Below are 576,716 nucleotides of genomic sequence, written 5' to 3'. Positions count from 1 at the left end.
CCATTCTCCCAGTACAACAACTGCTGACCCACTCTCCCAGTACAACAACTGCTGGCCCACTCTCCCAGTACAACAACTGCTGACCCACTCTCCCAGTACAACAACTGCTGGCCCACTCTCCCAGTACAACAATTGCTGGCCCACTCTCCCAGTACAACAACTGCTGACCCACTCTCCCAGTACAACAACTGCTGACCAACTCTCCCAGTACAACAACTGCTGAGACGCACCCTCCCAGTACATCAACTGCTGAGACGCACTCTCCCAGTACAACAACTGGTGAACCACTCTCCCAGTACAACAACAACTGACCCACTCTCCCAGTACAACAACTGCTGAGACGCACCCTCCCAGTACATCAACTGCTGAGACGCACTCTCCCAGTACAACAACTGGTGAACCACTCTCCCAGTACAACAACTGGTGACCCACTCTCCCAGTACAACAACTGCTGAGCCACATTCTCCCAGTACAACAACTGCTGGCCCACTCTCCCAGTACAACAACTGGTGAACCACTCTCCCAGTACAACAACAACTGACCCACTCTCCCAGTACAACAACTGCTGAGACGCACCCTCCCAGTACATCAACTGCTGAGACGCACTCTCCCAGTACAACAACTGGTGACCCACTCTCCCAGTACAACAACTGCTGAGCCACATTCTCCCAGTACAACAACTGCTGACCCACTCTCCCAGTACAACAACAACTGACCCACTCTCCCAGTACAACAACTGCTGGCCCACTCTCCCAGTACAACAACTGCTGACCCACTCTCCCAGTACATCAACTGCTGAGACGCACTCTCCCAGTACAACAACTGCTGACCCACTCTCCCAGTACAACAACTGCTGAGACGCACTCTCCCAGTACATCAACTGCTGAGACCCACTCTCCCAGTACAACAACTACTGAGACCCACTCTCCCAGTACAACAACTGCTGAGACCCACTCTCCCAGTACAACAACTACTGGCCAACTCTCCCAGTACAACAACTGCTGGCCCACCCTCCAAGTGCAACAACTGCTGAAATGCACTCTCCCAGTACAACAACTGCTGACCCACTCTCCCAGTACAACTGGTGACCCACTCTCCCAGTACAACAACTACTGAGACGCACTCTCCCAGTACAACAACTGCTGACCCACTCTCCCAGTACAACTGCTGACCCACTCTCCCAGTACAACTGGTGACCCACTCTCCCAGAACATCAACTGCTGAGACGCACTCTCCCAGTACAACAACTAGTGACCCACTCACCCAGTACAACAACTGCTGACCCACTCTCCCAATACAACAATTGCTGGCCCACTCTCCCAGTACAACAACTGGTGACGCACTCTCCCAGTACATCAACAACTGACCAACTCTCCCAGTACAACAACTGCTGACCCACTCTCCCAGTACATCAACAACTGACCAACTCTCCCAGTACAACAACTGCTGAACCACTCTCCCAGTACAACAACTGCTGACCCACTCTCCCAGTACAGCAACTGCTGGCCCACTCTCCTGGTACATCAACTGCTGGCGCACCCTCCAAGTACAACAACTGCTGAAATGCACTCTCCCAGTACAACAACTGCTGACCCACTCTCCCAGTACAACTGGTGACCCACTCTCCCAGTACATCAACTGCTGAGACGCACTCTCCCAGTACAACAACTGGTGACCCATTCTCCCAGTACAACAACTGCTGACCCACTCTCCCAGTACAACAACTACTGACCCAGTACGACAACTGCTGACCCACTCTCCCAGTACAACAACTACTGACCCACTCTCCCAGTACAACAACTGCTGGCCCACTCTCCCAATACAACAATTGCTGGCCCACTCTCCCAGTACAACAACTGCTGACCCACTCTCCCCGTACAACAACTACTGACCCACTCTCCCAGTACAACAACTGCTGGCCCACTCTCCCAGTACAACAACTGCTGACCCACTCTCCCAGTACATCAACTGCTGACCCACTCTCCCAGTACATCAACTGCTGACCCACTCTCCCAGTACAACAACTGCTGACCCACTCTCCCAGTACAACAACAACTGACCCACTCTCCCAGTACAACAACTGCTGACCCACTCTCCCAGTACAACAACTGCTGACCCACTCTCCCAGTACATCAACTGCTGAGACGCACTCTCCCAGTACAACAACTGCTGACCCACTCTCCCAGTACAACAACTGCTGAGACGCACTCTCCCAGTACATCAACTGCTGAGACCCACTCTCCCAGTACAACAACTACTGAGACCCACTCTCCCAGTACAACAACTGCTGAGACCCACTCTCCCAGTACAACAACTACTGGCCAACTCTCCCAGTACAACAACTGCTGGCCCACCCTCCAAGTACAACAACTGCTGAAATGCACTCTCCCAGTACAACAACTGCTGACCCACTCTCCCAGTACAACTGGTGACCCACTCTCCCAGTACAACAACTACTGAGACGCACTCTCCCAGTACAACAACTGCTGACCCACTCTCCCAGTACAACTGGTGACCCACTCTCCCAGTACATCAACTGCTGAGACGCACTCTCCCAGTACAACAACTAGTGACCCACTCTCCCAGTACAACAACTGCTGGCCCATTCTCCCAGTACAACAACTACTGACCCACTCTCCCAGTACAACAACTGCTGGCCCACTCTCCCAGTACAACAACAACTGACCAACTCTCCCAGTACAACAACTGCTGGCCCACTCTCCCAGTACAACAACTGGTGACGCACTCTCCCAGTATAACTGCTGACCCACTCTCCCAGTACAACAACTGCTGACCCACTCTCCCAGTACAACAACTGCTGACCCACTCTCCCAGTACAACAACTGCTGAGACGCACTCTCCCAGTACAACAACAACTGACCCACTCTCCCAGTACAACAACTGCTGAGACGCACCCTCCCAGTACATCAACTGCTGAGACGCAATCTCCCAGTACAACAACTGGTGAACCACTCTCCCAGTACAACAACAACTGACCCACTCTCCCAGTACAACAACTGCTGAGACGCACCCTCCCAGTACATCAACTGCTGAGACGCACTCTCCCAGTACAACAACTGGTGAACCACTCTCCCAGCACAACAACTGGTGACCCACTCTCCCAGTACAACAACTGCTGAGCCACATTCTCTCAGTACAACAACTACTGGCCCACTCTCCCAGCACAACAACAACTGGCCCACTCTCCCAGCACAACAACAACTGACCCACTCTCCCAGTACAACAACTGCTGGCCCACTCTCCCAGTACAACAACTGCTGGCCCACCCTCCAAGTACAACAACTGCTGAAATGCACTCTCCCAGTACAACAACTGCTGACCCACTCTCCCAGTACAACTGGTGACCCACTCTCCCAGTACAACAACTACTGAGACGCACTCTCCCAGTACAACAACTGCTGACCCACTCTCCCAGTACAACTGGTGACCCACTCTCCCAGTACATCAACTGCTGAGACGCACTCTCCCAGTACAACAACTAGTGACCCACTCTCCCAGTACAACAACTGCTGACCCACTCTCCCAATACAACAATTGCTGGCCCACTCTCCCAGTACAACAACTGGTGACGCACTCTCCCAGTACATCAACAACTGACCAAGTTGTCTCCCAGTACAACAACTGCTGACCCACTCTCCCGGTACATCAACTGCTGACCCACTCTCCCAGTACAACAACTGCTGAACCACTCTCCCAGTACAACAACTGCTGACCCACTCTCCCGGTACATCAACTGCTGACCCACTCTCCCAGTACAACAACTGCTGGCCCACCCTCCAAGTACAACAACTGCTGAAATGCACTCTCCCAGTACAACAACTACTGACCCACTCTCCCAGTACTACAACTGGTGACCCACTCTCCCAGTACAACAACTGCTGGCTCACTCTCCCAATACAACAATTGCTGGCCCACTCTCCCAGTACAACAACTACTGACCCACTCTCCCAGTACAACAACTGCTGGCCCACTCTCCCAGTACAACAACTGGTGACGCACTCTCCCAGTACAACAACTACTGACCCACTCTCCCAGTACATCAACTGCTGAGACGCACTCTCCCAGTACAACAATTGGTGACCCACTCTCCCAGTACAACAACTGGTGACCCACTCTCCCAGTACAACAACTGCTGAGACGCACTCTCCCAGTACATCAACTGCTGAGACGCACTCTCCCAGTACATCAACTGCTGAGACCCACTCTCCCAGTACAACAACTGCTGAGACGCACTCTCCCAGTACAACAACTGGTGACCCACTCTCCCAGTACAACTGCTGAGCCACATTATCCCAGTACAACAACTGCTGGCCCACTCTCCCAGTACAACAACTGCTGGCCCACTCTCCCAGTACAACAACTGCTGGCCCACCCTCCAAGTACAACAACTGCTGAAATGCACTCTCCCAGTACAACAACTGCTGACCCACTCTCCCAGTACAACTGGTGACCCACTCTCCCAGTACAACAACTGCTGACCCACTCTCCCAGTACAACAACTGCTGACCCACTCTCCCAGTACAACTGGTAACCCACTCTCCCAGTACAACAACTGGTGACCCACTCTCCCAGGACAACAACAGCTGAGACCCACTCTCCCAGTACATCAACTGCCGGACCACTCTCCCAGTACAACAACAACTGACCCACTCTCCCAGTACAACAACTGCTGAGACCCACTCTCCCAGTACAACAACTACTGGCCAACTCTCCCAGTACAACAACTGCTGGCCCACCCTCCAAGTACAACAACTGCTGAAATGCACTCTCCCAGTACAACAACTGCTGACCCACTCTCCCAGTACAACTGGTGACCCACTCTCCCAGTACAACAACTACTGAGACGCACTCTCCCAGTACAACAACTGCTGACCCACTCTCCCAGTACAACTGGTGACCCACTCTCCCAGTACATCAACTGCTGAGACGCACTCTCCCAATACAACAATTGCTGGCCCACTCTCCCAGTACAACAACTGGTGACGCACTCTCCCAGTACATCAACAACTGACCAAGTTGTCTCCCAGTACAACAACTGCTGACCCACTCTCCCGGTACATCAACTGCTGACCCACTCTCCCAGTACAACAACTGCTGACCCACTCTCCCAGTACAACAACTGCTGGCCTACTCTCCCAGTACAACAACTGCTGGCCCACTCTCCCAGTACAACAATTGCTGGCCCACTCTCCCAGTACAACAACTGCTGACCCACTCTCCCAGTACAACAACTGCTGGCCCACTCTCCCCGTACAACAACAACTGACCAACTCTCCCAGTACAACAACTGCTGGCCCACTCTCCCAGTACAACAACAACTGACCAACTCTCCCAGTACAACAACTACTGACCCACTCTCCCAGTACAACAACTGCTGGCCCACTCTCCCTGTACAACAATTGCTGGCCCACTCTCCCAGTACAACAACTGCTGAGCCACACTCCAAGTACAACAACTGCTGGCCCATTCTCCCAGTACAACAACTACTGACCCACTCTCCCAGTACAACAACTGCTGGCCCACTCTCCCAGTACAACAACTGCTGACCCACTCTCCCAGTACAACAACTGCTGGCCCACTCTCCCAGTACAACAACAACTGACCAACTCTCCCAGTACAACAACTGCTGGCCCACTCTCCAAGTACAACAACTGGTGACGCACTCTCCCAGTACAACTGCTGACCCACTCTCCCAGAACAACAACTGCTGACCCACTCTCCCAGTACAACAACTGCTGACCCACTCTCCCAGTACAACAACTGCTGAGACGCACTCTCCCAGTACAACAACAACTGACCCACTCTCCCAGTACAACAACTGCTGAGACGCACCCTCCCAGTACATCAACTGCTGAGACGCACTCTCCCAGTACAACAACTGGTGAACCACTCTCCCAGTACAACAACTGGTGACCCACTCTCCCAGTACAACAACTACTGAGCCACATTCTCCCAGTACAACAACTGCTGGCCCACTCTCCCAGTACAACAACAACTGACCCACTCTCCCAGTACAACAACTGCTGGCCCACTCTCCCAGTACAACAACAACTGACCCACTCTCCCAGTACAACAACTGCTGGCCCACTCTCCCAGTACAACAACAACTGACCCACTCTCCCAGTACAACAACTGCTGAGCCATATTCTCCCAGTACAACAACTGCTGGCCCACTCTCCCAGTACAACAACAACTGACCCACTCTCCCAGTACAACAACTGCTGGCCCACTCTCCCAGTACATCAACTGGTGACCCACTCTCCCAGTACAACAACTGCTGAGACCCACTCTCCCAGTACAACAACTGCTGGCCCACTCTCCCAGTACAACAACTACTGAGACCCACTCTCCCAGTACAACAACTGCTGGCCCACTCTCCCAGTACAACAACAACTGACCCACTCTCCCAGTACAACAACTGGTGACCTACTCTCCCAGTACAACAACAACTGACCCACTCTCCCAGGTCAACAACTGCTGAGACGCACTCTCCCAGTACAACAACTGGTGACCCACTCTCCCAGTACAACAACTGGTGACCCACTCTCCCAGTACAACAACTGCTGAGCCACATTCTCCCAGTACAACAACTGCTGAGACCCACTCTCCCAGTACAACAACTGCTGGCCCACTCTCCCAGTACAACAGCTGGTGACCCACTCTCCCAGTACAACAACTGCTGACCCACTCTCCCAGTACAACAACTGCTGAGACCCACTCTCCCAGTACAACAACTGCTGGCCTACTCTCCCAGTACAACAACTGCTGGCCCACTCTCCCAGTACAACAATTGCTGGCCCACTCTCCCAGTACAACAACTGCTGACCCACTCTCCCAGTACAACAACTGCTGGCCTACTCTCCCAGTACAACAACTGCTGGCCCACTCTCCCAGTACAACAATTGCTGGCCCACTCTCCCAGTACAACAACTGCTGACCCACTCTCCCAGTACAACAACTGCTGGCCCACTCTCCCCGTACAACAACAACTGACCAACTCTCCCAGTACAACAACTGCTGGCCCACTCTCCCAGTACAACAATTGCTGGCCCACTCTCCCAGTACAACAACTGCTGAGCCACACTCCAAGTACAACAACTGCTGGCCCATTCTCCCAGTACAACAACTACTGACCCACTCTCCCAGTACAACAACTGCTGGCCCACTCTCCCAGTACAACAACAACTGACCAACTCTCCCAGTACAACAACTGCTGACCCACTCTCCCAGTACAACAACTGCTGGCCCACTCTCCCAGTACAACAACAACTGACCAACTCTCCCAGTACAACAACTGCTGACCCACTCTCCAAGTACAACAACTGGTGACGCACTCTCCCAGTACAACTGCTGACCCACTCTCCCAGAACAACAACTGCTGACCCACTCTCCCAGTACAACAACTGCTGACCCACTCTCCCAGTACAACAACTGCTGAGACGCACTCTCCCAGTACAACAACAACTGACCCACTCTCCCAGTACAACAACTGCTGAGACGCACCCTCCCAGTACATCAACTGCTGAGACGCACTCTCCCAGTACAACAACTGGTGAACCACTCTCCCAGTACAACAACTGGTGACCCACTCTCCCAGTACAACAACTACTGAGCCACATTCTCCCAGTACAACAACTGCTGGCCCACTCTCCCAGTACAACAACAACTGACCCACTCTCCCAGTACAACAACTGCTGGCCCACTCTCCCAGTACAACAACAACTGACCCACTCTCCCAGTACAACAACTGCTGGCACACTCTCCCAGTACAACAACAACTGACCCACTCTCCCAGTACAACAACTGCTGAGCCACATTCTCCCAGTACAACAACTGCTGGCCCACTCTCCCAGTACAACAACAACTGACCCACTCTCCCAGTACAACAACTGCTGGCCCACTCTCCCAGTACATCAACTGGTGACCCACTCTCCCAGTACAACAACTGCTGAGACCCACTCTCCCAGTACAACAACTGCTGGCCCACTCTCCCAGTACAACAACTGGTGACCCACTCTCCCAGTACAACAATTGCTGGCCAACTCTCCCAGTACAACAACTGCTGACCCATTCTCCCAGTACAACAACTGCTGACCCACTCTCCCAGTACAACAACTGCTGGCCCACTCTCCCAGTACAACAACTGCTGACCCACTCTCCCAGTACAACAACTGCTGGCCCACTCTCCCAGTACAACAATTGCTGGCCCACTCTCCCAGTACAACAACTGCTGACCCACTCTCCCAGTACAACAACTGCTGACCAACTCTCCCAGTACAACAACTGCTGAGACGCACCCTCCCAGTACATCAACTGCTGAGACGCACTCTCCCAGTACAACAACTGGTGAACCACTCTCCCAGTACAACAACAACTGACCCACTCTCCCAGTACAACAACTGCTGAGACGCACCCTCCCAGTACATCAACTGCTGAGACGCACTCTCCCAGTACAACAACTGGTGAACCACTCTCCCAGTACAACAACTGGTGACCCACTCTCCCAGTACAACAACTGCTGAGCCACATTCTCCCAGTACAACAACTGCTGGCCCACTCTCCCAGTACAACAACTGGTGAACCACTCTCCCAGTACAACAACAACTGACCCACTCTCCCAGTACAACAACTGCTGAGACGCACCCTCCCAGTACATCAACTGCTGAGACGCACTCTCCCAGTACAACAACTGGTGAACCACTCTCCCAGTACAACAACTGGTGACCCACTCTCCCAGTACAACAACTGCTGAGCCACATTCTCCCAGTACAACAACTGCTGACCCACTCTCCCAGTACAACAACAACTGACCCACTCTCCCAGTACAACAACTGCTGGCCCACTCTCCCAGTACAACAACTGCTGACCCACTCTCCCAGTACATCAACTGCTGAGACGCACTCTCCCAGTACAACAACTGCTGACCCACTCTCCCAGTACAACAACTGCTGAGACGCATTCTCCCAGTACATCAACTGCTGAGACCCACTCTCCCAGTACAACAACTACTGAGACCCACTCTCCCAGTACAACAACTGCTGAGACCCACTCTCCCAGTACAACAACTACTGGCCAACTCTCCCAGTACAACAACTGCTGGCCCACCCTCCAAGTGCAACAACTGCTGAAATGCACTCTCCCAGTACAACAACTGCTGACCCACTCTCCCAGTACAACTGGTGACCCACTCTCCCAGTACAACAACTACTGAGACGCACTCTCCCAGTACAACAACTGCTGACCCACTCTCCCAGTACAACTGCTGACCCACTCTCCCAGTACAACTGGTGACCCACTCTCCCAGAACATCAACTGCTGAGACGCACTCTCCCAGTACAACAACTAGTGACCCACTCACCCAGTACAACAACTGCTGACCCACTCTCCCAATACAACAATTGCTGGCCCACTCTCCCAGTACAACAACTGGTGACGCACTCTCCCAGTACATCAACAACTGACCAACTCTCCCAGTACAACAACTGCTGACCCACTCTCCCAGTACATCAACAACTGACCAACTCTCCCAGTACAACAACTGCTGAACCACTCTCCCAGTACAACAACTGCTGACCCACTCTCCCAGTACAGCAACTGCTGGCCCACTCTCCTGGTACATCAACTGCTGGCGCACCCTCCAAGTACAACAACTGCTGAAATGCACTCTCCCAGTACAACAACTGCTGACCCACTCTCCCAGTACAACTGGTGACCCACTCTCCCAGTACATCAACTGCTGAGACGCACTCTCCCAGTACAACAACTGGTGACCCATTCTCCCAGTACAACAACTGCTGACCCACTCTCCCAGTACAACAACTACTGACCCAGTACGACAACTGCTGACCCACTCTCCCAGTACAACAACTACTGACCCACTCTCCCAGTACAACAACTGCTGGCCCACTCTCCCAATACAACAATTGCTGGCCCACTCTCCCAGTACAACAACTGCTGACCCACTCTCCCCGTACAACAACTACTGACCCACTCTCCCAGTACAACAACTGCTGGCCCACTCTCCCAGTACAACAACTGCTGACCCACTCTCCCAGTACATCAACTGCTGACCCACTCTCCCAGTACATCAACTGCTGACCCACTCTCCCAGTACAACAACTGCTGACCCACTCTCCCAGTACAACAACAACTGACCCACTCTCCCAGTACAACAACTGCTGACCCACTCTCCCAGTACAACAACTGCTGACCCACTCTCCCAGTACATCAACTGCTGAGACGCACTCTCCCAGTACAACAACTGCTGACCCACTCTCCCAGTACAACAACTGCTGAGACGCACTCTCCCAGTACATCAACTGCTGAGACCCACTCTCCCAGTACAACAACTACTGAGACCCACTCTCCCAGTACAACAACTGCTGAGACCCACTCTCCCAGTACAACAACTACTGGCCAACTCTCCCAGTACAACAACTGCTGGCCCACCCTCCAAGTACAACAACTGCTGAAATGCACTCTCCCAGTACAACAACTGCTGACCCACTCTCCCAGTACAACTGGTGACCCACTCTCCCAGTACAACAACTACTGAGACGCACTCTCCCAGTACAACAACTGCTGACCCACTCTCCCAGTACAACTGGTGACCCACTCTCCCAGTACATCAACTGCTGAGACGCACTCTCCCAGTACAACAACTAGTGACCCACTCTCCCAGTACAACAACTGCTGGCCCATTCTCCCAGTACAACAACTACTGACCCACTCTCCCAGTACAACAACTGCTGGCCCACTCTCCCAGTACAACAACAACTGACCAACTCTCCCAGTACAACAACTGCTGGCCCACTCTCCCAGTACAACAACTGGTGACGCACTCTCCCAGTATAACTGCTGACCCACTCTCCCAGTACAACAACTGCTGACCCACTCTCCCAGTACAACAACTGCTGACCCACTCTCCCAGTACAACAACTGCTGAGACGCACTCTCCCAGTACAACAACAACTGACCCACTCTCCCAGTACAACAACTGCTGAGACGCACCCTCCCAGTACATCAACTGCTGAGACGCAATCTCCCAGTACAACAACTGGTGAACCACTCTCCCAGTACAACAACAACTGACCCACTCTCCCAGTACAACAACTGCTGAGACGCACCCTCCCAGTACATCAACTGCTGAGACGCACTCTCCCAGTACAACAACTGGTGAACCACTCTCCCAGCACAACAACTGGTGACCCACTCTCCCAGTACAACAACTGCTGAGCCACATTCTCTCAGTACAACAACTACTGGCCCACTCTCCCAGCACAACAACAACTGACACACTCTCCCAGTACAACAACTGCTGGCCCACTCTCCCAGTACAACAACTGCTGACCCACTCTCCCAGTACATCAACTGCTGAGACGCACTCTCCCAGTACAACAACTGCTGACCCACTCTCCCAGTACAACAACTGCTGAGACGCACTCTCCCAGTACATCAACTACTGAGACCCACTCTCCCAGTACAACAACTGCTGGCCCACTCTCCCAGTACAACAACAACTGACCCACTCTCCCAGTACAACAACTGGTGACCTACTCTCCCAGTACAACAACAACTGACCCACTCTCCCAGGTCAACAACTGCTGAGACGCACTCTCCCAGTACAACAACTGGTGACCCACTCTCCCAGTACAACAACTGGTGACCCACTCTCCCAGTACAACAACTGCTGAGCCACATTCTCCCAGTACAACAACTGCTGAGACCCACTCTCCCAGTACAACAACTGCTGGCCCACTCTCCCAGTACAACAGCTGGTGACCCACTCTCCCAGTACAACAACTGCTGACCCACTCTCCCAGTACAACAACTGCTGAGACCCACTCTCCCAGTACAACAACTGCTGGCCTACTCTCCCAGTACAACAACTGCTGGCCCACTCTCCCAGTACAACAATTGCTGGCCCACTCTCCCAGTACAACAACTGCTGACCCACTCTCCCAGTACAACAACTGCTGGCCTACTCTCCCAGTACAACAACTGCTGGCCCACTCTCCCAGTACAACAATTGCTGGCCCACTCTCCCAGTACAACAACTGCTGACCCACTCTCCCAGTACAACAACTCCTGGCCCACTCTCCCCGTACAACAACAACTGACCAACTCTCCCAGTACAACAACTGCTGGCCCACTCTCCCAGTACAACAATTGCTGGCCCACTCTCCCAGTACAACAACTGCTGAGCCACACTCCAAGTACAACAACTGCTGGCCCATTCTCCCAGTACAACAACTACTGACCCACTCTCCCAGTACAACAACTGCTGGCCCACTCTCCCAGTACAACAACAACTGACCAACTCTCCCAGTACAACAACTGCTGACCCACTCTCCCAGTACAACAACTGCTGGCCCACTCTCCCAGTACAACAACAACTGACCAACTCTCCCAGTACAACAACTGCTGACCCACTCTCCAAGTACAACAACTGGTGACGCACTCTCCCAGTACAACTGCTGACCCACTCTCCCAGAACAACAACTGCTGACCCACTCTCCCAGTACAACAACTGCTGACCCACTCTCCCAGTACAACAACTGCTGAGACGCACTCTCCCAGTACAACAACAACTGACCCACTCTCCCAGTACAACAACTGCTGAGACGCACCCTCCCAGTACATCAACTGCTGAGACGCACTCTCCCAGTACAACAACTGGTGAACCACTCTCCCAGTACAACAACTGGTGACCCACTCTCCCAGTACAACAACTACTGAGCCACATTCTCCCAGTACAACAACTGCTGGCCCACTCTCCCAGTACAACAACAACTGACCCACTCTCCCAGTACAACAACTGCTGGCCCACTCTCCCAGTACAACAACAACTGACCCACTCTCCCAGTACAACAACTGCTGGCACACTCTCCCAGTACAACAACAACTGACCCACTCTCCCAGTACAACAACTGCTGAGCCACATTCTCCCAGTACAACAACTGCTGGCCCACTCTCCCAGTACAACAACAACTGACCCACTCTCCCAGTACAACAACTGCTGGCCCACTCTCCCAGTACATCAACTGGTGACCCACTCTCCCAGTACAACAACTGCTGAGACCCACTCTCCCAGTACAACAACTGCTGGCCCACTCTCCCAGTACAACAACTGGTGACCCACTCTCCCAGTACAACAATTGCTGGCCAACTCTCCCAGTACAACAACTGCTGACCCATTCTCCCAGTACAACAACTGCTGACCCACTCTCCCAGTACAACAACTGCTGGCCCACTCTCCCAGTACAACAACTGCTGACCCACTCTCCCAGTACAACAACTGCTGGCCCACTCTCCCAGTACAACAATTGCTGGCCCACTCTCCCAGTACAACAACTGCTGACCCACTCTCCCAGTACAACAACTGCTGACCAACTCTCCCAGTACAACAACTGCTGAGACGCACCCTCCCAGTACATCAACTGCTGAGACGCACTCTCCCAGTACAACAACTGGTGAACCACTCTCCCAGTACAACAACAACTGACCCACTCTCCCAGTACAACAACTGCTGAGACGCACCCTCCCAGTACATCAACTGCTGAGACGCACTCTCCCAGTACAACAACTGGTGAACCACTCTCCCAGTACAACAACTGGTGACCCACTCTCCCAGTACAACAACTGCTGAGCCACATTCTCCCAGTACAACAACTGCTGGCCCACTCTCCCAGTACAACAACTGGTGAACCACTCTCCCAGTACAACAACAACTGACCCACTCTCCCAGTACAACAACTGCTGAGACGCACCCTCCCAGTACATCAACTGCTGAGACGCACTCTCCCAGTACAACAACTGGTGAACCACTCTCCCAGTACAACAACTGGTGACCCACTCTCCCAGTACAACAACTGCTGAGCCACATTCTCCCAGTACAACAACTGCTGACCCACTCTCCCAGTACAACAACAACTGACCCACTCTCCCAGTACAACAACTGCTGGCCCACTCTCCCAGTACAACAACTGCTGACCCACTCTCCCAGTACATCAACTGCTGAGACGCACTCTCCCAGTACAACAACTGCTGACCCACTCTCCCAGTACAACAACTGCTGAGACGCACTCTCCCAGTACATCAACTGCTGAGACCCACTCTCCCAGTACAACAACTACTGAGACCCACTCTCCCAGTACAACAACTGCTGAGACCCACTCTCCCAGTACAACAACTACTGGCCAACTCTCCCAGTACAACAACTGCTGGCCCACCCTCCAAGTGCAACAACTGCTGAAATGCACTCTCCCAGTACAACAACTGCTGACCCACTCTCCCAGTACAACTGGTGACCCACTCTCCCAGTACAACAACTACTGAGACGCACTCTCCCAGTACAACAACTGCTGACCCACTCTCCCAGTACAACTGCTGACCCACTCTCCCAGTACAACTGGTGACCCACTCTCCCAGAACATCAACTGCTGAGACGCACTCTCCCAGTACAACAACTAGTGACCCACTCACCCAGTACAACAACTGCTGACCCACTCTCCCAATACAACAATTGCTGGCCCACTCTCCCAGTACAACAACTGGTGACGCACTCTCCCAGTACATCAACAACTGACCAACTCTCCCAGTACAACAACTGCTGACCCACTCTCCCAGTACATCAACAACTGACCAACTCTCCCAGTACAACAACTGCTGAACCACTCTCCCAGTACAACAACTGCTGACCCACTCTCCCAGTACAGCAACTGCTGGCCCACTCTCCTGGTACATCAACTGCTGGCGCACCCTCCAAGTACAACAACTGCTGAAATGCACTCTCCCAGTACAACAACTGCTGACCCACTCTCCCAGTACAACTGGTGACCCACTCTCCCAGTACATCAACTGCTGAGACGCACTCTCCCAGTACAACAACTGGTGACCCATTCTCCCAGTACAACAACTGCTGACCCACTCTCCCAGTACAACAACTACTGACCCAGTACGACAACTGCTGACCCACTCTCCCAGTACAACAACTACTGACCCACTCTCCCAGTACAACAACTGCTGGCCCACTCTCCCAATACAACAATTGCTGGCCCACTCTCCCAGTACAACAACTGCTGACCCACTCTCCCCGTACAACAACTACTGACCCACTCTCCCAGTACAACAACTGCTGGCCCACTCTCCCAGTACAACAACTGCTGACCCACTCTCCCAGTACATCAACTGCTGACCCACTCTCCCAGTACATCAACTGCTGACCCACTCTCCCAGTACAACAACTGCTGACCCACTCTCCCAGTACAACAACAACTGACCCACTCTCCCAGTACAACAACTGCTGACCCACTCTCCCAGTACAACAACTGCTGACCCACTCTCCCAGTACATCAACTGCTGAGACGCACTCTCCCAGTACAACAACTGCTGACCCACTCTCCCAGTACAACAACTGCTGAGACGCACTCTCCCAGTACATCAACTGCTGAGACCCACTCTCCCAGTACAACAACTACTGAGACCCACTCTCCCAGTACAACAACTGCTGAGACCCACTCTCCCAGTACAACAACTACTGGCCAACTCTCCCAGTACAACAACTGCTGGCCCACCCTCCAAGTACAACAACTGCTGAAATGCACTCTCCCAGTACAACAACTGCTGACCCACTCTCCCAGTACAACTGGTGACCCACTCTCCCAGTACAACAACTACTGAGACGCCCTCTCCCAGTACAACAACTGCTGACCCACTCTCCCAGTACAACTGGTGACCCACTCTCCCAGTACATCAACTGCTGAGACGCACTCTCCCAGTACAACAACTAGTGACCCACTCTCCCAGTACAACAACTGCTGGCCCATTCTCCCAGTACAACAACTACTGACCCACTCTCCCAGTACAACAACTGCTGGCCCACTCTCCCAGTACAACAACAACTGACCAACTCTCCCAGTACAACAACTGCTGGCCCACTCTCCCAGTACAACAACTGGTGACGCACTCTCCCAGTATAACTGCTGACCCACTCTCCCAGTACAACAACTGCTGACCCACTCTCCCAGTACAACAACTGCTGACCCACTCTCCCAGTACAACAACTGCTGAGACGCACTCTCCCAGTACAACAACAACTGACCCACTCTCCCAGTACAACAACTGCTGAGACGCACCCTCCCAGTACATCAACTGCTGAGACGCAATCTCCCAGTACAACAACTGGTGAACCACTCTCCCAGTACAACAACAACTGACCCACTCTCCCAGTACAACAACTGCTGAGACGCACCCTCCCAGTACATCAACTGCTGAGACGCACTCTCCCAGTACAACAACTGGTGAACCACTCTCCCAGCACAACAACTGGTGACCCACTCTCCCAGTACAACAACTGCTGAGCCACATTCTCTCAGTACAACAACTACTGGCCCACTCTCCCAGCACAACAACAACTGACCCACTCTCCCAGTACAACAACTGCTGGCCCACTCTCCCAGTACAACAACTGCTGACCCACTCTCCCAGTACATCAACTGCTGAGACGCACTCTCCCAGTACAACAACTGCTGACCCACTCTCCCAGTACAACAACTGCTGAGACGCACTCTCCCAGTACATCAACTACTGAGACCCACTCTCCCAGTACAACAACTACTGAGACCCACTCTCCCAGTACAACAACTGCTGAGACCCACTCTCCCAGTACAACAACTACTGGCCAACTCTCCCAGTACAACAACTGCTGGCCCACCCTCCAAGTACAACAACTGCTGAAATGCACTCTCCCAGTACAACAACTGCTGACCCACTCTCCCAGTACAACTGGTGACCCACTCTCCCAGTACAACAACTACTGAGACGCACTCTCCCAGTACAACAACTGCTGACCCACTCTCCCAGTACAACTGGTGACCCACTCTCCCAGTACATCAACTGCTGAGACGCACTCTCCCAATACAACAATTGCTGGCCCACTCTCCCAGTACAACAACTGGTGACGCACTCTCCCAGTACATCAACAACTGACCAAGTTGTCTCCCAGTACAACAACTGCTGACCCACTCTCCCGGTACATCAACTGCTGACCCACTCTCCCAGTACAACAACTGCTGAACCACTCTCCCAGTACAACAACTGCTGACCCACTCTCCCAGTACAGCAACTGCTGGCCCACTCTCCCGGTACATCAACTGCTGACCCACTCTCCCAGTACAACAACTGCTGAACCACTCTCCCGGTACATCAACTGCTGACCCACTCTCCCAGTACAACAACTGCTGAACCACTCTCCCAGTACAACAACTGCTGAGACCCACTCTCCCAGTACAACAACTACTGGCCAACTCTCCCAGTACAACAACTGCTGGCCCACCCTCCAAGTACAACAACTGCTGAAATGCACTCTCCCAGTACAACAACTGCTGACCCACTCTCCCAGTACAACTGGTGACCCACTCTCCCAGTACAACAACTACTGAGACGCACTCTCCCGTACAACAACTGCTGACCCACTCTCCCAGTACAACTGGTGACCCACTCTCCCAGTACATCAACTGCTGAGACGCACTCTCCCAGTACAACAACTAGTGACCCACTCTCCCAGTACAACAACTGCTGACCCACTCTCCCAATACATCAACAACTGACCAAGTTGTCTCCCAGTACAACAACTGCTGACCCACTCTCCCGGTACATCAACTGCTGACCCACTCTCCCAGTACAACAACTGCTGAACCACTCTCCCAGTACAACAACTGCTGACCCACTCTCCCGGTACATCAACTGCTGACCCACTCTCCCAGTACAACAACTGCTGGCCCACCCTCCAAGTACAACAACTGCTGAAATGCACTCTCCCAGTACAACAACTGCTGACCCACTCTCCCAGTACAACTGGTGACCCACTCTCCCAGTACAACAACTGGTGACCCACTCTCCCAGTACAACAACTACTGACCCACTCTCCCAGTACAACAAGTGCTGACCCACTCTCCCAGTACAACAACTACTGACCCACTCTCCCAGTACAACAACTGCTGGCTCACTCTCCCAATACAACAATTGCTGGCCCACTCTCCCAGTACAACAACTACTGACCCACTCTCCCAGTACAACAACTGCTGGCCCACTCTCCCAGTACAACAACTGGTGACGCACTCTCCCAGTACAACAACTACTGACCCACTCTCCCAGTACATCAACTGCTGAGATGCACTCTCCCAGTACAACAATTGGTGACCCACTCTCCCAGTACAACAACTGGTGACCCACTCTCCCAGTACAACAACTGCTGAGACGCACTCTCCCAGTACATCAACTGCTGAGACGCACTCTCCCAGTACATCAACTGCTGAGACCCACTCTCCCAGTACAACAACTGCTGAGACGCACTCTCCCAGTACAACAACTGGTGACCCACTCTCCCAGTACAACAACTGCTGAGCCACATTATCCCAGTACAACAACTGCTGGCCCACTCTCCCAGTACAACAACTGCTGGCCCACTCTCCCAGTACAACAACTGCTGGCCCACCCTCCAAGTACAACAACTGCTGAAATGCACTCTCCCAGTACAACAACTGCTGACCCACTCTCCCAGTACAACTGGTGACCCACTCTCCCAGTACAACAACTGCTGACCCACTCTCCCAGTACAACAACTGCTGACCCACTCTCCCAGTACAACTGGTAACCCACTCTCCCAGTACAACAACTGGTGACCCACTCTCCCAGGACAACAACAGCTGAGACCCACTCTCCCAGTACATCAACTGCTGGACCACTCTCCCAGTACAACAACAACTGACCCACTCTCCCAGTACAACAACTGCTGAGACCCACTCTCCCAGTACAACAACTACTGGCCAACTCTCCCAGTACAACAACTGCTGGCCCACCCTCCAAGTACAACAACTGCTGAAATGCACTCTCCCAGTACAACAACTGCTGACCCACTCTCCCAGTACAACTGGTGACCCACTCTCCCAGTACAACAACTACTGAGACGCACTCTCCCAGTACAACAACTGCTGACCCACTCTCCCAGTACAACTGGTGACCCACTCTCCCAGTACATCAACTGCTGAGACGCACTCTCCCAATACAACAATTGCTGGCCCACTCTCCCAGTACAACAACTGGTGACGCACTCTCCCAGTACATCAACAACTGACCAAGTTGTCTCCCAGTACAACAACTGCTGACCCACTCTCCCGGTACATCAACTGCTGACCCACTCTCCCAGTACAACAACTGCTGACCCACTCTCCCAGTACAACAACTGCTGGCCTACTCTCCCAGTACAACAACTGCTGGCCCACTCTCCCAGTACAACAATTGCTGGCCCACTCTCCCAGTACAACAACTGCTGACCCACTCTCCCAGTACAACAACTGCTGGCCCACTCTCCCCGTACAACAACAACTGACCAACTCTCCCAGTACAACAACTGCTGGCCCACTCTCCCAGTACAACAACAACTGACCAACTCTCCCAGTACAACAACTACTGACCCACTCTCCCAGTACAACAACTGCTGGCCCACTCTCCCAGTACAACAATTGCTGGCCCACTCTCCCAGTACAACAACTGCTGAGCCACACTCCAAGTACAACAACTGCTGAACCACTCTCCCAGTACAACAACTGCTGACCCACTCTCCCAGTACAGCAACTGCTGGCCCACTCTCCCGGTACATCAACTGCTGACCCACTCTCCCAGTACAACAACTGCTGAACCACTCTCCCGGTACATCAACTGCTGACCCACTCTCCCAGTACAACAACTGCTGAACCACTCTCCCAGTACAACAACTGCTGAGACCCACTCTCCCAGTACAACAACTACTGGCCAACTCTCCCAGTACAACAACTGCTGGCCCACCCTCCAAGTACAACAACTGCTGAAATGCACTCTCCCAGTACAACAACTGCTGACCCACTCTCCCAGTACAACTGGTGACCCACTCTCCCAGTACAACAACTACTGAGACGCACTCTCCCAGTACAACAACTGCTGACCCACTCTCCCAGTACAACTGGTGACCCACTCTCCCAGTACATCAACTGCTGAGATGCACTCTCCCAGTACAACAACTAGTGACCCACTCTCCCAGTACAACAACTGCTGACCCACTCTCCCAATACAACAATTGCTGGCCCACTCTCCCAGTACAACAACTGGTGACGCACTCTCCCAGTACATCAACAACTGACCAAGTTGTCTCCCAGTACAACAACTGCTGACCCACTCTCCCGGTACATCAACTGCTGACCCACTCTCCCAGTACAACAACTGCTGAACCACTCTCCCAGTACAACAACTGCTGACCCACTCTCCCGGTACATCAACTGCTGACCCACTCTCCCAGTACAACAACTGCTGGCCCACCCTCCAAGTACAACAACTGCTGAAATGCACTCTCCCAGTACAACAACTGCTGACCCACTCTCCCAGTACAACAACTGGTGACCCACTCTCCCAGTACAAGAACTACTGACCCACTCTCCCAGTACAACAACTGCTGGCCCACTCTCCCAGTACAACAACTGGTGACGCACTCTCCCAGTACAACAACTACTGACCCACTCTCCCAGTACATCAACTGCTGAGACGCACTCTCCCAGTACAACAATTGGTGACCCACTCTCCCAGTACAACAACTGGTGACCCACTCTCCCAGTACAACAACTGCTGAGACGCACTCTCCCAGTACATCAACTGCTGAGACGCACTCTCCCAGTACATCAACTGCTGAGACCCACTCTCCCAGTACAACAACTGCTGAGACGCACTCTCCCAGTACAACAACTGGTGACCCACTCTCCCAGTGCAACAACTGCTGAGCCACATTATCCCAGTACAACAACTGCTGGCCCACTCTCCCAGTACAACAACTGCTGGCCCACTCTCCCAGTACAACAACTGCTGGCCCACCCTCCAAGTACAACAACTGCTGAAATGCACTCTCCCAGTACAACAACTGCTGACCCACTCTCCCAGTACAACTGGTGACCCACTCTCCCAGTACAACAACTGCTGACCCACTCTCCCAGTACAACAACTGCTGACCCACTCTCCCAGTACAACTGGTAACCCACTCTCCCAGTACAACAACTGGTGACCCACTCTCCCACGACAACAACAGCTGAGACCCACTCTCCCAGTACATCAACTGCTGGACCACTCTCCCAGTACAACAACAACTGACCCACTCTCCCAGTACAACAACTGCTGGCCCACTCTCCCAGTACAACAACTACTGAGACGCACTCTCCCAGTACAACAACTGCTGACCCACTCTCCCAGTACAACAACTGCTGAGCCCCACTCTCCCAGTACAACAACTGCTGAGCCACACTCTCCCAGTACAACAACTGCTGAGCCCCACTCTCCCAGTACAACAACTACTGAGACCCACTCTCCCAGTACAACAACTGCTGGCCCACTCTCCCAGTACAACAACTGGTGACCCACTCTCCCAGTACAACAACTACTGAGACGCACTCTCCCAGTACAACAACTGGTGACCACTCTCCCAGTACAACAACTACTGAGACCCACTCTCCCAGTACAACAAGTGCTGGCCCACTCCCCCAGTACAACAACTGGTGACCCACTCTCACAGTACAACAACTACTGAGACGCCCTCTCCCAGTACAACAACTGCTGGCCCACTCTCCCAGTACAACAACAACTGCTGACCCACTCTCCCAGTACAACTGCTGAGATCCACTCTCCCAGTACAACAACAACTGCTGACCCACTCTCCCAGTATAACAACTGCTGAGATCCACTCTCCCAGTACAACAACAACTGACCCACTCTCCCAGTACAACAACAACTGACCCACTCTCCCAGTACAACAACTGCTGAGATCCACTCTCCCAGTACAACAACTACTGAGGCGCACTCTCCCAGTACATCAACTGCTGAGACCCACTCTCCCAGTACAACAACTACTGAGACCCACTCTCCCAGTACAACAACTGCTGGCCCACTCTCCCAGTACAACAACTACTGGCCCACTCTCCCAGTACAACAACTGCTGGCCCACCCTCCAAGTACAACAACTGCTGAAATGCACTCTCCCAGTACAACAACTGCTGACCCACTCTCCCAGTACAACTGGTGACCCACTCTCCCAGTACAACAACTACTGAGACGCACTCTCCCAGTACAACAACTGGTGACCCACTCTCCCAGGACAACAACTGCTGAGCCCCACTCTCCCAGTACAACAACTGCTGAGCCAGACTCTCCCAGTACAACAACTGCTGAGCCCCACTCTCCCAGTACAACAACTACTGAGACCCACTCTCCCAGTACAACAACTGCTGGCCCACTCTCCCAGTACAACAACTGGTGACCCACTCTCCCAGTACAACAACTACTGAGACGCACTCTCCCAGTACAACAACTGGTGACCACTCTCCCAGTACAACAACTACTGAGACCCACTCTCCCAGTACAACAACTGCTGGCCCACTCCCCCAGTACAACAACTGGTGACCCACTCTCACAGTACAACAACTACTGAGACGCACTCTCCCAATACAACAATTGCTGGCCCACTCTCCCAGTACAACAACTACTGAACCACTCTCCCAGTATAACAACTGCTGACCCACTCTCCCAGTACAACAACTACTGACCCACTCTCCCAGTACAACAACTGCTGGCCCACTCTCCCAATACAACAATTGCTGGCCCACTCTCCCAGTACAACAACTACTGACCCACTCTCCCAGTACAACAGCTACTGACCCACTCTCCCAGTACAACAACTGCTGACCCACTCTCCCAGTACAACAACTACTGACCCACTCTCCCAGTACAACAACTGCTGGCCCACTCTCCCAATACAACAATTGCTGGCCCACTCTCCCAGTACAACAACTGCTGACCCACTCTCCCAGTACAACAACTGGTGACGCACTCTCCCAGTACATCAACAACTGACCAACTCTCCCAGTACAACAACTGCTGACCCACTCTCCCAGTACATCAACAACTGACCAACTCTACCAGTACAACAACTGCTGGCCCACTCTCCCAGTACAACAACTGCTGGCCCACTCTCCCAGTACAACAACAACTGACCAACTCTCCCAGTACAACAACTGCTGGCCCACTCTCCCAGTACATCAACAACTGACCCACTCTCCCAGGTCAACAACTGCTGAGACGCACTCTTCCAGTACAACAACTGGTGACCCACTCTCCCAGTACAACAACTGCTGACCCACTCTCCCAGTACAACAACTACTGAGACGCACTCTCCTAGTACAACAACTGCTGACCCACTCTCCCAGTACAACAACTGCTGAGCCCCTCTCTCCCAGTACAACAACTGCTGAGCCACACTCTCCCAGTACAACAACTGGTGAGCCCCACTCTCCCAGTACAACAACTACTGAGACCGACTCTCCCAGTACAACAACTGCTGACCCACTCTCCCAGTACAACAACTACTGAGACGCACTCTCCCAGTACAACAACTGCTGACCCACTCTCCCAGTACAACAACTACTGAGACCGACTCTCCCAGTACAACAACTGGTGACCCACTCTCCAACAACTACTGAGACCCACTCTCCCAGCACAACAACTACTGAGACGCACTCTCCCAGTACAACAACTGCTGACCCACTCTCCCAGTACAACAACTGCTGAGCCACACTCTCCCAGTACAACAACTGGTGAGCCCCACTCTCCCAGTACAACAACTACTGAGACCGACTCTCCCAGTACAACAACTGCTGACCCACTCTCCCAGTACAACAACTACTGAGACGCACTCTCCCAGTACAACAACTGGTGACCCACTCTCCCAGTACAACAACTACTGAGACCGACTCTCCCAGTACAACAACTGGTGACCCACTCTCCAACAACTACTGAGACCCACTCTCCCAGCACAACAACTACTGAGACGCACTCTCCCAGTACAACAACTGCTGGCCCACTCTCCCAATACAACAACTGCTGGCCCACTCTCCCAGTACAACAACAACTGCTGACCCATTCTCCCAGTACAACTGCTGACCCACTCTCCCAGTACAACTGCTGAGATCCACTCTCCCAGTACAACAACAACTGCTGACCCACTCTCCCAATACAACAACTGCTGAGATCCACTCTCCCAGTACAACAACAACTGCTGACCTACTCTCCCAGTACAACAACTGCTGGCCCACTCTCCCAGTACAACAACTGCTGACCCACTCTCCCAGTACAACAACAACTGACCCACTCTCCCAGTACAACAACAACTGACCCACTCTCCCAGTACATCAACTGCTGAGACGCACTCTCCCAGTACAACAACTGCTGACCCACTCTCCCAGTACAACAACTGCTGAGACGCACTCTCCCAGTACATCAACTGCTGAGGCGCACTCTCCCAGTACATCAACTGCTGAGATCCACTCTCCCAGTACAACAACTGCTGGCCCACTCTCCCAGTACAACAACTACTGGCCCACTCTCCCAGTACAACAACTACTGAGACCCACTCTCCCAGTACATCAACTGCTGAAATGCACTCTCCCAGTACAACAACTGCTGGCCCACTCTCCCAGTACAACAACTACTGGCCCACTCTCCCAGTACAACAACTGCTGGCCCACCCTCCAAGAACAACAACTGCTGAAATGCACTCTCCCAGTACAACAACTGCTGACCCACTCTCCCAGTACAACTGGTGACCCACTCTCCCAGTACAACAGCTACTGAGACGCACTCTCCCAGTACAACAACTGCTGACCCACTCTCCCAGTACAACAACTGCTGAGCCCCACTCTCCCAGTACAACAACTGCTGAGCCACACTCTCCCAGTACAACAACTGGTGAGCCCCACTCTCCCAGTACAACAACTACTGAGACCGACTCTCCCAGTACAACAACTGGTGAGCCCCACTCTCCCAGTACAACAACTACTGAGCCCCACTCTCCCAGTACAACAACTACTGAGACCCACTCGCCCAATACAACAACTGCTGAGACCCACTCTCGCAGTACAACAACTACTGCGACCCACTCTCCCAATACAACAACTGCTGAGACCCACTCTCCCAGTACATCAACTGCTGGCCCACTCTCCCAGTACAACAACTGCTGAGATCCACTCTCCCAGTACATCAACTGGTGACCCACTCTCCCAGTACAACAACAACTGCTGACCCACTCTCCCAGTACAACAACTGCTGAGATCCACTCTCCCAGTACAACAACAACTGCTGACCCACTCTCCCAATACAACAACTGCTGAGATCCACTCTCCCAGTACAACAACAACTGCTGACCCACTCTCCCAGTACAACAACTGCTGAGCCACACTCTCACAGTACAACAACTGCTGAGCCCCACTCTCCCAGTACAACAACTACTGAGACCCACTCTCCCAGTACAACAACTGCTGACCCACTCTCCCAGTACAACAACTACTGAGACCCACTCTCCCAGTACAACAACTGCTGACCCAGTCTCCCAGTACAACAACTACTGAGACCCACTCTCCCAGTACAACAACTACTGAGACCCACTCTCCCAGTACAACAACTGCTGGCCCACTCTACCAGTACAACAACTGCTGACCCACTTTCCCAGTACAACAACTGGTGACCCACTCTCCCAGTACAACAACTACTGAGACGCACTCTCCCAGTACAACAACTGCTGGCCCACTCTCCCAGTACAACAACTGGTGACCCACTCTCCCAGTACAACAACTACTGAGACGCACTCTCCCAGTACAACAACTGCTGGCCCACTCTCCCAGTACAACAACTACTGACCCACTCTCCCAGTACAACAACTGCTGACCCACTCTCCCAATACAACAACTGCTGAGATCCACTCTCCCAGTACAACAACAACTGCTGACCCACTCTCCCAGTACAACAATTGCTGAGACCCACTCTCCCAGTACAACAACTACTGAGACCCACTCTTCCAGTACAACAACTGCTGAGATCCACTCTCCCAGTACAATGATCTTAGTGAATGGTGGTGCAGGCTAGAAGGGCTGAATGGCCTACTCCTGCACCTATTTAATGTTTCTATGTTACAACAACTGCTGCGACCCCATCTCGTAGTGAGGATAATACTGAGACTCCATCTTCCAAAACAGTTAACCTTGAGACTAGAACCTCCTGCTCATTGTCGGATAGTGGCACAGGAACATTAATGTGCACTGCATCATTGGAGTATTTACATCTTAAGTTCAGACTCAAAGAAATTTAGATATTTAAATCCGTATCAAAGACTCTTTGCACTACATTCCTTCCCATGAGCTCCAGTTCATTCATCTTCTGAAGGAAGAACCACAAAGTTTCTGCTTGCTTCCCAAAGCTATATTTGTGATCCCGAGTATTTAATTATGTCAACTTTGTTCTTCTGAGCTCTAGATAAAGTAACAATGGCAGAGCTCATGATGTTGTGAGGTGAACCACCTTCTTCTTAGGCAATTCCTCTGATTCGAGGATGACTTGCTTCCACACTAACATGAGTTATCAGGTGACTGAAGAGACCAATGCGGGACCTACAGTCTCTGTCACAGGTGGGGCAGACAGTGGTTGGGGGCACAGGTGGGTGGGGTGCTTGGTTTGTCGTGCGCTCCTTCCGCTGTTTGCGCTTGGTTTCCGCGTGCTCCCAGTGAAGAGACTCGAAGTGTTCGGCGCCTTCCCGGATGCTTCTCCTCTACTTTGAGCGGTCTTGGGCCAGGGATTCCCAGGTGTCAGTGGGGATGTTGCACTTTCTCAAGGAGGCTTTGAGGATTTCCTTGAAGCATTTCCTCTGCCCACCTGGGACGCGCTTGCTGTGTCAGAGCTCCGAGTAAAGCACTTGTTTTGGGAGTCTAGTATCGGGCATGCGGACAATGTGGCCTGTCCATCGGAGCTGATTGAAAGTGGTCAATGCTTCATTGCTGGGGATGTTGGCCTGAGAGAGACCACTGACGTTGGTGCATCTATCCTGCCAATGGAGTTTCAGGATAATGCGGAGGCAGCGTTGGTGGTACTTCTCCAGTGCTTTGAGGTGCCTGCTGTACATGGTCCATGTCTCTAAAGTAAATAGGAGGGCAGGTATCACTACTGCTCTGTAGACCATGGCCCAGAAATTCCGGCCTAACGGGTCCGTATGGAGTGTGTATGGACCCAGGAGGCATCGCAAAAGCTGGTTTTCAGTGCACAATGCACCTGCGCTGAAAACCGGCTTTTCCGATCAGTCGAGCTGGAGCTGGAGCCTGACAGATCCTACACATCTCCACATCCAGGCCATTGGCATGGGAAGGATTACAGTATTTTCCCATATCTTGCTCAGCGGATGTCCTGAAAACTCTTGCCTGATAAAAGCAGGCGCATAGTCTACTGTTACAGGCGTAAGAGTTTTAAAACACACAAAGACATAATAAAATAAAATTAAAAAAACACATTGTTAAAAACCCTCCCCTTTACAGTAAGTTTATTTTAAATTATAATTTAAAAAACTTTAAAAAAAATCGGAATATATATTTTTTATGATACTTTAAATTAAATTAATAAAAATGTGGTGTATTTTTTCTATTTTTCATTAGTGTTTGAGGGGGGGTGGGGATGTTCCCAATCATAATAATAGGAACTCCAACTTAAGGAGTTCCCATTATTATGAATGAGTATATACTTTATCTGGATTGGCTGCCCAGAGCCATGTGACTGTAGCTCCAGCTCTATGGACGCCCCGATGAGCACGCGTTCCGATGTGCAGTGAGTGAAGGCTCAGGACCGGGATCCATTGTGGGTGCAGCAGGAACAGGTAAGTGCGCATCTTTTTTAACTTTGTTACCTGATCTCCCGCGGGAAGCAGCCGATCGGGATTTCTAGGTCCATGAGCCTAGTGCCAGGTTTGAGATCCTGGTCTTCAAACACTCTCTTCCTCAGGCGACTAAAGGCTGCACTGGCGCACTGAGGGTGGTGTTGGACTTTGTCATCGACGTCTGCCCTTTTTGGTAGTAGGCTCCCGAGGTATGGAAAATGGTCCACGTTGTCCAAGGCCTCGTCATGGATTTTGATAATCGGGGGGCAGTGCTGTGTGGCGTGGGTAGGTTGTTAGAGGACCTTTGTCTTACAGATGTTTAGTGTAAGGCCCAGTGTAAGGTGAACCAATCTAATGGAAATAGTAAAGGAGTTAATGTCTTAGGTTATTAGCAAGTGGGCTGTGAGCTGTAACTGATCAGCCACCTGATAACTTCTGGACCCAATGAATTGGACGTTGTTTGATTATACAGCTTGACAAACTTCTTTCTTTTGTTGAGGTGACATTCCTTTGTGCTTAGAGTGATATTTTCTACCCTCTGTCATAGCACATGTTCCCACATGCCATGCAGAATCCCCAGATAAAAGAGCAGGTAGCCAACCTGCCACTCCTTCACTATCAAGAGGAGTTCCCACTAGTGGTCTTCAACTTTAATTTTCCCCTTTACTGTTGTGAGAAGTGCACAGCAACTCAGAATGTGGCAAACACTAGTACAGACCCAAACCCTACCATTTAGTGACACAGTAAGTTGGAGCTCAATGTACTGATTAATACCTCAGCTTGCCAAAACTGTAAGGAAGCTGATCTCAGGCTAACTGACAATTGGAATTGTTGGCTATAAAAGATGCACTTATAGTTAAATGTAAATATCAAAGATATTTTTGATTGATTCCAATCCAATTACCCATCTTTTCACTGTATTACTCAATCCGGTCTGTCTAGAATAGCATTTTCTAGCAAGAGTCACTCGGAAGTCATTAGGAGTGGAAATGCTGACTGACTTTCCTCTCCCTAATCAAGGATTGCTGAGGCCAATTGTAGCACTCTTACCAGAGCCCCAACTGTGTTTCGCTAATTCAGCAATTAAACCTGGCACCTTCTGGTCTGTATGGGTTTGGTTACTCTTCTTTCTTTACTGACTGGGAGAGCTATTTCCAGTGTCACAGAATATCTCCTTACCAAAAACAAAAGAAAACTTATGTTGAGCTCCAGAAGAAAACACACGCAATGCTGCAGATGGCAGCTACACATCCACCACACAGGGTGAGACAGCGTATCAACAACATTTTTCCATCCAATCTCTCAGAGTCTGAGCCCACAACAGGCAAACAAGTTAAAAGGAATTCAATCCAAGAATGATATAGTCATAAATGGAATGTTTGGAAAACACATGGTATAACCTCAAAGCCAGACCCAGCTCAGAGGGATTTTCATGGCTGCTGAAGAAGGGAGAAGGACACAACAGCTGTGTGTCGTTACTTGTTGCGGTGACATCACATGCAAGGGACAGGATGATATGTTCATAACAAAGATACATTTTGTTGCAATTTGCGTCATTGTTATCGCACTCTAATGCACAGTGCAGCAGAAAAAGAGTCATAACAAAGACACAGCTAACCCATCTCCTGAAACGTTCAACACATTGTACATGCTTAATTGTGCGATAGAACACTTCCATGTACACAAAATCATGGCAGCTAAAAGTAATCCAATTTTGCTACACTCAGAGATCCAATTAATGAACATGAGTTTCAAGCACATGAACAACCAGGATCAGGTATGAAACTTTAAAACACAGTTGTGCTACTGCTTACTATCTGGATGCCAAACCCCGAATGTCCAATTGCAGGGGAGGGGAATGCCTTTGGTGGGAGTCAGATATTGAGTCATGCCATTCTTAATTGTCTGTGTGTAAAAATTACCCGGGGCAAAATTGCATCTGAAAACCAAATCTGATAAAGTTAGGAATCAGCAATCATTAAAATAAAAGCAAAATACCGTGTTTGCTGGAAATCTGAAATATAAATAGAAAATGTTGGAAAACACTTGGGTCCAACAGCACCTGTGGAGAGAGAAACAGAGTTAATGTTTCAGGCAATGGCCTTTCATTAGAACTGAGAGGTCCGCAATCATTGACTTGCAAATCTATAAGTGGGCAAGTCTCCCTCAAGGATTACTGTGTTACATCAAACTGAGGCATGATCAGGGGCATTCTTATTGCATCATGTTGAAAGCTTTGTGAGCAGATAATAATATGGGAGTAAAGTTCAGAGTAACTTTTCATTTAAAATATACAACAGAGTCTGGCTGTTAAGGGTTTGTTCAAACAGGAGGCAATGTAGAAGAACCCAGCCTTGAAAGATCAGTAATGTAATCTTGGCTCAGGTAGACTGGGCTCCCCCTTAACTAATCTGACTGAGGCATTGTAGGGTCACCCTTAGCCCACACCTCTTCCCCTTTCCTCAGTAGAAACTGGAAAACTGAGAGGTTCTGTTTTTAAATAGGGGGCTGAAAAGAAAGTTAAATATGCATACATAAAACATTTTTATCCATTCACTCCTCCACCAGTCCCAGCCATAAGAAACAAAATTCTACTTATCTTTCAGGTTTAAGTGAAACAGTCATGACTAGGAGTTCAACACCTGGAAACATTTTGATTATATCAAACCTGGTATGTGGGGTATGGCGAGAAAGCAGGAATGGGGTACTGAAGTTACATGTTCAGCCATGAACTCATTGAATGGCGGTGCAGGCTCGAAGGGCCGAATGGCCTACTCCTGCACCTATTTTCTATGTTTCTATGACAGTACAAAGTTTTCTTAGTCTGAAAGCTGAATCTTCAGTATTTTAATACAATCAAGGTTTAACAGCTAAGTTAAAGGGTCAACCACTCTCGGGCTCAGTTTTCCCCAGTCATTTGCGGCGCTTGTTTGGCACGCGCCACTTTTTTTGGCGTAAGTTTTTAAATTAAAGTTTCCCCAAGGAATTTGCGCCAGCGTAACTGAGTTATTTACGATTTTTTTAGCTTCGTTTTTTTGACTTTACAAGGGGGCATTACCTCATGTCTGCGCCAGTGATCATTATTTTTCACAGTTTGCCCCCAAAATTTTTATCCTAGGTCGGCATATCTGGCCACGCCCGAAAAACCTTCTGGTGAGTTACAGAAAGCAGCGCACATTGAAAAATCGGCGCAGAAAGACGCCATCGTTTTTCATCGAAGTTTTGGAGGGAGATAAGAACACTAAACATAATAAAGATTAAATGTTTTACCCTACAACGGAATAGATGGAAGTTTGATGGAATTCTGAGCTTTTCATTTTTTTTAAACTCACACGCCACCACCGAACGTGTTCAAACAGGGCAGGCGTGTTGGAGCAGAATCGGCCCCAAGCCTGGACACAGGGGCTCGGCTGCAAAAACAAGCCCGGGGGCGGGGGCGAGGTGGTGATCGGAAGACTGCACTAGGCATCAAATGAGCCCGAGGGGGAAGGGGAGGGGGTTGGGGAAGGTGCTGCTGAACGCAATCCGAAGAAGTCACAAGACTGCAATGTGCCCGGGGGATTGGGTTCCCGATCACTGCTCCTGCTCAGACCTGGATGTGGTCCATACTGACCTTGGGGAGAAAGAACAAAGAACTTGTCCTGCCTTCCTGCTGTTTTGAGCTTCTTTCAAAAGGTAAAATTTAATCATGGGGGCAATACTGACAATGCCATACCTTGTGCAAGCCTTCTGCATCACGGAGACAATTGATTTCACGACATCGCATGAGGAACCTCAGAGCCTGTAGGGTGCTGGGCAGGAGGCCTTACCCACCTCGGGTATATCGAGACAAGCTTCGTGCCTGCACCTGAGTGATGCAGACTGTGTCAGAAGGCAGCGTTTCCGCAAAGAAGTTGTAACCGAGATCTGTGAGTTAGTAAAACCAGACCTGCAACCTTGAAGTGTCAGGAGGACTGCTTTGTCAGTTGAAGTGAAGGTTACAGCTGCACTTTCATTCTATGCATCTGGATCATTCCAGGCTACAACTGGGGATGTGCGCGCCATTTCTCAACATGCAACACATGTCTGCATTCGGCAGGTAACTGCTGCACTGTATGCACAGAGGAATGACTACATAAAGTTCCCCATGACCGCCCAGGCAATGCGTGACAGGGTTGTGGGCTTCTCCAGGATTGCTGACTTCCCAAAGGTACAGGGCTGCATGGACTGTACCCAAATCGCCTTGCGAGCACCTTTGGAAGATTCCGAGATGTACAGGAACAGAAAAGGCTTCCACTCCATTAATGTAAAGCTCATGTGTAACGACATGCATCGCATCATGTCAGTCGATGCAAGATACCCTGGCAGCACCCATGATATGTTCATCCTACGTGACAGCATTATATATGCCATGTTTCAGCAGCAGCCAGAAGGGCAGCGCTGGCTACTGGGAGACAAAGGGTACGGCCTCGCCACCTGACTCATGATGTCCCTACGCGTAACCCGGACGGAAGCTGATCGGGAATACAACATGTCGCACATTGCGACGCGCAGCATCATGGAGAGGGCCATTGGCATCTTGAAACAGCGTTTCCGATGCCTGGACCATCTCGGAGGCTACTTGCTATACTCCCCTGAGATTATCGGTTCATTGTTGTGTGCTGCATGCTGCATTACTTGGCCATCATGAGGCAGCAGCAGCTGATAATGGAAGACCCACCTGAGATGAGAGTGGCTGATGATAATGATGTGGAAGACGCAGATGACAAGCAGGAGGAGGAGGACGACGAGGACAAGGAAGCCATGCAAGTATCTGAACCCGGAGCACGATGGTGGAGGAGGGCGGGCCATCGTGCCCCTTTAACGATTGCTCGAGCCTTGCGCCAACTATTCCACATGGACCATGTTTACTGTTTGGAGATGGTCCATAATGTGTTGTGTTAATGGAACAAATAATGGAAATGATTCTTGTTTACTTCAAAAGTTGTGTTAATAATCGAACAAATAATGGAAATGATTCAGTTATACTTTAAAATATATTTTATTCTAAAGTTTAACAAACATTTGTACTTAACAAATACAAATATTCTTATCAAACTTTAAAGTTTTCAGTTAAGATCACTTACAAACTTTCAGATCACTTACTAACTTTAAACTTGTAAATTTACATAACTTAGAAAAAACTTTTAATTTGAGAATAACAGTAACAACAATAATAACAACAACAGCAGCAGCAAAGAAAGGCTGCACCCCCCTCTCCTCCACCTTATTCTAAGACCGTCTGTCGCTTGGTCTTGGTGACTCCACCCCTGCCCGCAGGCGGTGGTGCAGCGTTTCTGGGGTTGGTACCAAGCTTATTCTTTCTAACATCTTGAGTAATGCGCACCTGTAGTGGGGGCGGGAGGGCAGTGGGGTGGCAATGTGGAAGGCCCGGCCTTGGGCCTCCTCAGAGGCTGGTCTGGGGATTGGAGTGGGAGTGACAGTTGATTCTGTCAATGGGCGCGGGGTCTGGGCGTGTTCCCTTATTGCAGCTAACTCCGACATTCCCTCCTTCATGTGCCCTGACAGTGTCTCAACAACCTGCAACATTCCCTTCCTCATGTTCACTGAGTGTCTGAACTACCTGTGACATTCCCTCCCTCATGTTCACTGACACGGTTTCAGCTGACAGATATTCCCTCCCTCATGGTCCCGGACATCATTCCCATTTCTCGTGAGAGTATTGTTACTTCTCCCGACAGCCCCGATACCTCATCACCCACACCACTGATGGTGTCCAGGAGTGATCGCGTAAGGTCAGTGCTCTCCGCATTCATTGCCATCATCTGAACCACATCTGTTAGATCCTGCACCTCCTTCCCCTCCTCACCCTGAATGTGGTTCGCTGCATCCCACTGGGACCCGCAGCCTCGGACGGTGGGAAACCATGGAATGTCCCACCAACACTCAAACCACTAGTCAGGGAAGGGGCTAGCACCTTAATAGGCGGCACCTGCATCTCCTCCAAAGTAAGTACAACAGATGGGCTTCATCCATCCCCTCCACCTCCCCCTCACCCCCATGCTCTTGGTCTGGAAGGTGGGATTGGAAGATGTTCTCCTCTTCAGGCTCGTCCTCATCTGAATCTTCTTCTACATCATCAGGGTCGGCCTCAAGTTCTGCAAAATATAACAGAACAGACAAAAGGTTAGCAGCAGAGGAGGGGGCAGGGTGGCATGAGTAGGCTCACACAGCACAGGCAGCAGGCTGATTTGAAGGACTACAATGAATGATAGCACATTGCATCAACGGAAGCGTAGCAGGAACCGAAGCATGGCTAGCCCGGCAGTACTTAACATTTAGCAAAGCCAGACTGTGGAAATTGCAGGACTTACCCGCTCCCTCGAGTGTGGGCCCAGCTTGAGCAGTGGTGGTTGCTTTTCTCCAGGTAGGACCCATCAATGCAGCAACCCTCTCTTCCCAGGGTGCAGATTTGCCGGGCCGCCTCCTGTTCGAGTTCTTTCTCGTTTGTTATGTGCCACCTTCCTCTGCAAAGATGAAAATACAACTTTTTAAGAGGGGGTGTCTTTCTGCTGGGTGGGACATGTACAGATGGTCACATTTACAATTGCAATACCAGTGAATAAATGAAAATATTACTTACACTAACTACTTGACCAATGTCCTGCCACTTCTTTTTGCCCTGGCCTCCAGACCTCGGGGTGGTCACCATTGCACAGTAATCTTCTGCAAGTTGGTTCCAGCGTTTCTTCATTTCTTTGGGTGGAACTTTTGTGTGACCTCTGCTGGTGTCCAGCTCCTGCCATTTCACCTCAAACACAATAACTAGTGCCTCCACTTCATCCTGTAAGAAATTCTTGGTCCTTGCACCGCGTTGCATCTTGTATTGCAGCTCCGATTTTTCCAATGTTCTCATACAGCACTCAAAATTCTCACACACACAACTGGCTCTTTAAAAATGGACGATTGCAGACCGGGAGCTGTACTGCCCATAGGAATCACATCAAAATGTCCTTTTTCCTTTCGCGCATGCGCAGAAGGTGCGGCATCATTTTTCGGCGCAGACAGCAGGCTCCGCCCCCTGAGGCGACTGGACACGCTGCGCGCCGGCAATTTTGAAAAATACAGCAGGGAAACTTAGCACAAATATTTTTGGAGTATTTCTGGCCTAGAAAAACGGACGTAACTCTGGCAATACGCCAAAAAACGGCTTTGGCAAAATTGAGTGCGAGGATCCATGCCCTTCTTGGTAAGAATTGGGATCAGTGGCAAGTTCATTGGGTCTGTCTGTAAGTTTACCATTAAATGTGTGGTGTAAGATGGGAACCAGTTTGATACAAGAGCTCCCCTACGTCTTCTCAGGCAGTCCCCCAGAGTCAAGGATGACTTGCTGCCACACTAAAATGAGTTCTAAGGTGACTGATGAGACCAATGCGGGATCTACAGTCTCTGTCACAAGTGGGTAGATAGTGGTTGGAGGGACGGGTGGCTGGGGTGCTTGATTTGTTTTACGCTCCTCCTGCTATTTGTACTTGGCTTCCGTGTGCTCCCGGCGAAGAGAGTCGAGGTGTTCGGCTACTTGGCAGATGCTTCTCCTCCACTTTGAGCAGTCTTGGTCCAGGGATCCCCAAGAGTCGGTGGGGCTGTTACATTTTTTCAAGGAGGCTTTGAGGGTGTCCTTGAAACATTTTCTCTGCCCACCTGGGGCTCGCCTGCCGTGATGTAGCTCGGAGTAGAGTGCCTGCTTTGGGAGTCTAGTAATCGGGCATTCGGACAACGTGGCCCGTCCATTGGAGCTGATCGAGTGTGATCAACGTCTCGATGCTGGGGATGTTGACCTGAGAAAGAACACTGACGTTGGTGCACCAATACTGCCAATGAATTTGCAGGATTTTGTGGAGGCAGCGCTGGCTATCATGTTCCACACCAGTCATCCTTATGGCCTCTGCCTATTGGTAAAATGGTGGCCAAGATGGCAGTGGCAGCCCAACCACTGGGCGTCCCCAATCTGGCGACATCAGGTGGCGAGGGACGAGGAAACCGGTAAAAAAACGTGGCACAGGGGGCCTCGGGTGGCGAGGATCCGAGGACCGGTGGGAATTGGTGGGCAGCGAGGACCTAGAAAAGGTTCAGCACGGACCAACAGCGAGGTCAGGGCCCAGGGAAGGTCCAGCATGGACCAACAGCGAGGTCAGGGCCCAGGGAAGGTTCAGCATGGACCAACAGCGAGGTCAGGGCCCAGGGAAGGTTCAGCATGGACCAACAGCGAGGTCAGGGCCCAGGGAAGGTTCAGCACGGACCAACAGCGAGGTCAGGGCCCAGGGAAGGTTCAGCACGGACCAGCAGTGAGGTCAGGGCCCAGGGAAGGTTCAGCACGGACCAGCAGCGAGGTCGGGGCCCAGGGAAGGTTCAGCACGGACCAGCAGTGAGGTCGGGACCCAGGGAAGGTTCAGCACGGACCAGCAGCGAGGTCAGGGCCCAGGGAAGGTTCAGCACGGACCAGCAGCGAGGTCGGGGCCCAGGGAAGGTTCAGCACGGACCAGCAGCGAGGTCGGGGCCCAGGGAAGGTTCAGCACGGACCAGCAGCGAGGTCGGGGCCCAGGGAAGGTTCAGCACGGACCAGCAGTGAGGTCGGGACCCAGGGAAGGTTCAGCACGGACCAGCAGCGAGGTCAGGGCCCAGGGAAGGTTCAGCACGGACCAGCAGTGAGATCGGGGCCCAGGGAAGGTTCAGCACGGACCAGCAGCGAGGTCGGGGCCCAGGGAAGGTTCAGCATGGACCAGCAGTGAGGTCGGGGCCCAGGGAAGGTTCAGCACGGACCAACAGCAAGGTCTGGACATGAGGCCAGAATTCGCATGGTCACTAGTAAAGAACCAACGACCAAAGCATGAGCGGCTGGAGAGAGAGTGGGAAAGCGCAGGAGAGCAGCATGTTGAAGCGGAGCCGGGGGGCCGGGGTACAGGGTCAGTACTTTATGGACAAATTCTCAAGCTGCTCCAAGATTAATGGGCTCACATACACTGGCTCCCCTACTGGCCCAATGTAGAAAGGTGACATTTGCCTGTTGTACTAAGCCATGCAGACTAGAAGGTTCCAACCTAAAAAATCCTGGTCTGTTCTGCGTTAGCTGATCTCAGTCGCGATATTATAATTAATCTCACACTCCTAAGGAAGGATAGGAAAGATCAGGCAGGTACTTGAAAGAAAGAAATTTATATAGCATATAGTGTAAAGGCCCACTTATCACTTGGATAATGTACCAGAGAGCAACTGGCTTTTATTTTGGAGGAATCCACTTTCACAAATTCTATTCCAGTAAGTAGTCTCATAGGAACATAAGAACATAAGAATTAGGAACAGGAGTAGGCCATCTAGCCCCTCGAGCCTGCTCTGCCATTCAACAAGATCATGGCTGATCTGGCTGTGGACTCAGCTCCACTTACCCGCCCGCTCCCCGTAATCCTTAATTCCCTTATTGGTTAAAAATCTATCTATCTGTGATTTGAATACATTCAATGAGCTAGCCTCAACTGCTTCCTTGGGCAGATAATTCCACAGATTCACAACCCTCTGGGAGAAGAAGTTCCCTCTCAACTCGGTTTTAAATTGGCTCCCCCGTATTTTGAGGCTGTGCCCCCTAGTTCTAGTCTCCCCGACCAGTGGAAACAACCTCTCTGCCTCTATCTTGTCTATCCCTTTCATTATTTTAAATGTTTCTATAAGATCACCCCTCATCCTTCTGAACTCCAAGGAGTAAAGACCCAGTCTACTCAATCTATCATCATAAGGTAACCCCCTCATCTCCGGAATCAGCCTAGTGAATCGTCTCTGTACCCCCTCCAAAGCTAGTATATCTTTCCTTAAGTAAGGTGACCAAAATTGCACGCAGTTCTCCAGGTGCGGCCTCACCAATACCCTGTACAGTTGCAGCAGGACCTCCCTGCTTTTGTACTCCATCCCTCTCGCAATGAAGGCCAACATTCCATTCGCCTTCCTGATTACCTGCTGCACCTGCAAACTAACTTTTTGGGATTCATGCACAAGGACCGCCAGGTCCCTCTGCACCGCAGCATGTTGTAATTTCTCCCCATTCAAATAATATTCCCTTTTACTGTTTTTTTTTCCAAGGTGGATGACCTCACATTTTCCGACATTGTATTCCATCTGCCAAACCTTAGCCCATTCGCTTTGCAGCCTCTCTGTGTCCTCTACACAACCCGCTTTCCCACTAATCTTTGTGTCATCTGCAAATTTTGTTACACTAAACTCTGTCCCCTCTTCCAGGTCATCTATGTATATTGTAAACAGTTGTGGTCCCAGCACCGATCCCTGTGGCACACGACTAACCACCGATTTTCAACCTGAAAAGGACCCATTTATCCCGACTCTCTGCTTTCTGTTAGCCAGCCAATTCTCGATCCATGCTAATACATTTCCTCTGACTCCGCATGCCTTTATCTTCTGCAGTAACCTTTTGTGTGGCACCTTATCGAATGCCTTTTGGAAATCTAAATACACCACATCCATCGGTACACCTCTATCCACTATGCTCGTTATATCCTCAAAGAATTCCAGTAAATTAGTTAAACATGATTTCCCCTTCATGAATCCATGCTGCGTCTGCTTGATTGCACTATTCCTATCTAGATGTCCCGCTATTTCTTCCTTAATGATAGCTTCAAGCATTTTCCCCACTACAGATGTTAAACTAACCGGCCTATAGTTACCTGCCTTTTGTCTGCCCCCTTTTTTAAACAGAGGCGTTACATTAGCTGCTTTCCAATCCGCTGGTACCTCCCCAGAGTCCAGAGAATTTTGGTAGATTACAAAGAATGCATCTGCTATAACTTCCGCCATCTCTTTTAATACCCTGGGATGCATTTCATCAGGACCAGGGGACTTGTCTACCTTGAGTCCCATTGGCCTGTCCGTGCTGAACCTTCCCTGGCATGGTTTTTGTGTCTTCCACTGTGAAGACCGAAGCAAAATAATTGTTTAAGGTCTCAGCCATTTCCACATTTCCCATTATTAAATCCCCCTTCTCATCTTCTAAGGGACCAACATTTACTTTAGTCACTCTTTTCCATTTTATATATTGGTAAAAGCTTTTATTATCTGTTTTTATGTTTTGCGCAAGTTTACTTTCGTAATCTATCTTTCCTTTATTTATTGCTTTCTTAGTCATTCTTTGCTGTCGTTTACAATTTTCCCAATCTTCTAGTTTCCCACTAACCTTGGCCACCTTATACGCATTGGTTTTTAATTTGATACTCTCCTTTATTTCCTTGGTTATCCACGGCTGGTTATCCCTTCTCTTACCGCCCTTCTTTTTCACTGGAATATATTTTTGTTGAGCACTATGAAAGAGCTCCTTAAAAGTCCTCCACTGTTTCTCAATTGTGCCACCGTTTAGTCTGTGTTCCCAGTCTACTTTAGCCAACTCTGCCCTCATCCCACTGTAGTCCCCTTTGTTTAAGCATAGTACGCTCGTTTGAGACACTACTTCCTCACCCTCAATCTGTATTACAAATTCAACCATACTACGATCACTCATACCGAGAGGATCTTTTACTTGGAGATCGTTTATTATTCCTATCTCATTGCACAGGACCAGATCTAAGATAGCTTGCTCCCTTGTAGGTTCTGTAACATACTGTTCTAAGAAACAATCCCGTATGCATTCTATGAATTCTTCCTCAAGGCTACCCCGTGCGATTTGATCAATCGATATGTAGGTTAAAATCCCCCATGATTACTGCTGTTCCTTTTTCACATGCCTCCATTATTCCCTTGATTATTGTCCGCCCCACCGTGAAGTTATTATTTGGGGGCCTATAAACTACGCCCACCAGTGACTTTTTCCCCTTACTATCTCTAATCTCCACCCACAATGATTCAATATTTTGTTCATTCGAGCCAATATCATCTCTCACAACTGCCCTGATATCATCCTTTATTAACAGAGCTACCCCAACTCCTTTCCCTTCTTGTCTATCTTTCCGAATTGTCAGATACCCCTGTATGTTTAATTCCCAGTCTTGGCCACCCTGCAACCACGTTTCTGTAATGGCCACCAAATCATACCCATTTGTAATGATTTGTGCCGTCAACTCATTTACTTTATTTCGAATGCTGCGTGCGTTTAGGTAGAGTGTTTTAATACTAGTTTTTAAACCATGATTTTTAGTTTTAACCCCTCCTGCAGCCCCTTTATATTCCTACATGTTGTCCCTTCCTATCACCTTGTGGTCTCATAGAAAATAGGTGCAGGAGATTGTTTTGTTTAATAGTCAACTTGGGTGAATTAAATATTTGATTGTGGACACTCTTGATGTAGGGGCTTCTCATAAAAGATTGGGAGCTACTTATGAACTATGGTTGAGTCCAATAAGATCTGTACCTAATCATCTTGAATGGCTGTGATTGGTAATTACATTCTTACCATCCTCCATATATGTGTGTTTAACGAGAAAGTTAGTATTTGAAAGAAATTGCCCAGAGCCGTTGTTGTCCATCCTCTAGGTTAGATACAGAGTATTATTGTATTTACATTGACCTACAAAGGCAAGTTTACACTGCTGCTCGAGACCTGACATCAGGAACTGGAGCACACGCGCCCCTCTAAAGCCAAGTAAAAGCAGCCTATAGAAGTATCTTAAGCCGCTACCTAAGTAGCCTGCGTGTTAATATTAAGAGAGAAAATAAAAGTCAATCTCATTATTTGTATTTTTTCCACAAATGTTGTTGTTTCCTTTCCTGAAAATGCTGATATGAGGCAATGCAGATCTCTTTGAAGGTGTTGTTTTGGGAATGCATTGTAAATCTTTATCCCTTTTACTTCCTCTCGGTTTTTCCCAAGATGACACAAGAACAGGAGGCATATCATGGTCACTGCTGGTGTAGTGAAACAGAGACAGCGATATCCGGGTAAGAGTGGCATAGTCTATAAACACAGGTCCGCAGGCATTGATGGCAGTGAAGATACCACTTGAGGTGTCTTTGGACCTGTAGATGTTGACTCTCACAAATTCATCCTCCTCAGAAAATTCATGCAGCACTATGGGAACACCCAAAGGGATTCCATCCTTGCTGTCTTATTAGGTACAACTTGTACTTAGAAGTCATTGGCAAGACTGCAGGAAAGTCTTAGCAAACTGAAAGCCTCAACAAAAAGGCAAAATATGGAGGAAATAAAATAGTCATGGTGTTCAATTCACAAGAAGGGAAGTGCTCACTGGCAAAACAAATAGACTTCAACAGTCACTGAATCAAATAGACTTCAATAGTCACTGAATCAATAGAAGCTTTGTATTAAGAAACATTCAAAGCTGGCCTGGGCAATTTAGCAATCATGCATCCAGTTTATTTGGGTGAGATGCACATTGGGGTGGAGCATCATCATCATCATAGGCAGTCCCTCGAGTCGAGGATGACTTGCTTCCACCTCAAAAACTTCACAGGTGTTTCAATGAAGGAGCTAATATTCCAGGTCCCGAATATGTTGAAGGGTGGAAGATGCCTGTGCGTGGATTTTTTTAACATGTGGTGACCGTTGCACACCAGCCACCACACGGGCTTGACAGAGCTAGGTCTTGGCCCAGTGGCAAGGGTTAACCAGGACAACTGGAGACCAGCTCTGCTGCACGGGCCTAGTGCGCACACATATCGCAGTGTGGGCTGGCCCGTGCTGCCCCTGGGCCCTCGCCTCTCCTGGGCACCGATCACGTCCCTCTATAATCTCTCGCCGCTCCTTTGCCCCGACCTCGCCGCTCCTGCAGTACCTGCCCATGCTCCAATCACCGACCTGGACCTTGGTGATGTCCCTTTTCACCTCCGTTGCTCTCCTGCTCCAGAACGTGCTGCTTCTTCTGCTCCCCGGCCTGCTCTGATGGTGCTCGCAGGCCTGGGGGGCCGCACAGACTGCTGCACTAGGCCGACACGCTGCTCCTTCCACTCCCCGGCCTGCTCTGATGGTGCTCGCAGGCGGGGGCTCGTGCAGACTGCTGGGCTAGGCATTGGGGTGGAGCATAACCCCTAATTGTGAACATTAGTGTGAGTCCTAATTTACGTAAAGATACAAGGTAAATAAGGCTTGCATATGCCTGTAGGTTAAGCTCCCAGATTTCAGGATCTCCCTCTCCAATACTACCAGAAGCTGCCCCCCAAGACTATCCCCTAATATAACGACACCCTTGGGTCTCCACTTCTGACACAAACCAAAACTTCCCCGAGCTCCATGCCATGCCATCTCTCGCCCCTCCATGCTGTCACATTCTGGGACCTTCTGTCCCCAGTATTGACAGGCCCCATTACCTCTCCCAGCCCCTGAAGCCTCCATCCTCACAGTGACCTCGAACTCTAGGACCCCACCAATGCACTCCAGGCCACAGCAACCCTCGCAGTGTATTCTCATCTCAATGAAAAATGTATTATATTTGCTGATGATATCAAAATAAGAGGGATTGAAGGAGGCAGTTCAGAAATTATAGGACAACGCGGACAAAATATGTACGTGGGCAGAAAACTGGCAGTTGAAATTTAATGTAGCCCAGTGTAAAAATAAAATGGGAACCATAAATACTTCATGAATTCTGTTGAATTAGCTAAGGATAAAATTAAAAGATCTAGGAGTCTTAGTAAATGTGACAATTACATGTCCAGCCAATGCAGAGCAGTAATTAACAAAGTCAATAGAATGTTGTCCTACATAGACAAGACAAGGCTACAAGTCCAAATAAGTCATGATTAAAGTTCACAGTGTTCTGGTCAGACCACGTCTCGATTACTGTGGCCAGTTCTGGTCACCGGGAAACAAGGGAGGCATTCAGATGCTGGAGGCAATGCAAAGAGCCACAAGGCTGATCCCTAGTGTAAACGGTCTGAACTATGAGGGAAGACTGGAGAAACCTGGACTTTTCACCTGGAAAGGAGGTGCCTGGAAGGTAACATTAGGGTATATGATAGTTAATGCCACAAACACCACTATAAATGGATGCATGCTCTGCCATGCAGACAGGGCCTTTGTTATTGTGGGGCACATCTGCAGCGCTCACCCTCACCCCCCACCCCTTCCCACAGAAGACTCTGGAAAATCTGGTGTTAAATGTCTGATCTGATGTTTGGAGCTCTGGGTACTGCCCACAGCCTGCAACCTTTAGCTGTCAGTGCTCTTCATCTCACCCTTCATAATGGTCTTCAAATAAATGCTGGATCCCATTACGGCTGAGGAAGTGGGAATACCCACCGTTAGGAGTTCCTGTGCTTGGCCCTGCCTCCTCCATGGCTGTGGTCTTATTTGGGGTGAACAGAAGCCCCACCCCCAAATAAGGCCACTGAAACCTCTGTACCAGGCTAGGACATGGTATATCGGATCCTGGCAGAATTTTTAGCATTTCCATGTAAATTCAGGGCGTCTATGTCTATCTTCAATCTGCTATGTATTGCCTGCCCTCCTCTTGCGTTTGCAGCAAGCTAGTAATACCTAATGACACCCCACCTCTCAAAATCTGAAAGTTGATTTCAAAGTATTGGTCGCAACATAAAATAATTCCCACAGCATAAATTTGCACCACCAGCATGTAGCATTGCATTGGTTTGCAAAAGATAGTTTTATTCATGTCCAAGCACTTAGAAACATAGAAAATAGGTGCAGGAGTAGGCCATTTGACCCCTCGAGCCTGCACCGTCATTCGATAAGACCATGGCTGATCATTCCTTCAGTACCTCTTTCCCGCCTTCTCTCCTTTTTTAAAAAGTGGTGTTACATTAGCTACCCTCTAGTCCATAGGAACTGATCCAGAGTTGATAGACTGTACGAAAATGATCACCAATGCATCCACTATTTCTAGGGCCACTTCCTTAAGTACTCTGGGATGCAGACTATCAGGTCCCGGGGATTTATCAGCCTTCAATCCCATCAATTTCCCTAACACAATTTCCCACCTAATAAGGATATCCTTCAGTTCCTCCTTCTCACTAGACCAACTGTCCCCGAGTACATTCGGAAGCTTATTTGTATCTTCCTTCGTGAAGACAGAACTGAAGTATTGGTTCAATTGGTCTGCCATTTCTTTGTTCCCCATTATAAATTCACCTGAATTCGACTGCAAGGGACCTACATTTGTCTTTACTAATCTTTTTCTCTTCACTAATCTTTTTCTCTTCACATATTTATAGAAGCTTTTGCAGTCAGTTTTTATGTTACCTTCAAGCTTCCTCTCGTACTCTATTTTCCCCCTCTTAATTAAACCCTTAGTCCTCCTCCGTTGAATTCTAAATTTCTCCCAGTCCTCAGGTTTGTTGCTTTTTCTAGCCAATTTATATGCCTCTTCCTTGGCTTTAACACTATCCTTAATTTCCTTTGTTAGCCATGGTTGAGCCACCTTCCCAGTTTTATTTTTACTCCAGACAGGGATGTACAATTGCTGAAGTTCATCCATGTGATCTTTAAATGTTTGCCATTGCCTATCCATCGTCAACCCATTAAGTATCGTTTGCCAGTCTATTCTAGCCAATTCACGCCTCATACCGTCGAAGTTACCTTTCCTTAAGTTCAGGACCCTAGTTTCCGAATTAACTGTGTCACTCTCCATCTTAATAAGGAATTCTACCATATTATGGTCACTCTTCCCCAAGGGGCCTCGCACAACAAGATTGCTAATTAGTCCCTTCTCATTACACATCACCCAGTCAAGAATGGCCAGCTCCCTGGTTGGTTCCTCAACATATTGGTCGAGAAAACCATCCCTAATACAGTCCAGGAAATCCTCCTCCACCGCATTGCTACCAGTTAGGTTAGCCCAATCAATATGTAGATTAAAGTCGCCCATGATTACTGCTGTACCTTTATTGCACACATCCCTTATTTCTTGTTTGATGCTGTTCCCAACCTCACGACTACTATTTGGTGGTCTGTACACAACTCCCACTAGCGTTTTCTGCCCTTTGGAATTCCGCAGCTCCACCCATACCGATTCCACATCATCCAGGCTAATGTCCTTCCTTACAATTGCATTGATTTCCTCTTTAACCAGCAATGCCACCCTGCCTCCTTTTACTTTCTGTCTATCCTTCCTAAATGCTGAATACCCTTGGATGTTGAGTTCCCAGCCTTGGTCACCCTGGAGCCATGTCTCTGTGATGCCAATCACATCGTATCCATTAACTGCTATCTGCGCAGTTAATTCATCCACCTTATTCCGAATACTCCTCGCATTGAGGCACAGAGCCTTCAGGCTTGTCTTTTTAACACACTTTGCCCCTTTAGAATTTTGCTGTAATGTGCCCTTTTTGTTTTTTGCCTTGGATTTCTCTGCCCTCCACTTTTATTATTCTCCTTTCTATCTTTTGCTTCTGACTCCATTTTATTTCCCTCTGTCTCCCTGCATAGGTTCCCATCCCCCTGCCATATTAGTTTAACTCCTCCCAAACTGCACTAGCAAACACTCCCCCTTGGACATTGGTTATCAAGGTCTATAATCAATACATTCTAAAAAGGCACTTACCTCTTGTAGACTGATTCCATTTTAATGTCTTTTAACTATTATATTTTTAGTATTTTGCTGTGATTTACTGCTAGACTTGAGCACAAAAATCTATGCTGACACTCCAGTGCAGTACTGAGGGAGGACTGCACTGTTGGAGGTGCCGTCTTTTGAATGAGATGTTAAACTGAGGCCCTGTCTGCTCTGCCAGGTGGACTTAAAAGATCCTTCCTTTTTTATTTCCTTTCCTTTTCATTCTTTTCTTCCTCCCCAGAAAAAAACTCAATACTCCAGCCGATACCTAACCAGTGTTTTATAAAGGTTTAGCGTAACAATTAACATATGTCATACATGTCACATGGCTGAACTCCAGGACATTGTCGACTATTTACCGAGGTGTACGAAAGTATGGGCCTTACGCTAAACATCCATAAGACAAAGATCCTCCACCAGCCTGTCCTCGCCGCAGAGCACTGTCTCCCCAGTCATCAAGATCCACGGCGCGGCCCTGGACAACGTGGACCATTTCCCATATCTCGGGAGCCTTTTATCAAGAAAAGCAGACATTGATGATGAGATTCAACATCGCCTCCAGTGCGCCAGTGCAGCCTTCGGCCGCCTGAGGAAAAGAGTGTTCGAAGACCAGGCCCTCAAATTTACCACCAAGCTCATGGTCTACAGGGCTGTAGTAATACCCGCCCTCCTGTATGGCTCAGAGACATGGACCATGTACAGTAGACACCTCAAGTTGCTGGAGAAATACCACCAACGATGCCTCCGCAAGATCCTACAAATTCCCCGGCAGAATAGACGCACTAACATTAGCGTCCTCGACCAGGCCAACATCCCCAGCATTGAAGCACTGACTACACTTGATCAGCTCCGCTGGACGGGCCACATCGTCCGCATGCCTGACACGAGACTCCCGAACCAAGCGCTCTACTTGGATCTCCTTCATGGCAAACGAGCCAAAGGTGGACAGACCAACATCCCCAGCATTGGTAAAGTGCAGCATCCCCACCGACTCCTGGGAGTCCCTGGCCGAAGACCGCCCTGGGTGGAAGAGGTGGATCCGGGAGGGTGCTAAGCGCCTCGAGACTCGTCGGCGAGTGCATGCAGAAGACAAGCAGGCAGCGGAAGAAATGTGCGGCAAACCTGTCCCACCCTCTCTTACCCTCAATGACTGTCTGTCCCACCTGTGGCAGGGACTGTGGTTCTCTCATTGGACTGTTCAGCCACCTAAGGACTCATTCTAAGAGTGGAAGCAAGTCTTCCTCGATTCCGAGGGACTGCCTATGATGAAAATGATGCAGGTTTGGACCATAGGAAGCTCAGAAACTGCAAGCACAAAACAGAAATGTTGGGAGAAATCCCAAGTCCTCATCTGGTGATTATTTAACTGTGGTTATTTAATTGTATATTTTTACAAAACTATGCAATTAAACCTCAGTTAAAAAATCCACATTTCTCTCCCCCCCTGCCTCCCTCCCTCTCTGTGCTGCTCTCCTGAAGATTCTGGCTCTTGCTGAACGACGGTTCCACAGATGCTGGACATCTGTGTATGGCCTTAGACAGTGAGTTAGCAGTGGGCTATTTGACTGTGGATGAAACCACAAACAGTCCCGGCCCCATATCCATGTATTTCATTGAAAGGCAAGGAGGAGCTGGAATCTTGGCGGAGGTCTTTTCTCCTTCCTAGCCCAGGGGCTCCTAAGGCTAACTGCTGGCCTGATTGAGATACCTCATGCAGCACAAACCGGATATCGCATCTGGGGCCTTCCTGGTCTGTGCAATGTATTGCCACACCAATGAGTGAATTTACCGAGTGAGCCAACAGACAAGCACAGTGTGACTGTTTCAATAATTAGGGAAAAAATGTGGTTCTCTTTGTCAAACAACCACTAGCTTTAAATATGTGTGACTGTTGATGCTGAACTCCAGGCAGCTCTGTCTGCCTGGCATCACTCCAATGAAAAACAGGAACTGGCAAAAGAAGAACTGGCATGTATTTTCACATTGTTGGATGCCCCCAGGGTAGCACAGGCCTTAATGCCAAATAACAAAACAAAACACTGACAGAGGGCCAAGTGAAGTAAGACCGCAATCCTGCAATGATTTGCTCAGTGCTGAGCTGATGTCTTCTCCTGTTGATCTGACTCAAATCTGGGCAGCTGAGTACTCCTCCTGCAGCTCGGCTTCTGTATCAAAACACAACAATCTGTTAATGGGCAAGGTTGGGATCCGCTATACTCCAGCTTTTCTGGTTGCTCAGCCTCCACCGAGGGTGATTCAGTTTGGGGTTGTTGATATTTTTACTTTTGGCTCAGCTAGTTGTGGAAGCCTCATACCAGAAGTCTGAGCTAACACTCCAGTGCAGTACTAAAGAAGTGCAATGCCTTTGCTGAGACATTAGACCTAGGTCCCACCTGCCTCTTCTAGTGATTTTAATATCCTATGGCACTATTCAAAGAAGATTTTGACAGCGTGGTAAGGTGCTTTATAATTGGCAGTATTTATCTTGATATTAGGTCATGATTCTACTGCCCCTTCCTGGTTACTCAGTCTAGGGGCAGTGCTGAGGGAGTGCTGCACTGTCGGAGGGACAGAACTGAGGGCCGGCCCGCTTCTATCCTGGGCCAATAGATCCAGCCCGGGAGTGAAGGACAGATCCAGCCCGGGAGTGAAGGACAGATCCAGTCCGGGAGCAGAGGACAGACCCCCCACCCCCTGGGAGCGGACAGACCCCAGCCCGGGAGCGGAGGACAGACCCAGCCCGGGAGCAGAGGACAGACCCCCCACCCCCTGGGAGCAGACAGACCCCAGCCCGGGAGCGGAGAGACCCAGCCCGGGAGTGAAGGACAGATCCAGCCCGGGAGTGAAGGACAGATCCAGCCCGGGAGTGAAGGACAGATCCAGCCCGGGAGCGGAGGACAGACCCAGCCCGGGAGCAGAGGACAGACCCCCCACCCCCTGGGAGCGGACAGACCCCAGCCTGGGAGCGGAGGACAGACCCAGCCTGGGAGCAGAGGACAGACCCCCCACCCCCTGGGAGCAGACAGACCCCAGCCCGGGAGCGGAGGACAGACCCCAGCCCGGGAGCGGAGGACAGACCCCAGCCCGGGAGCGGAGGACAGACCCCATTCCGGGAACGGAGGACAGACCCCAGTCCGGGAGCGGAGGACAGACCCCAGTCCGGGAGCGGAGGACAGACCCCAGTCCGGGAGCGGAGGACAGACCCCAGTCCGGGAGCGGAGGACAGACCCCAGCCCGGGAGCGGAGGACAGACCCCAGCCCGGGAGCGGAGGACAGACCTCAGCCCGGGAGCGGAGGACAGACCCAGCCCAGGAGCGGAGGACAGACCCCAGTCCGGGAGCGGAGGACAGACCCCAGTCCGGGAGCGGAGGACAGACCCCAGTCCGGGAGCAGAGGAAGACCCCAGTCCGGGAGCGGAGGACAGACCCCAGTCCGGGAGCAAAGGACAGACCCCCCACCCCCCGGGAACGGACAGACCCCAGCCCGGGAGCGGAGGATAGATCCAGCCTGGGAGCGGAGGACAGGCCCAGCCCGGGAGCGGAGGATAGATCCAGCCTGGGAGCGGAAGACAGACCCAGCCCGGGAGCAGAGGATAGATCCAGCCTGGGAGCGGAGGATAGATCCAGCCCGGGAGCAGGTGATAGATCCAGCCCGGGAGCAGGGGAGAGAGCAGGTATGGTGGTGATTCCAACCCCTGTGTCCTGCCCTGTACTGCAGTCTCGTGACTTGGGCCTCCTGGCTGGACCTCCTGCGGCGACTGTGAAACATTCTGCCCGGGGCCGGCAACGAACCGGCTGAAGGGACTCTGGGGCCGGTGCTGAACCAGCTGAAGGGACTCAATTTTTTAAACTTTTAATCAACTTTTAAACTTCTTAAACAATTCGGGAAAACTCTTAAATTTTTAATCAACTTGGAGAACTTTTTTCTTTTTTTTCCTAACTTTTAAACAACTTGATTTACATTTTAGACTTTAAAAAAAAATCAACTTTATCAATCTAATCTATTTATTAAACTTTCAATCAACCTGTGTAACTTTTTAATAATTTGGAAATAGTTTTAAATTCTTAAACTTTTAAAGCAACTTGGAAACCTTTGGGGAAACTTTTAGCCTTGGAAGAAACTTTCCAAAACATCCCTGGGAACCCCAGCGGACAGCTGACCTTCCTAATGCCTGCCCCCCAACCAAGCCTCAGGCCACCTACCGTAAAGGGCGCTACTCGGTGCCGAGCTTGCGACCAACACCTCACCGTAGGCAATTAGTCTTATACAGCAGTGCCTGGTCTCCAGTCGTCTTGGGCCCCTTGCCTCTGGACCAAGACCTTGCTCAGCTAAGCCCGTATGGTTGCCGGTGTGCATCGGCTACCCCACGTTAAAAGAACTCACGCACAGGCATCTTCCACTTCGTCAGTTCGGAACCTGGAACGTCAGGACCCTCATGGACAACTCCGATAGCAACAGGCCGGAACGTCGCACCGCCATAGTTGCCCGGGAACTTAGACGTTTTGACATTGACATCGCTGCCCGAAGCGAGGCCCGGCGGGCAGGGGAAGGCCAGCTCAAGGAACAAGGTGGAGATTACACCTTTTTCTGGAAGGGAAAACCAGAGGAAGAATGCTGCCTTCATGGAGTCAGCTTTCCAATCAAAAATGAACTGGTCAACCGCCTCAAAGACTCCCCCTGTGGGGTTAACGAACGCCTCATGACTCTCCGTATCACCCTATCCCAGAACCAATGCGCCACAGTCATTAGTGCGTACCTCCCAACACTCGGTGCAACGGATGAGGCTAAAGAGGGATTTTATTCCAATCTCAAGACATCCTTGTCCCGCGACCCCACGGGCGACAAATTGATCCGCCTGGGTGATTTTAATGCCAGGGTTGGCAAAGACACAGCCCTCTGGGGAGGCGTGATTGGCAGAGAGGGGGTAGGGAAAGCCAACTCCAGCAGTACCCTACTGACAAAATGTCTAGAACATGAACTCCTCATCACCAACACTCTGTTCTGCCAGAGGGACAAATACAAGGCATCGTGACAACACCCTCGCTCCAAACACTGGCACCTACTTGACTGTGTCATCGTCCGAGCCAGGGATCGCAAGGATGTGCGCATCACCCGCGCCATGACAGGAGCTGACAACTGCTGGATGGACCACCGCCTAATCCGATCCATCATCGATATAAACATAGCCCCAAAGCAGAGGGGACAGCAGAAGCAGTGCCGGGGCACATAATGCCGGGGCACTGAGAGACCCAGCTAAAAGAGCCCTATACAGCCAGCGCCCCACAGCTAACCTGGCGTGCCTTGATGACCCTGAGATGCTGAATGCCCACAGCGCTTGGTCTGCCCTCCAGGTCTCCATAATCAGTGTATGCGAAAAGACACTTGGTTACTCAACCAGAAAATACCAGGACTGGTTTGATGAAAATGATCAGGAGATTCAAGAACGAAGAGATCGTAAGCGCAAAGCATTTCTGAGCCTCAACCCAGCTCGGGAGCTGCAAAGCAACGTTACAGATGGCTGAAGGCTGAGGTCCAACAAAAAACCCGGGACCTAAAGAACAGATGGTGGATAGAGAAAGCACAGGAGATACAACAACTGGTCGACAGCCACGATATGTGAGGATTCTTCATTGCAGTCAAGGCCACCTACGGTCCAAACTCCCAAGGCCCCACCCCAATCCTGGCCAAGAATGGGGAAACACTCATCAAGGACACCGAGGCTGTCAGGGCCCGCTGGAAGGAGCACTTTGAAGATCTCCTCAATCGAGACTCTGCCTTTGACTCGAGTGTTCTCAACTCCATCCCGCAGCATGCGACCCTCCACCACCTCAGTGAGACCCCAACACTGCACGAGGTAGGCAAAGCCATAAAACAGCTGAAGAATAACAAGGCTACAGGTGCGGATGGAATTCCTGCTGAGGCACTGAAGTATGGCGGAGAGGCGCTGTTGGCACGGATACATGACCTCATTTCTCTCATTTGGAGGGAGGAGAGCATGCCAGGAAATCTCAGAGATGCAGTGATTGTGACCATCTTTAAAAAGGGGGACAAGTCTGACTGTGGCAACTACAGGGGAATCTCCCTGTTATCAGCCACTGGGAAGGTTGTCGCTAGAGTTCTCCTCAATCGTCTTCTCCCTGTGGCTGAGGAGCTCCTCCCGGAATCACAGTGCGGATTTCGTCCCCTACGGGGCATAACAGACATGATCTTTGCAGCTCGACAGCTGCAGGAAAAATGCAGGGAGCAGCGCCAGCCCTTATACATGGCTTTTTTTGATCTTACAAAAGCCTTTGATATTGTCAACCGTGAGGGTCTATGGAGCGTCCTCCTCCTCCATTTTGGATGCCCCCAAAAGTTTGTCAACATCCTTCGTGTCATGTATTCAACCAGCATTGTAACCCATGTATAATCTTACCAAAGTTGTACACTGTGAGAACAATGACCACTAGGTGGTGAACTTGTGGGAGACACTCCTAACCTGGACCATCAGGTATAAAAGGGGAAGCTCCACCCACTTCCATGACTTGAGTGCTAAGGAATAAAGGACACGTCACAGACTGACCTTCTCTCAAGCATGGGCCTCGTGTGCATTTATACTGTATAGCAAGGACGTATCAATGGCAACAAGAAACTGGGATTTAAACCACGGCCACTAGCAGAACAGACGAGAGGTACTGTATTAAGGAATGGTTGGGACAGAGATTCAACATTGTTAAAGCAGCACACAGTTCTCCAGGCAGACAAGGGCAATCGGGCATGCCCCAACATGTAGTCGAACCCAGAGGGAGAGATCGACAGAGACAATGGAAAGCTGAACAGCGATTCACGTCATTGCAAGGGACAATGCGGCCAGTAATGGGGCCATCAACACCTGTTAATGGCGCACTGAGGGGCAGTAAGGGACGATCGACTGGCAAGGGACCTTTTGTTTCCAACAACAGCTCATGTTGGAGGCGTGGAGGCATACACTCAGCGGGAGTTTGCAGAGATGAGCAAAATACCTGCAGAAATTGCAGAAATGAACGCTGGGGGAAATCGCTGGAAACTGAAATTCAGCAAGTTCGTGTGGAGCACGTATACAGTTCATACACCAGGACGCCACTGATAATGATGAAAGTGCCCCTCAATGGCATCCCAGTATCAATGGAGCTAGACACGGGGACCAGCCAGTCCCTGATGGGTATCAAACAGTTCAAAAAGTTTGGGCGTCCAAGGCCAGGAGGCCAAAGTTATCGCCGATTGACGCACAGCTACGGACATACACAAAGGAGATCATTCCAGTGCTAGGCAATGCCATGGTAGTCGTGACCCACAAAGATTCGGAGGACAGGTGTCCTGGGGGATGGTCACGCACTACTGGAGAGGAGTTGGCTTGCTGTCATGAACTGGAAATGGGGTGATGTCAAAGCAATTTCCTCTGTGGAGCGAGTATCTTGCTCACAGATCCTGGACAAATTTGACTCATTATTTCAACCCGGCATTGGCACTTTCATGGGGGCCAAGGTAGTGATTCACATAAACCCGGGGGCCAGGCCAGTACACCACAAGGCCAGAGCGGTGCCGTACATGATGCGGGAAAAGATAGAAGGCGAATTGGGCCGCCTGCTGAGGGAAGGCATCATCTCGCCAGTCAGATTCAGTGACTGGGCGAGCCCGATTGTGCCGGTGCTGAAGGTGGATGGGTCGGTCAGGATATGTGATGATTTCAAGGCCACCATCAATCGGGTGTCACTCCAAGACCAGTATCTACTACCGAGAGCGGAGGATCTCTTTGCAACGCTATCCGGTAGCAAACCTTTTTCAAAATTGGACCTGACCTCAGCTTACATGACCCAGGAACTGGTGAGTGAGTCGAAGAAGCTGACCACCATCACGACACACAAGGGGTTGTTTGATGTCCGTTCGGGATTAGCTCGGCCGCCGCGATCTTCCAACGAAATATGGAAAGCCTCCTCAAGTCGATTCCAGGGACGGTGGTTTTTCAGGACATCATCCTCATCACGGGTTATGATACTGAAGAACACCTCCACAACCTGGAGGAGGTGCTACGCAGACTGAGCCGGGTAGGGCTGCGACTGAAAAAGGCGAAGTGCGTCTTCCTAGCTCCAGAGGTAGAATTCCTGGGGATGAGGGTAGCAGCAGACGGGATCAGCCCTACTGCGTCCAAGATGGAAGCGATCCAGGGAGCACCCAGACCCCGTAACACGACGGACCTGCGTTCGTTCCTGGGGCTCCTGAACTATTTTGGTAACTTTCTTCCCAAATTGAGCATGCTGCTAGAGTCGCTACATGTGCTCCTATGCAAAGGTCGCGAATGGATCTGGGGGGACAGCCAGGAAAGGGCTTTTAATAGAGCATGCAATTTGTTATGTTCCAATAATCTGTTAACGCTATATGACCCATGTAAGAAACTTATGTTAACGTGCGATGCGTCGTCCTATGATGTCAGGTGTGTGTTGCAGCATGTCAATGGCAAGGGTCAGTTACAGCTGATAGCTTATGCCTCCAGGAGTCTGTTCCAGGCAGAAAGGGGCTACGGGATGGTAGAAAAGGAGGCACTCGCATGTGTATATGCGGTAAAGAAAATGCACCAGTACCTGTTTGGCAGGAAATTTGAGCTGGAGACAGATCACAAACCCCTAACGTCCCTTTTGGCCGACAACAAGGCCATAAATGCGAATGCATCGGCCCGCATACAGAGGTGGGCACTCACGTTAGCCGCCTATACAATTCGGCACAGACCAGGCACCGAAAACTGCGCCGATGCACTCAGCAGGCTCCCACTAGCCACCACTGAGGGGGCTACCTAGCATGCTGCTGAGATGGTCATGGCTGTTGAAGCTTTCGGAAGCAAAGGCTCACCCCTGACAGCCCATCAGATTAAAGTCTGGACAAATAGAGACCCGCTATTGTCTCTAGTCAAGAAATGTGTCCTGAATGGGGACTGGGCAGCCACGTACAGTGCATGCCCTGAGGAATTTAAACCATTTCACATGCGCAGGGATCAACTCTCGATTCAGGCCGATTGCCTACTGTGGGGAAACCGCGTAGTCATGCCCCAGATGGGCAGAGAGATGTTCATCAGAGAACTCCACAATGAGCACCCGGGCATTTTCATGATGAAGGCAATTGCCAGGTCACACGTTTGGTGGCCAGGGATAGACGCAGATCTGGAACTTTGTGTTCGCAGGTGCAGCACGTGTGCCCAGCTGGGCAATGCGCCCAGGGAAGCCCCCCTTAGTCCCTGGCCCACCAAGCCTTGGTCACGCATCCATGTGGACTACGCAGGTCCTTTCATGGGAAAAATGCTTTTGGTTGTAGTCGACGCCTACTCCAAATGGATCAAGTGTGAGATTTTAAATTCAAGCACATCCTCTGCCATGGTAGAAAGTCTAAGGGCAATGTTCGCCACCCATGGTTTACCGGACATCTTGGTCAGCGACAATGGCCCGTGCTTCACAAGCACTGAATTCCAGGACTTCATGGCAGGCAATGGAATTAACCATGTCAGAACGGCACCGTTCAAGCCGGCCTCAAACGGCCAGACAGAACGAGCAGTGCAGATAATCAAACAGGGGATGCTCAGAATCCAAGGGGGTTCCCTACAAAGCCGCTTATCACGCTTCCTGCTGGCCTACAGATCCCGACCACACTCGCTCACAGGGGTTCCACCCGCAGAGCTGCTAATGAAAAGGACGCTCAAAACCCGGTTATCCCTTATACACCCCATGAAAGAAATTGTCGAGAGCAGGCGCCAGTCACAATATGGCTACCATGACAGGAATGCGAGGGCGCGATGTATTGATGTAAATGACCCTGTTTTTGTCCTCAACTACGCTGCAGGGCCCAAATGGCTTGCAGGCACTGTGATTGCCAAAGAGGGTAATAGGATTCTGGTAATTAAACTTACCAATGGACAAATCTGCCGCAAACACGTGGATCAAACAAAAAGGAGGTTCAGCAACCCCATAGAAGAAGCAGAGGAAGAACACGGTGTAGAGTTCACTCCACCACAGGTGACCGAACACCGGAACCAAAGGGAGGAGAGCCCAGTCACTGTGGGCAGTCCGGATAGGCCTGAGGCACCGCAAACAGCAGACACTCAGGCCAGCGTCCAACAACCAGAGCCCCAACTCAGGCACTCTACAAGAGAGCGTAAACCACCAGAGAGACTCAACCTGTGATCCCAATAAGACTTTGGGGGGGAGGTGATGTCATGTATTCAACCAGCATTATAACCCATGTATAATCTGACCCAAGTTGTACACTGTGAGAACAATGACCACTAGGTGGTGAACTTGTGGGAGACACTCCTAACCTGGACTCTCAGGTATAAAAGGGGAAGCTCCACCCACTTCCATGACTTGAGTGCTAAGGAATAAAGGACACATCACAGACTGACCTTCTCTCAAGCATAGCCTCGTGTGCATTTATACTGTATTGCAAGGACGTATCACTTCGCCTGCTCCACAACGACATGCAGGCCGTGATCCTTACCAACGGATCCATTATAGACCCAATCCACATCCAGACTGGGGTCAAACAGGGCTGCGTCATCGCTCCAATTCTCTTCTCAATCTTCCTCGGATATAGGAGACATAGGATGGTACTTTGTGAACTTTGGGACCAGCCAGATGGACCAATGTGGTCGTTTCCCATTCTGTACATTGGCGTAGTCCGATGGTACACACGATATATCCATCACCTTCGGCTGAGGAGGAGGTGGAGGAAGCAACTCGTACTGGGTTAAATCCATGATCCTGTTGTCTTTTCGGTACATGCCCAAGTTGACCATTCTTCAGCCTGGTCAAGTGTGGTGGCCAGCACAACCGAGCCCATGTCTGTCCTCAGCTGATGTGTGTACACATTGCTGGATAAATATCAGCGGATAGTGATCAAGAAAGAGAACCCTTGCTGATAGCGCCCAGACTATGGATGGGAACTGAGGTCAATTGTAGCACCCCAACTATTGCTTTACTTGAGATTGGTTTACTCAGTTCTTGGCCAGCAGTGAGGTAGGGCCTTGGGTGCTTGGGCTGTAGGTAGTCTTGGCTGTGCTGAAGAATCCTCGCACGTTGTGGTTGTCAGCTAACTGCTGGATCTCCTGTGCTTTCTCCACCCACCATCTGTTCTTTAGGTCGTGGGATTTTTGTTGGACCTCGGCTTTCAGCCATCTGTAGAGCTGCTTTCTTGCTGTCGTGTTGGGTTGCTGTTTTAAATAGAAATGCCTTGCGCTTGCGGCTGAATAGCTCTTGGATCTCCTGGTCTTTCTCATCGAAGCAGTCTTGGTGTTTCCTGGTCGAGTGACCGAGCGTCTCTTCGCAGGTACTGACTATGGAGGCCTTGAGGGCAGACCAGGCGCAGTGGGCACTCTGCGTCTCTGGGTCATCGAGGGTCACCAGGTTGGCAGTGAGGCGCGGGCTGTTTAGGGCTTTCTTATCAGGGTCTTTGAGTGTCCCGGTGTTGACTTTCCTGCGGCATTGTTTTGTTTGCCGTCGCTGTTTCGGGACTATGTTGATGTTAATGACGAAGCGGATTAAGTGGTGGTCCGTCCAGCAGTCGTCGGCCCCTGTCATGGCGCGGGTGATGTGCACATCCTTGCGATCCCTCGCTCGAACGATGACGCAGTCGAGCAGATGCCAGTGCTTGGAGTGAAGGAGCTGCCATGATGCCTTGTACTTGTCTCTCTGAAGGAACAAGATGTTGGTAATGACAGGGCCATGTTTACGTGACCTCATTTCTCGAATGACAAGACCAGAACGGTGAGGTACTCATCAAGGACAGAGAGGCAGTCAGTGCCCGTTAGAAGGAGCAATTTGAAGATCTCCTTAACCGAGACTCTGTCTTCAATACAAGTGTCCTCGACTCCATCCCGCAGCATGCTACCCGCCACCATCTCAGCACAACCCCAGCCCTGCACGAGGTAGAAAAGGCCATCCGTCAGCAGAAGAATAACAAGGCAACATGAGCAGAATTCCTGCCGAAGTACTAAAGCATGGCGGAGAATTACTATTGGCACGAATACATGATCTCATTTCTCTTATCTGAAAGGAAGAGAGCATGCCGGCAGATCTCAGGGACGCCGTAATTGTGACCACCTTCAAAAAAGAGGACAAGTCCGACTGCGGCAACTACAGAGGAATCTCCCTGCTGTTGGGCACTGGGAAAGTCATCACAAGAATCCTCCTCAACCGTCTTCTCCCTGTGGCTGAGGAGCTCCTTCTGGAGTCACAGTGCGGATTCCATCCACTAAGGGGTACAACGCACATGATCTTCACCGCACAACAACTACAAGAGAAATGCAGGGAACAGCACCAACCCTTGTACATGGCCTTTTTTGACCTCACAAAGGCCTTCAACATTGTCAACCATGAGGGATTTATGGAGCGCCCTCCTCCATTTTGGCTGCCCTCAAGGCTGCACCATCGCACCAACGCTCTTTTCGATCTTCCTCGCTGCAATGCTTCATCTCACTCTTAGCAAGTTCCCCGCTGGAGTGGAGCTAAATTATAGAACAAATGGGAATCTGTTCAACCTCCGCCACCTCCAGGCCAGATCCAAGGTTGTCCCATCCTCTGTCATTGAACTACAGTATGCGGACAATGCTTGCGTCTGCGCACAGAGACTGAACTCCAAGCCATCGCCAACACCTTCACCGAGGTGTACGAGAGCATGGGTCTGACACTAAACATCCGCAAGACAAAGGTCCTCTGCTAACCTGACCCCACCTCACAGCACTGCCCCCCAGTCATCAAGAGCCACGGCACGGCCTTGGACAACGTGGACCACTTTCCATACGCGGGAGCCTACTGTCAGCAAGAGCAGACATTGACGACGAGGTCCAACACCGCCTGCAGTGTGCCAGTGCAGCCTTCGGTCGCCTGAGGAAGAGAGTGTTTGAAGACCAGGACCTCAAATCCAGCACCAAGCTCATGGTCTACAGGGCAGCAATGATACCCGTCCTATATGGCTCAGAGACGAGGATTATATTCAGCAGACACCTCAAAACGCTGGAGAAGTATCACCAGCGCTGCCTCCGCAAGATGCTGCAAATCCATTGGCAGGACAGACGCACCAACGTCAGTGTTCTCGCTCAGACCAACATCCCCAGCAGCGAAGCTCGATCAGCTCTGTTGGGCGGGCCACATTGTCCGCATGCCAGACACGAGACTCCCAAAGCAAGCACTGTCTGCGGAGCTCCGACACAGCAAGCGAGCCCCAGGTGGGCAGAGGAAACGTTTCAAGGGCACCCTCAAAGCCTCCTTGATAAAGTGCAACATTCCCACTGACTCCTGGGAATCCCTGGTCCACGACCGCACAAAATGGAGGAAGAGCATCCGGGAGGGAGCTGAGCACCTCGAGTCCTATCGCCGAGAACAAGCAGAAACCAAGCATAGACAGCGGAAGGAGCATGCGGCAACCCAGGTTCCCCATCCACCCTTTCCTTCAACCACTGTCTGCCCCACCTGTGACAGAGACTGCAGGTCCCACATTGGACTGTTCACTTACCTGAGAACTCACTTTTAGAGTGGAAGCAAGTCACCCTGGACTCCGAGGGACTGCCTATGATGATGATGGTTTACTCAGTGCAGACCAAGCTGGGACTCTCTGTGGCTCAGCACCATACTAATTGGTGACTTTACTGATGGGAGTGATTGATACAACGTAAAGCTGCATTACAACACGGCAAGTAGGAACATCGCACACCTAGAATTTGCAGTGAGGGGAAGGGTTGGCAAAGATAGCCATTGTTTTATGTTACTGCTAGTTCTGACAGTGAAGACACAGGAGAAGGCACAATGTTCCCTTTAGAACAAGAAGGACCAGCATGTTCTTGTCCTGTCTGAAATGAGCCAGTGTAATGTGGTATTTACATCTGTGAATACAAAAACAAAACGCTATGCCTTTGTTTTCTGTGTTAGAGTCCTGTCTGGCATCATGCCACCTTATATGGCACTGTTGGCACACTGCCTATCACTCACTCTCACAGTTGTATTGTGCAGATATAAATCTTTTATCCCAAAGCACTTTAAAGCTGTGTGTATGGAGCGGTGAGCCCTGCATGTTGAGACAATCCATTCACTAATCTGTCTCAGGCATTATTAATGGCCACAGGATTAAAATGGAGGGAGGTGGAAGTTATCATAGGGCTACATTAATCAGCACGAGTTGAAGATTGGTAACTAATTACTGGAGAGTGGGTCCTTTAGGAAAATTGATTTGTTTGTGTATTTGATTTGACTGAGGTCAGACTTCAAGACCATAAATTACCTGTTTCACCGTACAGTCAAATACCCTCAAGATGCATCACTTAAACAGATTGTTGGGGACAGCCTCACATTGTTGAAGTACTCTTAATGAATGGTCAAACATCACAATCCATATCACAGGACAAACACAATACATGTAGGCCTCTTGGGCCATCTTAGAAATACTTGTGGCCTCTCATCATATCATTTAACTGGATCGTGATTAATTGACTCTAAGATTTTACTGCACTACCCTAGCCAGAAGACCATTCTTTGTGTGAAGAGATTATTCCTGACATCAGTCATAAATTGTTTTTCCACCACTTGCAACTTGTGCCTTCTTATCCCACTGCCTGGACTTTGAAGAACTATTCTGGATTTATCTTTCCTTTACATAGCAACATAAGAACATAAGAAATAGGAGCAGGAGTTGGCCGTTTGCCGCCTCGAGCCTGCTCCGCCATTTAATAAGATCATGGCTAATCTGATCCTGGCCTCAGCTCCATTTCCCCACCCGCTCCCCATAACCCTTGACTCCCTTATCATTCAATAATCTGTATATCTCCACCTTAAATATATTCAAAGACCCAGCCTCCACAGCTCTCTGGGGCAGAGAATTACAAAGATTCACGACCCTCTGAGGAGAAATTCCTCCTTGTTTCTGTTTTAAATGAGCGATCACTTATTCTGAAACTATGCCCCCTAGTTCTAGATTTCCCCCATGAGGGGAAACATCCTCTCTGCATCTACCCTGTCAAGCCTCCTCAGAATCGTCGACGTTTCAATAAGATCACCTCTCATTCTTCTAAACTCCAATGAGTATAGGCCCAATCTGCTCAACCTTTCTTCATAAGTCAACCCTCTCATCTCAGGAATCAACCTTGTGAACCTTCTCTGAACTGCCTCCAGGTGCAGACTCCAGATGTGGTCTACCAACGTACAGTGGGAGCAGGACTTCCCTACTTTTGTACTCTATCCCCCTTGCAATAAAGACCAACATACCATTTGTCTTCCTGATTACTTGCTGTACCTGCATGCTAACTTTTTGCGTTTAATGTACAAGAACCCCCAGATCCCTCTGTACTGCAGCATTTTGTAATCGCTCTCCATGGAAATAGTAATTTGCTTTTTTACTTTTCCTATCAAAGTGGATAACCTCACATTTTCCCTCATTATAGTCCATCTGCCAAATTTTTGCCCACTAACTGAGCCTGTCTATATCCCTTTGTAGATTCTTTGCGTCCTCCTCACAACTGCTTTCTCACCTATCTTTGTATCATCAGTAAATACCTTACACTCGGTCACTTCATTCAAGCCGGTCCCTTCATCTAAGTCATTAATATAGATTGTAAATAGTTGAGGCCCAGCACTGATCCCTGTGGCACCCCACTAGTTAGTTTGCCAACCTGAAAATGACGCATTTATCCAGACTCTTGTTTTCTGTTAGTTAGCCAATCCTCTATCCACGCTAATATATTACCCCCAACCCCGCGAGCTCTTATCTTGTGCGGTAACCTTTTATGTGGCACCTTATCGAATGCTTTCTGGAAATCCAAATACACGATATCTACTGGTTCCCCTTTATCCACTCTGCTCGTTACATCTTCAAAGAACTCCAGCAAATTTGTCAAACATGATTTCCCTTTCATAAAACCATGCTGACACTGCTTGACTGCATTATGATTTTCTAAATGTCCCGCTACTCATCATCATCGGCAATCCCTCGGAACTGAGGAAGACTTGCTGCTACTCTGAGAATGAGTTCTGAGGTGACTGAACAGTCCAATATGAGAACCACAGTCTCTGTCATAGGTGGGACAGTCAGTCGTTGAAGGACAGGGGTGGGTGGGACAGGTTTGCCACACGCTCCTCCCGCTGCCTGCGCTTGGTTTCTGCATGCTCTTGGCGACATCCTGCTACTACTTCCTTAATAATGGACTCCAGCATTTTCCCAATGACAGATGTTAGGCTAACTGGTTTATAGTTTCCTGCTTTCTGTCTCCCTCCTTTCTTAAATAGGGTCGTTACATTTGCATTTCCGTTTTTCCAGTCCACTGGGACCTCTCCAGAATCCAGGGAATTTTGGTAGATTACAACAATGCATCCACTATATCTCTGCAGCCACCTCTTTTAAAACCCCAGGATTCAGCCCATCAGGTCCAGGGGACTTGTCCACCTTTAGTCCCATTAGTTTGCCGAGTACTTTATCTCTAGTGATAGTTTTAAGTATTTCCCCCCCAATAGCTCCTTGATTATCAATTAATGGGATGTTTTTAATTTATTCTACTGTGAAGATCAATACAAAATATTTGTTCAAAGTATCCACCATTTCCCGGTTTCCCATTATTAATTCCCCAGTCTCATCTTCTACGGGACCAGTGTTTACTTTCGGTACTCGCTTCCTTTTTATATACCTGTAGAAGCTCTTACTGTCTGTTTATATATTTTTTGCTAGTTTACTCTCATAATCTATCTTCTCTGCCTTTATCATTTTTTTAGTCATCCTTTGCTGGTTTCTAAAAATTTCCTAATCCTCTGGCCTTCCACTGTTCTTCACAATATTGTATGCCTTTGTTTTCAGTTTGATACCATCCTTTACTTCCTTAGTTAGCCACGGATGGTTTATCATTTTCTTAGCGTCTTTTTTTTCTCACTGGAATAAATCTTTGCTGAGAGTTATGAAAAATCTCCTTAAATGTTTGCCACTGCGTCTCTACAGTCTTACCCTGTAATATATTTTCCCAGTCCTCTTTAACCAACTCTGCCTTCATACCTTTGTAATTACCTTTATTTAAGTTCTGGACACTAGTTTGAGAAGACGGTTGAGAAGGATTCTAGCGACGACTTTCCCAATGGCTGATAATAGGGAAATTCCTCTGTAGTTGCCGCAGTCAGACTCGTCCCCTTTTTTAAAGATGGTCATCTCTGAGATCTCCCGGCATGCTCTCCTCCCTCCAGATGAGAGAGATGAGGTCATGTATTCGCGCCAACAGTGACTCTCTACCATACTTTAGTGCCCCAGCGGGGATTTCATCTGCTCCAATAGCCTTGTTGTTCTTAAGGACATAACATAAGAAATAGGAGCAGGAGTAGGCCATACGGCCCCTCGAGCCTGCTCTGCCATTCAATAAGATCATGGCTGATCTGATTATGGACTCAGCTCCACTTCCCCGCCCGCTCCCCACAACCCCTTATCCCTTTATCATTTAAGAAACTGCCTAAATTTATTCAATGTCCCAGCTTCCACAGCTCTCTTAGGCAGCGAATTCCACAGATTAACCCTCTGAGGGAAGAAATTTCTCCTCATCTCTGTTTTAAATGGGCGGCCCCTTATTCTAAGATCATGCCCTCTAGTTCTAATCTCCCCCATCAGTGGAAACATCCTCTCTGCATCCACCTTGTCAAGCCCCCTCATAATCTTACACGTTTCGATAAGATCACGTCTCATTCTTCTGAATTCCAATGCGTAGAGGCCCAACCTACTTAACCTTTCCTCATAAGTCAACCCCCTCATCCCTGGAATCAACCTAGTGAACCTTCTCTGAACTGCCTCCAAAGCAAGTATATCCTTTCGTAAATATGGAAACCAAAACTGCACGCAGTATTCCAGGTGTGGCCTCACCAATACCTTATATAGCTGTAGCAAGACTTCCCTGCTTTTATACTCCAACCCCTTTGCAATAAAGGCCAAGATACCATTGGCCTTCCTGATCACTTGCTGTACCTGCATACTATCCTTTTGTGTTTCATGCACAAGTACCCCCAGGTCCCGCTGTACTGCGGCACTTTGCAATCTTTTTCCATTTAAATAATAACTTGCTCTTTGATTTTTTTTCTGCCAAAGTGCATGACCTCACACTTTCCAACATTATACTCCATCTGCCAAATTTTTGCCCACTCACTTCGCCTGTCTATGTCCTTTTGCAGGTTTTGTGTGTCCTCACACATTGCTGTTCCTCCCATCTTTGTATCATCAGCAAACTTGGCTATGTTACACTCGGTCCCTTCTTCCAAGTCGTTTATATAGATTGCAAATAGTTGGGGTCCCAGCACTGATCCCTGCGGCACCCCACTAGTTACTGGTTGCCAACCAGAGAATGAACCATTTATCCGGACTAAGCTGACTTATGGCTTTTTCTACCTCGTGCAGGGCTGCGGTTTTGCTGAGGTGGTGGCGGTCGCATGCTGCGAGATGGAGTCGAGGACACTCGAGTCAAAGGCAGAGTCTCAGTTGAGGAGATCTGCACAGTGCTCCTTCCAGCAGGTCCTGACTGCCTCAGTGTCCTTGGCCAGGCAGTGGGGTGGGGCTTTGGGTGTTTGGGGCCGTAGGTGGCCTTGACTGCGGTGAAGAATCCTTGCACATCATGGCTGTCGGCCAGCTGCTGTATCTCCTGTTCTTTCTCCACCTACCATCTGTTCTTTAGGTCATGGGTTTTTTGTTGGACCTCGGCCTTAATCCACCTGTAATGATGCTTTGCTGCTCCCGAGTTGGGTTGTTGTTTGAGGCTCAGAAATGCCCTGCGCTTGCAATCTATTAACTCCTGGATCTCCTGATCATCCTCATTAAACCAATCCTGGTGTTTCTTGGTTGAGTGACCGAGTGTCTCTTCGCAGGCACTGGTTATGGAGGCCTGGAAGGCAGACCAAGCGCTGTTGGCATTCTGCATCTCGGGGTCATCAAGGCACACCAGGTTAGCAGTGAGGCGCTGACTGTATAGGGCTCTCTTAGCTGGGTCTTTGAGTGCCGCAAATCGCTGGAGAAATACCACCAACGATGTCTCCGCAAGATCCTGCAAATCCTCTGGGAGGACAGACTCATCAACGTTAGCGTCCTCGACCAGGCCAACATCCCCAGCATTGAAGCACTGACCACACTCGATCAGCTCTGCTGGGTAGGCCACATTGTTTGCATGTCTGACACAAGACTCCCAAAGCAAGCACTCTACTCAGTACTCCTTCACGGCAAACGAGCCAAAGGTGGGCAGAGGAAACATTTCAAGGACACCCTCAAAGCCTCCTTGATAAAATGCAGCATCCCTGGCCAAAGACTGCCCTAAGTGGAGGAAGTGCATCCGGGAGGGCGTTGAGCACCTCGAGTCTCATCGCCAAGAGCATGCAGAAACCAAGTGCATGCAGCGGAAGGAGCATGCGGCAAACCAGAGTCCCCACCCACCCTTTCCCTCAATGACTGTCTGTCCCACCTGTGACAGGGACTGTGGTTCTCGTATTGGACTGTTCAGTCACCTAAGAATTCATTTTTAGAGTGGAATCAAGTCTTCCTCGATTCCGAGGTACTGCCTATGATGACAACTAGTTTGAGACCTAGCTTTCTCACCCTCAAACTGAATTTGAAATTCAACCACGCTATGATCACTCTTCCCAAGAGGATCCTTCACTACAAGATCATTAATTAATCTAGACTCGTTACACATTACCAGATCTAAAATAGTTTGCTTCCTGGTTGGTTCCATAACGTATTGTTCCAAGAAACCATCCCGCATACACTCTATGAACTCTTCCTCAAGGCTACCTTTGCCAATTTGATTTATCCAATCAATATGAAGATTAAAATTGCCCATGATTATTGCCGTATCTTTCTTACAAGCCTCCATTATTTCTCGATTTATGCTCTGTGCTACAGAGTGGCTACTGTTTGGGGGCCTGTAGACCACTCCCACCAGTGACTTCTTTCCCTTATTGTTTCTTATCTCCACCCAAACTGATTCCACATCTTGATCTTCTGAGCCAATATCATTTCTCACTACTGCAATGATCTCATCCCTTATTAACCGAGCTACCCCACCTCCTTTTCCTTTCTGTCTATCCTTACGAAATGGCAAATACTCCGGAATATTCAGTTCCCAGCCTTGGCCACCTTGCAACCACATCTCCGTAATGGCAATCAGATCATACCCATCTATTTCTATTTGTGCTGTCAACTCATCTATCTTGTTACGAATGCTTTGTGTGTTTAGATATGGAGCTTTACCATTTAATATGTTGTATACATATAGAAAACTCCTTCCCAGTTGCCCCCTTTCAAGGTTAAATAATGTTTTCATTTTTCCTCATAACTCAATTCTCTGGTGGTACAGCCCAGCCTTGTGGCTCTTCTCTGGTCCTCTATGGCTGTATGCTTCCATGCATGTATCTTGGTAACCAGAATGGGATGTGTTATGCCTCAAATAAAGCAATGTGACTGAGTACTGTAGACTTGAGTAAGTGTGACCTTAGTCTCTTTATTCTGACTTCAGAGTGCTGGCACAGCATGGGAGGCCTGCTTATACGCAGTGACATATGAGGAGAGACTGGATCAACTGGGCCTTTATACACTGAAGTTTAAAAGGATGAGAGGGGATCTCATAGAAACATATAAGATTCTGACGGGACGGGACAGGTTAGATGTGGGAAGAATGTTCCCGATGTTGGGGAAGTCCAGAACCAGGGGACAGAGTCTTAGGATAAGGGGTAGGCCATTTAGGACTGAGATGAGGAGGAACTTCTTCACCCAGAGAGTTGTTAACCTGTGGAATTCCCTGCCGCAGAGAGCCATTGATGCCAGTTCATTGGATATATTCAAGAGGGAGTTAGATATGGCCCTTACGGCTAAAGGGATCAAGGGGTATGGAGAGAAAGCGGGAAATGGTTACTGAGGTGAATGATCAGCCATGATCTTATTGAATGGTGGTGCAGGCTCGAAGGGCCGAATGGCCTACTCCTGCACCTATTTTCTATGTTTCTGTGCTGGGATCCCTTGGGACTCCAACAGATGCACCCTCTGGTGGCGTTAGAATGCTGGTTACAAGGTGTTGCATACATAACATCACTCCCCACCTCCCCCCCCCCCCCCCAAGTCAATAGTACACTTATTTACAGGATGAGACGATCTGGGACTTTCCGCTCCCTAGTCGCTCGTCTCGGTACAAACACAGGTACAGGTGAGTTGATTGGGCCTTCGCTGGGCTGCTGCGCAGTTGGCCTTGCTGGGCTGCTGGGGATGATGAGTTCAGCTTCGTGGTCAACCGTGATGTTGGTTGCCACTTGTGTGTGTATCGGAGGGTCGAAGTTGGTGGTGTCCTCTTCAGGATGCTCGTGGCTGTCTGTGAATCGCAGTTTGGTTTGGTCCAAATGCTTTCTGCAAGTTAGTCCATTTGCAAGTTTGACCTCAAACACCCTACTCCCTTCTTTGGCTACAACAGTGCCAGCAAACCATTTGAGACCATGTCCATAGTTGAGTACAAATACAGGGTCATTGACTTCAATATCGCGTGACAAATTTGCGCGATCATGGTACATGCTTTGTTGATGCTGCCTGCCCTCAACATGATCATGGAGATCAGGGTGGACTAGAGAGAGCCTTGTTTTGAGTGCCCTTTTCATGAGCAGTTCGGCAGGGGGAACCCCGGTGAGCGAGTGAGGTCTTGTGCGGTAGCTGAGCAGGACTCGGGACAGGCGGGTCTGCAGGGAGCCTTCCCACACGCATTTCAAGCTTTCCTTAAATGGTTTGGACTGCCTGTTCTGCCTGGTCATTAGATGCGGGCTTGAACGGCGCAGATGTGACATGCTTGATCCCATTGCGGGTTATGAATTCCTTGAATTCAGCGCCGGTGACGCACAGTCTATGGTCCCTGACAAGGACATCAGGTAGGCCGTGCGTGGCAAACATGGCTCGTAGGCTTTTGATGGTGGCAGTGGACGTGCTTACAGACATTATTACACACTTAATCCATTTTGAATAAGCATCCACAACAACCAAAAACATTTTGCCTAGAAATGGGCCAGCGAAGTCAATGTGGATCCTAGACCACGGTTTGGAGGCCCATGACCACAAACTTAGCGGTGCTTCTCTGGGTGCATTGCTCAGTTGAGAGCAAGTGTTGCATTGGCGCATGCATGACTCCAAATCTGAGTCAATGCCAAGCCACCACACATGGGATCTGGCTATAGCTTTCATCATTACAATGCCTGGGTGGGTACTGTGTCACTCACGTATGAACGTTTCCCTGTCTTTCTTAGGCAAAACCACGCGATTACCCCACAAAAGACAGTCTGCCTGTATGGACATTTCATCTTTGCGCCGCTGGAACGGCTTGATCTCTTCATGCATCTCCACTGGGACGCTGGATCAACTCCCATGGAGGACACAGTTTTTTTTACAAAGGACAGTAAAGGATCCTGGCTGGTCCAGATCCTGATCTGGTGGGCCGTAACGGGTGACTTTTTGTTTTCAAACGCATCAATCACCAAGAGCAAGTCTGCAGGCTGTACCAGTTCCACCCCGGTGGTGGGCAATGGTAGCCGACTGAGAGCATCAGCGCAGTTCTCTGTGCCCGGTCTGTGGTGGATTACATAGTTGTATGCCGACAACGTGAGCGCCCATCTTTGGATGCAAGCAGATTCATTGGTTAATCCCTTTTCTCTCTGAGAATAGCGATATGAGCGGCTTATGGTCAGTTTCTATCTTGAACTTATGCCCAAACAGATACTGGTGCATTTTTTTTACCCCATAAACGCATGCCGGAGCTTCTCTTTCAATCATGCCGTAGGCCCTTTTGGCCTTAGACAAACTCCTGGATGCATAAGCAACCGATTGCAATGTTCCCGATTCGATTGCTTGTTGTAACGCACACCTGATCCCGTATGAAGACGCATCACAAGCTAGCACTAAACGTTTACATTGGTCATACAGAACAAGCAGTTTGTTGGAACATAACAGATTTCTGGTTTTCTCAAAAGCAGCCTCTTGTGATTTTCCCCATATCCAGTCATCTCCCTTGCGTAGCAACACATGTAGAGGTTCTAGCAAGGTGCTTAACCCGGGTAGGAAATTACCAAAATAATTGAGGAGTCCCAGGAACGACCGCAGCTCCGTCACGTTCTGTGGTCTCGGCACGTTCTTGATGGCCTCCGTCTTGGCGTCGGTGGGTCTGATGCCATCCTATCGCGATTCTCCCTAAGAACTCGATCACTGGCGCCAGGAAAACACACTTCGAGCATTTCACTTGAGTCCCACACATTCCCGACTTAGAACCTCTTCCAGGTTCTGCACGTGTTCGATGGTGTCCTGACCTGTGATCAATATGTCGTCGTGGAAAACCATGGTGCGCGGAACCGACTTTAGCAGACTCTCCATGAAAAATATCCGCGGCCGATCGAATCCCAAACGGGCATCTATTGCAGATGAACAGACCTTTGCGCGTGTTGATGCAGGTGAGGCCTTTTGAAGATTCCGCCAGCTCCTGCGTCATGTGGGCCGAGGTCAGGTCCAACTTGGTGAATGTCTTCCTTCCTGCCAGCGTCGCAAATAGGTCGTCTGCCTTGGGTAGCGGGTACTGATCCTGCAGCGAAAAACAGTTAATCGTTACTTTATAGTCCCCATAAATTCTGACCGTGCCATCGCCCTTGAGAACCGGAACAATCGGACTGGCCCACTCGTTGAACTCAACCGGCGCGATGATGCCCTCTCGTTGCAGCCTGTCTAGCTCGATCTCCACTTTCTCTCACATCATACATGGTACGTGCCTTGTGGTTGATGGGTCATGTATTGGAAACCAAGTGTATCTGCACCTTCGCCCCAGAGAACTTTCTGATGCCTGGCTCAAACAACGACGGGAACTTGCTCAAAACCTGGGCACATGAGGCGTCGTCGACGGACGAAAGTGCTCAGAAATCGCCCCAGTTCCAGCGGATTTTTCCCAGCCAACTTCTGCTGAACAGTGTGGGGCCATCTCCTGGTACAATCCATGGTGGTAGTTCGTGCACCGCTCCATCATAGGAGACTTTTACTGCTGCGCTGCCAATTACAGGGATCAGCTCTTTAGTGTAAGTTCTCAGCTTGGTATGAATAGGGCTCAGCTTGGGTCTGTGTGCCTTGTTGCACCACAGCCTCTCGAAGGCCTTTTTGCTCATGATAGACTGACTCGCACTCGTGTCCAGTTCAATGGATACTGGAATTCTGTTCAGTTCAACTTTTAACATGATCGGTGGACATTTCATGGTGAAGGTGCCTCCTCGGTTCGAGTCTCTAGTTCAGTTTAATCCGCCATGGATCGGTCTTCCTCTGCAACATGGTGGTTTGCAGTGTTTGCAGCTCGTCTACACGTTCGCTGGAGGTGTCCCATTGTTCCACAGCCTTTGCACGCATAGTGTTTGAAGCGGCATTGATGGGCTCGATGATCACCTCTGTCCCTGGCCGAAGGGACCCCATACTGGCCGCTTCTGTCCCTGGCTGAAGGGACCCCGTGCCGGCCGCTTCTGTCCCTGGCTGAAGGGACCCCGTGCCGACCACTTCTGTCCCTGGCTGAAGGGACCCCGTGCCGGCCGCTTCTGTCCCTGGCTGAAGGGACCCCGTGCCAGCCACTTCTGTCCCTGGCTGAAGGGACCCCGTGCCGGCCACTTCTGTCCCTGGCTGAAGGGACCCCGTGCCAGCCACTTCTGTCCCTAGCTGAAGGGACCCCGTGCCGGCCACTTCTGTCCCTGGCTGAAGGGACCCCGTGCCGGCCACTTCTGTCCCTGGCTGAAGGGACCCCATACTGGCCGCTTCTGTCCCTGGCTGAAGGGACCCCGTGCCGGCCACTTCTGTCCCTGGCTGAAGGGACCCCGTGCCGGCCACTTCTGTCCCTGGCTGAAGGGACCCCGTGCCGGCCACTTCTGTCCCTGGCTGAAGGGACCCCGTGCCGGCCACTTCTGTCCCTGGCTGAAGGGACCCCGTGCCGGCCGCTTCTGTCCCTGGCTGAAGGGACCCCGTGCCGGCCGCTTCTGTCCCTGGCTGAAGGGACCCCGTGCCAGCCGCTTCTGTCCCTGGCTGAAGGGACCCCGTGCCGGCCGCTTCTGTCCCTGGCTGAAGGGACCCCGTGCCGGCCGCTTCTGTCCCTGGCTGAAGGGACCCCGTGCCGGCCGCTTCTGTCCCTGGCTGAAGGGACCTCGTACCGACCACTTCTATCCCGGGCCGAAAGGACTCTGTACCGGCCCGGGCCAAAGGACTCTGCACCGGATTCGGGGGACGTCTAACCGGCCGAAGGGACTCCAGGATGACCTGCCAAGGGGACCCGAGAACGTGGAACTGCCTGAAGGGACTCCGAAGCCGGTGCTGAACCGGCTGAAGGGACCGAGGCGTGGCGTCGTCTTATACCCCCAACAAACTTTTAATTCATTTTTAAACTTTTAACCAACTTTTAAACTTATTAAACAATCTGGGAGAACATTTAAAACTTACATTTTAGACTCTCAATCGAAATACTATTAAATATCTATTATTAATCTACATCTTTGACTTTTAACAACTTTTAGAAACTTTTCAAAACTTTTTAACAACCCTTAGAAAATCTTGAAATAAATTGGGAATCTTTATCAACTTTTAACTTTTAAAATAATTTTGGAAGTCACCTTCCTAATGCCTGCCCCCCAACCTAGCCTCGGGCCATCAATGGCGCTACCCGGCGCCGAGCTTGCGGCCAACACTTCGCCGTAGGCAATTAGGCTTATCGAGCTGTGTCTGGTTATAGAGCTGTGCCTGGTCTCCAGTTGTCTTGGACTCCCTTGCCACTGGACCTTGTTCAGCTAAGCCCGTGTTGTTGCCGGTGTGCAGCAGCCACCCCACGTTAAAAGAACCCACGCACAGGCACCTTCCACTCTGTCAGTATGAAGTTCGGGACCTGGAACGCCAGGACCCTCATGGACAATCCCAACAGCAACAGGCCGGAACGCCACACCGCCATAGTTGCCTGGGAACTCAGACGTTTTGACATTGACATTGCTGCCCTAAGCGAGACCCGGCGGGCAGGGGAAGGCCAGTTGAAGGAACATGGTGGAGATTACACCTTCTTCTGGAAAGGGAAACCAGAGGGAGAACGCCGCCTTCATGGAGTCGGCTTTGCCATAAAGAATGAGCTGGTCGACCGCCTCAAAGACTCCCCCTGTGGGGTTAACGAACGCCTCATGACTCTCCGTATCACCCTATCTCGGAACCAATGTGCCACTGTCATCAGTGCGTACCTCCCAACACTCGGTGCAACGGATGAGGCTAAAGAGGGATTTTATTCCAATCTCAAGACATCCTTGTCCCGCGACCCCACGGGCGACAAATTGATTCTCCTGGGTGGTTTTAATGCCAGAGTTGGCAAAGACACAGCCCTCTGGGGAGGCGTGATTGGCAGAGAGGGGGTAGGGAAAGCCAACTCCAGCGGTACCCTACTGACAAAATGTCTAGAACATGAACTCCTTATCACCAACACTCTGTTCCGCCAGAGGGACAAATACAAGGCATCATGACAACACCCTCGCTCCAAACACTGGCACCTGCTTGACTGTGTCATCGTCCGAGCCAGGGATCGCAAGGATGTGCGCATCACCCGCGCCATGACAGGAGCTGACGACTGCTGGACGGACCACCGCCTAATCCGATCCATCATCGATATAAACATAGCCCCAAAGCAGAGGGGACAGCAGAAGCAGTGCCGGGGCACATAATGCCGGGGCACTGAGAGACCCAGCTAAGAGAGCCCTATACAGCCAGCGCCCCACAGCTAACCTGGCGTGCCTTGATGACCCTGAGATGCTGAATGCCCACAGCGCTTGGTCTGCCCTCCAGGTCTCCATAATCAGTGCCTGTGAAAAAACACTTGGTCACTCAACCAGAAAACACCAGGACTGGTTTGATGAAAATGATCAGGAGATTCAAGAACTAATAGATCGTAAGCGCAAAGCATTTCTGAGCCTCAACCCAACTCGGGAGCTGCAAAGCAACGTTACAGATGGCTGAAGGCTGAGGTTCAACAAAAAATCCAGGACCTAAAGAACAGATGGTGGATAGAGAAAGCACAGGAGATACAACAACTGGTCGACAGCCACGATATGCGAGGATTCTTCATTGCAGTCAAGGCCACCTACGGTCCAAACTCCCAAGGCCCCACCCCACTCCTAGCCAAGAATGGGGAAACACTCATCAAGGACACCGAGGCTGTCAGGGCCCGCTGGAAGGAGCACTTTGAAGATCTCCTCAATCGAGACTCTGCCTTTGACTCGAGTGTTCTCAACTCCATCCCGCAGCATGCGACCCTCCACCACCTCAGTGAGACCCCAACACTGCATGAGGTAGGCAAAGCCATAAAACAGCTGAAGAATAACAAGGCTACAGGTGCGGATGGAATCCCTGCTGAGGCGCTAAAATATGGCGGAGAGGCGCTGTTGGCACGGATACATGACGTCACCTCTCTTATCTGAAGGGAGAGAGTATGCCGGGAGATCTCAGAGATGCAGTGATTGTGACCATTTTTAAAAAGGGGGACAAGTCCGACTGCGGCAGCTACAGGGGAATCTCCCTGCTTTCAGCCACTGGGAAAGTTGTTGCTCGAGTTCTCTTCAATCGTCTTCTCCCTGTGGCCGAGGAGCTCCTCCCAGAATCACAATGCGGATTTCATCCCCTACAGGGCACAACAGACATGATCGTTGTAGCGCGCCAGTTGCAGGAAAAATGCAGGGAGCAGTGCCAATCCTTATACATGGCCTTTTTCGATCTTACAAAGGCCTTTGACACTGACAACCGTGAGGGTCTATGGAGCATCCTCTTCTGTTTCGGATGCCCCCAAAAGTTTGTCAACATCCTTCGCCTGCTTCACGATGACATGCAGGCCGTGATACTTACCAACAGATCCATTACAGACCCAATCCACGTCCGGACTGGGGTCAAACAGGGCTGCGTTATCACTCCAACCCCCTTCTCAATCTTCCTCGCCGCCATGCTCCACCTCACAATCAACAAGCTCCCCGCTGGAGTGGAACTAAACTGCAGAACCAGTGGGAAGCTGTTTAACCTACGCCGCCTCCAGGCCAGATCCAAGATCACCCCAACCTCTGTCGTTGAGCTGCAGTATGCGGACGACACCTGCGTCTGTGCACATTCAGAGGCTGAACTCCAGGATATAATCAATGTATTCACTGAGGCATATGAAAGCATGGGCCTTACGCTTAACATTCGTAAGACAAAGGTCATCCACCCACCTGTCACTGCCGCACAGCACTGCCCCCCAGTCATCAAGATCCACGGCGTGGCCCTGGACAACGTGGACCATTTCCCATATCTCGGGAGCCTCTTATCAACAAAGGCAGACATTGATGCAGAGATTCAACATCGCCTCCAGTGCAGCCTTCGGCCGTCTGAGGAAAAGAGTGTTTGAAGACCAGGCCCTGAAATCTACACGAAACTCATGGTCTACAGGACTGTAGTAATAACCGCCCTCCTGTATGGATCTGAAGCAAGGACGATGTATAGAAGGCACCTCAAGTCGCTGGAGATATATCACCAACGATGTCTCCGCAAGATCCTGCAAATCCCCTGGGAGGACAGGCGCACCAACATCAGTGTCCTCGACCCGGCCAACATCCCCAGTATTGAAGCACTGACCACACTCGATCAGTTTCGCTGGGCAGGCCACGTAGTACGCATGTCAGATACGAGACTCCCTAAGCAAATGCTTTATGCAGAGTCCTTCATGGTAAATGAGTCAAAGGAGGACAGTGGAAACGTTATAAGGACACCCTCAAAGCCTCGCTGGTAAAGTGCGACATCACCACTGACACCTGGGAGACCCTGGCCGCAGACCGCCCGATGTGGAGAAAGTCCATCCGGGAGGGCGTTGAGCTCTTCGAGTCTCAATGCAAAGAGCATGAAGCGGCCAAGCGCAGGCAGCGGAAGGAGCGCGCGGCAAACCAGCCCCACCGACCCCTTCCCTCAACGAATGGTCTGTCCCACCTGTAACAGGGTCTGTGGCTCTCGTATCGCACTGTTCAGCCATCAAAGAACTCACTTTGGGAGTGGAAGCAAGTCCTCCTCGATTCCGAGGGCCTGTCTATGATGATATGGTGGTTTGCAGGGTGTGCAGCTCGACTACACATTCGCTGGAGGTGTCCCATTGTTCCACATAGTGTTTGAAGCGGCATTGATGGGCTCGATGATCACCTCCGCAGCGCCAACAAGATGTTAATTGCCTTGCATTCACACTTGATGGCGGACTCTGAGTCATCTGAGGTTGTGCAGCTGCAGGCGTGTACATTCTGCCATATGCATTCCTGCCTGAAAACGACGTTACTTTGTGCCCAGTACTTGCCGATGCATCTTTAAGCTTAGAAATTTGTTTGGTGTTATCGCTGGTGGACATAAATGCCTGGGCTATCGTTATGGTTTTGCTCAGGTTCATTGTTTCAACAGTCAATAGTTTGCGAAGGATAACCTCATGACCAATGCCAAGCATAAAAAAGTCTCTTAACATTTGCTCCAGGAATCCACCGAATTCACAATGTCCTGCAAGGTGCCTGAGTTCGGCGACGTAACTCGCCACTTCCTGGCCTTCAGACCGTTGACGTGTATAAAATCGATACCTTGCCATCAGAACACTCTCCTTCGGATTTAGGTGCTCCCGGACCAGCGTACGCAGTTCTTCATACGATTTTGTTGTTGGTTTCACCGGAGCAAGAAGATTCTTCATGAGGCCATAGTTTGTTGCCCCGCAGACGATGAGGAAGATCGCCCTTTACTTGGCAGCGTTCTCATTCCCTTCCAGCTCGTTAGCCACGAAGTATTGGTCGAGTCGTTCCACGAAGGCTTCCCAATCATCACCTTCTGAAAATTTCTCCAGGATACCAACAGTTCTCTACATTTTCACGTGATGGTTTGTTATCTATTACTCGTCGCCAGTTGTTATGTCTCAAATAAAGCAATGTGACTGAGTACTGTAGACCTGAGTAAGTGTGACATTAGGCTCTTTATTCTGACACCAGAGTGCTGGCACAGCATGGGAGTCCTGCTTATATACAGTGCTCCCAAGGGATCCGAGCAGATGCACCCTCTGGTAGAATGCTGGTTACAAGATGATTCATACAAAACAGGATGCAATACTCAAATTGTGACACAAATAGAGTATTTTGTCCAAAGTTTCGAGACCCTCTCCCTGTACCGCACTTCTTAGCTTAAAAACAAGTTATTTTAAGAAAGCTACTATCCTCCAAATTGCTCCTTGAACCACATATTGGAAATTGGCTTCTATTCTTTGGTTAGAAGGACGCCAGTAATCTGTTGATTACTAACAGATGTACGTATTTGGAAAAACAGTCACCCAAGTGCTAGAAACACTCTACAACATCGTCTGATCAGGATCGCACTGGAATAGATCCCGATTATCAGACACCCTCAGTAACCATCAGCATGCCTGAGTATATATGTGTTGTGGAACTTACTGTTGGTTGTTCAAGTGACGTACCTATATCACAGTTGGATTCCTTAATTGCAGGGCTGTATTTAAAGAGTTAATGGGTATAAGGGTTGACATTTTTGACATACTGGTTGTCATGGTTTTCACCGAGCAACAGATGTGGAGGCAAGTAAGATGCCTATATAATTCTAAGGGCACGAACTTGGTCAAAGCCAAGGCCCGCCCAAGTGCCTCCCAAAGGAACGCCGAGGGGCGCCGAGAGACCGGGCGGTACTTTGCCAGGACGATTCCACTAAAAGAGTTGGCAGTACCACCCGGCAGCAAAATAACGGCTTACGCCTTCAATCTGGGCGGCAGCAGGCGCGAGCTCTCAATCTCGGCGGCAAATGCGATCCTCACCAAAATGCCGCCGGGACTGAGTCGGGCCCAGGGGAGGGGGCGGGGGGGGGGGAGGTGGGGGAGCGGGGGGAGGGGCCGGGGCGTGAGACCAAAAATAAAAATCTTAAAAAAAAACACTGGAACACCTTCAGGGGACCCCATACAGATAATTCCCTATCTCCAACAACACTGAAGCTCTACACCATCCAGGACAAAGCATCCCGCTTGATTGGTACCCAATCCACCACCTGCAACACTCACCACCGACGTACCATGGCTGCAGTGTGTACCATCCAGAAGATGCACTGCAGCAACTCGCCAAGGCTTCTTCGGCAGCACCTCCCAAACCCTCGACTTCGACCGCCTAGAAGGACAAGGGCAGCAGGCGCATGGGAACACCACCACCTCCACGTTCCCCTCCAAGTCACACACCATCCTGGCTTGGAAATATATCGGCCATTCCTTCATCGTCGCTGGTTCAAAATCCTGGATCTCCCTCCCTAACAGCACTGTGGCAGCACCTTCACCACACAGACTGCAGTGGTTCAAGAAGGCGACTCACCATCACCTTCTCAAGGGGCAATTAGGGGGATGGGCAATAAATGTTAGCCTTGCCAGCGACGCTCACACACCAGGAATAAATTATTTTTAAATACCCTTCCCAAACCTCTGCCTGCTCTCCTCCTTGAAGGCACTCCTTAAAACCTCTTTGACCAAGCTTTTGTCCTAATACTTTCAAAAGGCTTTTGACAAGGTCCCACACAAGAGATGAGTGTGCAAAATCAAAGCACATGGTATTGGGGGTAATATACTGATGTGGATAGAGAACTGGTTGGCAGACAGGAAGCAGAGTCGGAATAAACGGGTCCTTTTCAGAATGGCAGGCAGTGACTAGTGGAGTGCCGCAGGGCTCAGTGCTGGGACCCCAGCTCTTTACAATATACATCAATGATTTAGATGAAGGAATTGAGTGTAATATCTCCAAGTTTGCAGATGACACTAAGCTGGGTGACGGTGTGAGCTGTGAGGAGGACGCTAAGAGGCTTCAGGGTGACTTGGACAGGTTAGCTGAGTGGGCAAACGCATGGCAGATACAGTATAATGTGGATAAATGTGAGGTTGTCCACTTTGATGGCAAAAACATGAAGGCAGAATATTATCTGAATGGTGGCAGATTAGGAAAAGGGGAGGTGCAACGAGACCTGGGTGTCATGGTACATCAGTCATTGAAAGTTGGCATGCAGGTACAGCAGGCGGTGAAGAAGGCAAATGGTATGTTGGCCTTCACAGCTAGGGGATTTGAGTATAGGAGCAGGGAGGTCTTACTGCAGTTGTACAGGGCCTTGATGAGACGTCACCTGGAATATTATGTTCAGTTTTGGTTTCCTAATCTGAGGAAGGATGTTCTTACTATTGAGAGAGTGCAGCGAAGGTTCACCAGACTGATTCCCAGGATGGCAGGACTGACATATGAGGAGAGACTGGATCGACTGGGCCTTTGTTCAGTGGAGTTTAGAAGGATGAGAGGGGATCTCATAGAAACATATAAAATTCTGACGGGACTGGTCAGGTTAGATGCAGGAAGAATGTTCCCGATGTTGGGAAAGTCCAGAACCAGTGGACATGGTCTTAGGATAAGGGGTAAGCCATTTAGGACTGAGATGAGGAGAAACTTCTTCGCTCAGAGAATTGTTAACCTGTGGGATTCCCTGCCGCAGAGAGTTGTTGATGCCAGTTCATTGGATATATTCAAGAGGGAGTTAGATATGGCCCTTACGGCTAAAGGGATCAAGGGGTATGGAGAGAAAGCAGGAAAGGGGTACTGAGGTGAATGATCAGCCATGATCTTATTGAATGCTGGTGCAGGCTCGAAGGGCCGAATGCCCTACTCCTGCACATATTTTCTATGTTTCTCTATCTCCTTAGTAGAACATAAGAACATAAGAAATAGGAGCAAGAGTAGGCCATACTCCACCATTTAATACGATCATGGCTGATCTGATCATGGACTCAGGTCCACTTCCCCGCCCGCTCCCCATAACCCCTTATCCCCTTATCGTTTAAGAAACTGTCTATTTCTGTTTTAAGTTTATTCAATGTGCCAGCTTCCACAGCTCTCTGAGGCAGTGAATTCCACAGATCCACAACCCTCTGAGGGAAGAAATTTCTTCTCATCTCTGTTTTAAATGGACGGCCCCTTATTCTAAGATTATGCCCTTTAGTTTTAGTCTCCCCCACCAGTGGAAACATCCTCTCTGCATCCACCTTGTCAAGCCCCCGCATAACCTTAATACGTTTCGATAAGATCACCTCTCATTCTTCTGAATTCCAATGAATAGAGGCCCAACCTACTCAACCTTTCCTCATAAGTCAACCCCCTCATCTCTGGAATCAACCGAGTGAACCTTCTCTGAACTGCCTCCAAAGCAAGTACATCCTTTCGTAAATATGGAAACCAAAACTGCACGCAGTATTCCAGGTGTGGCCTCACCAATACCCTGTACAACTGTAGCAAGACTTCCCTGCTTTTATACTCCATCCCCTTTGCAATAAAGGCCAAGATACCATTGCCCTTCCTGATCACTTGCTGTACCTGCATACTATTCTTTTGTGTTTCATGCACAAGTACCCCCAGGTCCCGCTGTACTGCGGCATTTTGCAATCTTTCTCCATTTAAATAATAACTTGCTCTTTGATTTTTCCTGCCAAAGTGCATGACCTTACACTTTCCAACATTATACTCCATCTGCCAAATTTTTGCCCACTCACTTAGCCTGTCTATGTCCCTTTGCAGATTTTGTGTGTCGTCCTCCCATCTTTGTATCGTTGGCAAACTTGGCTACGTTACACTCAGTGTCAAATTCTGTCTGATCATGCTCCTGTGAAGCACCCTGGGATGTTTTACTGTTTTAAAGACACTATATAATTGCAAGTTGTTTTTCTTCGGAGTGAAATGAAAATCTTTTTCCGGGGAACTCTGATGTTTTGAATGCTGTTGAGTAATTTGTTGTTAACTGAGTGAGCATAGTGCATTCAGCCTACATGAAATATTTGGAAAGAAATGTCTTTTTGTTTAACAGCAGGACGTGTGGGCCCTGAAATGGGGAAATTTCTTCGGTCCATGATCTTTGCAGATTCCTGGCAGTTACAATCAGTGAAATTATTAATCGGGAGTTAATGTATGACAGGGGAGGAAAGCAGAGAAAGAAAAAACTGCAGCAATATTTTTCATGTGATGCTGGTGGATTCTATCAGCAAGTGACAGACATCCATCACTGCCATCAATCTTGCCAGGATATTTGAATGATGCCAAGTTGCAGCTTCCAAATAAAGGAAGGCAAGGTATGCAGCGTGCTATCACAGCTCCTCTGTACCCAGATATTAAATGAGCGACAGATCTTTTACTGTCCACCTCCCTTCCTCTTTTGAATGTGTTGACTCCCTCACTGGGGTAAGGTTCAACGGGTGAATGTAACGCAGAAAAACAACCCGAGGTGCTTCACTGTGGTGTGACGATAATTAGATGCTATAGAAACAACTGCTGAAAGTGGGGAAAATGGGCCAGGAACCAATGCAGCTCAGCAAGGACAGAGGTGATGAGTGAGTGTGACTTTTTGCAGGATAGGACACGAGCAGCAGAGTTTTTGATGAGCTGAAGTTTATGGATGGTGGAGAATGGGAAGCTGGGCAAGAGAGGATGAAAGACATTGGCCCCGATATTGGTGGCCTTACCGCCTGCTGCCACCGGTCTCCCCTCTTTGCTATTTTCCACTTGGGCTGGAGCGGGCGGGAGAGGAGTACCGCCGGCTGACGTCTCCTGGTGGCCAAGTAGCGTAAGTGGCCCCCCGCCCGCCGAGCTGCCAGATTGGTGCGGGCGGGAGTTGGCGCGGGCAGGGGGAGGGGCCGCTGCCTGGAGGCTGTTCTAACCCCGACGGGAAGTACGAAGAACGGAAAAAAGGTAAGTGAACATATGTAAAAAAAATTGTTTACAGCCACTTTCCTGGATGGGGTCCCCTGAAGGTGTTGTGATGGGTTTTTTTTGCAACGATTTTTATTTGCAGGTCTTTCCCCCCTCCCTGTGCCCGACTCCATCCTCGGCGGCAGTTGGGGGCAAGCCCCTTTGCCCCTGAGATTGAGAGCCCTCGCCCACTGCCGCCCAGATTGACAGTGTAAGCTGTTAGTTCGCCATCGGGAGGTACTGCCATCTCTTTTAGAGGAATCTTCCCGGCAAAGTACCGCCCGGTTTCTCGGCGGTCCTTTGGGCGGCCCTTGGCTTCGACTGAGCTTGGGCCCATTGAGTCTGGAGGTGACAAAAGCAAGTAAGAGGATTTCAGCAGGAGATGGACAGAGGTAAGGACAGAGGTGGGTGAGGTTACAGAGGTGGTGGTGCACGGAGAGAAAAGAAGCCATGGTTAGGAATGCTCTGACTATGATCAGATAGGTATGTAGAACCAAGCAAGGGCAGTCCCTCTCAGCTGGACAATGGAAGAGGCCGTGGAAGAGTATGATGTGGTTAATTATATTGAATGCTGCAGGGAGGTGGAGAAGGGTTAACACCCCATGGTCGTGGGAAATTTCAGTTATGACTTTGGTTTTTGAAATTCTAATTTAGTGCCGTGGGAGGGACAAAAACCTAATTGGAAATATTCAAACAGGGAGTTGTGGGAAAGATGGGCATGGATCTAGGAAACACATTCAGGAATGTGGAGAGGAAAGAGAGGTTGAAGAAGGGACAGTGGTTAGTGAGGAGAGGGGCTGAGGGTAACTTTGAGTCTGGGTGATCAGTGGTTTTGAAAAGGATGGGGACAGTGCTTGAGGAGTGGGAACTATAATAACAACAACAACTTGTATTCAAGTAGTGCCTTTACCTAGTAAAACGTCCCAAGGTGTTTATATTGTCAGTTAGCATGGGGACTAGGAAGAGAAATTGGGTGGCCAGGAGATTAAAGGAAATGGGGTCAAGCTAGGTCTTTTGGATGACCCCTATTTACATAATTATGAATAGCATTATGAAACTGGTGGATGAGTGTTTAAAAAAATCACAGAGGAAAATCTTGAGTTGAATATCACACTGTTAGTTATCAAATATTTCTTCTGCATTTTAACTTTTTAATGTGTTCTGGACAATATTTATCCCTTCACCAACATCACAAACAAATTATCTGGTCATTATCTCATTGCTGTTTGTGCAACCTAACTGTGCGCAAATTGGCTGCCGGCTTTCCTACATTACACTTCAAAAGTATTTAATTGGCTGTAAAATGCTTTTGGACGTCCTGAGGTTGAGAAAGGTGCTATATAAATGCAAGTCTTTCTTTCTTTCTTTACTATCCCAATCCTATTCTAGCTGTAGATTTCAACAGTCATTCTGTGGTAATAGGGGAAAACGTACAAGAAATAATTGAGAACTGTCAAATTTGGCAAAACTCCCCAACCCAGAAAGTGTACATGTAGAGACCAGAGGGTACCTCCTGGGTCTTGAAGAGCTAGCAATTAATATTGGACGAACCAAAAAGTTGCCAGAACCAAGGATCATTGGAGACAAGTGTCTGACTCTGGTTTAGGAGACCAGAGGGAAAGTACCCTGGCCTAGAAGCAAACCAAGCTAAATAGATAGGATATCCCCAAAAGTGAGGCCTACAAAACTTGGGCAGTCACATTGCTATCCTGAAGAGAGCATTTAGCATGGGCAAGATTACCCGAGTCGGTCATAATTTTCGGTTCTTTTTATGCTAGATATTCCCCTAGGTTCAGTGCCACTGGTCACTCCTCTGTGGGCCCGAGGTCCCTTATGATCCTATATTATTTTGTTCAACTACTGTAAGATCGAGCGATCATAAAAGAGAACCCTTATTGAAGTATCGCACCGCCACGCTAATTCTCCACTCTTTACAGAAGTGAATTGAAACCGCACTTCACCAAGACAAGGCACAGCCTCAGACCAATAGCTGGCTTATTTACATAAACTACATGAATGAAAAGCATACAGTTGTCATAGCCGGAAAAACTTATGAGAAACAACAAAGACACAACTAACATCCTCTCGAAACATGAGCTCGGTTTCTGTAGTTTATGCTTCCGAAGCTAAACTGGTTGGGACTTTTAAAATGCAGACAATTTCATTGCTGCTGCTGTGGAAACTGGGCAGGCAGATGGGCAGTTAAAATTTACCGAGAGACTTACTCGCTGGCATCTTGTTCCTTTCCCACAGTCTTCAATTTTAGCCTGCTCTTCTGAGCAGACAGGTTCATTCTTTAACATAGAAACATAGAAAATAGGTGCAGGAGTAGGCCATTCGGCCCTTCGAGCCTGCACCGCCATTCAATGAGATCATGGCTGATCATTCACCTCAGTACCCCTTTCCTGCTTTTTCTCCATACCCCTTGATCCCTTTAGCCGTAAGGGCCACATCTAACTCCCTCTTGAATATATCCAATGAACTGGCTTCAACAACTCTCTGCGGCAGGAAATTCCACAGGTTGACAACTCTCTGAGTGAAGAAGTTTCTCCTCATCTCAGTCCTAAATGGCTTACCCCTTATCCTTAGACTATGTCCCCTGGTTCTGGACTTCCCCAACATCGGGAACATTCTTCCTGCATCTAACCTGTCCAGTCCCGTCAGAATTTTATATGTTTCTATGAGATCCCCTCTCATCCTTCTAAACTCCAGTGAATAAAGGCCCAGTCGATCCAGTCTCTCCTCATATGTCAGTCCTGCCATCCCGGGAATCAGTCTGGTGAACCTTCGCTGCACTCCCTCAATAGCAAGAATGTCCTTCCTCAGATTAGACCACCAAAATTGAACACAATATTCCAGGTGAGGCCTCACTAAGGCCCTGTACAACTACAGTAAAACCTCCCTGCCCCTGTACTCAAATCCCCTAGCTATGAAGGCCAACATACCATTTGCCTTCTTCACCGCCTGCTGTACCTGCATGCCAACTTTCAATGACTGATGTACCATGACACCCAGGTCTCGTTGCACCTCCCCTTTTCCTAATCTGTCATCATTCAGATAATATTCTGTCTTCCTGTTTTTTGCCATCAAAGTGGATAACCTCACATTTATCCACATTATACTGCATCTGCCACGCGTTTGCCCACTCAGCTAACCTGTCCAAGTCACCCTGCAGCCTCTTCGCGTCCTCCTCACAGCTCACACCGTCAACCAGCTTAGTGTCATCTGCAAACTTGGAGATATTACATTCAATTCCCTCATCTAAACCATTAATGTATATTGTAAATAGCTGGGGTCCCAGCACTGAGCCCTGCAGCACCCCACTAGTCACTGCCTGCCATTCTGAAAAGGACCCGTTTATCCCGACTCTCTGCTTCCTGTCTGCCAACCAATCCTCGATCCACATCAGTACATTACCCCCAATACCATGTGCTTTAATTTTGCACACCTATCTTTTGTGTGGGACCTTGTCAAAAGCCTTTTGAAAGTCCAAATACACCACATCCACTGGTTCTCCCTTGTCCACTGTACTAGTTACATCCTCAAAAAACTCTAGAAGATTTGTCAAGCATGATTTCCCTTTCATAAATCCATGCTGACTTGGACTGATTTTGGCACTGCTTTCCAAATATGCTGCTATTTCATCTTTAATAATTGATTCCAACATTTTCCCCACTACTGATGTCAGGCTAACCGGTCTATAATTACCCGTTTTCTCTCCCTCCTTTCTTAAAAAGTGTTGTTACATTAGCTATCCTCCAGAGCCGATAGACTGTTGATCACCAATGCATCCACTATTTCTAGGGCTACTTCCTTAAGTACTCTGGGATGCAGACTATCAGGCCCCGGAGATTTATTGGCCTTTAATCCCATCAATTTCCCTAACACAATTTCCTGCCTAATAAGGATTTCCTTCAGTTCCTCCTTTTCACTAGACCCTCGGTCCCCTAGTATTTCCGGAAGGTTATTTGTGTCTTCCTTCATGAAGACGGAACCAATGTATTTGTTTAACTGGTCCGCCATTTCTTTGTTCCCCATTATAAATGCAAATCGGGCTCCCATGACATTATTGCCGATTCCCGCCCGAATTAGAATTGGGAATGCGGTGTAGAATATCCACATGGAATTGGCTGCTTTCGCAGTGGAAAGTAGAAGTGCCTTCTTCCTGACTGACACCTCCACTGAGATACACCCCTGGAACTGACCTGAATGTGGAACATCATAGGACAAACCCATGGAGTATGATGCCTGTCATGTATGCAACCTTCATACAACTGTAACCTTCATGCAACCACACTGTACACTGTATATCTGTCCTGGAAATGCACATCTTGACCACAGGGGGTGAACTTGTGGGAGACACTCCTCACCTAGGCATTCAGGTATTTAAAGGGAGGTCCCACGCAGAGTCATCACTTCTTGGTCCTGGGAATAAAGAAAGGTCACGCAGTGACCGTGTCTGCAGTACATGCCTCGTGTGATTCAGTAGCAAGGTGCAGGGACACTACAATGCCCATGCATAGTGGCCAGGAAATGGGCCTGAACCCAGACACACCCATGCAGAGTGCTCATATGTGTCTGCAACAACGACAGGCCCTTGGAGAGAGCCCAGGAGTTGTGTCGGCACTGGGACACGCCCTACAGTGTCACCAAGAGATATGACTGCACTCAGGCATGTCCATGAAGAGTGCCCCATTTAAGTTAATTGGCTGAAGACCCAATTTGTCCCATTGAGCAGTGACCTTCTGCATACATCCAGCACTGTTATATACAGCCCACTTCAAGTGTCCCTGGACTCGAGACAGGTGGTCAGTAGATAGATACCTACCATCTGTTGTTATAGCCACAATGTCAATACAAAGTGTATTTATTCATTTTAACGGTTTTACCAGGATTCTAACGGTCTACTGTGTAGACAGTGGAACTTCTTGTAAGTTCCAACTTATCCATGGGACACATACAAATTGCAGTGCTATCAGATCTACTTATTGTAGGAAACGGCAATATATAATCATATAGAGTACCTTCACTTTTGCTGAGCAGCATGGATAGGAATTTCCACCACTACGACTACTGCATAGCAGTCTTACAACTGAGTTTCTGGATTGGCTTATGTAAGACAATGTAAATTCTGCGAGGGAGAAATTAAACTTTTTTGGGCACAGAATGGGGGCAAAAGGCACCAACTTCACTGTGTTGTCTCCTGCACCCCAATGGCACCGAAAATATGTCTAAAAGTAAAAGGTTAGGCAACATTCAGGCAACATTGGCAGCCTCCTAACAAAGGTTTAGGCCCCTTGCTTATGATAATGTGGGGCTTAACGACTGCTTCAGGATCTCTCCTGGAAATCCAGTCGGACTGAAAGGAATATGCTTTCGAGGCCGCCACCAAAAAAAGGTAAGTACTTTCTTTCAAACTTCCCTTCATGTGGAGCCAGGGAGCTGGAGTGCACTTCTAGGTTCCACAGCACTACTGCAGGACGCTGCCAGCAAATGCTGTCCCCCCCATCCCACGGCTTACCCGAGGGGCCACTGCTAGCGAGATAGCCAGACAAATTGGTCCTCTCAAACCAGTGAGCTGCCGCTGGACATTCAATTGGTGTCCGCAGCTCACCAGAAATATGCGGACGAGGCTTGAAGACTGATTTGGGTCATGCCTCGAGTTACTGACGTTTGGTGTGCTCCCCTAGTGCACCGCCCATTCTGTGCCCGAAAATGAGCCGAAATTAATTTCTAACCCAGTGCCCCGTATGATGACCTGAGCCCAAAATTCGAATGAACAACTTGCATTTATATAGCAGCTTTAATGTAGTAAAGCGTCCTCAGGCTTCAGAGCAGCGTTATCAGACAAGATTTGGCACTGAGCCACAGAAGGAGATATTAGGACAGGTGACCAAAAGCTTGGTCAAAGAGGTACTTTTAAAGAACATCTTAAAAGAGGAGAGGGGTAGACCGATGGAGAGGTTGAGGAAGGGAATTCCAGAGCTTAAAGCTGAAGGCACAGCTGCCAGTGGTGAGGCTGAAGAAATCGGGGTTTCACAAGGCCAGAACTGGAGGACTGGAGAATTCTCAATGGGTTGTAGGACTGGAGGAGATTACAGAGATAGGAAGGGGCGAGGCCAAGGAGTGATTTGAACACCAGGATGAGAATTTTAAAACATTTTTTTTTTAAATCGAGGAGTTTCCGGACTGGGAGCCAATGTGGATCAGCAAGCATGGGGTGATGGGTGAATGGGATTTGGTGTGAGTCAGGATACGAAGAAATTCTGATTCACCCAGACTAGCTCTGGGATGAATATATAAAAGTTTTAATTGAACTTCAAATACAAAACTGTGAATCACTGGAAAGAAAGCAAGATTAGTTGGTTGTGTTTGGCCTGGAGATCACAGTGACATTTTCAGCTAGAGTTGCTGTAGTAACAGAGCACTGAACCAGAAGAATTGTACCAAGCACTGCTATCATGGTGAAGGCAGTCACGTACTGACTGAGTTTCAGTCACAGATTGCAGTCAGCCGTTTGGGAAAAGGCTTGCTTCTTCCCCTTCTTGTGTCCAGAGCGTAACACATACAGCGGTTTAACCAGATGTGTGATAAAATGACTGTCATAATTAAACTGATTCTCTTTTTAGGTAGGTGGGTGTCAGGTTTGATATGGCGTATAACTGTAGTTTCAGTGTTTGAGCACAGTTCAGGTTCTGTTTGTGCTGTCTCCAGGAGTAACACATAGCGGACGATTTATTGGCACCTCAATGTCATAAGGTCAATGTACTCAGTCAAGCGACCTAAAAACACAGCTCACTAGGCTCAATTTTCCCCAGTTATTTGCGCCTTTTTTTTGGTGTATTTATTTTTTTCAAAATTTCCCCCTGCGATCTGCGGCGGCGTAACTGACTTAGTTACGATTTTTCTAGGCCAGTTTTATTTGACGTTCCTTCATGTCTGCGCTAGTTTTTATAATTTTTCGCAGTTTGGCCAAAATGTTTTCCTCCTAGGTCAGCGTATCTGGCCACTCCCGAAAAATCGTCTGGGCACTTAAGAAAACCAGCGCACATTGACAAATCTCACTGAAAGACACCATTGTTTTTAAATTGAAGATTTTGGAGGGAGTCAAGAACACTCTTAAAAAGCAATAATAAAGTTCAAGTTTTTTTTTTAAACCCGTCAACGTAGTAAATGGAAGTTTTTTCTTTGTTTTTATAACTCACTCACATGCCACCACCAAACGTCTTGAAGCAGGGCTGGAGGGTCGGAGCTTTGGCCGGCAGAATCGGCCCCGCGCGCCGTGGGGGTTGGGGGGGGGATAGAAAGGAGAGTGGGAGAGAGGGATACCGATTGGAAGGATTCTGAGGACTGCAATGAGTGGGGGAGGAAGGGAAGAGAGAGAAGGGGAGAAGTCACAAGACTGCAATTAGTTAAGTGGCTGGGGGCGGGGGGTGGGGAAAGAGAGGTGAAGTCACAAGACCTGGGTGTGGTACATCCATACAGACTTTGGGGAGAGAGAGAACAGGGAACCTGTCTTGCTTTCCTGCCATTTTGAGCTTCTTTCAAAGGTAAAATTTAAAGATGGGGGCAATACTGACAATGCCATACCTTGTGCGAGCCTTCTTCATCATGGTGCTACGTAGGAGACAATTGATTCGACGTCATCGCATCAGGAACATCAGAGCCCATAGGGTGCTGGGCAGGAGGCCTTACCCACCTCGGGTATATCGAGACAAGCTTCGTACCTCCACCTGAGTGATGCAGACTGTGTCAGAAGGCTGTGTTTCTGCAAAGAAGTTGTAACTGAGATCTGTGAGTTGGTCAAAGCAGACCTGCAACCTAGAAGCATCAGGACTGCTATGTCAGTTGAAGTGAAGGTTACAGCTGCACTTTCATTCTATGCCTGCGGCTCGTTTCAAGCTACAACTGGGGATGTGTGCGCCATCTCTCAACATGCAACACATGTCTGCATTCGCCAGGTAACTGCTGCACTATATGCCCGGAGGAATGACTTCATAAAGTTCCCCATGACCGCCCAAACTATTTGTGACAGGGCTGTGGGCTTCTCCAGGATTGCTGGCTTCCCAATTAGGTACAGGGCTGCATTGATTGTACCCACATTGCCTTGCAAGCACCTTTGGAGGATTCCGAGATGTACAGGAACAGAAAAGGCATTTCTGTATTAATGTACAGCCCGTGTGTGACGACATGCATCGCATCATGTCAGTCGATGCAAGATACCCTGGGAGCACCCATGATGCGTTCATCCTACGCGAGAGCGTTATATCTGTGATGTTTCAGCAGCAGCCAGAAGGGCAGCGCTGACTACTGGGAGACAAAGGGTACGGCCTCGCCACCTGACTCATGATGCCCCTACGCGTAGCCCGGACGGAATCTGACCGGGAATACAACATGTCGCACATTGCGATGTGCAGCATCATAGAGAGGACCATTGGCATCTTGAAACAGTGTTTCCGATGCCCGGACTATTTCGGAGGTTACTTGCTATACTCCCCTGAGATTATCGGTCAGTTCACTGTTGTGTGCTGCATGCTGCATAACTTGGCCATCATGAGGCAACAGCACCTGGTGGTGGAAGACCCACCTGAGGTGAGAGTGGCTGATGATACTGATGTGGAAGATGCAGATGACGAGCAGGAGGAGGAAGAGGAGGCCAGGCAAGTGCCTGAGGCCAGAGCACGATGGCGGAGGAGGGCGGGCCATCGTGCACCTTTAACAATTGCTCGAGCCTTGCACCAGCAGCTCATCCGTGAACGCTTTACTGTCTGAAGGCTCAGCGGCAACTATTCCAAATGGACCATGTTTACTGTTTGGACCTGTTCCGTAATGTTGTGTTGTGCTAATGGAACAAATAATTTGTTTACTTCAAAAGTTGTTTTAAGAATGGAAATGATTTAGTTTTAATGTAAAATATATTTTATTCAAAAGTTTAACAAACAGTTCTTTTGTACTTAACTTAAATAAAATTATTCTTGTATCAAACTTTACTTTATCACTTACAAACTTTTAAACTTGTAAATTTACATAACTTACAAAAAACTTATAAATTGAGAACAATGACAACAGTAACAACAATAATAGCAGCAAAGAAAGGCTACACCCATCTCTCCTCCCCATTATTCTAAGCCCACCCACTGCGCAGCATTTCTTGGCTTGGTACCAAGCTTATTCTTTCTATCATCTCAGGTAATGCGCACTTTTTGATGGGGCAGGGGTGGGGGGAGGTGCGGGGTGGGGTCAGGCAGCAAATTGGAGGGTCCAGCTTTGGGCCTCTTCAGAGGTTGGTGCGGGGATTGGAGTGGGAGCGACAGTTGATTCTGTCAATGGGCCCGGGGGTCTGGGCGCGTTCCCTTATTGCAGCAGCTAACTCCAACATGCCGTCCCTTATGCGCCCTGACAGTGTCTCAACAACCTGCAACATTCCCTCCCTCATGGTCAGTGACAGTGTTTACTCTACCTCTGACATTCCCTCTCTCATGGCCACTATTCCCTCACTGATGGTCCCGGATATCGTTCCCATTTCTCATGTCTTTGCTGTTACTTCTCCCAACAGTCCCGCTACCTCATCACCCACCCCACTGATGGTGTCCAGGAATGATCGGGTAAGGCACTGCTCTCCACACTCAACGTCATCATCTGAACTACATCTGTTAGATCCTGTACCTCAGGAGAGTGCGGTCGAGCTCTCCTTCCCCTCCTCCCCGCGGGTGTGGCTCACACCCCAACACTGGGACCGGCAACCTCGGAAGGTGGGGCCCTGGGTGTGCCTCACTGCATCCCACCACTGGAACCCGCAGCCTTGGAAGGTGGAAAACCATGGAATGTTCCACCAGCACTCAAAACACTAGTCATGGAAGGGGCTGTCACCACAATGAGTGGCACCTCCTCCAAAGTCAGTAAAACAGTGGGGGCTTCATCCAGCTCCATCCCCTCCCCCTCCGCCCCATGCTCTTGGTCTGGAGGGTTGGATTCGAAGATGTTATCCTGTTCAGGCTGATCCTCATCTGAATTTTCTTCTACATCGTCAGGGTCGGCCTCTAGTTCTGCAAAATATAACAGAACACAGACAAATGGTTAGCAGCAAAGAAGGGGGCAGGGTGGGTGGCATGTGTCATGTATCTTACATTATTATAGAAACTGTATCCTAACATGCTATACATGACTATAATAAGATATGACCTGTAACCACCAGCATACCTTACCACCAGGGGTGCACTTGCAAGAGACAGGTATATAAGGACAGGTCTCAGGCAAGTGCAGCATTCCAGAGCTGTGAAATAAAGGTGCAGGTCCAGAGTGACCTTGACTTCACTATATGCCTCGTGTGAATCTGTACTGAGGGAACAGGACTTTTCAGTGGCGACGAGTTACGGGATTACAGAATCCACAGAATGGTGAACAACGGATCAGATGAAAAGTACAATGCTGGAGACAATTGGGAGGACTTTATAGAAAGGCTCCAGCAAAGCTTTGTAACCAAAGACTGGTTAGGAGACGACAAAGCAGACAAGAGAAGAGCCCATCTCTTGACCAGCTGTGGCTCGAAAACATACACTTTAATGAAGGATCTACTGGCATCCGAGAAACCAGCAAGCAAGTCATTTGAAGAATTGAACACACTGGTAAGAGACCACCTGAAGCCAGCGAGCAGCCTATACATGGCCAGACACAGGTTCTACAACTACAGATGCTGTGTGGGCCAGAGCATACCCGACTTCGTGGCGGAACTTCGGAGGTTGGCTAGTTTGTGTGAGTTCACCGATGAACTGAGGAGAGAAATGCTGAGAAACTTTTTCATTGAAGGAATAGGCCACACAGGCATATTCCGAAAGCTCAGAGACCAAGAACCCAACCTTAGAGGCAGCAACACTGGTTGCACAGACATTCTTGATAGGGGAAGAAGAAACGGGATTGATTTACAATGCAGGTACGACAACTAACAAAATATTGGAACAAGAAGTTCACAACATTAAATAAGCTGCTATCCCCACACACAGACAAAACCGGGAGAACAGGCTCTCGACAGCAGGCAGTGGCGCCAGAAGCCATCAAGGGTCACAGGAACGGCCGTTCACACCTCATCAATCCACAATGCGAGCAATCAACTACAAACTGAGAGAAGCTCAAGAGAGATCAGCCAGATGTAGCTCATTCTTTGGGAACAATGGAAGCAGTCTGTGCTGGAGGTGTGAGGGTGGGCACTCGTCAAGGGGGTGTCGATTTCAGCAGGCTGTTTTCAGGAACTGTGAATATACAGGGCATTTGGCCCTAATGTGCAAAAAAAAACGGCAGCTCGGCTGGTATACGAATCGGATGGGTCAGAAAACGGACCAGAAGACAGTGGGGACAGTACCCGGGACACCGATGTACAGCGGGTCAACACGATTAATGGCCGCTGCTCCTACAACACGAAGCCTCCAAAAATGATGAGGGTCCTACTCAACGGGCCTGTCAACATGGAGCTGGATACGGGAGCGAGTCAATCTCTCATGGGCGCTTAACAATTTGAACAACTGTCGCCGCATAAAAGAGACAGACAAAAACTCAAGGGTCGACACCAAACTAAGGACCTATACCAAAGAAATCATACCAGTCCTCGGCAGCGCCATGCTCTCTGTCACACACAAAGGGACAGTGAACCGACTTCCCCTGTGGATTGTCCCCGGAGACCCCCCAGCACTGCTGGGGAGATGCTGGCTGGCAAAACTAAACTGGAAATGGGATGATGTCCATGCCATGTCATTAGAGGAATGGACCTCCTGCTCAACAGTTATAAAGCAATTTGAACATCTCTTTCAGCCAGGCGTGGGCACTTTCAAAGGGACCAAAGTCAAAATCTACATCACACAGGATGCTAGACCAGTCCATCACAAGGCCAGAGCTGTACCCTATGTGATGAGGGAAAAGATTGAACACGAACTAGACAGGCTTCTGCGGGAAGGCATTATATCACCTGTGGAATTTAGCGACTGGGCAAGTCCCATCGTCCCAGTCATGAAACCTGATGGATCCGTACGAATCTGTGGGGACTACAAATCTACCATAAACAGAGTCTCCCTACAGGACCAGTACCCGCTGCCCAGAGTGGAGGACTTATTTGCCACATTGGCTGGAGGTAAACTTCTCAAAAGTAGATCTCACATCTGCGTATATGACGCAAGAATTGACCGAGGAATCCAAGCTACTCACCACCATCAACACACATCGAGGCCTTTTCATGTACAATCGATGCCCATTCGGCATCAGGTCGGCAGCTGCCATATTCCAGCGCAACATGGAGAGTCTGCTCAAGTCCATCCCGGGGACGGTTGTATTTCAAGACGACATACTTATCACGGGCAGGACACCGACTCCCATCTCCGTAATTTGGAGGAAGTACTAAAGCGATTGAATCGGGTAGGCCTACGAGTCAAGAAATTCAAGTGCCTGTTTCTCGCACCCGAGGTTGAATTTTTGGGCAGAAGGATTGCGCTGATGGAATCCGCCCAACAGAGTCCAAAACAGAAGCAATTCGCCTGGCACCCAGGCCCCGGAATGTCTCAGAACTGCCACCTTTCTCGGGCTACTCAATTACTTTGGGAATTTTATGCAGAACTTAAGCACGCTGCTGGAGCCTCTCCACGTGCTACTCAGGAAGGGGTGCGATTGGTTTTGGGAGGACGCCCAGGAACACGCCTTCAATAAGGCACGCAACCTTGTGTGTTCCAACAGTGTTTTGATTTTTTTTGATCCAGGTAAAAAGCTAGTTCTCACATGCGATGCGTCAGCGTATGGGGTCGGGTGCGTTTTGCAACAGGTCAATAGTGCGGACAAATTACAACCCATAGCTTATGCCTCCAGGTCACTTTCGCGGGCGGAGCGTAGGTACGGAATGGTAGAGAAGGAGGTGCTCGCGTGCGTGTACGGTGTCAAAGAGATGCACCAATATCTTTTCAGGGCCAAGTTCGCATTAGAAACTGACCACAAGCACTGAGAGCAAGGCAATAAACGCCAACGCCTTGGCGCGAATTCAACGATGGGCACTCATGCTGGCGTCCTACGACTATACCATAAGGCACAGACCAGGCACAGACAACTGTGCCGACGCGCTCAGCAGGCTACCCCTGGCCACCACGGAAGGGTCTGACGAACAGGACTGTGAGATAGTCATGGCAATCAATGCCTTTGAGTCCACAGGTTCGCCCATGACGGCTCGCCAAATCAGAGCCTGGACGGCCAGCAACCCCACGTTAACCTCAGTAAAAAGATGTGTCCTAACCAGTGACTGGGCAGAGGCTCACGATGCCTGCCCCAAGGAATTAAAATCCTTTCACAGGCGCATAAATGAGCTATCACTACAAGCAGACTGCCTGATGTGGGGCAGCAGAATAGTCATGCCTCTGCGAGGCAGAGAGGCATTTGTCCGGGAGCTCCACCGCGAGACCCGGGGATCGTTCTCATGAAGGCCATAGCCAGATCCCATGTCTGGTGGCCTGGTATTGACGTGGACTTGGAGCTCTGCGTCCGAAGGTGCACCATTTGTGCCCAACTCATCAATGCCCCCAGGGAGGCTCCCGTGAGCCCCTGGCCTACCAAACCGTGGTCGCGGGTGCACGTAGACTATGCGGGCCCATTCATGGGCAAAATGTTCCTCGTAGTTGTAGATGCATTTTCAAAGTGGATCGAATGCACCATTTTAAACTCGAGCACAACCTCCACCACTATGGAGAGCCTCGCAACCATGTTTGCAATGCACGGAATCCCTGACATATTGGAAAGTGACAATGGTCCGTGCTTCACCAGCGCAGAATTCCAAGACTTTATAATTGACCACGGCATAAATCACGTCAAGGCTGCACCGTTCAAGCCGGCCTCCAACGGCCAGGCGGAGAGAGCAGTGCAAATCATTAAACAAGGCATGCTTAAAATCCAAGGTCCCACGCTGCAGGGTCGCCTGTCGCGACTGCTGCTGGCATACAGATCTCGTCCGCACTCACTGACTGGGATCCCCCCCGCGCAACTGTTGATGAAAAGGACTTTAAAAACAAGGCTCTCATTAATCCTCCCAGACATGCACGAAATCGTTGAGGCAAAGCGCCGTAAGCTGACTGAGTACCATGACAGAAATTCGAGGGGAAGATGGAATGAGATAGGGGACAAAGTGTTTGTACTAAACTATGGCAGGGGTCCCAAATGGCTTGCAGGGACAGTAACGGGCAAGGAAGGAAACAGGCTACTGGTAGTACAAATGGATAATGGCAAAACCTGCCGGAGGCATGTAGACCAAGTCAAAAGCAGATTTATCAACAATACTGCGGAACCAGAGGCAAACTACAATGTGGAACTCGCACCACACCTGGTGGACAGACAGAGGAAACAACCTGAGGAAAGGGCAATCCCAACAGACAGCCCAGGCGAGTCAACAACAATCACACCAATCGAAACAGACAGCCCAGGCGAGATACCAGCAACCACACCCAAAGAAAAACAGACACCAAGGCAAACAACTGAACCACAACTCAGACGCTCCACGCGAGAGCGTAGACCACCTGAGAGACTGAACCTATAAAGACAATAAGACCTTGGGGAGGGTGATGTCATGTATCTTACATTATTATATATAACCGTATCCTAACATGCTATACATGACTGTAATAAGATACCACCAGCATACCTTACCACCAGGGGTGCACTTGCAAGAGACAGGTATATAAGGACAGGTCTCAGGCAAGTGCGGCATTCCAGAGCTGTGAAATAAAGGTGCAGGTCCAGAGTGACCTTGACTTCACTACATGCCTCATGTGAATCTGTACCGAGGAGACAGGACTTTACAGCATGAGTAGGCTCACACAGCGCAGGTAGCAGGCTCATTTGAAGGACCACGGTGAATGATAGCACATTGCATCAACCAAAGCGTAGCTGACAGGGACATCCCCATGAACCGAAGCATGGCTAGCCCGCGCAGTACTTAACAACATTTAGCAAAGCCAGACTGTGGAATTTGCAGGACTCACCCTCTCCCTCGAGTGTGGGCCCAGCTTGTGCAGTGGTGGTTGCTTTTCTACAGACAGGACCCATCAAAGCAGCGACCCTCTCTTCCAAGGGTGTCAGTGGGTGCAGATTTGCTGGGCCTCCTCCTGTTCAGGTTCTCTCTTTTGTTGTGTGCCACTTTCCTGCAAAGATGAAAGTATAACTTTTTGGAGAAGGTGTCTTTCTGTTGGTTGGGACATGTATAGATGGTCACATTTACAATTGCCATTCCAGTGAATAAATGAAAATATTACTTACACTAACCACTTGACCAAGGTCCTGCCACTTCTTTTTACACTGGCCTCCAGATCTCCTGGTGGTCACCATTGCACTGTAATCATCTGCAACTTGGTTGCAGCGTTTCTTTATTTCTTTGGGTCGAGCTTGTATGACCTCTGCTGGTGTCCAGCTCCTGCCATCTGGCCTCAATTACAGTAACTAGTGCCTCCAGTTCATCCTGTAAGAAATTCTTGGTCCTTGCACCGCATTGCATCTTGTATTGCTGCAGATCCGATGCTCTCACACAGCACTCCTTCTCACACTCACAACTGGCTCTTTAAAAATGGCCGATCGCCAACTTGGAGCTGTACTGCGCACGCATGCCCATTGCAACGACGTCAAAAACGTAATTTTTTTTCCCGTGCATGCGCAGAAGGTGCGGTTTTGTGTTTCGGCCCCGACAGCAGGCTCCACCACCCTCCTACCCCGCCCCAGGTGACTGGACACGCTGCGTGCCACCAAATTCGAATTATACAGGGCCTTTGTGAGGCCTCACCTGGAGTATTGTGTTCAGTTTTGGTCTCCTAATCTGAGGAAGGACGTTCTTGCTATTGAGGGAGTGCAGCGAAGGTTCACCAGACTGATTCCCGGGATGGTGGGACTGACATATGTGAGGAGAGACTGGATCAACTGGCCTATATTCACTGGAGTTTGGAAGGATGAGAGGGGATCTCATTGAAACATATAAAATTCTGACAGGATTGGACAGGTTAGATGCAGGAAGAATGTTCCCAATGTTAGGGAAGTCCAGAACCAGGGGACACAGTCTAAGGATAAGGGGTAAGCCATTTAGGACTGAGATGAGGAGAAACTCCTTCACTGAGAGTTGTTAACTTGTGGAATTCCCTACCACAGAGAGTTGTTGAGGCCAGTTCATTGGATATATTCAAGAGGGAGTTAGATATGGCCCTTACGGCTAAAGGGATCAAGGGGTACGGAGAGAAAGCAGGAAAGGGGAACTGAGGTGAATGATCAGCCGTGATCTTATTGAATGGTGGTGCAGGCTCGAAGGGCCGAATGGCCTACTCCTGCACCTATTTTCTATGTTTCTATAAAATCAGGGAAACTTTGGCCAATTATTTCTGGTGCATTTCTGGCCTAGAAAAACGTTTTTAACTCTGGCAATACGCTAGAAAACGGGCTTGGGCAAAATTGAGACCACTGACTGAATACAAACAAAACAACAAAAATGCAGCATCCACGTGCATGGACTTTCTGGATCTGTACAGGTGTGGCTTTTCTCAATAGACTGATTAGCTTTTGGAAAAAAAATCGTATTTCATACTGCATCTTTTTATCCATCTATAACATGATATATCTACACGCAATTCCTGTGAACCTTTTCCATTATAAATTCCTATGTCTACATTTATTATGTAAACTGCTGAAGCACTACTGTACTGACTCCCTCCTCCAATTCAGACCCTGTAATGCCACCAGTCAGGAGGGTATATTAAAAGTTTATATATAGACAGTCTCCATTATACATGTGGATGTAGGGACATATGAATTCATCAAGGAACTATAAAACGTACAGAATGTATGACTTTAAAATGGGGATACAATTACATCTGTGCGCCTGGTTCAATTACCCCTGACCTCTAACCCTGCCCCAGCTGGAGATTACACTTGGTCTTGAGTTCCAAGGTGCAACGCCGCAGGAGATTGACTGGGGATATATTCAAATTCCTGAAAATGCCGTACTTACTTCCTGTAACATTTTTTTAATCCAAAGCACCACCCATCTGAAACCTGTTAACATTGAGCCTGTTGACCGATGGTCCTTTAAGCTGGAGTGAAAGATATGCTGCTTCCGTCCCCCCGCCCCGTCCCGGCACCCCACATGGTGACAATAACCCACTTGTTATTGTAGTGCACCTCCCCCCGCCCTCACCAGACTGCCACTCCCAATGTTCAGAGGGAGGAATCCATGTCACTGGCCATGATTGGGACTGGGCTGTATAAGTTTTAAGCTTTCACAATCATAATTAAAGTGGAAGAACCACTTAAACAACTTAAAGCCCATTCCTGGTCATGGCCAGGTGATTGGCTTCTGCAGTACAGGGACTGGGATTCCCAAGAGGACTTTCCCAGCACTGAGTATAAGGAAGCCCCTGCTGTTTGAAAAGTGCACCACTCATGATTTCATCAGTGTTGTATGTATTTCAAACAGCACAGATCAGTGCTGGGGACATCCCTCACTAAAATTTCTGGGGTGCGAAAGGGAATTATTGAGGGGTTTCTAGCCTTCATTCACCTTCACCCCTGCTCCAACTCCCACCCATCTGAGCATGCCACCTAATTGCTCTTACAGCCTGTGGCAGGCATATACCTTTCCTCTTCCTCATTCCTCCCATCCCCGGTGCCCATGCTCTTCAACTCCTCCCTGCTCCCACCTCCGGACTCTCATCTTCTCCTTTTTCCCCCATTCCCTGTTCCTGACCCACCTCTAACTGAAATGTTCCTGAACTGGGAACTGTATTTTAAGTACACGCACATGCACGCACACACACACACAAACATAAAAAATAGGAGCAGGAGTAGGCTATTTGGCCCCTCGAGCCTGCTCCGCCATTTAATAAGATCATGGCTGATCTGATCATGGACTCAGCTCCACTTCCCTGCCCGCTCCCCATAACCCTTTATTCCCTCATCGCTCAAAAGTCTATCTCCACCTTAAATATATTCAATGACCCAGCCTCCACAGCTCTCTGGGGCAGAGAATGCCACAGATTTACAACCCTCAGAGAAGAAATTCCTCCTCATCTTAGTTTTAAATGGGCAGCCCCTTATTCTGAGAGACTATGTCCCCTAGTTTTAATTTCCCCTAGGAGTGGAAATATCCTCCCTGCATCCATCTTGTTGAGCCCCCTCATTATCTTATATGTTTCAATAAGATCACCTCTGATTCTTCTGAACTCTAATGAGTCTAGGCCCAACCTATCTTCATAAGTCAACCCCTTCATCTCTGGAATCAATCTAATGAACCTTCTCTGAACAGCCTCCAATGCAAGTATATCCTTCGTTAAATACGGAGACCAAAACTGTATGCAGTACTCTAGGTGTGGCCTCACCACTACCCTGTACAGTTGTAGCAGGACTTCTGCTTTTATACTCTATCCCCCTTGCAATAAAGCCCAACATTCCATTTGCCTTACTAATTACTTGCTGTACCTGTATACTAACTTTTTGTGTTTCATGCACAAGAACCCGCAGATCCCTCTGTACTGTAGCACTTTGCAATTTTTCTCCAGTTAAATTATAATTTGCATTTCTATTTTTTCTGCCAAAGTGGATAACCTCACATTTTCCCACATTATACTCCATCTGCCAAATGCCTTTGCAGATTTTGTGTCCTCCTCACAAATTGCTTTCCCACCCACCCTTGTATCAACAGCAAACTTGGCTACATTACACTCGGTCCATTCATCCAAGTCATTAATATAGATTGTAAATAGTTGGGGTCCCAGCACTGATCCCTGTGGCACCCCACTAGTTACTGTTTGCCAAGTGGAAAATGACTCGTTTATCCCAACTCTCTGTTTTCGGTTAGTTAGCCAATCCTCTATCCATTCTAATATATTACCCCCAACCCCGTGAACCTTTATTTTATGCAGTAACCTTTTATGTGACACCTTATGGAAATCCAAATATACCACATCCACTGATTCCCCCTTATCCACCCTGCTTGTTACATCCTCAAAGAACTCCAGCAAATTTTCCAAACATGATTTAACATAAGAACATAAGAATTAGGAACAGGAGTAGGCCATCTAGCCCCTCGAGCCTGCTCCGCCATTCAATAAGATCATGGCTGATCTGGCCGTGGACTCAGCTCCACTTACCCGCCCTCTCCCCGTAATCCCTTAATTCCCTTATTGGTTAAAAATCTATCTGTGACTTGAATACATTCAATGAGCTAGCCTCAACTGCTTCCTTGGGCAGAGAATTCCACAGATTCACAACCCTCTGGGAGAAGAAATTCCTTCTCAACTCGGTTTTAAATTGGCTCCCCCGTATTTTGAGGCTGTGCCCCCTAGTTCTAGTCTCCCCTACCAATGGAAACAACCTCTCTGCCTCTATCTTGTCTATCCCTTTCATGATTTTAAATGTTTCTATAAGATCACCCCTCATCCTTCTGAACTCCAACGAGTAAAGACCCAGTCTACTCAACCTATCATCATAAGGTAACCCCCTCATCTCCGGAATCAGTCTCGTGAAACGTCTCTGTACCCCCTCCAAAGCCAGTACATCCTTCCTTAAGTAAGGAGACCAAAACTGCACGCAGTACTCCAGGTGTGGCCTTACCAATGCCCTATACAGTTGCAGCAGGACCTCCCTGCTTTTGTACTCCATCCCTCTCGCAATGAAGGCCAACATTCCATTCACCTTCCTGATTACCTGCTGCACCTGCAAACTAACTTTTTGGGATTCATGCACGGGTGGCACTCTTTAATGTTTTATGTTTTCGCAGGTAAACTCAAAAGAGTTTCATGCACAAGGAACTCAAAAGAGTTTCATGCACAAGGACCCCCAGGTCCCTCTGCACCTCAGCATGTTGTAATTTCTTCAATTTGAAATAATATTCCCTTTTACTGTTTTTTTTCCCCAAGGTGGATGACCTCACACTTTCCGACATTGTATTCCATCTGCCAAACCTTAGCCCATTCGCTTAACCTATCTAAATCTCTTTGCAGCCTCTCTGTGTCCTCTGCACAACCCGCTTTCCCACTAATCTCTGTGTCATCTGCAAATTTTGTCACACTACACTCTGTCCCCTCTTCCAGGTCATCTATGTATATTGTAAACAGTTGTGGTCCCAGCACCGATCCCTGTGGCACACCACTAACCACCGATTTCCAACCCGAAAAGGACCCATTTATCCCGACTCTCTGCTTTCTGTTCGCCAGCCAATTCTCTATCCATGCTAGTACGCTCCTTCCGCTGTCTGCGCTTGGTTTCTGCATGCTACTGACAATGAGACTCGAGGTGCTCAGCGCTCTCCCGGATGCTCTTCCTCCACTTAGGGCAGTTTTTGGCCAGGGTCTCCCAGGTGTCAGTGGGGATGTTGCACTTTATCAGAGGCTTTGAGGGTGTCCTTGTAACGATTCCTCTGCCCACCTGGGGCTCGCTTGCCGTGTAGGAATTCTGGAGTAGAGTGAGTGCTTTGGGAGTCTCGTGTCGGGCATGCGGACAATGTGGTCCGTCCAGCGGAGCTGGTCGAGTGTGGTCAGTGCTTCAATGCTGGGGATGTTGGTCTGATCGCACAAAACACTGGTATCAGTTATACACACACACACACACGAAGCACTGGGAGTGGTATCAGTCTCACACACATATAAACACAAAGCACTATTAGTCTTATACGCATAAATAAATTACATCATGCACACGTAACTCACAACACATCACACTGTAGACTTGTGCCAATATTACATAGAATTGAACAACACAGAAGGAGGCCATTCGGCCCATCGATTCTGTGCATACATATTACAATTTCACATGTATCAGTATTAAACAGGAGATATTTCCTCCCTCTCATTACCATGCAGATAAAGCCTCTGCTTATTGGTAAGACATCATTAACAGACAGATATTAATTATTTTCCGCTAGTTTTTCATTGTTCTGTGTTGCGCAGCAGTGGCAAACAACGTTTGGAAAATAGATTAATCCTGGCAGTAGATGCTGGTACCACATTTTACCCTGGTTTTCCACCACTTCTACTCCCCACTCCGCAGCTGCCAACTTTAACACCCAGCGGAAATATAACCAATTGAGTTGCCAACATTTATCCAGATGTGTACTTACGGTGCAGCAGGGCATGAGTAATGCATGGAGTTCTGTCTTGTTCCTTCACATCCTCGCCTCACAGACTGGAGCTGCCCGGTGATCTCAGGTTTCACTACATGAAATAGCACAGCCTCAGCCAGCACAAATGCAGGAAGTCAACAACCAGCAGCAGCTTCTGTTTGACAAGTCTCTAGTGCTGCAAGCCCAACCTGCCGACTCAGCTCCGAGCATATCAAGCTCCAGTTCAATCGTTGCAGCTTGCTTTTACTGTTCAATCGTTGCAGCTTGCTTTTACTGCATTCAGCTGGATAGTGCCTGATGCACCAAACTGGATTACCTTTCATTCTTATCCATAATCTTTTCTTACTGTCTCCTGTTTTCAAGCCAGATATATGTGGTGCGGACAACCAATTGGAAGCCCTTACTCTGGGAGGAGGAGGGGGGTGCATTAAAAGGTGCTTCCAATCCAGAATGCAGTTTTGGCAATGATCAACGGAGTAAACTTTCAGAAATCAGGTTCCACAGGTGCTGGCGATTCTCTAGCTATGATTAGCGAGATAAGAATGGAACCAGGTGAGTGTAGTCCCGTCCAGCTGAATGACGGGACTTCACCCAAGAAAACATTCTTCATGTGTTTTCCTCAAGAGACCCTTGACCCCTCCATCCTTGCAAACTACACCGCCCCCCCGCCATCTCCAACCGTCCTTTCCTCTCCAAAGTCCTTGAACGTGTTGTCACCTACCAAATCCATGCCCATCTTTCCAGGAACTCCATGATTGAATCCCTTCAAACAGATCCGCCCTGCCACAGCACCGAAACAGCTCTCATCAAAATCACAAATGTGACTGTGACAAAGACAAACTATCCCTCATCGTCCTTCTCGACCTGTCTGCAGCCTTTGACACGGTTGACCACTCCATCCGCCTCCAACGCCTCTCCACCGTTGTACAGCTGGGTGGGACTGCACTCGCCTGGTTCCATTCTTATCTCTCTAATCGTAAACAGAGAATCACCTGCAACGGCTTCTCTTCCCGCCCCCGCATCGTTACCTCTGGTGTCCCCCAAGGATCTATCCTTGGCCCCCTCCTATTTCTCATCGACATGTTGCCCCTTGGCGACATAATCCGAAAACACAGCGTCAGTTTCCACATGTACGCTGATGACACCCAGCTCTACCTCACCACCACTTCTCTCAACTCTGGTACAATCTCTAAATTGTCAGACTGCTTGCCGACATTGAGCAGAAATATTCTCCAATTAAATATTGGGGAGACCGAAGCCATTGTTTTTGGTCCTCGCCACAAACTCCATCCCTCTCCCTAACATCTGTTTGAGGCTGAACCACACCGTTCACAAACTTGGTGACATATTTGACCCTGAAATGAGCTTCTGATCACATACCCGCAGCATAACTGAGACCGGCTATTTCTACCTCCGTAACATCGCCCATCTCCGCCTTTGCCTCAACTCATCCACTGCTGAAACCCTTATCCGTGCCTTTGTTACCTCTAGACTTGACTATTCCAATGCATCCTAGCTGGCCTCCCATGTTCTACCGCACGCAAACTTGGGGTCATCCAAAACGCAGCTGCCCATGTCCTAACTCGCACCAAGTCCCGCTCACCCATCACCCCCTGGGCTCGCTGGCGTGCATTGGCTTCCAGTTAAGCATCGCCTTGATTTCAAAATTCTCATCTTTGTTTTCAAATCCCTCCATGGCCTCACTCCTCCCTATCTCAGTAATCTCCTTCAGCCCACAACTCCCTGAGATAATTGTGCTCCTCTAATTCTGATTATAATCGCTCAACCATTGATAGCTGTGCCTTCTGTTGCCTGGGCCCTAAGCTCTGGAATTCCCTCTCTAAACCTCTCCGCCTCTCTACTCTCTTTCCTCCTTCAAGAAACTCCTTAAAACCTACCTCTTTGACTAATCTTTCGGTCACCTGCGCTAATTTCTCCTGATATGGTTTGGTGTCAATTCTTTTGTCTTATACTGCTCCTGTGAAGCGCCTTGGGGCGTTTTAATGAGTTAAAGGCCCTATATAAATACAAGTTGTTGTTGTTGTTGTGAGCCGAGACAGTACATGTCAGCAAGCCTGGCTAACCCCAGAGCTAAGCCCACTTACCATGTTACCAAGTGACCACTCATGAACCTTACAGCAGGGAACACAATCAAGCTTCTCACCTCTTTTATGTGTACTTACGGTGCAGCAGGGCATGAGTAATGCATGGAGTTCTGTCTTGTTCCTTCACATCCTCGCCTCACAGACTGGAGCCGCTGGTGTCCCAGTTTTTTCCACATGAAATAGCACAGCCTCAGCCAGCACAAATGCAGAAGACCACAGTCAGCAGCAGCTTCTGTTTGACAAGTCCCTAGAGTGGTGCTGTCAACTCAAAGTGCCGACTGATAAGCCGCTCACCCTTCGCTTTAACACGGATATACCTCACACTTCTCATTGCAACCCTGTAGCTATACTTCAGCCTATTCACTCGAATATTCTCCATTATATGCACATCCTTCACTATAACACTGTTTGATATACCCATACCCCTCACTGTGACACTGGTTTTTAAAAATATATTAATTCAATGAATGTGGGCATTGCTGCCAAGGCCGGCATTTATTGCCCATCCCTAATTGCCCCTTGAGAAGGTGGTGGTGAGCTGCCTTCTTCAATCGCTGCAGTCCGTGTGGTGAAGGTACTCCCACAGTGCTGTTAGGGAGGGAGTTCCAGGATTTTGAACCAGCGACGATGAAGATACAGCGATATATTTCCAAGTCAGGATGGTGTGTGACATGGAGGAGAACTCTGAGGCGGTAACATATTGATATACCTTACAACACATAGCATTAACTGCTGGTAGTCCTCTGCGATAATCCATAACTACCACCGTGTGTTATTCTGATTTCAGTCAACTGGCCCAGGCAGTTAACACCAGGGACTTGGAACCTGTCAAGATAGCACTGTTCTCTGCAACAGTAAGTGATTGCTGCCTGTCAGGTCAGTAAAGGGTGCTATAATTGGTCACATTTTCCATACCTCAGGAGCCTATCAGCAAGGGCAGACATTGATGACAAGGTCCAACACCGCCTCCAGTGTGCCAGCGCAGCCTTCGGTTGCCTGAGGAAGAGAGTGTTTGAAGACAAGGACCTCAAATCTGGCACCAAGCTTATGGTCTACAGGGCAGTAGTGATACCTGCCCTCCTATATGGCTCAGAGACATGGACCATATACAGCAGACACCTCAAAGCACTGGAGAGGATAGACGCACCAACGTCAGTGTTCTCGCTCAGGCCAACATCCCCAGCATCGAAGCACTGACCACACTCGATCAGCTCAGTTGGGCGGGCCACATTGTTTGTACGCCCAACGCCTAAGCAAATGCTCTACTCGGAATTCCTACACGGCAAACGAGCCTCAGGTGGGCAGAGGAAACATTTCAAGGGCACCCTCAAACCCTCCTTGATAAAGTGTAACATCCTCACTGGCACCTGGGAGTCCCTGGCCAAAGAGCGCCCTCAGTGGAGGAAGAGCATCCGGGGGCGGGGGGGGTGCTGAGCACCTCGAGTCTCATCGTTGAGAGCATGCAGAACACAGGCAAAGGCAGCGGAATGAGCGTGCGGCAAACCAGTCCCACCCACCCTTTCCTTCAACCACTGTCTGCCCCACTTATTACAGAAACTGTAATTCCCGCATTGGACTGTACAGCCACCTGAGAACCCTCTTTTAGAGTGGAAGCAAGTCTTCCTCGATTTCGAGGGACTGCTATGATGATGATGATGAATTGGTCTACGTGCCCCTGGCCTAGATTGGTGAGGAAAATTCTGGCAGGGTTTCTGCTGCTGATCATTATCCAAAGTGCATGAGTGTGGCTGTCAGTTGAAGGTGAGCTGTGATGCCTTGCGATTGATATCAATCATAGTATTACAAGCAAGAAAATCAGTGACAACATTGAGAAAAAAAATCAAAGATGGAAAAATTAGAAAGTAGAAAGTCAGTGAGAGAGAGATAGAGAAAATCAGATTGGAGAGAAAAATCTGAGAGATGAGGCTTTAATAAAGATATTTTACACAATAGCCTCTAACCCTACAGCCATTGAAAGAATAACTAGAAATAATAATTTTATTTTCCCAGGAGAACGAAATGGGGTTATTGGAGAGAGTAATTAAAGACATCCTCCTCCAACGCCTATCCTCCGATGTCCAGCTGGGTGGGACTATACTCATCTGGTTCCAATGCTATCTATCCAGTTATAGCCAGAGAATCACCTCCAATGGCTTCTCTTCCCACTCCTGCACTGTTACCTCTAGGGCACCCCTTGGCTCCCTCCTATTTCTCATCTACATGCTGCCCCTCAGATACATGATCCTAAAACATGTCCGGTTTCACACGTACCTCTTCCTCACTGCCTCTGATTTGTCACACTACTTGTCAGACATCTAGTACTGGATAACCAGAAATCTCATCCAATTGAATATTGGGAAGTCCAAACCCATTGCTTTAGGTCCCCCTCACAAACTCCGTTCCCTAGCCACCAACACCATCCCTCTCACAGGCCAATGGCTGAGGCTAAACCAGACCATTAGGAACCTTATCATCGTATTTGATCCTGAGCTGAACTTCTGACCCCACATACTCTATCAACAAAATTGCTTACTTCCACTTGCGTAACATCGCCCGTCTCTGCCCCGTCCTCAGCTTATCTGCTGCTCAAATCCTCATCTATGCTTTTGTTACCTTTAGACTTGACTATTCCAATGCTCTACTGGTTGGTCTCCCACCTTACACCCCTCTGTAAATTTGAGCTCACCCATCACCCCTCTGCTCACTGACCTACACTGACTCCCGATCTGGCAACATCTCAATTTCAAAATTCTCATTCTTGTTTTCAAATCCCTCCATGGTCTTGCCCTTCTCTATCTTTGTATCCTCCTCCAACCCTGAGATCTCTGTGCTGCTTCCAATTCTGGCCTCTTGCACATCTCCAATTTTCATCCCTCTACCATTGTTGGCAACCATGTCTTCGGCTACCCAGGCTCCAAGCTCTGGAATTACCTCTCTAAACCACTCTGACACTCTCTCCTCCATCAAATTTCCCATTCTATCACAGAGATGCTCTCTTCTCCAACACTCCCAGCTCCTACTGGGAGTCTTTTCCCTCTCCACTCTCAATTTAACTCTGTACCTTTCTCCTCCTTCAACTCCGTTAAGCTGGTACTCATCTTCCACTTCCCATAGCAAACTGGCACACTTCCCCCCCCACCCACGGCCCCATTCATGTTGGCGTTCTCCACATTCCTCAGTTAATATTGCACTCTCCTTCCCCATCCCCGAGTATTGGTCCCAGCTTCTTCCCTCTTCTTCCTATCCATTTCCTTCTCCCGTCCATTGCCATTCATTCCCCATGCCCAATCGGTCACACTCCTACCAGGGTCTGGCTGCTAATGCACTTGACTGCACCTCTCCTGTTCTGCCTGTCATATACAGAAGCTGTAACCTCTGCCATTAGCACTGGGAGAGGTCTAGGAGAGGGACCTAGTTCGCAGCATTAGCAGCTTGACTTGAGGACTGGTAGAAAGACTGTAGGGACCCATTGATTTATGTTAGAAAACGTTAACACACTGACTGGGCCCCCGTTAACAGCATGTCTGCAGCTGGCAGTAGGGGACACACTGTGGAAATTTACTTTTAGAAGTTACATTTCCTGTTAAATGTACCCTTTTGTAATAAAACAAAATGGAGTCTCAGTTCTCCCAGAAGCCCCTGCAGCAGACAGCCTGTTTCTGCATAAACATACTAACCTTGACTGATAGCCGACTAATTTAGAAAAGCAGGAGCCATCTGTGTGAACGAGGGAACCTTGAATTTACCCTCCCTAACAGAAAGAATGTCCTGTTAGAATTTTGGGCCCCAAGTTTCGGGCCGCGACGAAAATGGCGCAGCCCCAAGCTGCACGCCCGTTCTTCGCGCCTAAAAGTGCGCAGGAAAAAAACTGCTTAATTCTCCGGCTCCTCGGAGCTCGAACTCAGCTTGGCGCGGCGCGCACATCACAGCGGGGGGCGGAGCCAGACATTCGCGCCGATTCTCTAAGCAGTGGGGGGGCGGGTCTAATTCAAATGAGCCAACGTCGTGCCGGCAACCCTGCGCGTGCGCGTTGGAGCATGCGCGCATACGCAATGTGAAACAAACATTGGCACGCGGCCATTTTTAAAGGGACTGGAGAAAAAGTGAAGATTTGTCTCTTGGACCCCTGGAAAGGCTTGTCATTTAAGTTTTGTGATAGTTTAGTTTTGTGTGTGAGGGAGTGCTTTTAGCAGCACTGTTGAATAAATCACCTGCTGAAATCAGTGAGTTCAGCTTTTCACTGCTAAACTGGCAGAACCGGTGCTGCATTGGTGCATGCAAATTAAGGACTGTGTGTTTTGAGAAATAAGTGCCAATTCAACTTTGCAATGTATCAACGTCCACCAAGAACAAAGAATTTCTTGCATGAGGAAGTGGAGATATTAGTCAACGTAATTGAGCAGAGATGGCAGGAGCTAGATACCAGCAACAGAAGTCGCATAAAAGTGCCACCAAAAGAAATGAAGAAACGGTGGAACCAAGTTGCAGAAGATTACTGCGCAGTGGTGCATACCATGAGATCTGGAAGCCAGTGTAAAAAGAAATGGCACGACCTTGGTTAAGTAGTTAGTGCAAGTAATATTTCCCATTTTTAATTTAATCGTAATTGTAACCTGGCTATCTGTATGTCCCACCTTGCAGACTGACACACTCTGTAAGAAGTTATATTTTACTCTTTGCAGAAGAAATTGGCCCACAACAAAAGGGAGGCAACTCGGACAGGAGGAGGCGTGCCCAATCTGCATCCACTGACACCCTTGGAACAGAGGGTAGCTGCTATGATGAGTCGTCCATGGAGAAAAGCAATCGGTACAGCACAAGCTGGGCCCACATGCGAGGAAGAGGGTAAGTGCTGAAAATGCATCGTGGCCCTTTAAATCAACCTGCTGCCTAACCTGCTATGTGTGAGAGTACTCATGCCACCCACCCGGCCCCCTCCCTTGCTGTTAAACATTTGACTGTTCTGATGTATTTTGCAGAACATGATGATGACGATGATGATGATGATGATGATGACGATGATGACGATGCTGCTGCTGCCAACCCTGAGGATCCTGAGGGTACAGAACAAGGACCAGTACAACCAGCTGCGGACGAACCAGACTGGATGATGGCAGCGATGACTGAAATGTCTGCAGGGGAGAGCTTCCAAATTAATGTTTATGAGCCCCCATCAAGGGGCATCAGAGCTTCAACCCCTAGCATAGGTCTTGGTTCTACCTTCCATGGTTTCGCTTCCGATGTTGCGGGTCCCAGTGGTGCTGCTGGTATAATGCAGCATTCTACAGTCAGTGCACTACCGTCCCAGCCTGCGCCTCCCTCTCGCATAGGTTCTGGTTCCACCTACTATGGTTTTGATTCCAACGCTTCGGGTCCCAGTGTTGCTGCTGATATCATGGAGCAGTTTACACCCATTCGTCCAACATCCCAGCCCACGGCTCGCACTCGAGTGCTGTCGTCTGGAACACAAAGCGTCCCACAGTCCCAGCCCGAGCCTCTCCCTCTAGTTCTGCCGTCTGCAACACAGAGCGTCCTACCGTTCCAGCCTGAGCCTCTCTCTCTAGTTCTGCCGTCTGCAACACAGAGCATCCCACCGTTCCAGCTGCCATCTGGATCACAGAGCGTCCCACAGTCCCAGCCTGCGCCTCCCTGTGTAGTGGTGCCGCTTGCAACACCGAGCGTCCCACCGTCCGTGCCCCCGCCTCCCAGTGTAGTGGTGCCACGAGGCAGACCCAGGCAGAGGAGGAGATTGGAGACACGCTCTCCTGAGATGCAGCGTGCAACAGATGCGGCTCAGGTTGTGGCATTGGGTATGGAGACCAATGAGCTTACCCGATCACTCATCGGTGGCGTCAGTGCAATGGGTGAAGAGTTGACGGTCCTGACAGGAGAAATAGCAGTAATGACACGGGAACTTAGGAAGGGAATGTCCGAGGGAGTGCAATCGACGGCACAGGCCGTCAGGGAGGGCATGCAAGTGTCGGCACAGACCGTCAGGGTGGGCCTGGTTGAGGTAGCTGCTGCAATAAGGGCACACAGCCCAGCCAATCAAATGAACCCCCATGAGGAAGTGAACATTCACTGAGATATGGATGAGACATGGTTGCAGCCTTTCTTTGCTGCTTTTGTTCTTGATGTAGCTGTAGTAGCGTTTTTCAAATTGAAATTGTTTTGTAAGTTTTGTAACTTTACAAATTATAAGTGATCTTATGTTTTTTAAGTGATCTTATAGTGTAAATGCTCTCACATTTTTTTGTATCTTATTTAATTTTGCACCGAAAAAGTGATCCTGAAGTTTAAGTATTCTTCAGAGTGTAAGATTTTTCACATTGAAACTGTTTTGTAAGTTTTGCAACTTTACAACTTATAAGTGATCTCAGGATTTTAAAGTGATCTTATTGTGTAAATGCTCTCACATTCTGTAACTTATTTAATTTTGCATCTAAAAAGTGATCTTGAAGTTTAAGTGATCTTAGAGTGTAAAATTGTTCACATAGAAATTGTTTTGTAATTTTTGTAACTTTACAAGTTTATAAGTGATCTTAAAATTTTTAAGTGATCTTCAAGAGTCATATTAAAAAGTATAGTTTGATACAACAAATATTTTATTACAGTGACGTTAACTTTTCAATGAAATATTTTTTCATTAAAACCGTTTCATGTTCCATTAACACAACACAACGTAGGAACAACTGCAAAGAATAAACATGTCCATGCGCAACAGTGGTCGCAGAGCCCTCAGGCATCAGTAGTTGAAGCGTTCACAGATGAGCTGCTGGTGCAAGTCTCGAGCAATTGTCAAAGGGGCATGATGGACAGCCCTCCTCCGACCTCGTGCTCCGGCATCAGGCACTTGCATGCTTTCCTGATCGTCGTTATCATCCACATCCTGGTCTTCTGTAATACTATCATCATGCACTGGACACTCATGTAGGTCTTCTGGTTCCACTACCAGCTCCTGCTGCCTCATGATGGCTAAGTTAAAAAGCATGCAGCACACAACAGTGAAGTGACCAACAATCTGAGGAGAGTATAGCAATTGTCCTCCGGAATGGTCCAGGCATCGGAATCGCTGTTTCAATATGCCAATGGTCCTCTCAATGATGTTGCGCGTCGCAATGTGCGCCATGTTGTATTGACGGTCAGCTTCTGTCTGTTTCACGCGTTGCAGCGTCATGAGCCAGGTGGTCAGGCCATACCCTTTGTCTCCCAGTAGCCAGCTCTGCTCTTCTGGCTGCTGCTGAAACATGTCAGATAGAATGCTGTCGCGTAGGATGAACGCATCGTGGGTGCTGCCAGGGTATCTCGCATCGACTGATATGATGCGCTGCTTGTTGTCACACATGAGCTGCACATTGATAGAGTGGAAACCTTTCCTCTTTCGGTACTGCTCAGAATCCTCCACAGGTGCTCGCAAGGCTATGTGGGTACAATCAATGCAGCCCTGTACCTTTGGGAAGCCGGCAATCCTGAAGAAGCCCACAAAGGAAGCTATTTGGCCATCCAGACTCGTTGGAGCCTTTATCCCCAGGAAGAGCCCAGTAACAAAGGCACAGGCCGAAGATGTGATTCGTTCATCATCATCATCATCATCATCATGGGCAGTCCCTCGGAATCGAGGAAGACTTGCTTTCACTCTTAAAATGGATCCTTAGGTGGCTGTACAGTCCAATACGAGAACCATACGAGAACCACAGTCCCTGTCACAGGTGGGACAGATTTGCCGCACGCTCTTTTCGCTGCCTGCGCTTGATTTCTGCATGCTCTCGGCAATGAGACTTGAGGTGCTCAGCGCCCTCCCAGATGCATTTCTTCCACTTAGGGCGGTCTTTGGCCAGGGACTCCCAGGTGTCAGTGGGGATGTTGCACTTTTTCAGGGAAGCCTTGAGGGTGTCCCTGTAACGTTTTCTCTGCCCACCTTTGGCTCGTTTGCCGTAAAGGAGTTCCGAGTAGAGCGCTTGCTTTGGGAGTCTCGTATCTGGCATGCAAACGATGTGGCCTGCCCAGTGGAGCTGATCATGTGTGGTCAGTGCTTCAACGCTGGGGATGTTGGCCTGGTCGAGGACGCTAATGTTGGTGTGTCTGTCCTCCCAGGGGATTTGTAGGATCTTGCGTAGGCATCGTTGGTGGTATTTCTCCAGCGACTTGAGGTGTCGACTATACATGATCTATGTCTCTGAGCCATACAGGAGGGCAGGTATTACTACAGCCCTATAGACCATGAGCTTGGTGGCAATTTTGAGGGCCTGGTCTTCAAACACTCTTTTCCTCAGGCGGCCGAAGACTGCACTGGAGGCGGTGTTGAATCTCGTCGTCAATGTCTGCTCTTGTTGATAAGAGGCCAGGACATAGTTGACATATTTACTGAGGCATACGAAAGCATGGGCCTTACACTAAACATCCGTAAGACAAAGGTCCTCCAACAGCCTGTCCTCACTGTACAGCACTGTCCCCCCAGTCAACAAGATCCACGGCGCGGTCCTGGACAACGTGGACCATTTTCCATACCTTGGGAGCCTCTTAACAAGAGCAGACATTGTGATTCATTGCTCTTTAGTTGGACTGCCCCAGGCAAAGGACTGGTTTTTGGCACGAGGATTCAGCAAGCATTTTTCAGGTATAAGAGTAGGCAGTTTGCTGCCATATCTCTTTTCTTCCCTCTCTACGCCTGCTTGCTTCGTTCAATGTATTCAAGGACCGAGCACTCAGTCTGGTTACGGAGAGAAGAAACCTTCATCTACAAGCAAAGAGAGTCTTGCTATTTCGACTGGGAAACTGACCTTGAGACGGGACTAGAATACCAGAGATTGGTACAGATACGCCTCATCGGGAGAAGCAGCGAGTAAGCCAGAGGGGTAATTGGTGAGCATTCATCCCAGCCCACACATCATTTAGACCACCGCATAGTGTGAAGGGGTATCGTGTGTCCCAACCAAGCCTTAGGGGTTTAGTGGGGAGGTTCTGCACGGATCATAGTCGTATGTGCAGTCTGTTGGACAGATTCGGTGGTGTACTATTGAGCAAAGCAAAGGGTTTTAGTTGTGGGTACTTTGCGATAAGGGCCTGTTCAGACGGGCCAGTTTTGTATGTTGTACTGTTGTAAGGGGTGTGATTCGAAACCACCAAGGGCAAAACCACTTGCACATGTGTGTGGAGAGGATCAGGCCAGGCTGTAATGTTGTCCAATAAATTAAATTGCTGACTTAGGGCAATTCAGGAGATCACAGATTTCAACACAAGTCAGTAAGATCTTATCACCAACGATGTCTCCGCAAGATCCTGCAAATCCCCTGGGAGGACAGGCGCACCAACATCAGAGAATAGGGAGAAATGCTTCAAAAGGTGAATGACCTTTAGGTAATAGGGCAGATCTAAAACAACGAAGAATTATTCACTCGTTGACATGAAGGTAAGTGTTCCATAAAACACCCTCAGGTTAGAGGAGTGTAAAGCTCCCTCTATACTGTCCCATCAAACACTCTTCAGGGTAGGTACAGGGGGTTAGATACAGAGTAAAGCTCCCTCTGCACTGTCCCATCAAACACTCCCAGGGCAGGTACAGGGGGTTAGATACAGAGTAAAGCTCCCTCTGCACTGTCCCATCAAACACTCCCAGGGCAGGTACAGCATGGGTTAGATACAGAGTAAAGCTCCCTCTATACTGTCCCATCAAACACTCTTCAGGGCAGGTACAGGGGGTTAGATACAGAGTAAAGCTCCCTCTGCACTGTCCCATCAAACACTCCCAGGGCAGGTACAGCATGGGGTTAGATACAGAGTAAAGCTCCCTCTACACTGTCCCATCAAACACTCCCAGGGCAGGTACAGCACGGGGTTAGATACAGAGTAAAGCTCCCTCCACACTGTCCCATCAAACACTCCCAGGGCAGGTACAGCACAGGTTAGATACAGAGTAAAGCTCCCTCTACACTGTCCCATCAAACACTCCCAGGGCAGGTACAGCATGGGGTTAGATACAGAGTAAAGCTCCCTCTACACTGTCCCATCAAACACTCCCAGGGCAGGTACAGCACGGGGTTAGATACAGAGTAAAGCTCCCTCCACACTGTCCCATCAAACACTCCCAGGGCAGGTACAGCACGGGGTGAGATACAGAGTAAAGCTCCCTCCACACTGTCCCATCAAACACTCCCAGGGCAGGTACAGCACAGGTTAGATACAGAGTAAAGCTCCCTCTACACTGTCCCATCAAACACTCCCAGGGCAGGTACAGCACGAGTTAGATACAGAGTAAAGCTCCCTTTAGGTCCCCCCAAATTCAGAAGTGTGTGCATGACTGTGACGCTTCCATGCCAGAACTTTTCAATCAAACTACTATTTCCTGTTGGTCATTCAATCCCTGCTCTTATTTCCAAAGACAAGGCCACAGAGTAAAAAGATAATTTTTAATGGCAACTTTCTTCCTTGTATATTGCTTAGAAAACACGATTTATACATCATTAAATTGTAGCACAGGAAGCTCAAAATGGAGTATCACGGACGGCAGGTTGAGAAGGTGTCTCGGGTAATCACATTAATGCATAGCTCCCTACCATTACCGACAGTGTAAAGAATCATACGAAACCACAAAAATAAAACTCTACATCTGATAAAATTACCAGTCCCTTTCTGTGAACAGAAGTGAAGAGATAGGATAAATTGATTTCTCCTGAAGATGCATCCAGTGCATTTGCTACACATTATCTAATACATATACATATCTAGTTTCTAGTTTAATGTTAAACTTTCTAGTACAATGATTGACAGAAAGTGCTGTTGCATTTGGCTTCTTCCTCCCCACCGTGTCTCTCACTTCCGCTGTGCTGCTGCTGATGAATTTTGGACACTTTCACTTTTACCCCTGATCACCTGGAGTGCAATGACTTAAATTGCTTGTGCCAACAAACAGTGAACAGATTTTTCTGCACTTAATAACTCAGAATTCTAACCAAAGATCAGATTCGAGCTGGTGTTCTGCTGATCTGTTACGCACTCGGAAAACGATTATAAAACCGTTAAACATTCTGCCTTTCTTTTTACCCTGTCCTGCAACAGACTCATCAAGCCTGGATCACCTCAATTCCACCCCGCCCAATGCCACTACTCTCAGCTGACAGGAGGTCTACTTCATGTCTGCCCCCGTGTACTTCCCATTCCTTCCTCCTCAAGGTGGAGGAATCTGCTACTTCAAAGTCTGCCCTCCTATGGCTCAGAGGAGGACCAGCAGGCTGACACTGAAGATAAATGACAAGTGAGGGTGGGATTCAAGTCGTTGATAGGGTGCATCTAATGAATCCCTGCTGAAATCTACAGGCCCCAGGGTTGTAAAGTTATGTGAAAAATACCTAAGGAGACGGATGTGCATCACTCAGTGTACCGCACAGCCATACAGAGTTGGAAGGGCCCAGTATGTGATGAGTTAGCCGATCTCAGCCAGCAAGCAGTTAGGGACTCATCACAACTTGGTTGGGGGAGGGGGCAGAGTAGGGAGGTAGGGAAAGAGTCTGCCAGGGTCCCTGCTCCAGTGACTCCTGCTGGAAAGTGCGTATGTGGACATGAGATGGGCAGAATCTGGCTCCTCAAGCTCTCCATTGGCGAATATTTCACTGACAGACTCGGTCTAGACTCACACAGGAAGAATGGTACTGAGCTGAGAGATCTCGAGTCAGCACCTTCGAGAAAACAAAATGTCTACACATGTAGGACATACATCATACTCCTTCACCTGTGACCCTGTGCTGAACATTTAAACTTCCAGTTCGGATACTGTGCACAGTACAGCGCTAATATTGCCAGAACCTTCCGCACAGCAGTGCCACATGCTGCAAGCTAGCTTCAGGGCCCACAGCTGCAACAGTTATGCATTGAAAAAATAAATTATTAAAAAAATTACAATTTCTATTCATTGATTCATAAGAAAAATGGTGAATAAAGAATTGTGCCTTCAACTAGGCTTCACATTCCAAAATGTTCACTGGGGAAGGGGGTGGAGGAACACACAAGCATACAGGACACACAGGTGCATCAGCCATGGTTTACAGAGATCAGCTCCATGAAGCAACTCGTGTCCCACACATTGCAAAGATTCAGTAGTGGTCACACACACACACACGTCACACACACACACACACACACACACACACACACACACAAACAGCTAAAGTGCGCGTGATAAAAATCAAGGAGTCGCAGTACTCCGTGTCAAGGCATTCCGCAGGAGGTGGTGTTAATACAGTATTGGGTTATATCTGGACATTTGCATTTTAAACATTTCTTGCAACTACTTCACTTGACCAGTGTTCTAGCATCCCTCTATCGGATTTGGGCCCAAATTGCATACAGAGGAAGCGCGTCAGTGAGGAGCTCTTGTATATAAAGCCAGATCTAGCTGGGTCTCACTGCCTTGTCCCATCACTTGGATCATCTCTCTGCCAGTAAGGAAGAATGTAAAACAAATCAAGCTGTGGCCATTAATGACTCAGTCCTTCTCTGTTTTAAGTCAAATATTAAAAATTCACTTTCTAAGTGTGCACGAGATTTTAATAGTTGAAATGGAAATTGTTGAATCGGGGCCAGCACTAACTGCTAATATCACTGCCCCCTCCCCCCGCCATAGCCTAATGTTCAAGTGGCTCAGCTCCAATTTGTTTCCATATTGCAAGATAAATATCGATTGTTCCAGCTTCTTTTAGGTCCCAGTTTGGCACATTTTGCTGCTCCATCCTCCTCTATACAACGTTGAAATTTCAGCCTAATTTGGGTTTCTCAATTATTCTCCCCTCAAACAGCTCACCATTACCAGCAAGAACAGCTCAGTGGCACCACCTGCGAGAGATTAGTCAGTGCTTGAAAATCTATTTGACAGGTAGTGGTCATCAGGACTCCCCTGCAACTCACCCTGATCTGTGCCTGTTGAACGTGGGCCTCCTCATCACAATGTGACTGACGGAACGAAGGAACGAGTGACAATGATTAAAGGTCAACTCTATCCAAATGCAGCATTTTCCAGTGACGTGGCGGCCCTATAAAGCCCTGAATAAAGTGTTCTGCTTGAATCAAAGCTCTTTGTGATAAACAGAATAAACGTCAAATAAATACTCCAGCTGTAATGTTCTTGGATCCTGTATGAGTTAAGTGGACTTGGCTGTGGCATGCTGACCTTTCCTTATTCACCCCAATTATGTAGGACTGACAAATGTGTTCAAATTCAAAATAGATCAAATTATATGCTCTCAAATTAGGCTGCAAAGAGTTAAGCATGAGGCTTTAAAATATAGACACCGAGAGGGTCAATCACTTTTTCACTGCAACTTTAAGATTGTCAACATTTATATTTTACACTCCTTAAGGTTCAACTAATGCATATGCAGGATATTGAATCTGTATTTGGCTCACAGTGGCAGACTCCCACTACTGCTCAAGTCTTACAGACCTCTCATTACCTTGTTGGCAATGACTCAGAGATCCAATCACTGAGACTGATCACGTCAAGGCAGATTCTTTAAACGCCCCCCAACTCAGTTCAGCCATGCATCAGTATTGAAAGCCATGAAAATATTAAGTTAGCAAAACAAAATAAACACTCAGTTTTTATGCATTGTCTGAATCCAGAAACAGCATTCCATTCAGCCAGTCACTCAGCATACTGCATGCACACATGCGCAGGACTGATTCTCTGCTCTCAGCGCTGCCTCCTGTTGCTATTTTGTCTGTTAGCTATGGTGCAAGACTCAGAACATCTCTGAGTAAAGCCCGCTCCAGTAGGACATCGTTTATTCAAACAGTGAGAGAAACATCTGAGTTTGGATAGGTGAATAACCGGGAGGCTGACTGTATATTAATTCCAGTGCTGTACTGCATGCTAAATATTAATGAAACAATTAAATAATTGTGCCCGAGGGCATGCTGAGAGATCCAGCCAGTGCCGATAACCACTCAGTTCAGAAAATAGTTTCCCATTTTACTTCAATCCACGATGCTGGATTTCTTTGGAGAAATGGCTCCTTCTTAATCTGTGGGCCTAATTTAAAGAAATCAATCACTGTAAAATATAGCTTCAATATCTCATCAGGTTTGGCAAAAGCAATTAAGGGATCAACTTCATGAAACAACGCACAGCTTGTGCCAGATTCTGGCGATATTTCTAAGGGTTTGCATTTCTGCAGTGCTTCACAAGTACGAAGCCCGGAGAGGTCATACCTCAAACATTGCTGTTCAGATAATTCAACAATAAGTTTATTTAAGGGACTGAAGGATGGGAAGGTTAAATACTTTTGAGACAGTGCTGTCAAAGACAATCTCCATTTCATACACCAATCAGTGTATCACAAAGAGGTCACATTTAACGTGAAATGAGAGAGAGAATCTAAGCGTGCAACGTCAGTGCGACACACTCAACAGGGTTCACTATTTGCAAAGAATGATGGGAAGGTTCTCAAAGTATCCCTGAAAGCTCCCGAGGGCTTGGCAAAGATTGCCGACAGTCCCTGGGCATTGCCCGGGCATTGTTCCATTGCCGACAGTCCCTGGGCATTGCCCGGGCATTGTTCCATTGCTGACAGTCCCTGGGCATTGCCCGGGCACTGTTCCATAGCCCTCTTATATTTTGAAAATATAGCAAATCAGCATTAAAAAGGACAGAATTTTTAAACATCTTACCAAATGAATATATATATTCCTCTTAAAAAATAAAGTACATTTATAATTTACAAAATAAAATTAGTGAAGGGTTGCAGTTGAATTTAAAAGACGGCTCCGAGGCCATTTCTCTCAAAGTGCATGGCCATTGGACACCTGGGCTGCTCGGATGGCGGAGGTGTTCTCGTAGATGAGGGCAGGTGTATTTTCGTAGATCGCATCGTTGGTTTGCTCTTTGTTTGATTTAATGTACTCCATGGCGCACTGGTTCAGGAAGACGTACTGAGACTGGGGAGAGAAAAGAGAAGATCGTGATGAGAGGCAACAGGACAGCTCTGTGTACAATGACCAGCAGATTAATGCTTGGATTCCTGGAGGGCTACTCAAACAAACAGTCACTGCCTGTGGGTCTGCTACTCTCAATCCCCCCACCTCCAGCCCTCAGTGAGACTGAGACCCACCTCCAACCCTCAGTGAGACTGAGACCCACCTTCAGCCCTCAGTGAGACTGAGACCCACCTCCAGCCCTCAGTGAGACTGAGACCCACCTCCAGCCCTCAGTGAGACTGAGACCCACCTCCAGCCCTCAGTGAGACTGAGACCCACCTCCAGCCCTCAGTGAGACTGAGACCCACCTCCAGCCCTCAGTGAGACTGAGACCCACTTCCAGCCCTCAGTGAGACTGAGATCACCAACTTTGTTTGCTCACGTAATGGGATCAACGGGGCGACCCAACCTATCCCACAACGCGCAACAGTACCAGTCATCCATCCCCGACTGTTAGATCAACAGCACTAACCACCTATCTCAATTAGTGAGGCTAACCATGCCATGCACCCATCTTTCTACAATGAGACTGACAGTGCCAGTTACCCATTGCCAATGAGACTCTGCCAATAATGCACATGACCCATGCCTCAGAGAGTGCCAGCTACACATCTTTCCAACTCCAAAGACTAGGAACTACCCAGCCTCCTAAAGAGACCAGGAGGACAAACCACCCATCCTACCAGAGACAGTGCCATGCACCCAGACTTCCCAGAGTGAAACACACAGCATTAACTTTTCTTGCATAGAGGGCAAGTAGGCCAGTAGGGTCAATGCAAGCTGGTGAGGCAGGGGGAGGGATAAACTAAACAGACCAGAAATAAATAAATCAATGACATCAGTAACAAAAAGATCAAATAAGAAAATGTATCTTTTGATGGATGGGCTTAAATGTTATATAAATGCAAGGAACATGCAGAAATAAAGTACTGGATTTAGAGATATATATGAAATTAGTGAGAATATTGATATTGTTGGCATTTAAGAGACATGGTTGAGAGCTGGAGCTGAAAAGATAAAATAATTGTTTCACATGGACACAAAGGGAGGCAGGAGAGTTCCATTAGTGATTAGGGATGATATACCTGAGAGAGTAGGTCTTGGATATAGCAGCTGAAGGGGAGAAAGTTGAAACAATATGAACAGAACTGCGTAATGACAAAGGCGGCAAATTATTAACTGGTAACTATAAATTATTAATTGACCAAAAGTACAAGATGAGCAGGTGGATGGGGAAGTTTGGGTTGATAACGAGAGCAGCTGAAAATTGTAATTGTTAATAATAGGGTATTTCAATAACTGAGAGCTTGAACCGATAGATCAGGAATAACTAGAGGGACGGGTGAAAGTGTTCGCAATGTCACTGAGGCAATGAGATTGTTTCCGGAGTTAGGCATCAGCAAAGATTGTTTATCAGCAGAGCTGATAAGCAAGTGTAGAATTAGTGAGAAACCTGGGATTGAGCGATCGTTGTATTGTTACATTTGATATTACTGCCAAAGCTAAGGCCAAGATCAGCAGTGTGACACAACAAGGTTTCAGTCTAATGGTTATGGTATTGGACATGCAAACCAGAGATTGAGAGTTCAAAGGCCCTCACCACAGCGCGTTATGAACCCAACTGGCTCACTATGGTCATCTCCTACATGTGGTTCCAGTTCCACACGATGTGGTTGATTGTGAATACCCTCAGGCCAATAAATGCTGCCTTGCTGGTGGTGTCCACATCCCAAGAACAAATAATAATAAAAAAGCAGAGTTTGGAGTCATGAGGAATATTAGGGAAATTTCATTGGAAATTATACTTAAAAATATAACAACAGAATGGAGCTTATTTAAGTGCAGCATATTCTGTTTAATAAGGCAAATCACGATCTAGGTTTAAATGTTTAAAAAGGAGTTTGGAAGGAACCTAAAAAACAAGTTGAAATACTTTACAAGATTAGAAAGAATGAACAGGCTGGGTCTCTTGTCTCTTGAAGAGAGAAGGCTGAGGGGACACCAAATAGAGGTCTTTAAAATTATGAAAGGTTTTGATAGAGTAGAGAGAGAGTGTTTCCACTTGTGGGGAAGAGCATAACTAGAGGTTATCAGTGTAAGATAGTCACCAAGAAATCAAACAGGGAATTCAGAAGAAACTTCTTTACCCAGAGAGTGGTGAGAATGTGGAACTTGCTGCCACAGGGAGTGGTTGAGGTGAATAGTATCGATGTATTTAAGGGGAGGCTAGATCAACATGAGGGAGAAGGGATTAGAGGGTTATGCTGATGGAGTTAGAGGAGAAAGGATGGAAGGTGGTGCAAGTGGAGCATAACCGCCGGTATGGACTGGTTGTGCCATATATCCGATGTAGTTCTATGTAAGGAAATGGAAAATAGGCCAGATTGGGATTCAAAAGTGGTTGAAGATAGCCAATTGTAGTATTAGAAACAATAGTGAAATGGAAAGACAAATCAGAGGCCTGTATGAAGGGCCCAATATTTTTAGAATGGTTTTAATAGTAGAAGGCAAACAAAGAACTGGGTGAATCATTAAAGGATTTGGTGGGTAAAGCTATAGACACAATTCGGATATGGCCGATATATTGTATAGATTCTTCACAAATCCTAGTCATAGTAAATGGAGCTAAGTAATCCATAGCTGAAAAAGTAAAGTTATGCAGACACTGGAAGGATTAAACAGTCACAAGACTACTGGTGAGATGGGATACATCAAACTCTTCAAGGAATTGAGAGAGAAAATAGCAATGTTTTGGCTAATATTTTTCAGGAGATCTTGAGTAGCATCCAAGGACTGCAGGATGACAAGTATAATTCCAAAATTCAAATTATAGACTGGTTTGCCCAACATCTATAATAAGGTAAATGTTTCAGCACATTCTGCAGTATGCGAAAATGAACATCTAAGTGTATAGGTGTCAGACACATCAGTCAACATGGTGTTAGAAGTAACTTGTCATGCCTTAAAACGTACTGGAATTATTTGTGGAGTCACCTATCCAGTGGACATGGGTAAAAAAGGTGTAATTTACAATAAAAACCTGCAATTATATAATGTCTTTAATGCAAGAAACCATTCCAAGCTGCTTCACAGGAGCATAATCAGACATAAATTGACTTTGAGCCAAAGAGAGAGATATTGGGGCAGGTGACTAAAAGCTTGGTCAAAGAGGTAAGTTTTAAGGAGGGTCTTAACAGAGGAGAGGTGTAAAAGCGGAGAGGTTTAAGGAGTTAATTCCAGAGCTTAAGTTCCTAGATGGCTGAAGGCAGTGGAGACAAACAGTGTGAAAACACAGAGGCAGTGGAGGGGTCGCGAGAGGTAGTGGTGAGATATAGCTGGGGGATGTTGGCATACATGTGGAACCTGATATCATGTCTTCGGATGATGTCGCCGAGGAGTAGCATGTAGATGAGAAATAGGAGGTTGCAAGGATAGGTTCTTGGGGAATTCCGGAGGTAACATTGTCAGGATGGAAAGAGAAGCCATTATCTATAACAGGATAGGTAAGAGTTGAATCGGGCATAGAAACATAGAAACATAGAAAATAGGTGCAGGAGTAGGCCGTTTGGCCCTTCGAGCCTGCACCGCCATTCAATAAGATCATGGCTGATCATTCCTTCAGTAACCCTTTCCTGCTTTCTCTCCATACCCCTTGATCCCCTTAGCCGTAAGGGCTGTATCTAACTCCCTCTTGAATATATCCAATGAACTGGCATCAACAGCTCTCTGCGGCAGGGAATTCCACAGGTTAACAATTCTCTGAGTGAAGAAGTTTCTCCTCATCTCAGTCCTAAATGGCCGACCCCTTATCCTAAGATTATGTCCCCTGGCTCTGGACTTCCCCAACATCAGGAACATTCTTCCCATATCTAACCTGTCCAGTCCCGTCAGAATCTTATACGTTTCAATGAGATCCCCTCTCATCCTTCTAAACTCCAGTGAATAAAGGCCCAGTTGATCCAGTCTCTCCTCATATGACAGTCCAACCATCCCTGGAATCAGTCTGGTGAACCTTCGCTGCACTCCCTCAATAGCAAGAACGTCCTTCCTCAGATTAGGAGACCAAAACTGAACACAATATTCCAGGTGAGGCCTCACTAAGGCTCTGTACAACTGCAGTAAGACCTCCCTGCTCCTGTACTCAAATCCCCCAGCTATGAAGGCCAACATACCATTTGCCTTCTTCACTGCCTGCTGTATCTGCATGCCAAGGGCAGTCCCACTGAGCTGGACAACGAGGAGAGGCGTTGGAGCAGGATAGTGTGGTTAACCATGTAAAAGGCTGCAGAGAGATTGAACTTGCATTTTCAAAACACTTGTGACAGGAATCCTAACATGAGATTTTAGGGAAATTAAAGCTCTATCTAATCATATTATGATTTTCTAAGTGCCCTGTTACCACACCCCTAAATGGATTGAGAACCATTTTAGGAACATCTGAGATAATGGTGGCCAATGGAAAATGCTTTGCCCCGGGTAAAAAAAATAAGCAGTAGTGTTCCATAGGGATCTGTTCTGGGACTCCTGCTAGTCACAATATTTGTGCATGATATGGAACTGTGTCTGCAGTGGTAGTATTGAATTTGATGATAAGATGAGGTCATCGAAGAAGGGCCTTGGTGAGGCCTCACCTGGAATATTGGGTTCAGTTTTGGCCCCCTAATCTGAGGAAGGATGTTCTTACTATTGAGGGAGTGCAGCGAAGGTTCACCAGACTGATTCCTGGGATGGCAGGACTGACATATGAGGAGAGACTGGATCGACTGGGCCGGTATTCACTGGAGTTTAGAATGATGAGAGGGGATCTCATAGAAACATATAAATTTCTGACGGGACTGGACAGGTTAGATGCAGGAAGAATGTTCCCGATGTTGGGGGAGTCCAGAACCAGGAGTCACAGTCTAAGGATAAGGAGTAAGCCATTTACGACCGAGATGAGGAGAAACTTCTTCACTCAGAGAGTTGTTAACCTGTGGAATTCTCTCCTGCAGAGAGTTGTTGATGCCAGTTCACTGGATATATTCAAGAGGGAGTTGGATATGGCCCTTATGGATAAAGGGATCAAGGGGTATGGAGCGAAAGCAGGAAAGGGGTACTGAGGTGAATGATCAGCCATGATCTTATTGAATGGTGGTGCAGGCTCGAAGGGCCAAATGGCCTACTTCTGCACCTATTTTCTATGTTTCTATGTTTCTATGTAAATAGAATGAGACTCGTGCCATGAGACTGTGTAAAATATGAATGGGATGTACGTTTAGGAAAAGGCAAAATAAATGAGTACAACATGAAAGGATGTTTCTCTATTGGCAGAGGCCGAGAAAGGAGAGTGTTGTGATTATTGATAATAACCTGAAAAGATCTGCTCAGTGAGGCAGGTACCAACAAGACAAATTAGAAATGGTAAGCATTTGGAGGATATAAAAAATTCAGCTGCCTGAAACCAATCTTTAAATTACAATATTCCATCTATGTAAAGTTAACATATAAACATGATACAATCCAGAAAGTGTTCCTTTTGAATCATAAGAGAGCCATGCTTCCATCACACACCCATTCTCCACCTTCTCCATGACAGTACCACTGGGAGAGTCTTAGAGATCAGCAACAGATGACCATGGAATTGATAAAAATGGAGAAAATAGAATACAAGAGTAAACTAGCAAGAAATATAAAAACAGATTGTAAGAGCTTCTGCAAGGATGTAAAATGGAAAAGATTAGAGAAAGTAAACATGGGTCCCTTAGAGGCAGAGACAAGAGAAATAATAATGGGGAATATGGAAATTGCAGAGACATTAAACAAATATTTTGTGTCTGTCTTCACAGTAGAAAACAAAACATACATATAGGAGATTGTGGGGAAACAAGGGCCTAATGAGAGTGAGATACTTTAAAGTGATTATTAATAAAGAAAAAGTAGTGGAGAAATTAATAGGACTAAAATACGATCAATCACCCTAGACCTGAGAACCTACATTCAAGGGTTTTAAAAAAGTGGCTGTGGAGATAGTGGATGCATTGGTTTTGTTCTTTCAGAATTCACTAGATTCTAGAACCGTCTCCATGGACTAGAAGGTTGCAAATGTCACCCTGCTATTCAAAAAGAGGGGGGGGAAAGAGAGAGAAAATGGGGAACTATAGGTCTGTTGGCCTGATATCTGTAATAGGGAAAATGCTAGAATCTATTAGGGGTGTGGTATCTTGGCACTTAGAAAATAATAATATGATTAGGTGGAGTCAACCTGCTTTTATGAAAGAGAAATCATGTTTGACAAATTTATTGGAGTTTTTTGAGGGTGTAACTAGCAGGGTAGATAAGGGGGAACCAGTCGATGTAGTATATTTGGATTTTCAGAAAGCATTCGATAAGGCGTCACACAAGAGGTTGTTACACAGATTAGGAGTCATGGGATTGGGGCAATGTATTGGCATGGATTGAGGATTATTTAACAGACAGAAAACAAACTAGGAATAAACGGTTCATTTTCGGGTTGGCAGGTTGTAAGTAGTGGGGTGCCCCAAGGATCAGTGCTGGGGCCTCAGCTATTTACAATCTATATCAATGACTTAGATGAGATGTTCGAGTGCATTATATCCAAGGTGACTGATGAGACAAAGCTAGGTGGGAACATAAGCTGTGAGGAGGACATGAAGAGCCTGCAAAGGGATATAGACAGGTTAAGTAGTGGGCAGGAAGGTAGCAGATGAGTACAATGTGGGGAAATGTGAAATTGTCCACTTTGGTAGGAAGAATAGAAAAGCAGAATGTTTTTCCAAAAGAGTGAGAGTCTAATAAATGTTGGAATTTAGAGGGATTTTGGTGTTCTTGTACATGAATCACAGAAAGTTAATATGCACGTACAGCAAGCAATTAGGAAGGCAAATGATATGTTAGCCTTTACTGCAAGAGGCTTGGAGAATACGAGTAAGGAAGTCTTGCTACAATTGTACAGGGCTTTGGTGAGACCACACCTGGAATACTGTGCACAGTGTGGTCTCCTTACCCAAGGAGGATAATACTTGCCTTGGAACAGTACACTAAAGGTTCACTAAACTAATTCCTGGGATGATAGGGCTATCGTACGAGGAGAGGTTGAGGAGAATGAGCCGATATTCTCTGGAGTTTAGAAGAATGAGAGATGAGCTCATTGAAACATATAAAATTCTTAAGAGGGCTTGACAGGGTAGATGCTGAGAGGGATATAGAAACAGGGCGGGAAAGTGCAGTTGAGGTAGATCAGCCACAATCTTATTGAATGGCAGAGCAGGCTCGAGGGGCTGTATGGCCTACTCCGATTTCTTATGTTCAGTCACCTATCCACCCACTGAGACTAACTGTGGCAACCATCCATCCCAGTGAGACCCTCACGGCCAACCACCAATCCCCTCTCCTTGTATGCCGTATAAGTGATTCCACACGTGGTGAATTGTGACTAACCCTAAAATATAGCACACCAATCAACTGTACTCGTGACATTGCAATGTGAACATTTAAAATATTTGAGGTCTTTCAGTTTCACCATCAAGACACAAGAGGGCTGATTCTCCACTCTTGGCAACATCTGGCATTCACAGGAGCGCTGGTCAGATATCCTGGGCCCACAGTAGTTGATTCTTCACCCATTTAAAATAATGGGTGGGAAATCTGGCACCGTTGGCCTGCAGTTGCACAACTTGTACTCCCTGACTGGGAATGTGGAATCAGCCCGAAGAGTCATCGTAAGCTTTGATAATGTTGAGTTTTACATTTGTGTTTTAAGTTAGTGCTGATGATACCAGTGGAGGTGATGACTGGGAGAAGAAATAGTCAGTAACACATCATGCTGGCTGTGAGGAGTTACTACGTTTGACATTCTGACGGAAATGGATTAACCAGAGATCTGGTCATGAACATAGGGTGCTGGTTGGCTGCTCACTGAACCAGACACGGAGGGAGCTGGATTAACTTCTTCCCAGTGCTTTGCTCAGTATGTTGGCAATGTCACCTGTATTGTTTCAATAACAATAATTACACAGAAAAAACTAGAATAAAAGTATATTTAACTAAGTTCTATGAAGTGTCAAGGGCACATAAAAACATTTAGCTAAATATTCTCATTATTTTGTATATATGTCAAGCTGTGGATACCAACAGTTCTTGATGCTCTAGCATTTATTTACTAATAAGGCAAACACATTAATAGAACTGTCTAAACCTCTGGACTCCAGCAAGAACAAAATAGAAGCACAAAGTGTTTTGGCTTTGTAGGCTAGGTTACCAGTGCTTGGGGGTCAGAAATGGCCTCTATGCCATAGGTTGGAATGTCCTTACTCACTGACACCTAGCTGTAGGACAAGCTTGTGGTTCCTTGTGATTGATATGCATTGGTGCCATTGATGATCTCCAGGCCATATGATGTTAACTCTGTTCACAGATGGACAACCGCACTATTCACTGTTGCTGGGTGTTTTACCTCAGTTTGCACCATGAGTGGTCGGTTCATTCGGAGCTGATAAACTATCCCCCAAATATCGACCTTTTTGTTGCCATCTATTTGATAAATCATGTGATCGATGGAAATGAATGTTCCTGTCCGACCAACTCCAGCACTGTGTGAGAAAAGAGACCAAAAGTCATTCACATTGCAACAATGATGGAGGGACACATTCCTCTCCCATCAGTCATTCCTCACCCGTCTTTGTTACCAGTGATGTTAGGTGAGAGGAAGAAAATCCTTTCACGAGGAACTGGAGTGGCACAATTGGTTAGACGTTAGCCTTTCATTTCAGCAGCACGAGTTTAAAAATGGCCCAGACTGATGGAACGAAAGGCATTGCACTGCAAGGGTTCTTTTGAAATTAATTTGAGCAGGATTTCAGTACCTAGTAAGCCTGGACCTACAGCACAAAGACAGACAGACAGACAGACTTGGATTTATACAGTATCTTTCACGACCACCGGACGTTTCAAAGCGCTTTACAGCCAATGAAGTATTTTTGAAGTGTAGTCACTGTTGTAATGCAAGAAACGTGGCAGCCAATTTGTGCACAGCAAGCTCCCACAAACAGCAATGTGACAATGACCAGATAATCTGTTTTTTTTTCTTATGTTTATTGAGGGGTAAATATTGGCCAGGACAATTTGACCGGGGATAACTCCCCTGCTCTTAGAAACATAGAAAATAGGTGCAGGAGTAGGCCATTCGGCCCTTCGAGCCTGCACCGCCATTCAATAAGATCATGGCTGATCATTCCTTCAGTAACCCTTTCCTGCTTTCTCTTCATACCCCTTGATCCCCTTAGCCGTAAGGGCCATATCTAACTCCCTCTTGAATATATCCAATGAACTGGCATCAACAACTCTCTGCGGCAGGGAACTCCACAGGTTAACAACTCTCTGAGTGAAGAAGTTTCTCCTCATCTCAGTCCTAAATGGCCTGCCCCTTATCCTAAAACTGTGTCCCCTAGTTCTGGACTTCCCCAACATCGGGAACATTCTTCCTGCATCTAGCCTGTCTAGTCCAGTCAGAATCTTATATGTTTCTATGAGATCCCCTCTCATCCTTCTAAACTCCAGTGAATAAAGGCCCAGTTGATCCAGTCTCTCCTCATATGACAGCCCAGCCATCCCTGGAATCAGTCTGGTGAACCTTCGCTGCACTCCCTCAATAGCCAGAATGTCCTTCCTCAGATTGGTGTCTTCGAAATAGTGCCATGGGATCGTTTACGTCCACTTGAGAGAGCAGATGGGGCCTTGGTTTAATGTCTCATCTGAAAGACAGCACCTCCGACAGTGCAGTGCTCCCATTTTTTGTGCTCAAATCTCTGGAGTGGGACTTGAACCCACAACCTTCTGACTCAGAGGTGGGAGTGCTACCCACTGAGCCACAGCTGACACGGTGAACTATCCCTAATTCAACACTAACTGGTAATCTCACTCAGCAAGGCCAAAAGGAGGCTGATGTGGGAAATGGAAGAAGAAAATCACACCGATACACCTTGGAACATTTCTGAATGGTGAAGGTGATTACGCGTGTAAGATGATGATGCAGTATGGGACAAATTATGGGGCAGGGGGTATATTGTTCTGAACCTGTGCCATATTAACTGGAAACCTTGATGTGGTCATTGGGAGATGGGAACAGTTCTGATCCCCAGCACCAATAGAGCTCACCTTGATGCACATAAAAAAATGAAGGCAAGAACAGGAAATCTTTTTATTGCAACTGTGCCTGGAAGGTAAACTGAACTGAATAACCAGGGGCAACAGTGCAATCTGATTTTAGAATTTTCCCCAGTGTCTCGGTCTGTGTGTCTCTCTCTATCTCATCATGTCCTGTGACTGTAAATCTCTAGCTCCTTCTGTATATGTCGTATGTGTCTGTGCATTGAACCCTTGGGCCGACCTTGCCTTCCGGCAGGATGCTGGTGGGACCGGATGGCAGTCCCACGCGGAAATGGGTAAGCAGGCTCCCAGTGGGTTTTAACTGCTGGGCCTCATTACTTGTCCGTTTTGTTTGGAACACAGCAGCTGGGTGGGGGGAGGGGGGGGTGGGTAGAGAGAGAAACTAAGATTGAGGGACACAGTGGTTCCCTCCTCCGTAGCACTGAGAGAAGATTGCCAGAGGAGAGTGGGGTGTTGCAAAGTCCCACGATTAGGATGGGTTCCCAGACTGCCAGAGGTCCGGACGTTCCTTGGGGGGGGGGCTGGAAGAGCGCCCAAGCGCCTCCTGGCCTCACTAATGAAAGTTTTTTTTAAAACGTTACCCTAGAGAGGTACCCTGGAGGTGGCTCTCCAGCAGCTTTACCTGGCAGCTGGCCGGAGATTGGAGGGAGCCTCACCCACCAGCAAAACCAGCAATGTTACAATGTGGCACCACTCCATCCTACCTGCTCCTTTCTCTCACTCACTCTACTCTACCCACAATTACAAGCAGGTTACAGGGAGGTAAAGATATTCATCTCTGCACCAGTACTGCCAGCCCTCACCTCACCCTGTATGTAACTCAGATACCGAAAGGAGAGAGCCTCTTAAATAGTCGTGTTGCAGAGGCTAGTCATTCAGAGCAAAGGTTTTATACAAAAAACAGTGAGGCGGTGGTCTGATCACCTGCAGTGCACCACAGTGGGCCCACTCATTGGGTGCTGATTGATGTACTGCCGCACTAAATTCCTGAACTCAATGAGGACAGCAGTGGTGCTTGGAACTCCATGGTCAGGCCAGCCTGTGAAGTGGAATTGCCGTAGGGAGCGTTTCTCTCCGGATTTATCCTGCAGGAAAGGAGGAAACAGATGCATTGTCAGAGGAGCTGAATAGGCAAAGCCAAACAACAAATGGTCTGGTGACTATGGCAGTTTTGGACGTTATACCGCATGATGATTTGGAAGGATAACACAGATGCCAGTGATGAAGCCAAGGCAAATATACACTTTGCAGCTACCATATTGGAGCGGAGTGAAATGTCATGTTTGTCATTGGTCCAATGAGATTTCTCAGCAACCAAAAACCTTCTTTAATCCTGCTTCTGATCTAAAAGACCAAAATAGAGCAGGTTTGTTGTATGTTTATCCCTCGAGACCGACTACCTAACTCACATACATTGGGTGCTGCTTATGCTGTTTGACCTCGGAGGACCAAGAGGAGCCCCAGCAGCAAGAAGACCTGTCTGCACCATCTACTCTTGCTCACATGTGATGAGTGAGTCACCACAACTATCTGACTTACTGGTTCCACCAAGGTGTGTGTATCTGTGCTGGTGCCTGGTGTGCATGAGTCCTGTGATTGTGCGCCCTCAGAGCCCGAACTGTTTGTGGGACACTTGATGGGTCTGAAAGAGTAAATATATGAATTAGAACTGTTACAATAAGAATGTTTTAAGTGACCATTATGCACATGATCATATTTCACTGGCTGCTGACATCAAGTCAACATGATTAACTGTTGTATGCCATGTGGCTATGTGATATTTAATTCTATCACCAGGTAGCTTGGAGTTCTCCATCTCTTCATCTTCCACGACTATCAACTTTGTTACTTCGCTGATCTCCAGTGTCTTCTCCTCTGCTATAGCCACTGTTGTTATGACTGGAGGGTCACCTTTGGTTCCCTGTGTCTCCAAGCTATTCTGTGCTCCCTTCTCCTGCAAGGAGGGAAACAAGAGAGCTTTGAGTGAGAGTGATGGAATGAGGGGAAGGGATGTTTGGGCAACATCTGTAGAGGGTGACTATGAGGGAGAAGTGTGACACTGCATTAAATGAGGGTGAGTGTCAGTGGCGGATGGTGATGTGAGTAAGGTGCTTAGACAGTGAGAAATGAGTGCACCTGTAAGGTAGGTTGGTGTGAGGAGTGATGTGCAGGAGTAGGCTTTGGAAGAGGGTTGAGGTGACACGCACATCAGGATGTAGTTGAATGTGGCATTGTACTCACCTTTCCTGCCCTCTTGAGGTCATTAAGTCTCTTACTGCACTGTATCCACGACTAACCACCACATTCCTGCTGCTTACCTCTGCCGCTATCTCCAGCCATGCTTTCTTGGTCTCTGCAGATGGCCTCTTCCTCCCGTCAGCAGAGAATAGGACCTCCCTGCTGGCCCCGACTCCCTGGAGCAGAATTTCCAGGCAGGGATCACTAAATCTAGGAGGGGCTGAGCCTGCATCTTTTATTCTGCAGCAATATAAATCTCTTTAGGAATAAACAAATCATTCTCTTTCCCACCAACCTTTCTTGAATCACCACTAACCTTGAACTGTCATCTTTGCATTGCTGCTTTAAATACCTGAGCTGAATTAGACCCATGCGTGACATTCATCATGCCTGCTCCCATTAATTGGTCGGGAAATCCGGAAGTCAGATTGTTAAAAAGCCACTGCAAAGCGCAACGCTTCAACTTCAGGGTTCCTTACGCAATCCGGGGCTTCCCCGTCGGAAAGGTAAAGATTCTATCCTTTAGGTGACTCACCTTTACTATTGTGAAGTCCCTGATGGTCCAGTCTGGAAGAGTTATTTCTGATGTCAAGGTAACAATTTTGTCTTCAAAGATGAGAGGACGTTCAGTCGGCCAGTACTGCTCACATTTTGCCTGCAATGTGACATAAATATTTTTTAAATAAAAATCAAATCTGACTGAGCATTTCATGGTATTCTACTGAAGTCTAGATTCATTTGATCAGCTTCAAGGACCAGAATGTTAATTCATAGTGACAAGTTCTTATTATCTTTGTACACCAGTGTGCCAGTGCAGCCTTCAGTCGCCTGAGGAAGCGAGTGTTCGAAGACCAGGCCCTGAAATCTGGCACTAAGCTTATGGTCTACAGGGCTGTAGTGATACCCGCCCTCCTATATGGCTCAGAGACATGGACCATATACAGTAGACACCTCAAAAGTGCTGGAGAAGTATCACCAGCGCTGCCTCCACAAGATCCTGCAAATCCACTGGGAGGATAGACGCACCAACGTCAGTGTTCTCGCTCAGGCCAACATCCCCAGCATCGAAGCACTGACCACACTCGACCAGCTCTGCTGGGCGGGCCACATCGTCCACATGCCCGACAAGAGATTCCCAAAGCAAGCGCTCTACTCAGAACTCCTACACGGCAAGCGAGGCTCAGGTGGTCAGAGGAAACGTTTCAAGGACACCCTCAAAGCCTCCCTAATAAAATGCAACCTCCCCACTGGCATCTGGGGGTCCCTGGCCCAAGACCGCCCAAAGTGGAGGAAGAGCATCCGGGAGGGCGCTGAGCACCTCGAGTCTCATCGCCGAGAGCATGCTGAAAGCAAGCGCAGGCAGCGGAAGGAGCGTGCGGCAAACCTGTCCCACCCACCCCTTCCCTCAACCACCGTCTGTCCCACCTGTGACAGAGTCTGTAATTCTCGTATTGGACTGTTCAGTCACCTGAGAACTCACTGAGTGGAAGCGAGTCTTCCTTGATTTCGAGGGACTGCCTTTGATGATGATCTTTATACACAATAGGAATGATCTTGCGATGTTATAAATTAAATAGAGGCCAATCCTGGTAACAGAGTGTCACGTGAAAGAAATACCCAGTTTAGAAACAGGGCTGTGCTGTTTCTTATCGATAATAAAGGACAAAGAGCTCAGTGCAAAATAAATGTGCAGTCATCGTGACTCTACACTTCAACTGTCAGCCATACAAACTCCTCCCAGGTCAGAGAAACAGTTTGACAATTTGCTGCACTCTACCATTGATTTAAAGTTCTCATTCAATATCACTACAAGGTGCAGACCTAGTAAAAGATCACAAGCTTCATAGGCACAGTGTAGGCCGAATCTAGTAACAGGGCAGGAACAGGGGCAACACAAGCCTCACAGTGACTTTTTCTGATGTGGAAAATCTGACTTATTGGGGGCATCGCTGTTTAAAAACTAGTTCCAATTCTGATGCCTCTCACTCTTGCTTATAAACACATCTTCATGTGTTCAAATGGGTTTGTGTTCAGACTCACGCTTTCCTCTGACATTGATGGCTGAGTCCTATTCATTCAACTCATGATATGACAGGATATCCAATAACTTTGGCAGGTCAAAGGTAAGAGATCATTAAAAGTCTCACTAATTAAAAAGACTGTTCAGGAAATCCTTAATATGCATCAACCTTTCACTCCCCCCCCGCCCAGAGCCTATTGAAACTTCCTATCAGGATATCCTGTTTGCTGCACAGTGATACATTTCTCTTACCGAGCTGAACAGGCTAGGTCCTTCTCCAGTGCGGCAAGACTGAATAAACGCTGGTGCCAACAAGTTATCCTGAACCCAAGACTTTCCACACAGGGACTCCTCAGATGCAGCAGTTCTCAGGCTCATTGGCTCGCTCACAGACAGCTTCTTTTGATCACCTGTTGGTTCTCACTTTACCTGCAAGGCCCTGATACTAGGCTAGGTCTACACTCTGCCTGTGAGGCTTGTGCCAGTTTCTCATAGGTGGCCTCCCTGGACTCCCATCCTTCAGCATACCCCTGTTGGTGCCATTCTTCCCAGCACACTCTTCTGGTGACACATTGGGGGTAATTATTACCGTCACGGCTTGGGTGATAAGCAGTTTCTACAGTTACTGCCCAGTTGGTGAAGGTGAAATGAGGTTCACAAGCCCCGGTGTCTGAAGCAATGACTATTTAAATTTAAAACCCACAAGACCACAATGGGACTGACAGGAAGGCCCTGTCTTTATGCAGCATCCATGAAGTGTGCCACTTTGAGATTCCGGAAATAACAGGCTCATTATATATCTGGTTTGCACGCCGAGCACGTGGGGACTGCCACGAATCATGAACGTTCTTGCTGCTGCCCGGTGAAAATACCGCAATGTGCTTTCACATTTATAGCACATCATTACACCGTTTGTACGTCAGTAAGAATGCTCCACCTACCCGCCCTTGCTCCACACACTTGGTGAGCATGACGATAGCTGGCACGTGATGTTCCCAAATCATTCGCCAGAAATCGCTCACTGTATTCATCAGTGGTCCCTGTGCAGCGACGAATTCTCTCTTTGTGTTATAGCCCTGGAAGGAAATGGAACATCTGATTAAGAGACGATGGAGAACCAGACTATATGGCACAATGACCTATCTCAAAGTGGGAAAACTCACTCGTCAGAAAAAATGTTCACAAAAATACAGGCAACAATGAGGGGAAGCACCTCCCCGGTGCTGAACGAGGGGGAAGACCCCCCCCCGGTGCTGAACGAGGGGGAAGCACACCCCCGGTGCTGAACGAGGGGGAAGCACACCCCCGGTGCTGAACGAGGGGGAAGACCCCCCCCGGTGCTGAACGAGGGGGAAGCACACCCCCGGTGCTGAACGAGGGGGAAGCACACCCCCGGTGCTGAACGAGGGGGAAGCACACCCCCGGTGCTGAACGAGGGGGAAGACCCCCCCCCCGGTGCTGAACGAGGGGGAAGACCCCCCCGGTGCTGAACGAGGGGGAAGACCCCCCCGGTGCTGAACGAGGGGGAAGCACACCCCCGGTGCTGAACGAGGGGGAAGACCCCCCCCCCGGTGCTGAACGAGGGGGAAGACCCCCCCCCCGGTGCTGAACGAGGGGGAAGCACACCCCCGGTGCTGAACGAGGGGGAAGACCCCCCCCGGTGCTGAACGAGGGGGAAGCACCCCCCCGGTGCTGAACAAGGGGGAAGACTCCCCCCCCGGTGCTGAACGAGGAGGAAGACCCCCCCCGGTGCTGAACGAGGGGGAAGACCCCCCCCCGGTGCTGAACGAGGGGGAAGACTCCCCCCCCGGTGCTGAACGAGGGGGAAGACCCCCCCCCGGTGCTGAACAAGGGGGAAGACTCCCCCCCCGGTGCTGAACGAGGAGGAAGACCCCCCCCGGTGCTGAACGAGGGGGAAGACCCCCCCCCGGTGCTGAACGAGGAGGAAGACCCCCCCCGGTGCTGAACGAGGGGGAAGACTCCCCCCGGTGCTGAACGAGGGGGAAGACTCCCCCCCCGGTGCTGAACAAGGGGGAAGACTCCCCCCGGTGCTGAACGAGGAGGAAGACCCCCCCCGGTGCTGAACGAGGGGGAAGACCCCCCCCCCCCGGTGCTGAACGAGGGGGAAGACCCCCCCCCCCCGGTGCTGAACGAGGGGGAAGACTCCCCCCCCCCCCCCGGTGCTGAACGAGGAGGAAGACCCCTCCCCCGGTGCTGAACGAGGGGGAAGACCCCCCCGGTGCTGAATGAGGGGGAAGACCCCCCCGGTGCTGAACGAGGGGGAAGACCCCCCCCCGCTGCTGAACGAGGGGGAAGACCTCCCCAGTGCTGAATGAGGGGGAAGACCCCCCCAGTGCTGAATGAGGGGGAAGCACCCCCCCGGTGCTGAATGAGGGGGAAGACCCCCCCCGGTGCTGAATGAGGGGGAAGCACCCCCCCGGTGCTGAATGAGGGGGAAGCACCCCCCCGGTGCTGAATGAGGGGGAATACCCCCCCCCCCCAGTGCTGAACGAGGGGTCAGTCGTTGCAGACACTGCAGTGCCATCAAGTGTCACATGACTTACCGCAGGAGTGTCTAGACCCACACTATTTATCTCCGTCAAACTGAAATTCATGACTTAAACCAAATAACCCCCAGTGGCACTGCAGAATTGTGACAAAATAACGGGGATTTCCCTCATTTCTTAGAGGAATTGCAGTCAGCTGTTGATAAATATTGTTACTCGGTCGCTAAATTGTTTTAAAATTGCTCATTAACCTCCACCTGTTTCTGTTCATGAAACCACTCTTGTACTTTCCCATTGTACAGTTAACACTGCTGCACACAGTTCATGTTGACAGGCAGAGCTGCCCATTGTGTGCGTGTCTGTGTCCCATCATCTGCGTGTGAGTGTGAGTGCACATAGCAGAAGAGATTACAAGGAGTGATGTGGTCAGGAGGATCTGGGTGCAGTGGTGTAAACCTTTCAATGATCGCATTAGATCAGGGAACGTTAGTACAAAGCCACACACTTCCCTTCATCCTGCTGTGCCTCTCATCACTCCCCATCACTCTGCCTTCCCTACCGTACCCCTGCACATCCTTACTCACGCCAACTTACCTTGCACCGCCACCCATCCTTCTCTATCTACATGATCAGTTCCCCATCCCACAAGCCATCCCTCACACTCACTAGCATCCTTGTCCAATCATACCAACAAACAACAAGGGCAGGCACTTGGGTGTTTTATCCAATTTCACGTAAAGTTTCTGTTAATGTGGTGTCAAACATTGAAACCTTTATTTTCAACACTCTTTGTTCTTGGACAGATTTGTGTGTATTTTTGGAAGTGACTTAGTGAGTTGCAGTAAATGGTGAGATATAACGGTACTGTTATGTATCTGGACTTGCATATACTCTGTACAGCTACAGAGGGCTCATTCCCCGGGGTCCCAAGGGATCTCATAATCCCTTGGGAGCACAGGTATTTAAGAGTGCTTCACAGGTTGGAGAGGCACTCTGGAGACCTGAAATAAAAGACTAAGGTCACACATTACTTTGAGCTCACAGTGTTCAGTCTGACTCTTTCTCCATACACTACAACTGGCGATGAGATACAGATAGTGAACCCAAAGATGCAGAGAACATTGGGCATCCTGGAGAAATTCTCGGAGGGAGATGATTGGGAAACTTTTGTGGAGCGACTCGACCAATACTTCGTGACCAACGAGCTAGATGGGGAAGAGAGCGCTCCCAAACGTAGAGCGATCCTCCTCACCGTATGGCCTCATGAAGAATCTGCTCACTCCAGCGAAACCCACAGAGAAATCGTACGATGATTTGTGCACACTGGTGCGAGAGCATTTGAACCCGAAGGAAAGCGTTCTGATGGCGAGGTACTGGTTCTACACCTACAAAACATCTGAAGGTCAGGAAGTGGCGAGTTATATCACCGAGCTAAGACACCTTGCAGGACTTTGTGAATTTGAAGGACATTTGGAGCACATGCTCAGAGACTTTTTCGTACTTGGCATTGGCCACGAAATCATACTTCGCAAACTTTTGACTGAAGAGACCCAACCTTGAGTAAGGCCATAGCGATAGCCCAGGCGTTCATTGCCACCAGTGACAATACAAAGCAAATCTCTCAGCACACAAGTGCTGCTACAAGTACTGCGAACGAAGTGATGTTGTTTTCGAATCGTAACGGACAGAGCAGGTCACACATACCTGCAACTACACGTCCGCAGATGTCTCAGAATCCACTATCAAGGGTGATGAATGCAAGGCCATTAACACCTTGATGGCGCTGCGGGGGTGATCATCGTTTCCATTTATGCCGATTCAAAGGATACATTTGCAAGGGCTGTGGAACAATGGGACACCTCAAACGAGTGTGCAGGCGAGTTGCTCGGCCTGCTAAACCTGCAAAGCACCACGTTGCAGAGGAGGACAGATCCACGGTGGATCACGACGAAACAGAACCTCTGATAAAGGAGGCAGAGGTACATGGGGTGCACACATTCACCACGAATTGTCCCCCGATAATGCTGAAGGTTGAACTAAATGGACTCCCGGTGTCAATGGAGCTGGACACGGCCGCGAGCCAGTCCATCATGGACAAAAAAACTTTCGAAAGGTTGTGGTGCAACAAAGCCTCAAGGCCCGTCTTAACTCCAATTCGCACGAAACTAAGAACTTATAAGAAAGAACTGATTCCTGTAATCGGCAGTGCTACCATAAAGGTCTCCTACGATGGAGCGATGCACAAGCTACCACTTTGGGTGGTACCGGGTGATGGTCCCACGCTGCTCGGCAGGAGCTGGCTGGGAAAGATACGCTGGAACTGGGACGACATCTGAGCGCTATCGCCCGCTGACGACACTTCGTGTGCAGAGGTCTTAAACAAATTTCCTTCGCTGTTTGAACCAGGCATCGGGAAATTCCAAGGAACAAAAGTGCAGATCCACCTCATTTCGGGGGCGCGACCCATCCATCACAAGGCGAGAGCAGTACTGTATATGAAGAGAGAAAGGGTAGAAATTGAGCTCAACCGGCCACAAAGAGAGGGCATCATCTCACCGATCGAGTTCAGCAAGTGGGCCAGTCCTATTGTCCCAGTCCTCAAGAGAGATGGCACCGTCAGAATCTGTGGCAATTACTATCAATCGTTTCTCCCTGCAGGACCACTACCCACTTCCAAAAGCCAACGACCTCTTTGCAATGCTGGCGGGAGGAAAGACGTTCACGAAGCTGGATATGACTGAAGCCTACATGACGCAGGAACTGGAGGAATCATCGAAGGCCCTCACCTGCATCAACACGCACAAAGGTCTTTTTGTTTATAACAGATGCCCATTTGGAATCCGATCAGCGGCGGCGATATTCCAGAGAAACATGGAAAGTTTACTGAAGTCGGTCCCGCAAACCTTGGTCTCCCAGGACGACATCTTGGTCACAGGTCGGAACACAGCGAGCATCTGCAGAACCTGGAGGAGGTTCTTAGTCGGCTCAACCACGTGGGGCTCAGGTTAAAACGCTCAAAGTGCGTTTTCCTGGCGCCTGAAGTGGAGTTCTTGGGAAGGAGGATTGCGGCGGATGGCATCAGGCCCACCAACGCGAAGACGGAGGCAATCGAGAACGCACCGAGTCACAGAACGTGACGGAGCTGCGGTCAATCCTGGGATTCTTGAACTACTGGGTCTCAGCACTCTGCTAGAACCACTACATGTCTTACTACGAAAAGGGGGCGAATGGGTTTGGGGCAAAAGCCAAGAAAATGCCTTTGTAAAAGCGAGAAAATTGTTATGCTCAAACAAATTGCTTGTGTTGTATGATCCATGTAAGCGTTTGGTACGAGCATGTGATGTGTCGTCATATGGCGTCGGGTGTGTATTGCAACAAGCCAATGATTTCGGGAAACTGCAACCGGTTGTTTATGCATCCAGGAGTCTGTCTAAGGCTGAGAGAGCCTACAGAAGATAAAGGTACGCGGAGTCAGTGGAAATGTATTAGCATGGATAGAGAATTGGCTGGCTAACAGAAAGCAGAGAGTCGGGATAAATGGGTCCTTTTCGGGTTGGAAATCGGTGGTTATTGGTGTGCCACAGGGATCGATGCTGGGACCACAACTGTTTACAATATACATAGATGACCTGGCAGAGGGGACAGAGTGTAGTGTAACAAAATTTGCAGATGACACAAAGATTAGTGGGAAAGTGGGTTGTGTAGAGGACACAGAGAGGCTGCAAAGAGATTTAGATAGATTAAGCGAATGGGCTAAAGTTTGGCAGATGGAATACAATGTCGGAAAGTGTGAGGCCATCCACCTTGGGAAAAAAAAACAGTAAAAGGGATTATTATTTGAATGGGGAGAAATTACAACATGCTGCGGTGCAGAGGGACCTGGGGGTCCTTGTGCATGAATCCCAAAAAGTTAGTTTGCAGGTGCAACAGGTAATCAGGAAGGCGAATGGAATGTTGGCCTTCATTGCGAGAAGGATGGAGTACAAAAGCAGGGAGGTCCTTCTGCAATTGTATAGGGTATTGGAGAGGCCGCACCTGGAGTACTGCGTGCAGTTTTGGTCACCTTACTTAAGGAAGGATATACTAGCTTTGGAGGGGGTACAGAGACGATTCACTCGGCTGATTCCGGAGATGAGGGGGGTTACCTTATGATGATAGATTGAGTAGACTGGGTCTTTACTCGTTGGAGTTCAGAAGGATGAGGGGTGATCTTATAGAAACATTTAAAATAATGAAAGGGATAGACAAGATAGAGGCAGAGAGGTTGTTTCCACTGGTCGGGGAGACTAGAACTAGGGGGCACAGCCTCAAAATACGGGGGAGCCAATTTAAAACCGAGTTGAGAAGGAATTTCTTCTCCCAGAGGGTTGTGAATCTGTGGAATTCTCTGCCCAAGGAAGCAGTTGAGGCTAGCTCATTGAATGTATTCAAGTCACAGATAGATAGATTTTTAACCAATAAGGGAATTAAGGGTTATGGGGAGCGGGCGGGTAAGTGGAGCTGAGTCCACGGCCAGATCAGCCATGATCTTATTGAATGGCGGAGCAGGCTCGAGGGGCTAGATGGCCTACTCCTGTTCCTAATTCTTATGTTCTTATGTACAGCATGATTGAAAAAGAAGCGTTAGCGTGTGGTAATGGGGTAAAGAAAATGCACCAATACCTGTTTGGGCTAAAATTCGAATTGGAAACTGATCATAAGCCACTTATATCCCTGTTTTCCGAGAGTAAAGGGATAAATACCAATGCATCGGCCCGCATCCATAGATGGGCGCTCACGTTGTCTGCATACAACTACGCCATCCGCCACAGAAAAATGTGCCGATGCTCTCAGTAGGCTGCCATTGCCCACCACAGGGGTGGAAATGGCGCAGCCCACAGATCTAGCAATGCTTATCTAAGCATTTGAGAGTGAGCAATCACCTGTCACTGCCCGGCAGATCAAAACCTGGACAAGCCGGGACCCTTTATTATCTCTAGTCAAAAGCCCTGTGCTTCACGGGAGCTGGTCCAGTGTCCCAGTGGAAATGCAGGAAGAGGTAAAGCCGTTCCAGCGACGCCAAGATGAAATGTCTATACAGGCAGACTGTCTTCTGTGGGGCAATCGAGTAGTGGTCCCTAAGACGGGCAGAGACACCTTCATCAATTACCTCCACAGTACCCACCCAGGCATCGTAATGATGAAAGCGATAGCCAGATCCCACGTGTGGTGGCCCGGCATCGATGCGGACTTCGAGTCCTGCGTTCACAGATGTAATACATGCTCGCAGTTAAGCAATGTACCCAGGGTGGCATGGCTAAGTTTATGGTCTTGGCCCTCCAAACCGTGGTGTAGGGTATACGTCGACTATGCAGGCCCGTTCATGGGTAAAATGTTCCTTGTGGTTGTAGACGCATACTCCAAGTGGATTGAATGTGAGATAATGTCGGCTAGCACGTCCGCTGCCACCACTGAAAGCCTGCGGGCCATGTTTGCCACACATGGCTTACCCGATGTCCTGGTGAGCGACAACGGGCCATGTTTTACCAGTACTGAGTTCAAAGAATTTATGACCCGTAACGGGATCAAACATGACACATCTGCCCTGTTTAAACCAGCGTCCAATGGTCAGGCAGAGAGAGCAGTGCAAACCATCAAGCAAGGTTTGAAAAGGGTAACTAAAGGCTCACTGCAGACTCGCCTATCCCGAGTCCTGCTTAGAACATAAGAACATAAGAATTAGGAACAGGAGTAGGCCATCTAGCCCTTCGAGCCTGCTCTGCCACTCAACAAGATCATGGCTGATCTGGCCGTGGACTCAGCTCCACTTACCCGCCCGCTCCCCATAACCCTTAATTTCCTTATTGGTTAAAAATCTATCTATCTGTGATTTGAATACATTGAATGAGCTAGCCTCAACTGCTTCCCTGGGCAGAGAATTCCACAGATTCACAACCATCTGGGAGAAGAAATTCCTTCTCAACTCGGTTTTAAATTGGCTCCCCCATATTTTGAGGTTGTGCCCCCTAGTTCTAGTCTCCCCGACTAGTGGAAACAACCTCTCTGCCTCTATCTTGACTATCCCTTTCATTATTTTAAATGTTTCTATAAGATCACCCCTCATCCTCTAAACTCCAACGAGTAAAGACCCAATCTACTCAATCTATCATCATAAGGTAACCACCTCATCTCCGGAATCAGCCAAGTGAATCATCTCTGTACCCCCTCCAAAGCTAGTATATCCTTCCTTAAGTAAGGTGACCAAAACTGCATGCAGTACTCCAGGTGTAGCCTCACCAATAGCTACTGCACGAGACCACACTCACTCACTGGGATCCTACCTGCTGAACCGCTCATGAAAAGAGCACTTAAGACAAGGCTCTCGTTAGTTCACCCTGATCTACATGAACAGGTAAAGAGCAGGCAGCTTCAACAAAGTGCATACCATCATAGCGCAAATGTGTCACGCGAGATTGAAGTCAATGATCCTGTATTTGTATTAAATTATGGGCAAGGTCCCAAGTGGCATCCCGGCACTGTCGTGGCCAAAGAGGGGAGCAGGGTGTTTCGGGTCAAACTTTCAAATGGACTCATTCACTTGAAACACTTGGACCAAATCAAACTCAGATTCACGGACTATCCTGAGCAACCCACCTTGGACCCGACCTTTTTTGATCCCCCAACACCACAGTTGACCACGAAACAGAACCCATCATCCACAGCAGCTCTGCAGGGCTCAACACACCAGGCAGCCCAGCAAGGCCAGCTACACAGCAGCCCAGCGAGGGCCCAACAAATGACTCAACAACACCAGCCTTCACACCGAGACGATTAGCCAGGACAAGAAGGGCCCCAGATCGCCTCACCTTGTAAATAGTTGCACTGTTGACTCTGGGGGGAATGTTATTATGTATCTGGACTTGTATATACTCTGTACAGCCACCAGAGGGCTCATTGCCCGGAGTCCCAAGGGATCTCATAATCCCTTGGGAGCAAAGGTATTTAAGGAGGCTTCACAGGTTGGAGAGGCACTTTGGAGACCTGCAATAAAAGACTACGGTCACACGTTACTTTGAGCTCACAGTGTTCAGTCTGACTCTTTCTTCATACACTACAGGTAGCCCCCCCCCACCCACCAATGATGGTGAGTGTGAAAGGAATGGGTTGGACATTGCGGGGATGCTTTATGGTGTTGGTGTGGGGTGGTACCAACCTGGTGCATCATGTGGCAGTCAGGGTGTACAACGTCAAGTGAAGTAAATGTGGCCGGGTGAGGCCATCCCCAGCAGCAATGTGGTCGGGTGCTGATGCCCTGTGTCCTGTGCAGCATCAGGTGATTGCGGAGAAGGTTGGTGTTGTTGGTGCTCCTGGTGTTGGGGCTGATCGTGGTGGGATTCTGAGGACCAAGGTGAGAGAATATAAAGGGCACCCATGTTGATGGAATAGATGGCAGGTGAAGTGGAGATAACAGAAGCATTCTGTCAATGGTGAGAGAGTTCTTCCAATAAGGTGAGAGTAAATGGAGGGTGGAAAGTAGGAAGCCTGCACAACCTGTGCTAGAAATGGACTGAGAAACAGCTTGTGGCTGAGGAAAGTGATGATCTGTCAGGTGGGAGCTTTTACTGTACATTTGAAGCTGTCAAAGTAATCAGCCGGAGCAATGGCCACTGAACTCCCGCCTCAGGTTGACAGTCGTGGTCCCTGATCAGCACGGTTCCGTGGCCATGAAGTTAAACAACAACTTGTATTTATATAGCGCCTTTAATATATTGAAACGTCCCAAGGCGCTTCATAGGAGTGTTATGAGATAAAAAATTTGACACCGAGCCGCCTAAGTAAAAATTAGGGCGGGTGACAAAAAGCTTGGTCAAGGAGGTATGTTTTAAGGAGAGTCTTGAAGGAGGAAAGAGAGGTAGAGAGGCAGAATGGTTTAGGCAGGGAGTTCCACAGCTTAGGGCCCAGGCAACAGAAGGCACGGCCACCGATGGCTGAGTGATTATAATCAGGAATGCTCAAGAGGACAGAATTAGAGGAGCACAGACATCTTGGGGCTGGAGGAAATTACAGGGAAGGGTTAGGCCATGGAGGGATTTGTAAACAATGATAAGAATTTTGAAATCGAGGCGTTGCTTAACCGGAAACCAATGTAGGTCAGCGAGCACAGGGGTAAAGCGAAAAGGTAAGTTAATGATCTGTCAACTGGATGTTCCTGAGTTTAATTGGGTGGCTTGCCGCTGCCTGCTGGGTCTGCTCAGCGCTGACAGACCGGACATTGGGAAAGGCGACTTGCGGCGGCTTGACAGCGGGGTCCCGACCCGCTCTGAAAACAAATCTAATTTCTCACCTGACCTGCCCCTGATCCCGCCCGCTGACCCCCCAGAAAATTCCGTCCAGAGAGAGAGAGAGAAAATGGGCTGAAAATTCCGGCCTCACCGGGTGTGTACGATATGCGTACGGACCCAGCGAGACCTCGCAAAAGCCCGTTCTCGGGGCGCGGTGTGCATGCAGCGAACAAAGCAGCTTTTCCGTTCCGTCAAAATTTCTTTCAACAGATCTTCCGCATCCCCGGGAGAAGGACATCCGCGGGACAGAGATTGGGCTATTTTTGCTCAACACATGCCCAGCGAATGTTCTTCAAATTTTTATGCCTGGTAAAGGCAGGAGCATAGCTTACTTTTACCAGTGCAACACTTTTAAAACATAGAAAAATTAAATGTAATCATTCAATTTTGTCCATTAAGGTAAGTTTATTATTAACCCTATTAAAACACATTAAAACATTTCCCCCCAATTTTTTTTATTCTAAAACATTTAATTACATTTAATTTAAATTAATTTTAAATATGCGAGGTGTTTTTTTTAATTTATTGTGCTGTGTTTCTTGTTTTGGGGGTTTTCTCATTGATAGTAATGGTAGCCCATACAAACAGAGCTCCCGTTATTATCAATGAGAATACCAGACAGTGATTGGTGGTCCAGACCCACATGATCCCAATCTAGACTTACGTACTTGGAAGACATCTTCCTGTACGCTGAAGGCCTCAGACCGGAATCGTAGGTTCGTCCGGGACCATCAGGTATTTTCGTAGATTTTTGGGGGTCAGAGGTGTTTGTCCGAAGGAAGCCTCCGAATGCAATTTTCAGACCAATGTCTCCCTTGGTATGTAACAGAATCTCGACGGGTGTGTCCCACCCAATCCATACCATATTAAAAATGTTACCTTTGTGTGCACTGCCTGTCAGCACCTCCTGTTGTCCACGTTTTGCATCAACTTTTTCCCCATTATAAGTTCCCAGTTCCATTTTTATAGTGGGTTTTATCAATGTAAACCCACCAATTCTGATTGGTTGGGAATCTGGGCGGCAGAGCAGACAAATACTTTATGGAAATTAATTTCATTTTTTTTTCTTCAGTAAGTGAATCCCTACTATCCAAAATAAAGATTTAAACAAAATGAAACATTTAAAAAATTACATAGTTCACAATAAAATGATTTAATTTGTCCATTGAACTCAATGAAGTTTTTAAACTTGAAGGCCCAGATATATTTGCCCAAAGCTGTGACTCTGAGCTGAACTTAGATTGTGCAGTTTGATCATGTGTCATGCACCACATTTTGAATTGTACTGCCAATTCCAGAGTCCAAATCATTTATCACCAATCCCTGTGGAACACCACTTTCCACAGGTCTGAATAAATACCTTATACCCAAACTCTCTAGTTTTCTGTTTTGTCGCCAGTTTGCTATCTATTCTGCTGCTCGTCACCTAACTCCACCTTAAATCATGAGTCTACTATGATGATGTACTACTGCCTTATCGAGGGCCCTTTGAAAGTCCATGTATAACTAGATCTACTAGTTCTATATAGAATAAATAAATGTAACTCACCGGCATGAAATTAGCATTGATATAATCACTGGCCGGTTCTGCAGTGGGAGAGAGTTTAACTCGACTGGCATCATCTAAAGATCAACAGAAACACGATTATTTTACACAAGTGATAAAAATGCACAAGGGTGTGCAGCACATTGGCAGAAGGCAAGAGCTGGGCTGACCAGTTCAATGGGCATTAGCAAAGTACCTGCTCGGACATGGCAGCAGTTATGTGCTAACCCAGTCATTACTGGCCAACACGAAGAAAGGTCAGGTTCTTTTAAAAATGTGGTATGTGGTTTTGTCGTGCTAATCGAGGGGAGATATGCTGGTGGAAGGGAACAGGACATTTTCCAATTCAGTCACATTGTATCACTATTGTAACAATAACAAAAGCCAAGGACGAGAAGAGATTATTCGGCTCATCAAAGCTTATCCGTCCAGTACTCTAACTGTGGAATTTCCAACCCTTGACCCACAGGATGATTCCATCCCATTTCCCAACCCGTGGAACAGTTCCTGATCAAAGACAAATTGCTTCACAAATAAACCTCGCCAGGAGAAACAGCTGATCTGAAGTGCAGAATGATTAGTGGGAGCACAGTGAGCAGTCAGAAGCCTCATTTCGCCAACAAGCACCTAGCTTGGAAATCCACAACATCGCAGGTTCCAACTAGAGGATCAGAATCGCCTTCTGGGAGTGGGAGGTGTGTGTCAACCCACTGCGCCCCCAATCAATAGCTGGTGTGGCAAAGTAAATATATCCCACCTACTACATTTATTTCAAAAATGTTTTTACTAGATTAGCGTGATACATTTGGGGCTGGAACTTCATTCTGTTGACGGGAAGAGTTTATATTGAGGGGACAGACTCTGCCTTGGAATGGACTGGCCAAGAGAAGGTCTATTGTGGCTGAATATATTTTGCCACATTAGCAGCTCTATCTATTTCATTCATCACCGTCAGGCTACTTGTTACTTACTGCCAGCAAATCCTTTCTAGAATTGAGCACTTTTTGACCTCCCAAAATGCTGCATGTGAGAGGGGACCTCATAGAAACGTTTAAAATTCTGACGGGTTTGGACAGATTGGATGCAGGAAGAATGTTCCCAATGTTGGGGAAGTCCAGAACCAGGGGTCACAGTCTAAGGATAAGGGGTAAGCCATTTAGGACCGAGATAAGGAGAAACTTCTTCACCCAGAGAGTGGTGAACCTGTGGAATTCTCTACCACAGAAAGTAGTTGAGGCCAATTCACTAAATATATTCAAAAGGGAGTTAGATGAAGTCCTTGCTACTCGGGGGATCAAGGGGTATGGCGTGAAAGCAGGAAGTGGGTACTGAAGTTTCATGTTCAGCCATGAACTCATTGAATGGCGGTGCAGGCTAGAAGGGCTGAATGGCCTGCTCCTGCACCTATTTTCTATGTTTCTATGTGGGAAATCAAAATGAAGTACAGTAGTCAGACCAAGTAGGGTTAGTAGGCAAGAAGTTAAATGGAAAAAGGCAGTGGAGGTGGGTGCAGGAAGGCAGATAGTGGCAGAAAAGGAAAGGGAGAGAGGGAGAGAAGGAAGAGAGATCATCATCATCATAGGCAGTCCCTCGAAGTCGAGGAAGACTTGCTTCCACTCTTAAAATGAGTCCTTAGGTGGCTGAACAGTCCAATACGAGAACCACAGTCCCTGTCACAGGTGGGACAGACAGTCGTTGAGGGAAAGGGTGGGTGGGGAGTCTGGTTTGCCGCACGCTCTTTCCGCTGCCTGCACTAGATTTCTGCATGCTCTCGGCGCCGAGACTCGAGGTGCTCAGCACCCTCCCGGATGCACTTCCTTCACTTAGGGCAGTCTTTGGCCAGGGACTCCCAGGTGTCGGTGGAGATGTTGCACTTTATCAGGGAGGCTTTGAGGGAGGAGAGGAGAGATAGGAAAGGTGAAAGTATAGAAGAGGAGATTGGACATGGGAGGAGAAATTGTGGAGGAGCAGGGGAATGGAGGAGGGGAATGGTGAGAGGGACCTGTGGGGAGATGCACAGACTGCCCATCTGCCGGGGTCAAAACTGGATCTTGGGGAAGGAAAGGCTATGGTGCTGCCTCTCCAGCCTTGCATATACTGGAGAAACATCATTTCAGAGGTGGGGTGGTTGTTTCCTTTCCAGGAGCTGTATGCTCTCAGTAAGGATGAGGAGAGTGCATTCCATTTCCTTCACAGTCAAGGTGTTCTTGTGGCCAAAGCAGGGGGAACTTCACTGTCTGTAAGGAGCAGAACTGGCAGAGCTTCACTGGCTGTTGTAGTTCACAGTTGGGACCAAAAGGCGTCGAGTTGGTAAGGACAGGAAATGGAAAATAAAATCCTAAGCGACATTACAATTCATACTTTTATATCTTTATTGTAATAAAGGCCCTGACTTAGTGTTGGGGATATAGGAAAGGCAATGGTAAAGAGCCACCTCATGGTCGTTAAATGCAATGCAGTTCAGAATGGAAAAACCTGCCAACTGGAGTTCTTTTGAAAGATGGTAACATGACATAATATGTACATTAATTCCTTTCACAGCACCATCTACAGGCGCAACAGGTATTGCATGACATTCTGTGACCCACCAATGCATTGTAATATATAATGGAAGCTTATTAATGGAAGCTCCTTTAAAAAAGGCAGACAAAAAGCAGGAAACTATAGACCAGTTAGCCTGACATCTATCATTGGGAAAATGCTGGAGTCATAGAAACATAGAAACATAGAAAATAGGTGCAGGAGCAGGCCATTCAGCCCTTCTAGCCTGCACCGCCATTCAATGAGTTCATGGCTGAACATGAAACTTCAGTACCCCCTTCCTGCTTTCTCGCCATAACCCTTGATCCCCCGAGTAGTAAGGACTTCATCTAACTCCCTTTTGAATATATTTAGTGAATTGGCCTCAACTACTTTCTGTGGTAGAGAATTCCACAGGTTCACCACTCTCTGGGTGAAGAAGTTTCTCCTCATCTCGGTCCTAAATGGCTTACCCCTTATCCTCAGACTGTGACCCCTGGTTCTGGACTTCCCCAACATTGGGAACATTCTTTCTGCATCTAACCTGTCTAAACCCGTCAGAATTTTAAACGTTTCTATGAGGTCCCCTCTCATTCTTCTGAACTCCAGTGAATACAATCCCAATTGATCCAATCTTTCTTGATAGGTCAGTCCCGCCATCCCGGGAATCAGTCTGGTGAACCTTCGCTGCACTCCCTCAATAGCAAGAATGTCCTTCCTCAAGTTAGGAGACCAAAACTGTACACAATACTCCAGGTGTGGCCTCACCAAGGCCCTGTACAACTGTAGCAACACCTCCCTGCCCCTGTATTCAAATCCCCTTGCTATGAAGGCCAACATGCCATTTGCTTTCTTAACCGCCTGCTGTACCTGCATGCCAACCTTCAATGACTGATGTACCATGACACCCAGGTCTCGTTGCACCTTCCCTTTTCCTAATCTGTCACCATTCAGATAATAGTCTGTCTCTCTGTTTTTACCACCAAAGTGGATAACCTCACATTTATCCACATTATACTTCATCTGCCATGCATTTGCCCACTCACCTAACCTATCCAAGTCACTCTGCAGCCTAATAGCATCCTCCTCGCAGCTCACACTGCCACCCAACTTAGTATCATCCGCAAATTTGGAGATACTGCATTTAATCCCCTCGTCTAAATCATTAATGTACAATGTAAACAGCTGGGGCCCCAGCACAGAACCTTGCGGCACTCCACTAGTCACTGCCTGCCATTCTGAAAAGTACCCGTTTACTCCTACTCTTTGCTTCCTGTCTGACAACCAGTTCTCAATCCACGTCAGCACACTACCCCCAATCCCATGTGCTTTAACTTTGCACATTAATCTCTTGTGTGGGACCTTGTCGAAAGCCTTCTGAAAGTCCAAATATACCACATCAACTGGTTCTCCTTTGTCCACTTTACTGGAAACATCCTCAAAAAAATTCCAGAAGATTTGTCAAGCATGATTTCCCTTTCACAAATCCATGCTGACTTGGACCTATCATGTCACCATTTTCCAGATGCACTGCTATGACATCCTTAATAATTGATTCCATCATTTTACCCACTACTGAGGTCAGGCTGACCGGTCTATAATTCCCTGTTTTCTCTCTCCCTCCTTTTTTAAAAAGTGGGGTTACATTGGCTACCCTCCACTCCATAGGAACTGATCCAGAGTCAATGGAATGTTGGAAAATGACTGTCAATGCATCCGCTATTTCCAAGGCCACCTCCTTAAGTACTCTAGGATGCAGTCCATCAGGCCCTGGGGATTTATCGGCCTTCAATCCCATCAATTTCCCCAACACAATTTCCCGACTAATAAAGATTTCCCTCAGTTCCTCTTCCTTACTAGACCCTCTGACCCCTTTTATATCCGGAAGGTTGTTTGTATCCTCCTTAGTGAATACCGAACCAAAGTACTTGTTCAATTGATCCGCCATTTCTTTGTTCCCCGTTATGACTTCCCCTGATTCTGACTGCAGGGGACCTACGTTTGTCTTCACCAACCTTTTTCTCTTTACATACCTATAGAAACTTTTGCAATCCGCCTTAATGTTCCCTGCAAGCTTCTTCTCGTACTCCATTTTCCCTGTCCTAATCAAACCCTTTGTCCTCCTCTGCTGAGTTCTAAATTTCTCCCAGTCCCCAGGTTCGCTGCCATTTCTGGCCAATTTGTATGCCACTTCCTTGGCTTTAATACTATCCCTGATTTCCCTAGATAGCCACGGTTGAGCCACCTTCCCCTTTTTATTTTTACGCCAGACAGGAATGTACAATTGTTGTACTTCATCCATGCGGTCTCTAAATGTCTGCCATTGCCCATCCACAGTCAACCCCCTAAGTATCATTCGCCAATCTATCCTAGCCAATTCACGCCTCATACCTTCAAAGTTACCCTTCTTTAAGTTCTGGACCATGGTCTCTGAAATTACTGTTTCATTCTCCATCCTAATGCAGAATTCCACCATATTATGGTCACTCTTCCCCAAGGGGCCTCGCACAATGAGATTGCTAATTAATCCTCTCTCATTACACAACACCCAGTCTAAGATGGCCTCCCCCCTAGTTGGTTCCTCAACATATTGGTCTAGAAAACCATCCCTTATGCACTCCAGGAAATCCTCCTCCACCGTATTGCTTCCAGTTTGGCTAGCCCAATCTATGTGCATATTAAAGTCACCCATTATAACTGCTACACCTTTATTGCATGCACCCCTAATTTCCTGTTTGATGCCCTCCCCAACATCCCTATTACTGTTTGGAGGTCTGTACACAACTCCTACTAACGTTTTTTGCCCTTTGGTGTTCTGCAGCTCTACCCATATAGATTCCACATCATCCAAGCTAATGTCTTTCCTAACTATTGCATTAATCTCCTCTTTAACCAGCAATGCTACCCCACCTCCTTTTCCTTTTATTCTATCCTTCCTGAATGTTGAATACCCCTGAATGTTGAGTTCCCAGCCCTGATCATCCTGGAGCCACGTCTCCGTAATCCCAATCACATCATATTTGTTAACATCTATTTGCACAATTAATTCATCCACCTTATTGCGGATACTCCTTGCATTAAGACACAAAGCCTTCAGGCTTGTTTTATTAACACCCTTTGTCCTTTTAGAATTTTGCTGTACAGTGGCCCTTTTTGTTCTTTGCCTTGGGTTTCTCTGCCCTCCACTTTTCCTCATCTCCTTTCTGTCTTTTGCTTTTGGCTCCTTTTTGTTTCCCTCTGTCTCCCTGCATTGGTTCCCATCCCCCTGCCATATTAGTTTAAATCCTCCCCAACAGCACTAGCAAACACTCCCCCTAGGACATTGGTTCCAGTCCTGCCCAGGTGCAGACCGTCCGGTTTGTACTGGTCCCACCTCCCCCAGAACCGGTCCCAATGCCCCAGGAATTTGAATCCCTCCCTGCTGCACCACTGCTCAAGCCACGTATTCATCTGCGCTATCCTGCGATTCCTACTCTGACTATCACGTGGCACTGGTAGCAATCCCGAGATTACTACTTTTGAGGTCCTACTTTTTAATTTAGCTCCTAGCTCCTTAAATTCGTTTCGTAGGACCTCATCCCTTTTTTTGCCTATGTCGTTGGTACCAATGTGCACCACGACAACTGGCTGTTCTCCCTCCCATTTCAGAATGTCCTGCACCCGCTCCGAGACATCCTTGACCCTTGCACCAGGGAGGCAACATACCATCCTGGAGTCTCGGTTGCGGCCGCAGAAACGCCTATCTATTCCCCTCACAATTGAATCCCCTATCACTATCGCTCTCCCACTCTTTTTCTTGCCCTCCTGTGCAGCAGAGCCAGCCACGGTGCCATGAACTTGGCTGCTGCTGCCCTCCCCTGATGAGTCATTCCCCTCAACAGTACCCAAAGCGGTGTATCTGTTTTGCAGGGGGATGACCGCAGGGGATCCCTGCACTACCTTCCTTGCTCTACTCTTCCTGCTGGTCTTCCATTCCCTATCTGGCTGTGGACCCTTTCCCTGCGGTAAGACCAACTCACTACACGTGATACTCACGTCATTCTCAGCATCGTGGATGCTCCAGAGTAAATCCACCCTCAGCTCCAATTCCGTAACGCGGACCGTCAGGAGCTGGAGGCGGATACACTTCCCGCACACATAGTCGTCAGGGACACCGGAAGCGTCCCTGAGTTCCCACATGGTACAGGAGGAGCATAACACCCGACCGAGCTCTCCTGCCATGTCTTAACCCTTAGATACACTTAAACTGGTAATAACAATGTTAAAAGTTACTGACCAATATAAGAAGAAAAAGAAAAACTACTCACCAATCACCAGCCAATCACTTACCCCCTAGGCTGTGACGTCACCTTTGTTTTTTTGCCTTCTCCCTGTAGCTGCACCGGTACGCCTCTCGCCGACCCCGGACTCGCGCTGCTCCGAGCTCCCGCCTCCTCGACTGACTGCTCGAACTGCTCGACTCCCGCTGGCCTTTATAGGCCTCTCGCCGACCCCGGACTCGCGCTGCTCCGAGCTCCCGCCTCCTCGACTGACTGCTCGAACTGCTCGACTCCCGCTGGCCTTTATAGGCCTCTCGCCGACCCCGGACTCGCGCTGCTCCGAGCTCCCGCCTCCTCGACTGACTGCTCGAACTGCTCGACTCCCGCTGGCCTTTATAGGCCTCTCGCCGACCCCGGACTCACGCTGCTCCGAGCTCCCGCCTCCTCGGGGCTCCAACATTCCTTTTCACCAGTGACAATGGTCTCCATTATTAAGGAAGCAGTAGTGGGACATTTGGAAAAGCATAATTCAATCAAGCAGAGTCAGCATAGATTTATGAAAGGGAAATCATGTTTGACAAATTTGCTGGACTTCTTTGAGGATGTAACGAGCAGGGTGGATAAGGGGGAACCAGTGGATGTGGTGTATTTGGATTTCCAGAAGGCATTTGATAAGGTGCCACATAAAAGGTTACTGCACAAGATAAAAGTTCACAGGGTTGGGGGTAATATATTAGCACAAATAGAGGATTGGCTAATTAACAGAAAACAGAGTAGGGATAAAAAGGTCACTTTCCGGTTGGCAAACAATAACTAGTGGGGTGCCGCAGGGATTGGTGCTGGGTTCTCAACTATTTACAATCTATATTAATGACTTGGATGAAGTGATCAAGTGTAATGTAGCCAAGTTTACTGATGATAAAAAGATGGGTGGGAAAGCAAATTGTGAGGAGGACACAAAAAATCTGCAAAGGGATATAGACAGGCTAAGTGAATGGGCAAAAATTTGGCAGATGGAGTATAATGTGGGAAAATGTGAGGTTATCCGCTTTGGCAGAAAAAATAGAAAAGCAAATTATAATTTAAATGGAGAAAAATTGCAAAGTGCTGCAGTACAGAGGGGCCTGGGGGTCCTTGTGCATGAAACACAAAAAGTTAATATGCAGGTACAGCAAGTAATCAGGAAGGCAAATGGAATGTTGGCCTTTCTTGCAACGGGGATAGAGTATAAAAGCAGAGAAGCCCTGCTATAACTGTACAGGGTATTGGTGAGGCCACACCTGGAGTACTGCGTACAGTTTTGGTCTCCGTATTTAAGGAAGGATATATTTGCATTGGAGGCTGTTCAGAGAAGGTTCACTAGGTTGATTCTGGAGATGAGGGGGTTGACTTATGAAGATAGGTTGAGTCATCATCATAGGCGATCCCTCGAAATGAGGATGACCGCTTCCACGCCAAAAAAGGGATGAGTTCAAAGGTGCTTCAATGAAGGACCTAATATTCCAGATCCCGAACTACATCCTGAAGAGTGGAAGATGCCATTGCGTGGATTTTTTTTAACGTGGGGTGACCGTTGCACACCAGCCACCACACGGGCTTGACAGAGCGAGGTCTTGGTCCAGTGGCAAAGATTACCCCAGACAACTGGAGTCCAGCTCTGCTGCACAGACCTAGTGCACACACATATGGCAGTGTGGGCTGGCCCATGCTGCCCCTGGGCCCTGGCCTCTCCTGGGCCCCGATCACGTCCCTCTATAATCTCTCGCCGCTCCTGGCCAATATTTATCCCTCAACCAACACTTAGAACAGATTATCTCGTCATTATCACATAGTTGCAGTGCACGGATTGGTTGCCAGGTTTCCTATATTACAACAATGTCGACACTGCATTGGCTGTAAAGCGCGTTGGTACGTCCTGAGATGCTATATAAATGCAAGTTCTTTCTTTCCACAATATAGAATCAGGGCTTGGCGACACCTATGTATGAAACCAACTCCGAGTCAAATGCCTGCTGCTATTACCAGGCCTGCCAAATCCAGGTTTTAAATGAGTTCACAGGGATAACTGAAAGAACAAAGACGGTCTTCTTCATGGTTACAATGCCACTTGCTTGTACTTTCCTGTAAGCCTATTGCACATGGCCAGACGACTGGGCTTCTATTGTCTGATTCGGCTGCACCAGAGAGCGGAGGCACGGCGCAGTATAACTGCGGCACAGTGACACAGGAAGGTCCTAAACAAATGGAACCGTGAGTAGGTTGAGCCTATACACATTATTTGCTCCTATTTCTTATGTTATGTTCTTACTTCACTCAGAATGACTGTGGTGGAAGCAGGAGAAGGGGCTGCTGTAAGACTTGAACAGTCCATCTCAGAGGCCCCTAATACAATCAAAAAGCTCACTAAAGGCAACTAAAGGTTCAGTATTCCAATACCCCAGTAAACTGCAGAAAGCCAGCGAGCAGGAACCGCTTAGCATTGGCAGGGGCTCCAACATTCCTTTTCACCAGTGACAATGGTCTTCAGTATTGCAACCATTAATCTGCCTGCCCGAGTCTCAATGCTTCTGCCTCTCTCTGCCCAAGGTTACAGGGCCAAACACGAGAGGAAGGTAAGCACAGAAGAGTAAGACAGAGAAATAGAAAAGTGAAAATTAAAAGTGGCGGGGGAAGAGAGAGAGATACAGAGAAAGGCAGAAGGGGACGGGGACACATAGCTGCTGGCTGCGTGAGGGAAGGACTAAGGAAGGCAGACAGATAGATAGAACATAAAGAACAAAGAAATAGGAGCAGGAGTCGGCCATACAGCCCCTCAAGCCTGCTCCGCCATTTAATAAGATCATGGCTGATCTGATCATGGACTCAGCTCCACTTCCCTGCCCGCTCCCCATAACCTTTATTCCCTTATCACTCAAAAATCTGTCTATCTCCACCTTAAATATATTCAGTGACCCAGCTTCCACAGCTCTCTGGGGCAGAGAATTCCACAGATTTACAACCCTCAGAAGAAATTCCCCCTCATCTCAGTTTTAAATGGCAGCCCCTTATTCTGAGACTATGTCCCCTAGTTTTAGTTTCCCCTATGAATGGAAATATCCTCTCTGCATCCACCTTGTCGAGCCCCCTCATTATCTTATATATTTCGATAAGATCACCTCTCATTCTTAACGCCAATGAATTTAGGCCCAACCTATCTTCATAAGTCAACCCCCTCATCTCCGGAATCAAACTAGTGAACCTTCTCTGAACAGCCTCCAATGCAAGAATATCCTTCCTTAAATACGGAGACCAAAACTGTATGCAGTACTCTAGGGTGTAGCCTCACCAATACCCTGTACAGTTGTAGCAGGACTTATCTCTGCTTTTATACTCTTATCCCCCTTGCAATAAAGGCCAACATTCCATTTGCCTTCCTGATTACTTGCTGTACCTGCACACTAACTTTTTGTGTTTCATGCACAAGGACCCCCAACACTTTGCAATTCTTCTCCATTTAAATTATAATTTGCTTTTCTATTGAAAGATTTTCTATTAAAGATTGACACATGCACAGAATACTTACAGGGTAAGACATTATTGTAGCGATTCTTAGGCTTGTTCAGGGGTTGCTGGGAGACTTGTGTTGACTGCAAGATTCCAACGGTCTTCAGTTCCTGGAAAGAGGAGATTCATGAGTGAAAGGTCTGTCCAGGAAGATGGGCTTCTCACTTTAAAAATGTATTAAAATCTGTTTAGCCAATCTCTCGAATTTTCAGATTTTTTTCCCCTTGAAGAACCAAGGTGAAGGGCCAAGGCTCACAGTGCAACTTGTCGGTAAAAGAGAAGACCCAAAGGAGGTAAAGAATTCCAATGTTTTGAGGTCCTGAAAATTGTGAGCCAGATTAGGAGTATGATAGACCTGATGTGTAATTCTATTATTAGTATAAAATAGATTCCTTAACTGGGTTTACTGCTGTGGTCCATATTTTTACCATCTTCCAACAATCTACCACAAGGTTGTACGTTTTAAAAATATTTTGTTCACTACCCTCCAAAGCACCATTATAAATTGGACAGACTCTGATCTACATGGCAAGGCCAGTTACTCTGGTTGTTCCAACTGCACTGTCGGGAGATGGGTGTCTGGGGCTTGGAACCAACTCCCTCAATATTTTAATAATGTGTTCATTTGCCTCATGAATGAGCATAGGAAATATAATCCGAGAACACAAAAATGCACATGCACTGAATCGCTAACTCGCAGTGTCCTTCAGATGAATTGACTGATGTGTCAGGCCTCTCCGAATAACAGGGGCACCAATCTGTGTTCATCCAATAGAAAGTGTGCTGAGGGGGAGAGGGAGGACTTTCAGCAACATTAACTCCTTTGGCAGCAAGTAAAAACATCACGGGCTGTAGCAACAGAGTGAGGCAGCCCGCAGAGTCCCACTGAACCGCAACATTAGGCCAAACAACACTCTGGCAACACAAGGCCACGTAAACCCAGGTAATGCTAAAGTAAGTTATTACTGCTGATTGTGGCATAATCGTCAGTGGACCTGCCTGTCCTGAACCAGGATGGAACTGAAGCAAGACAGAGAACAGAAACAAATCACAGGGAAGGATTAATAGTCTAACCTCATACTCTTCAGCGAATCCACAGTCAGAGTCGGCGTGTTGCTTACTGAAATATCCGACAAAGTAGTCCACATTGATGGCACTGTGAACAGTAACATAAGCACAATCAATCTATCTTCAGGCCCTTGAGATAATTCAGTCACACCTTTAAACATATTTTGGGTCAGTTTTTGGCCTCAAGATGAAAAGTGTTATTGCTGGGTGGAACGCTTGAACTTTGTCAGTATCTTGTATCCTGAGGTCTGGTAGTGCACAGGTTAAATGCAGAGTGAAGCTCCCTTTACACTGTCCCAAATACTTTCATATCAGGTTAGTACATGTTTATTTATACCACTCCCATTTACATTGGAGCCATCTGAGAATGGGAACATTCATTCTATCAGCTAAAAGGAGAATGTTCTTCAAACGCCTTTATTTTACCAGCACTTATGTTTTCCTGACGAGCTTTCAGTAGTAGAGAAGTATTTTAACAATGTCAAAGATTACTGCAGTGAGGTGAAGCATACACAGCATTATTGCAGAGAGTGCCAGCATGGGGAATGCCTCCATAATCCACGCGTGTATAGGTCACAGTGGCCACTGTGGGATACCACAGATTTTTGCACCCCGCACAACCGGGGTAGTTCCATGAGCATCAGCAGCCTTCTGATACTTGGGCCAAGTGGTCGCTACTCATGAGTGTCCGCATGCCAGATACGAGATTCCCAAAGCAAGCGCTCTACTCGGAACTCCTTCATGGCAACTGAGCCAAAGGTGGGCAGAGGAAACGTTACAAGGATATCCTCAGAGCCTTCCTGATAAAGTGCAACATCCTCACCGACACCTGGGAGTCCCTGGCCAAAGACCGCCCTAAGTGGAGGAAGAGCATCTGGGAGGGCGCTGAGCACCTCGAGTCTCGGCGCCGAGAGCGTGCAGAAACCAAACGCAGACAGCAGAAGGAGCGTGTGGCAAACCTGTCTCACCCTCCCCTTCCCTTCAACCACTATCTGTCCCACCTGTGACATGGACTGTGGTTCTCGTATTGGACTGTTCAGCCACCTAAGGACTCATTTTTAGAGTGGAAACAAGTCTTCCTCGATTCCGAGAGACTGCCTATGATGACTCATGAGTGAACCTCGACCATGAGTGACAGCAAGTTATTTGACTGTAAAGTTTGGAAACATTGCTAAATTAGAAAACCAAGTCTCATACTTACTGTCTTGGTACCCTGTTGAAAGAGAGAGAGAGAGAGAGAGAGAGAGTGTGTTAATTGTTGACCAGTATATTCCTGCATCACAGATACTTTAAAGGTGCTTTTAGTTGGATGCTTGGGTGCCAGGAAAATTATGCCCAAGTAGATGCCATAATCTTGGAGCACTGCTCTTCTCTTTACTAGCAGATCACTGGTCCCGACTGTTCTCGTTATATCAACGCAACATTTAAGCACCATGCAGCACAGAAAGATACTAAACCAATATCAAAGAATTTGCTGAAAACCTTCCTTCACACCGCTGTCACCTCCAGACTCGGATATTCTACTTCTTTCCTGACCAGCTTGCCATTCTTCACTCTCTGTAAACTTCAGGATCTCCCAAAGTCTGCTGCCTGTATGCCAACCCGCTCATCTATCACCCTGTCCTTGCTGACCCACATTGGTGCCTAATCCTTCAATGCCTTCAATTTAAAATTCTGATCCGCATGTTTTAATCTCTTCTTGGCCTCACTCCCTTACTCTCTTTGTAACCTGCTCCAGCACTATAACCCTCAAAACACTCCATTCCTCGGACTCTCGCCAGGTGTACATCTTCCCCTCGTCCCACTATTGGCTCCTGTGCCTTCAGCCCCCGAGTCTCTACATTCTGCAATTCCCTACCTGTCGCTCACCTCCTCCAACTCACTGTCCTCCTTTCAGACTTTCCTTAAAGCACACCTCTTTGACCAACCTTTTGGTTCCCCTCTTAATACTTCCTTTTTTGGCTTGGCGTTGATTTATTGCTGATTAGTCTCTGAAACACCTTTGGCATTGGCATTCTTCTACATTAAAGGCACTACATAACCGCAAGTTATAATTTAAATTGATTAGCTTTTAGAAATTGGCTTCACTCTGCACTTATTTGCACTGCAGGATTCACAGAACAAAAATGCTCCCTTTATAGTATAAGTCAGTTGCTTATCAAAAGGAGGAAGACATTAGCCATCATTACCTTTTCCTAAACTTCAAACACTGCAGACTGACTTTCCTGTTTGCCTTCTCAGTTTCATGCATGTTGTACATGCAAGCACATGTAAAGTGTGTTTTTGCCTCATGCTCCTGGTCCTCAGTCAATGAGGCAGGTAGCTTAAGCACACTGGCTAAAGAACCAGGACACTGCAACTGTCCTTTGTTAGAATGCATCAGTGTACAGGCTGTTTGCAGCAAGAGCATCTTTGATGACGTGTGAACACGGGGACAGGTGTAGGCCCACTCAGTACCTCCAATCTGTTCCGCCATTCAATGAGATTATAGCTGATCTGCATCCTAACTTAATTTACACGCCTTGGCTCCATATTCCTTAATATACTTGGCTAGCAAAAATCTATCGACCTCGGATTTAAAATGATTAAATTAGCCAGCACTGTTGTTTTTTTTTTTGAGTTCTCCACACTTTTACCACCCTTTGTGTGAAGAAGTATTTTTCCTGGCTGGAGAATCTAGAACCAGGGGGCACAGTCTCAGGATAAGAGGGGTAGGCCATTTAAGACTGAGATGAGGAGGAATTTCTTCACTCAGAGAGTTGTTAATCTGTGGAATTCTCTGCCCAGAGGGTTGTGGATGCTGAATCATTCAGTATATTTAAGGTGAGAGAGATAGATTTTTGGACGCTAGGAAAATCAATGGATATAAGGTTCGGGTGGGAAAGTGGAGTTGAGGTCAAAGATCATCCATGATCCTTCCAAAGCCAATATATCCTTTCCAAAATGTGATGCCCCAAACTTCACAGTACTTCAGATGTAGTCTAACTGGGGATTTGTATTGCTGCAGCAAAACCTCCTCTCCTTTATATTCTAGCCCTCAAGTTATAAAGACTAACATTCCATTAGCCTTGGTGATTATTTTTTGCACCTGACCACCAACATTCCCTGTAAGCTGGACAGTGCTCCAGGGTTCCCACGCAGCCAACTTTTCAATGCATAAACCGCGTATATGCGGTATTTTGAATGGCCCGAGCAGCCCCTTAAAGGGGCGCACGGCACCAAAAAAAATTACAGGAACATTATATTTTAGTGATCTCTGTACATGGCATCCTAAATGTCTTTGGACCTCCATGGTTTCTAGCTTTTCATTATTTAAAAAATTACTCCTTTTTTGGTCCAAAATGGCTAACTTCACACTTACCACACTTGACATCCATCTGCCATAGTTTCGCCCACCCAATCTATCAATGTCGCTTTATAATCCAATATGTTATCCAAATCATTAATAATTATAGTGAATAGTTGAGACCCCAGCACAAATCTCATGGGACATCACTAGTCACTTCTTTCCAATTTGAGTACATGCTCATATCCCTACTCTCTGTCTTTCACTGTCAAAGCAGGTCAATAATTTGCCTTAAATTCCATGAGCTTTATTTTTAGCTAACAGTCTCTTATGTAGGAGCTTATCATCTGCCTTCTGGAAGTCCATATAAACTACATCCAGAGACATTCCCTTGTCTGCTACTTTAGTTACTTCCTCAAAAGGTTCAATTAGATTTGTTAAACCTACCCTTTACAAATCCATCTTGGCTCTCTCTAATCAGCTGACATTTCTCCAAGTGCTCAGACACTTTGGGCCCGAGTTTGGTCGACTTACTGCCGGCTGCCGCCGAGTTTTCTCGGCAGTCTCCATGTTTTCTGGGCGCTCTCTCCCCCCCGAGCGAGTTTGGTCAGGTCTTCAGGCCGGCGGGGAGAGAAGACCACTGGGGCACGTCCGCTGGCATGCAACGGTGACAAAAGTCCTCCCGCCCGCTCACTCCCCAGATTGGTCCGGGCGGCCCTCTGCTCCAGCAGCAGAAGAGGCCTCCGTGTGGAGACAGTAAGTATGAGGACCTGCAAGAAGTTAGTGCACTTGTTTTCTTCATTTCTTTTCTTTTTGCAACGATTTTGGTGGATGGGGTCCTCGGAAGGATTTGTAGTTTTTTTTTTTCATTTGTTGAATATTTTTTATATTTCCCGTTCCCCCCTCCCCGGGCCCGACTCTATCCTCAGCGTTACTTTGCCGAGGATCACATTTGCCGCCCAGAATGTGCCCTGCCGCCCCCTGCTGCCCAGAATCGGCGTGTAAGGTCCATTCTTTCCGCTGGGCGTTTTTTTTCCCACCAACTTCCGCCCAAAGTACCGTCAGGATCTTAGCGGTCCTTTCGTCGGTACATGGGCGGGACTTAGGTTTGACCAAACTCGGGCCCTTTGTCCTTAATTCTAATAACTTCCCCACACAGATGTTAGACTAACAGGTCTATCATTTCCTGGTGTCTCTCTCTCACCTTTCTTAAAATAACTGAGTTATATTTGCAAATTTCCAAGCTAAAGGGACAATTCCTGAATTGAGAAATTTATGGCTAATGCGTCTGAAATTTCCTCATCTACTTCTTTAAAACCCTGGGGAGCAAACCATCGGGTCCTGGGGGTTTGTCACACTTTAGTGCCATTATTTTTTCTAATTTTTTTTGCTTACTCTAATTTTAGTAAGTTTCAGTGCTTGATTGATTAGTAGTTACCCTGGAATGCCAGCTATATTGGCCCAGATTTTGAGGTCAATGTAGAAGGCCAGCGCTTACTGCTGACCTCAAAAGGTAGCTGCTCTAGTGATCTCTGTGCTATCGATTTCACCTCTCCCAATATTAATTTGATTCTGGCGCCAAATCTAGGCGATCTTCAGAGTCCAGAATAGTGATGTCATCAAGCAGGCTAAGCAGCTAATCACGTTAAAGAATTCTCACAGACAGCAAACCAGAAAGTAAAATGCACTGATTATCCTTCATTCATTATAAGTTTTACAGAGAGTGAAATAAAGATTGGGGCAGACACATAGGTTTTAAGGGAAAAGCTGAAGTATCAAACAAACTTAAAAAAATTATTAAAACATAAGGAATTTTTATCATGATGGAAAAATTTGACATTCCGCTAATATATAAAATTAGTTTTTCAGGGTCGAAAGGTTATTCAGCAGTAATTATGACTGAGTACACCATTAAAAACCCAGTCACACCTCACTGAATAAGGCTCAACTTCTTCGGGGGCTTTTAACAGCGATATTCGTGTAAAATGGAACTTCTGGTCAGTTTAGTGATTTCTCAAAGATTGCCGTCTGCGGAGTTTCCAACAGTGTGTCCTGTGGTGGAGCAGGGAGATCACTGATGGCACACGTGTGGGATTTCCGCATTTAACTGCACGTGTACGGATACCAGAAGTTGCTGTCAGTTTCACAGGGTAATGACGGCGAATGCTGAGAGCTCTTGCTATCTTTTTTGTCTTTCTTTGCTCTTTATATCCCTCCATGTCCCCTGGATCCACACTGTACTTGCCACTTGTGCATGCTCTTTCCATTATTTTTAAGTTAGCTCTTTTGTCAACCAAGAATGTTTTATTTGATACTTAGAGCTCTTGCTCCTTAGGGGTATATACTGGTCCCATATTAAGCCTAATTATATTTTGAACACCTCCCACTGTTCATCTGTAGCTGTGGCTGATAACAGTTTTGACCAGTTTGCTGTCGTCAGTCTCTGGCTCATCCTATCAAAAGTTAGTCTTACCAAAACCTACAATCTTTGTAGCTGTGTTAGGTTTCTCATTTTCAACCCCAAGATTGAATTTGATCACATTATAATCACTGTTAGATAAACGTTCCCTTACTGTTAGATTATTAATTGAGACTGGCTGATTACTCATTAATAAATCTACATATAGCCTACTCTCTTGATGGTTCTAGAACATACTGCTCTAGAAAACGATCTTGAATGCACTCAAGAAACTCACTACCTTTTTGACTTCAGCTAGTTTGCTTTTCCCAATCTATATGAAGATTGAAATCTCCCATTAAAACTATGCTTTTGCTACAAGCCTCTCTAAACTCTGAATTAATACATTCTATCACTTCATTGTTGCTATCAGGAGGCCTGTAGATAACTCCCATTACAGTTTTAAGTCCTCTCTTATTCCTCAATAATAACGATGAAGTCTTCGCTGATTGCTTCTGGCCTTCAATTTTTTTCCCCTCGGTTTTATTAATACAAATGTGGTTATTCCTCTTCTCAATTTTCCTTTCTTGTCCCCCCCCACCCTTCAAGCTCCAAATATGCCCTCTTTCTCCCCCTTATATCCTCACCGTTGGCATTAGAATCACTCATCATCTCCTACTCCACTCATTCTTTTGTAGAGCTTCCAACTATGGAACTCCTTGCCTTGCCTTCCTCCTACAATCGAAAGGACTGTAAAAGCCAAGTGACCTCACCTTCACCCATTCTCTTCTCAATCTTGGTAATGTTCTGCATTATTTGCTTTAGCCCTTTGTTTGGCTTAACCAATAAAAAAAAATTACCTAATGTTCGGGATTGGAAGCTGGTTTAAATTCTTGTTGTTAGACTTTGTTCTGTAAACAGACAGAAACAGTAGGTTGATAACGGGTAACTGAGACAGTAACACAACTCGACACCAATCAACACGTCGCTGATGCACCCAGAAATATTTCACCCGGCAGCACTATTCTTCCCCTCGAAGTCTCCTCATAATATGCACCATCTGGTGTGTGAGCACGGAAAGTAGACTTGCTTCTTCTGTGTTAACTCAGTTTTAAAGGGAATTCTCCAGCCTCCACTCAGTGCAAGTGGCTAGCTAGGATTCAGTATCTCTTCAGTGGCAGTGTCAAGCCGCCACTCAGTGCTTCCCCGTGGGAAATGTCTGGCCTCAGGTCTACATCGCCAAGGGATGTGTCCAGTCAGCGCAGTATCTCCCAGTGTGGAATTCAATTCAGCATTCTCCCCGATGGCATGGCCAAGATCAGAACTACACTGCAGATAATTATCGGTGTGAGCTTATATCCTGTGACACAGAGCATTTAAAAGCTATCCATAACCCTCATCTCCAAAGCAGCAGTTTTCATGGGAACACAAGTATTTTGCTTTCGGTTCTCTCATTTTCTCCCTTGCTTCAACTTTTTCTGTCTGTAATTAGGAACATAAGAATCACTAGGTGAAAAAAGACCAAGGTCCATCTAATTTGCCTTCAACTATCCTGGTAGCCGAATAATACAATAATGTGAATAGTCACGGCAATCAAGCTCGACCAATTGGTGTACAGCAGACCCAGACACTCGGTGGAGAAAATCCTTAATGTTGGAATGCTTTGGGGACCAAAGGTTGGAAGTCACCCGTTTCTCCCAAGCATTGTTACACTTACCATGCCTCAAATTACTCAGATACTGGATACCAAAATATTATTTTCTGAAAGTAATCTAGTGAATTTGCATTTGAATGAATGAATACAATCTGCTGCAATCCCCCACGGGAGCTCGCTCAATACATTTATCACTCGCCCACTGAAATAATGTTTTGAAGATTAGTTTTGAATTTACCCCCCTTCAAGCACAGGCCTTGTCCTCTGGTTCTGTGATCCGGACATGGTGAAACGCTTTGTCATGGTCTATATTACTTAGTTTGTCCTCAAAACAACAACAATATCACCGCTCAAACTTCTCTTTTCCAATGAGAACATGACTAATTTATCTAATTGCTCAACATAATCCAATTCCTTCATCCCCTCAATCATTCTGGTTGTTCTCTTCTGTACCCTTCCATCAGCTGCAATATCGCCTTTGTACTGTGGCGACCCAACTGTACACACAATTCTAAGTGCAATTGCATCAATGATTTATAAAATAGCAGGTTCACCTCACTGTTATGGCTCAATAATGGCCTTTTAATACACACCAACATCTAGTGTGCTTTACTCACTGCCACTGAGCATTGAGATGGGCACTGGCCTGCCCTCTGTTAACTTACCAATTTGCCATTCTTTTATGTGTGAGCCTAGCCAGTCAGTATCAAGTTATTTGACTGTAGAAGGCATCACAGTCCTGGCTCTGTTTGCGTCCGAGATCAATAATGGATAACCTAGTTCACTTTTTAGCCCTTTCTAGGCCAGGCATGGTGGAGAAGATAGTGAATCGATGATGTCATACTAGCTATGGGAAAGGTATAGAGATATGGGACCAATAGTAGACTCAAAACTGACATGTTCAGTCATTGCAAAGCAGTAATTAACAAAGGAAACAGAATGTTGAGCAATATCGTCAAATTGGTAGAGTGTAATCTTAGGACAGTTATTCTGAAGGTGCTCTGATCAGATTACATCCTGAATAGTGTTCATTGCTGGTCACCAAGTCACAAAGGATCCTTCCAAGCCCTGGAAGTGGTGCAGAGGACCTTGAGGCTTATCCCCAATGTGCCTGGGTTAGAAAACGTCTGTATTGATGTTTGTATTACACCCATTGAGACCAGCTAACTCAATAAAGACCTTGCTCCTGTGTTTAGCTCAGTATAACACCAAGCTATCCAGTCATCTACTGAACCATTACTCTGTTATATTTTAGTATGAGCCTGCTTAAAATCATTTATGCTGCAACTAGATGTAAATTTAATGAGCAGACACTTAGCTTTTCTACACGTTCTTGGGGTGGTAAAGCTTCAGGCCTCATTACACAAAAGAAGAAGGCCAGAGAGTTAGGTTATGTGATTGAAAGGACAGATGGGGCTGATTGGACACGCATCAGATGGCCGTACAATCGGGGAGGTTGTTTACCGTTTCTTCCGCCAAATAAGCAGCAGCACCAAGGCGGCGATGACAATTGCACCCAGGATACATCCAACCACAGCTCCAATAATAACACCTGCAATACATAACACCAACACACAATGCTAAACCTTGCAAGCCAGTATCTAAGGCAGAGAATAAAAAAAACACTTCTGTCTTCTGTGGAAATCTATGGTCTGTAACTATGACTAGAACCTTATAATCTGGGGCAACAGATTTTGGACCCATATTGCCCCATGTTTAGTAACTGAAGGGAAAATAAATCAATTTATCCAGCTTACTCCACCTTCTACCCAAATTACATTATTTTATGAAGAGAAAATGGTGAAGCAGCTGGAATTGGTTGCCCCAGGGGATTAGTACCCAATGCTGGCCCCTCGGGAACCCGTGGGAAAACTTAGCCCACAACTAATGGGATGAAAATCTTCTCTCTTTACTGGTTGTAAGGGTACCCAAGTTTTGGGCAGTCCTAATGCAGTTTCCAATGGGCATCAATTAAAGAAAATAATTTCTGAGCCCAATTGGCAATCCCCATAAGAGAAGCCAAAAGGATAGTGTGAAAAATGAACAAATGTCACACTGCTGCAACAGAGACTGCTACTCCATACGGGACCCCAAGCAGCAAAAGTAGGGCCTCGTGAGCAAGGTCTGCAGCCTGTCCAATCAGCAAGGGCAGAGGCAAACTGGGGATGGGAAGTGGGTGAACAGTAAGGGGCTTACAAAACGCAAGAAAGGAAAAAGATAAAATTATGCCAAAAAAACAAATAGGTACACTAAAAACTCCAAAGACGCAGCAACTAAATTTGAAATCATATAAACGGGCTTTTTAAAATTATAAACCTGGATTTTGGTTCAATGTAATCTTGTCTGAATAATGATATGCTGTGTAGAAGGATCTGTTTGAAACGATTATGTCCTGTTCCATTTCCATTTTTGTAAATCCAGCCAAGCTGATTCTGAAAAAAGCACAAAGCAAAGAACATCAGGGAAGATACTACAATGCATTGCCTGAAGATTGCTCATTGGCACTTTGTAAATTGCAGATCTAATTATTTTAAGAAAAAAAGTTTTGTTGCAATCAAGAAAGGGAATGGCACTGGGCAGGCTGGGCATCAACCTCTGGGAAACATAGAAACATAGAAACATAGGTGCAGGAGTAGGCCATTCGGCCCTTCTAGCCTGCACCGCCATTCAATGAGTTCATGGCTGAACATTCAACTTCAGTACCCCATTCCTGCTTTCTCGCCATACCCCTTGATCCCCCTAGTAGTAAGGACCTCATCTAACTCCTTTTTGAATATATTTAGTGAATTGGCCTCAACAACTTTCTGTGGTAGAGAATTCCACAGGTTCACCACTCTCTGGGTGAAGAAGTTCCTCCGCATCTCGGTCCTAAATGGCTTACCCCTTATCCTTAGACTGTGACCTCTGGTTCTGGACTTCCCCAACATTGGGAACATTCTTCCTGCATCTAACCTGTCTAACCCCGTCAGAATTTTAAATGTTTCTATGAGGTCCCCTCTCATTCTTCTGAACTCCAGTGAATACAAGCCCAGTTGATCCAGTCTTTCTTGATAGGTCAGTCCCGCCATCCCGGGAATCAGTCTGGTGAACCTTCGCTGCACTCCCTCAATAGCAAGAATGTCCTTCCTCAGGTTAGGAGACCAAAACTGTACACAATACTCCAGGTGTGGCCTCACCAGTGCCCTGTACAACTGTAGCAACACCTCCCTGCCCCTGTACTCAAATCCCCTTGCTATGAAGGCCAACATGCCATTTGCTTTCTTAACCGCCTGCTGTACCTGCATGCCAACCTTCAATGACTAATGTACCATGACACCCAGGTCTCTTTGCACCTCCCCTTTTCCTAATCTGTCACCATTCAGATAATAGTCTGTCTCTCTGTTTTTACCACCAAAGTGGATAACCTCACATTTATCCACATTATACTTCATATAAGGAAAGGAAACAGCACTCCATAAGGAGCCTCACTATAAGGAGTCCAACGGACATTTTCCTACGTCACATCAAGTTGGTCAAATTCCTTGGAATTGCAGTGGAAACGTGCACTGGGATACGTACAACAAGCAGGAGGAGGAGCAATGGCTCTCACACAGAAGGCTAAGTGGAGCCAATCTATTCTCCACAGTAACTGCATTTTGAGAGTGACATGTACACCAAAGTACTTGTAGCTAATTTCATCCCTTTACATGGAGAAGTTTTAATACTCAGAGGGAGCAGGAAGCACCAGGCAGGAAGGTCTTGTTGGTTGGAGCGGTCGACTGCACAAAGAAACCGTGCTCCTGACCAGAAATGTGAATCTCATGTGTGCCCTGTTTGGCCAGTTTGCTGCTAACAAGAAAATCTGTTGTCAGAGAAAAAAATACCTCGATAGTGGTGAGCCTGACATATCCTGGATAAATCAGGGGTAAAATGTCACGCTATGTTATTCTTTACAAAGGTGCCAATTTAAGGTTGAAAGAAGCTGGTCACCCAAAAGAGAGACACTGAACCATCGTGACACTTGTTGGGTGGTCATTTGATGGGCTATTGGAGTACAACCAACAGCCGAAACAAGACCATTTTGCACATCCAGACTGAAGCAAACTAGTCAAATAGGAGCATTATTCAATCAATTCTCAAGCTATAGATCAGAGCAGAAAATAGAGTATTACAATAAGTTTTACAATTTAATTTTGAGAAGCTATGTTAAGCACACCACTGATACCAATCCACCAGAGGAGACAGAGCAAAATACTAGCATCAACATTAGAGAAACTGCAACAGCTAGTCACATAGATCTTGCTGCAGAATGTACTATAAAAGCAAGCCACTATTCCTCCTTTTCCCATTCATATAATTGTGTTGCTTACATGCCATATCAACCTGGCATGTAAGCTTATGCTGTCTTCGCACAATGTGGTGCATGGGAAAAGAAACTGTTCGTGTCACATACTTTCCTAAATGGTTGGAACAGTGAATAATGCCCTCTGAGGGGAATGATTAGGCAAGAGGATTTCAGAGCTGAGTCACAATTATCACATTACATATCATAACAGCACTATTTCTTTCCAGTTCGTTGTTAAAAATGTATAATCATCACAGAACTTACTTGTATGCGGTCAAAGGAGTCAACTCTTGATTAACATATCCTAAACTTTTACTTCCATTTCCTATGGTGACAGAGGTGGGACCTGACAGAGCAATTGCTCTGGTATTTTGAGTTTGAGTTTGCAATTGTATGATTTGAGTTACGTAGGCGGGGGCAGCAGAATTATAGGCTGTTTCAATAGCTTTCCCATCAGGAATATTATCTGTAATAGAAAGGAAGAGAAATCTTAACAGAAGAAAGCATGGAATGAGACAAAACCACTTGACCCAATTTCAATCCTCTATAAACAATACTTAATACCCTTTATCATCAAAATGTAATTGATTCAATTAGTCTCTTCATTCCCCGACATCAATCATTCCTGGAAAACTCTCCATGATCATCTGTAATAATAATATCTTTACTGACAGTTCCCTCACGGCCTTTCTCCAGATCATTGATGAGGAGCAACAGAGAAATTGCTGCCATTAAAAAGAATCTGCCCTTCAGCTAGAATGGCCACCACTACCTGCCAATAGCTTGGCAAAGTGTTTCTCCAATCTGCCTGACCCCTGCACCGTTCAAGCACCCAGGGAATGCTGTAAATGTCATGAGCGCCCATCCTGTTTACGTAAATGAACCCACCCCCAGGAGTTGAGGACCGGTGGCCAGAAGTTCTAACCTACTGCATTTCCAGGCACAAGCAAAGCTTAAAGAATTTCAGGGCCAAGCAAATGTTTCCCCTCCGGAATAATACATCTGGGATCAGGATCACTGGACGCGTCCAACATCTCACGAGGGAGGAATGATAATAAATCAACTGAAAAAATGGAAGTACTTACCGCCTTGTTCTTTTGTAACAATCACAGCAATCGCCAGAATTGGACCATTGTTGGAACTAAACACATCATCTTTTATGGTGAACTTTATTGTATTGTGGGTAATTTCATAATTTCCCAAATCTAATTTAGCAGAAGGCTGGGCAGGTCCTGTGAATAAATAAGACAGGTCGTGTGAAACAGCACAATGTTCCTTTGTGTAATAACTTGGTGTTTGTGTATGTGAACTTTTGCTCAACAAGAAGAGGGATGTTAGAATACAAGAACTTCTAGGATGACAAAAGACAAAGTGGCTGCCTCTTATTCATGGACCAACCACACCTGCCCTTCTCACTACATCCCTCATTCTCACTCTGTAGAAAAAACATCTTAAACCCATTTGCATTTCAATTCATTTACCCGACAACTTATTTCAAAGCCCATTGCACTGTGGGTGAAAAGATTCTGCTTGACTTCCTTTCTTACTCCTATTTCTAAGGAATGGGATTCTTTGCATTTCAGACATCTAGGTTCTGCTTCAGACACCCTCAGGTCAGATATAGCAGGGTTAGATGCAGAATAAAATCCTTTTACGCTGTTCCAACACCGTGTCCAAACCTTAAAACGGCGCAAATGTTGCACAAATCTCGAGTGAGGCAGCCAAATTTAAGGCAACAATTCCGAGTGAGCGATTAATGGACAGAAATCATGGGATTTCCCAATATGCACTCCTGGCATGAAGTGCCTTGTGCCAGGCCTGCCGGTAATGAAAAATCCACCTGAATTTTGTGTGCAGGGCCCTGGATCAAGATTGCCAAAGACATTTCACGTGTGATCTTTATAGCTCCCAAGCAGAGGAGACCTTCATCCACTCTGTCTGGGTTAGATATGAAAAGACCAATATTTAGTCCACTGCACCATCCAATTATCTAATGTAGCAGTGAGTGATCTCAAGACTTGTTTCAGCAGTCCTGGTACACACAGGAAGTGCATATTGGAAACTTGAACAGGCAGCTCTGTCACTCAAATCTGTGATCCCTGAACTACCAAAGAGGGATATAATCACTGTAATATGTAATGTCATGTTAATTACACCCAGATAATAAAGTGTGACCACTTCGAGCTCGCTGTATATGGTTGGTAGTGGGACAGCTACTGACTCATTTTTGTTATTTTGAGGAAAACATATTAAAATGACAATGCTTTCCCACCCGCTTTGCTGCATCTATGCTTTACTACTTGGTTAGTGATGCAGAGTGCACTGTTTATACAATTACAAGGTTTAATCTAATTTAGCATGGTGGAGGGGAACCAGAATGAAGCTTCAGAAAGGAGTATTAAAGGCGGAAGAGACAAACAGCATCAGAATAAAGGGAAGTCCAAAAAGTGGAAGAATCAGGCAGCAGGGAAGCGTAAAACAGACTAAGCTGGGATTAGAATGCCCTGAATGTGATTAAATACACAGAGTGTGACAATGAAGGTTGGCAAGCTTCAGATGCACTTTGCCTCATGGAGTTTTAATGTAGTGGCAATATCTGAGACCTGACTCGGAGATGATGGGAACTTAACATTCCGGGTTACAGTTCTGTTGCAGCCCTGTTAAGGGTTCATATACTTGAGGATTCAAAAATAGAATCAGATAGATGGATTCGGACAGATGGAGGGAGGGATGGATTCGGGCAGATGGATGGATTCGGACGGACGGAGAGAGGGATGGATTCGGACGGACGGAGAAAGGGATGGATTCGGACAGAGGGAGGGAGGGATGGATTCGGACAGAGGGAGGGAGGGATGGATTCGGACGGAGGGAGGGATGGATTCGGGCGGAGGGAGGGATGGATTCGGGCGGAGGGAGGGATGGATTCGGGCGGAGGGAGGGATGCATTTATATAGCACCTTTCCTGACCTCAACATGTCCCAAAGTGCTTGACAGCCAATGAAATACTTTTGGAGTGTAGTCACGGTTGTAATGTGGGAAACACGGCAGCTAATTTGCACACAGCAAGCTCCCACAAACAGCAACGTGATAATGAGCCGTTAATCCATTTTAGATGTTGATTAGTGGATAAATATTGGCCAGGACACCGGGGATAACTCCCCTGCTCTTCTTCAAAATAGTGCCATGGAATCTTTTACATGCACCTGAGAAAGACCCTCAAAGAGGAGATAGTTTGGGTACAGACTAAACACATTCCAATGAGGAGGAGGAGAAGGGCATGCAAAGGTAGAGTTTCGTGGATGACTAAAGAAACATAAAAACATAGAAAATAGGAGTCGGCCATTTGGCCCTTCGAGCCTGCACCACCATTCAATATGATCATGGCTGATCATGCAACTTTAGTACCCCATTCCTGCTTTCTCTCCATACAACTTGATCCCTTTAGCCATAAGGACCACATTAACTCCCCTTTGAATATATCCAACAAACTGGTCTCAACAACTTTCTGTGGTAGAGAATTCCACAGGTTCACAATTCTCTGAGTGAAAAAGTTTCTCCTCATCTCAGTCTTATATGGCTTACCCCTTATCCTTAGACTGTGACCCCTGGTTCTGGACTTTCCCAACATCAGGAACATTCTTCCTGCATCTAATCTGTCCAGTCCCGTCAGAATTTTATATGCTTCTATGAGATCCCCTCTCATTCTTTTTAATTCTAGTGAATATAAACCTAGTCGATCCAGTCTTTCTTCATATGGCAGTCCTGCCATCCCGGGAATCAGTCTGATGAACCTTCACTGCACTCCCTCAATAGCAAGAGTGTCCTTCCTCAGATTAGGAGACCAAAACTGCACACAATACTCAAGGTGTGGCCTCACCAAGGCCCTGTACAACTGCAACAAGACCTCCCTGCTCCTATACTCAAATCCTCTCGCTATGAAGGCCAACATACCATTTGCTTTCTTAACTGCCTGCCATATCTGCATGCCAACTTTCAGTGACTGATGTACCATGACACCCAGGTCTCGTTGCACCTCCCCATTTCATAATCCAGTCAGATAATATTCTGTCTTCTCGTTTTTGCCCCCAAAGTGGATAACCTCACATTTATCCACATTATACTGCATCTGCCATACATTTGCCCACTCACCTAACCTGTCTAAGTCACCCTGCAGCCTCTTAGCATCCTCCTCACAGCTCACACTGCCACCCAGTTTAGTGTCATCAGCAAACTTGGAGATATTACCCTCAATTCCTTCATCTAAATCATTAATGTATATTGTAAATAGCTGGGGTCCCAACGGCACCCCACTAGTCACTGCCTGCCATTCTGAAAAGGACCCGTTTATCCCGACTCTCTGCTTCCTGTCTGCCAACCAGTTCTCTATCCACGACAATACATTGCCCCCAATACCATGTGCTTTAATTTTGCACACCAGTCTCTTGAGTGGGACTTGTCAAAAGCCTTTTGAAAGTCCAAGTACGCCACATCCACTGGTTCGCCCTTGTCCACTCTACTAGTTACATCCTCAAAAAATACTAGAAGATTTGTCAAGCATGATTTCCCTTTCATAAATCGACGCTGACTTGGACCGATCCTGTCACTGCTTTCCAAATAACTGCTATTTCATCTTTAATATTTGATTCCAACATTTTCCCTACTACTGATGTCAGGCTAACCGGTCTATAATTACCCGTTTTCTCTCTCCCTCCTTTTTTGAAAAGTGGTGTTACATTAGCTACCCTCCAGTCCATAGGAACTGATCCAGAGTCAATAGACTGTTGCAAAATGATCACCAATGCATCCACTATTTCTAGGGCCACTTTCTTAAGTACTCTGGGATGCAGACCATCAGGCCCCGAGGATTTATCGGCCTTCAATCCTATCAATTTCCCGAACACAATTTCCTGTCTAATAACGATTTCCTTCAGTTCCTCCTTCTCACTGGACCCTCGGCCCCCTAGTATTTCCGGAAGGTTATTTGCATCTTCCTTCGTGAAGATAGAACCAAAGTATTTGTTCAACTGGTCTGCCGTTTCTTTGTTCCCCATTATAAATTCACCTGATTCTGACTGCAAGGGACCCATGTTTGTCTTCACTAATCTTTTTCTCTTCACATATCTATGGAAGCTTTTTCAGTCAGTTTTTATATTCCCAGCAAGCTTCCTCTCATACTCTATTTTCCCCTCCTAATTAAACCCTTTGTCCTCCTCTGCTGAATTCTAAATTTCTCTGAGTCCTCAGGTTTGCTGCTTTTTCTAGCCAATTTATATGCCTCTTCTTTGGATTTAACACTATCCTTAATATCCCTTATTAGCCACGGTTGAGCCACCTTTCCTGTTTTATTTTTACTCCAGACAGGGATGTACAATTGTTGAGGTTTATCCATGTGATCTTTAAATGTTTGTCATTGCCTATCCACTGTCAACCCTTTAATTATCATTTGCCAGTCCATTCTAGCCAATTCACATTTCATATCATCGAAGTTACCTTTCCTTAAGTTCAGGACCCTAGTCTCTGAATTAACTGTGTCACTCTCCATCTTAATAAAGAATTCTACCATATTGTGGTCACTCACACAATAAGATTGCTAATTAGATCCTTTGTCATTACACATCACTCAGTCTAGGAAGGCCAGCCCTCTAGTTGGTTCCTCGACATATTGGTCTAGAAAACCATCCCTAATACACTCCAGGAAATCCTCCCCCACCGCATTGCTACCAGTTTGGTTAGCCCAATCTATATGTAGATTGAAGTCAACCCATGATAACTGCTGTACCTTTATTGCACACATCCCTAATTTCTTTTTTGATGCTGTCCCCAACCTCACTACTACCGTTTGGTGGTCTGTACCACCAAACGGTACAGACCACCAATAGTGTTTTCTGCCCTTTGGTATTCCGCAGCTCTACCATACATATTCCACATCATCCAAGCTAATGTCCTTCCTTACTATTGCGTTAATTTCCTCTTTAACCAGCAATACTACCCCACCTCCTTTTCCTTTCTGTCTATCCTTCCTGAATGTTGAATACCCCTGGATGTTGAATTCCCAGCCTTGGTCACCCTGGAGCCATGTCTCTGTAATGCCAATTATATCATATTCATTAATAGCTGCCCGCGCAGTTAATTCGTCCACCTTATTACGAATACTCCTCGCATTGATGCACAGGGTTTTCAGGCTTATCTGTTTAAAACAGTTTGTCCCTTTAGAATTTTGCTGTAATGTGATTTTTGCCTTGGGTTTCTCTGCCCTCCACTTTTACTTTTCTTCTTTCTATCTTTTGCTTCTGCCCCCATTCTACTTCCCTTTGTCTTCCTGCATAGGTTCCCATCCCTCTGCCATATTAGTTTAACCCCTCTCCAACAGCACTAGCAAACACTCCCCCTCGGACATTGGTTCCAGTCCTGCCCAGGTGCAGGCCGTCCGGTTTGCACTGGTCCCACCTCCCCCAGAACCGGTTCCAATGTCCCAGGAATTTGAATCCCTCCCTCCTGCACCACTCTTCAAGCCACGTATTCATCTTAGCTATCCTGCAATTCCTACTCTGACTAGCACGTGGCATCGGTAGCAATCCTGAGATTACTACCTTTGAGGTCCTACTTTTTAAATTTAACTCCTAGCTCCCTAAATTCAGCTTGTAAGACCTCATCTTGTTTTTTACCTATATCGTTGGTACTTAAATGCACCATGACAATTGGCTGTTCACCCTCCCCCTCCAAAATGTCCTGCAGCCACTCCGAGACATCCTTGACCCTTGCACCAGGGAGGCAACATACCATCCTGGAGTCTCGGTTGCAGCCACAGAAACGTCTATCTATTCCCCTTACAATAGAATCCCTTACCACTATTGCTCTCCCACTCTTTTTCCTGCCCTCCTGTGCAGCAGAGCCACCCATGGTGCCATAAACCTGGCTGCTGCTGCCTTTCCCTGATGAGTCATCCCCTCCAATAGCACCCAAGGCAGTGTATCTGTTTTGGAGGGGGATGACCGCAGGGAGCCCCTGCACTACCTTCCTTTTACTGCTTTACCTGATGGTCACCCATTCCCTATCTGCCTGAGTAACCTTTACCTGCAGTGTGACAAACTCACTAAACGTGCTATTCACGACATCCTCAGCATCGCGGATACTCCAGAGTGAATCCATGCGCAGCTCCAGTGCCGCAATGCGGTCTGTCAGGAGCTGCAGCTGGATACACTTCCCGCACATGGAGATTACAATGAAACAGAAAAAGGAGGCTTATGATAAATGTTCAGTTCATAATTAATGATGGCCAACATGGATTTGTTCGAGGCAAGTCTTGTCTGATAAACTTGAGTTCTTCGATGAAATAATGGAGAAGGTTGTTGAGGGCAGTGCAGTTGATGTTGTGTGTGCAGACTTTCAAAAGGCGTTTGATAACGTGCCACTTATAATAGACTTGTTTGCAATATTGAAGCTTACGGGATTAAATGGGCAGTGGCAGCATGGATACAACACTGGCAAAGAGACAGAGGTATTGGTGAACGGTTGTTTTTCAGAATGAAGAGAAGTATACAGTGGTGTCTCCAGGGTCGGTATTAGGATCCCTGAAGTGATGCATTTTGAGAAGAAGAATGAGGAGAAGCAATAGAAACGAGTTGGTACAATTTTAAAGGGGATGCAGGAACAGAGAGACCTGGGGATTCACAGACACAAACCTTTGAACGTGGCAGGAGGTGGTGATAAAGCATGATTGAAAAAAATCATATGGAATCCTTGGCTTTACAAATAGAGGCATAGAGCATAAAAGCAAAGAAGTTATGCTAAACCTTTATAAATCATTGTTTAGGCCTCAGCGGGTGTAATGTGTCCAACTGCAGAGGAGATTTACTAGAATTACACCAGGAAACTGAGACTTCAGTTTTGTGGAGGGACTGGAGAAACTGGGATTGTTCTCTTCAGATTCGAGAAGGTTGCAGGGAGATTTAATAGATGTGTTCAAAATTATGAACGGTTTTGACAGAGTAAATAAGGAAAAACTGTTTGCAGTGGTGGGTGGGTCGGTAACCAGTCGACACAAATTTAAGATATTTGGCCAGAAATGAGCTGAGAATGATGATGATCTGGAATGCACTGCCTGAAAGGATGATGGAAGCAGATTCAATAGTAATCTTCAAAAGAGAATTGAATATATACTTGAAAAGAACGAAAATTGCTTTTGAGAAAGAGCGGGAGAATGGGACAAATTGGACAGCTCAAAAAGTTGGCACAGGCACGATGGGCCAAATGGCCTCCTTCTGTACTGCAAGGTTCTGTAAGTCTACAAAGCATCGCAATGGTTCATTGTTTTGTTTAGTGAAAGAGGATTACTAACCAGTCCCCCCAGAATAAAAATAAGGTTAGTAGAAACTGATTAAAAAATTAACTTTGGAAGAAAGCATGACAATGATATGTCGAGAAGTCTCTTTTGGTGCCAACGCTCCAGTGTCACACCTATTCGTTCACAGTGAGTGAGTGTGCTGAGCTTATACTTACGTGTAATCCCAGATTTGCAGTCTATACTGGTTGGTGTACTTGAAAGACCACACGACAAGGTGGTAATGTTCACAATGTAGTTTGTGAAGAATGCAACTTTGCTCAGGTTGAATTGCTGTTGTTGATCTGGGGTACAATTCATACTCTTTTCAGCTATTTCAATGCTGGAGTTTAGTATAGCATGGATCAAAAAGCCACTGTTCACCCCAATGGGACATTTCCACTCCAAGTTGAGGATGGGGTTGAGATCCATTCCTTTACACTTCAGGGAAGAAGAACTAATTGCGGCTGCATCTGCAGGGAACAAAAACTCACATGAGTACAACAATTAAAGTCAAGATTTAGAGAAATAACATTTTGGCCCAATCCCTTCCCACATTACAACAGTGACTGCACTTCGAAAAGTACTTCATTGACTGTAAAGTACTTGGGATGTCCGGTGGTCGTGAAAGGTGCTATCTAAATGCAAATCTTTTTTTCCTACCAATTCTTTTCCTTACTCAGGTATGACCTCCCCTCCCCCCCACGCTTTTCTCCCCATCTCTTCTGAAGAACCATCTCAAGAGCACAGACCGCCCTCCAGTACCTTGCCCAAGAACCTTCATCCGCGAACCTAGCCAGTGAGTCTCGACAAGCTGTTCGACCACTGAAACCGAGCCTAATCCGATCTTTACTGGATGATCAGGACTGCGAAGTTTGACTGATTTTTCTGTTCTCTAGCCCATGGGCTCCAAGATTAATTGTCGCATCCCTACTGCTAGCCCAACTGAGATTAGCTTAGTCAGTAGTGGGCAGAGTTAAACCTGGAACCTTCTGATCTGTGAAGTTAAGCATCACATTTCGTAGTGCATATATCCACTAAAGCACTAGTTAAGGCACATCTGCGTTTCTAATCAATGATCAATATTGAGCAGTGAGCAATCAGTGGAGCGTAAAAGTCTCGGAGAGTGTGGAGCTTAGCTTCAGTGAGTAAATGCGGCAAAAAAAAGCGAAGGCCCGCAAATTCGGGGGGGCGGTAACAGCCAGGTTCCTGCGCCAGGCGAAGAAGTCCCACCCCGCGAGCGAGAGTGGGCTTACCGCAAAATATCACGCTTCACTTCCGCTCCGGGGGGGGTGGGGGCGGGGGTGGAACCGAGGCGCAAAGGAACATGAAGTTTCCAGTGTTGCGCGGCAGGGCGTGTAGCACTGGTGGGAAGATAGGCCCCTCCCCTTGCATTAGGATGGAGAATGAAACAGTTAATTCAGAGACCATGGTCCAGAACTTAAAGGAGGCTAACTTTGAAGGTATGAGGCGTGAATTGGCTGGGACGGATTGGCGAATGATACTTAAGGGGTTGATTGTGGATGGGCAATGGCAGACATTTAGAGACCGCATGGATGAACTACAACAATTGTACATTCCTGTCTGGCATAAAAATAAAAAAGGGAAGGTGGCTCAACCGTGGCTATCAAGGGAAATCAGGGATAGTATTAAAGCCAAGGAAGTGGCATACAAATTAGCCAGAAATAGCAGCGAACCTGGGGACTGGGAGAAATTTAGAACTCAGCAGAGGAGGACAAAGGGTTTGATTCGGGCAGGGAAAATGGAGTATGAGAAGAAGCTTGCAGGGAACATTAAGACGGATTGCAAAACTTTCTATAGAAATGTAAAGAGAAAAAGGTTAGTAAAGACAAACGTAGGTCCCCTGCAGTCAGAATCAGGGGAAGTCATAACGGGGAACAAAGAAATGGCGGACCAATTGAACAAGTACTTTGGTTCGGTATTCACGAAGGAGGACACAAACAACCTTCCGGTTATAAAAGGGGTCGGGGGGTCTAGTAAGGAGGAGGAACTGAGGGAAATCCTTATTAGCCGGGAAATTGTGTTGGGGAAATTGATGGGATTGAAGGCCGATAAATCCCCAGGGCCTGATGGACTGCATCCCAGAGTACTTGAGGTGGCCTTGGAAATAGTGGATGCATTGACAGTCATTTTCCAACATTCCATTGACTCTGGATCAGTTCCTATCGGGTGGAGGGTAGCCAACGTAACCCCACTTTTTAAAAAAGGAGGGAGAGAGAAAACAGGGAATTATAGACCGGTCAGTCTGACATCGGTAGTGGGTAAAATAATGGAATCAATTATTAAGGATGTCATAGCAGTGCATTTGGAAAGAGGTAACATGATAGGTCCAAGTCAGCATGGATTTGTGAAAGGGAAATCATGCTTGACAAATCTTCTGGAATTTTTTGAGGATGTTTCCAGTAGAGTGGACAAGGGAGAACCAGTTGATGTGGTATATTTGGACTTTCAGAAGGCGTTCGACAAGGTCCCACACAAGAGATTGATGTGCAAAGTTAGAGCACATGGGATTGGGGGTAGTGTGCTGACATGGATTGAGAACTGGTTGTCAGACAGGAAGCAAAGAGTAGGAGTAAATGGGTACTTTTCAGAATGGCAGGCAGTGACTAGTGGGGTACCGCAAGGTTCTGTGCTGGGGCCCCAGCTGTTTACACTGTACATTAATGATTTAGATGAGGGGATTAAATGTAGTATCTCCAAATTTGCGGATGACACTAAGTTGGGTGGCAGTGTGAGCTGCGAGGAGGATGCTATGAGGCTGCAGAGCGACTTGGATAGGTTAGGTGAGTGGGCAAATGCATGGCAGATGAAGTATAATGTGGATAAATGTGAGGTTATCCACTTTGGTGGTAAAAACAGAGAGACAGACTATTATCTGAATGGTGACAGATTAGGAAAAGGGGAGGTGCAAAGAGACCTGGGTGTCATGGTACATCAGTCATTGAAGGTTGGCATGCAGGTGCAGCAGGCGGTTAAGAAAGCAAATGGCCTGTTGGCCTTCATAGCGAGGGGATTTGAGTACAGGGGCAGGGAGGTGTTGCTACAGTTGTACAGGGCATTGGTGAGGCCACACCTGGAGTATTGTGTACAGTTTTGGTCTCCTAACCTGAGGAAGGACATTCTTGCTATTGAGGGAGTGCAGCGAAGGTTCACCAGACTGATTCCCGGGATGGCGGGACTGACCTATCAAGAAAGACTGGATCAACTGGGCTTGTATTCACTGGAGTTCAGAAGAATGAGAGGGGACCTCATAGAAACATTTAAAATTCTGACGGGGTTAGACAGGTTAGATGCAGGAAGAATGTTCCCAATGTTGGGGAAGTCCAGAACCAGAGGTCACAGTCTAAGGATAAGGGGTAAGCCATTTAGGACCGAGGTGCGGAGGAACTTCTTCACCCAGAGAGTGGTGAACCTGTGGAATTCTCTACCACAGAAAGTTGTTGAGGCCAATTCACTAAATATATTCAAAAAGGAGTTAGATGTATTCCTTACTACTAGGGGGATCAAGGGGTATGGCGAGAAATCAGGAATGGGGTACTGAAGTTGAATGTTCAGCCATGAACTCATTGAATGGCGGTGCAGACTAGAAGGGCCGAATGGCCTACTCCTGCACATATTTTCTATGTTTCTATGTTTCTAAAGGGGCGGGCCAAGCTGCCGACTCTGTGGAGGGAGAAACGGGGTCATCGCTGGACCACCAGGGAGCAGGGGGCTGTGGCATCAGCCCTACACACAAGTGGAGTGCCGGTCTGCAAGATCACAGCACGGACCCTGCCATTTACAATCAAGTGACAGGTAAGTCAACCACTAATTTTTTACTGCCGCACCTGTCCTTTAATTTTCACCCCGCAAGCAGCCTTCGGCCTCGTACGCGCCCCGTGAAGTTGCGGGCATCGCCTGCAGCAGCATCACAAAACGCTAACGAATTTTTGCGCCGCCGCTACTGGTTTCCCAAGGGTGCTAACGGAAGGCACAAACGACCCAAAGTTTCCCTCCAAGATTTTCACTGTTTTGTATTTTGACTTTATTTAATTTTAGTCCTTCAAAACTAGAAACTGTGCCTTACCTGTGGACTGGTTTAACATAGAATAAGGTTAATTAATTGACTGCTGAAAATAAAAATGTGGGAATCAGTGAAGATATTTTACAATGGATGCGCAATTGGTTGACCGATAGAAACGAGAGCAGTGTGGTACAAGGATCGTCATCAGCCTGGGACAATGTTACCAGTGGGGTCACACAGGTGTCTGTCTTGCGATATATTTTGTCTAATATCTTCTTCATACATGGAGTCACAAGCACAATGGCTAAATTTGCAGAAAATACAAAGCTGAACAGGGCAAGCTACAGGAGGTGTGCATATACTCGGGAATTGGGCAGACAGGTGACAAATGAAATTCAATGTAGAGAAATGCAAAGTGCTTCACAAAGTGGTCAATATTGAACAGTGAGGTAATCCTGCCATTGGTGTGTCAACAATTAGAATGCTGTGTACAGTTCTGATCGCCACATTACAAAAAGGATTTTGAAGCCATTGAAAGGATACATAAGTACATAAGAGAGCAACCAGAATGATTGATTGGATTATGAGGCAGTGATTGTGTCAATTTGGCATTTCATCACTGGAAGAGAGATGGTTGAGAGATGCTAAGATTGCTTTTTGGAGGATTCTAAAGGGACTAGATAATGTAAACCATGACGAGCTGCTTCAACTTGTAAAGAACAGTCCCTGTACAAAAGGGACAGTCTGCACTTGGGAAGGACTGGAACTGATGTCCTCGGGGTAACATTTGCTAATGCAGTTCTGGAGTGTTTAAACTAATATGGCAGGGGGATGGGAACCTATGCAGCGAGATAGGGCGAAGTAATATGGAGTCAGAAACAGATGGTAGAAAGGTAAAAAGCAATAGTGGAAGGCCGAGTAAACAAAGGCAAGAAACAAAAAGGGCCACACTATATCATAATTCTAAAAGGACAAAGCCTGAAGGCTTTGTGTCTTAATGCAAGGAGTATCCGTAATAAAGTGGATGAGTTAACTGTGCAAATAGATGTTAACGGATATGATGTGATTGGGATTACAGAGACGTGGCTCCAGGATGATCAGGGCTGGGAACTCAACATCCATGGGTATTCAACATTCAGGAAGGATAGAATAAAAGGAAAAAGAGGTGGTGTAGCATTGCTGGTTAAAGAGGAGATTAATGCAATAGTTAGGAAGGACATTAGCTTGGACGATGTGGAATCTATATGGGTAGAGCTGCAGAACACCAAAGGGCAAAAAACGTTAGTGGGAGTTGTGTACAGACCTCCAAACAGTAGTAGTGATGTTGGGGAGGGCATCAAACAGGAAATTAGGGGTGCATGCAATCATGGTGCAGCAGTTATCATGGGTGACTTTAATATGCATATAGATTGGGCTAACCAAACTGGAAGCATTACAGTGGAGGAGGATTTCCTGGAGTGCATAAGGGATGGTTTTCTGGACCAATATGTCGAGGAACCAACTAGGGGGGAGGCCATCTTAGACTGGGTGTTGTGTAATGAGAGAGGATTAATTAGCAATCTCGTTGTGCGAGGCCCCTTGGGGAAGAGTGACCATAATATGGTGGAATTCTACATTAGGATGGAGAATGAAACAGTTAATTCAGAGACCATGGTCCAGAACTTAAAGAAGGGTAACTTTGAAGGTATGAGGCGTGAATTGGCTAGGATACTTAAGGGGTTGACTGTGGATGGGCAATGGCAGACATTTAGAGACCGCATGGATGAATTACAACAATTGTACATCCCTGTCTGGCGTAAAAATAAAAAAGGGAAGGTGGCTCAACCGTGGCTATCAAGGGAAATCAGGGATAGTATTAAAGCCAAGGAAGTGGCATACAAATTGGCCAGAAATAGCAGTGAACCTGGGGACTGGGAGAAATTTAGAACTCAGCAGAGGAGGACAAAGGGTTTGATTAGGGCAGGGAAAATAGAGTACGAGAGGAAGCTTGCAGGGAACATTAAGACGGACTGCAAAAGATTCTATAGATATGTAAAGAGAAAAAGGTTAGTAAAGACAAACGTAGGTCCCCTGCAGTCAGAATCAGGGGAAGTCATAACGGGGAACAAAGAAATGGCAGACTAATTGAACAAGTACTTTGGTTCGGTATTCACTAAGGAGGACACAAACAACCTTCCGGATATAAAAGAGGTCAGAGGGTCTAGTAAGAAGGAGGAACTGAGGGAAATCCTTATTAGTCGGGAAATTGTGTTGGGGAAATTGATGGGATTGAAGACCGATAAATCCCCAGGACCTGATGGACTGCATTCCAGAGTACTTAAGGAGGTGGCCTTGGAAATAGCGGATGCATTGACAGTCATTTTCCAACATTCCATTGACTCTGGATCAGTTCCTATCGAGTGGAGGGTAGCCAACGTAACCCCACTTTTAAAAAAGGAGGGAGAGAGAAAACGGGGAATTATAGATCAGTAAGCCTGACATCGGTAGTGGGTAAGATGATGGAATCAATTATTAAGGATGTCATAGCAGTGCATTTGGAAAGAGGTGACATAATAGGTCCAAGTCAGCATGGATTTGTGAAAGGGAAATCATGCTTGACAAATCTTCTGGAATTTTTTGAGAATGTTTCTAGTCGAGTGGACAAGGGAGAACCAGTTGATGTGGTATATTTGGACTTTCAGAAGGCTTTCGACAAGGTCCCACACAAGAGATTAATGTGCAAAGTTAAAGCACATGGGATTGGGGGTCGTGTGCTGACATGGATTGAGAACTGGTTGTCAGACAGTAAGCAAAGAGTAGGAGTAAATGAGTACTTTTCAGAATGGCAGGCAGTGACTAGTGGGGTACCGCAAGGTTCTGTGCTGGGGCCCCAGCTGTTTACATTGTACATTAATGATTTAGACGAGGGGATTAAATGTAGTATCTCCAAATTTGCAGATGACACTAAGTTGGGTGGCAGTGTGAGCTGCGAGGAGGATGCTATGAGGCTGAAGAGTGACTTTGATAGGTTAGGTGAGTGGGTAAATGCATGGCAGAAGAAGTACAATGTGGATAAATGTGAGGTTATCCACTTTGGTGGTAAAAACAGAGACACAGACTATTATCTGAATGGTGACAGATTAGGAAAAGGGGAGGTGCAACGAGACCTGGGTGTCATGATACATCAGTCACTGAAGGTTGGCATGCAGGTACAGCAGGCGGTTAAGAAAGCAAATGGCATGTTGGCCTTCATAGCGAGGGGATTTGAGTACAGGGGCAGGGAGGTGTTGCTACAGTTATACAGGGCTTTGGTGAGGCCACACCTGGAGTATTGTGTACAGTTTTGGTCTCCTAACTTGTGGAAGGACATTCTTGCTATTGAGGGAGTGCAGCGAAGGTTCACCAGGCTGATTCCCGGGATGGCGGGACTGACCTATCAAGAAAGACTGGATCAAGTGGGCTTGTATTCACTGGAGTTCAGAAGAATGAGAGGGGATCTCATAGAAATGTTTAAAATTCTGACGGGTTTAGACAGGTTAGATGCAGGAAGAATGTTCCCAATGTTGGGGAAGTCCAGAACCAGGGGTCACAGTCTGAGGATAAGGGGTAAGCCATTTAGGACCAAGATGAGGAGAAACTTCTTCACCCAGAGAGTGGTGAACCTGTGGAATTCTCTACCACAGAAAGTTGTTGAGGCCAATTCACTAAATATATTCAAAAAGGAGTTAGATGTAGTCCTTACTACTGGGGGATCAAGGGGTATGGCGAGAAAGCAGGAATGGGGTACTGAAGTTGCATGTTCAGCCATGACTCATTGAATGGCGGTGCAGGCTCGAAAGGCCGAATGGCCTACTCCTGCACCTATTTTCTATGTTTCTATGTTTCTAACCAGACAACACACCTACGTTTGAAGGAGGGTAAATTTAAAACACATGTGTGGAAACATTATTTCAGTGAGCAAGTGATCAATGTATGGAATTGACTCCCTTGGGAGATGGTGAAAGCAGATAGCATTGATGAATTCAAATACAAATTAGATAGATTCCAGTCAGAAAATTATATTTTGGGATACGGTAGGTGAGTAATTTGAGACAAAGCATATGGTAAGTGTAGCAATGCTTGGGAGGAACATGTGACTTTGGACCTATGGTTCCCAAAACTCTCCATCACTGGGGTTTTTCTGGTGTCTGTGTCTGTTGTAGACTAATTGCGAGATATTTATTGTCATGATTAGTCAACAAGTCCATTATCGTTGTATCATGAGACTACCAGGCTGGTAGGCGAACGGAAAGTAATTTCTTCATCTAGCAATCCCTATGCTCATATTACATAAATAATATGATGACCTGTTCTTTGATTGTCTGGCTTTTTCTTCGGCATTTGAGCTATGGAGTAAGACAGTAGAAATTTAGTGTGTTATTAGTCTTGAGCAGTGAAGGACCAGTGGAGTGCAAAGGAGTTCAACTTTGAGGTACACTTGGTGTAAAATGATATATGGGGGTGTTACATCACTAAGTTGTTATGTTTGATTTTATCCCACTTTTAAAAGAAAATAGGTTTAGTTTAATATGATTGGGGGAGGGAAGAAAAAGTTGAAGTCCATGATGTGCGATACATGCTTTGTGTGTGCGTGATGACTACACGTGCGGAAAGTGTCTCTGACTACCGGTTTCTAAGCCTGGGGATTAGCTGAGCTCACTAAGTCAATGTGGGAGGCTGAACTGTTCTTGGAACACATATTACGACATGTAATCAGCCTACAGGCAGAGTTAGGCAAGTGAGGAAGGGAGGTGTGTGACTTTCCATTCGAGTAGTAAGAGGAGGCAGTGCAGGGATCTTCTGGGTGTGTTGAATTTACCAGCAGGCATTCAGTACTAAATACCTTTGACAACAATTCAGAGGCAGCTAACCCTAAGCAAAATCACAGTTCTGAGGATCAAGCTATTTCCAAAAAAGGGAAAAGTGAACAATAGAAGCACAGCACTAAAAGGACAGGGGAACAGACATTTGTTTTGTAGTCACAACCAAAAGTCCCAAATGATTTGTTACTTCATAAGATCAGCAATTTTCACCTTTACTTCCCTCAGCATCCTAGGATGCATCCCATCCAGTGCTTTAAAAAAAACATTTGTTGATGAGATGTGGGTGTCGCCGGCAAGGCCCGCCCATCCCTAACTTCCTTTGAGAAGGTGGTGGTGAGCCGCTGCCTTGAACCGCTGCAGTCCGTGTGGTGAAGGTGCTCCCACAGTGCTGTAATTGAAGGAGTTCCAGGATTGTGACCCAGCAACAATGAAGGAGCGGCGATATATTTCCAAGTCAGGATGGTGTGTGACTGGGAGATGATCTTTCAGGTGGTGGTGTTCCCATGCACCTGCTGCCCTTGTCCTTCTAGGTGGTAGAGGTCGCGGGTTTGGGAGGTGCAGCCGAAGAAGTCGTGACAAGTTGCTGCAGTGCATCCTTTAGATGACCAGTACCTCCGCAATTTCCACTGTTACTTTGTTGACAATCCGGAAGGACGGGTTGCACCGCAACAGAGCCGGGACCAATATCCTCGCGGGGGGGTTTGCTAGTGCTGTTGGGAAGGGTTTAAAGTAGCTTGGCAGGGGGATGGGAACCTGAGAATAGATTCAGTAGGGAGGGGAGTAAAGCTGGCATTAGAAAGCAAAAATAAAGAAAATGAGTTTGAAGGAGAGAGGAAACAAGTAGGAAAAAAGGGTAAAAAAAAAACTTAAAGGCACTTTGTCTAAATGCACATAACATTTGTAACAAAGTAGATGAGTTGACGGCACAAATTGAGACAAATGGGTATGATCTGATAGCCATTACAGAGACGCGGTTGCAAGGCGACCACGACTGGGAATCAAATATTCAGGAGTACTTGACAATCCGGTAGGACAGACAGAAAGGAAAAGGAGGTGGGATAGTTCTGTTGATAAAAGATGGAATCACTGCAATAGCGAGAAACGATATTGGCTCAAATGATCAGGATGTTGAAACAGTTTGAGTGAAGATAAGGAACAATAAGGGGAAAAAGGTCACTGGTGGGCATAGTCTATAGGCCGCCTAACAGTAGCAACTCTGCTGGTCAGAGCATAAGCCAGGAAATAGTGGGGACTTGTAAAAAGGGAACAGCAATAATCATGGGTGATTTTAACCTCCATATTGATTGTACAAATCAAATTGGTCTGGGTAGCCTTGAGAAGGAGTTCATGGAGTGCATAAGGGACGGGTTCCTTGAGCAGTATGTAACGGAACCAACCAGGGGACAGGCTATCTTAGATCAGGTCCTGTGTAATGAGACAGGATTAATAAACAATCTCCTAGTAAAGGATCCCCTCGGAATGAGTGACCATAGAAACATAGAAAATAGGTGTAGGAGTAGGCCATTCGGCCCTTCTAGCCTGCACCGCCATTAAATGAGTTCATGGCTGAACATGCAACTTCAGTACCCCATTCCTGCTTTCTCACCATACCCCTTGATCCCCCTAGTAGTAAGGACTACATCTAACTCCTTTTTGAATATATTTAGTGAATTGGCCTCAACAACTTTCTGTGGTAGAGAATTCCACAGGTTCACCACTCTCTGGGTGAAGAAGTTTCTCCTCATCTCGGTCCTAAATGGCTTACCCCTTATCCTTAGACTGTGACCCCTGGTTCTGGACTTCCCCAACATTGGGAACATTCTTCCTGCATCTAACCTGTCTAACCCCGTCAGAATTTTAAACGTTTCTATGAGGTCCCCTCTCATTCTTCTGAACTCCAGTGAATACAAGCCCAGTTGATCCAGTCTTTCTTGATAGGTCAGTCCCGCCATCCCGGGAATCAGTCTGGTGAACCTTCGCTGCATTCCCTCAATAGCAAGAATGTCCTTCCTCAAGTTAGGAGACCAAAACTGTACACAATACTCCAGGTGTGGCCTCACCAAGGCCCTGTACAACTGTAGCAACACCTCCCTACCCCTGTACTCAAATCCCCTCGCTATGAAGGCCAACATGCCATTTGCTTTCTTAACCGCCTGCTGTACCTGCATGCCAACCTTCAATGACTGATGTACCATGACACCCAGGTCTCGTTGCACCTCCCCTTTTCCTAATCTGTCACCATTCAGATAATAGTCTGTCTCTCTGTTTTTACCATAGCATGATTGAATTTCAAATTCAGATGGAGGGTGAGAAAGTTGGATCTCTAACCAGTGTGCTAAGCTTAAATAAAGGAGACTATGAAGGTATGAGGGCTGAGTTGGGTAAAGTGGACTGGGAAAATAGATTAAAGTGTAGGACGGTTGATGAACAGCGGTGAACATTTAAGGAGATATTTCACAACTCTCAAGAAAAAAATATTCTAGTGAAGAGGAAAGGGTATAAGAGAAAAGATAGCCATCCATGGCTAACTAAAGAAATATAAAATTAAAAACAAGGGCATACAAAGTGGCCAAAACTAGTGGAAGGACAGAAGACTGGGAAGCTTTTAAAAGCTAGCAAAGAACGACTAAAAAAATGATTAAGAAAGGGAAGATAGACTATGAAAGTAAACAAAATATAAAAACAGATAGCAAGAGTTTCTACAGGTATATAAAAAGGAAAAGAGTGGCTAAAGTAAACGTTGGTCCTTTAGAGGACGAGACCGGGGAATTAGTGATGGGGAACATGGAGATGGCAGAAACTCTGAACAAATATTTTGTATCAGTCTTTACAGTAGAGAATACTAACAATATTCCAACAGTGGATAGTCTAGAGGCTGTAGGGGGGGAGGAACTTAACACAATCACAATCACCAAGGAGGTGGTACTCAATAAGATAATGGGACTAAAGGCAGATAAATCCCCTGGACCTGATGCCTTGCATCCTAGGGTCTTAATAGAAGCAGTGGCAGGGATTGTGGCTGCATTGGTTGTAATTTACCAAAATTCCCTGTATTCTGGAGAGGTCCCAGCAGATTGGAAAACTGCAAATATAACGCCCCTATTCAAAAAAGGAGGCAGACAAAAAGCAGGAAACTATAGACCAGTTAGCCTAACATCTGTGGTTGTGAAAATGTTGGAGTCCATTATTAAAGAAGCAGTAGCAGGACTTTTGGAAAAGCAAAATTCGGTCAGGTAGAGTGAACATGGATTTATGAAGGGGAAGTCATGTTTGACAAATTTGCTGCAGTTCTTTGAAGACTTAACGAACAAGGTGGATAATGGGGAACCAGTGGATGTGGTGTATTTAGACTTCCAGAAGGCATTTGACAAGGTGCCACATAAAAGGTTACTGCACAAGATAAAAGTTCATGGGATTGGGGTAATATATTAGCATGGAAAGAGGATTGGCTAACGAACAGAAAACAGAGAGTCGGGATAAATGGTTCATTCTCTGGTTGGCAACCAGTAACTAGTGGGGTGCCTCAGAGATCAGTGCTGGGACAGCAACTATTTACAATCTATATAAACGACTTGGAAGAAGGGACTGAGTGTAACGTAGCCAAGTTTGCTGACGATACAAAGATGGGAGGAAAAGCAATGTGTGAGGACACAAAAAATCTGCAAAAGGACATCGTCAGGCTAAGTGAGTGGGCAAAAATTTTGCAGATGGAGTATAATGTTGGAAAGTGTGAGATCATGCACTTTGACAGAAAAAAAATCAAAGAGCAAGTTATTATGGAGAAAGATTGCAAAGTGCCGCAGTACAGCGGGACCTGGGGGTACTTGTGCATGAAACACAAAAGGATAGTATGCAGGTACAGTGAGTGATCAGGAAGGCCAATGGTATCTTGGCCTTTATTGCAAAGGGGATGGAGTATAAAAGCAGGGAAGTCTTGCTACAGTTTATACGGGGTGTTGGTGAGGCCACACCTGGAATACTGCGTGCAGTTTTGGTTTCCATATTTACGAAAGGAGGCAGTGCAGAGAAGGTTCACTCGGTTGATTCCAGGGATGAGGGGGTTGATTTATGAGGAACGGTTGAGTAGGTTGGGCCTCTACTCATTGGAATTCAGAAGAATGAGAGGTGATCTTATCGAAACGTATAAAATTATGAGGGGGCTTGATAAGGTGGATAGAGAGAGAGAATGTTTTCACTGATGGGGGAGACTAGAACTAGAGGGCATGATCTTAGAATGAGGGGCCTCCCATTTAAAACAGAGATGAGGAGGAATTTCTTCTCTCCAAGGATTGTTAATCTGTGGAATTCGCTGCCTCAGAGAGCTGTGGGAGCTGGGACATTGAATAAATTTAAAACAGAAATAAATAGTTTCTTAAACGATAAGGGGTTATGGGGAGCGGGCAAGGAACTGGAGTTGAGTCCATGATCAGATCAGTCATGATCTTATTAAATGGCGTAGCAGGCTCGAGGAGCCGTATGGCCTCCTCCTGCTCCTATTTCTTATGTTCTTATGTACCCTTAGCATCCGAGGATGAATCCCATCGGTCCTGGAGACTTATTGATTTTTAAGTATAGCCAGCCTTTCTAGTCTCTCCTCTATCAATTTTTATCCCATCCAGTATCTCAGCTACCTCCTCTTTCACTATGACTGGCAGCAACCTCTTCCTTGGTGAAGACGGATGCAAAGTACTCATTTACTTCCTCAGCCATACCCTTTGCCTCCATGCGTAGGTCTCCTTTTTGGTCCCTAATCGGCCCCACCCCCCCTCTTACCACCCGTTTACTATTTATATGCCTATCGAAGACTTTTGAATTCCCTTTTATGTTAGCTGCCATTCTATTCTCATACTCTCTCTTTGCCCCTCTTATTTCCTTTTTCACTTCCCTTCTGAACTTTCTATATTCAGCCTGATTCTCACTTGTATTCTCAACCTGACATCTGTCATACGCCCCCTTTTCCTGCTTCAGCTTACTCTCTATCTCTTTCGTCATCCAGGGAACTCTGGCTTTCATTGTGGGAATGTACCCCAACCATCTCCTCTTTAAAGGCAGCCCATTGTTCAATTACAGATTTGCCTGCCAATCTTTGATTCCAATTTACCCAACCCACTGAAATTGGCCTTCCTCCAATTATGTATTTTTATGCTAGATTGCTCCCTGTTCTTTTCCATATTTAATCTAAACCTTCCCCGGAACCAGATCCAGCAATGCCTCCTTCCTCGTTGGGCTGAAACGTACTGATCAAGAAAGTTCGCCTGAACATACTGTAAAAATTCTTCCCCCTCTCTGCCCTTTACACTGTCACTATCGCAGTCTATATTAGGATAGTTGAAGTCCCCCATTGTCACTACTCTATAGTTCTTGCACCTCTGTAATTTCCCTGCAAATTTGCTCCTCTAGTTAGCAGCCTATAGAATACACCGAGTAGTATAATGGCACCTCTATTGTTTCTCAACTCTAATCAAATAGATTCTGTCCTTACCCCCTCCCGGACAGCGTCTCGCTCCAGCACTGTGATATTCTCCTTAATCAATACTGCCACCCCACCTCCTTTCTTTCCTTTCCTTTCTTTCCAGGAATATTTAGTACTCAATCCTGCCCTTTTTTGAGCCAGGTATCTGTTATCGACGGCAACATCATATTCCCATGTGTCTACTTGTGCCTGCAGCTCAGCAGCCTTGTTTACCACACTGTGTGCATTTACACACATGCTCTGTAAACCTATCCTGGACCTTCTTGTACTAATACCATGCTATTTCTTTCTCTACTGCTATCTATCTCTCCCAATCCTCTGTGCACCTTGATTCTCCTTTCGAATGTTACATCCGGATGTCCATCACCCTGCCAAATTAGTTTAAACCCTGAATGGCCTCTTTCAGTGCTGTAAACCTCGATGTTAGAAAGTAAACTGATCACATTAGAGGTGCCTCCAATAAACTTCAAAAATGTATTAAAGAAAAATCATTTTTAAAAATCAATGACACCAAAATAAATATAGCTTCTCCTTGTGCTAGGGGATCCATTTTGAATCTCAGCCAGCGCAGAGAGAGCTTTGTCTTTTTGCTCCAACATCCATATCCTGAAACTTGGGCCTAAGAACCTGTGATCCTGCTCCAACACTGTAACCATGGTGGAGCGGGAGTTCTGTTTCGCCATGGTAACATGCCTGACATTGTTGGAATTTCTTGGGTCAAGGAATTAGCATATATTATTCAGGCATCTGTATCAGTGCACCTGGGAAGCTGCTTGGGCCCAGTGCAAAGGTCAAGCAGCGGATGGAGGAGATAAACAGAAATGGACCCAAGCTGCTTGCTCCATGGTTTGCCCTGAACTTTCATTAAGATAAACCAATGAGTCTTTCTAAAATCTAAGTTTGCAGGACCCAAATCAGTCTCAGCCATTCTGGTGGCCTCCACTTCCACCACAATTACACCTGCCTCCCGCATGCATAGTGCACTTGGAGCACCAGAGGCAGGACTGGCAGAAAATCCAGCAGGTAGCATCACCCCACCAGTCCAGTCTTCAGGGTGGATGCAAAAACAACGGCTTCTTCCTCCTCCCCACTTCTGGAATAAGGCAAAGATCCAATGTAAATGGATCCCACCCCACAATACACTTGATAGCGCTCCTAATTTGCCATAAGGATTATATTTCTTCAGAGCCCACATTTCAGTGGTAGCACATGTGGCAAAATATATATGGGGATATATATTCTATGTCCCTTAGGGAACATCACAAAAGATCCTAAACTGTCATCACTTGACACCCTAGTGACTGGTTAGCCTGACATCAGTAGTGGGGAAAATGTTGGAATCAATTATTAAAGATGAAATGGCAGCACATTTGGAAAGCAGTGACAGGATCGGTCCAAGTCAGCATGGATTTATGAAAGGGAAATCATGCGTGACAAATCTTCCGGAATTTTTTGAGGATGTAACTAGTACAATGGATAAGGGAGAACCAGTGGATGTGGTGTATTTGGACTTTCAAAAGGCTTTTGACAAGGCCCCACACAGGAGATTGGTGTGCAAAATCAAAGCACATGGTATTGGGGGTAATGTACTGATGTGGATAGAGAACTGGTTGGCAGACAGGAAGCAGAGAGTTGGGATAAACGGGTCCTTTTCAGAATGGCAGGCAGTGACTAGTGGGGTACCGCAGGGCTCAGTGCTGGGACCCCAGCTATTTACAATATACATTAATGATTTAGATGAAGGAATTGAGTGTAATATCTCCAAGTTCGCAGATGACACTAAACTGGGTGGCGGTGTGAGCTGTGAGGAGGGCGTTAAGAGGCTGCAGGGTGACTTGGACAGGTTAGGTGAGTGGGCAAATGTATGGCAGATGCAGTATAATATGGATAAATGTGAGGTTATCCACTTTGGGGGCAAAAACACGAAGGCAGATTAGGAAAAGGGGAGGTGCAACGAGACCTGGGTGTCATGGTACATCAGTCATTGAAAGTTGGCATGCAGGTACAGCAGGCTGTGAAGAAGGCAAATGGTATGTTGGCCTTCATAGCTAGGGGATTTGAGTATAGGAGCAGGGAGGTCTTACTGCAGTTGTACAGGGCCCTGGGTGAGGCCTCACCTGGAATATTGTGTTCAGTTTTGGTCTCCTAATCTGAGGAAGGACGTTCTTGCTATTGAGGGAGTGCAGCGAAGGTTCACCAGACTGATTCCAGGGATGGCTGGACTGACATATGAGGAGAGACTGGATCGACGGGGCCTGTATTCACTGGAGTTTCGAAGGATGAGAGGGGATCTCATAGAAAGATATAAAATTATGACAGGACTGGACAGGTTAGATGCAGAAAGAATGTTTCCAATGTTGGGGAAGTCCAGAACCAGGGGATATAGTCTAAGAATAAGGGGTAGGTCATTTAGGACCGAGATAAGGAGAAACTTCTTCATTCAGAGTTGTTAACCTGTGGAATTCCCGACCGCAGAGAGTTGTTGATGCCAGTTCATTGGATATATTCAAGAGGGAGTTAGATGTGGCCCTTATGGCTAAAGGGATCAAGGGGTATGGAGAGAAAGCAGGAAAGGGGTACTGAAGGAATGATCAGCCATGATCTTATTGAATGGTGGTGCAGGCTCGAAGGGCCAAATGGCCTACTCCTGCACCTATTTTCTATGTTTCTATGTTAGTGGGAGTCACTACCTAGTGATCAGGTATGAACCCTGGCTGATGTTTCCTCTCCTTACCTCAGGAGAACGGAGGCCAATCCTCCAGCTGAGATCAGCAAGTTCCGTGTGGACTTGGACCAAGCCCAGCGCCTTCCATCTGTCTGGTTCAGTAACACATCAGACAGTGGCTTTAAACTACTGTGTCTCTGAGAGCTGCCTCTAGGAACAACAGGTCTATTATTATATTTCAATCTGTTTCAATTATTTTTAAAACTGATGTTCGTATCATTTTCCTTTCAGAGGTCCAACTGATTATGGATTTATTACAGTGTCAGCGGTGGCTCAGTGAGTCGCATTCTCACCTTTGAGTCAGAAGGTGTGGGTTCAAGTCACAAAAAAATCTAGGCTGACATTCTAATGCAGTGCTGAGGGAGTGCTGCAGTGTGGGAGGTGCCGTCTTTCGGATGAGATGTTAAACTGAGGTCCCGTCTGCTCTCTCAGGTGGTCGTAAAAGATTCCATGGTACTATTTTGAAGAAGAACCGGGAACTTATCCCCGGTGTCCTGGCCAATATTTACCCCTCAATCAACATAACAAAACAGATTCTCTGGTTATCACATTGCTGCTTGTGGGAGCTTGCTTGTGCACAAATTGGCTGTCGCTTTTCCTACATTAGAACAGTGACTACACTCCAAAAGTATTTAACTGGTTGTTTTAAAGCGCTTTGATTCGGCCGGTGGTTGTGAAAGGCGCTTTCTAAATACAAGTCTTTCTTTCTTATTTCACTTGTGGGTCTCGTGAATGATGTGAACTTGAAACTCCCTGCTTCTGTTTTCATGCAATGAAGTTATTTTCTGCTCATCTCCTACATGTACCTATAAATATACTTGGGTGAATGTGTGCATGTGGGTACATGGGTATATAAGTAATTGTGCACAATTGGAAGAATTACTTGTCTTGGACTCTCTGATGAAACAACAGCTTAAGACAGACAAATTGAGCCTCAGTACTCACTCATGCAGTGGACCAAGGTGACAGAGTTTCCTTTAGTGTTATCTGCTGCTTGGGTGAAGACGGTGAATGCGAACTTATCTCCTGGCGTCAAGCCATTGATGGTAATGAATTCGGTATTGACGATTTCATTGGAACTTGGCTTCCCATCTGTTTGCACTTTGTATTTGTACTCACTCTTGTATCCAGGAGGCTGGACCCAGGCCAGATTTATAGAGGTAGTGCTGGTACTCACAACATGGAGATTGCTGATAGCATTTGGTTCTGCAGACAAAACATTAAGTTACGGATCATATGGTGTTTTTTGCTCCCTTGTTTAATTTTCCTCCCCCACTAAGTACCAATTCCTTGTTGGAAGGCACTCTGGTGCTGTTAGGGCACTGCCAATTCGACTGTTAACTGGACTTCTCAGATGGACTTATAATTTCCGTGTCCATTTCTCCTTTCTACCAATGGGAGAATCACCATCTTTCCTTTCCCGACAGCATTCCCAAAATTGGGAACTCTTCATGAGAAGAGTTAGAAACACGTTACCCTGGGGCATTTTGGGCATGAAGCTATGATCTGGCACGGTCAGTCGGAGCATCAACATGCACTGCATTATTTGATGTTCAGTGTGCCAAGAAGGTTCATGACACAACTCAAACTCAACTGTGCATGGCAGATATCAAAAAGGGTCCGATGGCATTCACTTCTTGAGGGAAACCCCACTGCATAGGATGAAAAGAAAATTAACTACTGGGGAATTCAGTCTTGAACTGACAATTACTAACTATGGAAAGCTCCACAAATCACAGCAAAGACTAATGAACAGAAGCTTAACCTGTTTTTGCTCATTACATAAAGTTGACATCCATGTATAAGCAGATGGGATTAACCCTTTCATCTACCTCCACCCAATTAAGCCACACCATTTCAATGACTTGTTCCCAATAATCAACAAAGTTCAGTTTGATAAAATGTCTTGAAAGAGGGAGAACAAATACAATAGAAACATTTCCCTTCATGTAAACAGGTAAAAAAAAAAAATCGAATCTTGCAGAGGGACAGCAGCACAGAGCACTTACGTGTGTAGCGAGATATTGTCACTTCCGCGCTACTCAAATTCTGACTGATAGTGGTAACAGTTATGATGTAATTGGTTCCAGATTCGAGGTAGGTTATAGTAGATTTGTTATTGTCTTCAGTAGAAGAAATTATATTTGCTACTTGTGCCACCTGGTAGGTAACAATAAATTTGTATCCCCCGATATCCATATCGTCAGGCCTTCCCCAACCAAACTGAATGGTGGAATTAGTGACATTAGTCACTACTATGGCTCCAGGTCGTGAGGGAACTGTGGGAGAAACAAAGTTGCATCATGGAACATTTTGCACACAAGAAAAGGCACAGAATTCACGCAATTTCAGAAGCTGCAATGACTCAGCCTTGGTCCTCCAATATTATCTAAGTTGGCTCTCTAACACTGGAGTCATTACATTGGTAACATCATTCGACATCTGTTTTCCAAATGCAGATGGAGATACCATCAGGATAACAACCATGCATATGTAGGACATGTGGCAGTTCCTACATCTTTCCCTCCCTCAAATAGTGAGTAGGTTGGGCCAAACTAGTCACAGCTATAGAAAGAGCAAATCATCATCTCCCCAGTGGTGCAGAGACATTTTGTTATTAATGCAAATTGCAACACCCGGAACAGAGTTATTCATTGGGCAGTATTGGTGGCCATATGGTGTCCTGTGATGCAGTAATATTGTCACATATGTGTTCACAGATCACCAAAAAAACTCTTCTATTTTAGAATACTAAAAAAAATTACAGGTGCACATGGCACATTTGCGCAGTAGGACACTCATCATCAACTGCAACGGAAATCTGTCACAGTGGCTAACCTGGTGGTTTTGAAAGTGGTCTGTCAGAGCAAGCTGCTTGAAGAACGGACCCTGCTTGTGACAGGTTTTGAAGATCAGGATTGGCTAACTAACAGGAAGCAGAGAGTCGGGATGATGAGAGGGGACCTCATAGAAACATTTAAAATTCTGACGGGGTTAGACAGGTTAGATGCAGGAAGAATGTTCCCAATGTTGGGGAAGTCCAGAACCAGAGGTCACAGTCTAAGGATAAGGGGTAAGCCATTTAGGACCGAGATGCGGAGGAATTTCTTCACCCAGAGAGTGGTGAACCTGTGGAATTCTCTACCACAGAAAGTTGTTGAGGCCAATTCACTAAATATATTCAAAAAGGAGTTAGATGAGGTCCTTACTACTAGGGGGATCAAGGGGTATGGCGAGAAAGCAGGAATGGGGTACTGAAGTTGAATGTTCAGCCATGAACTCATTGAATGGCGGTGCAGGCTAGAAGGGCCGAATGGCCTACTCCTGCACCTATTTTCTATGTTTCTATGTTTCTATGTTTCTATGAATGGTTCATTCTCTGGTTGGCAACCAGTAACTAGTGGGGTGCCGCAGGGATCAGTGCTGGGACCCCAACTATTTACAATCTATATAAACGACTTGGAAGAAGGGACTGAGTGTAATGTAGCCAAGTTTGCTGATGATACAAAGATGGGAGGAAAAGCAATGTGTGAGGAGGACACAAAAAATCTGCAAAAGGATATAGACAGGCTAAGTGAGTGGGCAAAAATTTGGCAGATGGAGTATAATGTTGTAAAAAAAGTGCGGTCATGCACTTTGGCAGGAAAAAAAAATCAAAGAGCAAGTTATTATTTAATTGGAGAAAAATTGCAGAGTGTTGCAGTACAGCGGGATCTGGGGGTACTTGTGCATGAAACACAAAAGGTTAGTATGCAGGTACAGCATGTGATCAGGAAGGCCAATGGAATCTTGACCTTTATTGCAAAGGGGATGGAGTATAAAACCAGGGAAGTCTTGCTGCAGTTATACAGGGTATTGGTGAGGCCACACCTGGAATACTGCGTGTAGTTTTGGTTTCCATATTTACAAAAGGATATATTTGCTTTGGAGGCAGTTCAGAGAAGGTTCACTAGGTTGATTCAGTCGATGAAGGGGTTGACTTATGAGGAAAGGTTGAGGAGGTTGGGCCTCTACTCACTGGAATTTAGAAGAATGAGAGGTGATCTTATCGAAACGTATAAGATTATGAGGGGGCTTGACAGGGTGGATGCAGAGAGGATGTTTCCACTGATAGGGGAGACTAGAACTAGGGGGCATGATCTTAGAATAAGGTGCTCCCCATTTAATACTGAGATGAGGAGGAATTTCTTCTCTCAGAGGGTTGTAAATCTGTGGAATTTGCTGCCTCAGAGAGCTGTGGAATCTGGGACATTGAATAAATTTAAGACAGAAATAGACAGTTTCTTAAACGATAAGGGGTTATGGGGAGCAGGCGGGGAAGTGGAGCTGAGTCCGTGATCGGATCAGCCATGATCGTATTAAATGGCAGAGCAGGCCCAAGGGGCCGTATGGCCTACTCCTGCTCCTATTTCTTATGTTCTTATTATTTATAAAATTGATATCTTGACCATCGAGTTCCTAGCTTGTTACCTTTGAGTCACCACCTTGGTTAGCTGCAGAGCAACTGGATTGTTTCTGTACAAACTCATTTCACAAAAAACTTTTATAAGTAGCTGAAGTGACCTACACTTCATCACTCTGGGCTAGATTCAAAGCAGTCTAAGGACAATGTTTGACCCACTACAGCATCCAAAATAACAGAAGGACAACACAGGTACTGAAAATTTGAAATAAAAACAGAAATTGCTGGACATATACAGTAGGTCAGTGAGCATCTGTAAATAGAAATGAAAGGTTAACATTTTGGGTGCAACTTAAAACTGATGAAGGAAATATTTTGTAGAGAGGTGCTGGGGAGGAAGGAAGACAACAGATATTCCAAACATTGAGAAATTCATGAGCTGAAGAACTCTGTACTTACGTGTGGCTTTTTCGACAGAATTTGAGGTTATATAGTGGGACCCACTAACGGTTGTCACTTTTACACTGTACAATCTTCCAGGACGCAGGCTGTCGAATTCAACACTATTTGTTGAAGATTGTACCGTGCGCTTGTTCATGTATGCTGTTGGGTTTAGAGAATCTTCGATGTCAATGACAAATTTCTCAACACCTCCTGGTGGATGGATCCAGGAAACCTTCAATGAATTAGTTGTGTTTTCGTTGCTCAGAGAGATGTTTTCCAGTGGTATTTTCACAGGTTCTGTTTAGAAATAAAACAAGATAAGTGCATGCCAGTGGGACTTGGCAAGATGGCATTACTGGCTGCATCTCGCCAACAACGCTGTGATTAGAGTCTGGATTTAGGAATGAGAAAGAGCTGCTTTGCATCCATTCATCTCCTCCGACCATCTCGGCCCAAGTTCGCAATTCTCATCTTCCGCCTGGCTGGGTGCTGTGAACATATCCTTTGTTGTGTTTGAGCCTTTTCTGCCCTTCAACCTCGAGATTATTGTGGCTCTCATGGGAAAATCCTTCGAGATCCAGGTAAGCTCCCACTGATACAACCAGGATAACGCAAAGAAAACCTTTGGAGATATTTTAATTCTATGCTCCTGGTGCATATCAGAAAGGTAGGGGCTGGGGATGTGCAACTTCACAATATGCGTTTCTGGCATGCACCAGGAATGCAGATCTTCCAAATCTGTTAGTTACCTTTAGCTACTGAACATATCCTAAACCTTTGCCAGACCTCCCCCATCTTCCATCAATGAATAGAACATTAAACCTTCAGACCTCATTTTAAGTTTTAAACTATGAAACAAATCTATTTAACAAAAAAAGAGAAAAAAGCACTTAAGAAACACATATAATATAATTATTTATTTACAGCAGAAATCCTTACACCCAACTTGAGTGGAAGACCAATAAAAGAATCACAGCTCTAAGTACCAAGATAACTCTTTGTAAATAACTTTTAAAGTTTGTACCGTTAAATTTCTCACCGCTGCAGAAGCCAATATTATTCCAAACATCCATCTCTCTGAAATTCTCAAAAATACTCTTCTTCTCTGTGTTTCAAATTGACACTCAGATGCAAACTGAACAGCTCTTGTTACATCCTAGAAAAGTGTTACTGGGCTTTCATAGCATCTAAATATCTGATCACCCAAATTAAAGAAAAAAGGAACTAATGGTCATATACAAACTGAACCAATCACACACCATTATTTAAGTTTGAATTATTCCTCTCTGAAGCCTGGAATTTGCAACCCTGAATTGGAATAAGCTTGGTACAGGAATCTGAGCTGCCACTGCTTTATTTCGTTTTAAAGCCGCTTGTGTACGATGACTGAATTTAAAGGAACTACCACCAGATGTGTCAGCCGTGGCTCGGTGGGTAGCACCCTTGCCTCTGAATCAGAAGGTTGTGGGTTCAAGACCCACTCCAGATACTTGAGCACAACAATCTAGGCTGACACTGCAGCTCTGTACTGAGGGAGCGCTAACCATCGGAGGTGCCGTTAAACCAAGGCCCTATCTACTCTCTCAGGTCGATGGCACTGTTTCAAAGCAGGGGAGTTGTCCCTGATGTCCGGGCCAACCTCAATCAACATCATTAAAACAGATGATCTGGTCATTACCACATTGCTGTTTGTGGGAGCTTGCTGTGCGCTGTGTTTCCTACATTACGAGTGACTGCACTTCAGAAAAATACTTCAGGTGGCTGTGAAAGATGCTATATAAATGCAAATCTTTTAAACCAAAACTTGAATTTTTCAGGCCTCTGTCACTTCCCTATTGGAGTGTTTATGAAATCCATTCGTTTGCAGTGATTCTATTCCTGGGCCCAACCATCTTCATCAATGAACTTCCCTCCATCATAAGGTCAGAAGTGGGGGTGTTCGCTGATGATTGCACAGTGTTCAGTTCCATTCACAACTCCTCAGATAATGGAGCAGTCCTGGATGACATTCAAGCCTGCGCTGATAAGTGGCAAGTAACATTCGCACCACACCAGTGCCAGGCAATGACTATTTCCAACAAGCGAGAGTCTAACCACCGCCCCTTGACATTCAACGGCATTACTATCGCCAAATCCCTCATCATCAACATCCTGGGGGGGGTCACCATTGACCCGAAACATAACTGGACCAGCTACATAAATACTGTGGCTACAAGAGCAGGTCAGAGGCTGGATATTCTGCAGCGAGTGTCTCACCTCCTGAATCCCCAAAGCCTTCCCACCATCTACAAGGCACAAGTCAGGAGTGTGATGGAATACGCTCCACTTGCCTGGATGAGTGCAGCTCCAACGACACTCAAGAAGCTGGAACTCTCTCCTTTTTAAAAAATTTGTTCCGGGATGTGAGCGTTGCTGGCAAGGCTGGCATTTATTGCCCCTCCCTAATTGCCCTCGAGAAGATTCAACTCTTAGTACTGCCTAGTATCACCATTGGGAGCGCCAATGTACTCCACATCATTCTATTCCAAAAGTCTTTTAAAGTGAGGCATAAAGATGAACACTCATTGTTCAAAGCTGCATTGATCCATTTTTAAGCCTGTGCCAATGATGTGCCCAGTAATATATCTGGGCTGTGGAACAAAGTCTGCACTGTTTTTGCCTTTCTCGGCCTTGATTAAATCATTATTCAGTGCCTCAGACAAAGAAAAAAAGCCATTGGGCAGTTTTGGAGGCAAACTGGCACCCAATTACTCAATGCCATTGGTATAGACTTCCCTACTGCTCTTCCGATGCCAATAATTGGGATATGGTTCTGAAGACAGCAGAAGCTCTCCAATACTTCGCCCTGTGTCCATTCACTATTAATGTGCACATTTAGCGAACATCCACAGTTTATTTGAGTGTAGGCACCATCAGAGCCAAACCTGACTGTCGTCACCCGCTGTCTACACACACACTCCACGCGGCTGGGCTCACTAGAGAGCAGTCAGAAGCAGGAACTTTTTCTGATTGCTCCTCCTGCCCGCAAAGACACAGAGGTGAATTGCAACGCTTCCAACCACTCTCCAGGCTAAAATCAGCCAACTCATCACAGACCAGGGATTGAACCTCATGGTTTGTGGCTCAATAGCAGCACCACCTCTATTAATGTGACCTTGCAATGGGAATGAACACCCATTTCAAAAATCAATCAACAATTCCATGCAGATAATTTGATTCAGATGTTAGAGTGGTTACCTGTGTAATTGGCTACAACAACTGGGTCTGCTTGTGTGTCATTTTTTGCCAGTGTGATAACGGAAAATGTGTAGTTGGTTCCAGAAGTCAGTCCCGTTACAGTAGCATTTTCATTTGTTACGGTTTGATTTCCATTACTGCCTGTGGGTGCCGGGCTTCCATCCGTCAGCACCCTATACTGATACTCTGCTTTATGCTGGTCTGGCCTCTGCCATCTCACGGTTATGTCGGTTGTGCCAATCTGCACTATTTGTAGGTTCTTAACAGGATTTGGCTCTGTTGAAGAAAACAATTGGAGAGATAGGTTGTGGGTGTTAACAAGCCACTGAGGGGCCATCGGATGATCCTTCAACCTTTTTATTATCAAACCAAGCTGGAGTTAATTTAGGTCGGGTCGGCCTGTTGACCCCACAGTGGTGGCCAATCGATTTTTAGGAATGGCCGCCGCAAACGGACATTAACGGGTCTCCCCGAGACCCTGAATTTCAGGCCCCTGGCGCCTCTTAATCGGCAGGCTCCAGTTACAGTGAACACAATGCAGTGTTATTTTGTAGCCCTATAAAAATGCATTGTCATTTGGATTCCGAGAGGCACTGGCTGGGGCTCTGATATCCCTCTCGATAGCTGCGCCGCCAATTTAAAGGAATAAAAAAATACTTACCAGCCATTTTCAGCTGAATCCCTCGATCCCCCGGCAGGATGGAGTCCAGAACGAAAAATCCCCGAGCTGAATATAGGTCGGGTCGGCCTGTTGACCCCACAGTGGCGGCCAATCGATTTTTAGGAATGGCCGCCGCAAACGGACATTAACGGGTCTCCCCGGGACCCTGTATTTCGGGCCCCTGGCGCCTCATTAATGCAAAAATTTTTGCTGGGCAACTTGCTGATTAGCCGGCAAAATACTGCCCCCGGGTTCGGCCGGGCCGCCAACGGGCAACCTGGCACACACCCACCTCTTGGGTGCCAAGCCGCTGGCCCGGCCGAAACCTTCCCTAGTGGCCTAATGGTCAAAATTAAAAAATGATAGCATCTGCCCTTTAATGGAGGGGAGAGAGTGTGATGACGCACACGTGCTGTGACATCACCACGACTCCCCCGCTGACTGACAGCAGCGGAGGCCCTGACCGACCCATTTTCAGCCAGTCAGCCTGGCTTTGTGTCTAAGGCCAGCTCCCACTATCAACCATTTCCTGTGGGGCTTTGAAAAAAATGTCAAAGTCCTGAAAATGGATCTACTCACTGTGCCAGCGGTAAGCACCACTCCAAAAATCATAGGTGCGGCAGCTTTCTGGAGCACCTGAATTTTGACCCCAAGACGTTGGAGGGGAATCACACTACTGCAACATTCCAGTTGATGGGGAAAGGAGCACTGACTTTTTACTTAAACAATGCATTGTGGACCAGCATCTGTGGCTGTGGTCACCCTGAACGCAGTGTATGTGTTACAGCCCGAGATATCTCCCACCCCCTCCCCACCCCACATCAATGCTCACTGCCAACCCCCCAAAAATCAATGAAAACGAGGAATTAGGAATGTCACCTGTCTCCTGCAAGACCAAACATGGCTTGAAAACTCTGTTGTTATTTGCCAACACAGCAAAGCTGCACCAGAATGACTAAATGAAGCATTATCTGTAGTTGGGGCAAGTCCATCTACAATGGACATTTATCAGTTTAGTTCAAGAAACAAGGAAACCCATTTGAAGGAGCTTGTAGAATTCAATTTTTTTAAATGATTAATTCTGAGGATATGGGTGTCACTGGCAAGGTTGGCATTAATCGGCCATCCCTACTTGAACCTGACAAGGTAAAGGTGGGCCGCCTTCTTTATAAAAATGTGATACAAATGAGTGGCTCGCGAGGTCACTTCAGTGGGCAGTCGAGTCTCAACCACATTGGTGTGGGCCTGGAGTCACATGTAGGTCAGACCGAGAAACGAGGACAGGTTTCCTTCCAGTTGGGTTTTAAAATAATCCGACAACTTCATGGTCACATTTTAATGTTACCAGCCTTGTATTAAAACTGAATTCACATTTTCAATTTGTCCTGGGTGGATTTGAACTCATGTTCTCTGGATTATTAGCCCAGGCCCCTGGATTACCAGTAACTGTACCCCTTTATTTACACTGAAGTGCATTGTATTCCTGGGCTATTGTAACATTTGTTTTGTAGTTTTGTTTCTTCCTCTCTCTCAGTGGAGCTCTTAATATTACAATTATCGCATATTTATTCTGATTCAACCAAGAGAGACTCCGGCAAATAATTAATTTAATAACAATTACTCATATGGCTGACCCCCAATAAGAACACCATTACAAGACAGTGACCTGAAGAGACATTGATCAAAAATGGCATAACCAACAAGGGCATTCTCAAATTGAGCAGAGTACAGAATTCAACCTGTCACTTTGGCAATACTGATAATCACAATCCTTGTTATACTTACTGGTGAAGTGAGCTGTTGATACAAATTTACTCTGCAATTGTCCAGGTCCAATGGTGGCCACAGAAATGGTATGTTCAGTTCCAGAAATAAGATTCAAAATTGTGGTGGAGTTTATATCTGCGGTCATAGACTTAGTACTAGAGCCATCCTGGTAGGTGACGTTGAAGGTATAACTTCCAAAATCCATGTCCGCGGGTTCTCCCCAGTCTAATGAGATGGAACTGGTGTTGAAGTTGGTCACACGGATACTTCCAGGGGTGCTGGGAACTGTGTGCGATTAAAAAATACAAAATCATTACTACCACCTGCACCAGTGTATACAGCTTCCCCATTTAGTTTTTATTATGCCTCTGAAGCACTTTGGGATGTTGTTCTATGTTACAGGTGCTATATAAACGCAAGTTGACATTGGCTTGGAAGGGGTGTGTGCATGCGTGTAACAAAAGAAGAGAATACAGACATGAGATTCCCACCAGTATCAGTGTGTACAGATTCTTGAAGGGTTTGGAGATATTGGTCAGCATGATGTTTCTTGACTTGGAAATGTCTCTGCCAACCTGAAGCACTATTTGGTAACCAAGACTTAGTATCAGAATATTAGACCAGCACTAAATCTGTCTATAAAGGATCAGAGAAGTCTTATATTAATGGGACATGGAGATGTTGTGGGGGTAGAGTTAAGAGAGACGTTAATTGCAGCCTTTGATTGAAGCCACTACATAGCCAATGTTCTCACCCTCACACAAATTAAAATTCCATCCAGTGTCTAAAGCAGAAACATTTCTTCTGCATATTAATTTAGATTCAAGTGAAACAAGGTTTAGCAGTCTCAAACCAATAGCCATCTCCAAGGTAATGTAGGAAAACTAGATGAGTAAATCATTAAAATCATATGGCTCGATCATTGTGATATTTTCATTTGTCAAATCCCAGTTCAAAGGGTTGACATGTAAATGACAATCAGACTCGTTTGCTGGGACAAGAGAACTCCTCTGATAACTAGCCGATGTTGATGACACTAATGTTCATCTTTTCTTATTTCCCTACACTTCAAAAATACTTCATTGGCTATAAAGCATTTTGGGACTTCCTGAGATCGTGAAAAGTGCCATTTAAATGGGCGACATTCACAAATATATTGTATCTGGGCCAAACAGTCAGTGGTAGTGAAATGTTACAGATCAGATTCCTCTACCTCAGTGATTCAAGTGCAATAGCACTTGGCAGAGGGTGCTTAATAAGCTGTTAATTTTTTTAACGATTTCTGATAAAATGAAGCCACCGCATTAAAGATACTTGCATTCAATCCAAACTGATTTTCACACATTCCACGTACCCGTTATACCCTGCACATTGTCAGAGGTTACATTGAAAGGCCCGCTGCTTGTAATCACTGTGACGATGTACTCTCGGCCAGGTCGAAGACCGGTGAATGTTACAGGCAATGTGGAATCTGTGCTGTTTGCTTGCTCTCCTGAACTTTTTACATCTTTAACAATGACAAAGAATTTCTCCACTTGGCCAGGCGGAAGCGTCCAAGAGACAATCAGCTCATTCACGTTCCCATTCACGGTGATATTGTCTTGTGGTATCTGCACAGGTTCTGTGGGGTTGAAAAAAGTTTTAGTCTTCCAAGAGGATTCAGATACATAAAATAATGTGGGGGGTTTGACGAGGGAAGTCAATTACAGAATAGGAACAGGGGTAAGCCATGCAGCCCCTTGTTCTGCCATTCAATTAGATCATGGCTGATCTATACGTCAACTCTACTGGCCTTTGCTCCTTATACCTCGACATCCATATCCCTCTATATCGTTATCTAACAAAAATTTAGCAATTTGAGTCACGAAAGCTTCAATTGTCCTAGCATCCACAGCGTTTTGGGGAAAAGAGTTCCAGAATTCTACTACACTTTGTACGAAGAAGTACTTGCTGATTTTCTTCCTGAATGACTCAGCTTTAATTTTAAGATCATGTCATCTTGTCCTAGATTTCCTCAGCAGCACAAATTGCTTCTTTGTCTTGAAGGTCTTGTTAAATAACCTGGGATACTAGTAGCTCTCACCTAGAAGACCAGCTGAGCGGCCCTGTAGAATAAAAGAAGACACTGCATTTTATTCAGACACCCCCCCTCTACCCATTACCACAAAGAAAATTCATACTGTTGCAGCACTGGGTGTCTGATGCTGGGGTTCAGTCAGATTGTTGGGACTGTTGGAAAAGAGCTTCGCTCTGCCCCCAGCCAGTTCGACAGCTGCGTGCTTTGTCGGACAACGTAGTCACAGCTCTAGTTTGCAAAGCATCTAACCTGAGGTATACAGAGAGGAAACGGCATCTAAAATATACTATACTTGATCTGGGAACCCTCGATAATGGTGCTGAATGACAAACTGCAAAGCTTTCACTTCCCCAGCACTGATATTCCTTCTCGCGATGAACATAACAATTTCTCAAGAAGCAAAATTTAAAAGAAACCTTGACTTTTGTGCGTGAGGATAAATCACTGTACAGAGAATTCTAAAAACACGAGGCCTCAAATCAATGAATAATCGGACTTCGTGGTGTGGCACTGTGCAAGGCAAGAGTCCACATTTGATTCATAATTTGTGCTGAGTTTACCTGGGATCATGATGGGACTACTAAGTTTCACCTCGGGGAAAAATGATGTTCTAGTTCCCCACTTCTGATTGCGATCCAATCACCCCAGCTGGAAAATGCAGGTGGAGTGGATGGCAGGTGAACAAAGTATTGGGCTTAGCTAGAACATGCCCAACACATACTCGAGGCCACTTTGGCAAAGTACTGGGGGACTGTCAGCATCTTTGGAACTGTACCCCAGCACGAGTTACCACCTCAGGAGAGAGGAGAGCAAAGGAATTCATTCATTAATTTAACTTATCAATTGACTTTGATGAGGTGCCACCCTCTGCAACACTTACTTGTGTAGCTGGATGTTATCACTGAATCAGCTGAGGTGCCATTTGCTGCCAGTGTGATAATGGTGAAAGTGTAATTGATTCCAGGGGTCAGATCGCTCACAGTAACTTTTTCAATTGTTACATTTACACTTCCATCGTCACCAGTAGGTGCTGAACTTTTCTTTGTCAGCACTATATATGAATATTCATTTCTATAATCGATTGGTTTTGTCCAGTTCAGAGTTATGAAGTTGATGCCAACAGTGACAATCTGTACATTTCTCACTGGCGCCTCATTAATGCAAAAATTTTTGCTGGGCAACTTGCTGATTAGCCGGCAAAATACTGTCCCCGGGTTCGGCCGGCAACCAAAGGGCAGCCTGGCACACACCCCCCTCTTGGGTGCCAGGCCGCTGGCCCGGCCGAAACCCTCCCTGGTGGCCTAATGGTCAAAGTTAAAAAATGATAGCATCTGCCCTTTAATGGAGGGGAGAGAGTGTGATGACGCACACGTGCTGTGACATCACCACGACTCCCCCGCTGACTGACAGCAGCGGAGGCCCTGACCGACCCATTTTCAGCCAGTCAGCCTGGCTTTGTGTCTAAGGCCAGCTCCCACTATCAACCATTTCCTATGGGGCTTTGAAAAAAATTTTAAAGTCCTGAAAATGGATCTACTCACTGTGCCAGCGGTAAGCACCACTCCAAAAATCATAGGTGCGGCAGCTTTCTGGAGCACCTGAATTTTGACCCCAAGACGTTGGAGGGGAATCACACTACTGCAACATTCCAGTTGATGGGGAAAGGAGCACTGACTTTTTACTTAAACAATGCATTGTGGACCAGCATCTGTGGCTGTGGTCACCCTGAACGCAGTGTATGTGTTACAGCCCGAGATATCTCCCACCCCCTCCCCACCCCACATCAATGCTCACTGCCAACCCCCCAAAAATCAATGAAAACGAGGAATTAGGAATGTCACCTGTCTCCTGCAAGATCAAACATGGCTTGAAAACTCTGTTGTTATTTGCCAACACAGCAAAGCTGCACCAGAATGACTAAATGAAGCATTATCTGTAGTTGGGGCAAGTCCATCGACAACGGACATTTATCAGTTTAGTTCAAGAAACAAGGAAACCCATTTGAAGGAGCTTGTAGAATTCAATTTTTTTAAATGATTAATTCTGAGGATATGGGTGTCACTGGCAAGGTTGACATTAATCGGCTATCCCTACTTGAACCTGACAAGGTAAAGGTGGGCCGCCTTCTTTATAAAAATGTGATACAAATGAGTGGCTCGCGAGGTCACTTCAGTGGGCAGTCGAGTCTCAACCATATTGGTGTGGGCCTGGAGTCACATGTAGGTCAGACCGAGAAACGAGGGCAGGTTTCCTTCCAGTTGGGTTTTAAAATAATCCGACAACTTCATGGTCACATTTTAATGTTACCAGCCTTGTATTTCCTGATTTAAAAAAAACTGAATTCACATTTTCAATTTGTCCTGGGTGGATTTGAACTTCATGTTCTCTGGATTATTAGCCCAGGCCCCTGGATTACCAGTAACTGTACCCCTTTATTTACACTGAAGTGCATTGTATTCCTGGGCTATTGTAACATTTGTTTTGTAGTTTTGTTTCTTCCTCTCTCTCAGTGGAGCTCTTAATATTACAATTATCGCATATTTATTCTGATTCAACCAAGAGAGACTCCGGCAAATAATTAATTTAATAACAATTACTCATATGGCTGACCCCAATAAGAACACCATTACAAGACAGTGACCTGAAGAGACATTGATCAAAAATGGCATAACCAACAAGGGCATTCTCAAATTGAGCAGAGTACAGAATTCAACCTGTCACTTTGGCAATACTGATAATCACAATCCTTGTTATACTTACTGGTGAAGTGAGCTGTTGATACAAATTTACTCTGCAATTGTCCAGGTCCAATGGTGGCCACAGAAATGGTATGTTCAGTTCCAGAAATAAGATTCAAAATTGTGGTGGAGTTTATATCTGCGGTCATAGACTTAGTACTAGAGCCATCCTGGTAGGTGACGTTGAAGGTATAACTTCCAAAATCCATGTCCGCGGGTTCTCCCCAGTCTAATGAGATGGAACTGGTGTTGAAGTTGGTCACACGGATACTTCCAGGGGTGCTGGGAACTGTGTGCGATTAAAAAATACAAAATCATTACTACCACCTGCACCAGTGTATACAGCTTCCCCATTTAGTTTTTATTATGCCTCTGAAGCACTTTGGGATGTTGTTCTATGTTACAGGTGCTATATAAACGCAAGTTGACATTGGCTTGGAAGGGGTGTGTGCATGCGTGTAACAAAAGAAGAGAATACAGACATGAGATTCCCACCAGTATCAGTGTGTACAGATTCTTGAAGGGTTTGGAGATATTGGTCAGCATGATGTTTCTTGACTTGGAAATGTCCCTGCCAACCTGAAGCACTATTTGGTAACCAAGACTTAGTATCAGAATATTAGACCAGCACTAAATCTGTCTATAAAGGATCAGAGAAGTCTTATATTAATGGGACATAGAGATGTTGTGGGGGTAGAGTTAAGAGAGACGTTAATTGCAGCCTTTGATTGAAGCCACTACATAGCCAATGTTCTCACCCTCACACAAATTAAAATTCCATCCAGTGTCTAAAGCAGAAACATTTCTTCTGCATATTAATTTAGATTCAAGTGAAACAAGGTTTAGCAGTCTCAAACCAATAGCCATCTCCAAGGTAATGTAGGAAAACTAGATGAGTAAATCATTAAAATCATATGGCTCGATCATTGTGATATTTTCATTTGTCAAATCCCAGTTCAAAGGGTTGACATGTAAATGACAATCAGACTCGTTTGCTGGGACAAGAGAACTCCTCTGATAACTAGCCGATGTTGATGACACTAATGTTCATCTTTTCTTATTTCCCTACACTTCAAAAATACTTCATTGGCTATAAAGCATTTTGGGACTTCCTGAGATCGTGAAAAGTGCCATTTAAATGGGCGACATTCACAAATATATTGTATCTGGGCCAAACAGTCAGTGGTAGTGAAATGTTACAGATCAGATTCCTCTACCTCAGTGATTCAAGTGCAATAGCACTTGGCAGAGGGTGCTTAATAAGCTGTTAATTTTTTTAACAATTTCTGATAAAATGAAGCCACCGCATTAAAGATACTTGCATTCAATCCAAACTGATTTTCACACATTCCACGTACCCGTTATACCCTGCACATTGTCAGAGGTTACATTGAAAGGCCCGCTGCTTGTAATCACTGTGACGATGTACTCTCGGCCAGGTCGAAGACCGGTGAATGTTACAGGCGATGTGGAATCTGTGCTGTTTGCTTGCTCTCCTGAACTTTTTACATCTTTAACAATGACAAAGAATTTCTCCACTTGGCCAGGCGGAAGCGTCCAAGAGACAATCAGCTCGTTCACGTTCCCATTCACGGTGATATTGTCTTGTGGTATCTGCACAGGTTCTGTGGGGTTGAAAAAAGTTTTAGTCTTCCAGGAGGATTCAGATACATAAAATAATGTGGGGGGTTTGACGAGGGAAGTCAATTACAGAATAGGAACAGGGGTAAGCCATGCAGCCCCTTGTTCTGCCATTCAATTAGATCATGGCTGATCTGTACGTCAACTCTACTGGCCTTTGCTCTTTATACCTCGACATCCATATCCCTCTATATCGTTATCTAACAAAAATTTAGCAATTTGAGTCACGAAAGCTTCAATTGTCCTAGCATCCACAGCGTTTTGGGGAAAAGAGTTCCAGAATTCTACTACACTTTGTACGAAGAAGTACTTGCTGATTTTCTTCCTGAATGACTCAGCTTTAATTTTAAGATCATGTCATCTTGTCCTAGATTTCCTCAGCAGCACAAATTGCTTCTTTGTCTTGAAGGTCTTGTTAAATAACGTGGGATACTAGTAGCTCTCACCTAGAAGACCAGCTGAGCGGCCCTGTAGAATAAAAGAAGACACTGCATTTTATTCAGACACCCCCCCTCTACCCATTACCACAAAGAAAATTCATACTGTTGCAGCACTGGGTGTCTGATGCTGGGGTTCAGTCAGATTGTTGGGACTGTTGGAAAAGAGCTCCGCTCTGCCCCCAGCCAGTTCGACAGCTGCGTGCTTTGTCGGACAATGTAGTCACAGCTCTAGTTTGCAAAGCATCTAACCTGAGGTATACAGAGAGGAAACGGCATCTAAAATATACTATACTTGATCTGGGAACCCTCGATAATGGTGCTGAATGACAAACTGCAAAGCTTTCACTTCCCCAGCACTGATATTCCTTCTCACGATGAACATAACAATTTCTCAAGAAGCAAAATTTAAAAGAAACCTTGACTTTTGTGCGTGAGGATAAATCACTGTACAGAGAATTCTAAAAACACGAGGCCTCAAATCAATGAATAATCGGACCTCGTGGTGTGGCACTGTGCAAGGCAAGAGTCCACATTTGATTCATAATTTGTGCTGAGTTTACCTGGGATCATGATGGGACTACTAAGTTTCACCTCGGGGAAAAATGATGTTCTAGTTCCCCACTTCTGATTGCGATCCAATCACCCCAGCTGGAAAATGCAGGTGGAGTGGATGGCAGGTGAACAAAGTATTGGGCTTAGCTAGAACATGCCCAACACATACTCGAGGCCACTTTGGCAAAGTACTGGGGGACTGTCAGCATCTTTGGAACTGTACCCCAGCACGAGTTACCACCTCAGGAGAGAGGAGAGGAAAGGAATTCATTCATTAATTTAACTTATCAATTGACTTTGATGAGCTGCCACCCTCTGCAACACTTACTTGTGTAGCTGGATGTTATCACTGAATCAGCTGAGGTGACATTTGCTGCCAGTGTGATAATGGTGAAAGTGTAATTGATTCCAGGGGTCAGATTGCTCACAGTAACTTTTTCAATTGTTACATTTACACTTCTATCATCACCAGTAGGTGCTGAACTTTTCTTTGTCAGCACTATATATGAATATTCATTTCTATAATCGATTGGTTTTGTCCAGTTCAGAGTTATGAAGTTGATGCCAACAGTGACAATCTGTACATTTCTCACTGGGTTTGGTTCTGTGAAATAGAGTTAGCTATTTTGTTAATAAATCAATGAGAAATGGAAAATAATTATTCAAATAAACCATTTATTGGTGATAAACAATCTATACAAAGAGACAATGGCTTGGAGTTTGTGGTGAGTGAATTGCACCAGCCATTCATTACACATGCCCACAAATTTTTATGGGCCTTTGCTCTGGAAGTTGCAGTAATTCGAAATCTAAAACAGCCCAGCATCTTCAACAGGGAACCTGAGACCTGTATGAACAGGGAAAGGAACTGTACATCTCCTTCACCAATCATATTGAAGAACCATTACTGAGCCATGCAGAGACTGAACCAGGAAATGTAAGTTAGAATAGTTAATTCAATGTCAAATCATGTATAGAAAGTGAAATAGAGAGGGAAAGAAAGATGGATTAAGAGAGATAAGGGACAGAAAGAAAAAGTTTCAAAAAAATTAAAATTTTAGTTTAAAAAAAAGACTCCAACAATAATTAAAATCTGAAGGAATGAGACTCCACACTAGCACAAATTAAGTTTCAGTGCCAGAGCTGTTATTTGGCAGTAATTAAGACTCATCACACCGTTAAAAATTCAATTAGACTGGAATGGACAAGCCCTAACTTTTTCTGGCATGCTTAGTGGGTAAGTACCGCGACGTCACGCACTTCCATGTATTTGAATGTGGAGTCGCTCGATGAGAGACTGTTATGGCAAAGCTTGTGGTGGAGCAGGTTAACTCAGACTGCAACTTCCTGATTTCCACACTTAACTGCACATGTGCAGTCGCCAGAAGTTGCTATCCAATTTTATCTTTAATAACGGTGAGTGCTGGTGGCCTTGCCATTATTTCTACTGCAAAATCCAGGCTATTAAGTGTCTCGTAGAAGTAAAAATATTAGAATTTGATTCCAGTACAGGGTAGATCTAATGACCTTCCCTTAAGAGGTCTGTCCCTTTTTCATAAATTAACCTTACTGACCTACCAAAGGTAAAGGATACTTTGACCTTCCCCATACTGCAAAACTAGCTCAATTGAAACTTCTAACACTAAATGTAGAAAAGGGAATTAGAGAACTGGATAACACCTCTGAAATTGAGTTGGGCAGTTGTACAGCTCCAAGGAGTGACATGTGTTTTCCTGTGTTAAGATCTCTTTAAAAAATAATGTTTGTGAAATTGGTAGAAATTTATACTGCGTAGACAATTAGGTTTTCTCCCATAAGAAAGAGATCTATTGGGCTCAACTCTAAAGCGTTCCTCATATACAGAGACAACTCTGAGTACTTTACAAGGCAGTGGACAGAAAATGTGGACATGGCGCAGGAAAGAAAATGGAGGGGTTTGGAGGGGGCTAAAGCAGTCAGAAAAAAAAAGGTGCTCAGGAGGTTTTTCAAGGTGGACAGAGAGTTGACAGGGTGGAGGTGTTTGAGGGATGGAGTGCAGTTGTAGTACAGTGGCTGAAGGACTGGATATCAGTGTTGGAGCACAGAACAAAGAGGTAACCAGTGTTGGAGGTGTGGAAAGCACGTGCCAGTACAGATATCTGCAGATCGCTGTGGTCAGGTGTCGGCAAGGCCATGGAACAATTTAAATGTGAGGATCTTAAAATCGATTCCCTGGTGTATCGGAAGCGAGGGGAACTGATGACAATGAGTGTTAAGGGCATAGTGGACCTTTGTGTTGGTGAAGATGTGGGTTATGATATTCTGGATAAATAATAGTTTATGGAGGGTGAAAGCAGGGATGGTGGCATGGAAAAGGTTAGAGAAATCGTGTCTAAAGTGATGTCAATGATTGTTTTCGCACTGGAGAGGGAAAACGGGGCAGATGTGAGCAATGATTTGGATGCAAAAAAAAGCTTTGTCAGAGATGGACAACATCTTTAACCTGGACTGACTTCGATTGGATAGGGGGAAAAATGTGTGCTTAAGATTTGAGCAACATGCCAAGATTTAGTACCTTTGGGATTACTCTGAAGTGCCAGCTATGGATGAGAATGGAATCAATCAAGACATAAGAACGCAAGTAATAGGAGCAGGAGTAGGCCATACAGCCCCCCGAGCCTGCACCGCCATTCAATAAGATCATGGCTGATCTGATCATGGACTCAGCTCCACTTCCCTGCCCGCTCCCCATAACCCATTATTCCCTTATCGTTTAAGAAGTTGTTTATTTCTATCTTAAATTTATTCAATGTCCCAGCTTCCACAGCTCTCTGAGGCAGTGAATTCCACAGATTTACAACCCTCTGAGAGAAGAAACATAGAAACATAGAAAATAGGTGCAGGAGTAGGCCATTCGGCCCTTCGAGCCTGCACCACCATTCAATATGATCATGGCTGATCATGCAACTTCAGTACCCCATTCCTGCTTTCTCTCCATACCCCCTGATCACTTTAGCCGTAAGGGCCACATCTAACTCCCTTTTGAATATATCTAACGAACTAGCCTCAACAACTTTCTGCGGTAGAGAATTCCACAGGTTCACAATTCTCTGAGTGATGAAGTTTCTCCTCATCTCAGTCCTAAATGGCTTACCCCTTATCCTTTGCCTATGTCCCCTGGTTCTGGACATCCCCATCGGGAACATTCTTCCTGCAATTCTGTCCAATCCAGTCAGAATTTTACATGTTTCTAAGAGATCCCCTCCCATTCTTCTAAATTCCAGTCAATATAAGCCTAGTCGATCCAGTCTTTCTTCATATGTCAGCCCTGCCATCCCGGAAATCAGTCTGGTGAACCTTTGCTGCACTCCCTCAATAGCAAGAATCTCCTTCCTCAGATTAGGAGATTAAAACTGAACAATATTCAAGGTGTGGCCTCACCAAGGCTCTGTACAACTGCAGTAAGACCTCCCTGCTCCTATACTCAAGAAATTTCTCCTCATCTGTTTTAAATGGGCGGCCCCTTATTCAAAGATTATGCCCATTAGTTCTAGTCTCCCCCATCAGTGGAAACATCCTCTCTGCATCCACCTTGTCAAAGCCCCCTCATAATCTTATACGTTTCGATAAGATCACCTCTCATTCTTCTAAATTCCAATGAGTAGAGGCCCAACCTCCTCATCCTTTCCTCATAAGTCAACCCCCTCATCTCCAGACTAGTGGTTGCAAGATCTGGAGAGGACGCCTTTTCCAACAGTTTTTCCAACATTTGTGACTTATCCAGGCTTTAATGTTGGACAAACGGACAATAGCAACAAAGACTTGGAGCATATAAATGAAGAGTGGAACAGAGTTAGACCTGTGGGGTTTTTTAGATGTGAAGAGTGAAGTTATTATAGGAGAAGTTATTAGCAATTATTTAATGAAAGGTAAGAATGGAACCATGAGACAGCAGTGCTGTGGATGTTGGGTGTGGAAGAGAGACACTTAAGGAAGGTGGAAAGGTCAGCAAATAGTCAAAGATCTGTGGTCACAGCCACACAGTATGTTGTTTCTGCCTTTGACCAGCATGGTGTTACTGCTGTAGGCATGACAGAAACTTGACTGGCGGATCTTGCACAGGGAGAGGTTTCACAGCCCACTAGGCAGTATTAACATCAGTAGAGGAGGGTTCGACAGAAAGTGACTAAGCTAAGCAAACACCAGACCAAGTTGGAAGTTTTGTCTGGCTGAGCTGAAACACAAGCCAAACAAAATTTCATCATCGACTTAAAATTTAACACTTGAATTCACTTAACCAGTAGCAGTTTAATGGAACACATTGCTTCCTATTTTGGTAATAATTGTGAAAATAAGGGCAGCAAAAAAAAACCTATGAAAATTCCCCATTTACAATTAAATGGGGAGAACATTTATACAGGAACTGTCCACACGTGTGATATCTAATAACAGGAAACTGCAAAATGCTCTCTTGTTTTGTCAAAGACAGGCGCCATGTTCAAGCTGCACTGACTTTCCCAGGATAGGCAGGAACTCCTTGACAACTCATAATTAAACAAGCATTATTACTAACCAAACAGTATGAACATTTTCACGCAACATTGCTTGGCCAGAAGGAAAAAATACCATTACCAACACAGTCCAGTGTGGCAAAGCATTAATGTACTGTGCCAGGGAATGGTGGCACCAGGCTCATTTGGCATCGTTTATATGTTAAGTTACTGATTTCAGCCTCGGGTCAATGGTGAGAGGATGCCAGGCACTTTACAGAGAAAGTCAGTCCAAGTAATTTAGACGCAGCTCCCAGCAGTCAGTTTTACATCAATACACGCAAAGAGAGGAGGAGGTGGTCCGCTGATCTCACAGCTGAGGGTGGTGTGAATACGCACAAGAAAGTGGCAAAGTAGTAGTTATTTATTCTAAATTTCTTTGGGGAATTGAGAATGGAAGTTACACTTACTGGTGAAGTGAGCTGTTGATACAAAGTCACTCTGCAATTGTCCAGGTCCAATGGTGGCCACAGAAATGGTATATTTAGTTCCAGAAATAAGGTTCGAAATTGTGGTGGAGTTTATATCTGCGGTCATAGACTCAGTACTAGAACCATCCTGGTAGGTGACGTTGAAGGTATAACTTCCAAAATCCATGTCCGCGGGTTCTCCCCAGTCTAATGAGATGGAACTGGTGTTGAAGTTGGTCACATGGATACTTCCAGGGGTGCTAGGAACTGTGTGCGATAAAAAATACAAAATCATTACTACCACCTGCACCAGTGTATTCAGCTTGCCCGTTTAGTTTTTATTATGCCTCTGAAGCACTTTGGGATGTTGTTCTATGTTACAGGTGCTATATAAACGCAAGTTGACATTGGCTTGGAAGGGGTGTGTGCATGCGTGTAACAAAAGAAGAAAATACAGACATGAGATTTACTCAGAACTGTGAAGAGAGCAGACGAAGTGGGGGGGAGGGGGGGGATTTCGGGACAGGAAACCCGGAAGTAAATTCCATTTACTAATTTAAAGGAGGAATGAAATGCAATGGGAGTGAAAGAATATGGGAGACACAGAAAGAGGAATGGGTCAAAGACAATCAAAAAGACACAGCAAGCCAGCAAATAATTAGTAGGTGGGCAGATGGAAAACTTGACAATGTTTGTTTTGTTCATAATAATTCATCTAGAACTTCAGTTACAAAGAGTTCTCTGGTTTGATCATCAGACCTCATTATTATTTACTGGACACAAGGTGAGGCATGCAGGTATCCTCAGTCTGGACAAAACACATTTGGCTGATTTTATTGACCAGTTTGGGAAAAAATATAGGGGCCTAAATTCAGGACCTCAGGAAACCTGCATTCCCTGTGGTGATGGTCGCCTGACACCGATGTGGGCAAGTGAAGGCCCTCCTTGAATGCTCTCTCCTTCAATGCGCCAGTGCCTACTGTTCCTTTCATTCATGGAAGTCTGCGAGTTGCCCCCCACCTCCCCCTCACGTCAGCCCTTCTCCCATTTATGCTTGCCGAGAATACACCTCCGTGGGAAGTGGAACTGCCGACAAAGATGTGGGCAGCATTGGTAAGGGATTTGGGGATCAGGCGGGAAAGTGTAGTTAAGGTCGAAGATCAGCCACGATCTTATTGAATGACGGAGCAGGTTCGAGGGGCTGTATGGCTGACTCCTGCTCCTAATTCTTATGTTCTTACAAGCTGAGACAGGGGAGGAGACTGGCGAGGTTACGGAGGTGGAAGCAATCTTGTTGATGCAGAGAATATGTGGTCGGAAGCTCAGCTCAGGGTCAAACAGGATAGCAAGTTTACGAAGAGTCTGGTTCACCAAGGAAGAGGGATGAAGTCAGTGGCTAGGGAATGGAGTTTGTGGCGGGGGACCGATGACAATGGCTTCAGCCTTCCCAATATTTAGTTGGGGAACTTTCTGCACATCTAGTACTGGATGATGGACAAGCAGCGTGACCAATCAGAAAAGTTCACCCACAACAGAGAGAATAACTGCACCATCACTCAGTCACAGTTTGATGCAACATACTGGAGTTGCGGAGTTGGAGCTGAGGGTGGATTCACTCTGGAGTTGCTGAGATGCTGAGAATGACGTGAGTAGCACATGTAGCGAGTTGGTCTTACCGCAGGTGAAGGGTCCACAGCCAGATAGGGAATGGAAGACCAGCAGGAAGAGCAGTGCAAAGAAGGTAGTGCAGGGGTCCCCTGTGGTCATGACTCATCAGGGGAGGGCAGCAGCAGCCAAGTTCATGGCACCGTGGCTGGCTCTGTTGAACAGGAGGGGAGGAAAAAGAGTGGGAGAGCGATAGTGATAGGGGATTCAATTGTAAGGGGAATAGATAGGCGTTTCTGCGGCCGCAACCGAGACTCCAGGATGGTATGTTGCCTCCCTGGTGCAAGGGTCAAGGATGTCTCTGAGCGGGTGCAGGACATTCTAAAAAAGGAGGGAGAACAGCCAGTTGTCGTGGTGCACATTGGTACCAACGACATAGGTAAAAAAAAGGGATGAGGTCCTACGAAACGAATTTAAGGAGCTAGGAGCTAAATTAAAAAGTAGGACCTCAAAAGTAGTAATCTCGGGATTGCTACCAGTGCCACGTGCTAGTCAGAGTAGGAATCGCAGGATAGCACAGATGAATACATGGCTTGAGCAATGGTACAGCAGGGAGGGATTCAAATTCCTGGGGCATTGGAACCGGTTCTGGGGGAGGTGGGACCAGTACAAACCGGACGGTCTGCACCTGGGCAGGACCGGAACCAATGTCCTCGGGGGAGTGTTTGCTAGTGCTGTTGGGGAGGAGTTAAACTAATATTGCAGGGGGACGGGAATCAATGCAGGGAGACAGAGGGAAACAAAAAGGCGACAAAAGCAAAAGAAAGGAGATGAGGAAAAGTGGAGGGCAGAGAAACCCAAGGCAAAGAACAAAAAGGGCCACTGTACAGCAAAATTCTAAAAGGAAAAAGGGTGTTAAAAAAACAAGCCTGAAGGCTTTGTGTCTTAATGCAAGGAGTATCCGTAATAAGATGGTTGAATTAACTGTGCAAATAGATGTTAACAAATATGATGTGATTGGGATTACGGAGACGTGGCTCCAGGATGATCAGGGCTGGGAACTCAACATCCAGGGGTATTCAACATTCAGGAAGGATAGAATAAAAGGAAAAGGAGGTGGGGTAGCATTGCTGGTTAAAGAAGAGATTAATGCAATAGTTAGAATGGACATTAGCTTGGATGATGTGGAATCTATATGGGTAGAACTGCAGAACACCAAAGGGCAAAAAACGTTAATGGGAGTTGTGTACAGACCTCTAAACAGTAGTAGTAATGTTGGGGAGGGCATCAAACAGGAAATTAGGCGTGCATGCAATAAGGGTGCAGCAGTTATAATGGGTGACTTTAATATGCAAATAGATTGGCCTAACCAAACTGGAAGCAATACGGGGGAGGAGGATTTCCTGGAGTGCATAAGGGATGGTTTTCTAGACCAATATGTCGAGGAACCAACTAGGGGGGAGACTGGGTGTTGTGTAATGAGAGGATTAATTAGCAATACCATTGTGCGAGGCCCCTTGGGGAAGAGTGATCATAATATGGTGGAATTCTGCATGAGGATGGAGAATGAAACAGTTAATTCAGAGACCATGGTCCAGAACTTAAAGAAGGGTAACTTTGAAGGTATGAGGCGTGAATTAGCTAGGATTAATTGGCGAATGATACTTAAGGGGTTGACTGTGGATGGGCAATGGCAGAAATTTAGAGACCGCATGGATGAACTACAACAATTGTACATTCCTGTCTGTCGTAAAAATAAAAAAGGGAAGGTGGCTCAACCGTGGCTATCAAGGGAAATCAGGGATAATATTAAAGCCAAGGAAGTGGCATACAAATTGGCCAGAAATAGCAGTGAACCCGGAGACTATGAGAAATTTAGAACTCAGCAGAGGAGGACAAAGGGTTTGATTAGGGCAGGGAAAATGGAGTACGAGAAGAAGCTTGCAGGGAACATTAAGACGGATTGCAAAAGTTTCGATAGATATGTAAAGAGAAAAAGGTTAGTAAAGACAAATGTAGGTCCCCTGCAGTCAGAATCAGGGGAAGTCATAACGGGGAACAAAGAAATGGCGGACCAATTGAACAAGTACTTTGGTTCGGTATTCACTAAGGAGGACACTAACAACCTTCCGGATATAAGAGGGGTCAGAGGGTCTAGTAAGGAGGAGGAACTGAGGGAAATCCTTATTAGTTGGCAAATTGTATTGGGGAAATTGATGGGATTGAAGGCCGATAAATCCCCAGGGCCTGATGGACTACATCCCAGAGTACTTAAGGAGGTGGCCTTGGAAATAGCGGATGCATTGACAGTCATTTTCCAACATTCCATTGACTCTGGATCAGTTCCTATCGAGTGGAGGGTAGCCAACGTAACCCCACTTTTTAAAAAAGAAGGGAGAGAGAAAACAGGGAATTATAGATTGGTAAGCCTGACATCGGTAGTGGGTAAGATGATGGAATCAATTATTAAGGATGTCATAGCAGCGCATTTGAAAAGAGGTGACATGATAGGTCCAAGTCAGCATGGATTTGTGAAAGGGAAATCATGCTTGACAAATCTATAATTTTTTGAGGATGTTTCCAGTAGAGTGGACAAGGGAGAACCAGTTGATGTGGTATATTTGGACTTTCAGAAGGCTTTCGACAAGGTCCCACACAAGAGATTAATGTGCAAAGTTAAAGCACATAGGATTGGGGGTAGTGTGCTGACGTGGATTGAGAACTGGGTGTCAGACAGGAAGCAAAGAGTAGGAGTAAATGGGTACTTTTCAGAATGGCAGGCGATGACTCGTGGGGTACCGCAAGGTTCTGTGCTGGGGCCCCAGCTGTTTACATTGTACATTAATGATTTAGACGAGGGGATTAAATGTCGTATCTCCAAATTTGCAGATGACACAAAGTTGGGTGGCAGTGTGAGCTGCGAGGAGGATGCTATGAGGCTGCAGAGCGACTTGGATAGGTTAGGTGAGTGGGAAAATGCATGGCAGATGAAGTATAATGTGGATAAATGTGAGGTTATCCACTTTGGTGGTAAAAACAGAGAGACAGACTATTATCTGAATGGTGACAGATTAGGAAAAGGGGAGGTGCCACGAGACCTGGGTGTCATGGTACATCAGTCATTGAAGGTTGGCATGCAGGTACAGCAGGCGGTTAAGAAAGCAAATGGCATGTTGGCCTTCATAGCGAGGGGATTTGAGTACAGGGGCAGAGAGGTGTTGCTACAGTTGTACAGGGCATTGGTGAGGCCACACCTGGAGTATTGTGTACAGTTTTGGTCTCCTAACCTGAGGAAGGACATTTTTGCTATTGAGGGAGTGCAGCGAAGGTTCACCAGACTGATTCCCGGGATGGCGGGACTGACCTATCAAGAAAGACTGGATCAACTGGGCTTGTATTCACTGGAGTTCAGAAGAATGAGAGGGGACCTCATAGAAACGTTTAAGATTCTGATGGGTTTAGACAGGTTAGATGCAGGAAGAATGTTCCCAATGTTCGGAAGTCCAGAACCAGGGGTCACAGTCTAAGGATAAGGGGTAAGCCATTTAGGACCGAGAAGAGGAGAAACTTCTTCACCCAGAGAGCGGTGAACCTGTGGAATTCTCTACCACAGAAAGTTGTTGAGGCCAATTCACTAAATATATTCAAAAAGGAGTTAGATGAAGTCCTTACTACTAAGGGGATCAAGGGGTATGGTGAGAAAGCAGGAATGGGGTACTGAAGTTGCATGTTCAGCCATGAACTCATTGAATGGCGGTGCAGGCTAGAAGGGCCGAATGGCCTACTCCTGCACCTATTTTCTATGTTTCTATTAGAGTCTGAGATTCTTCTTGTGCAGAAGAATGCTGAAGGAGAAGTAGAAGCCACTGAACAATACATGTGATTTGAAATAAATTGCAAGCAAAATTCGGTTCACAACTTTCAAAACGTAGAAGCTAAACTCCAGCGTGTAGAAAGAAATATATTGGAGGATGTTCTGGTGCAGGTTTGAGCCATTCCCATTACTCAGTCGTTGGTTGAGTAACACAGCTGCAGAAAAAGCCAATCACAATAATTGGCGGGTGTGTTTTCGAGCAGAATTAGCGGTTCTGCTGCGTGGGTGAGAATGGCAGTGGGACAGAGGAATGCTATGGTTGAATCAGGGCTGGATTTTTCCCTCTTTACTTCGATAAAAGTGCAATAAAGAGTAGTGGTAAACAAAGTCTTTTGGACACCATCGTAGCAGGTGCTTGCTGGGAAACATTGCAAAGTTTCATGTGGTACCTATTAGGAGATGCAGCTGTCATACTTTGCACTGCCCCCCCAGTCATCAAGATCCACGGCGCGGCCCTGGACAATGTGGACCATTTCCCATACCTCGGGAGCCTCTTATCAACAAAAGCAGACATTGATGAGATTCAACACTGCCTCCACTGTGCCAGTGCAGCCTTTGGCCACCTGGGGAAAAAAGTGTTTGAAGACCAGGCCCTCAAATCTACCACCAAGCTCATGGTCTGCAGGGTTGTAGTAATACCCGCCCTCCTGTATGGCTCAGAGGCATGGACCATGTACAGTAAACACCTCAAGTCACTGGAGAAATACCATCAACGATGCCTCCGCAAGATCCTGCAAATCCCCTGGGAGGACAGCCGCACCAAAACTAGTGTCCTCGTCCAGGCTAATATACCCAGCATTGAAGCACTGACTACACTCAGTCAGCTTCGCTGGGCAGGCCACATAGTTCGCATGCCAGACGCGAGACTCCCAAAGCAAGTGCTCTATGCGGAGCTCCTTCACGGCAAACGAGCCAAAGGTGGGCAGAGGAAATGTTACAAGGACACCCTCCCTGAGAAAGTGCAACATCCCCACAGACGCCTGGGGGTCCCTGGCCAAAGACCGCCCTAATTGGAGGAAGTGCATCCGGGAGGGCGCTGAGCACCTCGAGTCTCATCGCCGAGAGTGTGCAGAAAGCAAGCGCAGGCAGCGGAAAGAGCGTGCGGCAAACCTGTCCCACCCTCCCTTACCCTCAACGACTATCTGTTCCATCTGTGACAGGGACTGTGGTTCTCGTATTTGACTGTCCAAAGAACTCACTTCAGGAGTGGAAGCAAGTCTTCCTCAATTCCGAGGGACTGTCTATGATGATGACTTTGACAATTACATATTGTTCCAAGAGCTTAGTTTACGACCCTCTGGAGAAACTCAACAACTAAAATTGCTTGTACATAAAGGCGCTGATCCAGCTTCAGATCTTGAAGTTACTGCTGCGTTGCTCTGAAATACTACACAATCAGCACGGGGTACTGATGTGTTACTGGACTAAACCCATAGATTCTGTGGCCCTCAAGCTGTTCATTTTTGAAGAAATTCACCAACAATTTGTGAGTATTTTGACATGTGATAGGATCGTAGTAAGCAGACTTCATATATTCAACACATTAACTCTTTGCTGTTATAGAAATTTTACACAAAAAGGCCCCACTGGAGTGATTTTCTTCCACCTAGAAGGCAATATGCGGAGGATCCCCATGGTAGTGAAAGCTGCAATGCTCCACAGCTCTCAACAGAGGGTACTTGATAAGTACTCGTTTATTTTGACCATTTTTGAGAAGATGAAGTTCCCACCCCATTAGTGATGTGGATTCAATCCAAACTGATTTTCACACATTCCACGTACCCGTTATACCCTGCACATTGTCAGAGGTTACATTGAAAGGTCCACTGCTTGTAATCACTGTGACGATGAACTCTCGGCCAGGTCGAAGACCGGTGAATATTACAGGCGATGTGGAATCTGTGCTTTTTGCTTGCTCTCCTGAACTTTTTACATCTTTTACAATGACAAAGAATTTCTCCACTTGGCCAGGTGGAAGAGTCCAAGAGACAATCAGCTCGTTCATGTTCCCAATCACGGTGATATTGTCTTGTGGTATCTGCACAGGTTCTTTGGGGTTGAAAGAAGTAAGTTTGAGTCTTTGAGCAGTTGGATACGAGCTGCAGCACGCTTTAAGTATGTATAGACAATCTAGAAGAATACTGTTATTTTAGCTGCACTTGTCTATTAGTTACATATTACTTGAGTTGACAGAAAGCAAACAACCCTTAAGTTTGGAGTATGCATCCGATTACATCAAAGCTTTGGGGCAGGTCATAGAAAACTACATAGCCTGCATTAGCTGGGCTTTCTCTGCTGGAACATTGTGAACAATCTTACAAGAACCATCATAGTCACAGAACGGTTATAGCACAGAAGGAGGCCATTCTACATCTTTAACAATGACAAAGAATTTCTCCACTTGGCCTTCTTTTCTTTATCAGTAAGTAACCTTTTAGCATTGTTGTTGCCAAATTAATTTTATCTAAGGGTTAAGTCATGGCAGGAGAGCTCGGACACATGTTATGCTCCTCCTGTGCTATGTGGGAAGTCAGGGACACTGCCAGTGTCCCTGACAACTACATTTGCGGGAAATGCATCCGCCTGCAGCACCTGACAGACCGCATTGCGGCACTGGAGCTGCGGGTGGATGAACTCTGGAGCATCCATGATGCTGAGAATGACGTGAATAGCACGTTTAGTGAGTTGGTCATGCCGCAGGTAAAGGGTCCACAGCCAGGTAGGGGATAGAAGACCAACAGGAAGAGCAGTGGAAGGAAGGTAGTGCAGGGGTCCCCTACGGTCATCCCCCTGCAAAACAGATACACTGTTTTGGGTACTGTGGAGGGGGATGACTCATCAGGGGAGGGCAGCAGCAGCCAAGTTCATGGCACAGTGGGTGGTTCTGCTGCACAGGTGGACAGGACAAAAAAGTGGGAGAGCTATAGTGGTAGGGGATTCTATTGTAAGGGGAATAGATAGACGTTTCTGCTGCCACAACCGAGACTGCAGGATGGTATGTTGCCTCCCTGGTGCAAGGGTCAAGGATGTCTCGGAGTGGGTGCAGGACATTTTGAAGAGGGAGGGTGAACAGCCAGTTGCTGTGGCGCATAAAGGTACCAACAATATAGGTAAAAAACGGGATGCGGTCCTACAAGACGAATTTAGGGAGCTAGGAGCTAAATTAAAAAGCAGGACTTCAAAAGGTAGTAATCTCAGGATTGCGACCACTGCCACGTGCTAGTCAGAGTAGGAATCGCAGGATAGCTCAGATGAATACGTGGCTTGAGGAGTGGTGCAGAAGGGAGGGGTTCAAATTCCTGGGACATTGGAACGAGTTCTGGGGGAGGTGGGACCAGTACAAACCGGACGGTCTGCACCTGGGCAGGACTGGAACCAATGTACTACAGGGAGTGTTTGCTAGTGCTGTTGGGGAAGGGTTAAACTAATATGGCAGGGGGATGGGAACCTATGCAGGGAGACAGAGGGGAGTAGAATGGGGGCAGAAGCAAAAGATAGAAAGAAGAAAAGTAAAAGTGGAGGGCAGAGAAACCCAAGGCAAAAAGCAAAAAGAGCCACATTAGAGCAAAATTCTAAAGGGGCGAAGGGTGTTAAAAAGATAAGCCTAAAGGCTCTGTGCCTCAATGTGAGGAGTAATCGGAATAAGGTGGACGAATTAACTGCGCAGATAACAGTTAACGGATATGATGTAATTGGCATCACGGAGACATGGCTTCAGGGTGACCAAGGCTGGGAACTCAACATCCAGCGGTATTCAACATTTAGGAAGGATGGACAGAAAGGAAAAGGAGGTGGGATGGCGATGCTAGTTAAAGAGGAAATTAATGCAATAGTAAGGAAGGACATTAAGCTTGGATGATGTGGAATCTGTATGGAGCTACGGAATATCAAAGGGCAGAAAACGCTAGTGGGAGTTGTGTACAGACCACCAAACGGTAGTAGTGAGGTTGGGGACAGCATCAAAGAAATTAAGGATGCGTGCAATAAAGGTACAGCAGTTATCATGGGCGACTTTAATCTACATATTGATTGGGCTAAACGAACTGGTAGCGGTGGAGGAAGATTTCCTGGAATGTATTAGGGATAGCTTTCGAGACCAATATGTCAAGGAACCAACCAGGGAGCTGGCCATCCTAGACTGGGTGATGTGCAATGAGAAAGGACTAATTAGCAATCTTGTTGCATAGAAACATAGAAACATAGAAAATAGGTGCAGGAGTAGGCCATTCGGCCCTTCTAGCCTGCACCGCCATTCAATGAGTTCATGGCTGAACATTCAACTTCAGTACCCCATTCCTGCTTTCTCGCCATACCCCTTGATCCCCCTAGCAGTAAGGACCTCATCTAACTCCTTTTTGAATATATTTAGTGAATTGGCCTCAACAACTTTCTGTGGTAGAGAATTCCACAGGTTCACCACTCTCTGGGTGAAGAAGTTCCTCCGCATCTCGGTCCTAAATGGCTTACCCCTTATCCTTAGACTGTGACCCCTGGTTCTGGACTTCCCCAACATTGGGAACATTCTTCCTGCATCTAACCTGTCTAACCCCGTCAGAATTTTATATGTTTCTATGAGGTCCCCTCTCATTCTTCTGAACTCCAGTGAATACAAGCCCAGTTGATCCAGTCTTTCTTGATAAGTCAGTCCCGCCATCCCGGGAATCAGTCTGGTGAACCTTCGCTGCACTCCCTCAATAGCAAGAATGTCCTTCCTCAGGTTAGGAGACCAAAACTGTACACAATACTCCAGGTGTGGCCTCACCAATGCCCTGTACAACTGTAGCAACACCTCCCTGCCCCTGTACTCAAATCCCCTTGCTATGAAGGCCAACATGCCATTTGCTTTCTTAACCGCCTGCTGCACCTGCATGCCAACCTTCAATGACTGATGTACCATGACACCCAGGTCTCTTTGCACCTCCCCTTTTCCTAATCTGTCACCATTCAGATAATAGTCTGTCTCTCTGTTTTTACCACCAAAGTGGATAACCTCACATTTATCCACATTATACTTCATCTGCCATGCATTTGCCCACTCACCTAACCTATCCAAGTCGCTCTGCAGCCTCACAGCATCCTCCTCGCAGCTCACACTGCCACCCAACTTAGTGTCATCCGCAAATTTGGAGATACTACATTTAATCCCCTCATCTAAATCATTAATGTACAGTGTAAACAGCTGGGGCCCCAGCACAGAACCTTGCGGTACCCCACTAGTCACTGCCTGCCATTCTGAAAAGTACCCATTTACTCCTACTCTTTGCTTCCTGTCTGACAACCAGTTCTCAATCCATGTCAGTACACTACCCCCAATCCCATGTGCTCTAACTTTGCACATCAATCTCTTGTGTGGGACCTTGTCGAACGCCTTCTGAAAGTCCAAATATACCACATCAACTGGTTCTCCCTTATCCACTTTACTGGAAACATCCTCAAAAAATTCCAGAAGATTTGTCAAGCATGATTTCCCTTTCACAAATCCATGCTGACTTGGACCTATCATGTCACCTCTTTCCAAATGCACTGCTATGACATCCTTAATAATTGATTCCATCATTTTACCCACTACCGATGTCAGGCTGACCGGTCTATAATTCCCTGTTTTCTCTCTCCCTCCTTTTTTGCGCGAGGTCCCTTGGGAAAGAGTGACCATAACATGGTAGAATTCTTTATTAAGATGGAGAGTGACACAGTTAATTCAGAGACTAGGGTCCTCAACTTAAGGAAAGGTAACTTCGATGGTTTGAGACGTGAATTGGCTAGAATAGACTGGCAAATAATACATAAAGGGTTGACGGTGGATAGGCAATGGCAGACATTTAAAGATCACATGGATGAACTTCAACAATTGTACATCCCTGTCTGGAGTAGAAATAAAACGGGGAAGGTGGCTCAACCGTGGCTAACAAGGGAAATTAAGGATAGTCTTAAATCCAAGGAAGAGACATATAAATTGACCAGAACAAGCAGCAAACCGGAGGACTGGGAGAATTTTATAATACAGCAGAGGAGGACAAAGGGTTTAATTAGGAGGGAGAAAATAGAGTATGAGAGGAAGCTTGCTGGGAATATAAAAACTGACTGCAAACGCTTCCATAGATATGTGAAGAGAAAAAGATTAGTGAAAACAAACGTAGGTCCCTTGCAGTCAGATTCAGTTGAATTTATAATGGGGAGCAAAGATTTGGCGGACCAGTTAAACAAATACTTTGGTTCTGTCTTCACAAAGGAAGACACAAATAACCTTCCAGAAATACTAGGGGACCGAGGGTCTAGTGAGAAGGAGGAACTGAAGGAAATCCTTATTAGGCGGGAAATCGTGTTCGGGAAATTGATGGGATTAAAGGCTGATAACTCCCAGGGGCCTGATAGTTTGCATCCCAGAGTACTTCAGGAAGTAGCCCTAGAAATAGTGGATGCATTGGTGATCATTTTCCAACAGTATATTGACTCTGGATCGGTTCCTATGGACTGGAGGGTAGCTAATGTAACACCACTTTTTAAGAAAGGAGGGAGAGAGAAAATGGGTAATTATAGACCAGTTAGCCTGACATCAGTAGTGGGGAAAATGTTGGAATCAATTATTAAAGATGAAATAGCAGCATATTTGGAAAGCAGTGACGGGATCGGTCCAAGTCAGCATGGATTTATGAAAGGGAAATCATGCTTGACAAATCTTTAGAATTTTTTGAGGATGGAATTGGTAGAGTGGACAAGGGAGAACCAGTGGATGTGGTGTATTTGGACTTTCAAAAGGCTTTTGACAAGGTTCCATACAAGAGATTGGTGTGCAAAATTAAAGCACGTGGTATTGGGGGTAATGTACTGACGTGGATCGGGAATTGATTGGCAGACAGGAAGCAGAGAGTCGGGATAAACGGGTCCTTTTCAGAACGGCAGGCAGTGACTAGTGGGATGCCGCAGGGCTCAGTGCTGGGACCCCAGCTATTTACAATATACATTAATGATTTGGATGAGGGAATTGAGTGTAATATCTCCAAGTTTGCTGATGACACTAAGCTGGGTGGTGGTGTGAGCTGTGAGGAGGAAGCTAAAAGGTTGCAAGGTGACTTGGACAGGTTAGGTGAGTGGGCAAACACGTGGCAGATGCAGTATAATGTGGATAAATGTGAGGTTATCCACTGGTGGCAAAAACACGAAGGCAGATTATCTGAATGGTGGCAGATTAGGAAAAAAGGAAATGCAACGAGACCTGGGTGTCATGGTACATCAGTCATTAAAAGTTGGCATGCAGGTACAGCAGGCGGTGAAGGCGACAAATTGAATGCTGGCCTTCATAGCTAGGGGATTTGACTATAGGAGCAGGGAGGTCTTACCGCAGTTGTACAGGGCCTTAATGAGGCCTCACCTGGATTAGTTTTGTTGTTCAGTTTTGGTCCCCTAATCTGAGGAAGGACGTTCTTGCTATTGAGGGAGTGCAGCGAAGGTTCACCAGACTGATTCCCGGGATGGCAGGGCTGACATATGAGGAGAGACTGGATCGACTGGGCCTGTATTCACTGGAGTTTAGAAGAATGAGAGGGGATCTCATAGAAACAAATAACATTCTGATGGGACTGGACAGGATAGATGCAGGAAGAATGTTCCCGATGTTGGGGAAGTCCAGAACCAGGGGACACAGTCTAAGGATAAGGGCTAAGCCATTTAGGACTGAGATGAGGAGAAACTTCTTCATTGAGAGTTGTTAACCTGTGGAATTCCATGCCGCAGAGAGTTGTTGATGCCAGTTCATTGGATATATTCAAGAGGAAGTTAGATATGGTCCTTACGGCTAAAGGGATCAAGGGATATGGAGAGAAAGCAGGAAAGGGGTACTGAGGTGAATGATCAGCCATGATCTTGTCAAATGGTGATGCAGGCTCGAGGGGCCGAATGGCCTACTCCTGCATCTATTTTCTATGTTTCATTCAGCCTGTCGAGCCCGTGCCGGCTCTCTGCAAGAGCACCTCAGCCAGTGCAACTCTCTCCGTCCCTTTCCCCGTAGCCCTGCAAATTCTTTTTCTTCAGGTACTTATCCAATTCCTTTTAAAAGCCACGATTGAATCTGCCTCCACCACCCTTTCAGGCCGTGCATTCCAGATCCTAACCACTCGCTGCTTAAAAAAGTTTTTCCTCATGTCGCCTTAGGTTCTTGGGCCAATCACCTTAAATCTGTGTCCTCTGGTGCTCGACCCTACGGCTAATGGCAACAGATTCTCTCTGTCTACTCTGTCTCGAGCCCTCATGATTTTGAACACCTCTATCAAATCCCCTCTCAATATTCTCTGATCCAAGGAGAATAGCCCCAGGTTCTCCAGTCTGGTCACGGTACAGAAGTCCCTCATTCCTGGAACCATTCTTGTAAATATTTTCTGCACCCTCTCTAAGGCCTTTACATCCTTCCTAAATTGCCGTGCCCAAAATTGGACACAATACTCCAGTTGAGGACGAACAAGTGTTTTATACAGGTTCATCATAACTTCTTTGCTCTTGTACGCTATGCCTCTATTTATGATCCCATATGCTTTTTTTAAACTGCTTTCTCAACCTGCCTCACCACCTTCAATGTTTTATGCACATATACCCCCAGGTTTCTCTGTTCATGTACCCCCTGGTTTATATTTCCTCTCATTCTTCCCACCTAAATGTATCACTTCACACTTTTCTGCATTAAATTTCATCTGCTATGTGTCCGCCCATTCCACTGGCCTGTCTATGTCCTCCTGAAGTCTATCACTATCCTCCTCACTGTTCACTATATCCAAGTTTTGTCTCATTTGCAAATTTTGAAAATGTGCCCTGTACATCCAAGTCTTAGTCATTAATATATATCAAGAAAAGCAGTGGTCCCAGTACCGACCCCTGGGGAACACCACTGTATACCTTCCTCCAGTCCGAAAAACAACCGTTCACCACTACTCTCTGTTTCCTGTCACTGAGCCCATTCTGCCACTATCCCTTTTATTCCATGGGCTTCAACTTTGCTGGCAAGCCTATTATGTGGCACTTTATCAAATGCTTTTGGATGTCCATAAGAAGCACCTCGGGACATTTTACGACGTTAAAGGCACTATATAAATACAAGTTGTTGTTGTCCATGTATACCACATCAACCGCATTGCCCTCATCAACCCTCTCTGTTACCTCATCAAAAAAGTCAATCAAGTTAATAAGCACAAGTTGCCTTTAACAAATTCATGCTGGCTTTCATTAATTAATCCACACTTGTCCCAACTGCTATTAATTCTGTCTCGGATTATTGTTTCTGAAAGCTTCCCCACTGCTCAAGTTAAACTGACTGGGTCTGTAGTTGCTGGGTTTATCCTTGCACCCTTTTTTGAACAAAGGTGTAACATTTATATGTAACATCTATATGCCTAGATTTAAGAAATAATAGAGGCGCCATTACTCTACTAGGTGTATTCTATAGACCACCAAATCGTGGGAAAGCTATGGAGGAGCAGATTTACAGAGAAATTACAGAGAGGTGCAAGAACTATAGAGTAGAGTAGTGATAATAGGGGACTTCCAACTATCCTAATATACACTGGGATTGTAATAGTGTAAAGGGCAGAGAAGGGGAAGAATTTTTGAAGTGTGTTCAGGAGAATTTTCTTGATCAGAACGTTTCTGCCCCGATGAGGGAGGGGACATTGCTGGATCTGCTTCTGGGGAATGTGGTGGAACAAGTCGAGCAAGTGTCAGTAGGGGAACATTTAGGGAACAGTGATCATAGTATCATAAAGTTCAGATTAGCTATGGAAAAGGACAGGGAGCAATCTAGAGTAAAAATGTTTAGCTGGGGGAAGGGATGTGGCCCGGGTAAATTGGAATCAAAGATTGGCAGGCAAATCTGTAATGGAACAATGGGCTGCCTTTAAAAAGGAAATAGTTCAGGTGCAGTCGAGGCGGGCATGGGAGTGGGACTTGCTGAGAGTCAGCACTGGCTCGATGGGCCGAATGGCCTTCTTCCGTGCTGTAACCATTCTATGATATGCAATTCACCAGTCCTCTGGCACCAATCTCCCCCCGACCCCGTATCCAAGGAGGATTGGAAGATTATGGCCAGTGCCTCTGTAATTTCCACCTTTACTTCCCTCACATCCTTATCTACTTTAAGTACAGACAGCCTTTCTAGTACCTCCTCTTCATCAATTTTTTCCCCATCCAGTCGATCAACAACCTCCTCTTTCACTATGACTTTTGCTGCATCTTCTTCCTTGGTAAAGACAGATGCAAAGTACTAATTTAGTACCTCAGCCATGCCCGCTGCCTCCATGCGCGGGTATCCATTTTAGTTCCTAATCGGCCCCACCCCTCCTCTTACCACCAATTTACTATTTGCCTATAGAAGACTTTTGGATATCCTTTTATGTTGGCTGCCATTCTATTCTCATACCCTCTTTTTGCCGCTCTTATTTCTTTTTTCACTTCCCTTCTGAACTTTCTACATTCAGCCTGATTCTCATTTGTATTCTCAACCTGACATCTGTCCTGCGCCCCTTTTTCCTGCTTCAGCTTGCTCTCTATCTCTTTCGTCATCCAGGGAACTCTGGCTTTCATTGCCCTGCCTTTCCCCCTCGTGGGAATGTACCTCAACTGTACCCCAACCATCTCCTCTTTAAAGGCAGCCCATTGTTCAATTACAGATTTGCCTGCCAATCTTTGATTCCAGTTTTACCCAGGCCAGACTGTTCTCAACCCACTGAAATTGGCCTTGCTCCAATTAATTATTTTTACTCTAGATCGCTCCCTGTCCTTTGCCATAGCTAGTCTAAACCTTATGACACTATGATCACTGTTCCTTAAATGTTCCCCTACTGACATTTGCTCTACTTGAACCATCTCATTTCCTAAAAACAGTTCCAGCAATGTCTCCTTCATTGGGCCAGAGGCAGAATGATCAAGAAAGTTCTCCTGAACATACTTCAGAAATTCTTCCCTGTCTCTGCCCTTTACAATTTCACTATCGCAGTCGATATTAGGATAATAGAAGTCCCCCATTATCACTACTCTTTAGTTCTTGCACCTCTCTGTAATTTCCAGTGCAATACCATCAACTAAACACATCTTCCCCTTCAGTATTCCGAAGGGACCGTTTCTTCCGCGACACCCTGATCCACTCTTCAATCATCCCCAACATTCGCTCCCCTTCCCACGGCACCTTCCCGTGCAACCAACCTTTCAGCTGCTCTCTTTCACTGTCCAGGGCCCCAAACATTCCTTCCAGGTGAAACAGCGATTTACTTGTACTTCTTTCAATTTAGTATACTGTATTCGCTGCTCACGATGCGGTCTCCTCTACATTGGGGAGACCAAATGCAGATTGGGTGACTGCTTTGCGGAACACCTCCGTTCAGTCCACAAGTGTGACCCTGAGCTTTCGGCCGCTTGCCATTTTAACTCTCCACCCCACGCCCACTCTGACCTCTCTGTCCTTGGCCTCCTACGCTGTTCTAATGAAGCTCGAGCAACAGCACCATATCTTTCAATCAGGCACATAACAACCTTCCAAAACAATTTCAGATCATAACCACTGCTCCAATTTTTTTTGGAGAACAGATGTTGGTAATGGTTCTGCTGTTGCCATTTATAGCTCAGCGAAACTTAGCTTTTATTTCTTTACTTGTCCCATGACCATCCCCCTTTGCCTTTCACCATCATCTTTTGTTATTTAAGCATTCCTGCCATCCGCCCCATCACAGGCCTTCCCTTTTGTTCTTTCCTTCCCTCCCCCCACTTTCCCTGCATCTGTACTTGCTTAAAACCTGTTGTTGTGTCTCAAACATCTTCCCGTTCTGACTAAAGCTCATTGAGCTGAAACGGTAACTCGGTTTCTCTCTCCACAGATGCTGTCTGACCTGCTGAATATTTACAGCCATTTCTATTTATGCGTTGCAGCAAACTTAGCAGCAAGATCCCACAAACAGAAAATGACAAGTTAATCTGGCCAGGATACTGGAAGAACTTCCTGCTGTTCTTTGGACAAATACCATGTCCGCCTGAATAGGCAGATAGCAGCTCCAGCAATGCCTCTCCACTGCACAAAGTCAGATTAAATGATGTGCTCAAGCACTTTAGTGGGGCTTGAAGGGACAACGTTCTGAATGAAGTGAGCCAAGCTGAAACAAAAGACACATTTGAACAATGTAACCATCACATTTAGTTATGGAGTTCCAACACATATCCACATTGCACCCAAGTGAGGTTCTTAGTTTTCCTTGAAGCCGATTCTGGTTGAGACATCTTGCTGCAATATCAACGAGAATAAGAACGTTGATAGTTAATGGTGCATGAAGCACAAAAAGTTTGTGGGGGGCATATCTCGACAGCTGGCCACCATGACCGAGTACATTCCACGCATGGCAGAGGTCCTGGATGCGATAGCCAGGAACACTGCTGCCAAAAGCCTCCTAGTGGTCCCCGAGCGCGGCACTCCACCCCTAGGTGCCGCAGCACTACTGCGAACGACAGATGAGAGAAAGGACCAAGATCCTGCTTCTGCGTCAGAGAATGTTGCCCCTTCGGCACCCCCCGCTCACATACCCATCCAACCAACGCACGTGCCTTCATCCGCCCCAATGAGGCATCGCCTGAGGAGTTCCTCGGCCAGGCGCTGTGGAGTGATGAGGGGAAGGGGTAAAGGTGGGGAGAATAAGGGGAGCGGGGAAGGAAAATGAGGTGCATGTCCGCAGGTGATGGCTGTGTTATATTTCCATCTGGGTGTATGCAATTTGTTGTAATGTATGGGAGCTGGGGATCACGCTCCTGCTTTGCCTTTGTATTCTGTGTTGCTGGACATGTTGAACATGTGATTTATGTCAATGGTGGAAAAGGTGGGGCGTGGGCGGGGATCGTGTGTTATTGGCTGCGATACTTATGATTTCAGACCAATGTTGTATTAAATTTTTGTTATTGTACATAACCTTATTGCACATTGTCTCAGATAGCTGGACCATTACACAATGGTGATTCCTTACCATGAAAGGATTAAATACAACTTAACATCAATCAACATAAACTTTAACTGACACCTAAGTGATGGGCTGCACACACACAGCAGTGTGTCAGCGTTGTCACTCACATCAGCGCTCTTTCAGGCAAATTGTTCAGATAGCACTTCCTCACGCAAGAGAGGGATTTAACAAATGCCAGCCACACTGCTGGCGTTCATTCCGGTTCGTTCCACTTTCTGTGGGCGGTATTTGGGCGAGCGATATTGTGGGCGAAATGTACGCGAGGTGATGAAATTGACGATGGCCGATCTCCATGGCAGCTAGTTTGCGTAAATATGCTCTTTATGACAAAAAACAGTGGGCGGGCATTAATATTGAATCCCGGCATTAATTCCGTGCGGAAAGTAACGCTGGACGATATTATGGGCGTTGATTTCGCCCCAAAAAAGTGGGCAGGCGGTAATATTTTTTCCCGCCGTTAGGCACATGGGGAAAGTAACGCTCGCCGATAAGTTGCCTAAAAATGCCCGGGAATTTCCAGAAGATCACTCGGATGCTGAATTCCTTGAAGTACCTACCTTTAGCAAGAGGTGAGGTCTGTCGAAATTGAACCAGCTCCAGCTCTCGCTTGAAGGAATTCTGTGAGTCGGCGTCCACTGCACGAGACAGCAGCCCGTTCCAGAGGTGCATGATTCTCTGGGAAAAGTACCACCTCCTGACATCTAACCTAGATCTGGCCTTACACAGCTTCAAATTGTGAGCCCCGAGTCCTCCCTTACCTGTTTAATTGCAACAGTCAACTGGAACACAATCTATTCCATTCATCACCGAATAAACCTCAATCAGATCACCCAAATTCTATGCTTACAGCCCCCTCTTTTAGCCTTGCTTAATAACTAAGGTGTGTTATACTGGAAATTAGTCTTATGGCCCTGCACTGCACCCGTCCCACTATCTTCTCTCCTCGTACCTCTGCTACTACCCCAATGGATTCCCATGTCAAAGCAATATCCACTCACCAACCATATTTTGACACCACAGCCTGCCAAGTCAGATACATTAGTCTATCCCATTGCAAATACCACATTTCTCAACAATGTTACATGTACACACAATATGCACCTCTTCTATCTGAGAGCTTGCCAATAAACAGAATAAACTGTACAGCTGTCAGCAACAGAGTTCACTAAGGTTTCTACTAATGCCAATCTTGCACCTTCCAAAAACCATTTGAGCCATTCCACAGACAGTTCAGGTTCTCAATTCCTTTGGAGCAGACCATTTGTTGGCTGTATCCATCCAGGCACACAGTCCATTAAGATAGAGTTCCACAGCAGAAATGGTGTCACTTACTTGTGAATTGGTTTATAACTACAGCTTCACTCTTCACATCACCAGAAACAATGGTAGTCACAGAGATGGTATAGTTGGTTCCAGCTTCCAAGTCAGTTATTGTGGTGGAATTTGTACGTTCAATGACAGAGCCATTTCCATTAGAAGAACTGTATATAATGCTAAAGTTGTATTGAGTGACATTCATGCCTGTCGGTTTCCCCAAGCTCAGAGAGATTGAACTGTTGGTAAAGCTGGTCACTGTAATAGCTCCAGGCTTGGAAGGAACTGTTAGAGGAAAGTTACACACAGAACACAATGATACTGAACGGAATACTTCAAAACCATCCAAGTTGTGGGTCAGGGTCAAATCACCAAATGTTCCCAACTGACAAATGGATGCAAAAGCAATTTGCCCACTTTGGAGATATAAATATCCAAGGGGTTAGCGAATCAGCATTAAACTGAAGAAAGAACCAAGGTGCTCATTCTTTTGAATATATATCAATCATCAACAGCTTCCCCAAACCCTCCAATAATGCCGAGGCTGGGCAGCTCTGCACATGGTGTTCACAGCAATGTGCAGGATGGGCACAAACAGCAAGAACTTACTGTCCTTTGGTGTTGACATAAGTGCTATCACTTCAGCACCAGCCCATCGTCTTCATCAATAAACCAGCAGCTACACACATTTGTGACAGATTTTTCCAATCCCCTCCCCGTTACAGGGATTCTCCCCATTACGCTCCTTTACTGGGAGAGCTGACAAGCTGCAAACAAATGAGTTTGACAAAGGTGAATTGAATCTGATGAATGTTGTTCTCCATGGTGCTATGGATTCTGCATGCATCACAGGAGTTACATAGAAAATAGGTGCAGGTGCAGGCCATTCGGCCCTTTGAGTCAGCAGCACCATTCAATGTGATCATGGCTGATCATGGAATGTCAGTATCCCACTCCTGCCTTCTCTCCATACACCCTGATCCCTTTAGCCATAAAGGCCACATCTAACTCACTTTTGAATATATCCAACGAACTGGACTCAACAACATTATGTGGTAGAGAATTCCATAGGTTCACAATCCTCTGGATGAGTTAATCCAGGCTGGCATTCATTGTGTGGCATGATGTACGAATTCCATTTCACATCCGAGACCTCGGTCAGTTCTACACACCATGTTCTGTTGCTGATTCGTACAGAAGCCCTGGTCACATGCAAAACAGCTCGTCTGGTTAGCTCAGGAATCAAAATCCTAAAATCCTTCACATGCAGCCTTTGCGGTACCAGAGCAGATCGGCAAGATGGTTCTTGGTACACGCAAGATGCACTTCGTGCAAGATTTCATTCCCTTGACCTTACCATTAGGAAAGACTCATTTGTTTTCGTAGCGAATTCCTTTAGCCTACGACCCAAATTGGCTGGTCCAGTTAAGTTTCTGAATTTAGACCCTTTCTACCTACTAACATAAAAGACATCCAACATTATTTGGATCTCAGTTCTAGATGACATCAGTCACATGAATTTTCAACATGATGTTTTCATTCTGTTCAGGGGTATCCTGTTATTTAGGATTGAGTAAGAAGAGAATCTCTCCAGTTTTACCCATCTATCATAGGAGGCGGCCATTCGGTCCATCGTGTCTCAGCCGGCTCTTTGGTACAGCTATCCAACTCGTTCCCCACAGCCCTGCAACTTTTTCCGCTTTAAATATTTAGTCACTTTTCCTTTTCAAACTTACTACTGAATCTGCTTCCACCACTCTCAGGCAGTGCATTCCAGATCTGAGTATTCAAAGATTCCTCATGTTGCCTCTGGTTCTTTTGCAAATCGCAAGAAATCTGTGTCCCTCTGGTTACCGGCACTTCTGTCACTGGAAAGTGTTTCTGCTTATTTACTCTATCAAGACCATTCATGATTTTGAACACCTCGATCAAATGTCCTCTTAACCTTCTCTGTTTTAAGGAGAACAACGCTGGCTTCTCCAGTCTCTACACATAATGGACAGCCCTCACCCCTGGTACCATTCTAGGATAGCCTTCCTAAAGTGGGGTACCCACAACTGAACACAATACTGCAGCCTGTGATTTATAAAATCAGGGTCATGGAGGAATTCTCATGAAACCAAAGTCCACACTGAGCCCTACTCCTACCTGTAGTATGAGAGACGTTGACCGAATCAGCTGGTGTACGATCTGGCGCTAGTGTGAACACACTGAATGCGTATCTGGTTCCAGGGTTCAGTTGTGCCACGGTAATGGTGTCCTCAACAACAATGTGATCTGAAGACGGATCTCCCCTTGTCTCCACCCTGTAGCTGTACCCAAGCTTGTGGTCGATTGGACGGTCCCAGCTCAGAGTAACTGAAGTTGTGTTTTGATTCAACACTCTTACATTGGTCACAGGATTTGGTTCTGCAAATATTAATCAGATGGTGGGAACAATATCAATCTCACACTGCCTCATGGTCCACTGCTGTTGATGATCCATGATAACCTGTGCAGAGTCAGCCCATATCATTCCAATTCCTTTGCACGAGGCAGTCACTGCCAATCACAACCATCATGACACAACTGTGATTACTTCAATGCTAACCGAGCAAGCTGCTTTGTAACAATGCAGCCACTTTCAACCGCCCTCGACTTCCCTTGTGTACTCTTCCCTCAGTACTAAACGATCAATCATAACTGAGAATCATGAATGATACTATACAAGCCAATAAAGGTCAACAACTTGTCTGGTTGGTCAATTGACTTATTCAGGGTTGACTCCTCAATGTCAACCTCAACAAACAGGTGACCAGCCCTTCACGTATTCCTGATCACACTTTAGATGCTCATTGTCAGTGGACTAGCTCCTGTAGAAAACCTTGTCTGCCGCCCCACAAAAATGTTTCAGACATTTCTCAACAACCAAGTCCTTCCACTAGGAGAGCTGGCAAACAGTGAATATATTTATCTGACCACTCTATCTATAAAATATTTTACAGAATTTTGACCATCACTGGTAAATAGTTCCATCGATTAATTGATGTGTCGTTCTGTAATTTCAAACTCCGATTTTAAATGTGGTTCACTGATACATTCTGAAGGAGCACTTTCTCCTCTGCACTCTGCCCCGAACTCTGGAAACCCCCTTCAAACTACTGCACCTCGTTGTTTCCTTCCCTTCAGTTTCCATGCGTTCAAATCTCAAAGGATGGTTTCCAATTAAAAACAAGGGCATACAAAGTGGCCAAATGAGTGGGAGGACAGAAGATTGGGAAGCTTTTAAAAGCTAGGAAAGAATGACTAAAAAAAATGATTAAGAAAGGGAAGATAGACTATGAAAGTAAACTAGCAGAAAATATATAAACAGATAGCAAAAGTTTCTATAGGTATATAAAAAGGAAAAGGTTGGCTAAAGTAAATGTTGGTCCCTTCGAGGAAGAGATCGAGGAATTAGTGATGGGGAACATGGAGATGGCAGAAACTCTGAACAAATATTTTGTATCAGTCTTCCTGATAAAGGACACTAAAAATATCCCAATAGTGGATAGTCAAGGTGCTATGGGGGGAGGAACTTAATACAATCACAATCACTAAGGAGGTGGTACTCAGTAAGATAATGGGACTTAAGGCAGATAAATCCCCTGGATCTGATGGCTTGTATCCTAGGTTCTTAAGAGAAGTAGCGGCAGGGATTGTGGATGCATTGGTTGTAATTTACCAAAATTCCCTGGATTCTGGGGAGGTCTCAGCAGATTGGAAAACTGCAAAAGTAATGCCCCTATTTAAAAAAGGAGGCAGACAAAAAGTAGGAAACTATAGACCAGTTAGCCTAGCATCTGTGGTTGGGAAAATGTTCGAGTCCATTATTAAAGAAGCAGTAGCAGGACATTTGGAAAAGCAAAATTCGGTCAGGCAGAGTCAGCATGGATTTATGAAGGGGAAGTCATGTTTGACAAATTTGCTGGAATTCTTTGAGAATGTAATGAACAGGGTGGATAAAGGGGAACCAGTGGATGTGGTGTATTTGGAGGTCCAAAAGGCATTTGACAAGGTGCCACATTAAAGGTTACTGCACAAGATAAAAGTTCACGGGGTTGGGGGTAATATATTAGCATGGATAGAAAACAGAGAGTCAGGATAAATGGTTCATTCTCTGGTTGGCAACCAGTAATTGTAGGGGGCCGCAGGGATCAGTGCTGGGACCCTAACTATTTACAATCTAGATAAACAACTTGGAAGAAGGGACTGAGTGTAACGTATCCAAGTTTATTGACGATACAAAGATGGGAGGAAAAGCAATGTGAGAGGAGGACACAAAAAATCTGCAAAAGGACACAAAGAGGCTAAGTGAGTGGGCAAAAATTTGGCATATAGAGTATAATGTTGGAAAGTGTGAGGTCATGCACTTTGGCAGAAAAAAAATCAAAGAGCAAGTTATTATTTAATTGGAGAAAAATTGCAGAGTGTTGCAGTACAGCGGGTACTTGTGCATGAAACACAAAAGGTACAGCAAGTGATCAGGAAGGCCAATGGAATCTTGGCCTTTATTGCAAAGGGGATGGAATATAAAAGCAAGGAAGTCTTGCGACAATTATAGAGGGTATTGGTGAGGCCACACCTGGAATACTGCGTGCAGTTTTGGTTTCCATATTTAAGAAAGGATATACTTGCTTTAGAGGCAGTTCAGAGAAGGTTCACTAGGTTGATTCCGGAAATGAGGAGGTTGTCTTAAGAGGAAAGGTTGAGTAAGTTGGGCTTCTACTCACTGAAGTTCAGATGAATGAGAGATGATCTTATCGAAACGTATAAGATTATTAGGGGGCTTGACAAGGTGGATGCAGAGAGAATGTTTCCACTGATAGGGGAGACTAGAACTAGAGGGCATGATCTCAGAATAAGGGGCGCCCATTTAAAACTGAGATGAGGATGAATTTCTTCTCTCTGAGGGTTGTAAATCTGTGGAATTCGCTGCCTCAGAGAGCTGTGGAAGCTGGGTCATTGAATAAATTTGACAGAAATTGACAGTTTCTTAACCGATAAGGGAATAAGGAATAATGGAGAGTGGGTGGGGAAGTGGAGCTGAGTCCATGATCGGATCAGCCTTGATCGTATTGAATGGTGGATCAGGCCTACTCCTGTTCCTATTTCATATGTTCTTAAAGACCTCTTTAAGACCCTCCTCTGAGCATTGTTTTGCATCCATTGAAATATTTTCCCTTTAGCCACTCGTGCCAGTCTCTGTCACAAATGAGACAGATAGGCGTTGAGGGAAGGGGAGGGTGGGACAGGTTTGCCGCACGCTCCTTCCGCTGCCTGTGCATGCTTTCAGCATGCTCTCGGCTATGAGACACGAGGTGCTCAGCGCCCTCCCAGATGCTCTTCCTCCACTTAGGGTGGTCTTTGGCCAGGGATTCCCACATGTCAGTGGGGATGTTGCACTTTATCAAGGAGGGTTTGAGGGTGTCCTTGAAACATTTCCTCTGCCCACCTTGGGCTCGCTTGCCATGTAGGAATTCCGACTATAGCGCTGGCTTTGGGAGTCTCGTGTCGGGCATGCGGACAATATGGCCTGCCCAACGGAGCTGGTCGAGTGTGGTTAGTGCTTCGATGCTGGGGATGTTGGCCTGACTGAACACTGACGTTGGTGCGTCTGTCCTTCCAGGGGATTTGCAGGATCTTGCGGAGACAGCCACACAGCACTGCCTGCCAGTCATCAAAATCCATGGCATGACCTTGGACAACATGGACCTCAGTCCATACCTTGGGAGCCTACTATCAGCAAAGGTAGACATCGATGACAAGATCCAACACCCACTCCAGTACGCCAACGCAGCCTTTGGTCGCCTGAGACAAAGAGTGTTCGAAGGCCAAGACCTCAAATCTGGCACCATGCTTATGGTCTACAGGTCAGCAGTGATATCCTCCCTCCTATATGGCTCAAAGACGTGGACCATATTCAGTAGTCACCTCAAAGCGCTGCATAAATACCTTTTCTACCACAACAATGGCTACCCATGTCAAAGAAATGTCCACTCACCAACCATATTTTGACACCATAGCCTGCCAAATCAAATACATTAGTCGATCCCATTTCAAAGTACCACATTTCTCAACAATGTTACATGTACACAAAATATTCAGCACTTCTATCTAAGAGGTTGCCAATAAACCAGAGACACTGCACAGCTGTCAGTAACAGAGTTCACCAAGGTTTCGAACAATGCCAATCTTGCACTTTCCAAAAACCTCTCATCAAACCATTTGAGCCATTCCACAGACAGTTCGGGTTCTCAATTCCTTTGGAGCCGACCATTTGTTGGCTGTATCCATCCAGGCACACAGTCCATTAAGATAGAGTTCCACAGCAGAAATGGGGTCACTTACTTGTGAATTGGTTTATAACTACAGCTTCACTCTTCACATCACCAGAAACAATGGTAGTCACAGAGATGGTATAGTTGGTTCCAGCTTCCAAGTCAGTTATTGTGGTGGAATTTGTACGTTCAATGACAGAGCCATTTCCATTAGAAGAACTGTATATAATGCTAAAGTTGTATTGAGCGACATTCATGCCTGTCGGTTTCCCCAAGCTCAGAGAGATTGAACTGTTGGTAATGCTGGTCACTGTAATAGCTCCAGGCTTGGAAGGAACTGTTAGAGGAAAGTTATACACAGAACACAATGATACTGAACGGTATACTTCAAAACCATCCAAGTTGTGGGTCAGGGTCAAATCACCAAATGTTCCCAACTGACAAATGGATGCAAAAGCAATTTGCCCACTTTGGAGATATAAATATCCAAGGGGTTAGCGAATCAGCATTAAACTGAAGAAAGAACCAAGGTGCTCATTCTTTTGAATATATATCAATCATTAACAGCTTCCCCAAACCCTCCAATAATGCCGAGGCTGGGCAGCTCTGCACATGGTGTTCACAGCAATGTGCAGGATGGGCACAAACAGCAAGAACTTACTGTCCTTTGGTGTTGACATAAGTGCTATCACTTCAGCACCAGCCCATCATCTTCATCAATAAACCAGCAGCTACACACATTTGTGACAGATTTTTCCAATCCCCTCCCCGTTACAGGGATTCTCCCCATTACGCTCCTTTACTGGGAGAACTGACAAGCTGCAAACAAATGAGTTTGACAAAGGTGAATTGAATCTGATGAATGTTGTTCTCCATGGTGCTATGGATTCTGCATGCATCACAGGAGTTACATAGAAAATAGGTGCAGGTGCAGGCCATTCGGCCCTTCGAGCCAGCAGCACCATTCAATGTGATCATGGCTGATCATGGAACGTCAGTATCCCACTCCTGCCTTCTCTCCATACATCCTGATCCCTTGAGCCATAAAGGCCGCATCTAACTCCCTTTTGAATATATCCAACGAACTGGACTCAACAACATTATGTGGTAGAGAATTCCATAGGTTCACAATTCTCTGGGTGAGTTAATCCAGGCTTGCATTCATTGTATGGCATGATGTACGAATTCCATTTCACATTCGAGACCTCGGTCAGTTCAACACAACGTGTTCTGTTGCTGATTCGTACAGAAGCCCTGGTCACATGCAAAACAGCTCGTCTGGTTAGCTCAGGAATCAAAATCCTAAAATCCTTCACATGCAGCCTTTGCGGTACAAGAGCGGATTGGCAAGATGGTTCTTGGTACACGCAAGATGCTCTTCGTGCAAGATTTCATTCCCTTGAGCTTCCCATTAGGAAAGACTCATTTGTTTTCTTAGCGAATTCCTTTGGCCTACGACCCAATTTGGCTGGTCCAGTTAAGTTTCTGAATTTAGACCCTTTCTACCTACTAACATAAAAGACATCCAACATTATTTGGATCTCAGTTCTAGATGACATCAGTGACATGAATTTTCAACATGATGTTTTCATTCTGTTCAGGGGTATCCTGTTATTTAGGATTGAGTAAGAAGAGAATCTCTCCAGTTTTACCCATCTATCATAGGAGGCGGCCATTCGGTCCATCGTGTCTCAGCCGGCTCTTTGGTGCAGCTATCCAACTCGTTCCCCACAGCCCTGCAACTTTTTCCGCTTTAAATATTTAGTCACTTTTCCTTTTCAAACTTACTACTGAATCTGCTTCCACCACTCTCAGGCAGTGCATTCCAGATCTGAGTATTCAAAGATTCCTCATGTTGCCTCTGGTCCTTTTGCAAATCGCAAGAAATCTGTGTCCCTCTGGTTACCGGCACTTCTGTCACTGGAAAGTGTTTCTGCTTATTTACTCTATCAAGACCATTCATGATTTTGAACACCTCGATCAAATGTCCTCTTAACCTTCTCTGTTCTAAGGAGAACAACGCTGGCTTCTCCAGTCTCTACACATAATGGACAGCCCTCACCCCTGGTACCATTCTAGGATAGCCTTCCTAAAGTGGGGTACCCACAATTGAACACAATACTGCAGCCTGTGATTTATAAAATCAGGGTCATGGAGGAATTCTCATGAAACCAAAGTCCACACTGAGCCCTACTCCTACCTGTAGTATGAGAGACGTTGACCGAATCAGCTGGTGTACGATCTGGCGCTAGTGTGAACACACTGAATGCGTATCTGGTTCCAGGGTTCAGTTGTGCCACGGTAATGGTGTCCTCAACAACAATGTGATCTGAAGGCGGATCTCCCCTTGTCTCCACCCTGTAGCTGTACCCAAGCTTGTGGTCGATTGGACGGTCCCAGCTCAGAGTAACTGAAGTTGTGTTTTGATTCAACACTCTTACATTGGTCACAGGATTTGGTTCTGCAAATATTAATCAGATGGTAGGAACAATATCAATCTCACACTGCCTCATGGTCCACTGCTGTCGATGATCCATGATAACCTGTGCAGAGTCAGCCCATATCATTCCAATTCCTTTACACGAGGCAGTCACTGCCACTCACAACCTAACTCTGGTTACTTCAATACTTCCTAACAAGTTGCTTTGTAACACTGCAGCCAATTTCAGCTTCCCCCTCAACTTCCCTTGTGTACTCTTCCCTCAGTACTGATCGAGCAATCATAACACAGAGAATCATGAATGATACTACACAAGACAATAAAGGTCAACAACTTGTCTGGTTGGTCAATTGACTTATTCAGGGTTGACTCCTCAATGTCAACCTCAACAAACAGGTGACCAGCCCTACACGTATTCCTGATCACACTTTAGATGCTCATTGTCAGTGGACTAGCTCCTGTAGAAGACATTTCCCATCATCCGAGTCCTTCCACTGGGAGAGCTGGCAAACAGTGAATACATTTATCTGTCCCCTCTATCTACAAAATATCTTACAGAAATTTGACCATCACTGGTAAATAGTTCCATCAATTAATTAATGTATGGATCTGTAATTTCAAATTCAGTTTTAAATGTGGTTCACTGATGTTACGTATTAATGCTTGGGCATCACCAGACAACAGAGGACGCAGCGGTCAGAGGTCGTCGGGCAGTACGCATGTGGTATGTGTGCTTGGTCACCTGTATATAAGCTGGGTGTCTTTGTCACACAGGCACTCTTGGGCTGAAATAAAGATGGATCGGGTTGCACCTGAGTGAGCTTACAGTAACCAGACTCGAGTCATTACAACTGATACATTCTCAAGGAGCACTTTCTCCTCTCCAGTGTGCCCGAACTCAGGAAACCCCCTTTCAGCTGTTTCACCACCTTGTTTTTTTCCATGCCTTGAAAAGCCTGTTTCAGACCCTTCTCTGAACATTGTTTTGCATCCATTAAACTGCTTTTCCCCTTAGCCACTCTTGCCAGGTGTTTACACCTGGTCTGCCACCCTGCACACATGTTTCAGACATTTCTCGGCACAGGAACAGCATTATAGAAAAGCAAGTAGATTGCATAACTATGTAATGGACAAAGGTACTGTGCAGTGCGCACATCAACCTGATGTCAACCCTGAGATTATAAGCGCCCTCGTCTCTAAACATCTCCATTCCAAGTCGCTGGCAGAATCCAACAGTTTGATGCAACATCCGCTGGCCACAGCTGACTGTCACATGATCACAGGCTCCTCTTCACAGGTTACCTGTCTGTAGATGTTAATCATCTTTACTGCAGTTTGTGACCAATAAACCATTGCCTGCCTCTCAGTTGAACAACTTTTGTAACAGCCTTATCAACTCATGGGGCTAGAACCTCCACTTTTGTGGTTATCGCCTTTGCGGTATGGGCGGTAAAAAAGGGTTTTCAGATCGCCTAGTCTCTACTTTTGAAAATGGGTGTCACCAAGAGTGATGTAAAATGGGCGGTAGCGTTAAATTTTTTTGACCTTCTGCCGTAAAGTGTGGCCGTGCTTAGCAATGGCATGGCAACGCTTGATTCCCGCGATTCTGGAGGTCAAAGGTCACCATGACATGCGCAGGAGAGAGAGAGAGAGAGAGCTGGAGCTCATCGGGACTGAAGACGTGTCTGGGTGTGGTGTGGCTGCTTTGGGAGGAAGGAGGGAGAATTTAGAGCTTCACAGCAAGTAGGCAAACAAAAAGTAGGTGTTACCAGCCACATATTTGACTGAATTTGGCCTACAATGGAGAGAGAAGAGGAGGCATCACTGTGGAGTCTGACGCTGGAGAGAGCAGTGACCTGGGAGAGGAGCACATTGGAGGGTGCAAAAGAGCCAGGAGGTTCTCGGATGAGGCAAATGCCTCCCTCCTGCTGGAGGTCGAGTTACGCTGGGGTGATTTGACACAGAGAGGGCGTGGGAAGCCCACCCCAAAGGCAGACCAGAAGATATGAACAGAGATAACAGAGGTGGTCTCGTCGGCGACCAATGAGATGCATGAGGGCAACCAATGCCGCAATCGATGGAACGACCTTGTGGGATCCGCAAGAGTAAGTATTACATTGATTTACGTGTACTTATGTATTTATACAATTTGATTTGTAACAGTCATGAGTGCCTATCAGATGTGAAGTCTTGCACTTCTACCGGGAATGTTTTACTGGAAGCCTGCGGTTACGGTGTACGTCTTTAGGTAAAGAATGATAATAATCATAATAATCATGATTACATTTGTTGGTTATGTATTGTATCAGTCTCTGTGACAGTACCTAGCAATGATCTCCCACAATGATCTCATGCCATGTCGTCCTGTCACCTTTTACAGAAGAAGCTATCGACGATGAGGTCCGTGCAGAGGTGAATGGGTGGGGGGCCACCAGTCCCCAGCGACATCACTGAGGTGGAGGAGCGGGTGCTCACACTCGTGGGGAAGCATCCCTGGACAGCCACGGATGCATCTGCAGACCTTGAAGTGATGCCACGTGAGTAAAGCTGGCACCATTGAGTCATATAAAGTCTATAGATGTCATACCCACTCATATCCGAACAATCATATCTGATAGATGATTTCTAAAATGGTCATCGAAATAATGTCGGCCTAATGACAATCATTGCACTGCACAATGTGTTGATGGTCATGAAATGTGATGTCTGATGATTTTGATAGCAATGGTGCTTTTGTCGTGCATATGCAGTGTGTAGCGTTGGACTCACCTCGTCACCCGAGCATCCCCTTCTCCTCTAATGACCTCATTTGTGTTTTGCAACTCAGCCAGTGGCATGGCCCCAGGCAAGAGCACAGAAGCCAGAAGGTGGGGAGCGCGGGGCAGGAGTCGGCGGACAGTCCTACTACATCTGGTGCTGAGGAGCTCCGATTGTCACCCGTCAATCCGCTGGGTCTGTTCTCCACGGATGAGAGCCCGGACTTCGAAGTACCTGCATCGCCATGCTCCAGAACACATTCCATCCCAAGGCCATCTAGTGGTCCTCCGGTCTTTCCCGCCGCCACTCTAGAGGTACTGGCTGCAAGTACCTCGCCACAGGGATTGGTCCCCAGGATGGTGCCGACCCCGCGAAGGCCTTGTGAACGCGGCAGGTGTGTTCCACGGGCGCGACGAGAGCGGAGCGATGGTACAGTTGTCCAGGAGGACTGTAGATATTGGTGATCAGCTCATCGAAGCATTGGGGGGCATATCGCGACAGCTGGCCACCATGACCGAGTACATTCTACGCATGGCAGAGGTCCTGGATGCGATAGCCAGGAACACTGTTGCCACAGGCCTCCGAGTGGTCCCCGAGCGCGGCACTCCACCCCTAGGTTCCGCAGCACCACTGCGAACGACAGATGAGAGAAAGGACCAAGATCCTGCTTCTGCATCAGAGAATGTTGCCCCTTCGGCACCCCCCGCTCACATACCCATCCAACCAACGCACGTGCCTTCATTCGCCCCAATGAGGCACCGCCTGAGGAGTTCCTCGGCCAGGCGCCGTGGAGCAATGCGGGGAAGGGGTAAAGGTGGGGAGAATAAGGGGAGCGGGGAAAGAAAATGAGGTGCATGTCCGCAGGTGATGGCTGTGTTATATCTCCATCTGGGTGTTTGCAATTTGTTGTAATGTATGGGAGCTGGGGACCATGCTCCTGCTTTGCCTTTGTATTCTGTGTTGTTGGACATGTTGAACATGTGATTTATGTCAATGGTGGAAAAGGTGGGGCGTGGGCGGGGATTGTGTGTTATTGGCTGTGATACTTATGATTTCAGACCAATGTTGTATTAAATTTTTGTTATTGTACATAACCTTATTGCACATTGTCTCAGATAGCTGGACCATTACACAATGGTGATTCCTTACCATGAAAGGATTAAATACAACTTATCAATCAACGTAAACTTTAACTGACACCTAAGTGATGGGCACCATTGATGTCTGAGCTGCACACACACAGCAGTGTGTCAGCGTTGTCACACACATCAGCGCTCTTTCAGGCAAATCGTTCAGATAGCACTTCCTCACGCAAGAGAGGGATTTAACAAATGCCAGCCACACCGCTGGCGTTCATTCCGGTTCGTTCCACTTTCTGTGGGCGGTATTTGGGCGAGCGATATTGTGGGCGAAATGTACGTGAGGTGATGAAATTGACGATGGCCGATCTCCATGGCAGCAAGTTTGCGTAAATATGCTCTTTATGACAAAAAACAGTGGGCGGGCGTTAATATTGAATCCCGGCATTAATTCCGTGCGGAAAGTAACGCTGGACGATATTATGGGCGTTGATTTCGCCCCAAAAAAGTGGGCAGGCGGTAATATTTTTTCCCGACGTTAGGCACATGGGGAAAGTAACGCTTGCGGATAAGTTGCCTAAAAATGCCCGTGAGTTTCCATTTTGTGCCAAAATGGGCGATATATGGGCATTATATGTCATTTCAGCGGTAAAATGGGTGTTAAGTGGGCGTTAAGCATGCAAGAAATGTGGAGGTTCTAGCCCATGATTTCAACAGTGTTGATTCCACACAATTGCACATTTGTCATATCTGTTCCATCTATGCCATTTTTGTGAAATGCATTCCCACGTGCTCCATTGCAGACATTATTCTTAAGTGATATGTAGCGTTGTCCATTTTTGTTTTCAGAACCCTTCTGTGGAACAGCTTGAGACATTTTCCTACGTTAAAGGCATCAGATAAATAAATGCAAGTGTCGATGTTGTGGTTTTCTGTGCCAAATGTATCAGGGAGCCAAAGGGTCCAATGTTGGTGAGAAATGGTTACACCACCAAGCTATTAGTTACTAAAACTTTGCTGTAATTTGCTGCAAATATAAAAAATATGAACAATGACGGACAGGTAAAGACCGCCTGCACCATCCAGCCTGTCCCACACAATTGCGATATCTCCATCCTGCCCAAAACCAGATGAACTTTAAATCCCAGTCCAATTTTGGGGAAAAAAATCTGGGAAATTCATCTCTGACCCATCTCGGTGATTAAACCTAGACCAGAAGATTACTCGGACGCTGAATTCCTTGAAGTACCTACCTTTAGCAAGAGGTGAGGTCTGTCGAAATTGAACCAGCTCCAGCTCTCGCTTGAAGGAATTCTGTGAGTCGGCGTCCACTGCACGAGACAGCTGCCCGTTCCAGAGGTGCACGATTCTCTGGGAAAAGTACCACCTCCTGACATCTAACCTAGATCTGGCCTTACACAGCTTCAAATTGTGAGCCCCGAGTCCTCCCTTACCTGTTTAATTGCGACAGTCAACTGGAACACAATCTATTCCATTCATCACCTAATAAACCTCAATCAGATCACCCTAATTCTACGCTTACAGCCCGCTCTTTTAGCCTTGCTTAATAACTGGAAATTAGTCTTATGGCCCTGCACTGCACCCGTCCCACCTATCTTCTCTCCTCGTACCTCTGCTACTACCCCAATGGATTCCCATGTCAAAGCAATATCCACTCACCAACCATATTTTGACACCACAGCCTGCCAAGTCAGATACATTAGTCTATCCCATTTCAAATACCACATTTCTCAACAATGTTACATGTACACACAATATGCACCTCTTCTATCTGAGAGCTTGCCAATAAACAGAATAAACTGTACAGCTGTCAGTAACAGAGTTCACCAAGGTTTCTACTAATGCCAATCTTGCACCTTCCAAAAACCATGTGAGCCATTCCACAGACAGTTAGGGTTCTCAATTCCTTTGGAGCAGACCATTTGTTGGCTGTATCCATCCAGGCACACAGTCCATTAAGATAGAGATCCACAGCAGAAATGGGGTCACTTACTTGTGAATTGGTTTATAACTACAGCTTCACTCTTCACATCACCAGAAACAATGGTAGTCACAGAGATGGTATAGTTGGTTCCAGCTTCCAAGTCAGTTATTGTGGTGGAATTTGTACGTTCAATGACAGAGCCATTTCCATTAGAAGAACTGTATATAATGCTAAAGTTGTATTGAGTGACACTCATGCCTGTCGGTTTCCCCAAGCTCAGAGAGATTGAACTGTTGGTAATGCTGGTCACTGTAATAGCTCCAGGCTTGGAAGGAACTGTTAGAGGAAAGTTACACACAGAACACAATGATACTGAACGGAATACTTCAAAACCATCCAAGTTGTGGGTCAGGGTCAAATCACCAAATGTTCCCAACTGACAAATGGATGCAAAAGCAATTTGCCCACTTTGGAGATATAAATATCCAAGGGGTTAGCGAATCAGCATTAAACTGAAGAAAGAACCAAGGTGCTCATTCTTTTGAATATATATCAATCATCAACAGCTTCCCCAAACCCTCCAATAATGCTGAGGCTGGGCAGCTCTGCACATGGTGTTCACAGCAATGTGCAGGATGGGCACAAACAGCAAGAACTTACTGTCCTTTGGTGTTGACATAAGTGCTATCACTTCAGCACCAGCCCATCGTCTTCATCAATAAACCAGCAGCTACACACATTTGTGACAGATTTTTCCAATCCCCTCCCCGTGACAGGGATTCTCCCCATTACGCTCCTTTATTGGGAGAACTGACAAGCTGCAAACAAATGAGTTTGACAAAGGTGAATTGAATCTGATGAATGTTGTTCTCCATGATGCTATGGATTCTGCATGCATCACAGGAGTTACATAGAAAATAGGTGCAGGTGCAGGCCATTCGGCCCTTCGAGCCAGCAGCACCATTCAATGTAATCATGGCTGATCATGGAATGTCAGTATCCCACTCCTGCCTTCTCTCCATACACCCTGATCCCTTTAGCCATAAGTGCTGCATCTAACTCCCTTTTGAATATATCCAACGAACTGGACTCAACAACATTATGTGGTAGAGAATTCCATAGGTTCACAATTCTCTGGGTGAGTTAATCCAGGCTTGCATTCATTGTATGACATGATGTACGAATTCCATTTCACATTCGAGACCTCGGTCAGTTCAACACAACGTGTTCTGTTGCTGATTCGTACAGAAGCCCTGGTCACATGCAAAACAGCTTGTCTGGTTAGCTCAGGAATCAAAATCCTAAAATCCTTCACATGCAGCCTTTGCGGTACAAGAGCGGATCGGCAAGATGGTTCTTGGTACACGCAAGATGCACTTCGTGCAAGATTTCATTCCCTTGAGCTTCCCATTAGGAATGACTCATTTGTTTTCTTAGCGAATTCCTTTGGCCTAAGACCCAATTTGGCTGGTCCAGTTAAGTTTCTGAATTTAGACCCTTTCTACCTACTAACATAAAAGTCATCCAACATTATTTGGATTTCAGTTCTAGATGACATCAGTCACATGAATTTTCAACATGATGTTTTCATTCTGTTCAGGGGTATCCTGTTATTTAGGATTGAGTAAGAAGAGAATCTCTCCAGTTTTACCCATCTATCATAGGAGGCGGCCATTCGGTCCATCGTGTCTCAGCCGGCTCTTTGGTACGGCTATCCAACTCGTTCCCCACAGCCCTGCAACTTTTTCCGCTTTAAATATTTAGTCACTTTTCCTTTTCAAACTTACTACTAAATCTGCTTCCACCACTCTCAGGCAGTGCATTCCAGATCTGAGTATTCAAAGATTCCTCATGTTGCCTCTGGTTCTTTTGCAAATCGCAAGAAATCTGTGTCCCTCTGGTTACCGGCACTTCTGTCACTGGAAAGTGTTTCTGCTTATTTACTCGATCAAGACCATTCATGATTTTGAACACCTCGATCAAATGTCCTCTTAACCTTCTCTGTCCTAAGGAGAACAACGCTGGCTTCTCCAGTCTCTACACATAATGGACAGCCCTCACCACTGGTACCATTCTAGGATAGCCTTCCTAAAGTGGGGTACCCACAATTGAACACAATACTGCAGCCTGTGATTTATAAAATCAGGGTCATGGAGGAATTCTCATGAAACCAAAGTCCACACTGAGCCCTACTCCTACCTGTAGTATGAGAGACGTTGACCGAATCAGCTGGTGTATGATCTGGTGCTAGTGTGAACACACTGAATGCGTATCTGGTTCCAGGGTTCAGTTGTGCCACGGTAATGGTGTCCTCAACAACAATGTGATTTGAAGGCGGATCTCCCCTTGTCTCCACCCTGTAGCTGTACCCAAGCTTGTGGTCGATTGGACGGTCCCAGCTCAGAGTAACTGAAGTTGTGTTTTGATTCAAAACTCTTACATTGGTCACAGGATTTGGTTCTGCAAATATTAATCAGATGGTGGGAACATATCAATCTCACACTGCCTCATGGTCCACTGCTGTCGATGATCCATGATAACCTGTGCAGAGTCAGTCCATATCATTCCAATTCCTTTACACGAGGCAGTCACTGCCAATCACAACCATCATGACACAACTGTGATTACTTCAATGCTAACCGAGCAAGCTGCTTTGTAACAATGCAGCCACTTTCAACCGCCCTCGACTTCCCTTGTGTACTCTTCCCTCAGTACTCAACGATCAATCATAACTGAGAATCATGAATGATACTAAAGCCAATAAAGGTCAACAACTTGTCTGGTTGGTCAATTGACTTATTCAGGGTTGACTCCTCAATGTCAACCTCAACAAACAGGTGACCAGCCCTACACGTATTCCTGATCACACTTTAGATGCTCATTGTCAGTGGACTAGCTCCTGTAGAAAACCTTGTCTGCTGCCCCATAAACATGTTTCAGACATTTCTCAACAACCAAGTCCTTCCACTAGGAGAGCTGGCAAACAGTGAATATATTTATCTGACCACTCTATCTATAAAATATTTTACAGAATTTTGACCATCACTGGTAAATAGTTCCATCAATTAATTAATGTGTAGTTCTGTCATTTCAAACTCCGATTTTAAATGTGGTTCACTGATACATTCTGAAGGAGCACTTTCTCCTCTGCACTCTGCCCCGAACTCTGGAAACCCCCTTCAAACTACTGCACCTCGTTGTTTCCTTCCCTTCAGTTTCCATGCGTTCAAATCTCAAAGGATGGTTTCCAATTAAAAACAAGGGCATACAAAGTGGCCAAATGAGTGGGAGGACAGAAGATTGGGAAGCTTTTAAAAGCTAGGAAAGAATGACTAAAAAAAATGATTAAGAAAGGGAAGATAGACTATGAAAGTAAACTAGCAGAAAATATATAAACAGATAGCAAAAGTTTCTATAGGTATATAAAAAGGAAAAGGTTGGCTAAAGTAAATGTTGGTCCCTTCGAGGAAGAGATCGAGGAATTAGTGATGGGGAACATGGAGATGGCAGAAACTCTGAACAAATATTTTGTATCAGTCTTCCTGATAAAGGACACTAAAATTATCCCAATAGTGGATAGTCAAGGTGCTATGGGGGGGAGGAACTTAATACAATCACAATCACTAAGGAGGTGGTACTCAGTAAGATAATGGGACTTAAGGCAGATAAATCCCCTGGATCTGATGGCTTGTATCCTAGGGTCTTAAGAGAAGTAGCGGCAGGGATTGTGGATGCATTGGTTGTAATTTACCAAAATTCCCTGGATTCTGGGGAGGTCTCAGCAGATTGGAAAACTGCAAATGTAATGCCCCTATTTAAAAAAGGAGGCAGACAAAAAGTAGGAAACTATAGACCAGTTAGCCTAACATCTGTGGTTGGGAAAATGTTCGAGTCCATTATTAAAGAAGCAGTAGCAGGACATTTGGAAAAGCAAAATTCGGTCAGGCAGAGTCAGCATGGATTTATGAAGGGGAAGTCATGTTTGACAAATTTGCTGGAATTCTTTGAGAATGTAATGAACAGAGTAGATAAAGGGGAACCAGTGGATGTGGTGTATTTAGAGGTCCAAAAGGCATTTGACAAGGTGCCACAGTAAAGGTTACTGCACAAGATAAAAGTTCACGGGGTTGGGGGTAATATATTAGCATGGATAGAAAACAGAGAGTCGTGATAAATGGTTCATTCTCTGGTTGGCAACCAGTAATTGTGGGGGGCCGCAGGGATCAGTGCTGGGACCCTAACTATTTACAATCTAGATAAACAACTTGGAAGAAGGGACTGAGTGTAACGTAGCCAAGTTTATTGATGATACAAAGATGGGAGGAAAAGCAATGTGAGAGGAGGACACAAAAAATCTGCAAAAGGACACAAAGAGGCTAAGTGAGTGGGCAAAAATTTGGCACATAGAGTATAATGTTCGAAAGTGTGAGGTCATGCACTTTGGCAGAAAAAAAAATCAAAGAGCAAGTTATTATTTAATTGGAAAAAAATTGCAGAGTGTTGCAGTACAGCGGGATCTGGGGGTACTTGTGCATGAAACACAAAAGGTTAGTATGCAGGTACAGCAAGTGATCAGGAAGGCCAATGGAATCTTGGTCTTTATTGCAAAGGGGATGGAATATAAAAGCAAGGAAGTCTTGCGACAATTATACAGGGTATTGGTGAGGCCACACCTGGAATACTGCGTGCAGTTTTGGTTTCCATATTTAAGAAAGGATATACTTGCTTTAGAGGCAGTTCAGAGAAGGTTCACTAGTTTAATTCCGGAAATGAGGGGGTTGTCTTAAGAGGAAAGGTTGAGTAAGTTGGGCCTCTACTCACTGAAGTTCAGATGAATGAGAGATGATCTTATCGAAACGTATAAGATTATTCGGGGGCTTGACGAGGTGGATGCAGAGAGAATGTTTCCACTGATAGGGGAGACTAGAACTAGAGGGTATGATCTCAGAATAAGGGGCCGCCCATTTAAAACTGAGATGAGGATGAATTTCTTCTTTGAGGGTTGTAAATCTGTGGAATTCGCTGCCTCAGAGAGCTGTGGAAGCTGGGTCATTGAATGAATGACAGAAATAGACAGTTTCTTAACCGATAAGGGAATAAGGGGTAATGGAGAGTGGGTGGGGAAGTGGAGCTGAGTCCATGATCGGATCAGCCTTGATCGTATTGAATGGTGGATCAGGCCTACTCCTGTTCCTATTTCATATGTTCTTAAAGACCTCTTTAAGACCCTTCTCTGAGCATTGTTTTGCATCCATTGAAATATTTTCCCTTTAGCCACTCGTGCCAGTCTCTGTCACAAATGGGACAGATAGTCGTTGAAGGAAGGGGAGGGTGGGACAGGTTTGCCGCACGCTCCTTCCGCTGCCTGTGCTTGCTTTAAGCATGCTCTCGGCTATGAGACTCGAGGTGCTCAGCGCCCTCCCAGATGCTCTTCCTCCACTTAGGGTGGTCTTTGGCCAGGGATTCCCAGATGTCAGTGTGGATGTTGCACTTTATCAAGGAGGGTTTGAGGGTGTCCTTGAAACATTTCCTCTGCCCACCTTGGGCTCGCTTGCCGTGTGGGAATTCCGACGATAGCGCTGGCTTTGGGAGTCTCGTGTCGGGCATGCGGACAATGTGGCCTGCCCAACAGAGCTGGTCGAGTGTGGTTAGTGAGTGCTTCGATGCTGGGGATGTTGGCCTGACTGAACACTGACGTTGGTGCGTCTGTCCTTCCAGGGGATTTGCAGGATCTTGCGGAGACAGCCACACAGCACTGCCTGCCAGTCATCAAAATCCATGGCATGACCTTGAACAACATGGACCTCAGTCCATACCTTGGGAGCCTACTATCAGCAAAGGTAGACATCGATGACAAGATCCAACACCCACTCCAGTACGCCAACGCAGCCTTTGGTCGCCTGAGAGAAAGAGTTTTCGAAGGCCAAGACCTCAAATCTGGCACCATGCTTATGGTCTATCCTCCCTCCTATATGGCTCAAAGACGTGGACCATATTCAGTAGTCACCTCAAAGCGCTGGATAAATACCTTTTCTACCACAACAATGGCTACCCATGTCAAAGAAATGTCCACTCACCAACCATGTTTTGACACCACAGCCTGCCAAATCAAATACATTAGTCTATCCCATTTCAAAGTACCACATTTCTCAACAATGTTACATGTACACAAAATATTCAGCGCTTCTATCTGAGAGGTTGCCAATAAACCAGAGACACTGCACAGATGTCAGTAACAGAGTTCACCAAGGTTTCGAACAATGCCAATCTTGCACTTTCCAAAAACCTCTCATCAAACCATTTGAGCCATTCCACAGACAGTTCGGGTTCTCAATTCCTTTGGAGCAGACCATTTGTTGGCTGTATCCATTCAGGCACACAGTCCATTAAGATAGAGTTCCACAGCAGAGATGGAGTCACTTACTTGTGAATTGGTTTATAACTACAGCTTCACTCTTCACATCACCAGAAACAATGGTAGTCACAGAGATGATGTAGTTGGTTCCAGCTTCCAAGTCAGTTATTGTGGTGGAATTTGTACGTTCAATGACAGAGCCATTTCCATTAGAAGAACTGTATATAATGCTAAAGTTGTATTGAGTGACATTCATGCCTGTCGGTTTCCCCAAGCTCAGAGAGATTGAACTGTTGGTAATGCTGGTCACTGTAATAGCTCCAGGCTTGGAAGGAACTGTTAGAGGAAAGTTACACACAGAACACAATGATGCTGAACGGTATACTTCAAAACCATCCAAGTTGTGGGTCAGGGTCAAATCACCAAATGTTCCCAACTGACAAATGGATGCAAAAGCAATTTGCCCACTTTGGAGATATAAATATCCAAGGGGTTAGCGAATCAGCATTAAACTGAAGAAAGAACCAAGGTGCTCATTCTTTTGAATATATATCAATCATCAACAGCTTCCCCAAACCCTCCAATAATGCCGAGGCTGGGCAGCTCTGCACATGGTGTTCACAGCAATGTGCAGGATGGGCACAAACAGCAAGAACTTACTGTCCTTTGGTGTTGACATAAGTGCTATCACTTCCGCACCAGCTCATCGTCTTCATCAATAAACCAGCAGCTACACACATTTGTGACAGATTTTTCCAATCCCTCCCAGTTACAGGGATTCTCCCCATTACGCTCCTTTACTGGGAGAGCTGACAAGCTGCAAACAAATGAGTTTGACAAAGGTGAATTGAATCTGATGCATGTTGTTCTCCATGGTGCTATGGATTCTGCCTGCATCATAGGTGTTACATAGAAAATAGGTGCAGGTGCAGACCATTCGGCCCTTCGAGCCAGCAGCACCATTCAATGTGATCATGGCTGATCATGGAACTTCAGTATCCCACTCCTGCCTTCTCTCCATACACCCTGATCCCTTTAGCCATAAGGGCCGCATCTAACTCCCTTTTGAATATATCCAACGAACTGGACTCAACAACATTGTGATGGTAGAGAATTCCATAGGTTCACAATTCTCTGGGTGAGTTAATCCAGGCTTGCATTCATTGGCCCCAAGTCTCGCCATGATTTGCTCCTGATTTTTAGGAGCAACTGGTGTAGAACGGAGTATCTTAGAAATCGGAATTCTCGCCATGTAGTTTGCTCCAGTTCTAGTCAGTCAGAACAGTTTCACTTTCGAACAGAATTTTTTTTTCAAAAGGGGGCGTGTCCGGCCACTTACGCCTGTTTACAAAGTTTCGTCAGTCGAAAACTTACTCCAAACTAACTTAGAATGGAGTCAGTGAAGATTTTTGTACGCTCGAAAAAACCTTGTCTACACTTTAGAAAATCAGGCGTGGGTTACAAATCAGGCGTAGGGAATGGGGGGGGGGGTTTAAAGGGAAGTTTACAAACATTAAACACTTCAGTTTTACAAATAAAGAGCCATCATTAATAATAAATGATAAAAACATCAATAAATCAAGCAATAAATCAATCAAAAAAAATTAATAACAAATAATTGTTTTTTTTAAAAATCAATAAATAAAACATTTTCTACTTTCCGACTGCAGCACCGGGAGCCCTCCAACAGCGTGCTGGGATGCTCCCCGCAGTGTGTCTCTGTCAGTGTCTCTATCTCTCTGTCTGTCTGTGTGTGTCTCTCATTCTATGTTTGTCAGTGTCTGTGTTTCTGACAGCGAGGGGAGGGGGATGAGGGGGGGTAGAGGGAGAGCGGGGGAGCAGAGGGAGGGAAGGGGGAGGGATGGGGAGAAGGGGGAAGGGGGAGGAGGAGAAGGGGGAAGGGGGGAGGAGGAGAAGGGGGAAGGGGGAGGAGGAAAAGGGGGGGAAAGAAAAAGGGGGGGATAGGAGATTGCGGGGGAGGGGATTGCGGGGGGAAAGGAGATTGTGGGTGGGAAAGGAGATTGTGGGTGGGAAAGGAGATTGGTGGGTGGGAAAGGAGATTGGTGGGGGAAAGGAGATTGGTGGGGGAAAGGAGATTGGGTGGGGAAAGGAGATTGGGGGGGGAAAGGAGATTGGGGGGGGGAAGGAGATTGGGGGGGGGGAAAGGAGATTGGGGGGGGGGAAAGGAGATTGGGGGGGGGGAAAGGAGATTGGGGGGGGAAAGGAGATTGGTGGGGAAAGGAGATTGGGGGGGAAAGGAGATTGGGGGGGAAAGGAGATTGGGGGGGGGAGGGAGATGGGGGGGAGGGAGATGGGGGGGGAAAGGAGATTGGGGGGGAAAGGAGATTGGGGGGGGGAAGGAGATTGGGGGGGGGAAGGAGATTGGGGGGGGAGGAAGGAGATTGGGGGGGGAGGAAGGAGATGGGGCGGTGGGGAAGCGGGAGTAGGGGGAGGGAGGCTGAACGGGCCGGGCCCGGCCGGGCAGGGCCCATCCCCAGCACCAGATTTACAGGTAGGTGGCGTTGGGTCGGGTCGAGTCGGGGGGAGCGCGGGTCGGGGTTGGGAATGCGGGTCGGTTCGGGTCGGGGGGAGGGAGGGACAGGGAGGTCAGATCGGGGGGATGGAGGTCAGGTTGGGTGCAGTCCGGGGGGGGGGGGGGGGCCGGAGGCGGGAGTCGGGTCGGTGTCGGGGTCGGAGTCGGGTCCGGTCCAGGGGCAGGGTGGGGGCGGGAGTTGGGTCGGGTCGGGAGAAAGCAGGAGCTGGCCGTGGGAGGAGCCTTATTCACGCAGCCCCAGTGAGGCCATTGGGCCAAGGCTGGGGGCTGCGTACTTCGGCCCCTCCCACACAGTTTTGGGCGCCTGGAGCTACTGCACATGCGCGCACACTGTCGCGCACATGTGCAGAGGTCCTGGCACCGTTTTCAGCGCAGGGACCTGGCTCCGCCCACTACAGCTCCTGCTGCGCTGCGCCGAGCTGCAAACGACCTGCAGGGAGCTGGAGAATCTGGAAGTTTTTTTTAGGCGCACTTTGTGGCGCGAAAAACGGGCGTCCAGGTTGGGACTGCGCCGTCCTAGGCACGGCTCGAAACTTGGGCCCATAGTGTGGCATGATGTATGAATTCCATTTCACATCCGAGACCTCGGTCAGTTCTACACACCATGTTTTGTTGCTGATTCGAACAGAAGCCCTGGTAACATGCAAAACAGCTCGTCTGGTTAGCTCAGGAATCAAAATCCTAAAATTCTTCACATGCAGTCTTTGCGGTACAAGAGCGGATCGGCAAGATGGTTCTTGGTACACGCAAGATGCACTTCGTGCAAGATTTCATTCCTTTGAGCTTCCCATTGGGAAAGACTCATTTGTTTTCGTAGCGAATTCCTTTGGCCTACGACCCAATTTGGCTGGTCCAGTTAAGTTTCTGAATTTAGACCCTTTCTACCTACTAACATAAAAGACATCCAACATTATTTGGATCTCAGTTCCAGATGACATCAGTCACATGAATTTTCAACTTGATGTTTTCATTCTGTTCAGGGGTATCCTCTTATTTAGGATTGAGTAAGAAGAGACTCTCTCCAGTTTTACCCATCCATCGTAGGAGGCGGCCATTCGGTCCATCGTGTCTCAGCCGGCTCTTTGGTACAGCTATCCAACTCGTTCCCCACAGCCCTGCAACTTTTAAATCTGTGGAATTCGCTGCCTCAGAGCTGTGGAAGCGGGGTCATTGAATAAATTTGACAGAAATAGACAGTTTCTTAACCGATAAGGGAATAATGGGTGATGGAGAGTGGGTGGGGAAGTGGAGCTGAGTCCATGATCGGATCAGCCATGATCGTATTGAATGGTGGAGCAGGCCTACTCCTGTTCCTATTTCATATGTTCTTAAAGACCTCTTTAACACCCTTCTCTGAGCATTGTTTTGCATCCATTGAAATATTATCCCTTTAGCCAATCGTGCCAGTCTCTGTCACAAATGGGACAGAGAGTCATTGGGGGAAGGCGAGGGTGGGACAGGTTTGCCGCACGCTCCTTCCGCTGCCTGTGCTCGCTTTCTGCATGCTCTCGGCTATGAGACTCGAGGTGCTCAGCGCCCTCCCAGATGCTTTTCCCCCACTTAGGGTGGTCTTTGGCCAGGGATTCCCACATGTCAGTGGGGATGTTGCACTTTATCAAGGAGGGTTTGAGGGTGTCCTTGAAACATTTCCTCTGCCCACCTTGGGCTCGCTTGCCGTGTAGGAATTCCGAGTATAGCGCTGGCTTTGGGAGTCTCGTGTCGGGCATGCAGACAATGTGGCCTGCCCAACGGAGCTGGTCGAGTGTGGTTAGTGCTTCGATGCTGGGGATGTTGGCCTGACTGAACACTGACGTTGGTGCGTCTGTCCTTCCAGGGGATTTGCAGGATCTTGCGGAGACAGCCACACAGCACTGCCTGCCAGTCATCAAAATCCATGGCATGACCTTGGACAACATGGACCTTAGTCCATACCTTGGGAGCCTACTATCAGTTAAGTTTATGAATTTAGACCCTTTCTACCTACTAACATAAAAGACATCCAACATTATTTGGATCTCAGTTCCAGATGACATCAGTCACATGAATTTTCAACATGATGTTTTCATTCTGTTCAGGGGTATCCTGTTATTTAGGATTGAGTAAGAAGAGAATCTCTCCAGTTTTACCCATCTATCATAGGAGGCGGCCATTCGGTCCATCGTGTCTCAGCCGGCTCTTTGGTACAGCTATCCAACTCGTTCCCCACAGCCCTGCAACTTTTTCCGCTTTAAATATTTAGTCACTTTTCCTTTTCAAACTTACTACTGAATCTGCTTCCACCACTCTCAGGCAGTGCATTCCAGATCTGAGTATTCAAAGATTCCTCATGTTGCCTCTGGTCCTTTTGCAAATCGCAAGAAATCTGTGTCCCTCTGGTTACCGGCACTTCTGTCACTGGAAAGTGTTTCTGCTTATTTACTCGATCAAGACCATTCATGATTTTGAACACCTCGATCAAATGTCCTCTTAACCTTCTCTGTTCTAAGGAGAACAATGCTGGCTTCTCCAGTCTCTACACATAATGGACAGCCCTCACCCCTGGTACCATTCTAGGATAGCCTTCCTAAAGTGGGGTACCCACAACTGAACACAATACTGCAGCCTGTGATTTATAAAATCAGGGTCATGGAGGAATTCTCATGAAACCAAAGTCCACACTGAGCCCTACTCCTACCTGTAGTATGAGAGACGTTGACCGAATCTGCTGCTGTACGATCTGGCGCTAGTGTGAACACACTGAATGCGTATCTGGTTCCAGGGTTCAGTTGTGCCACGGTAATGGTGTCCTCAACAACAATGTGATCTGAAGGCGGATCTCCCCTTGTCTCCACCCTGTAGCTGTACCCAAGCTTGTGGTCGATTGGACGGTCCCAGCTCAGAGTAACTGAAGTTGTGTTTTGATTCAAAACTCTTACATTGGTCACAGGATTTGGTTCTGCAAATATTAATCAGATGGTGGGAACAATATCAATCTCACACTGCCTCATGGTCCACTGCTGTCGATGATCCATGATAACCTGTGCAGAGTCAGCCCATATCATTCCAATTCCTTTACACGAGGCAGTCACTGCCAATCACAACCATCATGACACAACTGTGATTACTTCAATGCTAACCGAGCAAGCTGCTTTGTAACAATGCAGCCACTTTCAACTGCCCTCGACTTCCCTTGTGTACTCTTCCCTCAGTACTAAACGATCAATCATAACTGAGAATCATGAATGATACTATACAAGCCAATAAAGGTCAACAACTTGTCTGGTTGGTCAATTGACTTATTCAGGGTTGACTCCTCAATGTCAACCTCAACAAACAGGTGACCAGCCCTACACGTATTCCTGATCACACTTTAGATGCTCATTGTCAGTGGACTAGCTCCTGTAGAAAACCTTGTCTGCTGCCCCATAAACATGTTTCAGACATTTCTCAACAACCAAGTCCTTCCACTAGGAGAGCTGGCAAACAGTGAATATATTTATCTGACCACTCTATCTATAAAATATTTTACAGAATTTTGACCATCACTGGTAAATAGTTCCATCAATTAATTGATGTGTAGTTCTGTAATTTCAAACTCTGATTTTAAATGTGGTTCACTGATACATTCTGAAGGAGCACTTTCTCCTCTGCACTCTGCCCCGAACTCTGGAAACCCCCTTCAAACTACTGCACCTCGTTGTTTCCTTCCCTTCAGTTTCCATGCGTTCAAATCTCAAAGGATGGTTTCCAATTAAAAACAAGGGCATACAAAGTGGCCAAATGAATGGGAGGACAGAAAGCTAGGAAAGAATGACTAAAATAATGATTAAGAAAGGGAAGATAGACTATGAAAGTAAACTAGCAGAAAATATAAAAACAGATAGCAAAAGTTTCTATAGGTATATAAAAAGGAAAAGGTTGGCTAAAGTAAATGTTGGTCCCTTCGAGGAAGAGATCGAGGAATTAGTGATGGGGAACATGGAGATGGCAGAAACTCTGAACAAATATTTTGTATCAGCCTTCCTGATAAAGGACACTAAAAATATCCCAATAGTGGATAGTGAAGGGGCTATGGGGGGAGGAACTTAATACAATGACAATCACTAAGGAGGTGGTACTCAGTAAGATAATGGGACTTAAGGCAGATAAATCCCCTGGATCTGATGGCTTGCATCCTAGGGTCTTAAGAGAAGTAGCGGCAGGGATGGTGGATGCATTGGTTGTAATTTACCAAAATTCCCTGGATTCTGGGGAGGTCTCAGCAGATTGGAAAACTGCAAAAGTAATGCCCCTATTTAAAAAAGGAGGCAGACAAAAAGTAGGAAACTATAGACCAGTTAGCCTAGCATCTGTGGTTGGGAAAATGTTCGAGTCCATTATTAAAGAAGCAGTAGCAGGACATTTGGAAAAGCAAAATTCGGTCAGGCAGAGTCAGCATGGATTTATGAAGGGGAAGTCATGTTTGACAAATTTGCTGGAATTCTTTGAGAATGTAATGAACAGGGTGGATAAAGGGGAACCAGTGGATGTGGTGTATTTGGAGGTCCAAAAGGCATTTGACAAGGTGCCACATTAAAGGTTACTGCACAAGATAAAAGTTCACGGGGTTGGGGTAATATATTAGCATGGATAGAAAACAGAGAGTCAGGATAAATGGTTCATTCTCTGGTTGGCAACCAGTAATTGTAGGGGGCCGCAGGGATCAATGCTGGGACCCTAACTATTTACAATCTAGATAAACAACTTGGAAGAAGGGACTGAGTGTAACGTATCCAAGTTTATTGACGATACAAAGATGGGAGGAAAAGCAATGTGAGAGGAGGACACAAAAAATCTGCAAAAGGACACAAAGAGGCTAAGTGAGTGGGCAAAAATTTGGCATATAGAGTATAATGTTGGAAAGTGTGAGGTCATGCACTTTGGCAGAAAAAAAATCAAAGAGCAAGTTATTATTTAATTGGAGAAAAATTGCAGAGTGTTGTGCATGAAACACAAAAGGTACAGCAAGTGATCAGGAAGGCCAATGGAATCTTGGCCTTTATTGCAAAGGGGATGGAATATAAAAGCAAGGAAGTCTTGCGACAATTATACAGGGTATTGGTGAGGCCACACCTGGAATACTGCGTGCAGTTTTGGTTTCCATATTTAAGAAAGGATATACTTGCTTTAGAGGCAGTTCAGAGAAGGTTCACTAGGTTGATTCCGGAAATGAGGAGGTTGTCTTAAGAGGAAAGGTTGAGTAAGTTGGGCTTCTACTCACTGAAGTTCAGATGAATGAGAGATGATCTTATCGAAACGTATAAGATTATTAGGGGGCTTGACAAGGTGGATGCAGAGAGAATGTTTCCACTGATAGGGGAGACTAGAACATAGAGGGCATGATCTCAGAATAAGGGGCGCCCATTTAAAACTGAGATGAGGATGAATTTCTTCTCTCAGAGGGTTGTAAATCTGTGGAATTCGCTGCCTCAGAGCTGTGGAAGCGGGGTCATTGAATGAATTTGACAGAAATTGACAGTTTCTTAACCGATAAGGGAATAAGGAGTAATGGAGAGTGGGTGGGGAAGTGGAGCTGAGTCCATGATCGGATCAGCCTTGATCGTATTGAATGGTGGATCAGGCCTACTCCTGTTCCTATTTCATATGTTCTTAAAGACCTCTTTAAGACCCTCCTCTGAGCATTGTTTTGCATCCATTGAAATATTATCCCTTTAGCCACTCGTGCCAGTCTCTGTCACAAATGGGACAGATAGTCGTTGAGGGAAGGGGAGGGTGGGACAGGTTTGCCGCACGCTCCTTCCGCTGCCTGTGCATGCTTTCAGCATGCTCTCGGCTATGAGACACGAGGTGCTCAGCGCCCTCCCAGATGCTCTTCCTCCACTTAGGGTGGTCTTTGGCCAGGGATTCCCACATGTCAGTGGGGATGTTGCACTTTATCAAGGAGGGTTTGAGGGTGTCCTTGAAACATTTCCTCTGCCCACCTTGGGCTCGCTTGCCATGTAGGAATTCCGACTATAGCGCTGGCTTTGGGAGTCTCGTGTCGGGCATGCGGACAATATGGCCTGCCCAACAGAGCTGGTCGAGTGTGGTTAGTGCTTCGATGCTGGGGATGTTGGCCTGACTGAACACTGACGTTGGTGCGTCTGTCCTTCCAGGGGATTTGCAGGATCTTGCGGAGACAGCCACACAGCACTGCCTGCCAGTCATCAAAATCCATGGCATGACCTTGGACAACATGGACCTCAGTCCATACCTTGGGAGCCTACTATCAGCAAAGGTAGACATCGATGACAAGATCCAACACCCACTCCAGTACGCCAACGCAGCCTTTGGTCGCCTGAGACAAAGAGTGTTCGAAGGCCAAGACCTCAAATCTGGCACCATGCTTATGGTCTACAGGTCAGCAGTGATATCCTCCCTCCTATATGGCTCAAAAACGTGGACCATATTCAGTAGTCACCTCAAAGCGCTGGATAAATACCTTTTCTACCACAACAATGGCTACCCATGTCAATGAAATGTCCACTCACAAACCATATTTTGACACCATAGCCTGCCAAATCAAATACATTAGTCTATCCCATTTCAAAGTACCACATTTCTCAACAATGTTACATGTACACAAAATATTCAGCGCTTCTATCTGAGAGGTTGCCAATAAACCAGAGACACTGCACAGCTGTCAGTAACAGAGTTCACCAAGGTTTCGAACAATGCCAATCTTGCACTTTCCAAAAACCTCTCATCAAACCATTTGAGCCATTCCACAGACAGTTCGGGTTCTCAATTCCTTTGGAGCAGACCATTTGTTGGCTGTATCCATCCAGGCACACAGTCCATTAAGATAGAGTTCCACAGCAGAAATGGTGTCACTTACTTGTGAATTGGTTTATAACTACAGCTTCACTCTTCACATCACCAGAAACAATGGTAGTCACAGAGATGGTACAGTTGGTTCCAGCTTCCAAGTCAGTTATTGTGCTGGAATTTGTACGTTCAATGACAGAGCCATTTCCATTAGAAGAACTGTATATAATGCTAAAGTTGTATTGAGTGACATTCATGCCTGTCGGTTTCCCCAAGCTCAGAGAGATTGAACTGTTGGTAAAGCTGGTCACTGTAATAGCTCCAGGCTTGGAAGGAACTGTTAGAGGAAAGTTACACACAGAACACAATGATACTGAACGGTATACTTCAAAACCATCCAAGTTGTGGGTCAGGGTCAAATCACCAAATGTTCCCAACTGACAAATGGATGCAAAAGCAATTTGCCCACTTTGGAGATATAAATATCCAAGGGGTTAACGAATCAGCATTAAACTGAAGAAAGAACCAAGGTGCTCATTCTTTTGAATATATATCAATCATCAACAGCTTCCCCAAACTCTCCAATAATGCCTGAGGCTGGGCAGCTCTGCACATGGTGTTCACAGCAATGTGCAGGATGGGCACAAACAGCAAGAACTTACTGTCCTTTGGTGTTGACATAAGTGCTATCACTTCAGCACCAGCCCATCGTCTTCATCAATAAACCAGCAGCTACACACATTTGTGACAGATTTTTCCAATCCCCTCCCCGTTACAGGGATTCTCCCCATTACGCTCCTTTACTGGGAGAACTGACAAGCTGCAAACAAATGAGTTTGACAAAGGTGAATTGAATCTGATGAATGTTGTTCTCCATGGTGCTATGGATTCTGCATGCATCACAGGAGTTACATAGAAAATAGATGCAGGTGCAGGCCATTCGGCCCTTCGAGCCAGCAGCACCATTCAATGTGATCATGGCTGATCATGGAATGTCAGTATCCCAATCCTGCCTTCTCTCCATACACCCTGATCCCTTTAGCCATAAAGGCCGCATCGAACTCCCTTTTGAATATATCCAACGAACTGGACTCAACAACATTATGTGGTAGAGAATTCCATAGGTTCACAATTCTCTGGATGAGTTAATCCAGGCTGGCATTCATTGTGTGGCATGATGTACGAATTCCATTTCACATCCGAGACCTCGGTCAGTTCTACACACCATGTTCTGTTGCTGATTCGTACAAAAGCCCTGGTCACATGCAAAACAGCTCGTCTGGTTAGCTCAGGAATCAAAATCCTAAAATCCTTCACATGCAGCCTTTGCGGTACCAGAGCAGATCGGCAAGATGGTTCTTGGTACACGCAAGATGCACTTCGTGCAAGATTTCATTCCCTTGAGCTTCCCATTAGGAAAGACTCATTTGTTTTTGTAGCGAATTCCTTTGGCCTGCGACCCAATTTGGCTGGTCCAGTTAAGTTTCTGAATTTAGACCCTTTCTACCTACTAACATAAAAGACATCCAACATTATTTGGATCTCAGTTCTAGATGACATCAGTCACATGAATTTTCAACATGATGTTTTCATTCTGTTCAGGGGTATCCTGTTATTTAGGATTGAGTAAGAAGAGAATCTCTCCAGTTTTACCCATCTATCATAGGAGGCGGCCATTCGGTCCATCGTGTCTCAGCCGGCTCTTTGGTACAGCTATCCAACTCGTTCCCCACAGCCCTGCAACTTTTTCCGCTTTAAATATTTAATCACTTTTCCTTTTCAAACTTACTACTGAATCTGCTTCCACCACTCTCAGGCAGTGCATTCCAGATCTGAGTATTCAAAGATTCCTCATGTTGCCTCTGGTTCTTTTGCAAATCGCAAGAAATCTGTGTCCCTCTGGTTACCGGCACTTCTGTCACTGGAAAGTGTTTCTGCTTATTTACTCTATCAAGACCATTCATGATTTTGAACACCTCGATCAAATGTCCTCCTAACCTTCTCTGTTCCAAGGAGAACAACGCTGGCTTCTCCAGTCTCTACACATAATGGACAGCCCTCACCCCTGGTACCATTCTAGGATAGCCTTCCTAAAGTGGGGTACCCACAACTGAACACAATACTGCAGCCTGTGATTTATAAAATCAGGGTCATGGAGGAATTCTCATGAAACCAAAGTCCACACTGAGCCCTACTCCTACCTGTAGTATGAGAGACGGTGACCGAATCAGCTGCTGTACGATCTGGCGCTAGTGTGAACACACTGAATGCGTATCTGGTTCCAGGGTTCAGTTGTGCCACGGTAATGGTGTCCTCAACAACAATGTGATCTGAAGGCGGATCTCCCCTTGTCTCCACCCTGTAGCTGTACCCAAGCTTGTGGTCGATTGGACGGTCCCAGCTCAGAGTAACTGAAGTTGTGTTTTGATTCAACACTCTTACATTGGTCACAGGATTTGGTTCTGCAAATATTAATCAGATGGTGGGAACAATATCAATCTCACACTGCCTCATGGTCCACTGCTGTCGATGATCCATGATAACCTGTGCAGAGTCAGCCCATATCATTCCAATTCCTTTACACGAGGCAGTCACTGCCACTCACAACCTAACTCTGGTTACTTCAATACTTCCTAACAAGTTGCTTTGTAACACTGCAGCCAATTTCAGCTTCCCCCTCAACTTCCCTTGTGTACTCTTCCCTCAGTACTGATCGATCAATCATAACACAGAGAATCATGAATGATACTATACAAGCCAATAAAGGTCAACAACTCGTCTGGTTGGTCAATTGACTTATTCAGGGTTGACTCCACAATGTCAACCTCAACAAACAGGTGACCAGCCCTACACGTATTCCTGATCACACTTTAGATGCTCATTGTCAGTGGACTAGCTCCTGTAGAAGACATTTCCCATCATCCGAGTCCTTCCACTGGGAGAGCTGGCAAACAGTGAATATATTTATCTGTCCCCTCTATCTACAAAATATCTTGCAGAAATTTGACCATCACTGGTAAATAGTTCCATCAATTAATTAATGTATGGATCTGTAATTTCAAATTCAGTTTTAAATGTGGTTCACTGATGTTACGTATTAATGCTTGGGCATCACCAGACAACAGAGGACGCAGCGGTCAGAGGTCGTCGGGCAGTACGCATGTGGTATGTGTGCTTGGTCACCTGTATATAAGCTGGGTGTCTTTGTCACACAGGCACTCTTGGGCTGAAATAAAGATGGATCGGGTTGCACCTGAGTGAGCTTACAGTAACCAGACTCGAGTCATTACAACTGATACATTCTCAAGGAGCACTTTCTCCTCTCCAGTGTGCCCTAACTCAGGAAACCCCCTTTCAGCTGTTTCACCACCTTGTTTTTTTCCATGCCTTGAAAAGCCTGTTTCAGACCCTTCTCTGAACATTGTTTTGCATCCATTAAACTGCTTTTCCCCTTAGCCACTCGTGCCAGGTGTTTACACCTGGTCTGCCACCCTGCACACATGTTTCAGACATTTCTCGGCACAGGAACAACATTATAGAAAAGCAAGTAGATTGCATAACTATGTAATGGACAAAGGTACTGTGCAGTGCGCACATCAACCTGATGTCAACCCTGAGATTATAAGCGCCCTCGTCTCTAAACATCTCCATTCCAAGTCGCTGGCAGAATCCAACAGTTTGATGCAACATCCGCTGGCCACAGCTGACTGTCACATGATCACAGGCTCCTCTTCACAGGTTACCTGTCTGTAGATGTTAATCATCTTGACTGCAGTTTGTGACCAATAAACCATTGCCTGCCGCTCAGTTGAACAACTTTTGTAACAGCCTTATCAACTCATGGGGCTTGAACCTCCACTTTTGTGGTTATCGCCTTTGCGGTATGGACGGTAAAAAAGGGTTTTCAGATCGCCTAGTCTCCACTTTTGAAAATGGGTGTCACCAAGAGTGATGTAAAATGGGCGGTAGCGTTAAATTTTTTTGACCTTCTGCCGTAAAGTGTGGCCGTCCTTAGCAATGGCATGACAACGCTTGATTCCCGCGATTTTGGAGGTCAAAGGTCACCATGACATGCGCAGGAGAGAGAGAGAGAGAGAGCTGGAGCTCATCGGGACTGAAGACGTGTCTGGGTGTGGTGTGGCTGCTTTGGGAGGAAGGAGGGAGAATTTAGAGCTTCACAGCAAGTAGGCAAACAAAAAGTAGGTGTTACCAGCCACATATTTGACTGAATTTGGCCTATAATGGAGAGAGAAGAGGAGGCATCACTGTGGAGTCTGACGCTGGAGAGAGCAGTGACCTGGGAGAGGAGCACATTGGAGGGTGCAAAAGAGCCAGGAGGTTCTCGGATGAGGCAAATGCCTCTCTCCTGCAGGAGGTCGAGTTACGCTGGGGTGATTTGACACAGAGAGGGCGTGGGAAGCCCACCCCAAAGGCAGACCAGAAGATATGGACAGAGATAACAGAGGTGGTCTCATCGGCAACCAATGAGGTGCATGAGGGCAACCAATGCCGCAATCGATGGAACGACCTTGTGGGATCCGCAAGAGTAAGTATTACATTGATTTACGTGTACTTATGTATTTATATAATTTGATTTGTAACAGTCATGAGTGCCTATCAGATGTGAAGTCTTGCACTTCTACCGGGAATGTTTTACTCGAAGCCTGCGGTCACGGTGTACGTCTTTAGGTAAAGAATGATAATAATCATAATAATCATGATTACATTTGTTGGTTATGTATTGTATCAGTGTCTGTGATAGCACCTAGCAATGATCTCACACAATGATCTCATGCCATGTCGTCCTGTCACCTTTTACAGAAGAAGCTATCGACGATGAGGTCCGTGCAGAGGTGAATGGGTGGGGGGCCACCAGTCCCCAGCGACATCACAGAGGTGGAGGAGCGGGTGCTCACACTCGTGGGGAAGCATCCCCGGACAGCCACGGATACATCTGCAGACCCTGAAGTGATGCCACGTGAGTAAAGCTTACACCATTGAGTCATATAAAGTCTATAGATGTCACACCCACTCATATCCGAACAATCATATCTGATAGATGATTTCTAAAATGGTCATCGAAATAATGTCGGCCTAATGACAATCATTGCACTGCACAATGTGTTGATGGTCATGAAATGTGATGACTGATGATTTTGATAGCAATGGTGCTTTTGTCGTGCATATGCAGTGTGTAGCGTTGGACTCACCTCGTCACCCGAGCATCCCCTTCTCCTCTAATGACCTCATTTGTGTTTTGCAACTCAGCCAGTGGCATGGCCCCAGGCAAGAGCACAGAAGCCAGAAGGTGGGGAGCGCGGGGCAGGAGTCGGCGGACAGTCCTACTACATCTGGTGCTGAGGAGCTCCGATTGTCACCCGTCAATCCGCTGGGTCTGTTCTCCATGGATGAGAGCCCGGACTTCGAAGTACCTGCATCGCCATGCTCCAGAACACATTCCATCCCAAGGCCATCTAGTGGTCCTCCGGTCTTTCCCGCCGCCACTCTAGAGGTACTGGCTGAAAGTACCTCGCCACAGGGATTGGTCCCCAGGATGGTGCCGACCCCGCGAAGGCCTTGTGAACGCGGCAGGTGTGTTCCACGGGCGCGACGAGAGCGGAGCGATGGTACAGTTGTCCAGGAGGACTGTAGATATTGGTGATCAGCTCATTGAAGCATTGGGGGGCATATCTCGACAGCTGGCCACCATGACCGAGTACATTCTACGCATGGCAGAGGTCCTGGATGCGATAGCCAGGAACACTGCTGCCACAGGCCTCCGAGTGGTCCCCGAGCGCGGCACTCCACCCCTAGGTTCCGCAGCACCACTGCGAACGACAGATGAGAGAAAGGACCAAGATCCTGCTTCTGCATCAGAGAATGTTGCCCCTTCGACACCCCCCGCTCACATACCCATCCAACCAACGCACGTGCCTTCATCCGCCCCAATGAGGCACCGCCTGAGGAGTTCCTCGGCCAGGCGCCGTGGAGCAATGCTGGGAAGGGGTAAAGGTGGGGAGAATAAGGGGAGCGGGGAAAGAAAATGAGGTGCATGTCCGCAGGTGATGGCTGTGTTATATCTCCATCTGGGTGTTTGCAATTTGTTGTAATGTATGGGAGCTGGGGACCATGCTCCTGCTTTGCCTTTGTATTCTGTGTTGTTGGACATGTTGAACATGTGATTTATGTCAATGGTGGAAAAGGTGGGGCGTGGGCGGGGATTGTGTGTTATTGGCTGCGATACTTATGATTTCAGACCAATGTTGTATTAAATTTTTGTTATTGTACATAACCTTATTGCACATTGTCTCAGATAGCTGGACCATTACACAATGGTGATTCCTTACCATGAAAGGATTAAATACAACTTAACATCAATCAACGTAAACTTTAACTGACACCTAAGTGATGGGCACCATTGATGTCTGAGCTGCACACACACAGCAGTGTGTCAGCGTTGTCACACACATCAGCGCTCTTTCAGGCAAATCGTTCAGATAGCACTTCCTCACGCAAGAGAGGGATTAGCAAATGCCAGCCACACCGCTGGCGTTCATTCCGGTTCGTTCCACTTTCTGTGAGCGGTATTTGGGCGAGCGATATTGTGGGCGAAATGTACGTGAGGTGATGAAATTGACGATGGCCGATCTCCATGGCAGCAAGTTTGCGTAAATATGCTCTTTATGACAAAAAACAGTGGGCGGGCGTTAATATTGAATCCCGGCATTAATTCCGTGCGGAAAGTAACGCTGGACGATATTATGGACGTTGATTTCGCCCCAAAAAAGTGGGCAGGCGGTAATATTTTTTCCCGACGTTAGGCACATGGGGAAAGTAACGCTTGCGGCTAAGTTGCCTAAAAATGCCCGTGAGTTTCCATTTTGTGCCAAAATGGGCGATATATGGGCATTATATGTCATTTCAGCGGTAAAATGGGTGTTAAGTGGGCGTTAAGCATGCAAGAAATGTGGAGGTTCTAGCCCATGATTTCAACAGTGTTGATTCCACACAATTGCACATTTGTCATATCTGTTCCATCTATGCCATTTTTGTGAAATGTATTCCCACGTGCTCCATTGCAGACATTATTCTTAAGTGATATGTAGCGTTGTCCATTTTTGTTTTCAGAACCCTTCTGTGGAACACCTTGGGACATTTTCCTACGTTAAAGGCATCAGATAAATAAATGCAAGTGTCGATGTTGTGGTTTTCTGTGCCAAATGTATCAGGGAGCCAAAGGGTCCAACGTTGGTGAGAAATGGTTACACCACCAAGCTATTAGTTACTAAAACTTTGCTGTAATTTGCTGCAAATATAAAAAATATGAACAATGACGGACAGGTAAAGACCGCCTGCACCATCCAGCCTGTCCCACACAATTGCGATATCTCCATCCCGCCCAAAACCAGATGAACTTTAAATCCCAGTCCAATTTTGGGGAAAAAAATCTGGGAAATTCATCTCTGACCCATCTAGGTGATTAAACCTAGACCAGAAGATTACTTGGACGCTGAATTCGTTGAAGTACCTACCTTTAGCAAGAGGTGAGGTCTGTCTCACCTTGAAGGAATTCTGTGAGTCGGCGTCCACTGCACGAGACAGCAGCCCGTTCCAGAGGTGCACGATTCTCTGGGAAAAGTACCACCTCCTGACATCTAACCTAGATCTGGCCTTACACAGCTTCAAATTGTGAGCCCCGAGTCCTCCCTTACCTGTTTAATTGCAACAGTCAACTGGAATACAATCTATTCCATTCATCACCTAATAAACCTCAATCAGATCACCCTAATTCTACGCTTACAGCCCCCTCTTTTAGCCTTGCTTAATAACTAAGGTGTGTTATACTGGAAATTAGTCTTATGGCCCTGCACTGCACCCGTCCCACCCATCTTCTCTCCTCGTACCTCTGCTACTACCCCAATGGATTCCCATGTCAAAGCAATATCCACTCACCAACCATATTTTGACACCACAGCCTGCCAAGTCAGATACATTAGTCTATCCCATTTCAAATACCACATTTCTCAACAATGTTACATGTACACACAATATGCACCTCTTCTATCTGAGAGCTTGCCAATAAACAGAATAAACTGCACAGCTGTCAGTAACAGAGTTCACCAAGGTTTCTACTAATGCCAATCTTGCCCCTTACAAAAACCATTTGAGCCATTCCACAGACAGTTCGGGTTCTCAATTCCTTTGGAGCAGACCATTTGTTGGCTGTATCCATCCAGGCACACAGTCCATTAAGATAGAGTTCCACAGCAGAAATGGAGTCACTTACTTGTGAATTGGTTTATAACTACAGCTTCACTCTTCACATCACCAGAAACAATGGTAGTCACAGAGATGGTGTAGTTGGTTCCAGCTTCCAAGTCAGTTATTGTGGTGGAATTTGTACGTTCAATGACAGAGCCATTTCCATTAGAAGAACTGTATATAATGCTAAAGTTGTATTGAGTGACATTCATGCCTGTCGGTTTCCCCAAGCTCAGAGAGATTGAACTGTTGGTAATGCTGGTCACTGTAATAGCTCCAGGCTTGGAAGGAACTGTTAGAGGAAAGTTACACACAGAACACAATGATACTGAACGGTATACTTCAAAACCATCCAAGTTGTGGGTCAGGGTCAAATCACCAAATGTTCCCAACTGACAAATGGATGCAAAAGCAATTTGCCCACTTTGGAGATATAAATATCCAAGGGGTTAGCGAATCAGCATTAAACTGAAGAAAGAACCAAGGTGCTCATTCTTTTGAATATATATCAATCATCAACAGCTTCCCCAAACCCTCCAATAATGCCGAGGCTGGGCAGCTCTGCACATGGTGTTCACAGCAATGTGCAGGATGGGCACAAACAGCAAGAACTTACTGTCCTTTGGTGTTGACATAAGTGCTATCACTTCAGCACCAGCCCATCGTCTTCATCAATAAACCAGCAGCTACACACATTTGTGACAGATTTTTCCAATCCCTCCCAGTTACAGGGATTCTCCCCATTACGCTCCTTTACTGGGAGAACTGACAAGCTGCAAACAAATGAGTTTGACAAAGGTGAATTGAATCTGATGAATGTTGTTCTCCATGATGCTATGGATTCTGCATGCATCACAGGAGTTACATAGAAAATAGGTGCAGGTGCAGGCCATTCGGCCCTTCGAGCCAGCAGCACCATTCAATGTGATCATGGCTGATCATGGAACTTCAGTATCCCACTCCTGCCTTCTCTCCATACACCCTGATCCCTTTAGCCATAAGTGCTGCATCTAACTCCCTTTTGAATATATCCAACGAACTGGACTCAACAACATTATGTGGTAGAGAATTCCATAGGTTCACAATTCTCTGGGTGAGTTAATCCAGGCTTGCATTCATTGTATGGCATGATGTACGAATTCCATTTCACATTCGAGACCTCGGTCAGTTCAACACAACGTGTTCTGTTGCTGATTCGTACAGAAGCCCTGGTCACATGCAAAACAGCTCGTCTGGTTAGCTCAGGAATCAAAATCCTAAAATCCTTCACATGCAGCCTTTGCGGTACAAGAGCGGATCGGCAAGATGGTTCTTGGTACACGCAAGATGCACTTCGTGCAAGATTTCATTCCCTTGAGCTTCCCATTAGGAATGACTCATTTGTTTTCTTAGCGAATTCCTTTGGCCTAAGACCCAATTTGGCTGGTCCAGTTAAGTTTCTGAATTTAGACCCTTTCTACTTCCTAACATAAAAGTCATCCAACATTATTTGGATCTCAGTTCTAGATGACATCAGTCACATGAATTTTCAACATGATGTTTTCATTCTGTTCAGGGGTATCCTGTTATTTAGGATTGAGTAAGAAGAGAATCTCTCCAGTTTTACCCATCTATCATAGGAGGCGGCCATTCGGTCCATCGTGTCTCAGCCGGCTCTTTGGTACAGCTATCTAACTCGTTCCCCACAGCCCTGCAACTTTTTCCGCTTTAAATATTTAGTCACTTTTCCTTTTCAAACTTACTACTGAATCTGCTTCCACCACTCTCAGGCAGTGCATTCCAGATCTGAGTATTCAAAGTTTCCTCATGTTGCCTCTGGTTCTTTTGCAAATCGCAAGAAATCTGTGTCCCTCTGGTTACCGGCACTTCTGTCACTGGAAAGTGTTTCTGCTTATTTACTCTATCAAGACCATTCATGATTTTGAACACCTCGATCAAATGTCCTCTTAACCTTCTCTGTTCTAAGGAGAACAACACTGGCTTCTCCAGTCTCTACACATAATGGACAGCCCTCACCCCTGGTACCATTCTAGGATAGCCTTCCTAAAGTGGGGTACCCACAACTGAACACAATACTGCAGCCTGTGATTTATAAAATCAGGGTCATGGAGGAATTCTCATGAAACCAAAGTCCACACTGAGCCCTACTCCTACCTGTAGTATGAGAGACGTTGACCGAATCAGCTGGTGTACGATCTGGCGCTAGTGTGAACACACTGAATGCGTATCTGGTTCCAGGGTTCAGTTGTGCCACGGTAATGGTGTCCTCAACAACAATGTGATCTGAAGGCGGATCTCCCCTTGTCTCCACCCTGTAGCTGTACCCAAGCTTGTGGTCGATTGGACGGTCCCAGCTCAGAGTAACTGAAGTTGTGTTTTGATTCAAAACTCTTACATTGGTCACAGGATTTGGTTCTGCAAATATTAATCAGATGGTGGGAACAATATCAATCTCACACTGCCTCATGGTCCACTGCTGTCGATGATCCATGATAACCTGTGCAGAGTCAGTCCATATCATTCCAATTCCTTTACACGAGGCAGTCACTGCCAATCACAACCATCATGACACAACTGTGATTACTTCAATGCTAACCGAGCAAGCTGCTTTGTAACAATGCAGCCACTTTCAACCGCCCTCGACTTCCCTTGTGCACTCTTCCCTCAGTACTAAACGATCAATCATAACTGAGAATCATGAATGATACTATACAAGCCAATAAAGGTCAACAACTTGTCTGGTTGGTCAATTGACTTATTCAGGGTTGACTCCTCAATGTCAACCTCAGCAAGCAGGTGACCAGCCCTACACGTATTCCTGATCACACTTTAGATGCTCATTGTCAGTGGACTAGCTCCTGTAGAAAACCTTGTCTGCCGCCCCACAAAAATGTTTCAGACATTTCTCAACAACCAAGTCCTTCCACTAGGAGAGCTGGCAAACAGTGAATATATTTATCTGACCACTCTATCTATAAAATATTTTACAGAATTTTGACCATCACTGGTAAATAGTTCCATCGATTAATTGACGTGTCGTTCTGTAATTTCAAACTCCGATTTTAAATGCGGTTCACTGATACATTCTGAAGGAGCACTTTCTCCTCTGCACTCTGCCCCGAACTCTGGAAACCCCCTTCAAACTACTGCACCTCGTTGTTTCCTTCCCTTCAGTTTCCATGCGTTCAAATCTCAAAGGATGGTTTCCAATTAAAAACAAGGGCATACAAAGTGGCCAAATGAGTGGGAGGACAGAAGATTGGGAAGCTTTTAAAAGCTAGGAAAGAATGACTAAAAAAATAATTAAGAAAGGGAAGATAGACTATGAAAGTAAACTAGCAGAAAATATAAAAAACAGATAGCAAAAGTTTCTATAGGTATATAAAAAGGAAAAGGTTGGCTAAAGTAAATGTTGGTCCCTTCGAGGAAGAGATCGAGGAATTAGTGATGGGGAACATGGAGATGGCAGAAACTCTGAACAAATATTTTGTATCAGTCTTCCTGATAAAGGACACTAAAAATATCCCAATAGTGGATAGTCAAGGGGCTATGGGGGGAGGAACTTAATACAATGACAATCACTAAGGAGGTGGTACTCAGTAAGATAATGGGACTTAAGGCAGATAAATCCCCTGGATCTGATGGCTTGCATCCTAGGGTCTTAAGAGAAGTAGCGGCAGGGATTGTGGATGCATTGGTTGTAATTTACCAAAATTCCCTGGATTCTGGGGAGGTCTCAGCAGATTGGAAAACTGCAAATGTAATGCCCCTATTTAAAAAAGGAGGCAGACAAAAAGTAGGAAACTATAGACCAGTTAGCCTAGCATCTGTGGTTGGGAAAATGTTCGAGTCCATTATTAAAGAAGCAGTAGCAGGACATTTGGAAAAGCAAAATTCGGTCAGGCAGAGTCAGCATGGATTTATGAAGGGGAAGTCATGTTTGACAAATTTGCTGGAATTCTTTGAGAATGTAATGAACAGAGTAGATAAAGGGGAACCAGAGGATGTGGTGTATTTAGAGGTCCAAAAGGCATTTGACAAGGTGCCACATTAAAGGTTACTGCACAAGATAAAAGTTCACGGGGTTGGGGGTAATATATTAGCATGGATAGAAAACAGAGAGTCAGGATAAATGGTTCATTCTCTGGTTGGCAACCAGTAATTGTGGGGGGCCGCAGGGATCAGTGCTGGGACCCTAACTATTTATAATCTAGATAAACAACTTGGAAGAAGGGACTGAGTGTAACGTAGCCAAGTTTATTGACGATACAAAGATGGGAGGAAAAGCAATGTGAGAGGAGGACACAAAAAATCTGCAAAAGGACACAAAGAGGCTAAGTGAGTGGGCAAAAATTTGGCACATAGAGTATAATGTTGGAAAGTGTGAGGTCATGCACTTTGGCAGAAAAAAAATCAAAGAGCAAGTTATTATTTAATTGGAGAAAAATTGCAGAGTGTTGCAGTACAGCGGGATCTGGGGGTACTTGTGCATGAAACACAAAAGGTTAGTATGCAGGTACAGCAAGTGATCAGGAAGGCCAATGGAATCTTGGCCTTTATTGCAAAGGGGATGGAATATAAAAGCAAGGAAGTCTTGCGACAATTATATAGGGTATTGGTGAGGCCACACCTGGAATACTGCGTGCAGTTTTGGTTTCCATATTTAAGAAAGGATATACTTGCTTTCGAGGCAGTTCAGAGAAGGTTCACTAGTTTAATTCCGGAAATGAGGGGGTTGTCTTAAGAGGAAAGGTTGAGTAAGTTGGGCCTCTACTCACTGAAGTTCAGATGAATGAGAGATAATCTTATCGAAACGTATAAGATTATTAGGGGGCTTGACGAGGTGGATGCAGAGAGAATGTTTCCACTGATAGGGGAGACTAGAACTAGAGGGTATGATCTCAGAATAAGGGGCCGCCCATTTAAAACTGAGATGAGGATGAATTTCTTCTCTGAGGGTTGTAAATCTGTGGAATTCGCTGCCTCAGAGAGCTGTGGAAGCTGGGTCATTGAATGAATGACAGAAATAGACAGTTTCTTAACCGATAAGGGAATAAGGGGTAATGGAGAGTGGGTGGGGAAGTGGAGCTGAGTCCATGATCGGATCAGCCTTGATCGTATTGAATGGTGGATCAGGCCTACTCCTGTTCCGATTTCATATGTTCTTAAAGACCTCTTTAAGAGCCTTCTCTGAGCATTGTTTTGCATCCATTGAAATATTTTCCCTTTAGCCACTCGTGCCAGTCTCTGTCACAAATGGGACAGATAGTCGTTGAAGGAAGGGGAGGGTGGGACAGGTTTGCCGCACGCTCCTTCCGCTGCCTGTGCTTGCTTTAAGCATGCTCTCGGCTATGAGACTCGAGGTGCTCAGCGCCCTCCCAGATGCTCTTCCTCCACTTAGGGTGGTCTTTGGCCAGGGATTCCCAGATGTCAGTGGGGATGTTGCACTTTATCAAGGAGGGTTTGAGGGTGTCCTTGAAACATTTCCTCTGCCCACCTTGGGCTCGCTTGCCGTGTGGGAATTCCGACGATAGCGCTGGCTTTGGGAGTCTCGTGTCGGGCATGCGGACAATGTGGCCTGCTCAACGGAGCTGGTCGAGTGTGGTTAGTGCTTCGATGCTGGGGATGTTGGCCTGACTGAACACTGACATTGGTGCATCTGTCCTTCCAGGGGATTTGCAGGATCTTGCGGAGACAGCCACACAGCACTGCCTGCCAGTCATCAAAATCCATGGCATGACCTTGGACAACATGGACCTCAGTCCATACCTTGGGAGCCTACTATCAGCAAAGGTAGACATCGATGACAAGATCCAACACCCACTCCAGTACGCCAACGCAGCCTTTGGTCGCCTGAGAGAAACAGTTTTCGAAGGCCAAGACCTCAAATTTGGCACCATGCTTATGGTCTATCCTCCCTCCTATATGGCTCAAAGACGTGGACCATATTCAGTAGTCACCTCAAAGCGCTGGATAAATACCTTTTCTACCACAACAATGGCTACCCATGTCAAAGAAATGTCCACTCACCAACCATGTTTTGACACCACAGCCTGCCAAATCAAATACATTAGTCTATCCCATTTCAAAGTACCACATTTCTCAACAATGTTACATGTACACAAAATATTCAGCACTTCTATCTAAGAGGTTGCCAATAAACCAGAGACACTGCACAGCTGTCAGTAACAGAGTTCACCAAGGTTTCGAACAATGCCAATCTTGCACTTTCCAAAAACCTCTATCAAACCATTTGAGCCATTCCACAGACAGTTCGGGTTCTCAATTCCTTTGGAGCAGACCATTTGTTGGCTGTATCCATCCAGGCACACAGTCCATTAAGATAGAGTTCCACAGCAGAAATGGGGTCACTTACTTGTGAATTGGTTTATAACTACAGCTTCACTCTTCACATCACCAGAAACAATGGTAGTCACAGAGATGGTATAGTTGGTTCCAGCTTCCAAGTCAGTTATTGTGGTGGAATTTGTACGTTCAATGACAGAGCCATTTCCATTAGAAGAACTGTATATAATGCTAAAGTTGCATTGAGTGACATTCATGCCTGTCGGTTTCCCCAAGCTCAGAGAGATTGAACTGTTGGTAAAGCTGGTCACTGTAATAGCTCCAGGCTTGGAAGGAACTGTTAGAGGAAAGTTACACACAGAACACAATGATACTGAACTGTATACTTCAAAACCATCCAAGTTGTGGGTCAGGGTCAAATCACCAAATGTTCCCAACTGACAAATGGATACAAAAGCAAATTGCCCACTTTGGAGATATAAATATCCAAGGGGTTAGCGAATCAGCATTAAACTGAAGAAAGAACCAAGGTGCTCATTCTTTTGAATATATATCAATCATCAACAGCTTCCCCAAACCCTCCAATAATGCCGAGGCTGGGCAGCTCTGCACATGGTGTTCACAGCAATGTGCAGGATGGGCACAAACAGCAAGAACTTACTGTCCTTTGGTGTTGACATAAGTGCTATCACTTCAGCACCAGCCCATCGTCTTCATCAATAAACCAGCAGCTACACACATTTGTGACAGATTTTTCCAATCCCCTCCCAGTTACAGGGATTCTCCCCATTACGCTCCTTTACTGGGAGAGCTGACAAGCTGCAAACAAATGAGTTTGACAAAGGTGAATTGAATCTGATGAATGTTGTTCTCCATGGTGCTATGGATTCTGCATGCATCACAGGAGTTACATAGAAAATAGGTGCAGGTGCAGGCCATTCGGCCCTTCGAGCCAGCAGCACCATTCAATGTGATCATGGCTGATCATGGAACTTCAGTATCCCACTCCTGCCTTCTCTCCATACACCCTGATCCCTTTAGCCATAAGGGCCGCATCTAACTCCCTTTTGAATATATCCAACGAACTGGACTCAACAACATTGTGATGGTAGAGAATTCCATAGGTTCACAATTCTCTGGGTGAGTTAATCCAGGCTTGCATTCATTGGCCCCAAGTCTCGCCATGATTTGCTCCTGATTTTTAGGAGCAACTGGTGTAGAACGGAGTATCTTAGAAATCGGAATTCTCGCCATGTAGTTTGCTCCAGTTCTAGTCAGTTAGAACAGTTTCACTTTCGAACAGAATTTTTTTTTCAAAAGGGGGCGTGTCCGGCCACTTACGCCTGTTTACAAAGTTTCGTCAGTCGAAAACTTACTCCAAACTAACTTAGAATGGAGTCAGTGAAGATTTTTGTACGCTCGAAAAAACCTTGTCTACACTTTAGAAAATCAGGCGTGGGTTACAAATCAGGCGTAGGGAATGGGGGGGGGGGGGTTTAAAGGGAAGTTTACAAACATTAAACACTTCAGTTTTACAAATAAAGAGCCATCATTAATAATAAATGATAAAAACATCAATAAATCAAGCAATAAATCAATCAAAAAAAATTTATAACAAATAATTGTTTTTTTTTTAAATCAATAAATAAAACATTTTCTACTTTCCGACTGCAGCACCGGGAGCCCTCCAACAGCGTGCTGGGATGCTCCCCGCAGTGTGTATCTGTCAGTGTCTCTATCTCTCTGTCTGTCTGTGTGTGTCTCTCATTCCCTGTCTGTCAGTGTCTGTGTTTCTGACAGCGAGGGGAGGGGGAGGAGGGGAGCAGAGGGAGGGAAGGGGGAGGGATGGGGAGAAGGTTGAAGGGGGAGGAGGAGAAGGGGGAAGGGGGGAGGAGGAGAAGGGGGAAGGGGGAGGAGGAAAAGGGGGGAAAGAAAAAGGGGGGGATAGGAGATTGGGGGGGGGAAGGGGATTGCGGGGGGAAAGGAGATTGTGGGTGGGAAAGGAGATTGTGGGTGGGAAAGGAGATTGTGGGTGGGAAAGGAGATTGGTGGGTGGGAAAGGAGATTGGTGGGTGGGAAAGGAGATTGGTGGGTGGGAAAGGAGATTGGTGGGTGGGAAAGGAGATTGGTGGGTGGGAAAGGAGATTGGTGGGTGGGAAAGGAGATTGGTGGGGGAAAGGAGATTGGGGTGGGAAAGGAGATTGGGGGGAAAGGAGATTGGGGGGAAAGGAGATTGGGGGGAAAGGAGATTGGGGGGGAAAGGAGATTGGGGGGAAAGGAGATTGGGGGGAAAGGAGATTGGGGGGAAAGGAGATTGGGGGGGGAAGGAGATGTGGGGGGGGAAAGGAGATTGGGGGGGGAAAGGAGATTGGGGGGGGAAAGGAGATTGGGGGGGGAAAGGAGATTGGGGGGGGAAAGGAGATTGGGGGGGAAAGGAGATTGGGGGGGAAAGGAGATTGGGGGGAAAGGAGATTGGGGGGGAAGGAGATTGGGGGGGAAGGAGATTGGGGGGGGAAAGGAGATTGGGGGGGGAAAGGAGATTGGGGGGGAAAGGAGTTTGGTGGGGAAACGAGATTGGGGGGGGGAGGGAGATTGGGGGGGGGGGGAAGGGAGATGGGGGGGAAAGGAGATTGGGGGGGGAAGGAGATTGGGGGGGAGGAAGGAGATGGGGCGGTGGGGAAGCGGGAGAAGGGGGAGGGAGGCTGAACGGGCCGGCCCCGGCCGGGCAGGGCCCATCCCCAGCACCACATTTACAGGTAGGTGGCGTTGGGTCGGGTCGAGTCGGGGGGAGCGCGGGTCGGGGTTGGGAGTGCGGGTCGGTTCGGGTCGGGGGGAGAGGGAGGTCAGATCGGGGGGATGGAGGTCAGGTCGGGTGCAGTCGGGGGGGGCGGGGGGGGGGCCGGATCGGGAGTCGGGTCGGTGTCGGAGTCGGGTCCGGTCCAGGGGCAGGGGGGGGGGCGGGGGGGAGCGGGAGTTGGGTCGGGTCGCGAGGAAGCAGGAGCTGGCCGTGGGAGGAGCCTTATTCACGCAGCCATTGAGGCCATTGGGCCAGGGCTAGGGGCTGCGTACTTCGGCCCCTCCCACACAGTTTTGGGCGCCTGGAGCTACTGCACATGCGCGCACACTGTCGCGCACATGTGCAGAGGTCCTGGCACCGTTTTCAGCGCAGGGACCTGGCTCCGCCCACTACAGCTCCTGCTGCGCTGCGCCGAGCTGCAAACGACCTGCAGGGAGCTGGAGAATCTGGAAGTTTTTTTTAGGCGCACTTTGTGGCGCGAAAAACGGGCGTCCAGTTTGGGACTGCGCCGTCCTAGGCACGGCTCGAAACTTGGGCCCACAGTGTGGCATGATGTACGAATTCCATTTCACATCCGAGACCTCGGTCAGTTCTACACACCATGTTTTGTTGCTGATTCGAACAGAAGCCCTGGTAACATGCAAAACAGCTCGTCTGGTTAGCTCAGGAATCAAAATCCTAAAATTCTTCACATGCAGTCTTTGCGGTACAAGAGCGGATCGGCAAGATGGTTCTTGGTACACGCAAGATGCACTTCGTGCAAGATTTCATTCCCTTGAGCTTCCCATTGGGAAAGACTCATTTGTTTTCGTAGCGAATTCCTTTGGCCTACGACCCAATTTGGCTGGTCCAGTTAAGTTTCTGAATTTAGACCCTTTCTACCTACTAACATAAAAGACATCCAACATTATTTGGATCTCAGTTCCAGATGACATCAGTCACATGAATTTTCAACTTGATGTTTTCATTCTGTTCAGGGGTATCCTCTTATTTAGGATTGAGTAAGAAGAGACTCTCTCCAGTTTTACCCATCCATCGTAGGAGGCGGCCATTCGGTCCATCGTGTCTCAGCCGGCTCTTTGGTACAGCTATCCAACTCGTTCCCCATAGTCCTGCAACTTTTAAATCTGTGGAATTCGCTGCCTCAGAGCTGTGGAAGCGGGGTCATTGAATAAATTTGACAGAAATAGACAGTTTCTTAACCGATAAGGGAATAATGGGTGATGGAGAGTGGGTGGGGAAGTGGAGCTGAGTCCATGATCGGATCAGCCATGATCGTATTGAATGGTGGAGCAGGCCTACTCCTGTTCCTATTTCATATGTTCTTAAAGACCTCTTTAACACCCTTCTCTGAGCATTGTTTTGCATCCATTGAAATATTATCCCTTTAGCCAATCGTGCCAGTCTCTGTCACAAATGGGACAGAGAGTCATTGGGGGAAGGCGAGGGTGGGACAGGTTTGCCGCACGCTCCTTCCGCTGCCTGTGCTCGCTTTCTGCATGCTCTCGGCTATGAGATGCGAGGTGCTCAGCGCCCTCCCAGATGCTTTTCCCCCACTTAGGGTGGTCTTTGGCCAGGGATTCCCACATGTCAGTGGGGATGTTGCACTTTATCAAGGAGGGTTTGAGGGTGTCCTTGAAACATTTCCTCTGCCCACCTTGGGCTCGCTTGCCGTGTAGGAATTCCGAGTATAGCGCTGGCTTTGGGAGTCTCGTGTCGGGCATGCAGACAATGTGGCCTGCCCAACGGAGCTGGTCGAGTGTGGTTAGTGCTTCGATGCTGGGGATGTTGGCCTGACTGAACACTGACGTTGGTGCGTCTGTCCTTCCAGGGGATTTGCAGTATCTTGCGGAGACAGCCACACAGCACTGCCTGCCAGTCATCAAAATCCATGGCATGACCTTGGACAACATGGACCTTAGTCCATACCTTGGGAGCCTACTATCAGTTAAGTTTATGAATTTAGACCCTTTCTACCTACTAACATAAAAGACATCCAACATTATTTGGATCTCAGTTCCAGATGACATCAGTCACATGAATTTTCAACATGATGTTTTCATTCTGTTCAGGGGTATCCTGTTATTTAGGATTGAGTAAGAAGAGAATCTCTCCAGTTTTACCCATCTATCATAGGAGGCGGCCATTCGGTCCATCGTGTCTCAGCCGGCTCTTTGGTACAGCTATCCAACTCGTTCCCCACAGCCCTGCAACTTTTTCCGCTTTAAATATTTAGTCACTTTTCCTTTTCAAACTTACTACTGAATCTGCTTCCACCACTCTCAGGCAGTGCATTCCAGATCTGAGTATTCAAAGATTCCTCATGTTGCCTCTGGTCCTTTTGCAAATCGCAAGAAATCTGTGTCCCTCTGGTTACCGGCACTTCTGTCACTGGAATGTGTTTCTGCTTATTTACTCTATCAAGACCATTCATGATTTTGAACACCTCGATCAAATGTCCTCTTAACCTTCTCTGTTCTAAGGAGAACAACGCTGGCTTCTCCAGTCTCTACACATAATGGACAGCCCTCACCCCTGGTACCATTCTAGGATAGCCTTCCTAAAGTGGGGTACCCACAACTGAACACAATACTGCAGCCTGTGATTTATAAAATCAGGGTCATGGAGGAATTCTCATGAAACCAAAGTCCACACTGAGCCCTACTCCTACCTGTAGTATGAGAGACGTTGACCGAATCTGCTGCTGTACGATCTGGCGCTAGTGTGAACACACTGAATGCGTATCTGGTTCCAGGGTTCAGTTGTGCCACGGTAATGGTGTCCTCAACAACAATGTGATCTGAAGGCGGATCTCCCCTTGTCTCCACCCTGTAGCTGTACCCAAGCTTGTGGTCGATTGGACGGTCCCAGCTCAGAGTAACTGAAGTTGTGTTTTGATTCAAAACTCTTACATTGGTCACAGGATTTGGTTCTGCAAATATTAATCAGATGGTGGGAACAATATCAATCTCACACTGCCTCATGGTCCACTGCTGTCGATGATCCATGATAACCTGTGCAGAGTCAGCCCATATCATTCCAATTCCTTTACACGAGGCAGTCACTGCCAATCACAACCATCATGACACAACTGTGATTACTTCAATGCTAACCGAGCAAGCTGCTTTGTAACAATGCAGCCACTTTCAACCGCCCTCGACTTCCCTTGTGTACTCTTCCCTCAGTACTAAACGATCAATCATAACTGAGAATCATGAATGATACTATACAAGCCAATAAAGGTCAACAACTTGTCTGGTTGGTCAATTGACTTATTCAGGGTTGACTCCTCAATGTCAACCTCAACAAACAGGTGACCAGCCCTACACGTATTCCTGATCACACTTTAGATGCTCATTGTCAGTGGACTAGCTCCTGTAGAAAACCTTGTCTGCTGCCCCATAAACATGTTTCAGACATTTCTCAACAACCAAGTCCTTCCACTAGGAGAGCTGGCAAACAGTGAATATATTTATCTGACCACTCTATCTATAAAATATTTTACAGAATTTTGACCATCACTGGTAAATAGTTCCATCAATTAATTGATGTGTAGTTCTGTAATTTCAAACTCCGATTTTAAATGTGGTTCACTGATACATTCTGAAGGAGCACTTTCTCCTCTGCACTCTGCCCCGAACTCTGGAAACCCCCTTCAAACTACTGCACCTCGTTGTTTCCTTCCCTTCAGTTTCCATGCGTTCAAATCTCAAAGGATGGTTTCCAATTAAAAACAAGGGCATACAAAGTGGCCAAATGAATGGGAGGACAGAAAGCTAGGAAAGAATGACTAAAATAATGATTAAGAAAGGGAAGATAGACTATGAAAGTAAACTAGCAGAAAATATAAAAACAGATAGCAAAAGTTTCTATAGGTATATAAAAAGGAAAAGGTTGGCTAAAGTAAATGTTGGTCCCTTCGAGGAAGAGATCGAGGAATTAGTGATGGGGAACATGGAGATGGCAGAAACTCTGAACAAATATTTTGTATCAGCCTTCCTGATAAAGGACACTAAAAATATCCCAATAGTGGATAGTGAAGGGGCTATGGGGGGAGGAACTTAATACAATGACAATCACTAAGGAGGTGGTACTCAGTAAGATAATGGGACTTAAGGCAGATAAATCCCCTGGATCTGATGGCTTGCATCCTAGGGTCTTAAGAGAAGTAGCGGCAGGGATGGTGGATGCATTGGTTGTAATTTACCAAAATTCCCTGGATTCTGGGGAGGTCTCAGCAGATTGGAAAACTGCAAAAGTAATGCCCCTATTTAAAAAAGGAGGCAGACAAAAAGTAGGAAACTATAGACCAGTTAGCCTAGCATCTGTGGTTGGGAAAATGTTCGAGTCCATTATTAAAGAAGCAGTAGCAGGACATTTGGAAAAGCAAAATTCGGTCAGGCAGAGTCAGCATGGATTTATGAAGGGGAAGTCATGTTTGACAAATTTGCTGGAATTCTTTGAGAATGTAATGAACAGGGTGGATAAAGGGGAACCAGTGGATGTGGTGTATTTGGAGGTCCAAAAGGCATTTGACAAGGTGCCACATTAAAGGTTACTGCACAAGATAAAAGTTCACGGGGTTGGGGGTAATATATTAGCATGGATAGAAAACAGAGAGTCAGGATAAATGGTTCATTCTCTGGTTGGCAACCAGTAATTGTAGGGGGCCGCAGGGATCAGTGCTGGGACCCTAACTATTTACAATCTAGATAAACAACTTGGAAGAAGGGACTGAGTGTAACGTATCCAAGTTTATTGACGATACAAAGATGGGAGGAAAAGCAATGTGAGAGGAGGACACAAAAAATCTGCAAAAGGACACAAAGAGACTAAGTGAGTGGGCAAAAATTTGGCATATAGAGTATAATGTTGGAAAGTGTGAGGTCATGCACTTTGGCAGAAAAAAAATCAAAGAGCAAGTTATTATTTAATTGGAGAAAAATTGCAGAGTGTTGCAGTACAGCGGGTACTTGTGCATGAAACACAAAAGGTACAGCAAGTGATCAGGAAGGCCAATGGAATCTTGGCCTTTATTGCAAAGGGGATGGAATATAAAAGCAAGGAAGTCTTGCGACAATTATATAGGGTATTGGTGAGGCCACACCTGGAATACTGCGTGCAGTTTTGGTTTCCATATTTAAGAAAGGATATACTTGCTTTAGAGGCAGTTCAGAGAAGGTTCACTAGGTTGATTCCGGAAATGAGGAGGTTGTCTTAAGAGGAAAGGTTGAGTAAGTTGGGCTTCTACTCACTGAAGTTCAGATGAATGAGAGATGATCTTATCGAAACGTATAAGATTATTAGGGGGCTTGACAAGGTGGATGCAGAGAGAATGTTTCCACTGATAGGGGAGACTAGAACTAGAGGGCATGATCTCAGAATAAGGGGCGCCCATTTAAAACTGAGATGAGGATGAATTTCTTCTCTCAGAGGGTTGTAAATCTGTGGAATTCGCTGCCTCAGAGAGCTGTGGAAGCGGGGTCATTGAATAAATTTGACAGAAATTGACAGTTTCTTAACCGATAAGGGAATAAGGAGTAATGGAGAGTGGGTGGGGAAGTGGAGCTGAGTCCATGATCGGATCAGCCTTGATCGTATTGAATGGTGGATCAGGCCTACTCCTGTTCCTATTTCATATGTTCTTAAAGACCTCTTTAAGACCCTCCTCTGAGCATTGTTTTGCATCCATTGAAATATTTTCCCTTTAGCCACTCGTGCCAGTCTCTGTCACAAATGGGACAGATAGTCGTTGAGGGAAGGGGAGGGTGGGACAGGTTTGCCGCACGCTCCTTCCGCTGCCTGTGCATGCTTTCAGCATGCTCTCGGCTATGAGACACGAGGTGCTCAGCGCCCTCCCAGATGCTCTTCCTCCACTTAGGGTGGTCTTTGGCCAGGGATTCCCACATGTCAGTGGGGATGTTGCACTTTATCAAGGAGGGTTTGAGGGTGTCCTTGAAACATTTCCGCTGCCCACCTTGGGCTCGCTTGCCGTGTAGGAATTCCGACTATAGCGCTGGCTTTGGGAGCCTCGTGTCGGGCATGCGGACAATATGGCCTGCCCAACGGAGCTGGTCGAGTGTGGTTAGTGCTTCGATGCTGGGGATGTTGGCCTGACTGAACACTGACGTTGGTGCGTCTGTCCTTCCAGGGGATTTGCAGGATCTTGCGGAGACAGCCACACAGCACTGCCTGCCAGTCATCAAAATCCATGGCATGACCTTGGACAACATGGACCTCAGTCCATACCTTGGGAGCCTACTATCAGCAAAGGTAGACATCGATGACAAGATCCAACACCCACTCCAGTACGCCAACGCAGCCTTTGGTCGCCTGAGACAAAGAGTGTTCGAAGGCCAAGACCTCAAATCTGGCACCATGCTTATGGTCTACAGGTCAGCAGTGATATCCTCCCTCCTATATGGCTCAAAGACGTGGACCATATTCAGTAGTCACCTCAAAGCGCTGGATAAATACCTTTTCTACCACAACAATGGCTACCCATGTCAAAGAAATGTCCACTCACCAACCATATTTTGACACCATAGCCTGCCAAATCAAATACATTAGTCTATCCCATTTCAAAGTACCACATTTCTCAACAATGTTACATGTACACAAAATATTCAGCACTTCTATCTAAGAGGTTGCCAATAAACCAGAGACACTGCACAGCTGTCAGTAACAGAGTTCACCAAGGTTTCGAACAATGCCAATCTTGCACTTTCCAAAAACCTCTCATCAAACCATTTGAGCCATTCCACAGACAGTTCGGGTTCTCAATTCCTTTGGAGCAGACCATTTGTTGGCTGTATCCATCCAGGCACACAGTCCATTAAGATAGAGTTCCACAGCAGAAATGGGGTCACTTACTTGTGAATTGGTTTATAACTACAGCTTCACTCTTCACATCACCAGAAACAATGGTAGTCACAGAGATGGTATAGTTGGTTCCAGCTTCCAAGTCAGTTATTGTGGTGGAATTTGTACGTTCAATGACAGAGCCATTTCCATTAGAAGAACTGTATATAATGCTAAAGTTGTATTGAGTGACATTCATGCCTGTCGGTTTCCCCAAGCTCAGAGAGATTGAACTGTTGGTAATGCTGGTCACTGTAATAGCTCCAGGCTTGGAAGGAACTGTTAGAGGAAAGTTACACACAGAACACAATGATACTGAACTGTATACTTCAAAACCATCCAAGTTGTGGGTCAGGGTCAAATCACCAAATGTTCCCAACTGACAAATGGATGCAAAAGCAATTTGCCCACTTTGGAGATATAAATATCCAAGGGGTTAGCGAATCAGCATTAAACTGAAGAAAGAACCAAGGTGCTCATTCTTTTGAATATATATCAATCATCAACAGCTTTCCCAAACCCTCCAATAATGCCGAGGCTGGGCAGCTCTGCACATGGTGTTCACAGCAATGTGCAGGATGGGCACAAACAGCAAGAACTTACTGTCCTTTGGTGTTGACATAAGTGCTATCACTTCAGCACCAGCCCATCGTCTTCATCAATAAACCAGCAGCTACACACATTTGTGACAGATTTTTCCAATCCCCTCCCCGTTACAGGGATTCTCCCCATTACGCTCCTTTACTGGGAGAACTGACAAGCTGCAAACAAATGAGTTTGACAAAGGTGAATTGAATCTGATGAATGTTGTTCTCCATGGTGCTATGGATTCTGCATGCATCACAGGAGTTACATAGAAAATAGGTGCAGGTGCAGGCCATTCGGCCCTTCGAGCCAGCAGCACCATTCAATGTGATCATGGCTGATCATGGAACGTCAGTATCCCACTCCTGCCTTCTCTCCATACATCCTGATCCCTTGAGCCATAAAGGCCGCATCTAACTCCCTTTTGAATATATCCAACGAACTGGACTCAACAACATTATGTGGTAGAGAATTCCATAGGTTCACAATTCTCTGGGTGAGTTAATCCAGGCTTGCATTCATTGTATGGCATGATGTACGAATTCCATTTCACATTCGAGACCTCGGTCAGTTCAACACAACGTGTTCTGTTGCTGATTCGTACAGAAGCCCTGGTCACATGCAAAACAGCTCGTCTGGTTAGCTCAGGAATCAAAATCCTAAAATCCTTCACATGCAGCCTTTGCGGTACAAGAGCGGATCGGCAAGATGGTTCTTGGTACACGCAAGATGCACTTCGTGCAAGATTTCATTCCCTTGAGCTTCCCATTAGGAAAGACTCATTTGTTTTCTTAGCGAATTCCTTTGGCCTACGACCCAATTTGGCTGGTCCAGTTAAGTTTCTGAATTTAGACCCTTTCTACCTACTAACATAAAAGACATCCAACATTATTTGGATCTCAGTTCTAGATGACATCAGTCACATGAATTTTCAACATGATGTTTTCATTCTGTTCAGGGGTATCCTGTTATTTAGGATTGAGTAAGAAGAGAATCTCTCCAGTTTTACCCATCTATCATAGGAGGCGGCCATTCGGTCCATCGTGTCTCAGCCGGCTCTTTGGTGCAGCTATCCAACTCGTTCCCCACAGCCCTGCAACTTTTTCCGCTTTAAATATTTAGTCACTTTTCCTTTTCAAACTTACTACTGAATCTGCTTCCACCACTCTCAGGCAGTGCATTCCAGATCTGAGTATTCAAAGATTCCTCATGTTGCCTCTGGTCCTTTTGCAAATCGCAAGAAATCTGTGTCCCTCTGGTTACCGGCACTTCTGTCACTGGAAAGTGTTTCTGCTTATTTACTCTATCAAGACCATTCATGATTTTGAACACCTCGATCAAATGTCCTCTTAACCTTCTCTGTTCTAAGGAGAACAACGCTGGCTTCTCCAGTCTCTACACATAATGGACAGCCCTCACCCCTGGTACCATTCTAGGATAGCCTTCCTAAAGTGGGGTACCCACAATTGAACACAATACTGCAGCCTGTGATTTATAAAATCAGGGTCATGGAGGAATTCTCATGAAACCAAAGTCCACACTGAGCCCTACTCCTACCTGTAGTATGAGAGACGTTGACCGAATCAGCTGGTGTACGATCTGACGCTAGTGTGAACACACTGAATGCGTATCTGGTTCCAGGGTTCAGTTGTGCCACGGTAATGGTGTCCTCAACAACAATGTGATCTGAAGGCGGATCTCCCCTTGTCTCCACCCTGTAGCTGTACCCAAGCTTGTGGTCGATTGGACGGTCCCAGCTCAGAGTAACTGAAGTTGTGTTTTGATTCAACACTCTTACATTGGTCACAGGATTTGGTTCTGCAAATATTAATCAGATGGTAGGAACAATATCAATCTCACACTGCCTCATGGTCCACTGCTGTCGATGATCCATGATAACCTGTGCAGAGTCAGCCCATATCATTCCAATTCCTTTACACGAGGCAGTCACTGCCAATCACAACCTAACTCTGGTTACTTCAATACTTCCTAACAAGTTGCTTTGTAACACTGCAGCCAATTTCAGCTTCCCCCTCAACTTCCCTTGTGTACTCTTCCCTCAGTACTGATCGATCAATCATAACAGAGAATCATGAATGATACTACACAAGACAATAAAGGTCAACAACTTGTCTGGTTGGTCAATTGACTTATTCAGGGTTGACTCCTCAATGTCAACCTCAACAAACAGGTGACCAGCCCTACACGTATTCCTGATCACACTTTAGATGCTCATTGTCAGTGGACTAGCTCCTGTAGAAGACATTTCCCATCATCCGAGTCCTTCCACTGGGAGAGCTGGCAAACAGTGAATACATTTATCTGTCCCCTCTATCTACAAAATATCTTACAGAAATTTGACCATCACTGGTAAATAGTTCCATCAATTAATTAATGTATGGATCTGTAATTTCAAATTCAGTTTTAAATGTGGTTCACTGATGTTACGTATTAATGCTTGGGCATCACCAGACAACAGAGGACGCAGCGGTCAGAGGTCGTCGGGCAGTATGCATGTGGTATGTGTGCTTGGTCAACTGTATATAAGCTGGGTGTCTTTGTCACACAGGCACTCTTGGGATGGAATAAAGATGGATCAGGTTGCACCTGAGTGAGCTTACAGTAACCAGACTCGAGTCATTACAACTGATACATTCTCAAGGAGCACTTTCTCCTCTCCAGTGTGCCCTAACTCAGGAAACCCCCTTTCAGCTGTTTCACCACCTTGTTTTTTTCCATGCCTTGAAAAGTCTGTTTCAGACCCTTCTCTGAACATTGTTTTGCATCCACTAAACTGCTTTTCCCCTTAGCCACTCGTGCCAGGTGCTTACACCTGGTCTGCCAGCCTGCACACATGTTTCAGACATTTCTCGGCACAGGAACAGCATTATAGAAAAGCAAGTAGATTGCATAACTATGTAATGGACAAAGGTACTGTGCAGTGCGCACATCAACCTGATGTCAACCCTGAGATTATAAGCGCCCTCGTCTCTAAACATCTCCATTCCAAGTCGCTGGCAGAATCCAACAGTTTGATGCAACATCCGCTGGCCACAGCTGACTGTCACATGATCACAGGCTCCTCTTCACAGGTTACCTGTCTGTAGATGTTAATCATCTTTACTGCAGTTTGTGACCAATAAACCATTGCCTGCCTCTCAGTTGAACAACTTTTGTAACGGCCTTATCAACTCATGGGGCTAGAACCTCCACTTTTGTGGTTATCGCCTTTGCGGTATGGGCGGTAAAAAAGGGTTTTCAGATCGCCGAGTCTCCACTTTTGAAAATGGGCGTCACCAAGAGTGATGTAAAATGGGCGGTAGCGTTAAATTTTTTTGACCTTCTGCCGTAAAGTTTGGCGTCCTTAGCAATGGCATGGCAACGCTTGATTCCCGCGATTCTGGAGGTCAAAGGTCACCATGACATGCGCAGGAGAGAGAGAGAGAGAGAGAGAGAGCTGGAGCTCATCGGGACTGAAGACGTGTCTGGGTGTGGTGTGGCTGCTTTGGGAGGAAGGAGGGAGAATTTAGAGCTTCACAGCAAGTAGGCAAACAAAAAGTAGGTGTTACCAGCCACATATTTGACTGAATTTGGCCTATAATGGAGAGAGAAGAGGAGGCATCACTGTGGAGTCTGACGCTGGAGAGAGCAGTGACCTGGGAGAGGAGCACATTGGAGGGTGCAAAAGAGCCAGGAGGTTCTCGGATGAGGCAAATGCCTCCCTCCTGCTGGAGGTCGAGTTACGCTGGGGTGATTTGACAGAGAGAGGGCGTGGGAAGCCCACCCCAAAGGCAGACCAGAAGATATGGACAGAGATAACAGAGGTGGTCTCGTCGACGACCAATGAGGTGCATGAGGGCAACCAATGCCGCAATCGATGGAACGACCTTGTGGGATCCGCAAGAGTAAGTATTACATTGATTTACGTGTACTTATGTATTTATATAATTTGATTTGTAACAGTCATGAGTGCCTATCAGATGTGAAGTCTTGCACTTCTACCGGGAATGTTTTACTCGAAGCCTGCGGTCACAGTGTACGTCTTTAGGTAAAGAATGATAATAATCATAATAATCATGATTACATTTGTTGGTTATGTATTGTATCAGTGTCTGTGATAGCACCTAGCAATGATCTCCCACAATGATCTCATGCCATGTCGTCCTGTCACCTTTTACAGAAGAAGCTATCGACGATGAGGTCCGTGCAGAGGTGAATGGGTGGGGGGCCACCAGTCCCCAGCGACATCACAGAGGTGGAGGAGCGGGTGCTCACACTCGTGGGGAAGCATCCCCGGACAGCCACGGATGCATCTGCAGACCCTGAAGTGATGCCACGTGAGTAAAGCTGGCACCATTGAGTCATATAAAGTCTATAGATGTCACACCCACTCATATCCGAACAATCATATCTGATAGATGATTTCTAAAATGGTCATCGAAATAATGTCGGCCTAATGACAATCATTGCACTGCACAATGTGTTGATGGTCATGAAATGTGATGACTGATGATTTTGATAGCAATGGTGCTTTTGTCGTGCATATGCAGTGTGTAGCGTTGGACTCACCTCGTCACCCGAGCATCCCCTTCTCCTCTAATGACCTCATTTGTGTTTTGCAATTCAGCCAGTGGCATGGCCCCAGGCAAGAGCACAGAAGCCAGAAGGTGGGGAGCGCGGGGCAGGAGTCGGCGGACAGTCCTACTACATCTGGTGCTGAGGAGCTCCGATTGTCACCCGTCAATCCGCTGGGTCTGTTCTCCACGGATGAGAGCCCGGACTTCGAAGAACCTGCATCGCCACGCTCCAGAACCCATTCTACCCCAAGGCCATCTAATGGTCCTCCGGTCTTTCCCGCCGCCACTCTGGAGGTACCGGCTGCAAGTACCTCGCCACAGGGATTGGTCCCCAGGATGGTGCCGACCCCGCGAAGGCCTTGTGAACGCGGCAGGTGTGTTCCACGGGCGCGACGAGAGCGGAGAGATGGTACAGTTGTCCAGGAGGACTGTAGATATTGGTGATCAGCTCATCGAAGCATTGGGGGGCATATCTCGACAGCTGGCCACCATGACCGAGTACATTCCGCGCATGGCAGAGGTCCTGGATGCGATAGCCAGGAACACTGTTGCCACAGGCCTCCTAGTGGTCCCCGAGCGCGGCACTCCACCCCTAGGTTCCGCAGCACCACTGCGAACGACAGACGAGAGCAAAGACCAAGATCCTGCTTCTGCATCAGAGAATGTTGCCCCTTCGGCACCCCCCGCTCACATACCCATCCAACCAACGCACGTGCCTTCATCCGCCCCAATGAGGCACCGCCTGAGGAGTTCCTCGGCCAGGCGCCGTGGAGCGATGCGGGGAAGGCGTAAAGGTGGGGAGAATAAGGGGAGTGGGGGAAGGAAAATGAGGTGCATGTCCGCAGGTGATGGCTGTGTTATATCTCCATCTTGGTGTTTGCAATTTGTTGTAATGTATGGGAGCTGGGGACCACGCTCCTGCTTTGCCTTTGTATTCTGTGTTGTTGGACATGTTGAACATGTGATTTATGTCAATGGTGGAAAAAGTGGGGTGTGGGCGGGGATTGTGTGTTATTGGCTGTGATACTTATGATTTCAGACCAATGTTGTATTAAATTTTTGTTATTGAACATAACCTTATTGCACATTGTCTCAGATAGCTGGACCATTACACAATGGTGATTCCTTACCATGAAAGGATTAAATACAACTTATCAACATAAACTTTAACTGACACCTAAGTGATGGGCACCATTGATGTCTGAGCTGCACACACACAGCAGTGTGTCAGCGTTGTCACACACATCAGCGCTCTTTCAGGAAAATCGTTCAGATAGCACTTCCTCACGCAAGAGAGGGATTTAACAAATGCCAGTCACACCGCTGGCGTTCATTCCGGTTCGTTCCACTTTCTGTGGGCGGTATTTGGGCGAGCGATATTGTGGGCGAAATGTACGCGAGGTGATGAAATTGACGATGGCCGATCTCCATGGCAGCTAGTTTGCGTAAATATGCTCTTTATGACAAAACAGTGGGCAGGCGTTAATTTTGAATCCCGGCATTAATTCCGTGCGGAAAGTAATGCTGGACGATATTATGGGCGTTGATTTTGCCTAAAAAAAGTGGGCAGGCGGTAATATTTTTTCCCAGCGTTAGGCACATGGGGAAAGTCATGCTTACCGATAAAATGCCTAAAAATGCCCATGAGATTCCATTTTGTGCCAAAATGGGCGCTCTATGGACATTATACGTCATTTCAGCGATAAAATGGGTGTTAAGTGGGCATTAAGCATGCAAGAAATGTGGAGGTTCTAGCCCATGATTTCAACAGTGTTGATTCCACACAACTGCACATTTATCATATCTGTTCCATCTATGCCATTTTTGTGAAATGTATTCCCACGTGCTCCATTGCAGACATTATTCTTAAGTGATATGTAGCGTTGTCCATTTTTGTTTTCGGAACCCTTCTATGGAACACCTTGGGACATTTTCCTACGTTAAAGGCATCAGGTAAATAAATGCAAGTGTCGATGTTGTGGTTTTCTGTGCCAAATGTATCAGGGAGCCAAAGGGTCCAATGTTGGTGAGAAATGGTTACACCACCAAGCTATTAGTTACTAAAACTTTGCTGTAATTTGCTGCAAATATACAAAGATACGAACAATGACGGACAGGTAAAGACCGCCTGCACCATCCAGACTGTCCCACACAATTGCAATATCTCCATCCCACCCAAAACCAGATGAACTTTAAATCCAAGCCCAATTTTGGGGGAAAAAATCTGACAAATTCTTCTCTGACCCATCTCGGTGATTAAACCTAGCAGAAGATCACTCGGACGCTGAATTCCTTGAAGTACCTACCTTTAGCAAGAGGTGAGGTCTGTCGAAATTGAACCAGCTCCAGCTCTCGCTTGAAGGAATTCTGTGAGTCGGCGTCCACTGCACGAGACAGCAGCCCGTTCCAGAGGTGCACGATTCTCTGGGAAAAGTACCACCTCCTGACATCTAACCTAGATCTGGCCTTACACAGCTTCAAATTGTGAGCCCCGAGTCCTCCCTTACCTGTTTAATTGCAACAGTCAACTGGAACACAATCTATTCCATTCATCAACTAATAAACCTCAATCAGATCACCCCCATTCTATGCTTACAGCCCCCTCTTTTAGCCTTGCTTAATAACTAAGGTGTGTTATACTGGAAATTAGTCTTGTGGCCCTGCATTGCACCCGTCCCACTCATCTTCTCTCCTCGTACCTCTGCTACTACCCCAATGGATTCCCATGTCAAAGCAATATCCACTCACCAACCATATTTTGACACCACAGCCTGCCAAGTCAGATACATTAGTCTATCCCATTTCAAATACCACATTTCTCAACAATGTTACATGTACACACAATATGCACCTCTTCTATCTGAGAGGTTGCCAATAAACCAGATACACCGTACAGCAGTCAGTAACAGAGTTCACCAAGCTTTCTACTAATGCCAATCTTGCACCTTCCAAAAACCTCTCATCAAACCATTTGAGTCATTCCACAGACAGTTAGGGTTCTCAATTCCTTTGGAGCAGACCATTTGTTGGCTGTATCCATCCAGGCACACAGTCCATTAAGGTAGAGTTCCAGAAATGGTTTCACTTACTTGTGAATTGGTTTATAACTACAGCTTCACTCTTCACATCACCAGAAACAATGGTAGTCACAGAGATGGTATAGTTGGTTCCAGCTTCCAAGTCTGTTATTGTGGTGGAATTTGTACGTTCAATAACAGAGCCATTTCCATTAGAAGAACTGTATATAATGCTAAAGTTGTATTGAGTGACATTCATGCCTGTCGGTTTCCCCAAGCTCAGAGAGATTGAACTGTTGGTAATGCTGGTCACTGTAATAACTCCAGGCTTGGAAGGAACTGTTAGAGGAAAGTTACACACAGAACACAATGATACTGAACGGAATACTTCAAAACCATCCAAGTTGTGGGTCAGGGTCAAATCACCAAATGTTCCCAACTGACAAATGGATGCAAAAGCAATTTGCCCACTTTGGAGATATAAATATCCAAGGGGTTAGTGAATCAGCATTAAACTAAAGAAAGAACCAAGGTGCTCATTCTTTTGAATATATATCACTCATCAACAGTTTCCCCAAACCCGCCAATAATTCCGAGGCTGGGCAGCTCTGCACATGGTGTTCACAGCAATGTGCAGGATGGGTACAAATAGCAAGAACTTACTGTCCTTTGGTGTTGACATAAGTGCTATCACTTCAGCACCAGCCCATCGTCTTCATCAATAAACCAGCAGCTACACACATTTGTGACAGATTTTTCCAATCCCCTCCCAGTTACAGGGATTATCCCCATTACGCTCCTTTACTGGGAGAGCTGACAAGCTGCAAACAAATGAGTTTGACAAAGGTGAATTGCATCTGATGAATGTTGTTCTTCACGGTGCTATGGATTCTCCATGCATCACAGAAGTTAATCCAGGCTTGCATTCATTGTGTGGCATGATGTACGAATTCCATTTCACATTAGAGACCTCGGTTAGTTTTACACACCATGTTCTGTTGCTGATTTGTACAGAAGCCCTGGTCAGATGCAAAACAGCTCGTCTGGTTAGCTCAGGAATCAAAATCCTAAAATCCTTCACAAGCAGCCTTTGCGGTACAAGAGCAGATCGGCAAGATGGTTCTTGGTACACGCAAGATGCACTTCGTGCAAGATTTCATTCCCTTGAGCTTCCCATGAGGAAAGACTCATTTGTTTTCTTAGCGAATTCCTTTGGCCTACGACCCAATTTGGCTGGTCCAGTTACATTTCTGAATTTAGACCCTTTCTACCTACTAATATACACGGCATCCAACATTATTTGGATCACAATTCTAGAAGATTGAAAGTCTAATGACATCAGTCGCATGAATTTTCAACTTGATGTTTTCATTCTGTTCAGGGGTATTCTCTTATTTAGGATTGAGTAAGAAGAGACTCTCTCCAGTTTAACCATCTATCATAGGAGGAGGACATTCTGTCCATTGTCTCACAGCCGGCTCTTTGGTACAGCTATCCAACTCGTTCCCCACAGCCCTGCAACTTTTCCCCCTTCATATAGTTAGCCACTTTCCCTTTTAAAACTTACTACTGAATCTGCTTCCACCACTCTCAGGCAGTGCATTCCAGATCTGAGTATTCAAAGATTCCTCATGTTGCCTCTGGTCCTTTTGCAAATCGCAAGAAATCTGTGTCCCTCTGGTTACCGGCACTTCTGTCACTGGAAAGTTTTTCTGCTTATTTACTCTATCAAGACCATTCATGATTTTGAACACCTCGATCAAATGTCCTCTTAACCTTCTCTGTTCTAAGGAGAACAACCCTGGCTTTTCCAGTCTCTACACATAATGGACAGCCCTCACCCCTGGTACCATTCTAGGATAGCCTTCCTAAAGTGGGGTACCCAGAATTGAACACAACACTGCAGCTGAGCCTAACCTGTGTTTTTTAAAATCTGGGTCATTGAGGAATTCTCATGAAACCCAAGTCCACACTGAGCCCTACTCCTACCTGTAGTATGAGAGACGGTGACCGGATCTGCTGGTGTACGATCTGGCGCTAGTGTGAACACACTGAATGCGTATCTGGTTCCAGGGTTCAGGTGTGCCACGGTAATGGTGTCCTCAACAACAATGTGATCTGAAGGTGGATCTCCCCTTGTCTCCACCCTGTATGTATACTCAGGCTTGTGGTCGATTGGACGGTCCCAGCTCAGAGTAACTGAGGTGGTGTTCTGATTCAAAACTTTTACATTGGTCACAGGATTCGGTTCTGCAAATATAAATGAGATGTTAAGAATAATATCAATCTCACACTGCCTCATCGTCCACTGCCGTCAATGATCCATGATAACCTGTGCAGAATCAGTCCATATCATTCCAATTCCTTTCGGCTGTGCTGGCATTGCCAATCACAACCATCACATCAATGACCTAAATGTGGCTATTTAATACTTCCTTAAAAAGATTGCTTAAAACAATGCAACCCCTTTCAATCTTCCTAATTAATCATAATCATCAATGGTATTTTACAAGCCAAAAAGTTGAATAAGTTGGCTGGTTGGTCAATTGATTCATTCAGGATTGACGCTTCAAGGTTTCCAGAATCTCAAACCGCAGAAGTCACTTGAGCCATTAAACCATTTGTAGAGTTGTGATCATCTACAGGTTTGCAATACTTCCTTCACAATGTAAATGCTGGACTGCTCAGGACATGGTGCTCACAACCCAGAAGAATGCAGTGTTCTTCAATGTGTGGTTAAATGTTACCAGTTGAGCATCAGGACACCATCGCTATCAAAAACAGGTCACCAATCCTACAGAGGTTTCTTATTACACTTTTGATTCCTCATTGACAGTGGACTTCCACCTGCAGAAGACCTTTCCCCATTCATCATATCCACGCACTCGGAGAGCTGGCAAACAATGAACAAATTTATTTGACCTCTCCATCTGGAATTTAAAATTCAGTTGTAAATGTGATTCACTGATCCTATTTCTTGTGTTCTTATTCTTAAGCACCAATTAATGAATGGAGGTTTCCTCCCTCGTAACCATCTAACAAGATCATGGAAGTCCTCACATCAAGCTTGAGGCCAGATTTACCAATACCTCCAACTTGTAGTGAAAGATCTGATGCGCGATTGATGTGTTATCTGCTGATGGTGTGACACATTGAGCATGTAACTTGTTTTAGGGTTCTGTCTCACAATAATGATTTTGAGAGTCTGTAATTGAAGAATTGTATTGTTTCCATCCTCTACTTGTAAAGCTCTTAATCAGGTGTGGTGTCCCATTCCAGTTACTAAAGTGATCTCGAGCTTCACAATGACATTATTTGGAGGTGCTGGATATTACATCTGAATATTGATGCACGACTTTTACTACACCAACAGTCAATCCTCATTTCCTTCTAACAGTGACATCACTCGTCGATTCCACTGTAAGTGTTTCAATATTATCACATCACTACAAAATAAAACGCTAACAATGGCCAACTTCCGCAGTAAGATCCAAATTGAAAAAAGACCAACTCCCTTCTTAGTGTGTTGAGAGGTCATGAGCCCTAATGCTAAAGACAACCCCAAGGTCTTTTCTTAGACTTTGTTGCACCTAAAATGACACCTCTCTACATTAATGCCTTTAAGCAGAGAGGGCAAATTGAGAAAAAAATACTGTTTGTTCCAACTGTGAATTGCACCAATGGACTTTGCAATAATTATGGTCTCTATCAAGAATGGTGACAATGAAAGTGTATCAATCAAGCCACTTCGACCTCTTTTGGAAATGTGCCCAAAAGATGTTATGGAAATAGTAGGGGCTTGGTCCATTCTGCATCTAATTGTTTCTAATACAAACACACGTTACTTTTAACCCACTTCTTCCACACAAGAGGTATGGAACAGAATGTGGAGATGGGACGATTTCTGAAGACCTGAAATAAACTTATCAACCACCCCACTTGGAAAATAGACCATCATGATTTTCTTTAGAACTTAACAAATACACAGGATTCTCAAACAAATACCTCATATTTGGGCACTTGGACATCTGTCTTTCTGTATGGGGTGTGCTAACCTAGCATGAAAACATTATTCGATAAAGGTTAACTGGGACACTGACACTCCGGCATGGAAGATGCAAGGCTGAGATAGCTGTGCCCAGTTTCTGATGTTCTTGTTTAGAGTGTACATTTTTAGTATTACATTGACGTTACAGTAATAACCTCCATTTATACAGGCTAGAGTTTGAAGAGTTGAAGGTGAGGGAGGGAACTTTGGCTGGAGGAGCTAGGGAGGATCAAGGTCATGGAGGGATCTGAATAAGGATTTTGAAATTTATGAAAATGAAAATCAGGCTGTTCCTGGAATGGATGCCGCCAGTTTTATGCCCATGCCACAAGTTGAAATTTTACCCCATCATGTCTCCAGCAGTATCCCCGACAATCCCCTACAGTCACAGGTTAATCAAAGTGTTTGAGGGGTCAAGCCATTCCATTCAATTACAAGACCCCTGTGGGGCCCAATACGATGCCTGTTTCTTTAGCAGCTGGATTATTGAATCACTGGGATGAATGAGCACCCACATGTAATTAATAGAAATATATTCAAAAATGTTTCTTATATCTTGGCAAAATTGCAGCCAGAGTCTTAAATTTAAAACAAAACTACAGTCTAATATAGTGTTACTTTTTCTTGAAGTCAAGGACATCAGGTGGTATAAATATGACACAACCAAAAAGGCAGAGTACAGTCATAAGGTTTTTCTATTCAATCCTGGGTCCGAATATATTTAACTTGACATTAGGTGGGTAACAGCACAAAGTGCTTGGTAGATTGGCGAGGTACACTTTTGGAAGTGCCCAGTAAATCTGAACCTAACCAATATAGAGAGTGTAAAATATCTAATAACAGAACTGCAATAACTTTAGCCATTCCACAAGTTGAAAATTTCAACCAAATGTGGGTTGTGTCCATGCTCACAAGCAATTAGGTTTCACGTCAAAAATTGACCAGGAGTTTCCGCATGATTGCCACATACATAGCAGCTTAATCTGGGCAGAATCAAATCAAATAGTGCAAAAGAGTTTGGAATTTTAAGCGCAAGTGAGTTGTGCCCATAACTACTTCATGCTCAAGTATCTTTTACGCCAGTTCAACAGTCCTTTCATTTGAACCAGTCACTGCCCACACAACTGGACACGTGCCAGGTCAGAAAGGCGAGTTTCCACCGATTGTGCTCGTTTGGGGGATCTCACCACATTGGGCCCAGATACTCATGGTTACATGAATCCAGCATTAATCATCTGAAAGCAGTCAACTGAAGCCACAGATCTGCCCTGCTGCTGCAGAAATCATCAATTAGTTTAAGCAGAGGAAGTGCTTACCTTGTGGTCTCCAGCCTCATTGTAAAGGAACATTTTTTCCCTTACCTTGTATATTACCCCACCCTAGCACCTTGAAGCCCCATTGGCTCTGTTCCAGTCACAAATTCATTACGTGCGAGTACACTGCTCGATTGCACTGATTCATGGGAGATTTTACATTCGAGCTTATGCTAATAAGAACATAAGAAATCGGAGCACGAGTCAGCATACGGCCCCTCGAGCCTGCTCCGCCATTCAATAAGATCATGGCTGATCTGATCATGGACTCAGCTCCACTTCCCCGCCCGCTCCCCATAACCCTTCACTCCCTTATCGCCCCCAAATTTGTCTATCTCCGCCTTAAACTTATTCAATGACCCAGCCTGCACAGCTCTCTGGGGCAGAGAATGCCACAGATTTACGACCCCGAGAGAAGAAATTCCTCCTCAGCTCAGTTTTAAATGGGCAGCCCCATAATGAGTCTGTGCAAAAAGTTGGGAGTAACTTCAGCACGGCACAACTGCCAATTGATGGGAGCAATTTGCCGATTATGCTCCTAACGGAAACTGTGCTTTACTTACTTGTAAATACACTTGTCGTTACAGGATGACTCATTGTCCCATTATGAAGATTAGTCACGACAGTGATAATGTAATTGGTTCCTGGAACTAAGTCAGTTATTGTGGTGAAGTTTGTAGTTTCTACAGTGGAGATATTTTCAATGGAAGAACCGTATGTAATGGTGAAGTTGTATTCGGTGACATTCAGGTCTGCAGGTCTGTCCCAGCTCAGAGAAATGGAAGTGTTGGTGATGTTCACCACCACAATATTTCCAGGATTTGCACCAGCTGTTTGAAACAAAATACTGGATGTTATACAATCACTAAAACCATAGCATGTAACTCAATGCTTCATTCGCAATTGACACAATATTGCAAAAAAGTGTTGTTCACTTCACAGACACACATCCTTCGTAAACCCCAAACAAACATGACATGAAGATCCTTCATTTTAAGTGGAGTGCCTCTTCATGTAGTTGCTGTATCCATAAACAACGGCAGCATCACGTGCAATAGTGCAAACACTACTCTGATCTCAAAGCCTACATGATGTGTCTGACTGACAATTCATCTCCTTGCTCATTTGCTGCCTTCACTTTAACTCCGTAAGCTTTTAAAATCTCAAAATCCCAGGGAGCAGTTAGCAAACCAGAGTCATGAGCCAATGATTCCTGACAGCTTTCTAACATTCCCCTCAAAGGAGAGATGCTGAACAACTCAATGAGCTCATCACCTGCAAGATGGTAATAACCAGCAATAGTTCAGCCCATCAATGTTCAGATAAGTGCTACAACTCTCTTGTTGTAATCAATTAAATCAAGTGCCCCCTGATTAAAGGGGGGGAGGGGGAACATACCAAACACTTTCAAACAAGTGCCCTCTTGTTTTAGTGCCCTCAAAAAACCCCACAAATTATACAAGTGACCCCTAGCTAAAAGGGAGGGTGCATTAAAACCGGCACAATAAACAAATTAACCTTTAGACAAAACATCAAATTAAAATTTGGTTGCCGGGGATGATGATGCACTCCAGTCCCTCCGGCACCCATCCCTCGCGGAAGGCCGTGAGCGTACCGGTGGACACCGTGTGCTCCATCTCCAGGGACACCCTGGCTCGGATGTAACCGCTGAAGAGAGGCAGGCAGTCGGGCTGAACGACCCCCTCGACCGGTTGAAGGCCCCCTTGGCCGTGCCCAGGGGCAGTCCTACGAGGAGGCCCTTGGACCTACCCGCTCCCCTCCGCACAGGGTGCCCAAAGATCAGGAGTGTGGGACTGAAGTGCAACCAGAATTTGAGGAGCAGCCCCTTCAAATAATGGAACAGGGGCTGAAACCTCCTCGTACATTCAATAAAAACATGGAACACGGACTCTTCCAGACTGCAGAAATTGCAGGTGGCCTGGGACCCCGTGAACCAACTTAAAAACTTATTGCACGGGACTGCTCCGTGCAACACCCTCCAGGCCAAGTCCCTGATAAATAGTGGGAGGACTCTCGTGTAGAGAGCACTCCACTGGGGACCCCCGCCTCCTCCGGACGGCAAGATGGTGCACCATGGCATTTCTGGGCGGCCAACGAGGAGGGCAAGCTGGAGAGTGTGCAAGAGCAGCCTGTACAGGAAAACCCTCTGTGCAGAACTGAAAGGCACGGAGGGGATTTCCCCAAGGAGGCTCAAGTTGTGAAGCGCCGGCTCCCGAGGGAGGTTTCGGGGCTTGGAACTTCAGGTCGAGCACACCAGCAAAAATCAGTAAACCAGCTGACTAACTTAGTAACTATGGCCCCAAGTCTCGCCATGATTTGCTGCTGATTTTTAGGAGCAACTGGTGTAGAACGGAGTATCTTAGAAATCGGAATTGACGCCATTTAGTTTGCTCCAGTTCTAGTCAGTTAGAACAGTTTCACTTTGGAACAGAATTTTTTTTTCAAAAGGGGGCGTGTCCGGCCACTTACGCCTGCTTTCAAAGGAGATGGGGGGGGGAAAGGAGATGGGGGGGGGAAGGAGATGGGGGGGGGAAGGAGATGGGGGGGGAAAGGAGATGGGGGGGGAAAGGAGATGGGGGGGAAAGGAGATGGGGGGGAAAGGAGATGGGGGGGGAAAGGAGATGGGGGGGGAAAGGAGATGGGGGGGGAAAGGAGATGGGGGGGGAAAGGAGATGGGGGGGGAAAGGAGATGGGGGGGGAAAGGAGATGGGGGGGAAGGCGATGGGGGGGGGAAGGCGATGGGGGAAAGGAGATGGGGGAAAGGAGATGGGGGGAAAGGAGATGGGGGGAAAGGAGATGGGGGGAAAGGAGATGGGGGGAAAGGAGATGGGGGGAAAGGAGATGGGGGGAAAGGAGATGGGGGGAAAGGAGATGGGGGGGGGAAAGGAGATGGCGGGGGGGGGGGGAGAAAAAGGGGGAGTGTGGCTGAACGGGCCGGGCCCGAGACTTCGGGCAGGGCCCGTCCCCAGCACCAGATTTACAGGTAGGTGGCGTTGGGTCTGGGGGAGCGCGGGTCGAGGTCGGGAGCGCGGGTCGAGTCGGGGGGGTGGTGTGAGGGAGGTCAGTTCGGTTCGGGTCGGGGGAGGGAGGTCAGGTCGGGGGGAGGGAGGTCAGGTAGGGTCCAGTCGGGGGGGGAGGGGCAGCGGGAGTCGGGTCGGTGTCGGTGTCGGGTCCGGAGGCGGGCGGCGGGAAGCGGGACTCGGGTCGGGTCCAGTCCGGTCCAGGGGCGGGGGGGGGAAGCGGGAGTCGGGTCGGTGTCGGGGTCGGGTCCGGTCCAGAGGTGGGGGGGGGGGGGGGGGGCGGGGGAGCGGGAGTCGGGTCAGGGCTAGTCCGGTCCAGGGGCGGGGGGGGGAAGCGGGAGTCGGGTCAGGGCTAGTCCGGTCCAGGGGCGGGGGGGGGGAAGCGGGAGTCGGGTCAGGGCTAGTCCGGTCCAGGGGCGGGGGGGGGAAGCGGGAGTCGGGTCAGGGCTAGTCCGGTCCAGGGGCGGGGGGGGGAAGCGGGAGTTGGATCGGTGTCGGGTCCGGTCCAGGGGCGGGGGGGGGGGGGGGGGGGAAGCGGGAGTTGGATCGGTGTCGGGTCCGGTCCAGAGGCAGATGGGGGGGGGGGGTAAAGCGGGAGTCGGATCGGTGTCGGGTCCGGTCCAGGGGCGGGGTGGGAAGTGGGAGTCGGATCGGTGTCGGGTCCGGTCCAGAGGCAGGGGGTGGGGGGGGGAAAGCGGGAGTCGGGTCGGTGTTGGGTCTGGTCCAGGGGCGGGGGGGGGGAAAGCGGGAGTCGGGTCGGTGTCGGGTCCGGTCCGGAGGCGGGGGGCGGGAAGCGGGAGTTGAGTCGGGTCGGGGGGGAGGAAGCAGGAGCTGGCTGTGGGAGGAGCCTTATTCACGCAGCCCCAGTGAGGCCATTGGGCCAGGGCTAGGGGCTGCGTGCTTCGGCCCCTCCCACACAGTCTTGGGCGCCTGGAGCTACTGCACATGCGTGCCCACTGTAGCGCGCATGTGCAGAGGTCCCGGCACTGTTTTCAGTGCAGGGACCTGGCTCCGCCCCCTACAGCTCCTGCTGCGCTGCGCCGAGCTGCAAACGACCTGCAGGGAGCTGGAGAATCTGGAAGTTTTTTTTAGGCGCACTTTGTGGCGCGAAAAACGCGCGCCCAGGTCGGGACTGCGCCGTTCTAGGCGCGGCTCGAAACTTGGGCCCATAGTGTGGCCTAAGTTTGGTGGTGGTGTGAGCTGTGAGGAGGATGCTAAGAGGCTGCAGGGTGACTTGGACAGGTTAGGTGAGTGGGCAAATGCATGGCAGATGCAGTATAATGTGGATAATTGTGAGGTTATCCACTTTGGTGGCAAAAACAGGAAAACAGATTATCTGAATGGTGACAGATTAGTAAAAGGGCAGGTGCAACGAGACCTGGGTGTCATGGTACATCAGTCATTGAAAGTTGGCATACAGGTACAGCAGTGGTGAAGGCGGCAAATGGCATGTTGGCCTTCATAGCTAGGGGATTTGAGTATAGGAGCAGGGAGGTCTTATTGAAGTTGTACAGAGCCTTGGTGAGGCCTCACCTAGAATATTGTGTTCAGCTTTGGTCTTCTAATCTGAGGAAGGACGTTCTTGCTATTGAGCGAGTACAGCGAAGGTTCACCAGACTGATTCCCGGGATGGCAGGACTGACATATGAGGAGAGACTGGATCAACTGGGCCTTTATTCACTGGAGTTTAGAAGAATGAGAGGGGATCTCATAGCAACATATAAAATTCTAACGGGATTGGACAGGTTAGAGGCAGGAAGAATGTTCCCATTGCTGGGGAGTTCTAGATGACAGTCTAAGAATAAGGGGTAAGCCATTTAGGACCGAAATGAGGAGAAACTTCTTCACTCAGAGAGGGGTTAACCTGTGGAATTCTCTACCACAGAAAGTTGTTGAGGCCAGTTCGTTAGATATATTCAAAAAGGAGTTAGATGTGGCCCTTACGGCCAAAGGGATCAAGGGGTATGGAGAGAAAGCAGGAAAGGGGTACTGAGGTGATGATCAGCCATGATCTTATTGAATGGTGATGCAGGCTCGAAGGGCCGAATGGCCTACTCCTGCACCTATTTTCAATGTTTCTATGTTTGCATCCACGGTTCGAATGGCGTGAGGTGCGCTGACTTTTTAGAACAGAAACGGCACCTATTATTTACCTTTGTATTCTCCACAAAGCAGCACCGACGTAGGGCCCTGGTGTAGCGCAGCAGAATGCTTCGGGGGCCGGGGTGGGGGGGGGGGGTGGTGCGGAGCCCAGTCCCGGCACTGAAAACAGTGTCAGGACCTCTGCACATGTGTGCTAGAGTGTGCGCGCATGTGCAGTAGCTCCTTGCCCTCAGATTCTGTGGGCGCACTGCAGGCTGTGTGGAAGGGGCCCAAAGCACGCCACTCCAAGCCCTGGCCGAATGGGCTCCCCGCCGCGGGGAACAAATGGCAATGTCAGTCATCGGAGACAGGAGATCCCGGGAACAGAGAGCCAAACAAGAAAGGGAGAAGGAGTTGGCAAAAGTGACCATCAAGAAGGAATTTGACTGAGACCATCGCGTGTTCCTTGGGATGTCTCAGAGATGTTCGGGGGAGCAGGGTAACAAGAAAGCAAAGAGATTGGGGCAAGACGTGAGTAGGATGGGACCTGGGCAGGCTCGTATGTTTAACGGTGCCCCACCACCCCCCTTCTCTCCCTCCCCCCCCCTCCTCCTCCTCAGCAGCCCGCTGCCTCCCCTTCACATAAAAGGTAGAACTTCTATTTGTTAATTAATTGCTTATTACTTTTTGTGCTTTGTAAGTCTTGGCGCTTTCCTTATATTTTTTATTTGTTATTGAATGCTTATTTTTGTGCTTTGTTTAATGCTTACTGCTTTAAATGTACTTATGCTTCTTTTATGTTGTTGTGAAGGTGTTTAGTGCTTTGGAAAATCCTCTAACTTCCCTTCCATCCGTCCCCCGACCCCCGCCCCATCTCTGGCCACCTGCGCCTGATTTCTAAAGTTTCCGCAAGGTTTTTCTGAGCATACAAAAGTGGGCACATACGCTGGCCTAAGTTAGTTTGGAGTAACTATTGGCTGTCTAAACTTGCTCAAATGGCCAAAACAGGCGTAAGTGGCTGGTAACGCCCCCTTTTGGAAAAAAAAACTGAACTAAAAAGAAACTGAACTAACTCACTGAAACTGGAGCAAACTAAATGGGAAGAATTGCGATTTTTAAGATACTCCAAAAAAAACTAGTTGCTCTAAAAAAAAATAGGAGCAACTCCTGGGGAAACTTGGCCCCATAAAAACAGGAGGTGTTGGACGTTTACAGAATTTCAGACAAAGAATCTCTGCCCAAAATGATGCTGTTTGAGCTGCTGTGTATTGCCAGTATTTCTGTATTTTTTTCTTTTTACCAACCCATTTATCTTCCCACATTTTTATTCCTCTTTTCTCCCAATTCACTTCTCTCTTTATGGGATCCCTTTTCCCTCATACAAGTATTTTTACTGAGACAGCTGAAAAACAGAAGAAAGAGAGGGTCTCAGCACTTGCACAATTTAATTAAACCCTTTCACTTTTATATGTCCAATTCCCCCACCCTATACAAATTCCAACTTATTCAAAACTCCACCACACACATCCAATTTTGCATTAAGTCCCACTCGCCCATCACCATTCAGTTTCTGTCCATCAATCCATTGAATTCCAAATCTACATACTCATTTACAAATCCCTCCATGGCTTCAGGCAATTCTACTTCTGCAACCTCTTCCATTATTCTCTCCCCATGTCCTTTCATCCTCCAACTTTGACCTTTTATGTATTTCTGGTCTATGTTTCTGGTAATATCTCCTAACTCTTCCATTTAACATAAGAACATAAGAAATAGGAGCAGGAGTAGGCCATACGGCCCCTCGAGCCTGCTCCGCCATTTAATACGATCATGGCTGATCTGATCATGGACTCAGCTCCACTTCCCTGCCCACTCCCCATAACCCACTTGTTCGCTTATCGTTTAAGAAACTTTCCAATTTTGTCTTAAATTTATTCAATGTCTCAACTTCCACAGCTCTCTCTGAGGCAACGAATTCCACAGGTCCACAACCCTCAGAGAAATTTCTCCTCATCTCAGTTTTAAATGGGAGGCCCCTTATTCTAAGATTTTGCACTCTAATTCTAGTCTCCCCTATCAGTGGAAACATCCACCTTGTCAAGCCCCCTCATAATCTTATACGTTTCGATAAGATCACCTCTCATTCTTCTGAATTCCAATGAGTAGAGGCCCAATCTGCTCAACCTTTCCTCATAAGACAACCCCCTCATCCCCGGAATCAACCTTGTGAACCTTCTCCGAACTGCCTTCAAAGCAAGTATATCCTTTCTTAAATATTGAAACCAAAACAGCGCACAGTATTCCAGGTGTGGCCTCACCAATACCCTGTATAACTGTAGCAAGACTTCCCTGCTTTTATACACCATCCACTTTGTGATAAAGGTCAAGATTCCATTGGCCTTCCTGATCACTTGCTGTACCTGCATACTAACCTTTTGTGTTTCATGCACAAGTACCTCCAGGTCCTGCTGTACTGCACCACTTTGCAATCTTTCTCCATTTAAAGAATAACCTGCTTTTTGATTTTTTTCTGCCAAAGTGCATGACCTCACACTTTCCAACATTATACTCCATCTGCCAAATATTTGCCCACTCACTTAGCCTATGTCCTTTTGCAGATTTTTTGTGTCCTCCTCACACATTGCTTTTCCTCCCATCTTTGTATCATCAGCAAACTTGGCTACGTTACACTCAGTCCCTTCTTCCAAGTCGTTAATATAGATTGTAAATAGTTGGGGTCCCAGCACTGATCCCTGCGGCATACCACTAGTTACTGATTGCCAACCTGAGAATGAACCATTTATCCTGACTCTCTGTTCTCTGTTAGTTAGCCAATCCTCTATCCATGCTGATATATCACCCCCAACCCCGTGAACTTTTATCTTGTGCAGTAACCTTTTATGTGGGACCTTGTCAAATGCCTTCTGGAAGTCCAAATACATCACATCCACTGGTTCCCCTTCATCCACCCTGTTCGTTACATCCTCAAAGAATTCGAGCAAATTTGTCAAACATGACTTCCCCTTCATAAATCCATGCTGACTCTGCCTGACCGAATTTTGCTTTTCCAAATGTCCTGTTCTGTGTCCTTCTTTTCCAACGGAATGCGTTAGAATGTTTTCTTTTAAAAGGTGCTACATAAATTTGCCCAGAGGCAGGAAGCAAAGGGTAATGGTAGATGGGGGGTTTTGGTGACTGGAAGGCTGTATCCAGTGGGGTTGCGTAGGGCTCAGTGCTGGGTCCCTTGCTTTTTGTAGTATATATCAATGATTTAGATTTCCATATAGGTGGCATGATTAAGAAGCTTGCAGATCATACAAAAATTGGCCGTGTGGTTAACAAGTGAGGAAGAAAGCTGAGGACTGCAGGAAGATATCAATGGACTGGTCAGGTGGGCAGAACAGTGGCAAATGCAATTCAATCCAAAGAAGTGTCAGGTAATGCATTTGGAGAGGGCTAACAAGGCAAGGGAATATACAATGGCCCCAAGGTTCACCATGATTTGCTCCTGATTTTTAGGAACAACTGGTGTAGAACGGAGTATCTTAGAAATCGGAATTCTCGCCATGTAGTTTGCTCCAGTTCTAGTCAGTTAGAACAGTTTCACTTTGGAACAGAATTTTTTTTTCCAAAAGGGGGCGTGTCTGGCCACTTATGCCTGTTTTCAAAGTTGTGTCAGTGAAAACTTACTCCAAACTAACTTAGAATGGAGTAAGTGAAGATTTTTGTACGCTCGAAAAAACCTTGTCTACACTTTAGAAAATCAGGCGTGGATTACAAATCAGGCGTAGGGAATGGGGAGGGGGGGGTTTAAAGGGAAGTTTACAAACATTAAACACTTCAGTTTTACAAATAAAGAGCCATCATCATTAATAAATGATAAAAAAAATCAATAAATCAACCAATAAACCAATCAAAAAAAATTAATGAGAAATAATTTTTTTTTTAAATCAATAAATAAAACATTTTCTACTTACCAACTGAGCACCGGGAGCCCTCCAACAGCGTGCTGGGATCCCCCCCCCCCAGTGTGTCTCTGTCAGTGTCTCTATCTCTCTGTCTGTCTGTCTGTGTGTGTCTCTCATTCTCTGTCAGTGTCTGTGTTTCTGACAGCGAGGGGAGAGGGAGGAGGGGAGTAGAGGGAGAGAGGGGGGGAGCAGAGGGAGGGAAGGGGGAGGGATGGGGAGAAGGGGGAGGGGGGGAGAAGGGGAGAGGGGGAGAAGGGGGGAGAAGGGGCAGGAGGAGAGGAGGAGAAGGGGGAGGGGGGGGAAGAAAGGAGAAGGGGGAGGGAGGCTGAACGGGCCGGGCCCGGGACTTCGGGCAGGGCTCAAGACTTCAGGCAGGGCCCGTCCTCAGTACCAGATTTACAGGTAGGTGGCGTTGGGTCGGATCGGGATCGCGGGTCGGGTTGGGGGGAGCGCGGGTCGGGGGGGGGGTGATGGGAGGGAGGTTGGTTCGGTTCGGGGGGAGGGAGGGAGAGGGAGGTCAGGTCGGGTCGGTGTCGGGTCTGGTCCGGAGGCGGGGGGCGGGAAGCGGGAGTCGAGTCGGGTCGGGAGGAAGCAGGAGCTGGGCGTGGGAGGCAGCCTTATGCACGCAGCCCCAGTGAGGCCATTCGGCCAGGGCTAGGGGCTGCGTGCTTCGGTCCCTCCCACACAGTTTTGGGCGCCTGGAGCTACTGCACATGCGCGCCCACTGTAGCGCACATGTGCAGAGGTCCCGGCATTGTTTTCAGCGCAGGGACCTGGCTCCGCCCCGTACAGCTCGTGCTGCGCTGCGCCGAGCTGCAAACGACCTGCAGGGAGATGGAGAATCTGGAAGTTTTTTTTAGGCGCACTTTGTGGCGCGAAAAACGGGCGTCCAGGTCAGGGCTGCGCCGTTCTAGGCGCGGCCCGAAACTTGGGCCCAATAAATGGTAGAATACTGAGAAGTGTAGGAACAGTGAAATCTTCGAGTGCATGTCCACAGATCCTCGAGGGTAGCAGAACATGTAGATAAGGTGGTTAAGAAGCTATACGGGATAGTTTCTGTTATTAGCCGAGGCATAAAATACAAGAGCAGGGAGGTTATGCTTGAATTGTATAAAACACTAGTTAGGCCACAGCTGGAGAACTGCATACAATTCTGGTCACCACACCATAGTAAAGATGTGATTGCAGGAGAGAGGGTACAGTGGAGATTTATAAGGATGTTGCCAGGACTGGAGAATAGAATCATAGAACGGTTACAACATGGAAGGAGCCCATTCGGCCCGTCGAGCCCATGCCGGCTCTCTGCAAGAGAACTTCAGCTAGTCCCATCCCCCGCCCTTTCCCCATAGCCCTGCAATTTTTCCAACACCCTTTTGAAAGCCACGATTGAATCTGCCTCCACTACTTGTTCAGGCAGCGCATTCCAGATCCTAACCACTCGCTGCGTGAAAAGTTTCCCTCGTGTCGCCTTTGCTTCTTCTGCCAATCACCTTAAATTTGTGTCCTCCGGTTCTCGACCCTTCCGCCAATGGGAACAGTTTCTCTCTATCTACTCTGTCCAGACCCCTCATGATTTTGAACACCTCGATCAAATCTCCTCTCAACCTTCTCTGCTCCAAGGAGAACAACCCCAGCTTCTCCAGTCTATCCCCGTAACTGAATTCCTTCATCCCTGGAACCATTCTTGAAAACGGGAATGGTCGTATAGTGGTTAAGTTATGGGACCAGTAGTCCAGAGGCCTGGACGAAAAATCCAGAGACGCAAGTTCAAATCCCACCAAGGCTGCTGTGGAATTTAAATTCCATGAAATTAAATAAAAGTGCAATAAAAAACTAGTGACTATGAAACTACCGGATTGTCGTTAAAAAAAAACAATCTGGTTCACTGATGTCCTCTAGGGAAGGAAATCTGCTCCATTACCTGGCCTGGCCTATATGTGACTCCAGACCCACAACAATGTGGTTGACTCCTAGCTGCCCTCTGAAATGGCCTAGCGAGCCACTCAGTTGTAACAAACCACTACAAGAAAAAAAAAATAATAATAATAAAACTGGACAGACCACCCGGGATCGACCTTGGCAGCGGCTTCGGACACGACTGTTATGTGTAGAAGAACTCCACGAAGCTGAGTACTGTGAGCTAAACTTAGTGTGACCTTAGTCTTCTTAATTACAACTCCAGAGTGCCTAAACAACATGGCAGCCAACCTTTTATACTAGCCCTGCATGTGTGTGTAGGTGACTATTGGGACTCCAACAGTCACGCCCTCTAGTGGCATGTATTACATAGTTACATACATAACAACGACCACGTCACACCCAGCCCACTCGACCCTGTAAAGTCCTCCTCACTAACATCTGGGGACTTGTACCAAAATTGGGAGAGCTGTCCCACAGACTGGTCAAACAACAGCCTGACATAGTCATACACACAGAATCATACCTTTCAGCAAAAGTTCCAGACTCCTCCATTACCACCCCTAGGTATATCCTGTCCCACCAGCAGGACAGACCCACCTGAGATAGCAGCACAGTCGGGAGGGAGTGGCCCTGGGAGTACTCATCATTGACTCTGGACCCCATGAAGTCTCATGGCTTCAAGTCGAGCATGGGCAAGGAAACCTCCTGCTGATTACCACCTACTGCCCTCCCTCAGCTGATGAATCAGTACCCCTCCACGATGATCACCACTTGGAAGAAGTACTGAGGGTAGCAAGGGCACAGAATGTACTCTGGGTGGGAGACTTCAATGTCCATCATCAAGAGTGGTTCGCTAGCACCACTACTGACCGAACTGGCCGAGTCTTGGAGGACATAGCTGCCTGCAGCAGGTGGCAAGAGAACCAACACGAGAGAAAAACCGACTTGACCTTGTCCTCACCAATCTACCTGTCGCAGATGTATCTATCAATGATAGCATTGGTAGCAGTGACCACAACACACAAAGTCGCGTCTTCTATAGATATGTGAAGAGAAAAAGAATAGTGAAGACAAACGTAGGTCCCTTGCAGTCGGACTCAGGTGAATTTATAATGGGGAACAAAGAAATGGCGGACCAATTGAACAAGTCCTTTGGTTCTGTCTTCACGAAGGAAGACACAAATAACCTTATGGATGTACTAGGGGACCGAGGGTCTAGTGAGAAGGAGGAATTGAAGGATATCCTAATAAGGCGGGAAATTGTATTGGGGAAATTGATGGGATTGAAGGCCGATAAATTCCCCACCTTGGGGAAAAAAAACAGTAAAAGGGAATATTATTTGAATGGGGAGAAATTACAACATGCTGCGGTGCAGAGGGACCTGGGGGTCCTTGTGCATGAATCCCAAAAAGTTAGTTTGCAGGTGCAGCAGGTAATCAGGAAGGCGAATGGGATGTTGGCCTTCATTGCGAGAGAGATGGAGTACAAAAGCAGGGAGGTCCTGCTGCAACTGTATAGGGTATTGGTGAGGCCGCACCTGGAGTACTGCATGCAGTTTTGGTCACCTTACTTAAGGAAGGATATACTGGCTTTGGAGGGGGTACAGAGACGATTCACTCAGCTGATTCCGGAGATGAGGGGGTTACCTTATGATGATAGATTGAGTAGACTGGGTCTTTACTCGTTGGAGTTCAGAAGGATGAGGGGTGATCTTATAGAAACATTTAAAATCATGAAAGGGATAGACAAGATAGTGGCAGAGAGGTTGTTTCCACTGGTAGGGGAGGCTAGAACTAGGGGGCACAGCCTCAAAATACGGGGGAACCAATTTAAAACTGAATTGAGAAGGAATTTCTTCTCCCAGACGGTTGTGAATCTGTGGAATTCTCTGCCCAAGGAAGCAGTTGAGGCTAGCTCATTGAATGTATTCAAGTCACAGATAGATAGATTTTTAACCAATAAGGGAATTAAGGGTTATGGGGAGAGGGCAGGTAAGTGGAGCTGAGTCCACGGCCAGATCAGCCATGATCTTATTGAATGGCGGAGCGGGCTCGAGGGGCTAGATGGCCTACTCCTGTTCCAAATTCTTATGTTCTTATGTTCTTATTGATGATCATTTTCCAACAGTCTATCGACTCTGGATCAGTTCCTATGCACTGGAGGGTAGCTAATGTAACAACACTTTTTAAAAAAGGAGGGAGAGAGAAAATGGGTAATTATAGACCGGTTAGCCTGACATCAGTAGTGGGGAAAATGTTGGAATCAATTATTAAGGATGAAATAGCAGCGCATTTGGAAAGCAGTGACAGGATCGGTCCAAGTCAGCATGGATTTATGAAAAGGAAATCATGCTTGACAAATCTTCTGTAATTTTGTGAGGATGTAACTAATAGAGTGGACAAGGGAGAACCAGTGGATGTGGTGTATTTGGACTTTCAAAAGGCCTTTGACAAGGTCCCACACAAGAGATTGGTGTGCAAAATCAAAGCACATGGTACGGGGGGGTAATGTACTGGCGCGGATAGAGAATTGGTTGGCAGACAGGAAGCAGAGAGTCGGGATAAACGAGTCCTTTTCGGAATGGGAGGCAGTGACTAGTGGAATGCCGCAGGGTTCAGTGCTGGGACCCCAGCTCTTTATAATATACATCAATGATTTGGATGAAGAAATTGAGTAATATCTCCAAGTTTGCAGATGACACGAAACTGGGTGGCGGTGTGAGCTGTGAGGGGGATGCTAAGAGGCTGCAGGATGACTTGGACAGGTTAGGTGAGTGGGCAAATGCAGTATAATGTGGATAAATGTGAGGTTCTCCACTTTGGTGGCAAAAACACGAAGGCAGAATATTATCTGAATGGCGGCAGATTAGGAAAAGGGGAGGTGCAACAAGACCTGGGTGTCATGGTTCATCAGTCATTGAAAGTTGGCATGCAGGTACAGCAGGCGGTGAAGGCAACAAATGGCATGCTGGCCTTCATAGCTAGGGGATTTGAGTATAAGAGCAGGGAGGTCTTACTGCAGTTGTACAGGGCCTTGGTGAGGCCTCACCTGGAATAGTGTGTTCAGTTTTGGTCTCCTAATCTGAGGAAGGACGTTCTTGCTATTGAGGGAGTGCAGCGAAGGTTCACCAGACTGATTCCCAGGATGGCAGGACTGACATATGAGAAGAGACTGGATTGACTGGGCCTGTATTCACTGGAGTTTAGAAGGATGAGAGGGGATCTCATAGAAACGTATAAGATTCTGACAGGACGGGACAGGTTAGATGCGGGAAGAATGTTCCCGATGTTGGGGAAATCCAGAACCAGGGGACACAGCCTTAGGATAAGGGATAGGCCATTTAGGACTGAGATGAGGAGAAACTTCTTCACTCAGAGAGTTGTTAACCTGTGGAATTCCCTGCCGCAGAGAGTTGTTGATGCCAGTTCATTGGATATATATTCAAGAGCGAGTTAGATATGGCCCTTACAGCTAAAGGGATCAAGGGGTATGGAGAGAAAGCAGGAAAGGGGTACTGAGGTGAATGATCAGCCATGATCTTATTGAATGGTGGTGCAGGCTTGAAGGGCCGAATGGCCTACTCCTGCACCTATTTTTCTTTGTTTCTGTGTTTCTATGTTCACACTGAAGACACCCTCCATCATGTTGTGTGGCACTACCACCGTGCTAAATGGGATAGATTCCGAACAGATCTAGCAGCTCAAAACTGGGCATCTGTGAGGCCCTGTGGGCCATCAGCAGCAGCAGAATTGTATTCCACCACAATCTGTAACCTCATGGCCCAGCATATCCCTCACTCTACCATTACCATCATGCCAGGAGACCAATGAGGAGTGCAGAAGAGCATGCCAGAAGCAGCACCATGCATACCTAAAAATGAGGTGACAACCCGGGGAATCTGCAACACAGGACTACATGCATGCTAAACAGCGTAAGCAGCATGCTATAAACAGGGCTAAGCGATCCTACAACCAACAGATCAGATTAAAGCTCTGCAGTCCTGCCACATCCAGTTGTGAATGGCGGTGGACAATTAAACAACTAACGGGAGGAGGAGGCTCCATGAATATCCCCATCCTCAATGATGGCGGAGCCCAGCACGTGAGAGCAAAAGACAAGGCTGAAGCATTGCAACCATCTTCAGCCAGAAGTACCGAGTGGATGATTCATATCGGCCTCCTCCTGAGGTTCCCACCATCACAGAAACCAGTCTTCAGCCAATTCGATTCACTCCAAGTGATATCCAGAAACGGCTGAGCGCACTGGATACAGCAAAGGTTATGGGGCCCTACAACATCCCGGCTGTCGTGCTGAAGACTTGTGCTCCAGAACTAGCCGCGCCTCTAGCCAAGCTGTTCCAGTACAGCTGCAACACTGGCATCTACCCGACAACGTGGGAAACTGCCCAGGTATGTCCTGTCCACAAAAAGCAGGACAAATCCAATCCGTCCAAATACTGCCCCATCAGTCTACTCTCAATCATCAGCAAAGTGATGGAAGGTGTAATCGACAGTGCTATCAAGCGGCACTTCCTCACCAATAACCTGCTCAATGATGCTCAGTTTGGGTTCCAGACCTCATTACAGCCTTAGTCCAAACATGGACAAAAAAGCTGAATTCCAGAGGTGAGGTGAGAGTGACTGGCCTTGATATCAAGGCAGCATTTGCCCGAGTGTGGCACCAAGGAGCCCTAGTAAAACTGGTCAATGGGAATCAGGGAGAAAACTCTCCACTGGCTGGAGTCATACCGAGCACAAATGAAGATGGTTGTGGTGGTTGGAGGTCAATCATCCCAGCCCCACGACATCGCTGCAGGAGTTCCTCAGGGCAGTGTTCTCTTCCCTCCATCATAAGGTCAGAAGTGGGGATGTTCGCTGACAATTGCACAGTGTTCAGTTCCATTTGCAACTCCTCAGAAAATGAAGAAATCCATGCCCACATGCAGCAAGATCTGGCGACATCTAGGCTTGGGCTCATAAGTGGCAAGTAACATTGGCGCCATACAAGTGCCAAGCAATGACCATCTCCAACAAACGAGAGTCCAACCATCTCTCCTTGATGGCATTACCATCGCCGAATCCCCCACCATAAACACCATTGACCAGAAACTTAACTGGACCAGCCACATAAATACTGTGGCAACAAGAGCAGGTCAGAGCAGGTATTCTGTAGCGAGTGTCTCACCTCCTGACTGCCCAAAGCTTTTCCACCATCTACAAGGCACAAGTCAGGAGTGTGATGGAATACTCTCCACTTGCCTGGATGAGTGCAGCTCCAACAACACTCAAGAAGCTCGACGCCATCCAGGACAAAGCAGCCAGTTTGATCGACACCCCATCCACCACCTTAAACATTCACTCCCTCCACCACCGGCGCACCGTGGCTGCAGTGTGTACCATCTACAAGATGCACTGCAGCAACTCACCAAGGCTTCTTCAGCAGCACCTCCCAAACCCGCGACCTCCACCACCGAGAAGGACAAGGGCAGCAGATGCATGGGAACACCATCACCTGCAAGTTCTTCTCCAAGTCACACACCATTCTGAGTTGGAAATATATCACCGTTCCTTCATCCTCACTGGGTCAAGATCCTGGAACTCCCTCCCTAACAGCACCGTGGGAGCACCTTCACCACACGACTGCAGAGGTTCAAGAAAGCAGCTCACCACCACCTTCTCAAGGGCAATTAGGGATGGGCAATAAATGCTGGCCTTGCCAGTGATGCCCACATCCCAGAAAGAATTAAAAAATATATTTTTCTACAATCGCTATAATGCCTTCACATCCTTCCTAAAGTATGGAGCCCAATAATCCAGTTGGGGCCGAACCAGTGTTTTAAACAGGTTCATCATAACGTTCTTACTTCTGTACTCTACGCCTCTATTTATGAAGTCCAGGATCCCGTAAGCTTTTTTTTTTTTAAAACCACTTTCTCAACTTGCCCTGCCACATTCAACAATTTGTGCACATACACCCCAGGTCTCTCTGTTCATGCACTCCCCCCCCACAGGATTGTACCCGTTAGTTTATATTGCCTCTCCTCGTTCTTCCTACCAAAATGTATCACTTCGCACTTTTCTGCGTTAAATTTTCTCTGCCACGTGTCCACCCATCCCCCCAGCCTCTCTGTCCTCTTGAAGTCTATCACCATCCTCCTCACTGTTCACTGTATTTCCAAGTTTTGTCGTCTGCAAATTTTGAAATTGAGTCCTGTACACCCACATCCAAGTCATGAATATATATCAGGAAAAGCAGAGGTCCCAGTACCGACCCCTGGGGAACACCACTGTACCCCTTCCTCCAGTCCGAAAAACAACCGTTTACCACTACTCTCTGTTTCTTGTCGCTGAGCCAATCCCGTATCCATGCTGCCGCTGTCCTTTATTCCACAGGCTTCAACTTTGCTGCAAGCTTATTATGTGGCACTTTATCAAATGTCTTTTGGAAGGTGGTTGTTTTCTTTGGAACAGAGGAGGCTGAGGGGAGACTTAATTGAGGTGTATAAAATTATGAGGCGCCTAGATAGTGTGGACAGGAAGGACCTGTTTCCCCAAGTAGACAGGTCAATAACCAGGGGGCATAGATATAAAGTAATTGATAGAAGCATTCGAGGGGAGTTGAGGAGAACTTCTTTCACCCGGAGCGTCGTAGGGGTCTAGAACTCACTGCCTGAAAAGGCAGAAACCCTCATGTGACATGAAGAAATCAACTCATCACCCTTATGCGTTCCCTGAGTGACTGTTTTGCATGTGCCTTTGCCAGCCTATGTGATGTCATGCAGTGCTACCCCAGTGGCTGCAGCGTGGCTGGAGGAGGGCGGCTGACTTTCAGTGGGGCACAGTGCAAATAGCCTTGCAGGACGACCTCGATGTGCTGGGAGTGTGAAATTGAGTGGCTGTTCTTCACTTGCCTTTCCCAAGAACGGCCAGCACCGTCTACTCCAAGGGTGAGGTGAAGCTAGGAATAGGAGGTGTGCCTCGTGTTTGGTGCAGATTGCTGGTAGGTGAGTGATTGGGGGTGGGGGTCATGCATTGAGCAGTGTGCGAGGCTAGCGGTACAGTTGGTAGGAGACGGCTTTTTGAAGATGCATTCACTGACCTTGACCACTGGTCTGAGGTCAAGAAGCTTCTTTGGGCACTGGAGCCGGGTGCTGGGGGTGATACTGCTGGTAGTGACTGCTTCAATGATCTGGTCCCACATCCTTCTTTCTGGACGGCCTTCTGGCCCCCTGCACAAATCTGGAGTGCTGCATGCGAGATCCTGGGTGCCCCTTTACTGGTTTGTTGAGCCATTTGTGAGTGCTAAAGCATTTTTACCATTTTTCTTTCTGGTGTGTGAGGCAATTCAGTTTGAAGAGCTGAAAACTGCCATCTGGGATTATTTTTAATGGTTTTTTTTTTAAGGCAGTTGAGCTCCAAGGGTTAAAAGCCACCTATTTAAAAATTATTTTTACCATTTTCATTTTTAGAAGGTAGTTCCCCTTTGAAGGGTTGGCACTGCTTTCTACAATGACAGGCTCGCTTTAAGATAACGCTGTAGGGACACTATGGCCATGCTATATTCGGCCTCCTGCTGAGAATAGCGCCCAAAAACTAGCCTTACATGGCAGGTTCGGCACTGCGCTAATGGTAAACAGCAGGCGGCACCAAAATACCGGGGCTGCCTGCGCGATTAATTCGGGCAGCTATTAACCGCGGCCCATGGTGGCTCTGACAGCTTTTTGGCGCACTGGGATCTTTAGCTCTTTAACTACCAAGAAATAACGAGGGAAACCGGTTGGGGAGACTTCCTGATGAACCCCGATCCTAGATATATAATAGTCACTTCATCATCATCTTTCTGATAAGAAAATAAGAACACAAGAAATAGGAACAGGAGTTGGCCATTTGGCCCCTCGAGCCTGCTCCGCCATTCAATAAGATCATGGCTGATCTGATCATGGACTCCGCTCCACTTCCCTCCCCGCTCCCCATAACCCTTTACTCCCTTATTGTTCAAAAGTCTGTCTATCTCCACCTTAAATATATTCAATGACCCAGCCTTCACAGCTCTCTGGGGCAGAGAATTTCACAGATTTACAACCCTCAGAAAAGAAATTCCGCCTCATCTCACTTTTAAATGGGTGGCCCCTTATTCTGAGACTATGTCCCCCAGTTTTAATCTCCCCTATGAGTGGAAATATCCTCTCTACAGCCACCTTCTCGAGCCCCCTCATTATCTTATATGTTTCGATAAGATCACCTCTCATTCTTGTGAACTCCAATTAGTATAAACCCAACCTACTCAACCTTTCCTCATAAGTCAACCCCCTCATTTCCAGAATCAACCTCGTGAACCTTCTCTGAACAGCCTCCAATGCAAATGTATCCTTCCTTAAATACAGAGACCAAAAATGTATGCAGTACTCCAGGTGTGGCCTCACCAATACCTTGTACAGTTGCAGGAGGACATCTCTGCTTTTATACTCTATCCCCCTTACAATAAAGGCCAACATTCCATTTGCCTTCCTGATTACTTGCTGTACCTGCATAATAACTTTTTGTGTTTTATGCACAAGGACCCCCAGGTCCCTCTTGTTATGTATTGTCCAGGTACATTAAATGTATAGTTACAATGGTGCGCCACAGAGGGCACTGTGGTGGGAGACCTGAAAGTACCTGCGAGACGGAGTATAAAAGGCTGCCCACCACACTGGAGAGGCACTCTGTAGTTCCACAATCAAGGACTAAGGTCACAGCAGTTACTACAACACCAGACTGTGTGGAGTCAGTGATTTGAGTGCTACATACATCACAAATTGGTGACGAGGACACGGACGAGCTTCACGCAACCATGGCTACTCTGGGCTCACGAAAGGATTTTACAGTGGGTAATAACTGGGATGCCTTTACGGAAAGATTCGAGTACTACTTTATAGCAAACGACCCGACGGGGGACACGAACGCACTGAGAGAGAAGCGTAAGGTGATATGGCTGTCCAGTTGTGGCAATGAGGTTTAGCGTCTCGTTAGGGATTTGCTGGCACCCGCGAGCGCCAAGGACAAGTCATATGAGCAGCTGATTGAACTTATTCGTGACCAACTGAAACTGAAGGAGAGCATCCTCACGGCCAGGCACAAATTCTACCACCACTACAGACCTGAGGGCCAGGATGTCACCAAATATGCTGCGGACATCAGGAGACTCGCGGCGCCGTGCGATTTTGGCACACACCTTGACGAGGCACTGCTAAATGTTTTTGTTATGGGGATTGGCCATGAGGGTCTCCTTCACAAGCTGCTAGCCACTGAACCTACAGTCAGCCTGCAGCAAGCCATTAACATCAGCCGGGCATTTATGACCTCGACTTGCAGCACCAAGCAGATGATCCACACGGTCTCGAACCCGGCAGGTACTATCCACAGGATAGCGCCCACCATGGACAAAACTGCAGAACGTGGCTTTGCTCAGGGCAGAGAGCACTGACCTCAGGGTCCTGGAACTCAGAGTCCGCTGAGGGGGGCTAATCGAGTAGCACCATGCTGGCGCTGCTGGGAAAGCCATGGGGCTCACCGGTGCAGGTTTGCGGAGTACACGTGCAATACCTGCCACACGAAAGGCCACCTTCAGCGCATGTGCAAAAGAAACACGACTCACCGTGTGGCTGAGGAGATGGTAGATGATCTGCTATTCAGCGAGGAGCAGGTAGAAGATGATGATGCGTTTGGACTGTATACTTTACTTGTACCGACGATTCGGCCCCAGTGATTATGGACGTCAAGATTAACGGAGTCCCAGTGAGTATGGAAGTGGACACTGGGTCAAGTCAGTTGCTGATGAGTCAGGAAACTTTTGATAAACTGTGGATCAACCCAGCTGCATGACCCAAGCTGGTCCCGGTCACGGCGAAGTTGCGCACCTACACCAAGGAATCGATGCCTGTTCTTGGCAGAGCGGATGTGCAGGTATCTCACGGGGGCAAGACGCACGGCTTACCTTTGTGGATCATTGCAGGCGATGGGCCGACGCTACTCGGCAGGAGATGGATGGGGAAGGTCCGTGGGAGCTGGGAAGACTTCATTCCTCCACAGACCGCTGTCCCCCGTGTTCACAGGCAGAGCAGGCCTCCACCTTTGGATCGGATGGCAGCGAAGGAACTCGCGACCGACTTCCGCCCAGCTCACGCTGCCGGCGGAGAACAGCGGGGACCTCCCGGCACCGGGCCGGCCGATAGTTCGCTCTCCTGCTCCCCGCAGGGCTGCAGGAACCGGGGAAAGGACCCGGACCCAGGGCCTTCGGGTGGCACGGTGCCACGGCCTGCAGGGTCTCCTGTTCAGCAGCCCGGGAGAAGTTGCAGGATGTCGGCGCTGCGGAACGTTCTGAGCCGGTCCAGACACAGGGTTACACGGGCCATACTTGGCACTTGCTCTGTCAACGAGTGCGCGCTGGATTTCCTCAGGAAGATAAAGACTCCACTGTGCCGAGCCCTTCACAGAGTACTGGGCCTGCATTGATTACAGCAACCTGGAACTGGTGATAACGAAGTAATGATCTTGCTGAAGGAGCTTAAGATGGCGGCGAGCCTTGTGGCAGCAGAGTTTTGCAGAGAGAGGCAAGCAGGACCAGTAGAGCACCTAAAATGGCGGCGCCCAGTGGAAACCTCGTGGAAAAACAAGATGGCGTCTTAAAAGGGAAATGTACCCGGGAGCCTTAAAAGGGCCTTACACCGTTGGCGGTCCCCACAAAGAGATTTTGTAAGGGCAAGAGCGAGTCTAAATGATTAATGTGATTTGTATGATGATGTGATTTATGACAAGAGTTAATATTTTGATGCTAAAATGATTACTGTGATTAAAATGATTGATATGATTTATGAAAAGTGTTAATATCACAATGCACAAGTAAAAGGGTTAATTGATCTGTGACTAATATAACTAATGGATTAATGCGATTTCTGATTTTATGTGATTCATGCAATGGTTCAGCGGCTGCAGATGAGCCGCAAAGGCGATTATTTTCTGAGAACAGAGGCAACGCACTAGTTGCGATACCCTGTCTCAGCGCAGCCCATTACCTTGGGCTAAAAGGGGCAGTATGCCGTCACCATACCTCACCCAGTGGAGCTGGGATTTAATAACTGTTCAGTGTACCTGCAACCTTTTGATATAACTCTTCAATGCATCTATATGTACCATACAAATGTATTGTCTATGTGTACCTGCTTTCTGTTGGAGGTTATGCTGGTGTACTTCATCACCCATGTCAGGGCTGCTAATACCACATGTTTGCACCAGATCGCAAGCATAATCTCTACATGGGGGGGAAGAGGGAAGTGGATGGTCATGGACTCACACTCACAAATCAACCAGGACGAACAAGGCCGAGGTTACCGGCAATGGCTTTTGGAACTGGGGGGGGTGGGGGGGGTGGGCGGGGAAGAGAGTGAGATGTTATGTATTGTCCAGGTACATTAAATGTATAGTTACAATGGTGCGCCACAAGGGGCACTGTGGTAGGATACCCGAAAGTACCTGCAAGACAGAGTATAAAAGGCTGCCCACCACACCTGAGAGGCACTCTGGAGTTACACAATAAAGGACTAAGGTCACAGCAGTTACTACAACACCAGACCGTGTGGAGTCAGTGATTTGAGTGCTACATACATCACACCTTTGTACTGCAGCACTTTGCAATTTTTCTCCATTTAAATTATAATTTGCTTTTCTATTTTTTCTGCCAAAGTGGGATAACCTCACAGTTTCCCACATTATACTCCATCTGCAAAATGTTTGCTCACTCACTTAACCTGTCTATATCCCTTTGCAGATTTTGTGTCCTCACAATTTGCTTTCCCACCCATCAATAAACTTGGCTACGTTACACTCAGTCCCTTCATCCAAGTCATTAATATAGATCGTAAATAGTTGAGGACCCAGCACCAATCCCTGTGACACCCCATTAGTGACTGTTTACCAACCGGAAAATGATCCATTTATCCTGACTCTCTGTTTTCTGTTAGCTAGCCAATCCTTTATCCATGCTAATATATTACCCCCAACCCTGTGAACTTTTATCTTGTGCAGTAACCTTTTATGTGGCACCTTATCGAATGCCTTCTGGAAATCCAAATACACCAGATCCACTGGTTTCCCTTTATCCATCCTATTCATTACATTCTCAAAGAACTCCAGCAAATTTGTCAAACACGATTTTCCCTTCATAAATCCATGCTGACTCTGCTTGATTGAATCATGCTTTCCCTAATGTCCTGCTACTGCTTCCTTAATAATGGACTCCAGTATTGTCCCAACGACAGATATTAGGCTAACTGGTCTATAGTTTCCTGCTTTTTGTCTCCCTCCTTTTTTAAATATCAACAACAACTTGTATTTTATATAGTGCCTTCAACGTAGTAAAACATCATAAGTCGCCTCACAGGAGCGTTAGCAACAAAATTTGACTCCTAGTCATATAAGGAGATATTAGTACTGGTGACATAAAGCTTGGTCAAAGAGGTAGGTGCTGAGGAACATCTTAAAGGGGGCAAGAGAGGTAGAGAGGTGCAGGTGCTTAGGGAGGGAACGCCAGTGTTCAGGGCCTAAGCAGCTGAAGGCATAGCTGCCAATGTTAGAGCGATGGAAATTGAGAATGCTCAGGAGGCCAGAATTGGAGAAACGTAGAGCTCTCAGAGGGTTTTAGGGCTGGAGGAGGTTACAAAGGTAGGGAGGGGCGAGGCAATAGAGGGATTTGAAAACAAAGATGAGAATTTTAAAATTGAGGCATTGCTGGTCAACGTCGGTCAGCGAGCACAAGGGTGTTGGGAATTGGTGTGAGTTAGGATATGGGCAGAACAGTAAGGAAGGACATTAGCTTGGATTAGTAAGGAAGGACATTAGCTTGGATTGAGTTAGGATAGGGGCAGAAGAGTTTTGAACAAGCTCAAATTTGTGGTGGGTGCAAGGTGGGAGGGCCAGCCAGGAGAGCATTGGAACAGTCCAATTATCCTCCCATTCCATTGGGGGTGGACTGCACCAGCCATTATAGGGTTCAGTCTTGCCATAGGTTTTCCTGCTATTCTGCTTTCAATATGCCAGTCAGAAAGAATGCCTGCACAGTCGAGGCATTAGGATATCTCTAGCAGTGGGAGCCAATGGGAATGCTCAGATTGTTCTGTGTACCCTTGCTTCTTCCCACTGCACCATCTATGTTCAGCCAGACTCAGTCAGAACCATTCGCAACTTTCCTCGTCTGCTCAATTTGGAGGCTTTGCAAAACTTTAGGGGCAACACTACTTGCGATGGTGAAGTAACGTGCAAACCAAAACTTTCAATAGAAGGGGAGTGACATTTTTGAAATATACCTTCAGGAAAATTGATTCCATTTCCAATGATTGCACAATCCCAAATCAGTTTGTGGAGAACAAAGGTAACAATGCAAAATGATTTCATGACTAAGTTGTGGTAGATCCAGCAGGTGTCAGTGAATCCTTTCCAGGTACCAGGGTACATCTGTCACTAGGTGGCACCAATAGCTCGTGCTGGTCTCAGACTGCTTCACAGCACAGCATCAAATGATGCTCAATGTTATAGTTTCATTCATCCCAACAGATTGAGACTTCAGTATGCTTTTTTTTTTAAGTTGTACTGCAGTGAAATATTTAAATTGAAAGTTATGAACAATAAATTGAACAGAAGAGATAAAATTAGAGTGCATGTTGTTTGTGTTGGTAAACTCCCAAACCTTGGAAGCGTCCTGAATGCTATATATATATATATATATATATATATATGCAGCATTTGGTTTCTCATTCCCCCTATTTCCTTCCTTTGGATCAATCTCCAATTGCCCAGCATCCTCTGGAATCAACTTTGCTGACTCCTGGTCAATTCTTTGCCTCTTTAATGGCTACTGGATCACTTCTAATCCTGTGGAAGCTTCTAGATCAACTTCCATTCCTCCTCGGATTCTTGAACCGTACTTCTCTCCTCAGCTGGCTGCAAATTTACTGCTGTTGAGGCGAGGTCAACTGAAAATGTCAAAACTGTGATTGATAGATTTTTGTTAGGTAAGGGTATTAAGGGATATGGAACCAAGTCGGGTAAATGGAGTTGACATATGGATCAGCCATAATCTAAATGAATGGTGGAACAGGCTTGAGGGGCTGAATGGCCTATTTCTGTTCCTATGTTCCAGACGCCAATTTGTTCCTTCGCCCATCTCTTAAATCAGGCTCTCCACTGTTGCCTGGTGGTTGGACAGGGAGAGGGATAAGTAAAAGAGAGAGGGAAATAGAAACAGAAAGAGACAAACAGAATAGTTTGAGGAAGGGAAGAGGGAGCGTGAGAAAATTTCAAAGCTAGTCCTGCCCCATCCAGTCATGAATGGTGGTGGACAATTAAACAACTAACGGGAGGAGGAGGCTCCATGAATATCCCCATCCTCAATGATGGCGGAGCCCAGCATGTGAGAGCAAAAGACAAGGCTGAAGCGTTTGCAACCATCTTCAGCCAGAAGTGCCGAGTGGATGATCCATATCGGCCTCCTCCTGAGGTCCCCACCATCAGAAGCCAGTCTTCAGCCAATTCGATTCAGTCTGCATGATATCAAGAAACAGCTGAGTGCACTGGATACAGCAAAGGCTATGGACCCCGACAACATCCTGGCCTGTCGTGCTGAAGAATTGTGCTCCGGAACTAGCCACACCTCTAACCAAGCTGTTCCAGTACTGGCATCTACCCGACAATGTGGAAAACTGACCAGGTATATCCTGTCCACAAAAAGCAGGACAAATCTAATCCAGCCAATTACTGCCCCATCAGTCTACTCTCAATCATCAGCAAAGTGATGGAAGGTGACACTGACAGTGCTATCAAGCGGTACTTACTCACCAATAATCTGCTCACACCGATGCTCAGTTTGGGTTCCGCCAGGACCACTCGGTCACAGACCTCATTACAACCTTGGTCCAAACATGGAGAAAAGAGCTGAATTCCAGAGGCGAGGTGAGAGTGACATCAAGGCAGCATTTGACAGAGTGTGACATTAAAGAGCCTGAGTAAACCTGAAGTCAATGGGAATCGGGAAAAACTCTTCACTGGCTGGAGTCATACCCAGCACAAAGGAAGATGGTTGTGGTTGTTGGAGGTCAATCATCACAGCCCCAGGACATTGCTGCAGGAGTTCCTCAGGGCAGTGTCCTAGGTCCAACCATCTTCAGCTGCTTCATCAATGACCTTCCCTCCATCGTGAGGTCAGAAGTTCGCTGATGACTGCACAGTGTTCAGTTCCATTCGCAACTCCTCAGATAATGGAGCAGTCCATGCCCGCATGCAGCAAGACCTGGACAACATTCAGGCTTGGGCTGATAAGTGGCAAGTAACATTCGCACCACACAAGCGCCAGGCAATCACCATCTCCAAACAGGAGAGAATCTAACCACTGCCCCTTGACATTCAGCGGCATTACCATCGCCGAATCTCCCACCATCAACATCCTGGGGGTCACCATTGACCAAAAACTTAACTGGACCAGCCACATAAATACTGTGGCAACAATAGCAGGTCAGAGGCTGGGTATTCTGCGTCGAGTGTCTCACCTCCTGACTCCCCAAAGCCTTTCCACCATCTACATGGCACAAGTCAGGATTGTGATGGAATACTCTCCACTTGCCTGGATGAGTGCAGCTCCAAAAACCCTCGAGAAGCTCGACGCCATCCAGGACAAAGCAGCCCGCTTGATTGGCATCCCATCCATCACCTTAAACATTCACTCCCTCCACCACCGGCGCACCGTGGTTGCAGTGTTAACCATCTACAAGATGCACTGCAGCAACTCGTCAAGGCTTCTTCGGCAGCACCTCCCAAATTCGCGACCTCTACCACCTAGAAGGACAAGGGCAGCAGGCGCATGGGAACACCACCACCTCCACGTTCCCCTCCAAGTTACACACCATTCTGACTTGGAAATATATCGGCCGTTCCTTCATCGTCGCTGGGTCAAAATCCTGGAACTCCCTCCCCAACAGCACTGTGGGAGCACCTTCACCACACGGACTGCAGCGGTTCAAGGTGGCGGCTCACCACCACCTTCTCAAGGGGCAATTAGGGATGGGCAATAAATGCCGGCCTTGGATACCGTTTTGGATACTGTTGGGGGAAGATGACTTACCAGGGGAAGGCACCAGCAGCCAGGTTCATGGCACCATGGGTGGCTCTGCTGCACAGAAGGATGGGAAAAAGAGTGGGAGAGCTATTGTGATAGGGGACTCTATTGTAAGGGGAATAGATAGGAGTTTCTGCAGTCGCAACCGAGACTCCAGGATGGTATGTTGCCTCCCTGGTGCAAGGGTCAAGGATGTCTCGGAGCGGCTGCAGAGCATTCTGGAGAGGGAGGGTGAACAGCCAGTTGTCGTGGTACATGTATGTACCAACGATATAGGTAAAAAGCAGGAAGAGGTCCTACAAGCTGAATTTAGGGAGCTAGGAGTTAAATTAAAAAGTAGAACCTCAAAGTTAGTAATCTCTGGATTGCTACCAGTGCCACGTGCTAATCAGAGTAGAGAGAGCAGGATAGTTAGAATAAATACGTGGCTTGAGCAGTGGTGCAAGAGGGAGGGATTCAAATTTCTGGGACATTGGAACCAGTTCTGGGGGAAGTGGGATCTGTACAAAAAGGACGGTTTGCACTTGGGCAGGACTGGAACTGATGTCCGAGGGGTAACATTTGCGAATGCAGTTCAGGAGTGTTTAAACTAATATGGCAGGGGGATGGAAACCTCTGCAGCGAGACAGGGTGAAGTAATATGGAGTCAGAAACAGATGGTAGCAAGGTAAAAAGCAATAGTGGAAAGCCGAGTAAACAAAGGCAAGAAACAAAAAGGGCCACACTATATCATAATTCTAAAAGGACAAAGAGTGTTAAAAAAACAAGCCTGAAGGCTTTGTGTCTTAATGCAAGGAGTATCCATAATAAGGTGGATGAATTAAATGTGCAAATAGATGTTAACAGATATGATGTGATTGGGATTACAGAGACGTGGCTCCAGGATGATCAGGGCTGGGAACTCAACATCCAAAGGTATTCAACATTCAGGAAGGATAGAATAAAAGGAAAAGGAGGTGGGGTAGCATTGCTGGTTAAAGAGGAGATTAATGCAATAGTTAGGAAGGACATTAGCTTGGTTGATGTGGAATCTATATGGGTAGAGCTGCAGAACACCAAAGGGCAAAAAACGTTAGTGGGAGTTGTGTACAGACCTCCAAACAGTAGTAGTGATGTTGGGGAGGGCATCAAACAGGAAATTAGGGGTGCATGCAATAAAGGTGCAGCAGTTATCATGGGTGACTTTAATATGCATATAGATTAGGCTAGCCAAACTGGAAGCAATACGGTGGAGGAGGATTTCGTGGGGTGCATAAGGGATGGTTTTCTAGACCAATATGTCGAGGAACCAACTAGGGGGGAGGCCATCTTAGACTGGGTGTTGTGTAATGAGAGAGGATTAATTAGCAATCTCGTTGTGCAAGGCCCCTTGGGGAAGAGTGACCATAATATGGTGGAATTCTACATTAGGATGGAGAATAAAACAGTTAATTCAGAGACCATGGTCCAGAACTTAAAGAAGGGTAACTTTGAAGGTATGAGGCGTGAATTGGCTAGGATAGATTGGCCAATGATACTTAAGGGGTTGACAGTGGATGGGCAATGGCAGACATTTAGAGACTGCATGGATGAACTACAACAATTGTACATCACGGTCTGGCGTAAAAATAAAAAAGGGAAGGTGGCTCAACCGTGGCAATCAAGGGAAATCAGGGATAGTATTAAAGCCAAGGAAGTGGCATACAAATTGGCCAGAAATAGCAGCGAACCCGGGGACTGGGAGAAATTTAGAACTCAGCAGAGGAGGACAACGGGTTTGATTATGGCAGGGAAAATAGAGTACGAGAGGAAGTTTGCAGGGAACATCAAAATGGACTGCAAAAGCTTCTATAGATATGTAAAGAGAAAAAGGTTAGTAAAGACAAACGTAGGTCCCCTGCAGTCAGAATCAGGGGACGTCATAACGGGGAACAAAGAAATGGCAGACCAATTGAACAAGCACTTTGGTTCGGTATTCACTAAGGAGGACATAAACAACCTTCCGGATATAAAAGGGGTCAGAGGGTCTCGTAAGAAGGGGGAACTGAGGGAAATCCTTATTAGTTGGGAAATTGTGTTGGGGAAATTGATGGGATTGAAGGCCGATAAATCCCCAGGGCCTGATGGACTGCATCCCAGAGTAATTAAGGAGGTGGCCTTGGAAATAGCGGATGCATTGACAGTCATTTTCCAACATTCCATAGACTCTAGATCAGTTCCTATGGAGTGGAGGGTAGCCAATGTAACCCCACTTTTTAAAAAAGGAGGGAGAGAGAAAACAGGGAATTATAGATTGATCAGCCTGACATCGGTAGTGGGTAAAATGATGGAATCAATTTTTAAGGATGTCATAGCAGCACATTTGGAAAGAGGTGACATGATAGGTCCAAGTCAGTATGGATTTGTGAAAGGGAAATCATGCTTGACAAATTTTCTGGAATTTTTTGAGGATGTTTCCAGTAGAGTGGACAAGGGAGAACCAGTTGATGTGGTGTATTTGGACTTTCAGAAGGCATTCGACTAGGTCCCACACAAGCGATTAATGTGCAAAGTTAAAGCACATGGGATTGGGGGTAGTGTGCTGACGTGGATTGAGAACTGGTTGGCAGATAGGAAGCAAAGAGTAGGAGTAAATGGGTACTTTTCAGAATGGCAGGCAGTGACTAGTGGGGTACCGCAAGGTTCTGTGCTGGGCCCCCAGCTGTTTACATTGTGCATTAATGATTTAGACCAGGGGATTAGTATCTCCAAATTTGCGGATGACACTAAGTTGGGTGGCAGTGTGAGCTGTGAGGAGGATGCTATGAGGCTGCAGAGTGACTTGGATAGGTTAGGTGAGTGGGCAAATGCATGGCAGATGAAGTATAATGTGGATAAATGTGAGGTTATCCACTTTGGTGGTAAAAACAGAGACAGACTATTATCTGAATGGTGACAGATTAAGAAAAGGGGAGGTGCAACGAGACCTGGGTGTCATGGTACATCAGTCATTGAAGGTTGGCATGCAGGTACAGCAGGCGGTTAAGAAAGCAAATGGCATGTTGGCCTTCATAGCGAGGGGATTTAAGTACAGAGGCAGGGCGGTGTTGCTACAGTTGTACAGGGCCTTGGTGAGACCACACCTGGAGTATTGTGAACAGTTTTAGTCTCCTAACTTGAGGAAGGACATTCTTGCTATTGAGGGAGTGCAGCGAAGGTTCACCAGACTGATTCCCGGGATGGCGGACTGATATATCAAGAAAGACTGGATCAACTGGGCTTATATTCACTGGAGTTCAGAAGACTGAGAGGGGATCTCATTGAAACGTTTAAAAGTCTGACGGGTTTATACAGGTTAGATGCAGGAAGAATGTTCCCAATGTTGGGGAAGTCCAGAACCAGGGGTCACAGTCTAAGGATAAGGGGTAAGCCATTTAGGACTGAGATGAGGAGAAACTTCTTCACCCAGAGAGTGGTGAACCGGTGGAATTCTCTACCACAGAAAGTTGTTGAGGCCAATTCACTAAATATATTCAAAAAGGAGTTAGATGTAGTCCTTACTACAAGGGGTATGGCAAGAAAGCAGGAATGGGGTACTGAAGTTGCATGATCAGCCATGAGCTCATTGAATGGCGGTGCAGACTCGAAGGGCCGAATGGCCTACTCCTGCACCTATTTCTATGTTTCTATGTTGCCAGCGACGCCCACATCCCAGGAACAATAAAAAAGATTGATAGATTTTTGTTAGGCAAGAGTATTAAAGGTTATGGAACCAAGGTGGGTAGAGGTAGTTAAGAAACAGACCAGGAATGACCTAATTGAATGGTGAACAGGCTCGACGGGCTGAATGACCAACTTCAGTTCCTATGATGAAAGTTGTGGAAAGCCATGAATTACAAAATCATCGATCCGATTCCGTCACCGCTCTGAGGCCTATATGGAGGGCTGTTTTTGAGATTTTGGTTGTACGTGAATAATCAGCTTTTTGGACTACTTGTCAGCTTTTGAGAATTTAAAAAAAGCATTGACATGTATGTACCGGATTCAACTGCCTGGTAGACAATAAAATGATTACTTATAGAATATTAAAAGGATACTTACAATTAGCAGCGATGATGCCCTATGAAGAAAAAAAAAGAGAAAAAAACATGTGAGTTAAATATTTGAATATTCCCCTTCACCCTCTCCTCAATGCCGGACTTTTGCTGGAGTGCACTTCCAGACACACCAACAGCCAGCCCCTTGGTATTTTGTCCAAATGATAGATTTCCATTGTGAGCCTAAATGGAACCTTTAGTTGCGGCTTATTCTCACCGGACGACAACACGAGCACATTTTGCAGCTGGAGTCACTAGATTGCATTTAGGGGTATGAACCCACGCTGACTTTTTCCCTTTGCTAACCCTGGGTGCCGATGCTCATTCTAATGCCTTTACCGCTGTGGTGGCAGAGATCAGCTGACTACGCACAGATCAAGGATGGGTTGTGGCACCGTCCTGGTACATCCTGACAGGATAATGCCTTGAATCACTGAGTCATCAGATAGCACAAGAACCTTCATTATTATTCTCTTACTGCTGCCCCCATTTTGTTGCCTTAGCCTCGCTGTACTTTACTAAAGTGGTGATGGCAAATGCTGGAGCATAGGAACCGAGGAAACTCAATTTATATTTCACAACCATTGTTCCTTCCGCACATGATCTCAATTGATCAGAGTTTACAAGACAGTGGCCCCGAATTCACGGTCGGTGTGACAGCGTACTGAGAGTACGTCATCATACTACCTTTGAAATTGACCGTAGGTTTGGGATGTCTGCATGCGCTAAATCCCAAACTTGGGATCTGACAAATTCCGACTGCACATTGGCTTCGCTGCACGTTTCATCTCCTCACTCAAATCAACGTGCTGCCGGAAAGTTGGACTAATTGCTCACCCACTGCGAATTAATTACCCCAAAAATATTTAAGCCTCGTGATTGCTGCAAAGCGAATGGAGGAGGGGTGAGAAAATTGTATTGATGTTGTGCTAAGTTTATGCTGCAGCCCATAACAATGAGGCTCTGGTTCACTGAGCAGATACAAACTTTGAAAGAAACTTTCATCTGTTTCAGTTTGAAAACAGGGCCTTTTGGTGTCACCGTCTTTGCTGCCTAAAAGCCTTTTGTGATTGGGTTTAATTATTTCCCAACTTCTATTTAGATTGGATTTAATTCACTTTCATGATTTCCTCACGTTATCAGAAATGTAATCTCTTGATTTCAGATTATTTAAATTAATCAAATGTTATTGAGTCTAATAGAGAAACGAATTTGAATGAACTAGAAGACTGTAATTATAGAATAATGTTGTCATGGCCCTGAATTAAAGGGTCGATGGTGATTCAGCTACATGCTTTATATAAAAAGCTTCCTCATCGAGTTTTATGGATTTAAGGTCCCCTTCAGTAAAAAGTCTCTTGAATTTCCCATGTTTGATCGAATTATATTAATGTTGAAATCATGGTTAGTGTTTTAAATACTATTACAATGATCGTAATTTATTATTAATAAAATAGCATTTCTGGCTGCTAAATTATTTAAAATGAGTTGTGGGCAAATCATCAATCCCCTCTGTTTCCTGATTGGCTAAGAGTCAGGAAGTGGCAGGAAGGAGCACTGCCCCACGTGATCCCAGGTTCACAGACACACAACGGACGCTCCCGGGATCCATGGGGCACTACGCTGTGCACAACTCCTCGCTGCGTGAACGCAGCTCCTCCAAGGGGTGTCCACACGAGGGGAGTGTGGATTTAGTTCGCATGTCAGCGGCGTACTTCTTAGCTACACTGCCCACAGGGAATTCAGGGCCTAGTGGGGATGATGGTGGGGACCTCAGGAAGAGCCCGATATGGATCATCCATTCGGCACTTCTGAAGATGGTTGCAAACGCTTCACCCTTATCTTTTGCAGTCTCGTGCTGGGCTCCGCCATCATTGAGGATGGGGATATTCATGGACCCCCCTCCTCCCGTTAGTTGTTTAATTGTCCCCCACCATTTACGACTGGATGTGGCAGGACTGCAGAGCTTTGATCTGATCAATTGATTGTGGGATCGCTTAGCCCTGTCTATAGTCTCTTGGGAAGAGTGATCATAGCATGGTAGAATTTCAAATTCAGTTTGAGGGTGAGGAAACGAGGTCTCAAACTCGTGTCCTGAACTTAAAGGCAATTACAAAGGTATGAAGGCAGAATTAAAGTGTACTGGGAAAATAAATTAAATGGTAAGACTGTAGATAAGCAGTGGCAAACATTTAAAGAGCTATTTCATAACTCTCAGCAAAGATATATTCCAGTGAGAAAGAAAGACTGCAAGGGCTCGAACTCGGTCAGAGCTAAGGCCAATTTCTCGGTGGTCCCCGGGCGGAACTTCAGTTTTTGCCGCCCGCTGCCGCTGGGGCCAGTTGGGCGGGAGTTTCGCCGCGGATTCTGTCGGCGGCAGTGGCTGGCAGCGGGCACCGGCAGCAGTGGGCGGTAGGGGCAGGCCTCTCGACTCGGCAAACATCGGAGGCCGTGCACCGCGCATGCGCGAGATTTGCATTTTTTTTTTGTAGTTTCTTGTGGGCGATGACATCACTTGGGGCTGATGACACAGCTGCGCTGCTGATAAAAGCTGTATCCTCACTTGCACCAGCCAGTTTCAGAGCCATATTTGGAGAGAGAAAAACAAAATCATCACCAGCCATCCATCGAGGAAAGTTATAATGAGTGCAATAGTTTCCAAGAAGTTTGATGGAGGGAAGCCCAGAGCTCCCTGGTTTATTGAGGTGGAGCTGGAGGAACTTGTATCTGAGGTGAAGCGCCATTATAAAGACCTCACCCAAGATGGTCGTGGCAAGCCTCCATCACCCAATATAGACGCATTTGGAGGGAGATTGGCGAGGCCGTGTCGTCAGTGGGCAACATTGTGCAGGATGGAGACCAGTGTCGGAAACGATGGAATGATGTGGTGGCGTCAGCAAGAGTGAGTAAACATTTATTGTTGCACTCCCATACTACTCCTAAAGGTTCTGTGCCAGTTGTGTATGTGTGTGTGTGTTGCGGGAGCGAAACGGGTAAAGGCTACAACTTTTCTTTCTGCAGATCAGCCAACGCATCAAGCCCGAATGGCATGGGAGGGGACCCAGCGGATGTCATCGAGTTGACCAGCCTAGAGGAGCTTACCTTGGCATTGGTGGGTGACCACTCCCGTGCCACCAGAAAGGGTGCTGCAGATCCCGTGCGAGAGCATAGTAAGCTTATACTAATCTCCGGTCTGCGTTGCGTTCATGTCATGCAAGGTCATGCAATGTTAAGTCAAATGCTTTTTAACGCACTGTGTGTCGGCCATTAATGGTGTGCTCATGTAGCAATGGAAGTCCTTGAAGTAAGAATGTAAAATGTTACGGATCATATGTCAGCTTGAGCAACCTCCCCAGCGATACACCGAAATGTTGTCCTCCACTTGCAGACAGCTCCGAGCAATGCACCCCATCCATCTCTGGCACACAAAGGCAGTGTGTGACACCAACACCTCCCACCCCGACGTTGTCAGCAGCCCAACACACCAGCTCCTTCCTCCACCACCCCCACCCACCCCCTCCCCCGCAAAATCACCCATATCCACCGCATCCACCTCCGCCATCCAGAGACACGAAGACCAGGAGGGAGAGGAGGGAGAAGTGCCAGTCTTCGAACCACGTGATTTCGAGGAGCTGCAAGAGGAGGACTCCAGCCTCCTGACATGTGTACCACCTGTTCGGCCAACATCGGTGTCAAGGTCCGACTTTTTGGGATTTGAGTCGGACGAAGCAGAAACGAGTGCTGGGAGGTGCAGGGGCCATGCTGGGAGGTGCAGGGGCCGTGCTGGGAGGTGCAGGGGCCGTGCTGGGAGGTGCAGGGGCCGTGCTGGGAGGTGCAGGGGCCGTGCTGGGAGGTGCAGGGGCCGTGCTGGGAGGTGCAGGGGCCGTGCTGGGAGGTGCAGGGGCCGTGCTGGGAGGTGCAGGGGCCGTGCTGGGAGGTGCAGGGGCCGTGCTGGGAGGTGCAGGGGCCGTGCTGGGAGGTGCAGGGGCCGTGCTGGGAGGTGCAGGGGCCGTGCTGGGAGGTGCAGAGGCCGTGCTGGGAGGTGCAGAGGCCGTGCTGGGAGGTGCAGGGGCCGTGCTGGAAAAGCCACCAAGCCGCAAACGCCCAGGATGATGCAACAAGCCGATGAGGATGCAGGATGGCTCGCAGCAGTTCAGGAAATGGTCCAGCTGTCGAGGACCAGCGTCGACCTAGGTCGCGATCTGCTGCAGACCATGCCTGGGATAGCTGCCAGCATCGCCACCTTTGCTGAGCAGCATACTGCCAGTATGTCGCAGCTCATTAGTGCGGTGGAGCGCAACACTAACTCTGTCGAGGCCATGCGGCAATCGATGCTTTCGGGACATGTCATGCAACCCCCCGAGCCCACGCCATCGAGGCTGACAGATCCCGAGGAGCCAGAGATGCCAGCAGCTTCCATCTCGTCCCTTACATTCTCTCCAAGACGAACATGTCAGCAGTGCTCCGGCTGTCCTCCTGCACATCATGGAGCAGAGGCGGTGAGGGGTGCGGCTCGCAGTGGTGAAGGTGGAGCCACGAAGAGGACGATGGGCCTCACATTGGGCGGGGGCGGGGGGGGAAAGAGAGGTGGTCATAGTGGGTAGAGGGTGGGTGTTGGGTGGTGGAGATGTTGTTTACTCTTCATGAAGTTGTAGCTATTGTTTCACATGGATCGTTGCGAATGCGACTTGACTGCTTTCTCAGATAATGTACATATGTTGAATTCAATTGTTTGCATGTTCTGTCACTTTGGCATGCTGCACTATTCAATACAGTCACATTGTTCACCCATCCTTGGTCAGTGTCTCACTTTTACATCATCTGGGGTACCTGCTGAGAAACAGACAAATCTCCTTCAGGAGTACTGCTGTCTGAGAATATCTTGCCGTCCACATATGATGCGACTCTTTAATGGGTCCTGTCATCAGGCGATTGCGCTACGACAAGGAAGAGTGACCAGCAGGAAAGGGATACTGAGGGAATGATCAGCCACGATCTTATTGAATGGTGGTGCAGGCTCGAAGGGCCTACTCCTGCACCTATTTTCTATGTTTTTATGTTTCTAATGCAGGAAGGTTGCCATTGAATGAAAGACAGTTACACAACTTGGAGGGCACACATTAAGACTTGCACTTCACTCCACATTTTCTTAGGTCCATCATTGCGGAGTCCCACCCCTGATATGACATGTTCCTCAGTGGCCTTGCAGTCCATTATATATCTTTTTCCGTCTTCTATACTTGAGCTCATGCTGTTCTCACTATCACATCCTGCCACCCGACAGAGCATCACATGATTTCATTATTGCCTATATACTTTGAAATAAGCTCATACTATGTGTGTATTCGCATTCTGTCAATAACTCTGCTCTGCCTGCAATGGTCTAAAAACCCTTAGAGCACATTTCCATGGAGCCTTTACTGTGTTTCGGAACTCATTGCTGCTTCCTATACCACACCTGCCCTTCAACGGAGTACTTTTCATTTACATCTGTGAAGTCATTCTGTGCAGTTTAAGGTCGATCTGAGAACTCATTCTGAGCCGGTGATAATGGTGCAGCATATTGACGCTACCAGAGATGTGCAGCACTGGAGCACACTACCAATTCTCCCTGCTGCCCGGTGCACAGCCAGCTCACACCACCTTTTTGCCAGCGGGCGTTCTGGCGGGCGAGAGCACGATGTTAAGAGGATCGTGCACAAGGAAAATCCCATTTTTAGAGCTTCTGGCACGGGCAGGCAGCAGGAAGTTGTGCCGGCGGTACTTCACGGAGGAAACTCCCGCCGGGCGAGACCTGGGACGCACATGGGTGGTACGTGAGGAATCTTTCCAACAAAAAAAAATTGGGGGCGGTACCTCGGCGGCTGTGGGTGGTATTCTGACCAACTTCGGGCCCTAAGAGAAGGATGAACCATCCCTGGCTAACTAAGGAAGTAAAGGAGGGTATCAAATTGAAAACAAAGACATACAATGTTGCAAAGAATAATGAAAGGCCAGAGGATTGGGAAATTTTTAGAAATCAGCAAAGGACAACGAAATAAATGATAAAGACAGAGAAGATAGCTCACGAGAATAAACTAGCAAGAAATATAAAAACAGACAGCAAGAGCTTCTACACATATAAAAAGGAAGAGAGTAGCTAAAGTAAACACTGGTCCCCCCTAAAGAATGAGACTGGGGAATTAATAATGGGAAACATGGAAATGGCAGAGATGTTGAACAAATATTTTGTATCGGTCTTCACGGTAGAAGACATTAAAAGCATCCCAATAATTGATAATCAAGGGGCTATTGGGGTAGGGGGGGAATGGGGAGTGGAGAAGGAGGAGGGACCTTGAAATGATCACCATCACTAGAGGTATAGTACTAGGCAAACTAATGGGTCTAAAGGTGGACAAGTCCCCTGGACCTGATGGTCTGCATCCTAGGGTCTTAAAAGAAAGAAGTGGCTGCAGAGATAGTGGATGCATTGGTTGTAATCTACCAACATTCCCTGGATTCTGGGGCGGTTCCAGCGGATTGGAAAACTGCAAATGTAACGACCCGATTTAAGAAAGGAGGGAGACAGAAAGCAGGAATCTATAGACCAGTTAGCCTAATAGCTGTTGTTGGGAAAATGTTGGAGTCCATCATTAAGGAAGCAATAGCAGGACATTTAGAAAATCATAATGCAGTCAAGCTGAGTCAGCATGGACTTATGAAGGGGAAATCATGTTTGACAAATTTGCTGGAGTTCTTTGAGGATGTAACAAGGAGGGTAAAGGGAAATCAGTAGATGCCGTGTAAAAGGTTACTGCACAAGGTAAGTGCTCACAGTGTTGGGGGTAATATAGTGGCATGGATAGAGGATTGCCTAACTAACAGAAAGTTGGGATAATGGGTCATTTTCAGGTAGGCAATCAGTAACTAGTGGGGTGCCTCAGGGATCAGTGCTGGGGCCTCAACTATTTACAATCTATATTAATGACTTGGATGAAGGGACCGAGTGTAATGTAGCCAAATTAGCTGATGATACAAAATTAGGTGGGAAAGCAAGTAGTGAGGAGGACGCAAAGAATTTGCGAAGGGATATAGACAGGCTAAGTGAGTGGGCAAAAATTTGGCAGATGGAGTATAATGTGGGAAAATGTGAGGTTTTCCACTTTGGCAGAAAAAATAGAAAAGCAAATTATAATTTAAATGGAGAGAGATTACAAAATGCTGCAGTACAGAGGGTCCTAGGGGTCCTTGTGCATGAAACACAAAAGTTAGTATGCAGGTACAGCAAATAATTCGGGATGCAAATGGAATGTTGGCCTTTATTGCAAGGGGGTTGGAGTATAAAAGCAGGGAAGTCCTGCTACAATTATACAGGGTATTGGTGAGGCCACACCTGGAGTACTGCGTACAGTTTTGGTCTCCTTATTTAAAGGAGGGATATACTTGCATTGGCGGTTGTTCAGAGAAGGTTCACTAGGTTGGTTCCTGAGATGAGCGGGTTGTCATATTGTTGATAAGTTGATATGATATTGTTGATATCATAAGGTTGAGTAGGTCGGGCTAATACTCATTGGAGTTTAGGAGAATGAGAGGTGATCTTATTGAAACATAAGATACTGAGGGGGCTCGACAGGGTAGATGCAGAGAGGATGTTTCCCTTCGTCGGGGAATCTAGAACTGAGGGACATAGTTTCAGAATAAGGGGCCATCTATTTAAGACAGAAATGAGGAGGAATTTCTTCTCTCAGAGGATCGTGAACCTTTAGAATTTTCTACCCCAGAGAGCTGTGGAGGCTGGGTCTTTGAACATATTTAAGGTGAAGATAGACAGATTTCGGATAAAGGAGTCAAGGGTTATAGGGAGCGGGCGGGGAAGTAGAATTGAGGCCAAGATTAGATCAGCCATGATCTTATTGAATGGCGGAGCAGGTTCGAGGGGACAAATGGCCTACCCCTGCTCCTATTTATTTTGTTCTTATAGCATGCTGCTTCCATTGCTTAGCATGCATGGAGTCCTGTGTTGCAGCTTCCTCAGGTTGGCACCTCATTTTTAGGTATGTCTGGTGCTGCTCCTGGCATGCTCTTCTGCATTGCTCAGTTTGGGTTCCGCTAGGACCACTCAACTCCAGACCACATTACAGCTTTGGTCAAAACATGGACAAAAGAGCTGACTTTCAGAGGTGAGGCGAGAGTGACTGCCCTCATCATTGACCAAAAACTTAACTGGACCAGCTACATACGCAGGTCAGAGGCTAGGTATTCTCAGCGAGTGTCTCACTTCCTGACTCCCCAAAGCCTTTCCACCATCTCCAAGGCACAAGTCAGGAGTGTGATGGAATACTCTCTACTTGCCTGGAAGAATGCAGCTCCAACAACACTCAAGAAGCTCGACACCATCCAGGACAAAGCAGCCCGCTTGATTGGCACCCCATCCACCACTGTAAACATTCACTCCCTCCACCACTGTCTGCAGTGTGTACCATCTACAAGATGCACTGCAGCAACTTGCCAAGGCTTCTTCAGCAGCACCTCCCAAACCCGCGACCTCTACCACCTAGAAGGACAAGGGCAGCAGGCACAATGGAACACCATCACCTCCCCGTTCCCCTCCAAGTCTCACACCATTCTGACTTGGAAATATATCGCTGTTCCTTCATCGTTGCTGGTTCAAAATCCTGGAACTCCCTCCCTAACAGCACTGTGGGAGTATCTTCACCACACGGACTGCAGCAGTTCAAGAAGGCAGCTCACCACCACCTTCTCAAGGGGCAATTAGGGATGGGCAATAAATGCCAGCCTTGCCAGCGATGCCCAAAAAATCAGTGTCAGTTTGGCAGCACTCTCCCTTCCAAGTCAGTGCATAATCTCAACCCACATTTCAGTGTCGTATGGAGGGAGTGCAGCACTGTTGGAAGTACTGTCTTTCAGATGAGACATTAAACCAAGACCTTGTTTGCCTGTTGAAACAGATATGAAAGATCCCATGGCAATATTCAAAGAAATACAACACGCTTTCCTGTTGACCTGGCCAACACAGCACCCTTAAATACCACACCAAAAACAAATTAACTGGTTAGTGATCTCAGATCTTTTTGTGGAACCTTGCTGTGCGCAAATTGGCTGCCGTGTTTGTCTAACTAGTAACCTAGAACACAAGGTGACAACAGAAGGTAAATGGAGCTAGGACCTACGAAAATGGTTTAAAATACGAATGCTGAAATAGTCCTGGATGAAAAGATTACAAAAGAACCAAAACAAGTAAGAGTGACTACATTTTCAAAAGTACTTCATTGTCTGTGCAGCACTTTGGGAAGTTGAGAGGATGTGAAAGCTGTGGTATAAATGTAAATGTTATTTTACATTATAACCAAATATCATCTCTTGAAACCTGATTATTGTCATAGCAATGGTCGAATGATTAACTAATGTTTCCAGTGGCCTCTGTGAAACAGTAACCTAAAGCATTTGTAATCGCATGCAAATAGAAAATGCTTGCCACAAGGACAACGGACATTTCCTGGAGACCTCGTTGAGATCTACTTGGCCTGAAGGTGTTTCCCTGGAGTGGCAATCAAGTGATCAGCACATATGCAAGATTGTGCATTAGATACCAGGAAATAGTTGCTGCATTCAGATGGTGCGCACAGACTCTGGAAGCTGGTAACTGAAATAAACATTTCATGTACAGCAGACCATGATTTTTGGCCTTTGGGCTTTATGTAAACAGCATTCCTTGGGGAAATTCCAGAATAGTTTTCTATTATTGTGAGATTTCAAATAGCGTTGACTCAAAAACAGTTGGGGCAAAAACTTCAGGTAGTTGAAAATATGAATTGATTGCCCTCTCTTTTGCCAACATGTGACACTCTAGATTTCTAGCCAAACTTATTGTCAAGGCCATGTTAAGAAAGGCCACTGGAGGGCAGCTGGGACAGTAGATGCACGCTTCAGCATGGGTCAACAGCTTCAGCAGGGGCGTAGAAGACAATCAGAAATAAAAAAGTAAAGAGGGGAAAAAGGCAAGAAAGAGAGAGCAATATAGAGAGGTAGACAAAGACAGAACAACAGAGAGATACACAGATAAAGAGAGAGAGATATACATACACAACACAAAGGAAGAGACAGACAGATTTGGGACGGCGGGGAAGGACCGAGCGGTGTCTGTCATGCGAGCTAGAAGGACTGCCAAGTGGCATTAGTGTATTTAGATAAAGAACAAATGACAAATTCTGGAAATCCGAAATAAAACAAAGTGCTGGACATACAGGTATGTTCTTTCAGCATTTAAACAAAGAAAAGGCAGAACAACATTTCTGGTCAAAGCCTTCATCAGATCTGGAAAGTGAAGGCAGGTAAACCCCTTTATAGGACGGACAAATGAAATGGAGGTGGAGAACAGAGCTAAAAGGTCACTGGACAAACATGCTAAATGCTAATCTAAACAGAGCAGCTCACGGGGTTCATCGCTTCAACTGATTGATATTGAACAGTTTCCAGTTAGTATATCTCAGTCACCGTCCAAATCGATGAGAAAGACCGGTGAGTAAAACAGCTCCAAACTAATCAAGTAGACTATGAATGTAAAGAACAGCAGCAATGAATGTCAATCTTCAAACTAAAAGGCTGCAGAGCCCCAGAGAGGCTCTCTGGTTACAGGGTACAGGGGACAGGGGACAGGGGACAGGGTACAGGGGACAGGGTACAGGGTACAGGGTAAAGGGGACAGGGGACAGGGGACAGGGTACAGGGGACAGGGGACAGGGTACAGGGGACAGGGGACAGGGTACAGGGGACAGGGTACAGGGGACAGGTGACATTTATATTGAGCCAAAGGTGGAAAAGACAAAGTAACACTGGGAGGTGGAGTCAAAGTAATTAACCTCAGGACGATGGGGACAATGCTACTGATAAATGCAGTTATTTGGTATCTGCATCTGGTCTCCACAGTACCGCAAAGAACACACACTATAATGTATTGTGCTCCTTTCCTACTTTGTCTCCCTGAGCATTCCCATTTCTTCACCGTCTATCTGACCTACTGAGTTCCAGGTTTAAAGTCATTGCAAGGTGTCAGTCTTGGCTTAGGGCCCCAAGTCAGGAAAGTCATGGGTTCAAGCCTGCTCCACAGTCTTGAGCACATAATCCAGGCTAGCACTTCAAATGCAGTACTGAGGGAGTGCTGCACTGTTGGAGGTGCCATCTTTCGAAGGAGACATTAAACTGTCCTCTCGGATGGACATAAAAGATCCCATGGCACTTTTTGAAATAGAAAAGATAAATGAAACACAAAAAGTTAGTATGCAAGTACAGTAAGTAATCAGGAAGGCAAATGAAATGTTGGCCTTTATTGCAAGGGGGATAGAGTATAAAAGCAGGGAAGTCCTGCTACAACTGTACAGGGTATTGGTGAGGCCACACCTGGAGTACTGCGTACTGTTTTGGTCTCCGTATTTAAGGAAGGAAATACTTGCATTGGCGGCAGTTCAGAGAAGGTTCACTAGGTTGATTCCGGAGATGAGGGGTTGTCATTTGAAGAAAGGTTGAGTAGGTTGGGCCTCTACTCACTGGAGTTCAGAAGAATGAGAGGTGATCTTATTGAAACATAAAAGATTCTGAGGGGGATTGACAGGGTAGATGCAGAGAGGATGTTTCCCCTCTAGGGGGCATAGTTTCAGAATAAGGGGCCGCCCATTTAAAACTGAGCTGAGGAGGAATTTCTTCTCTCAGAGGGTTGTAAATCTGTGGAATTCTCTGCCCCAGAGAGCTGTGGAGGCTGGGTCATTGAATATATTTAAGGTGGAGATAGACAGATTGTTGAATGATGAGGGAGTCAAGGGTTATGGGGAGCGGGTGGGGAAGTGAAGTTGAGGCCAGGATTGGATCAGCCATGATCTTACTGGATGATGGAGCAGGCTCAAGGGGCTAAATGGCCGACTCCTGCTCCTATTTCTTATGTTGTCATGTATTTCATTGTCTGTGAAGTGCTTTGGGGCATCCTGAGGTTGTAATATTAAAGGCACTTTATAAATACATACCTTTTCTTTCTTTACCTTACTGGAGAGTGCATGGGAAAGCTCAGATGGTGCTGACCGAGCATTCACAGTGCTAGTTAATGTCTGCTATGAAAAGAGAGGCCTGGCAATTAACAGCATAGTGTGTAGATGTGAGAGACTATGATGCTGAGACAGAGGATGGAGAATCATAACCTGACATAAGAATTCGGACAGATCTGAGAGAGTTGTTTTTTTTTTTAAAAACTACAATAGAATAAAGAGACAATGATTAGTCAAATCCTAGTGTAATAATTTGTAATAATAAGTTTCATAATTTGAACTCAAGGTTTCACACATATCAGCACAGTGACTGGTGTTGAAGGAACTCAGTGATAGAAACGGACTCCGCTCCTACACAATGATCCATACATTCACGGTTATCTGTTCCACACCAGCCTGACCGTCAAACAAACACAAGCATTCGAAAACTAGAAGCTGCTTCATAATTGATAGAATAAAGAGAGAACATTCACTGTATCAACTTCTATACACCAGGAAGGCTTATTGTACTAACCATCCATGCATCCCCAATTTATGGAGAAGCAACTGAAAGAGAAGAGACTGGATCAGAAGTTATTGCAACCTGAAAGGGGAACTTCCAATACACAGCAACCAAAATAACTCTGTAAACAGGAGCGGAGCATCGCAATACCTGCTCAGCAAACTTAATTATAAATATATCGTGCCTTTCACGACAATCGGACGTCTCAAGGTGCTTTACAACCAATGAAATACTTTTGGAGTGTAGTCACTGTTGTAATGTAGGAAATGCGGCAGCCAACTGGCGCACAGCAAGCTCCCACACACAGCAACTTGATAATGACCCAGATAATTTGTTTCATCATGTTAAGTGAGGGATAAATATTGACCAGGACACTGGGCATAACTCCCCTGTTCTTCAAAATAGTGCCATGGGATCTTTTACGTCCCCTTCGACAGCAGACGGGGCCTCGGTTTAATGTCTTATCTGAAAGACAGCACCTCCGACAGTGCAGCACTGTCAGGCAGAGAGTATATAGTCAGGCAGAGAGTGAGTGGCCGAGAGTGAACATATAACTGATACAGAGCGAGAGACCATATGAAGAGGACGTGCACAAACATTGTAATGTCTCAATAATGATTCTGGGTAGAGTGAATTCAGCCAAACCCCTGATTCTTTTGAAAAGCTCAATCCTGATATAATTAAACATTGCTGGGAGCATCTTTTTCCATTTAAATTGTTTAATTTTGTTTTACTGCATCTCATCAATAATAAGTCTACCGCAGAAAATAATTATGCTAAATAAAACAGGATGTGGCCTTCCCAAATGGTCTTTGATCAAACACTACAGCAATATCACACACTCAAAACAAAGAAACGTGAACAGCATTGAAAGAAGAAAAGACTGAGGAGGCCGTGTACAAGGTTAAAGGACAGAGCAGGGCCGTTGGTGTTGTTTATATAACTAACCAAACACTACCCCTGCCATGATCGCGTGGGATAATCCATTCGATCCATCATAAATGGTTTCATTTGCCAGCAAATATCTATAGTTTATTCTTAATTGAAAATTACTTGATGACAAGGCTGGAGTTAGCAACAGAAAGATCTACATTTCATCCAGAAAGGACACAACATCAGGAGGAACAGAGAATTATTATTTTACTGGCGTGAACAAAATATTTAAAAAATAATTTAATTGAGCTCTGATCAAGCCACAAATCTCTGTTGGCAGGGTGGGGAAGAGGAAATGCTAGTATTTTTATCAACAGAATGAGAAAAATAGTGCAGGAAGGTCATGGTCACACTGAGTACTGGCACAAGGCCCAGGCTGAGGGCGAAGGTGGTGGTGTGGTTAACCTTCTCGTGGCTATCAGGCAATCAGTGGTAACAGATCGCAATTTTAGTCAAGTGACCCCTACAGCTGCAGGCCTGAGGTACAGTGAGGGGGGGGGGGGCTGAGGTACAGTGAGGGGGGGGGGGGGCTGAGGTACAGTGAGGGGGGGGGGTGCTGAGGTACAGTGAGGGGGGGGGGCCTGAGGTACAGTGAGGGGGGGGGGCTGAGGTACAGTGAGGGGGGGGGCCTGAGGTACAGTGAGGGGGGGGGCTGAGGTACAGTGAGGGGGGGGGCCTGAGATACAGTGAGGGGGGGGCTGAGGTACAGTGAGGGGGGGGCTGAGGTACAGTGAGGGGGGGGGGGCTGAGGTACAGTGAGGGGGGGGCTGAGGTACAGTGAGGGGGGGGCTGAGGTACAGTGAGGGGGGGGCCTGAGGTACAGTGAGGGGGGGGGCTGAGGTACAGTGAGGGGGGGCTGAGGTACAGTGAGGGGGAGGGCTGAGGTACAGTGAGGGGGGGGGGCTGAGGTACAGTGAGGGGGGGGCCTGAGTAACAGTGAGGGGAGGGGGGTGAGGTACAGTGAGGGGGGGGGGGCTGAGGTACAGTGAGGGGGGGCCCTGAGGTACAGTGAGGGGGGGGCCCTGAGGTACAGTGAGGGGGAGGGGCTGAGGTACAGTGAGGGGGGGGGCCTGAGTAACAGTGAGGGGGGGGGGCTGAGGTACAGTGAGGGGGGGGGGGCTGAGGTACAGTGAGGGGGGGGGGCTGAGGTACAGTGAGGGGGGGGGGGGCTGAGGTACAGTGAGGGGGGGGCTGAGGTACAGTGAGGGGGGGCTGAGGTACAGTGAGGGGGGGGGCTGAGGTACAGTGAGGGGGGGCTGAGGTACAGTGAGGGGGGGCTGAGGTACAGTGAGGGGGGGGCTGAGGTACAGTGGGGGGGGGCTCTGAGGTACAGTGGGGGGGGGCCTGAGGTACAGTGAGGGGGGGGGGCTGAGGTACAGTGGGGGGGGGCCTGAGGTACAGTGGGGGGGGGGCCTGAGGTACAGTGGGGGGGGGGGCTCTGAGGTACAGTGGGGGGGGCCCTGAGGTACAGTGGGAGGGGGGCTCTGAGGTACAGTGGGGGGGGGGCTCTGAGGTACAGTGGGGGGGGGGGCTCTGAGGTACAGTGGGGGGGGGGGCCCTGAGGTACAGTGGGGGGGGGGGGCCCTGAGGTACAGTGGGGGGGGGGGCTCTGAGGTACAGTGGGGGGGGGGGGGCTCTGAGGTACAGTGGGGGGGGCCCTGAGGTACAGTGGGGGGGGGGGCCCTGAGGTACAGTGGGGGGGGGCTCTGAGGTACAGTGGGGGGGGGGGCTCTGAGGTACAGTGGGGGGGGGGGCTCTGAGGTACAGTGGGGGGGGGGCTCTGAGGTACAGTGGGGGGGGGCTCCGAGGTACAGTGGGGGGGGCCCTGAGGTACATTGGGGGGGTGGCTCTGAGGTACAGTGGGGGGGGGGGCCCTGAGGTACAGTGGGGGGGGGGCTCTGAGGTACAGTGGGGGGGGGGGGCCCTGAGGTACAGTGGGGGGGGGGGCTCTGAGGTACAGTGGGGGGGGGCCCTGAGGTACAGTGGGGGGGGGGGGCTCTGAGGTACAGTGGGGGGGGGCCCTGAGGTACAGTGGGGGGGGGGGGCTCTGAGGTACAGTGGGGGAGGGGGGCCCTGAGGTACAGTGGTGGGGGGGGCCCTGAGGTACAGAGGAGGGGGGAGGAGGCCTGAGCACTCTAGAAGCATAGACACAATGAAATAATTTAATTTATATAGCGTCTTTCACCTCAGGACGTCCCAATAATACTTTCAAAATGTAGTCACAATTTCTTTGATAATGTCACACATTTTTAAATTTAATTTCTCTAGATTTAAATGGTTGTGCTGTAGCTTTTCCTGTAGCTTTGTGATATGTGGCCATCGAGTCCAGAATATCCAAGGTTTAAATTCCGGTTTGTGAATAGAGTGATTTTAGCTGTGCTTTGGGCTAGTAGCAAGCTGCTGGAAAGTATGCTTCTTCAGCTATTGGGTTTGACTGTGACGCCTTCCACAGTCAAACATCCTGTGAACGCTGCTGGGCTCACTTATGGAGAATGGCTATTGGTGCAAGATACCAGGGGGTTGCAGGTACCTTTGGGACAGCACTATAGCAAAGGTCAAAGCTTTAGGAAAGCAGGAAGACTTACACTCTCAACCAAAATGGTGGGCTACTGTATTTGGACTCTCCATTGTTAAACCGCATTGATAAATTGTTTAAGGTCACAGGTACATGGAAGCACTCACTTTGCCAATCTTTGCCCTTCCTCCTTCAATTCAAGATGGCCTTCTGGATCTTCCTCCAGCCCTCTGGCACTCTTCCACCTCTCCCCTCTCCGTTAATACCAGTGCTCCCTTCCCCCTACTCCAGTCCAAGCTGACACCCTCCTTTCAGTCCTTTCCCACTTCACACTGCCATCTACTCCCCTCATTACCATTGCCAGCTCCCACCCAATTCTGTTGCTGTGCCAGAGGATGGAAATCTGTCGCAAGCGGTGCATGAGAATTCCTTACCTCTCAAAAATATCACAGAATTCCCTTGCAAATCACACAAAATGCCGTTCCCCAGAGCAACATAATCAGATCAGACCTGGGTGTGGCAGGACTGGAACGTCACTGATTTTTGTTCATAAATTCAGATAAGTGGCTATTGACTCCTTAATGTTGACTCTTCGCAAATGGTTGGTGCGTATATATGTATATATGCATTTGGTGCGTATACATGCAAATGGTTGGTATGTATACATGTATATATACACATTTGGTGCATATTCATGCACTTGGTGCGTATACATGCATTTGGTGCGTATACATGCATTTGCACGGTGGAACCAGAACACATCTGGTTCGGTCACCAACTGTCCGTGGTTCTGCCACTGTTCCATTTAGTCAGGCTGCTACGAACTTTCAAAGCACGCGTTCAATTCTCTGGGGAGCATCTACCTGACAGAAGACTGCCACAACTACCCTTCTGACTAAAGCTGAGTTACACTGAAATTCTTCCATCCAGCATGGAGTCAGAAATCTCTCACGGAGGGAGCAATAAGTCTTCATTCAACATTTCTTGTGCTCGTTGAGGTCCCTGCTCCCCGTGGATCGGGTATCCCACACACAATCCCATTTGCTCTTTTTTCCCCGCATTTGGTGAAGAGCCAATAGAGCAGGTTGCCAACATTGAAATGAATAGATCAGAAAATAGTAATTGGATAACGCCAAGCTTGGCTTTCAAAAGTCTCGATTTTTTGAGGAAGAGAGAAGTGAAAGAGGTGATTAGTTAGACTGGAAAAGAATGAGTTAAAGTAGGAGATCGTGCCATAAACACGGGGGAATGTAGGGAGAAAGGAGAGCATGTGGGAAGGTGCATTTCGAACCTAGGAGGAAAGAGGAAGAAAAAAATTCATAGCAGCAATGGCACCATAGTGTTCTCAGAGAAAGGTTGTGCTGGAGTCTAGAGACTTCACTGACTCAGGGGGAATATTGTCTTATGCAAGCTTCCACTGTCAAAGCTCCAGCCGCCCCCCCCACCCCCACGTTCCTTTGTGCTGTTTGATACAAAGATGCCCTGTGTTTTTTCACCTGGTTACTGAATAAGATTCACTGTAGGTGTGGTCAGGTTTATGAAATACTCAACTAAATTAGATGCAAGAATGGGGAAGTATTTGGAGTAAAACAAAACCGGTTAGTCCCATGCTTGGCACGAAAGGAGCTTTGCACTCCTCCCTCCAACAAAATGTTACAAGTTCAGGAGCAGCAAACTGCACATAAACACAGACTTCCTCCACTGTCTACGTTTCAATTTCCTCTCTTCTCCTGAAGGTGCTGGATCTCACTGGGGTACGGTTCTATGGACATCTCACTGCAAGGACTGGAGTACATAAATCTAGGCTGACACGCCAGTGCTGTGCTGAGGGAGCACTGCACTGTCGGAGGTGCCGTCTTTGGGAGGCCCCGTCTGCTCTCTAAGGTTAAAGATTCCATGGCACTATTTCGAAGAGGAGCAGGGGAGTTATCCCGGTGTCCTGGGGCCAATATTTATCCCTCAAATCAACATAACAAAAAAAACAGATTATCTGGTCATTATCACATGGCTGTTTGTGGGAGCTTGCTGTGCACAAATTGGCTGCCGCGTTTCCCACATTACAACATGACTACACTCCAAAAGTACTTCATTGGCTGTAAAGCGCTGAGATGTCCGGTGGTCGTGAAAGCTGCTATATAAATGTAATGGGCCGTAATGGTCCTGTGCCCCACTCCATGGGGCGGAGAAGCCGGCACTTTTCAGGTCTTTGCTGGTTTTTTCCGGTTGGAGCAATGGTGCTGTTGTCAGCGGGTCAGAAGTGCGGGTGGCTCGGAGCGGCCGTCGTCAGCGGGGCAAGACGGTACAGAGGTCGCTCCAAGTCATCAGTACCATGCTGACATAACACAACCTCGCTCCCCTTCAGTTAAAGGGGAAGGCCGCTGTGAACTCTGCAGCCACTTTAGTGGAAAACACTGGGCCAACCAGGGAGGGTTTTGGCCGGGCCAGTGGCCTGGTACCCAAGAGGGGGTTCCTATTGGCAGCCTGGCCGAACCCGGGGGCATAATTGTCGGGCTGACCTGGCAGTTGGCCGACAATAAAAAATAATATTGAGTCGCCGGCAGCGTGAGCTCCCCTTTCAGGGCGGACGCACCACCCAGCCACAGACCGTTCCACGCTGGGACAGACCGTTCCACGCTGGAGAACGCCATCAGTGACACCGACCCAGCGGCAGCACCGCTCCCACGGGGCAATTCCGCTCCGGGGTCGGCGCAGGCCCAACATGGCGGGAGAACCGGCAGTGCGGTAACCCACTCCCGGCCCGGGGGCTACTTCAGTCGGGTTGGCCCATCCATCTGCCCCCAGTCGGTGAGGCCGCTCCGATCCATTCCTGCTTCTTAGAGGCGGGAATGGAGCGGGGCAATTTCGGCCCCAAAGTCAGTCAGTCTTCTTTCATGGGTGTCAGCAGCTCTCTGTTACCAGCATTGCCAGTCTTCATACATGAACCTGGACAGTGAATGTCAGCTGGCTATTTGACCGGGTGTGCATCAAATCATTCCTCACCATTCACACACGTGTACTTTCCAGCAGCGGTCAATGGAAGGAGATCAGTAATGGGAACTCTGGCTGATTTTTCTTTCTATAGCCGAGGAGAATAGGTCATGGGAGGCAGAGTGCACTCCAATTGGAGGCAGTAATAACTATAAACATTTTCTCAGCAGCTTCCAACAGCTTGGGGATAAGCTGGTTAGAAATAATCGAAAAGCCGGAGGTGGCAGATAACTATGGTGAAAACCCTTAAACGATGGTCGCCTCTCACAAATTATAACCTGGATGATACTAACCATCAAGATTTTATTGGAAGCTCTCCGAGATTGCTACAAGTCAGAATTCACATGATCTATCCCAGGGTGGAGGCTGTGGGTTTGGCTTGGGAAGCTGCCAGACCTGCAGTACATTAATATTACATCAGTCATTTCAAACTGGCAGCTTTTTCAAAACCCATCCAACTCTAACAATATCTCCCCAGTCATGTGACTTTACCACAGCAACTATCCAGAAATTACTTCCTACTAACAACACAATAACTGTAAACATTTCTTACAGCGAAGCAGGCAATCTCGAACATCTTGGACCTGCCCTTGGGGATAAGTTGGTTGGAACTAATCAAATAGCAGGAGGTGGCAGTTTGTTCAAGGTATCTTCATTGCATATAAGCCGTGCTATACTTGTTGTGGGAGTGTTTGATGGAGCAGTACAGAGGGAGTTTCACTTGGCATCTTACCTGCACTGTAGCTGTCCCGATAGCTCTCGACTGTATCCCACCCAAGTGACCCTACTTCATATATGAGGGTACGGTAGCACAGTGGTGATACCGCTGGGCCAGTAATCCTGAGGCCTGGACTAATGATTCAGAGACACAAGTTCAAATCCTACCACAGTAGCTGGGCATTTGAAATTCAGCTAATTAAATCATCATCATAGGCAGTCCCTCGAATCGAGAATGACTTGCTTCCACGTCAAAAACTTCACAGGTGTTTCAATGAAGGACCTAAAATTCCAGTTCTGAACTAAATCTTGAAGGGTGGAAGATGCCTGTGCGTGGATTTTTTTAATGTGTGGTGGCCGTTGCACACCAGCCACTGCACGGACTTGACAGAGCTCGGTCTTGGTCCAGTGGCAAGGGTTAACCAAGACGACTGGAGACCAGCTCTGCTGCACGGACCTAGTGCACACAAATATCGCAGTGTGTATTACAAAACCTATTTTCTGGAAATGATTACCATTTTAGACCAACTTATGGAACTTTTACCTTGATCATAAAGCTGCAACAGCAGCTCCACAGAAAACAAAACCTGGGCAAAATAGGCAAGATGCAAATTGTCAACTAAATGCTCAAAGCATGTGTTTCCAGGGCAGTGTATTCACTGTTGGTGGCTCAGATGAAAACCACTATTTAGATGACACTCCAACTCCTGGAGGAAGCCTTGCCACCCCATTTACTTTGTAGTACAGCCTCTGAACCGGCAAGTTCTGTTGGAGACAGTATTGTGAAGTAAATACAGCATAAATCTTCCCCCTGCTGGCATTTCAGACTTTACCGGGAGAGTGAGCAGAGCTCTTTCTCCCACCATCATCTGAAGCCACTTCTTAACACAGGAATTCATTTCAAATCTGAGGATTTTCTGTTATTAGCCAGAAGTATCCATAATTCATGACTTGTCTTCCAGTTGTAATAAAACCCACTTCAGTGACTTGTTTGACCACAATATTATGCAAGCGTAGGTAAGTACATTTGCAAGCTTCAAATGTCAATCCCAGTACACCAGCAACATTGAAACGGTTGATATTGTGCAAGGAAGCATTTTGATCCATGACGAGTTGCCTCAGAAATGGACCATTGGATGTGTGATAATAATGCGTCTTCAAGAAAGAGGCTGTCTGGACATTCACAACCTAAAATATCTCTTGCATAAAGCTTCTGAAGTTTCAAGTTAATTAAATAAATCTGGAACAAAAAGCTAGTGCCAGTAATGGTGGCCATGTAACCACCGGATTGTCATAAAAACTCATCGGGTTCACTGATGTTCTTTAGGGAAGGAAATCTGCCGTCCTTACCCGGTCTGGCCAATATGTGACTCCAAACCCACAGCAATGTGGTTGACTCTTAACTACCCTCTGAAATGGCCGAGCGAGATACTTACCACCATCTTCTTGAGGGCAATGAAAAAACCTTGATAGGAGTGTCGGCTATTTGGCTACAGGGACATGACAACTAAGCCTAATTTTATTTTCATCCAATATTCGCGCACACCTGGGCCTAGAAATCCCTCGGTCACTGATGTAGTGACACAAGCGCAGCAGACTAGGACGCCTGCCCATCAAAACTGGAGAACACAGACACCATCACAAATCCCAGGGTCAACTAATTGAAACATTGCTAGCAGGACAAGGGTGATAGTCCCACCAGCATAGGCCAGAAAATTCAGGAAGGGGTGGATCAACTTCCATATCTCAAGAGTTGCATGAAGTTAAAGGGCTGAGCAGGCTCCTGGAAGCGGGAGCGATTTGGGATGGTGCGGTGGAAAGGTAAAGGTGAGCATCTATTTTTGTACGGCGGATGTGAAGAGCTGCTGCCCAATTTGGAGAAAAGAGGGATCGAATAGTTGGAGTACCAAAGAAGAGGCCATTACATGCCGCAGCATGTGTCATGTGGCTGTAGCTGTCAGTACCACCTCCATAACCCCATCGGCCCCTTCGCAGTGTCAAAAGCCGTTTAAAGACCTAACCAGGTCGGCAAAGTGAGGAATGTTTTCAGATGAATAATGGCAGCTTGCTGAATCAGAGAATCTAGAATCATACAGCATGGGAGGCCATTCGGCCAGCTCTTTGAAAGAATTATCCAACTAGTCCCTCTCCACTGCTCTTTCTCCAAAGTTCTACATGTACATTAATGCAAGAGGAAACTTAATGACATGAAAATGAAACACAGGAACAGGAGTAAGCCATTAAGCCCCTTGAGCTTGTTCTGCCATTCTATTCGATCATGGCTGATCTGTACCTCAATTCTGTTTACCCACCTTTGTTCCATTTATCTTGATACCCTTACCTAACAAAAATCTATTGATCTCCATCTTGGAAATTCAAATGACCCAGCATCTAGAGGAGTGAGTTCCAGATTTCCCCGACCCTGATTTCACTCTTAACCGAAGTACATGGGTATTTCCTGGAACATCGGTCACAATGGCTGTTGAGTTATTACATGCCCTAGATGCAAAGTCACTTGCAAGCAGTCATGTCAATGTGTCACATCATGTAATGCATGCTAGTGTATTGACGTCTCTGCTCCTCGGTCCTTACACCTACCATTCATTTCAGGATCTGGAGATGGCAGCAGCCAGTTAATGCCATGCAACCATCTACAACACACAATACCGGGGAATACCAGGTCACTGGGGGAGAAAGTGCCAACATTTAGCATTTGACAGCATGTGAAAAGGAAGCAATGGTGGTAAATGGCTTCAGTCCTGGCCTGGCATTTTGGGATGCAGAACTGGAATCTCTGTACCTTCAATGGATTGCTTAGAACATATACCTTTAATTTTTTAATATTTCAATGTATTCTTCAATCTCTTCACCAGCTATCACTTTCCTCATAAGAAAAGAAAGAACCTGCATTTATAAAGTGCCTTGCACAACTGTATGAATTTCTAAAATACTTTACACCCTTAAGTACATTTGAACATAAGTATACAAGAGATAGGTGCAGGTGTAGGCCATACGGCCCCTCGAGCCTGCTCCGCCATTCAATAAGATAATGGCTGATCTGATCATGGACTCAGCTCCACTTCCCTTCACTCCCTTATCGTTCAAAAATCTGTCTATCTCCACCTTAAATATATTCAATGACCCAGCCTCTACAGCTCTCTGGGGCAGAGAATTCCACAGATTTACAACCCTCAGAGAAGAAATTCCTCCTCATCTGTTATAAATGGGCGGCTCCTTACTTTGAGACGATGCCCCCTAGTTTTCGTTTCCCCTATGAGTGGAAATATCCTCTCTGCATCCATCTTGTCGAACCTCCTCATTACCTTATATGTTTCGATAAGATCACCTCTCTTTCTTCTGAACTCCAATGTGTATAGGCCCAACCTACTCAACCTATCTTCATAAGTCAACCCCCTCATCTCTGGAATCCAGCTAGTGAACCTTCTTTGAACAGCCTCCAATGCAAGTATATCCTTCCTTAAATAAGGAGCCCAAAATTGTATGCAGTACTCCAGGTGTGGCCTCACCAATATCCTGTAGAGTTGTAGCAGGACTTCTATACTCTATCCCCCTTGCAATAAAGGCCAACATTCCATTTGCCTTCCTGATTACTTGCTGTACCTGCATACTAACTTCGTGAAGTATAGTCACTGTTGTAATATTGGAAATGTGACAGCCAATTTGTGCACAGCAAGGTTCCAGAACAGCAAATAGATAATGATCAGATAATCTTGGTATCTTTTCCATCCACCTGAGGAGGCTAATGGGGGCCTCGGTTTAATGTCTGGTTTGAAAGACGGCACCTCCGATGGTGCAGCACTCCCTCAGTATTGCACTGAAGTGTGAGCCAGAGATCTATAATAAAGGTTCCTTACAAACAGTATTGTTATTTGCTCCAGAAAACCTAATACACTCCAGGAAATCCTCCTCCACCGTATTGCTACCAGTTTGGTTAGCCCAATCTATAAGTAGATTAAAGTCGCCCATGATAACTGCTGTACCTTTATTGCATGCATCCCTAATTTCTTGTAGTACCCTGGATCACCATCCCAGCTAATGGAGCAGAGATTAAATCAGGGCCCTTTCTTGCTCAGTCCCACACTGGATGGTACAGTTACACATAAGGCATTGGGGAATCAATACCAAAGTTTGAAGCCAATTGTAATTTTTCTGATTGAGTAGTTCGATTCTGGAAGGGGGTAAAAAGCGGACTTTTCAATTATTTCTCCTTCTACCTCATCTTATTTCGTTTCCATTCACTTCAATTTTTTCCATGAAGAAAGAGATTTTGAGACGACGAAATCTCGGAATTATAAATATGTAGATGTGATTCTCTGGACTGCGGCAAAACAAGGCCCGACTGATCGAGGCGTTGCTCAATTTCAAAATTCTCATCCTTATTTTCAAATCCCTCCATGGCCTCACCCCAACCTATCTCTGTAATCTCCTCCCCCTCCCAGAGATGTCTGCGCTCCTCTAATTCTGCCCTCCTGAGCATCTCCGATTTAATCGCTCCACCATTGGTGGCCGTGCCTTCTGTTGCCGAGGCCCCAAGCTCTGGAACTCCGTTCCTAAACCTGTCTGCCTCTCTATCCTCCTCAAGACACTCCTTAAAACATACCTCTTTGACCAAGGTTTTGGTCACGTGCGCTAATTTCTACTTATGCAGCTCAGTGTCAAATTTTTAATCTCATAATACTCCTGTGAAGCGCGATGGGAAGTTTAAGGCACTATATAAATACAAGTTCTTCTTGTTGTTGTTGATAATCACAAATAAAGGGTCATGCAAGTTGGAACAGAACAACAGAAAGGAACAAATGGTGGTAATGATAATTCTGTGCAACTCATCTTGAAAAGAACAATTAGGCCCAGAGGATCACATCCTACAGAAAAGATTGGTCACACGATGAAGAAATTTGTCCAACCTTCCCATTATAAAAGGCCGTCACAGCACAATACACAGCAACTCCTGTCTGAATTGTCTACATAACTATCAGGTCTTATGCATATGTACTTTAACTGGCTAATCTGGAGGTCACCAAGAACCCTTTACACAAGACATCATCATCAGCATAGACAGTCCCTCGAAGCGAAGATAACTTGCTTCCACGCTAAAAAGGGATGAGTTCACAGGTGTTCCAATGAAGGACCTAATATTCCAGGTCCTGAACTACATCCTGAAGGGTGGAAGATGTCTGTGCGTGGATTTTTTTAACGTGTGGTGGCCGTTGCACCCCAGCCACCACACGGGCTTGACAGCGCTAGGTCTTGGCCCAGTGCCAAGGGTTAACCAGGATGACTGGAGACCAGCTCTGCTGCACGGACCTAGTGCGCACACATATCGCAGAGTGGGCTGGCCATTGCTGCCCCTGGGCCCCGAACTCACGCGCCCCTGGGTCCCGATCATGTCCCTCCACAGTCTCTCGCCGCTCCTTTGCTCTGACCTCGCCGCTCCAATCACCGACCTGGATCTTGACGACACCCCTCTTCGCTGCCGTCACCCTCCTGCACTAGCTCGCGCTGCTCCATGAAGTAGTACGCCTCCACGCTGCTCCCGGGGATGCTCGCCGCTCCTTTTATGGCCCCGACCTGCCGCTGGTGTTCTCACGCAGGTCGGAGCCTCCATGCTGCTGGCAGCTGGGTGCTGGTAGTTAGTTCTGCTTTGTCTGAGTAGGTGTAACCACCCTTCAGAGGCATAACAATAGAAGACTGACTGCATGCGAGTTCCAACACAAACCTTCCGTCACCAGTCTTGGCAGAGCTTTCCCAACTCGAAGCACAGGCTCTACAAGTCATCAAATGTTAATTCAAGCACTCCCTGTGGCTGACTGAGTGAAGGCACTGCTTGGTGTTGTCCTGCACCGTGTCGATCAGAAGTTGCCGGTTCTATCTGTGTCGGTGCTGAGTTAGATGACCAGAGCGATAGGATTGCAGTAATGTGCCTCTATGACCCTCAGCTAGAAAATGAAAAATAAATCAGCCACATTCTTGCTCCTGACCATTGGTCAATAACCCGTGTTGGGAAGTGCAGGTATGGATTGAGCTGATGACAGAATTGGCTCTGGCTGTGATGCCCCTCACAGTAAATCTCTGTCGACACTCATCTTTCAGGCTCACGCGTTAAAAATGGCCACTTGTGCAAGGTATAGAGGGCAGGCAATGTCTGTGGAACCATGGCCGAACAAGTTAGTGCTTGCAAGAGAGGAAGGGGAAAATTGCAACTTCAAGTCAGCTTTGTGAGGATCAATGAATCCACCGTAGACCAATTACAGCAGTTGAATCGACAGATATTTAGATTCATCAACTGAGCAATCACGAATGGAAAGGTGGTCTATTCAGTAGAGACAGCAACTGGGTCAAACATTAAACCACAGTAACTATTTGTACTGTACTTTCATTTGACAGACAGCCGTCCGTCAAGCCCCGCCACCCCCACTGCCCGTACTGCACTTTGACCGACAGGCGACAAGCCCCGCCCCTTATCAAGCCCTGCCCCCCCGCCGAATCATTCCATCCCCGCGATGCTGAGGCTCTGACTCTCCGATCCCCAACACCCCCGGCCGGTGGGAGGGGCCCAGTGGGAGTGGCACAGTGGGAGGCGCCCAGCGAGAGGGGCTCAGTGGGAGGTGCCCTGCGAGAGGGGCTCAGTGGGAGGCGCCCAGCGAGAGGGGCTCAGAATGGGAGGGGCCCAGAGTGGCCAGTGGGAGGGGCTCAGAGCGGGAGGGGCGCAGTGCGGCAGGCGGGGACCCGACATGGAGCATGAGAGGCTGGGGTCGGGGTCGGTGTCGGGGTCGCGAGGAATCGGAGGGGAGAGAGAACTCAGGGAAGCCGGATCACATTCTTCCAATGAAGTGGATGATATCCAGAAGTTACAACACTGTCACTCTGTCACGATTCACTCCACACCCAATAAACCCGAAAGGGGCAAATTCTAAAGGGTGCGAAGTGTGTTAGAAAGACAAGCCTAAAGGCTCTGTGCCTCAATGCGAGGAGTATTCGGAATAAGGTGGACGAATTAACTGCGCAGATAGCAGTTAATGGGTATGATGTAATTGGCATCACGGAGACATGGCTCCAGGGTGACCAAGGCTGGGAACTCAACATCCAGGGGTATTCAACATTTAGGAAGGATAGACAGAAAGGAAAAGGAGGCGAGGTGGCATTACTGATTAAAGAGGAAATTAATGCAATAATAAGAAAGGACATTAGCTTGGATGATGTGGAATCGGTATGGGTGGAGCTACGGAATACCAAGGGGCAGAAAACGCTAGTGGGAGTTGTGTACAGACCTCCAAACAGTAGTAGTAAGGTTGGGGACAGCACCAAGAAGAAATTAGGGATGCATGCAATAAAGTTACAGCAGTTATCATGGGCAACTTTACTCTACATATTGATTGGGCGAACCAAACTGGTAGCAATGCGGTGGAGGAGGATTTCCTGAAGTGTATTAGGGATGGTTTTCTAGACCAATATGTCGAGAAGCCAACCAGGGAGCTGGCCATCCTAGAGTGGGTGATGTGTAATGAGAAAGGACTAATTAGCAATCTTGTTGTGCGAGGACCCTTGGGAAAGAGTGACCATAATATGGTAGAATTTTTTATTAAGATGGAGAGTGACACAGTTAATTCAGAAACTAGGGTCCTGAACTTAAGAACAGGTAACTTCGATGGTATGAGATGTGAATTGGCTAGAATAGACTGGCAAATTATATTTAAAGGGTTGACGGTGGATAGGCAATGGCAAACATTTACAGATCACATGCATGAACTTCAGCAATTGTACATCCCTGTCTGGAGTAAAAATAAAACGGGGAAGGTGGCTCAACCGTGGCTCACAAGGGAAATTAAGGATTAGTGTTAAATCCAAGGAAGAGGCATATAAATTAGCCAGAAAAAGCAGCAAACCTGAGGACTGGGAGAAATTTAGAATTCAGCAGAGGAGGACAAAGGGTTTAATTAAGAGGGGGAAAATAGAGTACGAGAAGAAGCTTGCCGGGACCATAAAAACTGACTGCAAAGGCTTCTATAGATATGTGAAGTGAAAAAGCTTAGTGAAACATAGAAACATAGAAAATAGGTGCAGGAGTAGGCCATTTGGCCCTTCGAGCCTGCACCGCCATTCAATGAGTTCATGGCTGAACATGCAACTTCAGTAAACCCATTCCTGCTTTCTCGTGATACCCCTTGATCCCCCTAGTAGTAAGGACGACATCCAACTCCTTTTTGAATATATTTAGTGAATTGGCCTCAACAACTTTCTGTGGTAGAGAATTCCACAGATTCACCACTCTCTGGGTAAAGAAGTTTCTCCTCATCTCGGTCCTCAATGGCTTACCCCTTATCCTTAGACTGTGACCCCTGGTTCTGGACTTCCTCAACATTGGGAACATTCTTCCTGCATCTAACCTGTCTAAACCCGTCAGAATTTTAAATGTTTCTATGAGGTCCCCTCTCATTCTTCTGAACTCCAGTGAATACAAACCCACTTGATCCAGTCTTTCTTGATATGTCAGTCCTGCCATCCCGGGAATCAATCTAGTGAACCTTCGCTGCACTCCCTCAATAGCAAGAATGTCCTTCCTCAAGTTAGGAGACCAAAACTGTACACAATACTCCAGGTGTGGCCTCACCAAGGCCCTGTACAACTGTAAGGAACACCTCCCTGCCCCTGTACTCAAATCCCCTCGCTATGAAGGCCAACATGTCATTTGCTTTCCTAACTGCCTGCTGCACCTGCATGCCAATCTTCAATGACACCCAGGTCTCGTTGCACCTCCCCTTTTCCTAATCTGTCACCATTCAGATAATAGTCTGTCTCTCTGTTTTTACCACCAAAGTGGATAACCTCACATTTATCCACATTATACTTCATCTGCCATGCATTTTCCCACTCACCTAACCTATCCAAGTCACTCTGCAGTCTCATCGCATCCTCCTCGCAGCTCACACTGCCATCCAACTTAGTGTCATCCACAAATTTGAAGATACTACATTTAATCCCTTCGTCTAAATCATTAATGTACAATGTAAACAGCTGGGGCCTCAGCACATAATCTTGCGGTACCCCACTAGTCACTGCCAGCCATTCTGAAAAGTACCCATTCACTCCTACTCTTTGCTTCCTGTCTGCCAACCAGTTCTCAATCCATGTCAGCACACTACCCCCAATCCCATGTGCTTTAACTTTGCACATTAATCTCTTGTGTGGGACCTTGTCGAAAGCCTTCCGAAAGTCCAAATACACCACATCAACTGGTTCTCCCTTGTCCACTCCACTGGAAACATCCTCAAAAAATTCCAGAAGATTTGTCAAGCATGATTTCCCTTTCACAAATCCATGCTGACTTGGACTGATCGTGTCACCTCTTTCCAAATGCGCTGCTATGACATCCTTAATAATTGATTCCATCATTTTACCCATTACCGATGTCAGGCTGACTGGTCTATAATTCCGTTTTCTCTCTCCCTCCTTTTTTAAAAAGTGGGGTTACATTGGCTACCCTCCACTCCATAGGAACTGATCCACAGTCTATGGAAAGTTGGAAAATGACTGTCAATGCATCCGCTATTTCCAAGGCCACCTCCTTAAGTACTCTGGGATGCAGTCCATCAGGCCCTGGGGATTTATCGGCCTTCAGTCCCATCAATTTCCCCAACACAATTTCCCAACTAATAAGGATTTCTCTCAGTTCCCCCTTCTAACTAGATCCTCTGACCCCTTTTATATGCGGAAGGTTGTTTGTGTCCTCCTTAGTGAATACCGAACCAAAGTGCTTGTTCAATTGGTCTGCCATTTCTTTGTTCCCCGTTATGACTTCCTCTTATTCTGATTGCAGGGGATCTACGTTTGTCTTTACTAACCGTTTTCTCTTTACATATCTATAGAAGCTTTTGCAGTCCGTTTTAATGTTCCCTGCAAGCTTCCTCTCGTACTCTATTTTCCCTGCCCGAATCAAACCCTTTGTCCTCCTCTGCTGAGTTCTAAATTTCTCCCAGTCCCCGGGTTCACTGCTATTTCTGACCAATTTGTATGCCACTTCCTTGGCTTTAACACTATCTCTGATTTCCCTTGATAGCCACAGTTGAGCCACCTTCCCTTTTTTATTTTTACGTCAGACAGGGATGTACAATTGTTGTAGTTCATCCATGCGGTCTCTAAATGTCTGCCATTACCCATCCACTGTCAACCCCTTAAGTATCATTCGCCAATCTATCCTAGCCAGTTCACGCCTCATACCTTCGAAGTTACCCTTCTTTAAGTTCTGGACCATGGTCTCTGAATTAACTGTTTCATTCTCCATCCTAATGTAGAATTCCATCATATTATGGTCACTCTTCGCCAAGGGGCCTTGCACAACGAGATTGCTAATTAATCCTCTCTCATTACACAACACCCAGTCTAAGATGGCCTCCCCCCTAGTTGGTTCCCCGACATATTGGTCTAGAAAACCATCCCTTATGCACTCCAGGAAATTGTCCTCCACCGTATTGCTTCCAGTTTGGTTAGCCCAATTTATATGCATGTTAAAGTCACCCATGATAACTGCTGCACCTTTATTGCATGCACCCCTAATTTCCTGTTTGATGCCCTCCCCAATATCACTACTACTGTTTGGAGGTCTGTAGACAACTCCCACTAATGTTTTTTGCCCTTTGGTGTTCTGCAGCTCTACCCATATAGATTCCACATCATCCAAGCTAATGTCCTTCCTAACTATTGCATTAATCTCCTCTTTAACCTGCAATGCTACCCCACCTCCTTTTCCTTTTATTCTATCCTTCCTGAATGTTGAATATCCTTGGATGTTGAGTTCCCAGCCCTGATCACCCTAGTCATGTCTCTGTAATCCTAATCATATCATATCTGTTAACATCTATTTGCACAGTTAATTCATCCATCTTATTACGGATACTCCTTGCATTAAGACACAAAGCCTTCAGGCTTGTTTTTTTAACACCCTTTGTCCTTGAAGACAAATGTAGATCCCTTGCAGTCGGATTCAGGTGAATTTATAATGGGAAACAAAGAAATGGCAGACCAACTGAACAAATACTTTGGTTCTGTCTTCACGAAGGAAGACGCAAATAACCTTCCGGACGTACTAGGGGACCAAGGGGCTAGTGAGATGGAGGAACTGAAGGAAATCTTTATTAGGCAGGAAATTGTGTTAGGGAAATTGATGGGATTGAAGGCCGATAAATCCCCGGGGCCTGATGGTCTGCATCCCAGAGTATTTAAGGAAGTGGCCCTTGAAATAGTGGATGCATTGGTGATCATTTTCCAACAGTCTATCGACGCTGGATCAGTTCCTATGGACTGGAGGGTAGCTAATGTAACACCACTTTTTAAAAAAAGGAGGGAGAGAGAAAGCGGGTAATTGGCGACCGGTTAGCCTGACATCAGTAGTGGGGAAAATGTTGGAATCAATTATTAAGGATGAAATAGCAGCGCATTTGGAAAGCAGTGACAGGATCGGTCCAAGTCAGTATGGATTTATGAAGGGGAAATTACGCTTGACAAATCTTCTGGAATTTTTTGAGGATGTAACTCGTAGAGTGGACAAGGGAGAACCAGTGGATGTGGTGTATTTGGACTTTCAAAAGGCTTTTGACAAAGTCCCACACAAGAGATTGGCGTGCAAAATCAAAGCACATGGTATTGGGGGTAATATGCTGACGTGGATAGAGAACTGGTTGGCAACAGGAAGCAGAGAGTCAGAATAAACGGGTCCTTTTCAGAATGGCAGGCAGTGACTAGTTGAGTGCTGCAGGGCTCAGTGCTGGGAACCCAGCTCTTTACAATATACATCAATGATTTGGATGAAGGAATTGAGTGTAATATCTCCAAGTTTGCAGATGACATTAAACTGTGTGGCGGTGTGAGCTGTGAGGGGGATGCTAGGAGGCTGCAGGGTGACTTGGACAGGTTAGGTGAGTGGGCAAATGCATGGCAGATGCAATATAATGTGGATAAATGTGAGGTTATCCACTTTGGGGGCAAAAACGCGAAGACAGAATATTATCTAAATGGCGGCAGATTAGGAAAAGGGAGGTGCCACGAGACCTGGGTGTCATGGTTCATCAGTCATTGAAAGTTGGCATACAGGTACAGCAGGCGGTGAAGGCGGCAAATAGTATGTTGGCCTTCATAGCTAGGGGATTTGAGTATAGGAGCAGGGAGGTCTTACTGCAGTTGTACAGGGCCTTAGTGAGGCCTCACCTGGAATATTGTGTTCAGTTTTGGTCTAATCTGAGGAAGGACGTTCTTGCTATTGAGGGAGTGCAGCGAAGGTTCACCAGATGGATTCCCGGGATGGCGGGACTGATACATGAGTAGAGACTGGATCAACTGGGCCTTTATACATTGGAGTTTAGACGGATGAGAGGGAATCTCATAGAAACATATAAAATTCTGACGGGACTGGACAGGTTAGATGCAGGAAGAATGTTCCCGATGTTGGGGAAGTTCAGCACCAGGGGACACAGTCTTAGGATAAGGGGTAGGCCATTTAGGACTGAGATGAGGAGAAACTTCTTCACTCAGAGAGTTGTTAACCTGTAGAATTCCCGACCGCAGAGAGTTATTGATGCCAGTTGATTGGATATATTCAAGAGGGAGTTAGATATGGCCCTTACAGCTAAGGTGATCAAGGGGTATGGAGAGAAAGCAGGAAAGGGGTACTGAGGGAATGATCAGCCATGATCTTATTGAATGGTGGTGCAGGCTGAAAGGGCCGAATGGCCTATTCCTACACCTATTTTCTACGTTAACCCGTTATGACCGACTTCCAGATCAAAACAAAGAGCCGAATGTGGTGCAAGAGGCGACCAGACTGCAGTTGCGGTAGAAAATATCAAAACGGGATTGGAGTGCCCCGCTTCAGGTGGGGGGCAATTTCAAGCCCGACATGTTTTCCAGCAGGAGTTACTAGTTTGTAATCTCAAGTAGAAATCCTGCCTGTTATATCTCTCCTATGCCCTGGGTTCTATCGGTTATTATTATGCCTTTATGTATTCTACCTAATCCAATCTGGTGCATTGGCCCGAGCATACACAGTTCCGATAGACTGCCAGCCAACACATTCATCTCTTGACCATTCCCGTCGGGAACGGTAGCATAGTGCAGTGTCTGGTTCACAAATGTCCTTTAGGGAAGGAGATCTAGCTTGTATGATTCAAGACCCACAGCAATGTGGTTGACTCTTAACTGCAAGCCACTGCTATGAGAAACAATAAAAATTAAACTGGACCGACCCCTGGCATCGACCTAGGAACTGGCTTTGAGCACAACGGCACATTCTGTCCTGTCCCACTGGCAGGACAGACCCACCCGAGGGGGCAGCACAGTGGGATACAGTCAGGAGGGAGTGGCCCTGGGAGTCCTCAACATCGACTCCCATTAAGTCTCATGGCTTCAGGTCAAGCATGGACAAAAGAGCTGAATTCCAGAGGTGAGATGAGAGTGACTGCCCTTGATAGAAGATGGTTGTGGTGGTTGGAGGCGAATCATCACAGCCCCAGGACATCGCTGTAGGCGTTCTTCATGGCAATGTCCCAGGCCCAACCATCTTCAGGTTCTTCATCAATGACCTTCCCTCCATCATAAAGTCACAAGTGGGGATGTTCGCTGATGATTGCACAGTGTTCAAGACCTGGACAACATTCAGGCTTGGGCTGACAAGTGGCAAGTAACATTCGCGCTACATAAGTGCCAGGCAATGACCATCTCCAACAAGCGAGAGTCTAACCACCTCCCCTTGACATTCAATGGCATTACCATCACTGAATTGTCCACCATCAACATCCTGGGGGTCTTCATTGACCAGAAACTTAACTGGACCAGCCACATAAATACTGTGGCCACAAGAGCAGGTCAGAGGCTGGGTATTCTGCAGCGAGTGTCTCACCTCCTGACTCCTCAAAGCCTTTCCACCATCTACAAGGCACAAGTCAGGGGTGTGATGGAACATTCTCCACTTGCCTGGATGAGTGCAGCTCCAACAACACTCAAGAAGCTCAACATCATCCAGGACAAAGCAACCCACTTGATTGGCACCCCATCCATCACCTTCAACATTCACTCCCTCCACCACCAGCGCACCGTGGCTGTAGTGTGTACCATCTACAAGATGCACTGCAGCAACTCTCCAAGGCTTCTTCGACAGCAGCTTCCAAACCCACGACCTCTACCACCTCGAAGGACAAGGGCAGCAGGCGCATGGGAACACCATCACCTCCACATTCCCCTCCAAGTCACACACCATCCTGACTTGGAAATATATCGGCCGTTCCTTTATCGTCGCTGGGTCACAATCCTGGAACTCCCTCCCTAACAGCACTGTGGGAGCACCTTCACCACACGGACTACAGCGGTTCAAGAAGGCGGCTCACCACCACCTTCTCAAGGGGCAATTAGGGATGGGCAATAAATGCCGGCCTTGCTAGCGACACCCACATTGGAGGAACAAATATTAAAATGATCCTGTTATCATCAGCTGCCTCCAGTTATCACACTAACCAAGTTATCAGAGTCCGGTCACACAGCTTCTTGGCGAGAGCGAGGGTGTCAGAAATAAATTATTCAAATAAGTGCAGTTTCATTTTCATACCCTTTTGACCTTGGCAGTTTTTCAATTTCAGAGCATTTGGAAGTTACTCGGTAATGCTGTTGAACTTGATTAGGATTTTCTCGCCAAATGTTAAATGACCTGGTGCCACGAGTCAGCTAACAGTGTGTACCGGACACCGTGTGCTGAGAGCAACACACAGCACAACACAACACAGAGCAAATAGCTTCAAGCAAAGCCTGGGAGACCAATCTTGGCCAGATCTTAACCCGAAACAAGATCTCGAGAGGTTAACAGTAGGAGTCCTGCGATCGATCACTCATGACACCAAGGGGTTGATGTGCAAATAGAATTTGAAGCATGAAATGTATTTTATTTTAAACAAAGTTTTAATGGCCACAAAGGTGCACTGCAGCAATGGTCATTCAGCTAATTTAAAATAAAAACAGATTTAATCAGCTCATTTGTGCAGCACAATGTTACCGACATGCAGCACCATGCCAGTGTGTATTTTGTCACTCTCCATCGAGAGCAGACAAGAAATGATCACACAGTAGCAGAACCGCCCCCCCCCCCCCTCCACAGAACACTGTCCGAGCCCGGGAGCAGGACTCTGGGAACCCACTGTCCGAACCCGGGAGCAGGACTCTGGGAACCCACTGTCCGAGCCCGGGAGCAGGACTCTGGGAACCCACTGTCCGAGCCCGGGAGCAGGACTCTGGGAACCCACTGTCCGAGCCTGGGAGCAGGACTCTGGGAACTCACTGACCGAATCTGGGAGCAGGTCTCTGGGAACCCATTGTCCGAGTCTGGGAGCAGGACTCTGGGAACCCACTGTCCGAACCCGGGAGCAGGACTCTGGGAACCCACTGTCCGAGCCCGGGAGCAGGACTCTGGGAACCCACTGTCCGAGCCCGGGAGCAGGACTCTGGGAACCCACTGTCCGAGCCCGGGAGCAGGACTCTGGGAACCCACTGTCCGAGCCTGGGAGCAGGACTCTGGGAACTCACTGACCGAATCTGGGAGCAGGTCTCTGGGAACCCATTGTCCGAGTCTGGGAGCAGGACTCTGGGAACCCACTGTCCGAGCCCGGGAGCAGGACTCTGGGAACCCACTGTCCGAGCCCGGGAGCAGGACTCTGGGAACCCACTGTCCGAGTCTGGGAGCAGGACTCTGGGAACCCACTGTCCGAGCCCGGGAGCAGGACTCTGGGAACCCACTGTCCGAGCCCGGGAGCAGGACTCTGGGAACCCACTGTCCGAGCCCGGGAGCAGGACTCTGGGAACCCATTGTCCGAGCCTGGGAGCAGGACTCTGGGAACCCACTGTCCGAGCCCGGGAGCAGGACTCTGGGAACCCACTGTCCGAGCCCGGGAGCAGGACTCTGGGAACCCACTGCCCGAACTCGGGAGCAGGATTCTGGGAATCACAGAGGAGCAAAAGCAAAATTGAAATACATCGCTAGTTCAATTCAATTTAAAACCACAAGCTGCTGCTGAAATATCAGAATTCTGAAGCAGCAGTGAGGCTTTGTAAATATTCCAAAAAATATTACAATCCCAGCTACAACTGCATCAAATATTTTTTGGGGACAAACTTTGAGCTCAATGAAGTGAGGAATGTTAATGCTGGGATTTTAAAACTTTTACCCAAGTATGAGGATTATGCACTGTCAGGTTAGGCATATTATGGGTTAGATACAGAGTAAAATTTCTCTACACTCTCCCAACTAAACACATCCAGGTGAGCTGCAGCATTCGCTGGACACAGTAAAACTCCAGGTATCCCGTCACAACAATATGCCCAGCATTTTGCAGCCATGCTGGAGTGAGACTGATAATTAGTGTCCAAATATTCACAAGTTTGTGTTGTGGACACAAATTGCCAACTGGGAACTAATTTGAGACTGCCCTAAATAATTTCATGCAGGGTCCTTAGAGACAGGTGGGGCGGGGGCGGGGATAGGAAAAAGAGACTTTCATCCAATCAGCCCGAGCTGGATCCAAACTCCCCGAGGAGAAAGAGCAGTGGCTAACCCATTGCACCACCCAGTCCCCAGTGCCAGTGTCATTTGTGTGGCAAGAAATGAGAGAGATTTGGGCCTGCATTTAACTGCCAGTGGTCTGAAATGAGAAGTTGGATAGGATATGGCTTTATAATGCAGGAACCTCCTTGTTCAGAACAACTCAATCTTCAGACAACTGATGACCAATAAAGATAAACGAATCCCGTCCGTTTTCTGAGGAACTTAATGAAAGGGATAGACAAGATCGAGGCAGAGAGGTTGTTTCCACTGGTCGGGGAGGCTAGAACTAGGGGGCACAGCCTCAAAATACGGGGGAGCCAATTTAAAACCGAGTTGAGAAGGAATTTCTTCTCCCAGAGGGTTGTGAATCTGTGGAATTCTCTGCCCAAGGAAGCAGTTGAGGCTAGCTCATTGAATGTATTCAAGTCACAGATAGATAGATTTTTAACCAATAAGGGAATTAAGGGTTACGGGGAGCGGGCGGGTAAGTGGAGCTGAGTCCACGGCCAGATCAGCCATGATCTTTTTGAATAGCGGAGCAGGCTCGAGGGGCTAGATGGCCTACTCCTGTTCCTAATTCTTATGTTCTTATGTTCTTATGAACTTCTAAAACTGGAAACAAATGGGAATCCCAACCAACAGGAAAATCCGGGTGCTTGCTTAAAAAATATTTTTAAAGTAGTTTTAAGAATGTATTTGCTTTTCGAGTGATTGAATGCTGCAGCAGCATCTACTGAAAATAAATCAGGAATTTTAGGAGGAAACTGTTAGAGCACTGAGCTCGCTGCTGATAAGATCGAGAATCTGTGTAAAGAGTGATTGTAAATACTGTAATTTGAAAGTCACCAAGCACCGACATTCCAGACATTCATTCATCCATCCAATAACTGGTCGCAGTCCCTGGATTTGACTGTAGATCCCATCCAGTACTGTCTCTTCCGGTTTGTTTCAAAACATAAGTTATTCGGTTTAAAATGGATACCAAACACAAAAGCGTCAGTTCCAAAACTGCACAGCCCCGTGGAGAAAGCAAATACTACTGCAAAAAGAACTGAATGCAAGAGAGCCAGGACTCCCTTTCGAGTTATGAGGGATACGTGACAGCAAGGGGCATGCAACCTCTCACAAAGCACTAAAAAATGGTTCCTCATAATCCCTTTTCCCCAAGTTTTCTTCTCTCCTCTGCCGAAGACACCAGGTTTTTATGGGTACAGTTCCATTTGCACCATCACTCTCCGGTACCTCACCCAAGTGTGACCCTATCTGACTAGGGGGGGGTGGCGGGCAGATATGCAGGCTTACAGCGGAACGTAATCGTATCCCCACCAAACACCTACACAACAACAACTTGCATTGACATAGTCCCTTTAACACAGTAAAACACCCCGAGGCACTTCATGGGAGCATTAACAAAATTTCACACCGAGTCACATCAGGGGATATCAAAAGCTTGGTCAAAGAGGTGGGTTTTAAGGAGTGTCTTAATGGAAGAGAGAGGTGGAGAGGCAGAGGGGTTAGGGAGGGAATTGCAGAGCTTAGGGTCTTGGCAGCTGAAGGCGCGACTGCCAAAGATGGAGCGATTGCAAGAGGCCAGAATTGGAGGAGAGCTGAAGCGTTGAGGTCGGGATTTTGGGAGGACAGCAATGAACGGAGGCATACTGACAGAAGAGTGGGGCCTAGGAGGGGTAAAGGTAAAGCGAAATTAAGGAAAAAAAAAAAGGGGGGAAACATAAGTGAGGGCTCGGGTCCAGAGCCGCAGACAAAACTCACGTGTGAATGAACATAGGGAAACTTACATTACATAGGTGTGTTTGCATAGCATGGTGAAGGCAGATCTGGTAATAAACGGGGAAGAGAGTGGAAACAACAGGAAGGAGTCCAAAGTTAAAGTCAGAGATGCCATGGTGGGATAAAGTTGACATAGATAGAATGGAGTCAGCATCGATGAACTGATGTCCAGGTTCAGGGACAGGTGTGGAGGGCAAATGAGCCCAGAAAGTAAGTGAAGGATAAAGTATCAGACGTCATGCTGCTGGAAGTATATCTGTGGGAATGAAGAGCCTGGAGGTGTACAGAATCGATCGCAGGGCAGGAAAACGGTGGTGAAGTAGGAAGTCACTACAAAATCCTGAAGCGGTGGAGAAGTCCCCAGGAGCGTGAATTTCTGGTCAGAAACTACAGTGGCAAAATAATGCTGAAAAACCAGTAGGACCAGTAGGCAGTCATAAGCTCAGTGGCAACAGCAGTGGAGGGGGATGGGCTATAAACTAGACAAAGTTACCGTAAAACTTAAGCAACTGAACAGAATCAGAGTCACATCCTGCCAATTAGAATACCTATCCACGATCCCTACTCTCGGTCTCCTGCTGCCCAGGCAATTTCCTAACCAGGTCAATAATTGCCCCTCAATTCTGTGGGTTTATACTTTAGGTAACAGTCCCTTATGTGGGACTTTATCAAATGACTTTTGTACATCCATATAAATAACATCAGCAGACATTCCCCTGTCCATCACTGTAGTCACCCCCTCAAAAAATTCAGTCGGGTTTGTCAGGTATGCCCGACCTTTCACAAATCCGCGCTGGCTCTCTCTGATCAACTGAAAATTTTTGATGTGTTCAGTCACCCTATCCTTAATTATAGACTCTAGCAATTTCCCCACAAAAGATGTTACACTAACTGGTGTATAATTCTCTGGTTTCCCTCTCTCGCCATTCTTAAAAAGCGGAGTGACAGGCACAATTTTCCAATCTAAAGGGACGGTTCCTGAATCAAGAGAACTTTGGAAGATTATAGTTTGTGCATCTGCAATGTGCTCAGCTACTTCCTTTAAACCCTGGGATGGAAACCTTCTGGCCCTGGGGATGTTGCAATGAGGAAACATGTGTATAGTAGGGTGCACTCAGGAAGTTAGGAAGAAAAAGATGAAAATTCAGGAGAGAACAGATCAGAGTAATATTGTCAGGACTTGCAGTTTGTTATTGTAGAAAGAGTTCTTGGTCTTTAATTTACTGTTTAAAGTTTGGCAGTTAATATGCCAATGGTTTATACGTACATATTTATACATACATATACACACACATATACATTCTCCTATGTGCTGGACATCTCCTGGATTGTCCACGTCCAGAACCCTGATCTCCCACAATACCCCTGAGCATCCAATGTGTATCAAACTGCTTTGTCTTAAGACCATAAAAAAATGGAAATCAAACACCCAGCATAGTTCAACATTGAGTTTCAGATGTTATTTTTTAAATAACTCTGCATGTTGGCATTTTGGGTGTTGAACTGGAGGAAACACATGGAGTCCTTTTACCCCTCTCTCCCAATATCCCAAGCCTCTCAGCCACAAGATGCTTTTTCTTGCAAGTTTTCGCCCTTATTTTCTTGAAGGCATAGGCTCTTTTTAGGCTCCAGTCCAACAGGCGTCAGCTACCGCCCATGTGTTAGTGGAGAAAGTTGGTGTGCTCTCCATACATGCATTTTCCAGAAGGAGTCCCTTGATAATTATCAACCACAGGATCCTTGGCGCATTGTCCCCTGCCTGGCAAAGAGGTGCTTCACAGATCGCCATAGGGATTCGAGCCCAGTAATGGACCGGGCTCTCACTCGTCTATTTTTGTTCAAAAAGATTCCTCCAGGCATGAGGTGAAGCTGGTGTTATATAATTGTCAGTATTAATGTACTAGGTTCCTTTTTCAAAGAATCCTTTTATATTACATTTTGTCATCAGTGCTTTATACATTCTGCCTATCACTGAACCTTGTAGTTGTTTCACCCCGCCCCCCCTCCCCCCCGGCTACTGCAGGAAATGATCATGGGTTGCAGCAAGTTGAACACCATCAAGACCAGAAGCATAGCATCCTTGGTCTGTGCCGAGTTAGCTGATCCCAGCCAGGCTACAGGAGGCACTACAACTGGTCTCGGGTTAGGGCTTCCTGATTGTGATCATTATCCTGTAACATTTGCTGAAAATGAGTCTGTGTAGATGTCAGGAAAGGACCTGATTGGGTTCAGTTGTGACACCCTCCATGATTGAATATCCCATCAACATTCACTGTCTCGGGTGACACAGAACTACTTGGGGGAGTCTCTGGAGGGATGGCAGCACCTGTGGGACTGTACACCGGTACATCACCGGCACGTCACCGCCTTCAGGAAATGGGAGGAAACTGAAAGCAAAAAAAGACAACTTCTAGTAACATGAACAAATCTAAAACAAACTACCAGTAAAGGCGAAAGCCATTGGGCTCCACCCATCCTTTCCTTCACATATTTCTGCATGAACTGACCAGGGTGTTAGTTTTGCACCTACCAGTGACAAAGAGAGCTGTACTCTGCACTTCCCCTTTTCACCCTATTTAATCCCATGTGATTCAGATGATATTTATAAAAAGGTCACAACCCAACCACCAACCTATAAATACCCCCAGCCAATGTTCCACTGGTGGGCCAGCAGCACATCAGAGACCCCTCACTGAAGTGGTCTCCAGTATACGAGACAAACCTCAAGAAGAAGACAGAGAAAACGTAAAAGATTAACATCCATGACTGGGTCACAGTTTATTAATCTACATATAAACAATCCGAATCTCCAGCAGTACCGCCCCCCAACCCGTTCCCCCCAATTAGATCCCAGCCTGTAACTCACATTCTTCATTTTATATACAAGCCATTTGAACTCTACCCTTGTAAATGCCTAAGAAGTAGAAGTTAAGTGGCAGATAGGGATAAACAAGTTTTGATAAAGGGTCCCTCTGTTATCCTGATGCTGACAGGCCTGCTGTGTATTTCTGGCGTGTTCTGCTTTTATTTTATAAGCGGGTGTTAAAGCTCATTCACACCTCCGATAGATTACCAAATCTACCAGGTTTTTTTAAATTAGCTAGGTATCCAGCACATGCCGAAATCAGACACCATGTTTAACAGTCTCCAAACCAACCCAAGATATCTGCACTGGAGGACTTTTTGTTTGCCTGATATGGAGTGCTGATACTATGATCCTCACAGGGACACACCTGACGTAACTAGGTCCAGAGAGCATAGGCGCAGGTTTGCAGAGAGAAGGTTTACGGACTCCAAGTGTACAGAGGGGTGCTGCAAGAGATCAACCAGCTAAAACCATTGGTAGCTTGTCCAGCTAATAACACCCTACTGTTTGGGTGACCACAGACCACAGTCGACCAGCTCCGTTGGGTGGGCCACATCGTCCGCATGCCTCTCAAAGCAAGCGCTCGACTCGGAATTCCTACACGGCAAGCGAGCCCCAGGTGGGAAACATTTCAAGGACACCCTCAAAGCCTCCCTGATAAAGTGCAATATTCCCACCAACACCTGGGAGTTCCTGGCCCAAGACCAGTCCGCCCTAAGTGGAGGAAGTACATCTGGGAGGGTGCTGAGCTCCGAGTCTCGTCGCCGAGAGCATGCAGAAATCAAGCACAGGCAGCGGAAAGAGCAAACGGCAAACCAGTCCCACCCACCCCTTCCCTCAACCACTGTCTGCCCCACCTGTGACAGAGACTGTAATTCCCGTGTTGGACTGTTCAGTCACCTGAGAACTCGCTTTGAGTGGAAGCAAGTCTTCCTCGATTTCGAGGGATTGCCTATGATGATGATGATGACTGGTGATTAACTTGCTTACATAGAAACATAGAAAATAGATGCAGGAGTAGGCCATTCGGCCCCTCGAGCCTGCGCCACCAATAAGATCATGGCTGATCATTCACCTCAGTACCCCTTTCCCGCTTTCTCTTCATACCCCTTGATCCCTTTAGCCATAAGGGCCATATCTAACTCCATCATGAATATATCCAATGAACTGGCATCAACAACTCTCTGCGGCAGGGAATTCCACAGGTTAACAATTCTCTGAGTGAAGAAGTTTCTCCTTATCTCGGTCCTAAATGGCTTACCCCTTATCCTTAGACTATGTCCCCTGGTTCTGGACTTCCCCAACATCGGGAACATTCTTCCTGACGGGATTATCTGATGTCTTTTGAGAAGACCCCCAAGCCCCTGATCTCTCTAGATTTTATTAGTGAGCCAAGGCTGACTGGTAAATCATTAACAGTGTTCTGGAGAACGGTGATCTGATTAATTCACAGATTACGGAGTGTCAAACTTCCATTACCAGGCACCTCACCTAGGAGGACTTCGACTCCAAAGAGACCCCAATTACCAGGAGTCGTTGATTAGCGTTCCAATGTGAGGTAAACTGGTCATCACATGCCAGAGAGAGGCCGGTGGTTTAAGTCAAACACGTCAATTAAGGAGGAAGTATCAAAAATTGAAAAAACACCCACTGTGTGCTGCACCCTCATTTATGAAGAGATCTAGATATGGGCCAGCAAATCTGTGACAGGCAGCTCAGGGCTTATGCTATCTGTGCTTCCTGTAACCGATTCATGGAACTCTAAATCAAAATAAATTCTGAACTTTCTGACCTTCCTCTCGTTTCCTTCATAGGCGATAATGCAAAAACAGGCCACCTCCCAGCCCCAGGCCTTGGGCACAACCTCTGACCATCTGCAAAATAGCAACTCGGCATGGGAATCCATTCAATATTCCACCATGAGGCGGTGGCAGGGATTGATAACTCACTTCATGAGCAAAGCAACCTCCTCTCAATCCATCACAGGGCTTCATACACATTGTGGAGACGTTTCGGTCCATACTTGTCTCGTCTCGTCTCGTCTCGTCCTTCCCTCCCTCCGCCTCCCCCCCCCTACCCCTCTACCCCCAACATGTTGTTCTTGCAAAAAAGATAATTGAGAGAAGAGGTCTTATGGAGTAAATGAAATGCTATTTTTAAAACTTTGTACTCAGAATGTGGTCAATGCTGACAAGGCCACATTTACTGCCCAGAAACTGGCGAGAAAGCAAAAGATAGTAAGTTGCTGCAATTCTTGTGTTGATAAAAGTGGTGTTACATGGAAATTTCTTTGTTCAACGGAGTGGTTTGCTGGGACACTTCAGAGGACATTAATAGAGTTAACTACATAAGCCAGACTTGGTCAAAATGGCAGGTTCCATTCCCGAAAAAGAACTAGGGAACAAATTAAAAAACAAAATGGTGCACCAGGATCCATCAACAGGAGCGACAGAATAACTTTGAATAGACCTCAATGCTGCAAGTATTTTTAGTCTACATTCAGAGCAAGCTACCATCTGATCTCCAAGTTACAAAAGCAAAATACTGCAGATGCTGGAATCTGAAATAAAAACAGAAAATGCTAGAAATACTCAGTGGGTCGGGCAGCATTTGTGGAGAGAAACAGAGTTAACGTTTCGGGGCGATGGCTCGTCAGAACTGGCGATCTCCAAGTTAAATGTATACAAGAAAAAAGTAAAGGATGAGAAGGGGTCATTGAGCCCATCCATCCAATATTGCAATGCATTCAAGTGCAACTTGAACTTGCATTTATATAGCGCCTTTAACATAGTAAAACGTCCCAAGTTGCTTCACAGAAGTGATTCTCAAAGAAAATTTGACACTAAGCTACAGAGATATATCAGGACAGGTTGGTCAAAGAGGTAGGTTTTAGGGTGGGTCTTAGAAGGAGAGCGAGGTAAGAGGCAGCGAGGCTTAGAGCTTAGGACATAGGTAGCTAAAGGCACAGCACCAATGGTCGCATGAAGAAAAACATGGATGTGCAAGAGGAGACAGCATTGGAGTAGCGCTGGGATCGTGGAAGGTTGTAGGGCTGGAGGAGGTTGCAGAGATAGGGAGGAGCGCATACAAGGAGGCATTTAAAAAGAATGATAATTTTAAAATCAAGGTGCTGTCTGCCTGGAAGCAAATGTAGGTCAGCGAGCACAGGAGTGATGGTTGAATGGGGCTCAGTGCAAGTTAGGATACGAGCAGCAGAGTTTTGGATGAGATCAAGTTTACAGAGGATGCAAGATGGGAGGCTGGCCAGGATAGCACTGGAATAGTCGAGTCTAAAGGTAACAAGGGCATGGATGAGGGTATCAGCAGTAGATGAGCTGAGACAGAGGGGGAAACGGGTGATGTTACAAAGGTGGATGCTGGCCATCTCGATGGTGGAGTGTATATAGGGTCAGAAGTTCAGCTCAGGGTCAACTCAGAAATCAAGGTGGTGAACAGGCTGGTTCAGCCTCTAACATTGGCCAGGGAGAAGGACAAAGTCAGTGGCAGGGACCAAACAGTCTTCCTAATGGTTAATTGGAGGACATTTCTGCTCATCCAATACTGGATGCCAGACAAGCAGCGTGGCAAATCAGAGGTAGTGAGGGGTTGAGAGAGGTGGTGGTGGTGAGGTAGTGCTAGATGTTGTCAGCGTCCATGTGGAACCTGACCTTGTGATTTCGGATGATGAACAACACCTTGCCTTCGCTGCTTTATCTGGTAGGTAATCACGTTTATCCAGTCTGGCACTAGATTGCTCAGGAATATTTTCAATTTACACCTTTTAAATCTAATTTCTTATTCAGATCCACAATCTAACACAGATTCTCAGGATTTTGGTCAAATCAATAATTCATGTGGCACTTCAAAAGGTCTTGTGGAAGTCCAAATCAACGATATCTCAATAAATAATAACAGGTGAGTGGCTGGGAAGGGTTCCTGCTCCTCCTGGCCCCACAAGGAAAAAGTGAGAAAAAGTACAAACACTGACCTTTTCGGCCCCCTCTGGCCCGGCTCTTGTCCCACAAGTTTGGCCAGACAGGAAAGTCGCAGTGGTTTCCCCATGCAGGCCTCTGGTTAAAATAGCAGTAGGCCCCTGATTGTATCATCACAGCCCAATCTGCATATTTGTAAAATTGGAACCCGTGGGAAGAGTGCAGACCTCAGCAGGCAAGTTCCATTTACGATTACGCTAAACATGACAGTGCTTGACCCTGCTTTGGTATCCTGCTTGACCCGGACGTGACCTGCAAACTTCGCATCCAGTCCAGCATCACAACTACCGACACCCATCTCCATGTCACCCAACTCCACCTCGACCTAACCCATTCCCATTCCTGCTTCCAGTGGCTCACAGCATTCTTTTATCTCTTAAACTACACACTGTCCATGTCCATTACTCCACAGCGTTCCTCTGCAACTTCCTCCAGCCCCATGTCCCGACTCACACCCTTCACTCTTCCAACACTGCATGTTCCTGCAAGGTTTTTCCTGCACAGAACAGCAGTGCCCCACTTTAACTTCGGCAAAGTACACTGTAGCAGTCCACCCCTCCACCATTGGTAGCACAGCAACCATCTTGCCTGCCTTCATCGCTTCCTAGCCAAAAAACCTCCACAATGTCTTCGACTTGGACAGCACGTTTGTCAGTTACTATTGCCAATTGTGAAGAACCATGGAACATTCTACTCCGTAAAAGCCTTGATACAAATACAAGTTGTCACACTCTCACACGAGTCAGGTGGTCATGGTCCACTCCAGGGGCTTGAGCACAAGGATGCTGAGATTTTACTGCAGAACTGAGGGACAGCTACAATGTCAGAGTGCCATCTTTCAGATTAGACATTAAATCCAGGCCCTATCTGTCCTCAGTTGGGTGTAAAAGATCCCATGGTACTATTTCGAAGAAGAGTTATCCGCGGTGTCCTGGCCAATATTTCTTCCTCAACCAACATCATTAAAACAGATTATTTCGTCATCATCACATTGCTGTTTGTGGGAGCTTGCTGTGCATAAATTGGCTCCTGCATTTCCTACATTACAACAGCAACTACACTTTAAAAATACAAAGTGTAAAGTGCTTTGGGACACCGGAGGTCGTGAAAGGCACTATATAAATGCAAGTTCTTATTCGTTTCCATATTCTCCTCATGAAACAGGAAATGAAAGGATGTCCTAAAACACCTGAGGCAAGAGGGTCATTGAAGAAAATAGCCGGCATGTGAGTGTGGAGCCTCACCTCACGGGCAGGTTTACAGTTATCCTTGATACTTCAACAGAACCAAAACATCATGTGAGGAAGGTCTAAGAGTAGCAATAGTGTGCAAACATCTTCCACTTGAAACCATCTGTCAGTTTGGTTTACAAAAGTCAGATATTGATTGTCAGGAGCAAGTCTGGTTAGCATTCCCATTAGTAAGTGTAGGGTTCGAGCCCCGCTACAGGTAACCCTAGCAAGTGGAGACCAGCGCTGTTGTGTATCTGTAAAGCATGCACTCCCATGTTCCGCCACCAGGGAGCGCATCCCCTGAAGTCCCAAGGGATCACAGCATCGCTTAGTAGCACTGTATATAAGCCGGCCCCTAAGACCTGTTCCTCACTCTGGAGTGTCTTAATAAAGACTGAGGTCACTGTTACTTTAACCTCCCTGTGTGCAGTCTCATCTGTGCTCGGAACTGGCGACGAGTATACGAATCCAACGCAAATATGCAGCAAACTTTGGGCATCCTGGAGAAGTTCTCGGAGGGTGAGGACTGGGAAGCCTATGTCGAACGGCTAGACCAGTACTTTGTAGCCAATGAGCTGGACGGAGAAGGAAGCACTGCAAAAAGGAGAGCGGTCCTCCTCACAGTCTGGGGGCACCGACCTACAGCCTCATGAAAAATCTTCTGGCTCCGGTGAAACCCACAGATAGGTCGTATGAGGAGCTGTGTACACTGGTTCGGGAGCATCTTAACCCGAGGGAGAGCGTGCTGATGGCGAGGTATCGGTTCCACACGTGCCAGCGACCTGAAAGTCAGGAAGTGGCGAGCTACGTCGCCGAGCTAAGGCGACTTGCAGGACAATGTGAGTTTGATGGCTACCTGGAGCAAATACTCAAGAGACTTTTTTGTACTGGACATTGGCCACGAGACCATCCTACGAAAACTTTTGACTGTAGAGATACCGACCCTCAGTAAGGCCATTGCGATAGCACAGGCATTTATGTCCACCAGTGATAATACCAAACAAATCTCTCAGCACACAAGTGCTAGCAATGTTCATAAATTAACTGGAACTGTGTTTGCAAGCAGAAATGTACAAGGCAGAACCCACAAGTCTGCAACTGCCAGCGGGCCTCAGGTGACCAAGATGACTGAGAGTCCGCAACAAAGGATGAATGCAAGGCAATTCACACCTTGTTGGCGTTTTGGAGGCTTCCATTCAGCCTATTCATGCCACTTCAAAGGGCTGCAAGCTCTGCAAAACCTGCTAACCACCACGTGGCAGAGGAAGATCGGTCCATGGTGGATCAAAGCAATTTCGAGCCTGAGAGAGAGGAGGCAGATGCTGAAGTACGCGGGGTGCACACATTCGATGAAATGTCCACCCATAATGCTCAATGTAAAATTGAATGGCTTACCCATAGCCATGGAACTGGACACTGAAGCTAGCCAGTCCATCATGAGTAAAGAGATGTTTGAGAGATTGTGGTGCAACAAGGCACTCAGACCAGCCCTGAGCCCCATCCACACGAAACTGAGAATGTACACCAAAGAGCTTATCACTGTCCTGGGCAGCGCCATGGTCAAGGTCACTACGAGGGCACGGTGCACGACCTGCCACTCTGGATTGTCCCAGGCGATGGTCCCACACTGCTTGGAAGGAGCTGGCTGGGCAAAATCCGCTGGAACTGGGATGACATCCGAGCGCTATCACATGTCGATGAGACCTCATGTACCCAGGTTCTGAACAAATTTCCTTCCCTTTTTGAGCCAGGCATTAGAAACTTCTCTGGGCGAAGGTGCGGATCCACTTGGTCCCAGAGGCATGACCCATTCACCACAAGGCGTGAGCCACATGATGAGGGACAGAGTGGAAATCGAGCTGGACAGGCTGCAATGCGAGGGCATCATCTCCCCAGTGGAATTTAGCGAGCGGGCCAGCCTGATTGTTCCAGTACTCAAAAGTGATGGCACGGTCAGGATTTTCGGCGATTATAAAGTAACTATTAATCGTTTCTCACTACAGGACCAATACCCGCTACCTAATGCAGACAACCTATTTGCGACGCTGGCAGGAGGTAAGACATTCACCAAGCTCGACCTGACTTCGGCCTACATGACGCAGGAGCTGGAGGAGTCTTCGAAGGGCCTCACTTGCATCAACACGCACAAGGGACTGTCCATCTACAACAAATGCCTGTTTGGAATTCGGTCGGTTGCAGCGATCTTCCAGAAAAACATGGAGAGCCTACTCAAGTCGGTACCACGCACGGTGGTTTTTCAGGACGACATATTGGTCACGGGTCGGGACACCGTCGAGCACCTACAAAACCTGGAGGAGGTCCTCCAGCGACTGGATCGCGTAGGGCTGCGGCTGAAGAGGTCGAAATGCGTCTTCATGGCAACAGAAGTGAAGTTTTTGGGGAGAGAGATCGCGGCGGACGGCATTCGGCCCACAGATGCCAAGACAGAGGGTGTCAGGAACGCGCCCAGACCACAGAATGTCACGGAGCTGCGGTCGTTCCTGGGACTCCTCAACGATTTTGGTAACTTCCTACTGGGGTTAAGCACCCTCTTAGCCCTTACATGTGTTATTGCGTAATGGTGAGAACTGGGTAAGGGGGAATAAACCAAGTAATTGCTTTTGAGAAAGCCAGAAACATTTTATGCTCTAACAAGCTGCTTGTATTGTATAACCCGTGATGCATCGTCGTACGGAATCGGGTGTGTATTACAACAAGCTAACGTTGCGGGGAAGTTGAAACCCATCGCCTATGCCTCCACGAGCTTGTCTAAGGCCAAGAGGGCCTACAGCATGATTGAGAAGGAGGCATTAGCTTGTGTGTTCGGGGTAAAGAAAATGCATCAGTACCTGCTTGGCCTCAAATTTGAGCTGGAAACCGATCACAAGCCCCTCATATCCCTGTTCGTTGAAAACAAGAGGATAAATACTAAAGCATCAGCCCGCATACAAAGGTGGGCACTCGCGCCATCAGCTATAACTATACCATCCGCCACAGGCCAGGCACCGAGAACTGTGCGGATGCTCTCAGTCAGCTACCATTGCCCATCACGGGGGTGGAAATGGCACAGCCTGCAAACTTGTTGATGGTGGTGAGTCCCGCAGACTTGTTGATGGTCATGGAAGCGTTTGAAAATGATAAATCACCTGTCACGGCCCGCCAGATTAGGACTTGGACCAGCCAAGACCCTCTGCTGTCCCTAGTAAAAAAACTGTGTACTGCATGGGAGCTGGGCCAGCATCCCCGTTGAAATGCAAGAGCTAATCAAGCCATTCCAGCAGCGAAAGGACAAGCTGTCCATTCAGGCAGACTGCCTGTTGTGGGGTAACCGCGTAGTATTACCCAAAAAGGGCAGGGAGACGTTCATCTCGGATCTCCACAGCACACACCCGGGTATAGTAATGATGAAAGCGATAGCCAGATCCCACGTGTGGTGGCCCGGTATCGACTCTGACTTCGAGTCCTGTGTACGGCAATGCAGCGTGTGTGCTCAGTTGAGCAATGTGCCCAGAGAGGCACCACTAAGTTTGTGGTCCTGGCCCTCCAGACCATGGTCGAGGATCCATTCGACTATGAGGGCCCGTTTCTCGGTAAAATGTTCATGGTGGTGGTGGATGCTTTTTCAAAATGGATTGAATGTGTAATAATGTCGGGAAGCACCGCCGCAGCCACCATTGAAAGCCTGAGGGCCATGTTTGCCACCCACGGCCTGCCTGACATACTGGTCAGTGACAACGGGCCATGTTTCACCAGTGCCGAATTTAAAGAATTCATGACCCGCAATGGGATCAAACATGTCACCTCAGCCCTGTATAAACCAGCTCTGTTTGATTGTTTGTACTGCCCGCCTATTGTGTTCCTAACACAGATGAGACAGCACACAGGGAGGTTAAAGTAACAGTGACCTCAGTCTTTATTAAGACACTTCAGAGTGAGGAACAGGCTGTCTTATATACAGTTCTGGGAACTCTGGATCAACTGAGAGACTGGATCAACTGGGCCTTTATACACTGGAGTTTAGAAGGATGAGAGGGGATCTTGTCGAAACATATAAGATTCTGACGGGACGGGACAGGTTAGATCCGGGAAGAATGTTCCTGATGTTGGGGAAGTCCAGAACCAGGGGACACAGTCTTAGGATAAGGGGTAGGCCATTTAGGATTGAGATGAGGAGAAACTTCTTCACTCAGAGAGTTGTTAACCTGTGGAATTCCCTGCCGCAGAGAGTTGTTGATGCCAGTTCATTGGATATATTCAAGAGGGAGTTAGATGTGGCCCTTACGGCTAAGGGGATCAAGGGGTATGGAGAGAAAGCAGGAAAGGAGTACGGAGGTGAATGATCAGCCATGATCATATTGAATAGTGGTGCAGGCTCGAAGGGCCGAATGGCCTACTCCTGCACCTATTTTCTATCACTGAGTGCAGACTCAATAAGCACTACAATTGTACAATTTTTGACATACAATGTGGAGAGCCGAAACCTATACTGCAGGTTATAAAGTGTAGGAGCAATGATGAGGTACAATCAGGAAGTAATGATTATGTAGAGGTGCAGAGAGTTACATAAAGTTAACAGCACAGAAACAACCCATTCGACCCAACTGGTCGACACGAACATCCTCCCACCCATCACCAGATCCTATTCCTTTCTCCCTCATGTGTTTATCTCTGCTATTCGCCTCAACCACTCCCTGTGGCCGCACATTCCACAGTGTTAACACTCTTTTGGTAAAGACATTTCTCCTAAATTCCCTATTTGATTTATTAGTGACTATCTTATATTTATGACTTCTGGTTTTGGACTCCCACACAAGTGGAAACATTTTCTCTACCCTATTGAACCCTTTCATAATCTTAACGGCCTCTATCAAGTCACCCCTCAGCCTTCTCTTTTCTAGTGCAAACCCGTTCAACCTTTCGTGATATGTATTTCCTCATGAATCTTTTTTACACCTTTGTCAGTCCCTCTATAATATGGAAACCAGAACTGTGCACGGTACTCCAAGTGTACTCGAACAAAGGTTCTATGCAGGTTTAACATGCATTTCCTCATTTTCAAATCCATCCCTCTAGAAATGAATCAAAGTGCTTGCACCGCTAGGTTTGCTTTAATGGTTAACTGACCTTATTAACCTGCATTGCTACTTTGTGATATGTGTATCTGTACCCCACAATCCCCTTGCTCCTCCACCCCACTTAGACTCTTATTATCCACGTGTGATGTGGTCACCCTATCCTTCCACTCACACCTTTCTACATTGTAACTAATTTGCCAATTACATGCGCAGGTTTATTCATGTCGTCTTGTACTTTGTCGCAGGGAGTTAGGGGATCTCCAGCTTGAATTTTAAAAGCCTGTAATTCAGAGCTGGAATGGCAGACTGAGGGAGGCAACAAGCTCCACAGCATTGCGATCCCAGGAGGAAGAGATGGTGTGATAGCCTTGAGTCAAAAATTGAGAGAATGCAGAGAGGAGGAAGGTGGCAGAGGATAGAATATTGGAACCTAAGGAATGCAGAGGAACACCTACCCTAATATTAATATTGACCAGCAATTTCATTCTTCCACTTCTAGTGTGGAAGTGAAGCCAGAAATGCTAGTGAGTAATAATATATCTGCTCTACATCAAATCTGAACACATGTTTAGGGATTAACTTCTAGTATTTCTCAACACAGAGCCTAAATGAACAAAAGCAGCAATTTTAACTAAATAATCTTAACATCTCCAGTTTATTGACTAACTTCAGAACTTGATACTGAATTCTCAGATCTTGACTGTGAAATAATTATTATTCTACTGTCATTTTATTCAGAAAACTAGCCTTCAGGACGACTAAATGAAGTGAACACTTTGCAGAAACTGGGCCAAAGACTGAAACTGACAGCGCTCATGTGAAACGACAGTAAAAAAATAAGGAAACCATTATAGCAAGGAAGTTTATTTTACAAACAAAACTATTAATTAAATATAGTCAACTTGGAGCTCGACTGATTGTCAATTGGGACTTGGAGTAAATGTAACATGACATCCACTGGTGCCCGTGTTGGGTTACTGAACTTATAAAAGGAAACAAACTTGGTAATCTCAAATCCGTTTATGCAAGAAAATAATGGGTGGGTGGGGAAGCTGCCGACCCTACTGGATACATTTAGAAGCAGTTAGTCATAATGGTATTGTGGACGATTATCCACAAACCTGATAAAGGTGTTTGCGTATTCTGACTGCCTTTCAGCTGTACTTGTATTCTGCCCACTGTGAGGGTGGATGTTAAAATGTCAAGAAGCCCAATGATTTATTTCAAAAAAATGACTGAATAGAAAGCAAAACTTAATATTTGCTTTTTCTCCAGGAATTTTTCACGAATTCTACTCATTAAAATGTAAGGTCTGAAATTAATTGTTTACATGTGAAATATTTCATTAGATCCTCAAGGTATGCCAGGCTGTGCAAAATGTGAATGAATATCATCCTTGACACCAGGTCAGAGACACCAGCACAAATATAGGTTTACACTTACTGCTCCACAAATCACCTGCTTCACTGAAACAGAAACCAGACAGGAGAATATCCTGAGGGGTATAGCATCAGATCCCCCCAAATTATGTTGGAATTCACGTTGAGAAAACGTCTCAGCTCCATCTTGGGGTGAACATCCACAGAATGAACCACAGACGTGGTTTAAAGTAGTGTCATGGGTAGCATTATTCTGGATGTTGGGAATCACCGTACAGTGAAACTGCAGATTATTGAAAGACTCCAGTGAAGCGTTTCACAATATTACACATTTTTTTTAAAAAGGTATCTGCATTGTAAATATGGAATATTCTAAAAGGTCTTATTCTCCTAAATTGCTGCCACATATTTATATATTCATTTTAAATATAGATAGAAGCTATTAATAAAACAATGCGGGTCTGTGTACAGATCACAGTGTCAGTTCCATAGCAGGGATTTTTTTTTTAAAAGTACTATTTTTAAAATTGAATTTGAACATTTCAATGTCCGTTTGTCACACAATATGGAGTTATTGGTAAACTAGTTAGCGCTGCTCGGCGTTAGGACCCTGGGACGGACGAAAGGTTCCACGAGAGAGCAGGGAAATGGTATAATCCGCAGGCTGACCCTGACCCCGATCGTGACCCAGCTAGGACCAGCCTGTGTCCCGGCCCCGCTCCGACAGGTGCACAGCGCAGCCCCCACATCCAGCCCAGTCTGCGCTCCCTCCCCGGGCATCCCCCCACACCCGGGACCCCCCCGGGGGCTGGACTTCACCCCGGGACCCCCACCCTGTCCTCACCTGTATCAGGCACACGCTGCCCACCAGCAGCACCACAGCACTCCGGCGGCTCGGCTCCATCCCCATCCAGGAAACCACAACAAACTCCGGGGAAACTTTGCTCCCTCTGTGTCTCAGCTGCGCCGACTTTGTTAAACTTTTTTTTTTAAATGAACAAATTGTATCTTGCGTTTTATAAACTCTCAGTGACAGTCCATACTGTACGCGCAGTTTCCGAGAAACTGAGCTGGGCTGGGAGAAGGAAGAAAGTTTAATTAAAAGAGAGGGTGGGGCCCGCTTTCTGAAACGTCAGAGAACCATTCTGAGCAGAGTGCTGACCTGCTGGAAGTTCAGGCAGCAGAGAAACTCCAGGGCGGCCTGAATAAACCACAGCTCCCTGTATCTGAACCTCATCACTTCCCCACACTGAAGCCAGCTCTCCTTCCTCCCCCCCGCAAATATTTAATAAACCGATTCACCTGAATCAGGGTGTGAATGATCAACAACATGAATTTATCACAGGAGCCTTATCAGACAAAATTTGACACTGAACCACATGAGATAGAAGGACCAATGACCAAGTGTTTGATCACAGGTAGACTTCTTGGAGCAGAGAAGGTTGAGAGGAGATTTGATCGAGATGTTCAGAATCATGGTCCAGACAAACTAGATAGAGAGAGGCTGTTCGCATTGGCTGAAGGGTTGAGAACCAGAGGACACAGATTTAAGGTAATTGACAAAAGAACCAAAGGTGACATGAGGAAAAGGTTTTGACGCAGTGAGAGGTTCGGATCAGGAATGCACTGCCTGGAAGGGTGATGGAGGCAGACTCAACCACTGCTTTCACATGGGAGTTGGATAAGTACCTGAAGGAAAAAAATTGCAGGACTGCGGTGAAAGGGCGGGGGAGTGGGATGGGCCGAGGTGCTCTTGCAGAGAGCCGGCACGGACTCGAAGGGCCGAATGGCCTTGTCTGCCAATAACCATTCTATGAAGCAGCATTTGTGGGGAATCCAAAACAGAAATATAAGATCATCACTAATAAATTTAATCAGGAATTCAAGAGAAACTTCTTTACCCAATGAGTTAGAATGTGGAACTTTCTGCGGTGAATAGAGTAATACATCAGTGCACGACGGAGAAAGGAAGAGAAGGATATGGTGTGATGAAGTAGATTGGAAGGAGGCTCCTGTGCGACATAAACACTGGCATAAGGGCCCTGTTTCTGTGCAGTAAACTCTGTGTAATTAAGGAGAGGTTTAGGGAGGAAATGTTATGTATCTGGACTTGTATATACTCTGTACAGCCACCAGAGGGCTCAATCCCCGGAGTCCCAAGGGATCTCATAATCCCTTGGGAGCACAGGTATTTAAGAAGGGAGCACAGGTATTTAAGAAGACTTCACAGGTTGGAGAGGCACTCTGGAGATCTACAATAAAAGACTAAGGTCACACATTACTTTGAGCTCACAGTGTTCAGTCTGACTTTCTCCATACACTACAACTGGCGACGAGACACAGATAGCGAACCCAAAAATGCAGAGAACAGTGGGCATCCTGGAGAAATTTTCGGAGGGAGACAATTGGGAAACTTTTGTGGAGCGACTCGATCAATACTTCATGGCCAACGAGCTAGATGGGGAAGAGCACGCTGCCAAACGAAGAGCGATCCTACTCACTGTCTGTGGGGCACCAACATATGGGCTCATGAAGAATCTGCTCACTCCAGCGAAACCAACAGAGAAATCGTACAACGATTTGTGCACACTGGTCCGAGAGAATTTGAACCCGAAGGAAAGCGTTCTGATGGCGAGGTACCGGTTCTACACCTACAAAACATCTGAAGACCAGGAAGTGGCGAGTTATGTCGCCGAGCTAAGACGCCTTGCAGGACATTGCGAATTTGAAGGACATTTGGAGGACATGCTCAGAGACTTTTTCGTACTTGGCATTGGCCACGAAACCATACTTCGCAAACGTTTGACTGTAGAGACCCCAACCTTGAGTAAGGCCATAGCGATAGCCCAGGTGTTCATTGCCACCAGTGACACTACTAAGCAAATCTCTCAGCACACAAGTGCTGCTACAAGTACTGTGAACAAAGTGATGTTGTTTTCGAATTGTAATGGACAGGGAGGGTCACACATACCTGCAGCTGCACATCTGCAGATGTCTCAGAGTCCACCATCAAGGGTGATGAATGCAAGGCCATTAACACCTTGTTGGCGCTGCGGGGGTGATCATCGTTTCCATTTATGCCGATTCAAAGGATACGTTTGCAAGGGCTGTGGAACAATGGGACATCTCCACCGAGTGTGCAGGCGAGCTGCTAGGCCTGCTAAACCTGCAAACCATCACGTTGCATAGGAGATTAGATCCACAGAGGATCACGACGAAACAGAACCTCTGATAAAGGAGGCAGAGGTACATGGGGTGCACACATTCACCACGAATTGTCCCCCGATAATGCTGAAGGTTGAACTAAATGGACCCCCAGTGTCAATGGAGCTGGACACGGGCGCGAGCCTGTCCATCATGGGCAGAAAGACTTTCAAAAGGTTGTGGTGCAACTGGTTGTGGCCAGTCTTAATTCCAATTTGAACGAAACTAAGAACTTACACGAAAGAACGGATTCCTGTAATCGTACCAAGTGCTACCGTAAAGGTCTCCTACAATGGAGTGGTGCAGAAGCTACCACTCTGGGTGGTACCGGGCAATGGTCCCACGCTGCTCGGCAGGAGCTGGCTGGGAAAGATACGCTAGAACTGGGACGACATCCGAGCGCTATCGCCCACTGACGACACTTCGTGTGCACAGGTCTTAAACAAATTTCCTTCGCTGTTCGAACCAGGCATCGGGAAATTCCAAGGAACAAAAGTGCAGATCCACCTAATTCCGGGGGCGCGACCCATCCATCACAAGGCGAGAGCAATACCGTACATAATGAGAGAAAGGGCAGAAATGGAGCTCAACTGGCTACAAAGAGAGGGCATCATCTCACCGATCGAGTTCAGTGAGTGGGCCAGTCCTATTGTCCCCGTCCTCAAGGGAGATGGCACCGTCAGAATCTGTGGCGATTACAAAGTAACTATCAATCGTTTCTCCCTGCAGGACCAATACCCACTACCAAAAGCCGATGACCTCTTTGCATCGCTGGCGGGAGGAAAGACATTCACGAAGCTGGATCTGACTTCAGCCTACATGACGTAGGAACTGGAGGAATTATCAAAGGCATCAACACGCATAAAGGTCTTTTTGTTTATAACAGATGCCCGTTTGGATTCCGATCAGCGGCGGCGATATTCCAGAGAAACGTGGAAAGTTTACTGAAGTCGGTCCCGCACACCGTGGTCTTCCAAAACGACATCTTGGTCACAGGTCGGAACACAGTCGAGCATCTGCGGAATCTGGAGGAGGTTCTTAGTCGGCTCAACTGCGTGGGGCTCAGGTTAAAAGTGCATTTTCCTGGTGCCTGAAGTGGAGTTCCTGGGAAGGAGGATTGTGGCGGACGGCATCAGGCCCATCAGCGCGAAGACGGAGGCAATCGAGAACGCACCGAGGCCACAGAACGTGATGGAGCTGCGGTCGTTCCTGGGACTCTTGAACTACTTTGGTAACTTCTTACCGTGTCTCAGCACCCTGCTAGAACAATTACATGTCTTACTACAATAAGGGGGCGAATGGGTTTGGGGCAAAAGCCAAGAAAATGCCTTTGTAAAAGCGAGAAAAATGTTATGCTCAAAACAAATTGCTTGTGTTGTATGATCCATGTTAATGTTTGGTACTAGTATGTGATGCGTCGTCATATGGTGTCGGCTGTGTATTGCAACAAGCTAATGATTTCGGGAAACTGCAACTGGTTGCTTATGCATCCATGAATCTGTCTAAGGCCGAGAGAGCCTACAGCATGATTAAAAAAGAAGCGTTAGCGTGTGTCTATGGGGTAAAGAAAATGCATCAATACCTGTTTGGGCTAAAATTTGAATTGGAAACTGATCATAAGCCACTTGTATCCCTGTTTTCCGAGAGCAAAGGCATAAATAGCAACGCATCGGCCCGCATCCAGAGATGGGTGCTCACGTTGTCCGCATACAACTACGCCATCTGCCACAGGCCAGGCACAGAAAACTGCACCGATGCTCTCAGTAGGCTGCCACTGCCCACCACGGGGGTGGAAATGGCACAGCCCGCAGATCTAGCCATGGTTGTGGAAGCATTTGAGAGTGAGCAATCACCCATCACTGCCCGGCAGATCAAAAGCTGGACAAGCCAGGACCCCTTATTATCTCTAGTCAAAAACTGTGCTTCACGGGAGCTGGTCCAGTGTCCCAGTGGAAATGCAGGAAGAGATAAAGCCGTTCAATGGCGCAAAGATGAAATGTCTATACTGGCAGACTGCCTTCTGTGAGGCAATCGAGTAGTGGTCCCCAAGAAGGCCAGAGACACCTTCATCAATGACCTCCACAGTACCCACCCAGGCATCGTAATGATGAAAGCGATAGCCAGATCCCATGTGCGGTGACCCGGCATCGATGCGGACTTAGAGTCCTGCGTTCACAGATGTAATACATGCTCGCAGTTAAGCAATGTACCCAGGGAGGCGCTGCTAAGTTTATGGTCTTGGCCCTCCAAACTGTGATTTAGGATACACGTCGACTATGCAGGCCTGTTCTTGGGTAAAATATTCTTAGTGGTTGTAGACGCATACTCCAAGTGGATTGAACATGAGATAATGTCGGCCAGCACGTCCGCTGCCACTACTGAAAGCCTGCGGGCCATGTTTGCCACTCATGGCTTACCCGATGTCCTGGTGAGCGACAACGGGCCATGTTTTACCAGTGCTGAGTGCAAAGAATTTATGATCCATAACGAGATCAAACAAGTCACATCTGCCCTGTTTAAATCAGAGTCCAATGGTCAGGCAGAGAGAGCAGTGCAAACCATCAAGCAAGGCTGAAGAGGGTAACTGAAGGCTCACTGCAGACTCGCCTATCCTGAGTCCTGCTTAGCTACCACACGAGACCCCACTCACTCACTGGGATCCCACCTGCTGAACTGCTCATGAAAAGAGCACTTAACACAAGACTCTCGTTAATTCACCCTGATCTACATGAACAGGTAGCGAGCAGGCGGCTTCAACAAAGTGCATACCATGATAGCGCAAATGTGTCAAGTGAGATTGAAGTCAATGATCCTGTATTTGTATTAAATTATGGGCACGGTCCCAAGTGGCTTCCCGGCACTGTCATGGCCAAAGAGGGGAGCAGGGTGTTTTGGGTCAAACTTTCAAATGGACTCATTCACCGGAAACACTTGGACCAAATCAAACTCAGATTCACGGACTATCCTGAGCAAGCCACCTTGGACCCTACCTTTTTTGATCCCTCAACACACACACCAGTGGCAACCGATACCACGGTTGACCACGAAGCAGAACCCATCATCCACAGCAGCCCTGCAGGGCCCAACAAATGATTCAACAACATCAGCTTTCACACCGAGACGATCAACCAGGGCAAGAAGGGCCCCAGATTGACTCACATTGTAAATAGTTACACTATTGACTTTAGGGGGGGGGCAGTATTGTTATATATGTGGACTTGTATATACTCTGTACAGCCACCAGAGGGCTCATTCCCCGGAGTCCCAAGGGATCTCATAATCCCTTGGGAGCACAGGTATTTAAGAGCGCTTCACAGGTTGTAGAGGCACTTTGGAGACCTGCAATAAAAGACTAAGGTCACACATTACTTTGAGCTCACAGAATTCAGTCTGACTCTTTCTCCATACACTACAGGAAAACCCTGTGCTTAGAGCTTAGTCAGCTGAAGGCATGGCTACCAATGGTGAGGTGATGGAAATCGGGGACCAGAATTGGAGGAACACAGAGATGTCGGAGGTTTGTTGGCCTGGAGGAGGTTACAGAGATAGGGAGAGGTCTAGGGACTGGAGGAGGTTACAGAAATAGGGAGGGGTGTAGGGGCTGGAGGAGGTTACAGAGATAGGGAGTGGTGTGGGGGCTGGAGGAGGTTACAGCGATAGGGAGGGTTGTAGACGCTAGAGGAGGTTACAGAGATCGGGAAGGGTGTAGGGGCTGGAGGAGGTTACAGATAGGGAGGGGTGCAGGGGCTGGAGGAGGTTACAGAGATCGGAAGGGGTATAGGGGCTAGAGGAGGTTACAGAGATAGGGAATGGTGTAGGGGCTGGAGGAGGTTACACAGATAGGGAGGGGTGTAGGGGCTGGAGGAGGTTATTGAGATAGGAGGGGTGTACGGGCTTCAGGCGGTTGAAGAGATAGGGAGTGGTGTAGGGGCTGGAGGAGGTTACAGATATAGGGAGAGGTGTAGGGCTGAAGGAGGTTACAGAGATAGGCAGAGGTGCAGGCCTGGAGGAGGTTACGGAGATAGGGAGGGGCTTAGGGGCTGGAGGAGGTTACAGAGATAGGGAGAGATGTTGGGGCTGGAGGAGGTTATAGAGATAGGGAGGAGTGTAGGGGCTGGAGGATGTTACAGAGATAGGGAGAGGTGTAGGGGCTGGAGGAGGTTGCAGGGATAGGGAGGGGTGTAGGGGCTGGAGGAGGTTACAGAGCTCGGGAGGGATGTAGGGCCTGGAGGAGGTTACAGGGATAGGGAAGGGTGTAGGGGCTGGAGAAGGTTACAGGAATAGGGAGGGGTGTAGGGGCTGGAGGAGGTTACAGGAATAGGGAGGGGTGTAGGGGCTGGAGGAGGTTACAGGAATAGGGAGAGTTGTAGGGGCTGGAGGAGGTTACAGAGCTAGGGAGAGGTGTAGGGCCTGGAGGAGGTTACAGGGATAGGGAGGGGTGTAGGGGCTGGAGGAGGTTACAGAGATAGGGAGGGGTGTAGGGGCTGGAGGAGGTTACAGAGATAGGGAGGGGTGTAGGGGCTGGAGGAGGTTACAGAGATAGGGAGGGGTGTAGGGGCTGGAGGAGGTTACAGAGATAGGGAGTGGTGGGGCCAAGGAGGGATTTGAACACTAGGATGTGAAATGTAAAGTTGATGAATTGCCAATGTAGACAGCGAGCACAGGGGTTGATAGTTGAACAGGGGGTATTGGTGCAAGTTAGGATATGGGCAGCAGAGTTCTGGACTAGCTGAAGTTTATGGAGAATGCAAGGTGCTGGACCGGCCATGGGAGCTTTGAAATAGTTGAGTCTGGAGGTAACAAAAGCACGGATGAGGATTTCAGCAGCAGATAGTGAGACAAAGGTGGAGGCGGGAGATATTATGGAGCAGGAAGTAGATAGTGATTAAGAGTATATGAAGCCAGAAGTTCAGGTCAGGCTCAAATAGAAGTCTAAGGGTGTGAACAGTCTGGTTCAACTTCAGACAGTGGCCATTGAGAGGAACGGAGTCGTGGTGAGGGAACAGAGATTGTGGCAATGGCTTTGATTGGAGGAAATTTCTGTTCATGTAATGCTGGATGTTGGACAAATCAGTGTGGGTGGAGGTGTCGAGAGAAGTGGTGGTGAGGTAGAGCTGGGTGTCGTCAGCGTACATGTGGAACCTGAGGCTGTGTTTTTGAATGATGTTGCTGAGGGGCAGCATGCAATCCCACACAGCGGGACAAAGGAGGAGAGGCGCTGAAGGTGTGGTCAACTATGTCAAAGGCTGCAGACAGGTCAATAAACAAAGAAAGAAAGATTTGCATTTATATAGCGCCTTTCATGACCACCGGACGTCCCAAAGTGCATTACAGCCAATGAAGTACTTTTTTTGGAGTGTAGTCACTGTTGTAATGTAGGAAACGCGGCAGCCAATTTGCGCACCACAAGCTCCCACAAATAGCAGATAATCTGTTTTTTAGTGATGTTGATTGTGGGATAAATATTGGCCAGGCTATTGATAAGAATGAAAAGGGACAGTATTCTGTGGTTACAGTCTTGTGACTTTGATAAGGGCCCTTCCAGTACTGTGGCTGGGCCGTAAACCTGATTGTATCGGTTTAAACATGCAACTCTGGGAACGCTGGGCACAGGTTTGGGAGGCGACAGCACATGCAAGGATTTGACGAGGAAAGGGAGGCTGCAGATGGGCGATAGTCAGTGAATCATAATAATTATGCATGCCAATGTAGTAAACCAGCTTAAACTGACCAGCAGCTTCAAAAAAGCTGACAACTCAAAAACAATTGTGAATACAGGCCTTATTCTTCATCGAGCTTATTGTGTTCCTGACACAGGAACACAATAAGCTCGAGGCTGCACACAGGGAGGCTAAAGTAACAGTGACCTCAGTCTTTAATAAGACACTCCAGAGTGAGGAACAGGCCTTAGGGGCCGGCTTATAAACAGTGCTGCCAAGGGATGCTGGGATCCCTTGGGACTTCAGGGGATGAGCTCCCTGGTGGCGGAATATGGGAGTGCATGCTTTACAGATGCACAACATCACTCCCCCCCCCCCCGCAAAGTCAAAGTGAAAACTATTTACAAGGTGAGGCGGTCGGGAGCCTTTCTTTCCCTGGTGGACCGCCTCGGTACAAATGTCTGTTCTGGTGTGTTGGCTGTGACCTCGCTGGGCTGGCGTATTGTTGGCTCTGCAGGGCTGCTAGGGTGAGTCTGGCCTTGCTGGGCTGTTGGGCGTGATGGGTTCAATTTCCTGGTCTGGGGTGGTGTCGTTGATCCTTTGGATGTGTGTTGTGGGCTCGAAAAAGGTGGTGTCTGCTGTGGGTTGTTCAGGGCAGTCTGTGAACCGCAGACTCGTTTGGTCCAGGTGCTTTCTGCAAATTTCTCCATTGTCTAGTTTGACTACAAATACCCTGCTCCCTTCTTTAGCTATCACTGTGCCCGCGATCCACTTGGGATCATGTCCATAGTTTAGCACATACACAGGGTCATTCAGATCAATTTCCCGTGACACAGAGGCGCGACCATCGTTTACATTTTGTTGCTGCTGCCTGCTCTCTACCTGATCATGCAGGTTGGGGTGAACCAGCGAGAGTCTGGTTTTAAGTGTCCTTTTCATGAGTAGCTCAGCCGGGGGCTGAGTGGGGTCTCGTGCGGTAGCTGAGCAGTACTCGGGACAGGCGGGTTTGGAGTGAGCCTTCTGTGACTCGTTTGAGGCTCTGTTTGATTGTTTGTACTGCCCACTCTGCCTGCCCATTGGAGGCTGGTTTAAACGGGGCCGAGGTGACATGTTTGATCCCATTGCGGGTCATGAATTCTTTAAATTCGCCACTGGTGAAACATGGCCCGTTGTCACTGACCAGTATGTCAGCCAAGCCGTGGGCGACAAACATGACCCTCAGGCTTTCAATGGTGGTGGTGGCAGTGCTTCCCGACATTATTACACATTCAATCCATTTTGAAAAAGCATCCACCACCACCAGGAACATTTTACCGATAACTGGCCCGTATAGTCGACATGGATTCTCGACCATGGTCTGGAGGGCCAGGACCACAAACTTAGTGGTGCCTCTCTGGGCGCATTGCTCAACTGAGCACATACGCTGCATTGCCGTACACAGGGCTCTAAGTCAGCGTCGATACCGGGCCACCACACGTGGGATCTGGCTATCGCTTTCATCATTACTATACCCGGGTGTGTGCTGTCGAGATCCAAGATGAACATCTCCCTTCCCTTTTTTGGTAGCACTACGCGGTTACCCCACAACAGGCAGTCTGCCTGAATGGACAGCTCATCCTTTCGCCGCAGGAACGGCTTGATTGGCCCTTGCATTTCAATGGCGATGCTGGCCCAGCTCCCATGCAGTACACATTTTTTTACTAGGGACAGCAGAGGATCTTGTCATGTATGTAACCACAATGTAACACCACTGTATTACTGTATACACTCAACCTAGATGCACACCTTGACCACAAGGGGTGAACTTGTGGGAGACACTCCTTACCTGATCACTCAGGTATAAAAAGGGAGGTCCCATGCAGGGTCATCGTCTTTGGAGTCCTGTGCATCAAGAGTTCAGGTCACAGAGTGACGTTATCCCAAGAATGTGCCTCGTGTGGTTTCACACTGTAGAGTAAGGACTTTACTGATCTTGGCTGGTCCAAGTCCTAATCTGGCGGGCCGTGACAGGTGATTTATCATTTTCAAACGCTTCCATGACCATCAACAAGTCTGCGGGCTGCGCCACCATCAACAAGTTTGCAGGCTGCACCATTTCCACTGCCGTGGTGAGCAATGGTAGCCGACTGAGAGCATCCGCACAGTTCTCGGTGCCTGGCCTGTGGCGGATGGTATAGTTATACGTTGATAGCGCGAGTGCCCACCTTTGTATGCGGGCTGAGGCATTAGTATTTATCCCCTTATTTTCAGCGAATAGGGATGTGAGGGGCTTGTGATCGGTTTCCAGCTCAAATTCGAGGCCAAATAGGTACTGATGCATTTTCTTTATCCTGAACACACACGCTAATACCTCTTTCTCAATCATGCTATAGGTCCTCTCGGCCTTAGACAAGCTCCTGGATGCATAGGTGACATTAGCTTGTTGTAATACACACCGACTCTGTACGACGACGCGTCACATGCTAGCACAAGTCTTTTACACGGGTCATACAATACAAGCAGCTTGTTGGAGCATAAAATGTTTCTGGCTTTCTCAAAAGCAATTACTTGTTTTTTTCCCCATACCCAGTTCTCACCTTTGCACAATAACACTTGTAGGGGCTCTAAAAGGGTGCTTAACCCTGGTAGGAAGTTACCAAAATCATTGAGGAGTCCCAGGAACGACTGCAGCTCCGTGACGTTTTGTGGCCTGGGCGCGTTCCTGATAGCCTCTGTCTTGGCGTCTGTGGGCCGATTGCCATCTGCTGTGATCTTTCTCCCCAAAAACTCCACTTCTATTGCCATGAAGACGCATTTCGACCTCTTCAGCCGCAGTCCTACGCGATCTAGTCACTGGAGGACCTCCTCCAGGTTTTGTAGGTGCTCGGCGGTGTCCCGACCCGTGACCAATATGTCGTCCTGAAAAACCACCGTGCGTGGTACCGACTTGAGTAGGCTCTCCATGTTTCTCTGGAAGATCGCTGCAGCCGACCAAATTCCAAACGGGCATCTGTTGTAGATGAACAGTCCTTTGTGCGTGTTGATGCAGGTGAGGCCCTTCGAAGACTCCTCCAGCTCCTGCGTCATCTGGCCGAAGTCAGGTGTACTTGGTGAATGTCTTGCCTCCTGCCAGCGTCGCAAATAGGTCATCTGCCTTAGGTAGCGGGTATTGGTCCTGTAGCGAGAAACGATTAATAGTTACTTTATAATCGCTGCAAATCCTGACCGTGCCATCACTTTTGAGTACTGGAACAATCGGGCTGGCCCACTCGCTGAATTCCACTGGGGAGATGATGCCCTCGCGTTGCAGCCTGTCCAGCTCAATTTCCACTCTCTCCCTCATCATGTGAGGTACCGCTCGCGCCTTGTGGTGAATGGGTCGTGCCTCTGGGACCAAGTGGATCCGCACCCTCGCCCCAGAAAAGTTTCCAATGCCTGGCTCAAAAAGGGAAGGACATTTGTTAAAAACCTGGGTACATGAGGCGTCATCGACATGTGATAGTGCTCAAATGTCATCCCAGTTCCAGCGGATTTTGCCCAGCCAACACCTTCCAAGCAGTTTGGGGCCATCGCCCGGGACAATCCAGAGTGGCAGTTCGTGCACCGTACCCTCGTAGGTGACCTTGACCATGGCATTGCCCAGGTCTTTGGTCTTTGGTGTACGTTCTCAGTTTTGTGTGGATGGGGCTCAGGGCTGGTCTGAATGCCTTGTTGCACCACAGTCTCTCAAACATCTTTTTACTCATGATGGATTAGCTCGCGCCAGTGTCCAGTTCCATGGTTAAGGGTAAGCCATTCAATTTTACGTTTAGCATTATAGGCGGACATTTCGTCGAAAATGTGTGCACCCCATGTACTTCAGCATCTGCCTCCTCTTTCTGAGGCTCGAAATTGCTTTGATCCACCATGGACCGATCTTCCTCTGCAACGTGATGGTTAGCAGGTTTTGCAGAGCTTGCAGCTCATTTGCAAGCTTGTTGGAGGTGCCCCATTGTTCCACAGCTCTTGCAAACATACCCTTTGAAGCGGCATGAATAGGCTGAATGGAAGCCTCCACAACGCCAACAAAGTGTGAATTGCCTTGCATTCATCCATTGTTGTGGACTCTCAGTCATCTGGATCACCTGAGGCCTGCTGGCAGTTGCAGACTCGTGGGTTCTGCCCTGTACATTTCTGCTTGCGAAAACAGTTTCAGTTAATTCATGAACATTGCTAGCATTTGTGTGCTGAGAGATTTGTTTGGTGTTATCACTGGTAGACATAAACACCTGTGCTATCGCAATGGCCTTGCTGAGGGTCGGTGTCTCTAAGTCAAAAGTTTTCGTAGGATGGTCTCGTGACCAATGCCCAGTACAAAAAAGTTTCTGAGCATTTGCTCCAGGTAGCCATTAAACTCACATTGTCCTGCAAGTCGCCTTAGCTCGGTGACGTAGCTCGCCACTTCCTGACCTTCAGATCGCTGGCACGTGTAGAACTGATACCTCGCCATCAGCACGCTCTCCCTCGGGTTAAGATGCTCCCGAACCAATGTACACAGCTCCTCATACGACTTATCTGTGGGTTTCACTGGAACCAGAAGATTCTTCATGAGGCTGTAGGTCGGTGCCCCGCAGACTGCGAGGAGGACCACTCTCCTTTTTGTAGCGCTTCCTTCTCCATCCAACTCATTGGCTACAAAGTACTGGTCTAGCCGTTCGACATAGGCTTCCCAGTCCTCACCCTCCGAGAACTTCTCCAGGATGCCCACAGTTTGCTGCATCTTTGCATTGGATTCGTATTATCATCGCCAGTTATTGTGTTCCTGACACAGATGAGGCTGCACACAGGGAGGTTAAAGTAACAGTGACCTCAGTCTTTAATAAGACACTCCAGAGTGAGGAACAGGCCTTAGGGGCCGGCTTATATACAGTGCTCCCAAGGGATGCTGCGATCTCTTGGGACTTCAGGGGATGAGCTCCTTGGTGGTGGAACATGGGAGTGCATGCTTTACAGATACACAACAGAGCTGACATTCCTTCCATACCCAACACCACTAAAAATAAGATTAACTGGCCATTCATTTCATTCCTGGTTCTGCGGCTTTGTTTTATTCCAATTTCAGGATGAGGGGCTTCATTTATGTGGAGACGAGAGAAGCTGGGAAAGAACATAGGAACAGGAGTCGGCCATTCAGCCCCTCGAACCTGTTCCGCCATTCAATGAGATCAAGGCTGATTAAGGGGGGATTTAATGAAGGTGTTGAAAATGATGAACTGTTTTGATATAGAGTCGATAGGCTGAAACCTTTTCCACGAGCAGGAAGGGTTGGTAACCAGAGGATACATATTTAAGATAATTGTCCAAATATTCAGGGGGTAAATGAGGAGACGTTCTTTTACCCAGCGTGTTGTTATGATACGGAACACACTGCCTGGAAGGGTAGTAGAAGCAGATCCAACAGTAACTTTCAAAAATAAATTGGATGTATGCTAGAAAAAGGAAAGATTTGCAGGGGTATGGGAAATGAGCAAGGGAGTGGGCGATGGGCCAAATGGGCTCCTCTGTTCTGCACCATTCCGATTCTAAATTGGCTACCAGTTTACCTACATAATAATGACGACAGTTCATCAGTAATTCATTGGGCTAGACTTTGCATTGTTGTCCAGATCGAACCAAAATGGGCAATATTCCCAGTGTTAGTGATAATATTTTTTTTTGTGATCGCCGGAATAATGCCCATTTTAAAACCCGCTAGTTTCCATTTTTTTATTTGGGTGTTAGCCGTAGCGATGTGAAATGGGCGTTAGCAATTTATTCCATCGTGCGAGGCCGCCGTCCATAGCAACGGGCTTTTCCTGCGATTCAGGAGGTCAGGGGTCATCTGCACAGGTTCAGAAGATAGAGAGAGGAGAGAGAAAGAGAGAGGATTTGTATTGAGAAGCTGGTGCGGACTATTTGTTTGGAGTATTGCATTAGTGGCTGTATTATAAAATGGAAATAATTGACGAAGTAATGAATGATGTAGAGATGGAAGAGGTGGGAGAGGAGATGGGCGGACGAAGGCATGCCAAGCGCTTTACCAAAGAGGCCATGCTGCCCTAGTTGCGGAGGTGGAAAATTGTTGGGCCCAACTGACCCAGGGTGGCCGTGGGAAACCTCCCCCCACCCCCCCATGTGTACCAAAGAATCTGGGCGGAGATCGCTGAAGTGGTCTCTTCCGCGACGCATGAGGTCAAAGAGCCTAACCAGTGCCGCAAGTGCTGGAACAACCTCGTTGGTTCCGGAAGAGTAAGTATTAAATGTATTAAAAAATTGTAATGATGCAACGATTAATTCAAATGTAGATCTGCTGGATTGTAGTTAGGCTGGTAATCTTGGTGTCATGCGTTGTTTCCTAACCGCGATCTTATTAAAGTTATTCTCAGACCACAAATATAACCATGCATTCAATTGTATACGAAGCTGTTAGCATATAACGTTAACGATGAATAGCATGGGCGATGACTAATTGGGGATTGTCTGTGTGTTGTGTGTGTTGTATCATAGTAATAATAAATATCCCATTTCTGTCACATCTGTAATAATGCCTAGTCAATGATCTTGTGCCATGTTCTTTTGTCACCTTTGCAGAAGAAACTTTTGAAGAATAGGGCAGAACAGAGGCGGACTGGGGGAGGACCGGCAGAAAAACCCCATTGACTGACCTTGAAGACCAGGCGTTGGTTTTAGTGGGGGTCCACAATCGGTCGGCCACCCATGGGGGTGCTGAACTTGTTCTTGTGCCACCTGAGTAATGTATAAACAAACCATTGGTGATTTAAAGTAATTTAATGCCATTTCAGTACAACATATGATTGATGTAATGTTATGTAATTAATGATGGGATCATGAAATATCATTGTAATGCAATGCAGATTCTGTACTGTCATGATGTTAATTATATGTGATGGCTGTCACTGATATTTATATTTATAGCAGTAGTGTTGCTCCTCGTACATATGATTGCATAGCGTAAGCATTCTCATGTGACCCTGGCATCCCCTTCTTTTCGACTAGCCTCATTTATCTTTTCTAGGTCACCAGGCTCCCCAGGCTTCCCTGGTTGTCTCTGGAGGTGAGGAGGCAAGAGCTCCTGCTGTCCTGTTATAGGTGTTCCTCTCCACCGAGGACAGTGAGGAGATGGAGGAGGAGCCTGCAGCGGGATCTTCCTGTGTTCCTGCGGCCACATCCTCATCCACCGAGGAGGTAGCGGGGCCAAGCTCCTTGCAGCAGGGCACCCCGAGTGGTTCCATGCCTGCGCCGACCCCGCGGAGGTTGGCACACTGCTCCAAGACCGGCAAATGTAAGCAATGGACATGGTTGAACTGTTCAGGACGAGCGTCGACATAGGTCCTCCAGGCAATGGGCGGGTTAACTGGCCACGTTGCCGCTCTGACCGCGATCGTCTCACAGGAGATGCCGTGGATGGTAGCGGTAATGGAGAGAATAGCCGGGTCCATGGATACCAGATGGCAGCCTGTGGTCCCGGAATACGGCACTGCACCCCAAGGTGCCCTCCACCATTGCCACCGACACATGCCAGTCAGGAGGAAGCTCTTGCTTCTAACTTGGAGGACGTTTCCTTGGAAACATCCTCTCCATCTCCAGCCCCACCCCCACACAGCAGCAGTGCTCGAGGTGCCTTGCAATGTGTACAAGGCGAAGGGGTAGGGGTGGGGTTCAGATTGGCGGGGGTGGGGGTAAAGGAAAGAAGAGGCATGGCCGCAGTTAGGGAGGGTGGGGATTATTACTGTTGTTATTAATAAACTTGTTGACTGTTGGGGAGGTGGGTGTTAAATTTATCGTTCTTTTTGAAAATTTGTTGTTTTTATTGTTACTGTTATTTCTTGTTATTTAAAAAAAATTCATTGTTGGAGTGGGGCTGGGGGTACAGGGGTGTTGGTTGTAAATAAAATTGTTTAAAACTTTTCTCTGCTTAAATTTAATTTAACATTGTTGTACAAGTCTTCCAATAGCAGAAACGTTAAGCATATACAAAGTTTGCAAACACTGGCGAGGCCAGGATAGGAAAGGCAAAGATGAAACGTAACATAATACAACTGTAACTGTAACTGTCACCAATGTAACGCAAAGCGTTCATTTATGAATACATTCACGAGGGAGTTAGATGTGGCCCTTATGGCTAAAGGGATCAAGGGGTATGGAGAGAAAGCAGGAATGGGGTACTGAGGTGAATGATCAGCCATGATCTTATTGAATGGCGGTGCAGGCTTGAAGGGCTGAATGGCCTACTCCTGCATCTATTTTCTATGTTTCTATGTTTCTATGAGCTGTGGACACAACAGTCTTGCAGCTGCGTAACTACCATGGGCCCTTTCCTGTGGTCCGGGGTGGGGTGGGGGCATGGTTTCAACGCCAGCCTGATTGTTGTCCCCAAGGTCCTCATCCACCTTCTTGTCCTCCTCCCCTCTCTCCTGAGGTGGACCGGCGGTCCCATCTGGCAATTCTTGTCCCCTCCTGATAGCTAAGTTATGCAACATACAACACACCACAATGAACTCAGCGACCTGCTCAGGGTGGTATTGTAGGTAACCTCCTGAGTGATCCAGGGATCCGAAGCGCTGCTGAAGCACTCCAATTGTCTTTTCGATAATATTGTGTGTGGCTATGTGGCTTTCATTGTAGTGCTTCTTGGCTTCCAGTTGGATTCGGGTGAATTTATAATGGGGAACAAAGAAATTCGCAGACCAATTGAACAAGTACTTTGCTTCTGTCTTCACAATGGAAGACACAAATAACCTTCCCGATGTACTAGGGGTCCGAAGGTCTAGTGAGAAGGAAGAACTGAAGGATATCCTTATTAGGCGGGAAATTGTGTTAGAGAAATTGACGGGATTGAAGGCCGATAAATCCCCAGGGCCTGATAGTCTACATCCCAGAGTACTTAAGGAAGTGGCCCTAGAAATAGTGGATGCATTGGTGATAATTTTCCAACAGTTTATCAACTCTGGATCAGTTCCTATGGACTGGAGGGTTGGTAATGTCACACCACTTTTTAAAAAAGGAGGGAGAGAGAAAACGGGTAATTATAGACCAGTTAGCCTGACATCAGTAGTGGGGAAAATGTTGGAATCAATCATTAAGGATGAAATAGCAGCACATTTGGAAAGCAGTGATAGGATTGGTCCAAGTCAGCATGGATTTATGAAGGGGAATCTTCTGGAAATTTTTGAGGATGCAACTAGTAGAGTGGACAGGGGAGAACCAGTGGATGTGGTGTATTTGGACTTTCAAAAGGCTTTTGACAAGGTCCCACACAAGAGATTGGTGTGCAAAATCAAAGCACATGGTATTGGGCATAATGTACTGACGTGGATAGAGAACTGGTTGGCAGACAGGAAGCAGAGAGTCGGGATTAACGGGTCCTTTTCAGAATGGCAGGCAGTGACTAATGGAGTGCCGCAGGGCTCAGTGCTGAACCCCAGCTTTTTACAATATATATTAATGATCTGGATGATGGAATTGAGTGTAATATCTCCAAGTTTGCAGATGACACTAAACTGGGTGGTGTTGTGAGCTGTGAGGGGGATGCTAAGATGCTGCAGGGTGCTTTGGACAAGTTAGGCGAGTGGGCAAATACATGGCAGATGCAGTATAATGTGGATAAATGTGAGGTTATCCTCTTTGGGGGCAAAAACACGAAGGCAGAATATTATCTGAATGGCGGCAGATTAGGAAAAGGGGAGGTGCAACGAGACCTGGGTGTCATGATTCATCAGTCACTGAAGGTTGGCATGCAGTTACAGCAGGCGGTGAAGAAGGCAAATGGCATGTTGGCCTTCATAGCAAGGGGATTTGAGTATAGGAGCAGGGAAGTTGTACAGGGCCTTGGTGAGGCCCCACCTGGAATACTGTGTTCAGTTTTGGTCCCCTAATCTGAGGAAGGACGTTCTTGCTATTGAGGTTCTTGCAGCGGAGGTTCACCAGACTGATTCCTGGGATGGCAGGACTGACATATGAGGAGAGACTGGATCGACTGGGCCTATATTCACTGGAGTTCATAAGGATGAGAGGGGATCTCATAGAAACATATAAAATTCTGACGGGACGGGACAGGTTAGATGCAGGAAGAATGTTCCCGATGTTGGGGAAATCCAGAACCAGGGGACATAGTCGTAGGATAAGGGGTAAGCCATTTAGGACTGAGATGAGGAGGAACTTCTTCACTCAGAGAATTGTTAACCTGTGGAATTCCCTACCGCAGAGAGTTGTTGATGCCAGTTCATTGAATATTTTCAAGAGGGAGTTAGATATGGCCCTTGCGGCTAAAGGGATCAAGGGGTATGGAGACAAAGCAGGAACGGGATACTGAAGGAATGATCAGCCATGATCTTATTGAATGGTGGTGCAGGCTCGAAGGGCCAGATGGCCTATTCCTGCACCTATTTTCTATGTTTCTATGTTTCTATCTGGTTCTTACGCAGGAGGGTCATGAGCCAGCTGGTAGAGAATTCCACAGGTTAACAACTCTCTGAGTGAAGAAGTTTCTCCTCATCTCAGTCCTAAATGGCTTACCCCTTATCCTTCGACTGTGACCCCTGGTTCTGGACTTCCCCAGCATCGGGAACATTTTTCCTGCCTCTAACCCTGTCCACTTCCGTCAGAATTTGATATGTTTCACTCTTCTAAACTCCAGTGAATGCAGGCCCAGTCGATCCAGTCTCTCCTCATATGTCAGTCCGGCCATCCTGGGAATCAGTCTGGTGAACCTTCGCTGCACTCCCTCAATAGCAAGAACATCCTTCCTCAGATTGGGAGACCAAAACTGAACACAATATTCCAGGTGGGGTCTCACCAAGGCCCTGTACAACTTCCTTGCTCCTATACTCAAATCCCCTTGCTATGAAGGCCAACATACCATTTGCCTTCTTCACCGCCTGCTGTAACTGCATGCCAACCTTCAGTGACTGATGAATCATGACACCCAGGTCTCATTCCACCTCCCCTTTTCCTAATCTGTCACCATTCAGATAATATTCTGCCTTCCTGTTTTTGCCATCAAAGTAGATAACCTCACATTTTTCCACATTATACTGCATCTGCCATGTATTTGCCCACTCACCTAACCTGTCCAAGTCACCCTGCAGCCTCTTAACATCCTCCTCATAGCTCACATTGCTACCCAGCTTAGTATCATCTTCAAACTTGGAGATATTACATTCAATTCCTTCATCTAAATCATTAATGTATTTTGTAAATGGCTGGGGTCCCAGCACTGAGCCCTGCGGCACCCCACTAGTCACTGCCTGCCATTCTGAAAAGGGCCCATTTATTCTGACTCTCTGCTTCCTGCCTGCCAACCAGTTCTCTATCCACGTCAGTACATTACCCCCAATACCATGTGTTTTAATTTTGCACACTAATCTCTTGTGTGGGACCTTGTCAAAAGCCTTTTGAAAGTCTAAATACACCACATCCACTGGTTCTCCCTTGTCCACTCTACTAGTTACATCCTCAAAGAATTCTGGAGGATTTGTCAAGCATGATTTCTTAAATCCATGCTGACTTGGACCGATCCTGTCACTGCTTTCCAAATACACTGCTATTTCATCTTTAATAATTGATTCCAACATTTTCGCCACTATTGATGTCAGGCTAACCGGTCTATAATTACCCGTTTTCTCTCTCCCTCCTTTTTTAAAAAGTGGTGTTACATTAGCTACCCTCCAGTTCATAGGAACTGATCCAGAGTCGATAGAATTTTTTTGTATTGCTAGAAACCTAAAGCCTCACAGGGTATTTCTCCAAGAATAGCCATCAGCTTAGCGACCAGATATGTTGTGACTGGGTAAGGGATACCAAGTCCACTTAATAGGAATGGCTAGAATGACATTGAAACCAAGAAAGTATCTAACGTAAACACTCCAAAACGAAACAAGGCATAAGCATGCGGCGACATTAGAAAAACAAAATCTTAGAACTGAGTTCTGATGAAGGATCACTCAAAATATTAACCTGAGGTTTTGCTTTCTTTCAGTACTGATCAGATCAGTGTGTATTTTAAATATTTGTTGTTTGTAAAACCTTAAAATATAGATGACAATAATAACAAACTTTATCACAACAATTCTCTCACCATTATTTCAGCTTGGCTCAGTGGGTAGCACCCTCGCCTCTGAAACATACAGTTGTGGGTTCAAGTCCTACTCCAGAGACTTGAGCACAAAAATGTAGTTTCACACTCTAGTGCAGTTGGAGTTGCTGTCTTTCGGCTGAGATGTTAAACTGAAGCCTTGTCTGCTTTCTTGGGCAGATGTAAATGATCCTATGCCACTGTTTTGAAGAAGTGTGTCCAGGCCAATATATATCCCTCAATCAACATCACTAAAACAGATTATCTGGTTATTATCACATTGTTGTCTGTGGGAGCTTGCTGTGCGATAATTGGCTACGCGTTTCCTACAACAGTGACTACACTCCAAAAGTACTTCATTGGCTGTAAAGCGTTTAGGACGTCTGGTGGTTGTGAAAGGCGCTATATAAATGCAAGTCTTTCTTTTCTTTCAAGTGTTCCCTCCACTTAAAATAAATGGGTTAATTCCTCCAATTAAATAGAGAATGTTATATGAACACAAACATTTGGCTTGCTATTATCTTCAATTGTAGTTTCCAGTCTATATTGTTTTATTGACCATATCATAAAAAGTTATGGAACTGGAAAAACATATAATTACATACTGTAATCATTAGAATAAAACCTAAAGTGTACAAAATATAATTTGCAACAACAGGGATGCAAATCTGAATGTTGTGTGCTCAGATAGAGCTTGTCTGACTACCTTGGGAGTCAGCCTTGGCTCAGTGGTCAGAAGGTTTAAGTACTAATCCAGTACTGAGGGAGTACTGCACTATCGGAAAGAAAGAAAGACTTGAACTTATATAGTGCCTTTGACAACCACCAGACATTTCAAAGCGCTCTACAGCCAATGAAGTTCTTTTGGAGTGTAGTCACTGTTGTAATGTAGGAAACGCGGCAGCCAATTTGCGCACAGTAAGCTCTCACAAACAATGTGTTAATGACCAGATAATCTGTTTTTTTTATTATGTTAATTGAGGGATAAATATTGGCCAGGACACCGGGGATAACTCCCCTGCTCTTCTTCGAAATAGTGCCATGGGATCTTTTACATCCCCCTGGGAGAGCAGACGGGGCCTCGGTTTAATGTCTCATCCAAAAGACGGCACCTCCGACAGTGCGGCACTCCTTCAGCACTGCACTGGAGCGTCAGCCTAGATTCTTTTGTGCTTAAGTCCCTGTAATTATCTGGTTATTTATCTCAATGCTGTTTGTGGGACCTGCGGGCACCCTGTGCGGAGGGGAGCGGGCAGGTCAAAAGGCCTCCTCGTGGGCCTGCTCCTGGGCACGGCCAAGGGGGCCATCAGCCGGTCTGGGCAGCGGGCGGTCGAGGGGGTCATTCAGCCCGACTGCCTGCCTCTCTTCCGCGGTTACATCCGAGCCAGGGTGTCCCTGGAGATGGAGCATGCGGTGTTCACCGGTACGCTTGCGGCCTTTCGTGAGAGGTGGGCACAGTAGGGACTGGAGTGCATCATCACCCCCGGCAACCAAATTTTAATTTGATCAAATAATGTAAAAAGTTTCATTTGATTAAGTTTGTCGGTTTTAGTGTCCCTTTTAAGGGGGCCACTTGGATTATAGTTTTCATTTAAAATAGTTGTGGGACCTTGCTATGTGCTAGTGAAAGCAATCCTCATTTTTCAACATTACTTCATATTTGTATTTTCTCATACCAGATAGTATGCTTATAAATCTGTGCTGTATTCTCTCAGCATGCCTCAATATCCTTTTTATAGTGTGGAGACAAAAACTGCACACAGTCCTGCAACTGTGCTCTAAGTAAGGTTTTATATTGACTCACCATTACATTACATCTCGACAGGACATATCTGTAACTGTGACTCAGTTTGTGTTGAAACTTTCTTGTATTAAGTTTGTGTCCAATCAAAATGGGAAAAAGTAATGTCTGAAATAAAACCAGGAAATACTGGAAATAAACAGTTAGCATCTGTGAAGAGAAAAGACAGGTTATAATGTTTTGGATATGTGCTCTCGATCTGCTTAATCTGGTGACGTCTGGTAATTGGTTCTGACAAGCCATACTCATATACTCCAATTGATCTAATTGTCCTTCATTCGCACCCTCCCATGATCTGACAGTTTGGTTCGCCTTTAGCCCTGCCTCTGAGTCCATGCGATTGGTTCTGGTGAACGTGAGGTCTATCTTTCAACTGATGTAATTGTCCCTCACAGATTCCAGGGCTGCCTTCCAATTGATCTTATTGGTTAAATCCACAACCTCCAGTCTCAATAATAAAAGCTGATTTTTGTTGTGAAACAGAAACCAGCTGACACATGAGTTGAAGAGCTGTTGTTTGTCAACTAAAAAAGACATGTATGAATCATTATTGTTAGAGATACATTTCCAGCTTGCTTCATCGTCTTCATAATTCAAATGACAAATTCATTTTTTGTGTTTTCTTAAGAATGTTTTATCCTTCCAGGTTCCTTCCCTACTCTCCCGAAGGCACTGGCTCTTGCTGGAGTACCGTTCCATGGATGCAAGCACCTTACCCAAGTGACTATTCTTCTACCGTGAGCCAGGCATAGAAATACATTGAAGTTACAACACAGAAACGGCTTTCGGTGTCTACCCTCCATGGGAACAAACTGTCCTAATCACATTTATGTGCCCCGTTTGCATATCCCTTCATTCCCTATTCCTTCATCCACCTATCCAAATCCAATCCTGAACATGTTGACATCCATTACACCTGGGTAGGGACCTCAGAACCTCACAACACACTGTGTGAAGAAGCTTCTCAATCTCAAACATTTAATCTTGTATCTAGAATCACTTGTTCTAGATCTCGCAACCATGGGAACGCATCAGCTTCTAACCACACTGTCCCATGTGTTCAACATTTTAAACACTGCTATCATATTGCCCTGTAATCTGTGTTGTTTTAGCAAAAAAATCCACAATTTTTCAAGTCTTTCTTCGTCTTTATATTTCCATACCAGGCAGCATCTTACTGAATGTGTGTTGTACCCTCTCTAAATCCTCAATGTAATTCCCATTGTGTGCAGCCAAATACTGCAGACAGTACTCTAACTGAGGCCTCATTAAAGTTTTTTATATGCTCATCATTACCGCTTGAATTTTATATTCCACACTTCTTGTGATAAATACTAGAATTCCATGATCGTTTTTTAAACTCTTATCAACCTGAGGTGCTCCTTTTAATGTCCTGTGAACGTGCACACTCAAATCATTCTGCTCTTTCACCGTCCTGAGCCTATAATTACTGCTGTTATTTTATTTACCAAAATGTATCATCCCATATTTACCGACATTGAATTCCATCTGCCACATTTTAGCCTGTTCCTCCATCTTATCAATGTCGCTAACGAAAGATCACTGACCTGAAACGTTAACTTTCTTTCTCCCTCCACAGATGCTGCCTGACCCGCTGAGTATTTCCAGAATTTTATTTCAGATTTCCAGTATCCGCAATATTTAGCTTTTTTATCAATATTGCTTTCCAACTTCCTGGGGTCTTCTGAATAATTAACTATACTGCTATTTTGATATAATTTGCACATTTCATTATAACTCCTCTAGATCATTGGCCCACACAGTGAATAGAAGTGGCTCCAGAACGGAACCCTGTGGGTACCACTACTCAATTCCAAACTCTGAGAAACTGCCCCTGATTCCTTGTTCTAGTAACCTACTGCGTGGTACCTTGTCACAGGCGCTTCTAAAGTCCACATGCACTACATCCACATATGTCCCCATCTACCACGTCTGTAACCTCCTCAAAGAATTCTGAGAGTTTTGTCAAGCATGATTTTCCTTTTTGAAATTGGTGCTGGCTGCTTTACTCACCTGATATGCTCATAAGCACATTTTCCAGCAAAGGTCAATAGATTTTGATAGGGAGAGGGAACCTGATTCATTTATCACTCACTAGTCTGGTGACTGTGAGGCCAATTGTAGCACCTCATCACTGCCGTGACTGAGAGCAGCTATCGCAGTATAGACTAGGGACTGAAACTGGCACATGAATGGCTCAGTGCCACAGTAAGGGATGCATATCCCCACTGAGCCACTGAGTAACTCAAATTTGCAGCCCCCAGAATGTGGTAGATCTGTGGGGCAGCCTGGATACTATACCATAGCCTACTTGCCAAGGGGACCCGAGGAGATACTGGATGAGGAACTATCTGAGGAGATAGTCCTGATATTGAAGAGGTCTGTGCACTTACTATGGTGTACATAATCCAGGCAGCCCCAGGATTCATCAGGTCAAACCAACGAGTAGTATTACAACCCAATGCATACAATTGTCTGTTGGTTGCATAACTTCATTGTAATTGGACCATTGGTGCTCTGTGACCAAACCACCTTTTATAAATTCGGCAATAAAGCTATTCTGAAAGTACTTGTCCTCTGCCCAACTCCTTAGATATCATTACTGCTTATATCCAACTCTGCTTGGTACTGAGTTCACTGATCAGTCCCCAACGCAACTCTGAGAAATGCCAGTGCCAAAAGTTCATCGATAATGGTTGGAGCAAAGAGAATGCGCGCTGACTCAGTCCTGACGTCTGGCATCGACATCAGCTACACACAGCTTGAGCTGCTTGATATCCATGGCAGCCTCCACTAACTGTATAGACCAACCTTCACTTTTCCCCTCCTGGAGTCACAACCCAAGGTGGACTAAGTGTAAACGGAGTAGTACTATAATCAGTAGTGTCTAGGGACGCAAAATTTGGCACCTTAGTGCCGGTAGTTAAGGACGGTTTGGAGAAAAAAATGGTGGCCAACTCGCTTCCGCCCACTTCAGGTGCGGACTGTGCTGGTCGCCATCTTGATGCGGGCAATAGCGTTGGTGGGACGTGCATGTGCCAACAGTGTTAGAGCAGGCAGATCATGGTGTCAGTCAGCGTGTAACGCTGATTTGATGCACGACCTGCCCTTTTCAACATCACCGCACCGTTCAACGAGGCACCCCCTCCCCACCCCCATTTAAAGGGATACATCCGACTTGTAGGCAATCTGCCCAGCACATCATGATAGAGAATGCCTGGTATCCTGGCAGCAGATAGGATGCCATCATCCTGCCCCAGTGCGCTGTGCCAACAATCACCACATAGAAGCCGAGGGTGGCTGCTAGGTGACAGCCGGCTGATGACACCTCTCCGCAACCCCACCACTCGTGTCCAGCATTCATATAATGACCGCCATGCTGCCACGATGAACCTCATCGAGCAGACCATCGGGCTGGTGAAGCAACGGTTCTGTTGCCTTGACTGCTCGGGAGAAGCTCTCTAGTATTCATCGAATTGGATGTCCCAATTTGTGATGGTCTTCTGCAACCTTCACAGCTTGGCCATCATGAGGGTGCAGCCCTTGCCACCATGGGTTCCACGACCACCTCAGGAGGAGGAGCAAGAAGATTAGGGTGAGGAGGAGGAAGGGAGGAGACAGCTACAAATCCCCGTTCCAGACGGACTGTCCGTGAGCGGATCATCAGACTCCGGTTCCCCTGAATGAAACCCCAGATCTCCGTTGCTCAACACTTCCCCACCTTACCATCCCTCTGTCACCGAACATCACAGTGTCCTCTTGGGCACAATGCAGAAATGAAAGCCACCACAAAACAAACCTTCCAGACATAATTTATAAATGATTAATTCCAGTATTACATTAACAAAGTCAACTAATCGCTCTTATACATTTCCTTAGTGTCTGTCTTTTGTGTTCCTTTGCCTATTCTAGTGCTCGTACGCAGTGCTACCCCAGTGGCTGCGGTATGGTTGCTGACTTTCCCTGGGGAACACGGCAAGTGGTGTTGCAGGATGACCTCGAGTAGCTCTGGGCCTACAAGGCTCGGCTGTAGACTGCACCACTTCAGCATGACCGACAGCAGTCTGGGCTGGCTGGCTGACAGGCATCAGCAATGGCGAGTGGCGCTGGCGGAAGTATGAATGCTGTCATCCTGAGAGAGGACAGCAGGTTCGAATTCCACGGAGCCACTGTCACTCCCCCAGCATGGAGCCTTATCAATCCCAGCCATCTGTTGGAGGACAGATTGCTGGACTATTGTGGCAGCTTGCAAGCCGTTTTGCACACTGGTAAACCCAGCCACGATGGCAGCAGTTTGGGCTTCCACTGACGCACTCAGACATTGGGTCGCTTCTGCTCGCGCTGCAATTGCAGCTGGAACATCCCATCATGGTTGGGCCCACAAGTGCTCTGAAGGAGTTGCAATCACTTCAATCCTGGAAATCATGAGCTCGAAGCTCTGTGCAAAGCCCTGTACCAGGTTGGAGCCAGACTCCTCCATGCTCCTTGATTGTGACAAGAGGCTGCCATTGCACCGAGCATTTCTGTGTGCATGTCCATCACCCTTCTTCACAAGACCGCCGCATCGAAGTCCTCATCGGAGTTCTCTGCTGCAGACCTCGCCCTCGGGAGCTGGCACTTGCGCTACCCTTTACCCCTGCCCATTCGTGCCCAGTGACCCACCGCTGGCAGATCCTGCCGCTATACCACCCTGTAAAGTTCGCACAGTGCCATTTTCTGAGCTGGTGCCTGGGCGTGTCAGATCGAGCGATGGCACCTCTTCCCTATCGTGCTCCTTCTCCAGTTCTGCCTGCACCGGCTGGGCTGATTGGAGTTCTGGGTATCTGAAAGGAGAAAGGCTCAAGGGTAGGGTTGTAGTGAGGGGAAAGCAAGATGTTTACACCATGTACAGATTGTAAGTGAGAAGAGATTGCGTGATAAGAGGGGAGTCAGATGTGAGAAGAAGTATTAGGTCATCATCAATGCTATCAGCCTCGCCAATCGCTACGGCTCCAGTTATATCCAGAACTGTCTCCTCCAGCTGGGTCAGGTTCTGCAGCCATGCTTACCCCCGCCTGTTAGTTCCTGCTGGTGCTGGTTATGCACCACCTTGGCCTGCAAAAGAAAGGGAAGTGTGTCAGTGAGTGTGGTGCAATGTGTTTGGGTAATGTGCCTGTCATGGATGAATAGCTGGTACTGTGTGCAACTTGTGAGATGTGCGTGTGAGGATTGCAACAGTGGTAAGTGCGTGAGGATGAGATGAAGCTATGATTTTGAGGTATGAGTTGTGATTGATAGAGATTGTTGTTTGGCGAGTGATGGGGGTGTGGCGCATTGAGCAGTGTGTGAGGCTAGTGGTGCGGTTGATGGGAGGTGGCATTTGAAGATGCATTCACTGACCTTGACCATTCGTGTGAGGTCATTAAACTTCCGGCACTGGATCCAGGTCCTGGGGGGAAAGACTGGTGGCACTGAACGTTCCAGCAATCTGCTCCCACTGCCTTCGTACAGTTTGTCTGGAAGTCCTCCTGACCCCTTGCGGGTAGAGACCTGTTTCTTCCTATCAACCCCCTGCACCAAGTCCTCCAGTGCTGCGTTCGGAAACCGAGGTGCCCTTTCTCTGGCCCGTTGCGCCTTTGATACCTTCCCCTTTGCTTAGCTCCAGTAAGAATGAGGTACTTCTTTCAGAAAGCATCTCCCCTTTAAGAAGTACAGACAGCATTTCACTCTGCAGGCAATCTTTAAATAGAGATCAGACTTCCCACGAAATTGTACCTCGTGCTGGCCCCAGCCAGCAGCGTGGTCAGTACTGGGCTCAGCATTCAATCACGTTAATGAGCAAGCTGCATGAATTTCACATTGTGATCCCCGTGCCGCTTTTGTGCCTTATCAAATTTAGCCCCCTAGGAATCTTGCCAAAGCTCTCAGTGTGTGCTATCACAAAATTCATGACAGAGGTAACTTCAGGTTAGCTTCAGGAACTTGGTGTCATTCTTCCATTCGGTTCTTCCCATGCGCAAACCCATCATCTTAGTTTCAGCTTTCCACGGGGTTTTTTCCGATGTATTTTAATTCATTCTCGGGATGTGATGTGCAGTGCCGGCATTTGTTCCCCATCCACTCCTTGCCCTTGAGAAGGTGGTAGTGGGCTTTCTTCTTGATCCGCTGCTGTCCGTGTGTTGAAGGTGTTCTCACAATGCTGTTGGGTTGGGAATTCCAGGATTTGCCATCCAGGCAAGTGAAGAGTATTCCATCACACTCCTGACTTGTGCCTTATGGGTAGGGCAGAGGCTTTGGTCGAGGGTAAACCATTCAACGCAGAATGCACAGCTTCTGACCTGTTCTGGTAGCCATAATATTAATGAGGCTGGTCCAGTTGAGTTTCTGGTCAATGGTGGGGGAACGAGGCGATGATAATGCCACTGTTGTCAAGAGGCGGTGGTTAGATTCTCTCTTGTTGGAGATGTTCATTGCCAGCACTTGTGTGGCGTGAATGTTACTTACCCCTTATCAGCCCAAGCCTGGATGTTGTCCAGGTCTTGTTGCATGTGGGCATGGACTGCTCCATTAGCTGAGGAATTGTAATTGGAACTGAACACTGTGCAATCATCAGCGAACATCCTCACTTCTGACCTTATGATGGAGGGAAGATCATTGCTGAAGCAGCTGAAGATGGTTGGGCCTAAGACACTGCCCAGAGGAACTCCTGCAGCGATGTCCTGGGGTTGAGATGATTGGCCTCCAACCACCACAATCACCTTCCTTTGTGCTCGGTATGAGTCCGATTTTGTCATTCTTCAATGTCCACCGATGACACTTGCAGTATGCATTGCTGGGAAATGATCAGGAGCAGGAACCCTGGCTGATGTTTCTACCTTTATATATGCAAACTTTTCTTACTTAGTGTATCACCTCCCAGTGCCACTGCAAAGCCAGGCTTGGAAAATAAACTAGGAATATTTAAAGAGCAAGTTCCTTGAAAATGTTTTAAAGTAATGTGCCTTTGGCACAGTGCATTAGCCACAGTGCATATTAATGCACATCACTGCACTGTGGCAATTCATGTTATTTAATTTCTATGGGGCATTGCTAACATTTGCATTACTTCCTTATATCAGGAAAACAAAAGCTACTACTTTGGAAATATCCAAGGCTGTAAAGTGGTCAGACAGGTTGGGGCGAGAAGTTGAGAAGATAGGAGGTTGTATTGGTGCATCACAGTGCTGTGATAGCATCCCTCATTCAACACTCAGTCGGGTTTCAGGAAGTATGTTTTGCTAAGTACAAGATGACTTCACCCACATTGTCAGAGACTTTAGAGGAAGCTGTAATTGTGTGCGTGAGTCAGGGCTCCCTTATCTCACACTATTCATATATGCATCTCTTTAGCTGTTTAGAAATGGATATTTCATCATAACGTATTCAAATTTCAACTCAGCCTGCTTTGTATCTTTCACTCAGACACTACCAGCATTCATCCAGAAGTACATTTTTTCTCCTTAGGTATAGGGTTACCTAGTATTTACACACAACATTTTTATTCTATTGCACAATAGATTTTTTTTCAAAGTTCATATGATTTAAAAAATAAGACTGTCCCTGAGCCTAATAACACGGAGAACCTCTGCCTCTCCAGTCCTTTCGATAACTCCAGTCACTGTAATTCTCTGTGATATCTCCAGTCTCCCTGATTCCTGGGATATCTCCAGTCACTGTGATTCCCTGTGATGTCTCCAGTTTACCTGATTACATAGGATTACTCAGGATATACGGCACAGAAACAGTCCATTCGGCCCAACCAGTCCATGCCGGTGTTTATGCTCCACTCGAGCCTCCTCCCGTCTTTCCTCATCTAAATCTATCAGCATAACCCTCTATTCCCTTCTCCTTCATATGTTTGTCTAGCCTCCCCTTAAATGCATCGATGCTATTTGCTTCAACCCCTCCCTTTGGCAGCGAGTTCCACATTCTTATCACTCTCTGGGTAAAGACATTTCTCTTGAATTCCCGATTTGATTTTTTTGCTGACTATCTTATATCGATGGCCGGTCAGGCAGCATTTGTGGAGAGAGAAAGAGTTAACGTTTCACGTCGATGAACATTTGTCAGAAAAATTTACTGAAACGTTAACTGTTTCTCTCTCCACAGAAGCTGCCTGGCCTGCTGAGTATTAGGTCATCATCAATGCTATCAGCCTCGCCAATCGCTACGGCTCCAGTTATATCCAGAACTGTCTCCTCCAGCTGGGTCAGGTTCTGCAGCCATGCTTACCCCCGCCTGTTAGTTCCTGCTGGTGCTGGTTATGCACCATCTTGGCCTGCAAAAGAAAGGGAAGTGTGTCAGTGAGTGTGGTGCAATGTGTTTGGGTAATGTGCCTGTCATGAATGAATAGCTGGTACTGTGTGCAACTTGTGAGATGTGCGTGTGAGGATTGCAACAGTGGTAAGTGCGTGAGGATGAGATGAAGCTATGATTTTGAGGTATGAGTTGTGATTGATAGAGATTGTTGTTTGGCGAGTGATGGGGGTGTGGCGCATTGAGCAGTTAGTGGTGCGGTTGATGGGAGGTGGCATTTGAAGATGCATTCACTGACCTTGACCATTCGTGTGAGGTCATTAAACTTCCGGCACTGGATCCAGGTCCTGGGGGGAAAGACTGGTGGCACTGAACGTTCCAGCAATCTGCTCCCACTGCCTTCATACAGTTTGTCTGGAAGTCCTCCTGACCCCTTGCGGGTAGAGACCTGTTTCTTCCTATCAACCCCCTGCACCAAGTCCTCCAGTGCTGCGTTCGGAAACCGAGGTGCCCTTTCTCTGGCCTGCTGAGAATACATGTTCTGTTTCTATTTCAGATTTCCAGCATCCGCAGTATTTTGCTTTTACATTGATGGCCTCTAGTTATTCTCTTCCCCACAAGTGGGAACATTCTCTCTGTATCCACTCTATCAAAACCTTTCATCATTTTAAAGACCTCTATTAGGTCACCCCTCAGCCTTCTCTTTTCAAGGGAAAAGAGACCCAGCCTGTTCATCCTTTCCTGGTAGGTATCCCCTCGCATTTCTGGTATCATCCTGGTATAATTCACTAAATATATTTAATTCACTAAATATATTCAAAAGGGAGTTAGATGAAGTCCTTACTACTCGGGGGATCAAGGGGTATGGCGAGAAAGCAGGAAGGGGGTACTAAAGTTTCATGTTCAGCCATGAACTCATTGAATGGCGGTGCAGGCTAGAAGGGCTGAATGGCCTACTCCTGCACCTATTTTCTATGTTTCTATGTTTCATCCTTTTAATTTGTGTTTGCACCCCCTCCAGTGCCTCTATATCCTTTTTATAATATGGTGACCAGAACTGTACGCAGTACTCCAAGTGTGGTCTAACCAAGCTTCGATACATAGAAACATAGAAACATAGAAACATAGAAAATAGGTGCAGGAGCAGGCCATTCAGCCCTTCTAGCCTGCACCGCCATTCAATGAGTTCATGGCTGAACATGAAACTTCAGTACCCCCTTCCTGCTTTCTCGCCATAACCCTTGATCCCCCGAGTAGTAAGGACTTCATCTAACTCCCTTTTGAATATATTTAGTGAATTGGCCTCAACTACTTTCTGTGGTAGAGAATTCCACAGGTTCACCACTCTCTGGGTGAAGAAGTTTCTCCTCATCTCGGTCCTAAATGGCTTACCCCTTATCCTCAGACTGTGACCCCTGGTTCTGGACTTCCCCAACATTGGGAACATTCTTTCTGCATCTAACCTGTCTAAACCCGTCAGAATTTTAAACGTTTCTATGAGGTCCCCTCTCATTCTTCTGAACTCCAGTGAATACAAGCCCAATTGATCCAATCTTTCTTGATAGGTCAGTCCCGCCATCCCGGGAATCAGTCTGGTGAACCTTCGCTGCACTCCCTCAATAGCAAGAATGTCCTTCCTCAAGTTAGGAGACCAAAACTGTACACAATACTCCAGGTGTGGCCTCACCAAGGCCCTGTACAACTGTAGCAACACCTCCCTGCCCCTGTATTCAAATCCCCTCGCTATGAAGGCCAACATGCCATTTGCTTTCTTAACCGCCTGCTGTACCTGCATGCCAACCTTCAATGACTGATGTACCATGACACCCAGGTCTCGTTGCACCTTCCCTTTTCCTAATCTGTCACCATTCAGATAATAGTCTGTCTCTCTGTTTTTACCACCAAAGTGGATAACCTCACATTTATCCACATTATACTTCATCTGCCATGCATTTGCCCACTCACCTAACCTATCCAAGTCACTCTGCAGCCTAATAGCATCCTCCTCGCAGCTCACACTGCCACCCAACTTAGTATCATCCGCAAATTTGGAGATACTGCATTTAATCCCCTCGTCTAAATCATTAATGTACAATGTAAACAGCTGGGGCCCCAGCACAGAACCTTGCGGCACTCCACTAGTCACTGCCTGCCATTCTGAAAAGTACCCGTTTACTCCTACTCTTTGCTTCCTGTCTGACAACCAGTTCTCAATCCACGTCAGCACACTACCCCCAATCCCATGTGCTTTAACTTTGCACATTAATCTCTTGTGTGGGACCTTGTCGAAAGCCTTCTGAAAGTCCAAATATACCACATCAACTGGTTCTCCTTTGTCCACTTTACTGGAAACATCCTCAAAAAATTCCAGAAGATTTGTCAAGCATGATTTCCCTTTCACAAATCCATGCTGACTTGGACCTATCATGTCACCATTTTCCAGATGCACTGCTATGACATCCTTAATAATTGATTCCATCATTTTACCCACTACTGAGGTCAGGCTGACCGGTCTATAATTCCCTGTTTTCTCTCTCCCTCCTTTTTTAAAAAGTGGGGTTACATTGGCTACCCTCCACTCCATAGGAACTGATCCAGAGTCAATGGAATGTTGGAAAATGACTGTCAATGCATCCGCTATTTCCAAGGCCACCTCCTTAAGTACTCTAGGATGCAGGCCATCAGGCCCTGGGGATTTATCTGCCTTCAATCCCATCAATTTCCCCAACACAATTTCCCGACTAATAAAGATTTCCCTCAGTTCCTCTTCCTTACTAGACCCTCTGACCCCTTTTATATCCGGAAGGTTGTTTGTATCCTCCTTAGTGAATACCGAACCAAAGTACTTGTTCAATTGATCCGCCATTTCTTTGTTCCCCGTTATGACTTCCCCTGATTCTGACTGCAGGGGACCTACGTTTGTCTTCACCAACCTTTTTCTCTTTACATACCTATAGAAACTTTTGCAATCCGCCTTAATGTTCCCTGCAAGCTTCTTCTCGTACTCCATTTTCCCTGTCCTAATCAAACCCTTTGTCCTCCTCTGCTGAGTTCTAAATTTCTCCCAGTCCCCAGGTTCGCTGCTATTTCTGGCCAATTTGTATGCCACTTCCTTGGCTTTAATACTATCCCTGATTTCCCTAGATAGCCACGGTTGAGCCACCTTCCCCTTTTTATTTTTACGCCAGACAGGAATGTACAATTGTTGTACTTCATCCATGCGGTCTCTAAATGTCTGCCATTGCCCATCCACAGTCAACCCCCTAAGTATCATTCGCCAATCTATCCTAGCCAATTCTCGCCTCATACCTTCAAAGTTACCCTTCTTTAAGTTCTGGACCATGGTCTCTGAATTTACTGTTTCATTCTCCATCCTAATGCAGAATTCCACCATATTATGGTCACTCTTCCCCAAGGGGCCTCGCACAATGAGATTGCTAATTAATCCTCTCTCATTACACAACACCCAGTCCAAGATGGCCTCCCCCCTAGTTGGTTCCTCAACATATTGGTCTAGAAAACCATCCCTTATGCACTCCAGGAAATCCTCCTCCACCGTATTGCTTCCAGTTTGGCTAGCCCAATCTATGTGCATATTAAAGTCACCCATTATAACTGCTACACCTTTATTGCATGCACCCCTAATTTCCTGTTTGATGCCCTCCCCAACATCCCTATTACTGTTTGGAGGTCTGTACACAACTCCTACTAACGTTTTTTGCCCTTTGGTGTTCTGCAGCTCTACCCATATAGATTCCACATCATCCAAGCTAATGTCTTTCCTAACTATTGCATTAATCTCCTCTTTAACCAGCAATGCTACCCCACCTCCTTTTCCTTTTATTCTATCCTTCCTGAATGTTGAATACCCCTGAATGTTGAGTTCCCAGCCCTGATCATCCTGGAGCCACGTCTCCGTAATCCCAATCACATCATATTTGTTAACATCTATTTGCACAATTAATTCATCCACCTTATTGCGGATACTCCTTGCATTAAGACACAAAGCCTTCAGGCTTGTTTTATTAACACCCTTTGTCCTTTTAGAATTTTGCTGTACAGTGGCCCTTTTTGTTCTTTGCCTTGGGTTTCTCTGCCCTACACTTTTCCTCATCTCCTTTCTGTCTTTTGCTTTTGGCTCCTTTTTGTTTCCCTCTGTCTCCCTGCATTGGTTCCCATCCCCCTGCCATATTAGTTTAAATCCTCCCCAACAGCACTAGCAAACACTCCCCCGAGGACATTGGTTCCAGTCCTGCCCAGGTGCAGACCGTCCGGTTTGTACTGGTCCCACCTCCCCCAGAACCGGTCCCAATGCCCCAGGAATTTGAATCCCTCCCTGCTGCACCACTGCTCAAGCCACGTATTCATCTGCGCTATCCTGCGATTCCTACTCTGACTATCACGTGGCACTGGTAGCAATCCCGAGATTACTACTTTTGAGGTCCTACTTTTTAATTTAGCTCCTAGCTCCTTAAATTCGTTTCGTAGGACCTCATCCCTTTTTTTGCCTATGTCGTTGGTACCAATGTGCACCACGACAACTGGCTGTTCTCCCTCCCATTTCAGAATGTCCTGCACCCGCTCCGAGACATCCTTGACCCTTGCACCAGGGAGGCAACATACCATCTTGGAGTCTCGGTTGCGGCCGCAGAAACGCCTATCTATTCCCCTCACAATTGAATCAGGTTTAGTATAGCTTCTCTGCATTTCAATTCTATCCTTCTCATCACTATCAGTACTTGGGTTGCTGTTTATGGCCTTGTTGACCTGAGTTGCTACTTTTAGTGATTGGTGTACTTGCTCCTCTACTCCATTTAGATTCTTATTTTCCAAGTAATAAGTGACCTCCCTATTTTTCTTACCAAAATGTAATCTCACATTTATCTGTGTTGAATTTCATTTGCCAATTATATGCCCATTCTGCCAGTTTATTAATGTGCTCCTGTAATGTGTTGCAGTCCCTCCTCAGTATTGGTTACCGCCCCCAATTCGGTGTCATCCACAAATTTAGAAATTGTGTTTTTGATTCCAAAGCCTAATCGTTAATATAAATTGTGAACAACAGTGGTCCCAGCACTGATCCTTGTGGAACACCATGACCCACCTTCTGCCACTGTGAATAGCTGCCCTTTACCCCTACTCTCTGCTTTCGGTCTTGAAGCCAGCTAGCGAGCCATTCTGCTACTTGCCCCTGACTCTGCATTCTCTGACCTTGTTCATCAGTCTATTATGTGTGTAACCTCACTGAAGGCCTTTTGAAAATCTAGATACATCTACTGCATTACCCTTGTCTACTCTCTGTTATATCTTCAAAACATTCAAAGAGGTTCATCAAGCAAGACTTTCCCTTTTGAAATCATAAGAACATACATAAGAACATAAGAATTAGGAACAGGTGTAGGCCATCTAGCCCCTCGAGCCTGCTCCGCCATTCAACAAGATCATGGCTGATCTGGCCGTGGACTCAGCTCCACTTACCCGCCCGCTCCCCGTAACCCTTAATTCCCTTATTGGTTAATGTAAATTGTGAACAACAGTGGTCCCAGCACTGATCCTTGTGGTACACCACGACCCATCCATGATGACTGTTGATTATTATATTTTTGCTTTCTAGATGTTCTTCTTTATTCTCCTCTGGAATTACACCTCTTTCTAATGAATGTTTAAACTAGTGTTGTAGTGCCTCTGCTATCACTTCCCTAGATTCTTGTGGAACACCATTTCCTGTCAGTACCCGATTGGAAACGGTGTGAATGGTTTGTTTTGACTGTGATCTGTGTGCAAACCCACAACTCCAAAGTTATAAGTTCATCCTTTTTAGTCCAACAGAAATGGCACCTGACTCGTTCCATTTTAACTGAGACTATCCTACTGGAGGGAAGGCCCCATATTACCTGGGGCTGGAAATGATGCCTTTACATTCTAACTATTGAAAGGTCACATGGGTCACATCTTTTATTTAAACCTATTTAAATTTGATTTTGAATTTATTTGACTCTATTTTGGGACATTTTGTTAGAAATATCTGTCCTACAATCCCGTTTCTATATATTTAGGTGCGAGCATTTTGAAAGCCTGTAGGGTCGATATTAGGAACAAGCTGCTGCACAATCCAACATGGCTGCCAGGGGTTGCATTTGTACCTTGTCAGTATGGTCTATACCTCCGGTCTGTGCTTTAATCCCCACCCACCTTAAACTGTCACAGTCAGCTGGCAGGACTTATATGGGCAAACGACCCAGTGCCCACATCATAATTAAGGGGTTATGTCACGTCACGTGACTTCACAATGAAAACCATAACAACCCAGGGGCAGGAGGGGACAAAATAAAACTAAGTGGTACAAAATGTGCATTTGTATTTGAGCGAGTCATGAGGAGAGAGCTTGAAAACAAGTGGATTCATCAAATCCATGCAAATCTGAGCAGATCACTGGTGAGAGGATTGGGAACACTGTGTGAAGGAACAGCATTAATCATTGAAGAGAAAGAACAGTCTGAAAGGAAAGAGACAGTCATTCAACGGGTGATTTCATTCTGACCGTGAGTGAGTGAACAAAGACAGTTTTTCATTGATAATTAAAGACAGAAAGTATTTGGTTGATAAGTTCCTTCAGATTGAAGAGCAGTAGTTCGAACCTGGAACAAAGATCAAGACTGAGCTGCTTAGAATCTATCAGACAGCTCAGGATTTCAATTCTGAAAGGACACGTCCTTTATTGAGAGGGCACTAGTAATCTCTGTAATACTGAACTGAGCAATTTTAGACTTCCAGTCTCAGGGTGTGGAAACACTCCTAAAAAAGAGAAAAAGAAAGACTTGGCTTTATATAGGGATGCGTCTATTGGTACTCACTGAAATGCAGCCGTTTCTCTGATTGGCTCTCCAGACCTATTGCTGATTGGTCCCCTTGGAGGATAAGCCACGCCCTGAAGTTCCTCTGGAATGTGTAACTGGAACCACCCAGTCCAAGTTCTGAGTGAATTTCCAACTTGTAATTCGATCCATTTTGACTTCAGAAGCCACAGAGGATAGATCTCCCCAAAAGCCACCAAGTTCCAACCGAAGTCCCTTACCCCAGTGTGTGCATCCCTCCCCCAGCCGAAGCCCATTACCCCAGCACAAGACCTTACCCCACTGCCATTGATGGGGCATTGTGTGCGGATTGTTAACAAGTGTACTGGGTATGAAGTGAATAGTGACAGTGTCGTGACTTCTGGATTTCATCCACCCCAACGATGTCCCTTGTAACACACGCACCGAGCTTGCACTCACCAGGGGGTTGGAAGAACGTGATCCGTCTTCCCTGAGTTCCCTCTCTCCCCTCCCCCCCACCGCAGGCTCTCTCTCTCTCCCCCCCAAGCTCTCTCTGACCACCCTCAAGCTCTCACTCTCACCCCCCCATCCCCCAAGCTCTCTCTCTCCGCACAGCCTGCTCTCCCCAGGGCTGTTGGGGGCTTGGGGCTGTGGGGGGCTCGGAGCTCGGGGCTGTGGGGGGCTCAGGGCTGTGGGGGGTTTGAGGCCCAGGGCTATGGGGGTCTCGGGGCTCGGGGCTGTGGGGGCTCGGGACTGTGGGGGCTTGGGGGGGGGGCTCAGGGCTGTGGGTGGTTTGGGGCTCAGGGCTATGGGGGTCAGGGCCTGGGGCTGTGGGGTGGCTCGGGGTTGTGGGGGGCTGCGGGGTCTCGACGGATGCGTTCTGCTGCTCGGTGGAGGCAACGTGGTATTGGACGCATGCGCAGAAAAGTGTTAGTAAGAATTGCGCTGGGGGGGGGGGCGAGTCGATGATTTTTGTCCATCTTTCGCTTCTGTGAATGTGTCGGGAGACACTGCGCTGAAGGTAGACTTAGTACAAATAGTTACTGCATTTATGTAGCGCCTTTCACAACCACCGGATGTCTCAAAGCACTTTACAGCCAATGAAGTACTTTTGGAGTGTAGTCACTATGTAATGTGGGAAACGCGGCAGCCAATTTGCGCACAGCAAGCTCCAACAAACAGCAATGTGATAATGACCAGATAATCTGTTTTTTATTGTTATGTTGATCCTGAAATGTATAGCAGTGTGGAATTATTCTCAGCTGCCCTGGTGAAGATGACTGCAGAGGAAGATGAATGTTGTTATCAGAACATACACAGGGGTGTGAGCACCCAGAAATCATGTTAATGACCTGCCATGACTATCTGTCCCACCACACCACGCAGATAGTGCCACAGAGAGTTGAAGTATTGGAGAACATGACAAAAATGATCAAATTAGCCAACCCTTAGCACAGAAAGTGATATCTTTAGCTACACTGTGGATGCCGACGTGAACAGGAGCACATGCCAGGACGTTGTGTGCAATCTTTTGGTTGCTGTGAGCTTCAGGTTTATGAATGAAGTTGTCCAGTTCAAACAAGGGTACCTTCCGCATGTGTACACGGTGAAGACCTTGACCAACATGTCAGCGGAAAATGTATGCGGCATGGTCCCTTTTCTCAAATCTGTCTTTGGACCATGATTCCAGTTCTCATCAGAGTTAAAGAGGATGAGCTGAAGTCTGTATTCGCCTCAGCAATGGGTAGCTTTAGCAAGAGTATCCTGGTCTATCTGGGAAATATGGAGAAAGCTTCAGACCCTACACTGACTAAGAACTCTTTCCCGATCGCGATCAACATTGTCTACAATCTGTTGTTCAAGGTGTGGCTCGAGAAGGAGCTCTCCAAGTTGAACATCCCAACAATGGAAGGTCTGGGCTATGTCAGCTCTCTGCTGCCCAAGGACAGACTTGAGCAAGAGCTGCCCAACTTAATTCCCGGCATCCTGTCACTCTACAAGAAACAAATGGGGCATTGTTCCACCACAGAGAGTCTGTGCCAGGTGCTGGATATTGCCATGGAGATGAGGTGCCTTGGGCTGAAAACACAGATGGACAATGTACTTAACAATCTCCACCAGCAAATTTGTCTTTCAGTGGACTGTAATACCCAACTTGCCGTGAAGAACCACACTGAGCTCTTTCCCTGTTTCACAGTTCTGGCCCCGGCTTACGCAGACTTATTGATTGACTTAGTCTTACCAAAGTGAGAGAATGCTGACCAATCAATCAGAATAGGAACACTCAGTGTACTGAGACACAGCGTACTGAGAGTGGGCTGCACAGTATGACCCCAAATGGAGTGCTTCTAGACAGGCTGCTAAATTGGGAATTCGGAACGGAGGGGAAAGGAGGAAAGAGCGAGAGGAGCGGCCAGAGATAAAGGTAGTCCCGAGAACCTGGAGGGAATGCGAGCATCAGGAAGCGAGGTAAGTGATGTTAGCTAAAGAGAAGGTCCTTAAAAGAAAAATAATCAAATTGGAGAGTAGCTGGGGATTGTTCTTCTTATTTCTGTTACATTCGTTAATAATCTATTGAGTAGAAGCTTGATAGGGCACTTCAGTCCCATGGAATGCACAACTCGTGCCACGTGGGAACTCCAGGACGCTTCCTGTGTCCGGCACAACCACGTGTGCAGGAAGTGTCACCAGCTGGAGTAGCTCAAGCTCCCGCGAGTGCATCTCACTTTTCAACCAGTATCCAGTACTGAATGGGGGCGATGGTTCCTCTAAGGGAGTCCAACTAGAGCCAAGTCCACAGCACCATGGGTGGCTGAACTGCGCAGGGGTTGGTGGGGGGGGGGGGGGGGCGGAATTCGGGAAAACAATAGTGGTAGGGGACTCAATAGTTAGACAAGTAGACAGGGGTTTCTGTGGCCACAGACATGATTCCAGGATAGTATGTTGCCTCCCTGGTGCCAGGGTTAAGGATGTCACTGAGGAGCTACAAAGCATTCTGAGGGGAGAGGGTGAACAGTTAGAGGTCGTGGTCCATATCGGTAGCAACGTCATAGGTAGGAAGAGGGATAGGTTCCCTGTGATATCTCCCGTCTCCCTGTGATATCTCCAGTCTCCCTGTGATATCTCCAGTCTCCCTGATTCCTGTGATATCTCCAGTCACTGTGATTCCCTGTGATATCTCCAGTCTCCCTGATTCCTGTGACATCTCCAGTCTCCCTGATTCCTGTGATATCTCCAGTCACTGTGATTCCCTGTGATATCTCCAGTCTCCCTGATTCATGTGATATCTCCAGTCTCCCTGATTCCCTGTGATATCTCCAGTCTCCCTGATTCCCTGTGATATCTCCAGTCACTGTGATTCCCTGTGATATCTCCAGTCTCCCTGATTCCTGTGATATCTCCAGTCTCCCTGATTCCCTGTGATATCTCCAGTCTCCCTGATTCCCTGTGATATCTCCAGTCACTGTGATTCCCTTTGATATCTCCAGTCTCCCTGATTCCTGTGACATCTCCAGCCTCCCTGATTCCTGTGATATCTCCAGTCTCCCTGATTCCTGTGACATCTCCAGCCTCCCTGATTCCTGTGATATCTCCAGTCTCCCTGATGTCTGTGATATCTCATTCACTGTGATTCCCTGTGATATCTCCCGTCTCCCTGATTCCTGTGATATCTCCAGTCTCCCTGATTCCTGTGATATCTCCAGTCACTGTGATTCCCTGTGATATTTCCAGTAACCCTATCATCAATAACTCTCAGAGAGTATTAATTTTGTTATAAAATTCTGTACTTTCAAATGCTGTTGAATTTTAAAAATCCATTATTGAAATATATTTTCTTACCTGTTGCTGATAAATCTGTCCAACTATATTGTTGATTTTATTTCCAAATCCTAAAACAGACTTGCATATGGCGTGAAATGGGGATTCAATTGCTGATATTTGCCATATTGTTGAATAAAACTAATAGTGAACCTCAATAACTAAGCCATGCCTATCATGAAACTCTGAAGTTGGTGCGAACAATTGATATATTTTTTTAAAATCAGACTTTTGGGGCTAGATTTCCTTCCATGGTGTGAAAGCTGAGCTACCCGTCCAGAAGCTGGTGTAAAAATCATGCTAGGCAAGATCTGGGTGGTCCGTAAACAGATAAGTAACCTCGGTGATTTTAATTTTTACCAGGCAGGAAGGGTCAAAATCATCACCAGTGTTCCAGAACGTGCTGCAGCTCATGGCTCCACTCTAGAGTACATAGCGACTCCAGAACGTGCTGCAGCTCATGGCTCCACTCTAGAGTACATAGCGACTCCAGAACATGATGCAGCTCATGGCTCCACTCTAGAGTACATAGCGACTCCAGAACATGATGCAGCATAGGTGATTGTGTTCCAGAGAAAATAAGGACAGTTGCACCATATGGCATTAAAGCAGTGACTGGATTGAGAAGGCTATCGCTTCTGGCCATGAAGAAATTAGGGTGGAATACATATAGGTATCTCTCAGACTTTGAGCAATCTGATTGGGATCATTTGTGCAGCTTTCCCATGTTCCATGGCCAACCAGAGCCAAGGCCCAGTTCTAGTGGCCTGTCAGGTCTACACTCCCACGATCAGGCGCTCTGTCAGGATAGTAGCAGGTATATGTTCACCAGTAGGTCCCCTCAAATACCACCTCCTGTATCGGAAAGCAGCCAGTGCCAGGCAACCCTTACAGCTGCAGATAAGACGCAGCCTGAGGCAAGTCTTTATGGGACTTGCAGGTACCCTGAGACATGGGCCACCTCAGTCCCCTGGGAGGGAGCAACTTTCCACCCTCCTGCTGCTGAGGAAGCACTGAAGAAAAATAAGGGATTAGCATTGTAAGGGCGCATCATTCCAGACATCACAGAGAAGCACGATTGCAAAAAACATTTGGCAGGAAACAAGAATTGTGCTAACTAAAAAATTGATAGCCAGGTGTTTACGTGCAATATGTTTTTAGTAAGGTGGGGAAATATCTTTGAGAATGTTTTGCATAATGGTTCTGACATAGTATACCTGGTTAGTTTCGGTGCAAAGCTAAATGTCTGAAAAGGAATCAAATAGAAACATAGAAGCATAGAAAATAGGTGCAGGAGTAGGCCATTCGGCTCTTTGAGCCTGCACCACCATTCAATAAGATCATTACTGATCATTCACCTCAGTACCCCTTTCCTGCTTTCTCTCCATACCCCTCGATCCCTTTAGCCGTAAGGGCCATATCTAACTTCCTCTTGAATATATCCAATGAACTGGCATCAACAACTCTCTGCGGCAGAGAATTCCACAAGTTAACAACTCTCTGAGTGAAGAAGTTTCTCCTCATCTCAGTCCTAAATGGCTTACCCCATATCGTTAGACTGTGCCCCCTGGTTCTGGACTTCCCCAACATCGGGAACATTCTTCCTGCATCTAATCTGTCCAGTCCTGTCAGAATTTTATATGTTTCTATGAGATCCCCTCTCATCCTTCTAAACTGAAGTGAATACAGGCCCAGTCGATCCAGTCTCTCCTCATATGTCAGTCCTGCCATCCCGGAATCAATCTGGTGAACCTTCGCTGCACTCCCTCAATAGCAAAAACGTCCTTCCTCAGATTAGGAGACCAAAACTGAACCCAATATTCCAGGTGAGGCATCACCAAGGCCCTGTACAACTCCCTGCTCCTATACTCAAATCCCCTAGCATTTGCCTTCTTCACCGCCTGCTGTACCTGCATGCCAACTTTCAATGACTGATGTACCATGACACCCAGGTCTCGTTGCACCTCCCCCTTTCCCAATCTGCCGCCATTCAGATAATATTCTGTCTCGTGTTTTTGCCACCAAAGTAGATAACCTCACATTTATCCACATTATATTGCATCTGCCAGGCATTTGCCCACTCACCTAACCTGTCCAAGTCACCCTGCAGCCTCTTAGCATCCTCCTCACAGCTCGCACTGCCACCCAGCTTAGTGTCATCTGCAAACTTGGAGATATTACACTCAATTCCTTCATCTAAATCATTGATGTATATTGTAAATGTTGTTTCTGTTACGTATGTAAACTTTAACAGTGTGTCAGACTTGCCACCAGGGGGCGCACCAATGGGAGACCCAAGGGTCACCTCTACACCCCGGGCAAGCAGGTATAAAAGGCAGCATACCATGCCGCTTCCTCACTCTGGAGTTACATTAAAGAGACCAAGGTCACCACAGTTTGAGCTTACAGCACACAGTCTTGTGGAGTTATTCTGAACATAACATTTGGCGACGAGTAACAGATCACGAACTTTCACGCGGTATGGCTGACGTTGGTATTCTTGAGAGATTTGTTGAGGGTGATGATTGGGAAGCCTTCGTTGAGCGTCTTGACCAGTATTTCATGGCCAACGAGCTGGATACGGAAGAGACCGCGGTCAAGCGCAGGGCGATTCTCCTCGCCGTTTGTAGGTCCACGATATATAGCCTCATCAAAAATCTGCTAGCACCAACGAAACCAACTGAGATGACATATGCAGAGTTGTGCACGCCGGTTCGAGAACACCTCAAGCCGAAGGAGAGCATCTTAATGGATAGTTATCACTTTTACACGCAGCATCGCTCCGAGGGCCAGGACATGGCGAGCTATGACGCCGAGCTGAGACGCCTTGCGGGAACTTGCGAATTTACTGGATTTTTGGGGGAAATGTTGCGGGACATTTTCGTGCTTGAAATCGGCCACGAGATCATTCTTCGCAAACTGCTGTCTGCCGAATCCCTAGATCTGAGAAAGGCCATCACGATAGCCCAGGCTTTCATATCCACGAACGATAACACTAAACAGATATCATTGCAGCATCGAAGCTCATCGGCAAGTACTGTGCATAAAATAACACCTTCAGCAGGCAGAACTGTACATGACAGGGCCTACACGTCTGCAGAGGCCAGACCTAGGATGACTCAGCGTCCACCATGGGCGTGAATGCGAATCCATTAACACCATGTTGGCGCTGCGGGGATAATCATCGAGCCCATCAATGTCGATTCAAGCACTACATGTGCAAGGGTTGTGGAACAGTGGGGCACTTCCAGCGAATGTGCAGACGTGCTGCGACTCAACACATGACAGACTCGGCAGGAGATGACCGATCCGGCGCGGATCATGCTGAACGAGTAAGAGAGGCAACTCAACCTGAGGCTGAAGAGGAAGTGTATGGGGTGCACACCTTCACCACCAAAAGCCCTCCGATAATGTTAAAAGTCAAATTAAACGGCATTTCAGTTTCCATGGAATTGGACACGGGGGCAAGTCAGTCAATTATGAGCCAGAAGGCTTTTGAGAAACTGGGGCAACAAGGCACAAAGGCCAAAACTAAGCCCGATCCACACCAAGCTGCGCACTTACACCAAAGAGCTCATGCCAGTCATTGGCACTGCGGCAATGAAGGTATCTTACGATGGAACATAGAACCATAGAAAATAGGTGCAGGAGTAGGCCATTCGGCCCTTCGAGCCGGCACCACCATTCAATAAGATCATGGCTGATCATTCACCTCAGTACTCCTTTCCTGCTTTCTCTCCATACCCCTTGATCCCTTTAGCCGTAAGGGCCATATCTAACTCCCTCTTGAATACATCCAATGAACTGGCATCAACAACTCTCTGCGGTAGGGAATTCCACAGGTTAACAACTCTCTGAGTGAAGAAGTTTCTCCTTATCTCAGTCCTAAATGACCTACCCCTTATCCTTAGACTATGTCCCCTGGTTCTGGACTTCCCCAACATCGGGAACATTCTTCCTGCATCTATACTGTCCAGTCCCGTCAGAATTTTATATGTTTCTATGAGATCCCCTCTCATCCTTCTAAACTCCAGTGAATACAGGCCCAGTCGATCCAGTCTCTCCTCATATGTCAGTCCTGCCATCCCAGGAATCAGTTTGGTGAACCTTCACTGCACTCCCTCAATAGCAAGAGTGTCTTTTCTCAGATTAGGAGACCAAAACTGAACACAATATTCCAGGTGAGGCCTCACTAAGGCCCTGTACAACTGCAGTAAGACCTCCCTGCTCCTATACTCAAATCCCCTAGCTATGAAGGCCAACATACTATTTGCCTTCTTCACTGCCTGATGTATCTGCATGCCAACTTTCAATGACTGATATACCATGACACCCAGGTCTCGTTGCACCTCCCCTTTTCCTAATCTGCCGCCATTCAGATAATAATCTGCCTTCCTGTTTTTGCCACCAAAGTGGATAACCTCACATTTATCCACATTTTACTGCATCTGCCACTCGTTTGCCCACTCACCTAATCTGTCCAAGTTACCCTGCAGTCTTTTAGCATCCTCCTCACAGCTTACACCGCCTCCCAGCTTAGTGTCATCTGCAAACTTAGAGATATTACACTCAATTCCCTCATCCAAATCATTAATGTATATTGTAAAGAGCTGGGGTCCCAGCACTGAGCCCTGTGGCACCCCACTAGTCACTGCCTGCCATTCTGAAAAGGACCCATTTATCCCGACTCTCTGCTTCCTGTCTGCCAACCAGTTCTCTATCCACGTCAGTACATTACCTCCAATACCATGTGCTTTAATTTTGCACACCAATCTCTTGTGTGGGACCTTGTCAAAAGCCTTTTGAAAGTCTGTGCATGATTTACCAATATGGATTGTGCCAGGTGATGGCCCAACGCTGTTCGGCAGAAGCTGGCTAGGAAAGATCCGATGGAACTGGGACGACATCAAAGTACTGTCTTCGGTGGATGATGCCTCGTGCGCCCAAGTGCTAAACAAATTCCCGTCGTTATTTGAGCCAGGCATCGACAACTTCACGGGCTGATCCATCTAGTCCCTGATGCTTGACCCGTTCATCACAAGGCCCGAGCGGTTCCATACATAATGCAAGAGAAAGTCGAAATCGAGCTGGACAGACTTCAACGAGAGGGGATCATATCGCCAGTCGAGTTCAACGAGTGGGCCAGTCCGATTGGTCCGGTTTTGAAAAGCGATGGGACGGTCAGAATCTGCACGGACTATAAGGTAACGATCAACCGAGTCTCGTTACAGGACCAGTACCCACTACCCAAAGCGGATGATCTGTTCGAAACAGTAGCAGGGGGGATGTCGTTCACCGAGCTGGATCTAATCTCTGCTTCCATGATACAGGAGCTGGCTGAACCTTCAAAAAAATTGATGTGCATCAACATGCACAGAGGACTGTTCACATACCACAGATGCCCCTTTTGGGATTCGCTCGGCTGCGGCCAGCTTCCAGAGGAACATGGAGAGTCTGCTGAAATCGGTTCCGCGCACCGTGGTGTTTCAAGACGACATCCTGATCACTGGCCGCAACACCACCGAACATTTGCACAATCTGGAAGAGGTTCTAAAGCGACTGGATAGAATGGGACTCAGGCTGAAATGCTCCAAGTGTGTTTTCCTGGCGCCAGAGGTTGAATTTCTGGGGAGAAAGATTTCAGCGGACAGCATCAGACCCACGCACTCCAAGACGGAGGCCATCAAGAATGCACCCAGACCACAGAATGTGACGAAGCTGCATTCGTTCCTGGGACTCCTGAACTATTTTGGTAACTTTCTACCGGGGTTGAGCACTTTGCTGGAACCCTTGCATTTATTGCTACACAAGGGTGACGGTCTGGGTTTGGGGTAAATCTCAAGAGACAGCCTTTAACAAGGCCAGAAACCTGCTATGTTCTACCAAGTTACTTGTATTGTCTGACCCGTGTAAACGTTTAGTACTAGCTTGTGATGCATCTTTGTACGGGGTCGGCTGTGTGTTACAGCAAGCCAATGTGTCAGGTAAACTGCAACTGGTTGCATATGCGTCCAGAAGTTTATCCAAGGCTGAAAGAGCCTACAGTATGGTTGAGAAAGAAGCATTAGCATGCGTATACGGGGTTAAGAAAATGCACCAATACCTGTTTGGACTCCGGTTCGAGCTCGAAACCGACCACAAACCATTCATTTCGCTGTTCTCAGAAAGCAAAGGTATTAACACCAATGCTTCGCCCCGCATCCAAAGATGAGTATTAAAGTTATCAGCGTATGACTATGTAATCCGCCACAGACCAGGCACTGAGAACTGCGCTGATGCCCTCAGTTGGCTACCATTGCCCACCACCGGGGTGGAAATGGCGCAACCCACAGACTTGCTTCTTGTAATGGATGTTTTTGAGAGCGAGGGGTCACCTGTCACGGCTCGCCAGATCAGGACGTGGACTAGCCAAGACCCTGTGCTATCACTAGTAAAAATCTGCAATCTTAATGGGAGCTGGTCGGTGGTTCCCGGGGAAATGCAAGACGAAATTAAACCTTTTCACCGATGCAAGGATGAAATGTCCATCCATTCGGATTGTCTCCTATGGGGGAATCACGTAGTTTTGCCAAAAAAGGCAGGAAATGTTTATACGCGATCGACACAGTACCCACCCAGACATAGTCATGATGAAGACTATCGCCAGGTCGCACGTTTGGTGGCCCGGCATTGACTCGGAATTGGAGTCATGCGTACACCAATGTAACACTTGCTCACAGTTGAGCAATGCACCAAAGGAGGCCCCACTGAGTCTGTGGTCATGGCCCTCCAAACCATGGTCCAGGGTCCACGTAGATTTCACTGGCCCCTTTCTGGGAAAGATGTTCCTAATAGCAGTGGATGTTTACTGTAAATGGATTGAATGTATAATAATGTCATCATGTACGTCCACTGCCACCATTGATAGCCTCCGGGCCATGTTCGCCACCCATGGTTTGCCCGACGTCCTTGTTAGTGACAATGGACCGTGTTTCACCAGCTCGGAATTCAACGAGTTCATGACCCGCAATGGCATGAAGCATGTCAGGTCTGCACCGTTTAAGCCCGCATCCAATGGTCAAGCGGAAAGGGCAGTCCAAACCATCAAGCAGAGCTTGAAACGTGTAATGGATGATTCCCTGCAGACCCGGTTATCTTGGGTTCTGCTCAGATTCTGCTTGGCTACTGCACGCGACCCCACTCACTCACTGGTGTTCCCCCTGCAGAATTGTTAATGAAGAGAGCACCCAAAACCAAGCTCTCCTTAGTCCACCCGGATCTCAATGGTCATGTAGAAACCCAAATGGGTTGCTGGCACTGTTTTTGCCAAGGAGGGGAATAAAGTGTTTGTTGTCAAACTTTTGAATGGACAAGCGTGCAGAAAACACTTGGATCAGACCAACTGGGATTGACTGACAACCAAGAACAGTTTGAAGAGATCATTACCGTTGTGTATGGAGAAAGATTCAGACTGAACACTGTGAGCTCAAAGTAAAGTGTGACCTTAGTCTTTTATTGCAGGTCTCCAGAGTGACTCTCCAACCTGTGAGGTCTTCTTAAATACCTGTGTTCCCAAGGGATTATGGGATCTGTTGGGACTCCAGGGGATGAGCCCTCTGGTGGCTGTACAGAGTAAATACAAATCCACATATATAACAACACGGCCCCCCCTCCCCCAAAGTCAATAGTGTTACTATTTACAATGTGAGTCGATCTGGGGCCCTTCTTGCCCTGGTTGATCGTCTCAGTGTGAAAGCTGGTGTTGTGAATCATTTGTTGAGCCCTCGCTGGGCTGCTGTGCAGCTGGCCTTTCTGGGCTGCCTGGTGTGTTGGGCCCTGCAGGGCTGCTGTGGATGATGGGTTCTGCTTCGTGGTCAACCGTGGAGCCAGTTGCCACTGGTGTGTATGTTGGGGGATCAAAAAAGGTAGGGTCCAAGGTGGGATGCACAGGATAGGCCGTGAATCTGAGTTTGATTTGGTCCAAGTGTTTCCGGTGAATGAGTCCATTTGAAAGTTTGACCCGAAACACCCTTCTCCCCTCTTTGGCCACAACAGTGCCGGGAAGCCACTTGGGATCTTGTCCATAATTTAATACAAATACAGGATCATTGATTTCAATCTCGCGTGACACATTTGTTGAAGCCACCTGCTCTCTATCTGTTCATGTAGATCAGGGTGAATTAACGAGAGCCTTGTCTTAAGTGCTCTTTTCATGAGCAGTTCAGCAGGTGGGATCCCAGTGAGTGAGGGGGTCTTGTGCGGTAGCTAAGCAGGACTCAGGATAGGCGAGTCTGCAGTGAGCCTTCAGTTACCCTCTTCAAGCCTTGCTTGATGGTTTGCACTGCTCTCTCTGCCTGACCATTGGACGCTGGTTTAAACGGGGCAGATGTAACATGTTTGATCCCGTTACGGGTCATGAATTCTTTGAACTCAACACTGGTAAAACATGGCCCATTGTCGACCACCAGGACATCGGGTAAGCCGTGTGTGGCAAACATGGCCCGCAGGCTTTCAGTAGTGGCAGCGGACGTGCTAGCCGACATTATCTCACATTCAATCCACTTGGAGTATGTGTCTACAATCACAAGGAACATTTTACCCAAGAACGGGTCTGCATAGTCGACGTGTACCCTAGACCACGGTTTGGAGGGCCAAGACCATAAACTTAGCGGCGCCTCCCTGGATACATTGTTTAACTGCGAGCATGTATTACATCTGTGAACGCAGGACTCTAAGTCCGCATCGATACTGGGCCACCACATGTGGGATCTGGCTATCGCTTTCATCATTACGATGCCTGGGTGGGTACTATGGAGGTCATTGATGAAGGTGTCTCTGCCCTTCTTGGGGACCATTACTCGATTGCCCCACAGAAGGCAGTCTGCTTGTGTAGACATTTTATCTTTGCGCCACTGGAATGTCGTTATCTCTTCCTGCATTTCCACTGGAACATTGGACCAGCTCCCGTGAAGCACACAGCTTTTGACTAGAGATAAGGTGTCCTGGCTTGTCCAGATTTTGAACTGCCGAACAGTGACGGGTGTTTGCTCACTCTCAAATGCTTCCATAACCATGGCTAGATCTACAGGCTGTGCCATTTCCACCCCCGTGGTGGGCAATGGCAGCCTACTGAGAGCATTGGCGCAGTTTTCTGTGCCTGGCCTGTGGCGGATGGCATAGTTGTATGCTGACAACGTGAGCGCCCATCTCTGGATGCGGGCCGATGCGTTGGTATTTATCCCTTTACTCTCGGAAAACAGGGATAAAAGTGGCTTATGGTCAGTTTCCAATTCGAATTTTAGCCCAAACAGGTATTGATGCATTTTCTTTACCCCATTGACACGCGCTAACGCTTCTTTTTCAATCATGCTGTAGGCTCTCTCAGCTTTAGACAGACTCCTGGATGCATAAGCAGCCGGTTGTAGTTTCCTGAAATCATTAGTGTGTTGCAATACACACCTGACGCCATATGACGACGCATCACATGCTAATACCAAATGCTTACATGGATCATACAACACAAGCAATTTGTTTGAACATAACAATGTTCTCGCTTTTACAAAGGCATTTTCTTGGCTTTTGCCCCAAACCCATTCGCCCTCTTTTCACAGTAAGACATATAGTGGTTCTAGCCGGGTGCTGAGACCCGGTAAGAAGCTATCAAAGTAGTTCAAGAGTCCCAGAAACGACCGCAGCTCCATCACATTCTGTGGCCTCGGTGCGTTGTCGATTGCCTCCGTCTTCACGTTGATGGACCTGATGCCGTCCGCCGCAATCCTCCTTCCGAAGAACTCCACTTCAGACGCCAGGAAAATGCACTTTGAGCGTTTTAACCTGAGCCCCTGCGGTTGAGTCGACTAAGAACCTCCTCCAGGTTCTGCAGGTGCTCGACTGTGTTCTGACCTGTGACCAAGATGTCGTCCTGGAAGACCACGGTGTGCGAGACCGATTTTAGCAAACTTTCCATGTTTCTCTGGAATATCGCCGCCGCTGATCGGATTCCAAACGGGCATCTATTATAAACCCTTGTGCATGTTGATGCAGGTGAGGGCCGGCGATGATTCCTCCAGTTCCTCCGTCATGTAGGCTGAAGTCAGATCCAGCTTCGTGAACGTCTTTCCTCCCGCCAGCGTTGCAAAGAGGTCGTCGGCTTTTGGTAGTGGGTATTGGTCCTGCAGAAAGAAATGATTGATAGTTACTTTGTAATCGCCACAGATTCTGACGGTGCCGTTTCCCTTGAGGACTGGGACAATAGCACTGGCCCACTCGCTGAACTCAATCGGTGAAATGATGACCCCTCTTTGTAGCCGGTCTAGCTCGATCTCTACCTTTTCTCTCATCATGTACGGTACTGCTCTCGCTTTGTGATGGATGGGTCGCGCCCCCGGAATTAGGTGGATCTGCACTTTTGCTCCTTGGAATTTCTCGATGCCTGGTTCGAACAGCAAAGGAAATTTGTTTAAGACCTGGGGACACGAAGTGTTGTCAGCGGGTGATAGCGCTCGGACATCGTCCCAGTTCCAGCGTATCTTTCCCAGCCAGCTCCTGCCGAGCAGCGTGGGACCATCGCCCGATACCACCCAGAGTGATAGTTTGTGCACTGCTCCATCGTAGGAGACCTTTACAGTAGCACTGCCAATTACAGGAATCAGTTCTTTCGTGTAAGTTCTTAGTTTTGTGCGAACTGGAGTTAAGACTGGCCTTAAGGCCTTGTTATACCACAACCTTTTGAAAATCTTTTTGCCCATGATGGACTGGTTCTTGCCCATGTCCAGCTCCATTGACACCAGGAGTCCATTTAGTTCAACATTCAGCATTATCGGGGGACAATTCATGGTGAATGTGTGCACCCCATGTACCTCTGCCTCCTCGATCTGAGGCCCTGGTTTGTCGTGATCCTCCGTGGTCCTGTCCTCCTCTGCAACATGGTGGTTTGCAGGTTTAACAGGCTTAGCAGCTCACCTGCACACTCGTTGGAGGTGTCCCATTGTTCCACAGCCTTTGCAAATGTACTCTTTGAATCGGCATGAATGGAAAAAATTATCACCCCTGCACCGCCAACAAGGTGTTAATGGCCTTGCATTCATCACCCTTGATGGTGGACTCTGAGTCATCTGCGGACGTGTAGCTGCAGGTATGTGTGACCTACCCTGTATGTTACGATTCAAAAACAACATCACTTTGTTCACAGTACTTGTAGCAGCACTTGTGTGCTGAGAGATTTGCTTCATATTGTCACTGGTGGCAATGAACGCCTGGGCTATCGCTATGGCCTTACTCAAGGTTGGGGTCTCTACAGTCAAAAGTTTGCGAAGTATGGTTTCGTGGCCAATGCCAAGTTCGAAAAAGTCTCTGAGCATGTGCTCCAAATGTCCTTCAAATTCGCAATGTCCTGCAAGGTGTCTTAGCTCGGCGACATAACTCACCACTTCCTGGCCTTCAGATATTTTGTAGGTGTAGAACTGGTACCTCGCCATCAGAACGCTTTCCTTCAGGTTCAAATGCTCTCGGACTAGTGTGCACAAATCGTCATATGATTTCCCCGTGGGTTTCACTGAAGTGAGCAGATTCTTCATGAGGCCATATATTGGTGCCCCACAGATGGTGAGGAGGATCGCCCTTCGTTTGGCAGCACTCTCTTCCCCATCTAGCTCGCTGGCCACGAAATATTGGTCGAGTCGCTCCACAAAAGTTTCCCAATCATCTCCCTCTGAAAATTTCTCCAGGATGCCCACTGTTCTCTGCATCTTTGTGTTCGCTATCTGTATCTCATCGCCAGTTGTTGTATACGGAGAAAGAGTCAGACTGAACACTGTGAGCTCAAAGTAAAGTGTGACCTTCGTCTTTTATTGCAGGTCTCCAGAGTGCCTCTTCAACCTGTGAAGCCTCCTTAAATACGTGTGCTCCCAAGGGATTATGGGATCCTTTGGGACTCCAGGGGATGAGCCCTCTGGTGGCTGTACAGCGTAAGTAGAAGTCCACATATATAACAATTACCATCATTGATCCAGCTACACACACCCAACCAGCAATCGACCTCACGGTCAACCACGAGGATGAACCCACCATACCTGACAGTCCGATCAGACCAGCCGTGCTGCAGTGCAGCAATAATCCGACCAACTCACCCATGCCAGTACTTCAACTCAGGCGATCAACCCGGGAACATAGAGCCCCGGATCGCCTCAACTTGTAAATAACTTGTATCTAAGACTTTGCGGGGGGAGTATGTAAGTACCAATATGTAAGACTAGCCACCAGGGGGCGCACCTGTGGGAGACCCAAGGGTCACCTGTACACCCAGTGGCAAGCAGGTATAAAAGGCAGACTACCATGCTGCTTCCTCACTCTGGAGTTACATTAAAGAGACCAAGGTCACAACAGTTTGAACTTACAGTATACAGTCTTGTGGAGTTATTCTGAAGATAACAGTTTCTATTAAGGTGAAGACGTGACGTGACTGCATATAGAAATATAGAAACATAGAAAATAGGTGCAGGAGTAGGCCATTCGGCCCTTCTAGCCTGCACCGCCATTCAATGAGTTCATGGCTGAACATGCAACTTCAGTACCCCATTCCTGCTTTCTCACCATACCCCTTGATTCCCCTAGTAGTAAGGAATTCATCTAACTCCTTTTTGAATATATTTAGTGAATTGGCCTCAACAACTTTCTGTGGTAGAGAATTCCACAGGTTCACCACTCTCTGGGTGAAGAAGTTTCTCCTCATCTCGGTCCTAAATGGCTTCCCCCTTATCCTTAGACTGTGTCCCCTGGTTCTGGACTTCCCCAACATTGGGAACATTCTTCCTGCATCTAACCTGTCTAACCCCGTCAGAATTTTAAACGTTTCTATGAGGTCCCCTCTCATTCTTCTGAACTCCAGTGAATACAAGCCCAGTTGATCCAGTCTTTCTTGATAGGTCAGTCCCGCCATCCCGGGAATCAGTCTGGTGAACCTTCGCTGCACTCCCTCAATAGCAAGAATGTCCTTCCTCAGGTTAGGAGACCAAAACTGTACACAATACTCCAGGTGTGGCCTCACCAAGGCCCTGTACAATTGTAGCAACACCTCCCTGCCCCTGTACTCAAATCCCCTCGCTATGAAGGCCAACATGCCATTTGCTTTCTTAACCGCCTGCTGTACCTGCATGCCAACCTTCAATGACTGATGTACCATGACACCCAAGTCTCTTTGCACCTCCCCTTTTCCTAATCTGTCACCATTCAGATAATAGTCTGTCTCTCTGTTTTTACCACCAAAGTGGATAACCTCACATTTATCCACATTATACTTCATCTGCCACGCATTTGCCCACTCACCTAACCTATCCAAGTCGCTCTGCAGCCTCATAGCATCCTCCTCGCAGCTCACACTGCCACCCAACTTAGTGTCATCCGCAAATTTGGAGATACTACATTTAATCCCCTCATTTAAATCATTAATGTACAGTGTAAACAGCTGGGGCCCCAGCACAGAACCTTGCGGTACCCCACTAGTCACTGCCTGCCATTCTGAAAAGTCCCCATTTACTCCTACTCTTTGCTTCCTGTCTGACAACCAGTTCTCAATCCATGTCAGCACACTACCCCCAATCCCATGTGCTTTAACTTTGCACATTAATCTCTTGTGTGGGACCTTGTCGAAAGCCTTCTGAAAGTCCAAATATACCACATCAACTGGTTCTCCCTTGTCCACTCTACTGGAAACATCCTCAAAAAATTCCAGAAGATTTGTCAAGCATGATTTCCCTTTCACAAATCCATGCTGACTTGGACCTATCATATTACCTCTTTCCAAATGCACTGCTATGACATCCTTAATAATTGATTCCATCATTTTACCCACTACCGATGTCAGGCTGACCGGTCTATAATTCCCTGCTTTCTCTCTCCCTCCTTTTTTAAAAAGTGGGGTTACATTGGCTACCCTCCACTCCATAGGAACTGATCCAGAGTCAATGGAATGTTGGAAAATGACTGTCAATGCATCCACTATTTCCAAGGCCACCTCCTTAAGTACTCTGGGATGCAGTCCATCAGGCCCTGGGGATTTATCGGCCTTCAATCCCATCAATTTCCCCAACACAATTTCCCGACTAATAAGGATTTCCCTCAGTTCCTCCTCCTTACTAGACCCTCCGACCCCTTTTATATCCGGAAGGTTATTTGTGTCCTCCTCAGTGAATACCGAACCAAAGTACTTGTTCAATTGGTCCGCCATTTCTTTGTTCCCCGTTATGACTTCCCCTGATTCTGACTGCAGGGGACCTACGTTTGTCTTTACTAACCTTTTTCTCTTTACATATCTATGGAAACTTTTGCAATCCGTCTTAATGTTCCCTGCAAGCTTCTTCTCGTACTCCATTTTCCCTGCCCTAATCAAACCCTTTGTCCTCCTCTGCTGAGTTCTAGATTTCTCCCAGTCCCCGGGTTCGCTGCTATTTCTGGCCAATTTGTATGCCACTTCCTTGGCTTTAATGCTATCCCTGATTTCCCTTGATAGCCACGGTTGAGCCACCTTCCCTTTTTTATTTTTACGCCGGACAGGAATGTACAATTGTTGTAGTTCATCCATGCGGTCTCTAAATGTCTGCCATTGCCCATCCACTGTCAACCCCTTAAGTATCATTCGCCAATCTATCCTAGCCAATTCACGTCTCATAACTTCAAAGTTACCCTTCTTTAAGTTCTGGACCATGTTCTCTGAATTAACTGTTTCATTCTCCATCCTAATGCAGAATTCCACCATATTATGGTCACTCTTCCCCAAGGGGCCTCGCACAATGAGATTGCTAATTAATCCTCTCTCATTACACAACACCCAGTCTAAGATGGCCTCCCCCATAGTTGGTTCCTCGACATATTGGTCTAAAAAACCATCCCTTATGCACTCCAGGAAATCCTCCTCCACCGTATTGCTTCCAGTTTGGTTAACCCAATCTATGTGCATATTAAAGTCACCCATTATAACTGCTGCACCTTTATTGCACGCACCCCTAATTTCATGTTTGATGCCCTCCCCAACATCACTACTACTGTTTGGAGGTCTGTACACAACTCCCACTAACGTTTTTTGCCCTTTGGTATTCTGCAGCTCTACCCATATAGATTCCACATCATCCAAGCTAATGTCCTTCCGAACTATTGCCTTAATTTGCTCCTTAACCAGCAATGCTACCCCACCTCCTTTTCCTTTTATTCTATCCTTCCTGAATGTTGAATACCCCTGGATGTTGAGTTCCCAGCCCTGATCATCCTGGAGCCACGTCTCCGTAATCCCAATCACATCATATTTGTTAACATCTATTTGCACAGTTAATTCATCCACCTTATTGCGGATACTCCTTGCATTAAAACACAAAGCCTTCAGGCTTGTTTTTTTAACACCCTTTATCCTTTTAGAATTGTGAAGAAATCACAGGTGGAACTTATTAAAAGATCTTCAGCATGAGTGGTTACAGCAGATGTCTTGCAACTAATAAAGAGTTCTCCTGCATTATGTCTTCCTTCAGTGGGACATTGGCTGTCTGTTGGGTTTGTGTTTCTTCCTCTTCCTCCTCCAAGCATGCATCTGGAGTTCTCTCTCAACTGCCAAATTATGAAGGATATAGCACCCACCATGATACTGCTAGCACGGTACAGAAAAGATCATTCCAAGGTGTCAAGGCCTCTGAAGCATGCTTTCAGAATCCTAATTGTCTTCTATCAGCACTCTCGCACAGCAGGAGCCTTGTTATATTGGTATCGAGTTACAAGCACTGCTGCAGAGGGGACCCCTCATCGCCAACAAGCCATTGAGACATCTGCCTTGCAGCAGTGAAGAATAGTGGTGCAGGTATAGCGACTGCAGTCTGCCTGAGGATAAAGGCAGTCCACCAATCTGTGTGAATGATAGCTTCCGGCTGGCAGCTCACTACTGAGCTCACCTTTGCAACTTGATCCTTCGACATCTTTTGACCTTTTCTCCACCACTGCTTAAGATCCCTTACCCCTAATTGTGGGTGCGCTTTAGCAGAAGATACAAGTTTAAAGTCACATCTGCCTGTCCCCCTGTCAGCACAATCACTCACACTTTTTGGTTTGCCAAATTGAACCACAATTCTACCCGATTATTTAAAAACTTTTAAAGAAGCACTGGTATCACTTTTTAGATTATTAATATGAAATAACATTTGTGTTACTGAAAAAAATGTTTAATTATTACTGTAGAGATAATATTTAATGGGATGAGGTCTTCATAACCTTTCTAACTTAGAGTTGAGAATAAATTTATGTGTTGTCTCAGTGCTAGTTGACATTAATTTACACAGTTGCTTTGTATGGTTTTATTGTCCAGATAATGCTATCTTTATTGAATTTTATAACACAGACTTCACATTTCCTCATTGGTGAAGCTTGTTATTATTATAAGCATGTTATCAGCTCCAGAAATAATATTTACTGATGAAACAAAGGAGCTGGCCAAGTCTGTATGTATAGTTCCTTGTTTTTTTGGTTTCTGAATTTTCTTTCCATTTTTAGCTCCTGTCTTGCACTCCTGTTCTTTATAGCCGAGTAGCATGCCACAGCACAATTACTCACTGAGCTATTTTTGATTTATAGTTCTCCAATCAATCATGGTACAACCCCGTTGTTGCTATACATTATATTTTCAGCTGTGGCTCAGTTGGTAGCACTCTCGCCGTTGAGTCAGAAAAAGAAAAAAAGCCTTGGATTTATACAGCCCCTTTCACAATCACCGGACGTCGCAAAGCGCGTTTCAGCCAATGAAGTACTTTTGGAGTGTGCTCATTGTTGTGATGTGGGAAACGCGGCAGCCAATTTGCGCACAGCAAGCTCCCACACACAGTAACTTGATATTTCATGTAAAGCGCTTTGAGATGTGCTGAGGTCACGAAAGGCACGATATAAATGCAAGTCTTTCTTTCTTCCGGAGTACAGTTTACTCTTCTTCATTCAAATGTTGCTTAATTAAAATTATTAGATAGTTCAAGTGGAAGAAAGGACTTTGAATTATCAGTATAGACCATAGTTTGGCAGCTGATGTACAGTCGTGAGTAGCTTGGAAATGATCTGGCAGTTTCTGCCGTTATATATCTTGCATCTCTTGGTGGGTATGGGTTTCTGAAGAGGTAGCCTCAGTGAGTGTATGGCCATCCTCCATAATTAATCTGTTTATACGAGTTGCTTGTTGCAGTGGAACTGGGATGAGTCTCCGGGCTGCTATGAAGAGAATTCCAAAGTCTGTCAGTGTTAGATTTTATCTGGGTGATTATAGGATGTCTCAGACGGTTGTGAGTTGGGCCCTGATCGATAGTCTGCTGTATAAATCACTGGTAACATTTTGCTGTTGAAGTTTTGCACATGTCCAGATGATGGCTTGCAGGATTTTACTGGGAAAGGCCAGTTTTATTTCACTCATGAAAATAAGGCTTTCATTAAATCCTCCAGTAAACTCTGGTCAAAGAAATCCATGGCATTGCTATTAGTCTGTTCTGTAGTCAGAGTGAAATCTTCCTCACTGAGGAAGAGGTCTTGCGTGAAGCAACAGAAATTAGTTTGCATCTCCATCTGCAGCAAGCAATTGATTTGAATTCATCCAATTTCAAAGAATGTTGCTGAGAGTTGGACTTCCGTTTATAGCATCTTGACCATGATTCCCACTTCTTTTACCTCTGAGCTTCTTTCACAGCCTCATTCTGGAGCACTGGTGGTGGTGTGGTTGCTATGACTACAATTACTGCTGTTACACTTGGTGATGTATGTGCAAACTGTCTTCCATTTTAACTGATACAGCTGGTGGAAATAGCAGACTACCATTTCACCCTCATCCTCAGTTATGTTCAATTATTAAGTGTAGTGGACCATCAAAATAACTCCAAATACTTCGTAGACAAACACAGCTACAAATCAATTCAGGCTTGTTGATAAGGGGCTAAGTAGACAATAGGTGGTAGCAGGCTTGTGGAAAGAAATGCACCCCGCCCTACAGCCAGACACCCCACCTACAGCCGGCACCCACCCTACAGTCAGATACCCCACCCTACAGCCAGGCACCCACCCTACAGTCAGACACCCCATCCTACAGCCAGACATCCGACTCTACAGTCAGACACCCATCCTACAGTCAGACACCCATCCTACAGTCAGACACCACACTATACAGTCAGACACTCCACCCTACAGTCAGATACCCCACCCTACAGTCAGACACACCACTCTACAGTCAGACACGCCAACCTACAGTCAGACACACCACCCTACAGCCAGACACCCCATCCTACAGCCAGACACCCCACCATATAGCCAGACACCCACCCTACAGTCAGACACCCCACCCAACAGTTAGACACCCACCCTACAGTCAGGCACCCACCCTACAGTCAGACACACCATCCTACAGCCAGACACCCCACCCTACAGTGAGACACACCACCCTACAGCCAGGCACCCCACCCTACAGCCAGACACCTCACCCTACAGTCAGACACACCATCCTACAGCCAGACACCCATCCTACAGTCAGGCACCACACCCTATAGTCAGACACCCCATCCTACAGTCAGACACCCAACCTACAGCCGGCACTCACCCTACAGTCAGATACCCCACCCTACAGCCAGACACCCACCCTACAGTCAGACATCCCACCCTACAGCCAGACATCCGACCCTACAGTCAGACACCCATCCTACAGTCAGACACCACACCCTACAGTCAGATACCCCACCCTACAGACGGGCACCCCACCCTACAGTCAGATACCCCACCCTACAGCCAGGCACCCCACCCTACAGTCAGGCACACACCCTACAGTCAGACACACCATCCTACAGCCAGGCACCCCATCCTACAGCCAGACACCCCACCCTATAGCCAGGCACCCACCCTGCAGTCAGACACCCATCCTACAGTCAGACACCCCACCCAACAATTAGGCACCCACCCTACAGTCAGGCACCCACCCTACAGTCAGACACACCACCCTACAGTCAGACACACCACCCTACAGCCAGACACCCCACCCTACAGTCAGACGCACCACCCTACAGCCAGACACACTACCCTACAGCCAGGCACCCCATCCTACAGCCAGACACACCACCCTACAGTCAGACACCCCACCCTGCAGTCAGACACCCACCCTGCAGTCAGACACCCCACCCTGCAGTCAGACACCCACCCTACAGTCAGACACCCACCCTACAGCCAGACGCAACAAACAGCACCAAGACATGATTCACCACAGCACTGTACACCACACCATAGCTCCACAAATAACCTTTCAAGCTATTACCTTTTAACTCACAAAATCTTTTCTTCCAACTTGATTAATTTCTTTAATCTCTTCCTTTTCAGAATGTTGCTGCACTTGCCTTCACACTCGGAGCCAGTAATTTCGGATTGGGCCTCTCGCCCCTACCTCACACAGCCACCTCCGGTGCTTCTCTCCAGCACTCTAATTCACATGAATCGGAGTTGAATCAGCTCAGAAGGAATGCCAAAAAAGAAGTGAGGAGCTCTTTTCTTTATTGCATTTGTTCTCAGCTACAGCACACTTTTATACATTGGTAGATTGTGTACGATATATGTAGTTCAGTGTACATAAAATAGGGATATGTAGTGAACTTTACAGAGCAGACAAGGCCTCAATTTAACATCGCAAGCAAAGAACACGATATCTAACATTACATCACAGCACAATAATGGGATGTCAGCCTAGATAATGTAAAAAGAAAGATTGCCATTATGCAGTGGCTATCACGATCACAGGATAGCCCAAAACACTTCACATCCAATGAAGCACTTTTTGAAGTAAAGTCACTGTTATAATGTACTCAGGTGTATCAACAATCCAGACTTAGACTGGGGGAGAAATTCGAGTTGTTTGCGACTCCCATTAGTGCTCGGGGTGGGGGGGGGGTGGGGAGCGCAAAGGATTTCTTGCGTGGGGGACAAGTGCTACTGGCCCCTGCAAAATTTTGCGGGAGTTAGTGGAGGTGCAAATCGGCAATTGGGTAGCACCCCATGAGGCCGCCGTGGGCGATACCAGCGCCCAGCCTCGCAGGGTCACGAACCGGGCCGCACTGTGCTCGCGGGGCAGAAAGTAAAGGGGAGGTGCGCGCCACCATTTCTTTTGCTCGGCCGACTTACTGGTCTGGCCTTTCGTTGCCCATTTTGCGGGGCCGGTGCCGCGATGGTGCAGCCCGGCACTCCGCCACGACACCCCGCATCCCGGTGGGCCGAGTGGCGGCCCCTCGCCCCACTGCAGAGCTCGCAGCGGGCTCTCCCCACTAACGGAACGGGAGGGCCCTGTGTTCACTGGACAATTCACAGGACTGTCCCCGCCCTGCCCCTGAGAGGGGGTAGAGCATGTGACATTGCGTTCCACTTCCTCACAGGGGGTGGAACCCCAATTTCGTGCCGGGCGCAGGAAGTCCTGCCTTGCCTCGGTTATTGCCCCCAAATGGGGCGATGCTGAATTTCGCCCCCTATGACTGACTTAAACCCCCAAAAAACGCAAAACACAACCCTACCCCCACATGTACGCTCCCGTGGCCATTTTAACAGTGGTGGGTAGCATGCTGGGGAGCAGGGGCACCTCATCAACAAACTTAGCAACTGCCGGCTGGGATTCCCAGGGCTCAGGAAACCCAGCAGTGAAAGGAAGCTGGCAGCTTCTGTCTCCCGAAGGTAAGTCCCTTTTCTATCACTCATTGTGGGCCCGGAGGAACAGAATTGCTCCCCCAGCCCCGCAAGGAAGCCTTTGGCCTCCCCTGTGCCAATCACGGCCTCTCTCTCTCTCTAGCCGCTGCTGATCTCGGCGAACTCCCCCGCAGATATGCAGCCCACCCAGTGATCAGGGCCAGCCCCTCCCCCAAGTCACAAACTGTAGCAGGGTGGATAAAGGGGAACCAGTGGATGTGGTGTATTTGGACTTCCAGAAGGCATTTGACAAGGTGCCACACAAAAGGTTACTGCACAAGATAAAAGTTCACAGGGTTGGGGGTAATATATTAGCATGGATAGAGGATTGGTTAACTGACAGAGAACAGAGAGTCGGGATAAATGGTTCTTCTCAGGTTGGCAACCGGTAACTCATGGGGTGCCGCAGGGATCAGTGCTGGGACCCCAACTATTTACAATCTACATTAATGACTTGGAAGAGGGGACTGAGTGTAACGTAGCCAAGTTTGCTGACGATACAAAGATGGGAGGAAAAGCAATGTGTGAGGAGGACACACAATCTGCAAAAGGGCATAGACAGGCTAAGTGAGTGGGCAAACATTTGGCAGATGGAGTATAATGTTGGAAAGTGTGAGGTCATGCACTTTGGCAGAAAAAAAATCAAAGAGCAAGTTATTATTTAAATGGAGAAAGATTGCAAAGTGCCACAGTACAGCAGGAACTGGAGGTACTTGTGCATGAAACACAAAAAGTTAGTATGCAGGTACAGCAAGTGATCAGGAAGGCCAATGGAATCTTGGCCTTTATTGCAAAGGGGATGGAGTATAAAAGCAGGGAAGTCTTGCTACAGTTATACAGGGCATTGGTTAGGCCAAATCTGGAATACTGCGTGCAGTTTTGGTTTCCATATTTACGAAAGGATATATTTGCTTTGGAGGCAGTTCAGAGAAGGTTGAGTAGGTTGATTCCGGAGATGAGGGGGTTGACTTATGAGGAAAGGTTGAGTAGGTTGGGCCTCTACTCATTGGAATTCAGAAGAATGAGAGGTGATCTTATCGAAACGTATAAGATTATGAGGGGGCTTTGACAAGGTGGATGCAGAGAGAATGTTTCCACTGATAGGAGAGACTCGAACTAGAGGGCAGGATCTTAGAATAAGGGGCCGCTCGTTTAAAACTGAGATGAGGAGAAATTTCTTCTCTCAGAGGGTTGTAAATCTGTGGAATTCGCTGCCTGAGAGAGCTGTGGAGGCTGGGTCATTGAATAAGTTTAAGATAGATATAGACAGTTTCTTAAATGATAAGCAGGCAGGGAAGTGGAGATGAGTCCATGATCAGATCAGCCATGATCATATTAAATGGCGGAGCAGGCTCGAGGGGCCGTATGGCCTACTCCTGCTCCTAATTCTTAATTTCTTATGTTCTTTCTCCCCTCCTGATTGCCAGACACTGTCGTCAAGGGCCATGGCCATGGCCTCCTGGCGCTTGTTTTCCCACCCAGCAGTCAACCAGCCCATCAACTTGGCCGGCTGCCAGGCAGAAAATGGAATTAAAAAATGATTATAAGGTCTTGCCATTAAATTTGGCAGGACCTCCGCGTCGCCGGCATTGTTTGGTTCTTCGCATACATTTGGCTTCCCTCCCTTCCCCCCCTCCCTCCCCCCGCCATCCCCCCTCCCCCCGCCATCCCCCCTCACCCATCGGCCCCTCCCCACTCCCTCCTCCCTCCCTCCCCCTCCCCCACTCCCTCCTCCCTCCCTCCCCCTCCCCCCCCACTCCTCCCTCCTCCTTCCCTCCCCCTCCCCATTCCCTCCCCCCCCTCCTCCCTCCCTCCCTCCCCCCCACTCCCTCCCCCCTACTCCCTCCCCGCCTCCCTGTAAATATTGCGGCCTATTTTCTCTGTTATTCAGCAAGTCATTTCTTTTGTCTATTTAATGCTGTACTCATTCTAACAGGTAATGTGTGAGGGAAAACATTGCCGATCAGCTTGTATGAGGCAACTCCTAGCTTACTGCGGAGGTAAAAGCACCATTGACTTAGCAGTCATTCCACTAATATATACATTGGATAAAGCTCTTTGACATTTAGATATCGTAGCTATAAATATCAAGAAACAGCTGAGCGCACTGGATACAGCAAAGGCTATGGACCCCGACAACATCCAGGCTGTCGTGCTGAAGACTTGTGCTCCAGAACTAGCCACACCTCTAGCCAAGCTGTTCCAGTACAGCTACATCACTGGCATCTACCTGACAATGTGGAAAACTGCCCAAGTATGTCCTGTTCACAAAAAGCAGAATCGGAACCAATGTCCGAGGGGAAGTATTTGCTAGTGCTGTTGGGGAGGAGTTAAACTAATATGGCAGGGGGATGGGAACCAATGCAGGGAGATAGAGGGAAACAAAAAGGAGGCAAAAACAAAAGACAGAAAGGAGATGAGGAAAAGTGGAGGGCAGAGAAACCCAAGGCAAAGAACAAAAAGGGCCATTGTACAACAAAATTCTAAAAGGACAGAGGGTGTTAAAAAACAAGCCTAAAGGCTTTGTGTCTTAATGCAAGGAGTATCCGCAATAAGGTGGATGAATTAACTGTGCAAATAGATGTTAACAAATATGATGTGATTGGGATTACGGAGACGTGGCTCCAGGATGATCAGGGCTGGGAACTCAACATCCAGGGGTATTCAACATTCAGGAAGGATAGAATAAAAGGAAAAGGAGGTGGGGTAGCATTGCTGGTTAAGGAGGAGATTAAGGCAATAGTTAGGAAGGACATTAGCTTGGATGATATGGAATCTATATGGGTAGAGCTGCAGAACACCAAAGGGCAAAAAACGTTAGTGGGAGTTGTATACAGACCTCCAAACAGTAGTAGTGATGTTGGGGAGGGCATCAAACATGAAATTAGGGATGCGTGCAATAAAGGTGCAGCAGTTATAATGGGTGACTTTAATATGCACATAGATTGGGCTAACCAAACTGGAAGCAATACGGTGGAGGAGGATTTCCTGGAGTGCATAAGAGATGGTTTTTTAGACTAATATGTCGAGGAACCAACTAGGGGGGAGGCCATCTTAGACTGGGTGTTATGTAATGAGAGAGGATTAATTAGCAATCTCGTTGTGCGAGGCCCCTTGGGGAAGAGTGACCATAATATGGTGGAATTCTGCATTGGGATGGAGAATGAAACAGTTAATTCAGAGACCATGGTCCAGAACTTAAAGAAGGCTAACTTTGAAGTATGAGGCGTGAATTGGCTGGGATAGATTGGCGAATGATACTTAAGGGGTTGACTGTGGATGGGCAATGGCAGACATTTAGAGACCGCATGGATGAACTACAACAATTGTACATTCCTGTCTGGCATAAAAATAAAAAAGGGAAGGTGGCTCAACCGTGGCTATCAAGGGAAATCAGGGATAGTATTAAAGCCAAGGAAGTGGCATACAAATTGGCCAGAAATAGCAGCGAACCTGGGGACTGGGAGAAATTTAGAACTCAGCAGAGGAGGACAAAGGGTTTGATTAGGGCAGGGAAAATGGAGTATGAGAAGAAGCTTGCAGGGAACATTAAGACGGATTGCAAAAGTTTCTATAGATATGTAAAGAGAAAAAGGTTAGTAAAGACAAACGTAGGTCCCCTGCAGTCAGAATCAGGGGAAGTCATAACGGGGAACAAAGAAACGGCGGACCAATTGAACAAGTACTTTGGTTCGGTATTCACGAAGGAGGACACGAACAACCTTCCGGTTATAAAAGGGGTCGGAGGGTCTAGTAAGGAGGAGGAACTGAGGGAAATCCTTATTAGCCGGGAAATTGTGTTGGGGAAATTGATGGGATTGAAGGCCGATAAATCCCCAGGGCCTGATGGACTGCATCCCAGAGTACTTAAGGAGGTGGCCTTGGAAATAGTGGATGCGTTGACAGTCATTTTCTAACATTCCATTGACTCTGGATCAGTTCCTATGGAGTGGAGGGTAGCCAATGTAACCCCACTTTTTAAAAAAGGAGGGAGAGAGAAAACAGGGAATTATAGACCGATCAGCCTGACATCGGTAGTGGGTAAAATGATGGAATCAATTATTAAGGATGTCATAGCAGTGCATTTGGAAAGAGGTGACATGATAGGTCCAAGTCAGCATGGATTTGTGAAAGGGAAATCATGCTTGACAAATCTTCTGGAATTTTTTGAGGATGTTTCCAATAGAGTGGACAAGGGAGAACCAGTTGATGTGGTATATTTGGACTTTCAGAAGGCGTTCGACAAGGTCCCACACAAGAGATTGATGTGCAAAGTTAGAGCACATGGGATTGGGGGTAGTGTACTGACATGGATTGAGAACTGGTTGTCAGAAAGGAAGCAAAGAGTAGGAGTAAATGGGTACTTTTCAGAATGGCAGGCAGTGACTAGTGGGGTACCGCAAGGTTCTGTGCTGGGGCCCCAGCTGTTTACACTGTACATTAATGATTTAGATGAGGGGATTAAATGTAGTATCTCCAAATTTGCGGATGACACTAAGTTGGGTGGCAGTGTGAGCTGCGAGGAGGATGCTGTGAGGCTGCAGAGCGACTTGGATAGGTTAGGTGAGTGGGCAAATGCATGGCAGATGAAGTATAATGTGGATAAATGTGAGGTTATCCACTTTGGTGGTAAAAACAGAGAGACAGACTATTACCTGAATGGTGACAGATTAGGAAAAGGGGAGGTGCAAAGAGACCTGGGTGTCATGGTACATCAGTCATTGAAGGTTGGCATGCAGGTGCAGCAGGCGGTTAAGAAAGCAAATGGCATGTTGGCCTTCATAGCAAGGGGATTTGAGTACAGGGGCAGGGAGGTGTTGCTACAGTTGTACAGGGCATTGGTGAGGCCACACCTGGAGTATTGTGTACAGTTTTGGTCTCCTAACCTGAGGAAGGACATTCTTGCTATTGAGGGAGTGCAGCGAAGGTTCACCAGACTGATTCCCGGGATGGCGGGACTGACCTGTCAAGAAAGACTGGATCAACTGGGCTTGTATTCACTGGAGTTCAGAAGAATGAGAGGGGACCTCATAGAAACATTTAAAATTCTGACGGGGTTAGACAGGTTAGATGCAGGAAGAATGTTCCCAATGTTGGGGAAGTCCAGAACCAGGGGTCACAGTCTAAGGATAAGGGGTAAGCCATTTAGGATCGAGATGCGGAGGAACTTCTTCACCCAGAGAGTGGTGAACCTGTGGAATTCTCTACCACAGAAAGTTGTTGAGGCCAATTCACTAAATATATTCAAAAAGGAGTTAGATGAGGTCCTTACTACTAGGGGGATCAAGGGGTATGGCGAGAAAGCAGGAATGGGGTACTGAAGTTGAATGTTCAGCCATGAACTCATTGAATGGCGGTGCAGGCTAGAAGGGCCGAATGGCCTACTCCTGCACCTATTTTCTATGTTTCTATGTTTCTAAATCCAATTCAGCCAATTACCGCCCCATCAGTCTACTCTCAATCATCAGAAAAGTGATGGAAGGTGTCGTTGACAGTGCTATCAAGTGACACTTACTCACCAATAACCTGCTCACCGATGCTCAGATTGGATTCCGCCAGGACCACTCGGTCCCAGACCGAGCCTTGGTCCAAACATGGACAAAAAAGATGAATTCCAGAGGTGAGGTGAGAGTGACTGCACTTGACATCAAGGCAGCATTTGACCGAGTGTGGCATCAAGGAGCCTGAGTAAAACTGAAGTCAATGGGAATCAGGGGGAAAACTCTCCACTGGCTGGGGTCATACAAAAGGAAAATGGCTGTGGTTGTTGGAGGTCAATCATCACAGCCCCAGGACATTGCTGCAGGAGTTCCTCAGGGCAGTGTCTCACCTCCTGACTCCCCAAAGCCTTCCCACCATCTACAAGGCACAAGTCAGGATTGTGATGGAATACTCCCCACTTGCCTGGATGAGTGCAGCTCCAACAACACTCGAGAAGCTCAACACCATCCAGGACAAAGCAGCCTGCTTGATTGGCACCTCATCCACCACCTTCAACATTCACTCCCTCCACCACCGGCGCACCGTGGCTGCAGTGTATACCATCTACAAGATGCACTGCAGCAACTTGCCAAGGCTTCTTCGGCAACACCTCCCAAATCCGTGACCTCTACCACCTAGAAGGACAAGGGCAGCAGGCGCATGGGAACACCACCACATCCACGTTCCCCTCCCAGTCACACACCATCCTGACTTGGAAATATATCGCAGTTCCTTCATCGTCGCTGGGTCAAAATCCTGGAACTCCCTCCCTAACAGCACTGTGGGAGCACCTTCACCACACGGACTGCAGTGGTTCAAGAAGGCGGCTCACCACCACCTTCTCAAGGGGCAATTAGGGATGGGCAATAAATGCTGGCTTTGCTAGCGACGCCCACATGCCAAGAATTGATTTTAAAAAAATACACATCATATAGTTAGTCCTTTAGAGATAATGCTGATGATCAGTTGGTGCTCTTAAATTTGGGTTATTAATATTTGAAATGAAATACTATACAGGCCTTATAGCTTGAGTTAGCGTTCCCTTGAAGAACTGTCTAGCACTTGTATTCATTATTGAGATAGACCTTTCTTCCCAAGTACATGGGCAGCAGGTGCATGAGAACACCATCACACCCAAATTCCCCTCCAAGTCACATACCATCCTGTCCTTCATCGTCGTCAGGACAAAATCCTGAGGGACAGGATAAATCTTCACTTAGAATGACACAGATTAATCAAGGACAGACAGCATGGATTTGTTAAGGGAAGGTCGTGTCTGACTAACTTGATTGAATTTTTTGAGGAGGTAACCAGGAGGGTCGATGAGGGCAGTGCCTATGATGTAGTGTATATGGATTTTAGCAAAGCTTTTGATAAGATCCCACATGCAGACTGGTCACAAAAGTAAAAGCCCATGGGATCCAGAGCAAAGTGGCAAGTTGGATCCAAAATTGGCTCAGAGGCAGGAAGCAAAGCGTAATGATTGATGGGTGTTTTTATGACTGGAAGGCTGTATCCATTGGGGTTCCACAGGGCTCAGTGCTGGGTCCCTTGCTTTTTGTGGTACACATCAATGATCTAGACTTGAATATAGCGGGTATGATAAAGAAGTTTGCAGATGATACTAAAATCGGCCATGTGGTAGATAATGAAGAAGAAAGCTGCGGACTGCAGGAAGATATCAATGAACTGGTCAGGTGGGCAGAACAGTGGCAAATGGAATTTAATCCAGAGAAGTGTGAGGTAATACATTTGGGGAGATCTAACAAGGCAAGGGAATACACATTAAATGGTAGGACACTGAGAAGTGTAGAGGAACAAAGGGACTGTGGAGTGCAGGTCCATAGATCCCTGAAGGTAGCAGGCCAGGTAGATAAGGTGGTTAAGAAGGTATATGGAATACATGCCTTTATTAGCCAAGGCAGAGAATACAAGAGCAGGGAGGTTATGCTTGAACTGTATAAAACACTGGTTAGGCCACAGCTGGAGTACTGTGTGTGGTTCTGGTCACAGCATAACAGGAAGGACGTGATTGCACTGGAGAGGATACAGAGGAGATTTACGAGGATGTTGCCGGGAGTGGAGAATTTAAGCTATGAGGGCAGATTAGATAGGCTGGATTTGTTTTCATTGGAACAGAGGATGCTGAGGGGAGACCTCATTGAGGTGTATAAAATTATGAGAGGCCTAGATATAGTGGATAGAAAGGGCCTATTTCCCTTAGCAGAGGGGTCAACAACCAGGGGGCATAAATTTAAAGTAATTGGTAGAAGGTTTAGAGGGGATTTGAGGGGAAATGTCTTCACGCAGAGAGTTGTGGGGGTCTAGAACTCACTGCCTGAAAGGATGGTAGAGACAGAAACCATCACCACGTTTAAAAAGTACTTGGATGTGCTCCTGAAGTGCCATAACCTGCAGGGTTACGGACCGAGAGCTGGAAAGTAGGATTAGGCTGGGTAGCCACTTGTTGGCCAGCATGGATACGATGGGCCGAAATGGCCGCCCTCCGTGCTGTAAATCTCTATGATTCTATGATTCTAAAAGGTCCTGGATGTGACAAGATCATAAAGACAACTGAAAATGGAGGCAGCTATCACTGTGGATGGGCGAGAAAGACAGCGACACAGAGAGACAGAGAACGAGAGAGAGAGGAGAGAGAACTGTCGCAAGCTAGGGAGAGAGAGATAGAGACAGTGAGGGAGAGAGACCATGCAGAGATAAAGGTACACACATAGGCCACCATGTTGCCTACCGAGGCGGGCTCAGTGTGGCCGAGGTAGGTGGCGGACTGCGACCCTGCTCCTGGCTCCATGCCGGCTTCCCCCACGACTTTCCCTTGATGGGGCTTGTAAAGCCTGCCCTGCGAGGTTCCCGGCCAATTAAAAGGAAGCAGGCCTGATGACGTCATTTGATGATGCTTCATCTGCCCGTTTCCTTAAAAGGGCCATGTCCAAATGTTTTTTGACAGTTGTGCTGTCAGTGTTCTGCAGCATGGCTGCACCAGGCTCTCCCATGACTCCCTCCAGATGCTTATGGAGGGAGTCACAGCATGCAGGGAGGTTCTCTTCCCTTCCCATGCGCAGAAGGGATCTCCCCAGGACACCAACGCAGCCTGGTTGCACATTGCACAGGAGGGCACAAGCAGGGATGCGGTCAGAAGGAGCTGGCTGCAGTGGCTTAGTAGATCACGAAACAAAGCCACACTCAACCTCATCCTGCTGTGCCACTCATCACATCCCCATCACTCTGCCTTCACTACCCGACTCCTGTACGTCCTTACTCACACCAACGTACCTTGCACCTCCACCCATCCCTCTCTCCCTATCTGCATTATCACTTACCCATCTCACTAGCCACCCCTCCCACTCACCCTCATCCTTGTCCAAACATAGCAACTAACAACACACAAGGGTAGGCAATGGGTCATACAGCCAATGTTCGTGTAGAGCTTCAGCTAATGTGTTGTCATGCATTGCAATTTTAATTTTGAACACTTTGGGGCCAAAATTTACTGCCGCCAGAAACAGGTCACACCGACTGTTTTTCCTGCGTTTTCACCGCTGTGGTGGGTGGGGTGCCCTCTTACCCTAAATTCAGCTCCTTGTCTTTTTTTTGAGTGGAGCGGATGTCGGTCATAATGGGGGCGAAGTGTCCGCCGCTGTCAGTCATAAGCGTAGCGCTGATGACATCATCATGCTGGGGCGTCACCATGTCTCTGCCCTTCACTTAAAGGGTCGGCCGCTGCGAGCTCTGTGATTATCTTAGTTCGGTCCACTGGGCCACCAGGGAGGGTTTCGGCTGGGCCAGCGGGCTGACACCCAAGATAGTGAAGAGGGTGCTTAAAGGTACTTTACCATCTACTTACCATGACGGCTGGCCGCCCGGCCGAACCCGGGAGTGTAATTGTCGGGCTGACCTGGCAGTCAGCCGACAAAAAAAAATAAGATGGTGGCCATGGCAGTGCGCCCTCCCCTTTAATGGTGGCCATGCTGCCATTTTACACACACTGAAAAACCTGTCGGGGGCTTGGAGCGGCAGCCGCAAGATTTTTTTAGGTGTGTTTTAATTGCGGGTCAGGAGATCGGCGGTGCACGCTTTGATGACGCACATAGGAGGGTTCGGCAGCAGTGGAGCGGAAGTAGGGACCGCCGGAAAAACAACCAAGGAGAATTTGGCAAGCAGCAGCCATTCGGGCTGCTTTCCGGCGGTAACAGGCCTTATCGGGCGGCTGAATTTCAGCCCCTTTGTGTTCTTGGACAGATTTGTGTGCACCTTTGGAAGTGGCTTTCGTGAGTTGTAGTGAATGGTGAGACATTAGGGTACCACCCCCCCCCCCTCCCCCCCACAATGGTGATGAGCGTGAAAGGAATGGCTTCGGCATTGCAGCGATGCTTTGTCGTGCTGGTGTGGGGTGGTGCAGCATCAAGTGAAGGTGATGGTGGAGAAGGTTGGTGTTGTTGGTGATGCTGGTGTGCCTGGTGCTGTTCGCGTTCGGGCTGATCGTGTTGGGATTCCGAGGACCAAGGTGAGAATTTTTCAAGGGCTCCGATGCTGCTGGAATAGATGGCAGCTGAAGTTGAGATGACAGAAGCGATCTGTCAATGGTGAGAGAGGTTGCTCTAAGAAGGTGACAGTGAATAGAGTGTTTCATCCAACCTTCCTAAAGCTGAAAAGTTTCTTCCAAATCCTGAAGGCTCCAGCTTCTAACATTGGAAAGTGAACAGCTGTGAAATGGTAGCTTTTATGCCACTGTTGTAACTGTCAACTATTCAGAGGAAGGGACAGTCATTGAGAACCCGACTTACTTACCTGGTGTGATCCACGAGCGCTGTGACAGTTGTGAAAAAGCTGGAAAAATGCTAAGTGGATGGTGAAGTACTCTTAACTATCTCAATTATCTCACCCGCTGCTTAGTGTCAGGTCTGTAAAGCGCAGGCAGACTCGACACTTAGGAAACTGACACGGAGCCAGATTCACAGCGCGAACCCGCCCCGCTATCAATTTTGGGAATTTGACAGCGAACCCGCCTCCGAACCCATCCTCTGAGCACCGACAGAATCCAGGCCATGCACACAGGCAATGAGGCACAGACAGAGGACTAGTGTGGAGAATGACATAGTTAGAGACCAAGACGCAAGCATAAAGTATTAGGGGTGAAACTTAGTTACGGCCCATTTCGAGGTGTTAATCCAGGCGGAGCGGTAAATAAAGCACCATGAAAACGTTTGCACCCCCCGCCAAGAAATTTGCTGGAATCGGGCCAAGAGCTGACGGGCGCTAAATCAGCCACTACACACCTGACCTGGGGGCGGGGGGCGCTAATGAAAATGCTCACATTAAATTATGGAATACATTGCACATGCTCCGAAGTCTGATTTGAAATCTCGGGAAAAGCTGAGTCTTCAAGGCGGGGCATAGCAATACACCCATTAAAGTTTTCAAAACCACTTTTCTTCAATCTGTACTGTTATGTGTGTCTACCGCTGCAAACTTGGAGGCTCACGCACCGTGCTGTGTATAAACGTTGCACTGACTGTGACCTCGGAGTCTCACGCACCGTGCTGTGTGTAAACATTGCACTCACTGTGACCTTGCAGTCAGATTCAGATGAATTTATAATGGGGAACAAAGAAATGGCGGACCAGTTAAACAAATACTTTGGTTCTGTCTTCACGAAGGAAGACACAAATAACCTTCCGGAAATACTAGGGGACCGAGGATCTAGTAAGAAGGAGGAACTGAAGGAAATCCTTATTAGGCAGAAAATTGCGTTAGGGAAATTGATGGGATTGAAAGCCGATAAATCCCCGGGACCTGATTGTCTGCATCCCAGAGTACTTAAGGAAGTGGCCCTAGAAATAGTTGCTGCATTGATGATCATTTTCCAACAGTCTATCGACTCTGGATCAGTTCCTATGGACTGGAGGGTAGCTAATGTAACAACACTTTTTAAAAAAGGAGGGAGAGAGAAAACAGGGAATTATAGACCGGTTAGCCTGACATCAGTAGTGGGGAAAATGTTGAAATCAATTATTAAAAATGAAATAGCAGTACATTTGGAAAGCAGTGACAGGATCGGTCCAAGTCAGCATGGATTTATGAAAGGGAAATCATGCTTGACAAATCTTCTAGAATTTTTTGAGGATGTAACTGGTAGAGTGGACAAGAGAGAACCAATAGATGTGGTGTATTTGGACTTTCAAAAGGCTTTTGACAAGGTCCCACATAAGAGATTGGTATGCAAAATTAAAGCACATGGTATTGGGGGGTAATGTACTGATGCGGATAGAGAACTGGTTGGCACAAAAGGAAGCAGAGAGTCGGGATAAACGGATCCTTTTCAGAATGGCAGGCAGTGACTAGTGGAGTGCCGCAGGGCTCAGTGCTGGGACCCCAGCTCTTTATAATATACATCAATGATTTGGATGAGGGAATTGAGTGTAATATCTCCAAGTTTGCTGATGACACTAAGCTGGGTGGCGGTGTGAGCTGTGAGGAGGATGCTAAGAGGCTGCAGGGTGACTTGGACAGGTTAGATGAGTGGGCAAACGGCAAATGCATGGCAGATGCAGTATAATGTGGATAAATGTGAGGTTATCCACTTTGGTGGCAAAAACATGAAGGCAGAATATTATCTGAATGGCGGCAGATTAGGAAAAGAGGAGGTGCAATGAGACCTGGGTGTCATGGTACATCAGTCATTGAAAGTTGGCATGCAGGTACAGCAGGCGGTAAAGAAGGCAAATGGTATGTTGGCCTTCATAGCTAGGGAATTTGAGTATAGGAGCAGGGAGGTCTTACTGCAGTTGTACAGGGCCTTAGTGAGGCCTTACCTGGAATATTGTGTTCAGTTTTGGTCTCTTTGTCATGTATTCAACCAGCATTGTAACCCATGTATAATCTGATCTAAGTTGTACACTGTGAGAACAATGACCACTAGGTGGGAGACACTCATAACCTGGGCCTTCAGGTACAAAAGGGGAAGCTCCACCCACCTTCATCACTTTGAGTGCTAAGGAATAAAGCACAGGTCACAGACAGACCTTCTCTCAAGCATGGGCCTTGTGTGCATTTATACTGTATAGTAAGGACGTATCAATGGCGACGAGAAAGTGGGATTTAAACCACGCGAGCTTGGCCACTAGCAGAACAGACGAGAGGTACTGTGTTAAGGAATGGTTGGGACAGAGATTCAACATTGTTAAAGCAGCACACAGTTCTCCAGGCAGTCAGGGACAATTGAGCATGTCCCAACATGTAGTCGAACCCAGAGGGGGAGTTCGACAGAGACAATGGCAAGCTGAACGGCAATTCACGCCATTGCAAGGGAAAATGCGGCCAGTAATGGGGCCATCAACACTTGTTAATGGCGCACTCAAGGACAATAACAGATGCAGTCAGGGACGATCGACTGGCAAGGGACCTTTTGTTTCCAACAACAGCTCATGTTGGAGGCGTAGAGGCACACACTCAGCCGGAGTTTGCAGAGGTGAGCAAAATACCTGCAGAAATTGCAGAAATGAATGCTGGGGGAAATCGCTGGAAGCTGAAGTTGAGCGAGTTCATGTGGAGCACGAACACAGTTCATACACCAGGACGTCACCGATAATGATGAAAGTGCTCCTCAATGGCATCCCAGTATCAATGGAGCTAGACACGGGGGCCAGCCAGTCCCTGATGGGTATCAAACAGTTCGAAAAGTTGTGGGCGTCCAAGGCCAGGAGGCCAAAATTATCGCTGATTGACGCACAGCTACAGACATACACAAAGGAGATCATTCCGGTGCTAGGCAGTGCCACGGTAGTCGTGACCCACAAAGATTCGGAGAACAGGTTGCCACTCTGGATTGTCCCAGGGGACAGTCCCGCACTACTGGGAAGGAGTTGGCTTGCTGTCATGAACTGGAAATGGGGCGATGTCAATGCAATTTCCTCTGTGGAGCGAGTATCATGCTCACAGATCCTGGACAAATTTGACTCATTATTTCAACCCGGCATTGGCACTTTCATGGGGGCCAAGGTAGTGATTCACATAAACCCGGACGCCAGGCCAGTACACCACAAGGCCAGAGCGGTGCCGTACATGATGCGGGAAAAGATAGAAGGCGAATTGGACCGCCTGCTGAGGGAAGGCATCATCTCGCCAGTCGAATTCAGTGACTGGGCGAGCCCGATTGTGCCGGTGCTCAAGGGTCGGTCAGGATATGTGGTGATTACAAGGCCACCATCAATCGGGTGTCACTCCAAGACCAGTACCCGCTACCGAGAGCGGAGGACCTATTTGCAACGCTATCCGGTGGAAAACTTTTAAAAAAATTGGACCTGACCTCAGCTTACATGACCCAGGAGCTGGCGAGTGAGTCGAAGAAGCTGACCACCATTACTACACACAAGGGGTTGTTTGAGTACAACAGATGTCCGCTCGGGATTCGCTCGGCCGCCACGATCTTCCAACGAAATATGGAAAGCCTCCTCAAGTCGATTCCATTGACGGTGGTTTTTCAGGATGACATCCTCATCACGGGTTATGATACTGAAGAACACCTCCACAACCTGGAGGAGATGCTACGCAGACTGGACCGGGTAGGGTTGCGACTGAAAAAGGCGAAGTGCATCTTCCTAGCTCCAGTGGTAGAATTCCTGGGGATGAGGGTAGCAGCAGACGGGATCAGCCCTACTGCGTCCAAGACGGAAGCGATCCAGAGAGCACCCAGACCCCGTAACACGACGGAGCTGCATTTGTTCCTGGGGCTCCTGAACTATTTTGGTAACTTTCTTCCCAAATTGAGCACGTTGCTAGAGCCGCTACACATGCTCCTACGCAAAGGTCACGAATGGGTCTGGGGGGACAGCCAGGAAAGGGCTTTTAATAGAGCACGCAATTTGTTATGTTCCAACACTCTGTTAACACTATGCGACCCATGTAAGAAACTTGTGTTAACATGCGATGCGTCATCCTATGGTGTCGGGTGTGTGTTGCAGCATGTCAATGTCAAGGGTCAGCTACAGCCGGTAGCTTATGCCTCCAGGAGTCTGTCCCAGGCAGAAAGGGGCTACAGGATGGTAGAAAAGGAGGCGCTCGCATGTGTATATGCTGTAAAGAAAATGCACCAGTACCTGTTTGGCAGAAAATTTGAGCTGGAGACAGATCACAAACCCCTAACGTCCCTTTTGGCCGACAACAAGGCCATAAATGCAAACGCATCGGCCCGCATACAGAGGTGGACACTCACGTTAGCCGCCTATGACTATACAATTCGGCACAGACCAGGCACCGAAAACTGCACCGATGCACTCAGCAGGCTCCCACTAGCCACCACTGAAGGGGCTACCGAGCATGTTGCTGAGAAAGTCATGGCTGTTGAAGCTTTCGGAAGCGAAGGCTTACCCGTGACAGCCCGTCAGATTAAAGTCTGGACAAATAGAGACCCGCTATTGTCTCTAGTCAAGAAATGTGTCCTGAATGGGGACTGGGCAGCCACGTACAGGGCATGCCCTGAGGAATTTAAACTATTTCACAGGCGCAGGGATGAACTCTCGATTCAGGCCGATTGCCTACTGTGGGGAAACCATGTAGTCATGCCCCAGATGGGCAGAGAGGTGTTCATCAGAGAACTCCACAATGAGCACCCGGGTATTGTCATGATGAAGGCAATTGCCAGGTCAGACCTTTGGTGGCCAGGGATAGATGCAGACCTGGAACTTTGTGTTCGCAGGTGCAACACGTGTGCCCAGCTGGGCAATGCGCCCAGGGAAGCCCCCCTTAGCCCTTGGCCCGCCAAGCCTTGGTGACGCATCCATGTGGACTACGCAGGTCCTTTCATGGGAAAAAATTTTTGGGTTGTCGTAGACGCCTACTCCAAATGGATCGAGTGTGCCATTTTAAATTCAAGCACATCCTCTGCCACGGTAGAAAGTCTACGGGCAATGTTCGCCGCCCACGGTCTACCGGATGTCTTGGTCAGCGACAATGGCCCGTGCTTCACAAGCACTGAATTCCAGGACTTCATGGCAGGCAATGGAATTAACCATGTCAGAACGGCACCGTTCAAGCCGGCCTCAAACGACGAGGCAGAACGAGCAGTGCAGATAATCAAACAGGGAATGCTCAGAATCCAAGGGGGTGCCCTACAAAGCCGCTTATCACGCCTCCTGTTGGCCTATAGATCCCGACCACACTCGCTCACAGGGGTTCCACCCGCAGAGCTGCTAATGAAAAGGACGCTCAAAATCAGGTTATCCCTTATACACCCCACCATGAAAGAAATTGTCGAGAGCAGGCGTCAGCCACAATATGACTACCATGACAGGAATGCGAGGGTGCGATGTATTGATGTAACTGATCCTGTTTTTGTCCTCAACTACTCTGCAGGGCCCAAATGGCTCGCAGGCACTGTGATTGCCAAAGAGGGAAATAGGATTCTGGTCGTTAAACTTACCAATGGACAAATCTGCCGCAAACACGTGGATCAAACAAAAAGGAGGTTCAGCAACCTCATAGGAGAAGCAGAGGAAGAACTCCACCACAGGTGACCGAACACCAGAACCAAAGGGAGGAGAGCCCAGTCACTGTGGGCAGTCCGGACAGGCCTGAGGCACCGCAAACAGCAGACACTCAGGCCAGTGCCCAACAACCGGAGCCCCAATTCAGGCGCTCTACAAGAGAGCGTAAACCACCAGAGAAACTTAACCTGTGATCCCAATAAGACTTTGGGGGGAGGTGATGTCATGTATTTAACCAGCAATGTAACCCGTGTACACTGTGAGAACAATGACCACTAGTTGGGAGGCACTCCTAACCTGGGCCTTCAGGTATAAAAGGGGGAGCTGCACCCAACTTCATCACTTTGAGTGCTAAGGAATAAAGGACAGTCACAGACTGACCTTCTCTCAAGCATGGGCCTCGTGTGCATTTATACTGTATAGTAAGAACCTATCACTCCTAATCTGAGGTAGGATGTTCTTGCTATTGAGGTAGTGCAGCAAAGGTTCACCAGACTGATTCCCGGGATGACAGGACTAACATATGAGGAGAGACTGGATCGACTGGGCCTGTATTCACTGGAGTTTAGAAGGATGAGAGGGGATCTCATAGAAACATATAAAATTCTGACTGGACTGGACAGGTTAAATGCTAGAAGAATGTTCCCGATGTTGGAGAAGTCCAGAACCAGGGGACACAGTCTAAAGATAAGGGGTAAGCCATTTAGGACTGAGATGAGGAGAAACTTCTTCACTCAGAGAGTTGTTAACCTGTGGAATTCCCTGCCGCAGAAAGTTGTTGATACCAGTTCATTGGATATATTCAAGAGGGAGTTAGATGTGGTACTTATGGCTAAAGGGATCAAGGGGTATGGAGAGAAAGCAGGAAAGGGGTACTGAGGAGAATAATCAGCCATGATCTTATTGAATGGCAGTGCAGGCTCGAAGGGCCGAATGGCCTACTCCCGCACATATTTTCTATGTTTCTATGTTTCTCCGAGGCTCACGCACCATGCTGCGTATAAACGTTGCACTGACTGTGACTGAGACTCACACACCGTGCTCTGTGTGTAAACGTTGCACTGACTGTGACTGAGACTCACACACCGTGCTGTGTGTAAACGTTACACTGACTGTGACTGAGACTCACACACCGTGCTGTGTGTAAACGTTGCACTGACTGTGACTGAGACTCACACACCGTGCTGTGTGTAAACGTTGCACTGACTGTGACTGAGACTCACGCACCGTGCTGTGTGTAAATGTTGCACTGACTGTGACTGAGACTCACACACCGTGCTGTGTGTAAATGTTGCACTGACTGTGACAGAGACTCACACACCGTGCTGTGTGTAAATGTTGCACTGACTGTGACAGAGACTCACACACCGTGCTGTGTGTAAACGTTGCACTGACTGTGACAGAAACTCACACACCGTGCTGTGTGTAAATGTTGCACTGACTGTGACAGAGACTCACACACCGTGCTGTGTGTAAATGTTGCACTGACTGTGACTGAGACTCACACACCGTGCTGTGTGTAAACGTTGCACTGACTGTGACTGAGACTCACACACCGTGCTGTGTGTAAACGTTGCACTGACTGTGACTGAGACTCACACACCGTGCTGTGTGTAAACGTTGCACTGACTGTGACTGAGACTCACACACCGTGCTGTGTGTAAACGTTGCACTGACTGTGACAGAGACTCACACACCGTGCTGTGTGTAAACGTTGCACTGACTGTGACAGAGACTCACACACCGTGCTGTGTGTAAATGTTGCACTGACTGTGACTGAGACTCACACACCGTGCTGTGTGTAAACGTTGCACTGACTGTGACTGAGACTCACACACCGTGCTGTGTGTAAACGTTGCACTGACTGTGACTGAGACTCACACACCGTGCTGTGTGTAAACGTTGCACTGACTGTGACTGAGACTCACACACCGTGCTGTGTGTAAACGTTGCACTGACTGTGACAGAGACTCACGCACCGTGCTGTATGTAAATGCTCCCTGACTGTGACCTCCGAGGGAAGCGCTTCCTCATCACTTTAAGTAGCCTCCAGTTAACGACTGTGGAAGGCTGCACCGACTGTTGTTTCAGACGTGATTAGTAGTGGGCGCTAAATGAGGCGGCTGGACCAAAGTTAGCGAGCGGGGCGCTAGCGCAGTCGCTGCACCCGACTGACGTCCAGATCGGACGGATGGTCAGCAGCCGGGCGCTAGCGTTTCACTCCCCCATTAGACCCCATTAGAAATTTCCGGCGTGGTGCGAAAAGCTGCACGCCCGGTCACTAAGCTGCTACATTCGTTGTAATGCCCCTTCTGGCCGCTATCTGAAATGCTAGATAACCAAATTAGGTGTTTATAGTTAAGCTATAATTGTCTAAGATCTTGCGGAGACATCGTTGGTGGTATTTCGCACCAACACTAGCGTCCTTGACCAGGCCAACATCCCCAGCATTGAAGCCCTGACCACACTCGATCAGCTCCGCTGGGCAGGCCACATTGTCCGCATGCCAGACACGAGATTCCCAAAGGAAGCGCTCTACTTGGAGCTCCTTCACGGCAAACGAGCCAAAGGTGGACAGAGGAAACGTTACAAGGACACCCTCAAAACCTCCTTGATAAAGTGCATCATCCCCACTGACACCGAGGAGTCCCTGGCCAAAGACCGCCCTAAGTGAAGGAAGTGCATCCGGGAGGGCACTGAGCACCTCGAGTCTCATTGCCGAAAGCGTGCAGAAACCAAGCGCAGGCAGCGGAAAGTGTGTGCGGCAAACCTGTCCCACCCACCCCTTCCCTCAACGACTATCTGTGTCCCATCTGTGACAGAGTCTGTGGCTCTTGTATTGGACTGTACAGCCACCTAAGGACTCATTTTAAGAGTGGAAGCAAATCTTCCTCGATTTCGAGGGACTGCTCATGATGATGATAATTGACTATAATTAGTTGTGCATGAAGCTGTCAATTATGAATATTTGGGCTTGTCTGATAAATAGAACGAATTGGCCACAAGTGTTTTCTGGGGGCACACAGGGATTCAACTCCAGTAAGCTTGGTAATTGAAACTGAGTGAAGTGGGTTCGACATTATTCCTTCGCCTTGGGACTTTGCATCGCTCCTGAATTAATGGATTATATTTTCTACTTGTCTACAGACTCACCATGGATCCAGTGTGTCCTAATTGTCACCTTGAATAACAAACTAACTAGTGGTATGTGATGATGGTTTCCCCAAGTGCAGTATTATGGCTTTGCACAACTCAAAATGGAATTTTAAAAGTACTGATTGGAATATGCAAGAGGCATCTGTGATGCCAGCTTTAGAAAGTTTGTCAGTACAGCACTCAGAAGGTGTAAAGGTTTACCTCATCCTTTTTCAATGAGAGCAAAGTCTCATTGCGAGTTACGCTTTTGGTGTATAAGACATTTCCCCAAACAGTTCTCCTTCATAGTTTGGAAATCCTAGGCATACAATGTAGCTAATATGTGAGTCCGAGGTTTGGTAATCAAATACCTGAGCCCGATGTATGTGCAGCACTCCCGTTCAATGCTGATGATTGACCAACCAGCTTTGCCCATTAATAGGATTGGTCACTGGAGGTTGCAATCTTCCTGTGTGTCTTAGCTAGCCAAGCAGAAGGAAGCTGACTAGTGTTCTGCGTGGTTGGAGCCAATAGTATCCTTGCGCGCACATAGGAGTCCCTAAACATTGGTTCCTGTCAGCCTGCTCTTAAACTCTCTGGACTTGGGTACATGGGGTGTGTCCCTCTGGGAAGATAGTGTGTTCTTCATATCAGGCAAACAAAAACTCAGTGTGAGCTTCACAGTAGCTTGGTTTGGAGTTTCATAAACATGGTGGTGGGTCCCGAGCATATAATCAAAAACATGAATAAATAAAATTTATCCCAAAACAATGGATGTTTAAGTAACAAATGCATGGAATTTGAAGCTACTGAGCATTTCTTCAGAATGTGAAGAGCCACTAATTGTGGGATTGGTTCCTGTCCGTCTTCATTCCTCTGTTTCACCTCTACCAGATTCAGTTGTGGCCGTATACTTTCAACGTATCATCCTGCACAACCACATGCCCAAAGGTATTGGAATTTTTCATTCTGTTCGTGACTCATGAGAAAGATAAAAATAGAATCACCATGCGAATTTCTTCTATCTGTCGGTGAGTCATAGTACTGTAGGAGGATGACAATGTCAGGTCTTTACAATTTTTACTAATGTCAAGGTGAGGGACATTATCACTGGGAAAAGGAACATTCTCTTATTTCAAACATCTAATTATGACGTTAAGTATTCTCAGCAGCTTGTCATGTGAGCGCTCTGTTGCCATCACAACATTATATGACAGATGATGCGCAAATAATCTATAAATTGATGCAATCCCCACCTATAGGAAAATGTCAATCAGTTTGGGGCTATGAATTGTTACAGAAAGCTGAAAGGCAAGTGATTCTCTGGAAATAGAAACAGGATGTTTTATATGAGGACGATATATGTACACCCACTGTCACCATGCCCTGTGAGTGAATCAATCTCACGCATGCATGACTGGACACAACTTGGCTTGAATGACACATGCTTCCCTCAGACTTGAGATTGTTACACCTGCCCCACACATACAGATTAAACATTTACATCTGTGCACCTCCTTTATTAAAACAGAATATTTTGTTTGTGCTTGGCCGACCTGCTTTAAAGTAGCAGAACCAGAAGTGGGAATGAGAACCAAGGGGAATGATTCTGTGAGAAGATACTGAGGCCCTTGGAGGCCAACCGAGTGGAGTTTGTTGGCCACAAGATACTTTTAGGAGCGGCTCGCAAAGTGGAGAGCTTGTACCTGCACAGGTGTGCGTGCTGCGCCTGTGGCAATAGCAGAGCACCCAGGTATTAAAGAAAGATATTGACATAGCATGTACCAACAATACTGCATAGTAATATTAACGTGCTCTCAATTGTCCCATAGACTATTTGGACTTGCTCCCAGTGCTATTTTCACCTTCTCGCTACAGCTCCCAAAGGCGAGTCTGCTACTACCACTTGAAAATTACACTTTATCTCGAGAATATGGGATAGAGCATGTAGTGGGGCAAACACTCCTCCCTTTATAGTGAACGTGTCACTGGACTGTACATAGAAATAATAACAACAACAACTTGTGTTTATATAGCGCCTTGAACATAGTGAAACGGCCCAAGGCGCTTCACAGGAGTATTATGAGATAAAACAATTTGGCACCCAGCCGCATAAGTAGAAATTAGGGCAGGTGACCAAAAGCTTGGTCAAAAAAGTAGGTTTTAAGGAGCGTCTTGAAGGAGGTAGAGAGGCGGAGAGGTTTAGGCAGGGAGTTCCAGAGCTTGGGTCCCAGGCAACTGAAGGCACGGCCACCGATGATTGAGCGATTATAATCAGGGATGCTCAGGAGGGCAGAATTAGAGGAGCGCAGACATCTCGGGGGGGTTGTGGGGCTGGAGGAGGTTACAGAGATAGGAAGGGGTGAGGTCATGGAGGGATTTGAAAACAAAGATGAGAATTTTGAAATCGAGGCGTTGCTTATCCGGAAGCCAATGTAGGTCAGCGAGCACAGGGGTGATGGGTGATCGGGACATGGTGCGAGTTAGGACACTGGCAGCTGAGTTTTGGATCACCTCCAGTTTACTAGAATGTGGGACGCCAGCCAGGGGTGTGTTGGAATAGTTGAGTCTAGAGGTAACAAAGAGGCAAGGGCAGAGACGGGCGATGTTACGGAGTTCGAAGTAGGTGGTTTTAGTTATGCTGTGGATATGTGTTCGAAAACACATTTCAGGGTCAAATATGACACCAAGATCACGAACAGTGTGGTTCAGCCTCAGCCAGAAGTTGGGAAGAGGGATGGAGTCAGTGGCTAGGGAACGGAGTTTGTGGCGGGGACCGAAAACAATGGCTTCGGTATTCCAAATATTTAATTGGGGAAAATTTCTGCTCATCCAGAACTGGATGTCGGACAAGCAGTATGATAATTTAGAGACCGTGGAGGGGTCAAGAGAAATGGTGGTGAGGTAGAGCTGGGTGTCATCAGCGTATATGCGGAAACTGATGCCGTGTTTTCGGATGATATCGCCAAGGGGCAACATGTAGATGAGAAATAGGAGGGGGCCAAAGATAGATCCTTGGGGGACCCCAGAGGTAACGATGCGGGGGGGGGGGGTGGGAAGAGAAGCTGTTGCAGATGATTCTCTGGCTACGATTAGATAGATAAGAATGGAACCAGGGGAGTGCAGTCCCACCCAGCTGGACGATGGTGGAGAGGTGTTGGAGGAAGATGGAGTGGTCAACCGTGTCAAAGGCTGCAGACAGGTCCGGGAGGACAAGGAGGGATAGCTTGCCTTTGTCACAGTCACAAAGAAAGTCATTTGTTATTTTTTTGAGGAGAGGGGTGATGACGGCAGATTTGAGGGAGGGAGTGGCACAGTACCTGAGGAGAGAGAACCGTTAACAATATCAGCTAACATGGGAGCTAGAATTGGAAGTTGAGTGGTCAGCAGTTTGGTGGGAATAGGGTCACGGGAGCAGGAAGGGGTCTCATGGACAGGATGAGCTCGGAGAGGGCATGAGGGGAGATCGGAGAGAAACTGGAGAAGGATGTAAGGTCAGAGCTAGGGCAGGGGGGAGCCTTAGAGGAAGTTTGGCTGGTGGGCTAGGGGAAGGAAGGGAAGAGGCAGAGGCGGCCGAACGGATGGTCTCAATCTTAGAGACAAAGTCGTCCATGAGCGCCTCACACTTATTGTCAGAGGTGAGGGTGGAGACTGGGGGGAGGGGTTTGAAAAGGTGGTTTGTAGTGGAGAATAGAAGCCGGGGTTTATCTTTACATTCCAGAACGATTCTGGAATTATTAGTGATTTTGGCAGACAAGAGCTGGACCCGATAATGCTTTATCTAATCCAACCAGATCTGGCGGTGAATGGCTAGACCAGTTGTCCGCCACATCCATTCAAGTCTGCATCCCTTGGACTTAAAGGAGCGAAGATCAGGGCTGTATCAGGGGGAATGGCCAGGGTGAGAGAGAGTAATTGTTTTAACAGAGACTAGGGCATCAAAGGTGGTGGCGAGGGTGTGATTGAGCAGATCAGCAGCTACAGAAATGCCCTGGTGAATGGAGGGCCAAAGGCTGGACAGTTGGAAGTTCATCGTGCAGTTGTAAGAGAGTTGGGAGAGAGTTTTTTCCTGGGGCCGACACAGAGGAAGTAGTGTTGCTGGGGGATGAGGGGTAATGGAAGGGGGTTGTGGGTGGAGATTGATACGAGGAAGTGTTCAGTGATGGCCTTATCTGTGACTGACACGATGGGAGTAGCGAGTCAAAGGGGTGGCTGTGACTATGGGTTGGGGAGTTTACGTGGAGAGAGAGGTTAAGAGAGGACAGGAGGATAGTGACCTCAGAGGAGAGAGAACATGATGAATTTAGATGGCGGTTGAAATCAGTGAGGATGAGAAGTTGTTCGGTGCAGAGGAAGGAAAGCAGTGAAGAAATATGGGTAATAAATGTTTATGGTACATGTGTGGGTGGTAGAGAAGGAGAATTGTAAATGAGAGGTGAGAGGGTGGAATAGGGTGAGGTGCTCAAAGGAGGAGAAAGTGCCGGTGGAAGAGGGGGGATGGACCAAGCTGTGATTTACTGATGAGAGACACATCGCCACCACGGCGGTCTGAGGGGAACAAGTGGTGGAAGGTTTAGCCAGACAGGGAGACTTCATTGAAGGGTAAGGTGTCATCGCCCCTCAACCAAGTTTCCATCAGAGCCATTATGTCGATGCTATCATCCACAATGAACTCATGGATGGCAAGGGTCTTGTTTGCAAGTGAATGGACATTCTAAGGGTGATGCGGAGAGGGTCGGTGATGACTGACCCACTGCCAGCGTCCACAGGGTCAGTGCTGCGGCGGGGTTGGGAGGGGTGAGTTGGACGGGGAGGAGATTGGCAAAATTAGCCCCCAGTGGATGCGCTGGGCAGGAAGGTTGGCGAGAGAGTAAGATGGAACAGTTGGGGTTGCTGCTCGTAAGGAGGTAGCGACAATTGCCTTGATGGGCATTCGTAGGATGCCAAGAGAGACTCAAAGCTGTTAACAACAAGGTATTAAACAGATTTATTACAAACAGATCCACTTACAAAAGTAAACAGCAAGCGTAAACTATAGTCTTGAAGTGGTTCACGAGGAGTTAATCAAACAAACTAGTCAGACAACATTCTTACAGAACTAGAGATGAAGTATTTCTCAGAAAGAAAATATATGTAAATACAGGTACAATGTTATATAAGCAGTTACTGCAGTATAAGCAGCGATGACAGTATAAACAGTGACTGCACTATAAGCAGCGACTGCAGTATAAGCAGCGACTGCGTATAAGCAGCGACTGCAGTATAAGCAGCGACTGCGTATAAGCCGTTACTGCAGTATAAGCAGTGACTGCGGTATAAGCAGCGACTGCAGTATAAGCAGCGACTGCGTATAAGCAGCGACTGCGTATAAGCGGTTACTGCAGTATAAGCAGTGACTGCAGTATAAGCAGCGACTGCGTATAAGCGGTTACTGCAGTATAAGCAGTGACTGCGGTATAAGCAATTACTGCAGTATAAGCAGTGACTGCAGTATAAGCAGCGATTGCAGTATAAGCAGTGACTGCAGTATAAGCGGTTACTGCAGTATAAGCAGTGACTGCAGTATAAGCAATTACTGCAGTATAAGCGGTTACTGCAGTATAAGCAGCGACTGCAGTATAAGCAGTTACTGCAGTATAAGCAGTGACTGCGTATAAGCAGCAACTGCAATATAAGCCGTTGCTGCAGTATAAGCAGCGACTGCGTATAAGCAGCAACAGCAATATAAGCCGTTGCTGCAGTATAAGCAGTTACTGCAGCATAAGCAGCGATTGCAGTATAAGCAGCGACTGCAGTTTAAGCAGGTCCTGCAGTATAAGCGGTGACTGCAATATAAGCAGCGACTGCAGTATAAGCATCGACTTTATTATAAGCAGTTACTGCAGTATGAGCAGTGACTGCAGTACAAGCAGCAACTGCAGTATAAGTGGTTACTGCAGTATAAGCAGCGACTGCAGTATAAGCAGCGACTGCAGTATAAGCAGTTACTGCAGTATAAGCAGCGACTGCAGTATAAGCAGTTACCGCAGTATAAGCAGCGACTGCGTATAAGCAGCAACTGCAATATAAGCGGTTACTGCAGTATAAGCAGCGACTGCAGTTTAAGCAGGTCCTGCAGTATAAGCGGTGACTGCAATATAAGCAGCGACTGCAGTATAAGCAGCGACTTTATTATAAGCAGTTACTGCAGTATGAGCAGTGACTGCAGTATAAGCAGCGACTGCAGTATAACCAGCGACAGCAGTGTAAGCAGTTACTGCAGTGTAAGCAGTGACTGCAGTATAAGGAGCGACTGCAGTATAAGCAGCGACTTTACTATACGCGGTTACTGCAGTATAAGCAACGACTGCAGTATAAGCAGCGACTTTATTACAAGCAGCAACTTCATATAAACAGCGACTGCCATATCAGCAGCGACTGCAGTATAAGCGGTTACTGCAGTATAAGCAGTTATTGCAGTATAAGCAACGACTGTAGTATATTATAAGCGGTTACTGCAGTGTAAGCAGCGACTTTATTACAAGCAGTAACTTCATATAAGCAGCGACTGCTGTATAAGCAGCGACTGCAGTATAAGCAGCGACTGCAGTATAAGCCGTTACTGCAGTATAAGGAGCGACTGCAGTATAGGCAGCGACTTTATTACAAGCAGTTACTGCAGTATAAGCAGCAACGTTATTATAAGCAGTTACTGCAGTATAAGCAACGACTGCAGTATAAGCAGTGACTGCAGTCTAAGCGGTTACTGCAGTATAAGCAGTGGCTGCAGTATAAGCAGTTACTGCAGTATAAGCTGCGACTGCAATTTCAGCAGTTACTGCAGTATAAGCAGCGATTGCAGTATAAGCTGCAACTGCAGTATAAGCAGCGTCTGCAGTATAAGCAGCGACTGGAGTAGAAACAGTGACTGCAGTATAAGCAGTTACTGCAGTATAAGCTGCGACTGCAGTATAAGCACTTACTGCAGTATAAGCAGTTACTGCAGTATAAGCAGTATAAGCAGCGACTGCAGTAGAAGCAGTTACTGCAATAAGCTGCGACTGCATTATAAGCAGTGACTGCCGTATAAGAAGTAACTGCATTACAAGCAGAGACTGCAGTATAAGCGGTTACTGTAGTATAAGCAGTTGCTGCAGTATATGCAGCGACTGAAGTGTAAGCAGCAACTGCAGTAATTAGCGGTTACTGCAGTATAAGCAGCGCCTGCAGTATAAGCAATCACTGCAGTATAAGCAGCGACTGCAGTATAAGCGGTTACTGCAGTATAAGCAGCGACTGCAGTATCAGCAATTACTGCAGTATAAGCAGCGACTGCAGTATAAGCGGTTACTGCAGTATAACCAGCGACTGCAGTATAAGCAATTACTGCAGTATAAGCAGCGACTGTAGTATAAGCGGTTACTGCAGGATAAGCAGCGACTGCAGAATAAGCGGTTACTGCAGTATAAGCGGTTACTGCAGTATAAGCAGCAACTGCAGCATAAGCGGTTACTGCAGTACGAGCAGCGACTGCAGTATAAGCAGCAACGTTATTATAAGCAGTTACTGCAGTATAAGCAATGACTGCAGTATAAGCAGTGACTGCAGTCTAAGCGGTTACTGCAGTATAAACAGCGGCTGCAGTATAAGCAGTTACTGCAGTATAAGCAGCGACTGCAATTTTAGCAGTTACTGCAGTATAAGCAGTTACTCTAGTATAAGCAGCGATTGCAGTGTAAGCTGCAACTGCAATATAAGCAGCGACTGCAGTATAAGCAGCGGCTGGAGTAGAAACAGTGACTGCAGTATAAGCAGTTACTTCAGTATAAGCAGCGACTGCAGTATAAGCACTTACTGCAGTATAAGCAGTTATTGCAGTATAAGCGGTTACTGCAGTATAAGCAGCGACTGCAGTAGAAGCAGTGACTGCCGTATAAGAAGTCACTGCATTACAAGCAGCGACTGCAGTATAAGCAATTACTGCAGTATAAGCAGCGACTGCAGAATAAGCGGTTACTGCACTATAAGCGGTTACTGCAGTATAAGCAGCGACTGCAGTAGAAGCAGTGACTGCCGTATAAGAAGTCACTGCATTACAAGCAGCGACTGCAGTATAAGCAATTACTGCAGTATAAGCAGCGACTGCAGAATAAGCGGTTACTGCACTATAAGCAGTTACTGCAGTATGAGCAGCGACTGCAGTATAAGCAGCGACTTTATTACAAGCAGTTACTGCAGTATAAGCAGCGCCTTTATTAGAAGCGGTTACTGCAGTATAAGCAGCGACTGTTGTATCAGCAGCGACTGCAGTATAAGCAGCGACTTTATTACAAGCAGTTACTGCAGTATACGCAGCGACTGCAGTATAACAGCAACGTTATTATAAGCAGTTACTGCAGTATAAGCAATGACTACCGTATAAGCAGTGACTGCAGTCTAAGCGGTTACTGCTGTTTAAACAGCGGCTGCAGTATAAGCAGTTACTGCAGTATAAGCAGCGGCTGTAGTATAAGCAGTTACTGCAGTATAAGCAGCGACTGCAGTGTAAGATGTAACTGCAATATAAGCAGCGACTGCAGTATAAGCAGCGACTGCAGTATAAGCACTTACTGCAGTATAAGCAGTTACTGCAGTATAAGCAGCGACTGCAGTAGAAGCGGTTACTGCAGTATAAGCAGCGACAGCAGTATAAGCGGTTACTGCAGTATAAGCTGCGACTGCATTATAAGCAGTGACTGCCGTATAAGAAGTAACTGCATTACAAGCAGCAACTGCAGTAATTAGCGGTTACTGCAGTATAAGCAGCGCCTGCAGTATAAGTAGCAGCTGCAGTATAAGCGGTTACTGCAGTATAAGCAGTTACTGCAGTATAAGCAGCGACTGCAGTATAAGCGGTGACTGCAGTATAAGCAGCGACTGCAGTATAAGCGGTGACTGCAGTATAAGCAGCGACTGCAGTATAAGCAGTTACTGCAGTATAAGCAGCGACTGCAGTATAAGCGGTTACTGCAGTATAAGCAGCGACTGCAGTATAACCAGAGACTGCAGTATAAGCGGTGACTGCAGTATAAGCAGCGACTGCAGTATAAGCAGCGACTGCAGTATAAGCAGCGACTGCAGTATAAGCGGTTACTGCAGTATAAGCGGTTACTGCAGTATAAGCAGCGACTGCAGTATAAGCAGCGACTGCAGTATAAGCGGTTACTGCAGTATAAGCAGTTACTACAGTATAAGCAGCGACTGCAGTATAAGCGGTTACTGCAGTATAAGCAGCGACTGCAGTATAACCAGAGACTGCAGTATAAGCGGTTACTGCAGTATAACCAGAGACTGCAGTATAAGCAGCGACTGCAGTATAAGCAGCGACTGCAGTATAAGCAGCGACTGCAGTATAACCAGAGACTGCAGTATAAGCAGCGACTGCAGTATAACCAGAGACTGCAGTATAAGCGGTTACTGCAGTATAACCAGAGACTGCAGTATAAGCGGTTACTGCAGTATAAGCAGCGACTGCAGTATAAGCAGTATAAGCAGCGACTGCAGTATAACCAGAGACTGCAGTATAAGCAGCGACTGCAGTATAAGCGGTTACTGCAGTATAAGCAGTTACTGCAGTATAAGCAGCGACTGCAGTATAAGCGGTTACTGCAGTATAAGCAGCGACTGCAGTATAAGCAGCGACTGCAGTATAAGCGGTTACTGCAGTATAAGCAGCGACTGCAGTATAACCAGAGACTGCAGTATAAGCGGTTACTGCAGTATAACCAGAGACTGCAGTATAAGCAGCGACTGCAGTATAAGCAGCGACTGCAGTATAACCAGAGACTGCAGTATAAGCAGCGACTGCAGTATAACCAGAGACTGCAGTATAAGCGGTTACTGCAGTATAAGCGGTTACTGCAGTATAAGATGTGACTGCAGTATAAGCAGCGACTGCCACCAAAAGCTACGTTTTTTTACATTAAAAAAATGTTGCTATGGATCTTGGAGGAGCAGAAGTGCACCCGCGGCTCCATTGTATCCGATTGCCCCCCAACTTTGCCCCTCCCCCGCCCCCCGCCCCCCTTCCCCTCGCATTCCCGTCCCCCTCCCCCTCCCCTCCCTCTCTTCCCCCCCTCCCCCCACCCCCCCACCCTCGCACCCCCAGGACTAATCACGTGCAGATGCTGGCTAGACTTGCAGCCCAATATTCATTTTCTGCAAATGGGCGAGCTGCCTGTGGAGCCGCAACAACACAGGCAGCTCGCCTAATTAGTATTAATGAGGCCCAAGGCCTAATTTCGGACCAGCCTCGGGCCTCCTATTGGGTCATGTGCATCGTGCGCGGTATGCATTTCAGGCTTAAATGAATTTCAACCCCTTCCTTTCTTATCTAAAGGGATCAAGGCATATGGAGAGAAAGCAGGAAAGGGGTACTGAAGGATTGATCAACCATGACCTTATTAAATGGTGGTGCAGGCTCGAAGGGCCGAATGGCCTCCTCCTGCACCTGTGTTCTATGTTTCTATGTTTCTATGTTTATCTGAACCTGTCTGAAGGACTTGCCTGGCCAGCTAAGATTTCTGAAAGAGGCCATCACCAAACTCTCCACGTTACTGTAGTCAGACCAGGTGCCCTGTTCCAGTGGCAGTTGCTGAAATGGTTAGAGCTTCCTTGAATCGGTAATTGGCAGGTTCCTTCCATTACAACAACCTATACCAACAGTAAAACCTTCAACATCGAAAAATGCCCAAGCTGCTTTACAGAGCATGTACTTTACTAAATGACACTGCTGTGTGTGGTGCTGTGGGCACTGTCTGCATTGATCTAAAGAGCACTGTACTGTTACAGGCTCTATCTGTGCCACCTGAAAAGGCATTCCTGTTACAGGCCTTTTATTTACTATATCAAAGGATGCTGCTCCATATGTGACCAGTAGGTGACATTTGTAGCAATTGGCAAAGGTGAAATATATTCTTGGTGTAACATGTGTTGCTTCTTATAATGTGGGATGATCTACAGCGCTGATGGTTTTAGCATGTAGTGTGACTTGCATTGCGCCTGTTAGTAGATTGTGACATTGATAGGAGGTGTGGAGGGCCAGTGGAAAGTTATGGAAATGTGTCTCTGAGAGATTCAGTTGGTGGTGTGATGGGTTTGATCTACTCTCCTTGTTCCGAGTAATCTGATCTGTAGTAATCTGGTTGTATCGACAATTTAACTAGCTTTACTGTGAAGATTCCCTGAATGACAAAATGTCTATCTTCAAGGATATTCACTTATTTTTACTCATTGAGCCTTTACATATCTCAGAAACATTCGCCTTCTGCAGACTATTTATGCAAATTAGTATCTGTTGAATACACAGGGTTATCAGATTGAATAACTTCCTGATGCCACTGTCTCAGTTCATTGTTACACTTTCAAATTGTCTTCTGTATAAGAATGATTTTCCAGTGCTCAAACACTGCCTGTAAAATGCACAGGAGAAATAGTTGCTAATCCTTTGGACCCGTTCTGTACCTAAATAGAAGGACATGCAAATCTCCCATATAGCTTTGCCAATGTTTACAGCTGACTGCGTCTGATGAGCGTGCAGCGATGTAAATAGTATGCAAATAAATGTCAGATTGTTCTGCACTCAGACTTACAGCATGTTCAGGGAATTGCTCCCAAAGGGAAAGCTTATGTCATAGCTTCCAAAGCTACCTGTCTTAAAGGAACAGGCTGATCTTCTCAAGAAAGGTCTTTATTTGTGGCCTTTTGAATGAAAAAAAAAATCAGCTTCAGATATTGTTGAAGTATAATGTAACTCTGTCTGATGACACCATTTTTGGTGGTTCCCCCTTTTGCAAGGTGGTTTAGTTGAAGACAGTTAAGGAGACACAGCGACAATCCCCTTGACAGTTGCTGAAGATATCCACCGGCCATCCACCATCAACTGCTTTTAGAAACAGTAATCAGGGACTACATTAACAGTCACTTGGATAGGTGCGGATTAATGAAGGAAAGACAGCACGGATTTGCTAAAGGCAAATTATATTCAACCGACTTGCTAGTTTTTTTGATGAGATAACAGATAGGGTTGATGAGGGTAATGCAGTTGACGTAGTGTACATGGATTTCCAATCATCATCATCAAGGTGGTCCCTCGAACGAGGATGACTTGCTTCCACATGAGTTCACAGATGTTTCAATGAAGGACCCGATGTTCCACTCCTGAACTCCAATTGAGGGCCAGTGTGTGGATTTTTTTAACATGTGGTGACCGTTGCACATCAGCCACTACACGGGCTTGACAGAGCTAGGCCTTTATCCAGTGGCAATGGTTAACCAAGACGACTGGAGACCTGCTCTGCTGCACGGACCTAGTGCGCACACATATCGCACAGTGTGGGCTGGCCTGTGCTGCCTCTGGGCCCTCGGCTCTTCTGGGCCCCGTACCCTCATTCACTGCACCTCCGCCACGATCTCTCACCGCTCCTCCGCCGCAAACATTCGCCGCACCTCCGCCACGATCTCTCACCGCTCCTCCGCCGCAAACATTCGCCGCACCTCCGCCACGATCTCTCACCGCTCCTCCGCCGCAAACATTCGCCGCACCTCCGCCACGATCTCTCACCGCTCCTCCGCCGCAAACATTCGCCGCACCTCCGTCACGATCACCCACCAACTCTCAGCCTCGATCCCTCATCACTCCTCCACCTCAAGTCCGCCACGACCTTCCCACTCCTCTGCTTTATCAGGGCCCCGCCGATGCTCCTGCCCACGCTCCAAGCGGCGACCTGGGTCCTGCTGACATCACCTCGAAGCCGTCGCACACTTGGAGCGGCTCCGCTGGAAGCTGCAGTGGCTCCAGCTCTATAGCCCCGACCTGCGGTGGTGTTCTCTCAATTTCCAACAGGTGTTCGACAAAGTGCCACAGAATAGGCTTTGCAGCAAAGTTGAAGCCCATGGAATAAAAGGGACAGTGACAGCATGGATACGGAATTGGCTCAGTGACAGGAATCAGAAAGTAGTGGTGAACGGTTGTTTCTCGGACTGGAGGAAGGTATACAGTGGTGTTCCCCAGGGGTCGGTACTGGGACCACTGCTTTTCCTGATATGTATTAATGTCTTGGACTTGAGGGTACAGGGCTCAATTTAAAAATTTGCAGATGATACAAAACTTCCAAGGATATTGAGCAGTGAGGAGGTTAGTGATAGACTTCAGGAACATAGGGCCCAAGTTTCGAGCTGCGCCTAGAACGGCGCAGTCCCGACCTGGACGCCCGTTTTTCGCACCACAAAGTGCGCCTAAAAAAAATTTCCAGATTCTCCACCTCCCTGCAGGTCCTCTGGCCCTCGGCGCAGCGCAGCAGGAGCTGTAGGAGGCGGAGCCAGGTCCCTGCGCTGAAAACAGTGCCGGGACCTCTGCACATGCTCGCTACAGTGGGCGCGCAAGTGCAGTAGCTCCAGGCGCCCAAAACTGTGTGGGAGGGGCCCGAAGCACGCAGCCCCTAGCCCTGGCCGAATGGCCTCACTGGGGCTGCGTGAATAAGGCTCCTCCCACGCCCAGCTCCTGCTTCCTCCCGACCCGACTCGACTCCCGCTTCCCGCCCCCCGCCTCCGGACCCGACCCGACCCCGACTCCCGCTTTCCCCCCCGCCCCCCCGCCCCCGGACCGGACTGGACCCGACTCGACTCCCGCTTCCCCCCCCGCCCCCTGCCCCCCGCCTCCGGACCCGACACCAACACCGACATCGACACCGACCCGACTCCCGCTCCCCCCCCCCCCGGACTGGATCCGACCTGACCTCCCTCCCCCCGACCTGACCTCCCTCCCCCCGACCTGACCTCCCTCTCCCTCCCTCCTCCCGACCCGAACTGAACCGACCTCCCTCCCACCACACCCCCTCGACCCGCGCTCCCCCCGACCCGACCCAACGCCACCTACCTGTAAATCTGGTGCTGGGGACGGGCCCTGCCCGAAGTCTCGACCCGGCCCGTTCAGCCTCCCTCCCCCTTCTCCTTTCTCCACCCCCCCCATCTCCTTTCTCCCTCCCCCCATCTCCTTCTCCCCCTCATCTCCTTTCCCCCCCCATCTCCTTTCCCCCCCATCTCCTTTCCCCCCCATCTCCTTTCCCCCCAATCTCCTTTCCCCCCATCTCCTTTCCCCCCATCTCCTTTCCCCCATCTCCTTCCCCCCCATCTCTTTTCCCCCCATCTCCTTCTCCCCCCCTCCCCCTCTTCTCCCCCTCCCCCTCTTCTCCCCCCCTCTCCCTCTTCTCCCCCCTCCCCCTTCTCCCCCATCCCTCCCCCTTCTCCCTCTTCCCTCCCTCTGCTCCCCCTCTCTCTCCCTCTACCCCCCTCCTCCCCCTCCCCTCGCTGTCAGAAACACAGACACTGACAGACAGAGAATGAGAGACACACAGACAGACAGAGAGATAGAGACACTGACAGAGACACACTGGGGGGGGGGGCATCCCAGCACGCTGTTGGAGGGCTCCCGGTGCTGCAGTCGGTAAGTAGAAAATGTTTTATTTATTGATTAAAAAAAAAATTATTTCTTATAAATTTTTTTTGATTGATTTATTGGTTGATTTATTGATGTATTTATCATTTACTATTGATGATGGCTCTTTATTTGTAAAACTTAAGTGTTTAATGTTTGTAAACTTCCCTTTAAACCCCCCCTCGCATTCCCTACGCCTGATTTGTAACCTACGCCTGATTTTCTAAAGTGTAGACAAGGTTTTTTTCGAGCGTACAAAAATCTTCACTTACTCCATTCTAAGTTAGTTTGGAGTAAGTTTTCACTGACGAAACTTTGAAAACAGGCGTAAGTGGCCGGACACGCCCCCTTTTGAAAAAAAAATTCTGTTCCAAAGTGAAACTGTTCTAACTGACTAGAACTGGAGCAAACTAAATTATGAGAATTCCGATTTCTAAGATACTCCGTTCTACACCAGTTGCTCCTAAAAATCAGGAGCAAATCATGTTGAAACTTGGGGCCATAGAAACATAGAAAATAGATGCAGGAGTAGGCCATTCGGCCCTTCGAGCCTGCACCACCATTCAATAAGATCATGGCTGATCATTCCCTCAGTACCCCTTTCCTGCTTTCTCTCCATACCCCTTGATCCCTTTAACCGTAAGGGCCATATCCAACTCCCTCTTGAATATATCCAATGAACTGGCATCAACAACTCTCTGTGGTAGGGAATTCCACAGGTTAACAACTCTGAGTCAGGAATACACAGACAGGCTGTGTATGGGATGGGCGGACACGTGGCAGATGAAATTTAATGCAGAAAAGTACGAAGTGATACATTTTGGTGGGAAGAACGAGGAGAGGCAATATAAACTAAAGGGTACAATCCTGAAGTGGTGCAGGAACAGAGAGACCTGGGGTATGTGTGGACAAATCGCTGACGGTGGCAGGGCAGGTTGGGAAAGCGGTTAAAAGGGGCTTCATAAATCGAGGTATAGGGCTCGACTTTCCACCATGATTGCTAGCGCCCAAAAGTGGCCGATATTTCCGGTCTTAGCGGTTCTTTATTTTTTAGGATCGCTGGAATATTGCCCATTTTAAAGATGTGAAATAAGCCTTAGCGATGTATTCAGTCGAGCAAGGCTGGCATCCATAGCAATGGCCATTCTGCGCATGAACATTTTTTTTCGCGAAGAAGTTTTCCTGCGATTCGGGAGTTCAGGGGTCATCTGCGCATGCTCAGAACAGTGAAAGAGAGGGCGAGAGAGAAGGAGAGAGAAAGACGAGTAGTGATCAGATTTTGATTTGTGTATTGTGTTGGATGGTTGCAATTTGAGTGAGTAAATCTTGGAGCTATGTCGTCTGATACAAGCGTCCACAAGGAGGAGTGGTCAGGGAGGAGGTGGGCTAAGGCGTTTTGCGACGAAGCTAATGAGGCCCTCATAAATGAGGTGGAAAGTCAGTGGGGCCAGTTAACCCGGGGTGGGCTTGGGAAACCTCCCCCTCGTACCTACCAGAAAATATGGGGCGATAGCGCAGCGATTGAATCCTCAGCGGCCCACGATAGGCGTGAGGCAGACCAGTGCCACAAGAGGTGGAACAGCCCAGTTGCTTCGGCACAAGCAAGTATACAATGATCACATTTTAAATTTTAATGATCCACTGAATTAATTAGAATGTAAATCTGCCGGATTATAATTAAACTGAGGGGTCCGGTCAGCTTTGCCCAGACTGTGTGCGTCTCTCCGGCTGCTGTCAGTCACACAGTGACCCAGCCTGGACTGGGGGAGAGCTGCCCTGGCTCATTGTCTACCCTGGGACACTTTGGGTCATTAGCTCCGGCCACACGGAGGTCTCCGAGCACAGCCCAGGGACACGGTGCCCCCTCCCATTACGGTCCTGTCATTGCCGAGCTCACCAGTTCAACAGCGGTCCCGATTTCCCCCCTCGGGGACCTCCATCGATTCCAATAAACCGCCGCCCTCCCTTCAGGCGCCGAACGGCACGGCCCGTGGATGGGGCCTTTCCTGGAGATTATACGCGAGAGGGTTGGTGTCAAGCATTAGTTCCTAAACACCATCTTATTAAATATAACCACGCATCCATTGGATACAAACTGTATCAGCATATAATATTAAGAATAGAATGTGGGGTGATTAATTGCGGATTACAATGTCTGTTGTGTTTCTGTAATAGTCCCTAGGCAATTAGCTTATGCCATGCTCTTGTCACGTTTGCAGAGGAAGATATTTAAGAATTGGGTGGAGCGGAGGCAGACCGGAGGAGGGCCTGCTGAGCTGCACCCACTCACCCACAGCCGTTCTGCCACCCGTGCTGGTGCAGATCCCATTGTTGTGCCACGTGAGTAATGTGTAAAGCAGTGGTAATTTAAAACTGAGGGCCACCCATTTAAAACTGAGATGAGGAGAAACTTCTTCTCTCTGAGGGTTGTAAATCTGTGGAATTCTCTGCCCCAGGGAGCTGTGGAGGCTGGGTCATTGAATATATTTAAGACGGAGATCGACAGATTTTTGAGCAATAAGGGAGTGAAGGGTCATGGGGAGCGGGCAGGGAAGCGGAGCTGAGTCCAGGATCAGATCAGCCATGATCTTATTGAATGGTGGAGCAGGCTCAAGGGGCCAAATGGGCCTATTTCTTGTATTCTTATTTTCTTATGTTCTTAAACTAATGTATTGGCATTTCATTATAATATATGAATGATGTAATGTTATGCATGCAGCTTCTGTACTCTCAGCTTGCTCATATGTAACGTCTCTCGATCACATTTATTGCAGTAGTGTTGCCCCTCGTACATATACCAGCGTATCATAGGCAGTCCCTCGAAATCGAGGAAGACTTGCTTCCACTCTAAAAGTGAGTTCTCAGGTGACTGAACAGTCCAATACGGGAATTACAGTCTCTGTCACAGGAGGGACAGACAGTGGTTGAGGGAAGGGGTGGGCGGGGAGTCTGGTTTGCCGCACGCTCCTTCCGCTGCCTGCGCTTGATTTCTGCATGCTCTCGGCGATGAGACTCGAGGAGCTCAGCGCCCTCCCGGATGCACTTCCTCCACTTAGGGCGGTCTTGGGCCAGGGACTCCCAGGTGTCGGTGGAGATGTTGCATTTTATCAAGGAGGCTTTGAGGGTATCCTTGTAACGTTTCCTCTGCCCACCTTGGACTCACTTGCCGTGAAGGAGTTCCGAGTAGAGAGCTTGCTTTGGGAGTCTTGTGTCAGGCATGCGAACAATGTGGCCCGCCCAACGGAACTGGTCGAGTGTGGTCAGTGCTTCGATGCTGGGGATGTTGGCCTGGCCGAGGACGCTAACGTTGGTGCGTCTGCCCTCCAAGGGGATTTGCAGGATCTTGCGGAGACATCATTGGTGGTATTTCTCCAGCGACTTAAGGTGTCTACTGTATATGGTCCACGTCTCTGAGCCATACAGGAGGGCGGGTATCACGACAGCCCTGTAGACCATGAGCTTGGTGCCAGATTTGAGGGCCTGATCTTCGAACACTCTTTTCCTCAGGTGGCCGAAGGCTGCGCTGGTACACTGGAGGCGGTGTTGAATCTCGTCGTCGATGTCTGCCTTGCTGATAATAGGCTCCTGAGGTATGGAAAGTGGTCCGCGTTGTCCAGGGCCACGCCGTGGAGCTTGATGATTGGGGGGCAGTGCTGTGTGGTGGGGTCAGGTTGGTGGAGGACCTTTGTCTTACGGATATTTAGTGTAAGGCCCATGCTTTCGTACGCCTCTGTGAAGATGTTGACTATGACTTGGAGCTCAGTCTCTGAATGTGCGCAGACGCAAGTGTCATCCGCGTACTGTAGTTCGACGACAGAGGTTGGGACGGTCTTGGATCTGGCCTGGAGACGACAAAGGTGGAACAGGTTCCCACTGGTTCTGTAGTTTAGTTCCACTCCAGCAGAGTGTGAGGTGGAGCATGGCTCCGAGGAAGATCGAGAAGAGGGTTGGCGCGATGACGCAGACCTGCTTGACCCCGGTCCGGACGTGGATTGGGTCTGTAATGGATCCATTGGTCAGGATCACGACCTGCATGTCATCGTGGAGCAGGCGAAGGATGGCGACAAACTTTTCTAATAACCTCAATTATGTTTTGCAGCTACCCAGACTCCCGAGGTGCAAAGGGAGACCCCTGCAACAACCCCTTTGCCGCTGCAGGTGGTCATCACCGCGGGTGCAGAAGACGAAACAATTGAGGAGGAGGAAGATGAAGTAGCGGGGCCAAGTGGCTTGCAACAAGCCGCACCAAGGAGTCAGTGCCCACGCTGACCCCGCAGAGGTTGAGTCAGCGAGGTAGGCACGCACTGCGATGGGCAGATCCAAATGAGGACATGGTCGCACTGTCGAGGGCGAGCATCGACGACGGTCGACAACTCCTCCAGATACTTGGTGGGTTGACCGGAAACATTGCCACAAAGTCCGCACGAATAACGGAGGGCATGGATCGTTGTGGCAATGGGGCAAACGACCGACGCTGTCCATGCCTTGCGGCTTGCGATAGTGTCAGGAGACGGCACCGCGCCCCAAGGTGCCGTCCCACCAAGCACCAGGACAGATGCAAGACAGGAGGAAGAACTTCCTTCTGACTCGGAAGATGTTTCTTCGGAAACGTCTTCTCCTCCAGCCACTGAGGAGATTCTGCCGACGTCACCACCCCCCCCCCCCCACCTTACCCCCGCTCCCCGCCACAGCAGCGGGCCTTGATGTCACCTGCTGCAAGATGTCTTGGTCCCATTACTCGGGGAGTTACTGGGAAACGGGGGGGTTACTACAAGATGGGGTCAAGGTGCAGGAGGGAAGCGTGGCCGCTGGTAGGGAGGGGCGGGGGGGGGGTTCTGTATATAGGTATTATTGTTGTTAAAAATACATTTTTGTTGAATGTTCACTGTTTGGGATGATGGGAGGGTGTTGTGAGATTATTGTTGCGTTACAAATATTTGGGGTTCGGCAGGAGGTGGGTCTATTATATATGTTTGTTCAAAAAATATTCACATTCATCTTTAATTATTAAACATTTTTATTTAACTTTACAACTTTGCCATTGTCCTGGTGCCTTCTAATAATGTAAGGTAAACCATCAATACAAGGGCTGCAAACAATGGCCAGGCCAGGCCAGGCCAGGCCAGGATGAAAAGTAACGCAACTGTAACTGTCACCAACGTAACTTCACGCAAAGCATTCATTTATGAGCTGCTGACGCAACAGTTTTGTAGCTGTGTAACTACCACGGGGCTTTTCCAGTGTTGTGGAGTGGCGTTGGGGCATGGATTCATTGCCAGGCTGATTGTCCTCCCCGAGATCCTCGTCCTACGCCTCCTCCTCCTTTTCCACCTCCCCTCTCTCCTGAGGTGGACCGGCGGTCCCATCTGGCAATTGTTGTCCTCTCCTGATAGCTAGGTTATGCAACATGCAGCACACCACAATGAACTTAGCGACCTGCTCACAGTGGTATTGTAGGTTGCCTCCTGAGTGGTCCAGGCATCTGAAGCGCTGCTTCAGAACTCCAAGTGTCTTTTCGACGATATTGTGTATGGCTATATGGCTTTCATTGTTGTGCATCTCAGCTTCTGCCTGGGGCTTATACAGAGGGGCCATGAGCCAGCTGGCAAGGCCATATCCTATATCCCCCAGCATCCAACCGTGACCTTTCGGCTGACTCTTAAACAGGTCAAAGACTGCTCACAAGCAAGAGGTGCGCGTTATGGATGCTCACTGGAAAATTTGCATTTACTGCCATGATTATTTGCTTGTGGTCAACAACGAGTTGCACATTCAGGGAATGGAATTCCTTTTGGTTCCGAAACACCTCTGCATCCTGTAAAGGTGCTCGCAGGGCGCTGTGTGTACAGTCTATTGCTCCCTGCACCTTGGGGAAGTTTGCTATTCTAGAGAAACCCAAAGCCCTCTCACTCTGTGCCTCCCTGGTCATAGGAAAGTTTACAAAGTCGATCCTGTGTGCATAAAGGGCGTCAATCACCTGTCGAATGCAGCAATGTGTGCCGTGCTGAGAGATACCACAAATGTCGCCAGCTGAGGCCTGAAAGGAGTCCGATGCATAGATGGAAAGTGACGCAGTAACCTTAACCTCAACGGGCAGTGCGGTCCCAATGGTGCTGACAGGCTGCATCATCATCATAGGCAGTCCCTCGGAATCGAGGAAGACTTGCTTCCACTCCCAAAATGAGTTCTCTGGTGGCTGAACAGTCCAATACAGGAGCCACAGACTCTGTCACAGGTGGGACAGACATTCGTCGAGGGAAGGGGTCGGTGGAGCTGGTTTGCCGCGCGCTCCTTCCGCTGCCTGCGCCTGACCTCTTCACGCTCTTTGCGTTGAGACTCGAAGAGTTCAACGCCCTTCCGGATGGACTTTCTCCACCTCGGGCTGTCTTTGGCCAGGGTCTCCCAGGTGTCAGTGGTGATGTCGCACTTTACCAGGAAGGCTTTGAGGGTGTCCTTGTAATGTTTCTGCTGCCCATCTTTGGCTCGTTTACCATGAAGGAGCTCCGCTTAAAGCATTTGCTTAGGGAGTCTTGTGTTTGGCATGCGAACTATGTGGCCTGCCCAGCGGAGCTGATCGAGTGTGGTCAGTGCTTTGATGCTGGGGATGTTGGCCTGGACGAGGACACTGATGTTGGTGTGTCTGTCCTCCCAGGGGATTTGTAGGATCTTGCGGAGACATCGTTGGTGATATATCTCCAGCGACTTGAGGTGCTTTCTATACATCGTCTATGCCTCAGATCCATACAGGAGGGCTGCAGATCTCCCTTAATGAGCTGGCATATCTCACTGATGACCTCCTTTCGGAATCACAGCCTCCTAACGCACATGTTATCGGACAAGTCCAGGTATGATCACTTATCCCTGCAAATGCATTGGGTGTAACGTCTCCTCCTCCTCAGCAGTCTGCCACCTCTTTGACTGGGCACATAATGCACTTCAATATACCTTCTCCCATCTCTAGTCTGCAGCATGTGATTAGTGACCAATACTGGTTGTGAAGTTACAGGCCCCATCGCTATAAATTGCTATAAATGCCCTTAATTTGTCCTCAACAGATTCAAATGTGATTCAATGATTGGCAAGAGTCAAAAAAGCCCTTAAGATCACTCACAAATTGCTTCTCCTCCCAACCACTTGAAGCAGCCTTTTATTAAAGATCCTCCGAGTTACAAAATGGCGTCCGTAGTGCCGAGTTACGGTCAGGCGATTGCAGCATTTCTTCACCGTCTTTTTGGGCCAGCGATCATTTCGGCGAATTGTGGACGAAATGCCGGAAGTTGTGCTGGCGATAAATGGGCAATAATCGGGCGCTAGTTTCCACTTTTCATCAGATATGGGCGATAGCCTGAATCTCAGCGCTTATATGGGCGATAAATGGACAATGATGTGCCAAAAGTCCAGCCCCATCGAGTACAAAAGTGTGAAAATGATGATGGACCTGTATAACGTTCTGATTCGGCCCCAACTGGAGTATTGTGTCCAGTTCTGGGCACTGCACTTTAGGAAGGATGTGAAGGCCTTCGAGAGCATGCAGAAGAGATTTACGAGAATGGTTCCAGGGATAAGGGACTTCAGTTACGTGGATAGACTGGAGAAGCTAGGGTTGTTCTCCTTAGAGCAGAGAAGGTTGAGAGGAGATTTGATCGAGGTGTTCAAAATCATGAGGAGTCTAGACAGAGTAGATCGAGAGAAATGTTCCCATTGGTGGAAGGGTCGGGAATCAGAGGAGACAGATTTATGTTAATTGGCAAAAGAACTAAAGACAACGTAAGAATTTTTTTTTTACGCAGCGAGTGGTTAGGATCTGGAATGCGCTGCGTGAGAGGATGGTGGAGGCAGACTCAATCGTGGCTTTCAAAAGTGAAGTGGATAAGTACCTGAAGAAGAACATTTTCAGGGCTATGGGGAAAGGGCAGGGGAGTGGGGCTGGCAGAGAGCCAACACGGACTTGATGGGCCAAATGGCCTTCTTCTGTGCCGTAACCATTCTATCATTCTCTGATTCTATGCTTCACTAGCAAAGGGCAGCAATCCATGTACAACGTTCCACAATCAATACAAAGCAAATCCTCACAGGTAACCCCGCATTCTCCTTCTCTTCCCAAATTTTCACTGTGCACACCAACACTTGTTGTCTCTGTTCATGTATAATGAAAGATCAGTGGTCGAGTGGTATACAGTCAGGAGGGAATGATCCTGGGAGTCCTCAACATTGACTCCGGACCCCATGAAGTCGAATGGCTTCAGGTCAAGCATGGGCAAGGAAACCTCCTGCTGATTACCACCTACCACCCTCCCTCAGCTGATGAATCAGTACTCCTCCATGTTGAACACAACTTGGAAGAAGCACTGAGAGTAGCAAGGGCACAGAATGTACTCTGGATGGGAGACTTCAATGTCCATCATCAACAGTGGCTCCATAGCACCACTACTGACCGAGCTGGCCGAGTCCTGAAGGACATAGCTGCCAGACTGGGCCTGCGGCCGGTGGTGAGAGAACCAACACAAGGGGAAAAACCTACTTGACCTCATCCTCACCAATCTACCTGTCGCAGATGCATCTGTCCATGACAGTATTGGTAGCAGTGACCACCGCACAGTCATTGTGGAGACGAAGACCTGTCTTCACACTGAGGACACCTTCCATCGTGTTGTGTGGCACTACCACCGTGGTAATGGGATAGATTCAGAACAGATCTAGCAGCTCAAAACTGAGCATCCATGCTGCACTGTGGGCCATCAGCAGCGGCAGAATTGTATTCCACCACAATCTGTAACCCGGCATATCCCTCCCTCTACCATTACCATCAAGCCAGGGGACCAACCCTGGTTCAATGAGGTGTGCAGAAGAGCATGCCAGGAGCAGCACCAGACTGACCTAAAAATGAGGTGCCAACCCGGGGAAGCGACAACACAGGACTACATGCGTGCTAAACAGCGGGAGCAGCATGCTATAGACAGAGCTAAGCGATCCCACAATCAACGGATCAGATAAAGCTCTGCAGTCCTGCCACATCCAGTTGTGAATGGTGCACAATTAAATAATTAACAGGAGGAGAAGGCTCCATGAATGTCCCCATCCTCAATGATGGCGGAGCCCAGCACGCGAGAGCAAAAGACAAGTCTGAAGTGTTTGCAACCATCTTCAGCTAGAAGTGCCGAGTGGATGATCCATATCGGCCTCCTCCTGAGGTCCCCACCATCACAGAAACCAGTTTCAGACAATTTAATTCAGTCCACGTGATATCAAGAAACGGCTGAGCGCACTGGATACAGCAAAGACTATGGGCCCCCGACAATATCCCGGCTGTCGTGCTGAAGACTTGTGCTCCAGAACTAGCCATGACTCGAGCCAAGCTGTTCCAGTACAGCTGCAACACTGGCATCTACCCGACAATGTGGAAAACTGCCCAGGTATGTCTTGTCCACAAAAAGCAGGACAAATCCAATCCGGCCAATTACTGCCTTATCCATCTACTCTCAAGTAAAGTGATGGAAGGTGTCACCGACAGTGGTTTCAAGCAGAACTTACTCACCAATAACCTGCTCACTGAAGCTCAGTTTGGGTTCCGCCAGACCACTCAGTTCTGAACTTCATTACGACCTTGGTCCAAACATGGACAAGAGAGCTGAATTCCAGAGGTGAGGTGAGAGTGACTGCCCTTGATATCAAGGCAGCATTTGACCGAGTGTGACATCAAGCAGCCTGAGGAAAACTGAAGACAATGGGAATCAGGGGGAAAACTCTCCACTGGCTGGAGTTATACCCAGCACAAAGGAAGATGATTGTGGTTGTTGGAGGTCAATCATCTCAGCCCCAGGACATCGCTGCAGGAGTTCCTCAGGGCAGTGTCCAAGGCCCAACCATCTTCAGCTGCTTCATCAATGACCTTTCCTCCATCATAAGATCAGAAGTGGGGATGTTCGCTGATGATTGCATAGTGTTCAGTGCCCGCATGCAGCAAGACCTGGACAACATTTAGGCTTGGGCTGATAAGGGGCAATTAACATTCGCGCCACACAATGCCAGGCAGTGATTATCTCCAACAAGCGAGAGTCTAACCACCACCCCTTGACATTCAACGGTATTACCATCGCCAAATCACCCACCATCAACATCTTGGGGGTCACCATTGACCAGAAATTTAACTGGACCAGCCACATAAATACCGTGGCCACAAGAGCAGGTCAGAGGCTGGGTATTCTGCGGCGAGTGTCTCACCTCCTGACTCCCCAAAGCCTTTTCACCATCTACAAGGCACAAGTCAGGAGTGTGATGGAATACGCTCCACTTGCCTGGATGAGTGCAGCTCCAACAACACCCAAGAAACTCGACACCGTCCAGGACAAAGCAGCCCGCTTGATCGGCATGCTACCTGTTGTTATATATGTGGACTTGTATCTTGTATTTTTCTCTGTACAGCCACCAGAGGGCTCATTCCCCGGAGTCCCAAGGGATCCCATAATCCCTTGGGACAGCTATTTAAGAAGGCTTCACAGGTTGGAGACGCACTCTGGAGACCAGCAATAAAAGACTAAGGTCACACTTTACTTTGAGCTCACAGTGTTCAGTCTGACTCTTTCGCCATACACAATAACTGCCGACGAGATACAGATAGCGAACCCAAAGATGCACAGAACAGTGGGCATCCTGGAGAAATTTTCGGAGGCAGATGATTGGGAAACTTTTGTGGAGCGACTTGACCAATACTTCGTGGCCAACGAGCTAGATGGGGAAGAGAGCGCTGCCAAACAAAGGGCGATCCTCCTCACCATCTATGTATGTGATATGTCCTTACTATACAGTATAAATGCACACGAGGCCCATACTTGAGAGAAGGTCACTCTCTGACCAATTACCTTTATTACCAAGACCTCAAGAGCCAGACGGTGGGTGGAGCTTCCCCTTTTATACCTCAAAGTCCAAGTTAGGAGTGTCTCCCACAAGTTCGCCCCCTGTGGTCAATGTTCTCATGGTGTACAACTTAGGTCAGCTTATACATGGGTTACAATGACAGTTGAATACATGACATCACCTCCCCCCAAAGTCTTATTGGGATCACAGGTTAAGTCTCTCTGGTGGTTTACGCTCCCTTGTAGAGCGCCTGAGTTGGGCTCCGGTTGTTGGGCGCTGGCCTGAGTGTTTGCTGTTTGCGGTACCTCAGGCCTGTCCAGACTGCCCACAGTGACTGGGCTCTCCTCCACTTGGTTCCGGTGTTCGGTCACCTGTGGTGGAGTAAACTCTGCGTCGTGTTGTTTCTCTGCTTCTTCTATGGGGTTGCTGAACCTCCTTTTAGTGTTTGCGGCAGATTTGTCCATTGGTAAGTTTAACGACCAAAACCCTATTCCCCTCTTTGGCAATCACAGTGCCTGCAAGCCATTTGGGCCCTGCAGTGTAATTAAGGACAAAAACAGGGTCATTGACATCAATACATCGCGTCCTCGCATTCCTGTCATGGTAGTCACATTGTGACTGACGCCTGCTCTCAACAATTTCTTTCATAGCAGGGTGTATAAGGGATAACCTGGTTTTGAGTGTCCTTTTCATTAGCAGCTCTGCGGGTGGAACCCCTGTGAGCGAGTGTGGTCGGGATCTATTGGCCAACAGGAGGCGTGATAAGCGGCTTTGTAGGGAACCCCCTTGGATTCTGAGCATCCCTTGTTTGATTATCTGCACTGCTCGTTCCGCCTGACCATTTGAGGCCAGCTTGAACGGTGCCATTCTGACATGGTTGATTCCATTGCCTGCCATGAAGTCCTGGAATTCAGTGTTTGTGAAGCACGGGCCATTGTCGCTGACCAAGATGCCCAGTAGACCATGGGCGGCGAACATTGCCCTTAGACTTTCTACCGTGGCAGAGGATGTGCTTGAATTTAAAATGGCATACTCAATCCATTTGGAGTGGGTGTCTACAACAACCAAAAACATTTTTCCCATGGAAGGACCTGCGTAGTCCACATGGATGTGTGACCATGGCTTGGCGGGCCAGGACCAGGGGCTAAGGGGGGGCTTCCCTTGGTGCGTTGCCCAGCTGAGCACACGTGTTGCACCTGCGAACACAAATTTCCAGGTCTGCATCTATCCCTGGCCACCAAACGTGTGACCTGGCAATTGCCTTCATCATGACAATGCCCGGGTGCTCATTGTGAAGTTCTCTGATAAACATCTCTCTGCCCTTCTGGGGCATGACTACTCAGCTTCCCCACAGTAGGCAATCGGCCTGAATCGAGAGTTCATCCTTGCGCCTATGAAACGGTTTAAATTCCTCAGGGCATGCCCCGTACGTGGCTGCCCAGTCCCCATTCAGGACACATTTCTTAACTAAAGACAGTAGCGGGTCTTTATTTGTCCAGACTTTAATCTGACGGGCTGTCACAGGTGAGTCTTTGCTTTCGAAAGCTTCAACAGCCATGACCATCTCAGCATCATGCTCAGCTGCCCCCTCAGTGATGGATAGTGGTAGCCTGCTGAGTGCATCGGCGCAGTTTTCAGTGCCTGGTCTGTGCCGAATTGTGTAGTCATAGGCGGCTAACGTAAGTGCACACCTCTGTATGCGGGCCGATGCATTCGCATTTATGGCCTTGTTGTTGACCAAAATGGACGTTAGGGGTTTGTGATCCGTCTCCAGCTCAAATTTCCTGCCAAACAGGTATTGGTGCATTTTTTTTCCTGCATATACACATGCTAGCGCTTTCTTTTCTACCATCCTGTAGCCCCTTTCTGCCTGGGACAGACTTCTGGAGGCATAAGCTATCGGCTGTAACTGACCATTGGCATTCACATGCTGCAACACACACCCGACCCCATAGGGCGATGCATCACACGTTAAAACTAGTTTCTTACACGGGTCATATAACGTTAACAGTTTGTTGGAGCATAACAAATTGCGTGCTCTATCAAAAGCCCTTTCCTGGCTGTCCCCCCAGACCCAATTGCGACCTTTGCATAGGAGAACGTGTAGCAGCTCTAACAGCATGCTCAATTTGGGAAGAAAGTTGCCAAAATAATTCAGGAGCCCCAGGAACGAACGCAGCTCCATCGTGTTACGGGGTCTGGGTGCTCTCTGGATCGCTTCTGTTTTGGACGCAGTAGGTCTGATCCCGTCTGCTACTACCCTCATCCCCAGGAATTTGACCTCTGGAGCTAAAAAGATGCACTTCGCCTCTTTCAGTCGCAGCCCTACCCAGTCCAGTCTGCGTAGCACCTCCTCCAAGTTGTGGAGGTGTTCTTCAGTATCGCGACCCGTGATGAGGATGTCGCCTTGAAAAACCACTGTCCTTGGAATCGACTTGAGGAGGCTTTCCATATTTCACTGAAAGATCGCGGCGGCCAAATGAATCCCGAATGGACATCTGTTGTACTCAAACAAGCCCTTGTGTGTCGTGATGGTGGTTAGCTTCTTCGACTCACTCGCCAGCTCCTGGGTCATGTAAGCTGAGGTCAGGTCCAATTTTCAAAAAAGTTTGCCACCGGATAGCGTCACAAAGAGTTCCTCCGCTCTCAGTAGCGGGTACTGGTCTTGGAGTGACACCCGATTGATGGTGGCCTTGTAATCGCCACATATCCTGACCGACCCATCCACCTTGAGCACCGGCATGATCGGGCTCGGCCAGTCACTGAATTCGACTGGCGAGATGATGCCTTCCCTCAGCAGGCAGTCCAATTCGCATACTATCTTTTCCCGCATCACGTACAGCACCGCTCTGGCCTTATGGTGTACTGCCCTGGCGTCCAGGTTTATGTGAATCACTACCTTGGTCCCCATGAAAGTGCCGATGCCGGGTTGAAATAATGAGTCAAATTTGTCCAGGACCTGTGAGCATGATACTCGCTCCACAGAAGAAATTGCATTGACATCGCCCCATTTCCAGTTCATGACAGCAAGCCAACTCCTCCCCAGTAGTGCGGGACCATCCCACGGGACAATCTAGAGTGGCAACCTGTTCTCCGAGTCTTTGTGGGTTACGACTACCGTGGCGCTGCCTAGCACCAGAATGATCTCCTTTGCATATGTCTATAGCAGTGGACACCCACAACTTTTCGAACTGTTTGATACTCATCAGGGACTGGCTGGCCCCTGTGTCTAGCTCCATTAATACTGGGATGCCATTGAGGAGCACTTTCATTATTATCGGTGGTGTCCTGGTATATGAGCTATATATGTGCTCCACATGAACTCGCTGAACTTCAGCTTCCTGCAATTTCCCGCAGTATTCATTTGGCCTCCTAGGGCTTACATCAGGCCCGTCCTCCTCGTACATCAACCTGGCTGCAGGCTTCCTGCACATACGCGCCAAGTGACCGCTGACGTTGCAGTTTCTGCAGGTATATTGCTGATTTCTGCAAGCTCTGGCTGCGTGTTTGCCTCCACATCTCCAGCATGAGCTGGAGGCCCCATTGTTGGAAACAAAAGGTCCATTACCAGTCGAGCGTCTCTGACTGTCTCTGTAACTGTCCTTAAGCGCACCATTAACAGGTGTTGATGGCCCCATTACTGGCCGCATTGTCCATTGCGATGGCATGAATCGCCGTTCAGCTAGCCATTGTCTCTGTTGAATTTCCCCTTTGGGTTCGACTACATGCTGGGGCATGTCCGATTGCCCTTGTCTGCCTAGAGAACTGTGTGCCACATTAACAATGTTGCCTCCCTGGTCGTTTGCCGCATTTGAGCCAAGAATTTTGCCATAAATCATTCTGGTCTCTTCCTCCCCTGAGATAATTGTCTGGGCTATCAGAGCCGCTGCTTCCAAGGTCAAGTCTTTGGTCTCAATCAGTTTCCTGAAAACCCCAGCGTGCCTGATGCCCTCAATAAAAAAGTCTCGCAGCATCTCCGCTCTGCATGCACCTGGGAACTTACATAGGCTGGCCAGTCGCTGGAAATCTGCCACAAAGTCTGGAACGCTTTGCCCTTCTTGCCGCCGGTGTGTCTAAAACCGATGTCTCGCCATGTGCATGCTGCTCGCCGGTTTAAAGTGTTCCCCGATCAACTTACTGAGCTCTTCGCACGTCTTGTCCACCGGCTTCTCTGGCACTAGAAGGTCCTTCATCAGGGAGTACGTTCTGGATCGACAAACCGTCAGGAGATGAGCCCTGCGTTTGTCAGCCGAATCCTGTCCCAACCATTCCTTAGTGACAAAACTTTTCTGTAGTCTCTCAATAAAGTCGTCCCAATCATCACCAACACAGTACCTCTCTTCTGTGCGTCGCCAATGATCTGTCCTTACTATAGAAACATAGAAACATAGAAAATAGGTGCAGGAGCAGGCCAAAAAGCCCTTCTAGCCTGCACCGCCATTCAATGAGTTCATGGCTGAACATGAAACTTCAGTACCCCCTTCCTGCTTTCTCGCCATAACCCTTGATCCCCCGAGTAGTAAGGACTTCATCTAACTCCCTTTTGAATATATTTAGTGAATTGGCCTCAACTACTTTCTGTGGTAGAGAATTCCACAGGTTCACCACTCTCTGGGTGAAGAAGTTTCTCCTCATCTCGGTCCTAAATGGCTTACCCCTTATCCTCAGACTGTGATCCCTGGTTCTGGACTTCCCCAACATTGGGAACATTCTTCCTGCATCTAACCTGTCTAAACCCGTCAGAATTTTAAACGTTTCTATGAGGTCCCCTCTCATTCTTCTGAACTCCAGTGAATACAAGCCCAGTTGATCCAGTTTTTCTTGATAGGTCAGTCCCGCCATCCCGGGAATCAGTCTGGTGAATCTTCGCTGCACTCCCTCAATAGCAAGAATGTCCTTCCTCAAGTTAGGAGACCAAAACTGTACACAATACTCCAGGTGTGGCCTCACCAAGGCCCTGTACAACTGTAGCAACACCTCCCTGCCCCTGTATTCAAATCCCCTCGCTATGAAGGCCAACATGCCATTTGCTTTCTTAACCGCCTGCTGTACCTGCATGCTAACCTTCAGTGACTGATGTACCATGACACCCAGGTCTCGTTGCACCTTCCCTTTTCCTAATCTATCACCATTCAGATAATAGTCTGTCTCTCTGTTTTTACCACCAAAGTGGATAACCTCACATTTATCCACATTATACTTCATGTGCCATGCATTTGCCCACTCACCTAACCTATCCAAGTCACTCTGCAGCCTAATAGCATCCTCCTCGCAGCTCACACTGCCACCTAACTTAGTGTCATCCGCAAATTTGGAATGCACACGAGGCCTTTACTTGAGAGAAGGTCACTCTGTGACCAGTTACCTTTATTACCAAGACTTCAAGAGCCAGACGGTGGGTGAAGCTTCCCCTGTTCTACTGGAAAGTCCAGGTTAGGAGTGTCTCCCACAAGTTCGTCCCCTGTGGTCAGTGTTCTCAAGGTGTACAACTTAGGTCAGCTTATACATGGGTTACAATGACAGTTGATTACATGACAGTATGGCCTCATGAAGAATCTGCTCACTCCAGCGAAACCCACGGAGAAATCGTACGATAATTTGTGCACACTCGTCCAAGAGCATTTGAACTCAAAGGAAAGCATTCTGATGGCGAGGTACCGGTTCTACACCTACAAAAAGTCTGAAGGCCAGGAAATGGCGAGTTATGTCGCCGAGCTAAGACGTCTTGCAGGTCATTGCGAATTTGAAGGACATTTGGAGCACATGCTCAGAAACTTCTTCATACTTGGCATTGGCCACGAAACCATACTTCGCAAACTTTTGACTGCAGAGACCCCAACCTTGAATAAGGCCATAGTGATAGCCCAGGCGCTCACAGCCACCAGTGACAATACGAAGCAAATCTCTTAGCACACAAGTGCTGCTACAAGTACTGCAAACAAAGTGATGTTGTTTTCGAATCGTAACATACAGGACAGGTCACACATACCTGCAGCTGCACATCCGCAGATGTCTCAGAGTCCACCATCAAGGGTGATGAATGCAAGACCATTAACACCTTGTTGGCGCTGCATGGGTGATCATCGTTTCCATTCATGCTGATTCAAAGGATACGTTTGCAAGGGCTGTGGAACAATGGGACACCTCCAACGAGTGTGCAGGCGAGCTGCTAAGCCTGTTAAACCTGCAAACCACCATGTTGCAGACCAGTATCACGACGAAACAGAGCCTCAGATAGAGGAGGCAGAGGTACATGGGGTGCACACATTCGCCATGAATTGTCCCCCGATAATGCTGAATGTTGAACTGAATGGACTCCCGGTGTCAATGGAGCTGGACACGGACGCAAGCCAGTCCATCATGGGCAGAAAGACTTTCGAAAGGTTGTGGTGCAACAAGGCCTCAAGGCCAGTCTTAAATCCAATTCGCATGAAACTAAGAACTTACACTAAAGAACTGATTTCTGTAATTGGCAGTGCTACCGTAAAGGTCTCCTACGATGGAGCGGTGCACAAGCTACCACTCTGGGTGGTACCGGACAATGGTCCCACGCTGCTCGGCAGGAGCTGGCTGGGAAAGATACGCTGGAACTGGGATGACATCCAAGCACTATCGCCCGCTGATGACACTTCGTGTGCACAGGTCTTAAACAAATTTCCTTCGCTGTTCAAACCAGGCATCGGGAAATTCCAAGGAGCAAAAGTGCAGATCCACCTAATTCCGGGGCGCGACCCATCCATCACAAGGCGAGAGCAGTACCATACATGATGAGAGAAAGGGTAGAGATCGAGCTAGACCGGCTGCAAAGAAAGGGCATCATCTCACTGATCGAGTTCAGCGAGTGAGCCAGTCCTATCGTCCCAGTCCTCAAGGGAGATGGCACCGTCAGAATCTGTGGTGATTGCAAATAACTATCAATCGTTTCTCCCTGCAGGACCAATGCCCACTACCAAAAGCCGACGACCTCTTTCCAATGCTGGCGGGAGGAAAGATGTTCATGAAGCTGGATCTGACTTCAATCTACATGACTCAGGAACTGGAGGAATCATCGAAGCCCTCACCTGCATCAACGGTCTTTTTGTTTATAACAGATGCCTATTTGGAATCCGATCAACGGCAGTGATATTCCAGAGAAACATTGAAAGTTTACTGAAGTCGGTCCAGCACACCGTAGACTTCCAGGACGATATCTTGGTCACAGGTCGGAACACAGTCAAGCACCTGCAGAACCTGGAGGAGGTTCTTAGTCGACTCAATCATGTGGGGAAGGAGGATTGTGGCGGACAGCATCAGGCCCACCAATGCGAAGACGGAGGCAATTGAGAAAGCTCCGAGGCCACAGAACGTGTCGGAGCTGCGGTCGTTTCTGGGACTCTTGAACTACTTTGGTAACTTCTTACCGGGTCTCAGAACCCTGCTAGAACTACATGTCTTACTACGAAAAGGGGGCGAATGGGTTTGGCTAAAGCCAAGAAAATGCCTTTGTTAAAGCGAGAACATTGTTATGCTCAAACAAATTGCTTGTGTTGTATGATCCATGTTAACGTTTGGTACTAGCATGTGATGCGTCGTCATATGGTGTCGGGTGTGTATTGCAACAAGCTAATGATTTTGGGAAACTGCTCCCGGTTGCTTATGCATCCAGGCCTCTGTCTAAGGCCGAGAGAGCCTACAGCATGATTGAGAAAGCAGCGTTAGCGTGTGTCGATGGGGTAAAGAAAATACATCAATACCTGTTTGGGCTAAAATTCGAATTGGAAACTTACCATAGGCCACTTATATGCCTATTTTCCAAGAGTAAAGGGGTAAATACCAACGCATCGGCCCGCATCCAGAGATGGGCGCTCATGTTGTCCGCATACAACTACACCATCCGCCACAGGCTAGACGCAGAAAACTGCGCCGATGCTCTCAGTAGGCTGCCATTGCCCACCACGGGGATGGAAATGGCGCAGCCCGCAGATCTAGCCATGGTTATGGAAATATTTGAGAGTGAGCAATCACCCGTCACTGCCCGGCAGATCAAAACCTGGACAAGCCAGGACCCCTTATTATCTCTAGTCAAAAGCTGTGTGCTTCACGGGAGCTGGTCCAGTGTCCCAGTGGAAATGCAGGAAGAGATAAAGCCGTTCCAGCGGCGCAAAGATGAACTGTCTATACAGACAGACTGCCTTTTGTGGGGCAATCGCGTAATGGTCCCCAAGAAGGGCAGAGACACCTTCATCAATGACCTCCACAGTACCCACCCAGGCATCGTAATGATGAAAGCAATAGCCAGATCCCACGTGTGGTGGCCCGGTATCGATGCGGACTTAGAGTCCTGCATTCACAGATGTAATACATGCTCGCAGTTAAGCAATGTACCCAGGGAGGCTCCGCTAAGTTTATGGTCTTGGCCCTCCAGACCGTGGTCTAGGGTACACGTTGACTATGCAGGCCCATTCTTGGGTAAAATGTTCCTTGTGGTTGTAGACTCGTACTCCAAGTGGATTGAATGTGAGATAATGTCGGCTAGCACGTCCGCTGCCACTACTGAAAGCCCGCAGGCCGTGTTTGCCACTCACAGTTTACCCGATGTCCTGGTGAGCGACAATGGGCCATGTTTTACCAGTGCTGAGTTCAAAGAATTCATGACCCGTAACGAGATCAAACATGTCACATCTGCCCCATTTAAGCCAGCGTCCAATGGTCAGGCAGAGAGAGCAGTGCAAACCATCAAGCAAGGTTTGAAGAGGGTAACTGAAGGCTCACTGCAGACTCGCCTATCCTGAGTCCTGCTTAGCTACTGCACGAGACCCCACTCACTCACTGGGATCCCACCTGCTGAACTGCTCATGAAAAGAGTACTTAAGAGAAGGCTCTCGTTAGTTCACCCTGATCTACATGAACAGGTAGAGAGCAGGCGGCTTCAACAAAGTGCATACGATGATAGTGCAAATATGTCATGCGAGGTTGAAGTCAATGATCCTGTATTTGTATTAAAATATGGACAAGGTCCAAAGTGGCTTCCCGGCACTGTCGTGGCCAAAGAGGGGAGCAGGGTGTTTCAGGTCAAACTTTCAAATGGACTCATTCACCGGAAACACTTGGACCAAAGCAAACTCAAATTCACGGACTACCCTGAGCAACCCACCTTGGACCCTACCTTTTTTGATCCCCCAACATACACACCAGTGGGAACCAACACCACGGTTGACCATGGTCCATCATCCACAGCAGCCCCGCAGGGCCCAACACACCAGGCAGCCCAGCAAGGCCATCTGCACAGCAGCCCAGCGAGGGCCCAACAAATGATTCAACAACACCAGCTTTCACACCGAGACAATCAACCAGGGCAAGAAGGGCCCCAGATTGACTCACATTGTAAATAGTTACACTATTGACTTTGCGGGGGAGTGTTGTTATATATGTGGACTTGTATTTACTCTGTACAGCCACCAGAGGGCTCATTCCCTGGTTCCCAAGGGATCCCATAATCCCTTGGGAGCACAGGTATTTAAGAAGGCTTCACAGGTTGGAGAGGCACTCTGGAGAGCTGCAATAAAAGACTAAGGTCACACTTTACTTTGAGCTCACAGTGTTCAGTCTGACTCTTTCTCCGTACACAATACCGATCGCCTTCAACGTTCGCTCCCTCCACCACCAGCGCACCGTGGCTGCAGTGTGTACCATCTACAAGATGCACTGCAGCAACTCGCCAAGGCTTCTTCGGCAGCACCTCCCAAACCCGCGACCTCTACCACCGAGAAGGACAAGGGCAGCAGGTGCATGAGAACACCATCATAGAAACATAGAAACATAGAAAATAGGTGCAGGAGTAGGCCATTCGGCCCTTTGAGCCTGCACCACCATTCAATAAGATCATGGCTGATCATTCACCTCAGTATCCCTTTCTTGCCTTCTCTCCATACCCCTTGATCCCTTTAGCCATATCTAACTCTTACTTGAATACATCTAACAAACTGGCATCAACAACTCTCTGCGGTCGAGAATTCCACAGGTTAACATTTCTCTGAGTGAAGAAGTTTCTCCTCATCTCGGTCCTAAATGGCTTACCCCTTATCCTTAGACTGTGACCCCTGGTTCTGGACTCTCCCAACATCGGGAACATTCTTTCTGCATCTAACCTGTCCAGTCCCGGTAGAATTTTATATGTTTCTATGAGATCCCCTCTCATTCTTCTAAACTCCAGTGAATACAGGCCCAGTTGGTCCAGTCTCTCCTCATATGTCAGTCCTGCCACCCCGGGAATCAGTCTGGTGAACCTTCGCTGCACTCCCTCAAAAGCAAGAATGTCCTTCCTCAGATTAGGAGACCAAAACTGAATACAATATTCCAGGTGGGGCCTCACCAAGGCCCTGTATAACTGCAGCAAGACTTCCCTGCTCCTATACTCAAATCCCCTAGCTATGAAGGCCAACATGCCATTTGCCTTCTTCACCGCCTGCTGTACCTGCATGCCAACTTTCAATGACTGATGTACCATGACACCCAGGTCTCGTTGCACCTCCCCTTTTCCTAATCTGTCACCATTCAGATAATATTCTGCCTTCATGTTTTTGCCCCTAAAGTGGATAACCTCACATTTATCCAAGTTCTCCTCCAAGTTACACACCACCCTGACTTGGAAATACATCACCGTTCCTTCATCGTCGCTGGGTCACAATCCTGGGACTCCCTCCCTAACAGCACTGTGGGAGCACCTTCACCACACGAACTGCAGCCGTTCAAGAAGGCGGTTCACCATCACCTTCTCAAGGGCAATTAGGGATGGGCAATAAATGCTGGTCTTGCCAGCGATGCCCACATCCCATGAACACATTTTTTTTTTAACATTAGGCCCTAGCGGGTGCGTTGGATGAGAACATCGGCTAGAGAGTCGGGTTGCGCATTGTTGGGGTTGCTGTTTGTAAGGAGAGAGTGACGAGTGCCTCAATGGGCCCTCCAGAGAATGTCGAAAGAGGCTCAGAAGGAAGCTGTGGGTTTAACCAACAGGGAATTAATCCTGGGCTGGTGGCAGAACAGTAGGAAAATCGAGGAGTTGTGAAGGGATGGTGTCGGGATTTGGGAGTTCCCGAGAGGAGAGAAATGAAAGGAGGCATGTCTCAGTAACAGGAAAGCAAGGTGACAGGAGAGAAGGGCCCAAGTGGGGTAAAGAAAAGGGAAAGATAAAGGGAGATAGAAGTCATGGACTGTGGTTCAGAGCGATAGCCAAAATGCACACACGAATGGACACAAGCAAACTCAGATTACATTGGTTAGAATAGAAATGTCCCGGTTGTAAATGGAGACTAAGAAGGAGACAATAGGGACTATAGTTAAAGTCAGAGATCCTGTGGTGGGGTGAAATTGACGTGTAGATAGGGTAGAATCAGCATAGAGCTTGGAGCACTGATGAACTGATGTCCAGGTTCGGAGACAGGTGTGGAGGGCAAATGAGTCAAAGTGCTGTGTGAGGGGCAGAGTATCAGACGACATACTGTGAGAAGTATTTCCATGGAAAAATGGAGAGCCAAGGAGGTGTGGCGTCGACCATGAGCAGCATAGATCGATCCGCTATACTAGCGGAGTCAGGCAAAAACAGCAACAGTAGATCAGAATCTGGAGCAGGCTCGAAACTAGCAGAAAAAGATCAGAGATCAGCGTAAAGGGAGAAGGTTCCCGCCAGAGGAGCAGCAAATTAAGGATGCAGCTGCAGAACAAATATTAGCATCGAGATGACCCAGCAGGGGGCATAGAAACAGAAGTTGGTGTCACTGTAACATTCAGAAGCAGTGGAGAAATGGGGTTCAGCCCAGGCAAAGTGGATTCCTGACCAGACCTCACATAGCAGCAAAGTTTAGTGAGAAGCCAGCAGTGCACTGAAATATACTGGGTCATGTTTGGGGTGGGTGGGGTGGGTCACATGGAAACATAGGGGCAGGGGTAGGCCATTCAACCCTTGAGCCAAAACCCATCGACCTGCCTTTGCCTGATATCCCTTGTAGCTCGTAACAAAAATCTATCGAATTCAGGGGGCAAAATTGCCCCTTTTTAAGTGGCCTGTTAGCATCTCCACGGGGGCACTAACAGGGCGGAGGAGACTCTGGTTCAGAGCAACAGCCAAAATGCACACACGAGTATCACATTACATTCCTGACTTGTGCCTTGTAGATGGTGGAAAGCCTTTGGGGAGTCAGGAGGTGAGACACTCGCCGCAGAATACCCAGCCTCTGACCTGCTCTTGTAGCCACAGTATTTATGTGGCTGGTCCAGTGAGTTTTTAATCAATGGTGACCCCCCCAGGATGTTGATGGTGGGGTATTTGACAATGGTAATGCCATTGAATGTCCTGGGGAGGTGGTTAGACGCTCTCTTTTTGGAGATAGTCATTGCCTGGCACTTGTGTGGCACGAGTATTACTTATCACTTATCAGCTCAGGCCTGAATGTTGTCCAGGTCTTGCTGCATGCGGGCATGGACTGCTCCATTATCTGAAGAGTTGCGAATGGAACTGAACACTGTGCAGTCATCAGCGAACATCCCCACTTCTGACCTTATAATGTAGGGAAGGTCATTGATGAGGCAGCTGAAGATGGTTGGGCCTTGGACACTGCCCTGAGGAACTCCTGCAGCGATGTCCTGGGTGTTATGTATGTAAACTTTACTAGTGTGTAAGTCTTGCCACCAGGGGGCGCACCTGTGGGAGACCCAAGGATCACCTGTGCACCCCGAGCAAGCAGGTATAAAAGGCAGATTACCATGCTGCTTCCTCACTCTGGAGTTACATTAAAGAGACCAAGGTCACAACAGTTTGAACTTACAGTCTACAGTCTTGTGGAGTTATTCTAAACATAACACTGGGGCTGGGATGATTGACCTCCAACAACCACAACTATCTTCCTTTGTGCTAGGTCTGACTCCAGCCAGTGGAGAGTTTTCCCCCTGATTCCCATTGACTTCAGTTTTACTAGGGTTCTTTGATGCCACACTCGGTCAAATGCTGCCCTGATGTCACGGACAATCACTCTCATCTCACCTCTGGAATTCACATTGTATAGACTTCCCCGCCTTATGGTACAGTCTTGCCAGAATTTCCCTCCTTTAAGTTAATCCTTTCTCTACTGTTCTTGTTTTTATTGTTCTCTCTCTGATACATGAATAACAGAGTTTCAACTGCCCCAAAGGTAAAGTTTCACTTGTTCAAGTTTATAGATAAAGGAGAAACAATGCTGACTTTTAAGTAAGTAAGTCCCCATTTGTGCATGTATTCATTGCATAGAGAGACGGCTGTTCCATCGAATTGTCCCAATCTCCTAAATGTTAAAAAGTAAGATCTCTCTAAACTCGCTGGTGTCTCTTAGCAGTACTTGTTGTGTGTTTATACATTAGAAGTGTTAATTAGAGGCAATCAATGCTAATGCAATGTCACTGAAGTGCGGCACTATGGTGATGCTTGGTTGTGATGCTGTAGAAGAAGGGTTTTGTAATAGGATGGGCAAACCACACTAACATAGGAACATATTAAGCTCACTTTCACTTTAGGAATTTGTCTGGAAACCAAGTTCAGGCCAGAGACTAAAGTGATGGTGTGTGATCCTTTATTTTGTTCAAGCTAGCAAGTTAAACAAGGCTATTTGTAACCCATCAGCAACAACATGTTGCACTTATATAGCACCTTTAATGTAGTAAAATGTTTCAAGATGCCTCACAGGAGCAGAATCAGACAAAAAATGAACACAAAGCCAAAGAAAGGAGACATTAGGACAGTTGATCAAAAGCTTGGTCAAAGAGGTGGGTTTTAAGGAGGGTGTTAAAGGATGAGAGAGAGATGGAGAGATTTAGGGAGGGAATTTGGGAATTTAAGGCCTAGATAGCTGAAGGCACGGCCACCAATGATGGGGCGAAGGGAATGGAAGATGCACAAGGCCAGAATCGGAGTAACGCTGAGTTCTCAGAGCATTATTGGGCTGGAGGAGGTTACAGAGATAGGGAGGCACATGGCCATGGAAGGATTTGAACAAAAGGATGAGAATTTTTAAATTGAAGTGTTTTGGGATGAGAAGCCAATGCAAGCAGAGCAGGTGATGGATGAACAGTACTCGGTGTGAGTTAGGTTTCGGCAGCAGAGTTTTGGATGAGCTTAAGTGGTAGATGGGAGAGCATTGAAATAGTTGAGTCTGGAGGCAATGAAAGCATGGATGAGGGTTTCAGACATAGTTAGGCTGAGGCAGGATGATATTATGGAGATGGGAGCAGGCATGTTAATCAGCTCCTGCTCACATACAATGCCAAGATTGTGAAAAACCAGGTTCAGTCTGAGACAGTGACCAGGGAGGAAAAAGGAATCGGTGGCTCTGGAACAGTGTTTGTGGTGGAGACCGAAGACAATGGTTTCGGTCTTCCCAACGCTTAATTAGAGGAAATTTCGGCTCAGCCAGGACTGGATGTCGGACAAGAAGTCTGATAACACAGAGGCAGTGAGGGGTCGAGAGAGGTGGTGGTGAGGTAGAGCCGTGTGTTCTCAGTGTACTTGTGCAACCTGGCATTGTATTTTCAGATGATGTAAATGTAGATGAGAAAGAGGAAGGGACCACCAAGGATATATCCTTGAGAGTCTCCAGAGAAATCAGTGGATCCCCCTTGCCCTAGCCCTGACCTCACATCTTTCTCCAGTTTCTCTCTGATGTCTCTTCATGACCTTTCCAAGTTAAAGTGTTCAGAACATAAGAACATAAGAAATAGGAGCAGGAGTAGGCCATTCGGCCCCTCGAGCCTGCTCCGCCATTTAATACGATCATGGCTGATCCGATCATGGACTCAGCGCCACTTCCCTGCCCGCTCCCCATAACCCCTTATTCCCTTATGAGACCACTTCCTGCTCCCTTGACCTTATTCCCACCAGATTATTGACCACCCAACTTCCTTTTCTGGCTCCCATGCTAGCTCATATTGTTAATAGTCCTCTCTCCTCAGGTCCTTGCAAACTATTCACTTATTGTATAGACTTCCCCTCCTTATTCAAATGATGGTACAGTCTTGCATCATTACCTCTGTTGGCCCCCCCTATTTCATCTACATGTTGCCCCTTGGCAACATCATCCAAAATGTCCATTTCCATATGTACGCTGACGATACCCAGCTCTACCTCACTATCACTTCTCTCGATGCCTCCTCGGTCTCTAAATTGTCAGATTGCTTGTCTGACATCCAGTTCTGGATGAGCAGAAATTTTCTCCAATTGAATATTGGGAAGACCGGAGCCATTGTTTTCAGTCCCCACTACAAACTCCGTTCCCTAGCCACTGACTCCATCCCCCTCCCCAACTTCTGTCTGATGCTGAACCACACTGTTCGCAACCTTGGTGTCATATTTGACCCTGAACTGTGCTTTTGATTGCATAACCAAAACCTCCTATTTCCACCTCTGTAACATCGCCCATCTCCGCCTCAGCTCATCCGCTGCTAAAGCCCTCATCCACACTTTTGCTACCTCTGCTGTGCCCTCGCATGCCTGACACAAGACCCCCAAAGCAAGCGCTCCACTCGGAACTCCTACACAGCAAGCGAGCCCCAGGTGGGCAGAGGAAACGTTACAAGGACACCCTCAAAGCCTCCCTGATAAAGTGCAACATCCCCACTGACACCTGGGAGTCCATGGCCAAAGACCACCCTAAGTGGAGGAAGTGCATCCAGGAGGGCACTGAGCACCTCAAGTCTCGTCGCCGAGAGCGTGCAAAAAACAAGCGCAGGCAGCGGAAGGAGCGTGCGGCAAACCAGTCCCACCCACCCTTTCCCTCAACGATTGTCTGTCCCACCTGTGACAGAGACTGTAATTCCCGTATTGGACTGTTCAGTCACCTGAGAACTCACTTTTAGAGTGGGAGCAAGTCTTCCTCGATTTCGAGGGACTTCCTATGATGATGATGATGATGATGTTACCTCTACACTTGACTATTCCAACGCACTCCAGGCTGGCCTCCCACATTCTAACCTACGTAAACTAGAGGTGAACCAAAACTCGGCTGCCCATGTCCTAACTCGCACCAAGTCCCGCTCACCCCTGAGTTCACTGGCCGACATTGACTCCCAGTTAAGCAATGCCTCGATTTCAAAATTCTCATACTTGTTTTCAAATCCCTCCATGGCCTCACCCTTCCCTATCTCTGTAATCTCAGCCCAACAACTTCCCAACCATGTCAAAAGCTGCAAACAGACAGATAAGAATGAGGAGACATAGTGCACCACAGTTACAGTGACGTGGGATGTCATTTGTGAATTTAAATAAAGCTGTTTCAGTACCCTGGCACGATGTAAAACTGAGTGCAGAAGTTCAGACACGGAGTATAAAGTACTGCTTCTCTGTTTGCTGTTCATGGTCAGAGATACAGTATAACAAGCAGTGTTTTGACCCACATTTCAATAATGGATTTCCAAGTAGACAGGCTGTATTTCCTGCTTCATTCCCTTTTGCTTTGTGAACACTTTGAAGAAGCATGCGACGCAGAGTAGATCAGATAAAGTCTGAAAGCTAGCCTTCTGATGGCTCAAAGACTTTGATTTACAAAGCGCCTTTCAGGACCTCAGCGCGTCTCAAAATGCTTTATAGCCCGTTAAGTACGTTTGAAGTGTAGTCACTGTTGTAATCCAGAAAATGTTAATTTGCACACAGAATATTCCCACAAACAGACACAAACAGACACAAGACTCCCAAAGCAAGTGCTCTACTCGGAACTCCTTCACGGACAACGAGCCAAGGGTGGGCGGAGGAAAGGTTACAGGGACACCCTCAGAGCCTCCCTGATAAAGTGCAACATCCCCACCGACACCTGGGGGTCCATGGCCAAAGACTGCCCCAAGTGGAGGAAGTGCATCTGGGAAGGCGCTGAGCACCTCGAATCTCATCGACGAGAGCATGCAGAAAGCAAGAGCAGGCAGCGGAAGGAGCGTGCGGCAAACCAGTCCCACCCACCCCTTCCCTCAACGATTGTCTGTCCCATCTGTGACGGGGACTGTGGTTCCCATATTGGACTATTCAGTCACCTAAGGACTCATGTTAAGAGTGGAAGCAAGTCTTCCTCGATTCCGAGGGACTACCTATGATGATGGATAATGACCAGATAATCGGATTTTAGTGATATTGGTTGAGGAATAAATATTAACAAGGACACTGAGAACTCCTTTTCGTGATGACGAGGTCCTTGGCGATCGAGTTTACCGTCATCACGAAGATCGTGAAGTCAGTGAGTATGAAACATTCACTGGAAGTCCGATCTCCCAACTTCATTATAACCAGATACCTTAACAGTAATGCAGAATAAGGAGAGGGAGAGCTGGCGTCTCCAGCAGGAAGCAGGCTGCAGCAGCGATAGTTAAAGGTACCATCCCCAATCAGCTCCAACTAACATGGTTCTGCAGTTTCAGCTGCTACTTCCTGCAACTGAAACAGCTTTCTTTAGTTATTTGGGCCAAGATTTCCCTTACCTTGATGGGTTTGGGGCAGGCAATGTCAGTGTTGGGTCACCGTCCTACTGCTGGCTCCATCCCGTTCTGGAAAATGAATTTATATTGATAGGGCTTGTTAAGTCAGCCCAGTGTGTTTCCCGGCCCAATTAGAGGAAGCTGGTCTGGTGATGTCATTCATGACGCATCAGCCGGTTTCCGTAAAGGGACCAAGGCCACATTTATTTTGCCATTTGTGCTGTCAGTATTCGACAGCATGGAGGTGCTGCAAACATTGCCAATTGCTGCACAGAGAGGCAGGGCTGCACCCAGACTCTCCCATCACTCCCTCCATATGCATGTGGAAGGAGCCAGAGCACGTAGTGAGGTTCACTTCCCAGTCAATGGGCAGAAGACACCTCGACAGGGGACCAAAACAACCTGCTTGCATTTTGCAGAGAACGGCACAAGTAGGGATGTGGTCAGGAGGATCTGGGTGCAGTGGTGTAAACTTTTCAATCATCTCATTAGATCAGGGAATGTTAGTACAAAGCCACACACTTCCCTTCATCCTACTGTGCCTCTCATCACTCCCCATCATTCTGCCTTCTCTACCTTACCCCTGCACATCCTTACTCACACCAACTTACCTTGCACCGTTACCCAGCCCTCTCTCACTATCTACAGTATCAGTTCCCCATCTCACAAGCCATCCCTCACACTCACCCTCATCCTTGTCCAATCATACCAACAAACAACACACAAGGGCAGGCACTTGGGTGTTTTACCCAATTTCATGTAAAGTTTCTGTTAATGTGGTGTCAGACATTGAAACCTTTATTTTCAGCACTCTGTGTTCTTGGACAGATTTGTGTGCACCTTTGGAAGTGGCTTAGTGAGTTGCAGTAAATGGTGAGATATAACGGTACCCCTCCACCCCCCCCCCTCCCCCAATGGTGGTGAGTGTGAAAGGAATGGGTTGGACATTGCGGGGATGCTTTATGGTGCTGGTGTGGGGTGGTACCAACCTGGTGCATCATGTGGCAGCCAGGGTGTACAGCGTCAAGTGAAGTAAATGTGGCCGGGTGCTGATGCCCTGTGTCCTGTGCAGCATCAGGTGATTGCAGAGAAGGTTGGTGTTGTTGGTGCTCCTGGTGTTGGGGCTGATCGTGGTGGGATTCTGAGGACCAAGGTGAGAGAATATAAAGGGCGCCCATGTTGATGGAATAGATGGCAGGTGAAGTAGAGATAACAGAAGCATTCTGTCAATGGTGAGAGAGTTCTTCCAATAAGGAGAGAGTAAATGGAGGGTGGAAAGTGGGAAGCCTGCACAACCTGTGCTAGAAATGGACTGAGAAACAGCTTGTGGCTGAGGAAAGTGATGATCTGTCAGGTGGGAGCTTTTACTCGATATTTGAAGCTGTCAAGTAATCAGCCGGAGCAATGGCCACTGAACTCCCGCCTCAGTTTGACAGTCGTGTTCCCTGATCAGCATGGTTCCGTAGCCATGAAGTTAAAGTAAAAAAGTAAGTTTGAAAAGCCTGTTAAGGGTCTGCTAAGTACATTATAATAATTTTAATTGGGTTGCCCACCACTGCCTGGCGGGTCTGCTCGGTGCTGACAGATCCAACATTGGGAAAGTTGTGTTCATAGAATCATAGAAGTTTACAGCACATGAAAGGAGGCCATTTCGGCCCATCATGTCCACACCGGCCAACAAGAGGCTATCCAGCCGAATCCCACTTTCCAGCTCTAGGTCCGTAACCCTACAAGTTACGGCACTTCAAGTGCACATCCAAGTACTTTATAAATGTGGTGCCTCTACCACCCTTTCAGGCAGCGAGTTCTAGACTCCCACAACCCTCTGTGTGAAGACATTTCCCCCTAAAATCCCCTCTAAACCTACTGCCAATTACTTTAAATTCATGTCCCCTGGTTGTTGACCCCTCTGCTAAGGGAAATAAGCCCTTTCTATCCACTATATCTAGGCCCCTCATAATTTTATACACCTCAATGAGGTCTCCCCTCAGCCTCCTCTGTTCCAATGAAAACAAATCCAGCCTATCCAATCTGTCCTCATAGCTTAGATTCTCCACTCCCGGCAACATCCTCGTAAATCTCCTCTGTACCCTCTCCAGTGCAATCACATCCTTCCTGTAATGTGATGACCAGAACTACACGCAATACTCTAGCTGTGGCCTAACCAGTGTTCTATACAGTAAGCATAACCCCCTGCTCTTGTATTCTATGCCTCAGCTAATAAAGGCAAGCATTCCGTATGCCTTCTTAACCACCTTATCTACCTGGTCTGCTACCTTCAGGGATCTGTGGACCTGCACTCCAAGGTCCCTTTGTTCCTCTAAACTGTTCAGTGTCCTATCATTTAATGTATATTCCCTTTCCTTGTTAGCCCTCTCCAAATGCATTACCTCACACTTCTCTGGATTAAATTCCATTCGCTACTGTTCTGTCCACCTGACCAGTTGATTGATATCTTCCTGCAGTCTGCAGCTTCCTTCTTCATATTAACAACACAATCTATTTTAGTATCATCCGCAAACTTCTTAATCATACCCCCTATATTATACTTGCGTTGTGGCAGGTTAACAAGGAATAATTTCCCACCTGAGCCGCCTCCGATTCCTTCCGCTGACACCCCTAAAGATTCCGGCTTTCAAGTTTTTTTTGGTGACAGGAAGTGTTGATTGAAGTGCAGAACTCATTCATTATTGTTATCATCACAGGCGGTCCCTCGGACGAGGATGACTTGCTTCCTGAAGGACCCGATGGTCCAGTCATGAACTCCAATTGAGTGGGTGGAAGATGCCTGTGCGTGGATTTTTTTAACGTGGTGTCAGTTGCACAATAGCCACCACACGGACTTGGCAGAGCTAGGCCTTTATCCGGTGGCAAGGGTTAACCAGGACAACTGGAGACGTGCTCTGCTGCACGGACCTAGTGCGCACACATATCACAGTGTGGGCTGGCCTGTACTGCCCCTGGGCCCTCGCCTCTCCTGGGCCCCATACCCTCATTCAACGCACTTCCGCCACGATCTCTCGCCGCTCCTCCGCCATAAACATTCGCCGCACCTCTGCCACGACTCCTTCATGGCACTCCTTAAAAACCTACCTCTTTGACCAAACTGTCCCAATATCTTCCTGGAATATTGTGTTCAGTTTTGGTCTCCTAATCTGAGGAAGGACATTCTTGCTATTGAGGGAGTGCAGCGAAGGTTCACCAGACTGATTCCCGGGATGGGAGGACTGACATATGAAGAAAGACTGGATCGAGTAGGCTTATATTCACTGGAATTTAGAAGGATGAGAGAGGATCTCATAGAAACATATAAAATTCTGACAGGATTGGACAGGTTAGATGCGGGAAGAATGTTCCTGATGTTGGGGAAGTCCAGAACCAGGGGTCACAGTCTAAGGATAAGGGGCAAGCCATTTAGGACCGAGATGAGGAGAAACTTCTTCACTCAGGGAGTTGTTAACCTGTGGAATTCCCTACAGCAGAGAGTTGTTGAGGCCAGTTCATTGGATATATTCAAGAGGGAGTTAGATGTGGCCCTTACGGCTAAGGGGATCAAGGGGTATGGAGAGAAAGCAGGAAAGGGGTACTGAGGTGAATGATCAGCCATGATCTTATCGAATGGTGCTGCAGGCTCGAAGGGCCGAATGGCCTACTCCTGCCCCTATTTTCTATGTTTTTATGTTTTACTCTGTGAAAGGCGCTATATAAACACAGGTTGTTGCTGAACGCACAGTGCTGATGTTATTTGAGCCTCTGTGGAACAGAACTTGAAACAAAATCAATCCATTTTGTTAATAGAACCACCCACAAAAAAAAATCTACTTTGATTTTTGAGTTAAAACTGCAGCAAAGATTGTTAAAGGCTTCTGCTCACAACACTTCCTCACTGTTACGGTGACGGCGGGTTGCAGGATTACCTCAGGAGGACGACAAGGCTGAGGGGGAAGAGGATGAGGAGGAGGAGGACGTGGAGGAAGAGGACGAGGCAGAGGTGGATGAGGAGGAGGATGAGGAGAAGGAAGAGGGGTGAGGGTGAAGGCAGCTAGACAATTGGTCTTGTGGATGGGCTGTCCGTGACGGGCTCAGCAGACTCCGATTTGCATGACTGAAACCCGGAGGCGGTAATGGGGCTATAAAAAGGACAATTTCACCCCCCTGGGATTGTAACAATCATTCACTGATGGCCAGCAGTTTTCTTGAACCCAGTAAATCCTCGGATCCCCTCACTGCCAGCCAGATCCCAGACTTTGATTTGCTTCTCAAGCACAAAATTATCGACTTATGTAGCATTGTGTCGGTCATCCTACGTTCCGTAAATGTAAATCAAGACGACTGGCAGCAGGCTGCTGCTTGAGACCCCTCCTTCTCTATCAATGTTTACAGACCCTCCTCCTCCTCTGTGCCATCCCTTTCTCCTCGTCCTGCCCCTTCCGTCAACAATATTTGAGTTCTGGCTCGAAAGAAAGAAAAACTTGCATTTATATAGCACCTGTTATAACCAAAGGACATCCCAAACCGCTTTATAACCAATAAAGGACTGTTGAACTGTAGTCACTGCTGTAATGTATTGGAACACAGTGAGGTCCCACAAACAGCAATGAGATAAATAACCAGATAATCTGTTTTAGTGATACAGGTACGTCTGAAATCCGGCAACCTCGGGTCCGGAACCGTACCGGTTTTTGAGTTTTGCCGGATTTCGGACCTCGCTATTGATGCTCCTCGCCACTCCTCACTGCCCGCCGATTCTCGCCAATCCTCACTGCTCTCCAATTCTCATCGTTCCTCACTGCCCTCCGATTCTCACCGCTCCTCGTTGCCCGCCGATTCTCGCCGCTCTTCGCTGCCCGCTCCTCGCTGCCCGTTGCTCCTCGCTGCCCGTTGCTCCTCGCTGCCCGCCGATTCTCGTTACTCCTCGCTGCCCGTCGCTCCTCGCTGCCCGTCGCTCCTCGCTGCCCGTCGCTCCTCACTGCCCGTCGCTCCTCACTGCCCGCCGATTCTCACTGCCCGCCGATTCTCGCCACTCTTCGCTGCCCGCCAATTCTCTCCGCTCCTCGCTGCCCGTCGCTCCTCACTGCCCGCCGATTCTCGCCGCTCCTCACTGCCCGCTGATTCTCGCCGCTCCTCACTACCCGTCGCTCCTCACTGCCCGCCGATTCTCGCCGCTCTTCGCTGCCCGCTCCTCGCTGCCCGTCGCTCCTCACTGCCCGCCGATTCTCACCGCTCCTCGCTGCCCGTCGCTCCTCACTGCCCGCCGATTCTCGCCGCTCTCCGATTCTCGCCGCTCCTCGCCGCTCTCCGATTCTCGTCACTCCTCGCCGCTCCTCGCTGCCCGTCGCTCCTCGCCGCTCTCCGATTCTCGCCGCTCCTCGCCGCTCTCCGATTCTCGTCACTCCTCGCCGCTCCTCGCTGCCCGTCGCTCCTCGCCGCTCTCCGATTCTCGTCGCTCCTCGCTGCTCCTCGCCGCTCTCCGATTCTCACCGCTCCTCACTGCCCGTCGCTCCTCACTGCTCTCCGATTCTCGTCGCTCCTCGCTGCTCCTCGCCGCTCTCCGATTCTCGCCGCTCCTCGCCGCTCTCCGATTCTCGTCACTCCTCGCCGCTCCTCGCTGCCCGTCGCTCCTCGCCGCTCTCCGATTCTCGTCGCTCCTCGCTGCTCCTCGCCGCTCTCCGATTCTCACCGCTCCTCACTGCCCGTCGCTCCTCACTGCTCTCCGATTCTCGTCGCTCCTCGCTGCTCCTCGCCGCTCTCCGATTCTCGCCGCTCCTCACTGCCCGTCGCTCCTCGCCGCTCTCCGATTCTCGCCGCTCCTCACTGCTCTCCGATTCTCGTCACTCTCCGATTCTCGTCACTCCTCGCCGCTCTCCGATTCTCGTCACTCCTCGCCGCTCCTCGCTCCTCGCTGCTCCTCGCCGCTCTCCGATTATCGCCGCTCCTCGCTCCTCGCTGCTCCTCGCCGCTCTCCGATTCTCGCCGCTCCTCACTGCCCGTCGCTCCTCACTGCTCTCCGATTCTCGTCGCTCCTCACTGCCCGTCACTCCTCGCCGCTCCTCACTGCCCGCCGATTCTCGCCGCTCTCCGATTCTCGCCACTCTTCGCTGCCCGCCAATTCTCTCCGCTCCTCACTGCCCGTCACTCCTCGTCACTCCTCACTGCCCGCCAATTCTCTCCGCTCCTCGCTGCCCGTCACTCCTCATTGCCTGCTGATTCTCACTGCCCGCCGATTCTCGTCACTCCTCACTGCCCGCCGATTCTCGCCGCTCCTCGCTGCCCGTCACTCCTCATTGCCCGCTGATTCTCACTGCCCGCCGATTCTCGTCACTCCTCACTGCCCGCCGATTCTCGCCGCTCCTCGCTGCCCGTCACTCCTCACTGCCCGCCGATTCTCGCCGCCCATGGCCCCCTACCCCCTCGCTGTTTTTTTACTGGTTTCCTCGTCCCTTGCCGCTCAATGTTGCCATTTTGGCCACCTCATAAATGTCCGGTTACTGCAGTAACTGCTTATACTGCAGTCGCAGCTCATTCTGCAGTCGTTGCTTATACTGCAGTCGCTGCTTATATTGCAATCGCTGCTTATACTGCAAAACCTGCTTATACCGCAGTCACTGCTTATACTGCAGTCGCTGCTTATAATAAAGTCGCTGTCTATACTGCAATAATCGCTTGTAATAAAGTCGCTGCTTATACTGCAGTCATTGCTTATCCTGCAGTTAACGCTTATACTGCAGCAACTGCTTATACTGCAATCGCTGCTTATACTGCAGTCGCTGCTTCTAATAAAGTCACTGCTTATACTGCAGTCGTTACTTATACTGCAGTAACTGTTTCCAATAAAGTCGCTGCTTATACTGAAGTCGCTGCTAATACTGCAGTCGCTGCTTACACTGCAGTAACTGCTTTTAATAAAGTCGCTGCTTATACTGCAGTAACTGCTTTTAATAAAGTCGCTGCTTATACTGCAGTAACTGCTTCTGATAAAGTCGTTTCTTATACTGCAGTCGCTGCTTACACTGCAGTAACTGCTTTTAATAAAGTCGCTGCTTATACTGCAGTAACTGCTTCTGATAAAGTCGTTTCTTATACTGCAGTAACTGCTTATACTGCAATAACCGCTTATACTGCAGTCGCTGCTTATACTGCAGTAACTGTTTCGAATAAAGTCGCTGCTTATACTGCAGTAACTGCTTCTAATAAAGTCGCTGCTTATACTGCAGTCACTGCTTATATACAGTTGCTGCTTACACTGCAGTCGCTGGTTATACTGCAGTCGCTGCTTATACTGCAGTAACCGCTTATACTGCAGTCGCTGCTTATATGCAGTCGCTGCTTATACTGCAGTAACTGCTTCTAATAAAGTCGCTGCTTATACTGCAGTAACTGCTTATACTGCAGTAACCGCTTATACTGCAGTCACTGCTTATATACAGTTGCTGCTTACACTGCAGTCGTTGGTAATACTGCAGTCGTTTCTTATAATGCAGTCACTGCTTATACTGCAGTAACTGCTTATACTGCAGTTGCTGTTTATACTGCAGTAACTGCTTATACTGCAGTCGCTGCTTATACTGCAGTCGCTGCTTATACTGCAGTTGCTGTTTATACTGCAGTAACTGCTTATATTGCAGTCGCTGCTTATACTGCAGTTGCTGCTTATACTGCAGTTGCTGTTTATACTGCAGTAACTGCTTAAACTGCAGTTGCTGCTTGTACTGCAGTCGCTGCTTATACTGCAGTCGCTGCTTATACTGCAGTTGCTGTTTATACTGCAGTAATTGCTTCTACTGCAGTGGCTGCTTATAGAGCAGTTGCTGCCTACACTTCAGTCACCACATATATTGCAGTAACCGCTGACACTGCAATAACAGATTAAACTGCAGTTGCTGCTTATAAAGCAGTCGCTGCTTATACTGCAGTCACCGCATATACTACAGCAACTGCTTATAATGCAGTAACCGCTTATACTGCAGTCGCTGCTATACTGCAGTCGCTGCTAAAACTGCAGTCGCTGCTTATATTGCAGTCGCTGTTTATACTGCAGTAACCGCTCATACTGCAGTCGCTGCGTATACTGCAGTCACTGCTTATACTGCAGTCGATGCTTGTACTGCAGTAACCGCTTATACTGCAGTCGCTGCTTATATTGCAATCGCTGCTTATACTGCAGTAACCGCTCATACTGCAGTCGCTGCTTATATGCAGTCGCTGCTTATACAGCAGTAACCACTTATACTGCAGTCACTGTTAATACTGCAGTCGCTGCTTATACTGCAGTCGCTGCTTATATTGCAGTCGCTGTTTATACTGCAGTAACTGCTTCTACTGCAGTGGCTGCTTATACTGCAGTCGCTGCACATACTGCAGTCGCTGCTAATACTGCAGTCGCTGCTTATACTGCAGTCGTTGCTTATAGAGCAGTTGCTGCTTACACTGCAGTCACCGCATATATTGCAGTAACCGCTTACACTGCAGTAACAGATTAAACTGCAGTCACTGCTTATACTGCAGTCACCGCATATACTACAGCAACTGCTTATAATGCACGAACTGGTTATACTGCAGTAACTGCTTATACTGCAGTCACTGCTTATATGCAGTCGCTGCTTACACTGCAGTCGCTGCTTATACTGCAGTAACTGTTTATACTGCAGTCGCTGCTTATACTTTCGTAACCGCTTCTACTGCAGTCGCTGCTTATACTGCACTAACCGCTCATACTGCAGTCACTGCTTATATGCAGTCGCTGCTTACACTGCAGCCGCTGCTTATACTGCAGCAACCGCTTATACTGCAGTCGCTGCTTATACTGCAGTAACCGCTTATACTGCAGTCGCTGCTTATACTGCAGTCGCTGCTTATACTGCAGTAACCGCTTATACTGCAGTAACCGCTTATACTGCAGTCGCTGCTTATATGCAGTCGCTGCTTACACTGCAGTCGCTGCTTATACTTTCGTAACCGCTTCTACTGCAGTCGCTGCTTATACTGCAGTTGCTGCTAAAACTGCAGTCGCTGCTTATACTGCATTAACCGCTTATACTGCAGTCGCTGCTTATATTGCAGTCGCTGCTTACACTGCAGTAACCGCTCATACTGCAGTCGCTGCTTATACTGCAGTCGCTGCTTATACTGCAGTCGCTGCTTAGACTGAAGTAACCGCTTATACTGCAGTCGCTGCTTATACTGCAATCGCTGCTTATACAGCAGTAACTGCTTATAATAAAGTCACTGCTTATACTGCAGTCGCTGTTCATACTGCAGTCGCTGCTTATACTGCAGTAACCGCTTATACTGCAGTCGCTGCTTATATTGCAGTCGCTGCTTATACTGCAGTCACCGCTCATACTGCAGTCGCTGCTTATACTGCAGTCACTGCTTATACTGCAGTAACTGCTTCTAATAAAGTCGCTGCTTCGACTGCAGTCGCTGCTTATACTGCAGTCACTACTTATATTGCAATCGCTGCTTATACTGCAGTAACTGCTTATACTGCAGTCGCTGCTGAAACTGCAGTCGCTGCTTATACTGCAGTAACTGTTTATACTGCAGTCGCTGCTTATACTTTCGTAATCGCTTCTACTGCAGTCGCTGCTTATACTGCACTAACTGCTCATACTGCAGTCACTGCTTATATGCAGTCACTGCTTACACTGCAGCCGCTGCTTATACTGCAGTAACCGCTTATACTGCAGTCGCTGCTTATACTTTCGTAACCGCTTCTACTGCAGTCGCTGCTTATACCGCAGTAACTGCTTATACTGCAGCAACCGCTTATACTGCAATCGCTGCTTATATTGCAGTCGCTGCTTATACTGCAGTCGCTGCTTATACTGCAGTCGCTGCTTATACTGCAGTAACCGCTTATACTGCAATCGCTGTTTATATTGCAGTCGCTGCTTATACTGCAGTAACCGCTTATACTGCAGTCGCTGCTTATACTGCAGTCGCTGCACATACTGCAGTCGCTGCTAAAACTGCAGTCGCTGCTTATATTGCAGTCGCTGTTTATACTGCAGTAACCGCTTATACTGCAGTCGCTGCTTCTATGCAGTCGCTGCTTATACTGCAGTAACTGCTTATACTGCAGTTGCTGTTTATACTGCAGTAACTGCTTATACTGCAGTCGCTGCTTATACTGCAGTCGCTGCTTATACTGCAGTTGCTGTTTATACTGCAGTAACTGCTTATATTGCAGTCGCTGCTTATACTGCAGTTGCTGCTTATACTGCAGTTGCTGTTTATACTGCAGTAACTGCTTAAACTGCAGTTGCTGCTTGTACTGCAGTCGCTGCTTATACTGCAGTCGCTGCTTATACTGCAGTTGCTGTTTATACTGCAGTAATTGCTTCTACTGCAGTGGCTGCTTATAGAGCAGTTGCTGCCTACACTTCAGTCACCACATATATTGCAGTAACCGCTGACACTGCAATAACAGATTAAACTGCAGTTGCTGCTTATAAAGCAGTCGCTGCTTATACTGCAGTCACCGCATATACTACAGCAACTGCTTATAATGCAGTAACCGCTTATACTGCAGTCGCTGCTATACTGCAGTCGCTGCTAAAACTGCAGTCGCTGCTTATATTGCAGTCGCTGTTTATACTGCAGTAACCGCTCATACTGCAGTCGCTGCGTATACTGCAGTCGCTGCTTATACTGCAGTCGATGCTTGTACTGCAGTAACCGCTTATACTGCAGTCGCTGCTTATATTGCAATCGCTGCTTATACTGCAGTAACCGCTCATACTGCAGTCGCTGCTTATATGTAGTCGCTGCTTATACAGCAGTAACCACTTATACTGCAGTCACTGTTAATACTGCAGTCGCTGCTTATACTGCAGTCGCTGCTTATATTGCAGTCGCTGTTTATACTGCAGTAACTGCTTCTACTGCAGTGGCTGCTTATACTGCAGTCGCTGCACATACTGCAGTCGCTGCTAATACTGCAGTCGCTGCTTATACTGCAGTCGTTGCTTATAGAGCAGTTGCTGCTTACACTGCAGTCACCGCATATATTGCAGTAACCGCTTACACTGCAGTAACAGATTAAACTGCAGTCACTGCTTATACTGCAGTCACCGCATATACTACAGCAACTGCTTATAATGCACGAACTGGTTATACTGCAGTAACCGCTTATACTGCAGTCACTGCGTTTATGCAGTCGCTGCTTACACTGCAGTCGCTGCTTATACTGCAGTAACTGTTTATACTGCAGTCGCTGCTTATACTTTCGTAACCGCTTCTACTGCAGTCGCTGCTTATACTGCACTAACCGCTCATACTGCAGTCACTGCTTATATGCAGTCGCTGCTTACACTGCAGCCGCTGCTTATACTGCAGCAACCGCTTATACTGCAGTCGCTGCTTATACTGCAGTAACCGCTTATACTGCAGTCGCTGCTTATACTGCAGTCGCTGCTTATACTGCAGTAACCGCTTATACTGCAGTAACCGCTTATACTGCAGTCGCTGCTTATATGCAGTCGCTGCTTACACTGCAGTCGCTGCTTATACTTTCGTAACCGCTTCTACTGCAGTCGCTGCTTATACTGCAGTTGCTGCTAAAACTGCAGTCGCTGCTTATACTGCATTAACCGCTTATACTGCAGTCGCTGCTTATATTGCAGTCGCTGCTTACACTGCAGTAACCGCTCATACTGCAGTCGCTGCTTATACTGCAGTCGCTGCTTATACTGCAGTCGCTGCTTAGACTGAAGTAACCGCTTATACTGCAGTCGCTGCTTATACTGCAATCGCTGCTTATACAGCAGTAACTGCTTATAATAAAGTCACTGCTTATACTGCAGTCGCTGTTCATACTGCAGTCGCTGCTTATACTGCAGTAACCGCTTATACTGCAGTCGCTGCTTATATTGCAGTCGCTGCTTATACTGCAGTCACCGCTCATACTGCAGTCGCTGCTTATACTGCAGTCACTGCTTATACTGCAGTAACTGCTTCTAATAAAGTCGCTGCTTCGACTGCAGTCGCTGCTTATACTGCAGTCACTACTTATATTGCAATCGCTGCTTATACTGCAGTAACTGCTTATACTGCAGTCGCTGCTGAAACTGCAGTCGCTGCTTATACTGCAGTAACTGTTTATACTGCAGTCGCTGCTTATACTTTCGTAATCGCTTCTACTGCAGTCGCTGCTTATACTGCACTAACTGCTCATACTGCAGTCACTGCTTATATGCAGTCACTGCTTACACTGCAGCCGCTGCTTATACTGCAGTAACCGCTTATACTGCAGTCGCTGCTTATACTTTCGTAACCGCTTCTACTGCAGTCGCTGCTTATACTTTCGTAATCGCTTCTACTGCAGTCACTGCTTATACTGCAGTAACTGCTTCTAATAAAGTCGCTGCTTCGACTGCAGTCGCTGCTTATACTGCAGTCACTACTTATATTGCAATCGCTGCTTATACTGCAGTAACTGCTTATACTGCAGTCGCTGCTGAAACTGCAGTCGCTGCTTATACTGCAGTAACTGTTTATACTGCAGTCGCTGCTTATACTTTCGTAATCGCTTCTACTGCAGTCGCTGCTTATACTGCACTAACCGCTCATACTGCAGTCACTGCTTATATGCAGTCGCTGCTTACACTGCAGCCGCTGCTTATACTGCAGCAACCGCTTATACTGCAATCGCTGCTTATATTGCAGTCGCTGCTTATACTGCAGTCGCTGCTTATACTGCAGTCGCTGCTTATACTGCAGTAACCGCTTATACTGCAATCGCTGTTTATATTGCAGTCGCTGCTTATACTGCAGTAACCGCTTATACTGCAGTCGCTGCTTATACTGCAGTCGCTGCACATACTGCAGTCGCTGCTAATACTGCAGGCGCTGCTTATACTGCAGTAGCTGCTTCAAATAAAGTCACTGCTTATACTGCAGTAAGCGCTTATACTGCAGCAACGGCTTATACTGCAATCGCTGCTTATATTGCAGTCGCTGCTTATACTGCAGTCACTGCTTATACTGCAGTCGCTGCTTAGACTGCAGTAACCGCTTATACTGCAGTCACTGCTTATAATGCAGTCGCTGCTTATACTGCAGTAACCACTTATACTGCAGTCGCTGCTTATACTGCAATCGCTGCTTATACAGCAGTAACTGCTTATAATAAAGTCACTGCTTATACTGCAGTCGCTGTTCATACTGCAGTCGCTGCTTATACTGCAGCAACCGCTTATACTGCAATCGCTGCTTATATTGCAGTCACTGCTTATACTGCAGTCGCTGCTTATACTGCAGTCGTTGCTTATACTGCAGTAACCGCTTATACTGCAATCGCTGTTTATATTGCAGTCGCTGCTTATACTGCAGTAACCGCTTATACTGCAGTCGCTGCTTATACTGCAGTCGCTGCACATACTGCAGTCGCTGCTAATACTGCAGGCGCTGCTTATACTGCAGTAGCTGCTTCAAATAAAGTCACTGCTTATACTGCAGTAAGCGCTTATACTGCAGCAACCGCTTATACTGCAATCGCTGCTTATATTGCAGTCGCTGCTTATACTGCAGTCGCTGCTTATACTGCAGTCGCTGCTTATACTGCAGTAACCGCTTATACTGCAATCGCTGTTTATATTGCAGTCGCTGCTTATACTGCAGTAACCGCTTATACTGCAGTCGCTGCTTATACACCGCTTATACTGCAGTCGCTGCTTATATGCAGTCGCTGCTTACACTGCAGTCGCTGCTTATACTTTCGTAACCGCTTCTACTGCAGTCGCTGCTTATACTGCAGTTGCTGCTAAAACTGCAGTCACTGCTTATACTGCATTAACCGCTTATACTGCAGTCGCTGCTTATATTGCAGTCGCTGCTTACACTGCAGTAACCTCTCATACTGCAGTCGCTGCTTATACTGCAGTCGCTGCTTAGACTGCAGTAACCGCTCATACTGCAGTCGCTGCTTATAATGCAGTCGCTGCTTATACTGCAGTAACCACTTATACTGCAGTCGCTGCTTATACTGCAGTAACCACTTATACTGCAATCGCTGCTTATACAGCAGTAACTGCTTATAATAAAGTCACTGCTTATACTGCAGTCGCTGTTCATACTGCAGTCGCTGCTTATACTGCAGCAACTGCTTATACTGCAGTCACCGCTTATTCTGCAGGCGCTGCTTATACTGCAGTAGCTGCTTCAAATAAAGTCACTGCTTATACTGCAGTCGCTGCTAATACTGCAGTCGCTGCTAACACTGCAGTAACCGCTTATACTGCAGTCGTTGCTTATACTGCAGTCACTGCTTATACTGCAATCGCTGCTTATACTGCAGTAACTGCTTATACTGCAGTAACCGCTTATACTGCAGTCGCTGCTTATATGCAGTTGCTGCTTATACTGCAGTAACTGCTTCTAATAAAGTCGCTGCTTATACTGCAGTCGCTGCTTATATACAGTTGCTGCTTACACTGCAGTCGCTGGTTATACTGCAGTCGCTGCTTATACTGCAGTAACCGCTTTTACTGCAGTCGCTGCTTATATGCAGTCGCTGCTTACACTGCAGTCGCTGCTTTTACTGCAGTCGCTGCTTATACTGCAGTAACTGCTTATACTGCAGTCGCTGCTTATACTGCAGTTGCTGTTTATACTGCAGTAACTGCTTCTACTGCAGTAGCTGCTTATAGAGCAGTTGCTGCTTACACTGCAGTCACCGCATATATTGCAGTAACCGCTTACACTGCAATAACAGATTAAACTGCAGTCGCTGCTTAGAAAGCAGTCGCTGCTTATACTGCAGTAACCGCTCATACTGCAGTCGCTGCTTATATGCAGTCACTGCTTATATACAGTTGCTGCTTACACTGCAGTTGCTGGTTATACTGCAATCGCTGCTTATACTGCAATCGCTGCTTATATTGCAGTAACTGCTTATACTGCAGTAACCGCTTATACTGCAGTCGCTGCTTATACTGCAGTAACTGCTTATACTGCAGTCGCTGCTTATACTGCAGTTGCTGTTTATACTGCAGTAACTGCTTCTACTGCAGTGGCTGCTTATAGAGCAGTTGCTGCTTACACTGCAGTCACCGCATATATTGCAGTAACCGCTTACACTGCAATAACAGATTAAACTGCAGTCGCTGCTTAGAAAGCAGTCGCTGCTTATAATGCAGTAACCGCTCATACTGCAGTCGCTGCTTATATGCAGTCGCTGCTTATATACAGTTGCTGCTTACACTGCAGTTGCTGGTTATACTGCAATCGCTGCTTATACTGCAATCGCTGCTTATACTGCAGTAACTGCTTATACTGCAGTAACCGCTTATACTGCAGTCGCTGCTTATACTGCAGTAACCGCTTATACTGCAGTCACTGCTTATATACAGTTGCTGCTTACACTGCAGTCGCTGGTTATACTGCAGTCGCTGCTTACACTGCAGTAACTGCTTATACTGCAGTAACCGCTTATACTGCAGTCGCTGCTTATACTGCAGTAACCGCTTATACTGCAGTCACTGCTTATATACAGTTGCTGCTTATACTGCAGTCGCTGCTTATACTGCAGTTGCTGTTTATATTGCAGTAACTGCTTCTACTGCAGTGGCTGCTTATAGCCCAGTTGCTGCTTACACTGCAGTCACCACATATATTGCAGTAACCGCTTACAATGCAATAACAGATTAAACTGCAGTCGCTGCTTAGACAGCAGTCGCTGCTTATACTGCAGTCACCGCATATACTACAGCAACTGCTTATAATGCAGTAACCACTTATATTGCAGTCGCTGCTTATACTGCAGTCGCTGCTTTTACTGCAGTCGCTGCTTATACTGCAGTCACCGATTATACTGCAGTCGCTGCTTATATTGCAGTCGCTGCTTATACTGCAGTAACTGCTTCTATTGCAGTGGCTGCTTATAGAGCAGTTGCTGCTTACACTGCAGTCACCGCACATATTGCAGCAACCGCTTACACTGCAATAACAGATTAAACTGCAGTCGCTGCTTATATTGCAGTCGCTGTTTATACTGCAGTAACTACTTCTACTGCAGTCGCTGCTTATATTGCAGTCGCTGCTTATACTGCAGTAACCGCTTATACTGCAGTTGCTGCTTATATTGCATACGCTGCTTATACTGCAGTAACCGCTCATACTGCAGTCGCTGCTTATACTTTAGTCGCTGCTTAGACAGCAGTCACCGCATATACTACAGTAACTGCTTAAAATAAAGTCACTGCATATACTGCAGTCGCTGCTTATACTGCAGTCGCTGCTGATACTGCAGTCAATGCTTATAATGCAGTCGCTGCTTATACTGCAGTCGCTGCTTATACTGCAATCGCTGCTTATACTGCAATCGCTGCTTATACTGCAGTAACTGCTTATAATAAAGTCACTGCTTATACTGCAGTCGCTGTTCATACTGCAGTCGCTGCTTATACTGCAGTAACCGCTTTTACAGCAGTCGCTGCTTATATTGCAGTCGCTGCTTATACTGCAGTAACCGCTCATACTGCAGTCGCTGCTTATACTGCAGTCGCTGCTTATACTGCAGTAACCGCTTATACTGCAGTCACTGCTTATACTGCAGTCGCTGCTTATACTGCAGCAACTGCTTATACTGCAGTCACCGCTTATTCTGCAGGCGCTGCTTATACTGCAGTAGCTGCTTCAAATAAAGTCACTGCTTATACTGCAGTCGCTGCTAATACTGCAGTCGCTGCTTACACTGCAGTAACCGCTTATACTGCAGTCGTTGCTTATACTGCAGTCACTGCTTATACTGCAATCGCTGCTTATACTGCAGTAACTGCTTATACTGCAGTAACCGCTTATACTGCAGTCGCTGCTTATATGCAGTTGCTGCTTATACTGCAGTAACTGCTTCTAATAAAGTCGCTGCTTATACTGCAGTCGCTGCTTATATTGCAATCGCTGCTTATACTGCAGTAACCGCTCATACTGCAGTCGCTGCTTATATGCAGTCGCTGCTTATACAGCAGTAACCACTTATACTGCAGTCACTGTTAATACTGCAGTCGCCGCTTATACTGCAGTAACAGCTTATAATGCAGTGACTGGTTATACTGCAGTAACCGCTTATACTGCAGTCGCTGCTTATATTGCAGTCGCTGTTTATACTGCAGTAACTGCTTCTACTGCAGTGGCTGCTTATACTGCAGTCGCTGCTAATACTGCAGTCGCTGCTTATACTGCAGTCGCTGCTATAGAGCAGTTGCTGCTTACACTGCAGTCACCGCATATATTGCAGTAACCGCTTACACTGCAGTAACAGATTAAACTGCAGTCGCTGCTTATACTGCAGTCACCGCATATACTACAGCAACGGCTTATAATGCAGGAACTGGTTATACTGCAGTAACCGCTTATACTGCAGTCACTGCTTGTATGCAGTCGCTGCTTACACTGCAGTCGTTGCTTACACTGCAGTCGCTGCTTATACTGCAGTAACCGTTTATACTGCAGTCGCTGCTTATACTTTCGTAACCGCTTCTACTGCAGTCGCTGCTTATACTGCACTAACCGCTCATACTGCGGCAACCGCTTATACTGCAATCGCTGCTTATATTGCAGTCGCTGCTTATACTGCAGTAAGCGCTTATACTGCAGTCGCTGCATATATTTGCAGTCGCTGCTTATACTGCAGTAACCGCTTATACTGCAATCGCTGTTTATATTGCAGTCGCTGCTTATACTGCAGTAACTGCTTATACTGCAGTCGCAGCTTAAACAGCAGTAACTGCTTATACTGCAGTCGCTGCTGAAACTGCAGTCGCTGCTTATACTGTATTAATGGCTTACACTGCAGTCACCGCTTATTCTGCAGGCGCTGCTTATACTGCAGTAGCTGCTTCAAATAAAGTCACTGCTTATACTGCAGTCGCTGTTCATACTGCAGTCGCTGCTTATACTGCAGTAACCGCTTATACTGCAGTCACTGCTTATATTGCAGTCGCTGCTTATACTGCAGTCACCGCTCATACTGCAGTCGCTGCTTATATTGCAATCGCTGCTTATACTGCAGTAACCGCTTATACTGCAGTCACTGCTTATATTGCAGTCGCTGCTTATACTGCAGTCACCGCTCATACTGCAGTCGCTGCTTATACTGCAGTAACCGCTTATACTGCAGTAACTGCTTATACTGCAGTCGCAGCTTTAACAGCAGTAACCACTTATACTGTATTACTGGCTTACACTGCAGTCACCGCTTATTCTGCAGGCGCTGCTTATACTGCAGTAGCTGCTTATACTGTATTACTGGCTTACACTGCAGTCACCGCTTATTCTGCAGGCGCTGCTTATACTGCAGTAGCTGCTTCAAATAAAGTCACTGCTTATACTGCAGTCGCTGCTAATACTGCAGTCGCTGCTAACACTGCAGTAACCGCTTATACTGCAGTCGTTGCTTATACTGCAGTCACTGCTTATACTGCAATCGCTGCTTATACTGCAGTAACTGCTTATACTGCAGTAACCGCTTATACTGCAGTCGCTGCTTATATGCAGTTGCTGCTTATACTGCAGTAACTGCTTCTAATAAAGTCGCTGCTTATACTGCAGTCGCTGCTTATATACAGTTGCTGCTTACACTGCAGTCGCTGGTTATACTGCAGTCGCTGCTTATACTGCAGTAACCACTTTTACTGCAGTCACTGCTTATATGCAGTCGCTGCTTACACTGCAGTCGCTGCTTTTACTGCAGTCGCTGCTTATACTGCAGTAACTGCTTATACTGCAGTCGCTGCTTATACTGCAGTTGCTGTTTATACTGCAGTAACTGCTTCTACTGCAGTGGCTGCTTATAGAGCAGTTGCTGCTTACACTGCAGTCACCGCATATATTGCAGTAACCGCTTACACTGCAATAACAGATTAAACTGCAGTCGCTGCTTAGACAGCAGTCGCTGCTTATACTGCAGTAACCGCTCATACTGCAGTCGCTGCTTATATGCAGTCGCTGCTTATATGCAGTCGCTGCTTATACTGCAGTCGCTGCTAATACTGCAATCGCTGCTTATACTGCAATCGCTGCTTATACTGCAGTAACTGCTTATACTGCAGTAACCGCTTATACTGCAGTCGCTGCTTATACTGCAGTCACTGCTTATACTGCAATCGCTGCTTATACTGCAGTAACTGCTTATACTGCAGTAACCGCTTATACTGCAGTCGCTGCTTATATGCAGTTGCTGCTTATACTGCAGTAACTGCTTCTAATAAAGTCGCTGCTTATACTGCAGTCGCTGCTTATATACAGTTGCTGCTTACACTGCAGTCGCTGGTTATACTGCAGTCGCTGCTTATACTGCAGTAACCGCTTTTACTGCAGTCGCTGCTTATATGCAGTCGCTGCTTACACTGCAGTCGCTGCTTTTACTGCAGTCGCTGCTTATACTGCAGTAACTGCTTATACTGCAGTCGCTGCTTATAGAGCAGTTGCTGCTTACACTGCAGTCACCGCATATATTGCAGTAACCACTTACACTGCAATAACAGATTAAACTGCAGTCGCTGCTTAGACAGCAGTCGCTGCTTATACTGCAGTAACCGCTCATACTGCAGTCGCTGCTTATATGCAGTCGCTGCTTATATGCAGTCGCTGCTTATACTGCAGTCGCTGCTTATACTGCAATCGCTGCTTATACTGCAATCGCTGCTTATACTGCAGTAACTGCTTATACTGCAGTAACCGCTTATACTGCAGTCGCTGCTTATACTGCAGTAACCGCTTATACTGCAGTCACTGCTTATATACAGTTGCTGCTTACACTGCAGTCGCTGGTTATACTGCAGTCGCTGCTTACACTGCAGTCGCTGGTTATACTGCAGTCGCTGCTTATACTGCAGTAACTGCTTATACTGCAGTCACTGCTTATAATGCAGCCACTGCTTATACTGCAGTAACTGCTGATACTGCAGTCGCTGCTTATACTGCAGTTGCTGTTTATATTGCAGTAACTGCTTCTACTGCAGTGGCTGCTTATAGCCCAGTTGCTGCTTACACTGCAGTCACCACATATATTGCAGTAACCGCTTACACTGCAATAACAGATTAAACTGCAGTCGCTGCTTAGACAGCAGTCGCTGCTTATACTGCAGTCACCGCATATACTACAGCAACTGCTTATAATGCAGTAACCGCTTATATTGCAGTCGCTGCTTATACTGCAGTCGCTGCTAAAACTGCAGTCGCTGCTTATACTGCAGTCACCGATTATACTGCAGTCGCTGCTTATATTGCAGTCGCTGCTTATACTGCAGTAACTGCTTCTACTGCAGTGGCTGCTTATAGAGCAGTTGCTGCTTACACTGCAGTCACCGCACATATTGCAGTAACCGCTTACACTGCAATAACAGATTAAACTGCAGTCGCTGCTTATATTGCAGTCGCTGTTTATACTGCAGTAACTACTTCTACTGCAGTCGCTGCTTATACTGCAGTAACCGCTTATACTGCAGTAACCGCTTATACTGCAGTCGCTGCTTATATTGCAGTCGCTGCTTATACTGCAGTAACCGCTCATACTGCAGTCGCTGCTTATACTTTAGTCGCTGCTTAGACTGCAGTCACCGCATATACTACAGTAACTGCTTAAAATAAAGTCACTGCATATACTGCAGTCGCTGCTTATACTGCAGTCGCTGCTGATACTGCAGTCAATGCTTATACTGCAGTAACCGCTCATACTGCAGTCGCTGCTTATATGCAGTCGCTGCTTATAATGCAGTCGCTGCTTATACTGCAGTCGCTGCTTATACTGCAATCGCTGCTTATACTGCAATCGCTGCTTATACTGCAATCGCTGCTTATACTGCAGTAACTGCTTATAATAAAGTCACTGCTTATACTGCAGTCGCTGTTCATACTGGAGTCGCTGCTTATACTGCAGTAACCGCTTTTACAGCAGTCGCTGCTTATATTGCAGTCGCTGCTTATACTGCAGTAACCGCTCATACTGCAGTCGCTGCTTATACTGCAGTCGCTGCTTATACTGCAGTAACCACTTATAATAAAGTCTCTGCTCATACTGCAGTCGCTGCTTATACTGCATTAATGGCTTACACTGCTGTCGCTGCTTATACACAGTCGCTGCTTATACAGCAGTAACTGATTATACTGCTGTTGCTGCTTATACTGCAGTAACTGCTTATACAGCTGTCGCTGGTTATACTGCAGTCGCTGCTTATACTTTCGTAACCGCTCATACTGCAGTAACAGCTTCAACTGCAGTTGCTGCTTATACTGCAGTCGCTGCTGATACTGCAGTCGCTGCTTATACTGCAGTAATAGCTTCTAATAAAGTCGCTGCTTCTACTGCAGTCGCTGCTTATACTGCAGTCACTGCTTATACTGCAGTCGCAGCTTAAACATCAGTAACTGCTTATACTGCAGTCGCTGCTGAAACTGCAGTCGCTGCTTATATTGCAGTCGCTGCTTATACTGCAGTAACCGCTTATACTGCAGTCGCTGCTTATATTGCAGTCGCTGCTTATACTGCAGTAACCGCTCATACTGCAGTCACTGCTTATATGCAGTCCCTGCTTACACTGCAGTCGCTGCTTATACTGCAGTAACTGTTTATACTGCAGATGCTGCTTATACTTTCGTAACCGCTTCTACTGCAGTCGTTGCTTATACTGCAATCGCTGCTGAAACTGCAGTCGCTGCTTATACTGCATTAATGGCTTACACTGCTGTCACTGCTTATACACAGTTGCTGCTTATATAGCAGTAACTGATTATACTGCTGTTGCTGCTTATACTGCAGTCGCTGCTTATACTTCCGTAACCGCTTCCACTGCAGTCGCTGCTTATACTGCAGTAACCGCTCATGCTGCAGTCGCTGCTTATACTGCAGTCGCTGCTTATACTGCAGTAACCGCTCATACTGCAGTCACTGCTTATACTGCAGTCGCTGCTTATACTGCAGTAACCATTTCTAATAAAGTCGCTGCTTATACTGCAGTCACTGCTTACACTGCAGGAACTGCTTATACTGTAGTAACTGCTGATACTGCAGTAACAGCTTCAACTGCAGTTGCTGCTTACACTGCAGTCGCTGCTGATACTGCAGTAACCGCTTATACTTCAGTCGCTGCTTATATTGCAGTCGCTGCTTATACTGCAGTAACCGCTCATACTGCAGTCACTGCTTATACTGCAGTCGCTGCTTATACTGCAGTAACCATTTCTAATAAAGTCGCTGCTTATACTGCAGTAACCGCTTATACTGCAGTCGCTGCTTATACTGCAGTAACCGCTCATACTGCAGTCGCTGCTTATATTGCAGTCGCTGCTTATACTGCAGTCACCGCTTATACTGCAGTCGCTACTTATACTGCAGTAACCGCTTATACTGCAGTCGCTGCTTATATTGCAGTCGCTGGTTCTACTGCAGTCACCGCTTATACTGCAGTCACTGCTTATACTGCAGTAACCGCTTATACTGCAGTCACTGCTTATACTGCAGTAACCGCTTATACTGCAGTCGCTGCTTATATTGCAGTCGCTGCTTATACTGCAGTAACCGCTTATACTGCAGTCGCTGCTTATAATGCAGTAACCGCTCATACTGCAGCCGCTGCTTATATTGCAGTCGCTGCTTATACTGCAGTCACCGCTCATACTGCAGTCGCTGCTTATATTGCAGTCGCTGCTTATACTGCAGTCACCGCTTATACTGCAGTCGCTACTTATACTGCAGTAACCGCTTATACTGCAGTCGCTGCTTATATTGCAGTCGCTGGTTCTACTGCAGTCACCGCTTATACTGCAGTCACTGCTTATACTGCAGTAACCGCTTATACTGCAGTCACTGCTTATACTGCAGTAACCGCTTATACTGCAGTCGCTGCTTATATTGCAGTCGCTGCTTATACTGCAGTAACCGCTTATACTGCAGTCGCTGCTTATAATGCAGTAACCGCTCATACTGCAGCCGCTGCTTATATTGCAGTCGCTGCTTATACTGCAGTCACCGCTTATACTGCAGTCGCTGCTTATACTGCAGTAACCGCTTATACTGCAGTCGCTGCTTATATTGCAGTCGCTGCTTATACTGCAGTAACCGCTAATACTGCAGTCGCTGCTTATAATGCAGTAACCGCTCATACTGCAGCCGCTGCTTATATTGCAGTCGCTGCTTATACTGCAGTCACCGCTTATACTACAGTAGCTGCTTATACTGCAGTCACCGCTTATACTGCAGTCGCTGCTTATACTGCAGTGACCGCTTATACTGCAGTCGCTGCTTATATTGCAGTCGCTGCTTATACTGCAGTCACCGCTTATACTGCAGTCGCTACTTATACTGCAGTAACCGCTTATACTGCAGTCGCTGCTTATATTGCAGTCGCTGGTTCTACTGCAGTCACCGCTTATACTGCAGTCACTGCTTATACTGCAGTAACCGCTTATACTGCAGTCACTGCTTATACTGCAGTAACCGCTTATACTGCAGTCGCTGCTTATATTGCAGTCGCTGCTTATACTGCAGTAACCGCTTATACTGCAGTCGCTGCTTATAATGCAGTAACCGCTCATACTGCAGCCGCTGCTTATATTGCAGTCGCTGCTTATACTGCAGTCACCGCTTATACTGCAGTCGCTGCTTATACTGCAGTAACCGCTTATACTGCAGTCGCTGCTTATATTGCAGTCGCTGCTTATACTGCAGTAACCGCTAATACTGCAGTCGCTGCTTATAATGCAGTAACCGCTCATACTGCAGCCGCTGCTTATATTGCAGTCGCTGCTTATACTGCAGTCACCGCTTATACTACAGTAGCTGCTTATACTGCAGTCACCGCTTATACTGCAGTCGCTGCTTATACTGCAGTGACCGCTTATACTGCAGTCGCTGCTTATATTGCAGTCGCTGGTTCTACTGCAGTCACCGCTTATACTGCAGTCACTGCTTATACTGCAGTAACCGCCTATACTGCAGTCGCTGCTTATACTGCAGTAACCGCTTATACTGCAGTCGCTGCTTATATTGCAGTCGCTGCTTATACTGCAGTAACCGCTTATACTGCAGTCGCTGCTTATAATGCAGTCGCTGCTTATACTGCTGTAACTGCTGAAACTGCAGTCGCTCATTATACTGCAGTCGCTGCTTATACTGCATTTGTAGCTTATACTGCAGTCGCTGCTTATACTGCAGTAACCATTTCTAATAAAGTCGCTGCTTATACTGCAGTCACTGCTTACACTGCAGTCGCTGCTGATACTGCAGTCGATGCTTATATTGAAGTCGATGCTTATAATGCAGTAACCGCTCATACTGCAGTCGCTGCATATACTGCAGTCGCTGCTTATACTGCAGTAACCGCTCATACTGCAGTCGCTGCTTATATTGCAGTCGCTGCTTTTACTGCAGTAACCACTTATACTGCAGTCGCTGCTTATAATGCAGTCGCTGCTTATACTGCAGGAACCACTTATACTGCAGTCGCTGCTTATACTGCAATCGCTGCTTCTACTGCAGTAACTGCTTATAATAAAGTCACTGCTTATACTGCAGTCGCTGTTCATACTGCAGTCGCTGCTTATACTGCAGTAACAGCTTATAATGCAGTGACTGGTTATACTGCAGTAACTGCTTCTACTGCAGTGGCTGCTTATACTGCAGTCGCTGCATATACTGCCGTCGCTGCTAATACTGCAGTCGCTGCTTTTACTGCAGTCGCTGCTTATAGAGCAGTTGCTGCCTACACTGCAGTCACCGCATATATTGCAGTAACCGCTTACACTGCAGTAACAGATTAAACTGCAGTCGCTGCTTGTACAGCAGTCGCTGCTTATACTGCAGTAACTGTTTATACTGCAGTAACTGCCTATACTGCAGTCGCAGTTTAAACAGCAGTAACTGCTTATACTGCAGTAACTGCTTATACTGCAGTCGCAGCTTAAACAGCAGTAACTGCTTATACTGCAGTAACTGCTTATACAGCAGTCGCTGCTTATACTGCAGTCGCAGCTTAAACAGCAGTAACTGTTTATACTGCAGTAACTGCTTATACTGCAGTCGCAGCTTAAACAGCAGTAACTGCTTATACTGCAGTAACTGCTTATACTGCAGTCGCAGCTTAAACAGCAGTAACTGCTTATACTGCAGTAACTGCTTATACAGCAGTCGCTGCTTATACTGCAGTCGCTGCTTATACTGCAGTCGCTGCTTATAGAGCAGTTGCTGCTTACACTGCAGTCACCGCATATACTGCTCTAACCGCTCATACTGCAGTCACTGCTTATATGCAGTCGCTGCTTACACTGCAGTCGCTGCTTATACTTTCGTAACCGCTCATACTGCAGTCGCTGCTTATACTGCAGTAACTGTTTACACTGCAGTCGCTGCTTATACTGCCGTCGCTGCTGATACTGCAGTCGCTGCTTAAACAGCAGTAACTGCTTATACTGCAGTCGCTGCTGAAACTGCAGTCGCTGCTTATACTGCATTAATGGCTTACACTGCTGTCGCTGCTTATACAGCAGTCACTGCTTATATGCAGTCGCTGCTTACACAGCAGTAACCGCTCATACTGCAGTCGCTGCTTATACTGCAGTCGCTGCTCATACTGCAGTAACCGCTCATACTGCAGTCGCTGCTTATACTGCAGTAACCGCTCATACTGCAGTCGCTGCTTATACTGCAGTAACCGCTCATACTACAGTCGCTGCTTATACTGCAGTAACCGCTTATACTGCAGTCGCTGCTTATACTGCAGTCGCTGCTTGTACTGCAGTAACTGCTTACACTGCTGTAACTGCTGAAACTGCAGTCGCTCATTATACTGCAGTCGCTGCTTATACTGCATATGCAGCTTATACTGCAGTCGCTGCTTATACTGCAGTAACCATTTCTAATAAAGTCGCTGCTTATACTGCAGTCACTGCTTACACTGCAGTAACCGCTTATACTGCAGTCGCTGCTTATACTGCAGTCGCTGCTTATACTGCAGTAACTGCTTACACTGCTGTAACTGCTGAAACTGCAGTCGCTCATTATACTGCAGTCGCTGCTTATACTGCATATGCAGCTTATACTGCAGTCGCTGCTTATACTGCAGTAACCATTTCTAATAAAGTCGCTGCTTATACTGCAGTCACTGCTTACACTGCAGTCGCTGCTAATACTGCAGTCGCTGCTTTTACTGCAGTCGCTGCTTATAGAGCTGTTGCTGCCTACTATGCAGTCACCGCATATATTGCAGTAACCGCTTACACTGCAGTAACAGATTAAATTGCAGTCGCTGCTTATACTGCAGTTGCTGCTAAAACTGCAGTCGCTGCTTATACTGCATTAACCGCTTATACTGCAGTCGCTGCTTATATTGCAGTCGCTGCTTACACTGCAGTAACCGCTCATACTGCAGTCGCTGCTTATATTGCAGTCGCTGCTTATACTGCAGTCGCTGCTTAGACTGCAGTAACCGCTTATACTGCAGTCGCTGCTTATAATGCAGTCGCTGCTTATACTGCAGTAACCACTTATACTGCAGTCGCTGCTTATACTGCAATCGCTGCTTATACAGCAGTAACTGCTTATAATAAAGTCACTGCTTATACTGCAGTCGCTGTTCATACTGCAGTCGCTGCTTATACTGCAGTAACCGCTTATACTGCAGTCGCTGCTTATATTGCAGTCGCTGCTTATACTGCAGTCACCGCTCATACTGCAGTCGCTGCTTATACTGCAGTCGCTGCTTATACTGTAGTAACTGCTGATACTGCAGTAACAGCTTCAACTGCAGTTGCTGCTTACAGTGCAGTCGCTGCTGATACTGCAGTCACTGCTTATACTGCAGTAACCGCTTCTAATAAAGTCGCTGCTTCTACTGCAGTCGCTGCTTATACTGCAGTCACTACTTATATTGCAATCGCTGCTTATACTGCAGTAACTGCTTATACTGCAGTCGCAGCTTTAACAGCAGTAACTGCTTACACTGCTGTCGCTGCTTATACACAGTCGCTGCTTATACAGCAGCAACTGATTATACTGCAGTCGCTGCTTATACTGCAGTAGCTGCTTATACTGCAGCAACTGCTTATACTGCAGTCACCGCTTATTCTGCAGGCGCTGCTTATACTGCAGTAGCTGCCTCAAATAAAGTCACTGCTTATACTGCAGTCGCTGCTAATACTGCAGTCGCTGCTTACACTGCAGTAACCGCTTATACTGCAGTCGTTGCTTATACTGCAGTCACTGCTTATACTGCAGTCGCTGCTTATATGCAGTTGCTGCTTATACTGCAGTAACTGCTTCTAATAAAGTCGCTGCTTATACTGCAGTCGCTGCTTATATACAGTTGCTGCTTATACTGCAGTCACCGCTTATTCTGCAGGCGCTGCTTATACTGCAGTAGCTGCCTCAAATAAAGTCACTGCTTCTACTGCAGTCGCTGGTTATACTGCAGTCGCTGCTTATACTGCAGTAACCGCTTTTACTGCAGTCGCTGCTTATATGCAGTCGCTGCTTACACTGCAGTCGCTGCTTTTACTGCAGTCGCTGCTTATACTGCAGTAACTGCTTATACTGCAGTCACTGCTTATACTGCAGTCACTGCTTATACTGCAGTAACCGCTTATACTGCAGTCGCTGCTTATATTGCAGTCGCTGCTTATACTGCAGTAACCGCTTATACTGCAGTCGCTGCTTATAATGCAGTAACCGCTCATACTGCAGCCGCTGCTTATATTGCAGTCGCTGCTTATACTGCAGTCACCGCTTATACTGCAGTCGCTGCTTATACTGCAGTAACCGCTTATACTGCAGTCGCTGCTTATATTGCAGTCGCTGCTTATACTGCAGTAACCGCTAATACTGCAGTCGCTGCTTATAATGCAGTAACCGCTCATACTGCAGCCGCTGCTTATATTGCAGTCGCTGCTTATACTGCAGTCACCGCTTATACTACAGTAGCTGCTTATACTGCAGTCACCGCTTATACTGCAGTCGCTGCTTATACTGCAGTGACCGCTTATACTGCAGTCGCTGCTTATATTGCAGTCGCTGCTTATACTGCAGTCACCACTTATACTGCAGTCGCTACTTATACTGCAGTAACCGCTTATACTGCAGTCGCTGCTTATATTGCAGTCGCTGGTTCTACTGCAGTCACCGCTTATACTGCAGTCACTGCTTATACTGCAGTCACTGCTTATACTGCAGTAACCGCTTATACTGCAGTCGCTGCTTATATTGCAGTCGCTGCTTATACTGCAGTAACCGCTTATACTGCAGTCGCTGCTTATAATGCAGTAACCGCTCATACTGCAGCCGCTGCTTATATTGCAGTCGCTGCTTATACTGCAGTCACCGCTTATACTGCAGTCGCTGCTTATACTGCAGTAACCGCTTATACTGCAGTCGCTGCTTATATTGCAGTCGCTGCTTATACTGCAGTAACCGCTAATACTGCAGTCGCTGCTTATAATGCAGTAACCGCTCATACTGCAGCCGCTGCTTATATTGCAGTCGCTGCTTATACTGCAGTCACCGCTTATACTACAGTAGCTGCTTATACTGCAGTCACCGCTTATACTGCAGTCGCTGCTTATACTGCAGTGACCGCTTATACTGCAGTCGCTGCTTATATTGCAGTCGCTGGTTCTACTGCAGTCACCGCTTATACTGCAGTCACTGCTTATACTGCAGTAACCGCCTATACTGCAGTCGCTGCTTATACTGCAGTAACCGCTTATACTGCAGTCGCTGCTTATATTGCAGTCGCTGCTTATACTGCAGTAACCGCTTATACTGCAGTCGCTGCTTATAATGCAGTCGCTGCTTATACTGCTGTAACTGCTGAAACTGCAGTCGCTCATTATACTGCAGTCGCTGCTTATACTGCATTTGTAGCTTATACTGCAGTCGCTGCTTATACTGCAGTAACCATTTCTAATAAAGTCGCTGCTTATACTGCAGTCACTGCTTACACTGCAGTCGCTGCTGATACTGCAGTCGATGCTTATATTGAAGTCGATGCTTATAATGCAGTAACCGCTCATACTGCAGTCGCTGCATATACTGCAGTCGCTGCTTATACTGCAGTAACCGCTCATACTGCAGTCGCTGCTTATATTGCAGTCGCTGCTTTTACTGCAGTAACCACTTATACTGCAGTCGCTGCTTATAATGCAGTCGCTGCTTATACTGCAGGAACCACTTATACTGCAGTCGCTGCTTATACTGCAATCGCTGCTTCTACTGCAGTAACTGCTTATAATAAAGTCACTGCTTATACTGCAGTCGCTGTACATACTGCAGTCGCTGCTTATACTGCAGTAACAGCTTATAATGCAGTGACTGGTTATACTGCAGTAACTGCTTCTACTGCAGTGGCTGCTTATACTGCAGTCGCTGCATATACTGCCGTCGCTGCTAATACTGCAGTCGCTGCTTTTACTGCAGTCGCTGCTTATAGAGCAGTTGCTGCCTACACTGCAGTCACCGCATATATTGCAGTAACCGCTTACACTGCAGTAACAGATTAAACTGCAGTCGCTGCTTGTACAGCAGTCGCTGCTTATACTGCAGTAACTGTTTATACTGCAGTAACTGCCTATACTGCAGTCGCAGTTTAAACAGCAGTAACTGCTTATACTGCAGTAACTGCTTATACTGCAGTCGCAGCTTAAACAGCAGTAACTGTTTATACTGCAGTAACTGCTTATACTGCAGTCGCAGCTTAAACAGCAGTAACTGCTTATACTGCAGTAACTGCTTATACTGCAGTCGCAGCTTAAACAGCAGTAACTGCTTATACTGCAGTAACTGCTTATACAGCAGTCGCTGCTTATACTGCAGTCGCTGCTTATACTGCAGTCGCTGCTTATAGAGCAGTTGCTGCTTACACTGCAGTCACCGCATATACTGCTCTAACCGCTCATACTGCAGTCACTGCTTATATGCAGTCGCTGCTTACACTGCAGTCGCTGCTTATACTTTCGTAACCGCTCATACTGCAGTCGCTGCTTATACTGCAGTAACTGTTTACACTGCAGTCGCTGCTTATACTGCCGTCGCTGCTGATACTGCAGTCGCTGCTTAAACAGCAGTAACTGCTTATACTGCAGTCGCTGCTGAAACTGCAGTCGCTGCTTATACTGCATTAATGGCTTACACTGCTGTCGCTGCTTATACAGCAGTCACTGCTTATATGCAGTCGCTGCTTACACAGCAGTAACCGCTCATACTGCAGTCGCTGCTTATACTGCAGTCGCTGCTCATACTGCAGTAACCGCTCATACTGCAGTCGCTGCTTATACTGCAGTAACCGCTCATACTGCAGTCGCTGCTTATACTGCAGTAACCGCTCATACTACAGTCGCTGCTTATACTGCAGTAACCGCTTATACTGCAGTCGCTGCTTATACTGCAGTCGCTGCTTATACTGCAGTAACTGCTTACACTGCTGTAACTGCTGAAACTGCAGTCGCTCATTATACTGCAGTCGCTGCTTATACTGCATATGCAGCTTATACTGCAGTCGCTGCTTATACTGCAGTAACCATTTCTAATAAAGTCGCTGCTTATACTGCAGTCACTGCTTACACTGCAGTAACCGCTTATACTGCAGTCGCTGCTTATACTGCAGTCGCTGCTTATACTGCAGTAACTGCTTACACTGCTGTAACTGCTGAAACTGCAGTCGCTCATTATACTGCAGTCGCTGCTTATACTGCATATGCAGCTTATACTGCAGTCGCTGCTTATACTGCAGTAACCATTTCTAATAAAGTCGCTGCTTATACTGCAGTCACTGCTTACACTGCAGTCGCTGCTAATACTGCAGTCGCTGCTTTTACTGCAGTCGCTGCTTATAGAGCTGTTGCTGCCTACTATGCAGTCACCGCATATATTGCAGTAACCGCTTACACTGCAGTAACAGATTAAATTGCAGTCGCTGCTTATACTGCAGTTGCTGCTAAAACTGCAGTCGCTGCTTATACTGCATTAACCGCTTATACTGCAGTCGCTGCTTATATTGCAGTCGCTGCTTACACTGCAGTAACCGCTCATACTGCAGTCGCTGCTTATATTGCAGTCGCTGCTTATACTGCAGTCGCTGCTTAGACTGCAGTAACCGCTTATACTGCAGTCGCTGCTTATAATGCAGTCGCTGCTTATACTGCAGTAACCACTTATACTGCAGTCGCTGCTTATACTGCAATCGCTGCTTATACAGCAGTAACTGCTTATAATAAAGTCACTGCTTATACTGCAGTCGCTGTTCATACTGCAGTCGCTGCTTATACTGCAGTAACCGCTTATACTGCAGTCGCTGCTTATATTGCAGTCGCTGCTTATACTGCAGTCACCGCTCATACTGCAGTCGCTGCTTATACTGCAGTCGCTGCTTATACTGTAGTAACTGCTGATACTGCAGTAACAGCTTCAACTGCAGTTGCTGCTTACAGTGCAGTCGCTGCTGATACTGCAGTCACTGCTTATACTGCAGTAACCGCTTCTAATAAAGTCGCTGCTTCTACTGCAGTCGCTGCTTATACTGCAGTCACTACTTATATTGCAATCGCTGCTTATACTGCAGTAACTGCTTATACTGCAGTCGCAGCTTTAACAGCAGTAACTGCTTACACTGCTGTCGCTGCTTATACACAGTCGCTGCTTATACAGCAGCAACTGATTATACTGCAGTCGCTGCTTATACTGCAGTAGCTGCTTATACTGCAGCAACTGCTTATACTGCAGTCACCGCTTATTCTGCAGGCGCTGCTTATACTGCAGTAGCTGCCTCAAATAAAGTCACTGCTTATACTGCAGTCGCTGCTAATACTGCAGTCGCTGCTTACACTGCAGTAACCGCTTATACTGCAGTCGTTGCTTATACTGCAGTCACTGCTTATACTGCAGTCGCTGCTTATATGCAGTTGCTGCTTATACTGCAGTAACTGCTTCTAATAAAGTCGCTGCTTATACTGCAGTCGCTGCTTATATACAGTTGCTGCTTATACTGCAGTCACCGCTTATTCTGCAGGCGCTGCTTATACTGCAGTAGCTGCCTCAAATAAAGTCACTGCTTCTACTGCAGTCGCTGGTTATACTGCAGTCGCTGCTTATACTGCAGTAACCGCTTTTACTGCAGTCGCTGCTTATATGCAGTCGCTGCTTACACTGCAGTCGCTGCTTTTACTGTAGTCGCTGCTTATACTGCAGTAACTGCTTATACTGCAGTCGCTGCTTATACTGCAGTTGCTGTTTATACTGCAGTCACTGCTTATACTGCAGTAACCGCTCATACTGCAGTCGCTGCTAATATGCAGTCCCTGCTTACACTGCAGTCGCTGCTTATACTGCATTAATGGCTTACACTGCTGTCGCTGCTTATACACAGTCGCTGCTTATACAGCAGTAACTGATTATACTGCTGTTGCTGCTTATACTGCAGTAACTGCTTATACAGCTGTCGCTGGTTATACTGCAGTCGCTGCTTATACTTTCGTAACCGCTCATACTGCAGTAACAGCTTCAACTGCAGTTGCTGCTTATACTGCAGTCGCTGCTGATACTGCAGTCGCTGCTTATACTGCAGTAATAGCTTCTAATAAAGTCGCTGCTTCTACTGCAGTCGCTGCTTATACTGCAGTCACTGCTTATACTGCAGTCGCAGCTTAAACATCAGTAACTGCTTATACTGCAGTCGCTGCTGAAACTGCAGTCGCTGCTTATATTGCAGTCACTGCTTATACTGCAGTAACTGCTTATACTGCAGTCGCTGCTTATATTGCAGTCGCTGCTTATACTGCAGTAACCGCTCATACTGCAGTCACTGCTTATATGCAGTCCCTGCTTACACTGCAGTCGCTGCTTATACTGCAGTAACTGTTTATACTGCAGATGCTGCTTATACTTCTGTAACCGCTTCTACTGCAGTCGTTGCTTATACTGCAATCGCTGCTGAAACTGCAGTCGCTGCTTATACTGCATTAATGGCTTACACTGCTGTCGCTGCTTATACACAGTTGCTGCTTATACAGCAGTAACTGATTATACTGCTGTTGCTGCTTATACTGCAGTCGCTGCTTATACTTTCGTAACCGCTTCCACTGCAGTCGCTGCTTATACTGCAGTAACCGCTCATGCTGCAATCGCTGCTTATACTGCAGTCGCTGCTTATACTGCAGTAACCGCTTATACTGCAGTCGCTGCTTATACTGCATTAATGGCTTACACTGCTGTCGCTGCTTATACACAGTCGCTGCTTATGCAGCAGTAACTGATTATACTGCTGTTGCTGCTTATACTGCAGTAACTGCTAATACAGCAGTCGCTGGTTATACTGCAGTCGCTGCTTATACTGCAGTAACTGCTTATACTGCAGTTGCTGCTTATACTGCAGTCACTGCTTATATTGCAATCGCTGCTTATACTGCAGTAACCGCTCATACTGCAGTCACTGCTTATACTGCAGTCGCTGCTTATACTGCAGTCACTGCTTATACTGCAGTAACCGCTCATACTGCAGTCGCTGCTTATACTGCAGTAACCGCTCATACTGCAGTCGCTGTTTATACTGCAGTCGCTGCTGATACGGCAGTCGCTGCTTATACTGCAGTAACCGCTTATACTGCAGTAGCTGCTTATACTGCTGTAACTGCTGAAACTGCAGTCGCTCGTTATACTGCAGTCGCTGCTTATACTGCATTTGCAGCTTATACTGCAGTAACCACTTATAATAAAGTCGCTGCTTATACTGCAGTCGCTGCTTACACTGCAGTAACTGCTTCTAATAAAGTCGCTGCTTATACTGCAGTCGCTGCTTATACTGTAGTAACTGCTGATACTGCAGCAACAGCTTCAACTGCAGTTGCTGCTTACACTGCAGTCGCTGCTGATACTGCAGTCGCTGCTTTTACTGCAGTAACCGCTTATACTGTAGTAGCAGCTTATAATAAAGACACTGCTTATCCTGGAGTTCCCGCTTCTACTGCAGTCGCTGCTTATATTGCAATCGCTGCTTAGACTGCAGTAACTGCTTATACTGCAGTCGCTGCTGAAACTGCAGTTGCTGCTTATACTGCAGTAACTGCTTATACTGCAGTCGCTGCTTATACCGCAGTCACTGCTTATATTGCAATCGCTGCTTATACTGCAGTAACTGCTTATACTGCAGTCGCAGCTTAAACAGCAGTACCTGCTTATACTGCAGTAACTGCTTATATTGCAGTCGCTGCTTATACTGCAGTAACCGCTCATACTGCAGTCACTGCTTATACTGCAGTCGCTGCTTATACTGCAGTCACTGCTTATACTGCAGTAACCGCTTATACTGCATTAATGGCTTACACTGCTGTCGCTGCTTATACACAGTTGCTGCTTATACAGCAGTAACTGATTATACTTCTGTTGCTGCTTATACTGCAGTCACCGCACATATTGCAGTAACCGCTTACACTGCAATAACAGATTAAACTGCAGTCGCTGCTTATATTGCAGTCGCTGTTTATACTGCAGTAACTACTTCTACTGCAGTCGCTGCTTATATTGCAGTCGCTGCTTATACTGCAGTAACCGCTTATACTGCAGTCGCTGCTTATATTGCAGTCGCTGCTTATACTGCAGTAACCACTCATACTGCAGTCACTGCTTATACTGCAGTCGCTGCTTAGACTGCAGTCATCGCATATACTACAGTAACTGCTTAAAATAAAGTCACTGCATATACTGCAGTCGCTGCTTATACTGCAGTCGCTGCTGATACTGCAGTTGATGCTTATACTGCAGTGACCGCTCATACTGCAGTCGCTGCTTATATGCAGTCGCTGCTTATACTGCAGTCGCTGCTTATACTGCAATCGCTGCTTATACTGCAGTAACTGCTTATAATAAAGTCACTGCTTATACTGCAGTAACCGCTTTTACAGCAGTCGCTGCTTATATTGCAGTTGCTGCTGAAACTGCAGTAACCGCTCATACTGCAGTCACTGCTTCTACTGCAGTCGCTGGTTATACTGCAGTCGCTGCTTATACTGCAGTAACCGCTTTTACTGCAGTCGCTGCTTATATGCAGTCGCTGCTTACACTGCAGTCGCTGCTTTTACTGTAGTCGCTGCTTATACTGCAGTAACTGCTTATACTGCAGTCGCTGCTTATACTGCAGTTGCTGTTTATACTGCAGTAACTGCTTCTACTGCAGTGGCTGCTTATAGAGCAGTTGCTGCTTACACTGCAGTCACCTCTTATATAGCAGTAACCGCTTACACTGCAATAACAGATTAAACTGCAGTCACTGCTTAGACAGCAGTCGCTGCTTATACTGCAGTAACCGCTCTTACTGCAGTCGCTGCATATATGCAGTCGCTGCTTATATGCATTCGCTGCTTATACTGCAGTCGCTGCTTATACTGCAGTCGCTGCTAATACTGCAGTCGCTGCTTACACTGCAGTAACCGCTTATACTGCAGTCGTTGCTTATACTGCAGTCACTGCTTATACTGCAGTCGCTGCTTATATGCAGTTGCTGCTTATACTGCAGTAACTGCTTCTAATAAAGTCGCTGCTTATACTGCAGTCGCTGCTTATATACAGCAACTGCTTATACTGCAGTCACCGCTTATTCTGCAGGCGCTGCTTATACTGCAGTAGCTGCCTCAAATAAAGTCACTGCTTATACTGCAGTCGCTGGTTATACTGCAGTCGCTGCTTATACTGCAGTAACCGCTTTTACTGCAGTCGCTGCTTATATGCAGTCGCTGCTTACACTGCAGTCGCTGCTTTTACTGCAGTCGCTGCTTATACTGCAGTAACTGCTTATACTGCAGTCGCTGCTTATACTGCAGTTGCTGTTTATACTGCAGTAACTGCTTCTACTGCAGTGGCTGCTTATAGAGCAGTTGCTGCTTACACTGCAGTCACCGCATATATAGCAGTAACCGCTTACACTGCAATAACAGATTAAACTGCAGTCACTGCTTATACTGCAGTAACCGCTCTTACTGCAGTCGCTGCTTATATGCAGTCGCTGCTTATACTGCAGTCGCTGCTTATACTGCAGTCGCTGCTTACACTGCAGTAACCGCTTATACTGCAGTCACTGCTTATATACAGTTGCTGCTTACACTGCAGTCGCTGGTTATACTGCAATCGCTGCTTATACTGCAATCACTGCTTATACTGCAGTAACTGCTTATACTGCAGTAACCGCTTATACTGCAGTCGCTGCTTATTCTGCAGTAACCGCTTATACTGCAGTCACTGCTTATATACAGTTGCTGCTTACACTGCAGTCGCTGGTTATACTGCAGTCGCTGCTTATATTGCAGCCACTGCTTATACTGCAGTAACTGCTTATACTGCAGTCGCTGCTTATACTGCAGTTGCTGTTTATATTGCAGCAACTGCTTCTACTGCAGTGGCTGCTTATAGACCAGTTGCTGCTTACACTGCAGTCACCGCATATATTGCAGTAACCGCTTACACTGCAATAACAGATTAAACTGCAGTCGCTGCTTAGACAGCAGTCGCTGCTTATACTGCAGTCACCGCATATACTACAGCAACTGCTTATAATGCAGTAACCGCTTATATTGCAGTCGCTGCTGATAATGTAGTCGCTGCTAAAACTGCAGTCGCTGCTTATACTGCAGTCACCGATTATACTGCAGTCGCTGCTTATATTGCAGTCGCTGCTTATACTGCAGTAACTGCTTATACTGCAGTGGCTGCTTATAGAGCAGTTGCTGCTTACACTGCAGTCACCGCACATATTGCAGTAACCGCTTACACTGCAATAACAGATTAAACTGCAGTCGCTGCTTATATTGCAGTCGCTGCTTATACTGCAGTAACCGCTTATACTGCAGTCGCTGCTTATATTGCAGTCGCTGCTTAGACTGCAGTCACCGCATATACTACAGTAACTGCTTAAAATAAAGTCACTGCATATACTGCAGTCGCTGCTTATACTGCAGTCGCTGCTGATACTGCAGTTGATGCTTATACTGCAGTGACCGCTCATACTGCAGTCGCTGCTTATATGCAGTCGCTGCTTATACTGCAGTCGCTGCTTATACTGCAATCGCTGCTTATACTGCAGTAACTGCTTATAATAAAGTCACTGCTTATACTGCAGTAACCGCTTTTACAGCAGTCGTTGCTTATATTGCAGTCGCTGCTTATACTGCAGTAACCGCTCATACTGCAGTCGCTGCTTATACTGCAGTCGCTGCTTATACTGCAGTAACCACTTATAATAAAGTCTCTGCTCATACTGCAGTCGCTGCTTATACTGCAGTAACCGTTTCTAATAAAGTCGCTGCTTACACTGCAGTAACTGCTTATACTGTAGTCGCTGCTGATACTGCAGTCACTGCTTATATTGCAGTCACTGCTTATACTGCAGTCGCTGCATATACTACAGCAACTGCTTATAATGCAGTAACTGGTTATACTGCAGTAACCGCTTCTACTGCAGTCGCTGCTTATACTGCAGTAACTGCTCATACTGCAGTCACTGCTTATACTGCAGTCGCTGCTTATACTGCAGTCACTGCTTATACTGCAGTAACCGCTCATACTGCAGTCGCTGCTAATATGCAGTCCCTGCTTACACTGCAGTCGCTGCTTATACTGCATTAATGGCTTACACTGCTGTCGCTGCTTATACACAGTCGCTGCTTATACAGCAGTAACTGATTATACTGCTGTTGCTGCTTATACTGCAGTAACTGCTTATACAGCTGTCGCTGGTTATACTGCAGTCGCTGCTTATACTTTCGTAACCGCTCATACTGCAGTAACAGCTTCAACTGCAGTTGCTGCTTATACTGCAGTCGCTGCTGATACTGCAGTCGCTGCTTATACTGCAGTAATAGCTTCTAATAAAGTCGCTGCTTCTACTGCAGTCGCTGCTTATACTGCAGTCACTGCTTATACTGCAGTCGCAGCTTAAACATCAGTAACTGCTTATACTGCAGTCGCTGCTGAAACTGCAGTCGCTGCTTATATTGCAGTCACTGCTTATACTGCAGTAACCGCTTATACTGCAGTCGCTGCTTATATTGCAGTCGCTGCTTATACTGCAGTAACCGCTCATACTGCAGTCACTGCTTATATGCAGTCCCTGCTTACACTGCAGTCGCTGCTTATACTGCAGTAACTGTTTATACTGCAGATGCTGCTTATACTTCCGTAACCGCTTCTACTGCAGTCGTTGCTTATACTGCAATCGCTGCTGAAACTGCAGTCGCTGCTTATACTGCATTAATGGCTTACACTGCTGTCGCTGCTTATACACAGTTGCTGCTTATACAGCAGTAACTGATTATACTGCTGTTGCTGCTTATACTGCAGTCGCTGCTTATACTTTCGTAACCGCTTCCACTGCAGTCGCTGCTTATACTGCAGTAACCGCTCATGCTGCAATCGCTGCTTATACTGCAGTCGCTGCTTATACTGCAGTAACCGCTTATACTGCAGTCGCTGCTTATACTGCATTAATGGCTTACACTGCTGTCGCTGCTTATACACAGTCGCTGCTTATGCAGCAGTAACTGATTATACTGCTGTTGCTGCTTATACTGCAGTAACTGCTAATACAGCAGTCGCTGGTTATACTGCAGTCGCTGCTTATACTGCAGTAACTGCTTATACTGCAGTTGCTGCTTATACTGCAGTCACTGCTTATATTGCAATCGCTGCTTATACTGCAGTAACCGCTCATACTGCAGTCACTGCTTATACTGCAGTCGCTGCTTATACTGCAGTCACTGCTTATACTGCAGTAACCGCTCATACTGCAGTCGCTGCTTATACTGCAGTAACCGCTCATACTGCAGTCGCTGTTTATACTGCAGTCGCTGCTGATACGGCAGTCGCTGCTTATACTGCAGTAACCGCTTATACTGCAGTAGCTGCTTATACTGCTGTAACTGCTGAAACTGCAGTCGCTCGTTATACTGCAGTCGCTGCTTATACTGCATTTGCAGCTTATACTGCAGTAACCACTTATAATAAAGTCGCTGCTTATACTGCAGTCGCTGCTTACACTGCAGTAACTGCTTCTAATAAAGTCGCTGCTTATACTGCAGTCGCTGCTTATACTGTAGTAACTGCTGATACTGCAGCAACAGCTTCAACTGCAGTTGCTGCTTACACTGCAGTCGCTGCTGATACTGCAGTCGCTGCTTTTACTGCAGTAACCGCTTATACTGTAGTAGCAGCTTATAATAAAGACACTGCTTATCCTGGAGTTCCCGCTTCTACTGCAGTCGCTGCTTATATTGCAATCGCTGCTTAGACTGCAGTAACTGCTTATACTGCAGTCGCTGCTGAAACTGCAGTTGCTGCTTATACTGCAGTAACTGCTTATACTGCAGTCGCTGCTTATACCGCAGTCACTGCTTATATTGCAATCGCTGCTTATACTGCAGTAACTGCTTATACTGCAGTCGCAGCTTAAACAGCAGTACCTGCTTATACTGCAGTAACTGCTTATATTGCAGTCGCTGCTTATACTGCAGTAACCGCTCATACTGCAGTCACTGCTTATACTGCAGTCGCTGCTTATACTGCAGTCACTGCTTATACTGCAGTAACCGCTTATACTGCATTAATGGCTTACACTGCTGTCGCTGCTTATACACAGTTGCTGCTTATACAGCAGTAACTGATTATACTTCTGTTGCTGCTTATACTGCAGTCACCGCACATATTGCAGTAACCGCTTACACTGCAATAACAGATTAAACTGCAGTCGCTGCTTATATTGCAGTCGCTGTTTATACTGCAGTAACTACTTCTACTGCAGTCGCTGCTTATATTGCAGTCGCTGCTTATACTGCAGTAACCGCTTATACTGCAGTCGCTGCTTATATTGCAGTCGCTGCTTATACTGCAGTAACCACTCATACTGCAGTCACTGCTTATACTGCAGTCGCTGCTTAGACTGCAGTCATCGCATATACTACAGTAACTGCTTAAAATAAAGTCACTGCATATACTGCAGTCGCTGCTTATACTGCAGTCGCTGCTGATACTGCAGTTGATGCTTATACTGCAGTGACCGCTCATACTGCAGTCGCTGCTTATATGCAGTCGCTGCTTATACTGCAGTCGCTGCTTATACTGCAATCGCTGCTTATACTGCAGTAACTGCTTATAATAAAGTCACTGCTTATACTGCAGTAACCGCTTTTACAGCAGTCGCTGCTTATATTGCAGTTGCTGCTGAAACTGCAGTAACCGCTCATACTGCAGTCGCTGCTTATACTGCAGTCGCTGCTTATACTGCAGTAACCACTTATAATAAAGTCTCTGCTCATACTGCAGTCGCTGCTTATACTGCAGTAACAGCTTCAACTGCAGTTGCTGCTTACACTGCAGTCGCTGCTGATACTGCAGTAACCGCTCATACTGCAGTCACTGCTTATATGCAGTCCCTGCTTACACTGCAGTCGCTGCTTATACTGCATTAATGGCTTACACTGCTGTCGCTGCTTATACACAGTCACTGCTTATACAGCAGTAACTGATTATACTGCTGTTGCTGCTTATACTGCAGTAACTGCTTATACAGCTGTCGCTGGTTATACTGCAGTCGCTGCTTATACTTTCGTAACCGCTCATACTGCAGTAACAGCTTCAACTGCAGTTGCTGCTTATACTGCAGTCGCTGCTGATACTGCAGTCGCTGCTTATACTGCAGTAATAGCTTCTAATAAAGTCGCTGCTTCTACTGCAGTCGCTGCTTATACTGCAGTCACTGCTTATACTGCAGTCGCAGCTTAAACATCAGTAACTGCTTATACTGCAGTCGCTGCTGAAACTGCAGTCGCTGCTTATATTGCAGTCGCTGCTTATACTGCAGTAACCGCTTATACTGCAGTCGCTGCTTATATTGCAGTCGCTGCTTATACTGCAGTAACCGCTCATACTGCAGTCACTGCTTATATGCAGTCCCTGCTTACACTGCAGTCGCTGCTTATACTGCAGTAACTGTTTATACTGCAGATGCTGCTTATACTTTCGTAACCGCTTCTACTGCAGTCGTTGCTTATACTGCAATCGCTGCTGAAACTGCAGTCGCTGCTTATACTGCATTAATGGCTTACACTGCTGTCGCTGCTTATACACAGTTGCTGCTTATACAGTAGTAACTGATTATACTGCTGTTGCTGCTTATACTGCAGTCGCTGCTTATACTTTCGTAACCGCTTCCACTGCAGTCGCTGCTTATACTGCAGTAACCGCTCATGCTGCAGTCGCTGCTTATACTGCAGTCGCTGCTTATACTGCAGTAACCGCTTATACTGCTGTCGCTGCTTTTACTGCAGTAACCGCTCATACTGCAGTCGCCGCTTATACTGCAGTCGCTGCTTATACTGCAGTAACCGCTTATACTGCAGTCGCTGCTTATACTGCATTAATGGCTTACACTGCTGTCGCTGCTTATACACAGTCGCTGCTTATACAGCAGTAACTGATTATACTGCTGTTGCTGCTTATACTGCAGTAACTGCTAATACAGCAGTCGCTGGTTATACTGCAGTCGCTGCTTATACTGCAGTAACTGCTTATACTGCAGTAACTGCTTATACTGCAGTTACCGCTTATACTGCAGTCGCAGCTTAAACAGCAGTAACTGCTTATATTGCAATCGCTGCTTATACTGCAGTTACCGCTTATACTGCAGTCGCAGCTTAAACAGCAGTAACTGCTTATACTGCAGTAACTGCTTATACTGCAGTCGCTGCTTATACTGCAGTCGCTGCTTATACTGCATTAATGGCTTACACTGCTGTCGCTGCTTATACACAGTCGCTGCTTATACAGCAGTAACTGATTATACTGCAGTCGCTGCTTATACTGCAGTCGCTGCATATACTACAGCAACTGCTTATAATGCAGTAACTGGTTATACTGCAGTAACCGCTTCTACTGCAGTCGCTGCTTATACTGCAGTAACCGCTCATACTGCAGTCACTGCTTATACTGCAGTCGCTGCTTATACTGCAGTCACTGCTTATACTGCAGTAACCGCTCATACTGCAGTCGCTGCTTATACTGCAGTAACCGCTTATACTGCAGTAACCACTCATACTGCAGTCGCTGCTTATACTGCAGTCGCTGCTTAGACTGCAGTCACCGCATATACTACAGTAACTGCTTAAAATAAAGTCACTGCATATACTGCAGTCGCTGCTTATACTGCAGTCGCTGCTGATACTGCAGTTGATGCTTATACTGCAGTGACCGCTCATACTGCAGTCGCTGCTTATACTGCAATCGCTGCTTATACTGCAGTAACTGCTTATAATAAAGTCACTGCTTATACTGCAGTCGCTGTTCATACTGCAGTCGCTGCTTATACTGCAGTAACCGCTTTTACAGCAGTCGCTGCTTATATTGCAGTCGCTGCTTATACTGCAGTAACCGCTCATATTGCAGTCGCTGCTTATACTACAGTCGCTGCTTATACTGCAGTAACCATTTATAATAAAGTCTCTGCTCATACTGCAGTCGCTGCTTATACTGCAGTAACCATTTATAATAAAGTCACTGCTTACACTGCAGTAACAGCTTCAACTGCAGTTGCTGCTTACACTGCAGTCGCTGCTGATACTGCAGTAACCGCTCATACTGCAGTCACTGCTAATATGCAGTCCCTGCTTACACTGCAGTCGCTGCTTATACTGCATTAATGGCTTACACTGCTGTCGCTGCTTATACACAGTCGCTGCTTATACAGCAGTAACTGATTATACTGCTGTTGCTGCTTATACTGCAGTAACTGCTTATACAGCTGTCGCTGGTTATACTGCAGTCGCTGCTTATACTTTCGTAACCGCTCATACTGCAGTAACATCTTCAACTGCAGTTGCTGCTTATACTGCAGTCGCTGCTGAAACTGCAGTCGCTGCTTATATTGCAGTCGCTGCTTATACTGCAGTAACCGCTTATACTGCAGTCGCTGCTTATATTGCAGTCGCTGCTTATACTGCAGTAACCGCTCATACTGCAGTCACTGCTTATATGCAGTCCCTGCTTACACTGCAGTCGCTGCTTATACTGCAGTAACTGTTTATACTGCAGATGCTGCTTATACTTTCGTAACCGCTTCTACTGCAGTAACTGCTTATACTGCAATCGCTGCTGAAACTGCAGTCGCTGCTTATACTGCATTAATGGCTTACAGTGCTGTCGCTGCTTATACACAGTTGCTGCTTATACAGCAGTAACTGATTATACTGCTGTTGCTGCTTATACTGCAGTCGCTGCTTATACTTTCGTAACCGCTTCCACTGCAGTCGCTGCTTATACTGCAGTAACCGCTCATGCTGCAGTCGCTGCTTATACTGCAGTCGCTGCTTATACTGCAGTAAGCGCTTATACTGCTGTCGCTGCTTTTACTGCAGTAACCGCTCATACTGCAGTCGCCGCTTATACTGCAGTCGCTGCTTATACTGCACTAACCGCTTATACTGCAGTCGCTGCTTATACTGCATTAATGGCTTACACTGCTGTCGCTGCTTTTCACAGTCGCTGCTTATACAGCAGTAACTGATTATACTGCTGTTGCTGCTTATACTGCAGTAACTGCTAATACAGCAGTCGCTGGTTATACTGCAGTCGCTGCTTATACTGCAGTAACTGCTTATACTGCAGTTGCTGCTTATACTGCAGTCACTGCTTATATTGCAATCGCTGCTTATACTGCAGTTACCGCTTATACTGCAGTCGCAGCTTAAACAGCAGTAACTGATTATACTGCTGTTGCTGCTTATACTGCAGTCGCTGCTTATACTGCAGTCGCTGCTTATACTGCATTAATGGCTTACACTGCTGTCGCTGCTTATACACAGTCGCTGCTTATACAGCAGTAACTGATTATACTGCAGTCGCTGCTTATACTGCAGTCGCTGCATATACTACAGCAACTGCTTATAATGCAGTAACTGGTTATACTGCAGTAACCGCTTCTACTGCAGTCGCTGCTTATACTGCAGTAACCGCTCATACTGCAGTCACTGCTTATACTGCAGTCGCTGCTTATACTGCAGTCACTGCTTATACTGCAGTAACCGCTCATACTGCAGTCGCTGTTTATACTGCAGTCGCTGCTGATACGGCAGTCGCTGCTTATACTGCAGTAACCGCTTATACTGCAGTCGCTGCTTATACTGCTGTAACTGCTGAAACTGCAGTCGCTCGTTATACTGCAGTCGCTGCTTATACTGCATTTGCAGCTTATACTGCAGTAACCACTTATAATAAAGTCGCTGCTTATACTGCAGTCGCTGCTTACACTGCAGTAACTGCTTCTAATAAAGTCGCTGCTTATACTGCAGTCGCTGCTTATACTGTAGTAACTGCTTATACTGCAGTAACTGCTTATAATAAAGTCACTGCTTATACTGCAGTCGCTGTTCATACTGCAGTCGCTGCTTATACTGCAGTAACCGCTTTTACAGCAGTCGCTGCTTATATTGCAGTCGCTGCTTATACTGCAGTAACCGCTCATACTGCAGTCGCTGCTTATACTGCAGTCGCTGCTTATACTGCAGTAACCACTTATAATAAAGTCTCTGCTCATACTGCAGTCGCTGCTTATACTGCATTAATGGCTTACACTGCTGTCGCTGCTTATACACAGTCGCTGCTTATACAGCAGTAACTGATTATACTGCTGTTGCTGCTTATACTGCAGTAACTGCTTATACAGCTGTCGCTGGTTATACTGCAGTCGCTGCTTATACTTTCGTAACCGCTCATACTGCAGTAACAGCTTCAACTGCAGTTGCTGCTTATACTGCAGTCGCTGCTGATACTGCAGTCGCTGCTTATACTGCAGTAATAGCTTCTAATAAAGTCGCTGCTTCTACTGCAGTCGCTGCTTATACTGCAGTCACTGCTTATACTGCAGTCGCAGCTTAAACATCAGTAACTGCTTATACTGCAGTCGCTGCTGAAACTGCAGTCGCTGCTTATATTGCAGTCGCTGCTTATACTGCAGTAACCGCTTATACTGCAGTCGCTGCTTATATTGCAGTCGCTGCTTATACTGCAGTAACCGCTCATACTGCAGTCACTGCTTATATGCAGTCCCTGCTTACACTGCAGTCGCTGCTTATACTGCAGTAACTGTTTATACTGCAGATGCTGCTTATACTTTCGTAACCGCTTCTACTGCAGTCGTTGCTTATACTGCAATCGCTACTGAAACTGCAGTCGCTGCTTATACTGCATTAATGGCTTACACTGCTGTCACTGCTTATACACAGTTGCTGCTTATACAGCAGTAACTGATTATACTGCTGTTGCTGCTTATACTGCAGTCGCTGCTTATACTTCCGTAACCGCTTCCACTGCAGTCGCTGCTTATACTGCAGTAACCGCTCATGCTGCAGTCGCTGCTTATACTGCAGTCGCTGCTTATACTGCAGTAACCGCTCATACTGCAGTCACTGCTTATACTGCAGTCGCTGCTTATACTGCAGTAACCATTTCTAATAAAGTCGCTGCTTATACTGCAGTCACTGCTTACACTGCAGTAACTGCTTATACTGTAGTAACTGCTGATACTGCAGTAACAGCTTCAACTGCAGTTGCTGCTTACACTGCAGTCGCTGCTGATACTGCAGTAACCGCTTATACTTCAGTCGCTGCTTATATTGCAGTCGCTGCTTATACTGCAGTAACCGCTCATACTGCAGTCACTGCATATACTGCAGTCGCTGCTTATACTGCAGTAACCGCTCATACTGCAGTCGCTGCTTATATTGCAGTCGCTGCTTATACTGCAGTAACCGCTTATACTGCAGTCGCTGCTTATACTGCAGTAACCGCTCATACTGCAGTCGCTGCTTATATTGCAGTCGCTGCTTATACTGCAGTCACCGCTTATACTGCAGTCGCTACTTATACTGCAGTAACCGCTTATACTGCAGTCGCTGCTTATATTGCAGTCGCTGGTTCTACTGCAGTCACCGCTTATACTGCAGTCACTGCTTATACTGCAGTAACCGCTTATACTGCAGTCACTGCTTATACTGCAGTAACCGCTTATACTGCAGTCGCTGCTTATATTGCAGTCGCTGCTTATACTGCAGTAACCGCTTATACTGCAGTCGCTGCTTATAATGCAGTAACCGCTCATACTGCAGCCGCTGCTTATATTGCAGTCGCTGCTTATACTGCAGTCACCGCTTATACTGCAGTCGCTGCTTATACTGCAGTAACCGCTTATACTGCAGTCGCTGCTTATATTGCAGTCGCTGCTTATACTGCAGTAACCGCTAATACTGCAGTCGCTGCTTATAATGCAGTAACCGCTCATACTGCAGCCGCTGCTTATATTGCAGTCGCTGCTTATACTGCAGTCACCGCTTATACTACAGTAGCTGCTTATACTGCAGTCACCGCTTATACTGCAGTCGCTGCTTATACTGCAGTGACCGCTTATACTGCAGTCGCTGCTTATATTGCAGTCGCTGGTTCTACTGCAGTCACCGCTTATACTGCAGTCACTGCTTATACTGCAGTAACCGCCTATACTGCAGTCGCTGCTTATACTGCAGTAACCGCTTATACTGCAGTCGCTGCTTATATTGCAGTCGCTGCTTATACTGCAGTAACCGCTTATACTGCAGTCGCTGCTTATAATGCAGTCGCTGCTTATACTGCTGTAACTGCTGAAACTGCAGTCGCTCATTATACTGCAGTCGCTGCTTATACTGCATTTGTAGCTTATACTGCAGTCGCTGCTTATACTGCAGTAACCATTTCTAATAAAGTCGCTGCTTATACTGCAGTCACTGCTTACACTGCAGTCGCTGCTGATACTGCAGTCGATGCTTATATTGAAGTCGATGCTTATAATGCAGTAACCGCTCATACTGCAGTCGCTGCATATACTGCAGTCGCTGCTTATACTGCAGTAACCGCTCATACTGCAGTCGCTGCTTATATTGCAGTCGCTGCTTTTACTGCAGTAACCACTTATACTGCAGTCGCTGCTTATAATGCAGTCGCTGCTTATACTGCAGGAACCACTTATACTGCAGTCGCTGCTTATACTGCAATCGCTGCTTCTACTGCAGTAACTGCTTATAATAAAGTCACTGCTTATACTGCAGTCGCTGTTCATACTGCAGTCGCTGCTTATACTGCAGTAACAGCTTATAATGCAGTGACTGGTTATACTGCAGTAACTGCTTCTACTGCAGTGGCTGCTTATACTGCAGTCGCTGCATATACTGCCGTCGCTGCTAATACTGCAGTCGCTGCTTTTACTGCAGTCGCTGCTTATAGAGCAGTTGCTGCCTACACTGCAGTCACCGCATATATTGCAGTAACCGCTTACACTGCAGTAACAGATTAAACTGCAGTCGCTGCTTGTACAGCAGTCGCTGCTTATACTGCAGTAACTGTTTATACTGCAGTAACTGCCTATACTGCAGTCGCAGTTTAAACAGCAGTAACTGCTTATACTGCAGTAACTGCTTATACTGCAGTCGCAGCTTAAACAGCAGTAACTGTTTATACTGCAGTAACTGCTTATACTGCAGTCGCAGCTTAAACAGCAGTAACTGCTTATACTGCAGTAACTGCTTATACTGCAGTCGCAGCTTAAACAGCAGTAACTGCTTATACTGCAGTAACTGCTTATACAGCAGTCGCTGCTTATACTGCAGTCGCTGCTTATACTGCAGTCGCTGCTTATAGAGCAGTTGCTGCTTACACTGCAGTCACCGCATATACTGCTCTAACCGCTCATACTGCAGTCACTGCTTATATGCAGTCGCTGCTTACACTGCAGTCGCTGCTTATACTTTCGTAACCGCTCATACTGCAGTCGCTGCTTATACTGCAGTAACTGTTTACACTGCAGTCGCTGCTTATACTGCCGTCGCTGCTGATACTGCAGTCGCTGCTTAAACAGCAGTAACTGCTTATACTGCAGTCGCTGCTTATATTGCAGTCGCTGCTTACACTGCAGTAACCGCTCATACTGCAGTCGCTGCTTATATTGCAGTCGCTGCTTATACTGCAGTCGCTGCTTAGACTGCAGTAACCGCTTATACTGCAGTCGCTGCTTATAATGCAGTCGCTGCTTATACTGCAGTAACCACTTATACTGCAGTCGCTGCTTATACTGCAATCGCTGCTTATACAGCAGTAACTGCTTATAATAAAGTCACTGCTTATACTGCAGTCGCTGTTCATACTGCAGTCGCTGCTTATACTGCAGTAACCGCTTATACTGCAGTCGCTGCTTATATTGCAGTCGCTGCTTATACTGCAGTCACCGCTCATACTGCAGTCGCTGCTTATACTGCAGTCGCTGCTTATACTGTAGTAACTGCTGATACTGCAGTAACAGCTTCAACTGCAGTTGCTGCTTACAGTGCAGTCGCTGCTGATACTGCAGTCACTGCTTATACTGCAGTAACCGCTTCTAATAAAGTCGCTGCTTCTACTGCAGTCGCTGCTTATACTGCAGTCACTACTTATATTGCAATCGCTGCTTATACTGCAGTAACTGCTTATACTGCAGTCGCAGCTTTAACAGCAGTAACTGCTTACACTGCTGTCGCTGCTTATACACAGTCGCTGCTTATACAGCAGCAACTGATTATACTGCAGTCGCTGCTTATACTGCAGTAGCTGCTTATACTGCAGCAACTGCTTATACTGCAGTCACCGCTTATTCTGCAGGCGCTGCTTATACTGCAGTAGCTGCCTCAAATAAAGTCACTGCTTATACTGCAGTCGCTGCTAATACTGCAGTCGCTGCTTACACTGCAGTAACCGCTTATACTGCAGTCGTTGCTTATACTGCAGTCACTGCTTATACTGCAGTCGCTGCTTATATGCAGTTGCTGCTTATACTGCAGTCACCGCTTATTCTGCAGGCGCTGCTTATACTGCAGTAGCTGCCTCAAATAAAGTCACTGCTTCTACTGCAGTCGCTGGTTATACTGCAGTCGCTGCTTATACTGCAGTAACCGCTTTTACTGCAGTCGCTGCTTATATGCAGTCGCTGCTTACACTGCAGTCGCTGCTTTTACTGCAGTCGCTGCTTATACTGCAGTAACTGCTTATACTGCAGTCGCTGCTTATACTGCAGTTGCTGTTTATACTGCAGTAACTGCTTCTACTGCAGTGGCTGCTTATAGAGCAGTTGCTGCTTACACTGCAGTCACCGCATATATAGCAGTAACCGCTTACACTGCAATAACAGATTAAACTGCAGTCACTGCTCAGACAGCAGTCGCTGCTTATACTGCAGTAACCGCTCTTACTGCAGTCGCTGCTTATATGCAGTCGCTGCTTATATGCAGTCGCTGCTTATACTGCAGTCGCTGCTTATACTGCAGTCGCTGCTAATACTGCAGTCGCTGCTTACACTGCAGTAACCGCTTATACTGCAGTCGTTGCTTATACTGCAGTCACTGCTTATACTGCAGTCGCTGCTTATATGCAGTTGCTGCTTATACTGCAGTAACTGCTTCTAATAAAGTCGCTGCTTATACTGCAGTCGCTGCTTATATACAGCAACTGCTTATACTGCAGTCACCGCTTATTCTGCAGGCGCTGCTTATACTGCAGTAGCTGCCTCAAATAAAGTCACTGCTTATACTGCAGTCGCTGGTTATACTGCAGTCGCTGCTTATACTGCAGTAACCGCTTTTACTGCAGTCGCTGCTTATATGCAGTCGCTGCTTACACTGCAGTCGCTGCTTTTACTGCAGTCGCTGCTTATACTGCAGTAACTGCTTATACTGCAGTCGCTGCTTATACTGCAGTTGCTGTTTATACTGCAGTAACTGCTTCTACTGCAGTGGCTGCTTATAGAGCAGTTGCTGCTTACACTGCAGTCACCGCATATATAGCAGTAACCGCTTACACTGCAATAACAGATTAAACTGCAGTCACTGCTTATACTGCAGTAACCGCTCTTACTGCAGTCGCTGCTTATATGCAGTCGCTGCTTATACTGCAGTCGCTGCTTATACTGCAGTCGCTGCTTATACTGCAGTCGCTGCTTACACTGCAGTAACCGCTTATACTGCAGTCACTGCTTATATACAGTTGCTGCTTACACTGCAGTCGCTGGTTATACTGCAATCGCTGCTTATACTGCAATCGCTGCTTATACTGCAGTAACTGCTTATACTGCAGTAACCGCTTATACTGCAGTCGCTGCTTATTCTGCAGTAACCGCTTATACTGCAGTCACTGCTTATATACAGTTGCTGCTTATTCTGCAGTCGCTGGTTATACTGCAGTCGCTGCTTATATTGCAGCCACTGCTTATACTGCAGTAACTGCTTATACTGCAGTCGCTGCTTATACTGCAGTTGCTGTTTATATTGCAGCAACTGCTTCTACTGCAGTGGCTGCTTATAGACCAGTTGCTGCTTACACTGCAGTCACCGCATATATTGCAGTAACCGCTTACACTGCAATAACAGATTAAACTGCAGTCGCTGCTTAGACAGCAGTCGCTGCTTATACTGCAGTCACCGCATATACTACAGCAACTGCTTATAATGCAGTAACCGCTTATATTGCAGTCGCTGCTGATAATGTAGTCGCTGCTAAAACTGCAGTCGCTGCTTATACTGCAGTCACCGATTATACTGCAGTCGCTGCTTATATTGCAGTCGCTGCTTATACTGCAGTAACTGCTTATACTGCAGTGGCTGCTTATAGAGCAGTTGCTGCTTACACTGCAGTCACCGCACATATTGCAGTAACCGCTTACACTGCAATAACAGATTAAACTGCAGTCGCTGCTTATATTGCAGTCGCTGCTTATACTGCAGTAACCGCTTATACTGCAGTCGCTGCTTATATTGCAGTCGCTGCTTAGACTGCAGTCACCGCATATACTACAGTAACTGCTTAAAATAAAGTCACTGCATATACTGCAGTCGCTGCTTATACTGCAGTCGCTGCTGATACTGCAGTTGATGCTTATACTGCAGTGACCGCTCATACTGCAGTCGCTGCTTATATGCAGTCGCTGCTTATATGCAGTCGCTGCTTATACTGCAGTCGCTGCTTATACTGCAATCGCTGCTTATACTGCAGTAACTGCTTATAATAAAGTCACTGCTTATACTGCAGTAACCGCTTTTACAGCAGTCGCTGCTTATATTGCAGTCGCTGCTTATACTGCAGTAACCGCTCATACTGCAGTCGCTGCTTATACTGCAGTCGCTGCTTATACTGCAGTAACCACTTATAATAAAGTCTCTGCTCATACTGCAGTCGCTGCTTATACTGCAGTAACCGTTTCTAATAAAGTCGCTGCTTACACTGCAGTAACTGCTTATACTGTAGTCGCTGCTGATACTGCAGTCACTGCTTATATTGCAGCCACTGCTTATACTGCAGTCGCTGCATATACTACAGCAACTGCTTATAATGCAGTAACTGGTTATACTGCAGTAACCGCTTCTACTGCAGTCGCTGCTTATACTGCAGTAACCGCTCATACTGCAGTCACTGCTTATACTGCAGTTGCTGCTTATACTGCAGTCACTGCTTATACTGCAGTAACCGCTCATACTGCAGTCACTGCTAATATGCAGTCCCTGCTTACACTGCAGTCGCTGCTTATACTGCATTAATGGCTTACACTGCTGTCGCTGCTTATACACAGTCGCTGCTTATACAGCAGTAACTGATTATACTGCTGTTGCTGCTTATACTGCAGTAACTGCTTATACAGCTGTCGCTGGTTATACTGCAGTCGCTGCTTATACTTTCGTAACCGCTCATACTGCAGTAACAGCTTCAACTGCAGTTGCTGCTTATACTGCAGTCGCTGCTGATACTGCAGTCGCTGCTTATACTGCAGTAATAGCTTCTAATAAAGTCGCTGCTTCTACTGCAGTCGCTGCTTATACTGCAGTCACTGCTTATACTGCAGTCGCAGCTTAAACATCAGTAACTGCTTATACTGCAGTCGCTGCTGAAACTGCAGTCGCTGCTTATATTGCAGTCGCTGCTTATACTGCAGTAACCGCTTATACTGCAGTCGCTGCTTATATTGCAGTCGCTGCTTATACTGCAGTAACCGCTCATACTGCAGTCACTGCTTATATGCAGTCCCTGCTTACACTGCAGTCGCTGCTTATACTGCAGTAACTGTTTATACTGCAGATGCTGCTTATACTTCCGTAACCGCTTCTACTGCAGTCGTTGCTTATACTGCAATCGCTGCTGAAACTGCAGTCGCTGCTTATACTGCATTAATGGCTTACACTGCTGTCGCTGCTTATACACAGTTGCTGCTTATACAGCAGTAACTGATTATACTGCTGTTGCTGCTTATACTGCAGTCGCTGCTTATACTTTCGTAACCGCTTCCACTGCAGTCGCTGCTTATACTGCAGTAACCGCTCATACTGCAGTCGCTGCTTATATTGCAGTCGCTGCTTATACTGCAGTAACCGCTTATACTGCAGTCGCTGCTTATACTGCAGTAACCGCTCATACTGCAGTCGCTGCTTATATTGCAGTCGCTGCTTATACTGCAGTCACCGCTTATACTGCAGTCGCTACTTATACTGCAGTAACCGCTTATACTGCAGGCGCTGCTTATATTGCAGTCGCTGGTTCTACTGCAGTCACCGCTTATACTGCAGTCACTGCTTATACTGCAGTAACCGCTTATACTGCAGTCACTGCTTATACTGCAGTAACCGCTTATACTGCAGTCGCTGCTTATATTGCAGTCGCTGCTTATACTGCAGTAACCGCTTATACTGCAGTCGCTGCTTATAATGCAGTAACCGCTCATACTGCAGCCGCTGCTTATATTGCAGTCGCTGCTTATACTGCAGTCACCGCTTATACTGCAGTCGCTGCTTATACTGCAGTAACCGCTTATACTGCAGTCGCTGCTTATATTGCAGTCGCTGCTTATACTGCAGTAACCGCTAATACTGCAGTCGCTGCTTATAATGCAGTAACCGCTCATACTGCAGCCGCTGCTTATATTGCAGTCGCTGCTTATACTGCAGTCACCGCTTATACTACAGTAGCTGCTTATACTGCAGTCACCGCTTATACTGCAGTCGCTGCTTATACTGCAGTGACCGCTTATACTGCAGTCGCTGCTTATATTGCAGTCGCTGGTTCTACTGCAGTCACCGCTTATACTGCAGTCACTGCTTATACTGCAGTAACCGCCTATACTGCAGTCGCTGCTTATACTGCAGTAACCGCTTATACTGCAGTCGCTGCTTATATTGCAGTCGCTGCTTATACTGCAGTAACCGCTTATACTGCAGTCGCTGCTTATAATGCAGTCGCTGCTTATACTGCTGTAACTGCTGAAACTGCAGTCGCTCATTATACTGCAGTCGCTGCTTATACTGCATTTGTAGCTTATACTGCAGTCGCTGCTTATACTGCAGTAACCATTTCTAATAAAGTCGCTGCTTATACTGCAGTCACTGCTTACACTGCAGTCGCTGCTGATACTGCAGTCGATGCTTATATTGAAGTCGATGCTTATAATGCAGTAACCGCTCATACTGCAGTCGCTGCATATACTGCAGTCGCTGCTTATACTGCAGTAACCGCTCATACTGCAGTCGCTGCTTATATTGCAGTCGCTGCTTTTACTGCAGTAACCACTTATACTGCAGTCGCTGCTTATAATGCAGTCGCTGCTTATACTGCAGGAACCACTTATACTGCAGTCGCTGCTTATACTGCAATCGCTGCTTCTACTGCAGTAACTGCTTATAATAAAGTCACTGCTTATACTGCAGTCGCTGTTCATACTGCAGTCGCTGCTTATACTGCAGTAACAGCTTATAATGCAGTGACTGGTTATACTGCAGTAACTGCTTCTACTGCAGTGGCTGCTTATACTGCAGTCGCTGCATATACTGCCGTCGCTGCTAATACTGCAGTCGCTGCTTTTACTGCAGTCGCTGCTTATAGAGCAGTTGCTGCCTACACTGCAGTCACCGCATATATTGCAGTAACCGCTTACACTGCAGTAACAGATTAAACTGCAGTCGCTGCTTGTACAGCAGTCGCTGCTTATACTGCAGTAACTGTTTATACTGCAGTAACTGCCTATACTGCAGTCGCAGTTTAAACAGCAGTAACTGCTTATACTGCAGTAACTGCTTATACTGCAGTCGCAGCTTAAACAGCAGTAACTGTTTATACTGCAGTAACTGCTTATACTGCAGTCGCAGCTTAAACAGCAGTAACTGCTTATACTGCAGTAACTGCTTATACTGCAGTCGCAGCTTAAACAGCAGTAACTGCTTATACTGCAGTAACTGCTTATACAGCAGTCGCTGCTTATACTGCAGTCGCTGCTTATACTGCAGTCGCTGCTTATAGAGCAGTTGCTGCTTACACTGCAGTCACCGCATATACTGCTCTAACCGCTCATACTGCAGTCACTGCTTATATGCAGTCGCTGCTTACACTGCAGTCGCTGCTTATACTTTCGTAACCGCTCATACTGCAGTCGCTGCTTATACTGCAGTAACTGTTTACACTGCAGTCGCTGTTTATACTGCCGTCGCTGCTGATACTGCAGTCGCTGCTTAAACAGCAGTAACTGCTTATACTGCAGTCGCTGCTGAAACTGCAGTCGCTGCTTATACTGCATTAATGGCTTACACTGCTGTCGCTGCTTATACAGCAGTCACTGCTTATATGCAGTCGCTGCTTACACAGCAGTAACCGCTCATACTGCAGTCGCTGCTTATACTGCAGTCGCTGCTCATACTGCAGTAACCGCTCATACTGCAGTCGCTGCTTATACTGCAGTAACCGCTCATACTGCAGTCGCTGCTTATACTGCAGTAACCGCTCATACTACAGTCGCTGCTTATACTGCAGTAACCGCTTATACTGCAGTCGCTGCTTATACTGCAGTCGCTGCTTATACTGCAGTAACTGCTTACACTGCTGTAACTGCTGAAACTGCAGTCGCTCATTATACTGCAGTCGCTGCTTATACTGCATATGCAGCTTATACTGCAGTCGCTGCTTATACTGCAGTAACCATTTCTAATAAAGTCGCTGCTTATACTGCAGTCACTGCTTACACTGCAGTAACCGCTTATACTGCAGTCGCTGCTTATACTGCAGTCGCTGCTTATACTGCAGTAACTGCTTACACTGCTGTAACTGCTGAAACTGCAGTCGCTCATTATACTGCAGTCGCTGCTTATACTGCATATGCAGCTTATACTGCAGTCGCTGCTTATACTGCAGTAACCATTTCTAATAAAGTCGCTGCTTATACTGCAGTCACTGCTTACACTGCAGTCGCTGCTAATACTGCAATCGCTGCTTTTACTGCAGTCGCTGCTTATAGAGCTGTTGCTGCCTACTATGCAGTCACCGCATATATTGCAGTAACCGCTTACACTGCAGTAACAGATTAAATTGCAGTCGCTGCTTATACTGCAGTTGCTGCTAAAACTGCAGTCGCTGCTTATACTGCATTAACCGCTTATACTGCAGTCGCTGCTTATATTGCAGTCGCTGCTTACACTGCAGTAACCGCTCATACTGCAGTCGCTGCTTATATTGCAGTCGCTGCTTATACTGCAGTCGCTGCTTAGACTGCAGTAACCGCTTATACTGCAGTCGCTGCTTATAATGCAGTCGCTGCTTATACTGCAGTAACCACTTATACTGCAGTCGCTGCTTATACTGCAATCGCTGCTTATACAGCAGTAACTGCTTATAATAAAGTCACTGCTTATACTGCAGTCGCTGTTCATACTGCAGTCGCTGCTTATACTGCAGTAACCGCTTATACTGCAGTCGCTGCTTATATTGCAGTCGCTGCTTATACTGCAGTCACCGCTCATACTGCAGTCGCTGCTTATACTGCAGTCGCTGCTTATACTGTAGTAACTGCTGATACTGCAGTAACAGCTTCAACTGCAGTTGCTGCTTACAGTGCAGTCGCTGCTGATACTGCAGTCACTGCTTATACTGCAGTAACCGCTTCTAATAAAGTCGCTGCTTCTACTGCAGTCGCTGCTTATACTGCAGTCACTACTTATATTGCAATCGCTGCTTATACTGCAGTAACTGCTTATACTGCAGTCGCAGCTTTAACAGCAGTAACTGCTTACACTGCTGTCGCTGCTTATACACAGTCGCTGCTTATACAGCAGCAACTGATTATACTGCAGTCGCTGCTTATACTGCAGTAGCTGCTTATACTGCAGCAACTGCTTATACTGCAGTCACCGCTTATTCTGCAGGCGCTGCTTATACTGCAGTAGCTGCCTCAAATAAAGTCACTGCTTATACTGCAGTCGCTGCTAATACTGCAGTCGCTGCTTACACTGCAGTAACCGCTTATACTGCAGTCGTTGCTTATACTGCAGTCACTGCTTATACTGCAGTCGCTGCTTATATGCAGTTGCTGCTTATACTGCAGTAACTGCTTCTAATAAAGTCGCTGCTTATACTGCAGTCGCTGCTTATATACAGTTGCTGCTTATACTGCAGTCACCGCTTATTCTGCAGGCGCTGCTTATACTGCAGTAGCTGCCTCAAATAAAGTCACTGCTTCTACTGCAGTCGCTGGTTATACTGCAGTCGCTGCTTATACTGCAGTAACCGCTTTTACTGCAGTCGCTGCTTATATGCAGTCGCTGCTTACACTGCAGTCGCTGCTTTTACTGCAGTCGCTGCTTATACTGCAGTAACTTCTTATACTGCAGTCGCTGCTTATACTGCAGTTGCTGTTTATACTGCAGTAACTGCTTCTACTGCAGTGGCTGCTTATAGAGCAGTTGCTGCTTACACTGCAGTCACCGCATATATAGCAGTAACCGCTTACACTGCAATAACAGATTAAACTGCAGTCACTGCTTAGACAGCAGTCGCTGCTTATACTGCAGTAACCGCTCTTACTGCAGTCGCTGCTTATATGCAGTCGCTGCTTATATGCAGTCGCTGCTTATACTGCAGTCGCTGCTTATACTGCAGTCGCTGCTAATACTGCAGTCGCTGCTTACACTGCAGTAACCGCTTATACTGCAGTCGTTGCTTATACTGCAGTCACTGCTTATACTGCAGTCGCTGCTTATATGCAGTTGCTGCTTATACTGCAGTAACTGCTTCTAATAAAGTCGCTGCTTATACTGCAGTCGCTGCTTATATACAGCAACTGCTTATACTGCAGTCACCGCTTATTCTGCAGGCGCTGCTTATACTGCAGTAGCTGCCTCAAATAAAGTCACTGCTTATACTGCAGTCGCTGGTTATACTGCAGTCGCTGCTTATACTGCAGTAACCGCTTTTACTGCAGTCGCTGCTTATATGCAGTCGCTGCTTACACTGCAGTCGCTGCTTTTACTGCAGTCGCTGCTTATACTGCAGTAACTGCTTATACTGCAGTCGCTGCTTATACTGCAGTTGCTGTTTATACTGCAGTAACTGCTTCTACTGCAGTGGCTGCTTATAGAGCAGTTGCTGCTTACACTGCAGTCACCGCATATATAGCAGTAACCGCTTACACTGCAATAACAGATTAAACTGCAGTCACTGCTTATACTGCAGTAACCGCTCTTACTGCAGTCGCTGCTTATATGCAGTCGCTGCTTATACTGCAGTCGCTGCTTATACTGCAGTCGCTGCTTACACTGCAGTAACCGCTTATACTGCAGTCACTGCTTATATACAGTTGCTGCTTACACTGCAGTCGCTGGTTATACTGCAATCGCTGCTTATACTGCAATCGCTGCTTATACTGCAGTAACTGCTTATACTGCAGTAACCGCTTATACTGCAGTCGCTGCTTATTCTGCAGTAACCGCTTATACTGCAGTCACTGCTTATATACAGTTGCTGCTTACACTGCAGTCGCTGGTTATACTGCAGTCGCTGCTTATATTGCAGCCACTGCTTATACTGCAATAACTGCTTATACTGCAGTCGCTGCTTATACTGCAGTTGCTGTTTATATTGCAGCAACTGCTTCTACTGCAGTGGCTGCTTATAGACCAGTTGCTGCTTACACTGCAGTCACCGCATATATTGCAGTCACCGCATATATTGCAGTAACCGCTTACACTGCAATAACAGATTAAACTGCAGTCGCTGCTTAGACAGCAGTCGCTGCTTATACTGCAGTCACCGCATATACTACAGCAACTGCTTATAATGCAGTAACCGCGTATATTGCAGTCGCTGCTGATAATGTAGTCGCTGCTAAAACTGCAGTCGCTGCTTATACTGCAGTCACCGATTATACTGCAGTCGCTGCTTATATTGCAGTCGCTGCTTATACTGCAGTAACTGCTTATACTGCAGTGGCTGCTTATAGAGCAGTTGCTGCTTACACTGCAGTCACCGCACATATTGCAGTAACCGCTTACACTGCAATAACAGATTAAACTGCAGTCGCTGCTTATATTGCAGTCGCTGCTTATACTGCAGTAACCGCTTATACTGCAGTCGCTGCTTATATTGCAGTCGCTGCTTAGACTGCAGTCACCGCATATACTACAGTAACTGCTTAAAATAAAGTCACTGCATATACTGCAGTCGCTGCTTATACTGCAGTCGCTGCTGATACTGCAGTTGATGCTTATACTGCAGTGACCGCTCATACTGCAGTCGCTGCTTATATGCAGTCGCTGCTTATACTGCAGTCGCTGCTTATACTGCAATCGCTGCTTATACTGCAGTAACTGCTTATAATAAAGTCACTGCTTATACTGCAGTAACCGCTTTTACAGCAGTCGCTGCTTATATTGCAGTCGCTGCTTATACTGCAGTAACCGCTCATACTGCAGTCGCTGCTTATACTGCAGTAACCACTTATAATAAAGTCTCTGCTCATACTGCAGTCGCTGCTTATACTGCAGTAACCGTTTCTAATAAAGTCGCTGCTTACACTGCAGTAACTGCTTATACTGTAGTCGCTGCTGATACTGCAGTCACTGCTTATATTGCAGTCACTGCTTATACTGCAGTCGCTGCATATACTACAGCAACTGCTTATAATGCAGTAACTGGTTATACTGCAGTAACCGCTTCTACTGCAGTCGCTGCTTATACTGCAGTAACCGCTCATACTGCAGTCACTGCTTATACTGCAGTCGCTGCTTATACTGCAGTCACTGCTTATACTGCAGTAACCGCTCATACTGCAGTCGCTGCTAATATGCAGTCCCTGCTTACACTGCAGTCGCTGCTTATACTGCATTAATGGCTTACACTGCTGTCGCTGCTTATACACAGTCGCTGCTTATACAGCAGTAACTGATTATACTGCTGTTGCTGCTTATACTGCAGTAACTGCTTATACAGCTGTCGCTGGTTATACTGCAGTCGCTGCTTATACTTTCGTAACCGCTCATACTGCAGTAACAGCTTCAACTGCAGTTGCTGCTTATACTGCAGTCGCTGCTGATACTGCAGTCGCTGCTTATACTGCAGTAATAGCTTCTAATAAAGTCGCTGCTTCTACTGCAGTCGCTGCTTATACTGCAGTCACTGCTTATACTGCAGTCGCTGCTTATACACAGTTGCTGCTTATACAGCAGTAACTGATTATACTGCTGTTGCTGCTTATACTGCAGTCGCTGCTTATACTTTCGTAACCGCTTCCACTGCAGTCGCTGCTTATACTGCAGTAACCGCTCATGCTGCAATCGCTGCTTATACTGCAGTCGCTGCTTATACTGCAGTAACCGCTCATACTGCAGTCGCCGCTTATACTGCAGTCGCTGCTTATACTGCAGTAACCGCTTATACTGCAGTCGCTGCTTATACTGCATTAATGGCTTACACTGCTGTCGCTGCTTATACACAGTTGCTGCTTATGCAGCAGTAACTGATTATACTGCTGTTGCTGCTTATACTGCAGTAACTGCTAATACAGCAGTCGCTGGTTATACTGCAGTCGCTGCTTATACTGCAGTAACTGCTTATACTGCAGTTGCTGCTTATACTGCAGTCACTGCTTATATTGCAATCGCTGCTTATACTGCAGTAACCGCTCATACTGCAGTCACTGCTTATACTGCAGTCGCTGCTTATACTGCAGTCACTGCTTATACTGCAGTAACCGCTTATACTGCATTAATGGCTTACACTGCTGTCGCTGCTTATACACAGTTGCTGCTTATACAGCAGTAACTGATTATACTTCTGTTGCTGCTTATACTGCAGTCACCGCACATATTGCAGTAACCGCTTACACTGCAATAACAGATTAAACTGCAGTCGCTGCTTATATTGCAGTCGCTGCTTATACTGCAGTAACTACTTCTACTGCAGTCGCTGCTTATATTGCAGTCGCTGCTTATACTGCAGTAACCGCTTATACTGCAGTCGCTGCTTATATTGCAGTCGCTGCTTATACTGCAGTAACCACTCATACTGCAGTCACTGCTTATACTGCAGTCGCTGCTTAGACTGCAGTCATCGCATATACTACAGTAACTGCTTAAAATAAAGTCACTGCATATACTGCAGTCGCTGCTTATACTGCAGTCGCTGCTGATACTGCAGTTGATGCTTATACTGCAGTGACCGCTCATACTGCAGTCGCTGCTTATATGCAGTCGCTGCTTATACTGCAGTCGCTGCTTATACTGCAATCGCTGCTTATACTGCAGTAACTGCTTATAATAAAGTCACTGCTTATACTGCAGTAACCGCTTTTACAGCAGTCGCTGCTTATATTGCAGTTGCTGCTGAAACTGCAGTAACCGCTCATACTGCAGTCGCTGCTTATACTGCAGTCGCTGCTTATACTGCAGTAACCACTTATAATAAAGTCGCTGCTGATACTGCAGTCGCTGCTTATACTGCAGTAACAGCTTCAACTGCAGTTGCTGCTTACACTGCAGTCGCTGCTGATACTGCAGTAACCGCTCATACTGCAGTCACTGCTTATATGCAGTCCCTGCTTACACTGCAGTCGCTGCTTATACTGCATTAATGGCTTACACTGCTGTCGCTGCTTATACACAGTCGCTGCTTATACAGTAGTAACTGATTATACTGCTGTTGCTGCTTATACTGCAGTAACTGCTTATGCAGCTGTCGCTGGTTATACTGCAGTCGCTGCTTATACTTCCGTAACCGCTCATACTGCAGTAACAGCTTCAACTGCAGTTGCTGCTTATACTGCAGTCGCTGCTGATACTGCAGTCGCTGCTTATACTGCAGTAATAGCTTCTAATAAAGTCGCTGCTTCTACTGCAGTCGCTGCTTATACTGCAGTCACTGCTTATACTGCAGTCGCAGCTTAAACATCAGTAACTGCTTATACTGCAGTCGCTGCTGAAACTGCAGTCGCTGCTTATATTGCAGTCGCTGCTTATACTGCAGTAACCGCTTATACTGCAGTCGCTGCTTATATTGCAGTCACTGCTTATACTGCAGTAACCGCTCATACTGCAGTCACTGCTTATATGCAGTCCCTGCTTACACTGCAGTCGCTGCTTATACTGCAGTAACTGTTTATACTGCAGATGCTGCTTATACTTTCGTAACCGCTTCTACTGCAGTCGTTGCTTATACTGCAATCGCTGCTGAAACTGCAGTCGCTGCTTATACTGCATTAATGGCTTACACTGCTGTCGCTGCTTATACACAGTTGCTGCTTATACAGCAGTAACTGATTATACTGCTGTTGCTGCTTATACTGCAGTCGCTGCTTATACTTTCGTAACCGCTTCCACTGCAGTCGCTGCTTATACTGCAGTAACCGCTCATGCTGCAGTCGCTGCTTATACTGCAGTCGCTGCTTATACTGCAGTAACCGCTTATACTGCTGTCGCTGCTTTTACTGCAGTAACCGCTCATACTGCAGTCGCTGCTTATACTACGTTAATGGCTTACACTGCTGTCGCTGCTTATACACAGTCGCTGCTTATACAGCAGTAACTGATTATACTGCTGTTGCTGCTTATACTGCAGTAACTGCTAATACAGCAGTCGCTGGTTATACTGCAGTCGCTGCTTATACTGCAGTAACTGCTTATACTGCAGTAACTGCTTATACTGCAGTTACCGCTTATACTGCAGTCGCAGCTTAAACAGCAGTAACTGCTTATATTGCAATCGCTGCTTATACTGCAGTTACCGCTTATACTGCAGTCGCAGCTTAAACAGCAGTAACTGCTTATACTGCAGTAACTGCTTATACTGCAGTCGCTGCTTATACTGCAGTCGCTGCTTATACTGCATTAATGGCTTACACTGCTGTCGCTGCTTATACACAGTCGCTGCTTATACAGCAGTAACTGATTATACTGCAGTCGCTGCTTATACTGCAGGCGCTGCATATACTACAGCAACTGCTTATAATGCAGTAACTGGTTATACTGCAGTAACCGCTTCTACTGCAGTCGCTGCTTATACTGCAGTAACCGCTCATACTGCAGTCACTGCTTATACTGCAGTCGCTGCTTATACTGCAGTCACTGCTTATACTGCAGTAACCGCTCATACTGCAGTCGCTGCTTATACTGCAGTAACCGCTTATACTGCGGTAACCACTCATACTGCAGTCGCTGCTTATACTGCAGTCGCTGCTTAGACTGCAGTCACCGCATATACTACAGTAACTGCTTAAAATAAAGTCACTGCATATACTGCAGTCGCTGCTTATACTGCAGTCGCTGCTGATACTGCAGTTGATGCTTATACTGCAGTGACCGCTCATACTGCAGTCGCTGCTTATACTGCAATCGCTGCTTATACTGCAGTAACTGCTTATAATAAAGTCACTGCTTATACTGCAGTCGCTGTTCATACTGCAGTCGCTGCTTATACTGCAGTAACCGCTTTTACAGCAGTCGCTGCTTATATTGCAGTCGCTGCTTATACTGCAGTAACCGCTCATACTGCAGTCACTGCTTATATGCAGTCCCTGCTTACACTGCAGTCGCTGCTTATACTGCAGTAACTGTTTATAGTGCAGATGCTGCTTATACTTTCGTAACCGCTTCTACTGCAGTAACTGCTTATACTGCAATCGCTGCTGAAACTGCAGTCGCTGCTTATACTGCATTAATGGCTTACACTGCTGTCGCTGCTTATACACAGTTGCTGCTTATACAGCAGTAACTGATTATACTGCTGTTGCTGCTTATACTGCAGTCGCTGCTTATACTTTCGTAACCGCTTCCACTGCAGTCGCTGCTTATACTGCAGTAACCGCTCATGCTGCAGTCGCTGCTTATACTGCAGTCGCTGCTTATACTGCAGTAAGCGCTTATACTGCTGTCGCTGCTTTTACTGCAGTAACCGCTCATACTGCAGTCGCCGCTTATACTGCAGTCGCTGCTTATACTGCACTAACCGCTTATACTGCAGTCGCTGCTTATACTGCATTAATGGCTTACACTGCTGTCGCTGCTTATACACAGTCGCTGCTTATACAGCAGTAACTGATTATACTGCTGTTGCTGCTTATACTGCAGTAACTGCTAATACAGCAGTCGCTGGTTATACTGCAGTCGCTGCTTATACTGCAGTAACTGCTTATACTGCAGTTGCTGCTTATACTGCAGTCACTGCTTATATTGCAATCGCTGCTTATACTGCAGTTACCGCTTATACTGCAGTCGCAGCTTAAACAGCAGTAACTGATTATACTGCTGTTGCTGCTTATACTGCAGTCGCTGCTTATACTGCAGTCGCTGCTTATACTGCATTAATGGCTTACACTGCTGTCGCTGCTTATACACAGTCGCTGCTTATACAGCAGTAACTGATTATACTGCAGTCGCTGCTTATACTGCAGTCGCTGCATATACTACAGCAACTGCTTATAATGCAGTAACTGGTTATACTGCAGTAACCGCTTCTACTGCAGTCGCTGCTTATACTGCAGTAACCGCTCATACTGCAGTCACTGCTTATACTGCAGTCGCTGCTTATACTGCAGTCACTGCTTATACTGCAGTAACCGCTCATACTGCAGTCGCTGTTTATACTGCAGTCGCTGCTGATACGGCAGTCGCTGCTTATACTGTAGTAACCGCTTATACTGCAGTCGCTGCTTATACTGCTGTAACTGCTGAAACTGCAGTCGCTCGTTATACTGCAGTCGCTGCTTATACTGCATTTGCAGCTTATACTGCAGTAACCACTTATAATAAAGTCGCTGCTTATACTGCAGTCGCTGCTTACACTGCAGTAACTGCTTCTAATAAAGTCGCTGCTTATACTGCAGTCGCTGCTTATACTGTAGTAACTGCTGATACTGCAGCAACAGCTTCAACTGCAGTTGCTGCTTACACTGCAGTCGCTGCTGATACTGCAGTCGCTGCTTTTACTGCAGTAACCGCTTATACTGTAGTAGCAGCTTATAATAAAGACACTGCTTATCCTGGAGTTCCCGCTTCTACTGCAGTCGCTGCTTATATTGCAATCGCTGCTTAGACTGCAGTAACTGCTTATACTGCAGTCGCTGCTGAAACTGCAGTCGCTGCTTATATTGCAATCGCTGCTTAGACTGCAGTAACTGCTTATACTGCAGTCGCTGCTGAAACTGCAGTCGCTGCTTATACTGCAGTCACTGC

At 47.1% G+C, this 576,716-nt stretch overlaps 2 protein-coding genes across 3 annotated transcripts; both read right to left on the bottom strand.

Moving 5' to 3' along the window:
* Positions 1-113,690: 113,690 nt before the first annotated feature.
* Positions 113,691-388,969, bottom strand: ptprja (protein tyrosine phosphatase receptor type Ja). 2 transcript variants are annotated; one of them, XM_070899743.1, is made up of 26 exons: positions 388,780-388,969; positions 335,330-335,348; positions 304,682-304,948; positions 300,747-301,007; positions 216,368-216,634; positions 210,154-210,420; positions 208,818-209,084; positions 205,335-205,601; positions 203,999-204,265; positions 201,553-201,828; positions 198,331-198,612; positions 195,479-195,748; positions 194,415-194,675; positions 176,586-176,879; positions 169,172-169,318; positions 168,351-168,552; positions 166,079-166,194; positions 165,227-165,314; positions 156,431-156,512; positions 155,376-155,466; positions 145,038-145,111; positions 133,602-133,736; positions 131,176-131,295; positions 129,327-129,487; positions 126,691-126,826; positions 113,691-118,199 (listed from the first exon to the last, which is right to left on the bottom strand). In XM_070899743.1, the coding sequence occupies exons 1-26, from the start codon at positions 388,843-388,845 to the stop codon at positions 118,044-118,046; spliced, it is 4,839 nt and encodes a 1,612-aa protein (XP_070755844.1). In that variant the 5' UTR covers positions 388,846-388,969; the 3' UTR covers positions 113,691-118,043. The 2 variants fall into 2 exon arrangements, with proteins under 2 accessions (XP_070755844.1, XP_070755845.1); XM_070899744.1 differs by lacking the exons at positions 300,747-301,007; positions 304,682-304,948; positions 335,330-335,348; positions 388,780-388,969 and adding an exon at positions 223,629-223,874.
* Positions 275,368-290,777, bottom strand: LOC139280288 (receptor-type tyrosine-protein phosphatase eta-like). Its single transcript, XM_070899962.1, has 4 exons — positions 290,591-290,777; positions 280,991-281,257; positions 276,769-277,029; positions 275,368-275,387 (listed from the first exon to the last, which is right to left on the bottom strand). Exons 1-4 carry the CDS (start codon positions 290,775-290,777, stop codon positions 275,368-275,370), a joined length of 735 nt encoding a protein of 244 aa, XP_070756063.1.
* Positions 388,970-576,716: the final 187,747 nt, after the last annotated feature.

The sequence above is a fragment of the Pristiophorus japonicus genome, chromosome 14 (genome assembly GCF_044704955.1).
Source record: "Pristiophorus japonicus isolate sPriJap1 chromosome 14, sPriJap1.hap1, whole genome shotgun sequence".
In the NCBI taxonomy this organism is placed as follows: Eukaryota; Metazoa; Chordata; class Chondrichthyes; family Pristiophoridae; genus Pristiophorus; species Pristiophorus japonicus.
This window is presented reverse-complemented; position numbering and strand designations above follow the sequence as displayed.

Coding starts and splice junctions, on each gene's coding strand:
- LOC139280288 (XM_070899962.1), bottom strand. CDS start 290,777: ATGAATGTCACTCAATACAACTTTAGCATTATATACAGTTCTTCTAAT. Junction 277,030..280,990: donor AGTTATAAACCAATTCACAA/GTAAGTGACCCC, acceptor TAATATTTGCAG/AACCAAATCCTGTGACCAAT. Junction 275,388..276,768: donor CAACGTCTCTCATACTACAG/GTAGGAGTAGGG, acceptor ATTTGTTTGCAG/CTTGTCAGTTCTCCCAGTAA.
- ptprja (XM_070899743.1), bottom strand. CDS start 388,845: ATGGGGATGGAGCCGAGCCGCCGGAGTGCTGTGGTGCTGCTGGTGGGC. Junction 169,319..176,585: donor CTGCAAATCTGGGATTACAC/GTAAGTATAAGC, acceptor ATTTATTCACAG/GACCTGCCCAGCCTTCTGCT. Junction 129,488..131,175: donor GGGACTTCACAATAGTAAAG/GTGAGTCACCTA, acceptor CCTTTCCTGCAG/GATAAATCCGGAGAGAAACG.